This window comes from Dipodomys merriami, unplaced genomic scaffold, assembly GCF_024711535.1.
Source record: "Dipodomys merriami isolate MVZ:Mamm:240054 unplaced genomic scaffold, mDipMer1.0.p SCAF_33, whole genome shotgun sequence".
NCBI classification, from domain to species: Eukaryota; Metazoa; Chordata; class Mammalia; order Rodentia; family Heteromyidae; genus Dipodomys; species Dipodomys merriami.
This window is the reverse complement of record NW_027204826.1, coordinates 6280696-6853989: the sequence shown is the minus strand read 5'-3', so window position 1 is coordinate 6853989 and position 573294 is coordinate 6280696. Positions and strand designations below refer to the sequence as shown.

The window sequence follows — 573294 nt, the reverse complement described above, 5'->3', positions numbered from 1 at the left end:
TCCAACCCTACAGGAGACCACAGAGCAGGCACGAGAACCATGCCATGGAAAACTCAGTGGAGCTACACCGAGGGGCAGCCAGTGGATTGGGAGGAACAGAACTAGGAAGAAGACAAGAGGGCTGGAAGGCAGCCCATCTCTCTCTGAACCTAGTTCAGATCTAAAACACAGAAAGGCCATTTGCAGCCTGCATTGCAGAGACCAGGTGTTATTTTTTCTTTTTTTCTGTGCAGGTGCTGGGATTCTAAGTCAGGATCTGGGCACTGTCCTTGAATTTTTCTACTCCAATCTAGCACAATATATATGTTGAAAACTTTGTTCAGTATCAGCCGGATATATGTAGTCTTATTTCTGCATCCTCTATTTGCTTCCGTTGTGTTGTGTGTGTGTGTGTATGTGTGTCTGGGTGTGTCTGTGTGTGTGTGTATGTGTACCATACTGCTTTTCTGGCATGGTATTCCATGCTCCATTTCCAGCTTTTTGGTGGTTGATTGTAAATAAAAATCTCAGTACTGGCTTTGAACTTCAAACCACAGATCTCAGCCTCCTATGTAGACAGGATTACAGGAGTCAGCCACTGATGTCTAGCCCCAAGTGTTTTCTAAGTCATGTATATTGCTTGGCCATGTGCATGGCTTTCCTTGGTATGTATGGTTGAGTTTGTTTGTTGTTTTCCCAAGGAGTCTCTTCTTAGTCTCACTTGGGCACTGAGATGCTCTATTTCGTGTATCTATCCAAAATATTTTATTCCCAGGCATCTGCTGGTCCCTACTCTCCCTGCTCTGTGGCTCAATCTCCCAACATGGAATGAATACAGAGTGCAAAGTGATGTTGGTTTTTACCCAGTGATGAGGCTATCAAGTCTTACAGCTCTCTCTCCAGATGTCAGAGTGGCATCAGGTATGCAGAGACAGCAAATAAAGCCTCAGCAAATAAGTTGCTAGTATCAAGTTATACCCAAGTAAAATAAGTTATGGAAATTTCCAATTCTGATCCTCAGGACAAATATTCAGACAAATATGTAAATTGTATAAGGGATGTCACTTCTTTCTGGATGTTCATATCACAAGTAGGCGAATGGTACCTATTGAACATCAGCCCTGCCAATAAGGATGTGTGGGCAAGGAGAAGATGGGCTCTGCCCTATACCTGCTCCTTCCCTGAGAAAATGAATGCTATCGGCAGAGTCCATTCTATTCAAACTCTTATTTGACAGAATGCTCAACAGAGCGTGAAGAACAGGAGGGGAGTGTTCCATGCCTAGGTAGGAGGTACACAGGCACAAATGCAGAACAGACTCATGCAAAGACCTGGGTATATTTTTTAAATTGTTATTGTTATTATAAAGGTGATAGACTGAGGGATTACAGTTACATAAGTCGGGGCAAGACTACATTTCTTTTTGGATGATGTCACCCCTTCCTTGCTCTGTTTTTCCCTCCCATCCCACCCCACAAGTTGTAGAGTTCATTTTCAACACAGTGTTCAGTGCGTGCCACGGCTGCATTTGTTCACCTTTCATCCCTCCATTTCTGTGCCTCCTCTTGCCCTCCCAAAGACAGCTAAGTGAACAAACAAGACAAAAAGAAAACAAAAACAGTGACAAAGAAAAAAAAAACTTATTTCCATTTCCTGGAGTTCATTTGGATAGGATCAGAGGCACACAGGCATTGCACTTTTGTGATAAACCCTGGGTATTTTATGACAGAGTTTCAGCTTGTTTGGAAGCACTGGAATGCCAAATCTTAATCAAGCTCTAGACCTAACACCAGGCCCTAGGTCAGCCAGGTCTGACTGTGCCTCACTTAATTCTTTAACTGTGTGCACTAGTGTTCATTTGTCTTCTCACAGGGATGTAACTGGCTTGTCCACAGTCCACAGTGAGGAAATAGTGACCAAACTAGAGGCCTATGCATGTCTGCAGTCCTGCACTGCCTGCTGGGAAGGCAGACATCACATCCTATCCTGGCCATTCACACAGTCATTCATTTTACAGTGATTCTATTCATATGTTAATTGCCTCAAAGTCAGATGTGCTAAGCTAGCCACCAGTGGCTCCCTCCTGTAATCCTAGCCACTTGGGAAGCTAAGCTCTGAAGTTCGAAGCCAGCCTGGGTAGGAAAGTCCATGAGTGTTATCTCCAATTAACCACCAAAAAGCAAGGAGTAGAGTCGTGGTAGAGTACCAGCTTTGAGCAAACAAACAAAAAGCTAAAGGACAGCACCTGGGCACTGAGTTTAATCATCAATAACAGAAGAAGAATAACCACTCATAAATGTAGAGATGATAAGATGATCTTGGTGCCTTCCCATCTCCTTGTGCTTGGTACGCTGGGTAATTTTCCTGAAGATGCATGACCCTGATAATGTGTTTTCCCCTTTTTCATTGACAAAGCAAATACAAACACTTCCTCCAAACAGCCTGGGCTTGAAGTGGTACCCCTCCTTTCTAGGCTAAATTAAACTTAATTTATCTGGGTCCAATTGAACTTAATTAGGCTAGGGCCCAATTCTAACAGATGATACAGCCTCAGAGGCACTGACTGTATTTGGGTCAGGAATTTCCGTTTGCTCTCCAGTCTCCTGGAAATCGTGTGTGGACAGGCAGCAGGTTGTCTCTTCCTCAGGTCTGCTCTAAATAATACTTAGCTGTGTTCTATGTGGCCATTTGGGAGTGTAGGGGGATAAACCTAGCTTTATTTCTGCATGATAGTTTGTTTATTCCTCCTGGGAGGGTAGTTTTGGGCAATGAAGTAAAGAGGAATATGACTCATAGACAAGATTCCCTATCTGGGAGATAGAAATAAAAAGAGGGAAAACAGAGACTGAGAAAGAGAGAGAGGTGGTCAGCCTGTCTGAGGGATTTGCAGGAGGTAAGCCATGCAGGCTTGTGATAGTTGCATGTGACCACAGCTGTGTGTGAGCATGACCACATGGAACTGCTGCTCCAGACAGAGGTCCAGCAAGGCCTCCTCACAGTCCAGCTACACAGAAAGCACTCTGCATGCACACTGTTCCTCGTCAGATGCACTTCTTCCTGATGTGAGAAAAAGTCTAGAGACTAGTATCCGATACTAGGTATATGTCAGCATTTCCATCAGCAGTTGTGGGAACCTGCAGTCTGTCTTTTCTGAGTCTTGTCTGTGCCTCTCAAAATGAAGATGATTTAATCCACATTCAGGGTTATCAGAAGTGCTAAATGACATAATAAAGGTGGTAAGTTCAGCATTGAGCCTGGATATAGAAAATACTCACTTACATGGCTACAAGCTGGGCAGGTGGCTCATATGTGTATTCCTAGCTACTCAAGAGGTTAAGAGCTGGGGACCACAGTTCAGGGCCAGTCCAGGCATTACAGTCCATGAGACTCTTACTTCCAATAAACCACCAGAAAACCAGAAGTAGAACTGTGGCTCAAAGTGGCAGAGCACTAGCCTTGAGCAAAAAAGCTCAGAGACAGTGTTCAAGCCCCACAACCAAAAGAATAAATAAATTAACAAATATGCTACTCAAGAACATCTCTAGACAGAGAATATAGTATTAATTTAACTAATATTCTTATATTAGTTAAAGATGTATACTGTGGGTCCTAAAGCCACCAATAAACTAGTAAGAAAAGAAGGAAAGCTAATAAGCCAATAAGTGGATAACATGGAGTCTTAACAAAACACTTAATGAATGCAGATAAGGCAATAAAAGAGAAAAAGAGAAGGAACAGATGGACAAATACAAAAGTAACGAGACAATACATGTAAGCCCAAATATATGAGTGATCACACTATCTGTGAATAGACTGAATATTCTGATTTAGAAAGCAGATATTGTCAGGTTGACTTTAAAAAAAAAAAAAAAGAATGCATTAGTGCCTCTCACAAGACAATGAGAATTGGGAATTTTTCAGTGCTGTCCATTTCCTGTGTGAGTCCCAGTCTAGATGAACATCAGCCCACTGGCAAGTAGCTCCTATCTCCAGGGGTTTTTCAAGAAAAGCATAGTAAATACAATGTCCTTTGATATCTGTGTGGGATGGCTTTCAGGATGCCTGGAGGATGTTCAAATCCCTTACACAAAATGGTACAATATTTACAGAGAGCCACCACAGACTTTAAACCCTGTCTAGATGACTTGTAATACCTAATACAAGGCAAATGCTGTATGAATCGTTGTTATGCTGTACTGCTTAAAAAATAATGACAAGGAAAAAGTCTGTGTATGTCTAACATTGATTTAAAAAAAAAAAACTATTGGCCTAACTCATTTTGCAACCACAGTTGGTTAAGTCTGAAGATTCTGGAATTACAGGCCTGGATGATAGACCAAATATCAAAAGTGCAAGCTGGGCACCGGTGGCTGGTGCCTGTAATCCTAGATAGTTGGGAGGCTGAGATCTGAGGATGGAGGTTTGAAACCAGCCTGAGAAGGAAAGTCTGTAAGAGAGACCTTATCTCCAATTAAATCACAGAAAAAGCCACTTGCAGCTCAAGTGGTAAAGTGCTGGCCTCAAGCAGAAAGAGCTCAGGGACAGCACCCAGGCTCAGGGTTCAAGTCTCAGGAATGGGGTGGGGAAGGGAGGAATGTGTTGGTAGCAGACTTTAGAAACACAAAGTAGAAACTAAATCTGCCCTCCATTTCACGCATAATTTGTTAGCTCTTGTCATTCTTTTTCAGAGAGGTTCTGGATGGTTATTGATTTGATTTCAGCTCCTCTGAGGAGTAGCTGAGCATCTCCCAGAATGTTGTGTACTCTACAAGACAGTGCAGAAAGTTGCCAGTATGTTCCAGTGTTTTCTCTATCTTTCCAATAGGTAGTTTTAAAGTTTCAGGTCTTACCTCTAAATGTCAGGGCACAATCCTTCAGGACAGGACCCCCTGCATTTTACTAAACCCTTTCCATGAGTTCAGACAACTAAGTTCCTCATTGTGAATCAAGAGTTTGCCAAAGGTTTAAAAAATCACAGATATGGCTATATGCTGGTGGCAAGAGCCTTGAACAAAACAAACTCAAGGACATAGCCCAGGCTCTGAGTTCAAGCTCCATGACCAACAGAAAAAAAAAAAGGAAGAAATTACAGATATCAGAGATACTGTGAATTATACACCAGATGGACCTCATTAACTCCCTAAGCAATGTGATTGGGGAAAGAAATAGCTCATTAGAAACTTGACGACAACCAACCCTCACAGCTGTGTTCTAATTACAGTACAATCTCAGCTAAATGAAACCATGTCTTGACAAAAAGGCTGTTCACGACCCCTAGAAACTTTCATGCTAACTCCAGCATGAGAGGCCTCAGAGCTAGTCAAATGTGAATCTACAGTTGAAAAGGGAAAGTAGTAATGGCTGATTTGGAAACATGAAAGTAAGTCCCTAAGTCCCCAAAATAATTCCATCTTATCAGACATTCTATCACCTCTAAACAGGCTCAAAGCAAATAATGATACTAAGTTATAGTATAATACTATTTCTGCATAATTTTTTGTGACAGTAGTTAAGGTTTGAACTCGGGGCCTCACATTCTTGCTTAGCTTTTTCTGCTCAAGTCTGGCACTCTTATCATATGAACCACACCCTCCACTCTGGCTTTTTGCTGGTTAAATGGAGATAAGAGCCTTCAGAGCTGACTTCAACTGTGATCCTCAGATCTCAGCCTCATGATTAGCTAGGTACCCAGCCTATTTCTGCATTTCTGATACAACTCCATCATAAATCAAGGGATGCCTATCATGACTTGTCTTCCTTGGGATAACAGAAACATGTCTTGGAAATTGCAATACCTCCCCTAGCTTTATCTGCTACAACCAAGCAGAGCTGAGTACAAGCCTTGGGCCAATGCAGGATTAATACTGTCCTCATCAGATCCTTCACCCAAAGCCACAGGCCTCTCAACAGCAGGGTACACTGGCTGCCATCCCAGCCAGGCCTGAGCACTGCTCCTTATGATCCTAATGATGAAAGGTTAGTACAAAAGCCAGCAAGGAGCCAAGCACCAGTGGCTCATACCTGTCATCTAGCTACCAGAATGTTGAGATAGGAGGATCAAGGTTCAAAGTCAGCCTGTGCAGGAAAATCCAAGAGACTCTTACTTCAAATTAATCAACAAAAATCCAGAAATGGAACTGTGGCCCAAGTAGTAAAGTGCAAATCTTAAAAATAAAAGCTCAGGGACAGTGCCTAGACCCTGAGTTCAAGCCTCAGTACCAGCACAAAAAAATGGAAAGAAGGAAAGAGAACGCCAGCAGGGAATTATTCAACTTGCACAGATGGTAGTGTAAGCTGATAAATCAAAATCGGCCTAACAACAAAACAGGGGGAGGGAGGCAAGAATGAGAAAAGTGAAAAGAACAAAATAAATGACTCTATTACACTGTTGGTGGGGTTTTTAGGGGTTTTTTGGCTGTCATGGGGCTTGAACTCTGGGCCTGGGCACTGTCCCTCAGCTCTTCAGCTCAAGGCTAGCACTCTACCACTTGAGGCACAGAGCCACTTCTGGTTTTCTGGTTTATTGGAGATAGGGTCTCATGGACTTTCCTGCCTAGGCTGGCTTTGAACCACATCCTCAGATCTCAGCCTCCTGAGCAGCTAGGATTATAGGCCTGAGCCACCGGCACCCAGTAGAATGTAAATGTTTTAATATCATTCTGGAAAGCAGTATGGAGGTTCCTCAAAAAAAAACTAAACAGCACTACTCTATGACCCAGCAATTCCATGTCTGGACATTTATTCAATAGAACACATACAAGGATACACTAAAGCTACCAGCACAACCATATTCATTGCAGCATTATTTACCATAGACAAGATATGGCATCAGCTCAGAGGCCCTTTAATGGATGAATGGATCAAGACAATGTGGTGTATATATACAATGGAACTCTACTCATCCATTAGAAATATATTGTACCATTCATAAGGAAATTGAAAGACTTGGAAAAATATATATTAAGTGAAGTAAGCCAGACCCAGAGAAATGCAGATTGCATTCTTTCCCTCATTGTACCTATAAATCTATAAGTAAACACACAGGGTGGTGTGCAAGCAGTTATAAGTGAACTAACTGAAATATAATACATTGTATGGAGAGCACAAATAGTATAATTCTTTAAAAAGACTAACTCAAAGCCCAACAAAATAAGCACCAGGAAATGGGTACTTGCAAGGGTGAGTGGGCAAGGGGAGAGGGGTACAAGAATAAAAGGAAGGGCTGGGAAGGTGGCTCAGTGGTAGAGCGCTTGCCTTGCATGCATGAGGCCCTGGGTTCAATTCCTCAGCACCACATAAGCAAAAAGAAAAAAGTCGCAAGTGGCACTGTGGCTCAAGTTGTAGAGTGCTAGCCTTGAGCTGAAGAGCTGAGGGACAGCGCCCAGGCCCAGAGTTCAGGCCCCACGATTGGACCCAAAAAACAAAAAAAAAGAATAAAAGGGAGAAGGGAGTAGAATGCAGGCAAGAATTCACTGTATATACCACAGAATTGAAAAAAAAAATAAGGGAAGGATGCTTTGAAGGGGGAAGTAAAGATATTGAAGAGATGGCATAGATCAAGATGCATTGTATACATAAACTACTTTGTTAAATGGCAAAAATAATTCAATACATAACCTACAAATTAAGAAGAGCAAATGAACAGATGGGGTAGGAGGGGTGGGTGAGAATGTTGAAAGAGGTAACATTGATCATGATGCTCTAAATTCTTTAAAAAGACTAAATCAAAGCCCAACAAGATAAGTACCAGAAAATGGTTACTTACAAAGGTGGGGGAGACAATGAAAATGAGGTATTCATAAACTGCTCTGTTGAATGGCAACTCCTTTGTACAACTACTTAAAGATTTTTTTAAGTGTAGAATAAGGACAGGACAGTTAATCTCTGGTTTCATAATGTTACAGGAAATTAAAAGGAGATCCAACAATCAGAAAGCCATCCAATGCTCACTACTTAACCCGAGATGGCTGAGATGGGCTGAACTGCTATCTTCCCTATGGTGTATATTTATGCTCACTCTTCCCATAGTATTTCTCTTCTGCTAAATATTTCTAAGATATTTGCTTATGTTTGAACCTTGGCTGAATTCTCATGCCAGACAGAAGGATCAACATTAATTTTCTGGTAATATATTTGATGCATTGACCAGGAAGCTAGGAATTAAGTGTATCTTTTTCTGACATGGACTCATGGGATAGTTACACCAGTAACTGATAGCACCCAAAGGCAGACCTCATCCAGTGACTCCTCAATGGGAAGAGAGCAAGGCAGCCTTGTCATTTTGAGTAGGTAGGATTACAGGTGTGATCTACCAGAACCTAGGCAGAGAGAGATGTTTTTTGTTTTGTTTTGTCAGTTGAGGGGCTTGAACTCTGGGCCTGGGCACTGACCCTCAACATTTCAGCTCAAGGCAAATGCTCTACCACTTGAGCCACAGCGCCACTTCTGGTTTTCTCACGATTAATTGGAGGTAAGAGTCTCACAGACTTTCCTGCCAGGCTGGCTTTGAACCGAGATCCTCAGATCTCAGCCTCTTGAGTAGCGAGGATTACAGAGGTGAGCCACCGGCACCCGGCTGAGAAAGATTTTTTTTGGTGGGGGGGGGGGGGGTCCAGTCGTGGGGCCTGAACTCTGGGCCTGGGCACTGTCCCTCAGCTCTTCAGCTCAAGGCTAGTGTTATACCACTTGAGCCACAGTGCCACTTCCGGCTTTTTTCTTTTTGCTTATGTGGTGCTGAGGAATCGAACCCAGGGCCTCATGCATGCAAGGCAAGCGCTCTACCACTGAGCCACCTTCCCAGCCCCTGAGAAATATTTTTTAAAGGTAAGTATTTGGGCTTTCCATTTAGGGATCGTAAACAATAAGAGGGCATAGAATTGGCTCATGAACGGTGGCTAGGAACCCTGTGGAGTTGGAAGTGCACAAAGATGAAAGCTCTATTCTATGTAGGTGTGGAACCTGAGAGGTGGGGCCCATGCAGGTAGGGGCCACAGTGGTGAGAGTGATGAGCTCACAGGAATAGGCCTGAGGAAGAAATGCTACAGCTGCAGAGGAAGGAGAGAAAGCAAAGTGTGTACTGATCCCTTGATTTGCACAAAATAAAAAAGTTGAATTAGGGGTTAGGTAACTAATATAGGATTTGCCTAGCATGAGAAAGGCCCTGCGTTCAAACATCAACTCTGAATAATCACACATACACCTCACAAGGCACTGTATACAGCTCACAGTTAACTCAGTTCAGGTAGTAGCTATTATTACAGGGACAAAGTAGAATGCAATGAGCTGAATTATAGGGGAAGAAGGACAAGGCTGACATATAAACGAATGTTCTGGCAATGTACAGAGGTTCCTTCCATGAAGAGTTTGACTATAAGCCTGACTATAAAACTGTATAAATGGAAGTTTCTGGCCATTCAAGAATTTACATCAGCCGGGCGCTGGTGGCTCACGCCTGTAATCCTAGCTACTCAGGAGGCTGAGATCTGAGGATCGCGGTTCAAAGCCAGCCCGGGCAGGAGAGACCGTGAGACTCCTATCTCCAATAAACCACCAGAAAACCGGAAGTGGCGCTGTAGCTCAAGTGGTAGAGCGCTCGCCTTGAGCTGAAGAGCTGAGGGACAACGCCCAGGCCCGGAGTTCAAGCCCCATGACCGACAAAAAAAAAAAAAAAAAAAAAAAAAAAAAAAAAAAAAAAAAAAAAAAAAAAAAAGAATTTACATCATCAACTGGCTGGCTTCTCTCAAATTTAATATTTTTGGAATTTAAACAGATTCCAATGATGCTACCTTTGAGGAAATTCTCTTGGGTGCTGCAGAAGTGTGATGACCTTCAGCATTTCATTACTGAGGACATCCATCGTCTTCTCAGGGGCTGATGGGACTTGCAGAACAACCAAGTCATTGAGAGCAGTAGACAATGAAGACCACACAGTGAGAGAGATCTCAGGTGATTCCAAAACTGATCATGACATGTGTACTTGTAGATTCTAAACTGTCTGGAACAGATTAAAATTAAAATGATTTTTTCAAGCCTAATAAATGATGTTTCCGGTGTGAAAAAAAATCACACATACACAGGCACACTAGTACACACACAGAAAAGACTTCTACAAAGGAAGCTGGAGTGGCACAAGCCTATAATCCCAGCAATGACAAGCCTAAAAGTAATTATATCTCAACTCAGGAGCATGTCCACACTAGAATTCAAGCTCCAGCATGAAATCAGTAGAAGACATTAATAATAAGTCAAACAATAGCACCCTGTTTTCAATTCTGTGTGTGTGTGTACACACATGCATGTATATGTTTTTTTTTTCAATTAGGGTAGTGCTCTCTACCATTTGAGCCACATCTCCACTGAAGGCTTTTAGCTGGTTAATTTAAGATAATGTAAGAAGCAACTTAAAAGATATTTTACCTGGGTCCTGTCAATTACCTCCAAGTCCCCCCTGACTTTGAATCTGTATTCTTTGATCTGAGCTATTCTCTGCTTCTGTCATCTTTGCAATCTTGTATGGAAAGCAAACAGTATCTTTTTATTATCTTAAAACAAACAGCCAAAAACTCAGGAAACCATTTTGTTCCTATTCTGTCCCAGTAATGAAGTGACATCTTCCCCAGAACTCCTCCAAGGACAAAGGCTTAAGTGCATGGTCAACCAGGCCCCACACAGACTTGGGACTGTTTTGACTATGCAGGCCTTTCTCACTTCTACCCCTAATTCTCCCCCATTTAACCTCAAAATGGCTGATGTACTGAAGTGCTGTCTTCCCATAGCTGCCACGGAATGAATCTCGCTTCTTTACCCTTCATCTTGTCTCTTTATTTGGTATCTGTGAGTAGCCAAACCTAACTTGGAACTCCTGTTCTTGGGCTTGGGTCTAAAATTCCAGTTTCAAAAAGAGTTTCACAGACTTGTCTATTTGGGCTGGCTTCAAATCGTGATCCTTAGATCTCAGCCTCTTGAGTAGCTATATGAGTACAGATATGAGTCACCAGTACCTTGCTGAATTCTCTTTGAGTATAAACCAAAAAGAAACTGGGATATCATATAACAATTCTATGTCCTTTTCTCTCTTTGTATCTCTCTATCTCTCTGTCTCTATCTCTCTGTCTCTGTCTCTCTTTCTCTCTCTGAACACTATGCTGTTTTTCCGGTGTCTATGCCATTTCACACTTCCATCAACAGCCTGTGCTCAAGGGTTCTAATCTCTCCACGCTCTTGCCACACTTACTATTTTCTGGGTTTTGATAGAAACCATCCTAAACAGTGCAACAATATCCATGGCAATGATGACCTTGGAAGAGCCTGAGGTACCACTCTGCCCTTGGTCTCTGTTAAAAGATGCTATGCCAATGTCCTGGGGCTTCCTCTCCTCAGAAATTACATGCCTTGAGGGTAAGGAAAAGAGGCTGGTGGAGAAAAGCCAGCCAGAAGAGCCCCGGGACAGGTACACCAGTCCACCTCCTACATCACCAATACAGATGTTGAGCTTTGCAGCATTATTGTGGTAGCTGATAGCTGATACCCCACAAAAATTCAGAGAAGTTCCAGAAAAGTACATATGTATTTTCTAAAAGAAGATATATAAGTGGTGATACACTGGTATAATGAAATTCAAATGAATATACATAGGCTATAAGCACTGACAAAAATATATCTAAAAACATGTTGGGCAAGCAAAGCAACACAAAGCTTCACTTTGTGCTGAATGTGGGCATATACCATTAAGTGATCCATAGACACACAGTAAAAGTGTGAACAAATGCATAGGAACTCACTCCCTCCCCTGGAGAATGGAGGGGAAATGTGATGTCATCAAGGCCAGGGAGGTAGCGGTACAATGCACACATTTCTGTGATGGTTGGCTTTTTCAATGTATGGAGAGATAACCAGTACTATGTTGAGGTGGAGTTGTGGCTGAACAACAACTAGGAAAGACAAGCCTCACCCAGCCAGGAAACAAGCTCCTCCCAGCCAGGAGAGACAACCAGGGAAGGACTGAAAGCCTTGATGAGATCAAGATGTGGCTACTACTTTAGGCATCTCATACACACACACACACCCTCTGCAGGGTGAGGAGGCCAGAGTTCCATCCTTTCCCAGAAGCACAGCCCTTTCACAGACAGAAACCACTGTGAAATTCAGGGGTCTTTAACATGAACCTAGACTCATTATTTTTCTTTTTCATTTTTTTATGTAGTACTGAAGGAGTGGAATCCAGAGCCTCTTGAATGGTAGGCAAGCACTTGACCACGAAGTCACAATCCCAGCCCAAGACTCACTATTTACCTCAATAAAAGAGTGAGCCCAAAAGAGTCAAAGGCTGGGAGAAATGCTCCCCAAAAAGATAACAAAACAAGTACAGAAGAACCAGGCAGGTAAAACTGAAGGTTTGAAGATGCATGTGGAATTCTGTGTGTGTGTGGCTAGAAGGAAAGTAACAAACAGGAAATAAACAACTGGCTGAGCTCCTGTCAGCTCACTTTAGTTACCACAGGTACTGGGGAGGTGGAGGCTTGCAGCTCAAGGCCATCCCATGCCAAACTAATAGCAAGACCGCATCTCAAGTGTGTGCTTGTCACTCCAGCTAAACTGAATGGTAAGGATAATAATCCAAACTAGACCTGGTGAAAATTGGAGAAATTATATGAAAAATAAAGCAAAAAGGGAATGAAATAAAAGGAAAAACCAATCTGATCATGCTCTCTTAGATTCCATCTCCAGATCTTGCTTCTACTTATGAGCTCTCTGGGATTGTTCTGAAAGGATTTGTGAATAATTGAAATGAAAAGCTATTGTAGAAGTTATAAGATGAAATAATTCAGTCACACAATAACTCAGAATAGAACACAATGTAAAACACCTGCATGGGTAATTCCAGAAGTATTGCAACATCTGATTACTATGGGTGAAGGGGCGTTGCCAGGCAAGGGAAACAGGTGAAATACGTCTCATATCTGTTCACTAACTTATGCTAATGATGCCAACTCAGCAGAAACTAAATTCCTGGCAGTTCATTTTCTCCTCATAGAAGACAGATGGCTATGTGGAGTAATGTGTGTGTGTATGTGTGTGTGTGTGTGTGTGTGTGAGGGGGGGGGGGAGAGACAGAGACACAGAGAAAGAGAGAGAGAGAGAGAGGGAGAGAGAGAGAGAAGGCACAAGCCAGACTAGAGTACTCTACCACTTGAATCACAGCTTCACTTTCAGCCTTTTGGTGGAAGTGGAGATAAGCATCTCAGCCCAGGCTGATTTGGAACCGTGATCCTCAGATCTCAGCCTCCTGAATAGCAATGATTACGGTGCGTACCTGTTAGGAGCCAGCACTTAAACAGACTGCATATATTTTGACATCTATATTGTTTGTTTAAATAAAGTGTGCAAGATATACATCTTCTAGGCAAAACTATATGTGCCACATTCTTAACACAATACATAACAGGCTCAAGAGTATCAGGAGAAATATTTGAATTTTCATTCTATGAAGAAAGGAATCAAAATATTAGCTATGCTTTTCAAAAAGTTACCAGTTTGTGTAGCTAATCAGGAATGTCTTTTAAGTTCTAACTGTATTGTATAAAATATCATTTGAAAATACCAAGAAGATATCCTGTTTTTTAATAATGCATGAAAAGAATAATGCTAATTGGCAGTATTTTCTTGTAAGGAATCAATAAAGTAATTGTGTTTCCTTAGAAAAGGTCATAGTTAGACAGAAGGAATAAGTTCTGCTGGTCTACTCCACAAGAAGGTGACTGTAGTTAATGATAATGGTTGTAACTGGCTAGAAGGGAAAATTGAAAAACTTCACCCACAATAAAATGATTCATGTCCAAGATGATAGATATACTGATTATCCTTATTTGTTACTACATAATTTACACATGTATCAAAACATTTTGCCATGTCCTGTAAATTTTTACAGGATTATCTATTAAAAATAAAATGAAGTTAACTGACCACAATAAGCAGATTACAATGAACAAAATTAATCAGAATTGCCTTGCTACTGATAGTTAAGTAATCAAAATAGACACAATCTTAATTACAGGCTAAATTAACATTTTGAAAGAAACATTAAAATACATGTTTTTCTGACTTTATATTCAGCACCCAAGCCATCAAGAAGTGTTTCCAGGAATCTATCCTACAAGATACATTCCTCAGTTTACTCCTTGGTGACTTGTATACTATCCTACAGCATGTATTAATATGTTCTGACATAGATTTTAAGGTTGATTAAACAACAGCAAGGAGAATTAACTGTTGATTAGGTTAAAAGAATAAAAGTTTCAATATTTGGCAAAAATTAAATCCAAAGTATATGTTAAAATTATTTCTTTTTCCATCTCTGCCTGTCTGTCTGTGTCTGTCTGTCTGATTCTCTCTCTGTCTCTCTCTCTCTCTCTCTCTCTCTCTCTCTCTCTCTCTCACACACACACACACACACACATACACACCACACACAGAAAATAATGCACAAACAGGGAATCAATGTGATAAATACTCAAGTTCTTTGTACTCTAATTACAGATCTTTGGGTATGACTTAAGTTGTAACCAAATGAAATATTACAAGTAATGAAACAGTAAGGAAATACAATTAGGCATACGAAAAGATATCAACATGTCATAAATCCAATAGAATCTACAGATAGAAGAAAGAAAGAAACCAACTAAGAGATTCTGGGAATTAAGTTAGCTGCTTTAAAATAACTACATTTAAAATACTGTAACAATAATTATTTAGAAGTAGAACATATACCTTCTCACTATAAAATGAATGAAATTGGGCTGGGATGAAGCTCAGTGGCAAAGTGCTTGCTTAGCAAGTGCAAAATCCTGGGTTTGATCTCTAGTACAAAAAAGAAAAGACAAAAAATATTTTAAAAATTAAATGAATAAAATGTAAATTATGAAAGCCAGAATTAAAAATCCATAAAATTACCAATTATACAACAGCACAGATGAAATAATGTTATAGGCCATGGGAAACAAGCCTAGGGTCCAGGCAGGTAAGGCTATAAACCAGTAATCCAAGGCTGATCAAGGGCATGTAAATAGCACACTAGGCAAGCTGTAGCAAATGTGGTCACTCGGCTGCAGCCTTGGGCTACAAGCCTGCCTAAGTCCAGAATGCTCTAGATTAGAACAATGCTCTAGAACAGAGGCCCCTTGAAGAGAAACAGGAGAAGCGATTAAAAAGCAAAACTAGCAGGGCAGAAGATGAAAAGAGTAGTCCTTGCCTCAGCAATTGGAAGCTGATAGCTACAGCAAGGTTGTCATCTGTCAGACCAGCACAGATATTTCTTCTGCTGGACCTGTGTACCATGTCCTCTTAAGAGTAACCTCTGAGTTTCTTTTGCTGGGAGACCCTCTCTCATGGCACATCCTTCCTTCAAAGGCTTGTATGTGGCATTATCTTCTACGTGTTCTGGTTTGGATCTTATTTTTGATTGCCTTATTAGGTAGTGGGAAAAATCTCTCAACACCACAGCAGGCTGACTCTGTTGGAAATTCTTCATGCCAGGTGATAGTGGAAATGAAGGAAAGAAAGAGAAACTGTTTGATAGATGGGGATAGAAAATAGAAGCCATAACTTGTGCCCACAGTGCCTCAGACTTGTGTCCAAAATGGTGCTGCTTTTTCCCATAATGCCCTGGGTTTTCTGCTCAAAATCCTACATCAGTCACAAGGTAGTGCCTCGCACATGGTTAAGAATGACCAATCAGATCCACTTTTGCACTTCTCTACAATCAAGCATGACCAATAGGATTTACTTCTATACTTATGCCCTGAGATGGGGGAACCACTACAATAAGAATCTGTGTGAGTGCAGAGCTGGTGGCTGATGATGGTAATGTTAGCTAAATTCCAATTGATGGGATATTACAAAGTAAAATACCTATAGCTGATGACAGGCTTGACATCACTTGAGAAAGTTTTCTCTCTTAGGAACATGTAAACACATAAACAGCTACATATTTTCATTTCTGAAACCAATAATTATCTTTTAAGAAATATAAACTAAGCCAGGCACCAACAGTGCACACCTATAATCCTAACCACTCAGAATGTTGAGATCTGAGGATTGTGGTTCAAAGCCAGCCCAAGCATGCCAGTCAAAGTCCATGAGACTCTTATCTCCAATTTACCACCAAAAAAGCTGAAAGTGGACCTATGCCTGAAGTGCTACAACACTAGCTTTGAGCAAAAATACAAAGCTCAGAGATAGCACCTAGGCCAACATGTTTAAGATTTACTTCCTTAAATTATTAAAGCTAAAGAGATTTTTAAAAAGTTCCATACCTTCATATGAAAACACATTTTATTAAGGACTTAAATATTTCTCTTTTTTCTCCCAATAGGTGAATAAACTGATGCTAAGAATTTATGGAGAAAATGATATGATTTTACTATGAGACATCCATGAATAACTGAGTAAATAGAACAAATGAATATATTCATACACAGGAAGGAAGAAGTAATAAAGGAGAACCTTTCCCAATGTTGTTTGCAAACTCAATGCAATGCCATCAAAATCCCTACAAATTCTTTAGTGGAAATTGATAAACCAATTTTAAAACATGTCTAGAGAGGAGATGGGCTTGAAGAGCCAAAAGAATATTAGAAATTAAAATGAGGAAGAAATTAACTTCCTGACATGAAGATCTAGAGCCTTTGGAATTCAACAGTACGGTATCAATATAGGCTGTGGAGATCCGTGTAATAGGACAGCCCCAAACTGAATAAAGATTCATTTAGGAATTTGATAGATGGTATCATAAAGATGTCATTTGAAATTCTGAAGAAAAGAGAGATGCGGCAGAGTTGGCTAAACTGCCTATCGCTTGAAAAGGAAATGTGAAATTCCTAACTCATCCTTTAGAAGAGCAAATCCCACATTCTAGACTCAACATTAAAATTACAATGATTTAGAAGAAAATCTAAGAGACTTGTCAGTCACTGGGGAAGGCAAAACCTTTCTGTTCAAGTCAAGTAAGTTTTAGAGAAAATCAATCTGCTTCCTTCAAAATTGAAAGCTTACATATGAATAAATGTTCCATGAATACCAGCATTAAGATCAGAGTATCTAATTATAAATCTGAACAATAAAAGCATGTCAATAGGTGAGTTTGACATGCAAATGGTTAATAAGCATATACATGTTGGGTTTTTTGGTGTGTATGTGTGCCAGTCCTGGGGCTTGAACTCAGGGCCTGAGCACTATCCCTGAGCTTTTTTGTTCAAGGCTAGTGCTCTACCACTTTGAGTCACAGATGCACATCTGGCTTTCTGGTAGTTAACTGGAGATAAGACTCTCAAGGAGTTTCCTGCCTAGGCTGGCTTTCAATGTGATTCTCAGATTTCAGCTTCCTAAGAAGCTAAGATTACAGGCATGAGCCACTGGTACAGGACTATTTGATCTTACAATCCTCTAGGGCTAGAATTTCAAGCTAGCAGCTCTGGTGTGAACTCTTGGTGGGACACAATGGAAGAAAACCTGCTGTGTACAGTACAACTCCAAGGTCAAAGCCACTTGTTCACAGGGAAAGCCACAGAACCATGGGGCACCAATGGCTCTGCTGCTAGCAACACTTCACAGTCATAACTACCTCAGTGCTCTTATTGCTTTGCTTTGACAAAACATAGTTGATATAAATGGCCAACTTCCACCCAATCTCCATGCATCGGACAAAACTCCAATCTGTGTCTGTGCAGTATACCTGCTAGGGAAGCTCTAGGCATTTGTATTGCTTGCACTGGTTTCAGTCATCTTTCACACACAAAGCACGAAGAAATCTTCTGAGGGCAAGAATTCAGATAATGTCATTTATTAGCTTATTACCCAGCAAGTTTCTAAAATTAATGAAACTTATAAGGGTATAAATCTAACTCACTAATAAAAATATTCATACCAAAGGCCAACCGGAATCATAATGGATTCACAGTAGAGTAGGTATAAGAAAGGCCACTAAAAGTGATTTTTTCATGGGGATCTAGAGGTCTCAAATGATTCAAGCACCCCTCAATTGCTCTCATCAGACACATAGGTTGTGGGGCCCTTCATCTGTCTAGGGGATTTTCTAACTGCTATGTAACCCTAAGAGATGCTGGCTGGATTCCTGTTAAGAAATTAATGCTGAACTCCTGAAGTGGGTTAGGTCTTACAAGAGATAGTTAATTCAGACAACAAAAGGTTGTTATATGTTAGCTAGATGGCCATTCCCTATCTTCTTTCTCCCTTTTGGTCTCTCTTCTCTCACTGACTCTTTCCTTCTCTTTCATATGGTCCCATCATTCTACCACTGTGATTCCATCCATGGGGAGACCTTTGCTACTGTTGCTGTTGCAAACCTTTTCTGAACTAAATCTTTTTTCTTTATAATGTACCCAGCCTCAGCTATTCCTTATAATAATAGAAACTAAGACAGAGACCTTAGAGAGTCCTACATCTTTTCAATAAAATAGAAAACTTTAGCTACCTTAAACTGCCATTATTTTAGTCACTCTTCCTAATTCCTTCTTTTTGTTCCTATTCTGTGTCAAAAGCTTACATTCTTGCCTCCCCAATTCCACCCTACCCCTCTGCCAAAGCTGACATTAACTCATAAACATGAGGTTGTGTCATAAACAGGAGCTGACAGAGTGATGAATATCTAAATTAGCTATTAGGGCAATACTTGATCAAAGGAATATTTTTTTAAATTATAAAGGTTTAAAACTGGTTCTTTCTAAGGAAAATACAACAAGGGCTATATAGCAAAGCCTTTGCCAATTACACATTGCTAAATAGCGCCACAATGTAGAGACCCAATGTTAGGTCATTCCTTTTATTCATGAGGCTGTTTATTCAGAAGAATAAATACATCCCTTTTGTCAAAAATGAAAAATGTCAGCATCAATGAATCACTGGTTGCACACACCTGGCCCTCATTCGTGGCTGGCACATCTTGCTCTGAGCTATTGCAGGTTTCTTCAGTACCTTTTTTTATTTTGCAGGAAGCATCAGAAAACATAATGTCTTATGTGATTTTCCATCCCACTCTCATGCTATGAGGCATAATTACTTAGTCCCAGGAACCACATTATTTGTCATAGAAAGACATACTCAGCAGATGCCAGTGGCCTAGACCTGTAACGCTAGCTACTCAGGTGGCTGAGATCTGAGGATCAAGGTTCAAAGCCAGTCCAGGCAGGAAAGTCTTTTAGACTCTTAACTCCAATTAGCCAGCAAAAAGCTTGAAGTGGAGCTGTGGCTCAAGTTGTAGAGCCCTAGCCTTGAGCAAAAAAGCTCAAGGGTATCACTTAGGCCCTGAGTTTAAGCCCTAGTACTGTCACAAATAATAATAATGATAATAATAATGACATGCTCTATTTTAAAAATAAGGCAATTTCAAAACAGCTTCCTTTCATAGCTCCCAAAGTGTTGCTGCCTAAATACACATTAAATTCAGTATCAACTGGCATCATCAAATCATAGACTCAAACTATTATAAGGTAGCAATATTTTAAACAAAGCAAACTTTTCTTCTGTGCATGTGTGGATGAATCAGTCATTTTTCAATGACTATGACAAAATGCCTGAGATAATCAACTGAAAAAGAAGAAAGATTTGATTTGGACACATGCCCTGTTGCTTTAGGCCTATAACAACCCAGTATATCATGTACTCTAGTGGGAAACTGTGATGGAGAAGTCCTGTTCTCATGGTGGCTAGGAAGCAGAGAGAGAGAATAGGGGGAACTGGGGTCTCATAGGGCATAACCCCAGTGTCCTAACTTTCTCTGATTAGACTTAAACCCCTAAGGATTCCACCATCTTCAAGAGTATGAAGTTGAGTTCCAAGCCTTTGTAGGACATTCCAGACCTAAACTATAGCAGTGAGCATATAATTTCTTCCTATCTAAAGGTTCTCTACATTCCAGACAATAGATAGCTAATGAATTACATATTATGATTAATATTGTTATTGTTCCTACCTCTGCTTTCAAAGACTCTCAAAACCGAACAGCAGCATAGATCAGAAATTGCTTTTGCAACTTAAAAAAAAAAGTTTATATCACATTGAAACAAACTTTAAAAATAGTTTACCAAAGATATATCTAGGACCAGCAGAATGCTACCCAGTATCTATCGGAGAAATCTTACCACCTTACATAATCCTTTTACAGGAAGCAGGAAAGAAAGAAACTACTTCCAGACTATTGATTGTGGCCAGCACCTCTTTAATACAAGAACACATACACAAAGACATTAGAGAGGGAAATGATAAAATTCAAACAACATCTGGGCTTGATAATATTATGCAAATGTGAATCTCTTAGTTGGGATAAATTTGTGAAGTTATGTAAGATGGTAACAGTGAAGAAGTATGTCAAAACTCTCATTACTGTTTGCAACTCTTTTCTGAGTCTAAAATTATTTCAAAACAAGGCAGCTTTCAAAACACCTTTGGAGTAGATATATCCATCCCTGTTTTTTGATTTTAGACTAAAGTGTTAAATCTTTAAAGAGAAAGCTATTCCCCCAAAAGCAGACAGAATATTTAAATCCAACTGTGACTCCTTAATCTGTGGCATATAACTCTGAGATTTTTTTTTTTTTTGAGAGGGTCCGGTCATGGGGCCTGAACTCTGGGCCTGGGTGCTGTCCCTCAGCTCTTCAGCTCAAGGCTAGCGCTCTACCACTTGAGCCATACCTCCACTTCCGACTTTTTTCTTTTTGCTTATGTGGTGCTGAGGAATCAAACCCAGGGCCTCAGGCATGCAAGGCAAGCACTCTACCACTGAGCTACCTTCCCAGCCCCAACTCTTGAGATTTTTATTTCCCTATAGCTTCTAAAATTCAAGACCCTTACAGAGTCTACTGCAGCTGAGGATAGTCATTAGCCTTATTAGGGGTTATCATGTGGCACATTTATTGCTAAGTGCTGGTATCATCTGTGGCTTGTCCATTATTGTTCCAATTAGTATGTATTTTGTGCAGGTACTAGGGCTTGGCTTTTTTTCTGCTCAAGGTTGGCACTCTTATCACTTGAGCCACACTACTTCTGGCCCTTTGCTGGTTAACTGTCTCCTTTGTGAGTTTGTCCTGTTCCACACACAAGTTTTTCATTCAGCCTTGCTGAAGTGTAGGGGGTCATGTAGGAGACTAGTCTGAGTCCCTGATAATGACAAGGGCCCACTGGATGCATGGTGTTTCAGATGTAAAATTTATTCCTCTTTCATATGCTGAAATTAGTCTGGGTTTATCCAGAGGAGATTCTGAGAAGGCATCATCACTGGTTAAGGGGCTCAGGTCAACAGTCCTCCTGCGCATGGTATCAAGAGTCGAGGAGGTGCTACTGGCCAGGGATGCTGACTGTGGGATAGTAGAGGATGCTGGGTGCTGGGACATCCAGGAAGAGATCCTCAGCACAGCTCAAGACAGGCATGGCTTGTCCACTGCCCTATGGCTGCACTCATGGGTATAAATGAGCCACATATCCCTCGCCCTACTCTATCCCCAGCCCTGCAGGCTCAGCTCCAGTATGATGAAGGTTGAGGCTGTAGACAGCAGCGGAGCCACCTGGGAGTGCATGGGGGAAGGGTACTAGAATGAAATGGGGGAGGGGTGTGAAGACAGGAAGGCAGGATCAAGTGGGACAGGTGCTGCCTCTATTACTGCCCCATCTCTCCCCACCACCATGGCAGCCATGCTGCCTGTGATCCCCATTCTTGGTGCCCTCTCACTGTCCCTTACAATTCGCTCAACTTTATAGCTAAAATATGTGCCCCTCACTGTACTATACATTCTGTAAAAGCAAGAGTGCTGTGTACTTCCTTGTATATGGAGTCACCACAGGCTTACACAGTGCCTGGCCTGTCATATGTATAAATACACTACTCAGACTCATGAAGAATGCTTTGCAGATTGTGTGTGTGTGTGTTTGTCTATGAGTGTATTAATCTATGGATGTATATTTTTGATGTTTAAATAATTTCACATTGAAATCTTATTTACTGAATACCTATTTCATCATCACTCAAGCATTACAAGGTATAATTACACAAGCTTAAATGTTATAGCTTGTTACACTGTAGGCTATATGGTCTACTGCTAGCCTATAAACCTGGACATCATGTTACTGTATTGAAAACAGTGCCTGAACTATCTCACACACATACTATGGAAGGACCTGGGTATCTAAACAGGTCTAAACAGAGAAAAGGTCTAGAAAAAAAAATAAAGAGCTCTAGGCCAAGATGGTGGATTGTGCCTTGTAATCCTAGCTATTCAGGAGGCAGAGATCAAGAGGACTACCATTTAAGACCAGCCAGTGCAAAAAGTTGTGACATTCATATTTATGGATATACATATATATGGATATATATATGGTTTCACAACTTTTTACAGTGTATATATGTGGACACACACATACACACACACACACACACACACACACACACACACACACACACACACACACACACACACACACACTACACTCTAGAAAAGGTAAAATGAAAGTGACCATTAACCAATTAGTGCTTTCTAGAGCTTTGAGGAGAAAGACGGTCACATACCTAAGTACAGGTCATTCTTTGGGGCAGGGAATATATTATGCATGCAATGTAGATTAAAAATTTTATATTGGGGCTGGGAAGGTGGCTCAGTGGTAGAGTGCTTGCCTTGCATGCATGAGGCCCTGGGTTCAATTCCTCAGCACCACATACGCAGAAAAAGCCAGAAGTGGCGCTGTGGCTCTAGTGGTAGAGTGCTTGCCTTGAGCTAAAGAGTTCAGGGACACCACGCAGGCCCAGAGTTCAAGCCCATGACTGACAAAAAAAAAAAAAATCTATAAAATTTTAAAATAGAAAGTGTTCACATGAGTAAAATTTTTAAACATGCTTAAGTTTTGGAGTACTCACAGAAAGTTCAGACAATGGAAGCATAACAAATATTTGAAGTAAACTCAATGAAAGAAGAAAGGACTGCCTGGCCTACATAATTGAGGATCCAAGTAGGTGGCCCAAGCTCTAAAAGATAAATGAGCAAAGCACTGAAACTTCGTCTAATTCTTCCCATAAGGGAATAGATGAAGCACTCAGTATTCCATTATATACGTAGTTTACACTCACTGTAAAGTAAATGAAACCACCTTTTTCATTGTTAGGACACTTGGAAATGTGTCAGCAGATCTGGTGGCAGATTATATTATGCTATGCTGGAAAGATGTTAAAAGAAACTCTAGATTAATTTATTGTATATATATATATATATATATGTATATATATACAAACTTGAAAGTATATTTCTGCCTAGTTGTACATGTGTAGATTACAATACACACACATTATTTCTTGCTCTGTTGACTAAGAGGTGCCTCAGTAGCAAGCACCTACTTTAGTGCTCACAGCTTCATTTATAATAGCATTTTCCAATACAAGAAATTGTCGGCATCGTTGAACAAAGTGTTATTACCTTTGGATGGAAAGCAATACAATTAGCATATATCAGCACAAAAGCCTATAGTGTCACAAAGAAACTGGGAAACAGGAAAATCACAGACAAGCCACAAACAACACAAATGCAGTAACCTGTGCATTGCAAAATGCTGCAGCAGCAGAGACTTTACACAGGTAAAAACTATAAAAATGAGATAAAATAACACAAATATAGTTGCAACAAACTTAAGTGAAAGTGTGTGCGTGTGTGCGTGTGTGCGTGTGTGCGTGTGTGCGTGTGTGCGTGTGTGTGTGTGTGTGTGTGTGTGTGTGTGTGTGTGTGTGTGTGTGTGTGTGTGCTGGGGCTTGAGTTCAGGGCTTGTCCTCTCTCCTGGGTTTCTTCAGGACAGTGGTACTTTGCTACTCCTCCATTCCAGAATTTTTGGCTGGTTAATTGGAGATAGAGTTTCATGAGCTTCTTTGTCCAATTAGGCCAAGAATTGGAATCCTTTTATCTCAGCCTCTTGCAAAGCTAGGATTACAGGCTGACCCACTGAAATCCCCTTGTAGATCATATATGCTAATAAAAGATTTTAAGTATTAGTGAACTAAAATTAAGATATGTAACAAAAAATAATGGCTAAATAAATGGTAGACTGGAGAATTTTTACTAGTGCATACTTGCAAATGAACTTTTCAGATACTTAATACACAATAAGATGGGACATAGTATCTCACGTACCAGTAGCCAGCTGCCAGTGACTCCGTAATACAGGGTACTCAGGAGGCTGAGATCTGAAGATTGAGATTTGAAGCCAACCAGGCTTGGAAAGTCCATGAGACACTTATCTCTAATTAATCACCGAACACCAGAAGTGGTACAGTGCTTCAAGTAGTAGAGTGCTAGCCTTCAGCAATAAAGCTCAGGGATAACCTCTACCCTCTGAGTTCAAGTCCCAGTGCTGGCACAAAACACAGAAGGCCTGGTTTTAAAGGCTAATTTACAAAAAGCTCAGAATGTTTGGCAATTTTTTAAAAAGGAATTTTCAAGGTGCCAGTGACTCAGGGCTGTAATCCTATTTATTCAGGAATTCAAAATCTCAGAAATTCAGTTCCTAGTTGGTCCAGGCAAAAAAGACTGTGAGACTCTGGCTTCCAACTAACTATCAAGAAGGCTGGAAGTTGAGCTGTGGATAAAGTGATAGAGCACTAGTCTTGCATATATAAACTCAAAGGCAGCACCCAGGCTTCCAGTTCAAGCCTTAGGACCATCCAATTTGTTTTTGTTTGGTTGGGTTTTTTTAAGCAATTTTACCATGGTAAGCTAACAAACTCCTTTCTGAGTGGTCAAATTATCGGCAGTGGTCGTTATATACATGTGTGTCCGAGTGTTTTTTTGTGGTTGCTTTTTTTTTTTAAATTTATTTTATGGGATGGGAAGGGGAAACAAAGGAGGAGGCTACAATGCTTGATAAGAAATGTACTCATTATCTTGCACGTGTAATTGTAACCCCTCTGTACAGTATTTTCACAATAAAAATTTTTTTTATTTTAAATGTTCACCAAGAAAGCCATTTTTAATCAGGATATTTGATTTTGTTTATTCCATTCACTTTGGCAACCAACCCAGTCACCCCAATACCAACCCTCAACTTCGGCTAAGCCCTTCCCAGTAAACCAGCCTCCAAAGCCCCTGTTCACTTGATGACCTACCTTCCATGGCTCACCCGGGGGCTATCCTCAAACTGCAGCAAAGTGAACATCTTCCCCTCACGCTCCATGGTAGTGGCTCCCTTCCTTCCAGCTCAGCGTCATCCATTACACACACTAAGGCCAGAGAAGCCAGCGAGCTGGGCAGGAAAAGCCTGTGAGCCTCCTATCTCCAAAAACCAGCAAAAAATGTGGACATGGAGCTGTGGTCCACGTGGTAGAGCACCAGCCCTGACCAAACACAAAAAAAATAAAACCATCAGGGACAGCAAGGAAGTCTCAGGACCGGCACACCTATACATAAAGAAAGTTAACTCAGTTAACTCTTCCTGAGATCAGATCTACAGACACCCCGAAACGATCCCGTACCCCAGGGAAGCCATTCCCCCAAACCACCATGTCTCCCCTGCACACCCCGCCGGACACCTAACGAGCTCACCTCAGACGAACCCACCGGCCTCCCGTCCGGGCCTCCCCGGCCTTCGGGCCCCGCCGGCCTCCCGTCCGGGCCCGGCCGGCCTCCGGGCCCCGCGGGGCCCAGGAGGATCACTGCCCGGCCTGGCGGGAAACATGGCGGAGCCAGGCGCCAAGAGGCCGCCAAGGCCGCGCGGGCCGACAGCCAGGCCTGAGCCCCAGAAAGGACACCCCAGGCTCCCGCAGCACACAGGGACGTGCGGGGGTTCCCGGGAGGCCTCCCTTCCCCACGGCTGCCCCTCCGCATCGCTTCCCCGTGACGGGGCCTCAGCGCGGCCTTCGCTCCGCTCGTCTCTCTCCTCGACGTGGCAATGGCGGTCCCGGAGTAGCTGGATTTCCAGTCTGAGCATGCGCACCAGCCATCTGCCCACTGCGCATGTCTTTTTGCTCAAAAAGCTAGTGTCCTGGGTCTAAAAGTCCCTGAAACTCAGAATCCAGACACCAGAATAATTACGATGACAGTCCTGAGCCTCAAGTGGCCATTTTTCAAGTGAGTGTGGTAAATTTCATTATGATCACTTAATAGATACACACAAATATATATTGATCCAGTTATAATCAGTGCTATATCACCACTTGCCCTGATCGTGTGTTTTACAGTAATGTTTTGTGGACAAATACATTTGAGACTAAAAATGTTAAACAACTTCATAGTTTATAAAAATCTTATTCAATTGTATCTATTGTATAACATAATATCATGTTTATATATGCTTATATATAACGGACAATTGTGGAGTTGATTTACCTCCTGATTAATTACTGAACCATTGTTCAGTAATAAATCTAAATCTATTTCTCTGTTATCAGGAAATACATTAAAATGATAATGCTTGTAAAACTCACACTGATGTGTTACAAAAGCCTAAATAATTAAAATTTACATAGAGGATAATAGAACTTAAATAACAGAAAAAGGGAGAGTGGGATGGCCAGTGGGAAGAAGAAAAATTTGGTCCACACCAAGAAAACTTGCACACCCTAAACCTCCACATCCCATGTCTTTTTTTCCAGGAATCTTTTAGAAACTTAATATATGAGAATCAACTTGCAGGTACTACCCAAAACAGAAAATAAATTGCAAATTTAGGATTTAGCAATTCTAGTCACAACTCTACCCAAGCCTTCTACAGACATGCAGGCATTCACCAACAATCTCATTAGTTGTTTTGTTTTGTTTTTTTAATTTCTGAGTTTATAAGTTTTCTCTGAAAACAATCAATATACCAGAATTGGTTCAGACTAGACACATGTGGCTCAGGCCTGTAGTCCTAGCTACTCAGAAATCTGACATGGGAGGAAACCATTTGACCAGTCATTCCCTAATAACAGAAGTAGGCCTTAAGGAAAGTTCAATTCTGCTCAGTATGTGAAAGGCCCTTGGTTCAATCCCCAGCAAGCAGGAGAAAAAAAGGAAAAGAGAGGGGTCGGGAGAAGAGAAGAGAGGAGAGAAGAGAGAGGAGAGGAGAGAGGAGAGGAGAGGGGAGAGGAGAGGAGAGAAGAGGGGAGAGAAGAGGAGAGGAGAGAGGGGCGGGGAGGGGAGAGAAGGGGAGGGGTGGGGAAAGGAGAGGAGAGGAGAGGAGAAGGGAGCAGTATATATTTACATGAATAGATGTATGTATGTGTGTATATGTGTGGGTCAGCCTGTATGTATATAGACATATCCCTTTAAAAAGTGTATTATATTGAATGTTTCCATTTTAATCCCCCCTTTCTATCATTGCCTCTGATTTCACTCAATTAGTTTACTACTCCTGTCCTTCTTACATCTATCCAACTGTTCTTCTCATGGATCTCTTGACATCAATCTTTCCTCTTCCTAAATTTTACATATATGACATACGGTGTAAGTGTTTTAGAAATGCCAGAGAGAGGAAAACAACCTGAAAAAAATCAACTTAATGTTGGGTACTACTGGCTCATACCTATAATCCAAGCTTTGAAGAGGCTAAGATTCAAAGATAGCCAGAGAAGAAAAGACCAAACAATATCTTATCTCCAATTAATCAGTTTAAAACAACAAACACTCTGTTCTTTTCTAGCTCTCTGCTCTCTCTGCTCTCTTCTCTGTTCTCTCTTCTCTCTCTCTGCTCTCTCTGCTCTTTTCTAGCTCTCTCTGCTCTCTCTCTGCTTTTTTCTAGCTTTTACATCCGCTGAAGTCACATCTGAATTTGATTTGGCCACACCTTTCTCTGCCCATACCCTAGATGAGGCCTACCCCAGGCCCAGATCCCTCTCTGTTCTTTTCTAGTCTGCTCTCTCTACTCTCGGCTATCTCTCTTCTCTCTGCTTTCTCTCTCTTCCCTCTCTGCTCTTTTCTAGCTCTTTTCTAGTTCTTTCCTCTCTTTCCCAGCTCTCTCTTTCCCAGGCCTTTCCCAGCCACGTGGAGTGCCAACCTTGCCTGGTCCCAGCAGGTCTACTGAATAAACCTACCCCTTACCTGAAAAAATAAAATAAAATAAAAATAAAACAAACAAACAAACAGGAAATGTAGCTGTTACTTAATTGTAGAGTGCCAGTCTTCTGGGGGGAAAAAAACCTACTGTAATTCTTCTTAAGAAGACTTTTGCAAGGAAAAGCACTATGTGAACCTCTGCAGTTACGAGGTTGGCAGCCTAGCCCTGAGTTGAAACTCCAGTACCAGAAAACAAATTTCTGGCACAAAACAAACCTTATAAGTAATAGCCCAAGTTTGGAGGTGTGTTCAGTCCAGGCAATGCTTATGCATATCCAAGGGGAAGCAGAACAGATATTGGTACATATGGAAATAGTAAAGGGAGACAGAAATGGAACTAAGGAAATGTATAGAAATACAGATAGGATTAGTATCTGAAATTGAATTTTAAATAAAATTGTAACCAGTTGAGCAATAAAAATTATTTTTATGGATAACAAGAGTTTTATTTTGTTTTTCTTCTGGCCCAAGGACTGGACCTCAGTTCCTGGGTGCTGCCCATAAGCTTCTTTGCTCAAGGCTAGCACTCTACCACTAAACCACAGCTCCACTTCTAGTGTTTTTTTGTTTTAATCAGAGATTTGAGTCTAACAAACTTTCCTACCCAGGCTGGCCTTGAACTGTAATCTTCAGATCTCAGCCTGAGTATCTAGGATTACAGGTGTGAACTAATAGCACTTGGCTAGGATAATACTTTGAAAGGCATTATTTTGGAAGAGATAGTAGTCTAAACGGAGTATGTATGCTGAAGCCAACAAGCTAGAGGCTGGAGGCATGTAATACTATTTGTACTGACATACAAGAAAGTATCTTCAGATTGTTTTGATCCCAGAAGCAAATGCTGTGGGGAAAAAAAACCTGATGAAAGAATTTTGTATTCTAAATCTTAATCACTGAGAGAGAGAAAAATAATTTGAAATCCTGGGCATGGAGCTCAGCTTAAATTGACTATGCAGGCATTCTACTACTTGAGTCTTGCCCTGGGCCCTTTGTTTTCAATTAATTTTCAGACCAGGTGTTGAATTTTTGCCCTAGGCTGGCATTCAACTTGAAGTTCCTCATCTCTGCCTTCCCAATAGCTGTGATTGATTGTAAGTGTGCAATTCTACCACCAGATACCAAAAAAAAAAAATTATACAAATGTAACACTTGTTGAAACCCAAGTAAAAATGTAGAAGTCATGTATAATTCGTTTGTGTTCCTTGGAAAGGGAGGTAAGGATGATGGAGAGCTAACATTTTATGGAAACTTGAATCCCTGGACTCAAAGCTTATAGCACAATTGTGCAGTACTTCAATAACTCCTACTGGATTCCATTCCCAAAATTAAAACAATAAATACTTCCCCAGAATCTTAAGTCGTCCCAAACTGACAAAATTCTTTTCTTGTCACATTTAAGCCAGGCTTCAAAACTTTGCTATGAACCATTTATGTGATTTCTTAGACAAATCAGATTTTCAAAAGATCACTGACTGGACATTTGTGGATCATGCCTATAATGCTAACTAGTCAGGAGGCTGAGATCTGAGGATTGTGGTTCAAAGACAGCTTGGACAGAAAAGTCTGTAAGACTCATCTCCAAGTAACCACCAGAAAACTGGAAGTAGAGTTGTGCTTAAGGTGGTAGAGAGCTAGCCTTGAGCAAAAAGAGCTCAAAGACAGTGCCCAGGCCCTGAGTTTAAGCCCTATGACCAACCAAAAAAAAAATCCCTTATAACTAAGTTTAGAAAGTATATCTAGATACCTGATCATTTTAGTTTAGAAGGTTTATCTACCTACCTCAGATAGTTTTTCCAATTTTCCACAGTTCACTACCTGGTACCACATCATCCTGATCTACATTCAGCTAGCTAGGAATCTGTTTTGTGCTTAATTCATTCCACATGCTCCTGTAGAGCCTGAATAGCCACACACCCACTCACCAATGCTTTATTCTACATTTAGGTCAATAATGTCTCCACAACATCTATGTGGTCAGTTATTTCTCTCAGAAATATCACTATATATGTTTTAAATAATGTACACATAGAGCACTCACAACAAAACCACTTGCATAAAGATGTTATAAAAACCCCATCTTTAAGAAAAATTCTATACCACTATAGCAAATATATTTCTAAATGGTCCTCATCCACAGCCTCTTTTTCTAGATATTTTTGTAGAGAAAAAGATCAAAACAAACTCAGAATATTCAATGACTAAGGGGAATCTCATTTAAGTATTAAAAAAACCCTACCTTTAAACATATTGAAATTTTTATTAAGCCACTGGAAAATATGTGTACACTGCATAACTTCTTTTCCATAGTGGTACTAGGGCTTCAACTCGGCGCTTTAGAACTATCCCTGAGCTCTTGTGCTCAAGGCTAGCATTCTACCAGTTGAGAGAAAAAAAAGAAAAAAACACTTCTCCTTCAGGTACATGTGATTAACATTTCAAGGTGTTTCACAAAGGAAAGTCTCACAGTGTTAAACTTTCAGCAATGGCTTTCTTATCCCAGTTGAAGTAGGTAGAAATAGAAAACAAGATACAGTTCCTAATCCCCATAGAGAAAAGACTCAGCATAGCAGCTGTTGTCTGTAAGCTTGTTCCTTGTTTTGTTATGGAAGTACTGGGGCATAAACTTAACCCTCTCGCTTCAATTGTTTCTGCACTTGACTGGTACTTTGCCACTGGAGCCAGGTCCCCAGTTCCTTCTTTTCTGTTGGTTAATTAGAGATATTATTGTTAAGGTATACTTTCTAGTATTAGAGCAAATGAATCACTAACACCAGCATTTTACCTACTTGAGTAAATTAATGGCGAGAAGCTAGTGTGTGAGGGGAAATTCAATTTCCTTTTCCAATTTGTTATCTGGTTCTAATGTATGTCTGGCTTTTTGGCTTAGTTTAAAACTGCCATTACCAAAATTCATATTTTATCTTCCTTTTATGCCAGTAGCAGAATCTGAACTCAAGGCATTGAGCTGTTGCATATTTTTTTGTTTAATGATTTTGCATACAACTTGAGCTGCACCTCTAGCTCCTGACCATTGCTGGTTCATTAGATGAGAGTCTCTCAGTCTCTCTTTTTCTGTAGAAAGAGTGTGCAGGATCTGCTTTGAACCTTCATCCTTAGACCACTTTAGATTTTAGAATTTCTAAGATAGGTCATGACATCTTTTCCCATTTATGTAAATCTTCTTTCTCCTATTGATTATGTCTTTTACTTTTCAGTGTGCATATTTCCTATGTATTTTGTTAAATATTTTCTCTCAGAGTAGATTCTTGATGTTCCTTGAGGTGAAATTTTCTCACATATTTGCACCAAGCATATTTGATGTGTATACAGACTTTAAGAGAGTCACTACATTTACTACCACTACATACTACTACATTTACTCTGGCATTTGTCAGAAGACCTAAGACATCTGGTCCGCTATGTCCTAGAGCTTTTGTAGCAGCTCTATCACCCCATGGAGGCATGGCCTGGATTCCTTGCCACTTCCTGCGCATTGAACAGGCCCCTGTATAGCCAGTAGGTTTTCTTGGACAGCTCCAGGTTACACTGTGTTTTGCCCCCACTCAGGACCTATGGGACTGGGATATCAGATTGTAGGTAGAAAAAAAAACAGTATTTAGGACTCATGAATTGCACAATAAAAAATGGACAATTTAATAAAATTAGAATAATAAATAGAATGACCATTTTACAACCATCACAACAAAAAGAAATATAGAGATTTTCCCAAAAAGCGGGGAGGGAAGCTCTAAGTCCTGATCAGCCTCTAAGTTGCCTTCAGGAAGAAATTCTAGGTGAGGGTCCTCAAAGGGATCTACCTCTTCAGGAAAGACAAGATTTTCTTCCTGAGTTGAGGGAAGAGCAGATTCTAATTTCTCAATTGGAGATTGGTTCTCCTGCAGCAGGACAGATTTGTCTGGATATTCTGTAAGGACGAATTCACTTTCCTTGACTGAATCTAACTTTTGGACCTCATTTAGTGGTTCTCCTGAACTTAGACTAGGGACATTTTTCATTAACCCCATCGGTGTTAGTTGATCCTGCACAATAAGCGGTATGTTGGTTTGACTTGTTTGGAGCCGATCTAGGCGGACTGTGAAAGTCAGAGGAAGAAATTCTGGATCTTCATCCTCCTCAGGGATACCTGCAGGTTCACCTGTGTCACATGTGGGGTTCACAACAAGGGGGGTGTCCACGGGATTCAAAATATCTTTGGGCCTCACTGCGAAAGGCACAAAGCGCTGGATATTCACACGGTTTCTGCAGTCTGGTGATGGCTCCAGAACTCCATCGGTCACCATCACTGACATCACTGATTGGTTCTGTATCTCCAGTTCAGGAGAAGCTGCTCTACAGCGGCCAAAACCTGAGAATGGAAATAGGTACAGGATCCTTAGAGTAGACTCTAGACATTCTGCTATGACTCAACTTCCATGCTGATCTAATGGAGGAAGCTGCAGACTGAGTTTGGACTGAACTTTGATGACAAGGTAGGGTCTTTCTCATGCGTGTCTATGTCTGAGTGCTTCCAAGAAAAGAACAGACATTGCCTGGCAGAGAATATCCATAAAAGGACATTTTGCCAACCTGGGTAGGACTAAGGGCTCCCAGCCAATCAGGACCAATCCCAGGGCCCAGTATCCATCCCTACTCACAAGCTGTCAGGCATCTACACGTGGCCTTCTTCCTCTTTTTCTTGGTCTTATTGGTCACAGGTTCCTCCAGCTGGTCAAGAAGAACCTGTAAGCGGAGGAGCAGGTCCGAGGAGGGCATGTTGAGCATGATGTAATACATGAGGTCATTCAGGCTGTCTTGGTTCTTGTGTTCATGGAAATCATCAGGGTAGCAGTCCATCCACATAGTGAAGAAGGAACAAAGGGCACTGTGGGCAGATTGGTGACAAGGAAGTGAGAACTCGCCCTCCCCATCCTGGGCCCCCCATAGCTTCTTTCTGCCAGGACTCCCATGGTGCAGCTGTCCATCCTATATGCAGACTTGCATGTTGGGAAGTGGGAGGAGACTCCTGCAAGCAGTATGATCCTCACAACCCACTTCTAGAAGTTTCTGAAAGAATTCTCCAAAACGCTCACTGTGATAGGATCTGGCTTTGTGCACACAGCCCTCCCTGTCATCCTTGAGAGTCCACAACCACACTACATCTGTGTCTCCTGCCGCACCCACAGTTGTCCCAAGCCTCCACCCCCTGGTAAAATTCACAAGTGGTGTGTAAGTGAGAAATTTGCACTTTGAATCAGAAGCCTCAAGGAGAAGCCTTCTTTTGGGGCCAAAATTCACTTACTTCTTCATTTGTTCGTCTTCCTCACAGTGAGGGCGGAGGGATCTGTACCTATGGGAGGAGAAGAGGAAGTCAGCTGTATCATTTTCTTTTTTTGGAACTAGCAGAACATTCCAAGGAGCTGGCTCAGTCCCAGATGGGAATGTAAAACTGAGAGACAAACAGTGAGATGTGTAATATAGTTCTGTGAAAATTCAACAAAGAGGCTTATAGGCATCTGTCCAAAGTAAATGTGCCAGTGGCTCATGCCACTAGCTAATCAGGAGGCTGAGGTGTGAGAATCACAGTTTGAGGCTAGCATAGTCAGGAAAAGTCTGAAGACAGTCATCTTCAATGAACCAGCCAAAAACCAGAAATGGATCTGTAGCTCAAATGGTAGAGGGCTAGCTGTGAGCACTTAGGCCCTGAGTTCAAGGTGCAGCACACACACACACACACACACACACACACACACACACACAAATGCTTCAAAGGTCTATAAATAAATACAATATAATCCCTCCCTGATGGCTCAAAAGTGATTCAGCCCCCAATTCCCCCATCCCCCAGCCTTTCCTCTGTCTATATTACTTCATAGGTCTCCAAGATTACTACTGAAACCTTATGTACTAATGGGAAATGTGGTTTCCTAGGGCCTCACTTAGATGAGGACTGAAGTTGGGTGCCACTGGCCCATGCCTGTAATCCTAGCCTTTCAGTAAGCAAACTGCTGAGGCCCAGTAGCTTCTGAAGGAAATGAAATGTCCACACTGGAGACACCAGAGTCCTGGAGGACCCAACCCTAACTAGCCAGGGTATGCCCTCTTTCATCTCATCCCCCATTCCCATGAGAAGACCCCAGTGAAAGGAATAGGCTCAGAGAGGTGCCAAGTATTCCCAAGACTCAGCTAAGAGGGGCTGAGCCACTCTGGGCTTGAAGGGGGAACACTCACTTTGTGAACAGAATAGCCAGCACTTGCTCCATTGTCCCACACTTTCTGTAGCTGTGTAGGAAGCTTTGAATAAAAAAGAGATCGCCTTTCTGGTGAGCAGGGACCAGGTTCATCACCAGCTTTTCCAGCAGGCCTGCCTCCGGGCTCCATGGCACATTCAGGGTCGGGGCTGAATAATTGCCACCCTAAGGTGGTAAAGAGAAACGATCTTACAAACATGGAAATGGGAGCACACTTCAAATTGAGTGATTGTGATAGAGGGAAGTGAAAAGTACACAGAAAGCATTATCTCTGTATAGACACTTAAAAGCACACAAGAAGAACGTTCTAAAGTGGGCCAGGTTGGGATCAAATAGGTTTTCTAGCATGAGTATACCTTGCCTGAGTTGCCTTGTGTTTTTCTTGATTTCTTTATGGACAAATCCCTGAGATACTGGATTCGTGGCTTGCCACTGATCCAGTGTCTGCAGCTTTGACCGAGATACCCATAGCTCTCTTGCCGGAGACCGGAGTCTCGTGACCTGCGAATACAGGTCTTTCTCATTCGTGAGTCGCAGACCAAGTGAGCCGCTTGAGCTAGCTCAATACAATAGCCTGCTATCAGGGTTCCATGTTCTATTCCATTGTGAAGGAGGCAGGGTGACCTCTCAGGGCCCAATGACCTATGCAGCTTCCTCACACAGGACAAACGAGGCTGAAATCCCCCCTCCCACATCACAATGTGCACATGTAGACACAGTTGACAGCACACTTTGTCTGATGAATCCCAACCTCCTCTGCTAGGCCTAGTTATTAGCATGGTCTCAGCTTCCAGGATCCGGTCCTAGGTCAGATCCATGCCTTATTTGTCACTGTTCCTCTCATCCTGCACAAATCACTCTGCCTCTCAGGGTCTTCTCAGCCTGCCATGTATTTCCTGCACATATTTTTGACATCTCTGTCCTAGGCTAGTATTAGCCTTCTGTATCCTAATCATCTGCCCTTGAAGCCTCTCTGGGCTGTCATCTGGAGAAAATGCAAATACTTAGAGATTAGAAAATCAAGGAAGTATCAGAAAGCAACATTACCCACACATTCAGACATTTGTACAGGTCTTCATTTTTGTAAGAGAAGACTATTTTGGTACTTTTCACAAATATTTTATGAAGGGGATAAAGAATTAAGGGAACAGATGCTCCACTGTCATTACTATGATGATGACAACTATTCTTAAAAAAAATACTACACCTTTAAAGGAATGTGATATTTAAAGATAGAAAACTGTGATCCTGTGCTTCTTACAAGATATTCCTTTATACACTATTTGCCTCTGAAGTCTTGGCTTCTGTGTCCCATGACCCACTGTTCGTGATCCTCTTCCCTCTTTCCTTGTTGAGGAAAAAGGAATTTCACAAATTATTTAGCAATTATCCAATCTCCAGATGTAAATTTAAGATACAATATTGCCTGTGATGTTGTGTGTGTGTGTGTGTGTGTGTGTGTGTGTGTGTGTGTGTGTGTGTATGAGTTGTGGAACTTGAACTCAGCCTGTGTGATATCCCTAAGCTTTATTCCCTCAAGTCTAGCACTCTACTACTTGAACCTAGCTCCATTTCAGCTTTTTGTAGTTAATTGGAGATAAGAGAACCACAGACTTTCCAGGCTGGCTTTGAACTGAATTCTCATGTCTCAGCCTCCTAGGTAGCTAGGGTTACAGGCACAAACCACTAGCACCTTCTGGTAAAGCATTATTACTTGTGGCAAGTTTCAGTCCAGCTTCAAAAAACACTATATTAAAAAAAAAACCCACAATCAAACCCTATTCAAAAATACAATATCCAGGCCCAGAGTTCAAGCCCCACGACCGACCAAAAAAAAAAAAATACAATATCAAGGTGGGATGAGGATAAAATTTAGTGGCATAGTATACTAGTCTAACTTTCAGGAAACCCTGGCCTCCATATCTACTATCACAAAACCAAGCAAAATGAGGTAGTTTCAAAAAATCCTACCTATTATGCAATTCCATCATTTAATAATTTCAAACTGTGAAAAGAATTAACATTCATATCTGTAAGAAGAAATAGAAAAAAAGATGGCAGACCAAGAAAAGGAAAATTCTACATTGTGGCTCAAAGTGGTTGAGTGCTAGCTTTGAGCACAAAAACTCAGTATCCAGGGCCTGAGTTCAAGCCCCATGACAAAAAAAAAAATAGAAAAAAGAAAAAAAAAAGAACTTTTCTCTAAGTCATAATTTAGAAAGAATATTTTATTTTTATTCAGTTGTTTGAACAGATGCAGTTCTTATGCTAAAGAAAAGTGTTATATTTCTCTTGGTTGCTCACACTGTTGTCCCATTTGAAAAGTGCTTTTGTGATATTGGGGGGGACAGTCTGATGTCCACATACTGCACCCCTGCAATGCTATTGGTCGGGAGAGTGGCTGTCTGTGCCTAAGCTGTTTAAGAGATGATCATAACTTTCCAGGGCTCCAACCATAACATCTCATGGTCAACATTCGATATGAATTCTTCCCATAAAGCTTCATTTAATACTGACATAAATAACATATTTGGTGTTGATGGTGGGGCTTGAACTTAGGGCCTTACCGTCTCATTTGTGTTTTTCATTCAAGGCTGGTACTCTGCCTCTTGAGCCACACCACCACTGGCAGAATTTTGCTGCTTAATTGGAGATGAGTCTCAGAGAGTTTCTGTCTGGACTGGCTTGAAACCTTCATTCTCAGATCTCACACTTCTGAGTGGTTAGGATGACAAATGTTGAAATGATGATGAGAACCCTCAGGCTGGGGAGAAAAGCAACCAGTGATGAAGAGCACTCATTGGTCAAAGCAGTTTGATAGCAATATGATAGGCAAAAAAAAATGATCAATAAGATTATAAGCCTAGCCAGCTGTTGGTGGCTTACGCCTGTAATCCTAGCTACTCAGGAGGCTGAGACCTGAGGATCACAGTTTGAAGCCAGCCTGAGCGAGAGAGTCCATGAGACTCTTATCTCTAATTCATCACAGAAAAAAAAAACTGGAAGCAGTGCTGTGGCTCCAGTGGGAAAGTGTCAGCCTTGAGCAAAAAGAGCCCAGGGCCAGTGCCCAGGCCCAGAGTTCAAGCCTCATAACTGGAAATATTACATACACCGAATATTGTAAATATCTGTAATCTCAATACTTGAAAGGTTGAAGCCACAGGATTCATGAGACCGAGACGTTGGCTATATAGTGAGAACCTGTCTCAAGAAACAAGCCAAGGGAACAAAACAAAACAAAAGAGATTGTGACAAATCCTAATTGTTTCTTTTTGTAAAGAAAACATCAATCGACACACTTTTCCAAGTTCTCTAGAACATAAAAATTCACTTGAGAAGGTAAGAGTAAAGAAGAAGGAAGTCAGCAGACAAGGTAAAGAAGATCATGGCCCTTAGAGCCCCTGTATTCCTCTTCTCTCTAAGTACCCATCACTTTTGGGGTGCTGTATGTTACTCTTGCTGTTTTTCCTCGTTGTGCCATTTTCCTCCTCACATCTTCTTCCCTAGTGCCAATAGTATGGAAGGTATTTCAATGAACTAAACATACTGAAATTACTACAAAAGTTGACAGCCTTGATTCTAGACAATGGTAGAACTTTTGGGGCCCATCTTCTTCCATTCACTGTCAAGTTGCAGGAGCCAGCAGCACCCATTATACGGGCAGCAAGCCCACAGTGCCATCTAGTGTTTGGAAATAGAAAAACATATATGTAGAAAGAAAGCAATCTGCTCACATCTCATTTATTTATTCATTCATTTATTCCACAATCTTATATTAATTATTCTTCATCATACACTGTTTATTGTCCTCTTCCAACTCAAATTGGGGATTTTTTAATCCCCAAATATTCCTCTCTCAATTATTCTTTCCTTGTAGATGAGTTAACCAAAACAATCATTTCCTGAGGAGGTACACATTAGATCTTATTTACACAATACATTGCAATATGTACAAAATTAATACTAACCATAAAATATGCCAAAACCTTTTCTTGCCACTTTATAAATATTAATACACTTGATCTTTGTAACCTGCTGTGGGCTAACTACTACTGTTATCTGCATGAAAAATATGAGAAAACGGGCCAGGTGCTGGGGGCTCATCCCTGTAATCCTAGCTACTCAGAGGGCTGAGATCTGAGGATCGCAGTTCAAAGCCAGCCCAGGCATGAAAGCCTGTGGACTCTTCTCTCCAATAAACTACTCAAAAAAGCCAGAAGTGACACTGTGGCTCAAGTGGTAGAGTGCTAACCTTGAGCACAAAGAGGCTAGGGACAGCACCTAGGCCTTGAGTTCAACCCCAAGGATTGGGGGAAAAAATCAATTGGGGCATGGCTGAAGTGATAGAATACTTGGAAACAACTGTGAAGCCCTGAGTTCAAACTGTAGCACTCCCACCACTTCCACTAACAAAGTAAACAAGGGAGAGGACACTTTTCCTATGAGGAAGTACAAATTGCCCATTAAAAAAAAAAAGCTCAGAGAGACAAACAGCACGTGTTTTCTCTCATCTGCAGAAGCTAGATATAAAATACACTGGGACCTAATAAATTATACAGGTCTCCAGCATTCACACACAGTGAGGCCAAAGGATAGTCTCAGGACAGGAACAGAAAGACACAATGCCTATATGCATCTGATCATACAAAATAATATTTATCAAGATGAACTCCAGGAAATGGAGAGGATTGTTTTTGTCTTTTTTGCTTTCTTTTCTTTTCATCTTGTTTATCTATAAGTCTTTCAGAGTGTAAAGGAAGGCACAGAAATGGAGGACAAAGGGTGAACAAATGCAGCAGCGGCACTCACTGGACACCATGTCGAAAATGAACCGTGTATGTTGTGGATGAGATGGGAGGCAAAAACTGAGAGAGCACGTGGGAAGGGATGACAATGCTCAAAAGGAAATGTACTTTTGCCTTACTTATGTAACTGAAACCCCTTCTGTTTCTAACATTTTCAAACTAAAAAGACACACACACCGTAGAACATTCAACATCTATAATGATTGAAGCCACATTGAAATCCTCCCTTAACCTTGTTATAATCGCTATCATTAAAAACAAAAAACAGCCAGGCATTGATGGCTCATGCATGTAATTCTAGATACTCAGGAGGCTGAGATCTGAGAATCATGGTTCAAAGCCATTCCCAGCAGGAAAGGGTGAGAGACTCATGTTCAATTAACCACTGAAAATCTGGAAGTGGAGCTGTGTCTCAAGTGGTAGAATGTGCTAGCCTTGAGCAAAAAAGCTCTGGAACAGCATTCAGACTCTGGATTTTTTTTAAAAAAGGAAGAAAACATAAAACAATAAATGTTATCTAGGACTTGGAAAAGAAATTTTGGGGGGGGTCCGGTCGTGGGCCTGAACTCTGAGCCTGGGCACTGTCCTTTAGCTCTTCAGCTCAAGGCTAGTACTCTACCACTTGAGCCACAGCATCACTTCTGGCTTTTCTTTTTCTGCTTATGTGGTGCTAAGGAATCGAACTCAGGGCCTCAGGCATGCAAGGCAAGCGCTCTACCACTGAGCCACCTTCCCAGCCCCTGGAAAAGAATTTTTAAATGCTGCTAATGAGAATGTAAAGTAGCACAAACAGTGTAAAAATAAATATGACATCTTCCCAAATTAAAAATAGAATTTCCATCTGATCAGGCTATAACACTTCTCAACATATATACAGAAGGATTAAAGTTAGCCTACTTCAAAGACACACACCAAAGTATATTTATTACAGTATTTATTACAGGCCGAGATGCCTGTCTGTGTGTCAGTATTTTTCTCTGATTGGATTTGCTTTCAAAGTTGTATCATATTTTATAGGTTTTCTAATTATTTTTCTGACTTCTTATTGTAGAGATTCTATAGTATGTTGAATTTCTGGAATAAGTGGGCAACTATTTAGTATGTCAGAATGTAATATGGAATATTTATGTCAGAATGTAATATGGAAATATTTAGCTTAATGAACTATCTACTTATTTCAGTGCTTCATGAGACTATATTCATGAAGAGGCAGTGTTTGCTTTTGCAAGAGCTTGCTAGTAAGAAATATTTTGGTTGAACAGGGCTTATATATTTGCTATTTTGGGGTGGGGGAGAGAGGGTATTGGTTGTGGGGCTTGAACTCTGAGTCTGGGCACTGTCCCTGAGCTCTGCAGCTCCAGGCAAGCACTCTACCACTTGAGCTTCAGTGCCACTTCTGGTTTTCTGGTGGTTAATTGGAGATAAGAACCTCACAGACATTCCTGTCTGGGCTAGCTTTGAACTATGATCCTCAGATCTTGGCCTCCAGAGTAGCTAGGATTACAGGCGTGAGCCACCAGCACCTAGCTTTGTTCCTTATTATTTCTATGAGACGAATAATATGCCTTCATGAAATTCACCTCTCTACCTCTCTCATGTCCCATCCCCATTCTCATTTTTTTGCCTTATTTTCATAACATAAATAATAATACTTCAACCATATTCTTTCTTTCTTTCTTTCTTCCTTTCTTTCTTTTTTTTTTTTTTTTTTTTGGTCAATCATGGGGCTTGAACTCTGGCCCGAGCACTGTCCCTCAGCTCTTCAGCTCAAGGTGATCACTCTACCACTTGAGTTACAGCGCCACTTCTGATTTTCTGGTGGTTTATTGGAGATGAGAGTTTCATGGACTTTCCTGACCAGGCTGGCTTTGAACCGCAATCCTCAGATCTCAACCTCCGAGTAGCTAGGGTTACTGGCATGAGCCACTGGCACCCAGCTCCATATTCTTTCTTATTCATGTTCTCCATTTTATCCTATTCATGCTCTCTTTGTCCTCCACTGTAGCCTAATTAGTTCTGTAAGTTAGGGGAAATGTAAACTTCTTTAATTTGGAAGCATACTGTAGAAGTTTAGTATATCTCCTGGTAAATATGAAACCATTAATAGGGTAAAGCTAGGGTGTGTGTGTGTGTGTGTGTGTGTGTGTGTGTGTGTGTGTGTGTGTGTGTGTGTGTGTGTGTGTGTGTGTGTGTGTGTGTGTGTGTGTGTGTGTGTGTGTGTGTGTGTGTGTGTGTGTGTATTCTTGAGGCTTAACTACCAGGTATCCTGAATATCTAAAGTCCCCATGTTGGAAACTTGCAAGTATTGAGTCAAGTTCTGTATACATGAAAAGCCACAGATAATAGTTAAGAAGGATTAAGGCTTGAGGAACTGCACCTGGGGAATGAATTGGGATTATAACCCTGAGATATGGAATCTCCTTGAAGATGGTTTTTATCAGAAACCCAAGATTAAAATATGTAGATAGAAGAAGTGAAAACCTTTGTATGGTAGAGTAATTGTCTTCATGGCTCACATTTCCTATGTAGCTATCTATGCAAGGTTTCTTGTTTTTTGGGGGGGAGGGGGGGTTCTGTAGTTGCTGTTGTTTTCCTTTTGTTGTTTTTTAGATAGAGTCTTGCTATGTACTCCAGAGAGGCCTAGGACTTTGCCGACTCCCCCTGCCTCACGCTCTGAAGAGTTGTGATTACAGGCATTCATCACCTCAACCAGCTATTAAGACTCTTTGCAGGTCACTTGTTAGTTCTTCCATTCTGAATCTGCAAACTGTTTTCATTGACTGGTCTTGCTCTCCTTTTAAGGAATGTGCCCAGATCAATCAACTGCATGATCAATTGTTCTCTGCAGGAGAACATAAAATAGTCCTCAAGCCTCACTCTGGGGGTATTTTAGAGGTACTTATGCTCAGGCCTACAGAGGCATCCAGATCTGCCCTGTCAATGAATATGCTCAGCCAGATCCCTTGAATTCCACAGAGTCCTGAATTAACTACATCTACTGCTGTCCACCTCGAAGGCCTGACTGGTGATGCCCCAGTGTTATGTGATAGATAAGTGATAGCGCTAGTTCCATTTATGTAACCTATAGAAGGTTGCTCTTTATTCACAGATTGAGAAACGAAGAACCTTTTTTTTTTTTTTTTTTGCCAGTCATGGGGCCTGAACTCTGGGCCTGGGTGCTGTCCCTCAGCTCTTCAGCTCAAGACTAGTGCTCTACCACTTGAGCCACTAACCATACTTCTGGCTTTTTCTGATTATGTGGTGCTGAGGAATTGAACCCCGAGCCTCATGAATGCAAGGCAAGCACTCTACCACTGAGCCACCTTCCCAGTCCCAAGAGCAGAACCTTTGATCTGTGGAGTCTGACCATTAAAAAAAAAAAAAAAAAAAAACAAAACTTGAGATAGCTTGGCAATTTAGATGTCATTATTATCACATGCCTCAGTAATTGATTAAGAGTGGATTTTGAGGATCTGGCTGGAAGGCCCAAGAGGAAGCATGCAGATCACAATGCACAGATACTTGGTAATCAGTTCCCCTGTCTGTTGATTGTTCTGTGTTGAATAGATGCCTTCCATGTTGTTCTGCAGCATTTCCTTCCCAGTTATTTCTCTTCATTATTTGAAGCCATGTTTCCATTTTCTAAAACTGTATTTCAGTTTTACCATGGCATCCTTTGGAATAGTCAATTATCACTCCTTTTCTGGTACATGCAACTCCCAGAAACCAGAATTTTGTAGTTGGAAGGGGCTGAATAAATAATCATCCCCAGAGGAAACTGAGATTTGTATGTGTTTATCTTATTGTGCTCCCAGAAAATTAACTGCCTTAGCAGGATTGACATTTGATACCAGCTTTTAAATATGCTCTAATTGCTTCAGGATTGTTTCCTTAGGAAGTGAAAGTCCTCTTTCCCCAGAGGATTGTGGCCTGATATTCTGTCCCCTCAGCAGAAAGGTTTAATCTAGCTAACCTGAGTAGAGATAAACCACCTTTTTTTTTTTTTTTTTTTTGGCAGTTGTGGGGCTTGAACTCAGAGCCTGGGAGTTGTCCCTGAACCTCTTTGTGCTCAAGGCTATTGTTCTATCACTCGAGTCACAGAACCACTTCTGGTTTTTGAGTGGTTAAATGGAGATAAGTCTCATGGGGACTTTTCTTTCCAGGCTAACTTCTAACAGTGATCCTCAGATCTTAGCCTCCTGAATAGCTAGGATTACAGGCATGATCCACCAGTGCCAGGCACCAATTGCCTTTTGTAAGTATAAATACAGAATTTTTTTAAAAGAAAAAATCATTTTTCCTAGTACAAAGGAAAAGTTTCCCCTTTATTCTTTTCTTTCACAAGATTTACTTTAGAAAACTGGTCATGGAAAAATCTATTTGTGTCCCTTTATGTTGTACATAAACTTTTAAAACTAAAGCCTCTTCTTCTCAACAGTTCATGATTTTTAATTTAATTTATTTATTGATACCAATACTGGGCCTTGAACTCAAGGTCTGGGTACTGACACTGAGTACTTTTGCTCACAACTAGTACTCTACTACTTAAGCCACAGCTCCACTTCCAGCTTTCTTGGTGCTTAATTGGAGATAAGAGTCTCACAGACTTTTCTGCCCTGGCTTGCTTTGAGATCCTCAGCTCTCTGCTTTTAGCAGATGTGAGCCACCAGTGCCCAGCAATGATTGTTCTTTTAAGCAAAAAGATCTATCTACTTGAAATGAAACTGGCACTGACTTTGTGCTCCTATCCTGAGGGCTGACCAGGGCTTGGGTTCATGGAGATTCACTGAGACACTCTTTCCTATCTCAAAGAGAGGACCAATACATTTTTCCTTTGCATGAAGCCAGGCAGCAAAACTAAATGGCCAGCCAATTATCAGGTAAATCTCAGACTGTAAACAAAGTGCTATCAAATGCTCTTACTTGAGGACTTGTTAATGTTTATCTTGAAAACCCGTGTGTGATGACCATGTCTACTTTGCCATATTGCAGGGGAGACACTTCCTTCAATGTTCCCAATCTCTGGGTGGAATGCCTATAATTCATGTCACAATCTCATTTAGTGCTTATTCACATAATGAAATCTGTTGTCTGTTCCACACTGTAGAGAGCTCCTCTGGGTAGGGAACTATTTTTTAATAATAATAATGTTATTTTTATTATTATTATTTGGCTGCACTAAAGATTAAACTCAGGGCCTAGTGCTTGGTAGGCAGGCAGTCTACCAATTGATCCAGGCCTCCAGCTCCTTTTATGCATTGGGATTTTTGAAATATGCTTGGGTATAAAATGAGACTATTTCAATTAATAATGAGTTATTAATCAACTCAATTAATACATTATTAATCATTAACAATTGGCTCAATTAATATTCTATTAATATTTTCTCCAGTTTTCCATTGCAGCTGGGGATGTCAAGTGAAGGGCCCTGTACCAACCATTTTGCTTGTGTAATAGCTTTCCATAGTTGGCAAAGCAGGTGTCCATTCCTGTGTCTAGTCATTGGCTGAAATGGAGACTTGAAAACATTTTTTTGCCTGGGCTGACATTTTGCCATGATCTCAGCCTCTCAAGTAACTAGAATTATAGGACTGAGCCACTATCACCAGTGATGTTTTGTTTTCTGTTACATGTATTCCAGCATATGGTGCCGTAGGAAGATAGTAGAGATGGATAAAATAGCTTCCTAAATTAAAAAAAATATATATTTTAGGTGACTTTGTAAGGAGAAATACACTCAAGAGGCACTAAATAAAAAGCATGAGAAAAAAATGTCCCACAAGTATCATTTAACAGAATATTCATTCTCATGTATGCTTTTCAGAAAAGTAAGTCAAGGTGCTAGATTAAAAATTGAAACTTTGGCTTTCATGTTTTGTTCTTATTGACTCAATTGAGTTAGACTGACGTTCCTTTGGTAATATTGTTCTGATCATAACTTCATTGCAAGCCTAAACAGAAATAAGCCTCAGCTTCATTGCTCTGCAAACAGCAGGAATATTTATGTTCTAAAAGCTAAAGTTTCCTCAGTTAAAGCCAGGAGCTGGTGACTCATGCTTGTTACCCTAGCAACTCAGGAGTCTGAGATTGGAGGACCAAGGTCAGAAGTCATCCCAAGCAGGAAAATCCATGTGACTCTTATCTCCAATTAACCAGCAGAAAACTAGAAGTGGCTCAAGTGAAAGAGTGCCAACCTTGAGACTGAAAAGCTAAGAGAGAATATGAGGCCCTGAGTTCAGGCAAGTACTCAAGCCTGTGCATTCCTCCCCCACAATTTATCTAGAACTTTTTTCTTCTTAAATCTTCACATAGTTGTACAAAGCTGTTACAATTTAACAACTTAATGTACAAAAAGATTACAATTTAATATACATGTAGAGAGCATCTTGATCGGTCACCTCTCTATAGTTTTCCTCTTCCTAAGCACTCTCTCATGTTTCTCACTTCCTTTTTTGCTTCCTTTCTTCCTCTACACCTAATATTGTAAATTGTATTCTTTCTAGAAATTTGATATTGTTTTTTTGATAGCTTGTGGGGCTTGAACTGTGGGCCTGGGTACTGTCCCTAACCTCTTCAGCTCAAGGCTAGCGCTCTATCACTTGAGCCACAGCGCCATTTCCAGTTTTTCAGTGGTTTATTGGACATGAGTCTCACAGACTTTCCTGCTGGGTCTGGCTTTGAACCATGATCCTCAAATCTCAGCCTCCTGAGTACCTAGGATTACAGGCATGAGCCACTGGCACCCAGCTTGTATTTTAACTTTTTAAGTAGTGCTGAAGACTGGACCTAAGTTCTTTTTAAAATCAGCCCCGATTAGTTATATAAACCGGTTCCATTTCCATACGTTCATCTATGCAATGTGTTTTGATGAGACTGGCCCCTGTCATACTTCCCTATCCCCATATCAGTAAGCTTGTGTCATTGTCTCAGGCCTACATCAACGACTTTGACTTCATTAACCCTCCCTTGCCCTCTCCTCTCACCCCATTTCCAACCTCACAGACTAGACCCATTTTACATTTCCAGTCATTCCCACACGATCAAAGGGGTTTCACCCGTGTTTTACATATGCATGCAAAACATTTTAATTTGATAGATCCCCTGGGTTACTGCCATTCCTCTTTCTCCACTCTCTCCCTATTAACTAACAGCCATTAATGAATTCACAGATGTATTTCAAAATTGCCCGCCTTCTTTTCCTCCCCACACTTAATCCCCTACGGTTGCAATTACAAAACACTGAACTCTAGGCTTCTACCCTGAGTTACACCTCAGTTAACCTAATTCAAACTATTTCGTCCACCCTTTATTTTTCCTTAACCAATGGATTATTCAGATGTGTAGCGTTTCTCTCGCGGGTGTCTGGAGGTTATCTTCTGGTGGATTTATAGTTTTAATTCCATCAGGATCCGTAAAAACAGACTTGGCCGGTAATCGTAGCTATTCAGGAGGCTGAGAACTGAGGATGATCGTTCGAAACCAGCCAGAGCGGAGGAAGTCCCGGAAGTCTGAATTCCTATGAAACACCGCGAAGCCGGAAGCGGAGCTGTGGCTCAAGTGGTAGCGCGCCGGGCTGGAAGGGAAAAGCTAAGGGACACCACCCAGGCCCAGAGTTCCAGCGGACACACACACAAATGGCCACTCGCTTAGTGGTCCGGCGGGGTGTCATCCCCGGAGATGTCAGTCTTGCCGCCAACCAGCCCGGCCACACACCCCGGAGAGCTTGGAAGGGCGCTCTGCCACCCCGCCAGTTCGGCTAGTTTACGTGCGTGCGTGCGTGGGCGGAAATCCCGCCTTCCCGCGCCTCCGATTGGTGCCTGGACACAGCGGGTGAGCCCCAGAAAGGAAGATGAGAGGTTTTGAAGGAAGCAGAAGAATGGGGAGGAGCGACGAAGGGATTCTGTTTCCTATTGGCTGGGCTTGCGGAGCAGCCTCGCTGTGATTGGCAGGACATCAGTTTCCCCCCCCTCCACTCCCCACCCTCCCAGTCAGCCAGCCTCTACGGCCCGCGAGAGGCACCGGGATCGCTGGCGGCGGCTGGAGCCGGCAGCGGCTGGAGTCTGTTCCCGCACGCTGGCGGCGCGAGGCTGCAGGGCCGCTGCGCGTCAGGTGCTGGAGCCTCGGGGACCGGGGCTGCGGGCGGGGAGGAGGTGGGGGTGCGGGCCCGGAGCTGGGGGGCTGCGGAGCGGGGGGCGGTGGGCGTTGGCGCGGCGGCCGGCCCGGGGCCTGCGCGGCCCGCCCGAGGCGGCGTCTCGCTTCTCTTTCCCATTGCTAAGTGCTGGGGGGGCATCTCTGCAGATGTGACTGTTTTTTGGGGGAGGGGAGTGGGGATAGGTGAGGGGTTTGTTTCCCGCCCCGCGCAGCGATCTGTGTGCCCGATCGGCAGGTGCATGCTGGTGTCATTTGTGGTTGAAGCGGTGGGCGGCTGGCTTCCTGTCGTGTGTGTGGATTTACCTTGGAGGATGTCAGAGAAGGGGGGGTGACATTCTGCTTTGGTCTCTGGGGACCGTCCAGTCGCTAGGGCGCATCGTTGTGTTTGCAAAAACCGGGCGAATGTTCATCTCTTGAGGTGGCTTTTCCCTTTTCTCCTCTTCCTTTTGCTCGCTCTCATCTTTTCCTCTATTCTGCTCTTTTCTCATCCCCCTCCCCCAGTCCCCCCCCCCTTCTGTCTCTCTCTGCTGCATTAAACCGTGCAGGAGGGGCTGTGAAAAAACAATTTTTTTAAGCTTTAGATTTTTAACATTTTTGTTTTATTTGCAGGCCCTTCACTAAAAGGAAGCTGAACGAAGATGCCCTCTGAGTCGTTTTGTCTGGCTGCCCAGGCTCGACTTGACTCCAAATGGTTGAAAACAGATATACAGGTGGGCTTTGCTTTTTTTTTTTTTTTTTCCTTTGTGTATTCCGACCTCCATTTTCACCCCGAGATATATAAGGACATGCCAATTTGATTTTGCCATATGAGAGAAACAGTTTTCTTTTGCTTTTCTTTGGGGAAGGGTGTCCTGGTCTTGGGATTTGAACTCAGGACCTGGGAGCTGTCCTTGAGCTTTATGGCTCAAGGCTAGTGTTCTACTACTTGAGCCTATGTATCACTTCTAGCTTGTTTGTTTCTTTGCTTGTATTTTTTTTTTTTTTTTGTAGTTTATTGGATATAAGAGTCTCAAGGACTCCTTCCTGGGCTGGCTTTGAACTGCAATTCTCAGATCTCAGCCTCCTAAATAACTAGAATTACACTCAAGAGCCCAGCAGGTTTATTGCTTGGAAAGTCAAATGTACTAGTAATGATAGCTCTCTTTTTGTAGATTGCCTTGCATTCTAGGTTACTTTTAAATATAAGAAACTTGCAATCTAGTTATGCAAAATGTTTCCTCTTTTCTATGATAAATGTGAATCCCTCATAAAGGTGACTTAGTAACTGTTGTCTGTTTCTTGTTTACTTTTCTGTTCTTTTTCAGTACTGTGGTTTGAACTCTGGGTCTTGAGGTTGCTGAGATTGCTAGGTAGATATTATACCATTTGAGCCACACCTCCAGCCTTGTCTTACTGATAGTTTTTTTTTTTTTTTTTTTTGGTAGGTCGTGGGGCCTGAACTCTGGGCTTGGGCGCTGTCCCTGTGCTTTTCAGCTCAAGGCGAGTGCTCTACCGCTTGAGCCACAGCACCACTTTCTGGTTTATTGGAGATAAGAATCTCACAGACTTTCCTGCCTGGGCTGGCTTTGAACTGTGATCCTCACATCTCAGCCTCCTGAGTAGCTAGGATTACAGGCGTGAACCACCAGCGCCCGGCCTTACTGATAGTTTTTGAGATGATCTGCTAACCATGAAAGTGCCATGTAGTAGCTTATTTATGGGATCTTGTGTTTATGCTTCTGGAGAGATGAGTTAGCTCAGTTGAACTGTTGTAGATGATCTCTATCTGTCTCTAATCTATCAATATTTTGTGCCTGTGCTAGGGCTTGAATTTCGGGCCTGAACATTGTCACCTAGCTTTTTCACTTAAGGCTGGTGCTCTACCACTGGAGCCACACCTTTACTCTTTCAGCTTTTTGCTGATTAATTGAATATAACATTTGCAGAAACTGCTTTCCTGCCCTGGCTGGCTTCAAACTTTGATCCTCAGTCTCAGCCTCCTGAGTAGGATTACAGACATGGGCCTGGCTTATATTTATGACAGATGTAGTAAGAGAATTGCTCAGATTTTCACATTGGGAACATGAAGAAACATAATGTTGGCTTTAGACTCAAATGTTTTGTAAGATAATTGCAAGCTCATCAGGAAATGATCTAATAAAAAGGAGTTGTTTTTCTGTATGACTCCTTTGTCCCTAAGCTAGTTTCCTATTTGAAGGGCCTTGAAAAACTTCTTTTGGAACTCCATATTACTAGGGAAAAGAAGCATCTGAAATATTTTGTAGGCTATATGTTTTTAAATATTTGTCAGGTAATCTACTTTTTATAATGGTCTTACATAGTTCATCAAGAATTTGTAGAATAGTTGATCATAGCTAGTTATGGTGAGATGCTATTACCATCTCCCAATTATATTTTGCTTTTTAAAACAGGTGTTAAGTGCCAGTAGTTATAACAGCCAAGTGTTTATAACTGTGTTGTTTATCTGTCACTGTCTGTTTTTGTCTTTTTTAAGCAAGTAAGAAATGAGTAATTCTTTATTTCTGAAATTATGAGATGCAAGCAAATTCTTTCTTGGAATTTTTTGTTGTTATGTTGGTCCTGGGACTTGAATTAAAGGCCTGGACACTTTGAGCTTTTTTTTGCTAAAGGCTAGCATTCCACCACTTGAGCCACAGTTCCACTTTTGGCTTTTTGAGGGCTAATTGGAGATAAGTCCTGTCTGGGATGGCTTGAACCCTGATCCTATGTGTTTGTGTGTGTGTGTGGGGGGGGGTATAGTTTCGCTAGGATAATAGTTGAGCTACCTGGTTCTGGCTTGATTAATTTTTATATTGATGTTTATATATGTTGATAAACTTGTTTGTTGAAGGTTTTTTCCTTAGTATTCAATTATGAATAACTGTTAATAGCACTTCTAATATCTTGATCTAAAAACAGTTCAATCATTAACTTACTATCTCTGATGAAACATCATAGAGTCCTTGCTTTTTTAATTTTTTGATTTATTTGTGATACCAATATTTGGTCCTTAGACATTTTAGTTATTATTCAGAAGTCTTCCAAATGCTGAAGAAACAGATTGTGAATAGTTAGTACACCAGAGGAAAATGTGTTATAGGTAATTACAGTTATTTAGCATGAGAAAAAAAATTATTTTATATAGTTTCTCCAACATTGCTTTTTGAATATGTGAAATGAGTGTTGTTTCATCCTACAGAGTTAAACTTAGTTTTAGTCTTTGGGTCTTCGCAGACGTCATGACAGCAGCTAGCCTTGTGTTGACAGATTTTCCTCTTATCTTATTAGGTTAGGTTTCCTGGAGTTTTGTATTGGAAACAGAATTGATACCTGATATATGAATAATGTGTGACAAATGTATATATGTGTAGAATGATACCTATATGTGTCTGTGCATATGTGTATATGCATATATGTATGTGTATATATTTATATGTTTTTTATGTTCTATATGTGTATATATACACCTATACATATATACATGTAGAACATATATAAAGGTATTCTACATGTATATTTAGATGTTTCATAGGATTTAGCAGACCTATTCTCTACAAAGCTATTTTTATTTAAAATGCCCTTGGAATTTTCAGTAACATTTAGGAAGGACCAATTTTTTGGTGTAAAAGTTCTGGTGAGTGTGTTTTATAAACATAGATCTTGACTTCCTAATAATAGATGTTAAAATAGATTATTAAGTCTAGGGTCCTGCAACTAAGTTCTAATGAGGTGCCTTTTGTATTCTAAGCATCTCTGCTTCATAGTACACACAATCTCTTAATTCTCAACACTTTTTTTCCCAATTTTTATGTGGATTAGAATATTTTCCTTCACTATTTTAAACGTAATAATACAGAACTAAGAGTTGTTAGCCACCTCCCTATTTTTATTCATACAGCAAAACCCCCATCTGATGTGGTTGATAGTTGTTGTTGCTGTTTTCTTAATTTACAGTGGATCCAAAAGTTCAATTAAAGAAGAAGAACTATTTTTTAAAAAGGTGTATGATGCCTTAAAATCGTTTTATTCTTAAAACTCATTTATTCACCGCTCTTTTGAGGCAAGCAGAAGGGTGTGTCTTTAAGCATGGGTCCAAAATGGAAGTTACCCTGATCTTTCTTGCATAAGCTAAGCTCAGATGAATTTCTTACAGTTTCTATTTTCAGGTTCTTTGATGTGGCCTATGAAATCAGATAGGCACAAAGCAATATTTTTAACATTTTATTTTGAAATAATAGACACACAGGAAGTTGGCAAAGAAAGTAGAAAGTTCTTGGTGTACTCTTTGACCAGACCCCAGAATGGTGACATTGTGTTTAACTTCAACAGAATAGAAAAACAAGTCTGTTGATCTCAGTACAAACTTGTGTACACAATGCTGTGCCATTCTGCCACACGTGTCTATTCTTATCACACCCCCACCAAGAGTTACAAAACTTTCATCACCAAAATGATCTCCCTGGTGTTTCCCCTCTTCAGCCACACACACATTCATATTCTCTCTCTCTCTCTCTCTCTCTCCCTCCCCCCCCCCCCCCCCCCCCCCGTACAGCAGTCTATAACCCTGACAATACTGATGTGGTCTCCATCTCTCCGTGTTTGCTACTGTGAGAAGGTTGATCCTGTGGTTGATGACCTTGTGAGATTAGCTTTGTCTGCTCAGCATAATACCTTCAAGGTCCCTATAAAGTCCTTAAGTACATCGGTAGTTAAACTTTGAGATCCATTTATTTGTCTTTTCTTAATTATCAATTTAAAATGATTAAGCATGAAAAGTAAGCTTTTAAAATTAAACTCGAGTAAAAATATTGCTCCTTAGGCTTACAAATACAAGTAGATTCAAAAGGTATAAGCATGAGCATTTGGTAAATTCTCTTGAGTTTTGACTAATCAGTGGACTGGATAATGTTGAAATAAAAGAATGTGATAAATTTGAATTTAAGACTAGATTCTAAAATGTGCTATTCTTATATGCAAGTGTAGTTCCCTCAGTAGAATTTTTTTTTTGTTTGTAAAATTCCATGATTAAACGTTCAGAATTACTATGTATAACACTTTGTCAGGTTAGTTCAGGGCATTATTAATTTGGATGTCCCTGTACTGATATTAAAAATATCTTCAGATGAAACTTGACTCTCCTGTTTCAGTTTAAGAAGCAAACCCAAAGACAGAAACCTTTACTGTGCTTGCTCAGTAATTATATCTCTTCAGCTACAGCCATTTTTCAGCACCAGACTTTGCAGCAAGAGGCAGCAAGGGAAGTAAGAGGAATTGATAGCTTTGTGTAACTTTCATCATGAGGTTCATTAGAATACCATAATTGAAGTGATGGTAAAATATTGATGCTTCCCAGCTAGACATGTTGGTTCAAACCTGTAATCCTAGGTACTTGAGAGTTGAGAGGCAGAGATGGGGGAATCAAGGTTCTAGGCCAGCCTAGACAAAATGTTCATGAGATTTCATTTCAGCCAATGGCTGAGCACAGTGGCACATTCTTTGTCACTCCAAACTGCATGAGAAGTGTGCTGTCAGGGTCCAGTGGTTCACGCCTGTCATCCTAGCATCAAAAGGATGCACAAATAGGAGGCTGGTAGTCCAGGCTGGCCTGGGTGTAAAGCCAGATCCTATCTTAAAAAATAACCAACACTAGCCAGGCACTGGTGGCTCATGCCTGTAATCCTAGCTTCTCAGGAGGCTGAGATCTGAGGATCACAGTTCAAAGCCAGGCAGGAAGGTCTGTGAGACTCTTATGTCCAATCAACCACCAGAAAACTGGAAGTGGTGGTACAGTTCAAGTGGTAGAGCCCTCACATTGAGCTAAGAGCTGAGGGACAGTGCCCAGGCCCAGAGTTCAAGCCCTATCACTGACCAAAACAAGAACAACAACAATGAAGAAAAACCCAACACTAAAAGGAAGTGGCATAGAGGTTCAAGAGGTAGAGTACCTGTTTAGCAAGCTTGAGGCTCTGAGTTCAAAGACCAGTATTCTGCTCCCTAAAAGATGAAGTTTTCCAATTGAGAATTAGTACTTTTCAGCTGTTCGTTTACAATATTATAATTTAATAGTCCTCTCTGATGTGCAGATAATCTTTCTATATACCCTGTTTCCTCTTTATAATTTCTATCTTTGTACTTCAATTAGTTTTAAGTTAGTTTTTTTCTGAGCCATACCTTGAGTCCTTTTTTGCTTTAAATATTTTAGGTAGGATCTTGTATTTTTGCCTACAGCTGGCCTTGGACCTCCATTTTCTTACTGATGTCCTCCTATGTATTGGAATCCAACATAGGCATATACCACCACACTTGCTTGTTGATTAAAGAAGGAGTCTTGCTAACTTTGCCTGGGTTAGACTTTAACTCCTACTCCCCTGCTCCCCCTACCAGGGAATTTCAGTGTTCTTGAGTATGTATTCATATACCTAATTTTCATTTCTTAAACTGAGAGCCAGTAGTTTTCCCTTCTTAAAAACATGTTTTGGTATAATTTTAATTTTAATGGTCATAGCTATCATTTCATGTTAGCATGGCCAGGCATGTTTGACCATCATAATTTTATCAGAAATTTAACACACACACACACACACACACACACACACACACACACACACACACACACACACACACACACACACACACACACACACACACACACACACACACACACACACACACACACACACACACGCGCGCGCACAGATTATAAAATAATTTCAGACAAGTACTGGTGGATCATACCTGTAATCTGTATCTACTTAGCAGACTGAGAAGATTGTTATTCAAGGCCTGTCTGGGTGTATACTGGAGACCCTCTTTTCAACCAGTAGCTGGGCACAGTGGCATGTGCCTGTCATCTTAGCTACACAGGAGGCTGTAATTGGGAGGATTATGGTTCCAGGCAAGTCCAGGCAAGACTCCCCATCTCATCAGATGAAACTGAGTGCCACCCCAGTTAAGGTAGAAAACATAAAACTAGGAGGATTATGGTCCATAATGCTAGATCCCATCCAAAAGCTGAGTAAGCAAAAAGGGCTGGAGGCAAGATTCAGTGGTAGAGCACATGCCTAGTAAGTGTGAGCTTTTGAGTTCAGTCCCCAGTCCCTCTGGGCACTGGGTCATAACCTGTCTTCCTAACTACTCCGGAAGCTGAGACCTAGAGGACAGTGGTTTGAAGTCAGCCCCGGAGAAAAAGTTTTTGAGATTTCATCTCCAATTAACCAGCAAAAAAATGCTGTACTAGAGGTTTTCAAATGATAGAGTGCCTGTTTTGAGCAAGTAAACTAAGTGATATCATGAGACTCCGAGTTTAAGTCCTGGTACTGTCACACATTGGTACTGCCACAATAAAAAGGAACAGTGTTGGCTAGATAGGTGTTCTACCATTTGAGCTGTGCCCTCAGCCCTTTTTGCTTTGTTTGTGTTTTGAAAAGGGTCCATATTTTTATTTGGGCTGCCCTCCAACCATAGTCCTTCTGCCTCTACCTCCTGACTTGCTGAGACCACAGCATGTACCTCCTCGCCAAGCTTACTGGTTAAGATATGGTCTTACTAACTTTTTGGCCTACTTTGGCCTTAGACTGTGATCCTCTTGATTTTTGCCTTTTGAGTGGCTGGGATTACAGACCTGAGCCACTGTGCCCAGGGGGAAAAAAAAAAATGTCTGATTTAGTGGAGGACAAGAATGATAGATAACGCATCCACATAGTGGCTAAGGATGAGTTACTTGTGTAAGCCTGTATAACATACTTGGAGTTCTCAGAGGAGAAGGCCAGCTGCTTTCTGCTAGAGTTTAGTACCTTCCATGTTTTGCCATTTGTGCTATAATTTTTTTCGAAGCTCAGTTCAAACATCCCGATTTGACAAAATACCTTCACATTTTCAAATTAATTAGGATAAGATAGTATGAAATGATTTCTTGAGATGACTTTTATTCCTGCAAGATGGATGGACAGCATCATTCACTTTTTTTTTTTTTTTTAGTGATTTTTGGCTGTTCTTTTCTTCTCTTTGGTTTGTACCAGCCTTGTCAGAGTTTAATCAATCTTGTTGATCTTTTCCAGAGAAGTAACTTGTAGCTTTTGGTGTTCGGAAAACCCTCTAATAATAGTTACAAGGGGAAGGAAATGAGTTTTGCATCAGATATTGACAACAATACTTTATTTATGCGGAAGAAAACTGAATAACATACTTCATGCATCCAAGAAAAGAAAAATCATAGTTAAGGAATTTGTGTTCCAACCAAAGTGACTTTTCAGGGGGAAAAAAACTCATCATGAGTAATAACTCAGGAGATATTGTTTGTTACCTGTCTGACAAATCGAGTAGAGAAAGATGTTTGAGCAACTGAACTGCTGTCAATAGGACTGAGAATGCATTAAACATGGGTAAAAGTTAGACTCCACAGCCAGGTGCCGGTGGCTCATGCCTGTAATCCTAGCTGCTCAGGAGGCTGAGATCTGAAGATTGATGTTTGAAGGTAGTCAGGGCAGGATACTTATCTCCAACTAACTACCAAAAACTGGAAATGGAGCTATGTATAGCTTTAGTGGTAGACTACTAGTCCTGAGCAAAAAGGAACTCAGAGACAGCACCCAAGCCCAGAGTTTAAGTCCCAGAAATGGAAGAAAAAAAAAATTTAGACTTCACAAGTGCTTAAAGGGTCAGGTCATAGAATGTCATTGAGTTATGCTCAGACCTCAGTTTTAGGATTAGCATCAACAAGACCAATGAATACATATTAAGATTTCCCCCCCCCTTATAATTTCTTTTCCTAATGTGTAGTTTAAGAGTTGTTTCTTTTTTATAAACAGAGGTTAATGTGCTTGTTGACTTCTTGTAGCTTTGCTTTTTTTGAGTGTGTGTTGGTACTCGGACTTGAACTGGGGGCTGGGCACTCTCCCTAAACTTTCTTTGCTCAAGACTAGCACCCTATCACTTGAGCCACAGCTTCTCTTTGGCCTTTGGTGTTTAATTGGAGACAGGAGTCTGACTGACTTTCCTGACTGGGTTGATTTCAAACCTCAATCCTTATATCTCAGCCTCCTAAGTAACTAGGATTACAAACATGAGCCATGGTGCCCAGCTAGGTTTGCTTTTTTTATGATATAATTGTCATTTTCTGATGACAGAAAGTGTTAATATGTTTTACAACTGAGATTCACAATCTTGCTTTCTTCTATATCCCCTCAGTGTCATTCTACAGATAGTCACTGGTATTCACTTTTCTTTTTTTCTTACATAAAAATTGGCATAGTGAATAGCAAATAGCCAAAGCAATCTTGCACACACCAAAGGCAATACCAGGGGTCTGGGAGTATAGCAGTTACCCTACTTCAAATTATATCCCAGAACCATAGTAATAAAAACAGGATGGTACTTGTAAAAGCAACAGACATGTAGACCAATGGAGTGGAATAGAACATCCAGAGGTAAATGCATGCATCCATAGCTGTCTATTTTTCCATAAAGGTGAGAAAGTCCTATTTTGAAGGCATAAATTAAAGAAAAGATCATCTCAGTTTATAAGTAATGCTAGGAAAACTAGATACCCACATTCAGATAACTGGAACTAAATCATTATCTCTGATCCTGTATAAGAATAACTTGAAAATGGATCGCATACTTTGTGTTAAACTCCTGAGACTTTGAAACTACTCTAAGACAACATGGAAAAACCCTTCAAGATGAAGGCAGAGACAAGTAGTTTTTCTACTTGAATCTTAATAGAAATAGTCCCTGCACCACAGAGGAGACAATGGTGTACTACTTAGTAGGAGAAACGCTTTGCCAGTAATGATCTGACACAGTATTAATATTCAGAATTTGTAAACACTGAAAACGTTTAACACCAAGAAAATCAATAATCTAATAAACAAATGGACAAATAAATGGAACAGATACTTTTCAAATGAAGAAATAAAAATGGCCAATAACTATGCTAAAAAGTGTCATCTGTAGCTATCAGGGAAATGCAGATCAAATATGAATTGAGTTGGACACATGCTTGTAATCCTAGGTACTCAGAAGGCTCAGATCTGAGCATCACAGTTTGAAGCCAACCTAGGTAGGAACGTCTGTGAGACTCTTATGTCCAGTTAACCTCCAAAAAGCTAGAAGTAGAGCTTAGGCTCAAGTGATAGAGTGCCAGCCTAGAGAAGAAAAGCTCTGGGACAGCACCCACACTCTGAGTTCAGGATGGACACAAAGCAAAACAAAAACAAAAAAACCCAAACTAGATTTGAGTTGAGCATGATATCGCCTCTCAGTTTCTTGGGAGGTAGAAAGCATGAGGATTATAGTTGGAGGCTAGCCTTTGCAAAAAGTTAAAAAGATTTTTTTTTTTTTAACTTTACAAATAAGCTGGACATGGTGGTTCATGCCTGTAATCTCAACTACTTGGAAGGTGATGGTAGAAGACTCATAGACCAAGACTGATTCCTGGCACTATCCTTTCAGATAGTGAGCCCAGTCTGAAAGATAAAGTAAATCAAAGAGATTGGGGGTGCTGCTGAAGTTGCCTTTCAAAACAAAAAGAATGCATTGAGATTTACCCACTTTGGTCAGAATGACTACTGGGAAAGAAAAAAGAATGTGAGGGGAAAGGGAGCCCTATACACTTGGGTGAGAATACAGATTAGTCCACCACTATGGGAAGCTGTGTGGAGGTTCTACAAAACTCTAAAGATACAAAAATAAAAACTACCATATGATGCAGATATACTAATGCTAGGCATGTGTCTGCAGGAGCCAAAGGCAGCATTCAATAGTTACTGCACACTCATGTTTCTCATTGTACTATTCACAAAAGCCTAGTCATCGGCTCTGATTCATGCCCATCACTAGATGAATGGAAAAAAGTGTGTGAATGTGGTCTTGATTATATATAACTATATTATATATACACACATATAGTATTAGCCTTGAAGAACTCAGTCACGTCAGTGACATGAAAATGAGTATAAGTAGAACTCGTTATAATGGAAAGTAAGCCAGAAAAACAAGTATTGTGGAAGTATTATGTCACGTGGAATCTTAGAAGACAGAAGGGAGAGCTCATATCTGGTGCTATTCAGGAAGCTGAAATCTGGAAGATGACAAATACTAGGCTGGCTGGGCAGAAAATTTTGCTATACTCACATCTCCAAATAACCAGCAAAAAAAGGCCTGGAGGAATGGTTCAAGTGGTAGAGTTTAGCTTAGTAAACTGTGTCCTTCCATCCCTCCTCCCTCTCCGTTCCCTTCCCACCCCAGTTGTAGTATATACATTGTTACTCACTTTACCCTTTTCACCTCACTGTGTTAGATGACCTTCATTGAATGTTATTTATTTTTGAATGAATTGTTGGATGAATTAATTACTGAATAATTGAATAAAACAAAGGGAAGCGGGAATTTCCCCCATGTCTTCCTTTGAGAGTTCAGATGTGTTTATCTGTTTGTCGTTACCAGCTTGCATTCACAAGAGATGGGCTCTGTGGCCTGTGGAATGAAATGGTTAAAGATGGAGAAATTGTGTATACTGGGACAGAGTTAGCCCAAAACGGAGAGCTCCCTCCTAGAAAAGGTAAGCATTTTTAACTATTTTTTTTTTTTTGTAAAGATCCATCATAGAAATTCCGTGATGTGCTATAGAAAAAGGACATTTGAGTAGCACACTTCTCTGAAGTTTCATATTTTGTTTAGTGATGATTATCTAAGATGTTAATTAATATTCCAAGCTGCCCAGATTTCATTGTTTATGTGCACTGATGGCATTTTCATTGCAAAATCAGCCCCTTGCATTTGTGTGGTCTTATTTCCTATCTGTTGTACAGTTTGGAAGTTGCTAAAACTTTCCTCCTTTAAGTTGTTTTGCCTAATTTTTTTTTTGACACATAGTCTTTTTATATAGCTCAGGCTGGCTTGGAATTCACTATATAGCCCATCCTGACCTTGAACTGATGATCTTTGTCTCTCTACCTCTCAAGTGTTGGAATTACAGACATATGCTCAATATTGATTATTGTAATATTATTCCTAAAATTTTTCTTGTATAACTCTCCTTTTGCAGTAAAATGCCAGTAAACAATCCTGTTTAGTTTGTGGTTAGGAAAGGAAAGAGACTCGTGTACATTTGTTCTTAACCTTGACTGTGGACAGAGTCATCATTAAGACTTTCAAAAGTAATGGATGCTTGTACTCAACTCCAAACTTGTTGAATCCAGAAAGCCTCAGTTGAATTCCACTACTGTTTGTTGGTCTTACTACCTCAAAGCCTTCAAGAGAAAACTATTACTTTTTCCCCTTTGTAGAATAATTGGAATCCTAGATATTTGAAAATACATGAAAGGCTGGGGGGTGCTGGGTGCTAGGCACCAGTGGCTCATGCCTGTAATCTTTGATTGAAGCCAGCCTGGGCTGGAAAGTCTGTGAGACTTTTATCTCCATTTAACTACCAAGAGAGCCAGAAGTGGAGCTGTGGCTCAGGTGCTAGCCTTGAGCAGAAGAGCTCAAGTACAGAGCCCAGGCCCTGAGTTCAAACCCCAGGACTGGCACAAAAAAAGAAAACAATACACAAGAGACAGTATTAATGTATCTCTTTGGTGACAATGTCTAGCAAAGTGAACTCCTGTTTCTTTTGGTACAATTTCCATATAAATACAGAAAAACAGAGATGAATATAGTTAGTGATTGTGAAACCCTCCCCAAATACTGTGGGGCTCCATTTGTTTATTACAGGGCTCCACAGCTTTCTGCATCCATTCCCTGTATTCAGAAGTATGCATATTCATTTATTTATATATTTATTTATTTAATGCTGGCACTCAGACTTGAACTCAAGGCCTGGGCCCTATCCAGCTTTTTTGCTCAAGTTTTTGCTTTACAACTTGAGGCACAGCTCCACATCCAGTGTTTGGTAGATAATTGGAGATAAAAGTCTCTCCTCTGGGCACGGTGTCATGCCTATAATTCTGGCTACTCAGGCTGAGATCTGAGGATTTTGATTCGAAGCTAGCTCAGGCAGGAAAGTCTATGAGACTCTTCTATCCAATTAATTACAGAAAAATCTGGAAGTGGTGCTATGGCTTAAGTGGTAAAGCACTAGCCTTGAGCAAAAGGAGTTCAGGGATAGCACCCAGGCCCAGAATTGTAGCCAAAACCCAAAAATCTCTCAGACTTTGCTGCCGATGCTGACTTCAATCCACAGATCTCAGCCTCCTGAATAACTTAGGATTATAGGTGTGAGCCACTTATACTCAGCTGTTTTTTATGAAGTACCTTTGATACTTTTTGTTCTTTATTCTTTTAAAAATCACGTGGCTAGAAAACAAAAGATAATTGTTCTTTGTGCACATCAGTAATCAACAGGGAATGTTTTTTGACATTTCAACTTAAAAGTTTCTATTTTGTGTGTGTGTATGTATGTGTTTGTGTGTGTGTGCATGCACACGCATGTGCATGGGCATGTATATGTGCACACCAGGGCTTGACCTCAAGTCTTGCTCAGGGCTTTCAGTTAGCTTTGTAGCTCACAGCGGACATTCTACCACTTGACCCATGCCTGCAATCCAACTAATTTGCCTGTTAATTGGAAGTAATGCCTGGGCTGTCTGTGAACCATGATGCTCAGATCTTACCCTCCTGAGTAGTTAGGATTACAGATGTGAGCCCCTGGTGCCCGAAAAAGTTTCTATTTTAAATGTGACATAATAAGTACTTTTTATGATTAGAAAATATACTTTTTAATAAATAGGTTCATACATATCATGTTTTCTTATGTGGGTTTAAACCCAGGGCTTCAGTTCTGGAACTCAGTTGAACCACAGCCCTGGACCCATTTTGTTTTAGGAATATTTTGATAGAGTCTGCAGTTTTTGCCCTGGGCTGACCTCAGACTTTGATCTTCTTATCTCCATCTCTTGGTCCTCTTACCTCAGCTTCCCAAGTAGCTGAGATGATAGGCTTGTTCCTTTCCACCTGCCTCACTTCTTGGTTGAGATAGGGCCTCAGCAACTTTTTGTCTGGGTCAGCCTCCAACTAATAGTCCCGATCACCTCCCAGGTAGCTGGGGTTACAAGTGTGAGCCATTTTGTCTGGTCTCGAGTTCTGATTCAGTAAGTTTGTGGTGAGCCTTGCATTTGCCTTTTAAACATGTTTCCAAGTTGTGTTGATGCTGTATACTTGAGGAATACCTTATTTCCCTTGCACAGGCCTGGTCTGTTGCATTGGGAGAAACCAAAAGAAAGGCAAAGTGTTTTCTTGTGCACTCATTAGAAAACAGAATAATGAAAATGTATCTACTGTATTCCAAAACAAGCACAGTTGTTTTTTTCTTCATCCACTTTTTGTCCTTCATAATGATTCTTCACTGTTTTGCGTCTTGAGAGCTTTCTGGAAAGCTTTAGTAGCCTACCTTTAGTAGTCCACCTTCCGTCCTTCTTGTGTCAGCTGTAAATAATGACGTCAGCCTCCGTTGGATCCCTTGCTTGTCTCTGGAGTCTGTTCCCTACAGGATCAACAGTTCCTCTGTGGCTCTGAAATTGGCCTTGTTTATGTGGCCGTTAGCTTATACCCCGAGGTTTCTAGGGTATTGTGTTGGAAGGGAGTAGGTAAGAGTGAAGTCTTTGGCAAAGTGATGACATGTCCCAATATTATCCAAACAGACACAATGAAATCTTCAGCAAGGTTGCGTTCTTAGCTGTTCTGAGAACTTGTTCAGAGCCCACCATGGGGGTTAGGACCCATGGTGGGGGTTAAGGCCCACTTTGAGAGTAAGAGCATGGCAAGACATTGAGGTCTGGACCCGTCTCCAAGCTGCCACTGCCATCTGGAGAACTTCATTTGTTTGATTTTATGGTTCTTTCCCTATTGTGGTCTTGAGTCAGAGGACAATTCAAAGGACAGCCACAACAACAAGCTGATGAGGAAATCATGCACATCCACCCTACCTGATTTAATTTCTAGGCCTTTTTGCTTGTGATCATGCAGGCACGAATTCTCTGATGTGGGAACCAGTCTTATCCTAAAGATCATTCCAGTCTAAAGATGTCCTGACAGAATTATCACTCTGATCTTGGGAAAATAGAGTCCAGAAGCTACTAGGAGACGCTGAGCAGCCAAGGCTGGGCTGACACTTCTCTAGAGATGGCTCATTGCCTTCCTTCATAGAAAGGAAGCCCTGTAGCAAAAGGCTTACTATACTTTTAAAAAATGGTCAGCTTTGTCATTTTTAATATAGTTTTCCAGGTGTTGTAAGTGAAGGCAAAGGTTTTCCCTCATTTTTTTTACACTGTTTCTCCTTATTTGTATTTCTTACTATCTTATTTCATGATGATTGGTCAGACATTTTTGTCTAAAGCTAACAGTATTGCCTTGCATTCATATTTGTATTTCTCTGCTATCATACTTTTTTTTTTACTTAACCTCAGCCATCCATTCATTTTGACTTAATTTCAGCCATTGGTACTAATTATAATATTTTATCTAAATCAAAACTAATGGCCCCACCCACCACATCTGTTATTTTTCTAGACCAGTTTTCTAGGTGTGTACAATTCAGTCTGCTTCAGACATTCACTCTCTCAGTAAGCACAGACCCCAGAGAGCATGCGTCCTACAGAGCATGTCAAGTGTTCATCCTTCCCAAACCACTCACACTTCTACCCGACCTATAGACTTGCAGGTTTTCAGGACATGACCTTCAGGTTTGACAGTTAGCTAAAATGACTCAGAGAAAAGACTCACTTGTTTATTCTACCTTTAGAATATACAAGCAGGAGCAGGCAGATGGGAAGAGATGTACAGCACAGAGTGTGGGAGTGGGGAAGCTTGCCCAGTCTGTGTCCTCTCTGGGCATGCCCCTCCCTCCACGCCCACATCTTCCATCTTCACCATACGTTTTGTAACTAAATCGTTACCCTTGCTCCCCTGCTTGAGGTCAGGAGCAAATTCCCCTCCTCTAATGACCTATTTGATTGTTCTGATGACCAGCCCCAGTACTAAACTATTTTACGCTTATAATCTCATGCCTGTAATCCCAGCTATGAAGGAGAAACAGGAGGAGTCTTAGTTCAAGACCAGTCAAAGCCAAAAAAACAAACAAAAAACACTACCCTATTTGAAAAATAACTAAAAAATACAACCAACAAAGCGGGGCGGGGGGGTGAGGGTCGAGGTATGGCTCAAGTGATGAATGCCTATGTACCTTAGCAGGCCTGAAGCTTGAGTTCTAACTCCACTACTACAAAAAGCTAAAATTAAGGGGGAAAAATTAAAGATCTGAGGGGATAGCTGAAGTGGGAGTATAGGTGTGAGCCTTCATATCTAGCCTATTTGCTGTAGAAGACAAGATTTGGGGCAAAGATGAGATAGATATAGATATGATATGTAAGTGTTAAATATGTAACTATTATATATATTTATTTAACCAGTATATGAATATTTAATCTGTAAACAAGAGATTTAAAAGATGGGAAGTATTGTAGTTGAGCTCTTATGTCTATATTCTTTTAACCTGGGCAGATGTGTCTCCTGCTATCATAGTTGCAGTGAGACAAAGGCGTGTGTGTGTGTGTGTGTGTGTGTGTGTGTGTGTGTTGTGTGTGTGTTGTGTGCGTGTGTGTTGTGTTGTGTGTGTGTTGTATGTGTGTTGTGTGTGTGTTGTGTGTGTGTGTGTTGTGTGTGTGTATTTATCAGTGTGCCTGGTGGCAGGTGTGTTTGTATTCTTGCTCAAGAATCCACAGCTTAGCTAATGACTCCATTAATAGTGCATCAATGTCTTGAGGCTAACAAAGTTCTGGAACATGGCTTTTAAGTGGATAGACTACAGAATAACAGCATGATCTTTGGTGATATAAAAAAAGATTGGTAGAATTTTATAATTCATTCAAGGGGAATCTGTAATCTTACATTTTTCACAATCTTAACCATGATGTGGAAGTTCTATCAATTTGCCTGATGAGTAAAACTAGGGAATTAAGAAAATTCAGCTGTCCTCAAAGCAACACACAAGACATGCAAATGCATATGTTGTTATATTCCACGCTGTTAGCACCAAAGGGATGGATGCTTATCACTTGAGCCATAACTCCACCCTTTTTACCTGGGTTGGTCTTGAACTATGATTCTCCTACCTGTATTTCCTTTATATATAGGGTTATAGGTGTGAGTCATCATATCTAGATTATTTGCTGGCTCTGAACTAGGATCATCTTGTTCTCTTATCTCCCAAGTAGCTCGACTTACAAGGGTTACCTACTGCACTTGACTCCTTGCAAACTTTGCCCAGTCTATCCTCTTCCTCTATCTGCCTCTAGAGTATTACAGTCATGAACTTCCACTCCCAGCTCTTGCCTAGCTTTTTTGCTTAAGGCTAGCACTCTACCACTTGAGTCACACTTTTTACTTCCAGCTCTTTGCTGGTTAATTGGAGATAAGAGTCTCATGGACTTATCCAGCAGGTTGACTTGAACTCCTAAGTTTAATTGTTCCTCCTGCTTCTGCTTCCTGTGTAGCTGAGACTGTAGGTATGTACCACCATGCCAGGCTCATGCAGCTATTTTTAATTCAGTGTTAGGTCTCTTAAAATTTTTAACTCATTAAGTAACTTGTATTGTATTCAAGGTAATAAAATTTCCAAGTTTTATAGTTTTCAATAAAGGGTTAGTTCCTTCCCAGATCTGTTCTCTAGAAATCTGTTCTACACCACCCATCAGGTGTTATTAGTTTTGGTTTTTTTTTTAAATACAAATTCTGGATATAGGAATGTATACATAGAAGTTCAAAGTTTCTTTGGTTGATTGTATCCAGGACTTCCCACATGATTAGCAAGCAGTCTATACTGTGTAATACTTCCAGCCTACAAGATTTATTTTAAATAGAAATTAAAAATTCTTGTTGGATATGGGTAAAAGGAGAGATATTCCAAAAGTGAAACACCTAGACCTTATAGGTTCTGACTGGATTTTGTCTTCTTTGAAGATAGTAAGTATATCTTGCCTGTGTCCCAAGCCATTGAATTCTATGCACTCCTGTTCTTCAGTCTGAGACACAGTGGTGTGAGCAGGTGGATATCATAATTTAAGTCAGAAACAGGGTTGTAAATGCAGTACAGTAAATGCAGTGACTTCATCCTGGCTCTAATGTACCTGGTTTATGATCAGGTAGTCATATTTGATAATAACCCTGAAGCCACAGTCTGATTATAAAGTTTTCCATGCAGCTTTAATGTGTTTGTCTCTTATAGTTGGCTGAAAATGAGAAAGTATGCAGGAAAACCTCAACAAGGGTTATTCTGTGGCAGTTTTGTTCATTATGACTCAAGAAAGTTGTAGTATTGTCAAGGTGAATTTATACAGCATTGTTGGATCCAAAATTAGTTAGGCTATTGCCTGGTTTCTGTGATAGCTAACCTGTGGTGCAGGTGTCTCCTTGGCCTCTGGGAAAGATCTGTGGTGTGTGCAGGTGCAATAAAGGTGAGGGGCTGGGGGGTGGGAAGGAAGGAGGGACTCAGGGAACTTCCCTGTACCTCAGTTCTGCTTTGCCTCATTGTCTAGCTTCAAGGATCTGTCTTCTGTAACATTGCCTGAATGGATGTGCCTCTAGCCCACATCGTTTCTATAATTTCTTACTTGATTATTAAAAGATCTGGAATGGTATTGCCTGTTTTGTGTTAGGCATTTGGGATATATCAGTGAACAAAACCAGACAAGAAAAATGAAATGAATAACTCCCGTCCTCCCAAGAAACAATAACAACAAAAACATTTAGAGCTTACATTCTAACTTTCTAATATTTGTCCATTTAATATGGCATTGTTTTAATTCTTATTTTCCTAAACATGAACTTGAGTGTCTTCTTAGCATTAGACATTTGGCCTTTCCTTTCCTTTTCCCTTCCCTTCCTTTCCCTTCTCCCTTCCTTCCCCCTTCCTTTCCCTCTTCCTTCCCCTTTCCCTTCTCCCTTCCTTTTTTTTTTTTTTTTTTTTTGGTCGGTCATGGGGCCTGAACTCTGGGCCTGGGCACTGTCCCTCCGCTCTTCAGCTTAAGGCTAGTGATCTACCACTTGAGCTCACAGCACCACTTCCAGCTTCTTTTTCTTATATGGTACTGAGGAAACCAACCCAGGGCCTCATGCATGCAAGGCAAGCACTCTACCATTGAGCTGCCTTCCCAGCCCTCCTTTCCTTTTTTTTTTTTTTTTTGGTGGTACTAGAGTATAAACCCCATCTTTTTTGCTTTAGTTGGTTTTTTTTAGCCAAGTTCTCTTGTTTATCCCTAAATGGGCCTGAACTGAGAGAGCCTCCCATTTATGCTTCCCAAGTAGTTGGGATAACAGGTGCATGCCACACACATACAGCTGTATTGGTTGAGATAAGAGTTCTGAAAACTTTCTGTCTGGTCTGGCGTGCAGCTGAGGCCCTCTCCATCTCTGAGATTACAGCCTTGAGCCATCACACTCAGCAGGAATTCCTTGCATATATATTTGTCTCATTGGCTTCAGTATTGTGATGTCTGTCATATTTGGTCTCTGTCTCCAGTTCCTGACACAGGTCTCCTGGAACAGTCCTCAGTTCCTGATGATGGATGATAGGAACTTCTTGTTTTAGTATTTGGTTTCAGTCCCTTTCCCAACTGAAGAGATTCTGAAACACTTGGAATCTCTGTAGCGATGGGTTTTTCATACCCTAATGAAAGTGGGGGAGGTGGGGAGGGACTGCAGCTCCATGTATCTGTGGCTCTTATGATCCAGACCCTTCCACCCTTGTCTTATCTGCCTTTTCTCTTCATTTGTGCTAATATGATACCTTTTATAGTAAACTGACCACAGTGAGCAAAGTGTTTCCCTAGGTTTTGTGAGTCATTGTGGTAGTCCCTATGCTTTCCCTTTCTGAGGTTTTAGTTGTATATTGTCAACCTCCATCTGAAAATATGAACTGGAAAATTCCAGAAATAAGCCATTTGCAAATTTTAAATTGTGTGTGCTGCTCTGAGTAGTGGAATGAAATCGCGCATAGTCCTACCTTGAATGTGTAGTGCAATCTACCAGGAGGTAGTTAGTAGCTGTCATGTTAGCTGGTTGTCAGGTCAGCTGTTGCTATTTGGCACTGAGTTCAAGTAACCCAGATGTAGTAACCCAACAATACCACACAGTTCCTGTGTCATTCTCCCAACTTCCTCCTTGTCATATAGCATCACAAGGAGGAGAGAATAAGTGTAAGATAGTGTGAGAGACAGGGAGGAGAGACTACTTGCATATAACTTACCAAAGTATAGTAATTAGTCTATCCTATTTTTAGCTGTTGTTAATCTCTCAGTGTGCTTAATTTAGAATTAAACTTTCCCATGTATGTATGGGGGGAAAAAGCAGTATGTGTAGGGTTTAGAAGTGTAGCTTCAAGTATGGGTCTTGGAACTCAACAGGAGGTCTTGGAACCTGTCTTCCATGGGGACTACTGTATAGCAAACTGTTCAGTACCTTTTCACTGATGTATGTGAAGTATATAGATAGAATTGCATAATATAAAATATATAGGTTTCCTTTAGGCTGCTAGGGATTGAACCCAAGGGCCGTTCGTGCTAAGTATTTATTATCTCCCCTCCAGCCTAGATTTATATTTGTATTTATGCTATTCATATGAATATTTTAGTAAGAACATTTTATGCCAGGACTTGTTTGTACTTCAGAGTTGAGGTGGTTCTTTCTCCTCTGTCCTGGTTATAAGGGAATTTCATGGCGATTGTTATTAACTGAGCATCGCTCATGGTCTGAGGTCATGTTCTCACCTCTTTTTGAATTAAGTTCAGTGCATGGCTGTGAATCCTCAGTTATCATTGGAGGAGGGATTGTACAGTTACAAGTGATTTTTGAATCAGTTCCTTCCTTGTATAGAGCAATTGGGAACAACTGGAGTAAAGCAACTAGTGTGAAATTCAAGTAAGCACATTACTAAATGCCAACTTTCTTAGTTGGGAAGTCTAGTAAACAATGGATGAAATATTGTGTACGATATTTTTTGGATTTGAGTGATGTTAGTTTCTTTGTCTCCCTTTCCTCTGGCAGTATTGAACTCAGAGTAGGTGCTCTAATACTTAAGCCAGCAATATCCCCACCTACCCACCGTCTTTCCTCTTTAGTTTTTGCCTTGAGTCAGCTTCTATCTTCTTTTTTGTTGTTGTTTGTTTATTTTGTTTTGTTTTGGGCTTGAACTCTGGGCCTGGGTGCTGTCCCTCAGCTCTTCAGCTCAAGGCAAGCACTCTACCACTAGAGCCACAGCGCTACTTCCAGTTTTCTGGCAGTTAATTGTAGATAAGACTTTCCTGCCTGGGCTGGCTTTGAACTGAGATCCTCAGATCTCAGCCTCCTGAGTAGCTAGCATTACAGGCGTGAGCCACTGGCATCCAGCTCCAGCTTCCTATCTTGATCCTTCTACTTACATTTCCCACTTAGCTGGGATTACAGGCATGCACCACCCTGGCCATCTTTTATTGTCCCTTTTAATAAAATTGTATAGTCATTTATTACTAAAGAGGTCATCCTAAACCTGTTAAAGTTATCATTCCTGTTTTTCAAATTATTTAGTTAATGATGTGTGTTTAACTTTGGGAGAAACATTTGCAAAGAGACTACGAAATGACTTTTTGTTTTGAGAAAAGCAATTACATTTTTAATTTTCCAGATGATGGTGTTGAAACCCAAAGTGGAACCAAGAAAGAAGATCTAAATGACAAAGAGAAAAAAGATGACGAAGAAACCCCTGCACCTACATTTAGGGCCAAATCAATCCTGGAGAGCTGGGTCTGGGGCAAGCAACCAGGTATGGCAGCCCTCTCAGGTTTTCTAACCTTGCGTCTTGATCTGCTACTCGTTTTGACCAACATAGATGAACTTCTTGGTTTGTTAATGGAATTTTCTGAAATTAACCTTTTTTGTATTGTGGTGAAATATATATACATATATATGTGTGTGTGTATATATGACAAGACTTGCATTGCAAGTTTTAAGTGTACAGTTCATTTGCATGAATACATTTACACTGTGATTGGACAACATCACCACATTTGTTTCTAGAACTCTTCATCATAACCAAACTGCCACCAATGCTACCACTGTTACACTTTTGTGATAGTGCATTTAACTGTTCTAGGAATCATGCAATATTTATCCCCTTGTATCTAGCTTCTACATATGAGAGAAAACATGTGCCATTTATCTCTCTGAGGTAGGCTTACTTAACATGATTTGTTCTAAGTCCATTTCTCTGCAAACCCAATTTTTTTTTAACCAACAAGGAATGAATGAAGTTTTCTTGTACAAATTTGTAGATTATAAAATGGACAATTTCCCTGACCATACCAACTGCAATTTTCTCCTGAGGGTTTACCTGCTAATATCAGTTTTCTTTGTTTGCATGAACATACATATAAATATGTGTATGTGTAATTTTAGTAATGTTACTTACCTTGTAATACTGTCTTGTGTCTTGAGATGAGCTGTGTGGGTCAGGCCAAGTGTTTATGCTGTTATCTAGCATGTATTAGTGTAATCTAAAAATTAGTTGAAATGTGACTTGATTTTTTTTTAAATTTTTATTTTCATCTGTCTTGCTAGAAGTTGCCAGACTATTTTCAGAGACAGTTGATTTCATCTCTTCTATTCTTCTGGGGTTTTTTTCTCATTGATTTTGCTTTAATCTTTATTCTTTGTTTCTGTTTGCATTGGATTCTGTTTCTTCTAACTCTTCTTCTTAAGTTAGAAGTTTAGATGAATGATTTTAAATCTTTTCTCTTTTTTAATACAAATATACATAGCCAAAAATCTCATCCCTAGAAGTGTTCACATCCCATAAACTAGGAAATATTTTTTTATTTCCAAAGTTTTTGAGCCAGGTACCAGTGGTTCACACCTATAATCCCAGCTACTTAGGAGGTTGAGGTCTCTGAGGATCATAGTTGAAAGCCATCTCAGGCAGAAGACTCATTTCCAATTAACTGGCAAAAAGCTGGAAGTGGACCTGTGCTAGTGGTAGCATGCTAGCCTTGAGCAACAAAAACTCAGGGACAGTGCCCAGGCCCTGAGTTCAGACCCAGGACCAGTACACACACACACACATACACACACACACACACACACACCAAAAACCAACAGTGTCCAGACCCCGAGTTCAGACCCAGGACCAGTACACACACACATACACACGACACACAATCAGACCAGTACACACACACACACACACACACGATGCACAATCAATCCAAAGACCAAGATTTCTTATTTTTATTCTCATACATTAGTTTTTCTTGGGGAGGTTCTCTATGACATTTCCATTCATGCACACATTGTGTCCTGATCAAGCTTGCTCTTTTTGTCATTCTCCCTTATCCCCACCTCCCTTCTAAAACAATTGCAGCAGGTTGTTCTGTTTTTTATATGTACAAATCAATGATTTCAATCATATTCATTTTTATCTACCCTCACTATTTACCCTCCCATCTCCATCTAATACTCAGGCCTGTTAGCAGAGCCTGCTTTATTTTCTTATCATTTTTTCCCTAAAGTGTAAACTAATTGTATCAAGGCATTTCATCATGGCATTTGACATGATATTTGAATTTTAGCCACATAACCCTCTCTCTTGCTTTTTCTTTCCTCTTGCCCCATTCGTTATGTCTTCTTCATATAATTACAATATATTTTTATATGATTTACATGCCCATTATTCTCTAAACAGTCTTAGAATCATTTTCTATGTGTCTCATAATTTTTTTCAACTTATTTATTATTTGAAAGTGTGTTAAACTTCCAAATATTAGAGGATTTCTAAATACCTCTTGTCAAAATGATTTTTAGTTTAGTTGGAGTCAGAAGGCATATTTTGTGTGTAAAAAATTTTGAGATTTGCAATCTGTCTGATTGTATTTTACTATTCTGTGAATCTTCAAGAGGTTTTTTTTTTTTTCCTTGTTTGAATCAGGGTCTTGATGAGCCTGCTATAGTTAAGTGTTCTTCAATCTTAGCCCTTTTCTATGAATCTTAAATGAGGTCAAATTAGATGATAGTATTGTTTAAGTGTACTGGCTTGAAATAATTTTCTCCTCACTTGCTATTTACCTTATTGGGAGAGAAGTTCAACTGACAGACAAGATTGGACTAACAGGAATGAGAACTCTCCACAACCCTTAGTTACTTACTTATTTGCTACTTTTAGTAAGTAATAAAGTAAATAATGTTGGCTAGGTGCCAGTAGCTCATGCCTGTAATCCCAGTGCGATTCAGGAGCCTGAAATCTGAAGATCATGATTCGAAGTTAGCCCAGGCAAGCAAGTCTGTGAGACTTTTATCTCCAGTGAAGCACCAGAAAATCTGGAAGTGGAGCTGTGGCACAAAGTGTGAAACAGTGCTAGCCTTAAGTAAAAAAAGCTCTGAGTTCAAGCCCTAGTACCAGGAAAAAAAAAAAAGTAATACTGGTAGTAAGATACAAAAAATTAGATGGGACAGGTAAAAGCAAGGGAAGTTCTGCAGTCTTTGCTTCATGAATTCTAAAGCCTTGTTATCAATTGCATGCACTTATATGTGTGTGTGTTTGCGTGCACATGTGCACAGACGCACACACATGTGCCAGTACTGGGGCTTGAATTCAGGGTCTTGTACTCTTGCTTAGCTTTTTCACTCAAGGTTGACACTCTGCCACTTGAACTACACTTCCTTGTCTGTTTTTGCCGGTTAATTAGAGATAAGAGTTTTTGAATCAGATCTGAGATCCTCAAATCTCAGCCTCTCCTGAGCAGCTAGGATTATAGGCTCAAGCCATCAATGTCCAACTTGTTTACATTTTTAATTTAGATCATAATAGTGTTGGCTAGAGATTTTCTCTCTGTCTTGAAAATACCCTGCTAAGAATGTAGACTTTATCATTTTTGTGTGTGTTTGTTTACTTATTTTTTTAAAGGTGGGATTGAACCCAGGGCTTCATGCCTGTTAACAAGCTCTATACTTCTTAGCTATACCCATAGTCCTATAGGTTTATGTAGACAACTGGTATATGTTTACAGAGTGGCATCATGCCAGGGAGGTGAATGGTCTTTGTCATATGCTGTACTCCTCTGTGTGCTTACATAACCCCTCTCTGCCTCAATTTCCTCACTCACAAATTGTATATACAGTCTAATTTCTGATCCTGGCTTAGCAAGATGTTTAAAACTGGGAGCAGATATTATGCACCTGGGTCTTTCCTGCTATCATTGTCTGAGCATTACAACAGAGCATGCACAAGGTATTGACAGGTTCTTATTTTGTTTCCTAGATGTGAATGAACTGAAGGAATGTCTTTCTGTGCTGGTTAAAGAGCAGCAAGCCCTGGCTATCCAGTCAGCCACTACTACCCTGTCAGCCCTGAGACTCAAGCAGAGGCTGGTGATCCTGGAACGCTACTTCATTGCCTTGAATAGAACTGTTTTTCAAGAGAATGTTAAAGTTAAGTGGAAAAGCAGCAACATTTCTCTGCCTCCTGTGGACAAAAAGAGGTAATAATAAAATGAGGGAAGAATACTGTTGGTGGTTCCTTATAAGATTCAGGCTCTTGGGCTCAAGGAGTGGCTTATGTGATTTGAACACCAGCTGAGCAAGATGAGGCCTGAGTATAAATCACACACACACACACACACACACACACACACACACACACACACACACACACACACACACACACACACACACACACACACACACACACACACACACACACACACACACACACACACACACACACACACAAAAAAAATCAGGCTCTTTCCAGGTGTAATGGTACATGCCTGTAGTCCTAGCTGTTTGAGAGATAGAGATAATATTGTAGTTTGAGTCTAGCTTGGGCAAAAAGTTACTGAGTCCTGATCTTGAAAAATTGAATACAGGATTTTATCCTGTATTTAGATTTTATTTTATCCTGTTTAGATTTTATCACTTATTTTTTAAAGTGTTTTTGTTTTGTTTTGTTTTGAATGGAGGCATGAGAATAGTCTGTTCTGTTGAAGTTACTAGTGAAGAAACACAGTTGGGATTTTTATCCCCAGTGATAAAATCTATATAATGTATTTCCATAGTCTAGATAAAACTTGATAGAAATCCACCCCTTTTGAGTTAATGAATATCATGTATTAAGTATGAGATCTTTATGCTCTATGTTGCATGTGTTAAGAATAAATTGATATTAAATTTTAAAAAGACCATTGGTCACATTGTGGTCCAAATCCTTCAAGTATTATTTATCTTAGTTTAGTGCTTTCCTGTTCCTCTCATTGACTGCTTCTCCCATCTGTATGTGTTATCTGCAGTTCTCGGCCCACTGGCAGAGGGGTGGAAGGGCTTGCCAGAGTTGGATCCCGAGCAGCGCTCTCCTTTGCCTTTGCCTTCTTACGCAGGGCCTGGCGGTCAGGTATGTGTGTATAGCTTGTCCGTCTGTTTGCCTGATCTGTGGGGAGGTTTGGGCTCCATAGTTTCTGCCACCATGGGTCGGTGGCCTGATCCCATATGCCATATCCGAGCACCTCACTGCCTTCATTTGTAAAAGAAGAGGTTGCAGAGTCATTAGGCTTTTTTTGGTCTGTGTGTAAAAAAACCCAAATTGTGGGACTGAGGGCTCAAGTGACAGAGCTCTTGCCTAGCAGTATTGATGCTATGAATTCAGTTCCCATTGTAGGGAGAAGGGATGCGTTTACCATCCTTTTTGGAATGCCTCAGTACCTGTTTATTCCTACAACAAAACAGTATAGTTTGAGCATTCCCTAATGTGAAAATACGAAATCCACATGGTCCAAAGTTCGAAACTTTGACCACTAACATGCAGGTAGAAATTCATACCCAATGTCAGGTGATAGTTTGTGGTCAGAATGAAGGCACACTAAAAATATTGCATACAATATCTCCAGACTCTGTAAGGAATATGTGAAACAACTAAAATTTGTGTTCAGAGTCACATTCAGAGTCAGATTATAGGCTCATGCCTATAATCCTAGCTACTCAGGAGGCTGAGATCTTAAGATTGCAGTTTGAAGCCAGTCTGGGCAGAAAAGTCCCCGTGAAACTCTTTATCTCCAGTTAACCACTAAAAAACTGGAAGTGGCACTGTGGCTCAAAGTTGGTAGAGTGCTCTAGCCTTTAACAAAGGAGCGAGGACAGTGCCCAGTTCAAGTCTCACGAATGACCAAAAAAAAAAAAAAGTCCCAGGGGTATCTCATTATATATATGCAGATACTCCCAAATCCAAAACATTTCTACTCTCGAGCATTTCAGATGAAGGATTCTCAATCTGCATTGCTCATGTAAAAGCCATCAAATAAAGAATTGACTTTTTTTTTTGGAGTTTTTCCAAGATAGATAGATAATTTTATATAACTATGAAGAGGCACATAAGCATTGTGTCTTTGCGTTTCTCCCCTAAGTGTATCTTCTTTTGGTGAATGGACTTTTGAGGCAGTATTGTTAGATTTCAGTCTATTGAGGAAGAAATGGAAGAGGTGTTACACATTCTTACTTGAAGGGTAGAACTCTTAACTAGGAAAATGAGGAGAGCGGTGCTTGTCAGCGTTGCCCGATAGCAGCCAGCCTGTGGAGTTCTTAGGAGGGGTCATGCATGTGTCCTCAGGTGAGGATGCAGACCTCTGCAGCGAGCTGTTGCAAGAGTCCCTGGACGCCCTGCGAGCTCTCCCAGAAGCTTCACTTTTTGATGAGAGCACAGTGTCTTCAGTGTGGCTGGAGGTGGTGGAGAGAGCAACCAGGTTCCTCAGGTCCGTCGTGACGGGGTGAGTGCTCTTCTCCTATCTGTCTTCCTGCACAACCATTCCACTGTGCTTAAGTCTCATTCTCATTGCCTTCTGGTTTTTCCTTGTGTTTCCTGCATAGTCCTGACTATGGTAGGCCTCAGTTCTCAGCTTTCCAGATGACTTGGGTTTAGAATATTCAGATTTGGCCCAGGAAGCTGTCACTTGGAATTGGGATGGACAGTGTCAACTGTTTTGTAGTTTAGTGGGTCGTTCTGATAGTTAGCAATTTGGTGATCCATCATTTGCAAGTGAGCACTTCTTGGGTAACTCTTGGTACCATTCTGGGGGGTGAAGGGAATGTTTGGCACTGAGTTTGAAATTTTGATAAATTATAACATAGGAGAAAACAACTACTGAAGCAAAACATTGAAACCAGGGCCTTGCCTAGCATGTCCCAGGCCCTAGGTCTGGTCCCCAAAACCCACCTCCAAAAAAAGTGTATTCCTTTTTTATTATGTTAGCTTTCTGTTGCTGTGACAGAATACCCGTGATAATGGACTTCAAAGGAGAAAGGCTCAAGCTGATGGTTTTGTAGGTCATTGTCACTTGGCCTTTTTGCTTCGGGCTTCTGGCAGCCCAGCATATCAGAGAGAGCAGGTGACAAGACAGATACTTGTTCACCTCCCTGTGGCAGCTGGGAAGCACGAAATCTAAGAAGAGGGGGCCAGGACCCAATATCCCTTTCAAGGGCTCACTCTACAATGACCTAACTTATTCCCATTAGGCCCTATCTCTTAAAGTTTCCACAATCTCCCAATACAGCTATATGCTTGGGATGAACCTTTCAATACATAGGCTTTTTGGGGACATTTAAGATTCAAACCAGGGATAGCAAATAGCTACTGTTTTGGATGCTGTGTATTTTGGTACTGTGTGTGTGTGTGTGTGTGTGTGTGTGTGTGTGTTTGTGTGTGTGTGTGTATACACCAGTACTAGAGCTTGAACTCAGGGCCTTGTGTATTTTGGTACTGTGTGTGTGTGTGTGTGTGTGTGTTTGTGTGTGTGTATATACCAGTACTAGAGCTTGAACTCAGGGCCTTGTGTATTTTGGTTGTGTGTGTGTGTGTGTGTGTGTGTGTGTGTGTGTGTGTGTGTGTGTGTGTGTGTGTGTGTGTGTGTGTGTGTGTGTGTGTGTGTGTGTGTGTATGTGTACACCAGTACTAGAGCTTGAACTCAGGGCCTCGTGCTCTTGATTAGCCTTTTTGCCGAAGGCTAGTAGTACCATTTGAGCCACACCTCCATTTCTGGCATTTTGTTACTAATTAGGGATAAGAGACTTGAGGATTTGTCTGCTTGAGATGGCTGCAAAGTTGGATCCTTGGATCTCAATCTCCTGAGTAACTAAGTTTATAGGTGTGAGCCACTTGTGCCCAGTTTGGTACTGCTTTTAAATTTAAAGAAACTATAGTATTCAATATAAAATTTTACTGGCAAAGGCATGTATATACACACATGATATACATATAAATATTATACATGCATATACCTAGTACTAAATGACAATGGACTGAACCATCACCCTATACATCTCTTCCTTTTAGTTTTGTGTGTGTGTGTGTGTATGTGTGTGTGTGTGTGTGTATGTGTATGTGTGTGTATGTGTGTGCACGCACAGGTGCATGCCCAGTGATCCTAGGTAGTTAATAGGAAGTAAGAGTCATGGATTTTCTTGACTGGGCTGGCATCAAACTGCAATCCTCATATCTCAGCTTCCTGAGTAGCTAGAATTGCTGGTGCCTGGCCCTTTTTAGGTTTTTTTTTTTTTTTATCACAGATATTTTATTACCGTAACACTTTTTTGGGGGCAAGGGTAAGGGGCAGTGCTAGGAATTGAACCCAGGACCTTCTGCGTGCTGGTTCTCTACCATTGTGATACATTTCCAGACCCAGTTTAAACATGCACACATTCACATAAAATACACACACACATACAGAGCTTCATAATTAAATTGTAATATCTTAAATTTATGTAGCAAGTCTCAGAAAGTTGATTCGGGATATTAGAAATACACCTTTCCATGGGAGAGAGAAGGCAGTCAGCAGGCTGGTATGATTTTGCATATTTCACTTCCTCTGTTGTTCCATGGCCTGTGTTGCTGTCATTTCAGGGATGTTCATGGAACACCAGGGACCAAAGGGCCTGGAGGAGTTCCCTTGCAGGACCAGCACTTGGCCTTGGCCATCCTGTTGGAGCTGGCTGTTCAGAGAGGCACACTGAGGTGAGCAGTACCAGGCCAGATGTCCTGGGCAACATCTGTGTTTCCACACAGACCAGGATCCTCCACTTGAAGCTTTTTTGGTAGTTACTTAGAGATAAGAGTCTCATGGACTTTTCTACTTGGGCTGGCTTCAGACTGGGATCCTCACGTCTCAGCCTCCTGACCAGCTAGGATTACAAGCATGAGCCACCAGCTTCTGGCTTATGATAAGCTTTTTTTTTTTAAAGTAGAGAATAAATATCTTTCTCCTTCCAGCCAAATGTTGTCCGCCATCCTGTTGTTGCTTCAACTGTGGGACAGTGGAGCACAGGAAACTGACAATGAGCGGTCTGCTCAGGGCACCAGCGCCCCCCTCCTGCCTCTCCTGCAGAGGTTCCAGAGCATCATTTGCAATAAAGATACGCCTCATGCAGAGGGGGATACTCATGTAAGTATCAGGGTATTCCTGGCAAGACTAAAGAGTTAAGACTTACAAACAAGACAAATGTGTATGCCCATGGCAGTGGTTGTCATTGGGACAGGGTGTATTTGATGGTGACTTCTGCAAGACATAAGGGTCATGTGTCTGTTGCATGGATGGAACAGAGTGTTATCACATGAGCTGTTAGGATTCCGTGAGTGGCCAGAGCCAGCCCTGAGCTTCAGGTCCTGGACTCTGTGTTCCTATCTCTGGATTGTGTGTACTTAGTGAGAGGACACTATCTTGACATGGATCCAGTGTACTTTTAGAGGATTCTCTCTGTTGCCATGGTGAGTGTGGAGCTGCTGAACTGGATCCTCTGAGCCCTGCATGTCCATGAATTAGTACCTGTGTTTTCCTAAGCAACTACAGAACTGGCTGTCCTTGAAAGAGTGAATTTTATATGCTGTGTTAATCTGTTTTGCATTTCTCTAACAAAATGCTAGGGAGGCAGGCTAATTTATAAAGAACAGAGTTTTAGTTTGGCCTATATTTCTGGAGGCACAAAAAAATTGAGGGCTCTATGGGGGGAGGGGGGAGGCTGGGAAGGGATGTGAAGGGTAAACAAAGGAGGAGGCTGCAATGCTTGGTAAGAAATGTACGCATTATCCTGCCCATGTAATTGTAACTCCTCTGTACAGTATGTTCACAAATAAAATTAAATTAAATTAAAAAAAAAATTGAGGTCTCTACTGGCGATAGAGTCCCAAGATGATACAGGGCACCCTATCACAAGAGAGAGGTTGTATATGTTGGGGTCTGTGTGGTCTCTCTCATTATTACACCATAAGGGTTCTAACCTGATGACCGAGGGCTCTATCCTAATCTCTGTAATTTAACATCATAGTCTGATTACATTCCCACCTCCTTAATACTTCACAGCAGGGATTAAACTTAACACATGAACCTTTAGGAGATGTTCATACCATAGCCACTCCGACCATAGCAGATGGAGTGGAAGATGTAAAGAAGACTCATTCCATGAAACAGTTACTTAGGGAACTGAAGCGTGGTAAAATGCTGACACTATGTCAAGAGCAAAGCATGAGAAGTAGGTCATGGTGATGGAGGTAGGCAAGCATAGTAAGGGCTGAAGCTGAGGCCCCTATGCAAAAGAGCAGTGCAGCCTATTCAAAGGAGATGGTCTGACAGGAAATCTTCCTTTGTCTACTTTATGAAAGCATCTGTGTCTGCAGTGATCTCATTGTCCACGTTAGTTCTCACTCTGTGGGTCTCCATTCTTAGTGTCTTCCTTTTTGCTGCTGATAGAAAACACTTGGATCAGCAAGTCCTTACTTTATCATCAGCCCCAAACAAAGTCTGGCAAAATGTAATTAGTAGCTCATTCTGTTTGTCCATCCTGTGGGCTAGGCACTTTGTGAGGCATGTCTCCTGAGTCACAGACTTTACCTGTGAAGGATCTGAGGTGAGGGAAGTTACAGGTTGGCTCTTTCCTGGAAAGAGCTACTTAACATGCTTTGTTCTTACTCATCTGTTAGTTAGCACTCTTAAATAATAATAATAAGTTGCTTCTGCCCTTTGGAAGAAGTAGAACTATGGATTAATTTGCAAATGAAAATTAGATTTTCTCCAGAGTGGGAAGTATTCAGTTTAAAGACTCAGATTAAAATTAGGGCTGTCTGTTTTTTAGTTTTGGAAGCCAGGTTGAGGTGCTGTGCTGTGTTCCTGCATGGATCCTTGTCACAGTATATCCCTGGGATGGTTTGGACATATTAGCATCCATGTTGCTTCTATAACATAGGGTTCAACTTACATGTGGTGCAACAAATATTTAGATTTACTCTTAGTATTGTGCACATTTATACAGAAAGCATATAAAGGTATAGCTATATTAGCATTGTTTGATTGCTGGCTAAAATGAGATTTAATGCATAATTGAAGTACACACAGACACACATACATACACGGCCAATATGTATATAGGCTAATTGTGTTAATTTTCTTTTTTACTACCATTTCTGAATATGCTTCTTTACCTCTTTTCTGTAGCTTTTATCTGGCCCTCTGAGCCCCAATGAAAGTTTCCTGAGGTATCTTACTCTTCCACAAGACAGTGAGCTCGCCATTGATTTACGACAAACAGCTGTTGTTGTCATGGCCCATTTAGACCGCCTGGCTACACCCTGTATGCCTCCTCTCTGTAGTTCTCCAACATCTCATAAGGTATGTGTTAGAGCAGTATTTGTCTTCCTTTCTTTTCCTTCCCTCCATTCCTCCTCTCCCTCTTGCCTTCCTTTCCCTGGAGATCAAGCTTAGGGCAATGAGCATTTTGGACACAAACTAAGCTGTATTTTCAGCACCCCCAGAGCAGTATTCTTTTTACGTTCTATAGTCAGTAATACTCCCACATTGTAATTCTATGCATGTTTCAAACTTACTTTTTTTGCTATCAGTCATAGAAGCTGGCTTATAGGTTTTTTTGGTTGCTGTGGTACTAAGGTTTGAACTTAAGGCTTTTTGCTTGGCAGGCAGGTGCTCTACCACTGTGCCATACCTCTAGTTTGTTGGCTTATAGTTATATATATGTTTACTGATTAAGGTATTATGATTGATCAGAATGAATGATTAACAAGCTTCTGAGGTGTTTAGAGTTTAGGAATCCAGACTGGGGTCCCCAAAAAGCCATCTTTCTCCATATGACCACAGACCTTTCCACTTTCTGCAGGAAGGTTCTATAGCTTCTTCCTCCCTACCCAATTTTGATTCTGGGAATAAACCCAGGGCCTTTGTATGCTTAACACACGATACCACTAAACTACATCCTCTGCCCAGAGCCTTTTTTTTATTTGTTTGTTTTTTGTTTTTTTGGGTCTGGTTGTGGGGCCTGAACTCTGGGCCTGGGCGCTGTCCCTCAGCTCTTAAGCTCAAGGCTAGCGCTCTACCACTTGAGCCACAGCGCCACTTCTGGCTTTTTTTTTCTTTTTGCTTATGTGGTGCTGGGGAATTGAACCCAGGGCCTCATGTATGCAATGCAAGCGCTCTTCTCAGCCCCAAGAGCCTTTTTTGTAGACTCTAAACATGGGTTTATATAATGCTGGCTGTAGTAGTAATGACAGTATAGTTATAGTTTCTCTGCTAATAGTTTCTCTGCTAATGATAATGGTGCTGTAACCTGCCTGTACAGAGAGACCCTGGAGAGTGCCTGTCCACCAAAGACAGACATGGTCATGTCTGCTGTCACATTTCTCCCATTGCATCTGTGAGAAAACTAACATTTGGAATGCTAGTGAAGTTTGTCAGGGTCATACAGAAGAATCTTGGTTTTAGATCCAAGTTTCTCTACATTTTTATTTTTGATGTGAACATTATTTTTATTAAGTAGCTATATTTAAAAGAATATAGCCACACAGTTCAAACAATCAACTAGCCCTTTTTGCTTTTGTTACTTTTAGAGTAAGATACTGATTGTTTTGCCAGACCAGGCTGGCCTTTGAGATTCCTGTTTATATTTCCTGCATAACTGGTATGATAGATGTATACTGGCACACTCAACTTTTTATTGGTTGCAGTGGAGTCTTGTCAACTTTATGCCTGGACTGGCCTCAAACCACAGTCCTCTCAATTTTAGCCTCCCGATTATAGGATTGAGCCATTGTATCCAGTTTCAATTTTGAATCACTTCTGTTCTTTCCTTTCCTTTCTTTGTTTTAACCTCAGTGTTACTCCTAGACATTCTCCTGCTGTAAAAACAATGCTGCTTTTTTATCTTACAGGGATCATTGCAGGAGGTAATAGGTTGGGGATTAATAGGATGGAAATACTATGCCAATGTGATCGGACCAATCCAGTGTGAAGGCCTTGCCAACCTTGGAGTCATGCAGATTGCTTGTGCAGAGAAGCGCTTCCTGATCCTGTCTCGCAATGGCCGTGTGTACACACAGGCCTACAATAGTGACACACTGGTGGGTGGCATAAGAGATGTGCTGGCATGCCTCTCTCGGTGGATGAGGGGTCCTGCTTGCAGATGCCAATTGGTCTAAGTCTTATCAGTCATAGATAAGCATCTATTCATAGTATACCAATCATGTGAACATTTTACTGCAACTGTATGTCAAGCTTTAAGAACAGGATGTTCTTATAGTGAGAATTATTATTAACTGATTTCTTTTTTGCAAACCAGCATTCCCAAAATCATTTGATTTAGGGGTCAGACAAGTAACAGAAGGAGTTGAGCCTGTTGGGGATGATAACACCTTAGGTCACGCGTGTTTCTATGAGAAGACATTACTTCCTTCTAGTGTGTCTGTAATATACAGGGCATCCTGCTTTGTCCACCATCAGCACTGGTCGTACCATGGATCCCATGGTGGTTATTACTATTGTTCTGGGCTGGGTGAGCTGGGTAATTGGCCTGGGAGTTCCAGACACCCCTAGTCTTTCAGTTAAATAGGTTTTCCCAGGTAGACATATGGCATTGGTGAGGGGGGGGTGGGGAGTGAAGATAGTTGTGCTGTTTTCATTATCCTTAGACTTATGACTGATTTTCTTCCTATTTTACTCTTTTAGGCCCCCCAACTGGTCCAGGGTCTTGCCTCCAGGAACATTATAAAAATTGCTGCCCATTCTGATGGTCACCACTACCTGGCCTTGGCTGCCACTGGAGAGGTGTACTCCTGGGGCTGTGGGGACGGAGGACGGCTGGGCCATGGGGACACTGTGTATGTACAGCTTATTCCTTGCTTTCCTCTGTGTGACAGTACTTGTAACAGGATGTGTCTGGGTGTTTGCATGGCTTGGTTGTAGAGGGGTACCGTGTGTGTGTGTGTGTGTGTGTGTGTGTGTGTGTGTGATGGGTGTTTGCATGGCTTGGTTGTAGAGGGGTACCGTGTGTGTGTGTGTGTGTGTGTGTGTGTGTGTGTGTGTGTGTGTGTGTGTGTGTGTGATCTATCCACCCCTGATGACTTTTTAGGAACTTAAGTAATAGCCAGCAGTTATATTCTCCATTAGGTTTCCTAAAGCATATCCCACATACCATCCCTTCCTTCACAGATAATTCATTCACAGATACTAGGTTTCCCACCAACTTACTGGTTGACCTCTTGAACTATCATATTGTCACAGATATGAAAACCAAAGTTTTTTTTTTATATTGTGCTAGAGATCAAATGCATCAAAGGTGCATTGTAATTACCATCTGACTTGTTGAATCAAACCCCCTTTGCATATCATCTCTCTGTCAATTTTATTTTGTCTTTTCTAGAATTTAATACATGTACTATAAGATTTGGTTTACAGGTTCTTTTACTTAACATCATATTTGAGATCCAGCTAGGTCATTGGGCATAGCAATAGTTTCTTTGTTGCTGGTGGACCATTGTTTGGAGTTGTTGTGAATAACGGTGCACATCATTATACAGGTCTTTCATAGACCCTGTTTTGATATTCTTGCTTGGTGTTGTGTTTCAGTTTAACAAAGTATCAATAATACTAGGTGTTTGAGATACCTAATAGGCAAAGCTCTTTTGATGTTGTGATTTATCCTTAACAGTGACCTTTAAAAAAAAATTCCTAGGGGGATATTCATATGTGTTCCTCCATCCCACAGGCCTCTGGAGGAACCTAAGGTAATCTCTGCTTTCTCAGGGAAGCAAGCTGGGAAGCACGTGGTACACATAGCATGCGGGAGCACATACAGTGCGGCCATCACTGCAGAAGGAGAACTGTACACCTGGGGCCGGGGCAATTACGGCCGTTTGGGCCATGGTATGTCTGCAGCATATAGCAAAAAGCATTCAGTAGGAGTTGCTTCTACCCAAAGGACTAGAATAACAATGGTTCTGTCTGTTTGAAGGCTCCAGTGAAGATGAAGCCATTCCAATGCTGGTAGCTGGGCTTAAAGGACTGAAGGTTATCGACGTTGCATGCGGGAGTGGCGACGCTCAGACTCTGGCTGTGACTGAAAACGGTATGTTAGCGCCCGAGCTGGCAGTCTCTTGAGGGTGCTGATGGCTGCTTTCCTGCAGGGGGGAGATTTGGATAGAACGGCCCTTCTGTGATTGCCCTCTGCTCTCATCCTCCTTTTTGTGGGTTTGGGTTTCTGGCTTCCGTGAAGAAGTCCAGGGAACATGATAAATTAAACAGGACTCTAAACTCATACAGTAAGATCAAAGGAGGGTAATTTTAGGAGATCACAAGGGCTCAATAGCTATATGTATATATTATACAAAGTGATGCTTATCTAAATAACTCTTAAGAAGTGGAATCAAGGCATTCTATTTTACTTTTTGTGGTTCTTTTTATTTTCTGTTTTTTTCCCCCCCTTTTGTCGCTGTTTTTGATTTCTGTACCTTTTGTCTTGTAAGTTTATCTGATTTGAGGAAGGGAAACGGAAGCACAGAAACACTGGGACAAAAGTTGAACCACTTCAGCAGTGATATTCACTAGACACTATGTTGGAAATGAACTATACAAAGTGGAGGGAAGGGAGGTCAAGAGGGAAAAGACTGGGAGAAAATGAGGGAGGGGGTGACAGTGTTCAAAAAGAAATGTGCTCATTACCTGATTTATGTAACTGTAACCCCTCTGTACATCACCTTTACAATTAAAAAGGAAAAAGAAAAGAAAATGGTCAGGGACAGCACCTAGGCCACAAGTTAGCCTTTCCTACTCAGGCTGGCTTCAAACTGAGACTCCTGAGTAGCTAGGATTATATATGTGAACCACAGATGCCTAGCTTGCAACTTTGCATTTCTAAATTGCTTTTATATCTGAAGTCTAAACTAGCAGGTCCATAACCACCTGCTTGGTATTGTTAACTGTATAGATTGGTAGTCTACATTTGTGTGCCTTACTGGTATATATTATTCGTAGCCATTTAAGGACTTCTATTAGAATACACAATTCTTCCTCCTCTTCCTCCTCTTCTTCCTTGTCCTTTTCCTCTTCTTCTTCTTTCCTTTCCATGTCTGTCCTAGAGCTGAGGCTCTATCCGTAGGCTTGTTTTTGCTCAAGGTTAGTAGTACTCTACCAATTTGAGCCATAGTTCCATTTCCATCTTTTTTGGCGGCTAATTGGAGATAAGAATCTGAAGGACTTGGGCTGGAAAGGTGACTCAGTGGTAGAGCGCTTGCCTTGCATGCATGAGGCCCTGGGTTCGATTTCTCAGCACCACATATGCAGAAAAAGCTGCAAGTTGCACTGTGGCTCAAGTGGTAGAGCGCTAGCCCTTGAGCTGAAGAGCTGAGGGACAGCACCCAGGTCCAGAGTTCAGGCCCCACAACCGGCAAAAAAAAAAAAAAGAATCTGAAGGACTTTCCTGCTTGGGCTGATTTTGAACTATTTTCCTCAGATCTCCGTCTGCCTCCTAGATAGCTAGGATTACTATTTATTTTTTGTGGTTTTTGAGGCTGAGTCTCACTGTGAAGGCCAAGCTGTATGCGGATTGCTAATGTGTATGAGGTCAGAATGTAAGGTTGTTTTAACCTAAATACATTTGCATTTTCTAGGGCAAGTGTGGTCTTGGGGAGATGGTGACTATGGGAAATTGGGTAGAGGTGGTAGTGATGGCTGCAAGACGCCGAAGCTGATTGAAAAACTTCAAGACTTGGATGTTGTCAAAGTCCGCTGTGGAAGCCAGTTTTCTATTGCTTTGACAAAAGATGGCCAAGTTTATTCATGGGGAAAAGGTGACAACCAGAGACTTGGACATGGGACAGAAGAACATGTCCGTTATCCCAAACTCTTGGAAGGCTTACAAGGTAAGTACAAATGTCAACTTTTAAAACTCTTAGGGGACAGTTAAAAGCTGGGGATTTTCTTTTCTTTCTTGTTTTTTTGGGTTTTTTTGTTCAGTTGTAGGGCTTGAACTCAGGGTTTGGGTGCTGTCTCTGAGCGTCTTGTGCTCAAGACTAGAGCTCTACCACTTAGAGCCACAGCTCCACTTCTGGATTTTGGGTGGTTATTTGAAAATGAGAGTCTCATGGGGACTTTTCTGCCCAGGCTGTCTTTGATTTTCAGATCTCAGCCTTCTGGGTAGCTAAGATTGTAGGTGTGAGCCAACAGTACCCAGAGAAGATTTTATTTTCTTAACCTGATACTCCCATGAATGGACTATGTAGGAACTACATGTTGATAGGTATAGGTAATTATTGGAAAGAGGTCTGTTTACATTACTAAGTGGCCTGGAATTACTGTTAAGTAAATTCAATTTGAAACCCACTCAGTTTTACTAACATTGGAAGTTCCTTCTGTGGTATAGACCGACTCAGTGAGCTGAAGGTAGCTTCTACCAGTAAATTCTCTTATACTTCTGAGACCATTCTTTGCATGCTGTGGGGCCACTGTGAGAGGTGAGATCCACGTTAGACATTAGATTTGAAGTTGTTCTTGTGGTAGATTCTACATGTCCCATTGCAGAGGAGTACCTCAGGTCATTGGAAAAGATGGAGGCCTAGGCGTGTAGGTGTTCAGGTGCCCCCGCAATGTGGGCTCCCAGTGCAGGATGAGACCACCAGCAGAAAGACCATGAGTGCTGTTAATGAGGAATGCATGTTGCAAAAACCATGGCAACCGGATTGTGGAGAGGACTTGGTTTTTTTAGGACTTTTATTTTTCCCACATTGCTAGCAGGTGATTTGACAGGGAAGAAAGGGAAGAAGGGTAACGTCAATGCGTGGTGCCCTAGGTGAGACCATTAGTGTTTTCTCTAGCTCAGGGGTGAACAGCCTCTTCTTTCACAAAGGACCAGGCTGTTCCCATATAAGGTTAATCTTCACAACTGGCCTTCACAGCATTTTATATGAGAAAATCGCTTCAGTAATTCATTCTTCTTTATGTGTTGGCTTTTTTTTTAATTGAGGAGGAGGTTTGGAAGTACAACTTAAAAAAAAAAAATTTGTCAGTCATGGGGCTTGCACTCAGGACTTGGGCACTGTCTTAGAGCTCTTTCACTCATGGCTAGCACTGTACCACTTTGAGCCACAGTGCCACTTCCAGTTTTTGAGTGGTCAATTGGAGATAAGATTCTCAGGGGAACTTTTCTGGCTTTAAACCTTGATCCTCAGATCTTAGCCTCCTGAGAAGCTAGGATTACAGGCATGAGCCACCAGTGCCTGGTAGAAGTAGAACTTTTAAGTGAGGGCTGGGAAGGTGGCTCAGTGGTAGAGTGCTTGCCTTGCATGCCTGAGGCCCTGGGTTCGATTCCTCAGCACCACATAAGCAAAAAGAAAAAAGCCGGAAGTGGCGCTGTGGCTCAAGTGGTAGAGCACTAGCCTTGAGCTGAAGAGCAGAGGGACAGCGCCCAGGCCCAGAGTTCAGGCCCCACGACCGGACCCAAAAAAAAAAAAAAAAAAAGAAAAAGAACTTTTAAGTGAGTCTTATTCCTTTTCCCATCAATTTTGTTGTACAACTTTTTAATACCTTGACCAATATAAATCTTGCACACTCAGATGGTGTTTTTTATTTTCTAAGCTTCTGAGACAAGTTGTAGAGAAAGACATACTGCATTATGTAACTGTGTTGGAATTTCATTTATCTCTTATTTCTATTCCCCTCCATCATTAATGGAAATAAATGTCTACAGTATATTTGTTAGATTTAGAAATATCTTACTATGAGAATATTTAAGCTGCTTATAAAGTATTTTTGTTGTTGCTCACTTATGGTAGGTTCTTTGAATAAAGTTGTTCTGATGGTAGTTTTTTTGAATTGCATGTTGATATTACACAGAAGCATTCCTTGACTTACTGATAAGGAAAGACATGATGCTTTGCTAACACTATTTAAATAGAAATAAAAAATAATTATGTTACTTGGCTTTGTGAGAAAAGTAGATTTCCTTTTAAAGAGAGTAGCAGTAACTGCTCTTATGAATGGCAACTCCTTTGTACAACTACTTAAAGATAATAAATGTATTAAGGTAAAAAACATGAAGAGTGGTAGAGCACCAGCTGTGAGCAAGCCAGGTAAATGAGAATGCAAGGCTCTGAGTTTAGTCCATGGTACCTGTGTGTGTGCACATGCATGCATGTGCACACACACAGCTGTGCTTTTATATTGTGATACCTGAGACTGGAGAATGTGTGTGATCTTATATCTAATTAAAAATATACTTTCCTTACAAACATAATTACATGTCAGAATTTGTGCGATTGTTTTGGTCACCAAGAAGGTAAATAACCAGTTCTTCCTACCAGAAAACCTCTCTCATAGAAAAGTTGGTTGAAAAAGGGCTATGTGCTGGGCACTGTTGGCTCATGCCTGTAGTACTAGCTGCTCAAGAGTCAGATCTGAAGATCAAGGTTCAAAGCCAGCCCAGGCAAAAAAGTCTCTGAGACTCTTATCTCTAGTTAACTACAAAAAAGTGGCTCAAACTAGTAGCATGTTGACCTTGAGCACAGAAGCTCAAGGACAGGATCCAGGCCCTGAATTCAAGCCTTAGGAATGGTACCCAAAACACCCCACAAATACCCCTCCCCTCCAAAACACATACACACACACACACACACACACACACACACACACACACACACACACACACACACACACACACACACACACACACACACACACACACACACACACACACACACACACACACACACACACACACACACACACACACACACACACACACACACACACACACACACACCTCTTTCTGACTGAAAATGTGAATAAGGAGGAGAAAAAAACCCAGCTGATCCTTTTCAAACACTAGTGATAATTTGTAGGCTCTGAATCTTAACAAATTACAGGTGACAAAATGTAAGTCTCAATAAATACTCAAAGAAAATGAATCGTGCTTAATCTTCATGGACCAAGCTGTCCTTAAGCCAATACATAATGCCTTCCGATCCCCAGTAGCTGTGGTGCAGATGTCTTTCTCAGGAAAAAGGCCTGGTGTTGAAGCTGCATTTGCACATCTTGGTTCTTTGCAGGCAAGAAGGTGATTGACGTAGCTGCAGGCTCCACCCACTGCCTGGCTCTGACCGAGGACAGTGAGGTGCACAGCTGGGGGAGCAATGACCAGTGCCAGCACTTTGACACTTTGCGTGTGACCAAGCCAGAACCTGCTGCACTGCCGGGACTGGACACCAAACACATAGTTGGAATTGCCTGTGGGCCTGCCCAGGTACTGAGTATGTAGTTTGGTTTGGTATTTCATATAGTTCTTTGCAAAGATATAAAAATACTACTGACTTTGTTGGTCTTATGTCCTGCAGTTGTATGAAACACTACTTTGTGAGCTTCACTGTGTTCTTTTTTGGGGTTTTCTTCTTAGGTGCCTTTCTCTCTTCCTGTCAAGCTATATGTCTTTTATCTGCCTTTGTTGCTCTGTTCAGGGCTGGCAAATGGTATGGAATAGAAGTGAGAATGGGGATCCTTGCCTTGCTCTTGATCTGAGGAGGACAGCATTGTGTCTTTATTACTAGCGATGATGGTTGTTATGAGCTTTTTTGTTTGTTTAACAACAGCTTTTTAGATGCCTTATCAGATTAAGGAAGTTCCCTTTAAATCCTACTGAAAAAAGCATTCTAGAAAAGAAAATTGGTGGGGTTTGTTGGTACCATTTTAAGTGGATTAACAGCCCCATATCCACCTAGTGCTGTGGATTGGTGATTTGAGAGTAAAAGTCTTTTTTAAAGAATACTTTTCATTTTTTAAGTGTGACAAAATAAGATGGTGTTAGTGAAATAGGAGAAGAAATTGGAAGCTAGATATCCATCAAAGTCCACATCTATGTGGGCAGTTAGTGAGAGGAATGTGTAAGTCATCATTTAAGCGTTTTTATCACTGAGTTGTATTATCTTTTCTGTGGGACAGACAGTCCAGGAGCTGAATTTGCAGATTTTGTTTCAGGTTCTCATATTTCTCCTGTAGAGCTTTGCCTGGTCATCTTGTTCCGAGTGGTCCATTGGCCTCCGTGTTCCTTTCGTGGTAGACATCTGCTCAATGACTTTTGAGCAGCTGGATCTCCTGCTGCGGCAAGTGAGTGAGGGCATGGATGGCACTGCTGACTGGCCTCCCCCCCAGGAGAAGGAGTGCATGGCTGTGGCCACGCTTAATCTTCTGCGACTTCAGGTGACAGCACTTTCCCACGCCCCTGCTCCTTTTATAAGTAACTCAGGACTGTTTATGCATAGTGCAGGTATTCAACTGACCCTGTTAGTGAACTGTCAGTGAAACTTCTGAGGTGTTTTAAAATAAGATTATTATGTTGTGATGTGGTTGAGGCTTATAAAACTTACTTTTGTGCTGACAGTTTTTTATTCAGGGGAAGAATAAGAATGTTTTATTCTGGCCATAATCAACTTTGGGGAATATAGTCTTGGAACTATCATGTTGTCTATAGAAAAAGTTCTGGTTAAACTGTCAAGTAAAAGAGAAGAAGGGTGGAGATGGGAGGTGGGAGAAACCACTTCCATTTTTCTTCCCTAGCTTCTCCAATCCCAACTTGTTTTTGAGATAGGGTTTTGATAGCTTTTGCCTGATGGACTCAAACCACCAATCCTCCTATCTCTACCTCCTGAGTAGCTGGAATTCCAGGCATGCATCACCATACCCAGCTCAAAAAATGTATTCTTATAATGAGAATACTCAACTAATGTGGGTAAATTTTTTTGTGTGTGTAAGTTTTTAAAAAAAATGCATATAAAGGTTGAAAATTAAAATCATAGATCTGAACTGCTCCAAAAAATTCTAAACTCTTTTTTGAATGCCAACATGATTCTATTGGTGGAAAATTCAGTATATTCAAACTTTTTTGTGTGCACAGAGTGATTTAAAATATTCTACAAAATTACTTCCAGGCTATGTGTGTAAGGTACATGAATCAATCTTGTGTTTAGACTTTGGTCCATTCCCAAGATATCTCAAGTATATGCATATATTCCGAAATTTAAAAGATCTAAAATTCCAAACATTGCTTGTTGTAAGCATTTTGGATAAGGGATTTCAGTCTGAACTGAAAACTTAATTTTATTTATATAGTTCTTCAAATTAAGTTTTATTTAGTGTTTATCAGTCATCTGAAATCGGTTTACTTTTGTGAGATCCTAGTGAACATTATTTTGTTTTTTTTCCCTTTCAGTTGCATGCTGCCATTAGTCACCAGGTTGACCCAGAATTCCTTGGTTTAGGTCTGGGCAGTGTCCTCCTGAACAGCCTGAAGCAAACTGTGGTGACCCTGGCCAGCAGTGCAGGCGTGCTGAGCACCGTGCAGTCGGCCGCTCAGGCCGTGCTGCAGAGCGGCTGGTCGGTGCTGCTGCCCACGGCTGAGGAGCGGGCCCGGGCCCTCTCTGCACTCTTGCCCTGCACAGGTGTGTGTGAGGAAGAGGGGGAGAGGGGTGGCACTTCTTCAAATTGTCAAAAAAAAAAAAAAAAGCCCAAACAAACAAAAACCCACCAATTTCTTTTGTAGTTTCAGGTAATGAAGTGAACATAAGCCCAGGCCGTCGATTCATGATTGATCTGCTGGTGGGCAGCTTGATGGCTGATGGAGGATTAGAGTCAGCCTTAAATGCAGCAATTACAGCAGAAATCCAGGTGTGGGCCTAGGCTGCAAGGGAGGGGGCAGACGGGCAACTCTGCCTGGTGGTGAGCTACACTAACCCATATGTAGAACTTACGATACTGCCAGACTCATTGATGAAACTAAAATGCAAAACATTTATTTATCTATTTCTTTGCCTGTTCCAGGGCTTGAACTCTGGGCCTGCGTGCTGTCCCTGAGCTGTTGTGCTCAAGGCTAGCACTCTTACCACTTGAGCTACAGCTCCACTTCTGGCTTTTTAGGTAGTTGAGTGGAGATGAGAGGCTCACAGGCTTTCTTGCCCTAGCTGAGTTTGAACTGCAGTCCTCAGATCTCAGCCTTCTAGGGAGCTAGGATGATAGGTATGAACCACCAGTGCCAGGTGCAAAACTTTTAGTTGCATACAAGGGTTTGTTTTTCCTTAAAACTCTTTTATCTTACTAAATTATTGAATTATGCTTCCACCTTACACATCGGATTTAATGAATTTGACAGATGCCCTTTTCAGCGTGTAGAGTTCTTTCTGTTTCTACAAAGACCCTGTGCTCCTTTGTATTCAGTCAGGATACTGTCCCACCCTTCAGATTAGCTGTCATCTGTCTGCTACATAATCCTCTTTCTTTTGCTTCTTATACTGTTTTTCAGGTTCAACCACATAATTTTATACAATTGAGGGTTTTTTTCCGAGTACAGTTCTAGGGCTTGCACTTGGGGTCTGGGCACTGTCTGTGTACTCTTATTTTGCTCAATGCTAGCACTCTGCCACTGAACCGTAGCTCCGCTTCTAGATTGTTGGTGTTCAATTGGAGATTAATGTCTCTCCACTTTTCTGCCTGAGCTGATATTGAACTGTGATCTTCATTGCTCAGTCCTCTGAGTCGCTAGGATATCACATGTGAGCCACTGGCACCTGGCAACAAATATTGTGTTTTCTTTCCTATGTTGAGGTTTTTTTTTTTTTCTTCTTCTTCTTTGTCAGTACCGGGGTTTGAACTCAGGGTCACACCATCTTCTCTTTCTTTCTTGGCTGTTGCTTTATCACTTGAGCCACATCTCCAGCCTGATACATTATTTTTTATTCTTGAGAAGTACTCCATTGTTATTAACTGCTTTTAACCAGTAGAGCTAAGGTTATTAGGCCTATTTGTTTATCTATTACATTTGATTGGAACAATCAAAAGTTTTGACTATGTAAAAATGGTAAGACCATGCTGTGTACAAGTCTGGTGGTGAATACGATTTTTCCCTTGGATAAATACTTTACCATGGAATTTGCTGGGCCCCAGGGTACATATGAATTTACAGTTTCCCAGAACGGCTTTACTGTTTACATTTAAGCCAGTGTTCATGAGAATTCTGACTCTCCTTATAAAGCTGATAGGCTATTCTAGTCTGTATGGAGCAGAGCATACATCCTAGGTGTTTTTGATTAAACTTGCCAGTAGCAGGGACAAAGATTTTAGGGACTTGGCAGAAGGAAAAAGAGATCATTATATTAATGGTAGCCCAGCCACTGGATCCATTGGAAATACAGTTTAGTTAGAACTTGAGCAGCTGAGTATCGGGGTTGCTGAAGATATGTGGGACAGTGTTACCAAGTTGTGTGCTACTGCTTGCAGAGGCTAGGACAGCTGGACACAGTGCGCTTATACCTGTTAATGAGATCAGTGGTCACCATTTTTGTTTCTATGCATTACAGGATATTGAAGCCAAAAAAGAAGCACAGAAAGAGAAAGAAATTGATGAACAGGAAGCAAATGCCTCAACCTTTCATAGAAGTAGGACTCCTCTGGATAAAGACCTTATTAATACAGGGATCTATGAATCTTCTGGCAAGCAGTGTTTGCCTTTGGTTCAGCTCATACAGCAGCTTCTTAGGTAAATAGTATCCGCTGTTTTATATCTTAGCTGGGAGTTACTGTTTTTTCTTATTAATTTGCTGAAATTTAGCAGCAAGGTCTCAAGACTGTGTTTAACAATTGAGTAAGAATTGCCTCTTACTGTAGGTCATGGTTATATATGCAGTGCAACTTTGGGGGAAAATACTTTTTATATAAAATACTTTCGTATGGAAACTTTTTATATCGAATACTTTTATATAGTTATAAGAATGCTTTTATATAGAAATACTTTTTATATAGATCTTGGAGCAAGATCTGCGCTCATTTGAGGCCAGTCCATGAGACCCCAAAGGAGCACATTTATAAAGCAAAGGGACATCATTATCTTGTGCCTTTTCTGTTCCTTGGTTCAGCTTGGCCTCTGGTTATGCTTACACTGCAGATATACCTGCATGTATTGTGAGATGATATCTGCATGTATTATATGTGCTTCTGACACTAATTTATAACCTACAACTCTTACCTTTTTAATATAAAGAACTCATTTCACCTGTAATTCTCTTTTCCACTCCATAGGAACATTGCTTCTCAGACTGTAGCCAGATTAAAAGATGTTGCTCGTCGCATTTCATCATGTTTGGACTTTGAGCAGCATAGTCGTGAACGATCGGCTTCATTGGATCTGTTGCTACGTTTTCAGCGCTTACTTATCAGTAAACTTTATCCAGGAGAAAGTCTTAGTCAGACCTCAGATATTTCTAGTAAGTTGTCTAAAATATAAAAGTATTCTATGTGCTTTGGCTTTTTTATTTAGGTTTTTTAATATGTCTATTTTATATATGCAGTTCTCATTCTGTTTAAACTGCATCGATATTGAAGGCTTTACTTGCATCTTTGTTGTTGTTGTTGTTCTTGTTGGTTGTGGGGCTTGAACTTTGGGCCTGGGCACTGTCCCTCAGCTTTTCGCTAAGGCAAGTGCTCTACCACTTTCAGCCACAGTACCACTTTCAGTTTTCTGGTGGCTTATTGGACATAAGAGGTTCATGGACTTTCCTGTCCCGGCTGGCTTAACTGTGATCCTCAGATCTCAGCCTACTAAGTAGCTAGTGTTACAGGCATGAGCCACCAGCTCCTGGTGCATCCAGTTTTTTGATCAAATATATGTATATTAGACTTATCAGTATTCTTGATTCTGGTGTCTCATCATTTCATTCTTGTTTTTTGATGGGACTGAGATTTGAACTCAGGGCCTGAATTTTGCTAAGCTGGTTCAGCTCTGCTTTTTTTTCTGGTTAATTTGGAAATGGTGTCTGGTGAACTTTTCTTCCCATGGTTGGCCTTTGAGATCCTGTAGATCTCAGCCTCTCAAATAGCTGGGATTATGGGTGAGAACCTGACAACATTTAAATTCTTTAGATGTCAGAAATACATTGCTTTTTATTCAGTTTACTCTTACAGAAGATTTGTCACATTTGTTCCACGTTATTAGTTATACATCATTATTGACTGAGGTGATAGGGGAATTGCATAGTGATTATTCCTGTTGCGTAGGGAATCCACATGGGTATAATGGCAGGAAGACTTGAGTTTTATTTATAGCTTTGGTTAATAGCTGTTAGACATTGAGTTGAGTTTTCCAGAGCCAAAAATTTCTCACAGCATTGAGATAATCCCTGAGGTACCTGTGAGGGTTCAAACAAGAAGATGTATAAAATGCTCTCCCCTGGGCTGGGAAGGTGGCTCAGTGGTAAAGTACTTACTTTGCATGCATGAGGCCCTGAGTTTGACTCCTCAGCACCACATAAGCAGAAAAGGCCAAAAGTGGCTCTATGGCTTAAGTGGTAGAGCGCTAGCCTTGAGCTGAAGAGCAGAGGATCAGTGCCCAGGTCCAGAGTTCAGGCCCCATAACCGACAAAAAAAAAAAAAAATGCTCTGCCCTATGCCTGAATGGTTTTTCATACCCATACTCAAGGGAGGGCTGATCCTTTCTAATGTAGTCTTCTCTGCGGAAAGTGGGAAACTCTGCTGCTTTGTTGTAAAAGTTTTTCTCTAAAATAACTTAGTTACTTCCTAAAAAGAATTATGTACTTCATGATAGAAGTTCAGATCAAATAGGCAAACTTAAAGAGTCTGAATGAAGGGACTGTTTTGAAGATACAAAGTCACCAGCAATAAAAAGCTCATTTGTGAGACTGAAAAATGCTTAGCTTCATTTACTGGGGAAAAACTTGCAGACTTTAAGAAAAACTACACATTGATATGTTGGATATAATGTTATAAAAAAAATCTTTTAAGTTGTGACTTTAGAATTTGTAGACCCAAAAGTCAGATACTATGTGGCACAAATTTCACTGTCCCTGAAATTTTGTGATATAAAAAAGAGCCAAGGAATCAGGCACTGGTAATCCTAGCTACTCGGGAGGCTGAGGTCTGAGGATCGTAGTTCAAAACCAGCCTGGACAGGAAAGCCCATGAGACTCTTAACCTCCAATTAACCTCCAGAAAACCAGAAGTGGTGCTGTGGCTCAAAGTAGTAGAGCACTCACCTTGAGCTGAAGAGCTCAGGGACAGGCACCCAGGCCTGACCAAAAAAAAAAAAAAAAAAGCCAAGGAGTAAGGGTTAGCAGATTTTATAAGTAAAAGTTGTATACCTGGGGATTGCAAAAGTAGACCTAGTCAGTTTGTAGAGTAAACTTTAATAGTGAAAATGAAACTTTCTAAATTTCCTTCCAGGTCCTGATCTGATGGGTGTTGGTTCTTTGCTAAAAAAGTACACAGCCCTTTTGTGCACACACATTGGAGACATACTACCTGTGGCAGCTAGCATTGCTTCTACCAGCTGGAGGCACTTTGCAGAGGTGGCCTGCATCCTGGAAGGGGACTTCACAGGTACCATTCTTGATATCCGACTGTGGGCATGTATTTATTTAAGATGAATGAAAACTGAAATGTGTCCTTTCCTGGCAAAACGTCCTGGATCTTTCTGATCCTCCGATCTTCCTTTCTTTTCTTTTCCTTCTACCTTCCCCACCCTTCTCATTTGGCAGTTCTGTTGTTAAGCCATCTGGCATGAGACTAAATGTCTTTAGTTGGCTGTTTCAATTTGTGCCATCAGTATTAGCCTCCAACAATGAGGTCGAAGGTGATGATTTAATTTTGTTTCGCTAGCATGAAAATTAGTTGTCCTCTCAGAACCTTAATATATTTCAGTGTTAATATCTTTTGCTACTAATTTTGTGAGATTAGGTTTGTTCTCTGGTAATAGAGTGGTAATGTTAGTTTTCTGAATAAAAGACTGGTTCAGAGCTGGGAATGTGACTTGAGGTTGAGTGCTTGATTAGCATGCATGAAGCCCTGGGTTTGGTTCCTCAGGACCACATAAGCACAAAAAGCCAGAAACGGTGCTGTGGCTTAAGCTCAAGTGGTAGAGTGCTATCCTTGAGCAAAAGATGGTCAGGGACAGTCCCCAGGCCCTGAGTTCAAGCACCAGGATGGCCAAAAAAAAAAAAAAAAAAAAGACTAGTTCATAGTCCTGTGTTTAAAACACAGTTTTGGAAGTCGATTTGTAATTCAGAGCATTCTGTTTAGTAGCTACACCTCGTAAAATTTGTGTAGAAATATGAAAAGCTAAATAGTCCTTATTTTGTGACTTTTAATTTAAATACACAGCAATGTTATCAAGTACTTTATAGGATAAACACTTTTTAAAAGTCTTACGGCTTTTCTTTGCTTTCCTTTTTTTTTTGTAATGTAGGTGTTCTTCTTCCTGAGCTAGTGGTTTCTATAGTGCTTCTTCTCAGTAAAAATGCTGGTCTCATGCAAGAGGCTGGAGCTGTTCCTCTGCTGGGTGGTCTGTTGGAACACCTCGATCGCTTCAATCACCTGGCCCCAGAAAAGGAGAGGGATGACCATGAAGAGCTGGCCTGGCCTGGAATAATGGGTATGACATCGTAATCTGAAGGGCTTTGCGGAGTGTTTCTTTTCATCTCACCATTTCTTGCTTTTCTGTCTGAAAGTGCACGTTTAAAAGAAGGGCCAATTATTGGCCATGTCCATGGCTGGTACAATGTGAGTGGAACATGATGGTAATCACTTTGAGGAAGATTTTTTTCTATTAGTCATTGTTGTTGAATCCTGAAATGGCAGTCCCGGTGCTTGAGGTGGTTCTGGGACTCTTCCTGGGGGATAGTTCCAGAAAGTGCTGTTGAAGTGGGTAGATGTGGTACACAGTTCAGGAGGCAGGAATTGATCGTGGCTGACTTCCCGAAGCCATTGATGTTATTTGAGCATGTGCCTGTAGACAACAGTGTGTATGTACCCCAAACTGAAATTAAACTTTTGTTTTTTCAAAAAGTTGTGAGTTTGGCATTTTTGCCTATTAAGTCTACGTTGGCATGATCTATATAATCTGATTTCCTGGATTCAGAATTATGCAGTCATGGTTTAGCTTTCTCATCATATCAAAGCTCCAGCTGGGTCAGTTTTCCTTCTCTCATCTTGGATCGTCTTTACCAAACAGGAGCCTAAGCAAGGGGTGGCAAAGAAAATAGCCTTGGGATGTTGAACAGTTTTTATTTTTTAATATAGTTACTACTTACTTTTGTTTAGGAGTGAATGCTTGTGTTAGGAGTGGATTTAGGAGTGAGTACTACCTACAGCTCAGGCATTTGCCACCATACCCAGCTTATTTTGTTGAGATAGTCTCACTAGTTTTTTTTTGGTCTGGACTGGTCTTGAACACAGTCCTCCCAGTCTCTGCCTCCTGAGTAGCTGGTGGTACATGACAGGCATGTCCCACCACACCTGTTCTGTAACTGACCATATAGGCTTAAGCAGCAGGACCCTCCTAAAAATGGCTTTATCTCTTTAAAAGGTGCTCCTCTCCAGGCTGTAAGGCTGCTGACTGGTCCCCCACTTTAAGTGTTAACGTGATAGATTTGAACTTAAACTACCTTTGGTGTAATGCATTGATGATTATATACATATTGCTAATCTTGGTTTGCTTTTTTAAAAATTTCGCATCTATGTCTGTCATTTTCCTTGTAGTTTTTCCTTGTAATTTTCTTTTCTTGAAAGGCTCTCCAAAGTACTTAGAACCATTGCCTCTTTGTAATCAAGAAAGCTGTAATTCAGGAGAAAGGCTGCTTGAGTGTTAGCTACCATGCAATGGAAAATGTTTTATAGTCAGGGGAAAAACTACCTCATGGATTTCATTATAGAAAACTACACATTCTGATCTTGGTAACCAAGTCTGGGCTAGTGTTGAACTGAAATGGAGAATGAGTTTTTTGTTTTTTGTTTTTTGTTTTTTTTTTCTTGTGGGGTATGTATAAGGTCAGTAGAATTGCTATAGAATCATCATGGCCTGTGGATGTCTTTGGGAATAGTCTTTTGGTGAGTTTGTGTAGAATGGAGTGGGAAGCACACTTTTTTCCTTTCTTATTTATTTTTTTAACAGTAAGAAGATACTCCTAACAAGCTGGAGATGGTATTGCATGCCTATAGTCCCAGCTACTTGAGAGGCTTGAGGTGGAAGGACCACTTGAGCCCAGGCTTTTGAGACTAGTCTAGGCAACAAAGTAAGACTCTTAAGAGTCACTATTTTAACTCTTTTTAAGTGCACAGTGAGTGGCATTTGAAGTACATTCATATTTACAGTTATCATGCATCACTATGGATTTTTCTGATTGTCTGAAACTTTTCCCATTGAATACTAATTCCCTGTTCCCCTCTCCCTCAGCAGCTAGCAGCCAGCAATTCACTTGGTCCTAGCCATTGAAAGTAGAACCTTGGAATCCAGTGACAGCCTCTAGATAAATTGGGACTGTAAGTGAGTCTTGGTCTGGGATGTAGCTCAGTGGCAAAGTACTTGCCTAGCAAATGCAGCATCCTGGGTTCGATTCCCCAGTACCAAAAAAGAAAAGACAAAAAAAAATCCAAAACAAACAAACACCCCACAAACTATAAGTAAGTCTTCTAGAAGGTCTCAGCCTTCTGAATAGCTAGGATGACAGACATGAGCCACCAGAGCCTGGTTTCTTACTGCCCCCTACCTCACCCCCCCATTTTTGTGGTATCCTAGGTTTTTCAAGGTTTTTCAAAGGTGGCCAATCAAGTTCCTCCTCTTCCTCTTCTCTCTTCAGTATCATTATGTGTATTATGAATGAATGAATCTTATTGATTTGATGTAATTACCAGCTTAAAAGTAAAATTATATATATATATATATATATATATATGTTAAGGCATTAATGTCCTTAGTATACATTAGCTATAGACCTCGTTTCAATCTATAGTGTTTTCATTATCTGTATATTTTCATTATCTTTCCAATTAGTCATTTCTATCCTCAGAATTTGGGGTTACTTCAAAGTATATTTTGTAATTCCTAAAAAATTGGGGAGGTTTTTTTTTTTTTTATTGTTATCCCCTTCTGGGTTAACTACGTTACTGGCAGCACACGTTATCTAACTTCAGGCTTCTAAGAGAATTGTTCTGTGCCCTGGCATGTGCTCACACTTGATATTCGTGCTCTTGTGTGTGTGCGTGTGTGTGTGTTTTAAACTATTCTTTCAATGGAATGTTTGTAGTGTTACTTAATTGAAAGAGATTAATCTCTTATTGATTATAAATTTGTTTCTGCTTGCTTGCTCTTTTATACATTTTTTTTTCACTTGATCTATTGAAGAATTGACTGACTGGGTTTTGGCTTGTGTGTGTGCAGAGTCGTTTTTTACAGGTCAGAATTGCAGAAACAACGAGGAAGTAACGCTTATTCGCAAAGCTGATCTGGAGAATCACAATAAGGATGGCGGCTTCTGGACGGTGATTGATGGGAAGGTGTATGACATAAAGGACTTCCAGACCCAGTCCGTAACGGGAAATAGTATTCTGGGTAAGGACATAGTTCTACTTTATGGTTAAAAGTTTTGTTTTGTTTTTATGCCGGTCCTGGGGCTTGAACTCGGGGCCTGTACACTTTCCCTGAGCTTCTTTGCTCAATGCTAGTGCTCTACCACTTGAGCCACAGCTCTACTTATGCTTTTTTGTTTTGCTTTGGTAGTTAAGTGAACATAAAGATCTTAGGGACTATCCTGCTCTGGATGGCTTTGTATCACGATCATCAGATCTCAGCCTTCTGAGTATCTGGGATTATAAGCATGAGCCAACAGTACCTGATGACAGCTGACAGTTTTAAAGTTTGCAGCCTGTGTTCTTTTAAACATCATGATCTCCTTTATTTCTGCCCCAATATTACACATTTTCATGTATCTGTGGTATCTGTGTTACCCACAGATTCAAGCACAAATTGAAGAATTTCTCATCATCGTGCATTTCTTTTTTTTGAGTGTGGGGAAGTTTTTGGGAGTTGAACTCTTGGGTTTTTCACGCAGGGTTGGTGCTCTGCCATATTAGCCACTGGTTATTTGGAGATAAGAATCACTGCCCAGGTTGGCTTCAAACCACAACTCTCAAATTTCAGCCTCTTGAATAGCTAGGATTGCAGGTGTGAGCCACTGGCATCCATCTGTCATCATACAATTTTTGTCTCAGTGTTTTTAGATCTTGTTTCAAGTTCTCAGTGGCCCAGGCAAACCTGGGAGAGAGGCGAGAACAGTGTATTCTGATAACTCACTTTTGAGTTAATTCAGGCTGACTTCTTTCATGCCTGCTATTGTTATCTAAGCAAATTATTGTGAAATCTTGTTGCTTTTATGCTTTTTGTTTCAGCTCAGTTTGCAGGAGAAGACCCGGTGGTTGCTTTAGAAGCAGCTTTGCAGTTTGAAGACACACGCGAGTCCATGCATGCGTTCTGTGTTGGCCAGTATTTGGAGGTGAGGCTCTGGGTCTGCTTTGAGCGACCCCGTGGGCAGCACTGGAGTCGGCTCTTCTGTGTGTTTGTAATAGGAGGAGTTTTATTGACCCTGAAGTACTGATAGGGACTTTGGAGGTGGCAGTGGGTAATAGTGATAAACATGAAGTTTTTGTTCTGTTACTGGGACTTGAATTCAGGGGCCTCACACTTGCTTGGCTTGCTCACTCACAGCAGGTGCTCTGCCACTTCAGTCATACCTCCAGTTTGGTTTTTTGCTACTTAAATTGGAGATCCTAGTCTCAAAAACTTTTCTACCCAGGCTGGCCTTGAACTGCGATCCTCCAAATTTCAGCTTCCTGAGTAGCTAGAATTAGCTACCCAGCTATCAAGATATTTTGACAAATGGATTCGTATTTATTCATGTGAACATTTCTGATGTGAACATTCTGATGGTCTTGAAAAATTATTCTAAAACCTATCGATATGTAGGAAATACAGCACTCTACCACTTGAACCACACTTCCACTTTCGGCTTTATTTGTGTGGTTAATTGGACTTTCCTGCTTGGGCTAGCTTTGAACTGTAATCCTCAGATTACATCCTGAGTAGCAGGATGAGCCACTGGTGCCCAGCTTACCCTTATTTTTTTAAGAGAGGCTCTCATCTACATGGATGATGGACTATGAGCCTTCTAGTCACACTTTTCAGAAAGTCCCTAGAATGACAGGTATGTGCCATCACACCCAGCTTTTTTATTGATGGAGTTGGAGTTCTGAGCATATTTTGCCATGACTGTGATCTTCACACTATATGCCTCCTAAGGAGCTAGGATTACAAACACGTGCCACTGCATCTGGCTCTAAGTCTTTTATGTATGTTCTGGAATCCTTTACTCTCCTTCCCCCACCCCACAGCTGTTCATCTGCTGTGTGCTTATTAGAGTGTGTTACTTGGGCATGCTAGTATAAACTTTTTAGGATTAGGAACAAGGATGACTTGTGCATTCACTTGCTTCTAATGTTGTTTGGGGAAGAATTGTGTAGAAGCAAACTTCTTTCGATTACAAAGAAGAGGGCTATTGCTCTTAAGCACATAAGCTGTTGCTTTTCTGGTGTTATGTTTTTAATTAACCTTGTTTTCTCAGACTGATGATGAAACTAATTTTTCCAGCCTGACCAAGAAGTGGTTACCATACCAGATCTGGGAAGTCTTTCTTCACCTCTAATAGACACAGAGAGGAACCTGGGCCTGCTTCTTGGATTACATGCTTCTTATTTAGCAGTGAGCACACCGCTGTCTCCTGTCGAGGTTGAATGTGCCAGTAAGAAAAACTTTGTATTCTGCTAACCAATCAGCAAGTAAATAATTGAGCCATAAGTACCATTAAGAGCAAGAGAGGAAAGAAGAATCAACTCATGACGGCAGTGAGAATCTCCACTACCAAGTAGCTGTGGGTGGCTTCCATTTGTTCATCTCATCCTCAGCCACTGAGGAAGAGGACAAGTGCATAGGAATGTCTGCCTGGTGACTTGTCTCATACTGCTCTTTCCTACAGATGGGCCTGGTATGGCTGTCATCTCCCTGTGTGCCCAGAAATCACACACAGAGTTCTGCAGCATGGACTGGCTGTTCATATTGGGAATAGCCTTCTGTCTAAGGATTGTATTTTCACCAGACTCAAGTCCAGTGCACTCTGAGTTGACAGCTTCTATGACTACCTGAAACAAAGATATTTCTCCATAGACATAAAATAGGTTTAGTTTTTCTTCACTGAGTTGTACATTTTTTTAAATCTTTCCACCTGTCCATCCAGTAAACATTCTATTGAGAAATTTGTTGCTGTGCAGTATCCTAGGGTGGGCAGGCATTCAGAGTACAGAGATGGGTAAGATAAACCTCCAGTCTCAGCTGGTGATGAGCTGGCATTCTAGGGAGGTCAGGACACAATGATGAGACATTTAGAAGTTCTGGGGGGAGAAAGTCTGCAGTGATGTTATTCTGATTGTTTTGGGAGTACTATTCCCTCCAATTGTCACAATCAGTTACAGTTGAATATTCCTATTTATCTTAATAAAGGCATATTTTTGTCAGACCTGCCTGGTTATTTATCTTGTGCTACACAAAGGTCTTTTTAGTCCCTTGGATCTCACAGCTCTAAGGGGTTTTTGTTTGTTTTCCCTTTTGCCGATGTTGGTTTTTTTGTTTTGTTTTGTTTTTTTGTCGGTCACAGGGCTTGAACTCTGGGCCTGGGTGCTGTCCCTCAGCTCTACCACTTGAGCCACAGCACCACTTCTGGTTTTCTGAGTGGTTTATTAGAGATAAGAGTCTCACTGACTTTTCCTGCCTGGGCTGGCTTTGAACACCATCCTCAGATCTCAGCCTCCTAAGTAGCTAGGATTACAGGCATGAGCCACCAGCACCAGGCCCAATGCTGGATTTTGAACTCAGAATTCAGGACCTAGCTCTTGTTCGGTTTACTTGTTTGGCTGGCACTCTACCACTTGAGCCACACCACCAGAATGGCTTTTTGCTGGTTATTTTATAGGTAGAGTCTCATGGACTTTTCAAACCATGGTTCTCTAGATCTCAGCCTCGTGAGTAGTTAGATTCCAGGCATGAGCTACGTTAAGATCTCTATATATCATTTATCAGACTTTTTTTTCTCATTGTTATTTGTAAATATTCTAGGAATATGTAGCCCACCTGAGGATGTTCTTTGTAGAAACCCTTCAGGTGTGCTAGTCTCCTGTCTGCTCACTCAGCATCTTTGTCTCAGCTCAGTTGAAACTTCCATAAAAGACAACATATTGGCCTTATTACTGCTGTAAGCCTTATGTCCCCTGAAATCCTTTATCTGATCTTTAACAGTCAGAATTGAGTGATCATTTCCCTTTGATATAGTGAGCCCAGTCTTGGGCAGTGCTATGTTTTGTTACCAAAGCAGAAGACAAAGAGGTTCATTTTACTTTGTGTACGTGTGAGTGAGTGTGTGTGTATGTGTGTGTGCGCGCGCGCTCCAGTCCTGGGACTTGAACTCAGGGCCTAGTTTCTATCCCTGAGTTTGTTTTGTTTTGTTTTGCTCAAGGCTGTTACACTACCACTTGAGCCACAGCTCCACTTTTTTTTTTTTTTAAATAGTTCATTGAAGATAAGAGTCTCAGGAACTTTGCTGCCTGAGTTGGCTTTGAACTGTGATCTTCAAATCTTAGCTTACTAAATAGGATTACAGGCCTGAGCCACCCAGTGCTCAGCTGCTCACGGTTTTGGCAGCTGACAATTTAAATGGTATGATGTGTTTGTTGACCGCCACTTTCCCATGTCACTTCATGGCAGGTGGCATCATGGTAGACAAGTAAGAGAGTGATTATGTGGTAAGACTAAAGGTCAGAGTGGGTTAGGGGTGAACTTAAGGCTTTTACAACAACTTGCTCTCTCACAAATCCACCAGGGTCTTGAATCAACTATTATCAATTCCCTCAGATGATGTAAAGTCTCCCATGGAACTTACAGGTCCCAGTACCTCTTCATATTACCTTTTAGGGGACACACTCAAACCATATCTAAACCCATTGTATGGATCCAGACAGCCTGATACAGAGGGCAGATAGCCAGTAAATGTTGGATTGGGTCTTTGAGTTCTGATGTTGTGCTTCAGGTATATTGACTATATACCTTAAGGTATATTGGAATTGTAAGTCAGTCTAAGTATGTTAGATGTAACTCTTTCATAGGAATGATGGCTGAATTTCACCTTCTAAATTGAATATTCATGTTAAGCACCTTTAAAACACTGTATTTATGAAGAGTGCACTTCAGTCCCTCTTTTGTTTGCTTGTGCATTGTCTAGAGTGGCTTCAGTCATCCATCTTCTCTGGAGGCCTGCAGACCAGCCAGATCCATTACAGTTACAATGAAGAGAAAGATGAGGACCACTGCAGCTCCCCTGGGGGCACACCTGCCAGCAAATCTCGGCTCTGTTCTCACAGACGGGCCCTGGGGGACCATTCACAAGCATTCCTGCAAGCGATTGCGGATAATAACATTCAAGACCACAATGTGAAGGTGAGCCAGATCTTCCCAGACTTCTGACCGGAACTATTTTATCATCTGAGGACTTTGACCTACAGCTGCACTCTTACTTTTGCAAACAGACTTTTGTTTCTGGGTTGTTTGGAGGGTTGTTGTAGAGGTGAGATGCTGATTCTGTTCCGTAACACCCCAGCTTTTATTATCTATTTGTAAGTGTGGCAGAAACTATGGAATGTCTGCAGTTATAAAGACCTGCTAGGTGATGCTGAAGTTACCTCTGGTCCTTCTGTTCCAGGACTTCCTGTGTCAGATTGAAAGGTACTGCAGACAGTGTCACTTGACCACACCTATCATGTTTCCTCCTGAGCATCCTGTGGAAGAAGTTGGCCGCTTGCTGCTATGCTGCCTCTTAAAACATGAAGATTTAGGTAGGATGCTCAATATCTGTCTGCTTTAACTATACCGTAGATCTTTGAGTGTGCAGTGTACATTCATTCCTCCCTTGTCCTTTCAAATGTCTTTTACAGGTCACGTGGCATTATCTTTAGTTCACTCAGGTACACTTGGTATTGAGCAAGTAAAGCACAGAACATTGCCTAAATCAGTGGTGGATGTCTGTAGAGTTGTCTACCAAGCAAAATGCTCGCTCATTAAGGTGAATGGACTATATTTCCTTTTCTTCTGTGTCCTGTAGTCACATGCTAGAATATTTAAGTTATCTCTCTCTGTGTTTCACTTTGCAGACTCACCAAGAGCAGGGCCGTTCTTATAAGGAGGTCTGCGCACCTGTCATCGAACGCCTGCGATTCCTCTTCAATGAATTGAGACCTGCTGTTTGCAATGACCTCTCTGTAGTGTCCAAGTTTAAACTGTTAAGTTCTTTGCCTCGTTGGCGGAGGATAGCTCAGAAGATAATTCGAGAACGAAGGAAAAAGAGAGGTAAGAAACACAGAAGTTGGAAGATGTCATTTAAGTATATACTTTTCTCCATACTACTGAGTCCGATTTTTAAGAGAACTCATTTGCATTGTATATGACATTTTCACCTACTGTCGTAGTGTTTACAATGTTTTTGTGATTAAACCTAGAAGTCTTCCTTTATTTCTCTAAGAGATAGAGAATGAAGCAATTTGGAATTGAATGTTATTGCTTGATATAGTAAATTGATGCTGAAAAAGAGAAATCCTAATGTCACTAAATTGATTTAAACATTTTTTTATTCCAATATTTTCAAGGTAGTATTGAGATGTGTTGGAACATTTAATCTTATATTGTAATCTTGCTATTCTTTTTTTTTTGTTTGTTTGTTTTTTTTGTCTGTTGTGAGGCTTGAACTCTGGGCCTGGACGCTGTCCCTTGGCTCCCTTGGCTCTTCAACTCAAGGCTAGTGCTCTACCACTTGAGCCATAGCATCACTTCCAGTTTTTTGGTGGTTTATTGGAGATAAGAGTCTCACGGATTTCCCTGCTCGGGCTGGCTTTGAACCGTGATCCTTAGATCTCAGCTTCCTGAGTAACTAGGATTACAGGCGTGAGCCACCAGCGCCCGGCCTTGCTATGCTTATATAGACTTTTTTTTAACATTGAGTCTCCCCTTAATCCATGTGTGATACATTTCAAGATTTCCAGTAGATATTCAAAACTTCAGAAAGCACCAAGCCCTGTGTCTACTTGGCTTTTCCCTGTATTTGCACATATCTGTGAGAAAGTTAAACTTGTAAATTAGGCTGGGTATGAGATTAACAATAACTAATCATACAATAGAACAATTACAATAATTTAAGTATAGTTAAATGAGTGTGGTCTTTCTTTCTTCAAAGACATAAGACAAATGAAAGCATCTTTGGACAATAGTTAACCACAGAAAACTTATACCATGAGGGTGAAACTGTGCATTGGGGTGGGGGGGTAGGGGTTACTATTATATTCTATAAAAAGGAGCTAAAAGAGTTACTGATACTTTCAAGTTGGCAACTGTGTAAGGGTATAAAAAAGATTTTGGCACTAAATCTAAATTTAAAGTATGACTATAATAAAGTACTCAAATACCTCCTCTCAATGGGTTTCTGAGCCAGATTTCTTAATATGGGTTTATAGATCTACTGTGTGGTATCTCAAGCTGGTTGCCCCCCGCCCCAACTTATTTTCTCTCCTATTTAAGACATTAAGGAACTTACAAAGTGTAAGTCCTTAGGGTATTTGCTGCTGTGTGAGAAGGCCCCTAAGCATACCCTCAGACGTCAAGACTTGCGAGAAGGACACTGTAGGACGAAGAAGATGTATTAGGATCTAGAATAAAGGTAGCAGAGGGAAGAATACGTGGAAGGAAGTTCAGAGGAAACCACACCCCCGCTTCCATTGTCTCCTCCCAGTTGAATCACGTGCCCTTGTGCTTAGTTCCCTCAGTAGTGATATGTAACAGCACCAAGGAAGGGTGATGTAGCGGGAAAGCTCACTGGAGTGTAGGAGTCCGAGGTTTTCATTGGAAGCTGATCCCCTGGGCAGTCCGTGCTCATGTGACTGCTAACAGTCACTCACAACTCCCTAGAGCAAAAGCAGGTAGTCACCATAAGACACATGGTTAGCATCGCCTATTTTGCCAAGCTCTTGCCACCTGGTCCTGGGACTCGGGTCTGTGGAAACACTTTTATGTAGCTCAGACTGACCTTGAACTCAAAACCTTCCTACCTCAGACTCCACGTATAGGGATTACAGGTATGAACTCTCATGCTTGGCTGAAAAGTCTTTATCAGGCAGGAATTAAGGCTAGGTCTTGGAGACTAGTCAAGGATAGACCAGTTTTGGAAGTGTGCAGGATTTGAGCAACCCAGGCCAAGATCATCTCAGCTCTTTATTTATGTATTAGACATAAAAACCTTAAAAGGGAAAAAAATAGGGGGAAAGTATTTCACATCACTTTGGAAAATCATACAACAGTTTCCATAAGGAAGCTGAAAAAGTAAAGACATTCATTGGGTTCAGTCACACTCTGATGGCAAGAATCACTGCTCTAGGCCAGCAAGGACAAGCCAGGGACTGTGGGCCAATGTAACTTGTTGCTTGCTTTGTGTTGTTTATAGTCTAAGTCTTCTTGTATTTTAAGTTAGTAAAACAATATATAAAAAGAAGCATCATTTGATGTGAAAATTTTATGAGGTTTAAATTTCAGCATTGATCAATAAAGTGTATATGTATAAATTTATACACATATACAAACGCAGTTTGTATGATACAAAAGTTGTCAAGTTAAGTATTTACAATAGCAGGAATGGCCTAAAGGACTGAGCTGTTCACTGTGGCTTTTTAAGCAAAGTTGCTGGTCCCAGGCTCCTGGTCCCGCAGGTTCCCTCTGCATTATAGTGCCCTTTCTCTGTCTGCCATTGACGTAGTGTAGAAAAGTCTCACTACTAGATGTCACGGATACTTGCTGTGATAATGCTTTTGTCATTTGAGCATTAGCGCTTACAATGTTTGCATGTTTCCTTGAAGAATAGGTTTATTCTTCATGCAAATTTGTCTTTCTTAATTTAAGGTTGTGTTTAAGTAAATGATTTTTTTCACTGAATGATATCTTAAAATGTAGTTCCTAAGAAGCCAGAATCTACTGATGATGAAGAAAAAATCGGAAACGAAGAGAGTGATTTAGAAGAAGCTTGTCTTTTGCCTCATAGTCCGATAAATGTGGACAAAAGACCTATTGCAATTAAATCTCCCAAGGTGAAGTATTTTCTGTGGTTTTGAGGTTGGCTGAGTAGAAGCATAGCCGATAGCAAAGGAATCTATAAGTGTTGGGCTTTTGTACCAAGCATATACTTAGTACATTGCTTATGCCTATAATTCTAGCTACTTGGGTAGTGGGGAACAGGATGATGGTAGTTTGGAGCTAGCCTAGGCAAAAACTGTGAGATCTCATCTTAACAAATGGGCATAGTAGTATTCCTCTAGTCTCAGCCATGAAGGAGGCTCAGGTTGGAGGATCATGGTCTAAGACCTGCCAAGGCAAAAACTTGAGACCTTATTTGAAAAATAATGAAAGCAAAATGGGTTAGTAGCATGGGTCCAGGTGGTAGAGCATATGCCTAATAAGTGTGAGGCCCTGAGTTCAAATCCTAGTAACTCCTCTCCACCTGGAAATAAAAAAGTTAATAGTATAGATCAGTAATGGTTTGTGAGCTTGACTGGTTGTTGCTCTGGTCAGAACTGGAGCTACTGGAATGGCATCATTCACTCATTAATTGCATGCTTTTTTTTTTTTTGTTAGAAAAACTGTATTGGTCCCTGAGAATATTAATATGAAGGATAATTTTTAGCTACTTAAAATATGTGAGCTTAATTCAACATAGTTTAGTGACTTAATGTAACATATCTAGATAGCATGAGTCTAAGACCTAGTAGTTCATTCTTAGCACATACAACAAACCACCAAATATAAAAGCTGTTGTGTTATTTATTTCTATTTCAGAAACTGTTTTAGAATGCATGTGAATAGGGATCACTAATGGTGCAAATTGTTCTCCTTTGTTAGGATAAATGGCAGCCATTGCTGAGCACGGTCACAGGTGTTCACAAATACAAGTGGCTGAAGCAGAACGTTCAGGGGCTGTACCCACAGTCTGCACTACTCAGCACGATTGCTGAGTTTGCCCTTAAGGAAGAGCCAGTAGATGTGGAAAAAATGAGGAAGTGCTTACTGAAACAGGTAAGGAAGCTTCTGTGAGAACAGGCTTTGTGCTTTGAGCGGTGTGCTCAGCCACTAACCTCTCTGCATCAATGTTTTGTAGTTGGAGAGAGCCGAGGTTCGCCTGGAAGGGATAGATACAATTTTGAAGCTGGCAGCCAAAAACTTCCTACTTCCATCTGTACAGTATGCCATGTTCTGTGGGTGGCAAAGACTCATTCCTGAGGGAATCGATATTGGGTAAAACTGTATACAATTTTTTTTTTCTTAATTGCAGGAATTTCTGGCAATAGTTCTAATGAAGTTAAAAAAAATCTGCTTGTGACAGGCACTGGTGGCTCATGCCTATATAATCCTAGCTACTCAGGAGGCTGAGATCTGGGGATCAAAGACAGCTTGGACAGGAAAGTCCATGGAACTCTTATCTCCAGTTAACCAACAGAAAGCTAGATGTAGTGATATGGCTTAAAGTACTAGAATGGACCTTGAGCACAACAAGCTCAGGGAGAGCACCCAGGCCCTGACTTCAAGTCCCATGAATGACAAAAAAAAAAAAAAAAATCTGGTTGTATTTGAACTAAAATTCTTTTCCTCTGTTTGAAAGGGAACCCCTTACAGATTGCTTAAAGGATGTTGATTTGATCCCACCTTTTAATCGGATGCTACTGGAAGTTACTTTTGGCAAGCTGTATGCTTGGGCTGTTCAGAATATTCGAAATGTTTTAATGGATGCTAGTGCCAAATTTAAAGAGCTTGGTGAGTTCCAACCAAACCAAATCCTCATTACCAAAAGGCTGCATTAGGATTCAAGTTAGGATTGTGCCAGCATAATTTCATTGATCTTAGACTACAGGTTGTGACAATGTGCAAATGAGCATTTTTGATTTTGGAAATGTGAACATTACATTGATGTCCTAAGATGGTATTAGCTTTCTCATATTCTAAGTAGCTTTCAAATTTGGCAGAAAGCACAATTTTGAAATTTTTATATTTTTGTAAAATACCATACATACTAAGAGTCTATGTGTCAAATGTTAATACTTGTCTCCTGGAGAGTTTTGAGCATCTACAGAGAAACATAACTATTCTGTTGAAAATAAAAGTGTGCCCCAAGGGTTTTAGAGAGTAGCTTACTGAGTCTTGAAGACAGATATAGATGTCTGTGTGTGGAGTGCAGGTTGTAGGACAATTACATCTATTCTCTATATGGGAACTGACTGGAAAATAAAAGTTACAGGAATGATATATAAGAAACCCAGACTCTGTAGTGTTTTCTATAACATCTATATTGCTGTATGGATGACCCAGAAGTTTAAGTAGATGTCAATACTTACTAGGTATCCAGCCTGTTCCCCTGCAAACCATTACTAATGAGAACCCTTCAGGACCAAGCCTGGGGACCATCCCACAAGCTCGCTTTCTCCTGGTGATGCTCAGCATGATCACTCTGCAACATGGTGCCAACAACCTGGACCTCCTGCTCAACTCGGGTACCCTGGCACTCACACAGACAGCGCTGCGGCTGATTGGTACGTTGGCAGTGGTTTGGAGTCATATATGAAACGTCATGATTTTTTCTTTATGGAAATATATTAAATTATACATAGTAATGGATTTCCTCATTGCATCTCCATACATGCATTCAGTATACCTTGATCCTATTTATTCCCACGCTTGGTCTTTCCCTTTCTACTTCCCTGTTAATCCCTGTTTCACTGATTTCCTCATTGCATCTCCATACATGCATTCAGTATACCTTGATCCTATTTATTCCCACGCTTGGTCTTTCCCTTTCTACTTCCCTGTTAATCCCTGTTTCACTTTTGTAATGTTGGTTGTTGTATTTTATTTTCGGTAAATTTCTACAACTAAGAAAACATGGAGTATTTCTCTTTTGAGACTGGCTTATTTCACTTAACAAGGTGATCTAGTTCCATCTATTTTACAGGAAATGATATAGTTTCATTTCTCTTAATGGCTGAGTAAAACTCCAGTAAGAATATGTACCATATTTATCCATTCATCTGTTGATGGTACCTGTGCTGGCTGCATAATTTAGGTAATGTGACTATTTCCATAATAATAATCAGCTCAATTTCTTTAGGGTATATACCCAAAAGTAGTATGGCTGGATTATATGAGAGTTTTAATTTTTTGAGAGACTTCATATTGATTTCCGTACTGCTGGACTAATTTTCATTACCACTAGCAGTGAGTGAGAGTTATGTTTTTCCCCCCTTGGATTCTTATCAGTGAGCTGTGTGTGTGTGTGTGTGTGCGTGTGTGTGTGCGCGTGCGCGTGCGCGCATGTGCGCGCTTCAACTCTGGACCTTAAGGCTTTTTTGAGCCATACCTCCTCCATTTCTGGCTTTTTGCTGATTTGTTGGAGTCTCTTGGATTTGTCTGCCAAAGCTGGCTTTGGATGAAAGATCACAGATCTCAAGTCTCCTGACTAGCTAGGACTGTAGATGTAAGCCGATGCCTGATTTGCAATGTAGTTTTGATTTTTGGTTCTCTGATGTCTAAGCATGTTGAACACTTTTCATGTATTGATTGACTTTTGTTACTTGTTTTGAGAACTTCCTGTTTAATTGTTTTGTCTATTTCTTGATTAGATTATTTGTTCCTTTGGTGTTTAATCTCAAATGAGTATCTGGTCAACACTTTTCTCCCATTTTTGTAACCTGTTTCTTTACTGTGTTTTTCTATTGTACATCAACTCTTTTTATCTTGATATAATTGAATTTGTCACTTCTTGCCCTTATTTACTGAGCTGTTGGGTACTGTTCAAGGAGTCCTTGCCTATGCCAGTACTTAAAATGTTTCCCCATAGTAGTTTCAAAGATTATCTTTGAAAAGGGGCCTTTGACCCTGTTTTAAAATTGATTTTTATACAAAGTGAAAGCTAGGGATTTGGATTCAATCTTTCCAATGTGGATACCTAGTTTTCACAGTATCACTATTGAGAGATTTCTCTCCAATGTATGTTTTTGGTGCCTTTGTTAAGAATTGATTGACTATTCCTGCTTGGGCTTATTTCTGGACTATTTATTCTGTTCTATTATTTCTGTCAGCTTTCATTCCAATAGCATGTTGCTTTTGATACTGTGGCTCTGAGGTATATTTTGAAGGTATAGTGGTTTTGAAATAGAGTTGTGACAACTCCAGCACTGGCCACTTTGCTCAGGATTGCTTTGGCTTCTTGGAGTTTTTTTTGTGTCCTATCGTCTCCTCCTTGTTTTCCTCTTTCCTCCCTCCCTCCCTCCCTCCCAAGCTTCCCTCCCTACTCTTTTATTTTCTTCTTTCTTTTTCACTTTATAGTTTTCATTGTGGAGGTCATTAACATCTTTGGTTAATCTTATGTCCATGGCTGGTTTTTCTTTTCTTTTTCTTTTTTTGACACTGTAGTTTGACTGCTATCATTTCTATTTATATCTGTTTTATTTGTCTCTTGCCTTATTGCTCTGGCTAAGAATTCAAGCCTTATATTGAAGAAAAGGCATCCTGGTCTCATTCCTGATTTTACAAGAAATACTTTCATTTTTTTTTTCCCATTCTGTATAATGTTGGCTCTGAGTCTGTCATATGTAGCCTTTAAAGTTCTATGAATCCTCTGTTCTGATTTTTTTCAGGACTTTTATAATGGAGGCATCTTAGATTTTGTTAGTTTTTTTTCTATACTTATTAAGGTAATTATCTGATTTTTGTCTTTGCTTCTATTTATATGCTGTATTACATTTTTTGATTTATGTGTTGAACTATCCTGGATGAAGACAACTTGATGAGATATAGGATCTTTTCTAATCCTTTTAATTACTTAAAGAATAGAATTACAGGATTATATAATAATAATACTATATTTAATAATAATACTATGGTTTATTTGTTGAGAAACTGCAAAAGTTTTTCTACCCATATATATGTAACATGTATATATATGTGTATATTTATATATGTATATACATACATATGTGTATATATGTGCATACTTTTACACACACATATATCTACACACGCCTATATGTATCATACTTAATTCAGTTTGACCACACGTGTGTGTGTGTGTGTGCGTGTGTGTGCGCGCGCGCATATGTCCCTGTCTGTGTTTTCTAATATATTTTAGATCTAACTTCCACAAATGAAAGAAAACATGTACCATTTTCTCTCTGACCCTGACTGTAGTCAATTATTTTATTCCTGATCGATCCATAATATTTTTCTCCCTAATGGATAAATAAAATTTCATTATATATTTCACATATATATAATGTAAGGCATCTGACCTTTATTACATCCTATTTGTAATCTTTTAGATAAATACCCAAGAGTAATATTGTTGGATCATAGAGTAGTTCTATTTTTAATATTTTGAAGCATCTCCATACTGACTTGAGTAGTGATTACAATATTTTACATTCCCACCAACAATGTATTCAGGGTTCCTTTGTCCCCCGAATCCTCTCCAACATTTGTTGTTTATATTCCTGATGATGGCCATTCTGACTCAAGTGAGATGAAATCTCAATGTTGTTTGACTTGTATTTCCTTTATGGCCAGGGATATTGAACATTTTTTCATATATTTATTGTACCTCTTCTGAGAAGTTAGCATTTTGCCCAGATACTAATTAGGTTATTAATTTTTTTAGGGGTTTAGTTTTCTTTTTTGTGTCAGCATGGGGCTTGAACTTAGGGCCTAAGTTCTGTCTCTGAGCTCTTTTGCTTAAGGCTAGTGCTCTATCACTTTCAGCCATAGCACCACTTCCAAGTTTTCTGGTGATTTGTTGGACGGTCTCACAAGATTTCCCTGTCTGGTCTGGCTTTGAACTGTGATCCTCAGTTTTCAGCTTCTGAGTACCTAGGATTTCAAGCATTAGCCACCAGTGACAAAGTTTAGTTTTTTTAAGCTCTTTGTAAATTCTAGTAATTAGACTTTTGTCAAATTTATAGCTGGCAAAGATCTTCTCTCATTTTGTAAGCTGTCTTTTTACCTTAGAGACTATATCCTTTGCCACATAGAATTATTCTCACTTGATGCAATCCTGTTTGTCAATTCTGTCTCCCTATTTATTGAGTCTATGGAACATTCATAAAGTTTCTGTCTGTGCCAGTTAGTTCCAGTGTTTTCCCTACTCTTTCCTGTAGTATTTTCAAGGTTTCCTGTCTTATATTCAGGTCTTTGATCCACTTTGAATTGATGTTACTGTAAGGTGAGAGAAAGAAATTAAGTCTGCCAAAAATCAGATGATTGTAGTTGTATAAATTCATTTTTAGGTATTCTAGTTTGTTCTGCTAGTCTTCAGGTCTGTTTTCTACTAGTACCAAGCTGTATTTGTTTTTGTGGCTCTGAAGTCTAGTTCAAAACTTGCAATTGTGATAACTCTAGCACTACTTCCTTTCTTCAGTATTGCTTTCGCTATTCAGTGCCTTAGTGATCCTATACCAATTTTTGGATTACTTTCCTTCTCTGTCAAGGGTCTATTGTGATTTTAAAGAATCACATAATGATCCTAATGCAGAAAATGCCTTTACAAAACCTACTGTCCTTCTATGATAAGACAAAACAAAACTGGGGAATCTAGGTGAATAGAGGGGTCATATTTTAACCTAATGAAGGCTCTGACAACCCTGTAGCCATTGTCATGCTAAATAGTAAAAAACTGAAGCAATTTCCTATAAAAACAATATCAAGACAAGGATGTACAGTCTCCACACTTACTTAATTTAGTACTGGAGTTCCTAGCCAGAGCAATAAGGCAAGAGAAAGATATAAAAATTAACCCCCAAAAATCAATGGCTTTTCTATATGCCAACAATGAGAAAAGTGTGGCTGAAATTAGGAAAGCAACTCCATTTGTAATAGCCCCTCAAAAAATAAAATACCTAGGAATTAACTTAACCAAAGAAGTGAAGGACCTCTATGATGAAAACTTTAAAATCTTGAAAAAGGAAATCAACACAGAACTTAAAAAATGGCAAAACCTCCCATGCTCCTGGATTGGCAAGATTAACATCGTGAAAATGGCAATACTTCCCAAGGCTATCTACAAATTCAACGCGATACCTATCAAAATTCCACCCTCATTCTTCAAGGAAATAGAGGAGGCAATCCAAAAATTCATATGGAACAATAAAAGACCCCGAATAGCAAAAACGCTCCTCAACGGAAAGAACACTGCTGGAGGAATATCAATACCAAATTTCAAACTCTACTATAAAGCCATAGTAATCAAAACAGCTTGGTATTGGCATAAGAACAGACCTCAGGACCAATGGAATAGAATTGAAAACCCAGAAATGAACCTACAGACCTACAGCCATCTAATCTTCGATAAGGAAGCTAAAACAATAGAATGGAAGAAAGACAGCCTCTTCAGTAAATGGTGCTGGCAAAATTGGTTAACTACATGTAGAAAACTAAAGCTAGATCCTTATATATCACCCTGCACCAGAATCAACTCCAAATGGATCAAAGACCTTGAACTCAAAGCAGACACTCTGAAAACATTACAGGATGGAATAGGAGAAACCCTAGGTCTCCTTGGCTCAGGTCGAAATTTTCTGAATAGAGACCCGGAAGCACAACAAATCAAAGAAAGGTTGGACAAATGGGATTGCATAAGATTGCAGAGCTTCTGCAGGGCAAATGACATAGCTGGCAAGATCAGTAGAAAGCCCACCGATTGGGAGAAGATCTTTACTAGCCATACAACGGACAAGGGTCTCATATCTAAAATATACTTGGAACTCAAAAAATTAAACCACCCAACAACAAATCCTCAAAGAAACAACTGCCCAATAAATAAGTGGGCGAAAGACTTAAAGAGAAGCTTCTCTGAAGAAGAAAGAAGGATGGCCAATAGACACATGAAGAAATGTTCAACATCCCTAGCCATAAAAGAAATGCAAATCAAAACAACATTGAGATATCACCTCACTCCAGTTAGAACAGCAAAAATCAAGAACTCTAATAACAACAGATGCTGGAGGGGATGTGGACAGAAAGGAACCTTACTTCATTGTTGGTGGGAATGTAAACTTGTTCAACCACTTTGGAAAGCAGTATGGAGGTTCCTCAAAAGACTTCACATAGATCTCCCCTATGATCCAGCAATCCCACTTTTGGGCATTTACCCAAATGTTTACAAACAAGACCACACTAAAGCTACCAGCACAACTATGTTTATTGCAGCATTATTTACCATAGCTAAGATATGGAACCAACCCAGATGCCCCTCAGTAGATGAATGGATCAAGAAAATGTGGTATATATACACAATGGAATTCTATGCCTCCATCAGAAAGAATGACATTTCCCCATTTGTTAGGAAATGGAAAGGTTTGGAAAAAATTATATTAAGTGAAGTAAGCCAGGCCCAAAGAAGCATAGGTCCCATGGTTTCCCTTATTTGCAATATCTAGTATAGGTATGAGTCAAGCGGAAAAGGCCAGATAATGTGATGTTAGGAAAATGAACCCTTAAATATGTATTTTAATGTTTTCGTTTCTTTCATGCATGTATTTTAATGCATTTATAAGATTATTTCTTTGTTACTTTGTATGTCCCTCCCCCACAGTGTAACCCCCGCTCTCACTATATTTGATGTCAGTATATCATGTGGAGGAGATGGGGACAAACAAATCGTTTAAGGATTCAGGTGGACCTGTTGCAACAATGAGAAGTACAAAATGTCATGTCAAAACCAGCTTTACAATTACGGTGTGGGGGGGGAGGGGGGTATAATTGGTTGGGGGGAGGGGGGTAAAATTGGGTGGGGGGAGGGGGGAGGCAGGGAAGGGAAGTGAAGGGTAAACAAAGGAGGAGGCTGCAATGCTTGGTAAGAAATGTATGCATTATTCTGCCCATGTAATTGTAGCCCCTCTGTACAGTATGTTCTCAAATAAAATAAAATACAATTTAAAAAAAAAAAAAAAAAAAAAAAAAAAAAAAATTACATACTCTGAATAAAAGCTTATAGATACTACAAAAAAAAAAAAAAAAAAAAAAAAAAAAAAAAAAAAAAAAAAAAAAGAGAAAGATATAAACAGGATCCATGCATAGAAGGAAGTCATGCTATCTCTGTTTGCAGCTGATACAATCCTGTATCTAAAGATCTCTAAAGCCTCTACCCTAAAACTCCTGGAGCTGATAAGTACCTTGAGCGAAGTAGCAGGATATGAAATCAACATACAGAAATCAGTAGCTTTTCTGTATACCAGCAAGATGCAGGTGGAGTGAGAAATCAGAACAACTTCTTCTGTTCAAAATAGCCTCCAACAAAACAGTACCAAACAAAATAAAGCCCTAGGAATAAACCTAACCAAGGAGTTGAAGGACCTGTATGAAAAAAACTATAATTCTTTACTGAAGAAGACACCTGGAGGTGGACAGACTTCCATGTTCATGAATTGGCAGAATCAATATCCTGCCAAAGGCAATCTACAAATTCATTGTGGTTTTGATTTGCATTTCACTGGGGCCAGATGCTTTGTCCTTGTTTGATCCTCTGCATATCTTCTTTGGTGAAACGTCCTTTGTCTATTTTGGAAAGGGATATTTGTTGTCTTTCTCTTGCTGAGTTATAGGAGTACTAGTAAATTTACCATTTTTTAAATGTACCAAACATTTAAAGAATTAATGACAGTCCTCAAATTCTTCTAAAAATATCCTTTGCAGATCTGTAGACCTTTAGCAGATGTATGATTTGAGGATACTTTCTCCTGTTCTATGGACTGTATTTTCCTTGGAAATTGAGAAGTGAGTCTTCCAACTTTGTTTTTTCTTTCTCAAGGTTATTTTGGGTATTTCTGGTCCCTTGTGGTTCTATATGAATTTCAGAGCTGGCTTTTCCATATAAGGAAACAAGACCTTTGGGATTTTGCTAAAAATTATATTGCCATTTTATTGCCATTTTAACAGTATTGATTAATTCTCATTTCATATTTATGAAATTTCATATTCATGAAATGAGAATTTCATGTTTTGTGGGATGTACTTTCAGCAGCATTTTATGGTTTTACAGTTATCAGAGTAATAATGACCTCATAGTGTCAATTAAGAATTATTCCCTAATGTTCTGTTTTTAAAAGAGTTTAAAGATTGTTCTTAATTCTTTTTTAAATGTTTGGGAGAATTTACCTGTTAAGACATGTTGTCCCTAACTTTTCTTTGTGAGTGCATTTTGATTACTGATTCACTTTATGTATTTGTTATAAGCCCTATTCAGATTTCCTGTTCTGTCCGGATAATTCGTGTGTTTTTCTATCTTGGTAATCTTCTAGTCGGCATATAATTGTTCACAATATTCTTTTATAATCATCTGAATTTTTGTACAGAGTAATTTCCATGTTTACATTTCTGATTTTCATTATCTGTTTCTTCTCTAATTTTTTTTCATAAGGAACCTATTTCTTTGTAAACTTTGGTGCTAGTTTTTAAAAACCAATTTGGTTTTGTAGAATCTGTTTTTTTATTTTGCTTATTCTCTGGTTTTAATTTTTTCCTTGTGCTAACTTTGGTTTACTGTGTTTTTTATCTAGTTTCTCTAGGAATTATATTTGAGATCTATTTTGGTATATGCTTTTATAAATATATACTCCTCTTTTTAGTCTTCTTATTGTTGTACTCTTTAATTTTTCATGCACCTTCAGTATTTCTAATATCCTAGTGATTACCTTTTTAGTCCACTGGTTGTTTTAAGTATTGTTTAATTACCATATATCGTGAGTTCCCAGTTTTCCTGCTAGTTTGAGTTTCTAACCACTCCATTTTGGTTGCAGATGGTATTGTTAGCAATTTTAGTATATTAAATTAAATAAACAGTTTAGTTCATTTAAGAAAATGTACTTGAGAAAAATGTATATGTATGCTGTTCTTTTGGGGTAGAGTAGTCTTTGCATGTCTATTAGTGGTAATTAGTTTATAGTATTTGATCTTGGGCTGAAAGTCAGAAATGCTGCAAGTCCAGTGGTCTAAATCTAAGTGAAAAAGAAAAGTTTTCTCAAGCTTTTTTTTTTTTTTTTCAATCCTAGCGTTTACCCTGACCCACTTACAATTATGTACCTGACTAGATGACAGCCAGCTGATAGTGGTGATGTATCTGGTTACTTAATGCATTGTTAGCAACTAAGAATGACTCAAAAATAACAAAAATGAGCAAAGGCTTTTGGCACACTCCTGTCATTCCAGCCTTCTGAATGAAGGCTGAGGCAGAAGGATTAAAGGCCAGTCTGGGGCTACGTGGTTGAAACCATGTCTCAGGAAAAAAAAAAAAAAAAAAAAAAAAAATATATATATATATATATATATATATATATATATATATATATACAATTGCTTTTTTGCATATATTGTCTGTCCTCTCAATAGAGAAAAGTCATAGTGCAAATCATTAATCTGTTAGGATTTAATAACAAATTGATTATTTGAGGGTTGTGCTGTGAGCAGTACTTATGAGTTTAAATGCCAGTTACACTGGCATTTTTTTTAAGGCAGATTTTGTCTAAGGAACATGTATCTCTATTTGCAACTTTCCCATATCAGGATGACTTATTACTTAAGAAATTGTAAGTATTTATTTTGTAATCACTTTATGTGTATATCCAGATATAATAAAACACTGAGTGTAAGCTATCTAAAATAACTCCCCTTTTATGGTTGCATGTTCAGTCAGGAGTAAAATCAGCATTCATAGGGTTAACAGCAAGCTGGACTGCAACCCCCATTCCTGCAGCTTCTGTTCATCCTGGGGCCTTGGCCAAGGCAGCAATTGCACTTAAGAAAAGGCTTTTTTCCCAGAGATTGCTGTAATCCTAGAAGTTGACTTGTCTCTTTTTTTTTACTTTTAAAAGAACACACTTTTTTTTCTTTTTCAGTTTGGGCTCCAGTTCCACTTATTTGAAACTTATTTTGCTCTAAAATAAGTTTTCCCTATCTTTAGGGAAAAGTAAGCAAAAAAAAAAAAAAAACAACAACCCAAAGGATTTGCCAAGACACATTTGGTTTGTATGGTCAAAGTATCCTGCAAGCAGTGTTCTCCCCAAGTTAGATTTACTATTTTCAAACCCGTTGGTAAATTAGACTTCTTGCAACTGACAAGAAACAGTTCATCCTATGTCTTGTAGTATGGAGGGTTCCATAGCCATCGGGTACAAATGTTTATCTTGCTCTGCCCATCCCTTCATTAGATCAGTCTTTTATATAATGTTCTGTTTAGAAGTGTTTGAGAGAATTTTCTCATTACCTACTGTGTCTGGTCTTCCTAAGATCACCCCCAACTTTAGTGATTTGCCAGGAAATCTCATAGGACTCCGCCTATAGTCATACTTGGGTTACGATCTGTTACACTGAATGGGATATAATGCAAAATCAGAGGGTAAAGGTTCTTGGGCATCATTTAGAGATGGGCATAAGCATCCAGCATTCTCTCTGAGGGGGCCTGCACAGGACACTTAAATCCCTCAGAATGAGTTGTGACAAGAACTATAAAGGGCTGTCTATCAGAGAAGCTTGATTTTCCTAATCAACACATGGAGTTTTCACTAGGGATGCTGTTAGATCTGTTCTCTTCCTGGTGTGAACCAGGCTCCAGACTCCAAGGAAAGCAGACTTCAACATTGTACAGTCCATTCAGGCACAGTGAGCCATGCTTTCTCCTAGGGAATGGGGTGAGCCCTCCGAAATCCAGATGGACCCTGCCTCCTGCTCCAGCTTCTCCTTATCTTCTTCTTCTCTTTCCTTAGTCTTCCTTCTTCTTCTCTTCCTTCACAAGTGTATATACCAGCATACCCGGCTTAATGATGGAGATAGTACCTTGCTAACTTTTTTTGCTCAGTCTGGCCTTGAACCTCAAGCCCTCCCGAGTCCCTGCCTCACACAGAGCCAGGACTATAGACATAAGCCACTTTCCTTTTGTCCTAGATCTAATTAATAATTTTCCACAGTATGTCTTTTATTAATTGATTTTAAAAATTCAACATGGATTCTTTAAACTTACAATCTTCACTAGTGTTTTCTGAATTTTGTACGTACTTTGTTTGTTTGTTTATTGTGCCAGTACTAGGGCTTGATTTTAGGGCCGGGTATTATCCCTGAGCTTTTGTGCTCAAGGCTTGCATACTAACTCTTGAGCCACAGCTCCATTTCTGGCTCCTTTTGGTAGTTAATTGGAGACAAAAGTTTCACAGGCTTTCCTGCCCAGGCTGGCTTCAAACCACAGTCCTCAGATCTCAGCCACCTGAGTAGCTGGGATTATAGGCATGAGCCACCAGCACGTAGCTTTTTATTTTTAATCCATTATCTTGATAGTCTTGTTATGTAGCCCAGGCCAGCCTTGAACTTTTGATGCCTAGGATTTCAAGTATTCACCACCAGGTCCATGCACTCCTGCACGCATGCACACATGTGAATGTATGTATTAAAAATAGAGTATCATAACTCCTTACTAGCTCAGCTATTGTGTTTGATACTCTGGCAGGTCCTAGTTGTGACAATATTGAAGAAGATATGAGTGCTTCGGCCCGAGGAGCCTCTGCTACAGTTTTAGAAGAAACAAGGAAGGAAACAGCTCCTGTGCAACTTCCTGTTTCAGGACCAGAACTGGCTGCCATGATGAAGATTGGAACCAGGGTCATGAGAGGTGTGGACTGGAAATGGGGCGATCAGGTATGCAGAGATTTGATGGAGCTCAGTAGCTACACATGGTCACCTTCTGTACATCTGCACTTTCATGGTCCTAGGAGAAATTAGAATAGTTAACCATCTTAACTCTGGATTATACATAGATGTGTGTATAGCTACAAATTCCTGAACAGCTAAAATAAAATGCCACATGTAAAGGGGCACCAAAAATTGAATTGAGTTGAGCAAGAGCTACTTTTTTTTTTTTAAGGAAATTCATTGTCATGTGGCTCACTTTGATAGATCACATTCTGATTCTGATTGTGGAAAGTTGGGAGGAAGGGAGCCCAGATGCTGCCCCCAGGAGCTGATGGCTATGTATGTGCTGTGAAGTGCGCTACACTATCAGTTTGGGGTGGGCTGGTTGGGTGGGTGATCATCTTCCCATCTCTCCTCATAGCAGCTCATTCCCTAATACTGTCACGTGACTCCAGACATAGGTCACCTATCCTGACATCATATGTTGGCAGAATATTCCTCTCTCACTGGTTGTTTCAGGGCTTTCTGAGCCACAGTGTTAAGCATGGGCTCTGTCACAGTCATCTTAGAAAAGGCAATGTGTGTGGACAGGTACGGCATTCTATAAATGGCTTTCTGTCTTAGAGATGGGAAATGAAGCATTACCTGGGTTGCCAGGAGGGAGGGGTTATGAGGGACAGAAGAAGAGAGGAAATGTCGATGTTCTAGCATATATTTTCGGTTTCTGCTCTTACAAAGCTCCACAAAGAATTGAGCAGAGTGGTTCAAGTATAGCCAGGACTATGCTAGAAAGACTGTTTCTCTATTTACTTACAGTGTTGAAGATACTCACCCCTACCCCTTAGTCTTTGGTAATGAGCATGTTATTTCATGATATTTATTTATATTTATAATACTAGGAGTTGTACATTTTGCAGGTGGGTTTGAAACCAGTCTTTATAAGTATAAGTGACACAGCCTTCTTTACAGAAATGGTTGCCAAGAGCAACATCTGTGTACAAGTCTCAGTGGAGGGAACCATAGAGGGCTCAGGGCAGGGCATGCATCCTTTTAATTAATCTTTGGGGTTTTTTTTGGCTTTTGCAGGATGGGCCTCCCCCAGGCTTAGGCCATGTGATTGGTGAGCTGGGAGAGGACGGGTGGATCAGAGTCCAGTGGGACACAGGCAGCACCAACTCGTACAGGATGGGGAAAGAAGGGAAGTACGACCTCAAGCTGGCAGAGCTGCCGGCCTCTGCACAGCCCTCTGCAGAGGACTCCGACACAGAGGATGATTCCGGTGGGTGACCTGCTTGCTCAGGTGCTGGCTAGCTGTCATTTCCCTTTACAAAGTTAAAACAGTGGTTTGGGATTCATTTAGCACTATTGCTCAGAATTTGATTTGATCTGGGCCCCAAGGGCTTCTGACGCAGGTACCCAAAGTGGCTCTGGGAACCAGCTGCCCTGCCATTACTGACTTGGTGCATTTACTCCTCAACCATTCCTGCTCCCCCTTTGAGAATGGGAAGGAAATACAAATACAAGATGCAGTCTCCATTCTAGTGGGTCCGTGTGGCGGGCACTGAGCCCGAGTAAGAGAATGAGTCCTGGTGTGGTTGGTTCTGCATTGCCCTGCGGTGCACGAGGCTCCTTCCCCCTTCTCCACCAGCCTCAGGCTCTGCACAGCATGCACTGACATGTGTCCTTCCTTTACCTCTCTTCCCTAGTCCTAGACTCCAAATGTGTCAACTAATGTAGAGTTAGTACTTTTATTACCTCCAGGAAAGCAGAGTTTGGAAGTAGACCCAGAAAGTTTGATCCTATCCATGGAAATCTTAAGATTGCAGGAAGGTATTTTTTAGATTTATACCAAAAACCCTGGGACATTTGAATCAAGCATCACATGATTGACTCACTTTGGTGAGGTCCCTCCCGCTCAGTGGCAGCTCTTAGGTGCAGTACTATCAGGCATGCGAAAGTGCTGCATTAGGGGAGGAAGTCAAAGGCACAATGCCTGTGTGCATAATGTTTCTATTTATCTTAATGAACTCCAGTAAATGGAAATGAGGTTTTTGTCATTGTTTTGGGTTTTTTTTTTTCTTGTTTGTTCATTTATCTGTCTTTGGGAAGAGTAAAAGGGAGCACAGAAATGGAGGGACCAAAGGTGAACACATACAGCAGTGGTACTCAGTAGACACCAAGTTGGAAAATGAACTATACAACTTGGAAGTGGGGATGGGAGGGGAAAACTAGGAGAGAAAGAAGGGATGACATTGTCCAAAAAGAAGCGTGCTCATCATCTGACTTCTGTGACTATAACCCCTCTGTCCATATCCTTTATAGTAACAATTTAAAATTTAAAAAAAGGAGGGAGTGCCGTTATAGTGACCACATGACCTGTAAGAGTTTGCTCAGGAGAGAGCAGCTGGTAGAGAGGGAGCGGGAGGCTGTCCCACACAGCCCAGAGTAGGTTTGGAACATACGTGCTCACTCCAGTGGTGGTTGTAAGGGACTGTTAGCAATGATGCACATGGTTTTCAGTGTGGGTGCTGGCTGTCCTGTCAGCGAAGATGCCCCATTCGACTTCAGATCAGATGTGGCCCCTTCCTCTGCCCACTCACCATGAACCAGGGACAGCAAGTCTGGCTCTCTGGTTGGGAGCTTTCCTCATTGAGCAGCAGGAGCCAGGAAAGGGGTGATCAGGTGACAGCAGGGTGGCCTCTTTAGTCCGTAGCTCATAGGCTGGACATTCTAAGTGCCTAGGCTTCCTGCTTCGTGGATGTAGGAGCTTTGTCCTTATCCCAAGAGCTAGGTTAATATTTGATAAATTGTCTTTCTAAAATAGCAGAAGTTTAAAATCATTTCATTGTAAGAGTTATCTACTAGGGTTTTTTTTTTTTTAATGGTATGCAAAAGTCTCATGTCTGTTGAGGAAGGTGGGAATAGAACTGATCAGGAGACAGGTGCAGTAGTGTGTGCATGTACTACCAGCTCCTCAGCAAGCTGAGGCAGAGGGGTCACCCTAGCTCAGGAGTTGGGCTAGCCCGAGCAACATAACAAGAGCCCGTCTTTAAAAAACAACAAAAGAAGTATGAAAGAAATAATTAGGGTAAATATTTAGTGTATCCTCAGTTACATTTTTTTCATATTAATACGGTTTCCCTTTCTAAAATGAAGAAGAGTATGAAATCACTGTACTTTTCCTAAATTTTTCTGTGAAGCCGAAACTGCTTCAAAAGAAAACTTTGAACAGGAGCTGGACACTAGTGGCTTATGGCCGTAATCCTAGCTACTCGGGAGACTGAGATCTGAGAATCATGGTTCAAAGCCAGCTTGGGCAGGAAAGTCCCATGACTCTTACCTCCAATTAAAAAAAAAAAAGCAAAGTATAGCTGTCGCTCAAGTGGTAGAGTGCTAGCCTTGAGTACAAAAGCTCAGGGACAGTACCCAGGCCCAGCACACACACACAAAAAGAATAGATACTAAATTTCTTAAATTATATACAGGATCATTTTTTAGTTTTATTTCCAAGTATGGTCTCTTATTGTGCTTATTGTGATCATCTTTTACCAGAAGCTGAACAAACTGAAAGGAACATCCACCCCACAGCCATGATGATGACCAGCACTATTAACTTACTGCAAACCTTGTGCCTCTCCGTTGGAGTTCACGCAGAAGTCATGCAGAGTGAGGCCACCAGGACACTGTGTGGACTGCTGAGGATGTTAGTGGAAAGCGGAACAACAGACAAGACATGTATGACATGAGTAATTGTGGTCCTAGAATATCTATCTAATCTGTGTGTGTGTGTGCGCGCGTGTGTGTTTGTGGGCAAGTGTGATACATGTTTCAGTAGGTGTGACTATACGTATACTAAGTTTTTGTGGCTCCCATAATAGCACCTCAACTGAGTGGAAAATAAACAACAGAAATGATCAGCCAGACTGGTTTTTCCTGAACCCCATGAGGGACAGTCTGTTCCTGGCTTCTTCCTTAGCATTTGGTGGTTTGCAGGTGATCTCCCAGCATTCCTTAGCTGTGGATGAGCATGTCTTGTTTGTAACTTTGGTTTTTGTAAGGATACGGGTAAACCGTACCGGAGCTAAGTACATCTGCTTTTATCCTATTCAGAACAAGGTCACTTTCTGAGGTTCTAGGGGTTAGGGCTTCAACACAGAAAGCACTAAGGGACACTATTCTACCTTATTACATTGCCTGAAAACAATGGGTGTATTTTCTCATAGTTCTGGAGAGCAAAAATCTCAAATCAAAAGCCAGAACTGTGTTCCTCTCAGCGGATCTGGAGGAGGATCCTTTGTCTCTTTGTCCAGCTTCTGGTGGCTCAAAGTTTTCTTGGCTTGTGGCTATGTCACTCCAGAGTCTTTGCCTCTGATCCCACATGATCTCCTCCTCTGTGTCTCATGTTGGGTTTTGGGCTCACCTTAATCCAGCATTAACTTGTCTCTATCCTTAATAGCATCTACAGAGATCTTATTTCCAAATAAAATCATACTCAGGTTCTGAGTGAATGTCTACTATCTTATATATGGATGTAAGTATGGGAAATAGGAGTTGAAGCAGTGGGGTATGTATATGATAGGTCTTGAAGGTGTATGTGAGTGTGTGAGTACTTGACTTGTGTGTGCCTTATGTGGGGTGGGGGGGAATATGTTGAAGTATTTCAGAGCATATGATGGTGTGATAGTGTGTTTGGATTAATTCGTGTAATATGTGCTGGAATGTCAGTATGTGTTAATGTGAGCGTGGGAAAATGTGTTAGATTGGTGGGTACGTGTGTGAGTTTGTACTGGAAGCATGAAGGTGTGTCTCTGGGTATGTCAGTGTGATTGTGTAGGTATGAGTCTGTGAATCTGAGTGTAAGCAGATGATCATGAGTAACAAGTGTAAAAGAGTGTGGGTTAGTGTGCCTGAGAAATCAGGGAGGTGTGTGGGTTTGGATTTGTGTGCGTGGAGGTGGATCCTGCAATCCTGGAGGGCTGGAAGGCAGATTGGGCAGTAGGACAGGTAAGCTGCCGCTACAGGAGAAGGAGGGCCAAAGTAAGGCACACTCCAGGCTGCACACCTCAGCTTGGGAGAGAGTGGGAAAGGGGAGACAGCTCATGTCTGAGGAAACCAAGAGCAACAGATGTCCTCCCACTCATGCCAGCACTGAGTTGTGTAAATCTCACGAGAACCTGATTCTCAACCAGGCATGGTGACATATGCCTATAGTCCCCGCACTCAGGAGGTAGAGGAAGGAGGATCAGGAGTTCAAGGTCGACTTGGGCTACATAGTGAGTTCCAGGCCAGCCTTGACTAGATGGTAAGACTCTTAAGAAAAACGTTAAGAAAGACACATTATCATTGTGTTGGGGTAGATTTTTAAAATTTAGATTGGAACTTTATAATGCAGATTAAACAAATGAGATCATGGAGACATTAAAACACATGAGATTTTGCTCAAACACATTACGTATTGAAACATACCGCTATTAGAATAACAGGTTATTTTCCTATCACTCATTTGTAAAATTTACTAGCTAATCTGATTTCCTGCATGGTACTTTAAAGATTTAAATAATGCTGTGAAATGTTCCTTGGGCTCACTTAAAAGCCTTTTTCCATTCCTCTCATTGAATGTCCTGTTGTAGTCCATGTGCACAGTAGCTTATTACTGAAAATGAAATAGGAGAGTTAATTTTGGTGCACTGACTTCCATCTGTACTCGCAGCTGCTGAGGAGGCAGAAATGATGAATATTAAGATTCAAGGCCAAGCCAGGTGCTGATGGCTCATGCCTGTAATCCTAGCTACTCAGGAGGCTGAGATCTGAGGATCTCTCCTGCCAACCTGGGCAGGAATGTCCATGAGACTCTTAGCTCCAATAAACCACTAGAAAACCAGAAGTGGTGCTGTCGCTCAGGCAGTAGTGCACTTGCCTTGAGCTGAAGAGCACAGGGACAGCACCCAAGCCCAGAGTTCAAGCCCCAAGACCGACAAAAAAATAAAAGAGATTCAAGACCAGCCTGGGCAAAAGTTAGCAAGACTTCATCCCAGCTGTTAAGCTGGGTATAGTAGAATGTGCCTGGTCTTTATGTGGGTCCAAGGCTGGTCCCTTCTGCAGGAGGTATGGCTTGAGCAGAAGAATGCCTGCTTAGTAAGTATCAGACGCTGAGTTCCAACTCCAGTAACACACACACACACACACACACACACACACACACACACACTCACTCACTCTCTCTCTCTCTCTCTCTCTCTCTCTCTCTCTCTCTCTCTCTCTCTCTCTCTCTCTCTCTCTCTCTCTCTCAAAATAGCTAAAGCATCAGTGGGCCGGGGGTTTGGCTCAAATGATAGAAGTAGGAGGCCTTGAGTTCAAATCCTGCTACCATGAAAACACAAAACAACCGAATTCCATGTAAGGGTGGGACTCCCAATTTCCTCCCTAGAGATTTGATCCCAGCTTGCTTTCTCCTCTCCCACAGCTTCTCCAGACAGGCTGGTTCGCCGAGAGCAGCACCGGAGCTGGTGCACACTGGGCTTTGTGCGGAGCATTGCCCTCACGCCGCAAGCCTGCGGTGCCCTCAGCTCCCCCCGGTGGATCGCGCTGCTCATGAAGGTTGTGGAAGGGCATGCCCCCTTCACAGCCGCCTCACTGCAGAGGCAGGTAATGTGCTGCCGGGCACCCACATACCACTGCTCCCAAACCTTGAAATAAGGTGCCTTTATTCAACAGTGATTGTAGAAAACAGCCAGAAGTAATTTCCCAAGTACATCTTTATTTTTCTGGAAACATGTGGTGGAGGGTCTTTTAATTATTCGCAGTTGTATGAGTTGCTCAGTCTGTTATACTTGCCTTTCTGTTAAGTGATTAAGTTCTGCAGCTGTTCTCATCTGCCTCATCAATGTGGTCCTGTAAGTCAGGTGCCAGTTACTCATATCTGTAATTCTAGCTGCTAGGAGGCTGAAAGTGGGAGGATCACAGTTCAAGGCCAGCCCAGGCAGAAAAGTCCATCTCAACAGAGGGAAAACTCCATCTCAACAGAGGGAAGCTGGACACGGTGGGTCATGCTTATCATCCCAGCAATGATGAGAAGCCAAAGCAAGATTTTATTTTATTTATTTTAAAGAAAAAACAGTGCAAAACGGGACTAGAGGTGTGGCTTAGTGGTAGAGCAAGAATTCTTTGCTTACATTCTTTGCTTAAATCAATTTAAAAAATTATTTATTGACTTTTGTGCTCATCCTGGGGCTTGAACTCAGGGCCTGATCACTGTTGCTGAGCTTTAAAGCTAATGCTTTACCACTTGAGCCACAGCTCCACTTCCGGAATTTTTTTTATGTTTTTATTTATTTTTGTGCTTAGTTGGAGTAAGAGTCTCATGGACTTTCCTGCCCGGGCTGTCTTTGAACCATGATCCGCAGATCTCAACCTCCTGAGTAGCTAGTACAGCTGTGAGCCCCTGGTACCCGGCATTGTAGCTCATTTTTAACTCTTGACAATTATTCAACATGATAGCCAACATCAGAGTTTCAAACGACTTGATTGCATTATAGGGACCAAAAGAAAGACAGAATGAAAAAATCTAAGACGTTTCATCTCTCAGCGAATGACTTTCTGTAAAAGCTTGCAATTTTCAATTATTCGACCAGATCTTAGCCGTGCATTTACTGCAAGCAGTTCTGCCTTCGTGGGACAAGACAGAAAGGGCGAGGGACATGAAGTGCCTCGTGGAAAAGCTGTTTGGCTTCTTGGGAAGTTTACTCACTACCTGTTCTTCTGATGTCCCGTTACTCAGAGGTGGGTGGCTCTCCCCGGACATCACTGTGATGTCTGTCCGAGGAGTGGATCAAAATGCAGCTCTCGTCTCTGCTTCCTCCTCAGAGTCCACACTGCGCCGGCGCAGGGCCCGCCCACAGGCCTCTCTGACGGCCACTCACAGCAGCACGCTGGCTGAAGAGGTAGTGGCCCTCCTCCGCACCCTGCACTCCCTGCCCCAGTGGAATGGGCTCATCAACAAATACATCAACTCCCAGCTCCACTCCGTCACCCACACTTGCGCTGAAAAGCCACTGGAAAGGGTGGGTCCCCACATGCTCATGGAAGTTGGCCATTCCTCTGTGGAACATTAGCTTGTCAGTTAACCTTCCTAAACAAGATGCATGTTTAGTTTGGTAAATATTTGAGGATATTTCAATGGAATTATTGAAGAACTGAATATAAAAATTCAGCTGAGCCCTGATGATTCACAGCTATGATCCTAGCTACTCGGGAGACAGAGACCTGGAGGATTGTGGTATGAAGCCAGCCTGGGTAGAAAAGTTTGTGGAACTCCATTTCCAATTAGCTGGCAAAGTGCCTGACTGGAGATGGAACTTAAGTGGTAGAACACCAGCCATGAGCAAGAAAACCAAGTGAGCTCAAATCCCTGAGTTTAAGCCCCAGTACCTGTCCCTCCAAAAAATAGAATTGCGAAGCCAGGCAGGGTGTTCCATACCTGCAGACCCAGCTTCTTGGGAGGCTGTGATGAAAGTTTAAGCTTGGGAGTCTGTTCTAGACTGGACAGTACATAGTGAAACCCTGCCCCTACATGAAAAGAGGAAAAAATTAATACATACACCCATGAATAAAATTCAGGTTAACTCTTAAGCTTGTGATCTCTCCTTGTCACACTTGCTGTCTGCTCTCTGCACCAGGCCCTGCTGGAGGACTATTTCCCTGACTGCGAGAACCCGGAAGTGGGGGGCCTCATGGCCGTCCTGGCTGTGATCGGAGGAATCGACGGTCGCCTGCGCCTAGGGGGCCAAGTCACGCATGATGAGTTTGGAGCGGGCACTGTGACTCGCATCACCCCGAAGGGCAGAATCACCGTGCAGTTCTCTGACATGCGCACTTGCCGCATTTGCCCGTTGAATCAGCTGAAACCAGTAGGTGAACTTATACTGTGTTACAGAGTTCCTCTAGAACTGGCTTCTAACAGAACTTGGAAAGAGATGTAATTTACGTTTGCCTTCCAGGAAGCCATGTGCAGGGGCCAACCACTTCCTTTTTTTTCCCCCCATTAGCTTGTGCTCTTGATATGAGCAGGGCTACCTCTCGGATATATAGGGAATATAGTTCATAGATTGTTTTATCCTCAAAGACATGAAAGAGCATTGGCAACCTACAAGATAGGTTAATTATTTTAAGATAAGAATTTAAAGGCTGAAGGTATGGCTAACCTGGTAGAGCATTTGCCTATTAAGCACAAAGCCCTAAGTTTAAACCCTAGTAATGCCACAGGATAAATTTATAAAACTTTTTAAAAAAATTAAATAAGTTCTAAGAAGCTTAAGAATGAATATTTGAGAAATAATCTTTCTTCATGCAGAAAATACTCCCTAATTAGGGCTGGGATGTAGCTCAGTGGCAAAGCGCTTGCCTAGCAAGTGCAACATCGTGGGTTCGATCCCCAGTATCAAAAAAGAAAAGACAAAAAAATACATTTAAAGAAAATACTTGCCAATTTTGTTGAATGACAAGTGTTAGCTGCTACTGTCATTATAAATGTATGAATTACGGGTGATAGGAAAGATGAGTGATTTATTTTTCTTTTTTGTCAGCTGTGGGCCTTGAACTTGTGTCCTGACTGCTGTCCCTGATCTCTTTTGCTCAAAGCTAACATTCTACCACTTGAGTTACCACACCACTTGGGCTTTTTGGGTGGTTAATTGAAGACAAGAGTCTCACAGACTTTCCTGCCTGGGCTGGTTTTGAACTATGATCCTCAGATCTCAGTTTCTTGAGTAGCTAGGTATTACAAGTGTGAGCCACCAGTGCCCAGCTATATTATTTCTGTAAATTAAGTACTACATTGCCTATATTTTTTTGTAAACCGCTTTTTTATTATTATTAGAGGAATATACACAGAATATTTGAGATACGTAGAAAATGACTAAGAAGATAATAATTAGCCACCCTCATTATGTTTTGCTGTACATATAAGTTCTTTCCCCCGCCCCCTCCCCTTCCTTTTTTTATGATGCTAGCACTTGAACTTGTTTGTTGTCGGTCATGGGGCTTGAACTCTGGGCATGGGTGCTTTCCCTCAGCTCTTCAGCTCAAGGCTAGTGCTCTACCACTTGAGTCACAACTCCAGTTCCAGTTTTCTAAGTGGTTTATTGGAGATAAGAGTTCATGGACTGGTTTATTGGAGATAAGAGTTCAGGACTTTCCTGCCAGGGCTGGCTTTGAACCTCGATCTTCAGATCTCAGCCTCCTGAGTAGCTAGGATTAAAGGCGTGAGCCACCAGCACCCGGCTTTTAATGCCATTTTTCAAAATTATTGTGAGGGGTGAATTGACTTGGGTACATGGGAGGTGTCTTACCATTAACACTGATGATTTTAATAACTTTCAGACTATTTCACGTGTTAATCTCACCGGCTACTATTGAAAGCTTCTATGCCTTTTCTTTAGCTCCCAGCTGTGCCCTTTAGTATGACCAACCTGCCTTTCACAGAGCCCATGCTCTCTGTCTGGGCTCATTTGGTGAACCTTGCTGGTAGCAAATTGGAAAAGCACAAAATAAAGAAATCACCTAAACAGGCCTTTGCAGGTCAGTATGTTATGCATCTTGGTGAACTAGCATTTTGGGGGGATGTGTTTGTCCTTCTGTGAGAGTGAGTGTATATGACTGTGGACATTTAGGGATTCACATGGACTTACCATTTTGTTTAACTACCATTAGAGTGTACTTTTGTGTGTGCTGATGAAGCATTTTTGAGTTAGCCTTTGACCACGGTTTGCAAGCATATCCAGAGTCCTATTGCTCATCTTCTTCTCAATGGCAGTGTCTATTCTGAGCTAGCTTTTAGAGAAGAGTTTATGTTCTTCTCCTTTCTATTAGCCCTCCAGCATCTGGCCCTGTGGCCTATTTGCCTTTGGGGATTCTACTCCTAGCCTCTTTGTGTTATCTTTATATTTGGATTTATTTTGCTTTGTCTTTGTTCATTCCAGGCTAAGATTGCAACTAGTATTGTATAAAACCCTTTCTTTGAGTCCCGAAAAGAAAATCGGTTTGCTTTCTTGATTATTTTTTATACCCTTGAAATCCTTTTGGTCTCACTCATAACTTCTGATTCATTTTACTTGCTCCTGGAGCTTTTTTCCCCTCTATTCCTTTGCCACAACATGTATTTGGGCACTGCCTTCAACTCTTGAGTCTCCAGTTCACATTTGTGAGTGGAGGGTCCATGCATATGGATCACAGAATATCAAAAATTCAGCCCACCTTCTCTTTGTATTGACCGTTTCTCCTCATGGTGAACAGACAGACCTGTCTGCCAGCTGGTCAAGCTTAGTGTTCATGAACCTCTGTTCTCATTCTCTTGCTCCATGGTCCCTGTGCTGCCTCTCAGGCCTACACCACACTCTGCTTGGGAATATGGCTGCCATGCCTGAACCCACCCATATTATCATGGTGGCTTAGCCTGGGATTGGCTTTCCTGTGGCATGACTATGCCCCACTGGATTACAGAAGACCTAGGGAAATGGCCATGATCTTCACCCGTTAAAGTACCAGCTGCATCTGAAAAAAATTTCCTCAAAGGATTTTGTAAGAAAACAAAATCTTCTATTTGTGACTCAGTCATCCTGTTGAGATGTCAACAGGTTGGAAAACTTGTTGTTGTTGCCATTAATAGCTAATGTGGTGCTAATCTCTACTCCAGCCCATTGAGGGTAGGTGCTTAGAAAGCAGGGAAAGAGGTAGACCCAGGGGATTTGAGAATTTTACCCAAGACCTTCATTATTGACAGTATTTGTGTAGAGTCCATCTGTTCCCAAAGGGCAGGGCATTGTCTGTCTTCCTGTTGCAGAGGTGGCATGGCTGGTGAGGAGAAACTGAACAGGGTGTTTGTTTCTTACTGTGTTGTTTTTTAATGCTGTTGTTCCATAGGACAAGTAGACTTGGATCTGCTGCGGAGCCAGCAGTTAAAGCTGTACATACTAAAAGCAGGGCGGGCCTTGCTTTCCCACCAAGATAAACTGAGGCAGATCTTGTCTCAGCCAGCTGTTCAAGAGACTGGAACAGTTCATGCAGGTATCTTGTTTTTTTTTTTTTTAATGAAATGTCTTCTAGATGTATAAGGAAGGTAGGTAATTTAGGGGAAAAACAAGTGAAAGGTGTGAACAAGCAGTTCATGAAAGGGAAATAGTCCTTGTTTATGATATATTACCATCTAGGATTGGGATGGAGAAAGAAAACAAAAGGAGATGGCTCCATCCATTGGGTGGGGCCAGTGTGCACTGCTAGGTATGAATGGGGTTCCACAGGCGTTCTGTTGCTTGACAGTAGGTCAGGAGGTTTTCTAAGCATGTCCATGCAGGTGCCCAAAGATAGGACTCTTTTTTGCTGGTGGTGGGCAGGGGGGAGGATTGAGGAACTCTGTTTGCTTGAAGTTCATGATTTATGGATGAGTGGTGAAGTCAGCTGAAGTCCTATTCAAGTGCTGGTAATACCGGGGTAAAGCTTGAGGCTGTGGCAGGAGATGACAGTCAGAACCAGGGTGGGTAGTCCAGGTAGCTAATCTACGAGCCAGGTACAGGTGTATTTGAACTGGTACCTAGGGAAAAGGAGACTTGCTTTTGTGTCAAGTGATTAGCGAACATCAAGGAAAACAGAAAATACCAGTAGACACTGATGGTACCGTCTTCTAGATGATAACTTAATTTGGGAAGCCAATGAAGGCCAAAGATACTGCTTTTGTAAGCTCAAGTTATGAGAACAAAAAAAAAAATTTGGAGTTTGACAGAAACAAAATTAGGAAATCCAGCAGAAAGCAGTGTTTGCAGAAAGCAGAGGGTATTGTGAAATTACTTTCAAATCTGCTAAGTATGAGAGAGATGGATCAAAAGTGTCAAATCATTGAGTAGCAGGGATGTTAGCACGGTGAAGGTAATTCTTCAGTATGCAAATTTGGAAACTGGGTTCTTGGGACAGCCAACCTAGCTGTTCTGTGGGTGCCCAGGAACGATGGTGAAAGCATTGAATCAGGGTTATGGTCCATGCTTTGTCTTGAATGTTGGTTGTAGTTGGAACACTTTTGTAGAGCAGGAATTAGCAAATGACTGCAGCACCTGTTCATTTGGTAAACAATCTTTAACATTATTATCACTGTGATCCTGGGTTTTGCACTCAGCTCATGCTTGCCAGGTACATACTCCATCTTTGAGTCACACCTCTAGCTGTTTTCAGTTTTTCATTTTTTGCTTTCTTCATGAGATGAGATCTCTGTGTAAGCTTGGGCTAGTCTTGAACTTGGATTTCTCCTACTTCTGCCTCCAGCGTGCTGTGTAAGTAAGGTTTTAGGAGAACACAGGCCCAGTCATTTGTTCTCACTTTGCCATTGGCTGTACCGTGAGAGTTGAACAGTTGTGATCCAAACCACATGGCCCATAACCCTGAACCAATTACTTTCTGGCCCTTTAAAAGAAAGGTTCCCAACCTCTGGTTCAAGTTGTAGCCAATCAAAACCAGCGCTTGTTTTATATATATATATAGTGAGTTATGTGAAGTGAGCCTCTGGTCATTGGATATCAGTGGGATCTTAAAGACTTTACTTAGCCACAAAAAGGCATTGGTTTGACCATGTGGCACATTTAGAATTGGTGCCACCTAGTGATGTGAATGAGGATTATCAGAAGTCAGGGTTACAAATATTAATGTTAGTTAGCAGGAGTTTCTGTGACAATCAGAACAAACTTAAAAAGGTTGGAAAACTGGACCAAGGGCAGACGTTGGAAAAATATCTTTTTTTGTCTCTAAGAGACAGAGAATAATTAAAGAACAGAGACCAAAAAGAAGGGGGAAGATCATTTTGTAGAGTCTAATTACTGCTTGATTATCAGAGCTTTGAAGATTTGATTGTCTATCCCATAAAAATACCATTGCCATTGAAAGTGGAACATGCATGTTGTTTTCTTAAACTCAGATGACGGAGCAGCCGCATCCCCTGACCTTGGAGACATGTCTCCTGAAGGGCCACAGCCCCCAATGATTCTACTCCAGCAGTTGCTGGCTTCTGCTACCCAGCCATCTCCAGTGAAGGCCATATTTGACAAACAGGAACTTGAGGTACCGTTGTATAATCTTGGTGATTTTTTTTTTCTTTTGAGATAGGGTCTTGCTATCTTTGTACCCCAGAGTCACCTTGAACTTGGTATCATACTCAGTCTCCTGAGTGCTGGAATTATAGACATGTGCCAGCACATTTGGTTATCTGTAAAATAAATTTTATGTGCCAGTCCTAAGGCTTGAACTCAGGATCTGGGTGCTGGCCCTGATCTCTTTTGCTCAAGACTAGCACTCTCCCACTTAAAGCAAAGCTCCACTTTTGGCTTTTTGGTGGTTAATTGGAGGTAAGAGTCTCACAGACTTTATTGACCCAGCTAGATCCAAACATGATCCTGAGATTTCAATCTCCTAAGTAACTAGGATTACAGGTATAAACCACTGGCTTGGGGGTTTTGCCTTTTTTTTCTTTAACATGCTTTATTGATTCATGTTAAGATATACATGGGAACCTGGGCATTGTATCATGTAGGTGGTTGTTTTCATTTCCTTAGATGGTAAAAGTTCACAAACTTTTCCCCAAACTCTCCTATGTATGCAGGCTGCTGCTCTGGCTGTGTGTCAGTGCTTGGCTGTAGAGTCCACTCACCCTTCAAGTCCAGGCTTTGAAGACTGTAGTTCCAGCGAGGCCACAACACCAGTGTCCGTGCAGCACATTCGCCCGGCCCGGGTGAAGAAGCGCAAACAGTCTCCAGTTCCTGCTCTGCCTATTGTGGTGCAGCTCATGGAGATGGGATTTCCTAGAAGGAACATAGAGTTTGCTCTGAAGTCCCTCACTGGTGCTTCTGGGAATGCATCTGGTGTGCCTGGTATGTCATTTTTCCTTGCTGGTGCCTGTTTACTTAGGGTTCACATGTCCATGCTATTGGTGTTAGCAATGGCCCATATGTGTTTGCTCCTAGGTGTGGAGGCCTTGGTTGGCTGGCTGTTGGACCACTCTGATGTCCAGGTTACAGAGCTCTCAGATGCTGAAACAGTGTCTGATGAATATTCAGATGAGGAGGTGGTAGAAGACATGGACGATGCAGCTTACCCTGTGGTTAGTGGCTTACCATGTGTGTGTCCTGCTTGTCTTCTAGTTGCTTTCTTTCTTTTTCTTTCTTCTTTTTTTGGCTGGCTCTGGTGCTTGAACTCTACTTAAGGGCTGTCCTGAGCTTCTTTTTGCTCAAGGTTAGCACTGTATCACTTGAGCATAGCTCCACTTCTGACTTTTTCAGGTAGTTTATTGGAGATAAGAGTCTCCTGGACTTTCCTGCCTGGGCTGGCTTCAAACCATAATTCTCAGATCTCAAACTCTTGCGTAGTTAGGATTATAGGTGTGAGCCACCAGTGCCTTGCTTACTTCTAGTTCCTTAATTGTCTGATTTCTCTGTGCCTTGGAAGAATCAGTCATACCTCCTATGGACCTCAGATTTATCTGTGGTTCTGCTAGGCACAGAATAAAGCTTCCTGCTTTGCTACTGGAGTAATGCTGGGGTTTCTCCATCATAATTACTTTTAGTTTTAAGATAGATCCTTGTACAAACATCCTATGTACAAACATAATGTTGACTAGCCATATGGAGAAATTTTATCCAAAATCATGTTTAAAGCTAGGGACAGTTGCTGTACTTACAGTCTTAGCAGATGTGGAGGCTCAAACAGGAGGATTGCTTAAACCTGGGATTTCCAGGTCAGTCTGAGCAACATAGTAAGGTCCTGTTTCCTTAGGTGTAGGAAAAAGTAAGAAACTGATAGGCTGGGTATGATGGTGAATGTCTGTAATCCCAGCTACGTGGGAGGTAAAGGTTGGAAAATTGACATTTGAGTCCAGTCTGGGCCAAAGTACAAGACCAAAGCCCAAAAGACCAGAAGGGCAGATTAAGTGGAAGCCCTCATTAGATCTCATTATCACCAAAAACTACTGGGCACCAGTGGCTCACACCTGTACTCCTAACTACTGTCAGGAGACTGAGAACTGGAGAATCAAGGTTTGAATTCAGCCTGGGCAGAAAAGTCCTTGAGACTCTTATCTCGAAGTGAGTAATAAAAATGCCAGACTGATGGCATGGCTCAAGTGCTAGAGTGCCAGCCATGATTGGAAAAAGCTATTGAGAGCATGAGGTCCTGCGTTCAAGCCCTGGCACTAGCATGCATGTGCACGCACACTCACGCGTGCACACACACACACCAGATTGAAAACAACAACAGAAAACCAAGACATGAGAAAAGCTCAAGTGTGCTGGGCATGCTCATAATTTCATCATTCAGGAGGCCAAGACCAGAGGATAGTGAGTTTGAGGCCAGTCCAGGCAGCACAAGGAAACTCCATCTCAAAAAAAGGCAAAATAAACAGAAAAATCATGTTTTGTCTACATATTGATTTCTTAAGGACTGGGAAATTTTCTGTACTGACAGCTTTCAAAGTACATTTCTACATTACTGTATTTTAAAAGTCTGTTTGTTTTGTTTTGTTTTGTTTTTGTCAGTTGTGGGGCTTGAACTCTGGGCCTGGGCTCTGTCCCTCAGCTCTTCAGCTCAAGGGGAGCGCTCTACCATTTGAGCTGCAGTGCCACTTCCAGTTTTCTGATGGTTTATTGGAGATAGTAGTCTCATGGTCTTTCCTGCCCAGGCTGGCTTTGAACTGCAATCCTTAGGTCTCAGCCTTTTGAGTAGCTAGGATTACAGGCGTTGAGCCACTGGTGCCTGGCTAAAGACTTTTGTACATGAGAATTTATTATAAGGAAAATGTCTTTCATACTTTAATTCTTTATGTTGTAGATTTCATACTTCTTTTTTTTATAGAAAGCTTATTTTTTTAATGTATTTATCTCTTCTAGGCTACTGGTGTTGTTGTGACAGAGAGTCAGACTTATAAAAAGCGAGCTGATTTCTTGAGTAACGATGATTATGCTGTGTATGTGAGAGAGAACATTCAGGTGAGTCATTGTCTTAAGTACTGCATCCCCCTTACTTATCTTAATTTTAGGTTATATATTGATTTTTTTTTTTTTTTTGCAGTTCATGTGCACAGTGCATCTTGATCTATGTCACCACTTTGACATGCTCACCCCACCTCCTTTGACCCACCACCCCTTCATTGTATTTCTCAAGTCTGTGGTATATATAATGAATTCTTGCCTGCAGTCTCCCCCTTTTAAAGACATTACTGTCTATTATCAACACTACTTACTAAAATTAAGTTATTCCTTAATATCAGTGCCTATGCTGTAATTGTTCAACTTTTCTTAATTTTTTTGAATTTGCATGCAAACAAGCTCACGTCAAAACTTTGCTTTGGGCGGTGAGTCTCTGAAGACTCTCTTACCTGTAATTCCTCTCTGTCCCAGTCAACTCAGACTATCATAATAATACCATGGACTGAGTGGCTTAAACTGTAGATACTTGTTTCTTATATTACTGGAGGTTAGAAAGTCAAGATCAAGATCCTGGCTTGGCCGGGTTCTCCTGAGGGCCCTATGCAGCTGTCTTTGCACTGGGTCCCACATACAGTGGACGAGGGAAGCAGCCACAAGCAAGGAACTTTCTAAAGACACTAATCCTGTTGGGTTTAGGGCCTTAACCTTCTGACATCAGTTAACCCTACTTTAGCAGCCCTATCTCCTAATGTAGCTTCATTGAGGATTAGGGCTTTAACAAATGAATTTGAGAGGACTACAAATACTCTGTACATAACACCTCTTTCTCTTTCCCCTAATCCTTCCAAGTCACTAATTTGTGCCCAAACTATGACCTCTAAATGTCTTGCATTCTTAATTTGGTTACTTCCTTGTGGTGTTGACTAATGCCTTTCTTTGTACCTGTTTGCACAGTAAAGTGCCAATTAGGGATGGAGAGTAACTGGACTTGGGCAGAGTTTTGCCTCCTCTGGCATCATATTGACAGGCATGTAATGTTGGGTGGATTAGCTCTATCAGCCTGCTTCCTTAATGACAAAATCCTCCATTAATCATTCACTTCCTATTTCCAGCAGCCATTAGTGTCACTACCAAACTCATCATTACAGGCTGCGTGATAGTGATTTTCTAACTTTCTCATCTCTTGAATTTATAATGTTAAGAGTTTCCTCTGTGGGATTTTATTTTCGCATCGGCTCGGATTACTATTCATGATGCAGCTTTTAACCAGAAAGGCAGAATATGTGTTTGGTTTATTTTTAATGGTGGTGGTAAGGATTTATCAGTTTTCAGGATCATGCATTGGTGTTCTGATGCTTATAAAGTTGATTGAGAAACTTTGGTTTGCTTACTATGATTGATATATTCATTTGCCGTAGCAGTTGATGTGCTCGAGTCATTCTTTTTGGTGATCAGAGTACGAATGTTTTTGATCTGAGTGTCCTTTTGAATAAACTCAGTGATCGTTAATAGCTCTTCCTTGATTTCATGGCACAAATATACCTGGGCTCTTCTTGAATCATTCTTATCCTAGGTTTAGGACCAGATGGGTTTCTAAGGACCCCTAGTTCCATTTAGTGCAAATGATACTTACAGTACACTCTGAGTGTTAAGCAAAGACAGTGCTCATTGCCTGTAATCACAGCTATTCAGAAGGCAAAGATCATGACACTTGTGTTTTGAGACTCGCTCGAGACCATTTCAACAAGCAACTAGGTATAGTAGTATGCACCTATCATCCTATCTATGTGGAAGATCATAGTTCCTGACCAACTAGAGCAGAAAAGTCCATGAACTCCCATTGCAGTGTAAGGACCATGGAGTTCCAATTAAGACAGATGCCTAATGTAGGCAGATTGAGGTCCTGATGGGGAACTGGGCAGAAATCCAAGACCCTATCTCAGAAATAACAAGTGCTAAAAAGAACTGGAGGTGTGGTTCAGAGTTCAAACCCTTCGGTACCACCAAAAGGAAAGAAAAATATAGTCCCAGCACAGTGGCTTATGGCCTGTAATACTACTTGGAAGGTATACATAAAGACAAATCACTGTTTGAGACCAGCCTGAGCAAAATATTAGGGAGACCCCATCTCAACAAATTAGTTGGGTGTGGTGGTTCATATCTGTCATTCTAGTCATATGGGAAGTTAAAAGGAGAGTGATCCAGGATAGCTGTGGCAAAAATATAAGACCCTATCTGAAAAATAACTAAAGCAAAAAGGACTGAAGGTGTGGATCAAATGGTAGAAGGTCTGCCTTAGCAAGCATGAGGTACTGAGTTCAAATCCTAGTACTTACCATGGTACATTTCATCTTGACAGGCCTTTAACTTGTGTTTACTTTTAGGTGGGAATGATGGTTAGATGCTGTCGAACCTATGAAGAAGTATGTGAAGGCGATGTAGGCAAAGTCATCAAACTAGATCGAGATGGATTGCATGACCTCAATGTGCAGTGTGACTGGCAGCAGAAAGGGGGCACCTATTGGGTGAGGTACATTCATGTGGAACTTGTAGGTGAGCACATTCTTTATGAAACTGTTTCGCTTTTTCTTTGAGACAAGAGTCCTAGAAATGAATACTCACCATAGGTCATTGCTATTGAAACCTACAGGCTATCCTCCACCAAGTTCTTCCTCTCACATCAAGATTGGTGATAAAGTACGGGTCAAAGCCTCGGTGACCACCCCAAAATACAAGTGGGGGTCCGTGACTCATCAGAGTGTAGGAATTGTGAAAGGTAATTATATTCAGGCAACAGAATCCTAAATTGTTAGCTGTTTATGAAGGCTGTTTTTTTCTTTTTCTCTTTTCTTCTTCCTTTTCTTCCTTTTTTCCTCCTCCCTTCCTTTCCTCCTCCTTCTGTCTTTTTCTTTCATTCTCTCTCTCTTACTTCCTTTGTTTCTTTCTTTCTTTCCATCTAAGGGCAAGAAGAAGCAAGGAAGAGATCTCTGGCTTGTCAGTGTTTGCCATTGCCCTCTGGCTAAAGGTCATGCAGTATTGCAGCTGCAGCTGTACAAAGTCAAAGCTTGTAGCAGTCTCCATTAGTGGGGGGCATGAGCAAGGATTAGTGGACTCATACCAAGTTGTTGTGGGGGAGGGCTTGAGGAAGCTTGGGCTAACTCTTAAGTCTATGTGTCCTAGTAAATCTTACCTAGATGGAAGAAAGAATGGAGCCAAGCCAGTTAGAACTGGTCCAGGAGTCATTCAGAATAGCCAGGAGAGGGGTGTACATGTGCCTGTCTTTGTGGCTTATTAAATTTGACCTTGATCACATATGATAAAGGAGAGATTTTGTTTTTGCTGTGATCCACCAATCACAGAGTAGCATCATTTGATGTTGGGTGTTTTCTTGACTTATTCTGTCAGCTACCAGCTGGCAAGGTCTGCTTTTTTGTTTTGAATACTGGATAAAAAAAACTTTAGGACTGGATTTAAGATATGGAAATGTGACTGGATAGGTATGGTGATACATGTCTGTAGTCCCAAGACTGGGGTGGGAAGAGGGAAGAAGCTATGGTAGGAATGTTTTTTGTGTTGAAGGCAAGCCTGTGCCTACATGGCATGGAAAAAGAAAATAATAAACTCAATCATCCTTCCTTCATCTCCCTAATGCTGGGATCACAGGCGTGCAATACCATGCCTTGCTGTTTCACTTCATCTTTAAGTGATTCTAATGCTTCATTGGTGGTGGTGTTTCTCCAGTGGATGGAGATGTTGTTAGAGCTTCTCTGCTTAAGAGATTCCTCAAAGATTTAAAAATCAAAACAGAGTGAAATTTTAAAGATAGTTTTGAGGAGCAGATTGCTCTTCTCAAAGGAGAAGAGAATTATTAGTATGGCTTTTATTCCTTAACATACCGAAGGGTACTAAGTAAAACTTCTGACTTGGTGTAAAACAATACAAAAAATTATGAAGTTATATGAGTAGAGAATATAGTACAGTAAGCCTCCACGTTCCTATTACTCAGCTCCAATAGTAATCACTTCATTGGTATGATAGTTCCATCCTGTGATCGTCTTCATTATTTTGAAGTTACTTCCTGATGTCATGTGTTGTTTCATCTAAAGTATCTTAGCGTGTACCTCTAAAGCAGAAATTCTCTTTGTAATAATGACACTATAATATGACAGTGGTTGAAACTGGAGGTTTCTGTTGGCAATAATGATGTCTCAGGTTGATCTCTGCTCCGTCCTAGCTTTCAGCGCCAATGGGAAAGACATCATTGTTGACTTCCCTCAGCAATCTCACTGGACAGGCCTCTTGTCAGAAATGGAGTTGGTACCTAGTATTCATCCTGGTGTTACGTGAGTTTTCAGTTCTGTGATTGTGACATTTGTTTGGGGAGGAAAGATTTTTTTTTTTTCAGATCAAGCTTAATAAATGCTTTCTCTTCTTTTGCCCTACCATCCCTATGACGATTTTCAAAATAGGTGTGATGGCTGTCAGATGTTTCCTATCAATGGATCCCGATTCAAATGCAGAAACTGTGATGACTTTGATTTTTGCGAAACATGTTTCAAGACCAAAAAACATAACACCAGGCATACATTTGGCAGAATCAACGAACCAGGTAGGACAGAAGGACTGTATTCTCTTCTGTAGTATTATCACTAGAGAGTTGATTACTATGGCCACCAGTGTATTTGGAGTTGGTGCTTGTCAAGTTCACAGGTGATCAGCCCCATGGAGCAAACACAGTTAGACAGAAGGAACAATGCTATCCAATGGCTGTAGAGATTTTTGGTTGTTTTTGTACTGGCACATACTGTTTATGAAGTATTGGTTATTACTCAGGGTGTATATATTTTATTAGAAGTTCACCATTGTATTTTCTTTATTTTGATCATGACCATTCTCCCTAGTCCAACAGCTCACAACTCTCTGTGATCACATAAAATAGGACAGTCTGCGGTGTTCTGTGGTCGTTCTGGAAAACAGCTGAAGCGTTGTCACAGCAGCCAGCCAGGAATGCTGCTGGACAGCTGGTCCCGCATGGTCAAGAGCCTGAATGTGTCCTCCTCAGTGAACCAGGCTTCCCGTCTGATCGATGGCACCGAGCCCTGTTGGCAATCTTCTGGATCTCAAGGCAAGGTAGTATGCTGTGGAACACAGAAGGAAATGCTTTCATGTAGGGTTTTTGGTTTGTTTTTGTTTTTGTTTTGACTTACAACTTGATGCACCTGTCAGGAACCCATTTTATATTTAAGTTCATAAATTATCTTAAAATTACAGAGTAATGAGCCAAGAACCAGTGACTCACGCCTGTCATCCTAGCTTCTCAGGAGGCTGAGATCTGAGGATCATGGTTCAGAGCTAGCCCAGGCATGAAAGCCCTAAGAGTCTGATCTCCAATTAACCACCAAAAAAAGCTAGAAGTGGTAGAGTACTAGCCTCGAGCAAAAAAAACCTCAGGGACAGCACTCAGGCCCTGAGTTCAAACCCCAGGACTGCACCAAAAAAAAAAAAAAGATTGCAAAGTGATAGGTCATCTTGTTTTTATCATCAGAGATTTTTCAAACAATGTAAATAACCTCAGATTTTATCTCATTTATCAATTGATACAAAGTATAGTAGAATTTTTGTTTCCCTGATCTGCATAAAATATATGAATTCTGGGCTAGGAAGGTGGCTCAGTGGTAGAGCGCTTGCCTTGCATGCATGAGGCCCTGGGTTCGATTCCTCAGCACCACATAAGCAGAAAAAAAAAGGCCGAAAGTGGCGCTGTGGCTCAAGTGGTAGAGCACTCGCCTTGAGCTGAAGAGCTGAGGGACAGCGCCAGGCCCAGAGTTCAGGCCCCACGACCGGACCAAAAAATATATATATATATATGAGTTCTAATTCTACATCTGCTTAGAGATTGTCTTCACAGACTAACACAGCTCTGTGGAGATAGTACTTGCACTGTCTGAGCACACAAGGTGAATTTGAAGAGAGCACCATTTTCTCATCTTAGCACCAGTGTTTTCTGTCTCCCACTCTTGGTGGTTTAAAAGGGCCACCCTCAGTGAGGAAGGAATCTATGCCATTTCTGGGGCTCAGAATGAGCCTTTTCTCTAATGAACAAGCTGATGAGGAAGAATGCTCTTGTTTCTGCCCAGGGTAAGGGCAAATTCCCTTCTGCCACATTTTGCAGTCTCATGTAGATTCACACTTCCATAGTAACTACTTTTGTAGGTGAAGTACAGCTAAATTTTGGTAACCCAGAATGTGTTTTTTTCCCCCCCTGTTTGTTGTTTTGTTTTTAAAGCATTGGATTCGTTTGGAGATTTTCCCAGATGTTCTTGTTCATAGATTAAAAATGATAGTAGATCCTGCTGACAGTAGCTACATGCCTTCCCTGGTTGTAGTGTCAGGTAAGTGAAGAATTCATTTATTCAAAAACAAGTTGTGTCTCCTGTCTTTTAATGACTCCTTTGATTGGTTTGTGCCTCTCTTTTTTTTGGTGCTAGGTGGGAATTCCCTAAATAACTTAATTGAACTGAAGACAATCAACATCAACCCTACTGACACTACTGTGTCCCTTCTGAATGACTGCACAGAGGTGAGCAGCAGCAGGTAGGGTGGGAGGGAAGTGATTTGGGGGGAATTTGCAAGTGACATGAGAGGTCACTTGGCTGAGTCCGGGGTTTTTTCCCCTCTTAATTAATCAATTCATTATACTTGTTTTGATATTTGGTATTATTTTAACATCATGGGGTTTTGTTTGTTTTTTGCTGCTCCTGGGGCGGCTTGAACTCTGGGCCTAGGCGCTGTCCCTGAGCTCTTTAGCTCAAGGCTAGCGCTCCACCATTTGAGCCACAGCACTGCTTCTGGTTTTCTGGTGGTTTATTGGAGATAAGAGTCTCACAGACTTTCCTGCCCGGACTGGCTTTGAACCACAATCCTCAGTTCTCAGCCTCCTGAGTAGCGAGGATTACAGGTGTGAGTTACCGGTACCCGGCTACATCATCATTTTTTATAACTTGTAATTTGATATTTATCCATTGGCTCAAGAAGAAAACCAAATCCCCTTTTGCTTTTAGTTTGCTTTTAAAGTAAAATCTTGTGCTAACTATGCCTCCCACCACCATTTTGCTTGAACCACTATCTCTGTCCTTCTACCTTCCTAGTAGCTGAGTTTGCAGGTGTGACAACCGTGCCTGGTTTGTTTCTGAAATATTGTCTTGCTGACCAGCTTGTTTTTGAGATAGAATCTTCCTAATTTATTCCCACACTGGCCTGGAATCTCCATCCTCTCATCCCTGACTCCTGAGAGCTGAAATTACAGGCAGGCACCACCACTTCCAGGCTCAGTAACTTCTTTCGAAGGCAAACATGACTTGGATGTGACTGCGTTCACTTTTGATTACTCAAAGCTTAAATAAAGGAGTTCCAAGTTTTCATATGTCCCATTCCTCCAATGCCCTCCTCTCTAGTGAAAAGAAATCTGATGTCTTCTTAAAAGTCTATAGCTCTTTGCTTTCTTCTCTAGTATCACAGGTATATTGAAATTGCAATAAAGCAGTGCAGGAGTTCAGGAATCGACTGTAAGATCCATGGCCTTGTCCTGCTAGGCAGGATCAGAGCAGAGGAGGAAGATCTCGCTGCTGTTCCTTTTCTGGCTTCAGATAATGAGGAGGAGGAAGATGACAAGAGTAGCAGTGGAAGGTAAGGGTCATTTGTCCTATGTGTTTACTTCTCCCTCATTCCAAAACTTGCTCTGGGATGTTCATGTTTAGAATATTGTAAATTAAAATGTCTTTAAGCTTACAAGAACGTTTTATAAAGTGTTACTGATTTTTCACAAATAATTTAACTTTTTAAGAAAATGAAATGTGGGAAATGCTATTAAAATAGTAAAATTAAAACATTTAATGTGCAGGGTGCCAGTGGCTCATGCCTGTCATCCTCACTACTCAAGCAGCTGAGATATGAGGGTCAAAGTCCAAAGCCAGTCTATGCAGGAAAGTCCTTGAGACTCTTACCTCCAATTAACCACCAGAAAACTAGAAGTGGTGCTATGGCTCAAAGTGGTAGAGCCCTAGCCTTTAACAAAAGAGCTCAGGTACAGTGCCCTGGCCCTGAGTTCAAACCTCATGACAAAAAAGGTTAATTTTTCTACCTGAAGTATCATTGTTACTGTTTTGGTATACTGTTCCTTATTCTTTAGTTCTTTGTTCTATAGTTCTTTGTTCATCTATCTTATGCATTTTCCTTTGAAAATGGTATAGTACATTTTATGGCTTTTTATTTTCTAAGATTTTATCATTTAAATTTTTACTTATAGTTTGTATGGTAAAATATGCATAATTTTCCATTTCAACAATTTTTGAGTGTCCAAGTTCACCGATGACATTCATATTGTACTGCTGTTTGTAGAATATCCACATCCTTAGTCTCCTGTAGGTAATTTTGGGTGTAATATTTTGTGTTATGAAATGTTACTCTTTCTGACTTTGTAGAGCACAGTGGTGATGACCATGAGTATATGTTTCTATTCAACATGCACCCCTGAAGGACCCACCTTGGTACAGTCCTGTGTTGAATGTATAGACGAATAGAATAAAATGAAAGAGAGTAAGCTGGCATGATAGGCATATATTGCCATGTCCAGCTCTTTTTTTTTTTTTGTGACCAGATCTTTTGTGACCAAACTTGAGCTCTTCCTACCTCAGCCTCTTGAATGCTAGTGTTAACACTTGAGCCACCATGGCAGACTCTTCCTTGAAATATTTCAGAGCAAGAATTCCAGACTCTTTTCTGATTTAGTAACCACTGAGATGCATTGGGCAAATACAATTAATGCAGATATTATATGTGAAATGATGGTAGATTTTTGAGAGTTTACTTAATTGATCATGTTTTTCTTTAGTATATTCCCAGAACAACATCTAGATGTTTGAATGTAATTTTTTTTTTTTTGCTCTTGTAAGGTGTCATTAATTAGCTAATAACTTCAGAGTGACTTGGCTATCCAAAAAGTCTCTTAAGAGAGGTACCATTCAAATTACATGATTTGGGCTGGGATGAGGCTCAATGGGTTCAATCCCCAGTAACAAAAAAAAATTAAAAGAAAAGTCAAATTACATGTGACTACATTCTACCTGATTTACATTGTACTAATTACTAAATATTTTTGAATATCACTCCTGACTTCTCAGCCACATTTTTTTTTTTTGTCGGTCGTGGGGCTTGAACTCTGGGCCCTGGCGCTGTCCCTCAGCTCTTCAGCTCAAGGCGAGCGCTCTACCACTTGAGCTACAGCGCCACTTCCAGTTTTCTGGTGGTTTATTGGAGATAGGAGTCTCACGGTCTTTCCTGCCTGGGCTGGCTTTGAACCGCGATCCTCAGATCTCAGCCTCCTGAGTAGCTAGGATTACAGGCATGAGCCACCAGCGCCTGGCACACATTTTTAAATTTACGTTGGTTACAAGATATTTCAGCTATGATTCTATCCTTGAACTTTGTGGCTTCAAGTTCAAGAATTGAAGTGCTGCTTTCTTAGGCTGCTGATTAAACTTCTGATCCAGTGAGAACAGGTTAAGAGGTGAGACTGTGCTAACCAGCCAGAAAGAGGAGGAGCAGAGGACCTCTGGCCTCGCTAGCCAGCACTCAGGGTCTGGCTAGTGTGGTGGGCAGAGAATATAAAAGAAGATTTTGCTTTTAACTCACATCTATATCAGAATACCTCCAACATCATGCTGCAACATGTTTTATGCTTTTTTTGTAGAACAAAATAACTACACACATGTCCTGGTTTAGATTTTTAAAAACACCAACAACAAAAAAAAGCTGTTGCTACAAGGCCAGTCCTAGCAGTGGCTCCTTGGAACGTTTCCTTTGTGTGGCAGTCCTGGAGGCAGGGAAGAATTGTTTCAAATCATCAGAACAGCCATTATATTCGACTTGGTAATTAAGAAGAAAGAGAGTGCATAGTGTGTTATAGAAAAATCTCCACCAAGAATAAAAAGCCACAGTTAAATTCTGGCATTCCAAGACAGCTTGCTGGTTTCTAGAAATTTTGACCGTTTAGAACACTTTATTGCATTGAAAATTCTTTTGTAAAGGTTTCTAACAATAGCCAGCAAGCTTCAACTGCTTGAGGTTGTTCTCTTTAAATGTTTGATCATGAATAACCTTTGTTTCTGTTTTCTCTTTTCACTAGCCTTATTCGAAAGAAGACTGCAGGGCTAGAATCGGCAGCTACAATAAGAACGAAAGTGTTCGTGTGGGGTTTGAATGACAAGGACCAGCTGGGCGGGCTCAAAGGCTCTAAGGTATCTCCAGCTGCAGGCTGAGCCACCCACATCTGCTGTCCTGCCTTTGAGGAGGATGCTTGCTGCCCGCTGTGGTCCACAAAAGGCATGGCAGCAGCCAGACACTTGAAAGTTTTCAATAATAGTTTTACTTCCTATTTGTGGTCTTTTCCAAAGTAATTCTCCAAAGGATGAATAGACATTATCAAGTTAAGTCCTGAGAATTCTCTATCCTTGTACATTTTAGATTTACTTGTAATACTGTGTTCTAATAAACTAGACAAACTAGAAAATAAACTGTGGATAGGGTTGTGACAGTTGCATAGGTGAAAATGATACACTATCATTAGATTTATCCCTCACCTTGAATACTGTAAGCATTTTTGCTCACCATGAGCATAATGTGTTAAAGATGTTCTTAAGTGTTTTGAAGCTGAGCAGGGACGTCAGACATGTGCCCTTGATCCCAACCATTGTGTTTCCCCAGTAACCAGGATAACAGGCACAAACTTTGCCCAGCCGTCGGCTGAGCTGATGTTTCAAAAACTTTTTCTTGCCTAGATTGCCCCTGATCTGTACCTCCTGAGTAGCTAGGATTACTGTTCCCACAGCTAATGTTTATTTTATCTATATTTATTTTATTCTTCACCTTTTATGATTAAAATGTTTGTATGTTACTAGGTAGAGCGTGTTTAGGGTTATTAATCCCTGATTTCAACAGTTACCAATAACTGGTTGCATTTTGGTCTTTATCTTCTATCCACACCCCAAATATAGTTATTTTAAAATAAGCCTAAGTAAATTCTTTTCCTCAAAATACTTCAGTATGTGTATCAAAGAGATAAGAATTCCCATGGCTCATGTAGCCACACAGATTAACAGTAATTTTACATACCACTTACAAGATTACTTACTATTTGAACAGTATAAGTAAGATGATCTTTTTTTCTTTCCTTTGCTTTAAAAAAAAAAAAAAAAATTCAACTCTAGATAAAGGTCCCTTCATTCTCTGAGACCCTGTCTGCTCTGAATGTGATACAGGTGGCTGGTGGTTCCAAAAGTTTGTTTGCAGGTATGGTTAATGCTTTTGTTAAAACAAATTATCCTTAGCACACATAACCAGATGGCTTTTAGATCATGGAAAGCAATTCTTCTTCTGGCTTTCGTTTCTTGCAGTGACAGTAGAAGGGAAGGTGTATGCATGTGGAGAAGCCACAAATGGCCGGCTGGGGCTGGGGATGTCCAGTGGGACGGTCCCCATCCCACGACAGATCACAGCCCTCAGCAGCTACGTGGTCAAGAAGGTGGCAGTTCACTCAGGTACATATCCAAGGTCTACACTCACATGCATCATAAGCCATTATTCCTACTCTGCAAACAACTAAGTTCTGAAAATACTCTCTTGCAAAGTGTTCTTACCTTCCATTTTTTAAGCTCTTAATTAACAGGAAGAAAGATAGGATAATGTAAATATTTGAGGCTAGGGTTCATTATTGCTTCCAAATGAAGATGTTTGGAGACCAGCATGATTGGCCTCTGACATGTGGGTACACTCCTCAAAAGATGGAGTGCTTGGTCTTGGAGCCATTATCTCAGGCCACTGTATCCTGAAATCATAAAGTTCTGTGCTGATTTTCAATGGGAAAAGTCTGACTTCATCAGATTCCCAAAAGCAACTATGAAACCTCAGTGACGAGAAAGATCATTTAAAATGTGTTTTTTCTTCAATAAAGGCTGATTTTTTTTAATGCTCTTTTGAGCCCTGTGGTAAGCCTTTGAGGAATAAAACTGAATTATATACAAAGTTCATACCTGTCCTGGGTAGAATTAGACATAACCCCATTTCATAGTAATGCCCATGATAGTAACTTAGGTAAGATGGAATTTTCCTCTCCTCCCCTATAAATGTCTGAGAGCATCTGTGTGTCTTCTCTGTTCAAGAGATATGCTGGGTCTCAAGTTCAGGGGCCAGGTCCCATGTCTTGCATGCTAGGTCTCCAGCCCTCCTGTGGTTAGTGAGGCTGGGAAGTGTGATTGTTCACATATTGTTGCTCTGGATAACATGGGGGAAAAGAGAAATTAATGTTGGATACAAGGACCCCTATTTCCCACACTAGCCTTGCATCCCAGGAGCTGGCAAGAATTAAGTATAATCAGGGGTTGTACTGATCCTGAAGTAGGGTAGATGGAGTACAGAGTCTTCTCTGTGGGAAAGAGAGTGAGTTGAGGTACTTTCAAAATAGTATAATGCCTTCATTGCCATGATGATACTTTTGTTTATTTCCATTTCTGAGGTGCATTACCCAAAGCCATTTAAGCCACAAAAGTTAATTACAAGTGTTTTGTTTCTGTTTTCATCTGAATTTTGATTTTTTTTTTGGTTGGTCATAGGACTTGAACTCAGGGCCTGGCGCTGTCCCTGAACTCTTTATTGCTCATGCTGGCTCTCTACCACTTTGAGCCGCAGATCCACTTCCAGGTTTGGGGTGGTTAATTGTAGTTAAGAGTCTCACAGACTTGCCTACCTGGGCTGGCTGTAACCACAATCTTCAGATCTCAGCCTTTTGAATAGCTAGGATTATAGGCATGAGCCACCAGCATCTGGCAAGAACTTTGATCTTGTATAGATTTAAGACAAAGGGAATCCCCCTTAGTAATCAGTATTCTTTCTCCTGTTCTCAGCTAACTAAGATGATTCTAGTATTTTGTAACTTATTATATTAGTTCACCCATTTTGTATAGATGCCACCAGAAATCCTTCACAGTAAGTGAGATATTGGTTCTTTGCACTCATTTGTTCAACACATGTCCATTGAGCCTATGTTACCTGCCAAGAAGAATGGATAGTTGTGCTTGTAAGCCTGTTCTGTGCACTGCCCTTTGGCAGCCTGTGCTCTATCTGTGTGAATGCTGCAGGTGGCCGCCATGCTACAGCCCTGACTGTCGATGGGAAAGTGTTCTCCTGGGGAGAAGGTGATGATGGAAAACTCGGACACTTCAGCAGAATGTAAGAACATGTTGTACAGGGGCTGGGAATGTAGCTTAGTGGTAGAGTGCTTGCCTAGCATGCATGAAGCCCTGGGTTCAATTCCTCAGCACCACATAAACAGAAAAAGCCAGAAATGGCACTGTGGATCAAGTGGTAGGGTGCTAGCCTTGAGCAAAAGAAGCTCAGGAGCAGTGCCCAGGCCTTGAGGTCAAGCCCCAGGACTGGCAAAGAAACAAAAAAGAACATGTTGGTCAGTCTTACTGAGAAGAACTTGTTATTACTCATAATAGCGAATATCTTTTCCTAGTTGTCTAGTCAAAATTAAAATAACAAGTATTTATGAAAACATCATTACATATATTTTTTACAGGGCTGGGTATGTGGCTTAGTGGTAGAGTGCTTGCCTAGCATGCATGGAGCCCTGGGTTTGATTCTTCATTACCACATAAACAGAAAAAGCCAGAAGTAGCACTTTGGATCAAGCGTTGGAGTACTAGCCTTGAACAAAAGAAGCTCAGGGACATTGTCCAGGTCCTGAATTCAAGCCCCAGGACTGGTAAAAAAGAAAAGAAATTGATATGAGGAGATATGATTTGGCTTCTCACATTCTCTAAAGGTTTGATAGTTAAATTGATATGTAAATGTTGCATTGACTAAAGAGAAATCAGAGTAGCTGTCCTGTCCCCATACCCTTTTCCCGAAGAATGATTGTAGCGAGTGTAATTTAATCTTGTTTTAGGAACTGTGACAAGCCAAGGCTGATCGAGGCCCTGAAAACCAAACGCATCCGGGACATTGCCTGTGGGAGCTCACACAGCGCAGCGCTCACCTCCAGTGGGGAGCTCTACACCTGGGGCCTCGGAGAGTACGGCCGCTTGGGACACGGGGACAATACAACGCAGCTGAAGCCCAAAATGGTGATTAGACACATTTTGTATTGGTTACAGAAATGTTACCCTGTGATGATTTCCAATGAAGAAAGAGAAGCCTCAAGTCTAGGGAAGTTCCTAATGACCATGTGCATTATTTCTTTGAGTCTGTGGCAAGATTTCCCTGGCTTTCTCAGCGCCCATACCTGATTTCTGTCTTCCCATTTGTCATCACGTAGGTAAAAGTCCTTCTTGGTCACAGAGTAATCCAGGTCGCCTGTGGGAGTAGAGATGCACAGACGCTGGCTCTGACAGATGAAGGTGAGTGCTTGGAATGGCCCCCACGTTCCTGGGTGGGGAGGAATGTTCTGAAACACTGGCCTAACGTATGAATATATTTTGAACCCAGGTTTGGTGTTTTCGTGGGGTGATGGTGACTTTGGAAAACTGGGCCGGGGAGGAAGTGAAGGCTGTAACATTCCCCAGAACATTGAGAGACTGAATGGCCAGGGCGTGTGCCAGATCGAATGCGGAGCTCAGTTCTCCTTGGCACTCACCAAGTCAGGAGTGGTATGGACGTGGTACGTAAACTTCCTTACTGTCACCTGTGTATTTATGCTCCACAAAGCATGTGCGGGAGCCTCCTCTCCCCTCCCCTCTGCTCATTCAGGGCTGCTTATGAACCCAGGCATCTTTGATTAACTTGGGCTAAGTTAACTTTTTGTTAAGTTGTGAATAGTGACAGCATTCCAAGAAGAAACTTCCCATTATAAATGGATCTTTTTTTTTTTTTTTTGCAAGTCCTAGTGCTTGAACTCAGGGCCTGGACGCTGTCCCTTAGCTCCTTTTTGCTCAAGGCTAGCATTCTCCCACTTGAGCCACTTCACCACTTCCAGCTTTTTCTGTGATTAATTGGAGCTAAGAGTCTCAGGGACTTTCCTGTCTGAAGTTGGATTTGAACCACGATCCTCCTGAGTAGCTATGATTACAGGCATGAGCCACCAACACCCGGCATAAATGGATCATTTTAAAAAGCATCTGGAAAAATTGAATTTCTTCTGCTTGTTCACTACACCAGAAGCCTGAGGATAAAAATAGATGTTTGCATCCTTTGGTTCTGGAAATAATGAGGCATGTTTCTTGGGACAGCTAATTTTATTAAAGTGCACAAGTGTGGATGCCAAGACCTTGGACAGTGTGCCTGGCCTGAAAGCAATGTCTTGACAATATCAAAAACATAGTACTAGATGTATGACTCAAGTGGTAGAGCACCAGCCATGAGCAAGAAAGCCAAGTGAGAACATAAGACCCTGAGTTCAAAAAAACAAAAAAACCTAAACACACACACGTAGCATGTTAAAAAAAAAGACCAATAGCATACTGTGGGAGAGTTTTCTCTTTTACCTAGTTTTAATCTCTTTACATGAATATCTAAAATAGTAACTTAAATATTGTATTAAGTACCAGTAATAAGGATCTTGTTAACTGGATTAATGAGGTAATTGGAGTGTGTGATTTGTAATTTTGGAAGGTTGAGTGCTTTGTATGATGCTATTACTTCAAATGGCTCTAAAAAATATGTGAGTGAATGTTTCTTTGCAGAGCATCGCCATACTATAACCCTACAGTAACATTCGCACTGTTGCCTTCCTCTAGGGGGAAGGGAGACTATTTCAGACTCGGCCATGGATCGGACGTACATGTGCGAAAGCCACAAGTGGTGGAAGGGCTGAGAGGGAAGAAGATAGTGCACGTGGCTGTTGGAGCACTACATTGCCTGGCGGTCACAGACTCAGGGCAGGTAAGGCCACAGATGACCCGGGGGCAATGTGTCCTCCTGAAGTGGAAGTGACAGCACTGCCCTTGTCTTCAAGGCTATAACCTTCAGGCTACACTTGATGGCATATACCTGTTATCCTACTACTCAGGAGGCTGAGACAAGAGGATTTTACGTTCCAGGCCAGCCTGTGCTATGTAGCAGGACTCTGTCTCTAAAGCAGAAAAAGAAAAAAAGTGGGAGGGTGAGATCAGGAAGATCACACAGGAGTGTCACAATTCTAAGGCCGGCTTAGACAGAAAAGTCTACAAGTCTCCCATCTCAAGAGAGGCATGGTGACATGTGTCTGTCATCCACCTGTGGTAGGAATCCTACAATAGGCAGGTCACACCTGGGCAAGAAGTGAGAGCCTGTCTCAAAAATAACCAGCATAAGCCGGGCGCCAGTGACTCACGCCTGTCATCCTAGCTACTCAGGAGGCTGAGCTCTGAGGATCGCAGTTCAAAGCCAGCCCGGGCAGGAAAGTCTGAGAGACTCCATCTCCAGAGAATCAGGAAGCTGGGCACTGATGGTTTACACCTGGAATCTTTGCTACTTAGAAGATGGAGATCTGAGGATTGAGGTTCAAAGCCAGTCCAGATAGGAAAGTCTGTGAGACTCTTTATCTGTGGCTCAAATTCCAGCTTTGAGCAGAAAAGCTAAGGGATTAGACTCAGGCCTTGAATTCAAGTCCCAGTATTTTCACATACATACACACACACAGAAAAGAAAAAAAATCAAAAAGCTGAGCTGGAGGTATGGGCTTAAATAGAGCACTAGCAAGCAAGCAAGCTATCAGCATTGAGTTCATATTATAATACAGCAAAATAAACCCTCCATGAAGTAAAATAGATCTTAACATTTGCCAGGCCATAGGCCGTGTCCATTAGGCTCACTAGTGTATCAGCACGATCACCAGCACAGATTAGGCTGGGACTTTTAAGCATTTTTCAAATAAGTTTTAAGAAAATAATCTGAAACGTTGAAAATAAGTTTGTCTTTTTCCCTCCAGGTTTACGCTTGGGGTGACAATGACCATGGCCAGCAGGGCAATGGCACAACCACAGTTAACAGAAAGCCCACACTGGTCCAAGGATTAGAAGGCCAGAAGATCACTCGAGTGGCTTGCGGGTCCTCTCACAGCGTGGCGTGGACAACAGTGGATGTAGCCACACCCTCTGTCCATGAGCCTGTCCTCTTCCAGACTGCAAGAGACCCATTAGGGGCTTCCTATTTAGGTACTATAGATTTGGTCTTTGAGTAATCCTTCTGTAGATTACAACAATGCTATAGATTTAATAGTGATTACTTCAGTTCCTCCACATTTTGCCCAATATTTTACATAGTCAGTCTCAGAGTGTAGTAGTGCTTTTCATATATATATATATATATATATATATATATATATGATTGGGCTATTATAGCCTTTTGCATTTCTGTATAACTTACAGAATCAGCTTTTTTTTTTTTTTTTTGTAAATTAGCCTGCTTAGCATTTGATCAGTAGTGGATTGAAATGGATTGGGAAAAATGAATATGTTTTTATAATCCTAGATTTTTCCATTTCATGAATCATGTTTCTCCTACTCAGGAGCATCGTTGGGCTGTCCTTGGGTTTCCTGTCCTGGAAATTGTCAGGGCTGGAAGCTGGGATGTATCAGACATAGTCTGATGAGACTGTTGAATGTTGAATGGTGAACATTTCTTTTTGTTGTAAATTCATTTTTTAAAAAGATTTACAATTTTTTTGTAGTTTTACTTAACCTTTACTGAAAAATTCTTTCTTTCCAAAGAAGTATTGTGATTGTTTAATGTTCTTAACCCCAAAAAACGTATTCATGAGCTATATTGTATTTATGAAATGGTAAAACACATACCGCACTGTATTTTAGTAAAGGATCTGATCCTACAGAAATGCAGCCAACTTTGGTCTTAAAAACAACCTAGGTTTTCATTTTCCTGTTTCAGGGGTGCCTTCCGACACTGATTCTTCTGCTTCCAGTAACAAAATAAGTGGCGCAAATAATTCTAAGCCAAATCGTCCTTCTCTTGCAAAGATCCTGCTCTCCTTGGATGGAAACCTGGCCAAACAGCAGGCCTTATCACATATTCTTACAGCTTTACAAATCATGTATGCCAGGTAGGCCTGCGTGCTAATTTTGGAAATCTCCCATTTTGTAAGCTTGTAGTTGCATTGTATTGACTAAATGGGGTCCAGGATGTTGTATTACTATAGTATTGGGATATGTAGTCTCATATCCTTTAATGTTATCTTTCTGTTGATTGTAAACTGAGTGTTAAAATACCAATGAGGCTACATTCTGAGAAATGCACTGTGTTAATGTCAGAAGGAATGTACTGGCTACAGTGTTAGATGATACAGTCCTAGTAGATCACTGTTGAATGTACAGTCCATTGTTGGCTGAAATGTTTTATGGATTATGATCATATATGAAATTTGGAACAGACATCTTAAGTTATATCTAATGAATACGTGGCAATGATGTCCAGATATGTTACTAAAATTCTTTTACACATATCCTATAAAAACAAAGACATGCTCCAGTGAGTGTTTGTCCCATCTTGTAACTTGCTGTCATACTATGGACAAAGTGCAGCTCACCACGGCCTTGGCTTTGTGTTCCACAGAGATGCGGTGGTCAGGGCTCTGATGCCAGCCAGCATGCTCGCCCCCGTGGAATGCCCCTCATTCTCCTCCTCAGCACCCGCTTCCGATGCATCTGCTATGGGCAGCCCCATGAATGGCGAGGAGAGCATGCTGGCTCCTGATATGGAGGATAGACTGAGTCCAAATCCGTGGCAAGATAAGAGAGAGGTAAAAATGAATCCTAAAGCAATTAGACAGGAAAAGTTACTTTTTCCTTCTTGGTGTCTAAGAAGATCTTAGTTTGCTGTCCTTTAAGTTAGGCTTTTTTTGCCTGCTCCTTTTTTTTTTTTGCCAGTCCGGCGGCTTGAACTCAGGGCCTGGGTATTGTTCCTGAGCTGCTTCTGCTCAAGACTAGTGCTCTACTACTTGAGCCACACTTCTTGCTTTTTCTGCGTGCTTATTGGAGATGAGAGTCTCACGGACTTTCCTGCCCAGGCTGGCTTCAAACCATGATCCTCAGATCTCAGCCTCCTGAGTAGCTAAGATTACAGGCGTGAGCCACTAGTGCCCAGCTTATCTGCTACTTTTGACTTGGAACCGATATTAGAAAATATTCTATTCAAATGTAATGTAATAGTGTCGCAATAAGAATAGCTTTATGCTTTTAAACAGTCATTTGATGCAGTTGTTAAACCTTAAAGATCTAGACGTCAGAGATTTTGTAACTTGTTTAGGGAATAACCCAACTTGAAGATACATGATTCATGTGACCGGCTGTGAATATTTATAGGTTTTCCTAGAAATGCGAATGTGCTTATCTACACAGGACAATTGTATGTGTCTGTAAAATGGCTGCTATGGCCACTGGAAAATTCCAAATGGTTGCAAGAAGCTTTAAAGAAGGCATTTAGACTTGTATAGGAAGTGTGTTACATTGTAGAGCTTTTCCACTTAAACTTTTTCTCTGGTACACCCTCCGATTAGATTGTCTCCTCCGAGGATGCTGTGACCCCTTGTGCAGTGACCCCGTCCGCACCCTCAGCCTCCTCTCGGCCTTTCATCCCCGTGACAGATGACCCAGGAGCTGCCAGCATCATTGCAGAAACCATGACAAAAACCAAAGAGGTCAGGAGGCATGCTTCTTTAGCTTTCCTTATGACATAATCTTCCGTGTACACACAGAAGTTGCAGAAATAGTATGCAGAATTAGAATAGGGTCCATGCCATATGCCTTTCACCTCAAGTCTGTGCTTGTTAGCATTTCTGGAACATTGGTGGGAATGTGAGGCTAGAAGTTCTGTCACCTTCCCATGCCTCTGTGTGTATTTGAATGTCAGGAAACCAGTGATCAGAAACTGAGACATATTCAGATGGTACTCATTGTCCCAGCAATATCCCTTTAGATTCCTAGCACCCAACTTCCAGGATTGCACAATCACATTAATCTTCAATGCAGAGTGCAGAATGGAAGAACATTCTTCATTTTGACAGACCCAGCACCAGAGTGATTCAGAGTGTGCAGCACTCTGCATTTCCGGTGCTGTAATTCCTCTCCCTTAGTTAAGGAGTCTGTCAGGTTTTTCAGTGGAAGTTAATAAGGGAAAGTACTTTGAGACCACGGAAATATCTTGTTCTTACTCTTCTTTTACTTGCCAAAATTTAGAATCTATTAATGATTCTAGTTGAGTCCAGCATCACTTTGATAGTTGTCACATAGTTCTTCAAATATGATTCTTTCTTAGGGAATGTCACTATTGCCATTCTTTTGGGGGGAAAAAGAATTTGCTTTTGATTCGTTTTGTCTGTCTTCTATCTACTTTCTTTTCTATTTGTAACAGATTCATGGATTCTTATTTTATTCAATAGTGGTATTTGTTGCTACTATCATGTAACAACCAAATTATCCGAGACTACCCTTTGGACTGTTTCCTTTGTTTCCTTTTTTTTCAGGTGATCCCGTAGTTGGATATGTTTGAATATTTCCCTACCTTCTGGCACAATAGTGTGTTCCAGGCTTATCTTGCACCTTTTTCCTGAATTAGTTATTTCTCCAAGGAACACTGGAGGCTTTTAGTGGATCAGTTATAAGATTTGGAAACACAGGTCTAGGTGTTTGGTAATCTGATTATATTACTGGGCTTCTTTGGTTAGATTTTTTTCAGCAGCTAGACGTATACATACATGAACATTTTTTCCCTTTCTACATCTTATCTATATTAAAAAAAGAAAACAACCATGGACAGTTCAAACCAGTCCTGTACCATGGAGTTAATTCTTCTATATCTATATCTCTATCTACAGATACATGTATGTATACATATATGTATCTGTAGATAGAGATATAGATAAAATATTTGTGTGTGTGTGTGTGTGTGTGTGTGCGCGCGCGCGTGCGCGCACTGGGCCTGGGGATTGAACTCAGGGCCTAGGCACTGGCCCTGAGTTTTTGTCTTCAAAGCTAGCACACTAGCACTTGAGCCACAACTCTATTTCTGGCTTTTTGTTAATTAATTGGAGGTAAGAGTCTCAAGGACTTTCCTGACTAAGCTAGCTTTGAACCATGATCCTCATACCTCAGCCTTCTGTGTTGCTAGGATTCTGGGTGTGAGCCACTGGGGCCCAGCTTGAGAAATTTTTTTCAATGATTTTATTTTATATAATATTGTTTCCAAACAACCCAAAGAGCCTGAGATTCTAGGTGATATATTATATGCAAGGGAATCACTTTAAGTAAAAGCTAGGAAATAATTATGGACAGGATCTATGTAAAATATGTGAAATTCTAGTATAAAAATCTGATTTAAAATTCCCAAGCATATCTGATAAGAGAAAGGTTTTACACAGTGCAATTTCATTTCAGGCCTCCTATAATGTGTATGATACAAACCACTGGTTACAGTGGTGAACTATCTTTTTTTTTTTTTTTTTAATTAGTTTACAGCATTCCCCATTGACAGATACTATTAGTACTTTGTAACCAGTATATTGGTCTTGAAAACTTGGCACATTGCCTGGTGGAGTTATTAGAGGGCCTGCCATTTCTTAATTAATCTGATTTTTTTCACGTCCCTTCCTCATTGGTGGTAATTAGTCCTCTGAGTTCCTAGGTAAACTGGGAAATCTCTTATTTCCTAGTATGTTGTTGTTCATTTTAATTACGGATTATCATTTACTTTAGGATGTTGAAAGCCAAAATAAAACATCAGGCCCAGAGCCTCAGTCCTTGGATGAGTTTACCAGTCTGTTGATCACGGACGATACCCGCGTGGTGGTGGACCTGCTCAAGCTGTCGGTGTGCAGCCGGGCTGGCGACAGGGGCAGGGATGTGCTCTCAGCTGTGCTGTCTGGCATGGGCACAGCCTACCCACAGGTGAGTGATGGGAGGGTGGGGCCTTCCCTGCAAGAGACACACCACCTTTCGTGTGTGTGTGTGTGTGTGTGTGTGTGTGTGTGTGTGTGTGTGTGTGTGTGTGTGTGTGTGCGCGCGCGCGCGCGCGCGCGCGCATGCGCTACTATTTGGGCTTGAACTCAAGGACTTGAGCATTTTCACTCAAGGCTGGAGCTATCACTTGGGCCACACCTCCACTGCTGGCTTTTTAGTGCTCAGTTAGAGATAATTTCAGATTTGTCTGGCCAGATCAGCCTCCTGCGTAACTAGGATTACATGCGTGAACCCCCAGCACCTGGGTACTGCTGTTCTTAATGCACGATGTCTTGCTGGATTCGTCCAGTGGGCAGCAGCTTAGACGCCCTTCTTTACAACAAAACTTGTCACAATCCTCCCAGTGACATCCTTGGCCCTTTTAGAACCAGCTTTGTATCTTATTTTTATGGACTTGTAGAGTTCCTTTATCTAAATTTCTTTCTAGTATATGTTGAATTTTACCTTGTTTAATATTTGAGGTAAATTTTGATGGTTTTTTTAAAATAATGATTCAGATTTAATTTTTCCTAGATGGCAAACCAGTTGCCTAACATTGTATATGGAATAACTCCTATTTCCCCCCAATGATATGAAAACTACTTTTATCATACTCTAAATTCCTATTGCATTTGGGCCTAAACTTGCGTGTGTATCTGTGTGCTGGGACTGGGGTTTGAACACTAAACTGGCATTCTAGTACTTGAAACACTGCTCCACTTCTGGCTTTTTGCCAGTTATTGAATCTCATGGATTTTCCTACCCAGGCTAGCTTTGAACCACTATCCTCAGAGTAGCTAAAATTACAGGTCTGAGCAACTGGGACCTGGCTATTTTCAGACCTTTTTTTTATTGTTGTTGTTCCATTGAAGTAACTCCTTATGCTCTAATAGCACAATATTTATATATGAATATCTGGTAGTACAGGTTTATACATTAAAGACAGGCTTGGTCAATCCTGATCTCTGGGCTTGCTTGAGTACTCGTACTTATAGTCAGTCATGCTTTTCTTTTTATTTTTTTATTTTTTGGGGGGGTCTGGTCGTGGGGCCTGAATAGCACTCTACCACTTGAGCCACAGCGCCACTTCTGGCTTTTTTCATTTTTTGCTTATGTGGTGCTGAGGAATCGAACCCAAGGGCCTCAGGCATGCAAGGCAAGTACTCTACCACTGAGCCACCTTCCCAGCCCCATGCTTTTCTTTTTAAGCACTGACTGTGCCAGGGGCTTGGGGCAGTATCTGTAGTGTTGAAGTACTTCCTATGGGTGTCTGTGGGTCTCAAAATGGTCTACCCATGCAAAATGGTAATAAAGTCCTTTTAAGTAGAGTTGTGCAGTCTCAAAAACACAGTAGGTGTTTTCACGGCTGTTGGTCATTCTTACCACCTTTCTTACCAAAATTCGTATCAACTTCCTGTTCCTTCTCTTGATACTTTTGTTCCTGTGGTAGACTTCCCTCACTAGAAAGTAACCTTGTCTTGGTATAACACCACCATCATTGGGGATGGGAAGGTGGCTCAGTAGTAGAGCGCTTGCCTTGCATGCATGAGGCCCTGGGTTCGATTCCTCAGCATCACATAAACAAAAAGAGAAAGCTGGAAGTGGCGCTGTGGCTCAAGTAGAGTGCTAGCCTTGAGCTGAAGAGCTGAGGGACAGCACCCAGGCCCACAGTTCAGGCCCCACGACCGGACCCAAAAAAAAAACAAAAACAAAAAAAACAATACACCATCATTGTCACCACAAATGTTTCATTTTATCATTTGGCATCTTATTAAATGTGTCATGTATGGCTTTTATATGTATTATCTCTAGTCTTAGAGTTCTTCTCCAAGTCTGGTTCTGTCTTGGTTGTTATGGGTAAAGAAACCAAGCCCTAATTTCAACTCAGTTTCTCCAAACTCCATCCTGCCCCTGATCCAGAGCAAAATGAGCAGGAACAGGGCTGGCACCCATCAGCCTTGTCACTTCCTGTTTCCTCCCCAGGTGGCAGACATGTTGTTGGAGCTCTGCGTCACTGAATTGGAAGATGTAGCCACAGACTCACAGAGTGGCCGGCTTTCCTCACAGCCCGTTGTGGTGGAGAGCAGCCACCCCTACACCGATGACACCTCCACCAGTGGCACCGTGAAGATACCAGGTACATGGTCCAATCCTTATACTGCTTGTAGAAGGATTTAGTTCGGTATGGAACAACAATCTCTGTTTTATAGGGAAAAAAAAAAGTGGCAGAATTGTTTCAGACTTCTTTCCCACCTTGTTTTGTTTTGATTGTACCAGTTTTGAACCTCAGGACCTTACTACGCTTGCTAAGCAGTTACACCATTAGATCTACTCTGCAAGTTCCTTTTTATGGTGGTTATTTTCAGGAGAAGGTTTTGCTCTATGCACTGGCCTTCTTGGACTGTGATCTTCCTATTTGTAGTCCCTTTTGTTGCTGGAATGACAGTGATGTGCACCACTGTTCCCAGCCATTGTGCACTTGGGATGACCGGTGTGAGCCACCATATCCAGCCCTTGATTGAGAAGGAGTCTCACAAACTTTTCTGCCCAGGCTGGCCTCAAACCATTATCCCCTGATCGCTGCCTTATAAGTAATTAGGATTACAGAATTGATCGTCAGGTAGATAGCCTTGTAACCAAGATCAGAGTTAAAGGATGTTGTGCCAGCTCCCAGAAGTATACCAGTGTTCTCCTGAAAAGATGCTATTCCAGTGTTAAGCCATTTGAACAGGATCGTTGCCTAAATGTAATGTTCGTCGTCTTTCTTCTTACTGTGTGTGTGTGTGTGTGTGTGTGTGTGTCAGTGTGTGTCAGTGTGTCAGTGTGTGTCAGTGTGTGTCGGTGTGTGTCAGTGTGTCACAGAGAGAGAGAGAGATGGCCTCCCACTCTCACTTGGCTTTTTCCCTCAAGGCTGGTGGTGCTGTACGACTTGAGACATAACCTGCATTTCTAGCTTTTTTTGTTGCCTTGATTGGAGATAAGAGTCTCAGGAACTTCTCTGTCTTCGCTGGTTTCCAGTCTCAATCTTCAAATCTCCGACTCCTGAGTAGCTAGGATTATAGGTGGGCGCCTGCAGTGCCAGCTTTCTTTTCTATTTTCGACAATTCACCTGTAAAGGCACTTGGACCATCAGCTACTGAGCTTCCCTTCAGCCTGGATCTGCTGCCAGCATACTCCTCCTGCTACAGTTCAGCATGCTTCACAGCCCTGCATTTCTGTGGATTGGCCCCCAATTCAAAGATCTTAATTCAACCCTTTGGCAAGTTGGTGGTGATGAGCCTCAGAAAGCACCTAATGCCTGCATGTCTTTCTCTGTGAAGTCAGCAGTTTCTGTTGCTCAGCACTAAGACCATTAACCTCTTTAATTATTAGTGAGAGTATTTTATAAAGATAGATTTCCTCTCTTCTTTTAGTTGACTATGAAGATTCTGCATAAGAAAGGCAAGATAAAAGTTTATCTTTCCTGTCTTTACCAGTTTTCAGAATTACGAGTCCATTCCCCGTCAACACTTTGAAAGTTTTCAGTTCAATTTTTATGGGTTTTTTGTTATTGTAAAGGTAAAGAGGGGTTACAGTTACATAAGTTTGATAGAGTATGTTTCTTTTTCAACAGTGTCATCCCTTCCCTCAATCTCTCTCAGTTTTTCCCTCCATCCCACCCATAGGTTGTATAGTTCATTTTCCAGTGTCTAGTGAGTATCACTGCTGCATTTGTTCACCCTTTGTCCCACCATTTCTGTGCCTCCCCTTATGCTCCCAAAGACAGACAAATGAACAAATAAGACAAAAGGAAAAGAAAACAGAAACAGCAACAAAGAAGAAAAAAAAACCTTCTCTATTCCTAGAGATCATTTTGATCATTTTTATCATTATGAATGCTTGAGTGGAGACGTATATATGGATTTAATCCCAGACTACTTCATCTGCTCTGTTAAATCTAATCTTTTCTTCCATATCAGATCTTAGGTCCAAGACAAGAGATGATAAAGTATCTCATAGATGTTCATTTGCTTTAGGCAATATTGTGCAAGCAGCAGACTTGGGGAACAATTTAATTACTGCCAACTCAATGCTACCACCGAAAATATTTTTTAAAAAATGTTACGTGATATCTTCAATAAATTTCAAACTTGTTTCCCTGATTAAACCATATTTACCAGAGCAGAATGCTGTTCCACTCTATGCTTTCTTTTGCTTCTCATGCCGTTTATGTTTTGCTATGTTTATTTCTCCCCCCTCACCCTTTAGTCTGCCTCTTCAGTCACTGTGGTATCTGAACACACCTACTGGATTCCTCTGTAGTCCTCGAGGTCAGGCTTTTCCATGAGGATCTGTGTCTTTTCAATCTGAAAGGTTGCTTTTCTGGGTACTAAATCTTTGAATCATGCATTCTTCCTCTGTGAAAATATGATCATGGTAATTAATTTCTTTCCCCTTACAAGTAGTGTGCTTTTTTTTTTCTCCCAGTAATATCAGAATGTATTTTCGTGTTGGTTATTTGAAGTGCTCAGATCAGGCTTTAATTTGACTCCATACCTTTTCTTCAGGACATTTTTGTGAATTACAGTTTATATTGTTTGGTTACCTTGCTTAGTTCTCATTCTTAGTGAAACTTGGTGATTATTTGTGGTAGATCCCTTTTAGGTTTAAGGTTGGCTACTTCCTTTCTCAGATGTTATTTTTCTTCTTAAAAAATCTTTCCTTTTGTCTGTTGTGCATATTGGATTCTCCAATTTTTGTGGTTAAGTCTTCATTTTGGAATTGTAATTATTTCCTGAGTTTTCATGTTTCCTCTCCTGTTATTAAGTTGGGTTTTTCTATCTCATATCATTTTTCTACTTTCTTTCCACTTGTTTTGAGATGATAGACGGCAGTTTGATTGTGTTTTGATATACTTGGCCTGCTTTTATTACTTAGTACGCTGGTCCTGTTTTCATTTTGTTTTGCTTGGTACTATTTGCTACTTAAATAATTTGGCATCTCATTTAACTTTAAGACCTTTATCTTCTTTATTTTCCCCTGTGATTAATTTTCTAAAAGTTCACAACTTTTAAAATGAGGTAGAGTTCAGAAAACATTATTTTTTAAAAAATTTAAGTTGTTATTCTTTCATGATAGAAATTTTTTTAAAGGCATTTTTACCCATTAGTCACCTAAGACAAAAATTGATATCCCTCCTCCCCTTTTCTATTTCTCTCACTTCCAATCTACTCAGCCAGCAAGCTCTGTCCCTTCCCCCACCTTTCAAAATATACTCGAAATTCAGTGATTTCTTACCAACACAGGTCATCTGGGCCAGCCTGTCGTGGTATTATGTGGTTTATTATACCAGCACTGTGTTCTGTCTTGTTTCCACTCCCCTCCCTTCACAGAAAAAAAAAAAAAACAGACAAAGCCCCCTACACAGACACAGCCTGACCTCTGCATCCACCCCATTAGTGATTTCTTTCAACCTTAAAATGGGATCTGAACTCTTGCATCAAGTCAGCCCTCCTTCTTCCTTCCCTCCCATGCCTCCTGCCTGGCATTACCCTATGGCCCTCTGCTAGTCCTTAAAGATATTTGAGCCTGAAGGAAAACACTTACTCGTCTATTCAGAATATTTCTGACCCCAAATATGTGGCTTTTCCTGACAAGCAACAATTCTCTATGTGTCTGTGGATACCAAGTATCCCACAATTCAGTTCAGTTCCGACCACCTAGAGAAGCTCAAAGTTAAGTGCTCCATCGCACATGATACCTCCTATTCCATACATCAATCCAACACCCTGGGTCTCTAGATGACCCTTGACTTCCATTTAACATGACTACAAATCAGAGGTTCCCATAAACCATTTGTCTTAGTCAGCTTTCTGTCATTAAAACAAAAGACTTGAGATTACCAATTTGTAAAGAGAGCTTCCTTTTGCCTACAGCTTTAGAGATTCCAGTGCAAGACTGATTGGCCCCTTGGCTTTAGCACATAGGGTGGTGGTGTATGGCAAGCAAAATTATGTAGCTCAGAAAACAAAGACATGGGGGAAGGAGCTGGAGTCACACAATCACTTTCAGGAACAGCCCCAGACCCCCTTTAGCTAACATCTACCACAAGGACCCATCTGCCTCTTAAAAGTTTAGACCATCTCTCGCTGGGAAAGTGGCTCAGTGGTAGAGCGCTTGCCTTGCATGCCTGAGGTCCTGGGTTCGATTCCTCAGCACCACATAAGCAAAAAGAAAAAAGCTGGAAGTGGCGCTGTGGCTCAAGTGGAGCGCTAGCCTTGAGCTGAAGAGCTGAGGGACAGCGCCCAGGCCCAGAGTTTAGGTCCCACAACTAGACCCAAAAAAAAAAAAAAAAGTTTAGACCATCTCTCAATGGTGTCATCCTAGAGACCATAACACAGGATTTTGAGGAAGGCTCAAGATTTGAGCTACAGCACCTATCATCCTTACTTTTTTTTGGGGGGGGGGGAAGATAGGGGGGTAGGAAGAGGTTGTGCCTGTCTTGGGGCTTAAATTCCAGCTTTAGCTTAAGGCTAGTACGCTACCACCTGAGCCACAGCTCTACTTCCAGCTTTTTGGTGGTTAATTAGAGATAAGAGTCTCACAGACTTTCCTGCCTTGGCTGGCTTAGAACCTTGATCCTCAGATCTCAGCCTCCTGAGTAGCTAGGATGACAGCATGAGCCACAGCCACCCAACTTTGGTCCTCGTGTTTCACAAATGGCATACATTAGCTATCTGATGAGTGGAGTTGCAGAATGCACACTGAAGCGCATCGTGAAATAAATTGGCCATGTGAAGTGTTTCCTGACCCTTCAGCCCATAGGCATACTCTTCTGATGGGGGTCAGGCTTAGTTTCATGATTTAGAAGCCAGTTCTGTATTACTTCCTAAACATAGCTTTCATCTCACTGTTTCTACCCAGCACACTGTGACTTTCGCTTGCTTCCGGGGAATGGTCACTCTGTTTTCTGCTTGCTTGTCCTCCAGGTGCAGAAGGCCTCAGGGTGGAGTTTGACAGGCAGTGCTCCACAGAGAGGCGCCACGATCCTCTCACGGTCATGGACGGTGTCAATAGGATCGTGTCTGTGCGGTCAGGTGAGGAAGGGAGGTTGAGCGCTGCCTCTCAGATGGAACCATTAATATTGGTAGCACAGAATGCTGCTGCTTCATTCTGCACATGCTCTAAGGAAGGAGCCGTGACCTATTTAGCAGTGAAATGCAGTGGGTTTTATTTTCCTCTTCCCAGTACTTTATGACATTATCTGTGTGTGTGTGTGTGTGTGTGTGTGTGTGTGTGTGGCCTGAGAGCTGGTCCTTGTTGGGAGACGCCCAGCCTCCAAAGGTTTTTTTGTTTGTTTTCTTGCCTGTTTGTTTGGTTGTAGGGTTTCAGCTAGAAACTTGGCTCATGGAGTAGTCAGCTGGCTGGCTGGCAGGCAGAGAATGGGGTAGACAAGAGGTACCATGTGCAGTCCTGCTTATGCCCTGCTGATGCGCTCCATGTGGTCAAGTGGGGGCGCTAATGACCCCATCTTAGAGATGCTAAATGCTCTGGACGTGTCAGAAGTGTTGGTGTAGGAGTGTGCATGGGTATAGACTTTTAGGCTTTTTTTTTTTTTAATGAATTTTTCATCTCAAGCAGGGGGTGGCAAATTTTCCCTATAAAAGACCAGGTGGTAAACATCTGGGATGTTGAGGGGTGCATGTGGTCTCTACTCTAACCTCTTATACACACTGTATGGCGGAGAGTGTATGTGGCTGTGTCCCAGTAGAACTCTACTCACCAGGCATACCTGAAGTTGTTGGTGTAAAGCTTTGGCTTATATGGTACATTCACTGTGAAGATGGGTTTTTCAGGCACGGTGACCAGCATCTGTCAGCCTGTGTTGTTGTTAGATGTGCTAGGTCTCTTTGCTTCCAATGCAAGGCCCAACCAGCCATTGCTATGCTGCTGCCACAGCTCCTGTAGGACAAAGGGTCTCTGGCTATTCTGAGATGCTGTTATATACAGTGCTCCACTGTGGCAGCACAGTCCCGCCGCTCTATCTAGGCTGCTCTGCTTCTCCCTGCACAACAGCCTCTTCCTGGACATGCTGAACTACACATGTAGACCTTGTGAGAATGTTGGCTTTTTCTCCCATCACTTGATCACCTACAGTCCCCAAAAAGCCCCCGGAGCCCTTCCTGGGAGCTTGCTGCTGGCCCTTCCGGCCTCTCATGCTGCGTTCTTCCTTATATGTGTAATCATTCCACTTTGGGACTGGCCTCTGTCAAGGCAATGTCCACCAACCCTCAGTTTCCCCAGTACTTGGTTTGGTTGTTGAAGGAGCACCTGTAGAAGGATAGATGGATTCACACTCACTAAGCATAGTGTCCTTGTGGGCTTGAACTTGACAGAACTTGAGTTGGAAGAACCTGCTTATTTTCTCTGAGCTGTGGTCTGGGTGACTTTGCCTGCTTTTCTCTAAGGAGTCTTTTGGGGTTGGTTGGAGGATGGAATGAACTAAAGCCCAGGCTATGCTTTTTCTCCTCCAGGTCGAGAATGGTCAGACTGGTCCAGTGAGCTGCGTATCCCTGGAGATGAGCTAAAGTGGAAGTTCATCAGCGATGGGTCTGTGAACGGCTGGGGCTGGCGCTTCACAGTCTATCCCATCATGCCAGCCGCAGGTAAGGAAGAAGCTGCAGCCATTGAGCTGCAAAGACTGGTTACACTAGGCAGCGGAACCATGCACACTTTTCACTAGATAACTTAAGGACTGCCTAACCTGTGCCCGGAGCAAGCATTGCCACAGGCCCTTCTAGGGCAAGGCTCAGGCTACAGCAGCCCCTTGTCCCATCTAGCTGCTGGAAACCAACACTTACTTCACCCAGAGTGGAATCCCGTTTGTTGTGTTTGTAGTTTCTAGAGCTTCTGATTCGCAGTTAAAATGTCAGTGTAAGCCAGTGCCCATGGCTCACGCCTGTAATCCTAGCTACTCAGGAGACTCAGATCTGAGGATCACAGTTCAAAGCTAGCTTGGGTAAGAAAGTCTGTGAGACTCTTCTCTCCAATTAACCACCAGAAAACAAGAAGTAGCGCTGTAGGCTCAAGTGGTAGAACGCTAGCTTTGAGCTGAAGAGCTGAGGGACAATGCCCAAGCCCAGGGTTCAAGCCCCACGACCAACAACAACAACAACAAAATGTCAGAGTAGCCAGGTGCTGTAATCCTAACTACTCAGTAGGCTGAGAGCTGAGGATCTCGATTCGAAGCCAGCTAGGGCAAGAAAGGCCATGAGACCCTTTTTTCAAACTACTCAGAAAAGGCCAAAAGTGACACTGCTGCACAAGTGGTAGAATTGTAGCCTTGAGCAAAAGAATCACAGGAATAGTGCTCAGGCCCTGAGTTCAAGCCCCAGGACTGGCACACACACACAAATCAGTGTAAAGGTAGTGGCTCGTGTGGCAGACCGTGAGACGGTGGCACCCCTCACATTGCTGCACTCCAAGCAGATTTATTAAATATGTAGGTGTTTCTCCAGGGAGTGGTTTTTTCCCTTCAGATAGGAACACTGACTGACCATGCCCTTTCCCAGGCCCTAAGGACCTCCTCTCTGATCGCTGTGTCCTCTCCTGCCCATCCATGGACTTGGTGACGTGTCTCCTGGACTTCCGACTCAACCTCACTTCCAACCGAAGCATTGTCCCTCGCCTCGCAGCCTCCCTGGCCGCATGCGCGCAGCTGAGTGCCTTGGGTAAGGAGTGCCTTCGCGGTCACGTCTGTCGGATGGGCTGGAAGAATGTGGTCAGACTGCTGACAGTGCCTTTCTGCTTGTTTCAGCCGCCAGCCACAGGATGTGGGCTCTTCAGAGACTGAGGAGGCTGCTCACCACAGAATTTGGACAGTCAATTAACATAAACAGGCTGCTGGGAGAAAATGATGGGGAAACAAGAGCCTTGGTATGCAGGGTTGTAGTATAGTTGGTTTCTAGAAGTGCGACACTGTAGGAATAAAATGTTGCTTTAATTACTGTTAAGAAGAGTTAGAAAATTGTACCTGAGCATAAGGGGGCCTTGGTCCCTTCCGGACTTTTCCTTGTGTTGCTACATATATGAAGTTCAGGCTAGACTGGGCAGTCTGTGTATGGACCCTTATGAATATAGAAATGTATTGGTCTTGAAAGCAAGTCTGACTGGGCACATGCCCTGTATTGTGTTACACGCACAACAATTCCTGTTGATGCTGCCTATTTGCAGAGATGGTCAGGATCTGTACGCCAGAGAGGAACAGTTTGTAGGAATGGGTATACAGAAAGCAAGATGTTTCTAAGGTTTACCCACTCCCCTTATCCCACCTTTTCCTGTAGTGTACACATTCTTTTAGCCTTTCTCCGACTTGATAATGTCAGTGAGCAGTTTTTAGGGGGTGCAGCATAATGAAACTTTTGATGCACAGGAATGAAACCAACTTGGCTCCACTGTATCTCATACTCCTGCAATCTTGTTTACTGTTTTTAAGAGTTTTACAGGCAGTGCTCTTGCTGCTTTGGTGAAAGGCCTTCCCGAAGCTTTGCAGAGGCAGTTTGAATACGAAGATCCTATTGTGAGAGGTGGCAAACAACTGCTCCACAGCCCATTCTTCAAGGTAACGTTTGACTTATTTTAAAGTGACAGTAAGAGCAGGTTGACTGGAAGAGCCACTGAATGCTGTCATTGACCAGGTGCTGGGTTCTAGGACTCTTTGTTTGCCAGTCCTGGGGCTTGTACTCAGGCCCTGAGCTTTTTGTACTCAAGGTTAGCACTCTACCACTGGAACCACAGCATCCCTTCTAGCTTTTTCTGTTTATGTGGTACTGAGGAATAGAACCCATGGTTTCATGAATGCTAGGCAAGCACTCTACCACTAAGCCACACTCCCAGCCTCTTTGAGAGCAGTCATTAGGTATTGCTGAAGGTGAATGTGAAGGAAGAAAAAAAAAATCTCAAGAAATGGCTGGATGCATGAAACTATTCTACCTGGAGCCATTATATAAATCTTAGCATGCTTTAAGGTACATGGGTCTTTCTGTTTGTTGAGGCAGGGCATGGGTATTGGAGAGCTTGTTTGATCTGAGTCTGAGGTCCTGTGTATTAGGTACATCACTAGAAACTTTTAGGGCAGTAATGAGCTCCCAAGCAAGGATCTTCAGAAACCCTGTGGTGGTGGCCAGTAGTAGCACCTTCACCATCACTCAGCACACAGTGGGGGACAGTGGAATGGCAGCTGCATTCCTAAGCATCCTTGTGTTTCACTTCGTTTTGTGTTTAATTTTGGTGGCTGAAGGTACTGGTAGCCCTTGCGTGTGACCTGGAGCTAGACACTCTTCCTTGCTGCGCCGAGACACACAAGTGGGCATGGTTCCGACGATACTGCATGGCATCCCGTGTTGCTGTGGCTCTGGACAAAAGATCACCATTGCCCCGTCTGTTTCTTGATGAGGTATTCCATGTTCTTTTTTGCATTTGATTTTGGTATTGCAAAGATCTTACAGACTTTAGCTGTCGTGTGAAAGATATACCAATATAATGAAACAGAAATTTTTCTCTTGCTAAGAAATACCAGCAAGGAAGAGAAGCACAGAGGTGAATGTGAGTAATCTCACACTGAATTTGCATGAGTTCTGTTTTAGTAAAGATAAAGTGATGCCTTCCAGACAATTTCTTAGCATCTAGACTTGATGTCATTTACTAAATATAAAAATCATGTTGCTAATATTGATACTTTCCATGCAGGGATTCCTCTGGCCTTCTTACTGTAGAATTTAATGTTTTTAATTTTTAACAAGTGTTCAATTCATAATCTCATTGTCTAGGTGGCTAAGAAAATTCGTGAATTAATGGCAGACAGTGAAAACATGGATGTTCTTCATGAGAGCCATGACATTTTTAAGAGAGAGCAAGATGAACAACTTGTGCAGTGGATGAACAGGTTGGTAACATCAGAAAATAAGCAATAATTGCCAGGCGCTGGTGGCACACACCTGTAATCATACCTACTCAGGAGGCAAGATCTGAGGGTTGCTGTTCAAAGCCAGCTGGGCAGGAAGGTCCATGAGACTTTTATCTCCAATTAACAGTCAAAAAGCCAGAAGTGGAGCTGTGGCTCAAGTGGTAGAGCACTGTCTTGAGCACAAAACCTTAGAACAGCACTCAGGCCCTGAGTTCAAGGACTGCCACAAAAATAAAAAAAGCAAAGGAAAGAAAGGAATTTGAATTCACAGCTTCATGTTTGCTGGGCAGTTACTGTCTGGCTTAAGTCACATGCCCAGATCTTTTTCTTTTAGGTAACTTTTCAAATAAGGATCTTGGATTGTTGTGTCAGCCTAAACTATGACCTCTTAATTTACCCTTTCCAAGGTAGCTTGCATGACAGGGTGCATGCCACTATAACCATCTTTTATGGTGGAAGCAGAGTCTCAAACTTTTTGTCTGGGCTATCCTAGAACCTTCATCTTCCCAATCTCCACCTCCCAACTGGCTAGGATTACAGGTGTAAGTTCCTTCAGCTGTCTCCACATGAAATTCTTTCCAATGTCACATATTCTTCTGCTGTGTGTTGTAGGAGACCAGATGATTGGACTCTTTCTGCTGGTGGCAGTGGAACCATTTATGGATGGGGGCATAATCACAGGGGCCAGCTTGGGGGCATCGAGGGTGCAAAAGTTAAAGTTCCCACTCCATGCGAAGCCCTGGCCACCCTCAGACCCGTGCAGTTAATCGGAGGAGAGCAGACACTTTTTGCTGTGACAGCCGATGGCAAGGTAAGGTGCACTGTGTGTGTGTCATGCTGTCACTAAGACTGATAGGGTTATGACTAGGTGTGTTGTGTTGTTAGATTCTTGTACATGTAAGGATGTGTGCTTAAGCACTGTCTCAAGATTAATCATACTTACAGTATCGCTGGAAACAATTACAGTTCTAAGATTTCTCTATAAACTTTAGATACATACTATAACTCTTAAGTTTTATTTGAAATTACCCTTATTTGCAAATGCCTTAAAATTTTTATTTGACTGTCATCTATTAGATATATTCCTTTCTTTTTCTTTTTTGTCCGTGACTGCGATTTGAACTCGGTACCTGACACTTTAGCTCATTGGTTGGCACTCTACCAGCTGAGCCCTGCCTCTAATCCCCATTAGGTGTATTTTTTTCTCAGTTGCTGTTTAAATGCCATCTTCCAAAAATTAAATGCTGCTGCTGATGTATAAAAATAATTACTTTCATATTGACGTTGTGTGTAGTGATCTTCTTACAATATAGTTCAAGGTTTTTAAAAACATTTCATCTTTGTAGAGAGCCATAAGCTGTACATGGGGTGGTGGAAAGGGAGCTGGGCCTGCTCAGTGGAATTGGAGCAGAATTAGCAGGCAGGAATCGTGGTCCTGGAAATGACCTTGTCAGACCATGGAGGAAGCACTTACTAAGACTTAACCACACACCCTCTGTCTGATTAAGAAAGTTCTCTTTTATTTCTGCTCAGGAATTGATGTCTGACATTTGTTTTTTGAAATATTTCTGAACAGATGCTTTCTCCCTTAGTGAGTTAATGTAGCGCATTCCACTCATGGGTTTTCTTATATTAAGCAAGCTTGTTTTCTCTGGTAAACACTTCTTGATCAGGATGATTTATCTATCGTGGTTTGCAGTTGGCCCAGGGATTTGGGGAGTTCCATGCTCATGAGGACATACTTTTCATGCAGTGCTCTGTCTTACATGAGCCTTGTCTGTTTTGGTACTGCAGTAGCTATCTCTTTAACTTAAAACAATCCACATTTGTCATCCAGTTTCTGAGGTGTTATTCTTTTCCTGGATAGTTCTGTGATTTGTCTTGTGTGTGGGGATGTATTTAAAATTATTTTTACCTTTTGCTAAGGTCAGAGATGGCAGACATTTTCTATAAAAGACACAAAAGTGGTTTGGGCTTTGTGCAACTATGAAAGAGGTCCTAACATTGTAAAGAGCAGGTGTGGATGTGTTCATTTACAAAACCTGGTAATAAGCAGTTGCCTTGGAGGCCTGGCACCACAAAAACATAAAAAGGACCTGTGATAAGCCCAATTTAGCATAAGGCCGTAATTGTCAGGGCTAGGCAGGATGATGCATGCCTATAATCTCAGCTACTGGCAAAGTAGAAACAGAGAGATTATGGTTCCAGGTCAGTCCAGACAAATAATTAGTGGCACCCTATCAAAATCAATCTAAATTGGTGACTTTACACTATAATCTCAGCTACTCAGGAGGCAGAGGTAAGAGGATGAAAGTGGCACAAGTTCCTGAGATCAAAACCCAGTACAGGGGGAGGGAGGGCAATCCAGTTAATAATTATATTTCTGCTTGTATTTTATTGTTCTGCCTTTTGATTTTCATTGTCACTAATGCGTCAGTAAATATCAACAGTCAGATTAAGGTGGCTTTATGGCTGCTTATGAGATCTTCCTTTGGTGGTTTAGTTTTATTATGATTTATTTAGATATCTCTTCATTAGAGTCTCTTCATTTGAGCCACCCCTTTTTATTATTTCTTTACTTGTTTATTTATTTTTTGCCAGGAATTAAAGCCTTCAAAGAAGTGAGAGCTATTGGTCTTTTAAAGAATTCTGAAAATTTTTCAGCCTAATTTTTTTCTACATATTGTTTCTCCCATATTCTCTGGAAAAATAGCATCTGAAATGGTGTCTTTCTGTTTCTGAACCCTGCTTTCATGTTTTGTCTTCTTGTGTTTCTCTGCCATAGCTAGATCATTTCTTCAGCTTCCAACTCTCCAATTTCCCTTTCACTGATATAATCCGCTGTTTGATACATCAGTTTAGAATTTCAGTAATTTTTAAGTATCTGAACATCCTATTCTCACAATATCATCTTTCCCTCTATATAATATAAAATTGTAGGGTTGGGAAGGTGGCTCAGTGGTAGAGTGCTTGCCTTGCATGCATGAGGCCCTGGGTTCCATTCCTCAGCACCACATAAATAGAAGAAGCCAAATGGTAGAGCGTTAGCCTTGAGCTAAAGAGCTGAGGGACAGCGCCCAGGCCCAGAGTTCAAGCCCCATGAAATACAAATTATATATATAATTGTAAAGAAATGAGCTAATCATTTTCCATAGCACTTATGTAGAAATCTATATAGAAACTATTCGAGGCCTAATTTGAAGTCTCGTCCATTGAGAATTTATAAACTTGAACATTGCTAACCTCAGCCATCATAAAATTACTTTGCACCTGAGGATTTCAATCTATTGCTAACATAAATATAGAATAAAATCCAACTTAAAAGGTTGATTTCGCCAGTGGCTCACACCTATAATCCTAGCTACTGAGGAGGATGAGATCTGAGAATCACCGTTCAAAGCCAGTCCAGGCAGGAATGTCCATGACACTCTTAACTCCAATAAACCACCAGAAAAGTGGAAGTGGCATTGTGGCTTAAGTGGTGGAGCGCTTGCCTTGAGCTGAAGAGCTGAAGGACCACATCCAGGACCAGAGTTCAAGCCCCACACACCCCCCCCCCAAAAAAAAAGGTTGATTTTTATGGTTAAGAAATCCCAGGTGATATTCTTCCCCTCCTTCAGTACTAAGAAAGACACTTTCTTTTTGTTCTCTTTTTAGGCAGATCGAGGGAGGAGCCCTATGTAGCCTTTCCTTCCTAACCTCTGAGCCTCTAGTCTCCAGTCTCCACAGCATGTGCAAAACCTTCCCAGGAGAATCCTCCTTAGGGCCTATACATCTACCTGAGTTGTTGTTTCATTTCCTGGTTTAACCCTTGCCTCTTCCATACTGTGGTGTCACTGCACAAACACATTGCAAAAGTGTTTAAAATAGCATTTCAATTCTACAAGAGGGATATTTGCTGTGTGTTTGGAAATGATGTCTGATCTTTGTTTTCTTCAAATTAATGACAACCATGTTTTGTGTCCTCAAACAATTATACACTTAGAATGAAAAGATTAGTACTTTGTACTACTTCTTGCTCCCTAGCTAAAATATTTAAATATGTGTATAGTTTTCCTGTGGCGTGTTTAAGTCATATTGTCAGCTTTTATGTAAAATTGGTAACTGAATCGTTTTTGCTTGTCTGTTCATCTCAGTATTAATTGTTTTGGTATTCTAGACAAAAAGAAATACTTGTAGGGATAAAACTTTAGTTTCAATATAGAGTTGGTGAATATGGGATTTATAATAATTTCATGCTCTTATTTTTTAGAGCTTTGATTGTGTGTGTGTGTGTTGCCTTCTGATCAATATAAAGAAATACCTGAGATAATTAACTCATACGGAGAAAGTCTTATTTAAATCCTAGTCCTATGGTTCCTCATCCACAATTACATACATAGATTACTTGGGGCCTCTTGTGGAGATGCCTCATGGCCATAATGTGGTAAAACAAACTTCACACCACATAAGCCAAGAAGTGAGAGACATGCCACTAATAACCCAGAGGTCACTGCCCAATTACCCCTCCCTTCCCAAAGTTCCATCACCTCCCAACATGCCATCTAGGGACCAAGCCTTTTACATGGGCATTTGGAAGCCACTCATGCAAACAATAGTATGTGAAATCTTAAACTTTCCTGTGGTTTTTTTTAATTCTTTCATTTCTCTATGGTAAAAAATAAAATTAAATTAAAAAGTCTAGAGTACTCAGTTGTTTTATTAAGTGCAGGAATATTTGGGTGAGAATCTGACGTCACTATTCCTTTTTCTCATCGCAGTTGTATGCCACGGGCTATGGTGCTGGTGGCAGACTAGGGATTGGAGGGACCGAGTCGGTATCCACCCCAACGCTGCTGGAATCCATTCAGCACGTGTTCATTAAGAAAGTGGCTGTGAACTCGGGAGGAAAGCACTGCCTTGCCCTCTCTTCCGAGGGAGAGGTTTATTCGTGGGGCGAAGCAGAAGATGGGAAGCTGGGACATGGCAACAGAAGGTAGTGTGTGAAAGCAGTACTCCAGCATTGTTTTCCTTTGTTTTAGTGTTAAGACATTGTATTGCCACTTTGGTTTGCAGCCATGTTAACAATAGTCTGCTTACATTAAATAATACTCATTACTCGTTTGCCAGAAATGAGTTCAGTGTCACGGTGTAGGTTTATATATATGATTTCTATATTTGGAGCTAAAATCCAAGTCTGCGGTTTTGATTTTTAAGTACATCACCTCTTCTGTCATTCTGGCCCATATCATCTACTAAGTCACATTTGGGTAGCACTCATGATACTAAAAGAGGAAAGAACAGGAGTGAGGAGGAAGCACACATAAGTGAAAACGCTTTTTAAACCAAGGAACCAGTTTGTTTTAGGCAAGTACCAGCCTGACTGGAGTAATAGGGGCCTTCCTTATGCTAGAAATAACTTCAAAATCACCAGGAAAAAATACATAGGAGTCAAGAGCCCTGAAGACATTACCATAGGATAGCAAAGTAGTGTTCCATGAATTTGCCAATCAACTATCTGCAGACGATTGTCAGGCAGTTGCACAATAAGGAGAAATCCAGGCATGTCCTGGAAAACTTGGGTAGTGTAAAGAACTCAAAGTCCGGGAGGTGAAGGTATGAGAGTTTGCAGAATGCAAGAGAGGCATGAGCTGCACAAGGAGAGCAGCTTAGTCCTGCAGTACCAATGTGACAGTCACTTGTGTATTAGGCCAAGTGACAAACCACCCAAATGATTATAAGGAACAGTCACTACAACTTACTAGGGAGGAGATGGAGCTCCCAGAGAGCTCATAAATCACAGGACATGGAGGAGACTACCAAAATAGTGCCCAATGGTAAAGAAAAAAATTCATCATACTGTAGTTGTTGTTTTGATCCTACTAATCACCTGAAAATGGGAAATGATTAGGCAGTTTATAAATAACATAGTTCAGAAGCCAAAGCTAAAGAATATTTTTGTGAACACAAATCAAGCCCCTGTAAAAGGTAAACTTCACAATGACCTGTATCCACTTGAAAATTTAAGGTATACAAAAGAGCAGGAAAATATAACCCAGATGAGGATAAAAACCAATTCGTGCAGGGTTGGGGATTTAGCTCAGTGAAAGAGCATTTGCCTCACAAGTGCAAGGCCCTGAGTTTAGTCCTCTGCTCTTAAATAAAAATGAAACTAACCCAGAAATGGCACAGGTATAGGATTGCCAGCTGAAACTTTACTGAAAGAATTATTTTAACCACTTGTTATATCCTCAAGAAGATGGAAAGAAATGTGATGAACATTTCAAGCTTGGAAGATACTTAAGTGCTCAAATCAAAGTGCTAAAGATGAATACTATGGTATCAGAGATGAAGAATGAACTGGATAGAATATGGGGCAGACATTGTTGAAGAGAAGATCAGTGAAGTAGAAGATGCAACAGTAGAAACTGTCCAACGTGGAACACAGAAAGAACACGCAAGTGAACAGAACGCTAGTGAGCCCTGGAATGACCTCACATGGCCTAACATATGTACAATAGGAATCAACAAAAGAAGGCTGTGAGAAGTTTTGAAGAAATAATAGTTGGAATTCCAAGTTGGTTAAAAACTAAGCCAGCTGGGCACCAGTGACACCAACCTGAAATCCTAAATATGTGAAAGCCAAAATCAGAGGGATTATGGTTTGAGGCTAGCCCAGTCAGAATAATTCATGAGACCCCCTTCTCAGTCCATCAGTGGGCTCAGTGGCATACAGCTATCATCCCACGCTACATGAGAGACAGATGTGGGGGATTGGGACCAGCCCAGGCAGAAAAGTCCACAAGACTCCTCCACTGATGGAAGCTGGATGTGGGCACAGCTATGAAAAGCCTAAAGTAGATGGATCATAGTCTAGGCACACATCAGAGAGGGAAGTTGAGACCCTATCCTAAAAATAAGTGGTCAAAAACAGGATTGGGGGCATGGCTCATCAGTAGAGCAACCTAGCAACCACAAATGCTGGAAATAGAAAAAAGAGTGGAGAGAGGGAGGGAGGGAAGAGGAAAGGAAAGGAAAGGAGAAAACAACAAAAGCAAAAATACTCTAAATTTAAAACTCTACAGATTTAAGAATCTTAAACCTGAATAAAAGAAACATAAGGGAAAAAAATTATGCCAGGGTAGATTAGGTTAGAGGGTAGAGGGAAATAGAGGAAATAGAAAACACAGCTAATTTGTAGCAAAGTGGGTACATGATTTCTCTTTTAACCTGTAAAACCATTAAACTTATTCTCAGCCCATTCACCCCTTCCGCCTCCGATTTGGAAGTATGAAATGTGTACTCTGGCAGTCAGGGCTCCTGTGTAAAGAGAGAGAAGTAGGAGATTGTGAAACGTTGACCTCGGTTCCTTACTGACTCAATAGCGTTTGATCACGCGTTTGTTGATAGGTACCTCCTGAATAAGTGGCGAGCAAACACAAAACACAGTATTCAGTAGGTGTTAAAATATTCAGAAATAAAAGTGTGTTTCAGTTACATTTGGTGTCTTTTCTTATAGTCCGTGTGACCGCCCTCGTGTCATTGAGTCTCTGAGAGGAATTGAAGTGGTTGACGTTGCTGCTGGTGGAGCCCATAGCGCATGCGTCACAGCAGCTGGAGACCTCTACACATGGGGCAAAGGCCGGTACGGCCGCCTGGGCCACAGTGACAGTGAGGACCAGTTAAAGCCAAAGCTGGTGAGAAGGTGCCACATTCAAAGACCCAGGCACAAGCCGAAGACCACACTGCTCACTCCTTAACCCTGGAGTGTGGGCATGGTCGTTATCGTTTTGAAATACCAAATACCTTCCCCATCCTCTATATTCTCTTTCATCTTAAGACTGATGACCATTGGCTTTTTTTCAAGTCCATTTTCTTTGTGATAGAAATTTCAAAAAAAAAATCGGTGTATACATTTCCTTTCAAAAGATGGCATGAACAGCATGGAGGTGTAGAATTGGCTCATCAGAATGCTTCCTGTAGTTGAGATTTATACAGTAGACCCTTGGTACCTATGGATATATGGTTCCAAGAAGATGGCTGTGGAAGAAGTCAACCATGGCTGCTCAGGATGCGTAGTGTGCAGTACTGTACGGCTTCACATGACACCATTCAGCTTCCACCAAGCATGTGCTACCGCTCAGCAGATCTGAACTTCTCACTTTGTCGCTTAAATGATGCACAGTAACTTTCACCTTGTTTTGGGGGGGAATATTTTTCCCAAAAAGGAAAACACTCCACAGAGCACACAAAACTAAGCAAAACTAACAGTAACTTGAGTCTAAGAGCTGCTTCAAGTATGTGGAGTTCTGTCAAGTATGTGTAAGAATGAAAAATTTTGCTTTGGGGTTTATTTAGACCATACATGGTCAAAACCACAGGTAATAAACCCATGAATAAAGTGAGGATATGATATAGTTTGGTAGAGGCCAACTGTTTGCTGTTTAGTTGTATTAAAATTGCTCATTCCTGGTAAAAGTTTCAAACACTCATATAAAAACATATTGGAGCCGGGTGCTGGTGGCTTACGCCTGTAATCCTAGCTACTCAGGAGGCTGAGATCTGAAGATCATGGTTCAAAGCCAGCCCAGGCAGGAAAGTCTATAAGACTGATATCTACAATGAACCACCAGAAAACCAGAAGTGATGCTGTGGCTCAAAGTGGTAGAGCACTAGCCTTGAGCTTTTGCTCTTTTGAGCTCAGGGACAGCGCCCAGGCCTTAAGTTCAAACCTCTCAACCAACCCCCCCCCCAAAAAAAAAAATGGTAGCATTGTAAATTCTTCTCTTTGTGTGTGGTTGGCTAACCTCTGTGTCCCCTTTTTCTGAAGGTGGAAGTACTTCAGGGCCACCGTGTGGTAGACATTGCCTGTGGCAGTGGTGACGCCCAGACGCTCTGCCTCACCGATGACGACACCGTCTGGTCCTGGGGAGATGGGGACTATGGCAAGCTGGGTAGAGGAGGCAGTGATGGCTGCAAAGTGCCCATGAAGGTATCTCCTGCCCTACCACTGCTGTCCCCTCGGTGCTTCTCAGGATCATCGTAGGCTCCCATTTACCTTCTTACAGAAAATACACTGGAGCCAGGCGCTGGTGGCTCACCCTGTAAATCCTAGCTACTCAGGAGGCTGAGATCTGAGGATGGCGGTTCAAAGCTAGCCCAAGCAGGAAAGTCCATGAGGCTTATCTCCCATGAACCACCAGAAAACCAGAAGTGGCACTGTGGCTCAAGTGGTAGAGTGCTCACCTAGAGCTGAAGAGCTCAGGGACAGCACCCAGGCCCCGAGTTCAAGCCCCATAACTGATGAAAAAAAAAGGAAAAAAGAAAAATACATGAGGGAATTGAGCACAAAGTGAATATGGGTCCAAGGCATTAAGATATTTGAAGTGCTCTTTGTAAGCCTATCAGGGCTGGATATAATCCAAACAAGGCTCCCAAGAGCTTGTGGTTTTATTTCGTATATAGACACATTGGAGGAGCAAGATAAGTCATAATTCCCCTCACTTCAGCTTAGATGGCACATATACTAGAGCTTGCTGAAAGGACTGATTCTGTGAGAAGTCGAACGCAGAGGCCACGCGGTACTGAGTTGGCAAGGTTGATCAGGGTCCCTTGCATTGCTCTGCAGGAAAGGAGTCACTAGGCAATTTCTGAATATTGCCAGACTGACTTTTGCCTTTGTCAGTGGATGGTTAGTAGATACCCAGGGAATAGGTTATTTAGGTCTTGGGCCTACTAAGCTGTAGGTGTTGGTTGCCCAAAGTGTGGAGTAGTTCAGGCTCTATGTGTGGACTTGGGACATAGATACTGTAAATGAAAGCTAGATCCTGTCTGTTCTCAGCTTCCTCCCTTCTTGAGCTTGGAGAATTCAAGTACAGAACAGAGTGACACAGCATACAGATACACCTGCAGCTGAGTCACCAGGTGGCGTGTGCCCAGGTCTGTCAGACAGAGAAAGGGCCTTGGCCCAACCACATAGCCTTCTTCCCTCCAGGGTGCTACCCAGAAAGTAGCAGCTTGAATCAGCTAAAATTAGATAAATTATTCCCAACTGGGTGCCAGTGGCTCACACCTTGATCCTAGCTACTCAGGAGGCTGAGATTGGAGGATCATGGTTCAAAGCCAGCCCAGGAAAAAAATGTCTGTGAGATTCTTATCTCCAATTAACCACCAGAAAACTGGAAGTGGCACTCTGGCTCAGAGTGGTAGCCTTGAGTGAAAAAACTCAGAAATAGTGCACAGGCCCTGAGTTTCAAGCCTCATGATCACTGCCACCACCAACAGCAGCAGCAGCAGCAATAATAATTTATTCCCTTAGTCACATTGATCTGCTGACTTAGGGCTGTCTCCCTTTCCATTATTTCTAGCTGTTTGTCCCATACGAGTATACATATTTTAACCACATCATATATTGCAGGAGAGTTTTCACCTTTATGAAAAATGTTCTATTGTGGACTTTAAGGCAGCTTTAGTCAAAGGCTTTGAACTTTATTAGGATGCTAAAGCGTGGAAAGGTTAGAGAATAATGCCTATGCCGTTGTGACAGGGCCAGAAATGACCCCAGCTAAGCAAATGAAAGGTTAGCTTAAATTTATACTGAAATATGGGGACTTTAAGTGTGAGAACATTCACAGAGGTAGTGAGCAGTCTGCTGGGTAAGGAGAAACGAGGACCAGGTAAGTGAAATCCAAGGGGACCCTGGGGTGCTGAATGAGGAGGGTCCTAAGCCCTAGATATGCAGGTACAGGGAGGGATACGTCACAGGACTACCAATTAGATGACCTGAGTAGAGAGACAGGACTTAGTTACTCCTAGCTATCCCTCCTCTGTTGTCCAATGCTGCCTCTCTATGGGCCTGGAAAGGGGGTTGTTAGGGGGTGAGGTCTAGCCCAGGTAAGTGTCCCCTGACTGGTGATGTGTGCTGGGTCCTACGGTTACCCATGTCAGCATGTTTGCTACCCATCAGATGCTCCTTCTGCTTGCTTCCTGGGAGCTCTTTGGTTAAGTAGAGGTGGGTTTAAGTTGTCCTAAATATTCTACACAGGTACAGATTTCCAGAATTCTTAGTAGATTTAGTTCAGTCAAAATGGTTGCAACAGTCAGCAGTGACTTTGATGGAGTCTAATTGAACCTTCCCTCTCCGCCCTCCACCCCCCCTTCCAGATTGATTCTCTCACTGGCCTTGGAGTAGTTAAAGTGGAATGTGGATCTCAGTTTTCTGTCGCCCTTACCAAATCTGGAGCTGTTTATACATGGTATGCAGGATCCTGTTTAATCTCACCCACACCAGACCTTTAATTTGGAACTATGCCTGCTCATCGACTGGAATATGACAGTTACGGCGGGCTGTGATTTGCATCCTGCAGTATAAAGCTGGCACCAGGAGGGTGGAAGGGCAGACAGGAGATGACCTTGGCCTGGTATATTCCATCCTTCTTCTTTGCAGGGGCAAAGGTGACTATCACAGGCTCGGCCATGGATCTGACGATCACGTGCGGAGACCACGGCAGGTCCAGGGGCTGCAGGGGAAGAAAGTTATTGCCATTGCCACTGGCTCCCTGCACTGTGTGTGCTGCACAGAGGATGGTAGGTGGAATGCCTGACATGGCAGACCAGACCGTGCAAGGCCATACATGTAATAAGGCTTCTCAATTTAGCACTGCTGCACTGGGGGCTTGTGCAAGGTCCTGCAGGTCCATCTGTTGGGCTTCTGAGCAAGGTTTCCTCATAGGAACAAAAAAGGCTGTACAGTTTTGAACTAAATACATAGTATTTTAATCATTAGCCTACCTGTTAGACTTATATAAGTATAAATCAAACTTTTTTCCCTTTTCTTTTTATTTTGTCGGTCGTGGGGCTTAAACTCTGGGCCTGGGCACTGTCCCTGTGCTCTTCAGCTCAAGGTAAGCGTTCTAGCATTTGAGCTTCAATGCCACTTCCGGTTTTCTAGTGGTCTATAGAAGATAAGAGTCTCACAGACTTTCCTGCCCAGGCCAGCTTCGAACCGTGATCCTCACATCTCAACCTCCTGAGTAGCTAGGATTACAGGCGTGAGCCACCGGCGCCTGGCTTAAATCAAACATTTATAAATGAGCTTATAGAAGTGTAAATCTTTCGATCCTCAGATTGTTTTCTGTTTGGCGTTATGTCATGATGTGCACCTGTCATGATTACATTCTTCCTCTAGCACAAGACAGTCCAGCTTCATCTCGTCCTTTCTACGACCCAAGCCTAGAATTGAACATGTTCCCCAGGAGCCCAGGTGTCTCTAGAGGGGAAATGGTATTTAGAAGATCTAGGTGATACATGTGCTCGTGACAGTTAGAGGGTCTCTGTTCCCCAGGCATTGGTCAACAGAGAATATGCATCTAAACAATACTCAGATTTACACTTTATGCTTATTTCTTTGTCTGTTTATATATGTTGAAAACCGTGATTTCACACCACGACCCTTAGTTCTGGTTTATTACTATGGAGCTCATTCAGATTTTTCTCTTTTTTCCACACTTAGAAGTCATTCCTCTAGTGGAGAAACCTGGGTCTCACTATCTCTCATATCATGGTTGGACTGCACTTTCTTATGTACCTAGCATCCCATCATTCCCTGTGTAATCTCCCCTGTGTGAGTCTTCACCCCACCTATACACGTACTGAGCCACCCTCTGTGTGAAGGCTCGGTCACTCCCAACTGAGACCCTTCCCCACACCTCTTTGCAGCAATACCTTTGCGTCTCATCCACCTAATGCTTTAGGACTGGCGTGTTGAGAGCAGGAAGGAGTACACAGCACAGCATTGTGTGTCCTGCAGGCAGTGTGCTTTACAGAACAGTGTTCACTGGTGGTGCGATACCTTACGGAGGTTCTGTAGACACAACAGAACGAATGATACCTCTAGAGAGCGTAAAGCTTATTTCTATGCTAGGCACCGGTGAGTGACCTTAGAATATTTTTATAGTAATATTTCATAGTTGGAATCCCAACACGGTAAACTGAGAAGTATGATTTGTATAAATAATGTTATGTGTAGGATATGAATATCTATACTCCATAAACACTGAGATTTTGTTCATTTTAAAAAAAAAGGTTTTTCCCTCTATGTACCATGCCATTGCCGATGGGATTGTTAGGGGTATTTCCATCTGATTCATCGATACTTGTTCTGATTGAGAGCTGCTGCAGTTGTACATCTAGTCCTATAAACTAAGGCTGGATACTTAAGATCAGGGCCGAGTGCCTTCCACTAGAAAAGGTATGACCCCACACGGGCTGTGGAGGGCGAGTCAGCTTTTTGGATGTATATTCACTTCTGGGTCACACAAGAAGTTGATTTTCAGAGAGGAGAACATGAACACAAAGAAGGGTAGTGCATATTGCTGTTGTGATGGGAAAACATTCACCTGTCCTGGTATTCATGTTTTTACTCCAAATTCCCTTCCTTTAGGTGAAGTTTATACATGGGGTGACAATGACGAGGGACAGCTAGGAGATGGGACCACCAACGCCATCCAGAGACCTCGATTGGTAGCTGCCCTTCAGGGTAAGAAGGTCAACCGTGTGGCCTGCGGCTCGGCACATACTCTTGCCTGGTCGACCAGCAAACCGGCCAGCGCTGGCAAGCTCCCTGCACAGGTCAGTACTGGTCGGGACAGCAAGTAATATGGGGAGAGGTATGCCTGTGACAGTGACTGTCTGTGTATTTAATCACGAGTGTGCAGCCACACACAGCCTCATTCTTCTGCTATGTAGTAACAGAGATGTTTCATTCAAAGTAATTCAGTTTACAATCTTAAAACTGCTTGTAGAGCCTTAATAGCGAGCTGAAGGCATAGCTCAGTAGAAGAATGCTTGCCTAGCACGTATAAATCCCTGGGTTCCAGCCTTAGCACCAGAGAAAAACAAAATCTTAATATTCATGCCAGCTAACCAAACCTGAGTATATCGATGGCTTGCCTTCTTTGTCATATAAACAACACCAAACGATTCTCATAATAATATGCCCTGTATTTTTCACAGTAAATATGTAGACTTGATATTTTTAGCACTCTCTTTAGTTTACATTATTGGTCTCAAACTATTCAGAACCTTATTCTAGAAACGACACAGTGAGATTTTTCAACTCAGAAATGCTAATGCGTCTGTTTAAAAAGAATCAAGTTCATAAGCTTTATAGACCATGATAATGACAATTCACCTTGTGAAGGTTAAAATATGTTTGTGACTTTAGCCAAATATAACTATCCCACAATATTATGAAGTTTATGTAATTACTTAATAAAGAAATTTTTAAAAATGGATGGAAGAAAAAAAATCCATTTGGAGCCAGGCACTGGTGGCTCATGCTTGTAATCCTAGCTATTCAGAAGGCTGAGATCTGAGGATCACTGTTCAAAGCCACACTGGGCAGGAAAGTCTATGAGACTCCAATTCACCACCAGTTAACTGGAAGTGGAACTGTGGCTCAAAGTGGTAGAACATTAGCCTTGAGCAAAAAGATCTCAGGGATAGGCCCCAAGTTCAAGCCCCACGATGGGCAAAACAGACAAAAATCCATTTAGAAACTGGCTTGCGTGTGCCTTTGACACTGAAATTGACTCCCCAGTTTCGATGTTGCAGGTCCCCATGGAGTATAACCACCTGCAGGAGATCCCCATCATCTCCTTGAGGAACCGGCTGCTGCTGCTGCACCACATCTCCGAGCTCTTCTGCCCCTGCATCCCCATGTTTGACCTGGAGGGCTCTCTTGACGAAACTGGACTTGGGCCTTCTGTTGGTTTTGACACACTCCGAGGGATCCTGATATCTCAGGGAAAGGTACTTTTTAGAGATCTGGGGCACAGTGGTCACTTTTAGCTCCACAAAAATCCCTATACCAGGAATGTAGACTGTAGAACTCAAGTCACACAGCTGTGTGCCAGCCTGTGTTACTGTGTATTAAGATCTATCAATGAAAAACTAGACAAAAATCTCTTCCCATTTGGAGTTTGTCTGAAAACATAATAGTATTGTGATGCATTTTCCCTTTGCAATCTCTTTCTTCCATCTCCCTAAAAGAATAGACGGGGGGCACATGCAATCCATAAAGCTGAGCCTTTGTTCACGCAGCGGTTCTCAGCCTGCTTGGCTATGAGTTTTTAGCGCAAATTTCCCATCAATACAAGAAGGAAAAATTGTGATGTCTTCTCCCAGAGATGTCCAGCAGAGGGAGCTAAGAGTTATTTGAGGTAGTTTAGAAGCTCAGTGGCTGGTATTGTGAAATGATTCCCCCCTCCCCGCCCCCCCTCCCCCCCACTGGCAGTGAGTATGGATTCAGCCTCACATTACCACGAAGGCATTCTTCTACTTGAACTTCTTTGCTTTAGTTATTTTTTAGGTGTGGTCTTACGTTTCTTCCTGGGGCTGTTTTGAGACTGTGATCTATCTACCTACAGCCTTTCTTGTGGCTAGAATCACAATCCGCATGCCCAGCTACCCAGCTTATCTAGTGAGATGGGGTCTTGCTACCTTTTTGCATGGCCTGGTCTCAAAACAGCTATCCTCTCTGATCTCTGCCTCCCAAGGAACTGGAATTAGAGGCATGAGCCACCAAACCTAGCTCTGCAGATAATTTCACAAGGGTAGGAGTTGAATTAGGAATGAGGACATCTGAAATTAGCCAGACTAGTTTTAACCCACAGACATTTTTAGTAATTTAGAGTTCCCTTAGAAATAAAACATCTGAGTAAGAAATTAAACATTTCCTGCCAATATGGACGTAATCTTAACTACTCAAGGGGCAAGGATTAGAAAAATAATAGTTCAAGGCCTACTAGGCAAAAAGTTCATATCAGCCTATAAAAGCTAAATGTGGGTCTGGGAAGGTGGCTCAGTGGTAGAGTGCTTGCCTTGCATGCCTGAGGCCCTGGGTTCGATTCCTCAGCACCACATAAGCAAAAAGAAAAAAGCTGGAAGTGGCACTGTGGCTCAAGTGGTAGAGCGCTAGCCTTGAGCTGAAGAGCTGAGGGACAGCGCCCAGGCCCAGAGTTCAGGCCCCACGACCGGACCCCCAAAAAAATAAATAAATAAAAATAAAAATAAAAGCTAAATGTGGTGATGCACATTTGTCATCCCAGCTGGGCCATAAGTGAAGACAGGAAGATTAGAGGCAACCCAGGAATAGGCACAAAACCCTGTTTGAAAAAATAACTAATGCAAAAAGGGCTAAGGGCATGACTCAAGTAGTAGAGTTCCTCTGTAGGAAGCATGAGATCCTGAATTCAAATCCTAGTACTGCCAGAGAAAAAGAGGAACAGGAAGCCCTGCGACTAGAAGCGGTTAAGCTTCTGGTGCGTGAGCAGCTTGATGAGATGATTTAGAAAGAGGTTCAAGTGTCACAGTAGTCCAACCATCTGGCTGGGGTCTTCCTGTTCTACCCAGATAGAACTAGATAGAAATCATGAGTCAGTATGAAGCTCCTTCAGTTAGTCCAGGTCCTCAGTGGGGTATTTGTGTATTCACAAGCAGTGATAGTGGACATCAGTGGGCATGAGGAGTTGACTCTGGGCCTTTGACAACTAGAGCAACAACAAAGGGTAACCTGGATCAGAATCCAGCCCTAACCCCTTGGCTGCCAGAGCAGGGCCTCTGGTTGGTCCGCAGTGTTAAAACTCTTTTGCACTGTAACTAGCTCTTTTTGGCCAGGACCCAGGGCAGGAAGTATCTGAGCCGGCTGCCACAGGCCTCTGTTCGTTTCACTTCCGCTCTAGCTTCCTGGGCCCCTGAGGGATGCAGAGGAGAGCCCTGCTCCCGCTGCTCTGGGTGGCCACTGATTCCTACAACCATGGAAAGTCCCTGCCCTGATGGTATTCTTGCTGGTATGTCCCTGGCGGTCCCACTGCTGTCCTCACCTGTGCTGCTGTGACCTGATGCCGTTTCTCACAAGGTTTTTAACAGAGACCAGAATGGGAGCAGGTGTTGGCCACGCCCCCTCCCTCCCCTCCTCGCTGCTCTGTCTGTGCCTTGGTCTTCTAAAAGGCCTGGCCTCTCCAGCCAAACTGCTCCCCTGGTACCTTGCAACTGAAACAAGGAGAATTAACAGTTTTCTGTTTCAAGAAGTCTGACTTTGAGGAACAGAGAATATTAAGCAATAATGACATCATTTCTCCACATACGACGCTTTCTACTTTAGATTCTAAATTTTGTCTGACGTGTTTTAGGAGGCAGCATTCCGGAAAGTAGTGCAAGCCACCATGGTGCGAGATCGTCAACATGGTCCTGTGGTGGAGCTGAACCGTATCCAGGTAACACACAGCACGTACCTGTGACATGGTCTTAAAGATGCTTTTATTTTTCAGGGTATAAAACATGTCGCTGCAGTCTGAGGGGAGGTATCCTTGCAGCGGGCCTTTGTGAGTCCATGCTTAAAGAGCACACCATCCTGTGTGTGATGCTTCCTGGGTGTGAAGTTCTTTGATGCTAAGGCATTCAGGCATCAACATTTAAGTGTTTTTCTTTTTCTTTTTTTTGCAAGTCCTGAGCCTTGAACTCACGGTGGCCTAGGCACTGTCCCAATGCTTCTTTTTGCTCAAGACCAGTGTTACACCATTTTAGCCATAGCATCACTTCAGCTTCCTCTGAGTCATTTATTGGAGGACAGAGTCTCACAAACTTTCCTGCCCAGGCTGGCTTTGAACCTTGATCCTTGGATCTCAGCCTTCTCAGTAGTTAGGATTATAAGTGTGAACCACAGATGCCCAGTTAAGTGTTTCTCTTTCAAATGAAAGTAAGAAAAATTTATTCCAGATAACCCCCCCCCCCAAAAAAAAAAAAGAAAAGAAAAGAAAAAGACGCAAAAAAGGAAAAAAATGAAATCAAGCCACATTTTTCTGGCTGCCCAGTGAGCAGAGTCAACGTTGAGGGAAAAGGCAGTTGGAAGGAGGGTTAGGGGCTAGTGAACCACCTGCCCAGACTCAGATCCGGAAGACTGAACCTTCCTGGCTTTCAAGTACAGCACATAGCGATAAGTACTATGTCCTCTCTGGTGTGAGTGTGGATGTGTTACAAGGAAATCTGGAGGCTTGTATTCTGTTACTCGCTGCTTTCCCCTCTGAATGAAGTATATGTACCTCCCACATCGTTACTCGGGAGATCCCTTTGGTGAGGATTTTTTCAGGGCTGTCTATAGTGCATCTGAAGTTGCCACCTTAGCTTAAATGCAGACAGTAGGCTGTGAAAGTGTGCATTCCTGCAGGCCTTGTGCCCTCTCTGGTTCTGGAAGTTTTCTAGCTTAATACCTCAGAATATCTAATATGCTCACAGAAGGAAAGAATTGATACCGCTGCCAACTCTTCCAAAACCTTACCATCTTAAGAATTTAATTAAAGAAAAGTCCTGGCCAGTGATTATGATAATGTGTGACACTTGACCTTTAAAATACATGAGTGAAATTGGCCGCGCCTCTCAGATGTCTCTTGGATCGGAAACAGCCATGAAGAACAAATCGTTTGTTCCCCAACCTTTGTATTAACACATGATTTTTGCCCTGATGTGGATTACATGACTAGAGGTTTTTTTAGAAATTGTACTTGGGGGCATTTTGAATCAAGACATCAAACTCTTGTGCTTTGTTGGACATTCCATGTGACCACATGGGTGGGACTGCTTTCTCCACCAATGAACGTCAGAGCATCTGAATTCCAGGCTGCAAGTTGGTCAGCCAGTTCCACAAATAAATGGGCTGCTTAGTAGGTTCATTCAAAAAAAAAAAAGCTTTTATTTCCCCCACCTTACACGGTCATCTCGGTTTGCTCTGCGTCATTTGGGGAGACAGAGCGAAGTTCCTAAGTTAAGGAATGCACAGTGACTGACTGTTTCTGGACCAGATACCTGCCCCACAAAGACACGCAGGCTCCGTGCAGTCGGGGCTCTCACTGGAGTATCCAGGCCTGGAGGGCACCAGTGAAGCCTGTCTGCTGAGAGCCTGGAGTTCCCGGATAACCACACTGCTTTCCACACTGCTCCTGTCTCTCTCTCTCATCCTAGATTTTCAAAAAGAACCTCTTTCCTACTTGCCTTTATACCCCTAGCTATGCATTACAAAAAATGCTCAACACCCTTTTGGGAAAGAAAGAATTAGGTAGATAGCAAACAGAGTAGGTTCTTTAAAAGAAAGAAAAAGAAAAGAAAAGAGGCAGGGAATCTCTGCTCAGCCAGTGTCCAGTGAGGATTAACAAATGGGCTGCTGTGGTACAGCTGTGCCCTCAGCCTCCACAGCCCAGTGTCTCACAGCACAATGCTCAGGACATTGTGTCCTCTCCTGAGGCTAGAAAATGCTCCACACAAGTCTTTTTTGACCCAAATTAACACGGAGTAGGGGAACATTTGGTGAATCCAAGGTGAATACAGGATACCAGTTCTGAACCAGAGTAACTGTATAGCTTTTCTGTCCTGGACGTGCACATCTGTGACAAGGCTGGCAGGTATGCAAACTGTCACGGCCTGAACTTTTTTTTTTTTTTTTTTTTGCAGATCCTGGGGCTTGAACTCTGAGCCTGGGTACTCTCCTTGAGCCTCTTTGTGTTCAAGGCTAGGACTCTACCACTTGAGCCACATCACCACTTCAGGCTCTTTCTGAGTAGTTGATTGGTGATAAGAGTCTCACAGACTTTCCTGGCTTCGAACCATGATCCTCGGATCTCAGCCTCTTGAATAGCTAGGCTTATAGGCATAAGCCACCAGCATCCAGCCCTTCCACCTTTTTTGCCTTCATTATTTTTCAAAAAGGACTTCAGCATATATCTAGGCCATGATCCACCTGTTCACATGTCCCACATGTCCCAGCTAGAACGAGAGGTGGTGTGTCTCAGTGTCCTGCTACCAATTGAGATCATGTCCTATGTATATGTCCACTCTGGCTTTGAATTGAAATCCTCCTCATCTCTACCTCCCAAGTCAGTAGGATTACAGGCTTAAGCTACTGGTGCCTAGCTTCTTTTTCTTGTTAGTCTTAATTCCAAGGAGAATTTGCTGTTTTAAGTTCAACCTAGAACTCAGCTAAAGTGAGTTACAGATAAGTGAGGACTTTTCCTGGAAGACTCAGCATAAAAATACTGGGGGTTTAGCTCAGTGGAAGAGCGCCTGCCTGGTGAACGTAAGGCCCTGAGTTCGGTCCTCAGCTCTGAAAGAAAAAAAAAAGCTATAAAAATACTGGGGATTTGAACCCATGGCCTTAAGCATATCGTACTACTACGTCCCTGCCCTAAAATACAGTCTTAGAAGCATTTTTTTTTCCAACTTTTCAAGTTGTCATTCATCATCTTGAGGCTAAGCTTCCGAAGTGCCTCCAAAGCACAGTCTGGGCCAGAAACTGCAGGAGGTACCACAGGGACGAGTCCTCAAGGAGGATGGATTTTGGAGGTCCCAGGGTCTTGTTCCTTTGAGGTTATGATGATGTAGTGAAGAAGTGAGTGGCGGTGAAGATGGTGACGTCACTCGGGTTATAAGATAAGAAGGTCCGTATCAAGGCAGAGTTGTCACAATTGCAACAACGCTGCCCGCACCCCACGTGATCAGGGGTCACGATGCACGTGACTGCTTGGAAGAGTGCTTATTCAGCCTTGACCAGCCCTGGGCCTGCTGTGTGTGTTGCAGGTGATGGGTGGAATATGCCTTGTACCACCACAGCTGTCTCATGCTCTTTGTTCTTTCTCCTGTCTAGGTCAAGCGCTCCAGGAGCAAAGGCGGCTTAGCAGGCCCCGATGGTACCAAGTCTGTCTTCGGGCAGATGTGTGCAAAGATGAGCTCCTTCAGCCCCGACAGCCTCCTCCTCCCTCACCGCGTGTGGAAAGTCAAGTTTGTGGGTGAGACCTGGCCACACACTGGTGAATCTGTGGCTCCTGGGAGGGGGTGGGCAGAGAGACCCAGGAGCCACAAGTCCCAGGGAGCCAGCACAGCTTAGCTGCCAGAGCGCTATCCCCACAGCCGGGCGAGGACAGCTTGGGAGTTTGCTCGCTCTGTTCCCGCAGGTGAATCTGTGGATGACTGTGGGGGTGGCTACAGTGAGTCCATAGCGGAGATCTGTGAGGAGCTGCAGAATGGACTCACTCCACTTCTGATCGTGACTCCAAATGGAAGGGACGAATCTGGAGCCAACCGAGACTGCTACCTGCTAAACCCGGCCGCCAGGGCCCCCGTGCACTGCAGCATGTTCCGCTTCCTGGGTGGGTCTTCTCAGTTGTCTGACACTGCACTAGCAGTTCGAAAGTTAGCTTAGTATCTGCTCTCAGTGTATTGTCTGGAAATGGTAGTAGATGTTAGAAATACCTACTTTTGGCACCTTTACGAATGAAAATAATTTTTGTTTTGGTTTAGTCAGTCCTGGGGCTTGAACTCAGGGCCTGAGCACTGTCCCTGAGCTCCTTCCCTCAAGGCTAACACTCTACTACTTTGAGCCACAACCCTACTTGTGGTTCTGGGGGTTCATCGGAGATAAGAGTCTCCCAGACTTTCCTGCCTGGGCTGGCTTTGAACCATGATCCTCAGATCTCAACCTTCTAAGTAGTTCAGATTACAGGTGTGAGCCACCAGCGCCTGGCTTGGGCACACTGTTTAATGGTAGATTCAGACCTGAGAGTTTAGGTAATGCTAACCTCATGGCTTGTTTGAATGAACCTGAGAAGTTTGCCATCTGTCCTAAGCCCCTCTGTCCCTGTGATTGGAATGATCAGGAGTGTTGCTGGGCATTGCCATCCGAACCGGAAGTCCCCTGAGCCTTAACCTCGCCGAGCCTGTGTGGAAGCAGCTGGCTGGAATGAGCCTCACCATCGCAGACCTCAGTGAGGTGACTCGTCTGGACTGTCGGGCAGGGGTGGCAAGGGTTGAGAGGCACAGCCCGCTCCGGCTCTACTGGGCTGTTAACCTCTGAGCCCCTGCCAGGCATGAAGAGAGGTCTCCAGTTGGCCTCTAGAACTTGACCTCCATCCAGTTGGTGATTCTTGCAGGAAAAGGAGGCTCGCTGTCCTCTCTGTGCAGGAGCTTGTGGGGGAAGCCAGGCAGTGCCGTGGGCTGGCAGAAAGGGGCCTGATGGGGCAACCCCAGCCAAGCCCTCTCTGCCTTTCATCCCCTTCCCTGGCTTAGAGAAGCAGCCATCCCTCATCAGTTACAGCTATTTCTCAGCAGTTAAGGCTAAGATCTTTTGTTCACCTAAGTCCTTTCTCCAGCTTCTTGGGTGATGAAAAAATGCTTTATTGTGTAGCCATCTTTTATGCGTTGGTGCACGTGTACACTTGCATCCTGTGGCAGAGGGTGCTGGCGGTGGACTGGGGTCTGTGATTCAGAAACAATCCTGATCCATCACACAGACTCCTTTCCTTCTTGACAGGTCGATAAAGACTTTATTCCTGGGCTCATGTATATCCGTGACAACGAAGCCACCTCTGAGGAGTTCGAGGCCATGAGCCTGCCTTTCACTGTCCCAAGTGCCAGCGGCCAGGACATCCAGCTCAGCTCTAAGCACACACATATCACCCTGGACAACCGTGCAGAGTATGTCCGCCTGGCAATCAATTACAGGTCTGTGCTCATCTGCCTCAAATGCTTTGCCTTTATAAATAGCAAAAGTAGTTGTTTAGATAATTTATTTGGGTTTTTTTCCCCCAAGAGGGAAAAATGCTAACGGTTCTAGCTCCCATTATGGTCTTTCTGTGGTCATGAAGCGTATTTTGTGACCAGATGTCTGAGTGTTTCTTGTACATGGAATTTCTGAGTCTCACTAGAATAGGGGATGTTTAGGGGATGGGTCTCTTAAGGGCTGTGGCTGGGACAGGTGCGTGCTGCAAAGCAGCTGCCAGCAGGGCCAAATGAGCATGCGTCTAAGGCACCACAGCTGGCTCAGCCGGAGTGTGGCAAAGTGTTCAGGCCGGGCCCTGCATGTTGGATGGGCTTTGCTTGCTGGACTCTGGTTGCAGGTGGTTCTCATGGGTGTTGGGTCTGCTCTAGAGCCTCAACTACAGTTTCAAGAACTGTAAGCACAGCATCTGCCCCAGATTTGTGTAGTGCGTTAGGCCTGAGCTAGACTGTTCATTTTTTTTTTTTTTTTTTTTTTTTGTCGGTCGTGGGGCTTGAACTCTGGGCCTGGGCGTTGTCCCTCAGCTCTTCAGCTCAAGGCGAGCGCTCTACCACTTGAGCTACAGCGCCACTTCCGGTTTTTCTGGTGGTTTATTGGAGATAGGAGTCTCACGGTCTTTCTTGCCCGGGCTGGCTTTGAACCGCGATCCTCAGATCTCAGCCTCCTGAGTAGCTAGGATTACAGGCGTGAGCCACCAGCGCCCGGCCTAGACTGTTCATTTTTGATGCTGCAATGTCAGATTTCTGGCTCCTTCCTGGGTTTGCTACGATTGCTGAGATTTGAGTCTTGGTATGTGCAGAGTAGCTAGGTTGAGTCATTTTTGGTATGCCAGTTTAGGTGAGCTCAGTATTATGTAAAGCTTTGGAGTCGTTTCTCTCCGTGAAGAACATGAATTTGTTGCCTCTCTCTCTGTCTTTCCGGGCTGGGCACCCTGTGGTGGCCATACTGTGTGGTAAAGTCTTAGGAGAACAAAAGTCAACACCACCAAAGAAAGAAGTCTAAAGTAAATTGTTTTCTTCCAGACTCCATGAATTTGATGAGCAGGTGGCTGCCGTCCGGGAAGGGATGGCCCGCGTGGTGCCCGTGCCCCTGCTTTCTCTGTTCACTGGATACGAACTAGAGACAATGGTATGCAGGTCCCGCCCTGTGCCAGCCTTCTGTATAGTGCCCTCCCCATCAGTATCCCTGGTTGATTTCTTCCTTAAAATCTTGTATTTAGAAATCTCAGACCCATGCGCGTGGAATGGAGTGAAAACACCCTTAAGGTGTGTGTGCCCTCTTCACCCCCACATGAGGCTGAGCTTGAGGGTTGCACTAGGGTCCACCTGGGACCCAAAGCAGGATGTAGTACGGAAGCTGTGATGGGAAATGCTCAGCCAGCCCTCCTACTTCTCTTCCCACAGGTATGTGGCAGCCCAGACATCCCACTGCATCTTCTAAAGTCAGTGGCAACCTACAAAGGAATCGAGCCCTCCGCGTCCCTAATCCAGTGGTTCTGGGAGGTAATGGAGTCTTTCTCCAACACAGAGCGCTCCCTCTTCCTTCGCTTTGTGTGGGGCCGGACAAGGTTGCCCAGGACCATTGCTGACTTCCGGGGCAGAGACTTTGTTATTCAGGTAAGGCTCAGCAGGGGCTGGGATGTAGCTCAGTGGCAAAAGCACTTGCCTAGTAAGTGCAACGTCCTGGGTTCGATCCCCAGTACCAAAAAAAAACAAAAGACAAAAAAAAAAAAAAAATGAAGTTAGATAAGGCTCAGCAGGCTGACGTCTTGCTAGCATCAGCTGAGGTGATGTGCCCCTGGCACACAATCCTGCAGCAGATTGATCTTTATGGAAATGAAAAGAGAGAACACCCAGCCTCTCAGATTTGAAGGCTCAGTTTTATGATCCTGGATCTAAGTATCTGCCCATCATCAGTACATACTGCTCCTATGTCAGCCTGTTCTAGGTTTGAAACACACACCATGGAAAACATCTGTCTGATTCTTTGGTTGAATCAGGTCAATCACTTAAATAACAGTCTGCTGAGAAAAACGAAACCATTCATGAATCCTAGGAGATTTTGATTGGTTTTGTAACTTCCTGGTCCAGTGGTGAGAAACAGTTGCCTTCTGGTCAACCTGGGTGCCCAGGGAGGCCTCGCTGAACCTGACCCACACCTCTGGCCAGGGAGAAAAGGATTGATCTTTCAAGGACATCCTTGAGAATGCATATAGGTTTTCTTAAAAAGTAGTAATTCCTAGATTTCGTCCATAGTTCGTACTTAATCTGAAGTGGCTGAAGGAGGACTGTTGGAGTTCCAGAGAGCTTCCCCACGGTGGGGGAGTGCTGCGTCCAAAGCCCCTCCCGCCCCACTGTAGGGCCTGCCACAACCAAGTGGGGCTGCCATCTGTGTCAGCAAGGGATGCTGGGACCATTCTATTGGAATGCATGAATAGCATTTTGTTATCCCCATAACTAATTACTAGTTTTTACTGAAAATCCTAGGAACTAGGTGCTCTTTGTTAATTTTCAAATTGGCTAGATTCTGTGCTCTCCGCTACCTTGTTATTCGATTACATGATTTTTTTCTTGTTAGTATCAACTGAACATAATAAAATAGAACTGAAGTTATGCCTATTGCGCGACACAGTCTCTCATTATTTAATATTCTCCCTCAACAGGTGCTGGATAAATACAACCCACCCGATCACTTCCTTCCGGAATCATACACTTGCTTCTTTTTGCTGAAGTTGCCCCGGTATTCCTGTAAACAGGTGCTTGAGGAGAAGTTGAAATACGCCATCCATTTCTGCAAATCCATAGACACAGACGATTACGCTCGCATAGCCCTCACGGGCGAGCCGGCTGCTGACGACAGCAGCGATGACTCGGACAACGAGGATGCGGATTCGTTTGCTTCAGATTCGACACAAGATTATCTGACAGGACACTAAGAGGGTGACGTACCATCATGGAAGCAAGAAGAGGTTGAGCAAGCAGGCAGAGTGCTGCTTTTAGATTGCAGAATGTCTAATGTGTCTGAGAAATCGCAGTCTTTTAAGTGTGTGGGAAGTGGGTGGAGAGACTGACTGCCCACCCAGGATCAGAGTGAGCGGGGTGATGACAGGAAAATCAGCCCAAGCGCATGTAACACGATGTAGCCACATAGACACTTGACGTCCACTTCTGAGATCTGAGAGAATCTCTACCCCTAATGCTGCACTACATATAGGACTCTGTGTTTACTACAGTGTGTAAATGTTATATAAATACTGAACCGCAGCTTCCCCAAAACAAAAGCCTTTTAACGTGTGGGTGCAATCAACTTTTTTTTCCTTTACTTTCTTTTTCTTTCATGTGTTGTGCATCATCTTGATTGTATATTGAAAATACTGTGTACCAATTAAATCATATTATTAATATTTCAACTAATTTTACTCTGAATTTGTTTATTAAAAAGCTTTTTGAACATTAAATGATCAGTATTACTTGAATGCATCCAGAGATTATTTAAACAAAAATAAACAAAAGGCCACTGGGTTACCCCTTCTCCCCAGCTGTACCATTCTAGCATATGCATTATGTAATTTCCTTCATTTCCTTCAAGGCCTTTCTGTGAACAGTATCGTAACTTCTATCATGGAAAGTACACTACATATGTTTGTGTCATGTATATGCTGAAATTTTAATTCCCTATAAATAAAACATCTGTCACAAAACTGTAGGTTGAGCTTTCTTAACCAGTTACACTAGCACACATGAATCTGCTACAACCAAAAAGTAAATCCGTCTTTGATGCATCGATGGTTAAGCAATTCTAGTCTGAGGCTTTTGGTTATAAAAACTAAAGTGCGGGGCACTGGTGGCTCACACATATAAATCTAGCTACAAAGGAGGCTGAGATCTGAGGATCATGGTTCAAAGCCAGCCCGGCAGGAAAGTCTGTGAGACTCCCATCTCAAATAAACCACTCAGAAAAAGCCGGCAGTAGAGCTGTGGCTCAAGTGGTAGAGTGCTAGCCTTGAGCAAAAGAAGCTCAGGAACAGCACTCAAGTCCCAGGACTTGCAAATAAAAACAACAAAACACTAAATTGACAATGGCATGATCATGAGGAGGATGGAGCAGCTATGGTCAAGACTCAAGTTGCCTGTAGGACTTAAGGTTCCCTCCTCTGGCTTTGAGCCCCATCCACTTCCATAGTTAGAGTTCCTGTCCCCATGGCCGGATCAGGGTATCTTGTCCAGATGGCCTTGTCTGCTTATGTACAGCAAGCTCTTGGCCAAAGGAAGGAAACTGCAGAGAATAACAGCATAAGAAAGCTGGCTACAGGCTTACTGTACTTGAACATCAGATCAGCAGTGACTGATACAGACAAAACAATGTTTCATTTTGGGAAATTGTATATGTGTGTGTCCATCTTTTTTTTGTCAGTCATGGGGTTGGGTGCTGTCCCTGAGCTTCTTCACTCAAGGCTAGCACTCTACCACTTTGAGCTACAGCTCTACTTCCAGGTTTTAACTGGGAATAAAGGTCTTACAGACTTTCCTGCCCCTGCTGGCTTTGAGCCAAAGTCCTCAGATCTCAGCCTCCTGAGTAGCTAGGATTATAGGCATGAGCTACCTGAACCCAGAGAAAGGTTTTTTTGGTTGTTTTTTTAAAATTGTTATTATAAAGGTGATGTACAGAGGGGTTAGAATTACATATATCAGATAATGTGTACTTTTTTTTTTTTTGGTCTGTCATGGGGCTTGAACTCTGGGCCTGGGCACTGTCTCTGAGCTCTTCCGCTCAAGGTGAGCACTATACCACTTGAACCACAGCACCACTTCCATTTTCTGGTGTTTAATTGGAAATGAGTCTCACAGCCTTTCCTGCCTGGGCTGGCTTTGAACTAGGATCCTCAGATCTCAGCCTCCTGCATAGCTAGGATTACAGGCGTGAGCCACCTGGTGGCCCAGCTACATTTCTTTTTGAACAGTGTCAACTCTTCCCTCCCTTTCTGCCAGTTTTTCCCTCCCAACTCCCCCAGGCAAGATGTGCAGTTCATTTTCAACAAAGTGTCTAGTATCACTGCTATATTTGTTCATACTTTGTCCTACCATTTCTGTGTTCCCCCTTGACCTCCTTAAAGCAGATAAATTTACATACGAAAGGTACAGAAAACAAAAACTGACAACAGAAGAAAACTAACAAAAGGCAAAATAACAACCTCTTGTTTCCATTTCTTGGAGTTAATTTTGATAACATCACTTTATACGATCATATGCACATAGTTATTGAGCCTTTGTGATCTAAGAATATCTTCCTTTGTTCTCACTATGTGAATGTCTAGAGTCCTGTATAATTTATCATGTCCAAGTGTATTTTTTTGGTCTTTTGCCATCCAGTGTGTTTACATGTAGATTTATAGGCACATTCTAGTTACAACCAATGAGGGAAACCATGCAACCTAAGTTTCTTTGGGTCTGGTTTACTTACCTTAATTTTTTCCAAGTCTTTCCATTTCCTTATGAATGGTATATTATTCTGATGAAAGCAAAGAATTTCTTTGTGTATAGGTATCACTTTTTTTTGATCCATTTGTCGAATGAGGGGAATCTAGGTTGATTCCATATGTTGGCTATGGTAATGCTGTGATGAACTTTGGTTGTGCTGGTGGCTTTAGTGCGGCTTTGTTTGTGGTCTACTGGGTAAATGCCCAGGAGTGGGTCATATGGAAGCTTTGTATTTAGTCTTTTGAGGAACCTCCATACTGCTTTCCATGCCCACCAACAATAAAAATGGCCCTTTTGGCCACCAGCATCTGTTATTGTTAATTTTCTTGATAATGGCCATTCTAACTGGGGTGAGGTAGAGTCTCAATGTTGTTTTAATTTGCATTTCTTTTATGGCCAGAGGTGTTGAACATTGCAATATGAGACCCTTGTCTGATGCATCCTTCAGAGCTCTGAGCCCAAGTGCAACCTCCTCAAACTGAGACTAGCTTTCCACACCTCACTCCAGACTTGAGATCAGGCTGGGGTGCACAGCTGCTCAGTAGATCACAGTGACAGAGTGGGTAGAAGGGGTGGGCCCTGATCAGAAGTATCATTTGATTCTTTGGTTGTGAAAACACTTGGCCTAGCTTTGGCAGACACATGTCTGGAAGCCACTTTAACAGCTGCAAGGGGCTGTAACCTACCAGAAGGGGTTGTTGGAGCCAGAACACTTCTGCCTAGTCTAGAAATACCACAAAGTGTTCATTCCCTATATCCATTGATTCACAAACCCTTTCATTTTGAGGAGAGAAGACTGAGGTATGCTATTCCTGTTGGACGTGTCAACATGAATTACAATAATCCCTTTTGAATGGCTCTGAATTCAGCTAGTAGAACAGATGGGCTCCTTGAGGCCCCAGGGCACCCAAGCTTAGCAATTCCTTGAAATCTCACTTCATTTACCAAACAGTTCTCACCTCCAGCTCTAACACAACTGGGACCAGAGCACTTGGTCCACAAAGCTTAACCCACCCCAGCTCCCAGGCGGCGCACGAGTATGAGATTCCTTGGAGCTTAACTCTGCCCTGTGGCCTGGGGTCTTGTGATCCTTTCCAGTTTTCCTTCTTGCTAAAGCTCCTTTGTTTTGGTATTAACATAAGCTTAGTCTTTCTTTTTCCTTTTTTCTTTTTCTTTTACTTTGTGTGTGTGTGTGTATGTGTGTGTGGTAGTGGTGTTAAAGGGGTAGACTTCATAGCAATGATCTTGCTAAGGTGATTTTCTGGTCACTACAGTGCAAACACAGACTGAGAACAAAAAAGGATAAATCTTTTGTATATGCTGGGGTTTGAACTCATGGTCTGGGTGCTATTCTTGAGCTGCTTTTGTTCAAAGTGAGTTCTCTACCATTTGAACCAGCTTTTTCTGAGTAGTTTATTGGACATAGGAGTCTCTCAGACTTTCCTGCCAGAGCTGACTTTGGACTGAGATCCTCAGATCCCAGCTTTCTGAGTAGCTAGGATTACAGGCATGAGCCACGAGTGCCCAGCTCCTTTTTCCCTTTCCCTTCCTCTGTACCCCTTTTCTTTCTTTCTTTACATTCTTTTTTCTTTTCTGTGGTCTAGGGGTTTGAATTCAGGGCCTCATACTTCACTAGGTAGGTACTCTACAACTAGAGCCACATCCCTACTATTTCATGCTTTCATTTTTGAAAGGAATCTGGTGTTTTAGCCAGGTCTCGACTTATATAGCCTTCCTATTTATGCCTCCTACGTAGCTGAAAGTATGGACTACCACACTCGGCTTACTTAATGAGATGAAGTCTCACTAACTTTTTGACTGGTCTAGCCCAGAACCAAAATCCTCCCCCTCTCCAACTCCTGCAGTGGAGATTACAGCAGCTCAGCCAGCTGCAAGCACTTCAGACTGAAAAGAAAAAAAAAAAAAAAAAAGCAACAACAAAAAGAAGGTCCTGCTCTAATATACTTTTGACATCCCTGGCACCGTTGGCCTCCAGTTCTTACTGTCAGCTATCAGGAGGGAAAATCCCACCTGGACTTGGTTTTAGCCACCAAGATTGATTGACACAATGCTGACAGAAAGCCAAAGACTTTCAGTGGAGTGATTTGCCCAAGAGGTGTGGGTAGCTGGTCTAGACTTGTGGTGCTCAATAGGGAATTCATCACACACACATAGCTGCTCCCAGAAGTGCTAGCCCTTCAGTTTAGGGTATGAACATCTGGCTGACTGAGTCAGTTCTGCATAGCAAAGGCCACTCCTTAACTATTTCTAGAGCTGGTAGAGGGACTGTCCCTACTTCAAATGTGTGTTTGCAGCAGGGCGCTGGTGGCTCATGCCTGTAATCCTAGCTACTTGAAATCTGAGGGTCATGGTTGGAGCCAGCCAAAGCAGGAAAGTCTGTGAGACTCATCCCTCATAGAGGTGTGGCTCCAAGTGGTAGAGCACTATCTTTGAGCAGAAAAGCTCAGGGACAGCACCCAAGCCCTGAGTTCAACTGACCTCAAAAAAAAAAAAAAAGTGTGTTTGCTCATTACACAAGCAACACCTACCTGTTAGGTGTAGGGAGCCCCGTGTTCATCACTGATGATGTTTTCAACCCTCCATTTGACAGATCAGCCTGCACAGGAAGGCTGCCCTCTGCTCTGTGCCATCCCTGAGGGCAGTACAACTAGAACCTTCTGTGTACTCAGGTCTCCACATTCCTGCTGCTTTCTGTCCTGTTACAGTGATCTTCAAGGTGTGGTGTGTGTGTATGAGTATATATATATGTATGAGATAACACTCCACAATATAACCTTGACCAATTGCCTTGGGCTGGAAACAAGAAAATAAACCGAACAGTGTATGTGGCTATAGTGGAGAGCTCTTAGTCTACATTTTCCCAGTTCTTGTTAACAGAGAAAAATCTGTCCATCTTTGGCCACTTCCCATGATGTAGAACTTGAACTTGGTATTACCTGCCTGGGAAGAGTCTGGCCTGTTAATAAAGCTGATTTTTTTTTCTGCCTCAAGGATTCTTAGTTCTCCAGCAGCCAGCCCTTGGTACAGGGATTCCAGCCTCCCTCTCTCATTTGAATATATTCTTGGACTGGGGGAGAGGGGCTCTCAAGTGGGGGCGGGGCTGTCTGCGGTGAGGCATGTGGGCGTGGCCAGCAGAGTGGGTGGGGACTGAGAATAACAGCCTGCCCCACCCTTCAGGGCTGCAAGTACTGGCTGAGCTCTTATCTCCAAGACTCACCATTCACCATTCATTGGACATTAGACTTCACTCTGAGAGCAAGATCAGCAAGTGTTCAGGTAAAAGGCAAGTGCTTTGCTAGTTGGGAGAGGAGAGGAGCCAGCTTTCTGGGGTGCAGGCAGGGGTTTAAACAAGCCTGTATTGATTGAGTCATTGCTTTTCTTGGGAAGGGGGGCAATTTTTTGAGACAGGGTCTCACTGTGGAGTCCAGCTGGAGGTGCACTTTTTGCCTCACACTTGGCCTGGGATTACAGGTCAGCATCACCATGTCCAGTTAAATGGTTGTTTTGTTTTGTTTTTGTGCCTGTACTGGGTCTTGAATTCAAGGCTCAGGCTCTGTCCTTCAGCTATTTCGCTCAAGGCTGGTACTCTACCTATTGAGCCATACCTCCACTTGTGGCTTTTTGGTGGTACATTGGAGATAAGAGTTTCATGAACTTTCCTAACCTGGCTGGTTTTGAACCTTGATATTCAGATATCAGCCTTCTGAGCAGCTAGGACTAAAAGCATGAGCAGGCTCAAATGCTTTTTTGTTTTGTTTTGCTTTGCTTTTGTGTGTGTTGTTTTTGTTGTTGTTGAAACAAGTTCTCCTAGGGAAAAAAAGTGCAAATCCTGTAAAGTGGAGTAATTAGTGTGTGCCCACAGTTCTAGCTACCATACTTGGTGTTTCTGATTTCTTTTTTCTTCTCTATTCCCTTCCTTCCTTCCTTCCTTCCTTTTACTTTCTTTCTTCTTTTTTGTGAGTCATGGGGCTTGAACTCAGTGCCTGGGTGCTGTCCCTGAGCTCTTTTGCTCAAGGCTAGTGCTCCATCACTTTGAGCCAGAGCACTACTTCTGGTTTTCTGGTGATTCATTGGAGACTTCCCTGTCCAGATTGGCTTTGAACCACAATCCTCAAATCCCAGCCTCCTGAGTAGCTAGGATTACAGGTGTGAGCCACCAGCTCCCACCAGTGTTTCTGATTTCAATGGGGAGTCTGCAGCATGTGACTAGCTCTGTTCCAGGGCCCAGGCTTACCAGCAGGCTGCATCTCAGGACTAAGAATAATAAGGCCAGGAGTGGGGTGTGGTATGGTGATTGAAAGTGTGGAGGCAGTAAAAGTTTCACTTGAACTCCAGCATGACATGAGCCTGGTAGCCAGGCATTTCTTTGGAATGTACTAGAATAGAAAACATTAATTCCCTCAAACTGTTTATTCTTGTCGTTTCCTTTTCCCTTCTGGTTACATACAGCAAAATAAATGGGCTTTCATGTAGCCTTCTCTCCTCAAGGACATCATGTTAAAGCACAAGGGGCTGAGTGTGTGAATATGTTGTGTTTATATAGGCTTGGGGTAGGGCCAGGGGCTCAGGCCCTTGGCATCTACCATTTGAGCCGCAGCTCCACTTCTGGCTTCTTGGTAGTTAATTGGAGATAGTGTTGTTGTTGTTTCTGATAGTGGGGCTTGAACTCAGAGCCTGGGTGCTGTCCTTGCACTATTTTGCTCAAGGCTAGTGCTCTACCAGTTTTAGCCACAGTGCCACTTCTGGTTTTCTGGTGGTTCATTGGAGATACAGTCTCATGGGACTTTGCTGGTTGGCTTTGAACTGCAATCCTCAGATCTCAGCCTCCTAAGTGGCTAGGATTACAGGAGTAAGCCATCAGTGCTTGGCTGGAGATATTAATTAATTGTAGAAATTAATCAATTGGACAAGCACCCTTGCTCCCCAGGGACTCGGAGTCCCATGACCTTGCCAACCTCCCTCTGGCTTTTCCACTTTCCCAGGAGGTGCTTAACACACAGTAATCAAGGTGACAGTACTGTGGGGCGTTGAGGCTGTTGGTGATTGTGAATGTTTGCTGATTACCTAAAACATCTAAGAATCACTTATTTATTCTCTGAGGTTTATTTGCTGGGGTGCCTGACCTGGGCTGGGAGCAGGACCTACCAGCAGTATCTAGGGGTGCGTAGTCATATTAACGCTCACTAAAGAAGATTCAATCTAAAATCAGATGGGGAGATCTGCATAGTCTTTTGAAACAATTGTGCAACAACTGCTTGAATTTGCAAACTGAGTTTATGATTGGTGTTCATATTGGGTATAAATTGTGGGTGGGGGTTAAATTTGGAGCACAAGTTCCTAAGGTTTTCTTACCCTGGTCAAAAGCAAATTCCTAGCTGGGTGCCGGTGGCTCACACCTGCAATCATAGCTACTCAAGAGGCTGAGATCTGAGGATCACAGTTCAGAGTTAGCCTGGGCAGGAAAGTCCATGAGACTCTTCTCTCCAATTAACCACCAGAAAACTGGAGGTGGGGCCTGTGGCTCAAGTAGTAGAGCACTGACCTTGCATGAAAAAGCCCAGGGACAGTATAGGCCCTGAGTTCAAGCTCCAGGGATAGCATGCATGAACACACACACACACACACACACACACACACACACACACACAGAGTCCAATGCTGGGCTTGCTTTTTGAGGAAGCTATGATTATTAGGACAGGGGGATAATTGGGAAGTGGAAGGTGTTCACTGCTACTGAAGATGAACAGCCATGCCACCCAGGACACGTGGGCTTTTGCTTCTATGCTGGTGTGGCAGGTGGCAGGAAAAGGTTTAAAGCTGGAAGCTTAATCTAGTCATGTATGCATTCTGGAAAGAACCCTGTGAGCTGGATCACCTCCAGGAAGCCCCCACAAAGTCCCTTCTGCTGAGGGGTGGTTGCGAGGGGGGAGGGGGGGCAAAGCACCCAGCAGGTGAGGAGCAGTCCGGGGTGATTCAGTTGGTTATAGATGCAGCTTGGATGGGTGTTGGGATTAGTCTTGAGCATCAGGACTCTGGGGACATTGGAGCATCTAGGACAAAAATGTGGGTGGAGAGAAAAAATTGGGATTCCTTAACTGCGATGCGTGGATCTCAATCCGGATTGATTGACAGGGGAGGGGAGCTCTGGAACACACCTGGAGCTAGGACACGGCGCATGCGCAAAGGCAGGCCTGGAGCTGGGCGGCTGGAAGCCTGGGAGGGAGTGCACCCTCCTCCAGCGCGTGGGCTAGGGTCCTAGCCAGTCCGAGGGAGGAGGCCCAGGTCCACACCCCACACCCCCCGGGAGGCCGCGGGCTCCCCAGCAAAGTCCGCTCAGCACTGCGACCTCCCGGGGCAGCAGGGCAGGGTCAACGCCCGCCGGCTGCGCAGTTCCCAGGCTCCGAGCAGGCTCTTTAATCAAGATTACGTTTGGTTGAATGATCTAGAAGCCTTTAATCAAGTCTACGCATGCTGCAAAAACCATCTGAAGGAATGCACGGTCAGACCCACGACCTGATCCTGGCCTGAGTGGGGCAGTGGGAAGCCGGGTGTCCCCGGGCGCAAAGCACCAAGTCCAGCCGGACACGTCCATCTCTGCCCAGAGGGAGCTGCGGGAGGCAGAGACCAACCCGCCTGGAGCAACCTGCCGGCCTCCTGGGGTGTCTCCTGGCAACAGTGACAGGCCACGCCCCTTGGACAGACCATGCCGTTACCAGGCCACGCCCCCGCATACCACCGCAAGGCAGGCCACGCCCCGCGATCTGGCCACTCCCCTACACGCAAGCCCTTGATCAACAGGCCCCGCCCTTGAGAACAAGCTCCACCCCCAGCCACAGGCCACGCCCTGTGATCTGGCCACACCCCCTCAGGCTGGCCAAGGCTTCATCAGGCTAAGTCCCTGCATACCACCCGCAAGGCAGGCCACGCCCCACGATCTGGCCACGCCTCTCAGGCTGGCCAAGGCTCCACCATCAGGCCAAGTCCCTGCAGACAGGCTCCACCCTCTAGGGCAGGCCACGCCCACGAGGACAAGCCACTCCCCTGCCTACAGGTCCTGCACCCCAACAGGTTCCCCTGATGTGTAGTAAGACACAGGCACAGCCCTGCAGGTGTTGCCATTTCATATTATAATTGTAAGCAAAGAACAATTACCATGGTAAATGATCAGCATAAACTTCACAGGTTTTTTTCATTATCCAATTTAATGCAATTTAACGCAGTTTAAATGCAGATAGCAGCATTTAGCTCACATTGGAACCAGGTCTAGACATTATTTCCTTCTTTTCAGACAATGGGAGCACTTGCGTATTTCTAACTTGGTCTTTTTTTTTCACTTTTTGATACAAGTACCTTTTACAAACACTGTCTGCCTTTGGCTTGCTAATTATAACCCATTGTTTTCAGGGTAAGCAGCCAAATCTGGGAAATATCAGTAATAAGGGGGATGTATATGCTTTCTTGGTCACGAGCTTTTGTTTACACCATCATCTTCTTGTTTTTGAGATAAGTTCTGGCTCCATTCAGCAGATTGGCCTCTTAGCTATCAGGGTCCTGCCTGTTGTAGCTTAACATCATGTTAGCAAATAGACAAACTAACATAGAAAGAGAAAAGGCTTATTTTCTTTCATTCACTCGTTCATTCATTCACTTATTGTGCCTGTACTAGGGCTCTGACTTAAAGGCCTTGGACTTTTGCCCGTTTTTCTTTTCACTCAAGCCTAGTGCTTCATCACTTGATGCATAGCTCCGCTTGTGACTGTTCACTGGATGATTGGACTTTCCTGCCTAATCTGGTTTTGAACAACAATCCTCAGATCTCTACCTCCTGAGTAGCTAGGATGACAGGCATGCGCCTTTTACAACTAGCAAAAGGCTTATTTTAGCATCAATTTTAGAGATCCATATTCTGTTGACTTTGAGTCTGTGGTGGTACATCATGGCAAGATTGCATCATGAAGCAAAACCACTTTCCACATTGCCAGGAAAGGAAAGACAGAGAAAGTACAGCTTTAGGACTCCGCTCTGCCCTTTAAGGGCACCCCTCCCACCAATGACCTAAAGACCTCCCACTAGGCCTCACTTCCTAAAGCTACCACTTCCCAATGGGAATGTTTGGGGACGTTGGAGATCCAAACTATTGCACCAATGACCCTTGACACAGGGTACACCTCCTGCCAAACATCCATCCATGTTGCATCTGCAGGAATCAAGTTTCATGGGCTTTGTGAGTGCTGCATGTGAATGAAGCTGTCAGGAGTGTGGACATGTGTAGTACTAATTCCAGCCAGAGCACACCCATGCTCAACACTCTCAGACACACTCAACCCAAGTGCACAGTGATCCTTGTGGTTCTTGCAAGCTATAGCAAAGCCAAAGGTCAATGCTAGGCCTGTGGCTGACAGGGAAATGAAAAAAATAATGAAATAGTAAACTTTGCTATATAATCAGAAATGTAGAGCATACTCATCTTAAAAGCACAGTAAAATTTACACATCTTTTAATTGGTAATTTTTTCACTATAACTTGTTTACTTGATACAAAAATGTTCAAAATGGCTAGGTGTTGGTGGCTCACACCTGTAATCCTAGCTAGTCGTGGGACTGAGATTTGAGAATGACAGTTTGAACCAGCCCAGGCAGGAAAGACTGTGACACTCTTAGCTCCAATTAACTACTAAAAAAGGCAGAAGTGGAGCTGAGGCTCAAGTGATAGAGCTCTAGCCTTGAGCAAAAAAGCCTAAAAGGCCAGGTGCTAGCCAAGTGCTAGTACCAGCACACAAACAAACAAAAAAAGATATAAACATGCCCAGGACAAAGACAATGGGAAAAGCTCATAGTTATTTTTATTTCCTTAGTTTTACGTTTTTTTTTGGTAGGTATGGGGCTTGAACTCTGGGCCTGGGCGCTGTCCCTCAGCTCTTCAGCTCAAGTCGAGTGCTCTACCACTCAAACCACAGCACCACTTCTGGCTTTTTCTGTTTATGTGGCATTGAGGAATCGAACGCAGGGCTTCATGCATGCAAGGCAAGCGCTCTACCACTGAGCCACCTTCTTTACTTTTTTATTTTCTTTATGTTTTTGTGTGTTGGTTGGTTGGTATCTATATTAGGGCTTGTTCTCAAGGCCTGGGCACTATCCCTTAGCTTTTCTGCTCAAGGCTGGTGCTCTATCACTTGAGCCACAGCTCCCCTTCTGGCTTTTTGATAGTTTATTGGAGATAAGCATCTCATGGACTTTTCTGCCTATACTGGCTTTGAATCACAATCCTACATCTCAGCCTTCTAGGATTACAAGTGTGAACCACTGGTGCCCAGCCCACAGTTTACTTTTCATTAACAGTGAGTGGCTTCTTTCTGGTTGATCCTAGAGAGGAACTCAGGACCAGGACATGCATCTGGAGAGCAAAGATGGCGGACTGGCCTCAGCTACACTGGAGGTGGAGCTCCATCGGACATCTGCTCCAGCTTCTGCAGGCCCTGGAGGATTGTGGCCTGCCAGACCCACCACTAGAAACCACAACCACTGCCAGGCGAACCTCACAAATGACTTGAGGACAAGCTCTTCCTACCCAAGCCAGGATCCTGAGCAGAGACGCTGGATTCCTGAACACAAGGCACTTGGTTCATTTCTCACGGAGGGGAGGTGAGTTCGACATCTGTTTATCTTGGAAATGAATGTTCACACCTATTGAGTTTCCATGAGTCCTCCTCTTCATTTTCTTGTGGGAAAATTTTCCAGAGTTTGCAGAAATTGAGCATGAATCATGTTTCTGGCCTGTTATGGACAAACTATATCTGTAAAATATGATAACTTTAGCTCTGAAGGATAATAAAAATATATGAAAATGCTTGTGGCATGAAGCCTAGTATTTCATGTTCCTTATAGTATTAAAATGATTGTGGCACCCGTGTGTGTGTGTGTGTGTGTGTGTGTGTGTGTGTATGAATGTATATGTAGCTGTACTTTATAAATATGTCAAGCAATTAAGCAAAGATCATTTCTCATCTCAGAAAAACCCGGATTGAGATTAAGAAAACATTTCAATGAATCTTTAAATATTTGCTTTTGTAAAGACAGTGTTAGGAAAATGGAGAACGGAAAAGGAATAGGCCGGACTCAATCATCAACAGGTGAGGACTGTTTATTGAGGAAGAGTGAGGGGCACAGAACTTCCCACCGGTTTGGAGGTTGTGCCTGGGAGCTGGGACAGGAGCTGGGTTTTTATAGGAGGTCCGAGCAAGGTGGCAGAGGTTCATGAAAAAGCCAGTAGGTCAAGGAAGGTGGGGGCCTTTTAGTTGGATGGGATGTTTACAGCTGGGCTTGGGTGGATAGTCCAGCCTTCATTTCAAAGGAGTTCACACATCCCTGGGATTTTGCCTGGCGTCTGTACGGGCCTGGGACAATAGGATGAGGGTCAATCCTTCATATCCCATCTTTAGATACATAAAATGATCAGGCCAAAGGGGAGAGGCAATTCCTTCATATAGGATCTTTGGATACATAAAATGAATGGGGCTGTGGGGGAGGCCAGGAAAGGGGTTGGTGGTTGTCTGTCTGGCTACTTCCTGCTGACATGGGGGCATCGTTTTTTGGGGGTGTTGGTCTCCTGTCAAGCCATATGCAGGTTAAGCCTCTTCTCCGTGGAGGGGCAGGAGTTCCATGGGCATCTCATTTCCATTGAGGGGTTGGTATCCCGTGGCTGTGAAGAACTCCGTCACCCTCTGGGATGTGAGAATTTGGACCTGTTTCTGGAGAAAATCAGAAAGACATTTGACAAGACAGGGTCCTACAGACCTTACCATAGGATCATAATAAGCGGGCCCAGGAGGGGGGCCAGCCAGGGGGTCTAGGACATGCAGGAGTCCTTCCAAGAGTAGGAGGAGGAGGAATGGGATACCTCGTAGTAGGCTTAGATTTTATATGTGAATACTCACACTCCAAATTCATCATTTTCTTTCTTTCTTTCTTCTCTCTCTTTTTTCTTTCTTTCTTTAATTTTCTTTTTCTTGTGTCAGTTGTGGGGCTTGAACTCAGCACCTAGACGCTGTCTTTGAGCTTTTTTGATGAAGGCTAGTACTCTACCACTTTGAACCATAGCTCCACTTCTGGTTTTCTTGTGGATAATTGGAGATCAGAGTCTCACTGACTTTCTTGCCCAGGCTGGCTTTGAACCACGATCCTTTAGATCTCAGCCTCCTGAGCAGGTAAGATTACAGATGTGAGCCACCAGGCAAATTAATCATTTTCATTTCACACAACATCCTGATAATGATTTTTTAAAAAATCAACATCCTAATCAGGCACTGGTTAGCAAGATCCTATCCTAAAACTAACCAGTGAAAATCGGGGCTGGAGGCATGACCCACTGACATTGCATCAGCCTAGCAAGTGTGAAACTCTGAATTCAAAGCCCAGTATTGCTTTTAAAAAAATCATTTACATGTAAGGAAAGACTTAACTGAGGCAGGTAGATTACATGTTCAATACTAGCCTAGGCTATACAGTGAGACCATGTTTCAAAAGAACCCAGAGTCTGAAAATAAGTTCTCTAAATGTTAACATTAATATGGAATTATGTACAATTGGTTTAGTTATTCTCCATTATAACGTCCCAATTATTCATAATAGGGACCATTAGCTTATCAATTTATAAGCACATAGGAATTTTACAAATATTTGTGAGTTTGTTGAGACATGAGTTAAATCAGAATAATCTTGATATTTGTGTCAGAAAAATGACAACAAGATTTCTGGAATTTTTTGTTCAAAAGAGAAAAGAGCAGGAACAATATCTCGCTAATGATAATATATGATATATATTTTTTACCTTAATTAAGAGCTAAGGGACAGCACAGATGCCCTAAGTTCAAGCCCTAGTATTGGTACAAACAACAACAAACCCAATTTCCTTATCTATTTATGTATTTATGTTATTTCTCCAGGTGTTTCATGGTTCATCTACAGGAAGAAAGGCAGTAAACCCCTGTATAAAGTGCTATATTCCCAACAGTTGAGCATGAAAATGGTTTCTATAATTTCTCATAAAAAAAAATAAGCTGTTAGCAACTAACCGATGGGTATTCCACCACTTGAGTCTCACCTCTAGTCTTGAAAAATGAGTTGTTTTTATATTTTATGTGTCCTTGTTGATGCACTTTGTTATGTCCTTGCAGTTACTTCTCCTTCCCCCAAAATTGATCTGGATGATGCATTTATGGTAACCCTTCCTTCAGTGGACAGGCCCCGGGGGGTGGGGGGCAGCGTCCCCAAAGACAGCCTTTGCTTTGCTTCGGTTGTGGCAGTTGTGGCAGTTTGCTTCAGAGCCCTCTCTCTGTCCTTCTCATGACCATTTCATCCCAACATGTTGGCCCTGACTTCTACTATTTGGTCTTTCAAATAGGAGCTATTAGGTTATTCTAAATAATGGTTATATTCTGATCTCAGATGATATATATATATATATATATATATGTATATATGTATCTATTTGTATATGTAGATGTAGATATATGAACCCATCAGCTTGAATGCTCTTATGGGTCAAAAGCTCCCTGTTAAAGTGAATCCCAGAATACAGATTGAGTCTTCCCTGAAAAAAAAACTACTTTGTGTTTTGATTTGGTATAAGTTGGGAAGTAGAGCTCTTCCTAATGATCTCTCCTAAACTCCAGCTTGATATACTCCAGCAAGAACTTTGGTCAAATTCCCTTGTGGAATTTATTACAGAGCGTTGTTGAAAATACCTACATTATTTTTGTGTTGGTGATGCTAGTATTTTTCTCACCTCTCCCAGGTCTCACTCATCTCTGCCTCAGTTTAGCTCCAGCTCTAAAGACCCTGGCGTTACAGAAAACACTCCTTTACTGTGGAACTCCTCACTAAAGAAGGGGTGAGCGTTTTTCCTTTACAGACTTTCCTTTTGGGGCAAGCTCTGAACTGCGGTGCTCGGATCTCAGCCTCTTGACTAGCTAGGATTACAGGCATGGGTCAGCGGTGCCCTGCTGGGGAAGGTCTTTTTGCTGCATGACATTTACCAACTTTATTTTGTTGCAGTTGTTATGTAGTCGATAGTTTCCATTTCCTGGAGTTCACTTTGATAAACATTATTTTATATGATCAGAGGCACATACGCATGGCACCTTTGTGTTCTTCTCCTAAGAGTAACCTCCTTTGGCCTCACTGTGTGTGAATCCCTAGAGTCCTTCACACTTGATCATGTCCCTGTGTATCTTAGGTCTAGCGTCCACATAGGAGAGAAAACGTGCATCTGCCTCTCTGAGCTTGGCTTTCCCTGACTGATACATCTTCAAGACCCAATCATTCCTCAAGACTTGAAAGCTTAAGTGACACCCAGGAAATTTTTCTTTGACTCAAGTGCCCTATGACATCAAGAAAGAGCCATTCCCATCAGCGTGACAATGTCACACTGTCTGTGGTCCTTTGTGTGTGTGTGTGTGTGTGTGTGTGTGTGTGTGTGTGTGTGTGTGTGTGTGTGTGTGTGCGTGTGTGTGTATGATGATCCTGGGCCTTGGGTGCTGTCTCTGAGCTTTGTTGCTTAACGCTAGCTCTCTATCATTTAAACTACAGCTCCACTTCCAGCTTGTTTTGCAGCTTAATTGGAGACAAGAGTTTCACACACTTTCTTGTCTAGGCTGGCTTTGAACCATAATCCTTAGATCTCAGCCTTCTGAGTAACTATGATTACAAGTGTGACCCACTGATACCTGGCTGTCTGTGGTCCTTTTAAAGAGGAGCATTGATTCTATGACATTTTATACGTCATCACTGAAGTGAACTGGCTCGAGGGATGGGGGAAATCTTGTTTTGGAAATGTGCTTTCAGGAATTTTAAACACAAAACTCTTGCTTTTGAGGTCACGGTGCATGCCTGCTTACCCAGAGTTCATTGCTCCTGAAGAATCTTGGGAAAATGGCTCAGCTGACTGGGGGCCAACATGTCTGCTGAACAGAGGCATGGCTGGTTTGTCTACATCTGCCTCCTTGGAGAAAGGAGAGCTGCTGGACAGCGCTCAGCTCAGAGTCCCTCTCTCGAAGCTGAGGTAGGTGGGCCTGAGTGCCAGCGCTGGCAGTGGGTGATGCCTGCCTGTTGCTTACTGTTCGCTTTGGGTGAGGCTCTAAGTCTTTCCTCTATTTCATTTCCCAAACCACCAAGAGTTAGAGAATAATGAACAATTTCACACTTTGCTAAGCTGCACTTTTCCGTCAAGGTTATCTATCTTTCCCCTAGGCCTAAAAAGACATTTTGAGTGACCCTACAAAATTGGTATGGAGTGAGTGAAGCTGAGAGGACAATGGTGACAGCTCAAAATGACCCACATCTTGTACTCCCTTTCTTCCTGTGTGTGAGCCCGGGGTCCTTGTGGCCATTAGGTTTGCAGATAGAACCACTCACTCCTGGCGTCCATGTGATGTGGTTAAAAACTTGCTGCCATCTTGGTAGCTATGGAGGAAGGAAGGGTTGAGTCTGTGCCTGGTGCAGCCTGGAGGATGTAGTAGCTTCCTGTGCTGCAAGAGCTGAGCGTATAAGACTGAAAACATGTGGGGAGACTAAGGATGTGCGTGCAAGGGAGGGATGAATGGGTTTTGCTGGGCGTGAGTGATGTCTGCACTGTCTTATCTCTGTCTCTCTGCCGCTCTCTCTCTCTTCTTCTGTCTCCTCTCTTCTCTTTCTCTGTCTCTGTATATACACACATATATATGGATATAGATGCATACATATATATGTATGTGTGCTGGTATAGCTATAGAAGCATAGACAGAACCCTCAGGATTAGCGTTTTCCTCTCCATGCCTCCACTAAACCCCTTTACCTGAGGTAGTAGCTTTCCTGGCTAGCGAGGGTGCTTTGAGAGAGATTACTCAAGGCCTCAGAAGGGCACCAGAGGTCGGGCAGGACAGCTGGCTTGCGTAGCTCAGTACTCATCTCTTCCCTGGCAGGTGCTGTGTGCAGCTGCTGAAGACCCCGGGCCTGTTTGTCTTTGTGGCAGTGTGCTCCGTGAGTGCTGGGGACGCCGAGGGATGCCCCTGCTCAGGGAAGGCATCTGGGCCTCTCTGGGTGCATTGATGCATCCCCTCTTGGAGTGCCCTGGGGACCTGTGATGTGGGGCCCACTATCTACCTGATCCAAGGATGGATCTTTAAAGGAGATACTGAGGATGATGGTGGTGGCTGGCTGGGGGTGGGCAGGGAAACCCCGGGTGGCTCTGGATCTGGGGTTGTCACATGTAAACCGCCATAATGATGTGTGGCACTGGTAGTGAGTAAACTGAGTGCAGACAGGCTTAACTCAGCAGGGAGTGGCCTAGGGGTGGGAAGCCTGTGCCGGAAACAAAGCCCAGCTACCCTGAACTCTGAACAGCACACTCGGTTTTCTCTGTTTTTGCTGCTCTATACCCCTGTACGTTCTCACACACTAGTGTGACTCTAAAAGCAGGCTCTTGCGTGTGTCTGGGATGGTCGGTGCTGGCCAGGTCTCCTTGGCTCCATGAGCTGACTTGAGTCACATGTGTAATCTAGTCCTTAGCCTTCTTTTGGATGAGAAACATTTTGTGGACACATTCAAAACAGAATTTTGGGAATTTGTTTGATGTTCTACACTATGTCATATCTCTCTCTCTTCCTGCTTTCCTTCCTGCCTTCCTTCCTACCTTCCTGCCTTCCTTCCTGCCTTCCTTCCTACCTGCCTGCCTGCCTGCCTGCCTGCCTTCCTTCCTTCCTTCCTTCCTTCCTTCCTTCCTTCCTTCCTTCCTTCCTTCTTTCTTTCTTTCTTTCTTTCTTTCTTTCTTTCTTTCTTTCTTTCTTTCTTTCTTTCTTTCTTTCTTTCTTTCTTTCTTTCTTTCTTTCTTCTTCATCAGTTGTGGGGCTTGAACTCAGGACCTGGGTGCTGTTCCTGACCTATTTTGCTCATGACTACTGCTCTATCACTTTGAGCCACAGTTCCATTTCTGGTTTTCTGGTGGTTCATTGGAGATGAGTCTTACGGACTTTCCTGCCTGGGCTGGCTTTGAACTGTGATCCTTAGATCTCAGCTTCCCAAGTAGCTGGAATTATAGGCGTGAACCGCCAGCGCTTGGCTCTTTACTTTCTTATAGTATATATGAATCTTTGCAAATTCCTCAAACACACATTACAACTGTCGCAGAGGCAATATTCATCTGCTCTCTTATATGGGAAAAATCCCATTTATCTACCTTTGACAATTTAATTTTGTGGCTGGGTATTTAATTCTTAAAGCTAGCAAATACCAATAATCAAGGCCCAGGATCGCCGAAATACAGCAGAATGAATCAGAATATTTTTGTATCTATGAAAAAGCTATTTATGGTTGCACAAACCACCCCCAGAATCACATCTCTATTTTCATAGTCATTAAAATGATTTCTATTCCTCTCACAAAGCTCTCATCAGATGTTTCTGATTGTTCACAGGTTTTATTCAGCTTATATCCAGACCAAGGAGAGTTCTGGCAGCTCTTGGCTGTGTCACCACTGGAAAGCTACTGTATCCAAAATGTACATGGAGATGGTCAGTCACCCTGGGATAATCAAGTCTTAGGGACTCTTACAGCTCTGACGAGAAGGTTCCTAGCACCCATCCACACCCCCCACCCCCACACAATGTTGTTTCTGCAGGCTGTAACTGAAGCTCATCATGGAGGGAGGAGGACAGCAGAGTACACAATCCAGGTCAGGTCTGGCAATCCAGAGACTCTTGGTTCCATGCTTTACCACTTCCTCTGGCCTAGATCCTTTTCACATTCGTACACGGAATATTATGCTTGCACTCACTCACCCTTTCTCGATCCATTGGTACCAGAATATTATTTTTTTCTTAACAGTACATCTCGTAGAGGAACACTACAAGACAAAGAATGAATCATTCAGTGACCCTCCCCTATACCCAATGCAAATCCTGCAGAGGTACTCAGGCAACAGTGTTATTCCATTATTCTGCCCCCCAGAACCACCATCTACTATGTTTAGGAATTTAAAGGAGAGCAAAGGAATTGCCAGTGAACCATCCTAAAGCAAATGAACTGCTGCTTACAGACCTTGGAAACATGTTTATCCATCATAAATGATTGGGAGATTTATTTGTCTGCCTATAATGGTTTTTCTCTTCTGGATCAGAATGACTGGGCCAGCTACCGTGTGGAGTTCTTGTCCCCCGCAGCATCTCCCAGGATGGGTGAGGCTCTGAGAGTCACCCTGGGTTTTACAGAGTCTGAAGAACATGGCTGCTTATGTTTGTACAGTACATGTGCACGTACACGCACACACACACACACACACACACACACACACACACACACAGATGTAGAGACAAAGGGAAGGGTTATAGTAGGAGTGTCTGTTGAGGGTCACTGTGATATAGGACAAGTGGTTATTCCCTGATCAAGAGCCTTTGAAAAAAAGCTACTTTGGACATCATTGATTTTTTACTTTCAAGATTTTTACTTCTTTTCTGTGTGTATATATGTACCAGTACTGGGGCTTGAACTCAAGACCTTATACTCTTGCTTGGCTTTTTTTGTTTGTTTGTTTGCTCAAGGCTGATGCTTTACTGCTTAAGCCACAGTTTCACTTCCAGCTTTTTGTTGGCTAATTGGATATGAGTCTCCTAGACCTGCCCAGCCTGGCTTTGAACCATGATCCTCAGCTCTCAGCCTACTGAGTATTTAGGATTACAGGTGTGAGCCACCTGCACCTGGCCTAAATATTTTACTTGTTGTTGTTTATTTTTAAATGACTTCTCATCTTATAAATAAGGACTAGGTATACCTTAAGATCTGGGTGTGGACATGGTTTGGTTCACCTGTTTATTCGTACAGGCATCCTGCTTACTGTGTGGGCCTTGAACTTGAGCCCAGGAATGTAACTGCAAAAGAAAAAGAAAAAAAGAAGGGAAAGTATAGAAGACAGCAGGACAGCGGAGGGAGCAGCATTTAGACCCCAACCAGAGGTTGCTAAATATGATAACATCATTCAGGGCCAATGGTTTACGTAGAAGGGGCTGATGGGATTCAGAAGTGGTCCAGTGCCTTCGAGAGTTGGAAGAAATGCCTACATATGTCATTTCTTTGTACACCATCCGAGGAGGGTGGGGCGGTAGGGGGACAGGACACTTCCCTCCTTCCTTTGGGGTTCCCCTTGACGTGCCCCCAGCGCTGAATGTCAGCGGTCACAAGGACTCGGCCCTGCTCCAGGTGGACCTCGCAGGGGCGCTGGTGGCCGCGGGACCCAGTCGTTCTGGGAGAGATGAGCATGTGGTGGTGGCAGTGACCCAGATGGACACCCTGGGCTCCAGGCGGCACAGACCAGCGCAGGTTCCGTTAACCACTTAATTGAAAGGAGCTGTGACGTCTCACGGCATCTCAGTATGAATGGAGTTTCTTGTTGAGTGGAGTTGATAGGAAGGCAGAGGGCAATAATGACATCATCACTAGTCAAACCACTGGTGCTTGTCTGTCATTTGCCATTGAAATTCTCTACTGTCCCCTTCTTCTAAATCATTTATAAATTGCCTGCCATTTCAGTACTACTGGAGTTGTGAGATTTGCATTCCAAACTGTTTTGCTGGATTACTATTCAAGGAAACTTTATACTTGAAAGTAGTTGTTGTTTTGGGGTTTTGTTGGTGGTGGTGGTTGGTGGTCATGGGCCTTGAACTCAGGGTCTAGGTGCTGTTTTTGAGCTTTTTTTTTTTTTTGCTCAAGGCTAGTGCTCTACCACTTTGATCCACAGACCTACTTCTAATTTTCTTTTTTTTTTTCTTTTTTTTTTGGAGGGGGTGTCCGGTCATGGGGCCTGAACTCTGGGCCTGGGCACTGTCCCTCAGCTCTTCAGCTCAAGGCTAGCGCTCTACCACTTGAGCTACAGCGCCACTTCCGGCTTTTTTCTTTTTGCTTATGTAGTGCTGAGGAATCGAATCCAGGGCCTCGGGCATGCAAGGCAAGCACTGAGCCACTTTCCCAGCCCCCCTACTTCCAATTTTCTGATGGTTACTTGGAGATAAAGGTGTCACATACTTTCCTGACCAGTCTGGCTTCAAACCATGATCCTCAGATCTCAGCCTCCTGAGCAGTTAGGATTACAGGCGTGAGCCATTGGCACCCAGCTTGTTTTAGCTACTCTAAATAATCTTTAGATGATTTAAAGTGTACAGGAGGATGTATGTAGGTTATATGCAAATATTGCATCATTTTTATTAAGGGAACCATACACCCTGGGCTTTGATATCCTAGAAGATCCTGGAAATAGTCCAATAGTCCAATATATATGTGTATGCATATGTATATAGACACACTATATATATAACATATATGTACTGCAAATAGTGTATATACATATATATACACAAACACTGTATATATAGGATGTGTATGTGTGTATGCATGAATTCAGGGCCTGGGTGCTGTCCCTGAGCTTTTTGGGGGGAGGGGTCCGGTCATGGGGCCTGAACTCTCAGCCTGGGTGCTGTCCCTCAGCTCTTCAGCTCAAGGCTAGTGCTCTACATTTGAGCCACAGCACCACTTTCAGCTTTTTTCTTTTTGCTTATGTGGTGCTGAGGAATTGAACCCAGGGCCTCATGAATGCAAGGCAAGCGCTCTACCACTGAGCCACCTTCCCAGCTGCCCCTGAGCTTTTTTTGCTCAAGGCTAGTGCTCTACCACTTGAGCCACAGTTCCACTTCTAGCTTTTTAGTGGTTAATTAGAGGCTCTGACAGGCTCTGAGTAGCTAGGATCAGATCATGCATATGAGCCAGTCTATAGCTGTGCTTTTCTTTTTAAAAAAAATTTTTAGAGCATTTTAATCATTCCAAAAGAACTTCATGTTCTGAGCATTGTATTGTTCTTTTATGTATTATTATTTTATAATGCTCTCTGAATTGTAGAATTTCCCAACACCACCTGGACAACCTCCTGAATTCAGGGATTTAGGATCTTATGTGAAAATTCCTCGTTGTTCTTTTCTTCCTATTTTTCTTATTCTCAACAAATATCTAAACCTCGTAGCTCCAGATCCCAGATGGCATTTCAAGTGAAAAGTCTTACTATGATTTTTTTTTTAACATTTTGGCTTTTACAGGTCACTCACAATTGGACAGTATTTTTAAATCCAAGAAGAAGTGAACACTTGGTGGTGAGCAGGACCTTTGAGATACTGAGCCGGTGGGTTCTTGGATGAAGACAGTCCTGGGCCAGCGTGTCTAAGACATATTCACTGTTGTGCTCTGTTTTCTGTTAGTGGAACAGAACAACTGAGATGAGGGTGATTCAAAAGTTGGCTTAATCCGGGCACCAGTGGTTCACGCCTGTAAATCCTAGCCACTCAGGAGGCTGAGATCTGAGGATCACAGTTTGAAGCCAGCCCAGGCAGGAATGTCCAGGAGACTCCCATCTCCAATCAACCACAAAAACACCGGAAGTGGTGCTGTGGCTCAAGTGTTAGAGTGGTAGCCTTGAGCACACAAGCTCCGGGACAGAGTGGTATTTATTTTCCTTACAGTTCTAGAGATTAAAACTCCAAGATCAGCCACTCAATCAGGCCAGTTTCCCCTAGGCCTCTCCTGGTTTACAGATGGCCGTTTTCTTACTGTATCATCCCCTGAGACAGGATCCTAATCTCTCATAAGGACACCAGCTCTAATGGATTAGGGCTTGCTCTAAGAACTTTTCTTTTTTAGCCTTTACAAGCTCTATAATATAAAGCCAGTAAGAAGGCCTGCCTCTTACCACAGGCACCTTCTGAGATGATGAGGGTTAGGACATTAGCATATGAATTTGAGGGGGCAAGTAGAGAGACACAAAGCAATGAGAGTTATTGACAACTTTGTAAAGTATAACTTGCTTATTCTTGTTTGTGGTGTGTAGATAACTGGTATTGATATTTGTTCTTGGTGAGCAGTCAGGTATGTTGGGGAAGGGGGTGTGAGGGGAGCGAATGGCTAAGTCCCAGGTGCAGTCTGTGGCTCTTCCCACAGTGAGGTGGGTGGAGCCTGTGGAGCTGAATAGCCCTCGTTCATTGGCCTAGAAAAACTGTGTCCTGCAGCCTAGCCACTCACCAGTGATCAGATCAAGTGTCAGGCCAAATCACTCTACAATCCATGTGGACTGTGGCTCCAGCCAAGGTTGACTTGAGCTAGAAAGGTCGCTGAGGGAAGGGTTATGGATTGCTGACTAGGGATTTGTTTCTCTGGCCTGGACCCAAGGTCTTTGTTCATTCTGCAGGGAGGCTGTCTCCATCAGCATCCGGGCCTCCCTCCAGCAGCCTCGGCTTGTTCCTCTCTTGCTGGCTCATCAGTTCCACTGGGCAAGTGCAGAAATACAAGTGACCATTGCAGCCATCATTCTCATGGGAGTCTACGTGCTGATCATATTTGAGGTAATGACCATGTCCGCTCTCCGTGATCTATCGGCTCTCACACATGGTATTTTATTTATTTTAAAAATTATATGATCAAGATTGGGCACTAGTGGCACACATGCCTGTAATCCTAACTACCCAGGAGGCCAAGATCTGAGAATCGTGGTTCAAAACCCACCCAGGCAGGAAAATCCATGAGACTCTTATCTCCCAATAACCAGCAAAAAAGCCACAAATGAATCTGTGGCTCAAGTGGTAGGGTGATATGATAGTAACATTGATCCCAAAAGCTCAGGGACAGCACCCAGGTTCTGAGTTCAACCCCCAGAAGCAGCAAATACCCACAAAAATCATTAGTAAGTAGTTGTACCAAGAGGTTATGATTCCATAAGTCAGGTTCTGAGTACAATGCATCTTGATCAGTTCACCCCTTCCATTGTGCCATGCAGGTGATAGATATTTTCTTAGGGTAGTCGTGGCTTAATCCTAATTTAATTGAATCAGAATACTGTCACTCTTGGAATTGGCACATCTTTCATTCTAGGTAGAAAACAGGACTGTATCCGAATAGTTGTTGAATCTTGGACATGGCATAGGGCAAGATGTGGTCTGAAAGGACCAGCAAAGGCACAGTGAGAGGCAGGCAACCGTGGGGTCATGCTTATAATCCTAGCTGAAATTAAGACTGGGCTGAGATCTGAGGATCCAGGTTCAAAAGACAGCCCAGGCAGACAAATCCAAGAGACCCTTATCTCCAATTAACCAGGAAGTGGAGCTGTGGTTCAAGTGGTAGAGCACCAGCCTAGATCAAAAAAGCTAATAAACAGCATACAGGCCCTAGTATTCAAGGCTTAGTATTAAAGCTTTAGTATTCAAATCTAGTGTTCAAGCCCTAGTATAATTCAAGCCCTAGTATTCGCATGCATGTGCCCGCGTGTGCACACGTGTGCACGCACGCACACACACACACACATGACATATGCACACCAAAGCACAGTAAGAAAATGGAATATGTACAGGGTTTCTATTCTCCATAGCTCAAGCCAAGTATGATCTTGAGCAGACAAGGTATGAACTTGTCTGAGATTCAGAGTCTTCATGTATGGGAGGGCATGTTAGCATCCCTCCTTCCTGCATCACAGGATACGCACGTGAAGGTCAGGTGTGTGGAGGAATCTCTCCTCATTATCCATTTGCGAATGGCCATCTCGCCAAAAGGTCTGAAGTGCTATCATCTCGATGTTCCTAGAAAATCCTAGGTGTGGCTCTGCAAATTAAATGAAAGGGCAAACCCTTCCTGGCTTGGGTGGTTCTATTGCTGATTTAGCTTGTTAAACCAGACCTTACAGGTCAGCAAGAACATTGGTTCCCTGTGTGGAGCTGGCAAGGAGAGAGAAAAATGGGGATCTGAGGAGGTACTTCCAGGTGAGCTTAGTAGATACAAGAAACACCTTGGAAGTGTCAAGTCGATGAGCGGCAAGAGGCAAGGTCAGGAAGGTTCTAGAACTGAGCCCATGGATGTCTGGTAGTAGGGAATCTTGGTGAGGAATGTAAGTTGAGTCCTCCATGGCTGAACAAGATCTACTTGTGGGGTCTTGTTATTCTATCTGTATGTCTCTTTTATTCTAGAACAGCCTTTTTCCCTTTGCTTTTTATAAATCGTGTGTGTGTGTGTGTGTGTGTGTGTGTGTGTGTGTGTGTGTGTGTGTGTGTGTGTTGGTCCTGAGGCTTGAACACAGGACCTGGGCACTGTCCATAAGGTTTTATGCTCAAGGTGAATGCTCTACCACTTGAGCCATGGCTCCACTTCTGATTTTTTGGTGGTTAATCAGAAATAAGAGTCTCATAGACTTTCTTTCCAGGCCTGCCTTTGAATTTTGGTCCTCAGATCTCAGCCTCCTGAGTAGTTAGGATTATAGGTATAAGCTACTGATACCCAGTTATCATTTATCTTTTTTTTTTCTTTGCTGATCCTGGGGCTTGAACCCAGGGCCTGAGCTCTGTCCCTGAACTTTTTTGTTCAAGGTTAGTGCTTTACCACATGACTGTACTTCTAGCCTTTTTGGTAGTTAACTTGGAAATAAGAATCTTATGGACATTCTTGACTAGGCTGGTTTGGGGCAGGACCTTCAGATCTCAGCCTTTTCAGTAGCTAGGATTACAGGTGTGAGCCGCCAGCACCTGGATTTTATTTATCACTTGAATGATGTGATATACAGTGAGAGATGGAAACCTTGTGTCAACCCAAGCTTTTGTAGACTGGAATAAAATAATTTCTGTTTCTTTCCAGATTGTTCACAGAACCCTGGCAGCCATGTTGGGGGCTCTCGCAGCATTAGCAGCTCTGGCTGTGGTTGGTGACGTAAGTCATAATGTTCCGAATTGCTGCTTACCACGTGTCAGCCTGTCCCACGGAGGAGCACTCTGGGGTATAGGCCTTATTTGCTCTGTTTAATTCTTTGGTATGCTACATCCACATTTTTGCCCAGGAACCATGCTAAAGGTATGAACTCACCAACTGTGGCATTGATGATTATCGTTTGAATTTTAGCCAACATAGTCTTCATGTTGGTTGAAGATTTCTTGTAGTCTTGCATTTGTCCCAAAGCTAAGCAGTGTAAGAGCAGGATCTGGTGTGGCGAACCTTTGGGAACCAGAGTGGCAGATTCGAGGCAGACACAGAGAGTCGCGAGACCCTGGGGCTGGGCCAGTGTCCTATAGATAGCAACCCTGCAGGGGTTGATGGTGTCCTATCAGGGCCAGAGAAATAAAGAGGCTGAGTGTCACTGGAGATGGAGGGTGATAGTTTGAGGGGCAATGCTGGAACTGTGCTAAGAGCACCCCCAAAGGCAGCCACCCACAGACTGGACTTGAAAACAACTGTACGGAACTCAATGGATTGTTTTAGAGTCCACAAATCAACCCAAGAACAAAGACTAGTTTAAAAAATTAAGGAAGAGAGTAATAGGAGGTAGATATAACACACCCACACACAAACGAAAATAGCATAATGAAAACCAGTAATAACTATTTTAAAAGAGGTTTGGAGGGAGGGAGTTAAGAAAGAGCAATACAGGGATGAGTTTGATTGAAGTACATTAATTGTATGCACGTATATAAGTATTACAAGCAAACCCATTGTACAATTATTACACTACTATAAATATATATATATAAATATATAATATAAAAATACATGCTATAATAAAGAGTTCTTTTATTAAGAATAAAATATGATCAAGATTCTTTGTACTCATAAACTGACATATTCAATTGAAACCCCATTGTGCAACTACTTAAGGATAACAAAATAAATAACTAATAGAAATAAATAAGTAATAAAAAGGATGTAGGAGGTGTGTTCATTCTTTATTATATATTAGTATATATAATTATATACCATAGTTAATATATTAGTATATATATATATATACATATATATATATTACATTAAAACTTAGGACTATCCTGAAAGTAATAGAAAGAACTTGAATTTAGTAGGGCATGAGTGTGGTTTGGTTTATGGTGGTCTGGTCAATAGCCTTAGAACTTGAATTTAGCTAAGTGCTAACAGTTTGTGCCTGTAATCCCAGCTACTCAGGAGCCTGAGATCTGAGGATTGTAGTTCAAAGCCAACCTGAGCAGAAAAGTCTGTGGGGGGGTCTTACCTCCAATTAACCACCCAAAAAGCTGCACTAGGGATAGCTCACGTACTAGAGCACCAGCCTTAAAAGAAAAGCCGAGTGAAAGTGTAAGACCCTGAGTTCAAGCCCCAGTACCATCTCTTCCCCCTTTTTTTATTTAAAAAAAAGGATTTAAATTTTTTGACTAGATTTTTTTTGAATTGTTGTTGACTAGATTTGGTATAAACAAATGCCCCTCCTATAGGTAAAATGTCCCACAATTTAAAAACTTGGACCTAGGGCTAGGAATGTGGCTCAGTGGTAGAGTGCTTGCCTTGCATGCATGAGGCCCTGGGTGCTGTGGCTCAAATGGTAGAGCGCTAGCCTTGAGCTGAAAGAGCTGAGGGACAGCGCCCAGGCCCAGAGTTCAAGCCCCACGACTGACAAAAAACAAAACAAAACAAAACACCAAAACTAAAACTACTGTTATTTTTTATAAGTGGTTAAGGTATAGGATGGCAACCATCTATTTCATTTGAAAAAATCACTCTGTGCCCTTTGGCTGGAACACACACTGGCAAGGCCCTGGGCTCCTTACCCGTTCCCAGCAGTCAGGCTCTACTAGTAGACCCTTCAGTTCCTCTCTACGCTGCCTTGAGAGTAGAGGGCAGGACACATGGCCGTCTGAGCTGGTGTCCTCTGACCTGGTCTCCCTCACTGCGGAGGACATAGGTAGCCTGTGCTGTGACGGTATCCTCATGGGCCAGTCCCGCAGTTCAAACAGCAGACATTCTTCCTACAGTTGCCCTGAACAGGATTCCAATTTTTTAAATGCTTATTTGAATGAGTCGATTTGACATGACAGATGCACTGGTTAGCAGGGATATAATCCCACTTCAAAGGCAAGTGGTTGGTATGAATCTGACTTGGGCCCAATGAGTGGGGGGTGAGGTCAAAGGCCACCCATTTTTAGAGCTTTATCCTTGAGAGGGTGATGCTCAGGATTAATTGGCAAATTTGTGCTTGGATTACAGAGACCCAGCCTGACCCACGTGGTGGAGTGGATTGATTTTGAGACTCTGGCCCTGCTGTTTGGCATGGTAATTACAGTCTTGCCTAGCAGGAGATGTCTTCAGGCCTTTTAAAACCTGCTCCTTCAGTTTGCTGCTAGGGCTGATCCTATCATTATATTAAAAAATGCTACATCTCTTGACAATTCGGACTTGATTGAGAAGTGTTAACGCAGGTTCAGCTAATTTCTCCTGAGAAGGGACAGAACAACTAACTGGTGGCTTTGGGTTGTTAGCTAGAGAACTCCATCTTAAGGCTTGTCAAACAAGGAAATAAAATGGCCATTCTAAAAAGTGAGTCTTTAAAAAATTAGTAACCTTATAATAAAATGGCATATCCCAAATAGATGAACCACACGAAGATTTCAGTGATCATATTAGAAAAGTGCTTTTATGTCTGTAGGTTGAAAAATGATATCTACACAGGAGGCTGAGATCTGAGGATTGAAGTTCGCAGCCAGACTAGGCACGAAAGCCCACGAGACTCTGATCCCCAATTAACTACCAAAAAAGTCAGAAGTAGAGCTGTGGCTCAAATGAAAGAGCACTAGCCTTGAGCAAAAAAGCTCAGGGGCAGTGTCTAGGCTCCTAGTTCAAGCCCCCCCCCTCACGTGCTGGTATGCACACACACACACACACACACACACACAGAGCAAAAAATAACTAAAAAAGATGCCTAAGTGACATTTTGAGTGTTTGATAATTTATCACATTGTCATGTGACATTCCATACTATGAAGAATGTCATTAAGCCAACTTGTAGAAAAGAAACTTAAAAATCACAAGTGGATTAGAGTAGGGAATAAGTCATGAATGGCTTCAAACAGAATAAGTGGAATTTGGACCACAGTGGGAATAGCTTACGCATTCTTGAGCAGACACCAAAACAGCCAAGTGGTCTGACCAAGGACTTGTGCCTCACTCTGTGTAAAGCAGTTTATCATCTCATCTCCCTTCAAATATCCCTCCTGAGCCAGATAGGAGAGAACCCTGCTATTCTAGGCTTCAGAGTTGCTCTGCTGCCCTCTGTGGGCAGGAAGGTGAAATGGTACTCTGACCTAGCCTTCCCAGAAGGAAGAACATTCATTGTGTTAGGGGCTGGGAAATATACAGGGCTTGGGGACTTGAATGGCAGAAGGGAGGCAGCTCAGACGTCTATAAGCTTTATGATGATGTTTCATTGCTGGACCTGCCACAGCAAAACACCACATGGTTTGAACAACACAAAGTTATTTCTCACAGGTCAGGAGGCTGGAGGTTAAAGATGAAGGTGTCAGCAGCGTTGTTTCTCCTTGGCTTGTGGATGATCTGTTCTCCATAGTGACCTCACAAGCTCTTCCTTCTGTGGCATTGGTGTTTTAATCCCCTCATCCTAGGAGGACACTGATCATATATTTTGCATTAAGTTCCACACTAATGACCTGATTGTAACTTCCCTTAATTAGCCCATCTGTAAGTATAGCCTATTTTGAGGTATTGAGGGTTAGGACTTGAACATGTGAATTTTGGAAAGGAGAGACACAATAAATATGGCCCAGTGTTTGTTTTCTTTCTCCATTGAACTTAGTTTAGTAAACACCTGTAGTTTCTATGAGTTTGGAACTACAAGAATGGCAGGGAATCTATACAATGAGGACTCTGTTTTATCTGCCCTATTTCCTGGCAGTGAACTATCTGCAGGGGCCACTTACTGTGATCTCTGAGTTCCAGTTCTCTTCCTAGGACAGTGGAAGGCCACATGGGCTTCCACATAACTGTCTATTCACTCATGGTCAGGTGAGTGAAACTTCACTGGTGCCACTTTCTATACCCAGCCCCATACTTGGGTAAGGGGGAGTATCAATGAGTATCAGTAGACTCTTATACTAAGTTGGAACTAATTAATACAAAGTCAAAACTGGTTTTGGAATGTTTCTGTTTTCTTCAGTTTCTTCGAAAGACAATATTGGGTTCATAATTTAGCAAGTTCATTGATTTATGTAATTTCATTGAATTCTCTCAAGCACCTTGTAAGATATAGACTATACAGAGGTGAGGTAAGGAAATTAAAGGGTGGAGGGCTTAATCAATTTTTTACTCAAGGCTGAACTATTCCTAAGGGGCAGAACTAGTACTTGAGTCCAAGCTTAACACATGGTAGTGGGGTGATTGAAGTTAAAGCTCTATACTCTGGCTTGACAGGATAGCTCATCTTTATGTTGAGCCTGGGAAGTTCATTGGGTTTGGCCACCTGGGTGGAAGGAAGAAGGGAGGAATGCTAGACATAGAAAAGACAAATGTTTTTAAATAAGCCAGGTGCTGATGGCTCACGCCTATAATCCTAGCTACTCAGGAGGCTGAGATCTGAGAATGGCAGTTTCAGCCAGCCCAGGCAAGAAAGTCTGTGAGATTTTATCTCCAACTATCCACCCAAAAAAGACAGAAGTGGAGCTATGGCTCAAGCAGTAGAATGCATTCAAGCCCTAGGACTGACTCTCCCCTCCCCACTCCCCCCCTCTTTCTCACACATACACACACACACACACACACACAAATAAATGATGTGGTTCACCTGCTGTGAAACAGAAAGCCTTCCAGAAAGTTCAGACTGGTTGAAATTTCTGACTAAATTCAGAATAAATCTGATATGACCTTTCATTAATACCTAGGATGTTTTTTTCTCACCAATTCATTTTCCTGAATTCCAGAAGTGAATATGTATCTCAGTTCCTACAAAACTCAGAGAGTAACCATCTGTGCATTATTCCCACTTGCATGTGATTGTTACATTGGCAACAAAAATATAGAACCAAAATCTGCTCTAATTATAGGATCTGAAAATGTCTGGCTATGTAGACCATTGGCTTATCCATTGGCTTGCTTCCTTCCCTGCTTTGAGCTTTGGGACTGAATAAATCATATAGGGCTGGGAAGATAGCTCAGTGGTAGAGTGCTTGCCTTGCATGCATGAGGCCCTAGGGTTGATTCCTCAGCACCACATAAGCAGAAAAATTCAGAAGTGGCGCTATAGCTCAAGTGGTACAGTCTAGCCTTGAGCTGAAGAGCTGAGGGACAGTGCCCAGGCCCAGAGTTTAGGCCCCTTGATCAACAACAACAAAAAAGTCATCTATTTCTCTGTTCCCCAACTTCCTATGAAACCTACTAATGGTAACACATCATCACAGTGTTGTCAAGATTAGATGGGTTGATAGTGACAGATCTTCAGATAAAAATGTACATGCCAAACCTCTCGAAGGGAGCTCCACTCAAGAAGTTGAGGAGGGGCTGGGAAGGTGGCTCAGTGGTAGAGCGCTTGCTTTGCATGCCTGAGGCCCTGGGTTGGATTCCTCAGCACCACATAAGCAAAAAGAAAAAAAGCCGGAAGTGGCACTGTGGCTCAAGTGGTAGAGCGCTAGCCTTGAGCTGAAGAGCTGAGGAACAGCACCCAGGCCCAGAGTTCAGGCCCCACGACCAGACCCCCAAAAAAAAGAAGTTGAGGAAGTGGACAAATGAAGACAAAAATAATCTGTCTGTAGAGCTGGTTAAGAGCTCAAATTCTTAGCTCACCAATGCTGACATTGTTTCATTACAGTATTCTGCTAAAAGAAGCTCCTGTTTCTTTTTTCTCCTTACAGATGATCTTAGTAGCCATATTTTCAGAAACTGGGTTTTTTGATTGTTGTGCTATTAAGGTAGGTGTGATATTGCAATTAATAGTTGTCAATCAATTCATCCATATGCGTAGTATTCTAATAGTGGTTTCTTTTCAGTAAATTAGCTATTATTTAAATCAGATGTTTTAAGAAGCCACACTTCATTTCAAAATTACTTCTGCCAGGCTTCTGTGAGATGTAGCTGTGTTGAACATTATTTTGAGCAAAACTTTCAGCTCCTTTATAAATAAAAGGAAGAGACCAAGGAAAAGAATACTCAAGCTGGGTATGTGTATGTATTATTTAAATTGACTGGTGAGAGCTACATATCAAAAATTATTTTAAGTCTGGTGCTGGTGGCTTATGCCTATAATCCTAGCTACTCAGGAGGCTGAAATCTGGGGATCATAGTTCAATGCCAGCCCAGCTAGGAAAGCTCAAGAGACTCTTATCTCCATTTAACCAGTAAAAAGCTGGAAGTGGAGCTGTGACTTAAGGGCTTAATTTTTTTTTTTTCTGGCCAGTCCTGGGGCTTGAACTCTGTGAGCTTCTTTTGCTCAAGGCTAGCGTTCTACTACTTGAGCTACAGGGCCATGTCTGGCTTTTTCTGAGTAGTGTATTAGAGATGAGAGTCCCATGGACTTTCCTGCCTGGGCTAACTTTGAACTGTGATCCTCTGATCTCAGCCTCCTGAGTAGCTAGGATGACAGGTGTGAGCCACAGGTGCCTGGCATAATTGGCATTTTTAACTGGAACTTGGGGCTCCACTGGCAGCTTCTGGCCTACAGGATTTAACCTGAACCTATCAGGCCTCAGTGGCAAGGGGAGAGCTTACTGTGCCCTGCTAATACAAGGGCCGGTGCTGAGCTTGATATTATTCATGGAACCGGAAACTTCTTTTGAAAAATAACAGAGCTCTTCACCCAGCTCTCCAGGTAGCTATTGCTTCCTTGATACCATGACACTAAAAGAATTCTTTAGGTTCTGAAAGATCAGCAGACACAAGGGACATAGAGACCTCACATGGTACAACCCAGACTATCAAATCGAAATTCTAGATGACTTAAAGGAACTGAGGGTTGGCACTTGGTAGCCAATTTACCATCACCAGGGCACTGTGGACACAGAGAGCATCTGAAATGAAAGAAGGCAGACCAAAGGCAGATTTAGGTTGTCCAGGCATTTTAGTGCCCAATATGAGCACTATCATCTCATCTTAGCAGATTTTTCAACTCTGCAGGGAACAGGCTTAGGTTTTAACCCACTGAAATGTTGATGCAGTCCCTCTTCGTTGGAGTCACTAATGAAGCGTAGCATCCATTCTCTGAACGTGCTAACCCTGACTTAATTCCTTCCCACGCATGTGCACCCCCAGGCATACCAGCTATCCCGAGGGAGAGTGTGGCCCATGATCATGATGCTGTGTCTCATGGCTGCCGTCCTTTCTGCCTTCCTAGACAATGTTACCACGATGCTCCTCTTCACTCCTGTGACCATAAGGTAGACGGGGCTTTCTACCAAGGGTGTGTGGCTGGGCTCAGGACTCGAGTGGGAGGGTCTTGCTGTCCTGAGTCTCCAGTAGCACCCTTACAAGAAGGTAGGAGACAGCCTCCTCCTGATGGTAGCATAGCTAAGGACAGCTGCAGCATCTGCAGTGTCGCAATAGCAACTCCTCATGGAGGATTGGATGGCAGGGGCCTTGCTTTTTCCAGGAAATAGCTGTTGTGGGGGGGAGGGGCGCAGGGATATAGGCAAGACCATCATCCAGATCCTCAGGTCTCAGGAGTTCTTGGCCATGTACTTTCCCACCTGAGTTATCAGCAGGCTATGCACATGCTGGGTAAGAGCTCCCGCACGGGGTTGAATGGGGCATGTACTGGGGGGGGGGTGGCGGTGAGGGAGGGTAATGGAGTATGGCAGTCTGACTTCTTGTCAGAAGGTCACAGAACTAACTGACTGGTCCACTCAGCCTGGTAAGGCTCCGTAGGATCACATTGAGAAATCTGGCTTGATTCAATTGCATCTCTTTTCATTCCATCCACTACAATCAGTTGACATTTATTTCTTTATCTATTTATCTCTCTATAAATAGTTATGCAGGTCATGGATATCTAATTATTTCTTTAAAACTTCTATCAGAATGAGAATGAAGTCAATTCAGGCTTTGGCTTCCTTAAGAGCCAGGTACTGGTGACTCATACCTGTAATCCTAGCTACTCAGGAAGTTGAGATCTAAGGATCTCGGCTCAAAGCCAGCCTGGGCAGGAAGCTCTTCTCTCTGGAGACTCTTCTCTCCAATTAACTACCAGAAAACCAGAAGTGGCACTGTGGCTCAAGTGGTAGAGTGCTAGCCTTGAGCTGAAGAGCTGAGGGACAGTGCCCAGGCCCAGAGTTCAAACCCCACAACCCACCAAATAAAAAAAGAGTAAAATAAATAAATAAATAAAGCTAGGTGCTGGTGGCTCACACCTATAATTAAAAAGAAAAAAAAAGAGCCAGGTGCTGGTGGTTCACGCCTGTAATCTGAGGATCGCTGTTCAAAGCCAGCCGGGCAGGAAAATCTGTGAGACTCTGATCTCCAATAAAGCACCAGAAAACCGGAAGTGGCACTGTGGCTCAAGTGGTAGAATGCTAGCCTTGAGCTGAAGAGCTGAGGGACAGTGCCCAGGCCCAGAGTTTAAGCCCCATGGCCGACAAAGATAGGAAGAAAGAAAGAAAGAAAGAAAAGGAAAAGAGAAAAAGAACTAAGGTGGGCAGGCTTAGGGTTAGTACTGGTTTTCTGTACTGTCACTATCCCTGACTCAGTCTGGTGGCTGCGCCAGTCCCTGCCCTCCACTGGAGGCCTGCATTACAGACTGCGGGGGATGGGAGGGGAATACCTTATCACATGGATGACTCAGAAGGTGAAGAAATTTGGAAGAAATGTAACTCTCAGAATGCTCTGTAGCTTGAGGGTGTTGCTGAAATTGATAATAAGCACCTCCACTTTCACAAATGTGTGTGTATATGTGTGTGTGTGTGTGTGTGTGTGTGTGTGTACACGTGCAGGCATGTGCCTTCCTAGTATAAGCAGATGCCTTGAACCTATTTGGGTTTTACCTGGGCTTTTTATTATGTACATCGTGATCTTCCATTCATGGCCCTCCATCCACGGTCCTCCATTCTCGGTAGGTTATGTGAGGTGCTGAACCTCGATCCCAGACAAGTCCTGATTGCAGAAGTGATCTTCACAAACATTGGAGGAGCTGCCACGGCCATTGGAGACCCGCCCAATGTCATCATAGTTTCTAACCAGGAGCTGAGGAAAATGGTAAGTACCAGCATACAAGGATTGCTCGATAAGTGCCCAACTGAGCACATTCCCCAACTTTCCCACTGGGCACTTACCTTCCCCCACGAGGATCTTTTCTTGCTTAACTTCATTGGAAATCAGTGTCCTCTTTGTCACCTCTTTCACTGTTAGTGCTATTGGTCATCTCAAGTGGGAAGTAAAGTGATGGGTCTGAACTAACTTTAGTCATAGTCAAAAAAAAAAAACTTTAAAGAAATGATTAGAGCCAGGAGCCAGTGGCTCAGGCCTGTAATCCCAGCTACTCAGGAGGCTGAGATCTGAGGATCCTGGGTTGAAGCAGCCTGTGAGCCTCCCAATTTCAGCCTTCTGAGTGAGTAGCTAGGATTACAATAGCCTGAGCTATTGTTAACACGCAAGAACTGTTTTCAGGAAAAAAGAAAGTAGAACTCACACACACACACACACACACACACACACACACACACACACACACACACACACACACACACACTGAAACCAAACAACAAAACAAATCATCACACTCAAATAATCCCCAACCAGCAATACAGTCTCTTATTGTCTTAGCACAGCTAGTCAGCCAGAATCTTCGTATATAGATATATTTGCTTTAAAAAAGATAATATAAAACTGGAGGTACAGCTCACATGGTAAAGCACCAGCTGTGAGCAAAAAAAAAATGCTGAGCCAAAGCATGAGACCCTGAGTTCAAGCACCAGTACCAACACACAATGCGCACACACACAACAACAACAACAACAATATCAATAAGAAAATAAACAACAAACTATACCTCCCATTAGAATTCAATCACCATGTCGACTCGAACCACTCCTTTTGCAACCCAATGAATTCTTTGGACTTATTGAAGAGCTGTCCTTGAAATGAAGTACCTAGAAAATGATTTTATGGACTAAGAATCCCTCAGCCATATCCCTATATGTGCACATAGATTATGAAGCCAGGAATGTTCCAACACTATTTCCAAGAAGGCTTTCTGTGGGTTGTTTCACATGCTTTAACACTCCATAATCCATCAATTGAGACAATGTAGAGTGAAGCCTACAACAAAACAATACAAAATGAGGCAAAGAGAAAAGAGAAGCAGGACTTTCTAAGAAGTGAAGTGCCCATGTTTTTCTTTGGGCTTTGTCCTGAGCTCCAGGACAATTCACCGAAAGAACCCTGAGTCCCTGGTGTACCAGCTTAATCCCTTCCCCACTCCTCTCTCTCTCTCTCTCTCTCTCTCTCTCTCTCTCTCTCTCTCTCTCTCTCTCTCTCTCTCTCTCTCTCTTGGTCTGGCCTCATCCCTCCCCTGATACTGATGTTAAGAGCAGGCATCAGTGTAGAGCAAAGGCCTGACTGTCACCTTGCTCCTTTTCTCTTTCCAGGGCCTGGACTTCGCCGAATTCACAGCACACATGTTTGTTGGGATTTGCCTCGTTCTCCTTGTTTCCTTTCCACTCCTCAGACTCCTTTACTGGAACAAGAAGCTTTATAACAAGGAGCCCAGTGAAATCGTTGGTGGGTAGAAGCATCCCTTTGTGTAGCCCCGATTTCACTATCCTTTTCCCGCAGGTTCTTACAAACATGCTGGCAGTACCATGGCACGCAGAACGTGAGGGAAGTGACTTCCTTGGGATGCTGCGTGCTCAGGGTTAGTGACCAGACACATCTACCTCTCTGAATACGGTGTCATCATTGCTCCTGAGCAAAATCGTTCCCAACTAAATTCCTTCACAATTCATGTTTTCTTCTGCAGCTAGGAAAGCAGAAATGCTCTGCCTGAGCATTAACAGATGAGCTAAACAGAAGAAGGCAGCTTCCCATTTGTGACTTGATGGGTCAGAAAGTAGGTAGCTAAAAAGACCCCATAGCAAAAAATAATAATAATAATAATCCTAGCAGGAAGAACAGTGTATGAGGAATTTCAATACCAAACTTCAAACTCTATTAATAATAAAAACAGGTTGGTACTGGCACAGGAATAGGGTTGAGGACCAATGGGATCGAATTGAAAACCCAGAAATGAACCCAAAGACGTTAGGTATAGCCAGCTAATATTTGATGGGGGAGTCAAAGGCACAGGATGGAAAGAAGACAACTCCTTCAACAAATGGTGCTGGCAGAATTGGCTATCTACATGCTGAAAACTGAAATTAGGTCCCTATATATCAACCTGCTCCAGAATCAATTCCAAATGGATGAAAGACTTCAAAATAAGGCCAAATACCATGAAAATATTACACTAGTGCTTCCAAATATGGGTCAGAACTTCCTATGTACAAATCCAGAATCACAACAAATCAAAGAATGACTAGATAAATGGTAGTGAATCAAACCGAAGAGATTTTGCATGGCAAAGGACATAGCTCGGCTGGCTGTCAGTGGCTCACACCTGTAATCCTAGCTACTCAGGAGGCTGAGATCTGAGGACCCAAGTTTAAAGCCAGCCTGGGCAGGAAAGGCCGTAAGACTCTTCAATAAAACACTCAGAAAACTGGAAGTGGCACTGTGGCTCAAGTGGTAGGGTTCCAAGTCAAAATAGCAGGTAAGATGGGTACTAGTGGCTCACGCCTGTAATCCTAGCTACTCAAGAGGCTGAGATTTGAGGATCACAGTTCAAAGTCATCCCAGGCAGGAAAGTCCGTGAGAGTCTTATCTCCAATTAGCCACCAGAAACCGGAAATGGTGCTGTGGCTCAAGTGGTAGAGAGCTTGCCTTAAGCTGAAGAGCTGAGGGACTGCACCCAGGCCCAGAATTCAAGCCCCTTGACCACCACCACCACCAACAACAACAAAAGGACATAGATCACAAAATATATAGGAAGCTCACTGAATGGAAGATTTTTTTTTACTAGCTATGTATCAGACAAGGACCTCATATCTAAAATGTACTTAGAGTTGAAAAAAATTAAACCTCCAAAAATAAACCCTCAAAGAAACAACAACCAAATTAATAAATGAGCTAAAGACTCAAAGAGAGACTTCTCAATAGAAGGAGCCAGTGGACACATGAAGAAATGTTCAATATCTCTGGCCATAAAAGAAATGCAAATCAAAACAACACTGAGATTCTTCTTCATTCCAGTTAGAATGACCACTATCAAGAAATAGCAATAACAGAAGCTGGAAGGTTAGCCAAAGGGGAATGCTACTGCACTGTTGGTGGGTATGTAAACTTGTTCACTCTGGTATACAGTATGGAGCTTCCTCAAATGACTAAACAGAGCTTTCAACCCAGAAATTCCACTTCTGTTCATTTATCCAATAGACCACAAACAAGAACACACTAAAGCTACCAGCACAATAATGTTCACTGCGGCATTGTTTATCACAGCCAAGATATGGAATCAATCCAGATGCTCCTTAGCGAATGAATGGATCAAGAAAATATGGTATATATACACACAATGGAAGTCTACACTTCCATCAGAAAGAATGGTATTGTACCATTTGTAAGGAAATGGAAAGACTTGGGAAAAAAAACTATATTAAACAAAGTAAGCCAGACCCAGAGAAACAAGTTGTGTTTTCCTCTCATTAGTTGTAACTAAAATGTGCCTATAAACCTATAAGTAAATACACTAGATGGTAAAAGACAAAAAAAAATACAGTTGGGGGTTGGGAAGGTGGCTCAGCAGTAGAGCGCTTGCCTTGCATGCATGAGGCCCTGGGTTTGATCCCTTAGCACCACATAAACAGAAAAGGCTAGAAGTGCTGCTGTGGCTCAAGTGGTAGAGTGCTAACCTTGAGCAAAAGAAGCTCAGGGACAGCACCTAGGCCCTTAGTTCAAGCTCCTGGACTGGCAAAAGCAAGCAAGCAAACAAAAAAACAAACCACCCCTCCAAATGCACTTGGACATTCACACAGTGAGACCAACAGAGGATTTTCTCAAGAAAGAATCACAAAGACTCAATAGCTACGTGTGTATGATCATATAAAAGGATGTTTATCGGCATGAACTCCAAGAAATGGAAGCTCCCAGATCAGCTAAGCGCCAACTGTCTATGTGTTCTGCATCTAGTTCTGAGTCCCCTCTCCCCACCCAGCCCGCCCCCCATTATGTCTCCATCTCTCCTTTCTGTTCCTGCCTCCCTCGGCCGTGATGACTCTGGGCCAACCATGGGCTCAACCCAGATGTGCGATCCACCCCCCGCCCCACCCTAGCTCCAATAACCAGCGTCCTGAGCGCTCCTAGTGTAAAACTCTGTCATCCTCTCCCACTCCCTCAGCCTACTTGCTGTCTCCAGCAGCTGTATGCCAAGCTGCTTTCTGGCTATTTCCATTCACTGAGAAGTTGGAAAGGCTGCTTGCTTTTATTTCCCCCATCTTGGCTTCTCTCCTCCTACAGTATTTTTAACTGTAAAACAGAGGTGAGGAATAAGCATCCATAAAGCACTGGACATCTTAGGAGGCAGTTCGGACAAATCAATTTTCTCCACTCTTCTCTGTCAGTGATGGGCGGAAATTCTGCTCATTTATTGATGTCTCAAATCCATCAGGCTGTCTGGTCTCTCTCTTGTGCAACAAACTTGAGCTCAGGGGAGGCCTGGTTGGGAGGAAAGGCTTCCTGCGCCTTCTATCTTTTATCAAATGGCTTTCAGGAAAGTTCTGAGATCTGCTACTTCAGATTGTAATCATTAATTTCTGATCATTACTATACCTGTGTCTGAAATTGCTCAAAGATTCGGCAACTAGCCCCGTCCATTTTCTGCTGCTATAACAGAACACCACAAACTGTGTAAGCTATAAAGAGGAGAGGTTGGAAGCAGAGCGAGCCTTGAGCACAAAAGCTCAGGGACAGCGCCCAGGCCCTGAGTTCAAGCCCCATGACCACCAACAACAACAACAAAAAAAGAAAAGTTTATTTAAATTACTGTTCATTAGGCTGGAACGTTGCTGCTCATGGTACCAGCGTCCAGTAAGGGCCTTCTGGCTGCATTATAACATGGCATAGAATGTATGCGTTTGGTGCAGATAGATTATACTTAGAGCACATCTGACTTGGTGTGAAAGTGAAGCCTATAGAAAGAAGACAGGGTTTCTGGTTGTTAGCTTTGACATGGCTATTCGGAAAAGAAAATTATTCTTCACCTAGAGTTGAAATGGCTAGGCCAGTATTCTACCACTTGAGTCATGCCTCCAAGCTTTTATTTATTTTTTTGCTTTAGCTTGTTTTTCTAAATAGGGTTCTCTTGATGTTGACTGGGCTAGCCTCAGACCTCCATTTTTGCACCTCCCTGTTCTGAGTGGCTGCATGCCATGACACCATAGTGAAATAAACACACCATAATCCAGTGCTGATTATGATTATTTTTTTGGTGGTACTAGGTCTTGTTTTTGCCAGACAGAAGATCTGCCACTTGCACCAGGCTCCTTGATTTTTTTGCTGTGACTTTTTTTGGACAGTTTTGAGGTTTGAACTCTGAGCCTTATACTTGCTAGGCATGCACTCTACTGCCAGACATACTTTCAGCCATTCCTTACACTGGTTATGCTTTTCAGGATAGGGTCTCACTGCCTGGCTGAGTGTGTGCAGGGACCTCAATCCACCTATTTTAAGCTTCCCCATTGTGGCTTGGATGACAGACATATAGCACTGCCTCTAGCTATTGGTTGAGAAAGAGTCTTATGTGTATGCTTAGCTTGGTCTTAAACTGTGATCCTCCTGATCTCCCAAGTAGCTAGTGTAGTATACTAGTGTACACCCAGCTTGTGTAGTTAATTTTTTTGTCAGTTGTGGGGCTTGAACTCAGGGCTTGAGCATTGTCCCTGAGCTCTTTTTGCTCAAAGCTAGCACTCTAACACTTTGAGCCACAGCTCCACTTCTGACTTTTGAGTACTTAAAGAGTCTCACAGGGACTTCTCTGCCTTGGCTGGCTTCAAACCACAATCCTTAGATCTCAGCCTCCCCTTAGTAGCTAGGATTTCAGGCAGGAACCACCAATGCCTGGCAAGTGTGTAGTTAATTTTCTTAAAATATGTTGGCTAAAAGCTTATCTCAACTGGTAGAGTGCTGCCTAGAATGGTGGGGGCCCTGAGCTTGAACCCCAGTGTCACAAATAAGAAAGAGGAAAACGTTAGCTTTGTCATCTTTTCCTGTCACAGTAACTCCTGCGCTGAGAGAGGTCTCTGCTTTGGGCTGACCCTGGCTTCTTGCACGTGTTTGAAGCACGTGGTGAGCTGGTGCTGAAATCCAAGGAACAGGGAGACCCAAGCCTCAAACCTGCCTTTTTCTTTCTCTGCAGAGCTGAAGCATGAAATTCACGTCTGGCGCCTGACTGCCCAGCGCATCAGCCCAGCCAGCCGTGAGGAGACAGCGGTGCGGGGCCTGCTGCTGGCCAAGGTGCTGGCACTGGAGCACCTGTTGGCCCAAAGGCTGCGCAGCTTCCACAGGTACCAGGCAGCAGGCGGCCGGGATGCTCAGCTGCCCTTCTCGCCTTCCGTGGCTGTGCAATGGTGTGGACACTGTTCTGCTCTCCATCGAAATAGTGCAGAAGTCCGACAGCACGCAAATCAAGAGAGTTAAAAATAGATCGTCTTGGCCAGGGGACGGCGGCTCACGCCTGTCATCCTAGCTGCTCAGGAGGCTATCTCAGCCTCCTGGGGATCGTGGTTCAAAGCCAGCCTGGGCAGGAGAGTCCGTGAAGCTTTTAGCTCCAATGAACCACTGGAAAACCAGAAGTGGTGCTGTGGTTCAAAATGGTAGAATAATGGCCTTGAACAAATAAAGCACAGGGCCAGTGCCCAGGCCCTGAGTTCAAGCCCCATCACCAATTTTTTTTTTAAAGTAATAAAATGATCATCTTCCTAAGCATCTGTGACATCATCAAAGAGAGGCCTACCTGTGTCCAAATGAATACTTTTGGTGGGCAATGCTGTAGATTGAACTCATTCCTCTTGCTAGGCAGGTGCTTTACCACTTGAGCCATGCTTCTAGCCCCTTTTCTACTGTTGTTTATTTTTTTAGGCAGGATCTGGCTTTATATTGGGACTAGCCATGGGCTATGATTCTTCTACAAGTTGCTGGGAATGAGAGGGGTGTGCCACTGTGCCCAGCCAGTAGTTGTGATAGATTCTCACAAACTTCTTTTTACCTGGCTGATTTTTTTTTTTTTTTGCCAGTCCTGGGGCTTGAACTCAAGACACTATCCCTGCACTTCTTTTGTTCAAGGCTAGCACTCTACCACTTGAGCCACAGCACCACTTCTGGCTTTTTCTGTGTATGTGGAACTGAAGAATTGAACCCAGGGCGTCATGCATGCTAGGCAAGCACTCTACCACTAAGCCACATTCTCAGCCCTGAGTTCTTTTATTACTTTTTGGTTGGTTGTGGGGCTTGAACTCAGGGCCTGGGCACAGTCCCTGAGTTTTTTCACTGAAGGCTAGTTACTACAGCTCCACTTCCATCTCCTTGGGTTCATTGGAAATAAGAATCTCACAGACTTTCTTGCCTGGACTGGCTTTAAACCTCAGCCTCCTAAGTAGCTAGCATTACAGGCGTGAGCCACCCATGCCTGGCATGCTTGGCTGAATTGGAATTGAACTTTCCTAGTCTCGGTTTCCCAAGTAATTAGGATTACAGGCTTGAGCCATCATGCCTGGCCAAGTGAATTGTTTTTAGGTACCACTTATAGTGCTATACGCTAAATGTGAACTCTACAGTGTAACAACTTTACCCTCTAATCCACAAGGAAGAAAATAAGCCAGAAAAATAGGGGCTGAACCAGAAAGGTTTAACCTCTTAATTAATTTATTTATTTATTTATTAATTCAATTTTTAATAGTAGGACTTGGACTCGGGGCCTCACACTTTTACTTGGCTTTTCACTTAAGACTAGGGCTCTACCACTTGAGCCATATTTCTAGCTGGTTTTTTTGTTGCTGGTGGTGGTGGTAGTAGGATTTTTTTTTGTTTTGGGTTTTTTGGTTTTGGAGGGTTTTTTTTTGCTGATTAGTCATAGAGAAGAGTCTTACTAACTTATCTGCCCAAGCTGGCTTCAAACTGTGATGTCAGATCTCAGCCTCCTGAGTAGCTAGGATGACAGGTATGAGCCACTGCTGCTCCAGCACTATTCTCTTTTTTAAAGGAAAGGAGGAATATATTAGGGAGCCTGAAACAGACATGAAAACTTCTCAAAAATCCTTAGTGGATAAAATTACCACCAAAACAAGTGATATTTCTTTGCTTTTTTTAAACCAATTTTTTTTTCTGTATTTAGTTGTAAAATTCAGTTGAAAAGGTTCCAAGTCCTCTTTTAAGAAACAAAGCAATTCAGACACATGGGTGGCATGGGTGGGGGAGGCAATACCTATTGGGTTTTCCTCTGTGAGTCAATCACTACCAAAACAATAATTTTAAACAATATGGCAGTGTTGACCTTGCCTGGCATTTATTCTTGCCATTTTATAATCCCTAAAAATCCAGGACAGCAATGTTCTGTTTATGGAACTTGTTTGTTGTTGTTCTTGGTTGAACTCTGGGGCTGGGCGCTGTCCCTGAGCTCTTCAGCTCACGGCTAGCACTCTAACACTTGAGCCACAGTGTCACTTCCAGTTTTCTGGTGATTAATTGGAGAGAAGAGTCTCAAGGTCTTTCCTGCCTTGGCTGGCTTTGAACTGCAATCCTCAGATCTCAGCCTCCTGAGTAGCTAGGATGACAGGCGTGAGCCACCAGCGCCTGGCTGTTTATGGCTCATTTGCACGGTAGTATTGTAAATAACCTCAAAATAGTTTAAAGCAGATGAGAGGCCATGTGTAGATTATGAACAAATGCACTGATTTAGTACTTGAACACTTGTGTATGTTCTTGGGGGGGGGGGTGTCTCAGAATCAATGTCCTAGGGTTGCTGAGGGATGAGACATACAAAGAACAGGGTAAAGGGTTTTCTCATTCCCATGTTGGCATGTGTTCTTCATGGCATCTCTAGCGCTTGTTCTCATATTAGTACACATACACACTTCCTATTTAGAAATGTCTCTTTGGAAATAGAGGGATGGTAGTCTTTCTTTATGGGCAAACCACATGCCCCTGGTCACTTTCCAGGACAGTTGGTACCCTCCTCTGGTGTGCCAGGATCAACATTGTGGATGGCATCCAGGCTCCAGCCACAGCAGATGGTGCCCTTGCCAACCTCACTCTTCACAGAACCAGAGATCATACGTGACCTTCTCTTCTTTCTTTTAGACAAATATCACAGGAAGATAAAAATTGGGAGACCAATATCCAGGAGCTACAAAAAAAGGTACGCTTGTTTCTTTTCTCAGGGGCTTCCCATTTACCTTGATTGGTTTTTCTGTTCTTTTGCAGGTACTGGGGTTAGAGTTCAGAGCCTTGAGCTTGCTAGGCAGGCGCTCTGCCACTCCTGACCTTTTATCTTTAGTTATCTCATGAATAGAGTTTGGTGTTTATGACTAGATTGTTCTGGACAGTGATTTTACATTTGCCATGTAGATAGGATGCCCAGTGCATGCAACCATGCCCAGCATTTCTTGGTTGAGATGGGGTCTCATGAACTTTGTCTCTGGCTGGCCTCAGACTGTGATGCTCTTCTTAAGTCTTTGTCTCTCAGGTAGATAGGATTATTCATTTCTTTTCTTTTTTTAAATTTTAAAATGGCATATCAGATTTTGTACAAAGTTATTAGGTACAGTATCATTTTTAAATACACACACACATTGGGTAAAGATCATTACATCATTACATCAACTGATCATTACCTCATTCATTTTCTTGTGAGCAAAACCTTCAAAATCCTCTCTTTGTTTTATTCCCTCAAAGGAACTTATGGTGGAAAGCCCATTGTTCTCTCTTTTTTCTTTGTCAGTTGTAGGCTTGTACTCTGGGCCTGGGCACTGTCCCTCAGCTTTTCAGCTCAAGGCGAGTACTCTACTACTTGAGCCACAGTGCCACTTCTGATTTTCTGGTGGTCTCTTGGAGATAAGAGTCTCACAGACTTTTCTGCCTGGGCTGGCTTTTAACTGTGATCCTCAGATTTCAGCCTCCTGAGTAGCTAGGATCAAAGGCATGAGCCACCTACACCTGGCTTGTTCTTTTTATTCTGTTATTGTACCTAAAACCTAATTTACTGCTATGTGTTAATAAACCACAACATTCTCCAGAAATGGCTGGTTCCTTTTATCAGGAAATTAGAGCACTATAATTCTCACATGCCCTAGTAAATCCCTTTGAGGCATTTTGTGAAAAGGATTATACCGCATTTTATGTATGTTGTACTTTCTTTGTTGTTATTGCTGGTTGTGGAGTTTGAACTCAGTGTCTGGGCACCGTCCCTGTACACTTTTGCTCAAGGCTAGTGCTTTACCACTCTGAGCCATAGTTTTCTGGTGGTTCATTGGAGAGAAGAGTCTCATAAGACTTTCCTGCTCGAACTTGCTTCCAATCAAGATCCTCAGATCTGAGCCTTCTGGGTAGCTAGGATTACAGGCATGAGCCACCAGTACCCAGCTGCAGTGCTTATTTTTCACAAAGACTTTGAATGGTATAATCTGAAATTTATGCATAGCTCCCTGTAACAAGTTTAAGATGTTATACTTTTCATCATACAGAGAAATTTGTAGTAATTCAAGTCATGTAGGAATGTAGACACATTTCAGAACGAAGGGATTGCTCCAGGTGCATGATTCATATTTTTCTTTCTCTTGCAGCATAGAATATCAGACAGAATTCTGCTGATTAAATGCCTGATGGTTCTGGGATTTGTTATCCTCATGTTCTTTCTCAACTCCTTTGTCCCTGGCATTCATCTTGATCTTGGTAGGTCTAATTTTTTTCTCAGCTTTAAACATTATTTTTTGGTGCCAGTCCTGGGGCTTGAACTTGGTACCTGCACACTGTTTCTGAGCGCTCTAGTACTTGAGCCACAGATCCACTTCCAGCATTTTTTTCCCCCTGCTCAGACTGACTTTGAACTGTCACCTCAGATCTCAGCCTCCTGAGTGGCTAGGATTACAGGTGCGAGCCTCCAGAAACGTGGCTCTTTCTTAGCTTTGTTCTAAGCTTGGCTAAGAAGGACAGGAGTGATCTGAAGATGGGAGGGACTTCACTCACTACTGCTTTGAAGCTGGGGGGAGGGTTCATGAGGTTGGAGGAAGGTGGTGATTGTAAGCTAAGATTGGCTCTGGGGTAATAATGGGCAAACAAATGGGAATCTCAATCTTATACCGCAAGAGGCAATCAGAAGATTAAAAACTAGCTGATAACATTGCTAGTTGAACTATAGTCATATGTTCTTTCTTCTTTTCAGGCTGGATTGCTATTCTGGGTGCCATCTGGTTGCTGATTTTAGCTGATATCCATGATTTTGAGATTGTTCTACACAGAGTTGAATGGGCAACACTTCTGTTCTTTGCAGCCCTCTTTGTTCTAATGGAGGTAAGACCTTAGAAGCTTTGCAATGTGATCTCTTACCTGTTTTGGTTTTTTTTTTGTTTTTTTTACATTTTCTATCTCATTTGGTAAACAAAGAAAGCCCAAGTCTATAAATCTTTCTGTATATTCACTAAGTTGAAAATGATGGACAGGTAAATGGATTGTTTTTAAGTCAACCAGTTTTCATCTCTGCCATTTAAATATTTTTCACATTGTAAATATTCCTCCTGCTTTCAGATTACAGATGGCCTTCTTGTCTGGCCCAACATGTCTGGCTTCCATTTTGTAATTCTTTAAGCATGATTTTATTTGTTCCCACTCTCCTTCCTCCCTTTTCTTCTTCAGACGTTGAAAATTTCCTCAAAGGCTGGAATTGTTTTTCAGTATATTTTAATGTTGATTCATTTTGCCTGAGGGCTGGTGCTGATTCCATTTGTGTCAGTCCACTATGAAACATTATTTTGGTCTTGAGAAACAATTTTTTTTGTCTCAAAGTCAATTACATTTGACATTAACAGAGCTACTCAGGTAGATTTTTTACTTTTATTTTTTGGTTACTAATTGCATGGTATATCTTTTTCCATTCCTTTTCTTTGTGTCATTTGTTTTTGTTTTTGGGGGGTTGCAACAATAATAGAATCATATATTTAAAAATCTATCTAGCCCCTATCTATCTTTCAGTTAGTATATTCATTCAAGTAATATTTGATGCAGATACTGAGTATATAGTATTTAGGTATGACTTTTTAAATTAAAATTATTTTTTACTCTTTTTTTCTCTGATCTCCTGAAGTGTTTGCCTCTGTTGGTACCGTAGATAGTTTTTTTTCTGTTTGTTTTGGGGGGTTGTTTTTTGTTTTGTTTTGTTTTGTTTTGGTCATGGGGCTTGAACTCTGGGCCTGGGTGCTGTCCATCAACTCTTCAGCTCAAGGCAAGCACTCTACCTCTTAAGCCACTGTGCCACTTCCAGTTTTCTGGAAGATAAGAGTCTCATGGAACTTTCCTGCCCAGGTTAGCTTTGAACCATGATCCTCAGATCCTGAATAGCTAGGATTACAGGCATGAGCCACCAGCGCCCGGCTCCATAGATAGCTTTAAAAATTATCTCCACAAATATTAGATGATTGATCTTTAAAATAAAACATACAACTTTTTCTCCCTTAGAGAAATTGTAGAAATTGTAAGGTTGCATGGAAATTATAGAAATTTCCCTTGCTATGTGTAAATCTTCTTTGGGAAAGTATGTTTAGGTCTTTGGCAAATGTTAAAATCTAACTGTTGGAGTCAGTATTTCTTGGCACATTTTGGATAGCTATCCAAAACCAAAGAGTAGTGCCTTTCTTCCTGCACAAATATCTCTGGGTTACACTACAGTGCCAGAGCGGCTTGCTTCTCCCAGTGCAACACCTCTGCTTTCCGACCAGGGGAAGGACAGTCATGTCTGGTGGTCTTGGCTTGCCTTTGCTGGCATGGAAACCCCACTGTACAAGTGAGTCAGGGGGAGTGGCATCAACGTCTCAGCAGCCTCCATCCAAGGTTCCTCGGGTAGAGCTTCTGCTCTATGAGTGGTAGTTGCGTAGAGTAGAGATCTGTTATTTTGCTTTCAAACTGTGATCCTCAGATCTCAGCCTCCAGAGAAGCTAGGATTACAGAGGTGAGCCGCCAGCACTAGGCCATTGGATGGATGTTTAAAACAATCTATATATAATCTCATTTTTAAACTGATTCTCACCATGCTGTCTTTCTTCTAGGCGCTAGCACATCTCCACTTGATAGAATACATTGGAGAACAGACTGCTTTGCTCATAAAGGTATATGAAATGCTCTCAGGGAATGTGCTCCAGCCAACGTGTTTTGCTTTTAAATGAAAAATAAATAATCTGGCGAGAATAGGTCACATTAATTATGTAAAAAGCACAGCAGGATGGTTACTTTATCCTGGGTAGCCTAGAGATGATGAGAAACTTTTTTCCAAAGAATGCATCATTTCAGATGCCTGCTCTTTCGCTTGTAGCCCTTAGATGAGACCTAAGAAAGTGGTCTGGACAGTGAAGAGAATGCTCAGGTTGGTGGGGCCAGCGTGTGCGTGTGTAGCCACCCGATGTGGGTGAGGAGGGGGCGTTCCCCTCCGTTATTTCAGAAGCCCAGCCGAGATTCCTGGTATAGACATGGCCCAGGTTTGCCCATTTATGTCTGTTTCAGTTGTGTCACATGTGAGAGCAGCAAGGACTAACACCTTTAGGTTCCTGCCAAGTCTTGCTGATGTAAGGTTGGACCCTGTTTGTGATTTCACAGTGCAAAGCACTCTATCTGCTCTTTTCAGATGGTCCCTGAGGAGGAGCGCCTCACAGCCGCCATTGTCCTGGTAGTGTGGGTCTCAGCCTTGGCATCTTCCTTGATTGACAACATCCCATTCACTGCAACCATGGTGAGCAACGTGTTCCTGGGTGTTTGCGGGCCCCACCTTAATCTGCACACCATCCTAGCTCGCTTTTCTTTCCTAAGGAAGCAGAGCGTGAAATCTCCTTTACCACCCTCAGAGGCTGAGGGGACAAAACATGGGCAGAGCCCAAGGCAGCTGGGCAGGAAGCACTGAGTGCCCCAATGGTGGCCAGGAGCCCAGGGTCTGCTGCCAGGGTACCTGTATGTCTGGCTGATTGTCTGTTTTGGGGTAAAACTGATAGAGCTGTTGTCTCTCCCAGTAAACACAGTATCTTTTTTTTGCTAGTCAGGGCTTGAATTTAGGGCCTGGGCGCTGTCCCTAAGCTAGCACTCTATGACTTGAGCCACAGTGCCAATTCTGACTTTTTCTGTTTATGTGGTACTGAGCAATCGAACCCAGGGCTTCATGCATGCTAGGCAAGCACTCTACCACTGAGCCACATTCCCAGCCCAACACAGTATCTTTTAAGAAAAAAAAAATGCAACAAAAGACAAACACTTTCATCTTTATTCCCTGCTAATGAAGAAACAACCCGGCCAGCCTGGACAGGTGTTTTTTCTTTGTTTTTGTTTTTTTGCTCATCCTGGGACTTGAACTCAGGCCTGGGCACTGTCCCTGAGCCTCTTTGTGCTCAAGGCTAGTGCTTTAGCACCTGAGCAACAGTGCTACTTCTGGCTTCTTCTGAGTAGTTCATTGGAGATAAGAGTCTCATGGATTTTTCTGCCTGGGCTGGCTTTGAACTTAACCCTCAGATCTCAGCCTCCTGAGTAGCTGGGATTATAGGCATAAGCCTCCAGGTTTTAAAATCTCTGTATATTATATGTTGACCTCTAGTCAATGCCAGAAGTACATATCATAAGCTTTTTCTAGAACTGATGAGACTCATTCCTCAGGATCATGGAGATAAAAGTAACTTCTAAACCAGGCACAGGTAGCTGAATACCAGTGTTAATGCCACAGGGCCAGCACCCCTCCCCCCAAAAAAAATAATAAGTGAATTGACTGTACCAGTTTACTTTTCCTAAAGGAATCCCTCACCCTCCCAGCCAGTCTGTGGCTGAGGCAGTTGGACATCCCAGGGTTTCCCTGTTCCCTCGGAGTCATAGGCACCATTCCTGCCAGGCCTCCGGCCATCTGAAACACGCCCTCACCTGCCATCTCTAGCATGGTGTTGGGGTCTCCTGTGCCTTTACTCATATTGTCTTTGTGACTAGTGACGGCTCTTCCTCTTGACCTTCTTTCCTGTGCTGCTGTTGCAGAACATACTCTGGGAAGAAGCAAGGGGGCACTTGGAGAGTTGGAGAACTCAGGGTTATTAGGCTGGTGGACCCAGGGGAGGTCCTACTCCAAAGCTTGAGTCCCAACCGACAGGAGTACAATCCCCCCCCCTTTTTTTTCATGGTCCTGGGGCTTGAACTCAGGGTCTGGGCGCTGTCCCTGAGCCTGTTTGTGCTCAAGGCTAGCACTCTACCACTTGAGCTATCACTCCACTTCTGGCTTTCTCTTAGTAGGTTATTGGAGATAAACTCCTTTGGTATTCATGACTGTGTCCACGTGGTCTACTAGGATGGGTACTTTCAATGTACTTTCTCTGTGACAGTCATTTTTCAAGGCTGTCTTGTTTTTATTTAACTTCTTTCCCTAGGTTTCCTTCTAAGCCCCTCGAGGAGTTACTAGGGAGGGTACAGTTGTTGGCTGCAATGCCTGATAGGGGAGAAGAACCCAATACCCTTTCAGAGGTGGTAAAAGTCAGAAGCACTTCTCCACAGCTTTTACTTTTTACTTCTCCAGTTTATTCTTTTATAAACATTCAGTAGAGAGCTGAGGCAGGCCCACTGGACTGCAATTACGTTAAATAGCAGGCATGGCTGTAGGAGTTTATAGCTCAATTTCTACAGAGGGCAGATTTGATATTGAATCTGAAGCATGCCATTATGGGAACTAAGGAAGCATTAGAGCTGACAAACAGATTGTGAGTAGTATGCATTAGCTACTTCCTCCATTAGAATTAACTGAGATGTCCTGTACACAAAGCTAGATGGGACAGGGGAGGGGGTGTGGGGAGGGAGTTCGTAAACGCTGATTGGATCATTTTATCCCAGGTATGGGTCAGATTCTCTGTGATTCTTCTCATTTAAAATTTCCAAAGGAGAATCAGTTGTTCATGTGGCTAGAATCGTGTGTGTGTGTGTGTGTGTGTGTGTGTGTGTGTACAGATAAATCTAACCAGATTCAAGTTATTTTTCCTTCCTTCCTTCCTTCCTTCCTTCCTTCCTTCCTTCCTTCCTTCCTTCCTTCCTTCCTTCCTTCCTTCCTTCCTTCCTTCCTTCCTTTCCATCCTGGAGCTTGAATTCAGGGCCTGGGCACTGTCCCTAGCTTTTTGGCTAACATTCTACTTCAGGCTTCTTTGGTAATTTATTGGAGATAAGCATCTCTCAGATTCTTGTGCTTGGAACTGCAATCCTCAGATCTCAGCCACCTGAATAGCTAGGATTACATGCATGTGCCATCGGCACCCAGCCAGATTCAAGCCTTCCTTCTGCATATCTTGTGTTCCTTCCAGTCTGGCCACTGAAAACGCACTTTGTGTTTTGTGAGCTGAGCACCGTGTGCAGCTCAGTGAGTCAGGGTGTCAGTGTCCGTTTCATCCACAGATTCCTGTGCTTCTGAACCTGAGTGAGGACCCTGAGGTCAGCCTGCCCACGCCACCACTCATGTACGCTCTGGCCCTTGGCGCCTGCCTGGGAGGTAAGTAGAAGTCCACTGCATCCCATGCCATGGTCCAGCTCAACGCAGCAGTTAAGTGTATAAAAGGAAAACTCAAAAGCAAGTTAAGGCATTCTCTCCAGCTCCCTCACTACCACACCACTGCCTTGCATCTTGACTGACGGATGTCCACCACGGAGGGAGTTCCTGGTCAGCTGGTGATGTTTCTGTGTGCTGGTCAGCCTCACCATCACTGTTCTGGTTTCCTTTCGCTGCTCTTGGCTCTGCCTGCACTGGCCCTTCTCCTGTTTTCTTCCTGCTCAGCTGCTCTACTAGTTATGGAAAAGAAAAGCAGGCAAAGAACACCATGTGAGAAGTCATTCAATTTGTATTGACTAGGGATTCTTTGTAGGCAGTGTTCATCAAAGATAGGTTAGAGGATGATCTTTGACACGAACTGTTCTCATTCAGTCTGTAGATCCACGGGTCATATTATTGTATAGGAAAACCCAGATGGTCTGTGACAGACAGACAGCACCTACTTATACGTACCCCCTATTATGGAAATAGAAACAGAGGAGGAGGTTTAAGCTGGGGTAACACCACTGAGACCTCTTTCTCCCCACCACATGAAATCCATGCCACTCTGGGTGCTACCAAAACCCTGCTAGTATTATGCAAGTTACAAGTGATCTCTGATTTTCCAGTGGTTTGGCTTAACAATTTTGATGACTTCACATTGGAGCGAAAGCAATGCATTCGGTGGAAACCACACTTCACGTTGTGTTTTGCTTTTCTTCTGTGCTGGTAACATGTGACCACATCCTTACTCTTCCCTCTCCCCAGTCTTCTTTCCAGTTAGCCGTGCAATTAGAAGGGCAACAATGGTTCACTTAATAGTGTACTATGTTGCTAAGCTAAGCTGTTTGGAAGTTACATGGATTCAGTGCCCATCTGACTTAATTCAACTTTTAATAGGTTTATTGGGTGTAGCTAGCAGAGGCTTTATTCTGAAGTTGCTAGTGGAGATAGGTGTCTAGATCTTTTTTTCGTCAGTCCTGGGGCTTGAACTCAGGGCCTGGATGCTGTCTCTGAGCTCCTTTCTCTCAAGTGTACTGCTCTATCACTTAGAGCCACACGCCACATCCAGTTTTCTGGTGGTTATTTGGAGATAAGAGTCTCATGGAGCTTCCTTTCTCTCCACCCGGCCATCTTGTTAGATGCTTTTGGTTGGGAGCCCTCCCACACCTAAGGCAGGAAGATGGTGGCCACCAAGAAGATGGAAAAAGTTCCTGGAGTCGATCAACTCTAGACTCCAACTTGTTCTGAAACGTGGAAAGTACATGCTGGGGTACAAGCAGATTCTGAAGATGATCAGACAGGGCAAAGGGACATTGGTCATCCTTGCCAACAGCTGCCTAGCCTTGAAGAAATCTGAAATAAAATACTAGGCCATGTTGGCAAAAACTGGTGTCCATCACTACAGTGGCAATAAAATTGAACTGGGTACAGCATGTGGAAAATACTACAGAGTATGCACACTGGCTATCATTGATCAGGTGATTCTGATATCATTAGAAGCATGCCAGAACAAACTGGAGAAAAGTAAAGAGTGCACAAGTTTTCTTTAATAGAATTGCCAGAGCTGTTTAAAAAAAAAAGAGTCTCTTGGACTTTTCTGCCCAGGCTGGCTTAAAACCACAATCTTTAGATCTCAGTCTCCTGAGTAGCTAGGATTGCAGGTGTGAGCTTGCAGTGCCCAGTGGTGTCTAGATTTTTAACAAAGCAATCGCATTGGTCGGGCCTGTGATCATCTGATTACAACCTAGGAGGTTATCCAAGCATTGCAGAATAGAAGAGAACACAAGCCTACCAATTTAGCTAACCTAGGACTTCACTGTATTTTTATAACTGATTCCAGGTAACGGGACGCTGATTGGAGCATCTGCAAACGTTGTTTGTGCAGGGATTGCAGAGCAGCACGGGTATGGATTCTCTTTCATGGAATTTTTCAGGTACTTTCAAAACTCACTCTGCATTAAAAAATATCCTGCTAACAAATTCCTAAGGTTACCTCATTAAAAAATTACCCATGCCACTGGGCATCATGGCTCACACCTGTAATCCTAGCTGCTCGGGAGTTTGAGATCTGAGGCTTGCGGTTCAAAGCCAGCCCAGGCAGACAAATCCAGAAGACTCGTATCTCCAATTATCCACAGGTGGTAGAGCTATGGCTCAAGTAGTAGAGTGCTAGCCTTGAATAATTAAAAAAAAAAAAAGCTCAGAGACAGCGCCCAGGCACTGAGTTCAAGCCACCATAGGATGCACACACACACACACACACACACACACACACACACACACACACACACACACACACACACACACACACACACACACACACACAGAGTACTGATGCTAAAATCTAGGATTTGCAGGTTGGTGTGGTTAGTAGAGAAACAAAACACATTAGACATCTGTCGCTGGGATTTTCTCCATCACTCAGAGGATGACTTGGATATCCTGGGTAATTCAGGGTAAGCTGGAGACCTGCAATGGCTTTGGGCTTGCTGGGTATTATATGTTGCTGTCTTCTTGAAAACTTTAATGGGTTTCCTCCCATGTCTGACATTCAGATTGTTGTGTAACATGAATCTGACATCCTTTAACCAGGGTGCAGACAGAGAAGCCCCTGCTAGGAGGAATCTAAGGACAATACTGAAGAGTAAGACTGATCATGCTGAGGGCAGCCTGAAAGCAGGCAGTCTACATGTGGGCACCTCCTGACTAGCTAAGCCTACAGACAAGAGCAACCAGCACTTGGCCACTAACAGAGTTTGGGAGGTTAATTAGAGATGAGAGCCTCATGGGTTTGTCTGCCTGAGCTGTCTTTGAACCCTAGTCCTTAAAATCTCAGTCTTCTGAATAGCCAGGATTATAGATGTGAGCCACTGGTGCCTGAATCTATTCTATTCTTCAGCAAACCTTGGTGTATTTGTATAAAGTCTTCACCATTACAGCGTGTTTGCAGGAAGGTCTCTCCATGCTCACACTGTGGTGTTAAGTACTCTGTAACACTGGCCAGCACAAATTGTCAGATTGCTGGCTTGTGAGCATTTGCTGATGGCCCATTGCATGCCCAGATCCTGTTCTAAAGGATTTGCAGGGGTGAAGGCATAACAGTCTCAGTACATGGATACTATTATTTCCCCGGTTTACAAATAAAGAAATGGAGCCATGAAGATTATTAATAGTTTCTCTACATCAAGCTGCTGACAAGAACAGGACTGAAAGTCCTCTTGCTTCTTCCCTCCCTGCCCCTACCAAAGACAGATAAGCAAATGAGACAAAAAGAAAAAAGAAATTCTTGTTTCAATTTCCTGGAGTTCATGTCGATAAATATCATCTTATGTCATCAGAGACACAGGGGCATTGCACTTTTGTGTTCCTCCCCGAAGAGTGTCCTCCTTTGGTCTCACTGTGTGTGAATGCCCAGAGTCCTGTATCGTTCATCATGTCCCGGTGTATTTTAGATCTAGCTTCACACATGAGAGAAAACGTGCCCAGTTTGTCTCTGAGCTTGGCTTCCCTCACTTACCATTCTTCTTACAACTGTGTTCATATTGGCACACCGCCTGTACGGGCTTCACAAACCTCACCTAGACCTAAGCTTCCAGTTCCACCTCACCACTTCTCCCTAAGGTTAAGTGAGAGGGGTTCTGGGAATCAATGGCCTGTCTGTGAGATCTCCATTGACTACGAACTGGAACTTGACCTAGCTGGAGGAATGAGCCAAAGATGTTAATAGTGTCTCAGTATACAAATTGGCAGTGTAGATGGAGAAACGTAAGATTTCAATCATCTAGTGAAGGTCTGAAAAAAAAAATTAGGTGGCTTTCAAAATCACACACAATGGGGGATTTCTAATAGAAGCATGTATCTATATTATGGAAACTGAAACTAACCTTTTGATTTCTCATTGACATTCGTGAAGCCATAAAGATCCTAAAGCCCATGTTCTTCTTCACCAGATAAAGGTGTCATAACTCATCTCTCTTTGTCTTTCAGGTTGGGTTTTCCAATGATGGTTGTGTCCTGCATCATCGGAATGTGTTATCTTCTTGTTGCTCACGTTGTATTGGGATGGAATTAGTAGCTACCCATCATTTGGAGACAAAGGACAAACTTGATCTATCATTAACCTCAATCAAAATTCTATCTAAAAGCACACTGGAAAAGCAAAGGTGCTTAACCTAGGGTGACTTTAGCCATTGATACCAGTCCTGGGGCTTAAACTGAGACCTGTGGCACTGTCCCTGGGCTTTTTTTGCTCAAGGCTAGCACCTGAGCCATAGCTCCAGTGCTGGCTTTTATGGATAGTTTATTGGAGATAAGAGTGTCATGTACTTTCCTTCCTTTCTGGGGCTGGCTTTGAACCAAGCCCCTGAGATCTCAGCCTGCTGAGTCGCTAGGATTACAGGCCTGAGCCACTGGTGCCGGCTTTTTTTTTTTTTCTTTCTTTCACAGTCTTATTCAGGTGCAGCTGAAATCACAGCCTTCTCATTCTATCTTTCTCCCTAAAGAACTAATTAAAGGATTCCGAATAACATACCCATCCCCTCCAGGAAGCTATGCATATTTTACAAACACTTCCTTGTTTTTCTATGTAGGATGATAGGAGCTCAAGCCAAATAGTTTGTGTTGCATAATTGTCAGAGCTCCTGAGGTTATGGACAGTTTTTCTTTATGTCCTCATTTATTGTGTTAAATAAAAATCATTAAAACATTATGCTGTCTGAATATAGACCCTTTTTATGGAAAAAGATGTGCCCTTTAAAAGGAAATATTTTGTGTATTTTTTTTAAAATAAAGTTCGTTAACAAGAGATTTTCAAGTGTATTTGTTTCTTAGATTTCCTGTAGGTTGCATTATGTTAAATTGCAGTTTGTCCATTTATATTTTTCTTTGGCATTTTAAAGTTACAATTAAAATGTCCAGAAATTTAGTCAGGCACCAGTGGCTCACTTCACACCTATAATCCTAGCTACTCAGGAGGCTGGGATCTGAGGATCACAGTTCAAAGCCAGCTCTGGCAGGAAAGTTTGGAGACTCTTATCTCCAATTAACCACAAAGAAGCCAGAAATACAACTGTGGCTTAAATGGTAGAGCACTAGTTTTGAGCAACAAAGTTCATGGACAGTATCCAGGCCTTGAGTTCAAGTCCCAGAACCAGCACACACACAAAATAAAGTGGTGTGTGTGTGTGTGTGTGTGTGTGTGTGTGTGTGTGTGTGTGTGTGTGTGTGTGTGTGTGTGTGTGTGTGTGTGTGCTGGTCTTGGGGCTTACATTCAAGGCACAGGCACTGTCTTCTAGCATTTTTGCTCATGCTGGTACTCTGCCACTTAAACCACAGCACTACTTCTAACTTTGTTTCTTTGTTGTGGCTCTTTTGTGTGTGTGTGTGTGGTGGGGGGAGTTAATTAGAGATAAGAGTCTCAAGAACTTTTCTTCCCAATCTGGTTCTGATCTGTGACCCTCAGACCTCAGCCTCCTGAGAAGTAAGGGTGACAGGCATGAGCCACCAACACCAGCAGCTTGTAGCTTTTGATTATGTTTCCATTCTGCAAGGGCTGTGTTGCATGCTACTCCCATGAGTTCCTCTGTAGTCTGCTCGGCTCTGCTCTTCCCATGGGGGCTCTGGAGGTTCCATCCGTGTTTATTAGAATTGGTTCTTTTGTGGATCAGCCCATGTGATGCAGAGATGACAAGAGCAAAGAGCCTGAGGGTACCCAGGCTTCTGCCATGGTCACTTCTGCTCCAATGCATCAGTGCCATGGCTATACCAGGTTTTGAGGGTCTTTGTGAAATGCCTTGAGATGAAGATGTTTAACAGGGTCTCTGATGTGACTATTGTGTCATAATCTAACTTCAAAAGGGTTTAAGATGCTCAGGGCAGTAAGAACAGGAGATCTTTCCAGTTCCATTTCTGAAAGTGGTACCCTCGGGGTAGGTCTGCCCTGCCTGCCAGTGAGAATCTGTACGTAATGGAACAACAACCTGCCAGGTGCTGGTGGCTCATGCCTGTAATCCTAGATATTCAGGAGGCTGAGATATAAGGATTGCGGTTCAAAGCCAGCCCGGGCAGGAAAGTCCACAAGACACTTTATCTCCAATAAGCCACCAGAAAACTGGAAGTGGTGCTGTGGCTCAGGTGGTAGAGCGCCTAGCCTTGAGCTGAAGAGCTCAGAGACAGCGCCCAGGCCCAGAGTTCAAGCCCCACAACCGACAAAAAAAAAAAAAAAAAAAGAATGAATGAATGAATGAAAGAAAAAGAAAAACCACAACGTGCTGCTTCCTTCCTGAAAGTTTGGGGGGAAATGATGAGCATATGCTATCTGGATTTATGAGCCCGTCCATCTTGGAATGCCTTGGCAGCAAAGTTGACATACAACCCCGTGTTTATTGAAATCCGCAGATTCATCTGTGAGCTTGACCTGGGGTTCTGGAGGAGAGTCTCCTCTGGGCCGAAGCCTGACAGGGAAGGAAGCTCCAGCTGTTCCAGATGTGTTTCCTCCTTACTTGGTCTCCTGGAAACCTGGACTTGCTTAGCTCCTTCGTGGAAGGCATTGTCCTCTTTCCCCCTTGCCTCTAGGTAGCTCATTTCTGCGTTTCCTTCATTCTTCTCCTTTCCAATTAAACTACATTCTCCACCTCATCATGCTTTAGCTCCTCAGTCATCTCTTCTCATCCTTCAAAACCAATCTCTTCCTCACCTTTTTTTTTTTGGTCATCATGGGGTTTGAACTCTGGGCCTGGGCGCTGTCCCTCAGCTCTTCAGCTCAAGGGGAGCACTCTACCACTTAAGCCACAGCACCACTTCCAGTTTCTGGTGGTTCATTGGAGAGAAGAGTCTAACCGACTTTCCTGCCTAGGCTGGCTTTGAACCTCGATCCTCAGATCTCAGCCTCCTGAGTAGCTAGGATTACAGGCATGGGCCACCAGCGCCTGGCTTCCTCTCCTTTTCCTGGTACCCATGATTCAGCCTTCCCCAATATCCAAATGTTTGATTTCTTTGGCTTCCATCAGCTTCCCTCTATTTCTTCCATAGTCCACCTCAAACTGGATCTTCAGGACTCCACTTCTGCATCTCAACTATTTCCCGCACTTCTCATCACTTACTCCAAGGCTACTATCTGCTAAGGTTTTTGTTTGTTTGCTGGTACCAGCATTTGAACACAGGTCCTTGTGCTTGCTTGGATTGCTTGCTTAGCTGGCACTCTACCGCTTGAGCCATGTCTCCAGCCTGAGTGTTTTGCTGGTTATTCTGGAGATGGGGACTTGTCTATTGTTCTGTGTGGGGCTGGCTTCATACCATGATCCTCCATGTCTCACCCTCCTGGATAGCTAGAGTTACAGGCAGGAGCCACTGGTGCCCAGCTTGCTGTGGATTTGATATGCGTCCTCCCTTTAGAGTGTCCCTCAAGGATGTATTCCATGAGTGTTGGGAGGTGGGAGGATCTCTGAGGAGGCCTAGTGGGAGGTGGCTCAGCCATGGAGGGCATGGCCTGAAGAAGAGATTAGCATAGTTCCCATGAGACCGCAGGTGGCCTCTCCCCTCTTCTCAGGCCTGCTGTCTGTCACTCCAGGTCATTTCCCCCTTTTGTACACCATCCCATCCCTACCTATCCTTCGGGGCTAGTCAGTCTTTACTGATGCTGTCAGTGGGGGTCAGCTTATGTGGTCTCAAAACAGGACGAGGAAAGTAGGAATGCATTAGGAGGGTCAATGGAAGATCATCATTCAACTGTGTCCACCATTTTCGCCTCTCGGCCATTGAGACAGTCACACATCAATAAAACAGACAGTGAAATTGTCTCAGCTTTCCTGTCATCAAGAGGTGATTCAACCTCATCCGTACTCCCTCCTGACACTGTCTTCCCCAATTCACACGGGGACAATCCAGTGCCTGGGAAATCTTGCTTCGTAACGAATGGAGAAGACAACATTGAAGGAACAGCTAGCTCATTGCTTTGTGATGAATGCTGGGCTGCCGGGAGCCAGTTGTCATTGCTGGAGCTTTCTCCAGTTCCTCACACATAGACCCCTACAGGTATCCCCTTGGCAAGGTAATTCAAGTCATTGATTGGTGTTAACCTTTAAAATTTCCATGGAGATACTGAGTTTTTTTTTTTTTAATTAACGTCTTGCCATGAGATGAAATCATGTTCTGACTTAATAGGGCCTAGACTTGAGAATTCTGATAATTCTCTCTGCCCTTCAACTTAGAAGGAAGCCAAATAAATCTTTTTTTTGGGGGGGGGGGTCTGGTCATGGGGCCTGAACTCTGGGCCTGGGCACTGTCCCTCAGCTCTTCAGCTCAAGGCTAGCACTCTGTCACTTGAGCCACAGCGCCACTTCTGGCTTTTTTTTTTTTTACTTATGTGGTGCTGAGGAATCGAACCCAGGGCCTCATGCATGCAAGGCAAGCACTCTACCACAGAGCCACCTTCCCAGCCCCCAAATAAATCTTGACAGGCTAAGAAGAAATATTAAGTAAATGCATCCCTCTTCTTCTCTACCCCTCTCTCTGTCCCCAGCTGATTGGGCCACTGGCTCCTCTTTTCTGGTCCCCAAGTTCCAAATGCCTCAGGTCTTAACCATTCCAGCTCCACCTCCTCCCACGTTCCTCTTCCACACTCTTGCCATTTTTCATTTTCAAGGTAAAATTCTCAGGTTCACCTTTAATTCACCTGCTGTTGCCTGGAGATTCTAACACTGATTCCACCAAATGTGGCTTGAAAATACCAAGGAAATCAATCATATGCTATTTTCTTGTCATATTCTTGTACTGTACTGTACAGTCAAACCACCAGCATAGCATTTACATGGTATTAGGCATGATGTCATGTAGAGATGCTTGAATGTGTATGGCAGGTTGTACATAGGTTCTATGCAATTACCATTTTCTAAAAGGGACTTGAGTGAGTGCAGATTTTGTTATTGGCCGAGGTCCTGGAACCCATTCCCTGAGGATAGTGAAGGATGGTTGAATTTTAAGTTACGGTGCTCTATCCATTCATTCATCTTAACATTAAATGCAAAAGAACCTCAGAGGGTCCTTCAGAGAGAAGTAGATCAGGATTCCAAGCAGAAAAGTCCGTGAGATCCTTGACTCCAATTGGCCTCCAAAAAGTGAAAAGTGGAGATGTGACTGAAGGGGTAGAGTAGTAACCCTGAGTAAAAAACTTAGGGAAAGTGTGCAACACAACATATATAAATAAGCATGGTTACAAAAGTAAAATACAGTCTGGCTGCCCCTGAAGGATTGGTAGGGATGGGATGGTGTGCAAAAGGGAAAAATGACCTGGAGTGACAGCAGGCCTGAGAAGAAGTGAGGGCCACCTGTGGCCTCCTGGGAACTATGCTAATCTCTTGCAATAGTACCTTCAGAAGAAGGTATTATTATGGGAGGTGATAGCTCTATGCGTGTCACTTCTCCAAACCTAGCAAGGGGTAAGATGTGGTGTGGAAGACAAAGAACTAACAGTCCTTACTGTAGGCTAGTGTGTGTGCCTGTCTTCAACAGAAAAACAGGTATAAAAAGGTAAAAGAAGCCGGGCATTGGTGGCTCACGCCTGTAATCCTAGCTACTCAGGAGGCTGAGATCTGAGGATCATGATTCAAAGCCAGCCTGGACAGGAAAGGCTGTGAGAATCTTATCTCCAATAAACCACAAGAAAACCAGAAGTGGTGCTGTGGCTCAAGTGGTAGAGCACTCACCTTGAGCTGAAGAGCTCAGGGACAGCGCCCAGGCCCAGAGTTCAGGCCCATGACTGCCCCCCCCCCCAAAAAAAGGAAAAAGAATAGAAAATTTCTTTAGTACAGATATAAAGGAAATGCATTTACAGAGCTACACAATAGCTTTGTATCTCAACCTAAGTGTTATCAGAACAGAGCTCAAAACAAAAATCAAAAGTTTATAAAGTGATGTTTACAGTGTATTTTTATTGTAACTATTACTTTTAGTTTTTTCTTTTGAGATGTCTTGCTAGCAAACTAATGATTCTCCTGTCTCTGCCTCTACTTGAATTATATAAGCCTGAAAATATTTTGTAATAAATTGAGCATCCTAGGTAACAATGTTTATTAAGTCCATAGTAGCATAGAAGTGGAGAGTGAAGGCCAAAGCCAGTATTCGACTGACTTTCACTGACTCACCTAGAGCAACTGCCAGACCTGTGAGCTCCAACTGTTCTGCTTTACACACACTGTATTTTACTTTTGTAACCATACTTATTTATATATGTTGTGTTGCACACTTTCCCTAAGATTTTTGCTCAAGGTTACTGCTCTACCCCTTCAGTCACATCTCCACTTTTCACTTTTTGGAGGGCAATTGGAGTCAAGAATCCCAAGGACTTTTCTACCTAGGCTGGCTTGGAATCCTGATCTTCAAATCTTAGCCTTCTGAGTAACCAGTGTCACAGACACTAGCCACAGGTACCTGGCTGTGTGAGTATGTATGAGTGTGTGTGTGTGTGCTCGGGTGTGCCATACTCATGCTTAAATTTAGGGCTTCCCATTCGCTAGGCAAGTCCTCTACCACTTGATCTACTTCTCTCTTTTTGCTCTGGTTATTTTGAGATAAGGTCTCACTCTTTGTCCAGGTTAGCCTAGACCTTGGACTATGATCCTCCTATTTATATTTCTGGCATAGCTGACAGGCACAGACCACTATGCCCAGCATTTTCTGTTGAAAACAGGGTCTTACAACCTATTTTTGCCTGTGCAGGCCCAGAAGCATCATGTTTCTAATCTTATGTATTCTTGTGTACCTATAATATGAACATGCACAGGACACTGTTGCAAATACTTCTTGATTCTCCCATCTCTAAGTGTGTGCATTAGCTCCTAATGACACCACAGAGGGGCTTCCAGGGCAAAGTGATCTTTAGGTCATAAACACCTAACAGTGCCCTAGGATAAAGATGTCAGCAAAGCGTGTAGGATGCACATGGCAAAGTTAGAAAGGCAAAATGATTTGTGCAGGATGAGAGGAACGGTATCAAGGAAGGCATGGACCTGACTTAAGAATGGCTCCTGGAAGCTGAGACCATACCAGCATCTAGGCCCAGCAGTGGACATGGGGATTCAACAGACAAGGTTTGCTGCTAACTGTGTATACATGTGCACATTGTGCTATGGGAAGGGAGATTTCAGGCTCCAGTTTGTCTTTGGCAAGGTTTTATGGGAGGAAGCTGCATAGGTCATTGGGCCCTCAGAGGGTGACCCCACTTCCTTGACAATGGAATAGAATGTGGAACCCTGATAGGCAGGTAACCATAACTGAAAGTCTGGCCAAGCGAGCTCACTTGGCCTGCATCTCAGGAGCGAGAAACATGTTCTCATGTTGTCTTGGAAGCTCAGGAGACTCAGGTTTCAGGAAAGCAAGGGGTGAGTGCCTCGTTCGAGCCTGGAGAGCCCGGACCCGTGTCCAGCCAGGAGTTCAACCCTTCAACCCATTTTTCAACAAGGAATCAATGGAAACACAAGGCGACTTAGGCAAGGTATAGTCAGGATACCTTCTTCTTGTGTGTTTTTAAGTGTCGCTAGTGATATATCACTTTCGCTGTGGTTTTCATACTACTCTATCACAATTACTCAACTTGAACTGTGCTCCACGTTTGAAAGATGCTTTCTCTTTACCATCTTAGGGGGACAGTGATTCAGCCCCCACGCTGAATGTGCCCTATAATGTGTGGAGCCCGGAGGCAGGCCTGTTGGAGATGCTGGTGATGAACCTGGTCCCTGCCCACCAGAAAGGCGATCTCTTCTTTATTCGAAACTTCCTACATAATTACAGATTGTGTGGGACAATGGAGCAAGTCCTGGCCATTCTGTTCAAAAAGTGAGTGTTCCCCCCCTAAGCCCATGGGGCCGAGCCCCTCCTGGCTGTGTCTTGAGAACACTTGGCATCTGCCTGAGTCTGTTTGTTTCACTGGGGTCTTCTCATGGGAACGGGGTACCCAGGATTCTATGCCTCCAGTGTGGACATTTAATTTTCCTATCCATCTACTCTCTGTGGCACATTTCTTTTCTTTTTTTGGCGAAGGCTGACACTCTACCATTTAAACCGAACACCATTTCCAGAATTATCCTCCTTTAGCAAGGATGAGCATGTCTAGGATTTGTCTGTCAAGGTTGAGTGCAACCCTGGAGTCTCAGCAGTCTGATTACTGAGTGACTAGGATTATAGGCATGAGCCAGAGGCACCGCGCTTTAGCTTCACGTAGGTAAGGCCCTAGGAAACCAGTTATTATTGGTAAATATGGCTTCAGAAGCTGTATTGGAGGCCTGTGAAGTAACTTATCCAGAGGAGGGCTCGGAGGGGTGGCCTGAGCACCCTGTGTCTAGTGAGCCATGAGCAAAGGATTATATTGGGCTTGCTCATTTACAAACCTCTGATGCACTGACTTATTTTTAGTTTTAGTTTTTGGGTGCTGAGCCTACAACTTGAACTCAGAACCTGGAATTTGTCCCTGAGTTTTGTGCTCCCAAGCTAGCACTCTATCCCTTGAGCCACAGCTCCAGTTCTGGTGTTTTGCTGGTTGATGGATATATAACAATTTCTTGGGTATTTCCTGCCCAGTCTGGCTTTGAACTGTGCTCCTCGGATCTCAGCCTCCCAAGTAGCTAGGGTTAGAGGCATGAGCCATGGGCACCTGGCCGAAGCATTTACTTTGCACACGCTCATTCAAACCTCTTAAAATTTTCATGGGACACGATAGACATATCTCATGTGCCTTCCACTTTTACATTTACATCTAGGACTCAACCAGCCCCACAGGACCCGCCCTCCCCCCCCTTAGTTCTGAACAAGAGAACCATACAGCTATCCTCCTCCTCCTCTCCTCAGGTATAGATCGCTCCGCCCTCACTGTGAAGAAGATGAACAAGTAAAGAAGTAAGTGGACTTTGGGACCAAGGGAAGGCCTGTCCTTGAAACTGGGAGCTTTGGAGCTTCTGACTCAAAGTGCAAAGTTCTCGTTTGCACACCACTTGTGATTTCCACCAGGGGGCTGAGGCTTGGGAGTCGAATGGATGGCAGTGGTGTGGTTGTAGACTCTCAGGGATGACAAGGAGGGCTGTGTGCACAAAGTCAGATTTGTGGGGAAACAACCTTTTCATTGCCTATCACAGTGAGAATTTTGGAGAATTGTCTTTCAGAAGCTTCTAGAAGTGGGTTGTGAGGAGCATCCTGCTTGCAGGAATCTCTCCCTGCTTCCCAACATGCAAGTCTGCATATAGGATGGACAGCGGCACCATGGGAGTCCTGGCAGAAAGAGGCTATGGGAGGCCCAGGATGGGGAGGGCGGGCTCTCACTCTCCTTGTCCCCAATCTGCCCACAGCACCCTTTGTTCCATCTTCACCATGTGGATAGACTTTTCCCCGGATGATTTTTATGAACATAAGAACAGAGACACTCTGAATGAACTCATGCATTATCTAATGCTCAACATGCCCTCCTCGGATCTGCTCTTCCGCTTACACGTTCTTCTAGACCAGCTGGAGGAGCCCCTGCCCAATCAGAACAAGAAAAAGAGGGAGAAGTCCTTGTATAGACGCCTGAGAGCTTGTGAGTAGGGATGGAAACTGGACCCCTAGGGATGGTCCTCCCAGGCTGGAGATTGGCCGGGAGTCCTTAGTACTCCCCAGCTTGGCAAAGTGTCCTTTTTATCGATGTTCTCTACCAGGTAATGTCTGCTGTCTGAAAGCACTTGGGCATAGTCACTCATGAGAAAGACCCTTCCTTGGCATCAACGTTCAATCCAAACTCAAATTCTACAGCTTCCTCCATCAGATCCTCATAGCAGTTGTTACACCAGAACTTCTAGAGTCCACTCTCACAGTTGTGTGCCTATTTCCGTTCCTAGATTTTTGTCGACATAATGCAGTCACCCCTGAACCCATGCCATAGAAGCTACCAGTGATGTCAGCGGTGATGACAGGTGGACATCTGGAGCCCTCATTGCACTGCACCAAGCGTGTGGATGGAACCTGGTTATTTTCATTTGTAGAAAGGCCACAATAGGTTTGGGGTTTTTTTGTTGTTATTGTTGTTTTTGCTTATGTGGTGCTGAGGAATAGAACCCAGGGCCTCAGGCATGCAAGACAAGCGCTCTACCACCTTCCCAGCCCGGGCCACGATAGGTTTTGATTTCTATGGACACTCTATGGAACCAATCTACAGTTGAGAACTCAGGAAGAACATCTTGTCTTAGGTGTGGTGGTAGATTCCATTGTGGACCCTGAATGAACCTTCCTGCCTGCAGGCAACTTTGAGGAAGATCTAGTGCTTGAGCCTGCCTCCCTGGGCAAATGCCTATTTTATTTTTTGTAACAATTGCTACTGTTTACTGTTTTAATGTTATTAAAATGTCCATGTTTACATGATGGTGCACAGTTCTTGAATACAAAATACTGTGGTCTTTTCCACCTCCAATCTGATGTCCTGGGACTGAGTAGGAGGAAACACGGTGAACTGGATCTGGGGCGGGGGGGGGGGGGGGGGGGGGAGGAGAGTCTGCTGGATTTACACAGAACTGGTGAATACAGAGAAGCCACAAGGAATCCAGGCAGTGGAGGATGCAGCCTGTGCTGAGATAGGACCCTTGACACTGAGAGACAAAAGCTCTGTGTTACGTCAGAACAGGTGTCTTTGAAAGCTGGTCCCACTTGAATCTCAAGCCCCCACCTCTTAATGGGGATAACTTCCCCTTTCCAGCCACCAGTGTAAATGTGTTGATGTGTGAAGCTCTCTGCCAACAGTGAGCCAGTCTGCACTGTGCAAATATAGAACATATAAAGAGCTAGAGTTAAATAAATGTTTACTGCAGTTTTATGCTCTTAAGATGCTCCTTGCCTTAGGGGTTTTCATGAAGGTTTTCTAAGTCTACGTGAGGGTTGACATGGACTGTAAATGATCAAGAGGACACAATAAGAGACCCACGGGTGTGTTTGGAGAATGGACTGGAAATGAGCTTGCTGCACATATTAGCTGACTCAGGCTAGACATTTTTCTATATAAGAAGTCATTTTGGCTGCCTTGTTCCCATTCATTGGATTGATAACTTCAATCTCTAACATATGAATAGATATACTTTTATGTAATATAAATAAGAAAATCTGAGGGAATACTTAATAGTATTTGGGAAAAGGTGTCATTTGGAGTAGCCAAACATTTCATTCTGGCCATTTTGGTATTGTTATACAGGAATAGATCAATGTGTTTCTGTATATCAATTTAGAAACAGTTCTGAGTCTCCCTCTTGAGGCACAAATTCTGTGACTCCTTGAATTTCAGCTGATCTTACTCTTGGGGCAAAGAGGCACATGTGCAGAGGGAACATGGCTGGTTGGAATGCTCCAGTGGAAAATCCAGAAACTCTGGCAATCACTAGTCTAGTGAAGAGGACAGAGGTTTTAGGAGGGGACAGAGTGTGTGTTTTGTGTATGTGTGTGGTGGGGGGAGCTATAGTGTTTGAACTCAGGGGCTGGCACTATCCCTGAGCTCTTCTACTCAAGGCTAACACTCTACCACTTTGAGCCACAGATCCACTTGTGGTTTTCTGATGGTTAATTGGAAATATAAATCTGATAAAACGTCCTGTCCTGGATGACTTTGAACCGTGATCCTCAGATCTCAGCCTCTTGAGATACTACAGATGTGAGCCACCAGTGCCTGACTAAATGTCCCTAGCATCTTTTGCTGAAGGCTAGCACCCTACAATTTGAACCACAGCTATACTCCTGCACTTATTTGGTCCTTAATTGGAGATAAGAATCTCACAGACTTTATTGCTCTGCCTGTTTTGAACTGCAATCCTCACATCTCAGCCTCCTGAGTAGCAAAGAATACAGGCCCGAACCACAGGCATGGAGTTCAAACCATTTTTATCTAGCCTATTGGTGATGGAGAAGACTCATTTATTCAGGAATGTAAAAAAATAAGGATATTGATGATGAATAAGTCTGAAAGAAAATGGTTAGAATTGTAACAGGAAAAGCTAAATTCTAAATTTGCAATTTTCTGTGTCTACTAGTGCCTCCACATGTTGATTCACATATGGTTTAAGTTTCTAAAGGATTCCTGGAAAAAAGACATTGTAGCTGTTTTATGTCATTCAGAGATTAATGATCTGTGTGATTTTTTTGTAATTTTTTTCTTCTCTCAAACTTAGTATTGCTTTCCTCAGTTACATGTTTCTATGCTACTTTCTGCCCACATTTTACCCCATGAAAATTTCCAAACTAGAAGATTCTATACACTTATTCTTATGTATCCTTGTAATAAAGAGGCAAATACATTTTAAGGATCAAGAAATATAAAAATATGTGTTGATGCATCTGCTTTCCATTTCTTTCCACACAAATTCCCATTTGCTGGTACGGGAAAACTTTAAGTCATGTCCTCATTTAACTAGGAATCCTCATCTGAGAATTGCATAGGTTTGGATCATCAGTTACGAAGATGATTTGAGTCCACTTTGCTCAACACACTGCTAGACCACCTTACTCAGATACAACTATGGCAATACTTTTCATATTGGCTGGAGATGTTTTGCATATATTTTGCTAAGTACATGGGTTGTGGAGGTTCGTGTTGTGGAACTTTTCTTGGTGTGGACCAATTTGTCTTCTTCCCACTCACTTGCCCATAGTTCCTATTTTTATCACCTTTAAATTTTAATTACTGTATTAAGGCTTTATAACTCATCAGGGTGAGAGAATTTTGCAAGTTGATTACTTTAATACATTTCCTGACAAACCAGGATATAGACTTTAATTTTGGTAAGTATAGGTCAGTAATTAAATCAGGAAGTAAACCAACTGAGTAATCAAACAAGTTATATATAAATATATAGTGTAGTATACTATATTAAAAGTATGAGTGACATAATATTTTGAGTCTCAAATGTATTGTCTCACAAAACAATATAAAACACATTATTGGGGAAACTGATATACCACGGATTATTAGATGAATATACACGTGTGTGTGTGTGTGTGTATCTATCTCTCAAGTCAACATAATAAAATTCATTAAATGCTGTTTGAAAAAGGGGTTATGAGTTGGTCAACTTGCCTCAGCTCTGTGATCCCAGTTATTCTGGAGGCTTCGTTCTGATTTCAGCAGCTTTTACCCTTGATCGTTAGATCCTGAGGAGGAAGAGGCCTGGAACCCTCCAGGGGAGCAGACACACACATGCGCAGTGGGCAGACGGCTGGTGCGCATGCTCAGACTGGAAATCCAGCTACTCAGGGACCGCCATTGCAGCGTCGAGGAGAGAGACGGGTCCGGAGGGGAGCGAAGGCCCCGTCACAGGGAAGGGATGCGGAGGGGTAGCCGTGGGGAAGGGAGGCCTCCCGGGAACCCCCGCACGGCACGTCGCTGTGTGCCGCGGGAGCCTGGGGCGTCCTTTCTGGGGCTCAGGCCTGGCTGTCGGCCTCTTGGCGCCTGGCTCCGTCGCCGTGTTTCCCGCCAGGCCGGGCGGTGATCCTCCTGGGCCCGGCGGGGCCCGGAGGCCGGCGGGGCTGGAGGCCGGGGAGATGCCACGACGCAGTTTGCAGGACGACGTGGGGTTGGCCGCAGTGAGGGGAGAGAGAGGTCAGCGGAGTTTGAGCTAAGTTCGTTATTCAGCTCAAGGCTGTTTCTTTATCCATTGGTCCGTTAATGTCCATTTGAGTTTGTGTGATCTTCCTGGTTATTGTAAATAATGCTACCAGTCACCAGGGGCTCAGAGCTGTAAGTCCTTCTACTAGCTGCTCAGCAGGCTGAGATATGAGGATCAAGGTTCAAAGCCAGCCCAGGCAGGAAAGTCCATAAGACACTAGTTTTTTGTCAGTCATGGGGCTTGAACTCAAGGCCTGGGCTCTATCGTTGAGCTCCTTTGCTCAAGGCTAGTGCTGCTCTACCACTTTGAGCCACAGCGCCACTTCCGGTTTTTGAGTTGGTTAATTGGAGGTCAGATCTCTCTGGGACTTTTCTGCCTGGGCTGGCTTTGAACCACGATCCTTAGATCTCAGCCTCCTACAGACGTGAACCACCTGGCTCCATAAGACTCATCACAATTCTGAGGTCTAGTCATTTTTCTATCTTTCACTAATTATTTTTATTGTGCCAGTGCTTGAGCTTGAATTCAGCTCCTGAGCACTCTCATTTAGCTTTTTTGCTCAAAGACTGGTGTTCTACCACTTTGAGTCATAGTTCTACATCTAGATTTTGGTGATTAATTAGGTATTAGAGTCTCCACTCTTGGAAGCCCATATCCAGGGCAGCTCACTAGCTCTAAAGTGGCCTGCTACCTGCTTGATAGAGGGCAAGGAGGATCAGTGGAGAGGACATCATTCGTGAATTTTGGTAGGACCACTTGAGAATGTCATATTATTATATACAATACAAATACTAAATATGATGTAAGGTTGTTGCTAAAAATCAGTTGATTTCTTTTGTTGTTGGCAGTAGGCTCGGATTCTTGGATATGCTAGGCAAGCACTGATATTGAGCAACTTAGATGCTTTTAACTGCCTCTAGCTAATTTCAAGAAAGGATCTAGCAGGATGTCAGGCATGGGTTAAGTGTGGTGTAAGGAAATAGAGAAACTACTGTGTATCTGCCAGGTAGATGTCTTTCTACTACTACTATCAGAATCCTAAGGGTCTTACATTTCATTGCTCTCCTGAGAACTCTGCAGAAAAAGAATGATGGAAGGAAATAGTGTAATGGATGCAAGCTCCCCGTTTCTAGATGATCAAGAGTGCAAAGTCTTTTATGGTGAACAAAGGAGAGATGGTGGACAGGGAATGCAGGGCAAGGTAGGGTCTAGGTAGGGCTAGAAGCAGACTTCTTCCTCTTCTTTTTTCTAATAGTCAGCCTTGGCTTATGCTTTGGCCACCTGTGGACAGCATCTACATATCCTTGCTGGAGAACCATGTAACATGTTCAGCCAGTCAGCACATATCAGTTGAGAAGAAGAGGGTCCAAGAAAGAGGTCTCTCTTTAGAAAATTTAGAATAATGTGAAAAAAGTAGGTCATTAAAAGATTAGGAAAAGCATATTTAAAAGTCTTGGAGTAAATTTTCACCTGCTCAGTTACAAGGCTGGAGCTTACCTCCTGCTCAGTGAAGCCTTATACTGACTCAGTCAGAGGCCAGGGATCAAGGTAAACAAGACTGAACACAAGGTCTCAGTGGTGGCATTGAGACCCTTGTGAGGAACTCTTATTCCAGTGGTATTCAATATTGGACACTTAGCAACTTTCAGACCCTGAGGAGTATAATGTATGCAGTGACCCATTGACTGACCCCTGAACTAAGGCAAATAGGCCACCAGTGCCCCAAGGAGAGCCACGGCAAGAATGATCAATAGTTCCATGAGATCTTGTGCTGAACCTCATATAGCCCTGAGTATGTAAGCATCATGAATCCTCAATGCCTTCTTATTCAATTAGTGAAACATTCCAGATATCTGTGAATCAGATTCATATGTCACACAATGTATCAAATGGTTTACAAATATTCTTTTTATTTCTAGCCATTTCATTACAACCATCCATGTAGGGACATCTCCTACATGTAACTCTACCCCCTCTAGAAATTCAGATTCATGTTATCATTCTATAGAATGTCTTCCCAAAGATCTCAACAACTGTGACCTCTATGCTTTTTTTTCTAGAAACACATTCTGAGCTTCAGTGCCCATTTGCCTGAACAAAGCTAAGCAGGCAGGACTTAGGGGCTCAGCTCACAGAAGGTACTGAGACCACAATGACAGCAGGGGTTGGGACCAAAGCCATCCATATTCGGCCTCCCTAACTCATGCAACATCCATTTCAGCGTGTTGTGCAGTTGGGCGAGTCTCCCCAGTTGAAGGGTACCTGGGACATCTTCATAACTCTCCAGTGGGGCAGGATATATCATGTGGCATAGCTTGCTCAGCCTAGGGTTCTGGTGGAGGCTCTTTAGCATGGCCATGGAGATTGGGTTCCCACAGAAGTCAAAGGTCATGAGCTGGGAGCAGTGACTCAGGACAGGTAGAATGGCAGTGAGTTGAGGATCTGTAATTCCACACTCACTTAAGCTAAGATGCTGGAGGGTGGCAGAAGCTCTTTCTAACAGAGCTTGGAGAGACTCAGCACGTATGCTGGTCATGTTAACCCTGGTTAGATTAAGTTTCTTTAGCTCACTGATTTGGGGACACTGGGAGAGATGTATCAAATCTGACTCCAAAAGCAGGCAGTTGGTGACAGAGAGGATCTTCAGGTGGCACCTCAAGTACCTGAGGAGAGACAGAACAGTTACTGCTGGGTATTGGTGGCAACCTGTAGGCAGGACCCAGGCCTCAAGCAGGGAGAGGCACAGAGCAGAAGTTTGTGTGATGGTCTGCCTCCGGGATGTCACATTGAATTCAAGAGTTGCAATTAAACAATTCAGCGGGTAGCTGAAGGTTGTTCTCCATTGTTTTTGCTGTTTGACAGTGTCAAGAACATGAAATCACAAACACATTCTTTGTTCATCTGCTGAGCATAGTAAAACCTATACTTCTTAGGAATTGTGAGCACAAACCAAAATGACAAAAAAAAAAAAAAAGCACACAAAATAGCCAGAACCTATGTCATGTCATGGCAAGGAAATTTAGTTTCTGCAATATAATAGAAAAGCTTTACAGTTAACAAAACAAAAAGAAATAATAGCTACTGGAAAACACAAAGGATAAACTTAGGCAGAGTCAGCAAAGATCAAAGGGGCTGCTAGACTACTGGGGGCAGACAAAGGTCCTTTTTTGATCAGCAAACAACCTATCACTGCTCAATTCTTCACTCTTCTTCCTTACCCCTCATCTTCAGAATCGTACCTTTACCACATACTCGTTACTATGGAGTTTAAAACACTTTATAGACAGGAATGAAGTGGTTTGAAGGGACAGGCTCAATCTCAATATGGATGAGATTTACTTTACTAACTAAAATCCAAAGTTCAATGGGCTTTCCTTTCTTTGATGGCTTCCTCACTTAGTTTTAAGCATTTCGACTTTGAGTCACTTCCTGAGGAAGAATTCTCAGAGCCAACCACCTGAAGCTAAATCCCCCTTTCCATGTGTTTTTTTTTTTAAATAGGACTTTCTGTTTTCTATTCAACATTATAATTCTTGTTGAATTCCAGCCCTCAGTGTGCTATTAAGAAGCAGTATCAGGTGGGATCTTAGGGGATGATTAGAGCTCTACTCTCAACCATGGTTAATCAAATTATATAATGAGTGCATTAATTGGCAATGGGTTATTTCAACAGTAGATCTACTATATAACTTGGTATGGGGACTTTGCTCTACCACCACTTTTTTCTGTTCATTTTTTTTTAGATAATTTCTCACTGTGTAACTCAAGCAGGCCTTAAAACTTGCCATGTTGAGCTTCGTACCAGTGGCTTATGTCTATAATCTTAGTACACAGGAAGCTGAGATCTGAAGATCAAGCTGAGATCTGAAGATCAAAGTTCAAAGTCACTCAGTGCAGGAAAATCTGTGAGACTCTAATCTCTACTTAACCACCACAAATAAAAAATGGAAGTAGAATTGATGTTCAGTGGTTATGCTTGAGCAAAAAAGCTCAGGGACAGCACCTAGGCCTTGAGTTCAAGCACACACACGCATACACGCACCCCATGTAGCCCAGGCTAACACTGATATTACTGCTTCACCCTCCCAAGTGCTCAAATTACAGACATGTATCACCATGTGCAGTTATGTCTCGAGTGTTTTGATTTTCCCATAGGTGGTGAATCGCTTTGGAACTATGCTAGACAAAAGGTCATTGCTAGATGTAGCTGCTCAACCTTGGAACAGAATTATGAGCCAAACTAAATTGCTTTTCTTTATAATTTATCCTCTGTTCTACTATCAGCAATAGAAAAGAGACTAGGATACACTTCAACTTCTAGTTAAGTAGTACCTTTACTTGCATACTTATTTGCTACCGTACTTGGGACTAACAAAATATGTTGATTCCTTGGGTTTATTCATGCTTGCATAGTCTATTCTAGGTAGAGACCACATTCCCATTATTTTACTTGAAATTAAGAAATGCTACCTCTGGTCTACAGAACAAGGTAGCCATCTCTTACCTGAGAATGTGGTTCAGGCAGCCTGCCACAAAAGACACAGAATCAAAACACAGCTCCTGGAGGTGAGGCAGATTGAGTAATTGTGAGCGGAACTGGTTGACATACATTTTCTTTTCCTCCAGGGACGTGTAGGGATAAGTGTGGTTGTGGGAGAAAAGGAGTCTGTGCAGATTACTCATCTGGCCCAGGTAAGGAGCAAACATCCCCAGGGTGGACAATTTCCAGGATCCACGCACTTCCAATTCCTGGAGTGAATCCAGCTGCACCACTTTCATGATCCTCTTAATATTTTGGAAGGGAATTGGTAAAATGCTCAGTTTCTTACAATGTAGGTATAGTAAACCTTTCTTCTGCTTGACCTTCCTAATGAGAGAGGTGAGCAATTGGTCATACATGCCGTTCTTTAGATGCAAGTCTACAAGTACCTCTATGCGACCCAAAGGCTGTTTGGCCCTCATCCTGGAACCATCCACATTTGCCTTTGTCTTCATCAGCTGAACATCCTCTCTCTCCTTCAATGAGCACAGACCAGTCCTGGTTCCAGACCATATGGTCCAGTAGTTCTGATGTGTTTTCAGGCGTAAATCCAGCATTTGTAATTTCCACCGCCTGTGAGGAAAAACAGAAATGAACGCAAAGTGACAGCAGGAGTCTCAGATCCAGGCAAAGAGCAAATGACATCAGTCGCTCCATTCTTCGTGGAGGCCCTGCTGTTTACTCTACATTGTCCCCTCAGATCCTTCCTGGTACCTGCTTCTTCTCTCCCTTACTTTTACAGTGCTAGGGTTTGAATCCAGGGGTTTGAAAGTGTAAGGCAACTGTTGAGTTATGGTGATATACCTTCAGCTTCTGCTTTTCATAACTTCAACTACCACTAGGAGAGAATGAATATATGTTCCTTCAGTCACCTGGGCATTGTCTTGTGGCCCATTCCCTGTCTGACATTAGCATTCGTTTCCTGAGTGTCACTGCCCAAATGCCTTTCTATATGCCCCTCACCCCAGCTGTGTGATGCTCAGGATCCCAGTGCTTTTAGGCTGTAGGTCTTCCTCACCTGGGGCGAACCTCCTGAGCCAGCAGCTCATCAAGTCCATTGAGCACAGCTTGAAAGTTTTCCTGGTGAGGCTGCTGTTTCCTCATCAGGGCCCCTAGAGGGAGGCAGGCAAAGGGCCAGGCCTGCACCATTGCCTTCAGGATCTCTCTGCATCTCTCAGCATAGGCGACCATGAACAGAGGTGGGAAGATGTCCACGGGCAGCTCCTCCAAAGCAGCGATGGCCAAGGTCTCATTTTCCACCAGGCTCTGTGCAGCCAGCTCCAGAAGAGTTGGTAGGCGGTAGTACATGCTCATCCTGATGAATCTGCCCCGAAAAGATTGTTGGGGAAAAAAGCATGGAAAAAAGGAAGGCTTGTCAGGCTAAACATATGAACCACTTCATTTTCTCCCATCCTTCGGAGGAACCAACCCAGGACTAACATTGTACTAGTAACAGCAGGAGAGTACTGCTGGACTCTATTCCATTCTTCACTCAGTGGCCACACCACCACTGCCATGATCTCTGCAAGCACCAGAACAAGCATCTGGACCAGAGCTCAGGATGCATCAAGAGTACCACTGGCCCATCCATAGCCACCCACTGCTCCTCTTCATTCTGCCACCTCTGGGAAGTGAATTCTGAGGAGCTTCAAAGCTGATCTAGCTCCTTTAGGGGGAAAAATTTGAGAGTATAGTTTTACCAAAGATTGGTCCTAGATATGACTGGAGTTCTAGAACCCCAGTTCTTTGAAATATCTGTTGATAAGACATCTTGAGGCCTGGAAAGGTGGCTCAGTGGTAGAGTGCTTGCCTTGCATGCACGAGGCCCTGGGTTCTATTCCTCAGCACCACATAAGCAGAAAAAGTTGGAAGTGGTGCTGTGGCTCAAGTGGTAGAATGCTAGCCTTGAGCTGAAGAGCTGAGGGACAGCACCCAGGCCTAGAGTTGAGGCCCCACTACCAAAAAGAAAAAAAAAAGACATCTTGAGGTTGAGTTCAAGTCTAAAAACAAAACTCATATATGTTTTCTACAAACTTGATATACATAGGCTGAAAGTAATTTTATGTAGCACTTTAATACTTTTCTTCGTGAAGAAAACTTTCATGGTATAGAATTTTTCTCTTGTGGTAGTTTTTCTCTTCCTGGTAATCAAAGTTTCAGATTTTTGGAATCATTTCTCAAATTCAGGTTAGGGGTGCTTACCTATATTAGCCAAGGACATTATCAGTGAGAATGGCACATGACACAACACAGCCTTCTTTATAAGCTCCTGAAAATAATTCAGGTAGGAAGGAAAAGGTTCAGAACAGAAGTCATACAAGAATCCTCATATGAAAAACCTACATATGCATACATATACACACACACAGCCATGTACAAGTATTACCTAGCATTTGAAACTCTTAAACATTTGATATGTTTATTTTAATATCTATCACTTCTATGTTTATTACAGTTATCACTTTGAAAAGAAGAAGAGGGAAACACGTAATTCACAGCAAACACAATCTTCAATTTCATTTTCTTCAAAGTAATACTTTTGAACTGGCCACATTTGTATGTGCTATGTGATCATATTCTGAAATATGTAAACAATGTAGAATGACTAAATCGAGATAATATATTGCATTACTTAACACATCATTAATTTCTGATGAGAACACTTCAATCCATTCTATCACTAATTTTCAGGTATATAGTATACTGTTACTACCTACAATCACCATGTTGTTTTGAGTTCTAATATACTAAACCTTTTTAGTTTTCCTCTAGAAGTCACTTTCACAGAAAAAGTAAAAGGAAGAGAAAATTAACAAAAAAGACTTTACTTTTTAAAATACCATAAGTAATTAAAAGATACTTTGTTAACAAAATCTAGCTTGTAAAGTCACAAAATCATAAATGTTACACAGTATAATGACTTGGTATATAATAAATATTTAATATATTATCCAGCAAAATTCCCACAAATCAGATATTTTCCTCAAAAGGTAAGATTTCATTTTAAGCGGGTTTAGTTTTAGTTCTCCTCTTGAAGTTACTTTCACAAAGACCAAAGGAAAAAAGAAGAGGAACAACAAAAACTATTTTATTTTGAAATACCATATGTAATTAAAAGACATTTTGTTGTGGTAGAATGTACCTATAAATCTTTAAGTAAACACACTTGTTGGTATGCAAGCAGTTACAAATGAATTAATTGAAGTATAATAGACCCTATGGGGAGCTAAAATAATTCTTTAGAAAGACTAAGTCAGAGCTGAACAAAAGAAGTACCAGGAAATTGGTACTTGTAAGAGGGGAGTGTAGGGTCAAGGAGGAAAGTATAGAAGAATGAAGGAAGTAGGGAGAATACAGGTATATATACAGCTATATACCATGGAATTGAGAAAAATAAGGGAAGGGATAGGTGAAAGGGGGGTAAGATGTTGAAGGGATGACACAGATCATGATGCATTGTATACATTGTATACATAAACTGCTTTGTTAAATGGTGAAAAATTAGATACATAACCTAAAGAATAAGAAAAGGGAAGGGAGCCAGGCACTGGTGACTCACACCTGTAATCCTAGCTACCCAGAAGGCTGAGATCTAAGGGTCGTGGTTCAAAGCCAGCCTGGGCAGGAAAGTTCGTGAAACTCTTATCTCCAATAAACTATTCAAAAAAGCCAAAGTGGTGCTGTGGCTCAAGTGGTATAGTGCTAGCTTTGAGTACAAAGAGGCTCAGGGACAGCACCCAGGCCAAGTTCAAGCCCCAGGACCAGCAAAAATACTACTAGTAGGAATAATAATAACACCAATAAAAGTATCTTTTGTTAAAAACTACCACCATCACCTTTTCAATGAGGTTTCAGCAGTATAATGAGTTTGGGAGGACATAAACATTTAGATGACATGGCCCTGGTCTTGTTCATCTTCTCTTGTGTTGGGCTGTATCTGGGTGCATTGTCTATGTTTGTTTCCACTTGTGTTTGCATTTTGTTGTGTGTATTTGTATGCAATTATGTTTCTCATCACTCCTTGTCATTACCCCATCTCTAATATTTTTGTATTCGTGTCAGAAGACATCAACTCTTAGGGTTCATAGACAATGCATGGACATGTATGGACATATATACCTGACACTATCCAAGGATGCAGATACTAGTGGGACAAAGATAATAATCCTTGTCCCCAGGGACAAGGCAGGTTTTTTGAGAGCTGATAAGGAGTTCAGGTTTGTCTGAATTACCTTGTCTTTTGGAAGTTGAGACACTGGCTACACTCAGTTCTTCACAGGAACAGTGGGTGCCAAAGTCATCAGAAGCTCAGGAATCCTTTGTAGAGATCCTGTCAGAGGAAAAGACTGAAAAGGGGGACCCAAGGAGATAACCTCACTGACTTGACAAAGGACCAAGCAGAACTTGGAACTCAGGTATCCAGGCAGCCAAATTCCAGACCCAGCCCCCAGCCATTTCACTAGTGCACAGACAGTGGAGAAAACAGGATATTCAATTCCTAATGTCTCAGATCTCAGGAGTTCCTGAAGCCAGCCGGGGCAGGAAAGTCTGTGAGACTTATCCTCCAATAAACCACTAGAAAACTGGAAGTGGTGCTGTGGCTCAAGTGGTAGAACACTCACCTTGAGCTGAAGAGCGCAGGGACAGCGCCCAGGCCCAGAGTTCAAGCCCCATGACTGACCAAACACACACACACACACATACACCACCACCACTACCACCACCACCACCACCACCACCATTTCCCTTTAGGGACATGAAGGTAATAGACACCCAGAGCAAGTTAACATAGGCCAGGGAGCCATTCTAACCTCTTATGGCCAAATGTGTGCTAGGGAACTACACCTTGCTCTGTCCATATGTCCTGAAGCAAACACCCTATTCTATGGCAGCAGCAGAGGAGCAAGCACATTTTTCTGGTTACCTGGACAGAGGACTATATCGGTTAAACTCCTCCTTGTGGAGAAGTTAGTACAAGGAGACATAGCTGAGCCAGACTACATCCAAGTCTTAGATCACAACTTGTGATTATGCTGGAAGTACAGCCCATTCTTGCCTCTGTTAGAATATCTCCCTAACTCCAGCACTAGAGCAATACTTCCTTGTTCCTCAAAAATATGCTTTATTTGTATGTTATTCTTTTTTTTTTTTTTTGGTCATGGGGCTTGAACTCTGGGCCTGGGCGCAGTCCCTCAGCTTTTCAGCTCTAGGCAAGTGCTCTACCACTTGAGCTACAGCACTACTTCCGGTTTTCTAGTGATTTTTTGGAGATAGGAGTCTTACAGTCTTTCCTGACCGGGCTGGCTTTGAACCGCGATCTTCAGATCTCAGTCTCCTGAGTAGGATTACAGGCATGAGCCACGGGTGCCCGGCACTTGTATGTTATTCTTGAGGCTTGAACTCTGCCTGGGCATAGTCCCTGAGCTCTATTTGCTCAAAGCTAGTGCTCCACCATTTTGAGCCACAGCTCCACTTCCAGTATTTTGGTGGTTAATTGGACTTTCCTGCCCAGACTGACTTTGCACTGTGATCCTCAGGACTCAGCCTCCTGAGTAGCTAGGATTATAGACATGAGCCATAAGAGCCTGGCCTTCATACCTCAGTCCCTCAGATCTCAGGCCCCTGAGTAGCTAGGATTAGTAGTAGTAGCACCAGGCTTGTTTTACATTTCTGGAGTTTTTTAACTACTGCTGTTACTAAATTTTCATTGTAAATCATAAAAAGTAAAAAGACACTTTTGGGCATCCTTTTAAATACAGCATTATGAAGAGCATATCATAGTGGGTAAATGAGCTAAAAAATTCTGCCTAGGCTGTACTCTCTTAAATGTTGGGGCAGAAAAGGAGGCTCTGTTGGGCCTAATTTAAATATCATAATCCAAAATGTTCTAAAATACGAAACTTCCTGAATCATGAATCCTTGATGCACAAATTTAATGTATATAAAATTTTCAACCTACATATAATGTACCTGAGTTTTGTTTTCAGAGTTGAACCTCATCTCCAAGATACTTGATTGCCTATAAACAGTCGTTCTAATGTCTCGAATCCCAAGCACCACCTTTACCAATCATTTCGGAAAACTGGAATCTCAAATGTATCCCCCACGATGCATCTCCTTGGTGTTTATTTCCTGTAGGGGCTTGAACTAAGTGGAACAGTGGGTAGCTATGGATGGGGCCAGTGGCCCTCTTGCTGCCTGCTGAGCACTGTGCCAACTTCTGCTCCTGGTGCTGGCAGAGACACAGCTGTGTTAGTGTGGTCACTGGGTGAGGAATGTATTTGGGGTAAACTGACAACTCCACTGCTGTTTCTAGAGCAATGATATTTATCCCCTGCATTGCTTCCTCTGAAGAATGGGAGAACATGAAACCGCTCATGCTTCTTTTGAGAAGGCTGCCTTGTTCCCTGAATGTTTACTGGGCATCAATTCTCAAGAGATTCATCAAGATGAGTGTATTCAGTGCACCAAGACTCCTGGAACTGGCTACACAGTGCTTGCTTTGGCCATACCCATGGCCACCCTAGAGGAGCTGCCTGGGGAGCTCCTATTGCCTCTGTTCATGTCAGCCTGTGCTAGGAAACACATTGAAACCCTGAAAGCCTGCCTTTTACTGCCCCCTTCTGGAGTCCCTGATGAAGGAATAGCAGCCTCACTAGGAGACCTTCCAAGATGCACTCAACGGGCTTGAAGCACTCTTGCTCTAGAGATTTGCCAAAGGTGAGGGAGACTCAGTAGCATGGGAGGCCTAGGAATCTGAGCAAGACATGGCTGAGGTCAAGGGCAGAGAGAACAGAGGCTTTGGTGTAGTACTACTAAGGAAGCCATTGCTGGCATAACTCTAGGAACAATCTACTGGACAATGCACTAGTGACTGAAAGCTTATGTACCTATTTCTCTTAGTAGAGCTTAAAGATATATGAAGCTGAAGTTGGAGGTGTATCTCCTTAATACAGCAGTAGCTGAGCACTTGGGAGGGTCTGGATTCAATCCTCAGTGCTGAAGGAAAAAAAGTACAATAAAGGAACAATAACTTCCCATCCAGGCACTAGTGGCTCATACCTATCATCCTAACTATACAGGAGGCTGCGATCTGAGGGTCATGGTTCAAAACCAGCCCTGGCATAAAAGTCTGTGAGACTCTTATCTATAATAAACTTCTCAGAAAAAGCCAGAAGTGGCAATGTGGCTCAAGTAGTAGAGCTTTAGCCTTGAGCACAAAGAGGAACAGGAACATTACCCAGGCCCTGAGTTCAAGCTCCAGGACTGGTAAAATTAAACAAACTTTTTAGCCCAATGAGCTCCCTTCCATAGCTTAGTCCACTGCTTCCCCTGTCCACAGCTTAGCATGCTCCCTTCCTAGACAACACTAGGGCCACTTAGTAAAGACAGTAAGTGATGCTCTGTTGATTTCTAAACTAGTTAGAATACTTTTTTTTTTGTCACTTTTAGATCATAATTTTGTCAGTTTTAAACATTTTAATGTTTAGGCTGTTTTTTTCCAGGAGGCAGTACTAAAGTTTGAACTAAGGGCCTGTGCTTGTTGGGCAGGTGTGCTACCACCTGAGTCACACCTTCAGCCCTACTACTGAAATGAAGAACAAAATTACGCTTTCTGCATCCTACATTGTTGTTCGGGTGGCAAGTTGTCACCGAGGGGTTCTGCACTGCCCTGTCTTGAGTGGACGAGTGAGCTGCTGCAGCGCCTGTCTTCTGGGGTCAGCGTGCCTGTTCATCGGATCTGATACTCAACAGCAGCTGACTCAGCCCCGAAGGCAGCCTACAACGCGCAGAGCCAGTCCCCGCCTAAAACAGCACTGGGAACGGGAAGGCAGCCCGAGCTCTCGCGAGAATACGCCCGACCTCGGAAGGTGCGGCTCCGAGCAGCCCCAGGGGACCACCAACTGTCGCGAGAATGGCTGCCGGCTCCTAATACCGCGAAAGCTCGCGAGAAGAAGAGCGGCGGCTCCGCGATGACGTAAGAGTTGCGGGAGCTCGAAGGCATGTCCTCCTGGCCGGGGCGGTCCGGGAGCCGCCTGGACAGACAGCAGGAGCGCGATGTGCGCGAGCTTATCCGGCGTGTCACTGGCCTTGAGGACGAGGCGGACCCCAACTTCCAGCTGGCCCTCAGCTTCGCCTGGTCCAATTTCAGGTGTGGGGGTGCGGCGCGCGGGCCGCCTTGTGGAGCGCGGGGCCCGGGCCGGGCTGTGTGCGGCGGGCCCGGCGGGTGGGCGGGGCGCCGGGTGGGCGGGGCCTGCCGGAACTCGGGGCCCGCCGCCGCCGCCGCCGCCGCCGCTGCTGCTGCTGCTGCTAGCCGGAGGGGGGAGGGGCGGGGCGTCTTGAGCGAAAACCGTGAATTAATGGTGGTTAGCAGGTTTGCGTCCGCCACTTTGCATACCTAAAGTCACTTTTTTTTTTAGGTCTGCGACTTTTACTTTACATAACTAATGTAAACTAATGTAACAAGTTATTTTTTAATAAGTAAGTGGATTTTAAAAGCAAAAATAAGATCACACTCCATTTAAAATTGTATACTTGACGACTCTTCAGTCTCAGGCCATTTGCACATCTCCAGTGTCTTTTTAATTTGCACAAAGTGTATATAAAACACACCAGCTAATTTTGTCTATTTACTATTTTTCTTTTCCAGCTACACTGTAAGTAACTTAGAACAGTCCCTGGCACGTTCTGTGCTATCACTTATTACAGGTTCTTTTGTAATTTTTATAGATAGATAATTTAAGTGGAATTAGATATTTTTCTTGGAAAATAGGAATTGTGGAGTATTTAAATATTCCGTATACTTAAAGCTTAAAAAAAATGTGCTGCATGTCTGTGGCCCACACCTGTAATCCTGGCTACTCAGGAGACTGAGATCTGGTGATCCCTGTTTGAAGCCAGTGCACACAGGAAAGTCATAAAACTCTATTTCCAATTAACCACCAAAAAGTTGTAAGTGGCTCAAGTTGTAGAGTGCCAGCTTTGAGTTAAAACTAAGGGAAAGTGGCTTGGCCCGGATTTCAAGCCTCAGTACTGGCACACACACCAAAAGTGGAATATGTAAAATAGAGAGTATTAAGATCATTACCCATAATGGAATTATTGTTAAAAGAATGTTACCTTTATTTAACATCAGTAAAAGAATTGTTTTTGTGTGCTGGGAATTGTGAACCTAGGGCTTCACACATGCTAAACTCAGGTTCTATTACTGAGTGACACCTACAGCCCAGGAAAAACCTTGCTGAATTGTGATACTTTCCAGAATCTGACATCTTCATGACTGTAATGGTCATAGACATGAAAATGAAGCTACCTGCTTGCTTTATACTGAGCTTTCAGATGTATTGAAAGCATACAGTTTCTAAAATTAGCAGTTTGAAATACCTCTTATAACATAGAAAGTTAAATTCTATGTTACAAGTAATTTACATATACATATATATGTGCACATATGCATGTATATATAACTGTGTATGTGTATATATACATATATATATTGTTTTCAATTATCCTGCGGCTTGAACTCAGGGCGCTAGCATTTGATCTATGTCTTCAGTCTAGAGTATTCCTGGTCTTGATGTTTTCCCTCAGAGAAATCTCTTTTGGGTGAGGAGGGTAGTACTGAGGTTTAAACTCAGGTTTAAACTCAGGACTTCATAAACTACTAAGCCGGTGCTCTTGCACTCCAGCCAAGACCCAGCATCTCTATTAAATTTTTTGTGTGTGCCAGAACTAGGGCATGAATTCAGGCCCTTGTGCTGTTGTTTGACTCTTTTGTTCAAGGTTGGAGCTCTACCACTTGAGCCACAACTCCACTGCTAATATTTTTAAATGGCAGTCGGCAGACGATCATCATTGTAGAGTTGAGAGAGACATGAGAACTTAGTATCTCCTTTTACAGATTGAAAAAGTAAATTGTGATAAAGTGGTATTATACTCAGTCATATGCTAAGAGAGGAGTACTGTCTTTTGGGGTAGTTTTTGTGCTGTTACTGTGGCTTGAACTCATGGCCTGGGCTCTGTCTCTTAGCTTTTTTACTCAACACCAGCACTCTACCACCTGAGCCATAGTTCCACTTGTGGCTAGTTAATTGGAGATGAGTCTCATGGACTTTCTGGTCAAGTCAGGCTTTGAACTGAGATCCTTGGATCTTAACCTTATGAGTAGCTAGTACAGGTTTGAGCCACTGGCACCTGGCTGCTAATGTGCTTTTTTAAAGTACAAATTTCTGGCTTTGCTGCTGAACAATGGAAAATAAGAGTTGAATAAACAATGCTAAACTTTGTGATACTATATCAGAAAAATGAATGGTTCATATTTATTTAAAAATTGTGGCCACTTTCTACGCCCTAGAAATTAGTAAGGAATAGCCTCTTATCCTTAAGAAAGAGAGTAAAGTTAATTATGTTATTTAATAGGATCACAGATCTGAAGGTCTGAGGGTTGAATTGTGGTATTTGTGAATTTAGATGAAGAAAAAAAACTAGCTCTAACCTCCCAATTGAAAAATATATTTTCATTACTTATGAAGGAGGGCAACACATCATGGGGATACTTATGACTTATCATTGTAGAAACTTTGTTATTTTTATGTTATATTAAACAGGTATCTATAAATAGTGTTTGCTCTTACTTCAGTGGGCTATTGGACTCAACACTAGATCTTGTTATTTAATATTTTAATAAATATAATCTCTTAATATACCACAGTTTTTAAGAATATTTGAGGCTGGGAATGTGGCTTAGTGGTAGCATGCTTGCCTAGCATGCATGAAGTCCTGGGTTTGATTCCTCAGTATCACATAAGCAGAAAAAGCTGGAAGTGGCACTGTAACTCAGGTGATAGAGTGCTAGCCTTGAGCAGAAGAAGCTCAGGGACAGCGCCCAGGCTCTGAGTTCAAGCCCCAGGACTGGCCAAAAAAAAGAATATTTTATAACTGTTCAAGTACACTTGTTTTTATTTTTACTTTATTTTGTTACATTTAAAGATATTAGTCAGGGCTGGGAAGGTGGCTCAGTGGTAGAGCACTTGCCTTGCATGCATGAGGCCCTGGGTTCCATTCCTCAGCACCACATAAGCAAAAAAGAAAAAATCCGGAAGTGGCGCTGTGGCTCAAGTGGTAGAGCGCTAGCCTTGAGCTGAAGAGCTGGGGGACAGCGTCCAGGCCCAGAGTTCAGGCCCCATGACCAGACCAAAAAAAACCCAACCAGACAAACAAAGACATTAGTCAGAGAGGAATAGATTTAGACTTCAGTGGGTTTCCTTGTTCATCAAAAAGACTAGGAAGCCAGGTGCCAGTGGCTCATACATGTAATCCTAGTTACTCAGGAGCCTGAGATATGAGGATTATGGTTTTCCCAGGTAGCAAAAGCCCATGATATTCTTATCTCCAAATAACTACCAAAGAGCCAGAAGTGGAGCCCTGGCTCAAAGTGGTAGAGTACTAGCCTTGAGCACAAAAGCTCAAGGACAGCACTCAGACCCTGAATTCAAGCCCCAGTACCAGCATAAAAAAATCTGAACATTCTAAGACATAATGATGCTCTGCCTGTCTGGTGATAGAAGTAATTGGGGGAGAAGTGCACTCTGGAAGTGCATGTCAAAGAATAGATAAATGTTGGGGGGGAAGGATATGGAGAACTACAAGGTAAGTATATTAAGTTGTGTGACAAAATTATCCCCAAAGGATTGGAGTGTGGCTTCAGTAGTAGCATGCAAATTGAGCAAAAGTTCAAGGCCCTGAGTTCAAACTCTATAATCTCCAAAACGAAAAAAAATACATATATATACATATATATATACATAAAATTTGCATTTTATCTCTTTAGATTTCATCGTTTCTTAGATGTCAACAGCCACAAAATAGAAAAGACCATAGAAGGGTAAGTCAGTGCTATGTGTGTGTATGTACATATTCAGAAATATGTTTCCTTAAGGATTTTTAGCTGATTTTTTTATATTTTAGAATTTATGAAAAATTCATCATTCATTCTGATCTCAGCAAAGCTGCTAGTTGGAAAAGATTAACTGAGGAATTTCTAAATGCGTCCCTTCCCAGTGTAGAGGAAATAAAGGTAGGTCTTCAGTTATGAGCTAGCTCCATTGTGTATTTGACTCTCTTCACTCTGATAATCAACTTTTTCTGTTAATATTTAAGCAATTATTCTACTTTAGTATTGTCCACTGGCCACATGAGGAATTGGAAATTGGCCTAAGTGTTATCAAACAGTATGCCTCAGATTGGTTATGAGTAAAATAACCTCCTCTTGTTAAATCATCTCTACTCATATCTACTTTGGTTTTGGAGCTGCTCAGCATTTGGCACAAATAGTAACATTGTCTGTGAGTATCCTAAAACTCTCAGATGGCTTTCTCAGAACTTGGCAGCAACTTCTCATACTTTTTTGGGGGGGGGGTCCGGTCTTGGGGCCTGAACTCTGGGCTTGGGTGCTGTCCCTCAGCTCTTCAGCTCAAAGCTAGCGCTCTACCACTTGAGCCACAGCGCCACTTCCGGCTTTTTTTCTTTTTGTTTATGTGGTGCGAAGGAACTGAACCCAGGGCCTCATGCATGCAAGGCAAGTGCTCTACCACTGAGCCACCTTCCCAGCCCCTTCTCATACTTTTTTACTGAGTGCCAGGTTTATGTGTCAAGGAGCTATGTTACCACTTGTAGGCTCAGTGATTTGCTAGAAGGATTCATAAAGTAGATATGCTTACCGATATAGTAAGAATAAAAAGTCAGCAAAGGAAAAGGTACATAGAACAGAATTTATGCATAAGATGCCCCTTCCCCGAGGAGTCAGGTAGGGATGCACCTAATTCTTTCACTAGCAGCATTTGACAACATGTGAAGTTTTGCTACCCAGTACAGTGGACCTAAGTTTTGGTGTCCAGAATTTGTATTGAGGGTCAATCATAAGCTGGCAGTGTTGCTGCCATTTGGCTGAGCTTGTCTCCTCAATATCGAGCCCCTGAAGGTCAAGCGAATGCTTCAAGCACATGAAAACAGACATTCATTCTAAGTCACACTTAATATAAACTGTCTGATCAAACTAATACAGCAGGGTTCAGGCCTCTGGCAAACAAACACATCCTTCTCAACAAGATATTCCAAGGGCCTAAGTTATCTCCCAGGAGTCTGGCAGAATATTTAAAGGTTTGGGATATTTGGAGTTTTAACAAGCCAGATCTGCCCAGTTAACTTTTTGCTGCATTACTATTTTTTTTTTTTAAAATTAGCACACATTAGTTGTACAAGTGGGGGGAGGATTATCATCTGACATTTCCTCACATATATTTCAACCAGTCATACCCTCTCATTTCTCCTTTACCTCCTACCCCTTTCTAAACAGATTTCTTTGTTCTACTTTCATATATATAAACGACTTCTGTCTTTTTGTTTGTTTGTTTTGGTTTTTTTTTGGTCGCTCGTGGGGCTTGGGTGCTGTCCCTGCACTCTTCAGCTCAAGGCAAGCGCCCTACTGCTTGAGCCACAGCTCCACTTCTGGTTTTCTAGTGGCTTATTGGAGATCAGAGTCTCACGGAATTTCCTACCTGGGCTGGCTTTGAACCGTGATCCTCAGATCTCAGCCTCCCAAGTAGCTAGGATTACAGGTGTGAGCCACCCGTGCCTAGCTGTCTTTTTTTTTTTTTTAATTGTTGTATTTAATGTATATATTCATTACTGGAATCTGAATCTTTCATTCATACATCAATAACATGCATGGATCATATCCAAACATCAGTCCTCCACCCTTAGCCCTTGACCCTTGCTGTGGTAATCACTTATGATCTGTTCTTGCTTGTCATCTACTTTTCCCATGCGTATCCTTAGTGTATTAATTATAGTTATTTTAATACCAAATCTGATCATTTTAACATCTCTGCCATGTCTGAGTCTGATTCAGGTCTGTTCCCAGCCTCTTCTTACATGTAGCATCTGGTAACTGGCATCCAGTGTTGGCTGATCTCCTAAACTTGTGCCTTCAGCTTATTTGGCTTCAATAACTGCAGCTTTTCCAAAGGAAAGCTCATGTTCTCCATGATCATATTGTTTACACACTGTCTAGGTGAAGTAGTATAGTATGTGAATCACATACAACTCTCTTAAACAACTCAGCTCAACCATTTTAAGAGCTCAAACACCAGGAGCAAGCCGTGGCCCACTTGGTAACTGAACTGTTGTTGGGAATATGCCTGGCTTCAGAATCTCAGCCTTTTCAAGTTAACTCTTCACAGCTGGTCTTGCAGTTCAGAAAACAACTTCGTAAATAAGTAGAGACTGGCAGAAATTTGAACAAAGGGATAATATACACTTGGTCATAAGAAGGCCACAGATTCAAAGATATTACTTTTCATAAATAGGAGAGATGTGTGAGAATCACTATAAATTAAAACTAAAAAGTATTCAGACTTGTTGAAAGCCTTAGGAATAGCATAAAATGGTTTTCGTTAAAGGATGACCAGCACTTTTAAGGTAAAGAAAGATTCCTACCCTTCCATGAGATAAATGCAAATAAAGCAATATTAATATTAAAATATTCACTTATCTGGTTAGTAACAAGTACAGCAAGCAGGTAACTTTATATATTCTTTGCAACTGTATAATGCAATATTTGTACTAAATCAAATACATTTAATCTCATAAAGGGAATTTTGGCATCTGTTAAAATTCCAAGTGCAGACCGTTAGCTAGGCATTTCACTTTTTAGGAATTTATCATGCAGATAAACTCATAGTTGTCAAGTGACATAAATTGGTGATAGCAAAGATTGGAAAAAGCCTAAATATTATAATAGGAGGCTGGATAAACAAAATACAGTAGTATATCTATATCAAACTTTTGGACATGTTTAATCTTCATGATAAATATTGCCACAGGAGAATAATCCATTTTTAGCATGGTGTCTTATTTCAAAGACAGACATTATATATTATATAATGTTATATATTCTTAGAATATATTAAGAATATCTTAAGAATATTATATATTCTTAGGAATAAAACTGTGATCTCCTCCTCAGGTCTTATATTTGTTAGAAATACAGAACTCAGGGCTAAAGGCATGGCTCATGTGATATAGCACCTGCTTAGGAAGTACAAAGCCATGAGCTCAAACTGCAGTATTAAAAAAAGAAATGAGGAATGTAAGCTTCATGTAGATTTGTAGTTCCTTGCATGTAAGCATTCGAGCTGAGAAGTGTTTAAAGATAGGATTTATTTTGGTATAATTTTATTTTCTTAGACCAGGAAACAAAATGAGGAATGGAAATGTTATGGGGTTGTCTTTACTGAGTGTAGTTTTGCCCTTACCTTGGTAATTATCTTGGTAATTCATGTTTTTTACTTTTTTTTTTAAGACAGAAACACATTACTCCATACTATCGCTCCTCCTGTGTCTGTCTGATTCTCCTTCAAACAGCAATTATGTGGAAACACCAAAAGAAAAAGAAGTTGGTATGTTACTAGATAGTTTAATGGATAAGAAATGACAAATTGAAACTGGTTCCTAGCAGCTCACAACTGTAATCCTAGTTCAGGAGACTGAGATCTGAAGATCACAGTTCGAAACTGGCTCTGTCAGGAAATACCTCTAATTATCAAAAGAAGCTAGAAAATGTAGCTGTGGCTCAAGTGGTAGAGTCCCAGCCTTGAGCAAAAAAAGCTTAGAGACAGCACTTATGTCTTGAACTCCAAGCTCAAAACAAACAAATTTGTCTTTATTGCCTTGTCTCATAACTACTAGACATTGAGATTTTTATTAAAACTTCTAAGAATCCATGAAACTGAATTATATCTATTGCTTTGAGTGCAGTGACAAAATTTTACCTGATATGAAAGTTTTGACTTTGTAAATTAAACTGCCTTCGATAATTAAAGACAAAATCCAATTTGAGCCAGGAGCTGGTGTCTCATACGTGTAATCGTAGGTACTCAGGAGACCACCTGATGAGGATGAGGGTCAAATCCACCCTGAGCACACAAATCAGAGACACTCTTAGGTCTAATTAACCAACAAAGAGCCAGCAGTAGAGATGTGGCACAGGCAGATTGCCTTGAACGAAAAAGCTAAGGGAGAGTGCCTAGGCTCTTAGTTCAAGCCCCTGTACTGGCACCAAAAAAAAAAAAAAAAGGTATCTCAGTTTAAGTCATTTAAAATGTAAGATGTTTAGAATTCCAATTCATTAAGTGTTTCCATACTTTTGAAATTTTACTTTAAGTGTATTTTATTTTGACTTTTTTGTTACAATTTTTTCCTATAGTTTTTGTGTGTTTTTCAGCTATTTATAATGAAGCTGATTACGTTTCTTCTTTTACATTTTAGAAAAGAAAGATGATTTTGACTGGGGAAAATACTTGATGGAAGGGGAAGAAGTTGACCTCGGTCCAAATGTGGACACACCAGTATGTAGTAGTGATTTCTCTACTGAAAATACATAATCATGCACAGATGATAATAGATCATTTTCATGGGTCCTTCTGCTTTAGGTAATTTAGCTAAAACAGGAATAATCTAGAGTAGTTGCTAATCTAGAGTAATTTATTATTATGGAAGTGTCATTAGTTCTAGGAAGTTAAGCCCGGCTGAGTAAACACAAGTAACTAACCCTTAAGAGGAGCAATGACTTGGAATTTTTGCCACCCGCAAAATATTCTCCCTTACTTTCAAGAGATTTAGGTTTTCAAGCCCCATGATGGACAAAAAAAAGATTTAGGAAAGGTTTCATGTGGCTTTAAATTTTCTGAATGTGTTGCTAGAAAGTTTTTGCTTTTTGTCTGAAATTCTCTTAATTTTTAAAACAAAATTGCTCTAATTTTAAGTCCTGTTTACTTTCTATATCAGAATTGGTCTGAAGACAGTGACGATGAAGATGCCCAACAGCCCTTGAGCAGAGAAGATTCTGGGATCCAGGTAGACAGGACCCCATTGGAAGAACAAGATCAAAGCAGAAAAGTGGGACTTCAAGTCAGCTGGAAAGGTACTGTTGGTGAGGTCAGATGCTAGTGTTTTTTGACAGGAATTACCTAAAGAAAAATCAGGTTTTGAGATTCCATTGGCCAGGAACTCTGCTAGCCTTAGAAAATGAGTTTTAAACCACTTGTAGATGATTACTTTAAAAAAGAAGAGACACAAAGGTGGATACTAGTGACTCACACATATAATCCTAGCTCCTCAGGATGCTGAGACTCTTTGTTGTTGTTGTTGTTTGTTTGTTTGTTTTTGCTGGTCATGGGGCCTGAACTCTGGGTCTGGGCACTGTCCCTCAGCTCTTCAGCTCAAGGCTATCGCTCTACCACTGAGCCACCTTCCCAGCCAGAAACTGAGAGACTCTTACCTCCAATTAGCCAGTAAAAAGTTGGAAGTTAAAAAAAAAGCCAAGGGAGGACAAGAGTTCCTGAGTTGAAGTGCCAGTTACCAATACACACATACACACAGACAAAGAAGGAAAAGTATGGTAAATTGATGTTGAAAGGGAGTTTAGTGTACTTTTTTATGTGGTACTGGGATTTGAACTCAGCGCCTTGTGCTTGCTAGGCAGGCACTCTACCATTTGAACTATCTTCTCCCACTGCCTAACCCTTGTTACTTGTGTTTATTTTTCTGGTAACATTTTTCTTTTTATGCCCAGGCCAGCCTTGACTACAGTCCTTCAAAGATTCCTACATAACTGGGATTCAGGTCTGTGTCAACATGCCTACCTTTTTGATTAAGGTGGACTTGCTAACATTTGGGAAGACTGGTCTTGAACCATGATCCTCCCAATCATCATGCCTTGCTGTAGAGTGTTAATTTTTTAAGTAGTTCTGGTAATTTAGTTCAGAGTGTTTTAATTCATTTTTTTTTTTTTGGAGAAGAATTAACTTTTCTGAAGTCAGGGGCTTTATAATCACAAAAGTTGAATGTTATCAAATGTTATTTTTCTGTGAAATTATTCCATGATTTTTCTCTTTTACTCTAATACTGCATTGATAAATTTTCTAATATTGAATTACTTTTCAGTTATCCAGCTAAATTTCTTTGTTCATTATGATATTTTTATGTTTTTGTTTTGTAAACTTAGAACCTTGCACTCTTGTACAACTTACTTGATCACTCTACAACTTGAACCACATCTCTAGTCCAGCTTTTTGCTGGGTAATTGGAAATGCAATCTCTTAGACTTTTCTGCCCAGGATGGTTTCAAACCTTGATCCTTAAATCTGAGTCATCTGAGGAGCTAAACTTACGAGTATGAGGCACCAGTTCCAGGCTACTGTTCTATTTTAATGTAGGATTTTTCATCTTTATTGTTTAATAAATTACTTTCCTAACATCCCTTCTTTGATGTTACCATCAAATCATATTAGTTTCCCATTTTTCTAGAAAATAAAGTAGAAATTATCCAATATTTGAAAGCTTTGGAAGGGTTGGGATGGTCTTTGGTTACTATTGCAATTTCTTGAAGACTTATTGTGCTATTGAAATATACCATTTGTATCCTTTCATTGGGAGAATCATTTTAAATTTATGAAATTACTTTTTACTTTCTAAGCATTGACATTTATTTAAACATTGTCTATCCATATGGTTTAAAAAATGATTAGACCTAAATGTTAGACATTTGTGTCTCCATATGATTTAAAAAATAATTAGACAAGTAGTATTTTTTAACTTTCTAATTTTTCCCTCCTCGGTCATGGGCCTTGAACTCTGGGCTTGGATGCTGTCCCTGAGTTCTTCAGCGCAAGATGAGCACTCTACCGTTTGAGCCACAGCGCTGCTTCTGGCTTTCTGGTGGTTAATTGGGGATAAGAGTTTCAGGGACTTTCCTGCCCAGGCTGGCTTTGAACCGTGATCTTAGCCTCCTGAGTAGCTAGGATTACAGGCATGAACCACCGGTGCCCAGCTTAACTTTCTAATTTTTTTTTTTAATTTTTTTATTGTAAAGATACTATACAGAGGGTTACAGTTACATGAGTGAGGTAATGAGTACACTTCCTCTTGAACATTGTTACCCCCTCCATTGTTTTCCCCCTACCATCTCCTCCCTCCCTCCCTTCCCCAAGGTTCTTTTTTTTTTTTTTGATTGTGATTAAGTGATTACTTAATTTCCGGAAATTCACAGTATTGTGGAATAATGATGCTCATTTAAAGTCACAAGTTCATTCTACCTTTCCTGGAGCAAATTGTCTATCACAGTCTGTAATATATAACGGTGCTCATATGTTATATACCATATATGTGATCAGCAGCATGGGGATATTTAGTAGTGGTTCAACCAGATGAGTGGGAGTTCTTTGTTTTGTCATATCACCTAACATTTTGGATTCATCATCCACTTATCAGGGAGACCATGTACTGTTTGTCTCTTCGTTCTTGGCTTACCTCGCTCAACATGATTCCTTCTAGCTCCATCCATTTCCCTGCAAATGCCATTATTTTGTCATTTCTAATGGCTGCATAATATTCCATTGTGTATAGATACCACAATGTTTGGATCCATTCATCTGTGGTGGGGCATCTAGGTTGTTTCCATATCCTAGCTATTGCAAACAGTGCTGCAATAAACATGGAGGTGCACGTGTCCTTGTATATTGGTTCCTGTTGTTCAGGGTAGATGCCTAGAAGTGGTATGACTGGGTCGTAAGGGAGGTCAATCTTTAGCTTTCTAAGGACCCTCCAGACTGCTTTCCAAAGTGGTTGTATGAGTGTACATTCCCACCAGCAGTGTAATAGCGTTCCTCGTTCTCCACATCCCCTCCAGCATTTGTCGTTGGCTGATTTGTGGATGTGGGACATTCTGACTGGGGTAAGGTGGTATCTCAGGGTTGTCTTTATTTGCATTTCCTTCACCACCAGGGATGATGAACATTTCCTCATGTGTTTCTTTGCCATTTTTATTTCTTTTTTTTTTTTTTTTAAATTGTATTTTATTTTATTTGAGAACATACTGTACAGAGGGGTTACAATTACATGGGCAGGATAATGCATACATTTCTTACCAAGCATTGCAGCCTCCTCCTTTGTTTACCCTTCACTTCCCTTCCCTGCCTCCCCCCTCCCCCCACCCAACCATTTTTATTTCTTCATTTGAGAAGTCCCTCTTTAGTTCCCTTGCCCATTTAGTAATTGGTTTGTTGGGTTTGGGAGGGATTAGTTTCTTGAGTTCCCTGTATATACAGGATGTTAACCCCTTGTCTGATATATTGCTGGTAAATATTTTTTCCCAATTAGTTGGTTGTCTTTCTAGCTTGGTTGCGATAGCTTTATCTGTGCAGAAGCTTTTTATTTTAAGGTAGTCCCATTTGTCGAGTCTCTCTCCAATTTGTTGTGACCCTGGGACTCTGTTCAGGAAGTTCCTTCCTGTGCCTATTAGTTCAAGTGTCTCTCCTACTCTGTCCTGCAGTAGTTTCAGAGATTCAGGTTTAATGTTAAGGTCTTTAATCCATTTTGAGTTGATGTTGGTGCATGGTGATAGGCTGGGGTCCACTTTTAGTTTTCTGCATGTGGCTGCCCAGTTTTCCCAGCACCAGCAGTTGAAGAGGCTGTGTTTCTTCCATTGTATGTCTTTGGCTCCTTTGTCGAATATCAGCTGGCTGTAGGCCTGTGGATTTATTTCTGGATCTTCTATTCTGTTCCATTGGTCTTCGGGTCTGTTTTTGTGCCAGTACCATGCTGTCTTTGTTATTACAGCTCTGTAGTAGAGTTTGAAGTTCGGCATGGATAGCCCTCCCATATTGTCTTTATCCCCTAGAATTGTTTTGGCTATTCTAGGTCTTTTGTTGTTCCATATGAATTTTTGGACTGTTTTCTGTATTTCAGTGATGTACGTCATTGGGATTTTAATAGGAATTGCGTTGAATTTGTATATTAGTTTTGGAAGTATTACCATCTTTACTATATTAAGTCGGCCTATCCAGGAACATGGGAGGTCTTTCCATTTCCTAGTGTCTTCTGCAATTTCTTTCTTTAACTTTTTATAGTTCTCATTAAATAGTTCTTTTACATCTTTGGTTAGGTTAATGCCTAAATATTTTATTTTTCGGGAGGTTATTGTGAATGGGGTTGCTCCCTTTATTTCCCTCTCTTCCTGTACATTATCAGTGTATAGGAAGGCAACTGATTTTTGTGGGTTTATTTTGTATCCTGCTATTTTGCCGAAGTGATTTATGATTTCTAAGAGTTTGGGGATGGAGTTTTTGGGATCGTGGAGGTATAGTATCATGTCGTCTGCAAAAAGGGATAGTTTAACTTCTTCTTTCCCTATGCGGATCCCTTTAATGTCTTTTTCTTGCCTTATTGCCCTGGCTAAGGGTTCTAGGACTATATTGAAGAGGAGTGGAGACAGTGGGCATCCTTGCCTTGTTCCTGATTTTAGGAGAATTGGTTGTAGCTTTTCCCCATTAAGTATAATATTGGCTATTGGTCTGTCATAAATGGCTTTTATTGTTTTTAGAAATGTCCCTTCTATTCCTATTTTCTCCAGAGCTTTTAGCATGAATGAATGTTGAATTTTGTCAAAGGCCTTTTCTGCATCTGTAGCGATAATCATGTGATTCTTGACCTTGGCTCTGTTGATATGTTGGATTACATTTATTGACTTACGTATGTTAAACCATCCCTGTGTCTCTGGGATGAAGCCTACCTGGTCATAGTGAATTATTTTTTTTATGTGTTTCTGGATTCTGTTAGCTAGAATCTTGTTAAGGATCTTTGCATCTGTGTTCATCAAGGAGATTGGCCTGTAATTCTCCTTTTTGGTTGGGTCTTTGCCTGGTTTGGGGATGAGTGTGATATTGGCTTCGTAGAATGAGTTTGGGATAGCTCCTTCCTTCTCTGTTTCTCTGAAGAGCTTGAGGAGTATGGGTATTAGTTCTTGTTTAAAGGTCTTATAGAATTCTGCTGTGAATCCATCTGGTCCTGGGCTTTTTTTTGTTGGAAGACTTTTGATAGCTTCCTGTATCTCATTATAGGATATTGGCTTATTTAATTGGTTAACTTCTTCTTTGCTCAGTTTGGGCAACTTGTATTTCTCTAAAAATGCATCCATTTCTGCCCGATTTTCTTCCTTTAGAGAGTATAGCTTTTGAAAGTAGTCTGTTAGAATTGTTTGGATATCTTGGGTACGTGTGGTGATGTTTCCCGTGGCATCCCTAATCCTATTAATATGGGTTTCCTCTCTTCTTTTTTTAATTAATCTAGCCAAAGGGCCATCAATTTTGTTTATTTTTTCAAAGAACCAGCTTTTTGTTTGGTTTATTTTGGTTATGGTTTTCTGATTTTCTAATTGGTTAATCTCTGCTTTTAATTTGGTTATCTGGCTTCGTCTAGTAGCTTTAGGTCCCATTTTTTCTTGTTTTTCTAGCTGTTTTAATTGCAACATGAGATTATTTACTTGGTCTGTCTCCATTCTCTTGATGTGGGCACTGAGGGCAATAAATTTGCCCCTCAGGACTGCTTTTGCTGTGTCCCACAAGTTTCTTTGTGAGGTATTTTCATTTTCATTGAGTTGTAGGAAATGCTTTATTTCTTCTCTGATCTCTTCTGTTATCCAGGCATTGTTAAGGAGTGTGCTGTTCAATTTCCATGTTATTAGAGTAATTTCTGCGGTATGCTTTGTTATTGAGAGCTAGCTTGATTCCACTGTGGTCAGATAGGATACAGGGGATTATGTCGATCCCTTTGTATTTGCTTAAGTTCCTTGCATGAACTATGACATGGTCTATTTTGGAGAAAGTTCCGTGAGCTGCTGAGAAGAATGTGTACTGTGTTGTTTTAGGGTGAAATACTCGGTAGATGTCAGTTAATTCCGCTTGCAGTATGGCCTCTCTTAATTCGGTAGCTTCTTTGCCAATCCTCTGGTTGGTAGACCTGTCCTTTGGTGAGAGTGGTGTGTTAAAGTCTCCTAGTATTATCGTATTGGGATCTATTTTATTCTGTAAGTTTGAGAGCATTTGTTTGACATATCTGGGTGCACCAATATTTGGGGCATATATAAGTTGATGATGGTTATATCCTCCTCTTGGATTGTTCCCTTTATTAATATGTAGTGTCCGTCCTTGTCTTTCTGTACTGATTTTAATGAAAAGTTTATTTTGTCAGATATCAGGATAGCTACACCTGCTTTCTTACTGGGGGCGTTTGACTGGTAGATCCTTTTCCACCCCTTCACTCTGAGTTTGTTTGTATGTTTGGCTGAGAGGTGGGTTTCCTGAAGGCAACAGATGGATGGGTCTTGTTTTCTTATCCAGTCCTCAGTTCGTTTTCTTTTAATTAGCGAATTCAGCCCATTTATATTAAGAGAAAGTATAGAGAGATGCATTGTTGTCCCTGCCATTCCGTTTTCCTAAGTTTTTCTTTTTTCCTTTCCTCCTGTGCTTGCTCAGTTAGACTTTGAGTAATGCCTGTTTGGGGCAGGCCCCAGTTCCTGGCTGCTTTCTTCAGGTTGTGTCCCCCCTCTTAGAATTCTTTGTAATGCTGGCTTAATGTTTATGTATTCATTTAGTTTTTCTTTGCTATTAAAAGTTTTCAGTTCTCCATCAAATGTGAATGCTAGCTTTGCCGGGTAGATCAGTCTGGGTTGGCAGTTATTGGCTCTCAGGGCTTGTATGGTGCTTTCCCAGGCTTTTCTTGCATTCATTGTTTGTGTGGAGAGATCTGCAGTAATTCTTATTTTTTTCCCATTGTAGTATAGCTCCTTCTTCATTTTTGCTGCATGCAGGATTGTTTCCTTATTATTCAGATCTATCATTTTTACTATAATGTGTCTAGAAGTGTTTCTCCTGGGGTCTTGCTTGTTGGGTGTTCGATAAGCTTTTGTGATGTAGTTAAGATGGTCGTTTTTGAGGTGGGGAAAATTTTCATTGATTATCTTGTTAAATAGGTGTTGCATTCCCTTGCTCTGGAATTCCTCACCTTCGTCCACTCCAATTATGCGAAGGTTAAATTTTTTAGCATTATCTGCTTGCTCTTGAATATCCCTTTGGTTTAATTTGAGTGATTTTTCCATATCTGTCACTTTTTGGTCCAGTTGGTGTATTCTGTCTTCTGTATCTGACACTCTACCTTCCATTTCATTCACTCTGTTGACAGTGGCTTCTATTGTGGTTTGCATGGAGGAAATGGATCCCTTTATGGATTCAATGTTGGTTCTCAGAGTACTGATCTCACCTCTCAATGAGGTATGCATTACCTCTAATTTGGCGTTTATCTCACTTCTTACTGAGGTTTGTGCAGCTTCTATTTTTGCATGCATCTCTTGTTTGATACCCTGTATCTCTTTGGATAGTTCATCCTTGTGCTCTTTCAATTTCTGATCAATTTCTCGCTTTATTTCTTGAGTCATTGCCTCCAGCAACCCTTGGAAGTAGCCTTTGTCTTCCATTCCTGCTTTGCTCCCACTGGGGCTCTCCCCTGTGTGGCTGCTGGCTTTTGAGGTGAGCTTGCTGTCTTGGGTGGTAGTAAACCTTGTGATTTTTCTCTGTGATTTTCGCATGGAGGTTCAGGAGACTGCTCTTCAATTTTGTTTTGGTGTGTCTGTCTTTGCTTGGTTGCTGATTCTGTATTGGTAGAGAGAGTCTGTGCCTGATCTGGGTTCTGTTGGGAGCCTATTTCCAGCTGCTATTCTGACTTACTTAGGATTCTCAGCTCTCTGCTGTAGATTGCTGGCAGTTCCCGCCTTTGGAAGGGTTGAGCAGCCTAGACTGCTTGTGTTTGCTCCTACGGGTGCTCTTGTGAAGAACAGATGCTCTGGATGCACTCTCCCAAATGCTGGAGTCTGCTATGGGCTCCTGATGTGTTTTTGTTTATTTGTTTTGGGCTGGTTGTGGGCTTGAACTCTAGGTTTGGGTGCTGTCCCTCAGCTTTTCAGCTCAAGGCTGGCACCCTACCGTTTGAGCCACAGCACCACTTCTGACCCTTTTTGCTTTTGTGATGCTGAGGAATCAGATGCAGGGCCTCATACATCCAAGACTATCACTCTATTGCTGAGCCGCCTTAACAGTCTGAGCTCCTGCTTACTATCAGGTGCTGGCAGCCTGTGTTGCCCAATTCCCAGTCTAGGGTATATGGGTGGAGTTTTGGTGGGGTTTGGGCTTCTCTTGTCCTGGGCCTCCAGGTCTTTTGTTGTCACAGGCGTGCGTCCCGGGGGAGTGTTGTTTCCTGGTTTTCTCCCCTCTGTTGAGGCATATGCTCAGCTTTTTACTTCAATTGGGAGGAGTTGGTTGTGTTGTTCAGGCGCCGGATCCCCGGGCCTGGTTCCGGCCCCAGCCTGGAGCGCGCTTGTTAGGCCTGTGCTGATGTGTATACCACCTAGGTTATGCAGCCTGGAGCGCACTCGTTAGGCCTGTGCTGATGTGTATACCACCTAGGTTATACAGCCTGGGGGACACAGTTCAAATTTCTTCTACTGTTGGTAGTCTTGACCCAGGGGCGCTGTTCCTGGCTTGGGCATTTAAGCTCCCTTCCAGGGGTGCTCTTGCTCCACGGGCTGGTGGAGCTCTCAAACAGTTCCCAGTTTTAGTGGGTCCTGTGGTCCGGGTGTTGGGGTAGGGAGTCTAGGTCAGGGTCTGGGGATTCCCTCCAGCTCTGGTCTCCCTTGAGGTATACACTTCCCCTGTGGGGTACTCACCCTGGAGCTGGTTGTTTCTGTGTGGTGTAGGTCGTCAGTTGTTGTTGCAATCCGGGCTGGGTTGGGCGGTGGTGGCTCTGTGTGATTCTTTTCTGTCTCTGCCTCTGTCGAAGCTGTCGGGTCAAGAGTGTCCACGCTCAGGCAGCTTCTTCGCGGTACCTCTGGGGCCCAAGTGACCCCGCCGGGTCGTTGCGATCGTAATCGGGCGGGCGGGTGGTCTGCAGACAGGTCTCTTTGTCAAGCTGCTGGTACGGAGCGGCTTTGGCGGGATGGAACCTCTCTGCTCGGGTGGAGAGTGCTGGATCATTGTGATCGCGATCAGGCGGGCTGGGTGGTCTGCCGACAGGTCCTTTTGTCACTCTGCTGATGCCGAGCGGCTTTGGCGGGATGGAGCCTCTCTGCTCGGGTGGAGAGTGAGGGGTGGGGGTGGGATCCTTGTGGAGACTCCCGGCTGGTAGGTTTCTCTGTTCCTGGCGATCTGCTGTTCTGCAAACCAGTACCTGATGTTCTGAAAGCGGCCCCCTGTGTCTCTGCTGTGTCTCTGGGGCTCCCCCAGCCCCCGCCGGGCCGGCTGGCTGGCGGCTTGGCGCACTGCCGCGCAGCCAGTAAAGGTTGGGGGAGGGGTCTTCGCTTTTCTCTGTTCTGAAATTCTTTTCCTCTCTTTCTTTTTTTGTTATTCTCCGCCTCTGGTTTTTCTCTGAGTGTTCGTCTTTTTGTTGTTGTCGGTCTCTTGGGGAGGTTAAGCGTTGGAACTCGAACTCTCTTTTTGGTTGGAGAGAGCTGTGGCGTTTCCCTACTGCCCCGTCGCCATCTTGGTCCCCCTCAACTTTCTAATTTTTTTATAAAAAACATTATAATGTAATTTGTTGTTGTTGATGTGGTACCAAGGAATCGAACCCAGGATCTTATGCATGCTAGACAAACATTCTACCACTAAGCCACAATCTCATCCCATATATATATTAAAAAAATTTTTTTAATTGGTTGTTGGGCTTGAACACGGGACCTGGGCATTGTCCCTGAGCTCTTTTTGGTCAAGGCTATTGCTATACCACTTTTAGCCATAGTGCCACTTCTGGTTTTCTTGTGGCTAATTAGAGATAAGAGTTTTTTGGCCTTTCCTGCCCTGGCTGGGTTTGACCATGATCCTCAGATCTCAGCCTCCTGAGTAATTAGGATTACAGGCATGAGGGACCAGTGCCCGGCTTATCTAATATTTTTTAAGAGACACTGTAGGTACAAAGTCCTGGTATTTTGAACAAGTATATATTTGTTCACTATTTGTGGTTATTATTCTAAGTTGTCAACTTGACTGAATTGATGAATGCTAGATTAGTAAATCATATCTCTGTCTGTGTCTGAGGGTGTTTCCAGAGACAAAAGAGCCTGTAGGCTCTGACCTAATGAATAGATTAAACTCTTTTTTTTTTTTTTTTTTTTTTTTGGGTCCGGTTGTGGGGCTTGAACTCTGGGCCTGGGCACTGTCCCTCAGCTCTTCAGCTCAAGGCTAGCACTCTACCACTTGCGCCACAGCGCCACTTCCGGCTTTTTTCTTATGTGGTGCTGAGGAATCGAACCCAGGGCCTTGAGCATGCAAGGCAAGTGCTCTACCACTGAGCCACCTTCCCAGCCCTAGATTAAACTCTTGATGAATTCTTAATAGGATGGTATTATTGAGAGGTAGCAGAAAGTTAGAGGAAAAAGGTGATTAAGCTGTGTAATTGGGGCTATATCTTGCCCTGGACCTTTCCGGTATTCTCTTTCTCTGCTTCCTGTCTTAATGATGCAAACTGCTCTGCCATACCTTCCCACCTTGATAAACTTCTTAAATGGAGCAAAAATAAATATTTCCTAAGTTGTTCTTGAGTTTTTTGTTTATGTCAATGCAAAAATAACTAATGTACTAGCCAGGTAATCATGGCTCATGCTTGAATCTTGGCTACTTAGGAGGCAGGGATCAGGAGAATCACTGCTTAAGGCCAGCATGGCAAAAAGAGTCCCCATCTCAACTAATAAAAAAAAAACGGGGATGGTGGCACACACCTTACACCTGTCATCCCAGCTACAGAGAAAACGCACGCACACACATACACGCAAGAGAACAAAAGTCTAGGCTGGTCCAGGAATAAATTCAACACCCTATTAAAGATAACCAGAAAAGAGAGAGAAAGAGGGAGGGGGAAAGGAGGGGGAAAAAAAAAAAAAAAGATAACCAAAGCACAAAGGGGTTGGGGGTCATGGCTCATACCTAGAAAGCACAAGGCCCTGAGGTTAAGCTCCAGTACCACCCCTCCAAAACAAAACAAAACAAAAAACCCAAATGCACCATTATTATTTGTACTTATTCCACTTCCTTCCAGCAGAAGAGCCAGATGACAGAAGCTGGCTGGAACAGCATGTGATCCACCAGTACTGGATAACCAGGCCCTCAAGGATTCCACATAGTTTACATTTGCATTCCAATTTAGCTGCTGTCTGGTAAGAAACTAAATAAGTCAGTGTAAAGATAAGAGAAACTTTGGTATTTCTTTGAAATGTTAACTTAACATTCAGTTTTTGAATTTTTTTTGTCTGTGTGTGCCAGTACTGAGACTTGAGCTCAAGAATCTGGACACTAGCTCTTAATATTTTCCCTCAAGGCTAACACACTACTATTAGAGCCAGAACTCCACTTCTGGCTTTTTGCTGGTTAATTGGAGATAAGAGTCTGACAGGCTTAGCCGGGCGCTGGTGGCTCACGCCTGTAATCCTAGCTACTCAGGAGGCTGAGATCTGAGGATCACAGTTCAAAGCCAGCCCGGGCAGGAAAGACTGTGAGACTCCTATCTCCAATAACCACCAGAAAACCGGAAGTGGCACTGTAGCTCAAGTGGTAGAGCGCTCGCCTTGAGCTGAAGAGCTGAGGGACAGCGCCCAGGCCCAGAGTTCAAGCCCCACGACCGACAAAAAAAAAAAAAAAAAAAGAGTCTGACAGGCTTTTTCTGCACAGGCTGATTTCAAACCACAATTTTTAGATCTTAGCTAGGATTATAGACATAAGCCACCAGCACCCAATTTGGAAATAATTTTAATTGAAAACACACACACACACACACACACACACACACACACACACACACACACACACACACACACACACACACACACACACACACACACACACACACACACACACACACACACACACACACACACACACACACACACACACACACACACACACTCACATTCTCCATATTGGAGACTCTAACCCAGTGCTGTATGCATAATAGGCAAATGCTTTATCACTAAGCTAAGGTCTAGCCATCTTGAAAAATCTTAATTACTTATTATTTAAAATACGTTATTTATGGGGCTGGGAAGGTGGCTCAGTGGTAAAGTGCTTGCCTTGCATACGTGAGGCCCTGAGTTCAATTCCTCAGCACCACATAAACAGAAAAAGCTGGGGGAAAAAAAGCTGTGGCTCAAATGGTAGAGTGCTAGCCCTGAAGAGCTCAGGGATAATAACCAGGCCCAAGTTCAGGCCCCATGACTGACAAAAAAAAAAAGTTATTTATGCTGACTTTTTCAATGTGAATAGATTTGTATATATTGCCATTATTTGTTTCATTTTAGTACATTCATTGTAGAAACACACTGCATACCAGGCACTGGTGGCTCATGCCTATAAATCCTAGCTACCCAGGCGGCGAAGATCTGAGGATCAAGGTTCAAAGCCAACCCAGGCAGAAAGCCAAGAATGTTAATCTCCAATTAACCAGCAAACAATTGGAAGTGGAGGTGTAACTCAAGTGATAGAGTGCCAGTCCTGAGTGAAAAAGCCAAGTAAAAGCATAATGTCCTGAGTTCAAGCTCCAGGACTGGTACCAGAAAAAGAAGAAAATGAAAAAGCATATATTCATTGAGACAGTTAATTTTACCTAGAGACTTCTCCATTGACATTTGATATTTGCTTCTAATAGGGAGCAACATCTGTATAGCAGTGATCCCCTGTATTTTCCAGATGACAGAATTTTTGTTACTGAGACGCAAATTATTCGGGAAACCCTATGGTAAGATCTGTTCATCTCATTACTAGTCTGAAAAGCTTTATTAGTGAGAAGTAAAACGCTTGTAAGAGAAGGTGTTCAGATGTTTTCTATATGCAACTAGAAGTAGGCCATTAGCAATAAAGTTTAGACTTTATATTTGACCATGGAAGTTAGGAGGTTTTAAGTCTACTTGCTTTTTAAATCTTACATAATTTAGTATATGATTTTGTTGAATTTAAACCATAATTTTTAGGAATGTGTACTAAGGCTTGAACTCAGGGCATTCAAGGCTGGCACCCTACCACTTGTGCTGTACCTCTACGTTCAGTTTTTACTTGTTAACTGTAGATAAGTCTCATGGGCTTTGCTATCCAGGCTGGCTTTGAACTGCCATCCTCAGATCTCAACCTCCTGAGTAGCTAGCATTACAGGTGGGAACCACTGGTACCCAGCCATTTTTTTAATATCTGAGTTCAAAACAAGATTTGCTGCTGACTGCTTTTTTTTTTTTTTTTTTTTTTTTTTTTTTTTTTTATTTTTTTTAATTTTTTTTATTGTAGAGATACTATACAGAGGGTTACAGTTACATGAGTGAGGTAATGAGTACACTTCCACTTCCTCTTGAACATTGTTACCCCCTCCATTGTTTTCCCCCTACCATCCCCTCCCTCCCTCCCTTCCCCAAGGTTCTTCTTTTTTTTTTTTTTTTTGATCGTGATTAAGTGATTACTTAATTTCCGGAAATTCACAGTATTGTGGAATAATGATGCTCATTTAAAGTCACAAGTTCATTCTAACTTTCCTGGAGCAAATTGTGCTGACTGCTTTTTACTAGAGAGAGTGTATCAGTAAGAGCCTGCTCTGTTGCCTGAGGCTGGGAGTCAATGCAGCATGTAGCATTTTAGGGATGAGGCCTTGGATCCTCAGATCTCACCAAAAATTGTGATATAGACATTCTGATCGCCTTAGAGATGCATTAGCAGGCTATGGTGGCCCACACTAACTGCTCTGGAGGAGGAGATCTGAGAATCAGTTCAAAGTCACCCTAAGAAGAAAAAGGTTCACAAAACTCATTTCCAATTAACTGGCTAAAAACCTGAACTATAAGCATGGCTCAAATGGTAGGGCCCCAGCCATGAGTGTTCTGGTAAAAATAAATAAATAAATAAATAAATAAATGTTCTCTTTGGGCCATCAAGTGTATTTCAGAGGAGGAGGAGCTTTGCTGGCAGTTTCAGACAGTTCTAAGATGAGAATGAAATATCTTGATACTTTTAATGTAATTCAGAGCACTGGCTTCAGAGCTGGCTTCCATTTTCTTGTCATACAACTTTTTTTGTTTCCCAATTCTGAATCATCAGTAAAAATCTTTTAAGCATACTATAGTAACTGACTTTCTAAACATGAAGCACATTCAGTTTTCCTATTTCATTTCAGGTTACTTTCAGGAGTGAAAAAGCTCTTTATATTTCAATTGACAGATGGGAAAGTCACTGTGAGAAATAATATTATAGTAACCCATTTGACACATGTAAGTCATTTATTGTAACTTAATTAAAATGGGGAGAATGATAGAAGGGTGACACAATTCATGATGCATTGTATCCATGACATGTTGAATCCATCCTTCATAAACTACTCATAGATGTAGAAATGATGAAAAGTAAAAGAATTAAACTAGATAATAGTTTGTATAAGCCATGGCAATGTAACTTTAGAACCTTTACAAATATGAGTTGTTGATTACAGTCAAGATATAAAAAGTAAGATTAAATTGTTTGTATAGTACTTAGATAAATGCTTTTTTGGTTGGTTGTGGGGCTTTAACTTGAGACCTCGGCACTGTCTCTGAGTTTTTTGCTGAAGGCTAGTACTTTACTGCTTTGAGCCATAGCACCACTTCTGGTTTTCTGGTGAGTAATTGGAGATAGGAGACTCACAAACTTTCCTGCCTGGGCTGATTTTGGACCATGATACACAGATCTCATCCTCCTGAGTAGCTAGGATTTTAGGCCTGAGCCACCAATGCCTGGCCCACCCTCTATTTTCTTTATTCTTTTTTCTTTTTATTCTGTCCTGGCAAAGCTGCATAATTACTTTGCCTATAGCAAAAATATTAAACGCGCTATAATTCCATATTGTGTAGAGATTAACACTCACTGAATAAAGAAGTAAATATTCAAGTGGCTCACACCTATAATCCTACACAGGAGTCTTTGATCTGAGGATCACAGTTCAAAGCCAACCTGTGCAGGAGCATCCATGGGATTCTTCCAATTAAGCAGCAAAAAGCTAGAAGGAGAGATGTGACTCAAGTGCTAGCCTTGAATGAAAAAGCTAAGTAAGAATGTGAGGTCCAGGCAGGCACTAGTAGCTTATGCCTATTATCCTAGCTACTCAGACGGTCCTGAGTTCAAGCTTCAGTACTGACACATATACAAAATGTAAATATTCATCATTGCATTCTACTAAACTTAATGTTTTAAAACAATTACTACTAAGCCGGGCACACCTATAACCTAGCTATATCCTAACTACTGAGGAAGCTAAAATCTGAGGATCATGGTTTAAAGCTGCCCTGGGCAGGAAAGTCCATGAGATTCTTTTATCTCCAGGTAACCATTAAGAAGCCCAAAGTGAAGATGTGACACAAGTGATAAGAGCACCAGCCTTGCACAGAAAAGTCAAGGGGGTTGCCTAGGCCCAGAGTTCAAGCCCCAGAGAGAGAGAGAGAGAGAGAGAGAGAGTGTGTGTGTGTGTGTGTATCTTTTATTTTTTCAGTTAATTTTAAATAACTACTGTTTGCTTCTGTTGTAGAGCTGTTTACAGTCTGTGCTGGAACAAATAGCAGAGTATGGCCAGGTTGTGTTTCGACTCCAGGAGTTTATTGATGAAGTCATGGGACACAGCTCTGAAAGCCTATTACCTGGAGGGAGTTCTGTACCAAAGAAGTCCACTGATGCTCCCTTCAGAACCTATCAGGCTTTCATGTGGGCTCTGTACAAATACTTCATTAGTTTCAAGGAGGAACTTACAGAGATTGAGAAGTGCATCATCAATAATGGTATTTAAGTTCTTTAATTTGTAACACACTCAGCTCATATTTGAATGCCACTGAGATTATCAGTCAGTATGGGATTTAAAAATTACCAGCTTAGTGTGGTACACCTGTAATCCCTGCTACAGTGGAAGGCAGAGCCAAGTAGACAAAAGAGAGTGAGCTGGAAGCATAGCTCAAGTGGTAAAGTTCTTAAAGACCCTGAGTTTAAACCAAAGCATGAACAGGAAGTGGAAAGAAAGGGAAGGAGGAAGGAGAGAGTGCATGGCAAACTAAGAGTTCTGATAAGGGCATTTCTTTTTTAAGTAACTGAAATTTATTTTAAGCCATTTACGTCTCTAAATTTCCAAAGAGAACAGAACACTTTATGTGAAAATTCTTCCTCCTGCTCTAGCTTCTGAGCTGGTCAGTTCCCTTCCCCAGTGACAATCAGGTCCACAGCACTTGTGCATACTTTGAGAAGTAGTTTAGACATACACACATAAACATAAACACACATAAATGCACACACATAAACCCATGTCTAATAGTCATTGTCATTTAAATTTAAAACATACCATAATGTATGGTATAATTCTGTTTTATAAACTGTTTCACTTTATGGCCAAGTTCTTTCTGATGGAGATTCAGACAGTTTCCACTCTTTGGCTGTTAACAACAGACCTGCAGTGATAGCCACTCAGACATTTCGTTAATTGTATACACACACCCTATGCAGATTGTTCAAAATAGAATTTCAAAGTTCACTAGATTTAGATTTGGCCACATTGCTCTCCAGAGAGATATCAATATATAGATTTGTATTCTTGTTTCCTCACACTCTACCAACAATGAAGTCCTCATGAGATAGATTAGAACTCAACACCCTCCATTTTGCTAGGCCAAATGAATGGCTTAGCATAGTTTTAGTGTTTTAATGTCACATTTATGTCACCTTTAGGACATACATTTTTCCTTGCTTTTGAGTTTGGCTTATTGATGCTTACAGATACCACGATCACTCTTGCAATAGTAGTGGACAAGTTGTCACCTCGATTGGCTCAGCTCAAGGTTCTGCACAAGGTGTTCAGTACTGGAGTAGCAGAAGTGCCGCCCGACACCCGGAATGTTGTTCGGGCATCTCACCTGCTCAATACCCTGTATAAGGCCATCCTTGAATATGACAGTGTTGGAGAAGCTTCTGAGCAAACTGTATGTGGGGCCACTGCCTGGTCTAAAGTGCATGCCAAAAAGTGGTAGTAACCTATCGTAGTTCTCTGTTAAATAATTGTAGTCTTTGTTTTGTATTTTTGTGCCCATCCAGAGGCTTGAACTCAGAGTCTGGGCACTGTTAGTTATTTTGCTCAAGGCTAGTGCTCTACCATTTGAGCCACAGCTCCACTTCCAGCTTTTTGCTGGTTAATTGGAGATAAGATCTTGTGGACTTTGCTGCCTGGGCTGGCTTCGAGCTGTGACCCTCATTATTCATTACAAGAGTGAGCCACCGGCACCCAGCTAAAGGATACTTTAATTCATGATATATCAAGCCAGTTATTCAGCTTTAAAACTAGTTTTCACATTCAAGAAACTGGCCTTTTATCACTAATTGCCAAGATCATCAAAAAGATCAGGCAAGATGTGAGAAAAACCTGGTTAATATAGATACTTGAAATAACTCTGTTCATATTGAAAAATAATCCTATAGTACGAGGCATTTAAACCAGTCGTAATTATAGAGGGTCATGGCCACCAATGGTGCCTGGGTAAGAGGAAATGGAGAGTTGTTTAGTAATTGCAAGGTTTCAGTATTACATCACAAAAACATTCTGGGGATCTTTTTTCACAACAGTGTGATTGTATTTAAGTACAAGTTTAGTAAACACACTTAAAAATGGTAAAGGTGATACCAAATGTGGTGCTGATGCCTGTAATCTCAGCACTTGGGAGACTGAAGCTGGAGAATTGCAAATTTAAATTCAGCCTATATATTTTAAAAGTACAAAACCAGTGCCTGGCACATTGACTCACAATCAGCTATGCAGGAGGCAGAGATTAGAAGGATCACAGTTGGAAGGAAACCCAGGCTAACAGTTTTAGGGAAACCCTTATCCCTATTTCAGCCAATAGCTGGGCCTGGTGATGTGCAGCAGTCATTCCAGCAATACAGGAAGTATAAATAGGGAATTATGATTTAGGCCAGTCTGGGTATAATGAATACAAGGCCCTATCCCAAAAGTAATACAGGGCTGGAGGTGTGGTTCTAATGGTAGGGTGCCTGCCTATTAAGTACAAGGCCCTAGTACTACCAGAAAAACAACAACAACAAAAACCAAACCCACAGATCTAACTAGTCTATAATGTAAGAAGGTAAATGTTTATTAAGGTGCAATTTCTAGACTTATTTCTATTTGTTGTGTAACTTCTCTTGTCATTTTAGTATTATACTTCAGAATAATAGAGTCCATTTTCTTTCAAATTTTTCCTACTGGAAAGTGTAAGAGAATAAAGTCATGTCCTTGTTCTTTGTTAGTGGCGCTGTGTAAACAGTACAGTTGTCCCTGTCTGCCTGTACTGTCCCAGGTTGTTTATTGTCTCTGTGATTTTCACTCTTAAGAGGATTCTTATATGAATGGATAGCATTATAGTCATCCCACATTTAGAGGAAGCTTTCATAAGGACTTCAGAGTTAGATATAGGGGACTTCAATTTTTTTTCTTTTTTTTTTCTTTTTTTGTTGGTCACGGGGCTTGAACTCAGGGCCTGGCGCTAAGCTTTTTCATTCAAGGCTAGTGCTCTCCCACTTAGAGCCACAGTGCCACTTCCAGTTTTCTGGTGGTTAATTGGAGATAAGAATCTCATCAACTTTCCTGTCCAGGCTGTCTTTGAACCGAGATCTTCAGATCTCAGTCTCCTGAGTAGCTAGCATTATAGGCATGAGCCACCAGCTCCTGGCTTAATTTCTTACTAGTTTCAGAAATATGTATAAGTCCAATCAGAGATTTGTGGGGGATGCAGGAGGTTTTACTCAGGGCCTAAACATTGGCCCTGATATTTTGTGTACTAGATTAACATTCTGCCACTTGAACCACAATTTTGCTTTGGCTTTTATCTTTGTAGATAAGAGTCTCATGGACTTTGCTCCCTGGGCTGGCTTTGAATGCAGTCTTTAGATTTCAGCCGCCTAAGTATCAAGAATTATGAGTGTGAGATACCAGCCCCTGCCCCAGTCAGCTTTTTCAAGGCTTTTTGTTTGGGTTTTTTTTTAACTGTATTTTTTTTGTTTTTTCTTTTTTGGTACTGGGGATCGAACCCAGGACATTGCACTTGCTTGGCAAGCGCTTTGCCACTGAGCTACATCCCAGCCCTTTCAAGGCATTTTGGAAATGTTTAAACCTCATTTGATCCTAGGCCTGGATCTCTGAGCACAAGCCATGCTCTTGTCCTTAGGTCTCCCTCCTGTTCTCCCTATGGGTGGAAACAGTGCGGCCCTACCTTCAGACTGTTGATGAATGGATTGTACACGGGCACCTATGGGACAACGCCAAGGAGTTCATCATACAGAGGTAGGCTGCTTGTGGAGTAAAGGGTGCTGGGTGCTACCATCCCTTACAGGATTATCTCATACCAAATGTAAAAACTTTCTTTAGTTGCACATGGCACTGAAGGCAAAGACCAAATGCAGGAGCTGCGTTGCCAATATAGCACAAGCATTTCCTGTTGCATCTTTTCTTTTTATTTCAGTGTCAATACTAGGACTTGAACTCATGGCCGGGGGTCCTGTTTTTCACTCAAGATTTTTCACTCAAGGCTAAAGCTTTACCACTTGAACCACGGCCCCACTTCCAGTTTTCTGGTGGTTAATTGGAGATAAGAGTCTTAGGGACTTTTCTGTCTGGGCTGGCTTTAGAGCTGCAGTCCTCAGATCTCAGACTCCTGAGTAGCTAAGATTACAGGTGTGAGCCACCAGAACCTGGCTTCATTTTTTTATTTTTTTCTGAGCTAAATCATAAACTGTAGTAGACAACCATTTAAGTCCTTAGAGCCTACATAAGGCACATGGATAGACTGGCCTGCCTTCAGCCAAAGCTTATATCTGTTATTAGATCTTGTTTTGTTACTCTCACATGAGAATTGTGGAAACGGGATTCTGACTGTTCTTCTAAGATGAAGAGTGGCCATGCTTTCATTGTGAAAAGCAGCCCAGACTGGGAATGTGGCTTTAGGGTAGAGTGATTGCCTAGCGTGCACGAAGAAGCCCTGGGTTCCATTCCTCAGTACCACAGAAAAAGCCAGACGTGGCTCTGTAGCTCAAGTGGTAGAGTAAAAGAAGCTCAGGGACAGGCCCAGACCCTTGAGTTCAAGCCTCAGGACTGGCAAAAGAAAAAAAAAAAGGCAGCCCAGTTATCTAGGAGGGACTCAGTGGTAAGACATGAGAATGGCATGCACAAAACTCTGGGTTCAACCTCCAGCACTAAAAAGAAACAAAAAAAGAATCTGTATGGGGATAAAAAGATAGAAAATAGCCTGGAAATCACTTTCATAGGAGATATTAAAATGAATTAGCTTCTATTCTGCTTCTAAAGGAGCACCAAATTTGTCATAATTTGTTTAGTTTCAATTCAGGAAATAATTTATTTTACTTACTTTGCCATTCATAGTACTTTCCTGTGTTAAGCTGAAGATAAAAACTACCCTGTTGGGGCTGGAAAGGTGGCTCAGTGGTAGAGTGCTTGCCTTGCATGCCTGAGGCCCTAGGTTCGATTCCTCAGCACCATATAAGCAAAAAGAAAAAAGCTGGAAGTGGCGCTGTGGCTCAAGTGGTAGAGCACTAGCCTTGAGCTGAGGGGCTGAGGGACAGCGCCCAGGCCTAGAGTTCAGGCCCCATGACCGGACCAAAAAAAAAAAAAACCCACCCTGTTTAATCTGAAGATGGCTACATTTTACCAGTAATTGCTAACACTGTATTTGTTTGTTTGTTTGTTGTCAGTTGTGGGACTTGAAATCTAGGTCTGGGCCTGTCCCTGAGCTCGTCAGCTCAAGGCAGCACTCTACCACTTGAGCCACAGTGCCACTTCTGGTTTTCTGAGTGGTTTATGGGAGATAAGAGTCTCACAGCCTTTCCTGCCCCAGCTGGCTTTGAACCATGATCCTCAGCTCTCAGCTTCCTGAGTAGCTAGGATTACAGGCATGAGCTATTGGTGCCCAGCTTAACACTATGTTTTATAAAATCTGGACAACATATCTAAGCTAGCACGAGGTGTACTGTTACATTTAAGGAAAGTAAGTTATAAATTACAATTCTTTTCAATCCCTGTAGAAACAAAAATGTTCCAGTAAACCACAGAGACTTCTGGTATGCAACTTACACATTGTACAGCGTATCAGAAAAGACAGAAAATGAAGAAAAAATGAGTGACAATGCCAGTGCAAGTTCTGGCAGTGACCAAGGTCCCTCCAGTAGGCAACACACCATGGTGTCTTTCCTCAAGCCTGTCCTGAAGCAGATCATCATGGCTGGCAAGTCGATGCAGCTGCTGAAGAATCTGAGGTGTGCAGAGAGTACCACATGCCAGGCAGCAGCCAGAGGTAACGTGCTGTCCTTGTGTTTCCCTCAGCCACTGCCTCTAACCCCCATCATCCTGAAGTGCCTACGTATTTTGTAGTTTAAAGCTTGATGGATGATTGTTATTTTGGTGGAAAATATCACCATTGTTAAATGAATAAACATGCTGCTATACATTGAAAAAACAATTATTGCCAGGTGCTGGTGGCTTACTTCTATAATCCTAGCTCCTCGGGAGACTGAGATCTGAGGATCAAGGTTCAAAGCCAACCTGAAAAGACAATTTCAATTAACCAGAAAAAGTCAGAGAGGTATGACTCAAGTGGTAGAGTGTGCCAGCCTTGAGCAGGAAAAGGAAAGTGAGAGCTTGAGGCCCTGAGCTCAAGCCCAAGTACTGGTGCGCTCCCACATACACACACAAACACACACACACACGCACACATGCACATGCGTGCCCCCAAAAGATTATTGTCATTGGAAACTTTTAGCAGTGTATTTGGAAAGGCAGTTCTACATGCACTTTTGTCACTCAGTTCATTTTGACTAGTCCTTTTAAAAAGTACCTCTTGAGGACCTTGGCTCCTTAATAGCTATATGACTTACTTTGTCTACTTCAATACTTTTTCTTTGTGGGTTTTTTTTTTTTGACTGGATGGTTGACTAAATTTCCTGGGTGGTGTTTTTCCAATGAAATTTGACTCTTGTATCATAGTGTAGAATGGTTATAACTTTCAAGTACTCTTCTGGGATTAACTGTCCATAATAAAATGTAGTTTTATTTTGTATTTAACCATGAACCTTGCATTTGACAGAACATCTGAACTGGTTAGTTTTGTTGCCCTGTTAAGGATAAAGAAACAGAGACAGATGTTTATAGATCAAGAGAAAAATATCAGGCAAAGTTGAGCTTGCTCATTGTTCATTAATGTGACTTCACAAGAACATAATTCACCTTACCTATGTTTCAGATGCAGAAAGAAAAAGCTTGCACACCCTCTTTCTAGAATCTGTACAGTCACGTCTTCGACGTGGAGAAGATTCCACCCCACAGGTCCTTACGGAGCCACAGACAGCCACAAAGAACCTAACGAAGATGCAGTCCATTGCTGAACGGCATTTGGAGCTGGATGATGACCAAGACCCACTGCTAGCTGTTAACTTTGCAAGGTATAAGAGTCAGTCAGACCTGTATGTTCTGGATGGCTTCTTAGGGACCTTTCCTGTCTAGGCTGGCTTCAAACCATGATCCTCAGATCTCAACCTCCTGTGTTTATCTAGTTCTCATGTGTAACATTGCCTACCCTTTTTTTTTTTAAACCAGTTTAAAGACTTGGCCCTATAGTCTGTCTCTGTGCCCCTAGGAATGCTGTTGCTTGTCTAGAATGTGCACACACATAACATTTGCCTGGGGATTGGGTTGATTTTAACCACTTAGCCTTACTCTAGAAAACTATTAGTGCTGTGTGGCGCCCTGTTGTCTGATGGCTGGCACTCACTGTTTAGCTCTAAAGAAGGACCAACTCCAGCACCATAAATGCAGTAGTAACTCAGAAAAGATGTTACAGGGGGGGAGGTTTCCTGTTTATGTAATAATGTTGATTTTAAGACTAAAGGTAAAAATGGGACTCCGCTTTTGATTGAAGATACTTCTGTTTACAGCAGCTCATAAAATCATTACTCACAAGCCAGGCACTGGTGGTACACATCTGTAATCTTATCTACGCAGGAGTCTGAGATCTGAGGATCGTGTCATAAAGCTAGCCCAGGCAGGAAAGTCCACGGGACTCTTATCTCCAATTATCCATTAAAAAGCTGGAAGTGGTGCTGTGGATCAAATGGTAGAGTGCTAGCCTTGTTCAAAAAAGCTCAGTGACAGTGACCAGGGCCTGAGTTCAAGCCCCACTACCTACATTAATAACAACAACAACAAACCATGTTTTATCTTTAAGGTTGTATTTGGAGCAGAGCGACTTTCACGAGAAATTTGCTGGTGGTGATGTATGTGTGGATAGATCTTCAGAATCTGTGACATGCCAGACTTTTGAATTGACACTGAGGTCTTGCCTCTATCCTCATATTGATAAGCAGTACCTACATTGCTGTGGAAATCTCATGCAAACTCTAAAACAAGATTACAGGTAAGAAAGAGTAATTTAGTTTGGAGAATAATCAGTGGTTTACTTTAAGAACAGTAGGATTTGTGTATATATATGTATATTGTGTTTGTGTGTGTATTATACCTAGAACATTCTGCAGACTTTCATATTTAATATTGATACTATATTATTAATTATTAGGGCATGCAGAGATAACTCACACCTGTAATCCTACCTACTCAAGAGTCTGAGATCTGAGGATGCAGTTGGAAGACAGCCTGGGCATGAAAATCCATGAGACACTATTTCCAATTAACCACCAGAAAACCAGAATTAGAGCTGTTGGGCTCAAAGTGGTAGAGCAGTAGCTTTGAGTGAAAAAGCTCAAGGACAGCACGCAAGTCCTGAGTTTAAGCCCAAGACCAATCAATAAAAAAAGGGAGAAAAAGAGTACAAATAACATATTAATAAATATTAGCAGTGAAAATTTACCATGGATGATGGGATTGGATAAGTTTCTGTTCTTTTCATTGTTATGATTTTGCTTGGTTCTCTGTGATGTTAGAAAAAGTATTGTTTCTGGTTATTAAAGAAAGAAAGCAGCTGGGCACCAGTGGCTCACGCCTATAGTCACTGCTACTCAGGAGGCTGAGATCTGAGGATCCCAGTTCAAACCAGGCCAGCCAGGAAAGTCTGTGAGACTCTTATCTCCAATTAATCAGCAGAAAACAAAATTGGCACTGTGGCTCAAGTGGTAGAGCTCTTTCCTTGAGCGGAAAAGCTGAAGGACAGTGCCTAGGCCTGGAGTTCAAGCCCCATGACTGACCAAAAAAAAGGAAGGAAGAAAGCATACACTGTGTTAGTGAAAAAAATCTTTTAAGCGCTGGTAATATATCTAGTTTTAGTAAGTGTCAAATATACTTATGCTCCTAACTGTGACAGACCTGATACTGGCTAAGAACCCTGTCTGACAAAGACTTTTTCTCACTTCTGTCCAGGTTGGTAGAATACTTGCAGGCCATGAGGAATTTTTTCTTAATGGAAGGTGGAGATACCATGTATGACTTCTACACTTCAATTTTTGATAAAATAAGAGAAAAGGAAACCTGGCAGAATGTGTCTTTTCTAAATGTCCAACTCCAAGAAGCAGTAGGTCAGCGTTATCCTGAAGATAGTGCACGGTAATATATGGGAGGTACCTTTGACTCTAAGTACTTTAAAATAGGGCCAGGCCTGGTGGCTCACACCTATAATCTCAGCTGCTTGGGAGATGGAGGTAGGGGATTGTTTCTTGAGGTTTGATAGGCAAAAAGGTGATCAACAATTGAGACCTAATCCAAAAAAATAATCTGGTCATGGTGGTTATACACCTGTAATCACAAATACAAAGGGAGAGGAGGTAAAGTATATAGTAAACCATATGCCAGGCCAAGCAAAAACCTGTAAATTTTTTGTGTATTATCTAATTTGATTATATCAGGTATAGTGATGTTACTTGTCATCCCAGTTACTTGGGAGGTGAGCCCAGGAGTTTGAGGCCAACCTGGGAAGCATTGAGAGACCTATCTCAAAACAAAAAGAAAATTGAGGCATAGGGTAGCCAAGTATTGTGTTCACAGAGTGAAAGCAGACTGGATTTGTCTGGTAGCCTCCTTCATGGGCCAATAGTAAGCCATCTTCTCTCTCAGCTCCTGGGTGCACTGCTGTTGCTGCTTCAGGAAGCTCTACCGTCACAGGACAGGTCAGCGATCCTGACTGTCCATATCTCTCAGCCTTGCTATCTCCCACCACAAAGAACTTGACCTTCACAGAATGACCTTCACTGCTTAGGCTCAGTAACACCCTGCAAGGCACCTTGCACTAGACAAATGACTTTGTCTCATCAGATAGGGAGATTTTTGCCCTCTGGCTTCATATTTGTTGGCCACATGTCACACATACACCTATTCTCTCCTACTATAGGGCTTCATATTTCAGGGATTTGTAACAGTTCTGGCGTCCCCCAATTCTGTCCTTCTTTACCCTCCAGTGGCAGACTCTCCCATTTGTGCCTTGACAGCAGTCTGCTTACTTATTACAGCCCATCTCCTCCCTGCCCTGAAGGTTGCTCTGGAAGATGAGAGCAGCTGTCTGTCACTTGCTTAACAAACAGTCTGTGTTTTTAGCAGTGACCTGATGAATAGATCACTTAGTGAATATGATATGAAAGACTATTAAGTGATAATTCTGACTAAGTGCCTGAGTTGACTAATTCATAATCACACACTAGCCCTCCCTCTCTAGTTAACTCCTCTCTGGGAAGCTGGGCATTGGTGGCTCATACCTGTAATCCTTAGCTGTTCAGGAGGCTGAGATTGAGGGTCAAAGTTTGGCACTAACTTGGGCAGAAAGGCCTGTAAGAAACTTATCTCCACTTAACCAGGAAAAATCCAGAGGTGAAGGTATGGCTCAAGTGGTAGAGCACCACCAAATGAGAGAAGACGAATGCAAGGCCCTGAGTTCAAGCCCCACTACCTGCATGCACACAAGCATACACACAAATTCCATAGTGAACATCTAGCTATCATTTTCTGGAGAGGCAAATCATGTTTCAATACCACCAGCATTACAGTTTTAGATCCAAGAAAAAAACAGGACACTTAATGTACCTGAGTAATTCCTGGTGCATGGAAATATCAACAGCAAAAAAGAAGAATCCTTGTTTGCCTTTCTTATTTCTAAAACCCACTTCCTACTCTGGAATATATGCCAGAAATATAAATTCTCATGTTTTACAAAATATGCAGTATCTGTTCTTGGTAATATTATGCAAATAAATATTATATGTTCTGTTGTTATTTTGTTATCTGAGCGAGATATTGAACCCAAGGCCTCTCTCATGCTCTACCACTGAGTTAAACCTGCCCTCAATTGTTTATTAAAAGATAATTTTTATATGAGTAAATACTGTCACAAATTAAAACTGACACTTCTTTATTTAGTCTGTCTATATCTTTTGAAAATGTTGACACAGCTAAGAAGAAATTACCAGTCCATATCTTAGATGGTCTGACCCTAAGCTACAAGGTAAGCCCTGATGTTCCTTATATGAACATTGTTTGCTATTGAAATCATGCAAGGACTAGGTCATTTCTGAGTCTGATTTCTGTTTTTGTTTTCATAGGTTCCGTGGCCTGTAGACATTGTGATAAGTTTAGAATGTCAGAAGATTTATAATCAGGTCTTTCTTCTCCTGTTGCAAATAAAATGGGCAAAATATAGTCTGGATGTTTTACTTTTTGGTGGTAAGATTTTTTTTTTTTTCAACAGATAAATCCTGATTTATTTTTAGTCCTGGCAGGGAGAAGCTAGTGGATTTGGGTTTTTGGCTTTTTGGGTTTTGGTGCTGGTATTGAGGCTGGAACCTCAGGGCTTGGGTGCTGTCCCTTAGCTTTTTTTGCTCAAGGCTAGCACTCTATTACTTAAACCCCAGCTCCACTTTGTCTTTTTTGCTTGTTAATTGGAGGTAAGAGTTTCACAGATTTTTCTATCCTGCTAGCTTCAAACCTTGATCCTCACATCTCAGCCTTCTGAGTAGCTAGGATTATAAGCAGTGAGCCGCCAGTGCCTAGCCATTTTTTAAAATATAAAAGAATATCAAATTCAACATCAGTTTTGTAGACTTTATGTATGTAAATGAAATATCAGGAGGTTGTATGTAGAATAGATCTGAATGCAAGAACTGATTAGAAACTTACCCAAAAAAATTCTTGAGCCAGGTGCTGGTGGCTCTCACCTGTAATCCTAGCTACTCAGGAGGCTGAGATCTGAAGATCACAGTTCAAATCCAGTCCAGGCCAGAAACACCGTGAGATTCTTATCTCCAGTTAGGCACCAGAAAACTGTAAGTGGCTCAAAGTAGTAGGGTGCTAGCCTTGAGCAGATCAGTTCAGGAACAGCAACCAGATGCTGAGTTCAAGTCCCACAACCGACACAAAAAAAAAAACAAAAAAACACCCAAAACCTTGTTAAAGTTATTCAGAAATGTTTTATGCAAAGGTAACAGGACTTGTACATGTTTCATTGCAGTGATGGCAAAAGTGATACAAAGACTTTCTGCACTTGATCTTCTCAAGCACTGCGTTTGGGTCCCTCCTAAGACCTGGTCAGGGTGTCCCCAGCAGAATGGATGCCAGATGGCTTAGAACTCTTTACTCATGTAATGTTGCACTGAGGTTTGAGTCAGTTCCATTTCCACCCACTTTACGCTTTTAATCTTACAGAACTAGCCAGTACTACTGCAGAGAAACACCAAGTTAAAGAAGGCCAACGTGAACAAGACACAGTTGCTCAAATTGGCCTGCAGAAGAAACCAGTAAGACAGCAGATCCATCGCATGTTCCTCTTAAGAGTGAAGCTCATGCATTTTGTGAACAGTTTACACAACTACATCATGACCAGGGTTGGTGTCCTTGCGCATACCTCAAACTTAGCTTATATTAATAAATACAAAAGGATCTCAAAATACTTGTGAAAAATGGAACACATACATAATTGGGTCATGAAATAACATGGCAGTAGGGGTTTTATTTTTTAAAAAAATGTCCCTGAGCTTTTGTTCAAGGATAATCCTTTACCCATTGAATCACAACTCCACTTCTGGCTTTTTTGGTAATTTATTGGAGATAAGTCTCATGGACTTTCCTGCCCAGGCTGGCTTCCAACCACAATCCTCAGATCTGACCCTCTTGATTAGTTAGGATTATAGGTGTGAGCCACTGATGCCTGGTTTGTTTTTTGTTCTTTTAATTTTTTAAATTATCTTTAGTTGGACAAAGGCGTTTCAATTTCTTATGTCAGTTTATAAGTATAATGCCTCTTGATCAGTGTCACCCCTTTCATCATCATCCCCCATCTGTCCCAATCCCCTCTATCCCGTTACCTCATTCCATTTTCACACTTGAATATTATGATTGATTTGTCCATTTTTTTCTCTCCTCATTCATCTGACCTCCCCCTCTGACCCCTCCTCTTAACAAAAAGTTTCATCTTCTTGTTGCTCATTTTGTTAAGCTATAAGGTAGTGTTTGAAGGACTTAGCTCATTGGAATCCTCTCCTGTGTATACCATGGTTTAGTCAGTTAGCATATATGTGCATGTGGTCCTGTGTTTTCATATATGTTTATAATTTATAACTATATGTGGATACACATATGAGAAAACATGCAGCTTTTGTCTCATGACTTCACTTGGGAAGTAAACATAGTAGCACATGTGTATCCAAAGACCATGCTTCCTCAAAGTCTACATGCCCAAAGCTGTGAATGGCCCATGAAATTCCATCAGTGCTGATAGGAACCTGGCTTTAGTGGGAACAGCTGAAATCCTCAGGTTAAGGTAGTGTGTAAGGTGAGAAGCACAGCCATATTGTTTTCTTTAAAACAAAAAGTAATTCTCTAAAAAAATAAGTGAAACTGCCATTTTACTTTTAAAATGTATTTATTATTACTAAGTAGTTGTACAGTGGGGTTCAGTTCCATAGAAAGTTTTGGGAGATCGGGCTGGGATGTAGCTCAGTGGCAAAGCGCTTGCCTAGCAAGTGCAACGTCCTGGGTTCGATTCCCAGTACCAAAAAAAAGAAAAGACAAAATTACAGTTAAAAAAAAAAGTTTTGGGAGAGGAGTTCATTTGAAGTGTAATATTTGCCTTTTTAAAGAAAGAAGAAACTGCTGGTCACTGGTAGCTCACTCCTGTAATACTAGCTACTCCGGAGGCTGAAATCGAAGGATCCCAGTTTGTAGCCAACCAGAGCTATAAAAAGTGGGAAACGTTTTAGGTCCAGTTAGCCATCAAAAGAGCCAGAAGTGGAGGTGTGGCTGAAGTGGTAGTGGGTGCTTAACTTCTTAGGCTGAATTTTGTTTTCTATTTGAAGAACGACTAAGTTCCTTTTAGAAAGGGACCAAAACAGTGCATGAAAAATAGAACTTTAAAAACATAAATTCATTGATATTATAAAAATGGATATCTTGTATTTTCAACAAATTTATCTATGTATCTTTAAAAGCAGTGCATTTTCTCTGTGATTTAATGAACCTACCACTTCTTACTAGGCAGTCTGGAAGTGTGAAGATGAGTATGCATTCGTTGTGCACATATGTGGCTGTCCCAAGGACTAGCCCTGCCATCATCTAGGTACCAGTCAGCCATTAAAGAGGAGTGTGGTTACTGAAGGAAGAATTTGAGAGGCACAGAAAAAGCTGAATGAAAGCTTTGTATGCAACACCCATCCCCCCAAAGATGTGTACTGATTAACCTTTTTGTTTTTCCTTTCTAAGATTCTCCATAGTACAGGGCTAGAGTTTCAGCACCAAGTCGAAGAAGCCAAGGATTTAGATCAGTTGATTAAAATTCACTATAGATACTTGTCAACTATCCATGATCGATGTCTCCTGAGAGAAAAGGTACGGCAGATGTCGTAAGTGTGGTAAGGAATAATAGGCAAGTGGGAACAGCTGTTTTGGAATTTTACATTACTAAGCTCTTATCCTCCTGAATCTTCTGTTAGGAAAGACCTGGTCAAATGTGTAACCTCATTGGCCCTACTCTGGACCTACTACTAGGAATTATGTCTGAGGATGTGAGAGTTGTGTTGCTGACACACTGTGTACTACACTTGCACTCAGGTGTAACTGGGATCAGTAGCTGTGAAGTAAATAGTACAACTGGTCGGTGACACATGCACCTGCACAGTGTGGAACCTCCTAACTCATGGCTGCAGGTGTGCCATGAAAGTGTACCCACTCTATGTGAGAAACTGCACAGCATGCCAGCCTTGGGAACTGCTCTTCCCAGGTTACTGGGGCAACCAAATGGCCCTTGTAGGTTGGGAACATGTCTTTTTGGTCTGCTACATGCTGGGCACAGCAAATATGGGGCTGCATCCCAAGTTCACTTTGTTTGAGGTCCAGTGCCCTTTCTTATGGATAGAATGGGATCACTACAATAATGAACTTGTTCAGCGACTAAATCAGGTATGTTTGATGTCAGCATCCAAACATAGTGGTAGAATCTTTTCTGTCCCTGACTTTGGTCTCTAGGTCAGCTTTGTGAAAGAAGCAATCATGAAGGTGTTGAACTTGGCTCTCATGTTTGCAGAAGGCTGGCAGGCAGGCCTGGGAGCTTGGCAGTAAGTATGTTTTATGATCATCTGCACCATGGCTGTTTCAGCTTCCCTCCTGACAGGCTTCACTCATGGAGTCTACTCTTTATCCTGGCAGCATATCACATGCCACTGTAAGTAAGAATTTAAAAAGTGAATTTGAGAGAGCGGAGTCTATCTAGCTCGGTAGTATCAGGCTTGAGACCCTACCTGAAAAATAACTAAAGCAATGTCTCCCATAGTCACTTGTGCTTGTAATACTTGGCACTGGGGGAGGATCAGTTTGAGGTGAGCCAAAACAAAAATTCAAGAGACCCCCATCTCAACCAATAAAAACCTGGGTTTCTTGGCACTTGGTCTGTGTCCTGGCTATGTGGGAAGCATAAAAAGAAAGATCTTAGTCTAGGCCAACCCAGTATATAGTCAAGACTCTGAACCAAACCAAACAAACCAAACAAAAAACAGTAAAAAGCTGGAGGCACAGTGAATTGAAGCAATGAAACACCTGCCTGGCAAGTTCACAGCACTGAGTTCAAATCCTAGTTCTGCCAAAAAGGAAAATTACGTTTTTAGTAATTTCAAATTTTAGTTTTGTATTCTTAGGATGTTCTTCCCAGATTTTTTTTGCCACTCCTGGAGCTTGAACTCAGGGCCTGAGCACTGACCTTGAGCTTCTTTTGCTCAAGGCTAGCACTCTTCCACTTGAGCCACAACTCGGCTTTTTCTGTTTATGTGGTACTAAGGAATCGAACCCAGGGCTTCATGTATGTTAGGCAAGCACTCTACCACTGAGCCACATTCCCAGCTCTCCATGAGAGTCTTATCTCCAAATTAACAACAAAAAGCTGGAAATGGAGCTGTGACTTTAAGAGGTAGAATGCAAAAAATGCTCAAAGACAGCACCTAGTCCAGGAGTGATACACACACACACACACACACACACACACACACACACATACACACATATATGGCAGGGGGCTGGGAATGTGACACACACACACACACACACACACACACACACGCGCGTAAGGCAGGGCTGGGAATGTGGCATACTGGTAGAGTGCTTGCCTAGCATGCGTGAATCTCTGGGTTTGATTCCTCAGTATCACATACACAGAAAAAGCCAGAAGTGGTGCTGTGGCTCAAGTGGTAGAGTGCTAGCCTTGAGCAAAAGAAGTTCAGGGACAGTGCCCAGGCCCTGAGTTCAAGCCCCAGGACTGGAAAAAAAAAAAAAAAGTAAGGCAGGCCACTACCTCAGGGTAAGGCAGGAGGATCACCAGTTCAAAGTACTTCGGGTAATGTGGCAACACCCTGACTCAAAAAACACAAAAAGAATTACAAATTAAAATAAAACAGGACATTTCACATTTTTATATAATGTTCAGACCTAAATGATTAAACTAAAAATATATTCTAAATTACTAAAGTGCTTTCTGCCTGTGGACTTTTTAAATGCTTAATGTAAATTGAAACATATTTTCTCTCCTAGAATGGAATCTATAGAAAAAATGGAGTCTGACTTTAAAAACTGCCACATGTTTCTTGTAACCATTTTAAACAAAGCCGTCTGTAGAGGATCTTTTCCCCACTGTAAGTACACTGTGTTACAAGGTGGTTGTGTTTCAGTTTTCTTGTAGCTAAGTCTATGTGTCATTGTTTGATATTGACCCCCTGGAAGAACTGGAAATTCTCATCATTGATGCACTGAAAAATCCTTAGCACTGTGCAGTACTTTGAATTGCTTTTCCAAAACAACAGTTTTATTGGTGAATTTCTAATGTAGAACATAGGCCATTGATTATGGAGCTGCATTCTTAAACCTGAAATACTGCAAGATAGATTTGTTACTGTAACCACCTTGAACAACAACAGTTAACTGTTGTTAACTGGTGGTTAATTAGAGATAAGAGTCTCATGATTGGGCACCAGTGGCTCATCCCTATAAACCTAGCTACTTAGGAGGCTGAGATCTGTGAGATTCTTTATCTCCAATTAACCACCCCCAAAAAAGGAAGTGACACTGTAGCTCAAAGTGGTAGAGTACTAGCTTTGAGCAAGAAAGCTCAGGGACAGTGCCCAGGCCATGAGTTCAAGCTCCACGACTGATCCTCCCCCCAAAAGAGTCTCATGAACGTTCTTGGGCTAGCTTTGAACCCCAATCCTCAGTTCTCAGCCTGAGCAGCTGGGATTGCAATGAGCCACCAACACCAGGCCATATAATCTCTTCAGTTTTCGTGTGTGCACAGGTTAGTACTGGGGCTTAAACCCACGGCTTCATTGCTCTCACTTGGTTTTTTTCATTCGAGGCTGGTTCTCTACCACTTAAGCCACAGGTCCACTTCTGATTTTTTGCTGGCTAATTGGAGATAGGAGATAAGAGTCTCTTGGCTTTGTCTGCCTGTGATAGCTTCCAGCCACAATCATCAGGTCTCTGGTCTCCTGAGTAGCTAGGATTACAGGGATGAGTCATCAACATCTAGCCTCTGTGTAGGCTTTGTAAACTATTCCTTTCTAAGAGATAAGGGGGTTGAGTTTTGTGATTTAAAGCAATTTTTAAACTCCCAAGGCTGCCTGTCACAAGGAAATATGGACATGACACTTCAGAACACACTGTGAAGTACATGGGGGAGGTCTGTTGATGAGTTAAGGAGAGAAAGATCTGTTAGTCTGGAGGCAGAACCAAGTAGCATCCCTCTTTTTAAAAATAAAGTATTTCTTCCTACTTGTGCATATTCTAATTGTAGTACACTTACTTTGAGTAGTAGACATTTAAAATGACTGCATAGTGCTTTTGTAAGAGGAGACTTTGGTATATTGGTCCGTGTTTGCTGTATATGGGCTAGGCATGTTTGTGTTGGGCCAGAACAAGGTTTTCTACCACCTGGGGCACAAGTTTTATTTATTAGGTAAAATGCCTTGCTTTTAAATTTTCAAAATTAAAAATAATCTGAAATAAACCTCATTTCTTTTATATATTTAACAACTGAAGATAGTCCTTTTTATTATACCTTAAAAATACCAGTTTTGGACCCACTTGCCACTGACCCACATCTGCAATGCTCGTCACTGAGATCAGAGGATCACAGTTTGAAACCAGCTGCAGCAGGAAAGTGTGAGCTCCTTATCTCCCATTAACTGATAGAGAGCTAGAAGTGGAGGTGTGGCTCAAATGGTAGGGTGCAGCCTTAAGGGAAATAGCAAAGGGATAGCTAGGCCTTGAATTCAAACCCCAATACTGGCACCACCACCCCCCCAAAAAAATCAGAATTTGAAATTCTAACTACACTTTATTGTCTTGTTCAAATATTGTAAACCATTTATAAACCTATTTTATAACCTCATGTTTTGTTCTTCCCACAGTGGAATCTCTAGCCCTGTCTCTCATGGCTGGCATGGAACAAAGTTAAATATTGTTAATGACATGCACTCTTCAGCTTCCATCTACATTTGTGTACAGTTCCACGCTGTGCAGCTGGGAAGTAAGAACCTTTTTGTTTCTGTTCATTTTAAAAACTGTCGTTCACAGTCAAGACCGGTGGATTGAAGAAGGTTTCTCTGGAGATGAAGGGATATGTAAGGTTCTGTGTATAAGTTATATAAATAATGCAAAGTGTAAAAAAAGTGTTTATTCTTAATAGTTTTTTAAGCTATAGAGTCATGATATTGATGACTTCGAAATGTAAATTATTATATTTGGAAAATGTATTGATATTAAAAATATGTTAATGCTTATTTGTCATATTTTGTTTGCTTTCTTTTCTCTTCTTCTTTTGAAAGGGCCTTGCTATGTAGCCCAGGCTAGCTGTGAACTTGCAGTCAGTCTTCCAGGCTCAGCCTCAGAGTTGTAAATACAAGTTTGCACTGTTACACCTGCAAATAAATTGATACTCTGAATTTCCTTGTCTTCTGCCATTGCTGTACTTATGTCACTGGAGTTTATTAAGTAGAGCTTTACATTTTCTCTTCACTAAAAGTAGTCTTAGACTTAACAGCCCTCGAAGTGTTTGCATTTTTTTGTGCTTACAAAATTCTAAAATGGAAAATAACCAATACCAATAATTATACAAAGCCAACTTGACATAGAACCAATTTGGGTATATTGATTATTGTTGTTTGACATTTTGTTGTTTGACATTTTGAGCAATTTTTGTAAGCTTATCATTGAGTTTTATCTCAAAACTGCTTACCATTCAGTTTTTTACATATTTTCTTTAATTATTTCTTGGCATGAGTATTCACTAGACACCAAGCAAGAACAGATGGATAAGTAGAAAAACACAAAAAGGAACTGAACATTAACCATCAAAATGACATTTATAATTTTTATTAAAACTCTCATTTAACCACAGTAGAATATACTTTTTCATGCTTATACAAAATGTTCACCCAGATACATTTTGTTCATTTGAGCATAAGATACACTTAACCTTTACTATTCCCATAGTGTTCACTTTATTTAAATCCTGAGTTTAAAAATATTTCCAAATGGCATAGAAGATGCTTAAAAAGGAAAATGTTTTGGGACCCAAAATTTTCTCACTACTGTTATGCAGGCTGGGTGTTGGCATGCGAGGTGCTAATTCTTTGGCAAATAAAGAATTGAGTTCCCAGGTGCCATCCCATAAGGCCGCACGAGGTGAGGAGTAGATAAAAGTGCATTCTAATTGTTGGATCTTGCCACTGGGCACTGGTGATGGCCACCAAAGGCAGAGGAAATCTAGGTAACATACCATAGGGTGCTTATTTTTACAAAAGGCCCTTTTCTGAGGGAGATGGTTCCTAAAAATTAGAGATACATCTTATTGTAAAGATGCAGCCAGGCACTGGTAGCTCACACCTGTAATCCTAGCTACTCAGGGAGCTGAAATCTGAGAATTGTGGTTTTAAGACAGCTAGAGCAGTAAAGCTTGTAAGATTCTTGTCTTGGGGCTGGGAAGGTGGCTCAGTGGTAGAGCGCTTGCCTTGCATGCATGAGACCCTAGGTTCGATTCCTCAGCACCACATAAGCAAAAAGAAAAAAGCCGGAAGTGGCTGTGTGGCTCAAGTGGTAGAGCGCTAGCCTTGAGCTGAAGAGCTGAGGTACAGCGCCCAGGCTCAGAGTTTGGGCCCCACGACCAGACACCCCCCCCCACCCCCCCCCACCCCCCCCCCCCCCCCGCCAAAAAAAAAAAGATTCTTGTCTCCAATTAACCACCAAAAACCTGAAAGTGGAGCTGTGGTTCTAAGTGGTAAAATGCTAGCTGTTAGCAAAAAAGCTCAGAGACAAACAGGCCCTGAGTTCAAGCCTCAGGATTGGCACACACACACACACAAATTGGTGCCATGGAGCTGGGCACCAGTGGTTCACGCCTGTAAACCTAGCTACTCAGGAGGCTGAGATCTGAGGATCATGGTTCAAAGCCAGCCCAGGCAGGAAAGTCTGTGAAACTCTTATCTCCAATAAAAGCCACCAGAAAACTAGAAGTGGCGCTGTAGCCCAAGTGGTAGAGCGCTCGCCTTGAGCTGAAGAGCTGAGGGACAGCGCTCAGGCCCAGAGTTCAAGCCCCACGACCGACAAAAAAAAAAAAAAAAAAAAAAAAAAGGTGCCTAAGAAAGGGAGGAAAATTAATTATTCTGCCTTTCTCATTTCCTTGGAAGAACAGTGCAAACAGTGAAATAAGAAACTTAAGGTGTCACTAAATAGCACTTATAGACGTGAACTCATCCAAGCCTGAGTGCATCTGCTCACACCTGTAATCCTAGTACTCAGAGCAAGTTAAAGAGCTGTACCCAACCCTTGAGTTCAAGACCTATGTATTCACACAAAGTATACGCAGGGCACAGTGCTAATGGAATGAACCAGCAGTGGCTGTGGGAGGCAGACTTAATATAACGAGGCTGGGGAGAGCCATACATCCCATGGATATCAGATTGGTTTGTACCATTTGTGGCTGGCAGGAGGGTGAAATTTGTTAGACAATCAGGTATGGAGCAGACATGTTGATGAGTTAACTTGCTAGGAGGCTGTATCTGTGCAGGTAAAGGAATGCACAGAATGACTTCAAGGTCCCTGTGAGGCTCAAAGAAACAACTAGCACATGAAATTTTAGTCTTTGCAATCCAAGTGTGGAGAAGGTCTCTGAAGTCATTTTTTTTTAAGCCTTGGTCTTTAAAAAAATTCTATTGTAAAGATGCTGTACAGAGAGATTCTGAAATCATTATTTTGCATGTGAATACCAATTTTATTTCAGCATGATTTGTTGATATTTCTTGGCTCCATTGAATTTTTCAAGTCAATGAGTTCTAGATGTGTTTATTTCTGCTAAATGATACTCCATTGTGTATATATGCCACATTTTCTTTATCCATTTGGCAGCTGATGAGTACCTAGGCTGAGTCCATTCTTGGCCGTTGTAAATTGTGTTGTAATAAACATGGTTGTGCTTGTATCACTATTGTTTATCACTTTAACATTCTTCATATATGCCCAGGAGTAGTATATTAGGAATCTGTGGTAGTTGTACTTTTAGCTTTTTGAGGAAAGTCCATACTGATTTCCATAGTGACAGCACTAAAATACATTCCTCACTGTGTTGCTAGATTGGTGTCCTGCATCTAGCTCTGTTTTTCACTGGTTATTTTTACGATAGGCTCTCACTTCCCAACTGGGCATGCACTTGAGGTTTTTGTTTTGTTTTGTTTTGTTTTTTTAGTTTTTGGTCAGTTGGGGGGCTTGAACTCAGGGCCTTGGACACTGTCCCTGAACTCTTTGACTCAGGGCTAGTGCTCTACCACTTGAGCCATGGCTCCACTTTCCGTTTTTTGGTGGTTAGTAAGATGAGAGTCTCATGGACTTTCCTGCCTGGACAGCCTTTGAACCATGATTCTCAGATCTCAGCCACCTAATTAGCTAGGATTGCAGGTGTGAGTCACTAGCAACCAGCTTGCACCTGAGCTTTGATCATTAACTTTAGGCTTCCGGTTGCTGAAATTACAGGTACGTGCTACTACATCCATCTTCCCTCTGTAAATTAGTCTCTTGGACTTTCCTGCTTAGCTGGCCTAGAACCATGGTCTTTCTAACCCGTTTTCCATGTAGCTTGGAATGACAGATGTATACTGTTGTTTCCAGTTTTGGATTGAGAAACACTCTTGCAAACTTTTCTGCCAAGATTGGCAGAAATCCACAAATCTCAGCCTCCCAAGAAGCTAGAATTAGGCATGAACCACTGTCACCCAGCTTGTTTTGAAAATTACTTGTTTGCCCATTTATTAATAGGATTCCTTATTGTTTTTATTTCATTTACTTTGTTCTTTGTGTATTCTAGTTGTAAATCTCTTGTTAGTTTGTATCTCAGTTCCTCCTGTCTCATAAATTCTTAGGTTTAGTCACTATCATATTCCAGAGTTCTTGAAAGTTGTATTTATGGTGTCTATAGTTTACTTTGTTGCTATCTGAATGTAAAATATCCTTGCCCTTATCCCTTAATGGGACCCACATATATGCTTCTTTTTCTTTGTTGTACTGGGGCATGGACTCAAAAGATTAACTTTCTTTCACTCAGCTTTTTCATTCAGTGCTGGCCCTTTCACTCAAGGCACACATCCACTTCCAGCTTTTGCTGGTTAATTGGATATAAGTGTCTTGGGGATTTGTCTGCCTCGGGTAGCTTTGAACCAAGATTGCTCAGACCTCACCCTCCTTAATTAGGATTACAGGCATCTGAGTGGAATCACACAGTATTGTGAGAGGTAATAGATGGAACTTCTGTCTCATTGAGCACAATGGTCCTCAAGGTTCATCCATGTGGTAAGTATGTATCAGAAATTTTATTCTTTTCCAGGGTGTGAGCAATTGTATGTTTATGACGTATGTGTGTGTGTGTGTACTAGAGTTTGAATTCAGGGCCCTGCAATCTTGCTTAGCTTTTCCACTCAATGCTGGCACTCTACCACCTGAGCCATATTTCCACTTCTGGGCTTTGGCTGGCTAACTGGATATGAGAGACTCAGAGATTTACCTGCCCAAACTGGTTTCAAACTGTGATCCTCAGATTTCAGCCTCCTGTGTACCTGGCACTTCTTTTTTTCTTCTTTTTGGTCAGTCATGGGGCTTGAACTCTGGGGCCTGGGCCCTATCCCTGAGCTCTTTTGCTCAAGGCTAGTGCTTTACCTCTTTGAGCCACAGTACCACTTCTGGTGGTTCATTGGAGATAAGAATCTCATAGACTTTCCTGCCTGGGCTGGCTTTGAACTACAATACTCAATCTCAACCTCCTGAGTAGCTAGGTTTACAGGCATGAGCCACCAGTGCCTGGTACTGCACATTTTCTTTATCCATTCAGCTGTCAGTGAATATTTGAGTTGCTTCTACATTTTAGCTGTCATAAATAATGCTGCCACCCATCTAGCTTTATAATTATCTCAAGATCCTGTTTTCAGTTCTTTTATATATTTACCCACAAGTAGAATAAGGTCATAAGGTTTTTCTTTTTTTTTTGGAAGCATAGTGTTTTTTCCTTAGAAATGGAACAATTTTCCCACCAGCAGTGCACAATTTCCCAATTTGACCTTATCCTCAACCATGTTTTCTGTTTGATTATAGTAATCACTTTAATGGATATAAGGTATAGCTCACTCTGGCACATTATTTTTTTAATTCACTAATATATATATATTTTTTGGGGGGGGGGTCCAGTCATGAGGGCCTGGGCGCTGTCCCTCAGCTCTTCAGCTCAAGGCTAGCACTCTACCACTTGAGCCACAGCACCACTTCCGGCTTTTTTTTCCTGCTTATGTGGTGCTGAGGAATCGAACCCAGGGCCTAGGGCATGCAAGGCAAGCTCTACCACTGAGCCACCTTCCTAGCCCCTGAGTAATATATTGTATAAACATTGCGTACCCATCTTATTTGTGCACTACAAGTTTTTTGCTATTACAATAAGATAATAAAAATTATCAATGGAGCCAGACACTGGTGGTTCATGCCTGTAATCCTAGCTACTCAAGAGGCAGAGATCTGAGAATCAGGGTTCAAAGGCAGCCCAGACTGGAAAGACTGTAAGAATTTTACCTTCAAGCCAGGCGCTGGTGGCTCACGCCTGTAATCCTAGCTACTCAGGAGGCTGAGATCTGAGGATCGCAGTTCAAAGCCAGCCTGGGCAGGAAAGACCGTGAGACTCCTATCTCCAATAAACCACCAGAAAACCGGAAGTGGTGCTGTAGCTCAAGTGGTAGAGTGCTAGCCTTGAGCTGAAGAGCTGAGGGACAGCACTCAGGCCCAGAGTTCAAGCCCCACGAACGACAAAAAAAAAAAAAAGAATTTTACCTTCAATTAACCACCAGAAAACCAGAAGTGGAGCTGTGGCTCCAGGTGGTAGAATGCTAGCCTTGAGCAAAAAGAGCTCATATGCATGTGTAAAACTGTGTAATCATCTCCATTATAAATGATCATAAAAGGGAAAGAAATGTTTGATAAGAAAGTGTAATAGGGTAAATGTGATCAGATACATTATCTGCCCCATGTCACAGTGAAAACCCTTTGTACATGTATGATAAGAAAGGAAAAATATTCATAAGTCTTGTGCATTCGTTGATTTTACATATCTAGGGAATTGGGTACCAGTGACTCACACCTGTAATCCTAGCTTCACAGGAGGTTGAGATCTGAGGATTGCAGTTTGAAGGCCAACATGAAAGTCTGTGATTCTCTTATTTCTACCCAAATTAACCACCAAAAAAGCTAGTAGTAGAGCTGTGGCTCAAGTGGTATGCTAGCCTTGAGCACAGAAGCTCAGGGACGGTGAGCAGGCCGGGCATTCAGTCTCCAAGAGTGGCACCAAAACAATCACAGCAAAGGTGTAAAAAATAACAGATTCCTAGGAAGAGAATTACTGTGTCATGCATACACATACATATTCATATAAGTGTATAAGTACTGTACTTTCTCATGTGCCGGTTAAAGTCATTTATTTATTTATCTAGTGCTAGTACTTGTACTAGGTCTTGTACTCAGGGCCTGGGTGCTGCCTCTTACCTTCCTATTTTGTAGGAGCCACCATTAGAAGCTTCCAGATAAGACAACTGGTAGATTCTCTGTTGGGTTTCCTTAGTTCTACTTGGCCTTGGGCTTTTGCTTGGGGTTTTCTCCCACTTATGGCTGGTGCTCTACCACTTGAGCTCAGTTCCTAGTTAAAACCCTTTGGCTGATCCGGAGTGCAGTCACTGGGTAAGTGCGTCCTGTCACTGTAGTGCTTGAGAATGGGGCAGGTCTGGAGAGGGGAGAGGGAAGAAAAGGGAAAGAAAGGGATGGATTGAGCCCTGGGATGGGAAGGGCTGGGGCCCGGGCTGGCTCCCCGGCCCGTTCCGCCTGCGTTTCGGTGCGGGGGGGCTGTGGTGTGAGCGGCCTCTGGAGGCCGTTTCTGGGGGGGGCGCTGGTTGAGCCGGGGATCCTTTTGTCATCCCAGCCCGCCCGCACCAGGCACGTGTGTGTCCCGGGCTCGGAGGGGCGCCGGGGGTGGGTGACGGGTGAGAGGCCGTGCCCGCGCCGGCCAGGTCGGCCTCTCCCCGCGGGCGCGGCCGGGGCTCGGGTCACCTGCGCGGCGCGGCGCAGGTGTGCGCCTGGCGGTCCGGGCACCCATCGGCCCGCCCACCGCCGGGCGCGCCCGGATCGCCCGGTGTGGGGCGCCCCTCGCCCTCGCCCGGCTGCCCGGGGTGGGGTGCACCCCCGCCGGCGGAGGTCACCTGGGCGGCGCGCGGGCCCCGCCCCGCCGGGCGGAGGGAGGAGCGCGGGGCGGCGCGCGGAGGGAGGAGCGCCGGGAGGAAGGGGCAGAGCCGCCCCGGGAGGAAGGGGAGGAGGCCGGGTGTTTCCTGGCGCATTCCCGGCCCGCCCGAGTGACTCACTCGGGTGTAGGAAAACTCCCAGGGCCCAGCCGGGACCACCGAGCCTCCGCCGCGGACCCGGGTAAGGACGGGCCCCGCGGGGGTCCCCGCCGGGTCCCCGATCGCCCGGGCCGGGGAGGGTGGGGCCGGCCTGGGGCTGGCCAGGGCGCCCCGTGGGGCTTGGCCCCGGGTGCGGTGGCCTGTGGCGGGGGAGGGTCACCGGGCGGCCGCGCGCTCTCCTCTAATCCCTGCCTCGCCTTCCAGAATCTCGGGGTCGCCGAGTCCCCGATGGCTCTGGCCGCGCGCGCGCAGCCTGGACCTCACGGCCCTGGACCCCAAGTTCCCCAACTCCCGTCCTGACTCGCACTCCCGGCTCCCCGGGGCGTCCCGCACGCACCCCAGGTCCCGCACTGCCAGCACGTGGCAGGGCTCCCGGCAGGAACAGGGGCGCCCGGGTGTGCTTTGCGGGTTATTGTTTAAAAGTGAGGCGCCCCCGTCGTGGGGCCACGGAGCCTGGGGCCGGCTGGGGCTTTGTGTCGCCCTCGGAGGGAAGGACGGAGATGGTGGGGGGCAGAGCCGAGTCGGAGGCTTTTGTTCGGGAGCGGGATTGTTTACGTGGGCTGCGTGGCTCAGCCCCGCACAGCCGCGCGGAATTGTTTGTTCTGAGCCTAAAGTGCACGCGCTTGATTTGCACAACGTGGTGGGTGTTTAAAAAATAATGATAAAAGGAGGGGGCAGGGGAGAAGAGCGATGGGCAATTGGGGTGTAAAGGAAGAGGATGTACACCCAGAGAAAGCACCCAGCGGTGGTCAGCTCCACTGTGAAGTCTGAGCGGCACAGTGCTTGCTAAGCTAACGCCGTTGCGCGGTGATCTGCTCCAAGACTGGGGGTTGGTCTTTTTCGACTAGTTGAGGGCAAGCGCCCGCAGCCTTTTTTGCCCTTGTCTCGAGGCCAGTGGTTTTCCTCGAGTCTAGCTGGACCCCGATAGTCCCCCCCCATTGGAACAGCAGTGGTACCCATGGCTGTGGCTCCGATGCTGGACAGCTTTGGGGACAGGATGCAAAGAAGTTCTCAGAAGCCGGGCATCCTTCATCCCTCCCTGCAGAGTTGCTAATGGTGACGGGCACAGAGCTGGGAAGAGCTGACCCATCCTTTTAAACCACCAACGGGAGCCACGGCAGATGAGTGTTGTAAGACTTCAGTGGGAAGATTGTGCTGTGGGCTTCACTCAAACACTGCTGAGGTTGTGCAAAAACGTTTCCTGCGTCAGTGCTTGTATCGGTGTGCTTGCTGATGCACACGGATGCCTCATAGGAAACTTATTCAGTAAGGTTTGTGATATTCCTAGCAACCACTCATCCCCTCAAAGTACTGTTTTGTTCTTTCCAGAAGATCATGTGTGTTTTGAATCAGGGCCTTTGTGCTGTTGCTTAGCATTTTCACTCAAGTCTGGCACTCTACCACTTCAGTCACACTTTCATTTCTGGCTTTATTGCTGGTTATGGAGATAAGAATCTCCCAGACTTTTGTCCTCATTCTGGCTTCAAACACAGATCCTCAGATCTCAGCATCCTGAATAGCCAGGAGTACAGGCCTGAGCCACCCGGCTCAAGACCTTTTTTGTTGTTTCTTTTTGTGTGTCTGCCAAGTCCTAAAGCTTGAACTCAGGGCCTGTGCATTGTCCCTGAACTTTTTAGCTCAATGCTAGCACTCTATCACTTGAGCCACAGCTCCACTTCTGGCTTTTTTTGAGGCTTAATTGAAGATCAGAATCTCTTCGACCTCACTGACAGGGCTGACTTTGAACCTCTATCCTCAGATCTCAGCCTCCTGAGTTGCTAGGATGACAGGTGTGAGCCACCAGAGCCTCAGCCTCCTAAGCGCTGGGCTTACAGATAGGCAACACCATTACTGATTTAGGACTGCTTTACATATTTTGGATAGCAATCCTTGATTGGATAGTTGACAGGAAAATATTTTGGCCATTTTAGGAGTTAATCTGATCACACTCATTTGGGACAGAGTCCTGTTACCAATCTCAGGCTTCCCTGGAATTCACATTCCTCCAGCATCAGCCTCGCAAGAACCTGGGTTACAGATATGCACCCCCCCCCCCCCCCCCCCCCCCCCCCCCCCCCCCCCCCCCCCCCCCGTTAACCAGCCTGGTCACATTGTTTCCTGATAGAGTTCTTGGATAGACCAAGAGTCTTTAGTTTGATGAAGTCCAATCTTTGTTCTTTTGTTATAGATAAGAGAAAATCTTGCTACTATGCCAGCAATACACAATTCAAAAGTAGAACAAACAAAAATGAATTCTAATAGGTTAAAACCAACTGGGTAAAAATGGAATGAAATACATATAGGATCTGTATGCCCTAAGCTACAGGATGATGAAAGAAACAAAGAATCGTGTAAGTAGAGAGACACTTCGTTATAATGGGTCATGACGAAATCATTGAAAATTCAGTTGTCATGGATTGGGTTGGATTGTCAATGATATGATATTTTCATGAAGATGGTGTGTGTTTCCCACTTGCATCTTCTATTTATTTCAACAGTATATTGTGATTTTTAGTTTGCAAGGTTTAATTTCCTTGGTTTATTTTTTTTCCTTTGTGATACTATCATGAATTTTTAATTTCGATTTCAAATTATTCATTGTTAAGAATAGAAATACAGCCAGGTGCCAGTGGCTCATGCCTATAATCCTAGCTATTCTGCAGTTTGAGATTTGAGGATTTCAGTTTAAAGCCATCCAAGGCAGGAAAGTCTGTGAAACTCTTATCTCCAATAAACTACGCATAAAACATAAAAAGGCGGAAATGGCGTCTGAGCTGTGGCTCAAGTGGTAAAGAGATAGCCTTGAACAAAAGAAGCTCTGGGACTGTCAAACAAACTTATTTTTAACATGTTGCTTTTAGATCCTGAACTTTCTTGGATTGTGTGTGTGTGTCTGTGTGTGTATCTTTATCTGTGTCCTGAGGCTTGAACTCAGTGCCTAGGCACTGCCCCTGAGCTTTTTTTTTTTTTTTTTTTTGCTCAAGGCTAGTGTTCTATCGCTTGAATCATAGCTCTGCTTCCAGCTTTTTTGGTGCTTTATTGGAGATAAGAGTCTCCTGGGCTTTCCTGAGTCCAGATGTGAACCATTAGGTCCTGGCTTGCTAAATTCCTTTAATAGCTGTAGCAGTAATTTTGTGGAATCTTTAGTGTTTTGTGCATATAGTCATGTTATCTTCAGTTCTATGTGTTATGAGGCTGTGTTGTTTGATGCCTTATGTTTATTATTATGTCTCTGATGGACTGTTCTTATTAGCTTATGTTAGTTATATAGAGGGGAATTTCATAATTATATCTCTGCACATGTTTACAACAATGTATTCCAATCGATTTCACCCCCTCTTTTGCTCCTGCCTCCCCTTTTCACCTCTCATTATAATTATTGTCTTCATGTCTGTTTTGTCTTAATATTTGTCTAATAATATAGTCACTTCCACTCTTCTGGCTTTTCTTTGCATAATATAACTTTTTTCCTCTCTTCAGTTTTGTTGCATTTGTGTCTTTGAATTTAAAACGTGTTTCTTTAACAGCATATGATTAGGTTGTTTTTTTAATTCATTTCATAAATCTCTGCCTTTCAATGTGAGTGTCTTGTCTATTTACATCTAATGTAAATAGTTATATAGTAGGACTCATACCTGCCATTTTGCGGTTTCTTCTCCTTATGTCATCCTGTTTGGAGAACAGATAGCCAAGTGTTTCTCGCCCGATTTAGGGGTCTATAATAGGAGTAGTACTGCTGAGCATTCTGGGGAGAGATTTGCATTGATGTGGATTGTTTGTATTAAAGGCCTCTATTTTCAGTGCCAGTACTGGGGCTTGAACTCAGGGCCTGGACATTATCCCTTCACTTTTTAGCTCAAGGCTGTCATTCTATCCTTTAAGTCACAGCTCCATTTCCAGCTTTTGGTTGGTTGATTAAAGATGAGAGTCTCACAAACTTTCCTGCCCTGGCTTCCAACTGCAACCCTCAGATCTCAGCTTCCTGAGTAGCTAGGATTACAGGCATCAGGCATGAGCCACTGGTGCGTAGCCATTAAAGGTTTCTTTGAACATGATCTCACAGAGATGAGTTTATTTATTTATTTTCCTTCTGTGAGAGTTTGAAGCCTGTTGTACCCATGTGACATAAAACAGAAGTTGTTCATCTTACTGATTGGTTGCTCCCCACACAACTTTATTATGACTGTGTTTTCATATGTGCCTCTGGAGACAGCAACTGTGGGCATTGACTTGTGACTTCCAGGATTTTTTTCAGTTGTGAATAAGACAAATGTTTTGTGGTAGCTACTGTTACCTTAAAACCAGAATATTTGTGACTTGTGTTTCTATCTCAGATACTCTATTAGCCTGGCTTGCCCTTCCCAAACACATTGAGAGATTTTGTTCCATGGGGGAGAAAAACTGATGCTCAGGAAACAATGGGTTCCAATGCAGAATGTAACTCCTGTGTCCTTGTCCTAACCAGGACAGTGGGGCTAAGTGTGAACTTCTCCTTGAAGACTCACAGGAGAAGGGGCTTGGAACGTGGCTTAGTGGTAGAGTGCTTGCCTAGCATACATGAAGCCCTGGGTTCAATTCCTTGGTACCATATAAACACAAAAAGCCAGAAATGGCACTGTGGCTCAAGTGGGAGAGTGCTAGCCTTGAGCAAAAGAAGCTCAGTGAGGGCTGGGAAGGTGGCTCAGTGGTAGAGCGCTTGTCTTGCATGCATGAGGCCCTGGGTTCTATTCCTTAGCACCACATAAGCAAAAAGAAAAAAAAAAAAAGCCAGAAGTAGCGCTGTGGCTCAAGTGGTAGAGTGCTAGCCTAGAGCTGAGGGGCAGTGCCCAGGCCCAGAGTTCAGGCCCCATGACCAGACCCCCCCCCCAAAAAAAAAAGAAGCTCAGTGACAGTGCCCAGACCCTGAGTTCAAGCCCCAGGAGTGGAGGAGATACTCTGCATCTCAGGGCCACATAGTCCCAAGTCAGAAGTGATTTGAGAATCTGTCTGATACTTGATACGCTGGCAAAGCTTGATTTACTCAACGTGTGTATGTGTATGGTTAAGAATCAAAGATAGGAAGCTGGCCACTGGTGGCTCATGCCTGTAATCTCAGCTACTCAGGAAGCTGAGGTCTGAGGATTGTGGTTAGAAGCCAGCTCGGGCAGACAAATCCCTGAGACTTATCTCCAGTTAACCAGCTAAAAGCTGGAAGTGGAGACGTGCCTCAGATAGTAGCTCAGCACAAGGCAGGCCCTGAGGTCAAACCCTAGCACACACAAAAATAACATAAAGCTCCCATCCTAGGCATGTGCTCTAGCATTAAACTACACCTTAGTCCCAAGTTTTCCCTTTTTTTTCCCCCTGCTATCCTGAGTCTTGAACTCCTGGCTTGGGCACTGTCCCTGAGCTGCTTTTTGTTCAAGGCTAGCACTCTACTTTAGCCACACTGCCACTTCCTGCTTTTTTTTTTTTTTTTTTTCTTTTGAGTAGTTTATTAGAGATCAGAGTCTCAAGGACTTAGGCTGGCTTCAAACCATGATCCTCAGATCTCAGCCTCTTGAGTAGCTAGGATTACAGGCATGAGTACTTGGTCAATTTTTCCATTTTTGAGGCATTTTCTTTTGCTTTCACCAATCCTGCCTGTTCAGCTTTCCCAAAGGTGATTGATTGTACTTGTGCATATGAATTTCATAAGCAATCTAGAGTCTCCTTTGTTTCTCTCCTGTGGATCACACTGAAAGATTTTTGTTCACAAAGGTTGTTTTTCTTGTTGGCTTTCATGGCAGGGGATTGGGGGTGGTAGCAGTGTTATTAAGATTTTCTAGAGAAACAGAACAAATAGGGGGTGGTGGGAAGAGAAATTTATTTTAAGGAATTGATTCACACTATTGTGAAGGCTGGCAAGTCCAAAATTTTCAAAATAGGCCAACAGAACACAGCCCCAGGGAAGAGTTCAATGTCACCTCTCAAGACAAAAGATTGTGGGAAGGCAAAATTCCCTGTTTTGGTGAACTTCAGTTGTTTTTCTCTTAAGACCTTTAACTCATTGGATGAAACTTGGCTGAGTTATTGAGTGATGTGTTATTACTCAAAATCTACTGACTTAAATATTTATTTTTAATCTCAAAATTACCTTCATAGCAACATGTGGACTGGAGTTTGAACAAAAACTGCTTCTAGATGCTGGTTGGTGACTCAGGCCTGTAATCCTACTCAGGAGGCTGAGATCTCAGTTCAAAGCCAGCCTGGGCTGGCTCTGCAATAAACTACTCAGAAAAAGCTGGAAGTGGCACTGTGGCTCAAGTGGTGGAGTGGTAGACTTGAGCCAAAAGAAGCTCAGGGGATAGTGCCAAGGCTCCGAGTTCAAGCCCAGGACTGGCAGGAAATTTTTTTAAAAACTACTGATGTTCCTCCGTGAGAATGTATCTGCAACATGGCCAAAGTCTTGTGAGAATCAGCTGGGTGAAGTTCTGCCCATGGGCTGGCGTCACTGCCACGCCCCCATCTGGGAGGGGCAGGGCATCAAAGGGATTAGTTGGTGGGCTGATTTGGGGATGGACCACCGGAAATAGAGAGGTAGGGGGCTAAAGGGAGGGAGAGAGAAAGAGAGAGAGACAGGGAGAGAGATAGGCCGGCCTCCTGGAGTGGAGCAAGGCCTAGGCTCTCCTCAGGCTTGAGGCTCCGGAGACCCGGGGGTGGCCTGAGGAGAACCCAGGCTGGCGGAGAGGCCCGCAGAGAGCCTAGAGGCCTGCAGAAAGCAGTTAGGAGAGCAGAGAGGCCTGCGGAGAGCAGACAGGCCTGCAGAGATCCGTGAGGCCTGCGGAGAGCCGTGAGGCCTGCGGAGAGCGGTGAGGCCTGCGGAGAGCCGTGAGGCCTGCGGAGAGCCGTGAGGCCTGCGGAGAGCCGTGAGGCCTTTGGAGAGCCGACAGGCCTGCGGAGAGCCGACAGGCCTGCGGAGAGCCGACAGGCCTGCGGAGAGCCGTGAGGCCTGCGGAGTGCGGTGAGGCCTGTAGGAAGGAGGAAAAAGGGAAAAACAAAAACAAACTTGCCCCCTTGGAGGTTGCAGCTGCTCCTAGTTCTGAGGTAACCCTTTGCAGAGCTGGGCGCCAGTGGCTCACGTCTGTAATCCTAGCCACTCAGGAGGCTGAGAGCTGAGGATCATGGTTCAAAGCCAGCCTGGGCAGAAAAGTCTGTGAGACTCTGATCTCCAATAAGCCAGTAGAAAACCAGAAGTGGCGTTGTGGCTCAAGAGGTAGAGCCCTCGAGCTGAAGAGCGCAGGAACAGCACCCAGGCCCAGAATTCAAGCCCCATGACTGACAAAAAACAAACAAACAAAAACTCCTTTGTCATTTTTTTTTTCGGGGGGGGGGGGGGGTCCGGTCATGAGGCCTGAACTCTGGGCCTGGGCACTGTCCCTCAGCTCTTAACTCAAGGCTAGCGCTCTACCACTTGATCCACAGTGCCACTTCCAGCTTTTTTCTTTTTGCTTATGCGGTACTGAGGAATCAAACCCAGGGCCTCAGGCATGCAAGGCAAGCGCTCTACCTCTGAGCCACCTTCCCAGCCCTCCTTTGTCACCTTTAACCATGCCTCCATCGATTTTCTTGCTCCTAGACCATTACAGTCTGGGATATAACTTTCTGCCTTGCACTTCTGTGCCAGCCAGGTGGACAGCTGGGCAGAGAGTGCATGTTGTGTGTACATAGATTTTAGTGATATATTTTGGGATTACTGCAGAAATGGTGTACAATTGTTTGTGATCCTAGGAGGGGCATTGGAGAAGCTTCTGGAGCTCTGGCTTGCCCTGATTGTGCTTCAGGTCCAGGCAAGAGGGGGAGATATGTTGTATTATGTCCGTAGGGCTGGGGATCAGCCCTACCCAGAATGCCAGTGGTGGCAGGCAGTCCTGAGGGCCTCGGGAAATGTGTACACAGATATATCCCATAGCCTAGAGGGTCTTTCTTGTATGCTGTATGTGATAGGCCTGTGTGTCCCTGGGCTCTTCCTTTGTATGTGTCAGGTACATTGCAAAGTTAGCAATGATTGCACATTAGAAAGTATGCTTAATAATCTCTGTTTCAGGAGCTTTGTGATTTTGTTTAGAGATGGAGAGGGTACTCCGTGGACAGTACCTGCTTCTTTGTGTGTGTGTGTGTGTGTGTGTGTGCGCGCACACATGTGCACCCTCACACGTGTACTAGTCCCTGGGCTTAAACTCAGGGCTGTATCTTAGCCTTTTTTTTTTTTGCTGGTCGTGGGGCCTGATCTCTGGGCCTGGGCGCTGTCCCTCAGCTCTTCAGCTCAAGGCTAGCACTCTACCACTTGAGCCACAGCTCCACTTCTAGCTTTTTTCTGCTTATTTGGTGCTTAGGAATCGAACCCAGGGCTTCATGCAGGCAAGGCAAGCACTCTACCACCGAGCCACCTTCCCAGCCCCTATCTTAGCATTTTTTGCTCAAGGCTGGTGCCCTACCACTTGAGCCATAGCTCAACTTTCAGCTTTTTGACAGGTAATTGGAGATAAAGAGTCTTATGGCCTTTTTCTGGCTTGCTTTGAACCACAGTCCTCAGATCTTAGCCTCCTGAAAAGCTGGAATGATAGGAAAGCCACTACAGGTGCTGCTACAGGAAGACCAAGGTGCTAAGTCTCTCCGCCAGCCAGTGGTCTCAGCTGGGTTCTCTCAGGTGGTCTGTTACTTGTGGTTAGACTTCTCCAACCTTTAGAAACTGTAGCCCCAGTGAGGGACACAGCAACCACCGTCTTCTGCCTGTGGATACTGGGAAGCAGCCCCAGGAAGCTCCATCCTAGGTCCTCATGCCAGAGGTGATCATGTAAGCACCTCAGATGACTTAAAAAGTTTAAATAAGTTATGAATTCTAACTCTCCCTTCATCTTTTTTCAGCCTTTTATTAGTTCTACCACTGAAATGAAACAAAAACAGTGGAGGTGAATTGGGGAAGTGTCACATTTCCTATTTTAGTTGTTTCCTACTGCTTTATCTTGTCTGAGCATGTGCCATAGTCTGTGTTTGTGTTTATCTACGTAAAGAATATTTCTTGTCTAGCCTGATGGGCAGATCATAACACATGCACAGTGGCTTATAGTGTTTAAAAGGATCAGGGTTCCGGTGTATGTACTTAACAGCCTGTGGGTGTGGTGGCCTTCTCCTTGTGTTTATTAGATCCTTCCAGGCTGGCACACTATAAGTGACATTCATGATTCACTGCATGGATGAGGATGTACATGTGCATGTCGTGTGTTTACGTGTGCACATCCTTTAGCTTTTACACTTAAACCTGATGCTCTACCACTTGAGCCATACCTCCACTTCCAGGTTTTTGGTGGTTAATTGGCAATAAGTAACTCGTAGACTTTGTTGCCCAGGCTGGCTTCAAACCATGATCCTCAGATCTCAGCCTCCTGAGTGGCTGTTAGTGTTACAGGTGAGAGTTGCTACTATCCATATTTGATTAGCTCCCATTCCAAGGCCTCCTCTTTTTTTGTGCTAGTATGGAGTCTTGGACTCAACACCTGGGCACTGTTCTATGCTTTTGTGAGTACTCTACTACTTGAGCCACAGCTTTACTTCCAGCTTTTTGATGGTTAATGGGAGAAAAGAGTCTCACTGACTTTTCTGTCTAGACTGGCTTCAAACCACTATTCTCATATCTCAGCCTATTGATTAGCTTGGATGACAAGCAAGAGATGATGCCCAGCTAGTGGCTGGGTTTTATTACTGGGTTGGTGCTCTATCACTTGAGCCATGTCTCCAGCCCTTTTTACTGGTTATTTTGGAGATTTCAATTTCCCTAGTTCCATTTTCACACATGCACATTGGATATTATGACTTTCTTTGCCCACCCTTCCTCTCTCCATTTTCTTCCCCCATCTCCCACCCCTGGCCTCACCTTCTGCCCTGGCAACACCTGTTTCAGCTTCCTGGTATTCATTTTATTAAACTGTGAATTGTTCAAAGAAGTAACACCACTGGAATTCTCCTCTGCATATACCATACTTCAGTTAATATGTTTATGTATATGTGCATATGACCTGAATATGTTTACATATATTATTTTAAATTTAGATCTAGTTTCCATATATGAAAACAAACATACATCCTTTGTCTTCTCTGAGCCTTTACTTAATATAACTATTTCCAGGGTTATCCATTTCCCTGAAAATGACACTACTCTTCTTCCTGATGGATTAGTAAAATTTTGTTTTGTGTGTGTGTATGTATCAGTCACATTTCTTTGATCCATTCGACCATTGGTACTGGTTTTGTAAAGGCTAAGGGGCTGGGAAGCTGGCCCAGAGGTAGAGTGTTTGCCTTGCCCTCAGCACAACATAAGCTGAAAAAGCCGGAAGTGGCACTGTGGCTCAAGTGGTAGAACGCTAGCCTTAAGCTGAAGAGCTGAGGGACAGTGCCCAGGTCCAGAGTTTAGGCCCCACAACCGACAAAAAATAAAATAAAGGCTAAGTCTTATGTATGTATAGGAGACAGACTAGGATGGCTTCATTCCTTGGTCCTAGCTTCTTGGGAGGCTAAGACAGGAAGGAGGATTGTGACTGGAGTTCTAGGTCAGAGGTTCCACTCGGGGAATTTCCAACATGTCAAATAAGTAAGTGTGTGTGTGTGTGTGTGTGTGTGTGTGTGTGTGTGTGTGTGTGTGTGTGTGTGTGTGTGTGTGTGTGTGTGTGTGTGTGTGTGTGTGTGTGTGTGTGTGTGTGTGTGTGTGTGTGTGTGTGTGTCTAGTGTTGTTTATGAATACTGGGGCTTGAACTCAAGGCCTGGGTGCTGTCCCTTAGCTTTTTCTCTTAAGGCTGGCACTCTACCCCTTGAGTCACAGCTCTACTTCTGGCATTTTTATAAGAGTCTCATAGACTTTTCCTTACAGGCTGGGTTTGAACCATAGTCCACTGATCTCAGCCTCCTGAATAGCTAGGATTATACCTATGAACCACCAGAGCCTCACAAGATTCTATTTAAAAGAAAAAAATTGACCAAAAAAATCAGTTTGTTGAACTTTATATGGGTCTCAATATTGCTTTTAAATTATTTCTCTGGGATTACGTGCTGCCTGGATACTGTTTCTCATGTGGGTGGTTCTTTGACTTGTGTTAGCAACAGTGACCTGATTAGTGATGATTTCCTTTCCTGGGCCTGGGGCCAGGACTGGTAGAATTCTTCCCACTTGGTAAATTTAGAAGTAAAAGAGGAAATTCCAGGAGGAAATATTGAAAAGTGACATGCTACAAATGTAAAACTTCGCGGTAGTCCTCAGGTTCAGCCCTCGACACCAAAAAAATAAAAAGGTAAAACTCAGATTTCAAGAAAGAAAACAAGTGAAATAAAAAAGCAAAATGTCTTTCATATCATTTATAGAGTGACTGCCTAAGGAAGAAACTGTCTATGACTGCAGAGGATTGCCAGTAAACAAGAAAAACTAGCAAGTCACAAAGGAAGAAGAAGAAACAAACTGATTATAGGAAATGTTTAAGCTCAGTGACCATAAAAGAAATTCAGTGAGTGGTGTGCTGGTGGTTCACAACTGTCTGTAATGGTAGCTCAGGAGGCTGAGATGTGAGGATCAAAGTTTGAAGCCCGACTAGGCAGGAAAGTCTGTGAGAATCTTATTTCTAAATAATCACCAGAACAACAACAAAAAGTCCCTAGTTCAAGCCCCTGGATCAGTTTCCATTAAAAAAAAAAAGATAATAGAACTGCAATTACTTGCCTGAAGGTACCCTGGGGTTCCATGAATCATGGCTGGGAAAACACAGCTATGGGTCAAATTATTGTAAATGGGAGCAAGAAAATATCATGATCAGGGTTGTACTTTGCACAGTGAAAACTTTTGCTGGTGGTGTTTTGGGGCCAGCAAATGCAGGGCCCTGAGTTCAAACCTCAGTTGCTACCAGGAGTCTATGAGAGAAATTCCTGAGTAGTAGAGTTGAGTTAGAAGATGTTATTTGATTTTGTGTGTATGTATTTATATGAGTTGGTACTGGGACTTGAACTCAGGGCCTAGGCACTGTCCATGAACTTTTGTGCTCAAGGCTAGTACTCTACCACTTGAGCTGCATACAGCTCTACTTTTGGTTTTGCTTATTAACTGGAGGTGGGTTTCTCACAGACTTTCCTGCACAGGAGCTTCAGACTGTAGTCCTCATATCTCACCCTCCTGAGTAGCTACGATTATAGGCGTTAGCCACTGGTGCCCAGCTTGTTATTTGATTTTAGCTATAAACTTTTTTTTCCCCCAGTCAATCACAGTAGCTAGCCACCTCATCCCAGCAAGCATTGCAGGGCAGCTGGTAACTCCTGTGTAAGTAAATCTGCCTTCAGTTCCCTGCTAGGATATTTTAACAAGTGGGAGAGAAAAGAACAATTCAATAAAATATGCATCTGAGATGATTTTATTTTTACATTCGAACAGGCAAAAATACTGGAAGTTCCTACTTTTCTAAGAAGGCTGCTATTTGCATGCAAAAGAGGAAGAACATCAGTTCAGTCCCCTTGTACTTTTCAGAGTTTATTATCTTTGCTTGGTCATGCTGCATAAATTATAGGCAAGCAAACTTGTTTTTTGTTTTTTTTTGGTCAGTCCTGGGGCTTGAATTCAGTGCACAGGCTCTGTCCCTGAGCTCTTTTGCTCAAGGCTAGAGCTCTACCACTTTGAGCCACAGCGCCACTTGCTGTTTTCTGGTGCTTCATTGGAGATGAGAGTCTCACCGACTTTCCTGCCCAGGCTGGCTTTGAACTACAATCCTCAGATCTCAGTCTCCTGAGTAGCTAGGATGACAGGTGTGAGCCATCAGCTTCCTGCTAAAGTTAAAAAAAAAAAAAAAAAGCCACTAGTTTGAAAATGTTAGGAAGACCTTCTTTCTAGCAAAATACGGTTTGCTGGTCGGCTAGCAGCCAGCCTAAGAGCAGCTGGTGTGCCGTAGACACAGATGCCTGAACTGGGCACAAACGCCTTCGCTTCTTGTTCTGCTTTTTCCAGAGTTATGGGTTCACTTGGCATTTTGCAACCTTGCTGTTCAGCTGCCCTGGCAGTTTCTATTTTAGCAGCTAGAAAGACGACTTCTTTCTGTTCCCTGTGAAAAGACTCACTAGCACGTTCTTAAATATCACCCCCTCTAGCCCCTGGGCAATAGCAGACAGGTGCAGTATTAGCGCTTCCTTCATTAGTACTTGCCCTGTTTATCTGGGTGAGCGCTCATGTTCCTAATCCCTTGTCCCCCAACTGCTTGTTCTGTGTTGGCATCTTTGTGCCTCTGCCTTCCTCAAGGCAGGTGCCTCTGGGCCTTTAAAGCCTCCCCCCAAAGCCAGGAGCTGGTGGCTCACACACCTGTCATCCTAGCTACGCAGGAGGCTGAGATCTGAGGATCGTACTTCAAAGCCAGCCCAGGCAGGAAAGTCCTAGAGACTCTTATCTCCAATGAACCACCAGAAAACCGGAAGTAGTGCTGTGGCTCAAGTGGTCTAGCGCTCGCCTTGAGCTGAAGAGCTGTGCCCAGGCCCAGAGATTAAGCCCCATGACTGACAAAAGGAAAGAAAAAGTCCTCCACACAGCAGCTATCCCCTGCCTGTCCTTCCAGGGCTTAGGGTTATCTAGAATTCTTTGTGAGTCACGGTAGACAGTCCTGATTTTCTTTCATCTGGTTTCTGGCCCATGGAAGCCTTACCATTTATTAATAGACATGTACCTAGTATGTTAATACAGTTATATATTGCTTAAAAAGAAGAACACAGCTTAAGCCAGTGCTGGTGGCTCACACCTGTAATCCTCACTACCTAGGTGGCTGAGAGCTGAGGATTGCAGTTCAAAGCCAGCCCTGGTAAGAAAATCTGTGAGACTTTTATTCTCAAGTAACCACTAGAAGTGGGGCTGTGGCTCAGAATGGTGGAGTGCTAGCCTTGAGTGAAAAAGCTCAGGGATAGCACCCAGGACCTGAGTTCAGACTCCATGACTGGCAAAAACAAAACAAAACACAACTTAATAACTGGGTCAGCAGGCTTAGTTGTTGTTAAGTGAACATCACAGGGTGATAGGTCAGTCACTCAGTGTGGCGTCTTGGTATAATCAAGGCACAGACACAGTAAACAGACAATATGGGTATTGCTGGCTTAATATTGCACACTGTTTTACATGAAGGTTGGGGTTTTAGGAAGGGTTTGTTTTATATTTGGGTTTTGTGAGTTTTTTTTTTAGTAGGCTCTGGCTTTCAGACCAGGCTGGCTTCAAACTTTCAGTCCTCTTATTTCAGCTTCTCAAGTGCTGGATGCTTTTGTTTCTTACTTTGTGCTGGTACTGGGGCTTAAACTCAGAACCTCACACTCTCATTTGGCTTTTTTTGCTCCAGGCTAGTACTCTTACCACTTGAGCCACACCTCCACTTTTGGCACTTTTGGTGGTTGTGGACTTTTGCTCAGGCTGCCTTCGAACTGTGATCCTCATATCTCAGCCTCCTGAATAGATAAGATTCCAAGCAGAGCACCAGTGCTCAGCTCTTTATTTCTCATAAACAGTATATTTAAAAATAATGATAAAAGGTAAGGTATACTATATTCATAAACCAGTGGCAAGTCACTTATCAAGTTGTGTTCTATACAGTTATACATGTTATCCATATACATTTATACACCTGGTCGCATAGTAAGTTTATACCAGTATCACTGCAAATGTGCATTGCTCTGCGATATCAGAGCAGGTCACTAAGCAACAGGAATTTGTGGGGACCGCTCTTACATAGGCATTGAGGCTTACCTGCAATGCCTGCTTTTTGTTTTTTGCTTTTTTGGTTGTCATGGGGCTTGAGCTTATGGGTACTATCCCTGAGCTTCTTTGCTCAAGACTAGCGCTGTACCACCTTGAGCCACAGCTCCAGTTCTGGTTTTCTGGTGATTACTTGGAGCTAAGAATCTCACAGTCTTTCCTGCCCAGACTGGCTTCAAATTGTGGTCCTCAGATCTCAGCCTCTAGGATACAGGCATGAGCTACCAGCCCCCTGGCTCCCATGCCTGTTTTTAAAGGTGCCTGTCTTGCCTGATCCTTTGCTTTGTCTTGTCTCCATGGCTGCTTTTCTGCTGAGGAAGCTTCTGTCTTCCTAGTGATGTGAACTTACTGAAGTAATGGGTTCACACTTTGACACATTTTAGTTTTTTTCCCTCCCTTTTTTTAATCTCTTACCACCCCTGTCACAAGGTTGAGTGTTATTGGTCTTGCAATTCTATTTCCATTAGTTCTTTGCAGTCCAAGTGTTCTTTTTTTCTTTTGTGAGACTGTTAAGTTATGCAAGAACAGATTGTCTGTTCTTAGCTGAACATGACAGCTTATGCCTTTAGTCATCCTTCTGCCTTGTATGGCCCAGAGACAGGGAGAATGACCAAGTCATTCATTTTGTTTAAAAAAAAAAAAAAAAAGGAAAAGAAAAGAAACAAGTTCCCTCATGCCTATAGTCCTAGCAATTTGGGAGGCTGAGATCTAAGGGTCATGCTTCAGAGCCAACCCAGGTAGGAAGTCCGTGAAACTCTTATTTCCAATTAGCTAGCAAAAAGCTAGGCGTAGAGGTGTGGCTCATATTGTAGAGAACCAGCCATAGGTCAAACAGCTAAGGGACAACATCCAGGCCTTGCGTTCAGGCTTTAGTATAGGCACAGAAAAAGTCGTTCTGGTACCTTTTTTTTTTTTTTTTTTTAACATTATATGATGACCATTAGGTTATTTTTTTAATTTACTTTATTATTATAGTGGTGATGTACAGGGAAATTAAAAGTACCCTAGTCAAGTACACTATTAGGTTTTGTAGAAATCATGTCACTTTTTTTGGTGCATGTGTTGTTACAGAGAATTAAATTCAGAGCCTCATGTTCTTGCTTAGTATTTTTTGTTTGTTTGTTTTGTTTTTTGCAAGGCTGGCATTCTACCACTTGAGCCAGAGCTCTTCTTCCACCTTTTTGCTGCTTAACTGGAGATAAAAATCACACAGACTTTTCCTGCCCAGGCTGGCTTTGAACCTTCATCTTCAGAGCTCAATCTCCCAAGTACCTATGATTACAAGCATGAGCCACCAGGGATGCGAATCTGCTGTGTTCTCAATAATTCCCATGTTGCTCCTGTGGTCCACTGCCCACCCCAGGGATCCCCACCTGAACCTCTTACCCCCACCAAAATCTTATCCATGTCCTTGAATTATTCTCAGCACAACTTCACCCCTGGCCTTATCTGAAAGTGTACCATCTGCCACCGCCACAAGGACATAAATGGTCTGCAACAGTACAAAGATTCAAAAGCATCTTTCACCCTCACATGTATTAACCCCCCCCCACACACACACACCCCGCCCCTTGTTTCTCCAACCCTGCTCAGAGCAGTAATGATTAAAGCCGACTCTGGTCTCTTGAAGTCTCTGCCTTCTCTCTCTCCTTTGGTCCACATGACTCAGTTTCTTAGCCATTAGCATCCGGCGGCTCCCCCCGTGGCTTATTTAAATTCACTTTTCTAACTTGGCCACAGGAGCGTGTTTTCTGTGTTGAGTGGATTCACTGGGAAGGCTGGCCCCTGCCAGCTTTACAACCCACGCTTGAGCAGGCCCGACTGGCACCGGCTGCCAGTTTCTGGCTCTGGCAGAATGCCTTTTCTGCATGGAGCACAGAGTGTTCATGATGGACAAAATCTCAGCCATTGTGGGTGGTCACCCGTCCATCAGCTAGTGAAAGGGCATGCAGCCCTGTCTGGTGATTCCACTCAGTCTCTTCTTGAATCCATGTTAGTGTGTGAGAGCTCCCCTAACAGAGTACCAGAGATGGGGCAGAAATCAGTTTGTTTGTTTTTTTTCAGTTTGCCGGGGCTGGAAATCTGAGATCCAGTTGTCCTTGGAGTTGCCTTCCCTATATCTTCACTCTTGGATTCCAGACAAGATCGTCCTACAGTGCACTCACCATAGATAGCCTCCTTTTCTGCTGTGTTCGATCATGTGCTAGCCTGCTCTGATGATGTTCCAGGCTGGATATGTGCATGTCTGTGGGCTTGAACTCAGGGCCTGGGCACTGTCCCTGAGCCTCTTTGTACTCAAGGCCAGCACTCTTACCACTTGAGCTGCAGTGCCACTTATTGGAAATATGAGTCTCGTGGACTTTTCTGCCCAGGCTGGCTCTGAACCATGATCCTCCTGAGTAGCTAGGAACTCAGGCTTGAGCCACCGGCGCCTGGCTAATTCTATGTCTTGTTATTTGGTTCTTGCTCTGTTTCTTCTTCTCACTTTTTGAAGGGGAGCTGTACTGAAGATTAGTTCCAGGAATATGCTAAGCATACAGTGTACCACTGAGTTATACCATCAGCTCCTTTTCTGCCTGCTTTTAGACTATTGGATCATTTCATAGTATTTCATTTTAATTTTATTACAAGTTACTTGTTAAAGGTTATTTGCTTTATACTATGTGTAGTTTTTTGTGTTTTTTTTGGGGGGGTGGGGGGTTCTCTCAGGATTACTAACTTTTCATAGTCCACTATTCCACTGAGAGAGAGAGAGAGAGAAAGAGAGAGAGAACATGTGTGTATGTGTATGTTGGAATTGGCACTTGAACCCGGGGCCTGGGTTCTTTAGGTGCTTAATTGGTGATTAGACTCTCAGGGATTTTCCTGCCTGGCCTGAGTTTGAACCTTGATCCTCGGATCTCAGCCTTCTCAGTAGCTAGGATTACAGGCTGCTGAGCTACTGTGCCCACCTATAAAAAGTCCTTTTTATGTCCTCTGGCTGTCTAGTTTCTGGGGAGAAATGCATGGTTGTTCCTAGAGATTTTTCTCCTCTATGATATATAATTTTTCCCTGTTTTCAAGACTTTTGTTTTTCCTTAAGCTTCAGTTTTCTGCAGCTGGGCTATGATAAGTTGGGTATGCATTTCTTTCATTTAAAATAAAAAAATTTTTGAGGGGTGTGTGTGTGTGTGTTAATCATAGGTTTTAAACTCGGGGCCTGGAAACTGTCCCTGAGCTTTTTTGCTCAATGTTAGTGCTCTACTATTGAGCCACAGCTCCATCTGTGCCTTTTGGGTGGTTAGTTGGAGATAAGAGTCTCAAGACTTTCATACCCAGGTTGGCTTCAAACCACAATCCTTAGATTTGAGCCTTCTGATTAGCCATGATTATAGGCTTGAGCCACCAGCACCTGGCCCTCGCTGATATTTTTTTTATTTATAAAGAGCAAACAATCTGGTTGGACTTCGGCTTCATTCTGCAGGTTATGGCTCGGCATTAGTTCCATTTGCACAGCTTCTGCAGTGCTGTGTGAGATCTTTGGTTGCAGAGATGTGAAGATCAAATCGCATCTGTGTTGTTTGAGGATGAGTTGGAAGTTCACGCGCAGTCGTGTGGGCTTACCCTTCTTCCCCACGCTGCACCTAGGGACTTCCCATGTGCCTGGGCCTTCTCTTTTCAGTTCTGCAGTTTGGGAGACAATTCTGACCCTACAGGGCCCCCAAGGACAGCATACCCAAGGTTCTTACCCCATCTAGCCTTGAACTTCCACTCTACCTTTGTGTTTTTGTTTGTGTGTGTGTGAGAGAGAGAGACAGAGACAGAGACCAGAGACAGTATTAGGGCTCAAATGCAGGACCAGAGAACTCTCCCTGATCTTTCTCACTCAAGGCTGGAGCCACACCTCCTTTTTTGCCTTTTGGCTGATTATTGGAGTTAAGAATCTCTGTCTTTTCTGCCCAGGCTAGCTTTGAACCAGCCTCCTGGGTAGCTTGGATTACAGGTATCACCAGTGGCACTTGGTTTGGTCCATACCACCTTTGTTGTCTGCAGCCTGGAATTAGGAAGAGATTCAGCCCTGGGCTTCCCATTCTGGCTCAGCACTGCCACCCAAGTCCAGTTCAGGATCAGAGCCAATTAAGTGCTTTCTCTCCCTTGATACTAGCCATCTCCTGGCTCACCCTGCACGCCACACCCCTACCTGTGACCGCCCTATGTATGGTCCACGTAGCCTGGCCTCTCAGTCCGCAGTGCAGCTGAAGAGGGGACTGTGAATTTTGTTCTAGTCCAGGATGGCTGCCCAGGTGACCCTGGAGGATGCACTTTCCAACGTGGACCTCCTGGAGGAGCTGCCTCTGCCGGACCAGCAGCCGTGCATTGAGCCCCCACCATCCTCGCTGCTCTACCAGGTGGGGCCTTGAACAGGTGTGGGGCCTACAGCCAGTGGCCCTGAGCTTTATGTGATCATCTGTTTTCTCTTCCCTTTAGCCAAATTTCAACACCAACTTTGAAGACAGAAATGCATTTGTCACCGGCATCGCAAGATACATTGAACAAGCCACTGTGCACTCGAGCATGGTAATGTAACTCCATTTTTTAAGTTTTTTTTAGTTTTGTGTGTGTGTGTGTGTGTGTGTGTGCCAGTACAAGTGTTTGAATTGAGAGCCTGAGGGCTATCCCTTAGCCTTTTCTGCCTAAAATTAGCACTCTACCTCTTGAGCCACAGCACCCCTTCTGGCTTTGTGTGGTTAATTGGAGATGAGAATTGTAAGGACTTCCCTGCCCCTGCTGGTTTCAAACTGTGATCCTCAGATTTCAACCTCCTTAAGGAGTTAAGATTACAGGCACCCGGCTTCCCATGTTCTCTATTCTGGATTGGGTAGGCTCTTTACTCTGAGTCCTGTGTCCTCAGTCTCAGGTCTTATAGTTTAAGCGTGAGTGGAGCTTAGACATAGTACCTGTAGTGCCTGCTCAGAGATTGCTAAGTGTCATTCATACCCCTCTCCACTCTGCAAAAGCTGTGGCCGGTGTCTGTGTGTGTGTGCGCGCGGGGTGGCGGGGGGAGGTGGTGGTGCTGCTGCTCAAGGTGGACCTGTTCCCACATCACCATCAGCCTCTTAGAAGCCTGTCTCTTGTCCCTTTAGGTTTCCTAAAGGGAGCATTAGTATGGCTTTTGGCACTTTGTCTAGATTTCAGCAATTTGGCATCTCCTATTTTCCTGTTCACCTACCTGCCTTTTTCCCCCCCCCCTCTGTGTGTCCTGCAGAATGAGATGCTGGAAGAAGGCCAAGAATACGCTGTCATGTTGTATACCTGGAGGAGCTGCTCCCGGGCTATCCCTCAGGTGCCCTGTACACCATTGCTGCCAATCCTGCGTCCACCCCCACTGGCCACACCCCCGTCTCTGCTAGGCCACACCCCCAACCTCACCAGGCCACACCCCTGGTCTCTTCCAGGCCACACCCCCACCCAATAGGCCACACCCTCACTTTCCCTCAGCCCAGCCAGTGGGAAGCCCAGCTTCAGTAAACCGGTTAGTTTCACCTGGAGTGAAGTCTCAGTGGTTTTTGTTGTTTTCCCCCTCTTCCCAGGTGAAATGTAATGAACAGCCTAATAGAGTGGAAATCTATGAGAAAACTGTAGAAGTTCTGGAGCCGGAGGTCACAAAACTGATGAATTTTATGTACTTCCAGGTAAGACAGCAAAGTAACTGGAGGAGTTCAGTGTCAGGGAGTGGGAACAGAGAATGTATAGTTAGAGCAGCCACAGTGGTGGTGGAGGGGAAGAGACTAAAGCCATCCGGGGTCTCAGCTTTACTCAGCCATTTAGAGGAAACACTTCTTCTGACTTGAGAGCGAATACTTATTTCCTTATTTCCTCCAAAGAAGCCTGTTTCCTGCCAGACCCAAGCATAATGTGGATCTGGTATTTTCAGTGTTTTTGTTTTTTACTTTTGTGCCAGCCCTGCAGCTTGAACTCAGGGCCTGGGTGCTGTCCCTAAGCTTTTTCACTCAAAGTTAGCTTTCTACCACTTGAGCCACAGCTCCACTTCCAACTCTTTTTTTTGGCAGTTAATTGGAGATGAGAATTGCACAGACTTTCTTTCCCCAGGCTGGCTTCGAACCACAATCCTCAGATGTCAGCCTCCAGAGTAGTTAGGATTACAGGTGTGAACCACTGGTGCCTGGCTGGTGGTGGGTTTTTTGATTCTCGGTCTTTCCTTGTGACCAGGGTCTCCTTTGAACCTTGGGGAGTAAAAGTGTCTGTAGAAGGGACTTACTAGTTCTGCAAAGAAGTCGTTTGAAAATCTCTAAAGATTTTTAATTGTTAGTTTGCCTTTAAAAGGAGAAAATAGAACTATTTTCAAAATTGGCAAGAGAAAAATCTCCCTTACTTTTCCACATCTGAAAGTTACAACCTCCATATATCTTAGCGTTTGGTTTTGTGTCGGTGTTGGGGCTTGACCTCTGAGCCTTACACTCACTTGGCTTTTGTGCTCCTGGCAGCCGCTTTGGCTCTTTGGTGGTTGAGATAAAAAGTCTCATTGGCTTTTTTTTCCAAGCTGGCTTTGAACTACATTTCTTCATACCCAGCTTCCTGAGTAGCTAGGATTACAGGTGTGAGCCACTGGCACCTAGCACAGTTTTGCTGAGTAATCAGCAAATTTGTAAAAGTCTGTCACTTTAGGGACATAGTTGATTACATACAAAATAATGGTTGTTACGGAGCAAATGCCTGGAAATTGCTTTATAGACAAGAGTCTCCCTGAGTTGTAAGACAGCCCTAGAGCCTTAGTTGGGGTGGAATTTTGTTTTTGGTCAGTACTAGGGCTTGAACTCAGGGCCTGGGTATTGTCCCTCAGCTTTTTTCAATCAAGGTTGGTGCTCTACCACTTGGGCCACACCTCTACTTCTGACTTTTTGCTGCTTAGTTGGAAACAAGAATCTCTTGGACTTTCCAGCCCAGGCTAGCTTTGAATTGTGATCCTCAGATCTTTAGTCTCCTGAGTAGTAAAGATTACAGGTGTGAGCCATGGGTGCTTGGCAGGGTTGGTATTTTATCAATGAATGATGGTGAATGCAGGGTTGTGCTGGAAGCAGGCTATGGATTTCATGTACCATTGACAGTGTGCCTTCTGCCTTCCCCTTTCTTCTGCTCAGAGAAATGCCATCGAGCGCTTCTGTGGGGAGGTTAGGCGTCTGTGCCATGCGGAGAGGAGGAAGGACTTTGTGTCGGAAGCCTACCTGATCACTCTGGGCAAATTCATCAACATGTTCGCCGTGTTGGATGAGCTGAAGAACATGAAGTGCAGCGTGAAAAATGACCACTCAGCCTACAAGAGGTGAGTTCCTAACCCACACAGGCTGCAGACCCACCCAGAGGAGGTCCGGTTCAGCCTTGGGCTAAAATCACCACCGTCCCTGGTTGACAGCAGTTATTTGTCAATCATGGGACTGTTATATGCACCCTACCCCGAGAAGATGGATGTGGACAAAATGCAGACCTGGCCGGGTGCCGGTGGCTCACGCCTGTAATCTTAGCTGCTCATGAGGCTGAGATCTGAGGCTCACAAGCCAGCCTGGGCAGGAAACTCGGTGAGATCTTGTCTCCAAGAAACTACTGAAAAAAGCCAGAAGTGGTGCTGTGGCTCAAGTAGTAGTGCTCTTACCTTGAGCAAAAGAAGTTCAGGGACAGTGCCCAGGCCCAGAGTTCAAGCCTCAGGACCAGCAAAAACAAAACCAAATGCAGAACTTGCTCGTTAGAATACAAGTTCTTGGCTTTGACAACAGCTGGGCCAGGAGGCAGGCAGATTCTTCACCAAACTGGGGCAGGAGTGCAGTGTGCTCTTCAGAGAAAAAGCCACCAACTCTTCTCATCTTTTGTGACTGGCATGTCCCATGGTGGCAGTGTTCAAGCATGACTCATGGGCCAGCAAGCAGATCTCCAGATCAGCTAAGCCTCAGGTTCTCTGGATAGAGGCTTCCTTTCAGAAGCTAAGAGAGTTCTTGGAGAAGAAGGCTTTTTGATGCTGTGGCAAAAGGCCTGAGGGAGTCTTAACTTTATGATGAATAGAGGTTATTTTAGCGCAAGCACCCTGGCCCATCCCCTTTGGGCTGTTCCCCTCATGGTAAGTTACAGTGGTGGAAACATTTGCAGGAGGAGCTCCTGCACTAGCCCAGACTCACGTTGAATCTCGATCCTCATATCTCAGCCTCCTGAGTAGCTGGGATTATAGCTGTGAGCCACGGGCGCCCAGCAACAAGTGTTTTTCTCTTGAGTCAGTGTGTTCATGCATTCTGAGATGGTTTTTGCATTCTAGGGCTGCTCAGTTTCTACGCAAAATGGCAGATCCACAGTCCATCCAGGAGTCGCAGAATTTGTCCATGTTCCTGGCCAACCACAACAAGATCACACAAGTAAGGCGTGGTTCTCGATGCACTGCCCATGGGCCAGGTCACCGCTGGGGCTGACATGCCCCTCTCTCTCTCTCTCTTTCAGTCTCTGCAGCAGCAGCTCGAGGTGATCTCTGGCTATGAAGAGCTCCTGGCAGACATTGTGAATCTGTGTGTGGACTACTATGAGAACAGGATGTACTTGACGCCTAGTGAGAAACACATGCTTCTCAAAGTACGTGTGTGTGGGGAGGGACAGGCGGCAGCATGGAGCAAACACAGCCGCACGCAAAGGCTGTACATCATCTTGTGGTTCCGTTGTTCTGCTATCACCATGTGTTGCTTCATGGTGCAATATGGCTGCTGGGGTTCCAGCTATCACTTCTGCATATTTTTAAATTCTCATGCTGTTAAGTATACAGACACAGCCACCCATTGACCCCAGGAGAAGATACTTAGGATGCAGAAGGTCCTGTATCAAGGATTTTCTCAGTATTAAGCTGCCTTTAGGAAAAGCTGTGTGACATCCCCCTTCTTAAAGATGTGACCCCCTAAGAATTGAATACAGTCGTCCCTACTTGTCTATAAGGAATTGGTGCCAGGACTCTTACTTGTATCAAAATCCATGGGTGCCCAAGGCCTTAGTCTGAGCATATGGTTTATGCACATTCTCTGCTTCAAATCATCTACCACCGAGCCACCTTCCCAGCTCCAGCTTACCTATGGGACATAGCAGTTCTAGATGACCCCAACTGCACTGTTTAAGGGAGTAGATTTGCTTCTTTGTTTTTTTAATAGCTGGCTTGGAAACCATCAGGCCCTTTGTAAAATGGTTTCAGTGGGGAAAACCTGAGCACCAGCTATAAAGTATCTTTTATGTGTATGTCTGTATACCGCCAGTACTAGGACTTGAACTCAGAACCTCTTACTCTCACGTAGCTTTTTTGCAAGGCCGGCACTCTGCCGCTCCAGTGACAGCTCCATTTCTGGCTTTTTGGTCGTTCATTAGAGATAAGATACTCACAGATTTTTCTGCCCAGGCTTGTTTGAATCTCTTATGTTCAGATCTCAGCCTCCTGAGTAGCTGAGATTACAAGCATGAGCCACGCGTGCCCCAATCTTAGGCACTTTGTTAAAAAGAAGAGTGACTTGGGAAGTGAAGGTTCTCCGCTGTATCAGGGTAAATCTATGTGGGTCAGTTCACAGATTTGAATGTTACTGCATTGTCTTGTGGTTTTGCAGGTCATGGGATTTGGTTTATATTTGATGGACGGAAGTGTCAGTAACATTTATAAACTTGATGCCAAGAAAAGAATAAATTTATCCAAAATTGACAAGTATTTCAAGGTGAGTTTTAGGTGTCTATGTATTTTGATATGTTTCTGTCTGATCTCTAGCACTGGGGAGAAAAATGTTTCTACTGACGTGTGCAGCTTGAATTCTTGCTTAGTGAACCCCAGCATGATTGTGATGCATGTTGGGACACCCCGGGGCTTAATCTCCCATTTGCAAAGGAGGCTGATCTCTGGTTTTTCTGCTCTGCCACATTGATTTCATGTATTTATTTATTTATTTTGTGTCTGGTTACTTGCACTCAATTTTTTTGTAGGAACCTGGATTTGCTTTTTTTTATTTTTTAATGAACTCAGGAACAGTGCCCAGGCCCTGAGTTCATGCCCTACAATGGACAAAAAGAAAAATCTCTGTAGACAGAATTATGAGAATTTTCCTCTGCGTTATTTCCTAGAAGCATTGTTCCCTTTCTCTTCTAGACCTACCATCCATCTGGAACTGGTTTCAGTGTATGGTGTGGGGTTGGGATTGACTTTCATGGCTTTTTTCCTAATTTGGAAAATACCCAGTTGACCCTGCGCCTTTGGTGCACACACCACCTACTGCTCTGTTGTTCAGCGGCCATGGTCAGGTTCTGACTTGTCCCGACCTGCAGGACGTCAACAAGGGCAGTGAACCTAAGCTAGAAGGAATGAAGGGACAAGAGACACGAAGAATGACAGCAAGATAAGGGTTCTGATCAAGCTGCAAATTTTTATTTTTTACACAGGGATATTTATATGCTTGGAATAAGGAAGCTTTTTCATTGGCTGTTAAGGAAGATTTTTCATTGGCTGTTAAGGAAGCTTTTTCATTGGCCATAGCAGCTGCAGGATGTTTGCTTAGGGCAGGATGAGGGTAGGATTCTGTAAACTCAGCCTCAAGATGTTCCAGTGAGATAGTCAAGCCTATTATGTTGAGAGACTCAACTTTTGGCTCCCTACACTGACTGGCTTGGGGATCTGACCTGTTCAGTCTTTCCTCACTCTGGGACCATACTGCCTTAACTAGGCTTCAGAGGCATGCTTATCTTGAAGAGAACCTCTTCCAGTTTTGTCCATCCAGATGTTTTTAGATGTCATCCTTTGGAGATACAATTTAGACCTTAGTTTGTAGATTTAGACATAAAAGCACTTCCTTCCAGAGTACTGATTGGGATTCCATTGAACATACAGATGGCCAGCTAGAAATAGAGCTCACTGGTAGACCTTTTGCTTAGCATGCAGAAGGCACTAGGTTTGATCCCCAACACCATTAAAAATGTGGAATAAAGCAAATAAAAACAAGATACCAAGCCTTCTAGTACATACAAGTGAGCACTTGCTCCATTCATTGAGAAAAATCTTTTTGAGGTGATGTAGCTTTACTTAGACATATTTTTAAAGTTTTTTTTATGCTATTGCAAATTGTGTCTGTAAATTTTCATCATCTACTTGATTGTTGCTATTCTTGAGAAATGAAGTTGATTTTGTGTCTGTGACTCTGTATGGACCAACAACGTAGATGAATGCTAATGTTTGAATACTTTTTCCATCTATTTTATTCTTTTTGTTCCATAGTTCATTCTTTTCAAGATGAACATAGAAGTTATTTACAGGTTTTGGTTTTTTTTTTTTTGGTTCAGTGTTTTGCAAGAGGCAGCATTCAATCCAAACTATTCACATTAGACCTTTTCTTATTATTTATGTATTTTGTGGCTAAATATCCATATGATCCTACTTTTTGTTTGTTCTTTGAATACAGCAACTTCAAGTTGTTCCACTGTTTGGGGACATGCAAATAGAACTGGCAAGATACATCAAGACCAGCGCCCACTATGAGGAAAATAAATCTCGGTAGGAGGAGAGTAAACCTGAATAGAGACCTATCTGTACCATCCTAGCAACTCTGTATGCTTGTGACTGTCGTACTGAATGAACTTAGAGTACTAATCCAAATGCCCTACATTGCAGAACTGACTATCCAATACTTTTCAATACTAGCCAGTACTTTCAATACCTTTCCACATGTCGCTATTTACATTTAAACTCATGGAAAAATCCAGTTAGATTTTTAGTTTGCTTAGGAAAGCAACCATACTTCTAGTGTTTAGTAGTTAGGGTAAGTGGATTAGCACAGATTTAGAACATTTTTATCATTCCACATGTTTCTCCTGGCTTGTAGAATGTAGAAGTGTAAAATACACTCCGTGCTTTCTAACAAACCCTGCAAACAAAGTTGTCCCCCGTGACCCTGCAAAACGTGTGTATCTTAACAGTTTTATAAAATTGTCCCCGGGTGTCTAGCCTCTTTTTTGTTTGTGTGACATCAAAGGATATTGTAAAAACCAAAACACATAGTGACTCTGATGGATTTGACAGGGAAGAGGTAGCCCACAAATCTTCCACCCTAGACAGAGAAAGTTGGCAACTTCTTTCCTTAGGGGTTTATAGCTCACTATTACATATGAACCTCAACACGCAATACTTTTTAAAATCTACTTGAGTAATAATATCTACTGATAATAGTGTATGGGTTTAGGTTGATTGGCAGCCCTACTCCCATCACCACCCATTAATATGTATTGGTTATTTTGAGATTTATTTTTCTTTTTTTGTGTGCCGGTAGTGGGGCTTGAACTCAGGACTGCATTTTGCTTGGCTTTTTCACTCAAGTTTGACACTCTTACCACTCACAGTAACACTTTTGGCTTTTTGCTGGCTAATTGGTGATAAGAGTCTCGCAGATTTTTCTTCCGGGGCTGACTTAAAACCTCGATTGTTAGATCTCAGCCTCCTGAGTAGCTAGATTTTAAGCATGAGCTACCAGTGCCCAACTGACAAAATACTTTGTTAGTCACAGGGCTTGAACTCAGGACCTGGGCACTGTCTCTGAGCTCTTTTTCACCCAAGACTAGTGCTCTACCACTTTGAGCCATAGCACCACTTCCAGTTTTCTGATGGTTCATTGGAGATAAGAGTCTTATGGACTTTCTTGCCCGAGCTGGCTTCAAACTGTGATCCTCGATCTTACCTTCCTGAGGAGCTTTGATTACAGGCGTGAGCCACCAGCACCTGGCAACAAAGTACTTTTTATTGTAGATTCCACATAGCCCATTGAGTCTTATAGTATATTTTTATTTGTATGTGCCCAGAGCAGCCTGGGGTTGCCTTTTAGCCATGGTTTTGATAGCTAATGTATCTCAGTCTGGAGTTGGGAAACCTTCTCTGTAAAGGAAGAGAGTAAATAGTTCAGTGTTATGTTCTTTATGGAGGGGGGAGGGGTTAGTTTCAGCAATTCTTTAAACATGTAAAACGATGGTATTGTTCCTCGTACTCTGCACAGTGCCCACAGCTGCCCGGGCCTGGGCAGTGCATTAGCTTGTGTCAGCCTTCCTGTGGTAACACAAGCCTCTGCCTCACACCCAGGTGGACCTGCACGTCTTCAAGCAGCAGCCCTCAGTACAACATCTGTGAGCAGATGATCCAGATCCGGGAAGACCACATGCGCTTCATCTCAGAGCTGGCGCGCTACAGCAACAGTGAGGTACTGCCCACCACGACACCACAGCCAGGGGGGAACTGGGGTCAAAAAGACTCACTTTTCAAATTTTATTCTGTCGCTGGTAATGGAGCTTGGACTTCAGGGCCTAAGCCGTGTCCCTGAGCTCTTTTGCTCAAGGTTGGTGCTCTGCCACTTGAGTCACAGCTCCATTTCAGCTTTTTGGTGGCTAATTAGAGATAAGAATTTCATGGATTTTTTTTTTTTTTTTTTAATGTGTGTGTTTGTGCCTATCCTAAGGCTTGAGCTCAGAGCCTGGGAGATGTTCCTGAGGTTTTTTTTTTTTTTTTGTTCCAGGCTGTGGGCTCCACTTCTAGCTTTTTTAGTAGTTTATTGTAGATAAGAGTCTCATGGACTTTTATTTGAACTGTGATCCTCAGATCTCAGCCTCCTGAGCAGTTAGGATTATAGGTATGAGCCACTGGTGCTGGCTTCACATTTATTTATTTATTTGTTTATTTAGTCGGTCATGGGGCCTGAACTCTGAGCCTGGGCGCTGTCCCTCAGCTCTTCAGCTCAAGGCTAGCACTCTACCACTTGAGCCATACCACCACTTGTGGCTTTTTCTGCTTATGTGGTGCTGAGGAATCAAACCCAGGGCCTCAGGCATGCAAGACAAGCATTCTACCACTGAGCCACCTTCCCAGCCCCTATTTATTTATTTTTTATTAAATGAAGTAATTTAGTAATTTAGCTAGTACAGGAGCTTAAACTCAAGCTCTGTAGGCTGTCCCTTACATTCATGGATGGCACTGTAACACTTGAGCCATAGCTCCACTTCCCGCTTTTTGGTGGTTAATTGAAATAAGAATTTCATGGGCTTTTCTGCCCCACATGGCTTCAAACTACAATCTTCAGATCTCAGCCTCCTGAGTAACTAGAAATGCAAGCCTGGGCTCCTGGCTCCTGGCTTATTTGATTCTGGCAGATCTGAAGTGGTAGCTGGCTGTATTCAGAGTTGCTATTTCCCTTTTCACTCATGATGACAACCATGCTTTCATGTGCTCATTGGCTCAGTTATAAGTCTTTTGTGCAGAATCTATTCAGGGGCCAGGCCAGTAGCTCGCTACTAGAGTGCTTGCCTACTGTGTGAAAAGCCCTAGGATCTATCTTAAGTGCTATGTGGATAAAAAGCACGGTAGTGCGTTCCTTCTTGGAACACCAGCACTCAGGAGGCAATCATGAATTGTTGGAAGAGAGCCTGGGCTACATAATGAGCCCTTTTATCAAACAAAACAAAATGTGTTGAGATCCTTTGCCCATTTTTGGATCTTTTGCACCTGTGACTTTGGGAGGGTTCCTGGAGTGGATTGCATGGATGTATAGTTTTCTCCTGATGCTCGTGCCTGTGTGCCTGTGTGCCTAGGTGGTCACGGGATCAGGCCGCCAGGAGGCCCAGAAGACAGATGCCGAGTACCGGAAGCTGTTTGACCTAGCTCTGCAGGGCCTGCAGCTGCTGTCTCAGTGGAGTGCTCACGTGATGGAAGTGGTAGGTGCTACACCAGGTGGTTTGGAGAATTTAAGGAACTAAGTGTGCAGCTACTGTCTGGTTCAGGTTAGAAGTGCTTGTCTTCTAGAATGCACCAAAAATGATTGGCTCAATGGTATTGGCTCAATGCTTTTCTTTAACAATACCTTTGATGTTAGTAAAAATTGTTTCTGGTAATATTGAGAATTATAGCATACCTTTTGGGGGGTTATATTCATCAGATAAAACGTTTTTAGAAAATAATTGGAAGATCATATGATCATTTCAAAAGAAAATTCTTTTTTTTTTTTTTTGCCAGTCCTGGAGCTTGAACTCAGTGCTTGGGCATTATCCCTGGGTTCCTTTTGCTCAAGGCTAGCACTCTACTACTGGAGCCATAGTGCTACTTCTGTGATTAATTGGAGATAAGAGTCTCATGGACTTTCCTGCCCAGACTAGCTTTGAACTGCAATCCTCAGATCTCGGCCTCCTGAGTAGCTAGGATTACAGGTGTGAGCCACCGACATCAAAAGCAAATTCTTTATTCCATTCTAATGAAATGCCTAGAGTCTCAGTCACTCAGCACACAACAGCCAGGCCATTTTGCCTGGTGTAGCTTTTCAACTTGACTTTTAACATGACTAGGGTAGAATATTTTACGTTTCTTTAGAGATATGTAGGGATATGGAGAGGGAAAGAGGATGGGAAGGGATACAATACATAATAAAAGGCTCACATTTTGATGGACTTGGCTAAGGTCCTGTGGGTCAGAACTATTGCACCACTTCAGGTTTCTCCTGCCCAGGCTGGCTTTGAACCATGATCCTCAGATCTCAACTTTTTGAGTAGCTAGATTATAGCCATGAGCCGTCAGCACCTGGTGCATTTTTTCCTTTTATGTGGAATGTCTCTCTCTTTCTGTCCATAACAGTATTCATGGAAACTCGTCCACCCAACAGACAAGTACTCCAACAAGGACTGCCCTGACAATGCTGAAGAGTATGAACGAGCCACACGCTACAACTACACGAGTGAGGAGAAGTTTGCCCTGGTGGAGGTGAGGATTCGCGCCCGCTTTCTGTGTGACTTTGGTCTCAGTCTTTGTTGGTTGGTTCCTGGGTCTGTGCTGACAGCCTGCTGTGGGCAGATCACCAGCTCCCTCATCAATGATAATCAAGGCAGGGCAGTTTTTTGGGTTAGAAGTATAAGGTGAATGAATTGGCAGTGGAATCTGCTGTGAGAAGGGAGAGCCTTTCCTAGGCTCTGGGTATTTCCTAGCCATGGTGGCCTCCAGCTGTTTGCTTTCATACTATGTGTCTCTGCTCTGCCTTCCTGGACCTATTAATGGACAAGAGTTCTTAAGTCTAGGAAGAACATTTTATAGTTGTACTTTTCCTGCCTCCTTTAAAATATCTTGGCATATTCTTTTTTTTTTTTTTTTGGTCATAGGGCTTGAACTCAGGGCCTGGGCACTGTCCCTTAGCTTTTTTTTTTTTGTTGTTGTTGTTTTTTGTTTTTGGGTCCGGTCGTGGGGCCTGAACTCTGGGCCTGGGTGCTGTCCCTCAGCTCTTCAGCTCAAGGCTAGCGCTCTACCACTTGAGCCACAGCACCACTTCCGGCTTTTTTCTTTTTGCTTATGTGGTGCTGAGGAATCGAACCCAGGGCCTTGAGTATGCAAGGCAAGCGCTCTATCACTGAGCCACCTTCCCAGCCCCTGTCCCTTAGCTTTTTAAAGAAGCTCCAGGCTAGTGTTCTACCAGTTGAGCCACAGTCTCACTTCCAGCTTTTAGTGATTAATTGGAGATAAGAGTGTCAAGGACTTCCTGCCTGGGCTGGGCTTCGAATGGTGATCCTCCTACTTGAGTCTCCTGAGTAGCTAGGATTACAGGAGTGAGCCACCAGCACCTGGCTATCTTTGTAGATTCTAAGGTCCTGAGAATAATCTACATTGTCTTCCTGGTGCTTTACTCTGCTGTATCTATGGCCTGAAGTCTCAGACATACAAAAACCACTCTTGTCATTCAGAATATTTGCATAGCTCAGAGCCCAGTGAGTTTGTAGAAGCAGGACAAGAGTCAGTCCTGAGGGTCGACCTTTCTTAGGAATGTGGAATGTGATCATTCCAGGCCCGGCTGAGTTAAGTCTTTCCTGTACAAGGGTCCAACTGGATTCTTTTGCTTGAGGAAGTCCAGTTGTCCCAATACCCAGAGTTGAAAAGATACTTTTCCCCATTGAAATGTTTTGGCATCCTATAAAAATCAGTGGACTAAAGTCAGGCACCAGTGGCTCATGCCGGTAATCCTTATAACTCTGGAGGCTGAGATCTGAGGATCATAGTTCAAAGCCATCAAGAAAGTCCATGAGACTCTCATCTCCAATTAACCCACAAAAAGCCAGAAGTGGAGCTAAGGCTGGTAGAGCATCAGACTTGAATGAGAAAACTCAAAGAGACAGTGCCCAGGCCCTGAAGTCGAATCCAATACCTGCAAGCACATACATGAACACAAGCAAACCACATCACTAGATTGTAAATGCGAGAGCTTATTTCTAGATCCTTAATTCTAGCCCACTGACAGACTATATGTCCTAAAATGATCCATTATCATAATCTAAAATTTTGAATTGTGGTTAAGTTTCCCTTTTTCATTGTTAATCTAATAATCCATGTCTTATTTGTGTATTTGGTTAATACTGCTGGGCATCTGTCAAACTTTTAGTTATGAAACAGTTTTTGTCTCATTAATTCAAATATTTATACATTTGTTTCTTTTAGGTATTTTAATTTTTTTGAAAAGGCATGGTGAGCATTGGATATTACTTTCAGACTTTCATATTTATCTGAAGCTGTAGTTTCAGCTTTTAGCCTTCTCCTTTCTCTACCTCTGAATTATGTAGTATTTTCATTTTCATTCAACTAGAGTTTCCCCATTTGCTTGTTTTAAATAGGTGATTCCTTTTTTTTTTTCCCCTTTCAGTTTTGATTCAAAAAGCAAAATAAAGTCACCAGGCAATTCTCCAAAGGAGACACAACAAAACTTTACCCACCCGGGATGACTCACACCTACAATCCTCTACTTAGGAGGCTGAGATCTAAGGGTGGCAGTTTGAGGCCAGCCAGGGCAGGAAAGTCTTTGAGACTCTTATCTCCATTTAACCACCAGAAAACTGGAAGTGGAGCTGTGATTTAAAGTGGTAGAGTGCTAGCAAAAAAGTTCAGCGACAGAGCCCAGGCCCTGAGTTCAAGCCCACAACCACTAACAACCACAAAAATCAAACATGAAACAAAAAAACAAACACCTAACCAGCAGGTCAGGGAAGTGAGTGGCATTGAGACAGTCAGGATCAGGGTCAGACTCAAAGCAGCTTGCTGCATTTTCTTCCAGGCATATTTATCCAGAGCTCCTTATTGCTTAACAAGTAGAATGTTAGCTACAGGGTCTTTTGTCATAGTCTTGTGTGATACTTAACTTTCCAGCCGCCTTCTTAAATCTTCTCCCTTTGAAAGTCATGATGGTGAAACTGCTCTGTTTGAGTCAGATGCATCTGATGAGATTAGATGTTGGCTCAGGCAGACAATCTCCCAGCTGCTACTCAGAGAATGGGAGTAATAGGATAGCCAGATGCATTGTGGGAAGAAGGTGACATCCCGCTGAGCTGGGAAAGCCTGTCTGTGTTTCCTTCCCCCACTGAAAGCCATGTCCTTGGCAGGTGATCGCCATGATTAAAGGCCTGCAAGTGTTGATGGGCAGAATGGAGAGCGTGTTCAACCATGCCATCCGGCACACCGTTTATGCAGCTCTCCAAGACTTCTCCCAGGTGACCCTTAGGGAGCCACTGCGACAGGCCATCAAGAAGAAGAAGAATGTCATCCAGAGGTCAGCCTCCTGCATTCATCTGGTGTACTAATAATAATCATCTTAAAAGGAAGTTGACAGCCAGGTGCTGGTGGCTCACGCCTGTAATCCCAGCTACTCAGGAGGCTGAGAGCTGAGGATCATGGTTCAAAGCCAGCCCACGCAGGAAAGTCCATGAGACTCTTACCTCCCATTAACTACCTGGATATGGTGCTGTGGCTCCAAGTGGTTGAATGCTAGCCTTGAGCAACAGAGCTCAGGGACAGCGCCCAGACTCTGAGTTCAAGTCCCATGACTGGCAAAAAAAAAAAAAAAAAAAGAAGCCTGGGTCTATGCACCATTAAGTGCCCTGTCAGGGATCAGGATTCAGAACAACTCCAGGCCCAGCTTCATTCAGCCCAGTCCTCAATCCCATAATGAATCTCTGGGTCAGAGCCAGCATGACCTCAGCCAGTCAGCCTTCCTAGGTTGGCTCCACCAGATAGGAGCCAACAGGGGAGCCGTGCCTTTGTGTTGACCAGCTTCGTCCTCACACTGGATGACAGCCCAGGGAAGCTAGACCCTGCCCCAGCATGGCCCTTGGGAGAGCCAGAACTCAATGAGGCAGAATCCAGCCCTGATCCTTAAGCATGGGGGGTTAACCTCTCAGCCTAGATACCTTCCAGGCGGTCTCAGCACCATGCCCGCAGTTTCTGAGAACCAGCCCACTTTCTCCAGCTACCAGCCTCCTCTAAGCCAGTTCTTCAGTAACGTTTTCTCCTACCCTCTTTGCCTGAGGTAGCTTGTAAGGTGAGCAAGGGGCTCCGGCGAAGGCAGTCAGCACAGAGATGGATACCTTCCAGCAGTTTCCTCATACAGATGAAGCACCATTACTCTCCTGTCCCATCGAGGCATGCTTAGGCTGGTGGGAAATCTGAGATCCTGAGATCTTAGATGCCAGGCTCAAAGACGCTACAATCTCCCATGCATCCAGGAGAAGGCACTTGAATAGAGAAAAAAAACCACTTCTTTTTTTTGTTTTTAAGATCGCCTCTTACAAGGTCACATTCCCGATGAGTCTGGACACATGCGCAGTTCCGTTGGTGACATCTCATTCCCATAGGAACTCAGGACCAATCAGCTGCAGGCAGATGGCACCCAGTTCAGGGTGGGCGTTGCCATCTTCTCCCTGCCCTCAGCATGACTCAGGGCCACCTGTGTGTGTGTTCAGGAAATAAAAACACTGGTTTCTGGCTTCATCTAAGTTGCTGCTTCTGCGAATAGTCATGTTTCCAAGAATATAGTTTTATGCTTTCCATTTCAGGTTGAAATAGATTATTTTTCACATCCCCACCACCACCCCCAGAAGAGATTATTTATGCTTTGTTCCTGGCAGTTCTGAGAGCCTGTGTGTCATGGTACAGGCCCTCCCCTGATCACTGGATGGGTCTCTTCAGTGTCTTGCAGGCCATCAGAAAGACAGTGTGCGACTGGGAGACAGGACATGAGCCCTTCAATGACCCAGCGCTGCGGGGTGAGAAGGATCCCAAGAGTGGCTTTGACATCAAAGTGCCACGCCGTGCTGTGGGACCCTCCAGCACACAGGTTCTCAGGCCTTCTACCTTCTACCTGGGCTGGAGTAGGGGGTGGGCGGGGTAGGCGGGACTAGAGTAAAATGACATCACCGCTGTCTACTCAGACCAATCCCATTCTGCTGTGGCTCGTCTATTACACCACCACCACCCGCCACACGTGCGCCCCCCCCCGCCCCCCCAAGTAAATCTGGGACTTGGGTTGAGACAGCTTTGTGATTCTCTAGTTGGTTCATCGACCTTCAGAAGTGAATTGTCTCCATTGCCTTCCAGTCTCCCAAGATAACAGATCAAAACACCCGGATTTACCTATTTACCTGGTGTTCCTTGGTGGTGGTTTAAAATGAATGTACAGTTGTCATTCTTACGTTGCATCTACAAATGAGCACTCCTGCAGACGGAGCCATGGGAGACGGTGCCACTTTGCTTTCCTGTATCATGGCCGGAAGCCACCTTTACTGTCTTCTTTCTCTTAATGTGTCCAAGCCTTCTTTAAAGTGCTTCTCCCTGACTCTTAATACTTGATTTAATACACCCCTCTACTTTTTTTTTCTGGGACCTGGTATATTTTACTCCTCTCTCTATTGGAGGCTTTACAATCTCTTCTGTCAGTCTTCGAGAAAGTTCACCGGTAAAGCACGTGGTTGGCTCGTGATGTCAGGAGGAAGCCACTTGGCCCATTCTTTGGGGATGACCCCTCCAGGGGTCGCTCCTTCCCAACTCTGTCCCGTGAATCCGTTCCCCATGTCTCCCACCCAGGCATGTGTGTCATGTGACTAACGGCTTTCTCCCACCTCTCCCTCCCTGTCTGTCTGTCTGTCTGTGTCTAGCTCTACCTGGTGCGCACCATGGCGGAGTCCTTGAGCTCTGCCGAGCTGCTCAGGCAGCTCAAGTCTCTGGGCATGGAAAGGCTCTTGCATGTGGTAAACGCGTTTCTGAGGCAGTCCTACACCTACCCACCTCTTTTAACCTTTAGTGGTAAGACACCTTTGTTCTTCTGCTCGATGGTTATGACACGGAGGTGAACTGCTCCGCTACAAGTTCTCCCTCCCAAGAAGCAGCAGCCTAGCCGCTTAGGCCCCGCCCACATCTCCCCGGAAAACTCTGCCTGGCGCTCTCGTTTGTGAGGAGCATTGGGGACGTAGCGGAGCAGTCCTTCTCTCGTGGTTTATCTGAGGTCGGCGTAACTAATGTACCATGTGTATTCTCTCCCCACCGATGTTTGCCTCGGATAACACAGCTGTACATGGTGAGAACTATGCTAGAGTCCCTCATTGCAGACAAAAGTGGTTCCAAGAAAACCTTGAGAAGTAGCCTTGAGGGGCCCACCATATTGGACATAGAAAAATTTCATCGAGAATCATTCTTCTACACTCACTTGATAAATTTCAGTGGTAAGAGACAGTGCTGAGCAGAGTCTTGGCTGGGCATGTTCTAACAACTGCTAACACCACGTAGGATGCTTCTGCCTGACCGTTCCTTGCCCCAGTCCTTCCAGGCCACCCCTACGGTGACCTGTCCTAACCTTTGTGGTGGTGGCCAGATGTCCCAAGGTTCCCTCAGATGCTCTATCCTTGACCTCCGCCATGACCTCCATGGGACTTGGCCCCACAGGACAAGGACCATGGAGCTGTGGCTGCAACCATGGGGCTGTGGCCGGCCTTGCAGCCTGAATATGAAGTCTTTCAATCCACAAGGGGTCCAGAACATAGGCAAACGAACAAAACTCATCATCCAAGTATGGATAAGTCGTAGAAACAGCGCCCCCTGCAGGCAAGGATGTGGAAAGTGGCACAGGGCCCTGAATCAAGCGAGTCCCCCGTTTGGGTGATACACAGCTACCTCCACCTGGCACTGGTGGGTATCGTCTGCCTGTGGTCCTCCTTGAGCCATCTGAGTGCTTTGCTCAGCGTGAGAGCCCCCTGTGGCTTGGCTGCAGTGCTGAAGGTATCAGCTATTAGTTCCAAGGAAGGACAGAACCTTCTGTTATGGTTTCAGGGTTGTTTTTTCTAATCTGTCTTTAGTTTTGCATTAGCCTAACTCCCTCACGTCCCACATGTACATTCAATACTGCATCCGAGACATGGGTGTTTTTCTCAGGGAAATCAAGTCCAAGTTGAGTATCCCTTGTCAGAAATGGGAAATGTTTCCTGTGATGAATATTTTAGTAACATTTACACATACAGCATGGGAGATCTTGGGGATGGGACCCGTGTACTTCATACACACAGCATGAAGGTAATTTTATAGAGTTGTGCACTGCCTAACAGCATCTCGATCTCAGCACCTTCCTAATTATGGTCCTATAGGATTTCATCACTTACTAATACAAAGTGTAATTGTCTTCACTTGTGAGTACACACATTTCTAGTATCTTCCCATTAAGCCACATGAGACTATACAGTTTTTTTTTTTTTTTGCTTTCTGCTGGCCCCAGGGCTTGAACTCCAGGCCTGGGCACTGTTCTTGAGCTTTGTGGCTCAAGTCTAGCATGTTTTACTACTTGAGCCACACCTCCACTTCCAGCTTTTTGGTAGTTAATGGGACATAAGAGTCTCACAGATTTTGCTGCCCAGGCTGGCTGCTTTGAACTGTGATCCTCAGATCTCAGCCTCTTGAGTAGCTTAGGATACAGGTGTGAGCGATTGGTGCCTGGATTATGCAGTATTCTGTGGGTGCATGTATTTTGACTTAAGCCATCACATAAGATCAGGTTTGGAATGTTCAACTTATGCATAAATTAGAGCATAAAGACTTTCAGACTTAGCTCAAGTCTGTAATACTAGCTACTTGGGAGGCAGATATGGAGGAACCTCAGTTTGAAGCCAGCTCAGACCTCTCCCCCAAAAATGTTTGAAAGACACCATCTTTTTTTTCTTTGGTTGGTCATGGGGCTTGAACTCAGTGCTTGGGCACTGTTTCCGAGCTTTGTCGCTCAAGACTAGTGCTCTACCACTTTGAGCCATAGTTCCACTTCTGGTTTTCAGTGGTTAATTGGAAATCAGACTCTTACAGACTTTCCTGACCGAGCTGGCTTTGAATAGCCATCCTCAGATCTCAGCCTCCTGAGTAGCTAGGATGACAGGTGTGAGCCATTAGCACCTAGCTAAGACCCTATCTTTTAACTGTATCTTTCAAAGGCATGGCAGAATTTTCACCTGCCATCTCAGCAATCCATGAAGTGCCAACAAGAGGATTACAGTCCAATCCAGCCTGTACATAAAGTGACCCTATCTCAAAATAAACTAACACAGAGCTGGTAGAGTGGCTCAGTGGTGGGTTAGAATACCTGCTTAGTTCAACCCTCAATACTAACCAAAAAAAAAAACAGTTTCAGATGACGGATACTCAATCTTTGTCTTGTTTTCACTTGTCCCTTTTCCCCTGATGCTGCTGAGGAAGGCTGAGTTGGTCCCTGCTGGTGGGTGGGCACTGGCTGCTCAGAATACACAGGGCCCGCCCACATGGCTGCACGTGTAGCCACACCCGTCCTGATCCTGTCTGTCCTGTGAGGCACAGGGTGACCCCTCCCCGCTCATGTCCACGCTGCATGGCTCACAGCTAATCATGAAGGAGCCAGTGCCCCGCACAGAGCTCCCCCTGTAGCCTCTTCTGTGCTGAATGATTTTGTCTGTGTGTGGAAAATGACATGATGTTATTTTGACTCTTTCAAGAAACATTGCACCAGTGCTGTGACCTTTCACAGCTGTGGTTCCGGGAATTCTTCCTGGAGCTCACCATGGGCAGAAGGATCCAGTTCCCTATCGAGATGTCCATGCCATGGATTCTGACTGACCATATCCTGGAGACCAAGGAGGCGTCCATGATGGAGTGAGTGATTGAGCGCATGTGAGACGTGAGCTTGGAGGAGAGCTGGGTCTATTTGCATTCCTTGATGATTTGAAAAATGGAAAGGAATCGTGTCTATATTTAGCTAAGAATTTTTGTATAGCTGGGTGCCAGTGGCTCATCCCTGCAATCCTAGCTACTCAGGAGGCTGAGATGTGAGGATCACAGTTTGAAGCCATCCAGGGAAGGAAAGTTCAGGAGACTCTTATCTCCAGCTAACTACCAAAAGCTGCAAGTGGAGCTGTGGCTCAAGTGGTCGAGCACTAGCCTTGAACACAAAAGTTCAGGGACCATGCCCAGGCCCTGAGCTCAAGTCCCAGGACTGTCGTGCGCATGTGCTCGCGCGCGCGCGCGCGCACGCACACACACACACACAGTAGAGCTCTAGCCTTGAACACAAAAGTTCAGGGACCATGCCCAGGACTGGCGCGCGCGCACGCGCACGCGCACGCACACACACACACACACACACTCACACACACCAAAGAGGCCATGTTCAGATACTGATTGAAAGGGCCCTCACCGAGCGTCCATTTCTTACCAAGTAATATGCAACTATTGGGTACTGATAAGCAGGAAAGTCAGTTAAAGCTTTCCAGATTGTATAACACAGGTAGCTAATTTTGGGATGTAGTAGTTCATGCCTATAATTCCAGCTACTCAGGAGGGAGATGAGGAGAATCACAGTTCAAGACCAGCAGGGTACAAAGTTAGTGAGAACCTCCACCAACAAGCCAGGCATGGTCATGCATGCTTGTACTCCCAATTTGCAGGATGTATAAATAGGAAGATCAAAGTCTGAGCCCAGCCCTCTGCAAAAGCACTATACTTTGCCCCCCAAAATACCTACAGCAAGAATAAAAATGACGAGTTGGGGGCATGGCTCAAGTGATAGAGTACATGCCTAGCAAGGACAACGCTCTGAGCTCAAAATCTTAGTACCCCCCCCTCAAAAAAAAGAAAAGAAAAGAAAAACAATTTTATAGCTTTGGGTGGAAATCAGCTCAGGCAGTAGAACTGGTTAAGTTCCTGCTTCACAAGTCTGAATTAGGGAGATGAAATGAGGCTGGGTCTTGTAATGCCAGTGCCTTCATGAATGTGGCTGTCAGAAATACCCTACTCCTTCCCCTCCCCAGCCTGGCTGCTTAGGGGGCCCACCCAGGCCCACATGGAATTGGGAAAGGAAGCTTTGTTTTAGGTTTCAGAAGTCTGTGCCAGAGCAGTAGGGTAATCTCTCAGAATAAAAACAGGAGTATCGCTGGGCTCAAGTGGTTCACACCTGTCATCCTAGCTACTTAGGAATCTGAGATTGAAGGATCATGGTTCAAAGCCAGCCTGGGCAGAAAAATCCCCATGAGATTCTTACCAACCACTCAAAAACTGGAAGTGAAGCTGTGGTAGAAAGTAGTAGAGCACTAGCCTTGAGCAAAAGAGCCAAGGGACAGTGCTCAGACCTTGAGTTCAAGCCCCACAACCCTCTACCCCCATCCCACCCCCAAAATTAGGATTCTCCTTTGAACAATTTGAGACAGGGCAGCAAGACACTTTTTTGCGAGTCAGTCCAGCAGGTTCTTTGCTGTGCCTAGACATTGGTTAGGACAGTGGCTGTTCGTGTGGTCTGGAGTGGCCATCAGTTCATTCTGTAGCAGTGGGATTCTGAGCAAGACCAGCGCTCACGTTAGAAGCCTTTGTTCACCTTAAAGCTACCTTTCTACTTGGGCCTGCTTCCTCCTACAGTGTCTCCTGAGGCCTCTGGCCCACTGCTTTTATCTCCACTCAAGTTGGGAGAGATGGGCTGGGCACCAGGAGCTCACACCTGTCATCATAGCCATTTAGGAGGCTGATATTTAGAGGATCACAGCTCAAGGCCAACCTGGACTAGAAAATCTGCTAGACTCCATCTCCAGAGTAAATAGCAAAAAGCAGAGCTGGAGATTTGGCTCATGTTATAGGTCTAGGTTAGTGAGGGCAAAGCTCTATTTTAAACCTTAGTATCTCCATATAAAAGGAAAGAGGAAGAGAAACTGTGGCTCAAGTGGTAGAGTGCCAGGCCTGAGTTCAAGCCACACACACACACACACACACACACACACACACACACACACACACACACACACACACACACACACACACACACACACACACACACACACACACACACACACACACACACACACACACACACACACACACACACACACACACACACACACACACACACACACACACACACACACTTTTAACTGGGCTTCTGTGGCAAATACTTACAATCCCAGCTATTCAAGAGGCTGGGATCTGAGAATCACAGTTCAAGACTAGCCCAGGCAGAAAAATCTGTGAGATTCTTATCTCCAAATAACCACCAAAAAGCCAAAAGTGGTGCTGTGGCTTACTTAAGTGGTACAGCACCCGTTTTGAGTAGTAAAAGCTAAGAAATATTGCTTAGGCCCTGAGGTCAAGCCCCAACACCTGCACCCCCCCCCCAAAAAAAAAAAAAAAGAGAAAGAAAATGGAAAGAGAAAAAAAACATGAATGTGAGAGAGCTGAGCTTTCAACCAGGGCTCAACACTGGCCATATTTGTGGTCATTTGTTGGGTCAAGAACATTCAGCATTCACCCATCTTACAAAAGTCAGTTCATTCATAAAATAATTGTTTTGATTTACTTTTTTTTTTTTTTTTTTTTGGTCTCTTGTGGGGCCTGAACTCTCGGCTTGGGCACTGTCCCTCAGCTCTTCAGCTCAAAGCTAGCACTCTACCACTTGAGCCACCGCGCCACTTATGGCTTTTTCTGTTTATGTGGTACTGAGGAATTGAACCCAGGGCCTCATGCATGCAAGGCAAGCACTCTACCACTGAGCCACCTTCCCAGTCCCCTTGATTTACTTTTTTAAATTGGCACATAATAATTGTATTTATGGAGCACCTATGTTACATTGACACACATAATATGTTATGGAGTGATCAAGTTGGGGTAATTAGTATGTCCATTATTACAGATAGTTATTTCTTGGTAGTGAAACACTAAAAAGATTTTTTTTTTCTCCTCGTGCTAATAGGGCAGAGCTGAACTTTGTGCTCTTACTTGGCTTTTTCACTCAAGGCTGGTGCTCTATCACTTGAACTACACCTCCATTTCCAGCTTTTTGCTGATTGGAGATAAGAGTCTCATGGACTTTCCTGCCTTGACTGGCTTCACCACAATTCACAGATCTCAACCTTCTGAGTAGCTAGGATTACAGGCGTGAGCCACTGACACCTGGCCCTCTTTAAGCTATTTTATACTATCCATTACATTGTTTTAAATTATGTACTATGTTAATAATCCACATACTATGCCATGGATTCTCAGAACTTAATTTTGTTGCCCAAAAACTATACTCAGTACTTGTGATAAAAGACATTTGCTAAAAAAAAAAAAAAAAAGACATTTGCTGGTCACTGGTGGCTCACACCTGTTATCCTAGCTACTCAGGAGGCTGAGATATAAGGATCGTGGTTCAAATCCAGCCAAGGCAGGAAAGTGTGAGATTCTTATCTCCAATTAACCAGCAAAAAGCCCGAAGTAGACCTGTGGCTCAAATGGTAGAACAGTTATCCATGAGCACAAAAGCTCAGAGGAAGGGTCCAGGCCCTGAGTTGAAGCCCGAGGACAAAACCAAACAACCTTGCAAGCGTAATAAATGAGATGGGTATGGCCTTTCTGAACTTGTTCCTCCTGTGAGATTGACACCCAGCTAACCCCAGGTTAACTGACCCCAACTTCCCAGGTGTGTGGCCGCTCCTGGAAGGCACGGCTGCCTGTAGCGCTACAGGAATAGATTTGTTAAACCGAGTGAGAAATTGCCTTGCTCAGGTGAGAGCTGCATTTCTCTGTGAGCAGGGACTGTGAGGTCTCTAACGCGGTGGTGTTGGAGGCCAGGAAGTGACGGCTGCCCCCTCCCGCAGGTACGTCCTCTACTCGCTGGACCTGTACAATGACAGCGCCCACTACGCCCTCACCAGGTTCAACAAACAGTTTCTCTACGACGAAATCGAGGCTGAGGTGAGGGTCCGTTCATGGAATCTCCTGTTCAGTGTCCTGTCTCTGACTACCAATGAACTTGAACTTGCTTTAAAATTCAAAGCAGAGGGCTACAGCCATGGCCTAAGTGGTAGGTAGAAAGTCTGCATAGCAAGCACCAGGCCTTAAAGAATCAGGTGGGCTGGGCACTGGTGGCTCACACCTATAATCCTAGCTACTCAGGAAGCTGAGAACTGAGGATCATGATTCAAAGCCAGCCCATGCTGGAAAGTCTGTGAGACTCTTATCTACAGTTAACCATTTATAAGACGGAAATGGAGCTGTATAGCCCAAGCGGTAGAAAGCTAGCCTTGAGCAAAAACTCAGGAACAGTGCCCAGGCCCTGAATTCAGTCCCCACAATCAGCACACACACACAAACAAAAGATAGAAGAACTCCTCCTCCACAAACCGATCCTTGCTTCTGGGCATCCTGTCTTCTCATAAAAACCACCTAGCAGTGTGTACACAGTTCAGGGAACATGTATTGCATTCCCAAGTCAATACAGGTAGAGCAAAGGACTCCAGCTGCTCAACCTGTGGATCTTAGCTTCCCCCGCCTCTCATTACCCAGCTCCTCAACGCCCTATTATGGTTCCAGTGGTTGTGGTAGTGTTACCCTAAGTACAAGGAAGGTTACCAATTATAGGGATTTGATTTTTTTTACTGGATACTCTCATGCACTATGTGTAAGGTCCGCTCCTGGATGGTGAGCAGACTCCACCCTCCTCCCAGCAAAGTCTCCACCCAGTACCTGTGTTACCTAGGCAACTGGCACACCTGGAAGAGGTCACATCTGCATCCGCTGAGGTCACATCTGAATTTGATGTGGCCACACCTTTCTCCGCCCATACCCTAGATAAGACCTAGCCCAGGCCCAGATGCTCTCTTTTCCAGCTCTTTCTTTCCCAGCTGTCTCCCAGCTCTCTTTCAGCTCTTTCCCAGCTCTCTTTCTTTCCCAGCTCTTTCCCAGCTCTTCCCCAGCTCTTTTCCCAGGTCTTTCTCAGGCCTTTCCCAGCTGCGTGGAGTGCCAACAGGGCCTGGTGCCAGCTGGAATGATGAATAAACCTACCCCTTACCTGAATACCACATGCGTGGGGTGGTTCTTACTCAGTCACCTCTTTTTAAAAACCTAACACTATGCATCCATCCCAGTTTCAGAGGAAACTCCTGATAGCCGGGCGCTGGTGGCTCACACCTGTTCCTAGCTACTCAGGAGGCTGAGATCTGAGGATCACAGTTCAAAGCTAGCCCAGGCAGGAAAGTGTGAGATTCCTTATCTTCAATTAACCTCTAGAAAACCGGAAGTGGTGCTGTAGCTCAAGCAGTAGAGTGCTAGCCTTGAGCAAAAGAGCTCAGGGACAAGCACCCAGGTCCTGTCAAGCCCCACCACTGACAAAAAAAGAAAGAAAATGTCTCCTGAGAAGCATAGCTAGAGGCAGGAGCTACCCGGGTGTGGGATCCCTGGCAGTGCATCCCTGCCCACCACCAGGAGCTCACAGTAAAAAAATACTTCTTCATGTTTATTTTCGTGTTTTAAGATAACACAAATGATGATTTGGTCAGTAAAAACGGTTCTAGCATGATTTTCAATGGTGGCATGTGGTGGTGACCCTTGGCCAGACCATACAATTTAATGTGCTGTTTTGGATCGTAAAAGTATTTATCATAAGAGCCTCAATTTATCACCTTAACAAAAGATTGAAGAAGAAAGAAAAAGTAGCATTCATGCCTATATTCCCCAGCTACATGAACATAGAAATGAGGACGATCGCAGATTGAGACCAGCCTGGGAAAGAAGTTAGCAAGACCAATCTCAGCCAATAAGCTGGGTGTGGTGGTACATAGGAAAGTGTAAATGAGTGGATCATGATCCAGGATGGGTTTGGGTCGGGGGAAACTAAAATACCCTGAAAAACCCAATCTCCAAAACAAGTAAAATATGAAGGTCTGGGGCATGGCTCAAATCCTAGGAGCACTCACAGAAAGAAAGAAAAATTATTACTGCATTTTTAAGTGGTGTTATTTAATCTTGGCTTCAGGATTTGAAATCTAATGACTACTTTGCTTATCATCAGGTGAATCTGTGTTTTGACCAATTTGTCTATAAACTGGCAGACCAGATATTTGCGTATTATAAAGTGATGGCAGGAAGGTGAGTATGCGATGGGTGATTCTCATGCACTGTCGTGGATAATGGGGTCTGATCTTTCCATTCAACACCACTGTGTGCAACGTGTTCTGTCTTCCTTCTGAACCAGTTTGCTTCTTGATAAACGGTTACGGTCCGAATGCAAGAATCAGGGAGCCACAATCCACCTGCCGCCGTCTAACCGCTATGAGACACTGCTCAAGCAGAGACACGTGCAGGTGAGGCGGGCTAGGTAGAGCGCCGCACAGGTGGTTTGTAGCTTGCTGGGTGGGTTTTTTTTCTTTACATATAATTTGTTGTTGTATAAGCGTATGTTGTATAAGAAGGGCATGGTAGTATAAGCGTATACACTTATACTAAGTATACACTTATACTACCATGCCCTGCTTAAAATGTTTAAACACATTGCTGAGTGTCAATAGCACATACCTGTAATCCTAGCTACTAAGGAGCCTTATAGCTGAAGATTTTGGTTTGAAGCCAACTCAGGCAGGAAAGTCCATGAAACTCTTACCTCAGTTGACCACCAAACAGCCAAAAGTTGGTTTTGACAAGTATAAATAAAATTTCATCTGAAATTTTTAAAAATCTAAATTTCTTTTCTTTTTTTCTTTTTGCTTATGTGGTGCTGAGGATTCAAACCCAGGGCCTCATGCATGCAAGGCAAGCGCTCTACCACTGAGCCACCTTCCCAGTCCTAAAAATCTAAATTCTTTTGAACTAAGTTAATTTTGCTATTGCTTGCCCTGTTCTTCATGATTCATAAGATTTTCCCATTTACTTTTTTCCCCCTACTGACCTTCCCTTTCCTCTCCCTCCCTCCAGCTCCTGGGCAGGTCAATAGACCTCAATCGTCTGATTACACAGCGAGTCTCAGCAGCCATGTATAAGTCTCTAGAGCTGGCAATTGGACGATTTGAAAGTGAAGATTTGACATCAATTGTTGTAAGTATTGATTGTCTTTGCCTCTCGATTGATAAATGGAACTAATAGGTCTAGTTCTTGGATAGATAATGAAAGATTGGTTCTAATTCAACTTTGCATATGTCAACTGTGTTTAACATGGCCAGCGCCTGGCCAGCATGCATATATTATATTTATATATATATTTTATGATAGCAATGAACTATTACATAAAACCATTTTGGGCTGGAAATGTGGCTTGGAGGTAGAGTGTTTGCTTAGCAAGCATGAAGCTCAGGGTTCAATTCCTCAGTATCACATAAACAGAAAAAGCCACGAGTGGTGCTCTGGCTCAAGTGGTAGAGTGCTGGCCTTGAACAAAAGCAGCTCAGGGACAGTGACCAGGCCCTGAGTTCAAACCTCAAGATTGGCTAAAGGTAAAAAATGACTAAGAAAATAGTCATCATGATTATTTTTTACCCATTCCCTCAAGTCACTTTTTGTCCTTTAAGAGTCATGTTGAAAGACTATAGAATAAATTTGAACAAGAACTTAGTGTTCTCAGCAAACTTAGATTAAAAACTAAAACAAGCTGGGCGTCAGTGACTCACACCTGTAATCCTAGCTACTCACATGGGAAGCTGAAATCTGAGGATCACAATTCAAAGCTAACCCCCAGGCAGGGAAGTCTATGAGACTCTTATCTCCAAGTCACTACCAAGAAAGCCAGAAATGGAGCTGTGGCTCAAGTGGTAGAGCAGTGGCTTTGAGAAAAACAAACAAAAAAACTTGTCTGTTTATTTTTGGAATTTTTGGTTTCATGTTTTTGGATTGTGACTGACTAACAAACTGTGGAGAGCGAAATCAGAGACTAAGCTAGGATTACTCCAAATGTGACAGTTGACAAGGTCATTTGTGAGCATATTTAAATGTTTCCTACCCAATCTCCCCCCCACACACTTTTTTTTTTTTCAGTGCTAGGAATTGAACCCAGGGCCTCATGAATACTAGACAAGCACTTCTACCACTGAACCAATGCTTTTGAATAACTCCAGCCAAATTCCTGAAAGCTGGCTACATCTGGCATCCAGCCTGATTGTTTATCAGAGGATGGGGGTAGGGCCCAGGGTTTCAGTGTTGCATTCGAGCCGGTCATCAATAGGATGGACTGCGCACTGTGGGTAGCTGGAAGGCAGGGACGGGTAGCACCGAGGTGGCGACATCGGAAGAAGGGCAATGACCCAGTGGGATGACTGCAGAAAGGAGAGCTTCTCAAAAAAAAAAAGCTTTCTGAGATGCCTCTTATGTGTCATACCAGCTGGTCTGGAAATTGAGATCCTCCCTCCCTAGTCTTCCGGAGTAGCTGGAATTGGTCTTGTACCCTACACCTAGCTCCAGTGAGCTGGTGTTAATGTTCTTAAGACATTAGTTTCATTTCCAGTTTTGGTTAAAATTATCTTAAAAGAAATATCACAGAGTTATAATATATCAAGAGCTTGAAATAATAAGGGTTCGGAACTCTGAACTGAAAATAGTTCTATTCCTGCCTCTGCCCACCTGTTTCATAAATTGCACCTAAATTCTTGAAAGTCTTTGATTAGTGTAGAGTAGTTCCCGATGTGTCCGCCAGAGGGCGCCAATATTTTACTCAGGATAGTATAGCGTTTCCAAGGCTTCAGCCCACTAATTGTATTGGTCTTGTGTTTTTGCTTGATTGCTTGGTAAATACAACGTGAAGCTGTTTTTTGTCTTTCTAAATAACTTATAAAAAAAAGCCTTAAATGGATTTTATAAAAGGGGGGGAAAAAAAGGGAGAGCTTCAAAGGCTATGGGAGGGTGTGTTTCGAAGCAGGTTTCCATCACTTACCAAAGCCCTACTGCCTGTATTCTTGTCCTAAACGCTGATGCAACTTCTCATCTGTCCCAGGCACCACACAGTCTGGGAGGGAATTTCTGGCTGCAGCGTTAATGCCCCCTCCCTGCTTAACCCAATTCTCATCCCCATCTCCTGGGGCCATGTAGGAGCTGGACGGCCTCTTGGAAATCAATCGCATGACCCATAAGCTGCTGAGCAGGTACCTGACCCTGGATAGCTTTGACGCCATGTTCCGAGAGGCCAACCACAACGTCTCAGCCCCCTATGGGAGAATCACCCTCCATGTCTTCTGGGAACTCAACTATGACTTCCTGCCCAACTATTGCTACAATGGCTCCACTAACCGGTAGGTGTGCTGAGAACTTTAGCGGGGGGAGAAAGTTCCTTGACACGCCACAACCCCAGGAGGGCATCTGTGGAGGTTGATAGGGAAAAGTTTCCCTACTGGCGTCCCCCTTCACTGTCCAGGACACTCGGTCCTTCATTGTTTGTTTAACTTTATTTTATTTATTTACTTTTATTGGTTGTGGAGCTTGAACTCAGAGCCTGGGCTCTGTCCCTGAGCTCTCTTGCTCAAGGCTAGCACTTTAAGCCACAGCTCCACTTCCAGTTTTTTGGTGGCTTATTGGAGATAAGAGTCCCACAGACTTTCCTGCCTGCGCTGCCTTTGAACCATGAGCCTCAGATCTCAACCTCCTAAGTAGTTAGGATTACAGGCGTGAGCCATTAATGCCCGTCCGTTTGTTTAATTCATAACTGTAGCCCTGGACCAACCCTTGGGCAAGTGATGGAAATGGAGGGACTGCTTCAGGGAAGTGGTCATTGTTTCTAGGATGCTGGTTTGTATCTCTAGATAGAGTCTTATGATATGCTGGAAACAGCTACAAGTCTACCTACTCAGACTGTTGTTGAGATGTGGTAAATGTCAGGGGTACACAAGCATGAAAGAGAACCCCAACTCTCCTCCTACCCACCCTCCCCCCATACTCCAGCCAAGTCTATTGGCCCAGCACCACAGTGGAGTGCACACCTCACCCCAGGAAAGTGGCTTCATTATCAGACAGTTAAAGCAAACCTCTGTGAGTGAGGCTAGGTACAGTAAAACTGTCCACTGGACTATTGGGTGAACCACATCCTTCCATATCCAAGATGGCAGAGACATAGCTCAATGTAGCATCATCAACAAAGGGGAGTTTGATGGTATTTCTTGTAAGTCCATTGGAGGCAGGTACAGTGCCCAGCAGGGTTCAGGGTTAGACCAGGAGCTGTATATTACAGGCTGAGATGCGGGATACCTAGGAATGACCCTCGCTTCTTCATTCCAGCCATGGCACTGCCAGCACTGGGCCCAAATGAAAGTGTCCATAGACTCATGCTTCCTTTGATCCCTTGGGCAGAGTCTAATTTTCTCTAGCTTCCGATCATCAAGTGCTGGCATTCCTTGGCTGGTAGCTCATCATTCTAATGTTATACAGCATGTCATCGCATGCTGTCCTTCCTGTGCATTCCTCAGTGTCTCCTACTCTCTGCTTATAAGAACATCAGTCATATTGAATTAAGGGCCTGCACTCTTCTGGTATGATCTGGGTTGATGGATTACAGTGCTGGGGATTGGACTCCAGCGCCTCATGCTTGCCAGGGAAATGGGCTCCCCTGAACCTGTTAACTACCTTCCTCTGTAATGACACCGTGCACTCAGTGAGACACTGGGGGAAAAGGATTTTGGGGGAGGACACACCATCAGTAGCACGCGCGCGCGTGCATGTGTGCGTTTGTGTGTGTGGTGACTGAGTGTTGTCTTGGGAGTGTTCTAGCTTGCCTGGGCTGGTGCCTCTGTCCTCTAACAGGTCCTCATCGTTCTATAAGCCCCACCCTACATTCTGCACCACACATGTTCCAGAACCATCTTGTCCATTTCCTACTTGAAATTTAAAAAGCTCCTTTCAGTAGAGAATCATAATAAAATGATGAGTCGGATAGTTACCATGCTCACCTTTTCTCCTTAGCCCCTAATGATCTGAGCAGGTGGGAAGTCACCACCACCTTGCCAGCATGTCTGGGTCTAGAAGCACAGTAAAGCCAGGTGTGAATTCATTATCAGCTAACAAAGGATGGTGTTAGGCGTAAGACAGTTCTGATACCAGTGTGTCAAAATCTAAAGTTAGAGAATGGCTGAAGGACACCAAGTGTTTTTATTTACTCTGGTTCCTATGTTTTGAATACGGTTACTGCATTTTAGAGAATTTATATATAATCTGTGTTAGTTTTTTTTAAACTAGAATTTCCCTGTTTGGCAACTATGTCAGATAATTAGGAGGAAGACTTCATAGATGGGTAGCAGAAAAGCTCTGAGGTTGGAAAAGTACTATAAATGCTTTAAAAAACCTTTTTCTTTTTCTAGGGGCTGGGAAGGTGGCTCAGTGGTAGATGCTTGCCTTGCATGCATGAGGCCCTGGGTTCAATTCCTTAGCACCACATAAGCAGAAAAAAGTGGTGTTGTGGCTCAAGTGGTAGAGCACTCACCTTGAGCTGAATAGCTGAGGGACAGCACCCAGGCTGTGTGCATTTAAGTATCTAGTGCTTCTTGTCAGGGTGACCCCTTCCATCATGGCCAATCCTGTGTGTTTCCTCTCCCCAGATTCATTTTATATTTCCCAGTTCCTTTATCACATATTGGGAAAGTACTATTGATTTTTTTTTTTCCCCTCTTAATCTTCCTTGTTTAGGTTTGTTCGGACAGTATTACCCTTTTCTCAGGAATTTCAAAGAGATAAACAACCCAATGCACAACCCCAATATTTGCATGGCTCCAAGGTAAGTTTTGTTGTTGTTGTTGTTATGTTAATGATTTTTTTTAAACTCCTAAGGAAGCATATTTTGAAATGGATATTTTTTTTCCCCATGTTGCCAAGACTAGTCTGTAACTCCAAATCTGGGACTACAGGTGTATGTTTCTATGCAGAGTTGGAGGTTTCATTTATGGTTATAATTTTAAATAGAGGCTATCCAGGCATATAGCATGAGCCTATAGCGCCAGCCACTGCAGAGTTTAAAAGAGGATTGCGTGAGCTCTGGCAACACAGTGAGATTCCATCTCAAAGAAAGAAAAGAATGCCGGGCACTTGTTGATGATGTGTGGGGTGTGTGTGTGTGTGTGTGTGTGTGTGTGTGTGTGTGTGTGTGTGTGTGTGTGTGTGTGTGTGTGTGTGTGTGTGTGTGTGTGTGTGTGTGTGTGTGTGTGTGTGTGTGTGTGTGTGTGTGTGTGTAATAAAATGTTATATGTAACTTATAAATGAATATGCATACGCATATATTAGATAATGTATATTCTATATGTATATGTCATGTATATGTATGTTTATATATGTATATATATATAAACACACACATATATACATATGTATGTGTGTGTATATATATAGTGTGTGTGTGTGTGTGTGTGTGCACGTGTGCACGTGCCAGTACCCAAGGCCTAGGTGTTGTCCCTTAGCTTTTTCTGCTCAAAACTGGTGCTTTATCACTTGAGCCACACCTCTACTTCCAGCTTTTTGCTGGTTACTTGGAGATGATTACCTATGGTCTCAATCTTTGATCCTCCAATCTCAGCCTCCTGATTAGCTTGGATTTCAGGTATGAGCTACCAGCATCCCACTAAATAGGTCTCCCTGCAGATTTTTGCCTAGGTGTGTGCTTCAGAACCATGTTGAAAACTCTGTCCTCTGTTCCTCAGGCTTTAAACCTGGCCTATTCCAGCATTTATGGCAGCTATCGGAACTTCGTTGGGCCTCCTCACTTCCAAGTTATCTGCCGGCTTCTTGGCTACCAGGGCATCGCGGTGGTCATGGAGGAACTGCTGAAGGTTGTCAAGAGCCTGGTGAGTTTCCACAGGGGAGCGCCCTTCACGTGGCATGACGCTGGGGACTAGCCAGGGGAGTCTTCTTCTCCCTTTATCTTAACCATTAAGTGTCTTAAGAAATGAATGATTCAGTGTAGACTCAAAATACTTCTGATACTATATCTCCCCCCCATTTTGGCTAATATCTGAGGATCACAGTTTTAAGCCAGCCTAGGCAGATAACACATAAGAGTCTTCTCTCTAGTTAACCAGCAAATAGCTGGGACTGGAAGCATACCTCAGGAGGTAGAACTATGAGCCAAGAAAAGCTGCAGGAGAGTTGGTTCAAGCCTCTGAGCTCAACCCTCCTAATACCAGCACACGCAAAGAGAGAGGAGAGAGAGAGAAAGACAATGGTTCCACGGAGTGTGATCTTATGCACCTGTACTCCCAGCTGCTCAGGAAGCTGAGACAGGAGCATTACTTGAACCCAGGAATTTGGGATACCTTTTCTATTTAAAAAAGAAAGGAAAAAGGAAGGAAGGCAAGGAAAAATGAAGAGAATCCACTTTATTTGAATTGATTTTATAGGAGTATTGTCTTCCTTCTAAGAGAATATTACGCTTATCCTGGTACTGGGCTCATACCTGTAATCCTGGCTACTCAGGAGACTTAGTTCTGAGGATTGAGGTTCGAAGACAGCCTAGGCAGAAAAGTCCATGAGATTCTTCAATTAATTACCAAAAAACCAGAAGTGGAGCTATAGCTCAAGTGGTAGAACGCTAGCTCAGACCCTGAATTTAATCCTGAGTACCAGCAAGCCCTCCCTAGCCTTCCTACCCCCTCTCCCCCCAAAGATGAGAGAATGTTTCTCTTTAAGTAGTCTTTCACTAGGCTTTCAAGGAGACGAGTCTTTCAGTCACAGTAGTACTTGCCAGTAATGCCAACTGTGCAGGAGGCATAAGTTAGTAGTATTGCAATCTAGGCAATTTTAGCCAAGGCAAAAGTAATCTTTCTTAAAAGCTAACCTTCTTCTTAAAAGCTTCTTAAAAGCTGGTGACTCACACTTGTAATCCAAGCTACTCAGGATGCTGAGATCTGAGCATCACCGTTCAAAGCCAGCCCAGGCAGAAAAGTCCCCATGAGATTCTTATTTCCAGTTAACCATTCAAAAACTGGAAGTGAAGCTGTGGCTCAAAGTGGTAGAGCACTAGCCTTGAGCAAAAAGAGTTCAGGGACAGCGCCCAGGCCCCAAGTTCAAGCCCCACAACTGGAAACACACATGCACACGAACACACACACACAGCCTAAAACAAACAGAATGCATGCCTAGCAAATGTCAGACCCTGAGTTCAAACTTGAGTGCAATCAAAAAGAAAAGACGGGCTGGGAAGGTGGCTCAGTGGTAGAGTGCTTGCCTTGCATGCATGAGGCCCTGGGTTCGATTCCTCAGTACCACATAAGCAGAAAAAGCTGGAAGTGGCGCTGTAGCTCAAGTGGTAGAGCGCTATCCTTGAGCTGAAGAGCTGAGGGACAGCGCCCAAGCCCAGAGTTCAGGCCTCACGACCACCACCAACCACAAAATAAAAAACAAACAAGGGCCACAAACCAAGGGCCACCACAGTTGCCCTGGACTTAAAGAAAATGGGAAACAAAGCAGAGGTAGGAGGCCAGGATAGAAAGATGCCAGAACACACACTGGCCCTAACCTTTCAGAGGAGTGGTGGAGAGGCTGGTGGCTGACGCTTGTGTCTCTTGCAGCTGCAAGGCACAATCCTGCAGTACGTGAAGACTCTGATGGAGGTGATGCCTAAGATCTGCCGCCTGCCTCGGCATGAGTACGGCTCTCCCGGTGAGCAGGGTCCTGGGGGTCCCTTTGGAGTCCTGACCTTAGACCACAGGAAAAGGAAATCAAACTGGAGAGCTTTTAGAACTAGATTTGCCTTCTCTGGCTGAGAGGCGGTAGGAGGCCCACATCAGTGCTTGCTTGTTTCAAGTAGAACAAACCAATGCCCCTTGCATCTGGGAAGCAGGGAAGTGAGCAGGAAGGTATGTTGGGTTCACTGAAGGTCAGGACGCAGAGCGATTCCACCTCAACCAGCGACATAACAGGTTTTTTTTAATCCTGCGTCCTCCACATTCCCCGTAAAGGCTCACCCCTGTAATCCTGAGATTTGAGGATTGCAGCCTGTCTGGGCAGAAAGACTCATTTCCAAATAGCTAGCAAAAAAAGCCAGATATGGAGGTGTGGCTCAAGTGGTGGAGTACCAGCCTTGTGTGATAGAGCTAAGAGACAGACCCAGGCTGTGGGTCAGAGCCCCAGTACCAGCACGCACACGCACAAATACATACTACATACATGCATACATACATACATGCAACAACATCATTGGTTCCTATAGAGCCACAACTGTCTGCCTGTAGAGCCGCTTTCCTTACCTCCTTACCTCAGTCATCAGCCTCACTAGCTCCTTCCTATGCTGCCTTCCACTTACCAACAAAGCCCTCCCTGCGTGACCATCACCTGCCCCATGCCCATTCTGATTACACATGTAATCATGTAGTGATTGCCTGGGGGCAGCCCAGATGCACTCTGGCTTACCAGTGCTGCATGTAAGGCTATCCTGGGTTTGGGTACCATGGGTAGGGAGGGAGAGGAAAGGCAGGCAGAGTACAGACCCAGGTTGGAACCACTCTGGCCCGTACTCCTCTTTGATGGTAATTTTTCATTCCCCCCACAACTCGGCCATGTGGGCCTTCCCTAAGAGATGCACCTTTTGAATACTTGGCAATAGTGGACTTTGTTCATTCTCATCTGCTGCACGTCTTCCTATTGGCTATAAGACCTGTGGTTTCCCCTTTCCTCCACCACACCCCATCTTCCCAGGATGGCCATCTCTTTCACGTTTTTATTTTTTCCTGGCTCCCTTATATTACTTGTTATGGATGGTATTTCAGGTGGTCTGGGTGGGAAAGCAACCTGCTGATGTGGTCGGTGGTACCTTTTTCTTTTAGATGTGGAGGCCAAGAGAGGGTTAATTTAACCATTCCCAAATGCCAAGTGTGTCAGCAGTCCACAGGGGCTGTGACTATCCCTGTGCCCCTCTGTAGACTGTTGAGACTGAGATTCAATTGGCACACTTGGTTTGTGTCCAAATCCCTGCTCATCACCGATGCTCTAGCTTATGGTGTGTGGGGCAGTCCCCAATTTCTCCATCTCCCCAAGTAGATGGGGTTAGAAGACCTTAATTATCTTCTCTCTTCTGTATGGACTACAAATAAAACTTGGGGTGATTTCCTGTTTGGGGGGAAATCACTAGGTAAGGCAGGGAATGTAACTACCAAGTTCTTCTTTTCTCCTGTCTTTAATGGGTACTAATCCTCAAAGGCAAAAGGGGAGGTCTTAATCTTGCTCAGTCCTCCTTCCTCCTCCTGCTTTCTAGACAGTCCTAGTCCTATCTGTCCACCTGTCCTATCTGTCAGTCTGCCTACTGGGCAGATTATGCCTGCTGTAGGCTGGTGCTGGTGTATCCAAAGAAATACCTAATTATCTCAAGAAGGATTGCTTCATGGTCAAACTGGGCTGTAGGAAAGTTTTGTTGCTTAAAATTGCCTTGTATCTCATCATAGGCTCTTAAAAGCCAATCAATTAACTGCTTTTTGTGTCACTGGGACCAAACACCTGAGGATAGCAGCTTATGGAAAGATGTTGTTGACATGTTTTCAGAGGGTGTCATCCAGTCTGTTGGCTCCCCATGTTTTGGGCCTGCTATGAAGTGGAGCATCATCTCATGAGAATGTGGAGATTGTTCACCTCATAGTGGACAGGAAGCAAAGGAACTATAGGAAGTGTCTGTGGTAAAATACAGCCTTCTGGGACACAGGGACACATACATACTGAGACTTCCAATTAGGCCCCACTTTTTGTGACCTCCCAATAATCCCAGGGTGTTATGAATCCATGGGATTGATTAGGTTCTCATAATCCAACTGTCTCTGGAAATACTCTTCTAGGCATAGCCAGAGGTGTGTTTTACTAATCTCGCAGGTGTTTTTCAACCCAATCAAGTTGACAAAATTAGACATCAGTTGGACGCTTGAACACTAACCTTGTCTTGCTAAGTGACTTGAGCCCACATGGAGGTAGACCAGTAAGAGACTGCCTTGATGAGCAGCCTGTTGGGGTAGCCAAACTCAGAGACTACTTGGCAGCCCTCGACTCATGTGCCCTCTCAAAAGAAAATAACCATTAGGTTTGGCCCTTACTTGGAAGAACTCAACTTCAATTCATTGTCAGAAGTAGATGATATTGGAATCATGAAACTAGAGATGGGAAGTTAGCATGGAAGGAACAGCCATTTAGGATGACTTCTGCACAGAGTTCACACAGATCAATTGCTCACAGTCTTGTATTTGTTGAGATGACTCAGGTAAAGGACATCCCTGCTCCTGACAGAGTCTCTGCTGGTGAATTACTAGACACAGCAGGTAAAGTAGAAGCAGCAGGGGAGACCAGTGTCTCAGACAGGCAGTAGGTGGGTCTTTGAGGAGTACATGCTCAGGGCTGACCTCTGGGTTACATGACTTTGAAATGTGTTGAGGCCTAGCTTTGTTCTCTTGAAGATAATTTGGCTTTTTCTAGGTCTTACGCATGTTCATGTATATTTTGGAATCAATTTGTCAAGTTTCACTAAGCTAGAATTAAGTTTAGGAGATAAGTCAGGCCCTATCGGGTCATACCTGTAGTCTTGGCTTTTCAGGAGCCTTGAAATCCTACTATTGCAGTATGAAGCCAGGCAAGCTGGGCAGGAAAGCCTAAGAGACTCTTACCTCTTAAAAGATGTGAGTCAAGTGGTAGAGTGCTAGCCTTTAGTTAAAAAGCTAAGGGACAGCACCTAGGGCCCTGAGTTCAAGCCCCAGAACCAGCATTAAAAAAAGAAAAATTTTAGGAAAGAGTAGCTTTCTTTCGTGTTCATGCCTGCATCTTCTCATGCGTGCACTCTTGTGAAGATACCTGTCTTGCTCTAGAATTCTGGAAGTTTCCCCATCGCATACGCTAGTAACTGCAGAGATTTATAGATACCCTTAATCAGGTGAATATGTCTGGAGGGATAGAGTTACCGAAGAGCAGGTCTTCTGCTGGTGATGACTGTCTCTAATGTTTTCCTTTGGTTCTATGATATGACATTTCCAGTCATAGCCTGCCTGAAGATACAGTTGATTGTCAGAGCCTTGGCCCAGGGTCACATGGTGGGTGCAGGACATGTCCATCTCCACTGTGGCAGTGAGATTGTCGGGGGAGGGAGGTGATGCTGGTCTCTAGAAATAAGTGAAGTGCCAGTGTCTGAATGGCAGGTGCTCTCCTTATAATGCTCTATCCCTCTCTCCTCCCCACACCCCAACTCTTGCTTTCTGCAAACCATAGGCATCCTGGAGTTCTTCCACCATCAGCTGAAGGACATCGTGGAGTACGCAGAACTGAAGACAGTGTGCTTCCAGAACCTTAGGGAGGTGGGAAATGCTGTCCTCTTCTGCCTGCTTATCGAGCAGAGCCTGGTGAGTGCTCACCCCAGCCAACTCCAGGTCCACCTGGGCTGCTCCCAGCTGGTGACAGAGACAGTTTCTGTGTTCTCTTTTTTTTTCTTGGGTGTGCCAGTCCTGGGCATTGTCCCTTAGCTTTTTCATTCAAGGCTAGCACTCTTATCACTTGAGTCACAGCTCCACTTCCAACTGTTTGGTGGTTAAGTGGACTTTACTGCCTGGGGTGGCTTCAAACTGCAGTCCTCAGATTTCAGGCCTTTGAATGTCTGGACTACAGATGTGAACTACTGGCACTCGATAGGACAGGCCCGCGATTCCCTGTACACATTTTCAGAGCATGGCAGTGACCCCACAAAACCTCTAGGATCTGAACTGCTGGGCCAGCAACCTCACATTAGCAAATGGGGGAAAAAAAAGGATAAGTTGTGGCTCATGTATCAGGGAAGCCCTGATTCAGAGGCCCTCCCAGGGACCTGTGTCTTCTGACCTAATGATATTTTTTCCTCTTTTCCTGCACTGCTGGGTAGACCTTTTATCCATGAAGCAGTTCTACACCCTCATCATCCTAGCACTCCTGGGGTCAGTGGGGACCCTTAGTGAAGAACTCCCTACAGCTACCCTATACCCCCTCCTTTCCTGCCTCTCTTTCCTTGTACCAGTACTAGGGCTTGAACTCGGGGCCTAGGAATTTTGTCTAGCTTTTTCACTCAAGACTGGCTCTCTACCACTTGAGCCACATACCTCACCTCCTTCTGGTTTTTTGCTGGTTAATCAGAAGAGTCTCATAGACCTTCCTGACTAGACTGGCTTCAAACCTCAAATCTGCCTTCTGAGTAGGTAGAATTACAGGTGTGAGCTCCTGGCATATTTTCTTATTAATTTGGGGGAGGACATTTTCATTGTCCCAGAGACTGCTACTAGCAGGGTACTTAGGAGTGGTTGCTTTTCTATTCAAAGGCAAAGATGTACCTTACCTTCAGCACCAGGTTTCTCTGTCCATCTTTGCTGACTTTCTCATGTGACTTTTCCTTTCTCTGCTCTAGTCCTTGGAAGAAGTGTGTGACCTATTGCACGCAGCCCCTTTCCAGAACATTTTGCCGCGAGTCCATGTAAAAGGTAAGCCAGTGTGTCCCCAGCCCAGAGTTCAGATTGTTCTCTACCAAGTGGCACTTGCAGTGGGCAACCAGGGAGCTAACAACCAGTGTTGGGCAGCCTTTGGTGAACCATAATCATAATCCCTGGAGAATTGTGCTAAAGAACTGAAATATCTATAATTGAAACAGTAGAATGTCTAGTATTCTCTTCAAAATAGCATGGGAGGGCTGGGAATGTGGCAAAGTGGCTCAAGTGGTAGAATGCTAGCCTTGAGCAAAAGAAGCTCAGGGTGCTGGTGGCTCACACCTGTAATCCTAGCTACTCAGGAGGTTGCAATCTGAGGATCATGGTTCAAAGCCAGCCCAGGCAGGAAAGTCTGTGAGACTTTTATCTCCAGTAAACCACCAGAAAACTGGAAGTGGCTCTGTGGCTTAAGTGGTAGAGTGCTAGTCTTGAGCTGAAGAGTTGAGGGAAGTGCCCAGGCCCAGACTTCAAGCCCCACAACCAACCAAAAAGAAAACAAAAAACTCAGGGGCAGTGCCCAAGCCCTGTGTTCAAGCCCCAGGACTGGCAAAACAAAAATGTTCTTTTTGTTTCATCTTTGGGTTGCATGAGGATACACTAATTTCAAGTTGAAAGCAGACCCCCCCCCCCAAATAAATACATTACACATGCAAATCAGTATAGATTAAAATATCAAATGATACTGTGAAGATTGAACTGTATTAATTTGAGGTTGGGGAGGGGATGGGGAGGATGAGGGAAAATGAGAAAAGGGTGACTGAGCAAAGTGCATTGTGCTTCTGACATTGAATCCCCTTTGCACAATTACTTGATAAAAGTAAATATTAAAACAATATGCATCAAATAGGCTGGTTCTATAAAGCTGTCTCCATAATGTGAACCTCTGGTTTCTGTAACAAGGTGACATTTTTGCAGTTATTTATTGTACAATGGAGTGTAATGAATTTTTTTCCTCCTGCAGAGGGGGAGAGACTGGATGCCAAGATGAAAAGATTGGAATCCAAGTACGCCCCCCTACACCTTGTTCCCCTGATTGAAAGACTGGGGACCCCACAGGTAAAAGTGCTCTGTGACTCCCCGTGGTGGACTGCAAGCTAAGCACCCCAACTAGAACAGTGGCAGAGTGAGGAGCAGCCTAGAAAGTATGAGATCAAAAAGTGTGCTCATCTGCTTGGCTGTGTCTCCAGGGTGATTGATGGCAGAAACAGTGGCATGCTTGTGGAGCTTAAATAAGCTGATACCAGGAAAAGGCTTATATGCCTCACTTGGCAACAAAGACATACACAGTAAATGTCACATATACACAGTAAATGTCACATGTCCTTGTCCATCCCTTCACCAAGGTTTTGTCATGGAATTTCTCATGACAGAAGAAACTGCCCGATGCCAGTGGCTCACTCCAATAATCCTAGCTACTCAGGAGGCTGAGATCTTGAGGATTGCGGTTTGAAGCCAGCCTAGGCAGGAGAGCCCATAAGACTCTTATCTCTAATAAACTACTGGGGAGCAGGGTTGGGGGGTGGGCAGAAGTGGCCTTGTGGCTCAAGTGGTAGAACACCAGCCTTGAGCAAAAGCAGCTCAGGGACAGTGTCCAGGACCCAAGTTGAAGCCCAGCTGACAAAAAGAAGAAACTAAGACCACAAGCAAGTGATCCAGGTAGAGTTGTATAATTCCATGTCAGCTTATACTCGATCTGGTCTTCCCAGCCTTGTCACTGGTACCATTTTGGACAAGATAATGTAGTAGGGGCTGACTTCTGAACTTTTCAGATATTTTGTGACATCCTTAGCCTTTACAAGGCCCATTAGGTGCTACTAGACTCACCCTATTTTATGACAGTCTGAAATGACTTGAAGTTTTAGAAGTAAAGCCACTTAATTTAAGAGCCTATTTTCTTGATGCTCCATGATTATGAAATGTGTTGTTTAATCATGTTAACTATACAAACAATGATTGGCATCTTTTTGTTTCTGTCATTTGTAGGGTTTGAACTTAGGGCTGGGTGCGGTCCCTGAGCTTTTTTCACTCAAGGCTAGTGCTCTAAAATTTTGAATCATAGCACTACTACTGCTTTCCTGGTGGTTAACTGGAGATAAAAGTCTCATGGGCTTTCCTGCCCAGGCTGTCTTCAAACTGTAATCCATAGATCTCAGCCTCTTTAGTAGCGAGGATTAAAGGTACAAGCCACCCTGCTGCATCTTTACTTTTTTGCTACTTCCAAAAACCCTCTTGTGCCGACTTAGCATTTTCTGTTAAGAAATGAGAGCGGAGCAAGGCACCTATGGCTCACATCTATAATTCTAGCTATTCAAGAGGCTGAGATCTGAGTTTCGATGTTCGAAGCCAGCTCAGGCAGTAAAGTCCATGAGCTCCTCTCCACTTAACCAACTAAAAAGCTGGAAGGAGAGCTGTGGCTCAAATGGTAGAATACCTTGAGCAAAAACATTAAGGACTAGTGCCTAGGCTCTGAGTTCAAGCTTTACTACTGGCACTGGGGGAAAAAGAAAAGTAACATAATAGGGGATGGGCCGTGAGTTTGGTGTAAGCCCCCAGTACCTTGCCTCCGCCTGGAACATGTGCCACTTATGCTTTGTGTAGCAAATTGCAATCGCAAGAGAGGGGGACCTGCTGACCAAGGAGCGGCTCTGCTGTGGCCTATCTATGTTTGAAGTCATCCTGACACGGATCCGGACCTTTCTGGATGACCCCATCTGGCGTGGACCTCTGCCCAGCAATGGCGTCATGCATGTGGATGAGTGTGTGGAGTTTCACAGGCTGTGGAGTGCCATGCAGTTTGTCTATTGCATTCCCGTGGGGACGCACGAGTTTACGGTGGAGTAAGTATGTGCTCAGTAAGATGCTTTGGAACAGCACTGAGTAGCAGTGGAGGTAGCAGAGCTAGTGGTGGAGGAGGTGGAAACAGAGCTCGGAGTCCAGACTGATATTCAAGTTTTTCTGAAAAGGGACCAAAGTGAGGCTTTTTCCCAAATGGATCCCACCATTATCATCTGGGCAGTTTCTGAACCCATAGCACTTGAATGCAAATTGGGTGTGGTTTTCTGGATGGTAGGTCCACTCAGGTCTTTTTCTTTTGTGCCAGTCCTGGGGCTTGAACTCAGGGCCTGGGCCCTGTCCCCTGTCCCCGAGCATCTTTGTGCTCAAGGCTAGCACTCTACCACTTGAACCACAGAGCCACTTCTGGCATTGTCTGAATAGTTTATTGGAGGTAAATCTCACAGGCTTTTCTGCCTGGACTGGCTTTGATCTCAGCCTCCTAGGTAGTGAGGATTACAGGTGTGAGCCACTGGTGCCTGACTTCCACTTCTGGCTTTTTGCTGGTTTAACTAGAGACAAGGGAGACACTAAGACATTCCTGCCGGGGGTTGGCTTTGAACCACAATCCTCAGATCTCAGCTTCCCAAGTAGCCAGCAGTGCCCAGCAGTAAAATCATTCTTCACCAAGGCCTATGACCTAGAAAAGGTCAGGAAACGAGTGCTAGAAGAAACCAAAACAGGATTTCCTTCCCACTCCAGGAAAACTGCCAGCTATTCAGCATTCTGGTTGAGGAAGGGGGCCAGATGAGCAAGAGCAGTGCAGATGAGTGATCAGTGGCCTTCCCCCAGAGATAGGATCACAGGAGGTTTCCTGATGGCTTGTTTTTTCACTGTTTCTTGCTCACAGGCAGTGTTTTGGTGACGGGCTGCACTGGGCTGGCTGTATGATTATTGTACTTCTTGGGCAGCAACGGCGCTTCGCTGTGCTGGATTTCTGTTACCATCTACTCAAGGTCCAGAAACACGATGGCAAAGATGAGATTATCAAGAATGTGGTATGTGGACAGAGATCTTTAGCTATTTATGGATGTTTTGCAAAAGTGCCAAACATTATTTGTTTACTCATTTACTTTTGGAGAGTCATGGTTCCTGATCCTAAGGCATATATGGTTCTACCAACTGAAATTTTCATTCCACAAGCAAATCTACATATAATTGGCAAGTAAAACAATCTGGAAGATGTTTAAAAAAATTTTTTTTCATTCCACAAGCAAATCTACATATAATTGGCAAGTAAAACAATCTGGAAGATGTTTTAAAAAAAAAGTCATTTTCTCTTCCTTCTCTTTTCAAGGTACCTAGATCTACTTCCTATCTTCCCCTGTAGAATCGGCATTTTGAGGTTGCTGGCATATTCTTCCAGTCTTCTGACTCCCAATGTGCTCTTTTGGTGGGCTTTTAAGATCTTTTTTGTCTTCGTGGAGTCAAGGAAGTATTCAGCCATTACCATTTCAATTACTTGTTATCCTTTCTTCCATTCTCAGCTGTGAGGACGTCAATTAGACTTACTTTAGATCTTGTTCCCAAACCAGTCAGCACTCTATCAAGGACAGAAACACTTTTGCCGGTTACCTCAGTTTTCTAGGTCTGCAGAGCTCTTGATCATCTCACAAAGCCAAAATCAGTGTCGGTATCACTGTGTTTCTCTGGAGACCCCAAGGGATCCAATGCTATCAACTTCATTCAGACAATTGGCTCACTCATTCCCATATGTAAGACTGAGCTCCCATCACCTGCTTCCCTCCTTACTCCCCATGCTTTCCACATGGTTGAGTCTACTATTGCTGGAAGATACTGTCTCAGCTTCTAATCTGCCATCATCACCACTGCTTTCCTGTCTTCTGCTAGATGAAGGTCTCTGCTTATACTGATCCGACCGGGTTCACCTGGACAATCTAGAATATTCTCCATCTTAACAGTCCATCACCATAGCTGCATCTGCAAAGTCCCTCTTGTAAGGTAACATTCACAAGTGCCAGGGGCTGAGTGTGGACAGCTCAGGGGGATGGGGAGCAATCTAGTTCCCACATCTCCATTTCCTTGGCCTGTAATCTTTTTATAGTCACAAAGCAAGTTCAGTTGGGTTCTTGAAATTTCTCCATCTCACTTCTAGTATGTTGGGGATTATTTAAAACTGTTTTCTTGTGTTGGATTTTTATTTGCAAGCTTTTATTGAACTTGGTTTTCCTTCCAAGATTTGCATTTGGCTTCTCCTCTTGGCTATTTCCAACCTGGGACCACTTTATCTGAAAGAACAATCTCAGCTTCTGACGGAGTCTCCAACATGTAGTCCAATTTGCTTATAGCCTAGGGTGCCGCCTCATCCTAGTGCTGCTGCCATGTGTCCGGGAAGCAGCTGTGGTATCTGCCTCTGTGGGCACAAGCATTCATGCTTTCTAAGTGAGAGACAGAGATTGCCAAAACTTAATGGTATGCTGTAGCTCCTATGTGGGCAGTGAGTGTCTGGGAGAGAGACAGACACAGGGCTTGCCAAAACATACTGTCTGCTTTATCTCCTGTGTGTGTGAGAAAGATCATAGGAAGGTCTGCCTAAACATACTGTCTGCTGTATCTATATGTGTGTGACAGCAGGAAGCTGCCAAGACACAGTTTGTAATATTGACAATCTGGAATTCTAGGGCTTATCTTTTTCCAGTGTGCTGCCTCTTCCTACTGCTTCCTATTGTTTTCATGTTTATAGTCCCAGCTTTTTTTTTTTTGGGGGGGGGGGGAGGGGGGTCCAGTCGTGGGCCTGAACTCTGGGCCTGGGCGCTGTCCCTCAGCTCTTCAGCTCAAGGCTAGCGCTCTATCACTTGAACCACAGCGCCACTTCCGGCTTTTTTCTTTTTGCTTATGTGGTGCTGAGGAATCGAACCCAGGGCCTCAGGCATGCAAGGCAAGTGCTCTACCACTGAGCCACCTTCCCAGCCCCAGTCCCAGCATTTGGCACATAATTTTTGTGTATGTGTGCTGGTCTTAGGGCTTGAACTTGGGGTTTGGGAGCTGTCTTGAGCTCTTTTGTTCAAGGCAAGTGCTCTGCCTTGAACTACAGTTCAATTTTCGACTTTTTGCTGGTTAATTGGAGATGAGAATCTCATGTGCTTTCCTACCTGGGCTGGCTTTGAACCACAATCCTCATATCTCAGCCTCTTGAGTAGCTAGGATTATAGGCAGGAGCCACTGGTGCCCAGCTACATAATTTTCGAATAGCTGATTGTTGAATGAATATGCTAAGTTTTACAAATCCACTGACCACTGTAAAATGAACAGAGAAATATTTTAACTGGAAAATACGTTCATTGTTCCAATGTCATTTAAAAGTTGGTACTGCATATGAGTAGTTTGCTATCATGACCCAAGAAAATAAGAAAATCCTGACCTTTTTTATATGTGAAGATTTGTATAAGTGTGAATAGTAAAATGCCATGATCTATATTCTGTAGCCTTTGAAAAAGATGGTGGAGAGGATCCGCAAGTTCCAGATTCTTAATGATGAGATTATCACCATCCTGGACAAATACTTGAAGTCGGGGGATGGTGAGAGCACTCCAGTAGAGCACGTGCGCTGCTTCCAGCCGCCCATCCATCAGTCTCTGGCCAGCAGCTGAGGACACAGACGGGACCAAGCCCACAGCATTCAGTGATTCTGATGGCATGTTTATCTTTCCATAAACCATTGGGTGGAAATTTTTAGGGACTATTTTTCAGTATCTCTGTACCTGTTCAAGGAGGTGCTTTTTGACCTAAAAGCTTTTATAAAATTGACTTATTTTTCTAGACTATAATTGTATATGCTTTTGGTAATTAGGAAGTCTGAAAACACTGGCTGCTGATCAATGCCATCATGTTCTTATAAAATTAATTTTTCCTATTTTCTAAGCAGCTAGCCATGTTATATATGCTGCTGAGTTCATTCACCCCTTAAAGAAACTTAATACCAACTAATTGTATTAACTTAATACCAACTAATTGTATTAAACTCCTGTATCAATTACTGTTAAACTACTTAGTTTTTGTTTAGATTATTCGATGGTCTTTCGGTCTTTTTTCTAAGTCACTGTCCTTGTCCCTCTTTTGTGTCAGTGTTTCAAAACATCATAATGAACTTATTTCCCCTGCTTTCACTAAACTCGGTTATAATAAAATGTTCATTTGTAAGGTATGACTTATTGATTAGAGAAATAAAACTAATGAAACCTCTCTGCTCATTCATTCACCACAACCTGTCCTGATAGGCCTGAGCAGTGGGTGGTATCTTTTCCATCCAGGCTCACAGACCAAGTTCAGGTCAAAATCTTGACATCTTTAAAATATGACTACTGGCACGTATGTTTAACTACTACTACTGGCACATATGTTTAACTTTATACTTAGGTTTCAACAGGGATGAAAGGAAAGCCAGGCCAATCAGACACACAGCTGTTGACCGCTCTGTTCTGGACATGAAGGAGGCATATTAAGTACCTCTACACCATGGCCTCTGGGACCTAGAGGCCAGTATGGGAAAATATTAGTCTAGATAAGGGGGTGCTGCACAATAGGACTAAGGGAAAGTTGGGTGCTATTTCTAATACCCTCAGATTTCCTTCCATGCTGCTGGGTTGCTCAGTCTTCTGTGGCTCGAGTTAGTTCATAAGCTCTGTCAGAAGACACGTACCAGATTTTTATTTTTTGGTGGTAATAACTCAGGGCCTTTGCACTGTCCTTCAGCTTTAGGTTTTGTGCTAAAGTGAGCCACAGCCTCACTTTTTTTTTTTTTAAGTGACTAAGTGGAGAATGAAGGAAATGGTGAACCTTTGTCCAGAGGAAGGATTCTGCTTTTGTGTGTCTGTGATGGTAGTAGGGCTTGAACTCGGGACAGCAGCGCCCTAAGCTTTCTTGCTCAAGGATTTACCACTTGAGCCACCCCATCTCCATTTCTAGCTTTTTGCTGGAAGAGTCTCACAGACTTTGAATTGAGATCCTCAGATCTCAGCACTTGGTTAAGATACTAGGTTTTTTTTTATCTACTACTAAGACATGAAAAATAGATTAAAAATGGTTAAGAATGGAAAGCTTGGTGTGTGGCACACACCTGTGTTCACAGCTACATGAGAAGCTAATAGAAGCTTGTACACAGGGATTCAAGGCCAACCTAGGCAACATATAATGAGCCCACATCTCAAAAACGTAAAATCCACGATGGAGAATACCAAAGTCCCTTCAAGCATGGTAGAGAAGTACAAGAACTATTCTGTTGTACAATTATTGTTACATGATCTTTGTAACAAGTATTTATGAAAACTTACCTCAAAATCTTGGGTTCGGTGCTCAATTCTCCTACAGATTTGAGAGTGGTATTTGTGTCCACTCTATGAAGGATAGAATAAAAAAGTTACTATTTTTACAAGCTTCCTAAGACTTAATGATAGGCCAATTAAAGTAATTATATACATTATTTCAAGTGCTACAAAATGTTAATATCAACCTATGCATTCTCAATGAAGATACTCAGGTGAGAATTCCATTTTTACGAGCAAGGCAAGACATACAGTATGACAGATATACAATGTATCTATGGAAATGTAAAGATACACCCATGGTATTAAAAGTTGCATGGGGGAACGTGGGGGAGCCTAGTGGTAGAGGACGGACCTTGCATACCTAAGACCCTGTTTTATCCTCAATATAGTGGGGGGAAATAGAGCAGATAGCGGCTTTAAAAAGATGTAATAGATTCTTGGAGTACCACCAGAAACCAAAGCTGTAGAAAAGGGATTTGTTTCATTTATAGAAGTTGGTCTGCCCCAATGGAGGCTCCTGGAGAGCTGTATGGGGTATGAGCATTGCTGCCACAGGAGACTGGGCGGGCTCAGTCCTGATAGGCCACCATGCAGCCTTAGACATGACAGGTCTGAGCTTCTGATCTAGAAGGGTGATGGTGACTGGAAGATATATTACCAATACTTTTTATAATAACCAACTATTAACTAAGTGGATGTGAAACAGCTTATTATGCTGTTTATTGTCCTGTCTTTATGCGTTTGGATTTGAAATTTTCCACAAATTTTTCATAAACACTTCCTAAAGGACAAAAACATAACAGTAAAAAAAAATACACCTCAAATATTTGGTACAAAGATAATATATCATCAACACTGAAGTCTGTTCTAAGTACCCGGACTTCGTTTCATTGTCTTTTTATGAGCTAACAAGTACACTGGTCTTCTGATTTCATTTCCCAGTGTTGTTAAAAGGTCTGCAATATAATATTACCTCATTATGAAAGTATAAAAGTTGATGAAAAATGGTAATTCCAGGCATCAACCAATGAATAAAGGCCACAGTGGGATTCGGCCCTGAACATGGAGGGTATACTCAATGAACAAGGGGAGAGCTTCCTGAAGAAGCCCATCAGATGCAACACACAGGAAACCAGACATTGCCGGCACACCACAAATTTGACCTTGATTGGGTTCCTATCCCTTTGCTAACAAGTTTTCTTCAATGGTAAAGTGAAGATTCCCTTGGCCTTATATTTCAAAATTAAAGTAATTCACCAAACAGGAGTCAATCTGATAGGTAAGGTAAACCAGAGGATAATGTATTGGGATAATTTTCTTTCGCACAACAAAAAGTCATGTATGGTCAGGGACTGATAGGCTGGGTGACAAATACACATTTCAGACTTTCATCACCAATGAAAAAATAAAGCATTTTTATAGACTTAAAACTGTATTAGTGCATTTAGATTTTGGAGAAAGAATCAAAATGTAAAATACCTCTACATAATACAATATTAATAGAAATCAGCCATGAACTGGGGTCATCTTAAGTGACCTCATTTAAACTACCATTTTTAAATATAAGAAAAGTAATTTCTTGGTCCAAATTAATGAAACTTTTAAAAAGATTGTCTTTAGAGAAGCACTGAAGACAATGCTTTTTCAGACACATTCTGATACTCAAATTCACTTTATAACAGAATTCTAGATTAACCTTTTAATCGTATCTTTCTTAAAAAGCTGATAGATTTCCATTTCTCCGGGAGATATTTTCAGCTGTGTGTTGTTCAACTCCACAGGGTAAGCTTTCTTCATTATTATTAAGAACTTCATACATACTAGAGAGATTGCCATTCACTGCTTTTTCATCTTTTCGAAAAGACACAGGCAGACTTGCAAGACTAAAGCTGACGTCCTTAAAGGCATGCAACAAGAATATCCCCACAATGATAGTGAGGAAGCCACTCAAAGTCCCAATGATATCATCAACAGGCATGTGTTGCCACTCTTTAAAAAGAATAGCTGAACAAGTTAAAACTGAAGTTGTAAAGAATACATAATAGATGGGAGTCACGATAGACGTGTTGAATATGTCCAGAGCTCGGTTTAAATAATTAATCTGTGTGCTCACACAGACCACAAGGCTCAGCAGCAGGATCCAGGCCAGGGGATGCCGCAACACTGGCTTCGAAGCCAACAGCTCTTTGATAGCGATGCCCAGGCCCTTCACACAGGAGACGGAAAATGCTCCAATCACAGAGCAGATTGTGATGTACACGAGGATGTTTGTTTGTCCATGGCGAGGTCCCACCACAAAGATTAGTATCAAGGACACAATGACCACAAGAGTTGCAAAGACCACAAAACCTAGAAAGGGCAAAGAAAAGATGTAGTTAATCAAATGTTCTGAAACAGAAGAGAACTGAAAACAAATTTGGTAGGAAAGAAAAAAAAGGTATGGTCTGTCAGTTGTGGGGCTTGAACTCAGGACCTGGATGCTGTCCCAGAGCTCTTTTGCTCAAGATGAGTGCTCTACCACTTTGAGCTACAGCGCCACTTCTGGTTTTCTAGTGGTTAATTGCAGATGAGTCTCATGGGGACTTTTCAGCCCAGACTGGCTTCAAACCATGATTCTCAGATCTGAGCCTCCTGAGTACCGAGGATTACAGGAGTGAGCCACTAGCACTCAGCTAACCATTGGTATTTTTTAAGTAGCCTCATCTGCCTACCTAAATGTGCCTACCTGGAAGGAAAGGGGACAGGCAATCAGAACAGGTTCTGAGCTAGCTGAAGAGAAATCACCATGTGTTTTTAGTGTTCAATGATTTATATGTGCAGAGGAGTTATGATCAAATTTAATATTTAAGGACAAGCAACAGAATGACAGTTAATGCTGGAGTTTTAGATGATTGGAGAACTGAAGCCAACTTAATAGCTAATGTGCATCACATAGGCATGCGCTCTTCTCAGCATTTGTAATCAACTGCCCACAGCACATATAAACACTTGTATTTTAAGATGAGAAAAATCATGAAAATGAGACTGTCCCTTCCTCAAACTTCACTATAAAGAAGCAAATATAGAGAAACAAGAAAGGAGATGATAGCAACAATATTTTGTAGGAGGACAATGTTTCTGATGCCTGTCAGAAAGCAGACGCTAACTCATAAATGATATACAAGATCCAAGAAAGCTGACCCCTGTATCAGCAGCAATCAAATTCAACAGCATGGAATATTTTTACTGATAAAATGCTATGAAGCAGGGAAGAAACAAAACTGAACACAGAGCCTTGATACAAGTCCATTCAAGATGCAAGGAGATCCCTGACTCTTTCCCAATTGTGCAGATATGGGCCACTTTCCCTCCTGAGACAGTGCTGTCTATAAGCAGACTGAGGACCAGGTGATCATGTAAGTATTACACTAAAATAAGGGCTAGCAAGCTCAAAGAGAGAAATATGAGAAATGTCTAACTAAAAGAAAACATGGAGTTGGGGATTTAGCTCAGTGGAAGAGCACTTGCCTGGCAAGTGCAAGGCCCTGAGTTCGTTCCTCAGCTCTGGAAAATAAAAAGTAAAAGGATAGGAAACATGACCTGAGTGTTAAGGGGGCACTGTTTGGTATGGAAGCCAACAGGAAAAAGGTGAAAGGAGACGGTGGTGGGTAGGTAGTTAATATAATCAGAGAGGAAAAAGTAAGAAAGGCTAATAGTAAGCTCAATTTGATTAAAGTACACAATATGTATGTACATTATACATCTGCATTGAAATACAATGTAACCCCACTGTACAATCAATGTTCTAATAAAAACTATGAGGCGCAACAGAGCAAGGTATGTATGTGCAGATGTTAAGCCCCTCCTCCCCAATTCATTCACAGGATTTCTGTGCCCCTGTAAGAAAGTGGAAGATTTTTGATGGAAATCTGACCACCCTGATTGTATCAGTCCTAGGGTTTGAACTCAGGTCCTGTGTTGTGTCCCTGAGCTACTGCTCAAGGCTAGCACTCTACCACTTGAGCCACACCTCCCCAACTCCAGTCTTTTTTTGGTTAACTGGAGCTAAGAGTCTCATGGACTTTCTGGTCTGGGCTAGGTTTTGAACACTGACTTGAGATCTCAGCCTCCTGAGTAGATAGGATTATAGGTACAAGCCACCCGTGCCTGGCTACTTAGACTTTTTAAAAATCAGAAAGTCAAAGAACACCTAGAAAAGCCCAAACAAAAAGAAAAAGAGCCTGAACTCCCTCCAGTAAACAGAGGGTAAGTTCAAAATGTATCAACTACCATCCTCAAAAAAAAACAAAAAACAAAAAACTACCATTAACAGCCTGAGACAATAAATACCAGGCTAACCACGAACCCTAAAACAACTTTAAAGAATGTATAAATTATAAAAACAAAACAGAAAGCTCCCATAACAAACTAATATTAAATCTTTATTTAAGGGTAGTAAAGAACAATCAAAGCATCCAACTCTTAAGGGGGCCAAAATTTGAAGAAAAGAGAATAACAGCTCAACACTCATCTCAGGACAACTGCCCCTGCAAGAGAAGGCACGGGCATAAAGACTAATGGACATTTCAAAGGACTAGGTGGGGTGGCTCAGCAGGTGAGCCTTAGTAGACCAAGATCCCCAAAAGAAAACTAGAGTAGTGACTCCAAATCTCTCCGTACAGCATTTGTGAACACAGAAGCTGCAGAGCCAAGATCACAGGTGGCCACAGGGCTGAGCAGATTTCAGCATCTTCTGATACGGAGTGGACGAGAGCTCACAGATCCCAAGTGAGAGGCCCAAGTTGATACTGAAAGTTATCAGCTGAGAGCCAGAGGCAATGAACAGGAATAAAGGTAAACTGGAACCAAACCAGATCCAAAGAAGCTTAATATCGTCAAGGTGAAGATGACCTGCTGTTCTCTTATGTGCCTGTCAGAAGAAATTTCAGTTCTCTCTGAAGAAAAAAACCACTCAGGGTTAGGCAAGGATTACAGTTCAAAGCCAACCTGGGCAAAGAGTTAGCAAGACTCTAATAGAAAAATAACTAAAGTGAAAATGGTTGAAGGCATGGCTCAAGTGGTAGAATACCTGCCTTGCAAATATGGAGCTCTTAGTTTAACACCAGTACTATGAAAAAAACCAAAATACCACTTAGAATCAGTATCTTATGTTTTCATTCCAACAAAACTGCCAAATGACAAAGTTTAAATGCCTAAAAAACAAAATTAAAAAACAACGGATCATGGAAACAGGCCTACAAAGAATCTTGATACTGTCAGTGGTAGTTGACCACACCTATACTCTCAGCTACTCAAGAGGCAGAGATCTTTCAAGTCCAGCCTTAACAAAAACACAGCCAAGACCCTCTTCTAAACCAACATGCTAAGTGTGGTGGTATGGGCCTAGAAGGCCTTTTATATAGAAGGATGGGTAGAAGGATCACAGTATGAGGCTAACCCCATGCAAAAACACAAGGCCCTATCCAAAAAACAATGTCTGCTTATAAACGGTCTGAGGCTGTGGCTCAAGTGGTGGAACACTTGCCTAGCAAACACTAGGTCAGGAGTTGAAGCACTAGTACCATTAAAAATAATAATAAAGACTTTAAGAATCTGCTGTGTGCCAGTGGCTCACATCTGTAATCCCCTAGCTACTCACGAGGCTGAGATCTAAGGATCACAGTTCAAAGCCAGCCAGGGCAGAAAGTCTGTGAGACTCTAAACTAATTAATCACCAAAAAAACAGAACAGGAGGTATGACTCAAGTGGTAGAGTGCTAGTCATGAACTAAAAAACTGAGGCCTAGAGTTCAAGTCTCAACATTGGGGGGAAAAAAAAAAAAAAAGCAAGCAAAGACTACATAAGCTATGTAGGAAACTTGGGTCTCTTTATGTGTACATATACAACAAATGAAGCTTTTCTTTCTTCTTACCAGGATCACCCAACTTATGTGACATTTCATTCAAGGTCTCAATCTCTTCTTCTTTTGGAGCATGGATGACCATTACTGTAGATCCCAAAATGCTTAGCAAACACCCAATTTTCCCATGAAGATTAAGTCTTTCATTTAGAAAATACGAAGAAAGAATGGCACTAAAATGAGAAGGGAGAAAAGGGTTGAGAATTTAAAAATAATCAGCTACTGCTTTCATTTTATTTTTTTTACTGTTCTCATTTTAAAAATTAACAAACTCACAACTTATATTACTGAACTCACTAAAACACTGAGCTCTTAAAGATTCTGGCTTTCAGCCAAAGAAAATATACACTGAATCATAAAACTATATGTATCAAGGACTCAGAGACTGGTTTTGCTCAACTCCTCACTTGCGCTGGCACGTGTCATCTCTACCGCCATTCTGCATCTGTCGTCTCTGCTCCGACCCATCTATCCTGTAGTCACCTAAGAGTTCAGGAACAATTCTCAAAATGACCTCCCAAGCAACAAGAAATCTATGAGAAATTTACAAAGTAAAAATCTAGTTTGTGCAACTCAGGTCCTCATTAAAAAAATCTATATCCAGGAAGTGGCGCTGTAGCTCAAGTGGTAGAGCGCTCGCCTTGAGCTGAAGAGCTGAAGGACAGCACCCAGGCCCAGAGTTCAAGCCCCACGGCCGACCAAAAAAAATAAATAAATAAAATAAATAAATAAATAAAAAATCTATATCCAAAGCAGGGTCTCAAATTTGCTCAATCTTATTCCTAGTGGTGGTACTTTCTATTTATATGGACATTCAAGTGTATATCATCTGCTCATAATTATTTTATGTTATTTACAGAGATAAGAATGAAGGGCAATGGGACATTTAATTATTAATTTGTCTATTTTACACAGTTTCTTGTGGGTGAGAATAAAAATATCTACCTATAACCAACAATCGGAATAGTAATCAAAATCCAAACTTCAATGGTTAGCTTAACCTTAGGTCAGTCTTCAGAGGCACATAAGCTCCTATCAGTCAACAACTTTCTGTAGCAGGTATAGAAATCTATTTATCACCAACCATGAGCTATCAAAGTCCAAATGCACTGCATGATAAATGTTGGACAAGGGCAACTTTTGAGTTTTACAAACTTGAATCACTAATGCTGGCTCTGAATACAGGTCAAAGTATAAACTCATTTTGCCCATTTGTCAGCAGCTTTCCCTATACACAGAGGGTGACTGAAAAAACAAATTACCACATAGTATTAAAAACAAAAGTCCTCAAGGGTGCTCAAATATACACCAAAGAAATGTGGCAAGCAATATTTCACTTACTAAAATACTATTTACAGATGAAGCCACATTCTTACCTTACAAGGACGCTGAGAGCTCCTAGCGGAGTCACTAGTGTGGCTGGTGCAAATGCATATGCAGCAAAGTTGGCCACCTCACCCGCTCCCACTTAAGAGATGGACAACAAAAACACTTTCAGATTAAAATGTACATGCAATGACTTACATATTATTTCAACCATATTCTTTCCTATAGTTCTAAGAGTTCTGGTTTTGAAATTACCAACATTCAGAATCCAAGTCATCTGGAAACAACACATATCTTTAACTTAATTGCAAAGCTCTAGTTTTATGTTTACATTAAAAAAAAGATTTAAGTTGGCATTTATTTTTAAGGACAACAAACACAAATCAACTAAGAGAAGCCAACACTAACACAAAGGCACTTCTCTCTAGTGATTTTTCAAATGGCTGCTCCTTTTTAAAGTCCAACTTATACAATATGCCAGATTCTAGGAACAGAAAATACAGGAAGGACAAAAACAGTGACAATACTCTCATGCAACTACATTTCAGTGAGGGCAAACAAAAGAAAACACATGGTCCCATTGTCAACAAAATGCTAACAAGGAAGGGACTACATCCAACACTGAGAAGGATCTCTGGGATTAGGAAACCTGGACAGTCTGAAATGAAGTGTGGCAAGCTATGGAAACAGCAATACTAAGACCCTGGGTGCAAATATTTGGCAATGTCTGAACACCAAAGGTAGCAGAGCGGTTCCATTAGGCCCAGTAAAGAGATATGGCCAGGAAAACAGAGGCAGACAAGGCCATAGCACACAGGACCTTCCTGAGTCCTGCTGGAGATCTCGGCTGTTACAAAAGCCTCACTAAAGCAAAAAGGACTGGAAGCATGGTTCAAGTGGTAAGAGTATTAGGCAAACACAAGGCCACAAGATTAAATCCCAGGGGCTGGGAAGGTGGCTCAGTGGTAGAGCGCTTGCCTTGCATCCTCGAGGCCCTGGGTTCGTATTCCTCAGCACCACATAAGCAAAAAGAAAAAAGCCAGGGGCTGGGAAGTTGGCTCAGCGGTAGAGCACTTGCCTTGCATGCTCGAGGCCCTGGGTTCGATTCCTCAGCACCACATAAGAAAAAAAGCCGGAAGTGGCACTGTGGCTCAAGTGGTAGAGCGCTAGCCTTGAGCTGAAGAGCTGAGGGACAGCACCCAGGCCCAGAGTTCAGGCCCCACAACCGGACCCCCCAAAAAAAACAAAACAAGAAAAAAAAAAAAAGAAAGAAAGAAAAAAGCCAGAAGTGGCACTGTGGCTCAAGTGGTAGAGTGCCAGCCTTGAGCTGAAGAGCTGAGGGACAGTACCAAGGCCCAGAGTTCAGGCCCCACGACTGGACCCAAAAAATAAATAAATAAATAAGCAAAAATCCCTATAAAATTCTTAAAAAAAAAAAAAGATTAAATCCCAGAAGCATCCTCTTTCCCCAAAATAAAATCCTTAGTCAGATCACACCACTCTTTTGTAATGTCTCCAATGACTTCCTATCTAACATAAAAGTTTTATGTGACCTACAAAGCCCCCTCCCCCACCCCCACCCCTCCGCCCAATCCATTCCCACACATCCTTTTTAACTTATTTATCTTGCTTACTGTTTGTCACCTAGAATGTAAGCTTCATATGGCAGGGGTTTTGAGGGGAGGATTTTTTAAATGTGGTTTTAAATATTTTTATTATCTTTAGCTGTACAAAAGAGTTGCTTTTATGTCTCTAATCTATCTTCAGCATCCAAAACACTACCTGACAATAAACAGCTGTTGATTAGTAACATTTCAGGGTTCTAAGGACAAGTTTTTTCACATATCCTTTTTTGTTGGCAATTTAGGAGGCTGAACTTAGGAACTGCTTATCAGGTAACTCTACCACTTGAACCACACCTTCAGCACCTTTTTATGTTATTTTCAAGGTAAATTTATGCCTAGTATGCCCTTCTATTTCCTCCATATTACTGGGGTTGACACACACATGCTACTGCATCCAGCCACTGTACTACCCTCACATTGGAGGTAACAGACACATGCCATGGTTCCCAGGCACTGGTTGAAATGGTGTCTTTTTGGTGTTTTCTTTTTGCCCTGTCTAGTTTCAATGAGGAACTCCAGATCTCCAATGCCTAGGTAACTAGGATTACAGATTCTAGCCACCATGCCTGGCTTTCACATACCTTTATAAAGGTAGTTATCAAAACAAGCATGGCCATCTAATCAATCAAATACCTTCCTTCCAATTTGGAATGAGAACTAATAGAGAAAGGATTTGAAAAATAAAGAAAAAACAACAGTCTTGTCAAGCTACTAAAAACTGCTGACATATTTTTATAGGTAAATATTTACTTATTAAAGATTGAAGTTTTAAAATTTGCTAGTATTATAAGGCTGTAATGGCATATGCAAATATTTACACATACAGCTATAACATTTTCTTGAAATGTTCTCTATACGTACTTGACAGTAGTCCAGCCCACCATAACCACTCTTTAAGATATGCATGTCCACCTTGACCTGTGAATAAAGAAATATTTCACTTCTCTGGAAAATTATCAGTCTTCGTTTTAAGTTATGACAAATATTACAGATTTTTTTCAGTGTCTCATCTGTTGCTTGTAAATACTTTAAAGGTTTCTGCATGATTATATATAAAGGATTCCATAGATAACGTTTTTTATGATTACCTTAGAAAATTGAGAATCATAATAATCTTAAAAAATGTTTTGGAGGGGCTGGGAAGGTGGCTCAGTGGTAGAGTGCTTGCCTTGCATACATGAGGCCCTGGGTTAGATTCCTCAGTACCACATAAGCAGAAAAAGCTGGAAGTGGTGCTGTGACTCAAGTGGTAGAGCACTAGGAGCTGAAGAGCTGAGGGACAGCGCCCAGGCCCAGAGTTCAGGCCCCACGACTAACAAAAAAGAGATTGATTGTTTTGGTTTGTACCATATTCTTGGATGAAAGAACTAAATCCTTATGTTTAACTCATCCTCTATTTTGTTCTATGAATTCAGCTTTGATAAAGAAAATAAGCCAGTAACTTCAAATAAATTACTCTGCAAAGGGATAAGCTATGCATGTGCAGCCCCACTTAGGAGACAATGGTCCTAAAAACAAGTAAGAATTACTTTTAGACTAGGGCTGCCACAAATCCTGCTTTCTCCTTGGCTTTCCTCTTAACCAAACTACAGCAAGAAGCAATCTGAACTGAAGTCACTATCTTGAGAGCCAAGATGAATGAGTCCTTCACAAGCACCTCCTCTGTGGATGAGACATGCTGTAGTACCATGGATGAGGGACTGGGGGAAAAGAAGACATGTTAAGATTTCTTCCTCTATCCACTAAACCCACTAAACTCTTATCCACTAAACACCAGACAAGAGTCCACTGTCTCACATTTTAACACTACTAAATTAGGAATAGCCATAGAGCTGGCACCAGAAAGTGAGACAAAGTCCTAATTTTTACTGCTAAAACAGGTCTACTCATGAGGTCCAATCAGATCTAGAATGCAGAACCATAAAGATTTACATTTGACCTGAGAACTGTTAAGGATGCCCCACATGGGGGCAGCGCAGCGTTTAGAACAATGAGTGGGTCTTGTGACATGGCAGCAATTTCTGGGGTAGATATTAGACTCAATGACTGCGTACTCTTCAAGCCAGAGAAGCTCTTTTACTCCTGTCAGTTTGAGATCATAAAGGAAAATATCTTCAGTAAAATCCAGAAGTTCTACTGTCATGGACAAAATATCCCAGCCTTCAGTATGACTCTAATTCTGTTTATCGTCACTATTTCCTTCTCTGTAGATATACTAAAATTGAGTCTGGATGTTAATTTAGCATTTGTTCCCCAACTCTACTTTAATAATAAACATAGGAATGGACAATCAATTGATTTTGATAACTTTATTTTTCTTATTATAAAGTTGATATTTGACCATCACTTAGAACTCTTGAACAGAAGGGTTCAAATACACTTATGAGGAGCGAAGACATGTCCTTCTACAGTATGTAAGCACACAATGATGTCATTTCGAATCATATAGGGCAAAACCTACCTGCTCTCATGGAACCTTTTCTGGCAAGTCGCAAAAGGCCTTTCTTTTTCAAAATGAAACTTCCTCCAATGAAAATGCTGGAGGTCATAGCCAATCCCAGACCAATATAAAAGTCATATTTTCCACGACCCGGGCTCATTTCGTTTGTTACTTAAGAACTTCCTGTGAATCACATTGATCAGAGAATACAGAAACTGCTGGTACTAGAGGCAGGATGATGCAGTCTTCAAATCTAAACACAAAATACAATGGGATTTTCATATAACAATCATGACATGACACAAATTCAAATTTTTACTTCACATTTCCTTTCTCATAAAGAAGAATAGCTGGGCACTGGTGGCTCATGCCTATAACCTTAGCTACTCAGGAGGTATAGATCAGAAGGCACAAACGTAGAGGTCTTCCTGGGCAAAAAGTATGAAAGACCCCTATCTTGACCAACAGCTGGGCATGACTGTACATGTCTAACATCCCAACCATGCAGAAGGCTAAGAGCAGAAGGCTCTGTTCTAGGCCAGCTTCCAGTATTTAAAACTTCAAGAGCTCCTATCTAAATAAACAGCTGAGCATAGTGGTACACCTGTCATCCCAAATACATAAGAAGCATAAATAGGAGGCTGGCCTAAGCATAAGAGCAAAATTTTTCTTAAAAAAATAATTAAAGCAAAAGTAGTTAGGAACATGGGTCATCACCTGACTAACAAATGTGAGGCTCTGAGCTGAAACCCAACACTGTCACAATTAAAACTAAGTAAGAACTTAAAATAATTAATGAAAACAATCATTTTGTGAGCAAAAGATGATTTCAGTAAATATGTCTGCTAGTGTATGGGATATGGTACTGTTGAATTTAGGTAAATAGGAAGACTGAGGTAGGCTTAATACAGAAAGCATAGGTTTACCACATTGTATACTTTTCCCCCAAACAGGCCAACTCATGAACTCTGTTGATAAATATGGAGTGCAAAGAATAGAAATCATACTAAGAAACCAGGGCTATGATTGCTTACACCTGTCAAGCCAAACTTTTTAGCACACCTTGGGATTTTTAATCCTATAATTTAACTACCAAATCTTATAACTAACCTGAAGTTCAGTCAGGATCCTCATTATCTAGCCAGATTTTCCTTAGTTTAAGTTATAAGACTCTAGCCTTTAAACAACCCAATTCAACTTCCTGTCCTCACAATTACTACCTATCGATCAATCAATTTTTATCAGCTGATTAATTTTGGAGATAAGGTGTTGCTAGGGAGCCCGGGCTGGCTTTGAACTTAATAGTATTCTTACCTCAGCTTCCTAAGTGGTGGGATTACAGATATATAACACCAAGCTCAGCTCTGAAATTCCTTTTTCTATTTCAACAGTATTTATTAGGTATATGTTGTTTGTGGCAAGTATTATACGGAGCATTTGAGCCAAAACAAGAATATGCTTATTTTTGGCCAGCAATGTAGTGATAAGAGTGCTTGCCTAACATGCAGAAAACCCTGAATTTGATCTCTAGCACCACACAACATATACACTAAAAGTAATGACTTTTAGTCTTCAGCAGGGAGACAGACAAAAAGACCAAAGAGAAGTACTAATTAACATTCAGTAATAAATACAGCTTTATAACAATAAGTTACTATAACTCCAGAAAAAGCATAAGGTGTTAGGTGGGAGCCAGTAGGCTCATGCCTATACTCTTAGCTACTTAGGATGCTATGATCTGAAGATCCCAGTTAGAAGCTAGCCTGGACATAAAGTGTGTGAAATTCTTATCTCTAATAAACCACCAAAAAGCTGAAAGTGAAGGTGTGAATTAGTGATAGAGTGCTATCCTTGAGCAAAAAAACTCAGGGGCAATGTCCAGGCCCTGAGTTCAAGCCCCAGGACTGGCATATGCATGCATGCATACACACACGCATACACACAACTAGGTTTGCTCAGGTCACTGGGAAACAACTTTAGCAAAGTGCCCGTTGTTAAGTATGGATCTATAGAAACCTCTCACACTTTTGCTCGCATGTGAGCAACACAGATTACAAAAGAAAGAAATGCATAAAACAAAATTATTTTAGCTGATCTACAAAAAAGATCATTCCTATATGTCACCTAGATGGCTAACAAAGTTTCTAAAGTTAATGGGGTTGAGCATGTATCTCAGTGAACACTTGCCTACTATGTATAAGATGGAGCAACTATCAAAAAATTAAATTAAAAAAACCCACTCCGGACAGAGGCATGGCTCAAGCACCTGTCTATCAAGTATGAAGCCCTACCAAAAAAATCCATATGGTATGTTTTAAAACAATAACTTGCATGTAGAAAACAGGAACCACAATGAAAAGCTGTGACTACATAGGCTACATAGGGAACTTCTAATGTCTACAGTAAAGGTTTAAAACATATTCTTCCATGCTGAGGAGTAGTAGGGATATGAGGAAAGAACACAAGCAAGTGCCCAAAAGCAAGAATCTAGGACCACACCGCAACATGGGAAGAAGACAAGAAACCTAGGTCAGAAATGGGCTGTATTTTCCAAGAATCAGTTTAACATGCATGAGAAGCAGTCTTGAAATCTTTCCAGAACTACTTTTTCTCTCAAGGGATTTGGTCAAGTGTCTCTAGTCCTACATGTAGGACTGCACATGTGCAGCTCCTAAGGCAAGATGACGACATAAGGTGGGGAATTCAGCGACTCTGTCCTGCCTTTAGCTGGTATTTGACCCTGGATGAGTCACAACCACAACAGACACTATAAGAAAAGAAAAACAAAATAATCTAAAGTGCCAGCCTTTTTATGGGCCAAACACTGGTCATCTCAAGCCACAGCTGAACTTCAGCATGCCCTTCCTAACTGTATCAATTAATTGCAGATATGAAAACACATGCAGGCAGAGTGAGGACAATTAAAAAAAGAAAAAAGAGAAAAGAAAAGGGCTAGGAGGTAGCTCAGTGGCAAACTGTTTGCCTAGCAAGTGCAATTTCCTGAGTTTAATCCCCAGTACCAAAAAAGGCAAGACAAAAAATAAAAATTAAAAAATTAAAAAATTAGGTAACCAGGGCTGGAAAGGTGGCTTAGTGGTAGAGCAATTGCCTCTTGCATGCATGAAGCCCTGGGTTCGATTCCTCAGCACTACATAAGCAAAAAAAGAAAAAAGCCGGAAGTGGTGCTGTGGCTCAAGTGGTAGAGTGCTAGCCTTGAGCTGAAGAGCTGAGGGACAGCGCCCAGGCCCAGAGTTCAGGCCCCACGACCGGACCCAAAAAATATTAAAAAAAAAAAAAAAAAAAAAAGGTAGCCATAGCTATATATAATGAGAATTATAACCAAAAAAACAAGAAGTGTGCTTAAACTGCAACTGCCACACCCTACATGATTAGATTACCTGTGTTTATGAGCCAGCTTTCCTCATAAAAGTGTAAGTTCCTAGACATCCTGCATATTACTCATTTTTTCAGCCTACACCTAGTTATCTGACAGTCTCAAAAAAAATTCTTACTGGGCACTAGTGGCTCATGCCTGTAATCTTAGCTACTAAGGAGGCTGAGATTAGAGAGGACCAAGGTTCAAAGCCAGCCTAGGGAAGGAAAATCTGAGACCCTTATCTCCAAATAATCACCCCAAAACCCAGAAGTGGCATTGTAGCTCATGTGGCAGAGCACTAGCCTTGAGCAACAAGGAGCTCAGAGACAGTGACCCAGCCCAGAGTCCAAGCATCAGGGCTGGCAAAAAAAAAAAAAAAAAAAAAAAGTCTTAATAATTTGTTTTCTAGCACAATTTGGATGATTGATAACTATCCCTGAAAAATAGTTGCCTATGCTTTAGTGTCCATTAATACACAGAAAACCACTTCATTATTTACATTAGCATCCTAAAATGTGGCCAGCATTTTACAGCCTATAAACTAGAGAATTATAACAAGTTATAAAAATAAACTAGGAAAAGCCAGGCACTGGTGACTCACACCTGTAATCCTAGCTACTCAGGAGGCTGAGATCTGAAGATCGTGGTTCAAACCCAGCCCAGGCAAGAAGTCTGTGAGACTCTTATCTCCAATAACCACCAGAAAATCTGAAGTGGTGCTGTGGCTCAAGTGGTAGAGTGTTCACCTTGAGCTGAAGAGCTCAGGGACAGCACCCAGGCCTTGAGTTCAAGCCCCACAATCGACACAAACAAACAAAACAACAACTAGGAAATAATACAAGATCCAAGCAAAAAATGTAAGAACCTTGGTTGTAGAGCCTGGGAAAATTATAGTTAAAAAACTCTACTCAGACCCTTCAACCCTCTTGACAGGTATATTCTAATTATCAAGAGTCATTTCACTTTACTGAAAGCATCCTTGCAGATCATCTGATGTAAAGGCTTGAGCCTCAAGCATACAAAAAAGTTCCAAGCATACAAAAATAAAAAAGATCAAAAGATGTTAAAAATATCATCATACTTTCATCATTACCTTCCTGAGGCAATGTTCTTAATTACTATGTAAGTTCTACTGAGGAAATGACTACTTGACAGTTCTATCTCTCATTTTAAGTTATGGAGTTCGTTTGTTTTGGTCTTTGTGCTAATACCAGAGCTTGAACTCACGAGCATGAGGCTCTCGCTCAGCTTTCTTGCTCAGGGTTGGTATTCTACCACTTGAGCCATGTCTGCAGTCTAGCACTTTACTAGTTAAAAGGAGTTGAAGCCTCACAGACTCTTCTTCCTGGACTTGGTTCAAACCATAATCCTCTAAGTCTCAGCCTCTTGAGCAGCCATGATTATAAGTGTAAGTCACCATCACCCAGCTTCACTGTAAGTTTTTTAAAGTTCAGTGGCTAAAAAATCATGCTACTGGGGCTGGGAATGTGGTTAAGTGTTTGCCTAGCATGCATGAAGCCCTGGGTTTGATTCCTTAGCACTACATACACAGAAAAAGCTGGAAGTGGCACTGGCACAAGTGGTAGAGTGCTAACCTTGAGCACAGACAGGCTCAAGGACAGTGCCTAGGCCCTGAGTTCAAGATCTAGGACCGGCAAAAAAAAAAAAAAAAAATCATGCTACTGAAGGCATGAATAAATCAGTTCTATAGACTAAATATTCCAAAATCAGTAAAATGGAACTTAATCTTCTACAAAGTTGATGCCCCAGAAATAAGTGAGTTTTTTATGAGTGAGTTTTATCTATAATTCTAATCCTAGTACAACACTTTACAAATTCAGACTTAACTTATAAAATCTTGAATTTCAAATACCAAATGTACAGATAACAGTAATATTTGCCAACTACTGTTCATTTACACTAAAAGCAAGTTATATATAGCATAAAATCTGTAATATGTGAAACATGCATGGTAGCACTCTGGAAGACTAACACGAGACTGTCCCAGAACTCTGGAGACTGAGGCAGGAGTATTGAGATCAAGAGTAGCTACAAAATGAAATCCTATCTTAAAAACAAAAAACAAAAACCTGAGTGACCCAGAGGGTAAGACTGGAATAGTGTAAACATAAGTGGTAGAATAGCAATGATAACACTGTTCTATTATAAGCTAATTAAAGGACCGACATTATACCTTGCCCTGACATTGGTTAAAGCCTTGATAGTTTGCAACTGCCTCACAATAAATTCCCTCCCCATTCTACTTCCGAACCGAAAGCCAAACAAGCCTCTTGATGAGAAGCTGCCTTGATAATCTTAACTCAATGTTGCTCCTGGGCCACAGACCATTCTCACCTGGGGGCCCTTCCTAGAAATCTCCTATCCTTAAATTATTCTCAGCAAAACTTCAGTTCACCATCTGCTACAGCTGCCAAGACACCATAAATCCAAAACAGGACCTTCTGCTACAACTACAAAGACATTTCAAACCCAAAATTCTCATGCCCGACTGTATTTAAACCCTAAAGCCACTGTACTCCTCAGTCCTCTATCTCCAACTCTGTTCCCTACTACTTAGTGCCCCTCTGTAGTGATGATTAAATCCTGCTCTGACCTACTGAGGTCTGTCTTCTTTCCTTTCTTCCCCTTGATCTTTCGTAACATCTCCTTATCAAGGCAACCAGACAATGTCAGAGTTCCATTTATCTTTATATAGTAGGCTTCACTTCCCCAGCCAGCCCAAAGAATATCAAAGCAATCAACCACATTTTCCTCAGAAACTGAAAGGTACTCCCACTACCACAGAGCCACTAGAGCATCCATTCAGAGCAAAGTCCCCAAGAAGCTCAGCATAGTTCACAACAACTTCCCTCTCCTGGGCTAGGAACAAGAAACTGCTGTCCATCTCACCTGCCCAGTGCAGTGTCCTCAGGCAAGAATCCCTCCCCAACCAACACGAAAACAATGCACATAATAGAATTTTCTTCATTTCATCCTAAGATCAATAAAGATTCAGTGTTCCTTCTTTTACCATTGATTATATATTAATGTCTCCACAATTAACATTTCATACAGTATTTAAATATCTACTTTTCCCTTTCCTTTTATCTTTTTTTTTTTTTTTTTTTGGGGGGGGGTCTGGTCGTGGGCCTGAACTCTGGGCCTGGACTCAGCTCTTCAGCTCAAGGCTAGTGCTCTATCACCTAAGCCATAGTGCCACTTCCGGCTTTTTTTTTCCTGCTTATGTAGTGCTGAGCAATCGAACCCAGGGCCTCATGCATGCAAGGCAAGCGCTCTTCCACTGAGCCACCTCCCAGCCCTTTCCTTTTATCTTTACTTATGCAACATAAAAAATTTCAAACGAAGAGACTGGTTTTGGACCAGTTTTATCAGTCATGGATGTATTGACTCTGGAAAATCTTCACAGCCAGGCCACTTTTCTCCAGCCCACATCATTTTCCAACCCAGTAGCCTGACATCCATTACACCACAACCCTCTCCTCTCTTTTTATAACAGATTGTGGCTCATTCCCTCATCCTCAACTCCCTGAGGTTTGCCGTTGGCTCAAAGTCAGGCCACACGTCAGGCAGTGCTACAGACATCTCTAATAAGCCTAGCTCACTGTAATTTGTCTTCTTTCCTTTTTTTTTCTTTCCGCCAGTCGTGGAGCCTGAACTCTAGGCCTGGGCACTGTCCCTCAGCTCTTCAGCTTAGGCTAGCATTCTACTACTTGAGCCACAGCACGACTTCCAGCTTCTTCTGCTTATGTGGTGTTGAGGAATCAAACCCAGGGCCTCATGCATGCAAGGCAAGCACTTTACCACTGAGCCACCTTCCCAGCCCTCTTCTCTGTTTTTATTCAGTCATATAAAGTTAACTTTCAATTACTGTTCCATCTTCAAAGATAAACTCCATAAGTTCCTTAAAGACAATTACTTGATGAGTTTTTGTGGTTGTTTCCCCCCCCCCCCCAAAGGCACTTATTTAAGGTCTCAAATTTGATTTATAAGGCTTTCTGGAACTACGATTATTTTTTGTTTGTTCATTCATAAAAAATACACTAACATATGTAAGTGGCACTTGAGGGGAGTAACATACTACATAAATTTTGTCTTTCAAATTCTAAGGCAGAATTCAGTCACTAAACTAAAAAAAAAAAAAAAAAAAAAAAACAACTTATTTGGATATGCAGTTTGAAAATAAAACATCAATGTGAATGCACTGAATGGGTTGCTTCATTACCCCATACCTGGTAATGTTCTGCTCCCATTCTCAACTACAGCTGGGAGAACCTATGATACAGACATTTTTTATTCTTAAGGATTAGCCACAGCCAGGTGCATGTCACACCTGTAATGTTAGTTATTTAGGAGGCTGAGATCTGAGGATCGCCATTTCCAGCCCGGGCAGGGCTGGAAAATAAATTACTCAGAAAAAGCTGGAAGTGGCTCTGTAGTTCAAGTGGTAGAGCATTATTAGCCTTACACAGAGAGGCTCAGGGACGGGGCACAGGTCCTGAGTTCAAGCCCCAGGACCAGCAAAAAAAAAAAAAAAAAAAAAAAAGGATTAGATATGAGACAGAGGCAGACAGAGAGATGTTAACAACGAAAACTTCCTAATTTCAGGGCTGAGAATGTGGTTCAGTGGTAAAACACTTTGCTCACCAGATGTGAAAATCTGTGTTCAATCCTAGTCACTGAAAAAAAAAAAAGCCAAGCAAGGTGACTCACACCTGAAATTCCAGCATGAACAGAATGTAAGAGATTGGGATGATCACAGTTTGGTCAAAGTAAAGAAGTTAGGCACGATCTCCATCTCAACAAAATAAGGTAGGTATGATGGCATATGCCTGTGATCCCAGCAAGATGGGAGGCGTAGGTAGAAAAATTGAAGTCTAAGACTGGCCCCACACAGCAAACCTATCCAAACAAGTAAAGTAAAAACAGGTATGGGACATGGCTCAAGTGGCAGAAAGCCTGTCTAGCAAGCAGTCCCTGAGTTCAAACCCCAGTACCACCACAAAAAGAAAAAGAAAAACAAGCAATGAAAGACTATACTATACTTCATTCCAACCAGGTTTCCAAACCAAACATGACAATCTCTAGTTGATAACCTACCCAATCTGCCTCTCAAGAGCCTAAGCACACAGCTTCCAGGTGATACTCATGAACAGTCAGGATTTGGGAATTCTAAAGATGATCAAATTTCCCTATCCTCAAAGATTCTACAACTAAGAACTTAAAATTAAAAAACAAAAACAACTAAAAACAAAAACAAAAAAAACCTTAAAGACTCTTACAAGGGCTGGGATTGCAGAAGTGTGCTACCACATTCACTTCTAAAACTTAGTTCTCAGTCTTCTAAATTGTTTTCAGTTATCTATGCCAATCTTGTTTTCTCAAACTTTTGGCTATTATTAAATCTATACTTATAAGTACTAAAAACATAATCAACAACCCTGATTAATTAACAACAGTTATAAAGCAAATGTTAGCTTACATGTACATTCAACACGGTCTCTCTTTTGAAAAGAAGAGATGATTTGTTCACTTTCATTTCCTTAGAAATGCTACTCTTTATTCCCATTTAAGATGTACAGGGTTGGCTGAGTAGGTCCACCCTGGAAAGAAAAACAACAACAACAAAATATAAGCAAAATAAATGAATAAAGTTCTTGAAAACATAGTTAACAACCTCTATACCCATTTGATTTTCTCAAGTAACACCAAACCCATTCATAATCGAGCCTCACACACGACTTACGCAAGGGAAAAAAAAAATCTATTCTCTCATTTCCTCTTAATACTCAGAAAAGGTGGGGAGTCCTAAGAAAGCTCACTGAAAGGACATGTGATTTATCGAGAGTTTCTAGAAAAAGAACTTAAGATGTAGTCCTGTATAAAATGAACTGGCATTGTGGAAAAGGATTCAAGAGGCATAAACAAACAAATCCCTTAAAAGTACATTGAGTCTCCGTATTAGAAAAGCTCACGGACATGTTGAACACGTTACGGCAGGCTACCGTGTAAAACTCACCAAGCCACAGACAACAACTGCGGAGAACTTGGGAGAACACGCGGCCCGGACGGAGCCCACGAGGGGTGAATGGCGCGGCAACGTGACCCACCCCACGGAAGGTTACTAAGGAACAGGTGGGGAAGCAGGTCGCCCTCCGCTGGGCCGCGGGCCTACAGGTCGGCCGGAGGCGCTGCAGGGACGGAAGTAGCACCTCACCCCGTCCGCAGGACAGGCCGACCCCGGGCGCCTCAGCTCACACCCCCGAACAGGCCGCTTCCTCCAGCGTCCGCGCCGCCACCGCCTTCGTCGCCGTCCGAGGGGAAGTGCGGGCATCCGGAGCCGCTGCCGTCCTCGCCGCCTGCTCCATGGGAGCGCCCGGAGAAATCTACGAAGACCTCCGGCTCCCGCGCCGCCACCGCGGGCAACTGGCGGCAGCTGCTGAGGAGTACCTGGGCGCGGCCGAGTGACGCAAGAGGCCGTCCTGACGCAAGAGGCCGGCCTGGGGCGCACGCGCAGTACGGAGCGCCGCAGGCCACGCCCCCCTCCCGGCACTCCCCACTACTGAGTTCCGGGTTGTTTTTTGTTTTGTTTTTCTTTAACTAGACCCCTGCTGGGAGGGCTGGCCACGGAAAGGAGAAATTTTCTCATTTCTCGACGTGGCATTTATCCACCAAACGATCAGGATCTAAGTCCAGGGCAGCACTTAACTTACAATGCGGATTCCTCAGGGAGCTCAGCGTGTGTAGGCGCTTCCGAAACGGGATTGGCGAAACGGCTTAGGAGAAGCGGTGATTGGGTGAGGGCGGGAAGGAGGCGGGCCCAGGGGCGGGGCCAGGACGGCGTGACGCGAACGGAATGGCCCACCAAGGCCCGGCTGCCGGGACGGACAGGGAAAGCAGGCGTTCTGCTTGGCACCCGTGGCTTGGAGAGATGAATGTAGGTCCTACCACCCAGACAGACAACGATGCAGGGCTTGAATTTGGGGTCTCTAGGCACCCCCAGCTTTTTTCTTTTTTGCTAATTGGAGATGGAGTCCCACCGACTTTTCTGCCCAGCCTTCTGAGTAGCTAGGATTACAGGCGTGAGCCGCTGCTTCTGGGGCTGTGCGTGTGTGTGTGTGTGTGTGTGTGTGTGTGTGTGTGTGTGAGAGAGCTTGGACCTGGGGCTGTGTGTGTGTGTGTGTGTGTGAGAGAGAGAGAGAGAGAGAGAGAGAGAGAGCTTTGTGTGTGTGTGTGTGTGCTTGGGCCTGTGGCTGGGTGTGAGAGAGAGAGCTTGTGTGTGTGTGTGTGTGTGTGTGTGTGTGCGAGCTTGGGGCTGTGTATGTGTGTGAGAGCCCGGGGCTGGGTGTGTGTGTGTGTGTGTGTGTGTGAGAGCGCGAGAGCGCGAGAAGTGCGAGCCTGGGTGCCGTCCCTTGTCTTTTAAGCTCTTGTCTGAAACTCTACCCCTTGAGCCACACCTCCACTTCTGGCCTTGTGGTAGTCACTTGGAGGTAAGAGTTTATGACTTTCCTGCCAAGCTGGTTTCGAACCGCGATCAGCTGGTCTCAGCCTCCTGTGTAGCTAGAATTACAGGTGTGAGCCATCGGCGCCCGGCTAGAACAGCATTTAAACTTATTAATTAATTTACTTGTAGCTTGCTTTCTCTCCCTCTCTCCCTTTCTCCCTCCCTCCTCGCTCTCTCTCCGTCCCTCTCTCTTTTTCTCTCTCCCCCCCCACACCTCTGCCTATGCCCTAGTCATCCCAGGCAAAGATCTACCTTATCTAATCTGCTGACTCTCATCATTGTAGCCCATAGACTCCTCTCACATTATTTGAACCTCCTAATTGGTACTGTAACGTTCGTTGCATAGTGGTGGGGCAGGGGGGTGTAAATTCCTTCCTAGATGAAGGGATGCCTTCCTCCTCCTTGAATGCCTAAGTCACTTCTCCAGCACAGATGGTGTGCATCTTATATACTGTGACTTCTCAAGCACTGTCATAGGAGACTTTTAAAGTTTTAAAACTATGATTTGCGGCCAGGCACAGGTGGCTCACTCCTATAAATCCTAGCTACTTAGAAAGCTGAGATCTGAGGATGGCTGTTGAAAACCAGTCAAGAGGGCTGGGAAAGTGGCTCAGTGGCAGAGTGCTTGCCTTGCATGCATGAGGTCCTGGGTTCGATTCCTCAGCACCACATAAGCAGAAAAAGCCGGAAGTGGCGCTGTGGCTCAAGTGGTAGAGCGCTAGCCTTGAGCTGAAGAGCTAAGGGACAGCGCCCAGGCCCAGAGTTCAGGTCCCACGTCCAGAAAAAAAAAAAATGAAAACCAGTCAGGACAGGCAGGTGCATGAGACTCTTCTCTCCAACTAACTACCAAAAGGCTAAAAGTGGAGCTATGGCTCAAGTGGTAGAGTGCAAACTTGAGCCAAAAAAAAAAAAAAAAAAAGGACTCAGGGATGACACCCAGGCCCTGAATTCAAGCCCTGGGATGACCACCACCACCATACACACACACACATACAACATTAAAGAACCTATGATTTTTTCATATACTGCTGATGGGATAGAAATATGGCACAACTTCCTTGCAAAACAAGTTGTTTCTTACACACTACAGTGCTTCTGCCACACTCAGTAAGAAGACACTTAGCTTCCCAGACATCTTCATGAAATATGAAAAAATGCAATTTCATAGACAGGAAACCTAGTTTGATCTCTTCCTATCCTTTGTTCTATCAAGTTATGCTTTCTCTGATTGTCATCTCTCCTATCCTGCTCATGTTCCACTCCTATATTCTCCTATACTAGGCTGAAAAATCCCTCTCTTCTCTGAAATCTAGTAGAGATGGTGGCACCTAGTTATAGAACTATTTTCTTGACCATATCCCCACCTTTTTAAAAAATAAATAACTACTATGTGAGGTTCAATATAATGAGCTAGGAGTAGAGGTTGATGGTAGTATTCACTACTTACTTTGTACTAGAGTCCTGAGTTCAATCCTGACTACCATAAAAAATTAATGATAATGGCGCACAAGCATGACTAACATTACAACAAATGTCAATATCACATCTAAGAGTCATCAGGGAACATGGTTAAGCAACAGAAAAAAATCTAGCATAAGTTTTTTGGTGGTGGTGGTGGTGGTGGTGGTGGTGGTGGTGGTGGTGGTGGTGGTGTGTGTGTGTGTGTGTGCGTGCGTGCCAATATTGGCGCTTTAACTCAGGACCTCAAACTTTTCACTTAGCTTTTTCACCCATCATAGGATCAATTCTGGCTTTTTGCAAGCTGATTGGAGAGAAGAGTCTTGATGATTTGTCTACCCGTGCTGGCTCTGGATCTTAATCCTCAGATCTCAGCTTCCTGAATAGCTAAGATTTTATAGGTGTGAGCCACCAGTGCTCTACACTGAGCCTGGTTTCTGTGATCTTCAGAAGTAGGTGTAAAGTTCACAATGAATAACCACTGTGCTTAGCAAGCAGCTAGAACCATCAGTTCCCTGGCAGGAACCAGATAGGAATGCAGAATTTACCAATTACACGTTCACAGCTCTCAAAACCAGTCTGGGAACAGGAAAATAAAGCAAAAGAATTGGGAGTGTCATTCAACTGGAAAAGCACTTGCTTGGCAAGTATGAAGCCCTGAGTTTAATGTCCATGACCTCTTTAAAAAAAAAAAAAAAAACAGCAGTCCAAACACTGAAATGATTCGCTTTATAAACATTTTGTGTTTTTTTTTTGTGGCGGGGGGGTCCAGTTGTGGGGCCTGAACTCTGGGCCTGGGCGCTGTCCCTCAGCTCTTAAGCTCAAGGCTAGCGCTCTACCACTTGAGCCACAGCGCCACTTCCGGCTTTTTTCTTTTTGCTTATGTGGTGCTGAGGAATCGATCCCAGGGCCTCAGGCATGCAAGGCAAGCGCTCTACCTCTGAGCCACCTTCCCAGCCAATTTTGTGGTTTTTTAAAAAAATGTTTGTTCCTCATTCCTGGAGAAGTCTACTTTGATTAGATGCACATAAAGTCTTTAGGGAAGAGCCTAAAAAAATTGTCACTGAAAACATTTTTCTCATTAAGTAAAATTTAACTGTAGTTGTCGATACATTAGTAGAGTGTGTGCTTAACATCTGAAAAAATGTAAGTTCAAGCTCCAGCACCAAAAAACAAAAATTAAAAGCAATCTATAAGACATTAGGAAGAAAAAAAAAACATTAACAAGATTTCTAGCCAGCCATGGTGCCTCATGCCTGTAATCCTAGCTTCTAAGGAGGCTAAAATTTGGAGGATCTTCATTTGAGGCCAGCCTAGGCTAAGAGTTCTCAAGATCTTATCTTGAACAACAGAAGCTGTGTAGTGTGCCTATTATCCTGGCTATGTAGAAAGTATGAGTAGAGAATTACAGTAGAGACTGACCTGGCACAAATGTAAGACCCTATCTCAAAAATAGCCAAAGCAACTGGCACTCTACCACTTGAGCCACACCTCTACTTCCAGGTTTTATGCTGATTAATTTGAGATAATAGTTTCACAATTTGTCTGCCTTGGCTAGCTTCAAACTGGGATCCTCAGATCTCAGCTTCCTGAGTAGCTAGGATTACAGGTGTGCGCCACCTGGAATCTGGCAAAAATAGTTTTGGATGATGCTTGGAGTATTAAGATAAGTTATAATTCTTTAACTTTCTCTGGGCTTAAAATACACAACTCAAAATTGGTTAGAAGAAGAAGAAGAAAAAGGTACTAGCGTATTAAAACAGAGTGGGTTTTCTGTAATATCGTCACATTGGATCAGAATTATGAATGCCTTTACATTTCATGGATTTAACATGCACAGGCAGGAAATATGTGAGGAACTGGGTTGATTTGGAACACAAGACTATAACAAGAATTCCAAAAAATGAGAACAACCAAGTGTTCAGCTAGAAATAAGTTATTTTATTTTAAAACACATACAGATTAATAAATATTGGAAAACTTAATAAATAGCCTTTTATTTACATAAGGCAATTACAACATGCTATGATTACTTCTGGAAAGCAAAATTTAAGCAAGTCTTAGCCATTGGTATATGTGGGTATGTATGCAAATTAGAAGCGCCCTGAAAAGAGTACTCTGTGCAAACAATCAATTTAACATTACTTTTAAATCTACGCTTCTTCTCTTCATGATTATATTCCAATTCATTAGGGAAAAAAAAGTTATCATTTAAAAAGGCAAAAATATTCAGGAATACCACTGAAAAGCAACACCCTTAAGTTTTTATAAAGTGCACACTGACGGGGTAGGAAAGGCAAATGAATACATTCTGACAAGTAAAGGAAATACTTTGAATTTTTCAAGGTGACCCTTTGGCACTAGTGGTTGGGGTGGGGCACCTGACATTTGCCTGGTGTGAGGTCATCATACAGATGCCATTGCTTGGACAAATGAAGTTAGCATTATTCAGGACAAATGCAATACAACAAAATGGATGTATCTCACAGGTCATTAAATCTGTACAACACAGACCTAGTGGTCCTTTACTCTCACAATGTGATCTTTCAATGCAGTTGTTGAAAGTCCCTGTTCAATCTCTTTATAAAAGAATATATAGACCTTTCCATTATATTATTATTATTCTTTTTATTTTTATTATCATTTCTCTGTGGGTGCCAATACTGGGACTTGAACTCAGGGTCTGGACACTGTCCCTTAGCTTTTTTGCTCAAGACTGGCACTCTGACACTTGAGCCAAGGCTCCAGTTTTGGCTTTTCAGTGTTTGAGTGAAGATAGTCTCACAGACGTTTCTGCTTAAGCTGACTTTAACCCACAATCCTCAGATTTCACTCTCCTGAGTAGCTAGGGATTACAGGCATAAGCCAGCATCTAGCTTATCATTATTGTTAAGTAGTTGTACAAAGGGGTTTCAAATTCACAATGTCAATTTATGAGTGAAAGGCATCTCGATGAACCCTTCATTGTAAAACAGAAATTGGAAAATTAAAGCCTCGTGGAATCACACAAATTTACATCTAGCACTTCCTTTCCTTCCTCGGAGCTCAAAGCTGCATGCTCCACAGCGTTGGCCTGAGCACCATGGTCAGTGCAGCCGGAATTCTGCCATTCACTTCCAGAGCGGTACTGAGCACAGTGCTGTCACTCAAGGCTCCCAAACATGGCTAAAAGGGCTAGCTTCTCAGAAACAATTCACAGAATCATTGCACCCCTTTAGAGGTAGAAAAACTGAGGCACAGAAAGGTTAAGTGAACTCACATATATTTGCACAATTCAGGGAAAAACAACAGAAATCCTCCTTAGCTTTGCTATTTAATCATTTGTGGTATACTTACAATAGATCTTTATTTCTATCATCATTGGTCTACTAAACATAAATTTTTAGTAGATAACTTTGTTTCGTGTGTGCCAGTCCTGGGACTTGAACTCATGGCCTGGGTATTGTCCCTTGGCTTTTTTGCTCAAGGTTGGGACTCTACCACTTAAGCCTGAGCTCCACTTTTGACTTTTTGCTGGCTAATTGGAAATAAGAGTTTCACAGTCTCTTTTTCTGCTGGGCTGGCTTCAAATGGTGATGGTTAAATCTCAGCCTCTTGAGTAGCTAGGATTATAGGCATAAGTTTCCAGCACCCAGCTAGGTAACATTTTTTAAAAAGGAGAACTCACATTTATTAAACTGGTGGGTCAGAGGAGTTCCTACTCTAAACTCTGAGCCCTGTACCAGGATACAACTTTTTGATATAACAAAAATTATATTTTCTAGTAGCTGGGCCTGATGGCAAAGAACTATAATGACAGCACTTGAAGGGCAGAGATGGAATGATCACCAGATGAAGACCTGCCTGGGAAAGACTCTGTCTCAATAAAAGGAAAAAGAAAAGTCTTAAAATATAATTCTTTTGTTCTATTTAATAGATAAGAGAAATGTGTATAAAAATTTGAATAGTGGGACTGGGCCAAATTCCCATTCTTGTTTCTTCTTAATCTTTTTAAGCATTTAATGAATGTAGAAGAATCTGGACAGAAGTGAAAAATTACCCATGCGCTAAAGGACAGACTCTCAAAAATCATCGCCAGTAATAATCATGAGGTGGAAATAAGGAACACACAAAAAAAATTGAGGTATGTTATAGGATCTGCTGGCTTGTCGTGTGACTGGTGGTCTAGCTGGTCTTTTCTCTTGCCAACTCGAATGAACAGACTAGCTCTGACTACAAGGAGGAACATAAGAAAACAGAACACAGTCATGCCATTGGAAGGAAGGTGCACATAAAGCAACTAATGATACGTTTTTGGTCCCTGAGAAGGCAGAACATGAAGATTCCATACAATCCTGGATGTCAGACACCTTGAGAACAACTCCATGGGTCACAGAAACGCATGCCTATGGTCTTGAAGTTTTCTGTTTCTAGTATCACTAGGTCACAGGAAGAAGTCTCAACAAGATCTAATAGGCATCAGAAAAGAGGGATGGGCGTGGTTTCTGTGAGACAATGAAGCATCTCTCTGCCATTCTAGATTAGTGGTACATCTTAGAAAACAGGTATCACCCATCAAGACTTATTAAGCATGGAATTATTAAGTATGGAACTCGGCGGTACAGCACTTGCCTATCAAGCTAGAGGCCTTGCCAAAAGAAGAAAGAGAGAATTGAAATCTCAGTTTAGTATTTAGGGTAGAGCTCAGTATAAAATACTTTCCTAGTTTATGCCAGGTCTTGGATTCAATCCTTACCACTGTACCAAAAAAATAAACAAAAATGACTATACATGTGCACACACAAAGAACAGGACATGGGCTCTATCACCAGCACCTGTCCTGTAGTCCAAGAATTCGGACACATCTGATTGGCCCTGCAGTAGTCTAGAAACTGACCTTGGAAAGCTCAGGAAAGTGTTTACCAGGGATGGAGTCATCTCAGAAGAAGAGGAATTGGAACTATATCCTTAAATAGTGTTCCTTTCTTTTCAGAAAATAGATACATAAGGCTATGGAGAAGAACAAAGACCTGACATATTACTCCTGGAATGAGCTTCTAGAAATCAAATTGTGTGTGACAACTTGACTGGAGAATCTGAGCAGAAATAGTTCTTATTGCTAAACAAAGAGCAGCAGCAAAGTATATGTCATTAGCATTGTAAGTTGAGAAGACCATAATGACTATGAGTGGTGAGCAAGGCCCCCTGAAAAGCAGGACTTGGGCAGAAACAATCTTCCCCGCACCTACCCCGCAGGTCCTGGGGCTTGAACTCAGGCCCTGGGTGCTGTCCCTGGGCCTCTTTGTGCTCAAAGCTAGCGTTCTACCACTTGAGCCCAGTGTCACTTGTGGCTTTTTTTTGAGTAGTTTATTGGAGATAAGAGTCTCAGGGGGATTTTTCTGCCCCAGGCTGACTTTGAACCATCATACTCAGATCTCAGCCGCTTGAGTAGCTAGGATTACTGGCTTGAGCCAACAGTGCCCGGCTTCTTTTCTTTTTTTTAAGTCTGAGACCAGAACTTGAACTCGGTACCTGCTGCTTTCACTCATTGGCTTATGTTCTACCAACTGGGCCATGCCTCCAACCCCAGGAAACAATCTTTTCAAATGCAAAGATTCAGATGAGAAAATAAGGCATTGTCCAAGTAGAAGAAGAAAAAAACAGTTTAAATGTATACCAATAGTAACTCTGCAAATCATGATTTTTCACAAGAGAAAGCACTTTTGATTTTAGAAAAGACTTGAAAACAAGAATGCATTAGGCATCTTTCTTGTATTATTATTTAGGTTTTTATCTCTGACAAATCTAAGAACCTAACACTGAATAAAAACATTTCATGAGCATTTGCTTTTGGAAAGACCAGTAAACTCAGGGTCTTTTTAGGTTCATTGCTGAAGCTCCCACTTTTAGCCTTTGCATTTTTAAATGCATTTGTAAAAATAAATAGTATTCACTATACAAAAGGAAGAGTATTCATTACCTGACCCATGTAACTGTAAGCCTTCTGTACATCACCTTTATAATAACAATAATTAAATTAAAAATAAATAGTATTAAATCTAAATATACAGATCTTCTATATTAAACTTGGAAATCAGACCATTATACCTCAGTCTAGGAGGCTAGTCTCACACACCCTAACCATAAATAATAACTTTGTCCCTTTGGAATAAAAGCCATTTGTCTTATCTAGTGTTTCCACAATCTGCTCAACAGATATATACTTGGAAGATGTTAACTAATCCAGGACCCATCATTTTAGGAAAAAAATGAACTATTAATACCATGAGATTTTTGTCTTTCCCTAAAACAACAAAAAAATCAGAGAAGATGAAACAAATTATCTTCTTTAAATATCCATGGTATAGTTGTATACTAAAATATAAAGTATACCATAGAGGCATTTAAATTAATGCATAACATTATCGTATGTATGCAAAACATATGTGAGATAATTTTTATATGATGAATTTCCTCATACTTCTATAGCTACCTGTTTTCTTTCTCCAACTCTGTATCCAGGAGACAATTTATAGGCTATACATATTTTGATTCTGCTACCTAATACTTTCCAGTTGTGTTGAGGTCAATACATTAAGGCTTCTATTCTTAAAACTACTGAAAAAGCCTTCAAGAGCTGTTTTTTAAAAAATGAACTTTTACCTATCAGTTAATGTAAGCCTCTTTTTTAACTTTAAAATTTTTATTTTATTTTATTAATTTTTTGCCAATCATGGGACCTGAACTCTGGGCCTGGGCGCTGTCCCTGAGCTCTTCAGCTCCAGGCGGGCACTCTACCACTTGAGCCACAGCGCCACTTCCAGCCTTTTCTGCTTATGTGAGGAATAGAACCCAGGGCCTCATGCATGCAAGGCAAGCACTCTACCACTGAGCCACCTTCCCAGCCCATAACTTTAAAAATTTTAATTGGTGCTCTTCCCAAATTATTGATAAACCAGGAACATTGCCTACATTTTCTGTTCATAAAGACTGATAAACAAAGCCACCAGACAACCAGATGCCTTTGTGCTGTTAACTAGACTAATCTTATTTAGTCTCTTTGTTCAACTATTTAACAAATTATTCCTTTGGTCTTTAGAAATGTCCTTTTTGCCTGGAATAATACATTTTTATCTTGGTAGCTTTAGTTGAGTATTATTAACTTTCATTTTCTACCTCACCTGATCTACTTCACTTAATTTATGATAGTTTCAATTTAGGATAGTTTCCTGTTTGGAGAAAATATTGCACAAGAGGTCCACGGTATTGGGATGCAATAGTTTTATCACATCGTGTTTTGCTTCGATTTAATTTCATGGAAAGTGGCTATGGGCGGGAGAATGACTTCTTTAACCCAAATACTGGCATAACTAATGTCTATTTGTAGGATTTTTTTGTTCAGTTTGGTTTGGTGCTAGGGATGGAACATGGGTCCCTGAACACACTCAAGAAATTTAAGGATGTTGGGCAAGGAACTCTATAATGTTCTACCATTTCAAACAACAGCCAGAGACCTACATTGTTTTTAATCTGTGTCAGAAATTCTGTGTCTGTGTATGTGCACACGTGTACACATGCACGCAAGCATGTGCACGCAGATACTGGGGCTTCAACTCAGGGCCCCATGCCCTCACTTGGTGTTTTCACTCAAAGCTGGTATTCTACACTCAAGCCACACCTTCACTTCTGGTTTTTTGCTGGTTAAGTGTCTCATGGACTTTTCTGCCAGAGCTGGCTTTGAACCAGGATCCTCAGATCTCAGCCTTCTTAGTAGCTAAGACTACAGAAATGGGCCACCAGCACCTCACCCTGTACCAGAAATTCTTTTAGAAATTGTGTACTTCAATTTGTAGAAACTATCTTACAGTTATTTGTCCTTTAGTTTGTTCTTGTATTAAAGGGCCTTCAATGTCAAATTAAATAGTTTTGATCTTTTGAATGGCCACAAAAGCTTGCTGAAAAAGAATGTGGGTCATGTTGATACCCAGTTACATAGGTTGAATGCAAATAAAATATCTCATGCTACTTAATCAGTTGTCTTTAATTGGACAATAACTACATGCTAAATGGATCAATTTGCTCTAATGTGTCTATAGTTTTTGATTATCTTCCAATGAGTCTTATTTCTAACTGCTTTACATATTTGTCATTTAAATGCTAAAATATTAAGGTCTAACCAAGGAAGTGGCATTATTCTAAACTAAGAAAACGCACACACAGTAATAGTCAAATTAAATGAATAATTCAAGTGATAAAGGCACTGAAATTGATTTGAGCTATTGAAAAGTCATTCTGCCAATGGAACACTGCGTCACATTCGTTACCTCTTCTCTCTCTACTTGCGAATAAAATGTGTTAGGGTGCAAGAGAGAGTCAGTTTGTTAAGAGAATTAAAAGCAATTCAATGCATATACCTCTTATTTGAATGAGGTATGTGAAGGTTATTACATGCTTAGTGCAAACTAACACAAGTTCAGTCATATTTACTGTACATAGCCAGATATCAAGACATTTTCCTCCCCATTCCCGAAGTCATCTTGTATGTCAGAACATCTGTCCTCCTGCAAAGACTAATTAAAAAGAGCTCATCTTAATATTCAGATTAAATCATGTTTAAAAAAATGTTTCCAAAGGAAAGAATAGTCATGAAAGCTTCCAGGTTAATGAAAATGAAATGTCTTATCAAAGAGAGATGATACCCAAGACAACCACTGGGAGCTTGGGGCTGCAAGGGGATGGATGGGGTTTGTGTCCTGGTGTTGAGCCTGACTCCCCATTGTCTATTAGACCACCATCAGAACACAGAGATTGAGAGTTTCTTCTACTTTACATCCAACGAAGACCAAAGACCAGCTCCAAGTCTGCTCCTCAAGAACCCCCTCCCCCCACCCCCTGGCTTGCCTCCTAGTCCGTTTTCATATTAGATTTGTTCATCTCTCCAAGGTTGAAATTGAACTCTTTAAACACCTGGATCAAGACAATCCCCACAGAGACAGTTGTGAATCCACAGGCCATGCCCAAAAAGTCGACCAGCCCCACGTTGCTCCATTCCCGGAAGAGGATAGCTGAGGCCAGCAGGACCAGTGTGGTGAATACTACATAGTAGATGGCTCCAAACACAGAGGAATCGAAGCACTCCAGTGCCTTGTTGATGTACCTGAACTGGACGATGATACTGCAGCCCAGCACAGCCAAGAGCACCAGGCACAGGCACAGGGCTCTCTGACTGGATGGGTTGTTGTGCAAGATGTCCTGCGCTGCCAGTCCAATGCCCTTGGTAGATGGCACTGTGAAACTCCCCAGCAAGGAACAGATGCTGATATAGACCATGATGTTGGTAGGCCCGTGGGCCGGAGCAATCCAGAAGATGAGCAGCAGCAGCATGAGCAACACGATGCATAGGTAGCCCACAAACACTGCAAGACAGACCGCAAACAGTAACCTAGTTACTGGCTGCCACATGAAAGGGCAGAACTGAATCCCAATCAACAAGGCCATGCTCTGAAGCTTCCCATCTTATTCCCATTGGGGAATAAGCCCCAATGAGCTAGCCATCACAAGGACCACCAGGGCCCAAGTTTGGAGTAGCTGAAGAAACTATGAACATCTCCATTGACAGGAAGCCACCTGTCTTGTGGCTCCCAATAAAAGTGTGAACCCCCAAAATGTCCTAAGTCCTAAATGTGTTACAGAGTGCTCTCTATTGGTACCATTTTATTTATTTATTTATTTTGCCAGTCCTGGGGCTTGAACTCAGGGCTTAGGCACTGTCCCTGAGCTACTTTTTGCTCAAGGCTAGCACTCTACCCCTTAAGCCACAGCACCACTTTCAGCTTTTTCTGAGTGGTTAATTGGAGAAAAGTGTCTCACAGACTTGCCTGCCTGGCCTGTCTTCAAACCACAATCCCCAAATCTCAGCCTCCCAAGTAGCTAGGATTATAGGCATGAACTAAAGTGGTGCCTGAGTAGGTACCATTTTAACAACAATAAAAATCAATGTTGCCAGGCATTGGTGATGGCTCACGCCCATCACCCTAGCTATTCAGGAGGCTGAAATCTGAAGATCCTGGTTCAAAGCCAGACTGGGCAGGCAAATTTGTGAGACTCTGATCTCCAATTAGCCATCAAAAACCTGAAAGAGGAGGTGTGGCTCAAGTGGTAGAGTACCATTCTTGAGCAAAGAAGCCAGGCAAGAGTACAAAGCCTGAGTTCAAACCCCAATACCCACACCAAAATAAAAAAAAAAAAACAATATAAGGTGATTTTAAGGTTAAACACAAATGGATTTTCTTTTTCTCTTTTCTATTTTGTTTTGTACTGTTTTGAGGCAGGGACTATATGCTGCTCAGGATGGTCTTGAACTTCTAGGTTCAGGGAATTCTTTTTGCTCAGTCTCTGGAGTAGCTGGGACTATAAGTGAATGCCACTGTACCCACTTAGTTTCCTCTGGAAATTACACAAAATAAATCTTTCGGGTCACTCACATCTAACTTGACTACTAATTCTCATCTTTCTTCCTTCTCTATCCTTTTACTCTTTTTTTTTTTTTTTTGGTAGGTGATGGGGCAGAGCTTAGGTGCTGTCCTTGAGCTCTTTTGCTCAAGGCTAAATACTCTACCACTTTGAGCCACAGCATCACTTCCAGTTTTTGAGTGGTTAATTGGAGATAAGAGTCACATTGGGACTTTTCTGCCCAGGCTAGCTGCGAACCTCAATCCTCAGATCTCAGCCTCCTGAGTAGCTAGGATGACAGGTGTGAGCCACTAGTGCCCAGCTGGATCTGTTTTTAAAATAGATGTTTTTGTTTCTACGATCATCACTGCCAGTTAGAACTACAAAAGAGTCCCCTGGTCCTCACAGTTTGTGTTCTGGGGACATCTGTATTTTGTACCAGCTCTGTGTAAAATTGTCAATTAGCAGCACAGGATGATCTGCTGGAAATAATTTAGAGGAAAGCTGTACTTTAGGAAATTATAAGCGTGTTGTATTGTTTTGATTGCATTTTTCAAAAAAGCATTACGTGTCATACAGACACACATACCCTAGGTTTCTGCTCCCAGACCTACACATTTGTAGAAAGACAGAGAGAGAGAAAGAGAGACACTGCAGAGCTGACAGACACTTCACCACCAAGTGAAGCACCAGGAGCAGCAGGAAGATTATTCAACGAGAAACAAGATGGGGTGACCCAGAGAATGAGTGCTGTGAGGAGGGAGTGCCATGGGAGGGTGGGCAGAGGAATGAGGAAGGAAAGAGTTGATACACAGTAGACTGAATGCCAGGTCCCAAGTGTGTGCAAAGAGACAGCCATGGAAGGAAGCAGGCAGGAGAAGGCACTTAGGGCTCAGGACAGAACCAGGCCTTGGCTTAACTCTGAATGGGGCATCCTTGGGTAGTGAGGACACACACAAACTCACATGCCAGCCAGCCAGCCAGATTTAAGGCATTTCTGAACAGTTTCCTACAGCCAACAGATGCACACATACAAGATCAAAGAATGGAGATATAATCAGGATGGACGTTGTTTTTCTACCCTACCAGGAAATATCAGAATGGACTTCCTGGGCTCATTATGTTGGCAGCCTGGTCAGACAAGTGTTACCTGAGCCGGCTGCTGGTGGCTCACACCTGTAATCCTAGCTACTCGGGAGGCTGAGATCTGAGGATCGCAATTTGAAACCAGCCCGGGCAGAAAAGTCCCTGTGAGACTCTTATCTCCAATTAATCAAAAAACCAGAAGTGGAGCTGTGGCTCAAAGTGGTAGAGTACCAGCCTTGAGCGTAAGAGCTCAGGGACAGCACCCAGGCCCTGAGTTCAAGCCCCACAACCAACAACAACAACGAAAAACAAGAGAAAAAGAAAAGAGTTACCTGGATTGGTCAGCTTCTCCTCCAGCTCAGCCTGTGTTGTGACACTCTCGGACTTTGGGGAGTGTATGATCAGTACAACAGAACCTGCACAGCTCAGCAGACATCCCAACTTGCCTAAGATGTTGAGCTTTTCCTTCAGAAGATAAGAAGCTAAAATGGACCTTCAATTAAAGAAGAGAAACCATTACAGTTGAAATCAAACTATCTCACCTGTTTCTACCAACTACAGATACAATCTAGATGATCTACATTTTCTTCAAAGCTGTATTCCATTTTCCAATTCGTTTTTGTTGTTGTTCTGATGTTCAGGATGGAAGCCAGGGCCTTGTTTGTATTAAACGCATGCTCTACCAACTGCTGAGTAATATCTGTCTCTAGTCCATCATTCAGGGTTTTGGAGGGCTGTATGGGGTTTAAATTCAGGACCTTGTTCTTACTAGGCATGCCTTCTGCTGCTTAGAGCCAGGCCTCTAAGTCCTTTTTGCTCTGGCTTTTTTTGACATACGGTCTTTCTGTATGCTTGGGCTTGCCTGGACTGCAATCCTCCTATTTAAAGTTTCCACGGTGGCTGGGATGACAGGTGCATGTCACCACACCTAGCTTTTTCCCCCCAGGCTGCCTGAAACTTCAGCTCTCCCAAGCTCAGTTTTGTAGTGGAGAAGACAGGCATGTATTGCACTATTGGTTGCAATGGGATCTCACAAACTTTTGCCCACGCTGGCCTTGAACCATAGTTCACTTGCTTTCCAACCCCAGCAGCTAGGACTATGGAGCATGAATTATCAGCACCCAGAAGTTTTTGTTTTTCTTTTTGTGGTGCTAGGAATAGAACCCAGAGCCTTACCCTAGTAGCCTCTATCTTTAGTTTTTAAAAACAGAAAAAAAAAATCCTACGCTAGTAATCTATTGAAGTTGTTATTCCAACAAAAGCTGGATTTTCAAACCATTTCCATGCATGGCTATTATAGAGTTAATGCCTAACACTGTATTGTCATCTAAGTAGATATGAAATATAGCACATTAGAAAAAACATTAAGACTGATCAAAGTTATTGCTTCGTAGCTGGAAACTAGAGGCTCACACCTGGAATCCTAGCTACTCAGGAGACTGAGATTTGAGGACTGTTTCAAAACCAGCCCAAGCAGGAAAGTGAGACTTGGCTCCAATTAAGGCTAGTTCAAGCCTTAAACTAGTACACACACACACACACACACACACACACACACACACACACACACACACACACACACACACACACACACGCACGCACGCACGCACACACACACACATAAAAACAAAACACACTAGTAGCTCACACCTGAAGCTCACACATTCCAGCTACTCAAGAAGCTGAGGAATCTGAAATCTGAGGATTGTGACTCAAAGCTAGCCCAAGGGAGGAGTCTGTTGAGACTCTTTACCTTATTAAACTCCAGATAACCAGGGGTAGAGCTATGGCTCAAGTGGTAGGATGACAGGCTACAGCACAAAACCTCAGGGACAGTGCCCAGGCCCTGAGTTCAAGCCCCAGGACCAGCATCAAATAAATACATTAAAAATAAATCAAAATAATCTCACAACATTTGAGAAAGTATGAAAATTGTCAAAATAATTATAATACATGACTTAAATATATTTATAATTAAAATAAGTGGAAAATGCACAAACAGGAAGTATGAAAATACTGATAGTAATTAGTATGGCTGAAGGAATCACTGATCATTGTTCTCAAATACTAAAAACGTTGGCAGGGGCACATACTTGCAGGGGCACATATGTGCATGCGCCAATACTGGGGCTTGAACTTAGATCCTGGGCAATATACAGCTTTTTTTTTTTTTTTGCTTGAGGTTATTGCTTCTATCACTTGAGCTTCACCTCAACTTTGGCTTTTTGGTGGTTAATTGGAGATAAGGGTGTCACAGACTTTCTAGCCTGAACTGGCTTTGAACCAAGATAATCAGCTTTCACCTTCCTAAGTAGCTAGGACAACAGATACGCATGAGCACTGAACTTAGCTTCTTTTAGTTTTATGAGACAGGGTTTTACTATGCAGTATAGGTGGCCTCAAACTCATTATGTTGCTCAGGCTAGCCTCAAATTTGTGATTCCCTTGTCTCACTCTTCCCAATGATGGAGTTTTTTTTTCTTTTAATTCTAAATTTCTCCTGTATTCCTGGGATGTCAGTCAGCCATGATATATAATCCTTCTTTGGGAAATAGCTCCATTTATCTTCCAAAAAGAAAGTTTGTAGTGGCTGGGCGCTGGTGGCTCACAACTATCATCCTAGCTACTCAGGAGGCTGAGATCTGAGGACCACGGTTCAAAGCCAGCCCAGGCAGGAAAGTCCGTGAGATTCCTATCTCACCAGAAAACCGGAAGTGGTGCAGTGGCTCAAGTGGTAGAGCGCTAGCCTTGAGCTGTAGAGCTGAGGGATCAGCACTAGGGCCCAGAGTTTTAAGCCCCACGATCAACCAAAAAAAGAAAAAAAAAAGAAAAAAGTAAATTTGCAGTTTATTTATAATTATTGGTCTTGTTGCCAGAGTAATAGTAGACTCAGAGTGAGTGGGGAAAGTTCTTCCTCTCCTATTTTGGGGAGTTTATGAAGAATTGGTATTCTTCAAATGTATGACAGAATTTAACCATGAAACCATCTGTGCCTTGGTTTCTTTGTGGCAAGCTTTTTTAAATGAATAGTTTGACCTTTTTTCAATGTTATCATTCTGTTAGATGTTCTGTTTTTTTCTTGAAACAGTTTCAGTCAGTTTCTGTCTTTCTAGGAATGTTTCCATTTCATCTAAATGATCTAAATTGCTGGCTTGTCATTTTTCATAAGTGTGCAGAGTTCTTTAGTTCTTTGCAGGGTCGGTAGTAATATTCCCTATTTTATTGCTGATTTTAATGATGACAGTCTTGTCTTAGTCAAATTTTTGTTGTTGGAAGTGAACATCCCAAACTGGGTAATTGTTTTACAAAGAATAGGGCTGGGAATATGGCTTAGTGGTAGAGTGCTTGCCTAGCATGCATGAAGCTCTGGGTTCGATTCCTCAGTACCACATAAGCAGAAAAAGCCAGAAGTGGCATTATGGCTCAAGTCCTTGAGCACAGAAACTCAGGGACAGTGCCCAGGCCCTGAATTCAGTCTCCAGGATTGGCAAAACAACAACAACTACTGCAAAGAATTGAGGTTTATTTAGCTAGTATTTCTGGAAGTTGAGACGTCTTTAAGTGCATAACACTAGCATCTGCCCACATCTGATGGGGCCTCCTTGCCATACATTACACAGCAAGATAGAACAACCGTCCTTTCTCTTCTTGTTTGTGTTTCATTTTTGTGGGGCTTGGCTTTTGGGCCTAACATTCTTGATTAGTGTTTTTGCTCAAGGCTGGTGCTCTACCACTTGAGCCATACCTATACTTCCAGCGTTTTGGTGGTTAACTGTGGAGTCTTGCAGACTTTCTGCTTTGACTGGCTTCAAACTGTGATCGTCAGATACCAACCTCCTGAGTAGCTAGGATAATTAATATGAGCCAATCGTGCTATAATTTAAATAATAAATATATATTTATATATACTATATGTTTATATAAACATAAAAATGTTCTTAATAGAAAACATAAACATAAATATGTTCATCATAGATAGACTTGTATGCAAGGGCTTAGTGATCTGTCCAGAATACAGCTGAAAACTAACAAGAAGTACAAAGTTAGATCTCATTTTTCATCGCACCTATCTCTGTTTAACGATGATTTCTTCAAAGGGAAAGTGGAATGTAAAGATATAACTCACAAGAGAAAGTGTGTCAATCTACTTAATGAATGTCTCACAAAGTCATTGTTGCACTTAGCCAAGTTCAGATGTGGTTTGTCCCTGCCAACACTTGCGCTGAAACTTGATTCACAATGTAACACTATGGAGATGTGGTAAGACTTTTAAGAGGTGATTTGGTCATTAAGAGAGATTAATGCAGCTGTCACAGGACTGGATTGGTTACCACAAGAGTGGGTTATTAAAATGTGAGTCCCCCCGCCACCTTGGTTTTCTGCCAAGAATTAAAGCAGCTTGGGGCCCGCACAAAACTCAGCTATACAGTCTTGGACTCTACAGCAACCAGAACCATAAGCTAAAATAAGCCCTCTTCTTGAAAAAAAAAAATCACAGTCTCCAGCATTTTGTGACAGCAACAGAAATGAAATAAGTTAATAAAGAGGGGCCCTTGTGATTTTTTGAAAGCTAACGGTCTTCAAGTCTCCATTCTTCCCCTTCCCCTCACCTCCTGACAACCGGATATTGAGTCAGGTTGCATGATTTCCCTGGAGTTCTTGGACCCTTGACGAAAGGCAGATGTAGCCTTTCAAGGAATCTCAGCTTGAGTGTGGAAATCACCTGGCTCACACTGAACTTATGTGGGGGACTGCTCAGCATCCAACAACAGATGCTAAGCATCTAAATAAACATACCAACTGTATGGGTGGGAATGGGAGGTAAAGACTGGGAGAGAGCAAAGGAAGGGAGGACACTGTCCAAAAAAAAAAAATGTACTCTTAGCTGGGCGCTGGTGGCTCACGCCTGTAATCCTAGCTACTCAGGTGGCTGAGATGGGAAAACTGACATTCAAAGCCAGACCAGGCAGAATAGTACCCATGAGACTCTTATCTCCAATTAACCACTCAAAAACCAGAAGTGGTGCTGTGGCTCAAGTGGTAGAGAACTAGCCTTGAGCACAAAGAGGCTCAGGAACAGAGTCCAGGCTCTGAGTTCAAGCCCCACAACTAACCAAAAAAGGAAAAAAGAAAAAAGAAAAAAATGTGCTCTTTACCTAACATATAACTATAACCCCTCTGTATATCTCCTTTATAATAACAATTTAGAAAATAAAAGGAAAAAAACAGAAACCTGACTCATTGTGCTTAATGATTTCTCAGAATAACTTACCCAAGTATCAAGAAGACTTGAAGAAGTTTTCCAGGACAAAATCCAGGAAAGTGAATACAATCAGATTCAGTGATAACCATGAATAAATTAGAATGTAAAAGACACTAAAGTAAATGCTAAGAAAAGAGTTAAATGATACAGACTGGAATACCAAAGACCTATCTTAACATAAAATTATACTACTTGAGAAAAAAAAAAAACTTGTACCAATATTGGTGCTTGAACTCAGTGCGCTGTACCTTAATTTTTCACTCAAGAATGGCATTCTACCATTTTAGCCACAGTTCCACTTCCAGCTTTTTGGTGGTTAACTGAATGTAAACACCTCATGGATTTTTCTGCCTGAGCTGGCTTTTAACAGGGATCCTCAGACCTCAGTCTCCCAAGTATATCTAGGATTACAAGTGTGAACCACTGGCACCCAGCTATACAATTTTTTTTTTGGGGGGGTGGTCCATTGTGGGGCATGAACTCAGGGCCTGGGTGCTGTCCCTGAGCTCTTTCTGCTCAAGGCTAGCACTCTACCACTTGAGCCACAGTGCCACTTCCAGCTTTTTTTTCTGTGATTAATTGGAGATAAGAGTCTCATGGGCTTTTCTTCCCAGGCTGGCTTTGAACTGAGATCCTCAAATCTCAGCCTCCTGAATAGCTAGGATGACAGTTATATTACTTAAGACAAAACAAAACAGAAACATTTAAAATAATAAGAGAAAGGTTTTATATCTAAGCTGTGAATCAAATATAAAAATAGATAATCTTAATTCTCACCCAAAAGGCACTCCAAGGGCACCCAGAGGAGTCACCAGGACTGTGGGAACTGCAGTATATGCCAGGAAGTTCCCAATCTGGCCAACAGCCACTGTGAAGAGAATAACAAGGACATCACTTATAATTACATGGTTCTTTTTCAGCACTGACCATAGGATTGAATCACTGGGTTTTTTTCTGTCTTTTCTTTTTTGGTACTGGGGATCGAACCCAGGATGGTACACTTGCTAGGCAAGTGCTTTGCTGCTGAGCTACATCCCAGCCCTGGATTTTTTTTTTGGTATGTTCTAATACTGAGATATGAACTCAAATTCATCTTTTTCCCCTCAAGACTAGCACGTTACCACTTGAGCCACAGCTCCACTTCTGAGATGCTTTTTGTTGTTGTTGCTGTTTGCTTTTGTGTTTGGGGGGGGGGGGTATAGATTATTAGGGATAAAATCTCATGGAATTTCCTGTCCTGGCTGGCTTCAAAACACAGTCCTCAGATCTCGGCCTCCTGAATAGCTAGGATTACAAGTGTGAGCCACAAGTAGCTGGCTTAATTTATTTTTTAACTGAAATATAAAATTGTATATATTTGTGGGTTACTATGTGATGTTTTGACATATGTATACATTGTATAATGTTTCAGTTGGGTTAAATATACCTAGCTACTCAAACCTTATGCATGCTTGCTTGTTTTCTTTCTTTTCTTTTTTCTTTCCTTCTTTTCTTTTTTTCCTGCCTGTCTACCTACCTTCCTTCCTTCCTTCCTTCCTTCCTTCCTTCCTTCCTTCCTTCCTTCCTTCCTTCCTTCCTTCCTTCCTTCCTTTTGTTGTTGTTGGTGGTGGTTGTGGAGCTTGGGGCTTGAACTTGAGGCCTGGGCACTCTCCCTGAGTTATTTTTTGCTCAAGGATAGCACTCTACCACTTTGAGCCACAGTGCCACTTCCAGTTTTCTGGTGGTTAATTGGAGATAAGAGTCACACAGACTTTCCTACCCAGGCTGGCTTTGAACCATGATCTTCAGTTCTCAGCCTCCTAACTAGCTAGGGTTATAGGCATGAGCCACTGGCGCCCAGCTGTATTATTTCTTTGTAGTACAAACATTCAAAGTCCTTCCTTCTAGCTTTTTTGAAATAATGGTGTGAGTTTTCTTTATGGGTAGTTAGACTCCTGTCTAACTATACCTGAGTATCCAGGACCAACCTCTCATCATCGAATTGGGTGGAAAATGGCTTGGACCTACTTCTACCATGGGCAGCCACCCACAGTGTAAGGGCAGCACAGGACTTCCCTAAAGCCTCCCCCTAAACAGAAAAAAGGAGTTCTTCAATTAACAGAATCAGCCTTCACGTGGTAATAGCTTGCTGTAAGATAATATATGACAACGCATATATTTCTGAATTTTGTATACAGCTGCCCCTTTACAAGTAGAATTCAAAACTCCAATTTTACGATTTACATTTAAATTACAAGAAGACTTCTGATCTGGTCTTTGAATCAAGTCTCTCATTCATTAAATCAATTGTATTGGCTAAATCAAGAAGCTTACGTGGCTCTTGCCGGCAATCCTAGCTACTCAGGAGGCTGAGATCTGAGGATCACTGTTCAGAGTCAGGGAGGGCAGGAAAGTCTTTCACTCTCCTATCTCCACTCAACCACCAATAAAGCCAGAAGTGGAGCTGTGACTCAGGTGGTAAAGAGCTAGCCTTGATTAGAAAAGCTAAAAAAAACAGCACCTAGGTTCTAAATTCAATCCCCAGTACCAGCAAAATAAATAAATAAAGTTGCCTAACAAAATGGAATTTTACTTAAAAAAAAAAAAGCCATCAGCCCTTCATTATGCTGAATATGCCAGAGATGTTTTAATTTCTTCAGATTCAGGACAAAATTAACCTGGCCAAAATTCAGGACCAATTGTGGCAGCCAATGTCTCTGCCCTTTCTTCGGTGGCCTTCATTCCAAAAGCTCCCAACCATCCAACAAAGGGGAAAACAACAAAGGAAGGAAGGTGGATCTCAGGTGCAGAGAGGATGGGAGGATGGTTTGAGTCTGGGAAGGGGCAGGTTCACACCTCCTCCCAAATACTGCCACATTCATCCCACCAGAAAATAACTGATCTTACAAAAGAAAGGAAGCTAGAAGCCTTTAATCCTAGCTACTCAAGAGGCTGGGATCAGAGGAGGATAAAGGTTCAAAGCCAGCCTGGGCAGGAAAATCCAGGGAACTGTTATCTCCAATTAATCGCCTCAAAAGCCAGAAGTAAAGTTGTGGCTCAAGTGGTTGAGCACCAGCCCTGAGTAAAAAATCTCAGGGATAATTCCCAGGCCCTGAGGTCAAGCTCCAGGACCAACACACACACAAAGAATGAATGAATGAGTGAGTAAAATGAAAACTACACCAGTCACTTACTTGCAATAGTGCCAGCCCACCAGACAATGTCTGTTAAATAGGAGGTACCTGTGAAAGAATAAGAAGAACATCAGTGAAGTAGATTACAGGCTACACATGTAACTTACATAAAAGGTTGCCAAGACATACTTAGAAACTTCACGTGAAAACTAATACTGAAAAGAATAATGAATGCCATACCATTTTTATTAGCCTATTAGGGGTAGGGTACCATTTATCTGCCAAGGGCCATTTGGCATATGATGTTAACTGGTATGGGCATTTATGTTGCTATTTTTAAAAAGTCCCAACCCAGGTGCCAGTGGCTCATGCCTGTGATCCTAGCTACTCAGGAGGCTGAAATCCAGAGAATGGCAGTTTGAAGCTAGCCCTGACAGAAAGTCTGTCTCCAAAATAACTAGCAAAGCTGAGCACAGGTGGCTCCGTCCTGTTAATCCTAATAGCCAGCCAGGGCAGAAAAGTCCATGTGACTCTTATCTCCAATGAACCACCAAAGGTGAGCCAAAGGTGAAGTTGTGGCTCCAGTGGTAGAAGGCTAGCCTTGAGTGAAAAGCTCAGGGACAGTATCCAGGCCCTGAGTTCAAGTCCACATACCAGCATAAATAAAATAAAAATATATCAAATAATTATTTAAAAAAGTCATCTTAGGAGATGTGGCTCAAGTGGCAGAGTGCCAAGAAAGCAAGCTGAGCAAGTTTCAGTCCCTGAAATCAAACCTCAACATTACATACATACATACATACTCCACTTCCAATTTTGTGGTGGTTAATTGGATGTAAAGAATCTCACAGATTTTCCTGCCTTGGCTGGCTTTGAACCACAAGCCTCCGATCTCAACTGTATGAGTAGCTAGGATTATAGGCATGAGCCAATAGTGTCCAGCTTACAATCAACTTTTTTTTTTTCCAGTCCTGGGGTTTGAACTCAGAGCCTGGGCACTGTCCCTGAGCTTCTTTTTGTTCAAGGATAGCACTCTACCACCTGAGCCACAATGCCACTTCCAGCTTTTTCTATTTATATGGTACTAAGGAAGGAACCCAGGGCTTCATGCATGCTAGGCAAGCCTTCTACCACTAAGCCTCATTCCCAGCCCTACAATCAACTTTTGATGTTGATTTTCTTTCTTTTCTAATTCTTAATTATTCCCACTCTCTTGTTTGTTATTTCCTTTGAGTTTCATTTGTTCTTTACATTCTAGTGCTTAAGGTAGACAATTAAGAGTTACGAATTTGTCATGCAGTATTACTCTCTTCCTCCCTCTTGCCATTTTTATAGTTTTAATGGATTTTATTATGCTACTGTTACCTGCACATAAAATAGTGCAGCCATATTCCTATTCCCATTAATTTCCCCTTGCCTCATCCCCACTTGTCCCTCCAAACAATCCCCCTTTTACATTGATATCATACCTATATATACATCTATATACACACACATACATAGCCATATACGTGTATGTGTATACATGTATGTGTGTGCGTGTGTGTGCACGCGTGTACGTGCGCACGCACGCATGTGTAGGAAAGGAGGGAGAGATAATGAGAGGGGAAGTTAGATTCTGATTTCAGAAAAGCATGAAGCCACGTAAGTTCTGGCTTATCTTCCTTAAGTTCCACCCATTTTCCTCCAAATGACATTTAATTTTACTCTTTATGGCTGAATAACACTCTGTTGTATATAGAAACCATTTTTTCTTAATCCATTCATCAGCTGATTGCTAATCACACAGTTGCTATTTAAAGGAATGTTTCCTATATTACCCCCAAACACACTGATCTCATGACCGGAAGACTGGTATGAAAAACCCTGAGGACTGGTCTCCCAGCAAAACCATCATCACTAACGAAAAAGATATTCTCAAATATATGAAAAGTCTAGAATTTATCAGCGTCTGTCTCTTTTTTAATTTTTCATTTCAGTAATTTCAGTCTATTTTTGGGGGGGGGACGAATTGGGAGGCTTGGTTGGTCTAGCAAAAGGATTGTCAATTCTGTTCCTTTGTTCAAAGAACCTTCTTTTTATTTACTTATTTTTGTCTGTTGGCAGTGCTAGAGATTGAACTCAGGGCCTCCTGCTTGCTAAGGCAGGCTCTCTATCGCTTGAGCCACATCTCTAGCCTATTTTTTTTTTATCGGTCATGGGGCTTAAACTCTGGGCCTGGGCACTGTCCCTGAGCTCTTTAGCTCAAGGCAAGCACTCTACCACTTGAGACACAGGGCCACTTCCGGTTTTCTAGTGGTTTATTGGAGATCAGAGTCTCATGGACTTTTCTGCCTGGGCTGGCTTTGAACCATGATCCTCTGATCTCAGCCTCTTGAGTAGCTAGGATTACAGGTGTGAGCCACCAGCGCCCAGCTTCTAGCTTATTTTTACACTGAAGGAAGAGGATTCCTTCCTCTCTTTCAGCCAGGTGCTATTGGGCATTGGCTTTTCCTATTTATGCCCTAAAAACACTGGGTTCTTCAGTTTCACCCAGGGAACATACCACTGTCTGTATAGCTTCTAGAATCACCCAGTACCTTCAGGAAATGCCTGTTAAAGCTCAGCCCAATCCCTCTACTTTCCAGCTGAGGCCTGGCTTCTATCATTCTTCAGATCCACATTGCTCAGAAAGAACAGAGATCTACAGAACTGAAGAACACTGGGGACTCTTGTTTGTTTGTTTGTACATACTTGTGCTTCATCCCTCCACTCCCAGGTGCCAGAGGAAACAAAAATCAAATCCAAGGACCTTTCCCTCACCAAAAACCTGAGTTGCTGAGAGTTGTTGTTTATAAGGGCTGAATGATAAGACAAAGAAGTATTTGTGCAAATATGAAAGAGACAAGATGGTTTAAAAAAAAGCTGGCAGTTACACTGTATAATCACTGGCATCTAAGACCTTCTGTTTAATTATAAACACATAGAAGAAACTCTTTGAAACTATGGATTTCTAAGCGTAAAATATAGATGATCTTCTAATTTTTTTTTGGGGGGGGGTGGTTCCGGTCGTGGGGCCTGAACTCTGGGCCTGGGCGCTGTCCCTCAGCTCTTCAGCTCAAGGCTAGCGTTCTACCACTTGAGCCACAACGCCACTTCTGGCTTTTTCTTTTTGCGTATGTGGTGCTGAGGAATTGAACCCAGGGCCTCATGCATGCAAGGCAGGCACTCTACCACTGAGCCACCTTCCCAGCCCCTGATCTTCTAATTTATTTAATGTCTGATTCTTTCATGGGAAAAATCATTCCTATTTGTGTGCTCATAACAGCAATATTAGAAGCCGAGCTAACAGCAAAGGGAAAATGGATGATTATGTCCCTTGTAAATGAGTATCTTGAGTTAAAAAATGTGATCAATTTTGCAGCCTTCTTTAAAAAAGGTTTAGGGAGGGGCTGGGAAGGTGGCTCAGTGGTAGAGTGCTTGCCTTGCATGCATGAGGCCCTGGGTTCAATTCCTCAGCACCACATAAGCAAAAAGAAAAAAGCTGGAAGTGGCGCTGTGGCTCAAGTAGTAGAGCACTAGCCTTGAGCTGAAGAGCTGAGGGACAGCGCCCAGGCCCAGAGTTCAGGCCCCACGACCGGACCCAAAAGAAAAAAAAAAGGTTTAGGGATTGAGAAATATTGTTTCCTGAGAATCACACAGGGATATAAAGGTGTTATCTTCAGAGAAACTGTGCAAACACACATATACACACACACACAAAAAAAACATATCAACTGACAGTGATCCTATTGGGGTTGTAGATGGGTTCAGTACTTGAGGTCTCCACCCTTTTTTTCTAATCTGCCCATACTGTGACTTAAACTTAAGATCTTGCATTCTCCTTAAGCTTGTTCACTCAAGGTGGTACTAGAGTCACAGCTCTACAGCTGGCTTTTGGGTGATTAATTAGAGATAAAAGTCTCACAGACTTTTCTTCCCAGGCAGGCTTTAAACTGTGATCCTCAGATCTTAGCCTCCTAAGTAGCTAGGCTTACAGGCCTGAGCCACCAGTGCTCAGCTTTTGACATTCTTTTACATGCTAGGATTAGACTGGCATAATTCATTTTCCTAAAGAAACAGTCTGGAAATCGTGAAGAACAAATTTGTAGGACTTTCATAATTTATACAAGGTTTACTATGAAATTACATAATCAAGATAGGCTGGTACTAACATGGACAGATACACACAACAGAATAAATGTCAGACACACATCCTCTTGTGTAAAAGTCAGAGCACAGACGAATGACCTAGCACAATTCAATAAAGAGAGTCTCTTCAACAAAGGGAAGAGCGAATCTTGAATTACACCTAAGGCATACACAAAAAGTAACTGAAGATGGCCTAAAAGTAGTCGTGACTTTTACCAATAGACCTAAAATCAAAGCTAAAGATATAAAATTTCTAGAAGAAAATACAAGAGATACTGTTATAAGCTGAGAAGAGACCAAGGTTCCTAAGACAGAAATGATAAATCACATAGAAAATAAATTAGACTTCATCAAAACCAGTAATTTCTGCTTTCAAAAGGTGCCATTAAGAAAACAAATAGCAACTATCTTGCCCATGTAATTGTAACCCCTCTGTACAGTATTTTCACAATAAAAAAAATAAAAATTAAAAAAAAAAGAAAACAAATAGCAGATGAGAGGGCTCACTCCTATGAGCTAACACAGGAAGCAGGAGGCCAGCCTGCTAAACAGGGAGGAGAAAGGAAGATGGAAGAGAAAGGAGGAAAAAGGAGAGAAGAGGAAGGGGGAGAGAAGAAGGAAGAGAAGGAAGGGAAGTATAAGGGGAAGGGAAAGGAAGAGAAAGAGGGGAAAGGGGAGGGAGAAGGGAAGGGAGGAGATGAAAGAGAAGGGAAGAGGAAAGCAAGAGAAGGGAGGGAAGGGAAGGGAGTAGAAGGAAGAGAAGGGAAGGAAGAGGAGAGGAGAGGAAGGGAGGGGAAGAGAAATAAAGGGAAAGTTCAGCTATGGAGGAAAATGTTTATAACTTCTCTATCTGACAAAAGACTTGTGTCCAGGCTATATATAAAACATACAAATATATTTATATATAAATATATATTCTAATAGCCAATAATAAAAAGATACCACCCAAGTACCCAATATAAGTCTTGAAAAAATACTTCACATAAGAGCATATACAAAAAGCCAATAAACTTTTAAGATGCCAAATATCCCTAAGTAGTAGGAAAATGCAAATTAAAGTCACAGTTATAGAGCACCATGAATTCAACAGAATAGCTAAAATTAAACAGATGAAAACACTAAGCTGTCACTGGTGGCCCATGCCTTTAATCATTCCTACTCAAGAGGCTATGATCTGAGGATCTCAGCTCAAAGCCAGAGTGGGTAGTAAAGTCCAAGAGCCTCATCTCCACTTAGCCAGCAAAAAGCCAGAAGTGAGAGTGTCGCTCAAGTGGTAGAGCACTGGCCATGAGCAAAAAAGCTATGTGAGAGCACAAGGCCCCAAGTTTAAACCCCAGTACTGAGAGGAGGGGCATAAAGAACTATTGGAGAAAATGTGGAAATTTGTTATATTGATGATGATATTTAGCAGTGCCTTAAAACTCTTGAGTAGCTAGAATTAGCTACTAGCACCCAGCCCATATCCAATTTTTTGAGGAACTGTTTGCCTAGCAGATATATTGTCTAACATTCCCAGTACCAACACACGAGTTCCAATTTCTCCACATCCTCCCCAAAACTGATTTGGTTTTGTTTTGACAAGATCCATCCTTATGAGATAGACTTAATTGTCGTTTTGAAAGGAGGATATTCTTAGGAGAGGATTGCAAAGGCTCAATAGCTATATGAATACAATCACATGAAATGAGATTTATGGAAATGAACTCCAAGAAATGGAAACAAGAGGTTTCTTTTATTTTCTTTTGTTTTTCTCTGTTGTGGCTGCTTTTGTTTTCTGTACCTTTTGTATGCAAGTTTATCTATTTTAGGGAGGGGAAGGGGAGCACAGAAATAATGGGAGAGGGCTGAGAATGTGGCTTAGTGGTGGAGTGCTTGCCTAGCATTCATGAAGTCCTCGGTTCAGTTCCTTAGTACCACATGCACAGAAAAATCTGGAAGTGGTGTTGTGGCCCAAGTGGTAGAGCGCTAGCCTTGAGCAAAAGAGGCTTAAGGACAGTGCCTAGGCCCTGAGTTCAAGCCCCAGGCTTGGGAAAAAAAAAAAAGAAGAAGAAGAAATGGTGAGACAAAGGGTGAACAAATGTAGCAGTGACACTCACTAGACACTACCTATACAACTTGTGGGGGACGGGGGGCCATGAGGGAAAAACAGGGAGAAAACGAGGGAAGAGGTGACACTGTTCAAAACGAAATGTACTTGACTTATGTAACTGTAACCCCTCTGTACATCACCTTTACAATAACGATTTTTTAAAAAGAGAATCTTGGTTTTGAAAAAAATTTATTTTTTAAAGACTAGTAGACTCATCTTGGCCTGTAGCATTAAGTATCTAATTTCTAAGTCTCCAGCAAGTTTTTGAGCACTCAACTTTTCTGATGTTGGACTCAAGGAAGCGTGTTCTTAGGGCAGCCATCTTATCCCAGACACACACACACACACACACACACACACACACACACACACACACACACACACACACACCGCCCTGCATGCACGCGCACACACACACACATACACACACACACACCCCGCCCTGCATAGCCTGACCACGAGCCCATCCACCCATCATCCCCACAGCCACAGCCTCAGCCTCGCATCCTCTAAACGGCTGTCACAGTGAAAGCTATGGATACCAGGAAACATTTGGTCTTACCAGACCAAGACAGAAGTAGAGCCAGGAAGGGAAGGCTCAGGCCGACTTGCATGAGATAAGTACTTTCTCAGGGACTTTCTTGAAAGTCCCACTAGAGATCCCTTCTTGTCCTACATGCATCGCACACAGCTCATGCACTCCCCGATGAGTTCTTTCATAAAACTACTTGTTTGAAATAGTCTTTAACACAATGAAGGAAAGATGCTCTTAACAGAACGCTTGCTAGCAAGGGCATGTCCACCAATGAGCTGACATCAATGTCCACCTCAGGCTTCCAAGACAAAGGAACTCTGTATCCAGATAATACGTATATGTACATTTCTCTTTTTGCCTTTAAAATATCCATCCCCTGACCCCTGACCTCAATTTCCTTGAATACATCCATGGTGTCCTTGGGTATGTCTATTCCCATTGCAGTTCTAATATTCCTAAATAACATGATGACTCCTTGGGAGAATCTCTGGTTATTTATGTCATATAATGGTTTTTATTTTAAATGTCCCAAGAGCACAAGAGGCTAAAAGCCAGTCATGGGCCTGGATCTATCGGGGAAATGATAGAATCTTTAGGAGATAGGGCCAGTGGTTCTCTCTCTCTCCTCTCTCTCTCTTTCTCTCTGTCTTACTCTGTCTCTCTCTGTCTCTGTGTCTGTCTGTCTCTCTTTCTCTCTCTTCTCCCTCTCCCTTTCCTCCTGCTCCCCCATCTCTCTCTTTTGCCAGTCCTGGGGCTATAACACAGAGCCTGAACACTGTCCCTAAGATTCTTTATGTTCAACCCTAGTGTTCTCCCACTTGAGTCACAGCTCTAGCTTTTTCTGAGTGGTTTATTGGAAATAAGAGTCTCACACTTTTCTGCCCTGGCTGACTTTGAACTGCGATCCTCAGATCACAGCCTCCCTGAGTAGCTAGGATGACAGGCATGAACCACCATTGCCCGGCTTTTCTTCTTGCTTTCTCTCTGTCTCATTCTTCCCCTTTTCCCTGCTTCCCAGCTACCATGAGGAGAACAAGCTTCATTAGTCATGATACACTGCACTGCCACAGGCGGCCAAAGCAACGAGGCCATGTAACCATGGAGTACAACTTCCAAAACTGTAGTATCTGGGGGAAGTAGGAAGTTCATAAATACCACATTTTTTTACTTTATGAACTTAAAAGCATAGTACAGAGTTGGGGGGGGGTGCTCATGCCTCTCATCCCAGCTACTTGAGAGTCTGAGGTAGGAGGATTGTATGTTTGATTGTATGTTGAGGGTAATATACAAGCAAAACACAACAAGTAAAATAAGGGCATAGTAGATATAAATAAGAGCTTCCATCATGTGTTACTACTAATGTGGTATTTTATCATTGAATCTAGGGCCTCAGGAATGCGAAGTACATGCTCTAATCACTGGACTTTCCTTCCTCATCATGTTTTCTTAAGAGGTAGACTTGTTATTTTCCTATGTCTCAGTTCTCTTGAACACATAATGGGAACTGAAATCATACACTTAGTTTTCTTCTATAATTTACTCAGTAATTGGTGGGAATATAAACTAGTTGAAACATATGGAAAGCAGTTTGGAAATTCCTCAAAAACAAAACTAAACATAGAACTAGCCTATAATCCAGTGATACTCCTCTTGGTCCTTTATCCAAAAGATTTCAAGTCAGGATACAGTAAAGATACTTGTACACCCATAATCGTTGCTGCACTATCCACCACACCCAATGCCCTACAATAGATGAGTGGATCAAGAAAATGTCTTTTGAAGGGAAATGCATGGGCCTGGAAAAATATATGTTAAATGAAGTTAAGTCGGGCTCCAAGAGATAAAGGGTGCAGAAGTGGCGCTGTAGCTCAAGTGGTAGAGCGCTCGCCTTGAGCTGAAGAGCTGAGAGACAGCGCCCAGGCCCAGAGTTCAAGCCCCACGACCGACCAAAAAAAAAAAAAAAAAAACAGTACAAGAGATAAAGGGTGCATGTTTTCTCACATAATGTGGAAGTTAGAGTTAAATTATAAGTATATATGCAAACCTATACAGGGCCATATGCAGATATATACAAACAGACTAGAGCTGGATATATTCAGGGGAGGATTCCAGTGGTGTAACTCTTCTAAACAACTAACAGACAGCTTAACAAGCTCAAATATATTGTGTGGGAAAGGTCAAGGGGAAGGGAGGTAAATGAATGGAGAGAGGAAGGTTGGGCAAATACAGTTAGAATATTCAGTGTACTGGCCAAACAGTAGTGGCTCATGCCTATAATCCTAACTACTCAGGAGGCTGAGATCTGAGGATTGCAGTTTGACATCAGCTGGGGCAGGTAAGTCTTGAGACTCTTACCAATTAACCACAGAAAACTGGAAGTGGAGTTGTGACGCCTTGAGCACAAAAGCTCAGGGACAACATGCAAGCCCTGAATTCAAGCCCCAGAACCAACAAAAAATAATAAGTCAATGTATATATGTGAAAACAGAACTAGGTAACTTGCAAGATGGAAAAGAACTATTGAAGGGGTGACACTGATCAAGATGTGTCCATAGATATTGTTGAACTGAAACTTCTTTGTATGACTGAGAGCTAATAAAATAATTGGTTTATTTATATTTCCTACCAAAAGCCCGTGTTTAGATTGCCTTCCTTGTTCCTTCATGTCTTTCCTTTAGTGACATGTATCTTAAAGTCCCACCTAGCTACAACAGTTTCAGCTAGTATGACCCATTAGCGAACTAGTAGGAAATTATGTTAAGTTCTTCAGTTCAGGCTTGTTTGGCTTGTTATGTTTTTCTCAGGATTACACTAGGTTTATAGGATTTGGGAAGGTACTGCAAGGGGAGGTGTCCTCCTCATATCAAGGGTACATATGTTGGGGGGGGGGTTGTTGCATTTATTTGCTATTTATTTCTTTATTTCCAGTACTGGGGAGTCAAAACCCAGGGCCTTGTACTTGCTAGCCAAGTGCTCTACTACCACTTTATTGTATTTTGTCACTGAGATCAGCTCTCAATAAGCTTTCCCCAGCTGGCTTCAAATTCCTGATCTCCTGCTTTGCCTCCTAAGTAGCTATGATTACAGGCATAAAGGACCATGCCTACCTTGTGTGCATGCATGCACACATACCTGTGCTACACTAGAGCTTGATCTCAGGGCCTGGAATTTGAACTATACCTCCACTTTTGACTATTCTGCTTAATTGCAGTCACAGTTTTTCTGCTCAAGCTAGCTTCGAACCTCAATCTGCAGATCTCAGCCTTCTGAGTAGTAACAGGTATGAGCTACTAGTTTCCAGGTCTACCTCTGTGTGTGTGTGTGTGTGTGTGTGTGTGTGTGTGTGTGTGCATGCGTGCATGTGCACGTGCACACATATGCATATGCCAATTCTATGAGCTACTACTTTCCAGGTCTACGTGACTACTTTCCAGGTCTACGTGTGTGCGCGCGCATAGGCGTATGCCAGTTCTGGGGCTTGAACTCAGGCATTGTCTCTTAGATTTTTTGCTCAAGGCTGGTGCTCTCCCATTTGAGCCACAGACATCTCTATGTCTGGCTTTATGGTGGTTAATTGGAGTTAAGAATCTCATGGACTTTCCTGTCCTGACTGGCTTAGAACCTTGATCAGCTCAGATCTCAGCTTCCTGAGTAGCTAGGATTACAGGTGCCCAGCCCCACCTTATTTTTGAGTCACAGGAAACACATTACCCAACCTAAGGTCCATCAAATAGACAAACTGAGGAACATCGGCATGAATAGCCATGTGCCAGATGAGTTTGTTCCTTATAGATGGAAATGTCTGGATCCTTGGAAAGTTCTATGTGGTGTTATTTAGGCTTCATATAAAGATGGAGTTGCTTTCACTCTCAAGATTACTTCTTTAAAAATATACTCACAACTTATATTTCCACTCAATTGTCAGGTTCCTTATCTCTAAAAGCATTCCTGAGTCACTATTCAGAAAATTCCACCTGCATACTAGAATCAGAAAGAAGTGTGTTTGCTTCTCAAAACCCACGGTCCAGCAGCCAGGTCCTTTCCCACAGAGCTTTTAATACTGGTCTTGTGAGATTATGGCTAACGACTAGTCCCTATGGAAGCAAATCTCATTTTCCTTTTCAAAGCATGCTACTTAGCAGGGTACTGGTGGCTCAGGCTTGTAATCCTAGCTACTCAGGAGGCTGAGATCTGAAGACTGAAGTTCAAAGCCAGCCTGAGAAAGGAAAGTCCATGAGACTTATATCTCCAATGAACCACCAAAAAGGCCAGAAGTGGAGCTGTGGCTCAAGGAGTAGAGTGCTAGCCTTGAATACAAAAAGCTCAGGGACACTGTCCAGGCCCTAAGCTCAAGCCCCAGACAGGCACCAAAAAATAAAAATAAATAAAAATAAAAATAATAGCATGCTGCCTGCTGCCTTCAATAAAGTCTCCTCTTCTTCTTCTCCTTCTTCTCCTTCTCCTTCTTTTGTGCCAGTCCTGGGGCTGAGCTCTGTCCCTGAGTTTTTTGTTTGTTTGTTTGGGTCCAGTCGTGGGGCCTGAACTCTGGGCCTGGGCGCTGTCCCTCAGCTCTTCAGCTCAAGGCTAGCACTCTACCACTTGAACCACAGCCCCACTTCTGGCTTTCTTTTTGCTTAGGTGGTGCTGAGGAATCAAACCCAGGGCCTCAGGCATGCAAGGCAAGCACTCTACCACTGAGCCACCTTCCCAGTCCCTGTCCCTGAGTTTTTTTTTTTTTGTTGTTGTTGTTGTTCAAAGCTAACACTGAACTCCACTTCCAGCTCTTGGGTGGTTAACTGGAGATAGGAGTCTCATAGACTTTCTTCTCCAGGATGGCTTCAAACTATGATTCTCAGATTTCAGGCTCCTCAGTAGCCAGGATGATAGGTGTGACTCACCAGCACCCAGCTTCTCAGGCCTTTCTTCACAGCAAGCAACACTGGCAAAGGAGGATTCTACCTCACCTCTCAATTCTCATGTCACTAAGAAGGGGGTTCTAGTGGCTTAAGCAGCCAGGAAGTACTCAGTGGGTCCATGGGGGGGGGGCGTATTTTTTTAGTGTATGTTAAGGCTATCTTGCTTTGTTTCTTTTAAATACATCACGCTGAAGATCACACATATTCAAGATGATTGACTGAGATGACTCAACCAACAATCCCAGAGCAAAAGGCACTGGAATGAACACACCTAATGCCGGCCCCTGGGAAGGAGTATCCCCTTGTCCCCAGCCTGTACCGCCTTCTGGGGGCTCCGCAGTCTCCTAGTTGTGCATGACCACTGCAAGGAGCTCAAAACCAGCAAGTCCTGCTCTCCCAAGCGCACCCCCCCCCCCCCTGCAAAAGGCACGTCCCGGGCTCCCACCAGCCCCGGCACCGGCATCCCGTGGTTACGATCTCCCTGGCAGAGATGGAAGTGGGGGCCAGTGGGGAGCTTTGGGCTTCACCAGGATACAAGTCAGCGGGCTTGGAGCGGCCCGAGGCGGCTGGAAGGGCTGGAGGACCCGGGAAGACAGCACAGGGCCTGGTCCGCGCGCTGGGAAAGGGCAGACACACGGCGACAGCGACCCGGGAGCCACGGCTGCACATGCACCTGCGATGGGGGGGGGTGCAGCTGCCCGAGGGCCGGGTGAGGCCCACCCAGGTGGGGGCCCGGCCGGCGGGGGGAGGGGGAGGGGGTGGGGGGGATGGGGGGGCCTCCACGGCAGGTGCGCGAGCCCAGCACAAAGTCGAGTCCTGCACGTCCTGCTCCCCACTGTCCAGCCGGGGGTGGGGGGGTTGGGGACGACCCCGCGCCCCCCCCACATTCCCGCCCCGCGGCTTTCCCACGGCCCTCCCCCCGCGCCCGAGCGCGGCCCAGCCCCCGCCGTACCTCGCCGCTTGGCGCGCACGATGCCCTTCTTCTGCAGCACGAACGTGGAGCCGTTCACCAGGCTCGACACCACAGCCACGCCCAGGCCCAGCGACACGGCGGCGGGGCTCGGGCTGCGCGCCCCCTCCCCGGCCGCCGCCGCCGCCGCCGCCGCCGCCGCCGCTGCGGCCGCTGCGGTCCCCATTCCGCCCCGGCCCGCCCGCCCGCCCTCCGCGACTGCGCCTGCGCGCCGCGCCCCGCGCCCCGCGCGCGCGGGCGGGGAGGGGGAGGGAGGGGGAGGGACGGAGGGCGGGAGGGGGCCGGGATCTGCTCCCGGGGAGCCGGCCGAGGGAGAGTCTGCGACCGGCGTCCGGGAGGAGGACCATGCCCAGGACCTGCGGGACCCCAGCGGGGAAAGTGGAACTTCACCCGGAAGGATGCGGAGGAAGAGACCTGGGGGGGTTAAGAGGGCGGGGTCAAGGGCAGGAGGGGAGACTGAGCTGATCGGGAGTGGGCGGGGGGGGGGGGGACTTTGGGTGCGATTAGAGTAACGCCAGAGACCCAGGACCCCTGGATGCACGGGGAAATGGGGAGGGGAGAGGGCTGGGGTGGGCAGGGCTGGGGTGGGCAGGGCTGGGGTGGGCAGGGCTGAGGTGGGCAGAGCTGGGGTGAGCTGGGCAGGGCTGGGGTGGGCAGGGCTGGGGTGGGCTGGGCAGGGCTGGGCTGGGGTGGGCTGGGCTGGGGTGGGCTGGGCTGGGCTGGGGTGGGCAGGGTTGGGCAGGGCTGGGGTGGGCTGGGGTGGGGTGAGCTGGGCAGGGCTGGAGTGGGCTGGGCAGGGCTGGGGTGGGCTGGGGTGGGCAGGGCTGGGGTGGGGTGAGCTGGGCTGGGGTGGGCTGGGCTGGGCAGGGCTGGGGTGGGGTGGGCTGGACTGGGGTGGGCTGGGCAGGGCTGGGGTGGGCAGGGCTGGGGTGGGCTGGGCTGGGGTGAGCTGGGCTGGGCTGGGGTGGGCTGGGCAGGGCTGGGGTGGGCTGGGCTGGACTGGGGTGGGCTGGGCAGGGCTGGGGTGGGCAGGGCTGGGGTGAGCTGGGCTGGACAGGGCTGGGGTGGGCAGGGCTGGGGTGGGGTGGGCTGGACTGGGGTGGGCTGGGCAGGGCTGGGGTGGGCAGGGCTGGAGTGGGCTGGGCTGGGGTGAGCTGGGCTGGGCTGGGGTGGGCTGGGCAGGGCTGGGGTGGGCTGGGCTGGACTGGGCTGGGCTGGACTGGGCTGGGGTGGGCAGGGCTGGGGTGAGCTGGGCTGGGGTGAGCTGGGCTGGGCTGGGGTGGGCTGGGCTGGGCTGGGCTGGGGTGAGCTGGGGTGGGCTGGGCTGGGGTGAGATGGGCTGGGGTGGGCAGGGCTGGGGTGGGTGCCCCTAGGTGAAGGACCTTAAAAGACCTGAAGGAAATTGGGGGGGGGGGTTCGACAGGTGACGACCAGGAGGTGAACTCGGCTGGGTGGGCAGGTAGAGTTTTCCAGATCCAGTCAATAAACGCACGGAACGCCCAGTGAAGTTTGCATCCTTGATCAAGGAGGATAAATGATTGGTCCGGGTGTGTGTGTGCGTGCGTGCGAGCGGGGCATCGGGGAGAGGAGGAGCGCTGCGGGACGCGGCTGGGCTGGGGGCCTCCGAAGCAGCCAAGGCCCAAGCCCACCGAGCTGTAGGCGATGCCCCGACTCGTGAGCTGGGGGCACATTTAAAGGGAACATCCCACCCCATCCCCAAAGTCGTAAATTCTTTCCTCCCAGCTTCTTCCCCCCCCCCCCCCCCAACTCCTCCCCGTGAAGTCAACTCTCTCCATTCTAGAGTTTGCTATCCTACTGGGTGTATTCTTCATTTTGATAATTTAATAAAACAGGTAAAAGTTATGGAGAGCCTAGGAAAGGTTGCTTTAAAACGAATCCCTGGCGGGAAGCTGGTGGCTCACACCTGTCATCCTCGTTACTCATGAGGCTGAGATCAGAGGATCGTGGTTCAAAGCCGGCCCAGACAAGAAAGTCCGTGAGATTCTTATCTCCAATTAGTCACTAGAAAACCAGAAGTGGACCTGTGGCTCTAAGTGATGGAGTGCTAACTCTGAGCAAAAAGAACTCAGGGACAGAACTCAGGTCTCAAGTTTAAACCCCACGACCAACCCAAAACTAAAACTAATCCCTGCTGGGCACTTGGTAGTTCACATTTGTAAATCCTAGCTACTCTGGAAGTAGAGATCTGAGAATCACAGGAAAGTCTGTAAGACTCTTATCTCCAATGAATGATCAAAAAGCCAGAAATGGAGTTGTAGCTCAAGTGATAGAACACCAGCTTGGAGTAAAAAAGCTAAGGGACAGCACCCAGCCCTGAGTTCAAGCCTCAGTACTAGAGAAGAAAAAAAACAAAACAAAACAAAAACGAACACTACTATAGTTCTTACCTAGTTATTGTGGGTGGTATATGCTTTTACATGTTTCCACTGACAATAAATAAAACTTCCCTTTTGCTCTGTATTTTTTCACAATCCAGTTCCCTGTTGCCACATAATTATGAGTATTTTAGTTGTTTTTTGTTTGTTTATTTTTTTGGGGGTCCAGTTGTGGGGCTTGAACTCTGGGCCTGGGTGCTGTCCCTCAGCTCTTCAGCTCAAGGCTAGCACTCTACCACTTGAGCCACAGCGCCACTTCCAGCTTTTTTTCCCCTGCTTATGTGGTGCTGAGGAATCGAACCCAGGGCCTCATGCATGCAAGGCAAGCGCTCTACCACTGAGCCACCTTCCCAGCCCCAATTATGAGTATTTTAATGACAATAGAATCTCCATAAAAATCAATGACTAATTTGTCTAACTATTCAGTGATTTCTGATCCCTAAGTTGCTACCTAAGAGTTTTGGGATTTTTTTTACCCTTCTAAACAGCACCATTATGCTCAACTATACTGAAGTGCTTTAGGCCAAAAGAGACTTGTCCATCATTTTTTTTTTTTTGGGTCCGGTCGTGGGGCTTGAACTCTGGGCCTGGGCGCTGTCCCTCAGCTCTTCAGCTCAAGGCTAGCGCTCTACCACTTGAGCCACAGCGCCACTTCCGGCTTTTTACTTTTTGCTTATGTGGTGCTGAGGAATCGAACCCAGGGCCTCAGGCTTGCAAGGCAAGTGCACTACCACTGAGCCACCTTCCCAGCCCTTGTCCATCATTTTTAACTCAGTAAATATAGTGAATACCAAAAATATGAAATAATCTTAAATTCCATCATCCCCAAATAACTATTACCGTTAAAGAATTTACTCCAGACATTTCCCCCCATGTAACCAGGTAAAAGGGCTATTCATAGTAAATCAAATGGAAAGGCTCAGACAGCATTTTTTTCCAGATAATATCTGTGTTGACTTTTGTTCCTGGAATTTCAGCTCAGAGCCTCATGCTTGCTAAGCAAGCACTCATCACTTGAGGGATGCCTCTAGCCCCTAGACGATATTTTTGTTTATTTATTTATTTATGCTAGGCCCTGAACTCAGGGCCTGGGTACTGTCCCTGAGCTTCTTTTGCTCAAGGCTAGCACTCTGCCACTGGAGCCACAGGGCCACTTCGAGCTTTTTCTGTTTATGTTGTACTGAGGAATCGAACCCAGGCCTTCATGAATCCTAGGCAAGCACTCTACCACTAAGCCACATTCCCAGCCCTAGACAGTATTTTTAATTAAAAAGATAAAGCTCTGTTTTACTGAAGAAGTGGAACTAACTCCTGATGCTGAGACAATAACCACTCTCTAATTACTTTTTTTTTGGGGGGGGGGTTCAGTCGTGGGGCCTGAACTCTGGACCTGGGCGCTGTCCCTCAGCTCTTCAGCTCGAGGCTAGCGCTCTAACACTTGAGCCACAGCGCCACTTCCAGCTTTTTCTTTTTGCTTATGTGGTGCTGAGGAATCGAACCCAGGGCCTCATGCATGCAAGGCAAGCGCTCTACCACTGAGCCACCTTCCCAGCCCTCTAATTACTTCTGAAGACAAATAAAAGAGCTTCTGTGAAGGTCTCTCAACCATATAGGCTGGTAGCAGTTATGCCCTCTTAGATTTCAAAGTTTCCTGATATGATCACGTTAATATTTAATAACTCCAGCTCAGTTTCTCAATGTCCTGTTCCCTCTAATTGTTAACATGAAATACATAATAAGCCATAGTCAACATTTTGTCAACTGATATAATTGTAACAATTAACTTGCTGTAACTTCCTTGTTTTTTTTTTTTTGTTTGTTTCTTTTCTTTCTAATCTACAAAACTGGACTCCACAAGGCCATTTTGGGAGAAGTTTTTCTAGGTAGGTAGAATTCTTACCTCCCCCCCACACCCCCAATAGCCATGTTCATTTTGACTAAATAAACTCTATCTAGCCAGGCATTAGTGGCTAGCTCATGCCTGTAATCTTAGTTACACAGAAGGAAGAGGTCTGGAGGATCAAAGTTCAAAGCAAGCCTTGGCTGAAAAGACTAGCAAAAAAAAAATCCTAAGTGTGCTGAAGCTGTAGCTCACTGGTAGAGTACATGGTTAGCATGCACAAAGCCCTAATTCAATCCTCAGCATCACAAATACAAAAAAAAAAAAAAATTGAAAAGTCACAGTGAAAAAGAGTAAGCAAGGATGGATAGAGATAGATATAATGATGGGTATAGAAGATATCCATCTATATCTAAAGATGAATATCAATTTTTAGATAGATGGATATAAATAGAATTATAGATATCTATTTATCATCCATCTATCTATAGATATCTATCTATATCTAAAGATGGATATAGATATTTAGTTAGATGGATGATAAATAGATATATATTCATCCATCTATTTATAGATATAGATATATGGATAAGCCAGTATGGATATATATAGCTATATAGATATGTATCTATAGATGGGTATAGATGTCCCAAGAAGATGACACCTGTTACCAGCCTCCAGGGGGAGACGACCTATTGACCTGTGGTCAGCAAGCTGCATAACAGCACCTTCTCCTGGGAGCAGCAGTCTGAGGATGTCAACTCATTCATTTCAGAGTTTGCAGATGTCATGGTCACCAAGAAAGATTCAGTTCAGAGAGCACTTTACTCGATACAACCAGATCCACTTTTGGTGGCATGGATCCTCCAATACCATCGATCTTTCATATTCCTAAGTCCCCCAAGACTACCATTGGGGAGTATGGGTTGCCTATGGCAGTCTGAGTCTAATGACAACCAATGCAGGACAATGATCTGCATGTGCTCAACCCATTACTCTCCACCAGGAAGTAGTGGGATTGCCCAAGTGCCATATGATACGCATACTTAAGTAGAACCAAGGGAACATTAAGTAGAACATTGAGTCTGAAACACAGAAAGATATATCAATACAAGACAGTGAACACAGTCCTAGATGCAAGTGCTCATTACATCTTCCTAAGGAAATATTCCAGCCCCAAGGCCCATTCTAACTCAGTTAAGCAGTTCCAAATGACCACACAATCTCTTTCCTAACAAGATTAAGAAGTAAAAACAACAAAAACCATGTATGGTCATTTGCACCTGTAATCCTAGCTACTTGGGAGGCAGAGATTGAGAAGATCATAATTCCAGGGCAACCTGGCCTAAAAGTTAGCAAGACTCCATCTTAATCATTAAGTTGGGTGTGATAGCATGCATCTATCATCCCAGATTTGTTCAACAATAGGAGGATCATGGTCGGAGGCTAGTTCAGGGAGAATCTCTGAAAAGTAAAGCAAAAAAAAAAAAAAAAAAAAAAAGGTTAGGAGTGTGGCTTGAGTGTTATAGTGCTTGATTAACAATCATGAGGCCCCAAGTTCAAACCACAGTACTGCCAGGAAGGAAGGAATGAAAGAAGAATGGAAGGAAGGAAGGAAGGAAGGAAGGAAGGAAGGAAGGAAGGAAGGAAGGAAGGAAGGAAAGAAGGAAGGAAGGAAGGGAGGGAGGGAGGGAGGGAAGGAGGGAGGGAGGGAGAGAGGGCTAATTCATTAGTAAATAGTATATGTGAATTCATATATGCTATTTTCAATTCTGAAGCCAGCCAGATTTTCAAAACAAAGTCTTCATTTGAACTTGAGAAGAGTAAAAATGAAAATGAAAAGCTAGGAAAATTAGAATCTGTTTATATTTCAATGTATATAAAAGTACAAAAAAAAAGCCAGGTACGGTAGCATGTTGTAATCCCAGCCAATGAAAAGCAGAGATCTGAAGGACTGAGGTTCAAAATTATCTCAGTTAAAAATTTTGGGAGCCGGGTGCTGGTGGCTCACACCTGTAATCCTAGCTAGAAAACCGGAAGTGGTGCTGTGGCTCAAGCGATAGAGTGCTCACCTTGAGCTGAAGAGCTGAGGGACAGCGCCCAAGCCCAGAGTTCAAGCCCCACGACCGACAAAAAAAAAAAAAAAAAAAGAAAAAAAAGAAAAGAAAAAAAAATTGGGATACCTCCAAAACATGAGAATCTACCTGAAAAAAAAAACAAACTAAAATAGAGGGAAAAACTGGGAGAGAGTAAGGGAAGGGGTGACATTGTCCAAAAAGAAGTATACTCATTACCTGACATATGTAACTATAACTCCACTATACATCACCTTTATAATAACAATAAAAGAAATTTAGGGCTGGGAATGTGGTGTAGTGTTTAGAATGCTTGCCCAGCATGCATGAAGCCTGGATTTTAGTCCTCAGTACCACATACACAGAAAAAGCCAGAAGTGGTGCTATGGCTCAAGTGGTAGAGCGCTAGCCTTGAACTGAAGAGCTGAGAGACAGCGCCCAGGCCCCACAACCGAACACACACACACACACACACACACACACACACACACACACACACACACACACACACACACACACACACACACACACACACACACACACACACACACACACACACACACACACACACACAATACCCAGAGCAAAACGGGTGTAGTGCAGTAGTAGAGCACCTACCTACCAATTATAAGGTCTTGCATTCAAATCCAAATCCCCCAAAATACAGTACCACCTAAATATAACTAAAAGTACAAAGAACATTTCAAAACAGGCATACATTCACCTTCTATCTGTCCAATCTCAATGTTTACTTTATTTGCTTCAATTGTCTAAGAAAATGGATAATAATGGAGACTCTTCCTTTTTTGTTGTTTTTGGGGTTTTTTTGGGGGGAGGGGTCTTGGGGATTGACTCCAATGTCTCTTCAACGCTATGCGCATACACTGAGAATGAGCTTTACCCTTAGCCTGTAAGTAATGTTGGGGCGGGGGGCAGAGATACTGGGGCTTGAACTTAGGGCTTTGTGCTCTCACTTGGCTTTTCCTGCTTAAGGCTATTGCTCTGTCACTTGAGCCACACTTTTACCTTTGGAGGCTCTTTCTTATTCTCCCTGAATTTCTCCTGCTTTGTGCCTGCAGTATTAGTTTACTATTCATAAAGCTCAGGGACTCAATCAGAATGTCTCAGTAACGATCTCTCTATATAACTATTTTCTACTGCACAGTATATTACTTTATTGCTATCTTATTTTTGCTTTCTCTCAGGCATTTTTCTACAAAGAGTATCTTTGACTATCCTCAAACCACCTCCCTTTTATTGTATCATGGGATTTATGTATTTATTCCTTCAGGTGCATCAGGGGACTTTTCTATTTCAAGGACAAATCTTGTGTTGGACTCTCTATCTCTATTACCCCATTAGTTATATCTGCCTGCCTGTCAGTCTGTTTGTCTGTCTGTCTATCAATGTCTACAAGCAGTCATAGAATAATGGCAATGTTGTGTGTGTTTCCCTAATGCTTTAACTTTCTTTGTGTGCATGCTAAGAGGACGGTGGTCCTGGGACTTGAACTCAGAGCCTAGGCACTGTCCTTGAGCTTTTTTGCTTAAGACTAGCACCCTACCACTTGAGTCACAGCTCTGCTTTCAGCATTTTTGGTGCTTAACTGAAAATAAGACTTTCACAGACTTTCTTGAGCTAGGGATAAAAAGGGAGCCAGCTTGCTGCATGCTTGACAGATGCTTGACAGAAGGGGCTGATGGCCTACCCTCTGCAGAAGTCAACTTTGCCTTGCTGAATTCCTTTTGAGTTGGTCTTATTCCTATAAGACACCCCAACATCTTGAGCCATGTAAAACAGATGTTTAAGGGTACAGACACCTAATAATACCATAGGACACAGATATTGGAATGAAGCCCAGGAAACAGCTGGGTTGACAAAGGGACCATGACATGTAAAATGACTTGTCGAGGTTCACCCAAATGGTAAGAAATCAGGGCTCTGTCTCCTTTTAACTGAAACCCTGCCTATAGCCAGTTCTGACAGAGGACGGTGAGATTGGACAAGGTGGGTGTGATGTGACCATATGTGCGCATGGTGATGAGGGAGGGGGGACTTCAGCATCCACTGAGTCCTCTGGGGAGGCCTTGTGTGAGGAAGGGGCTCAGGAAAGGGAACTGGGGAGGGGATCCTACGTCTTTAAGGATGGGCCAACTGAACATGGAATCCTGGTAGCCAGGCAACAACATTCCAGATCAACAGCAGCCAGCTCACTTGGCTAGCAATCTTGAAGAAGGAGGATGTTCTCCTGCTGTGTGCCAAGATCCCGGGACTCAGGTCTCAGGAGATCCCGCAGTGGTCGCTGGGTCCGGGCTCACCCCCGACTCTGGCGCCTCAGGGAATTCTTCCAAAGGCACACAAATGGCACAAATGCTGCGCCACAGCCAATGAACTCTGCCCAGGTAATTTATCTCACTGTCATCCCAGCCAACCCTAGAGCCCTCCTCAATTCCCAGGTGTCCTGTTCACAGTAATTCTGTGCACTTTTCACTTCACTTGATCACACTAAGTCCATTTTTCAAGGGTCCTACCATCTCACCTCTCAATTACCTCCTCTGATCCCACCTCAGGAGGAAAAGGAGTCAGTCCCAGCCCAGGGCGTGCCCCATACTGTGAGCACCCTGGAGCCAGGCATGCTGGAGAAGATGGTAAACCTCCTGGTTCCTCAACACCAGAAGGATCCCTTCTTCGTGCCAGCCTTCCTGTTTACTTACAGGAGGTTCACCACCACAGGGCAAGTGTTGGACCTTCTATTTAACAGGTGAGTGCCCCATCCAAGCCAAAGTGATGAGGCCACCCTCCTGGCTAGAGCTAGAAAACACTGTACCCTGGGATGAGACCAGTCAATGCCTTCCCAAGCTTGTTCCTTTAAAGTGGGATGCCCAGGACCATGGGTTCCTTGGAGGGAACATATTACTTCCTTAAACACAGAACTCTGAGTAAGGAATCATGTATTTGAAGCCCTCTGATACATTTTCTATAAGTTAGCAAGGTTCTCAAAGCAATCTGCAAGGCCCCTAGAAAACTGGAGACTGAGAAAGGGCTACAGCATAGGGGTAGACTGAGGGCTCTATGTCTACTGAGTCATCAGCGAAGGATCACTGTGCCAACATATGAAGCATGCACTTTATTTTTTTTTTTTTTAAATTTTTTTTTATTGTAGAGATACTATACAGAGGGTTACAGTTACATGAGTGAGGTAATGAGTACACTTCCACTTCCTCTTGAACATTGTTACCCCCTCCATTGTTTTCCCCCTACCATCCCCTCCCTCCCTCCCTTCCCGAAGGTTCTTTTTTTTTTTTTTTTTTTTTTGATCGTGATTAAGTGATTACTTAATTTCCGGAAATTCACAGTATTGTGGAATAATGATGCTCATTTAAAGTCACAAGTTCATTCTAACTTTCCTGGAGCAAATTGTCTATCACAGTCTGTAATATATAACGGTGCTCATATGTTATATACCATATATGTGATCAGCAGCATGGGGATATTTAGTAGTGGTTCAACCAGATGAGTGGGAGTTCTTTGTTTCTTAAGTCCTGTTAGTTTTGTCATATCACCTAACATTTTGGATTCATCATCCACTTATCAGGGAGACCATGTACTGTTTGTCTCTTCGTTCTTGGCTTACCTCGCTCAACATGATTCCTTCTAGCTCCATCCATTTCCCTGCAAATGCCATTATTTTGTCATTTCTAATGGCTGCATAATATTCCATTGTGTATAGATACCACAATTTTTGGATCCATTCATCTGTGGTGGGGCATCTAGGTTGTTTCCATATCCTAGCTATTGCGAACAGTGCTGCAATAAACATGGAGGTGCACGTGTCCTTGTATATTGGTTCCTGTTGTTCAGGGTAGATGCCTAGAAGTGGTATGACTGGGTCGTAAGGGAGGTCAATCTTTAGCTTTCTAAGGACCCTCCAGACTGCTTTCCAAAGTGGTTGTATGAGTGTACATTCCCACCAGCAGTGTAATAGCGTTCCTCGTTCTCCACATCCCCTCCAGCATTTGTCGTTGGCTGATTTGTGGATGTGGGACATTCTGACTGGGGTAAGGTGGTATCTCAGGGTTGTCTTTATTTGCATTTCCTTCACCACCAGGGATGATGAACATTTCCTCATGTGTTTCTTTGCCATTTTTATTTCTTCATTTGAGAAGTCCCTCTTTAGTTCCCTTGCCCATTTAGTAATTGGTGTGTTGGGTTTGGGAGGGATTAGTTTCTTGAGTTCCCTGTATATACAGGATGTTAACCCCTTGTCTGATATATTGCTGGTAAATATTTTTTCCCAATTAGTTGGTTGTCTTTCTAGCTTGGTTGCGATAGCTTTATCTGTGCAGAAGCTTTTTATTTTAAGGTAGTCCCATTTGTCGAGTCTCTCTCCAATTTGTTGTGACCCTGGGACTCTGTTCAGGAAGTTCCTTCCTGTGCCTATTAGTTCAAGTGTCTCTCCTACTCTGTCCTGCAGTAGTTTCAGAGATTCAGGTTTAATGTTAAGGTCTTTAATCCATTTTGAGTTGATGTTGGTGCATGGTGATAGGCTGGGGTCCACTTTTAGTTTTCTGCATGTGGCTGCCCAGTTTTCCCAGCACCAGCGGTTGAAGAGGCTGTGTTTCTTCCATTGTATGTCTTTGGCTCCTTTGTCGAATATCAGCTGGCTGTAGGCCTGTGGATTTATTTCTGGATCTTCTATTCTGTTCCATTGGTCTTCGGGTCTGTTTTTGTGCCAGTACCATGCTGTCTTTGTTATTATAGCTCTGTAGTAGAGTTTGAAGTTCGGCATGGATAGTGAAGCATGCACTTTAAAGGGCTGGGAAGGTGGCTCAGTGGTAGAGTGTTTGCCTTACATGCATGAGGCCCTGGGTTCGATTCCTCAGCACCACATAAGCAGAAAAAGCCGGAAGTGGCACCGTGGCTCGTGGTAGAGCTCTAGCCTTGAGCTGAAGAGTTAAGGGACAGTGCCCAGGCTCAGAATTTAGGCCCCATGACTGACCAAAAACAACAACAACAACAACAAAAAAGATGAAGCATGCACTTTGGAGAGGCACATGCCAAGTCCTTAGTGTAAAATTCAGGGAACTGTGCAGATAAATCTCCCCATTCTCATCCTGGATTTAGCCAGCCCATCTTTACTACCTGGGAGGTCAGAAAAAGAGGGTGGTGGAGCCAGATGCCTGTAATCCTAGCTACTCAGGAGGCTGAGGTCTGAGGATCATGGTTCAAAGCCAGCCCTAGCAGGAAAGGCCATGAGACTCTTATCTCCAATAAACCACTCAGAAAACCGGAAGTGGTGCTGTGGCTCAAAGTGGTAGAACAGTAGCCTTGAGCTGGAGAGCTGAGGGACAGCGCCTAGGCCCAGAGTTCAAGCCTCATGACCAACCAAAAAAACAAAAAAAAGAAAAAGAGAAAAGAAAGAGAGAGAGAGAGAGAGAGAGAGAGAGAGAGAGAGAGAGAGAGAGAGAGAGAGAGAGAGAGAGAGAGAGAGAGAGGAGAGAGAGAGAGAGAGAGAGAGAGAGAAGAGAAAAAGTGGATGATGGAAACATGACTTCCTCCTCTCTTCCTGTAGATATTCACATTTCCATCCTAACTCTGAGGAGGATGAACAAGTAAAGAAGTGAGTGGAATTGGGGACAGAGGGAAGGGCTCTTACTGAAGTGTGGGATAACTATTAGGGCTTGGGATGCAAGGTAGGAAACTCTGGTTTAGTGATCACATCACTTGTGATGGCACCTGAGGCATCTTGTAAAGGAATGTGGAGTGTCCTGGTCTACCAGGGAGGAGAGGGGAGATGTGGACTGAAAACCCCATGGAGAAGCAATCCTATACTATCCAATCCTAGCAGGGCCTCCAATGGGTGCCACAGGGCAACTGTAGACAGCCTTCTCCTCACATGACTCTCCTCCCTCTTCCCAACCTGCAAGTCTGTCTGTGAGGTGGACAGTGTCTGCATGGGAGCTCTCCCAACAAGGGGCTGTGAAGGAGCTCAGGCAGGAGACAGCAACTCTCACTTTGCTTTCTATCCAACTGCACTAGAACTCTGTGTTCCATGCTGGCCATGAGGCTAGACAAGTACCCCGAGGATTTCTGCCAGTCCAAGGACCTGGCCAACCTGAATAAGCTGATGGCCTATGTGCTGCTCCACATGCCCTCCTCAGACTTGGCAGGCCGTGGACACCTCCTCCTCACCCAGATAAAGGAGCAAGAGAACAAGGAGGCAGACAAAAAGACAGAGGAGTTCTCAGGTAAGTGCTTGAGAACATGTGAGTAGGGATGAAAACCGGTCCCCCATGGGATGAGAATCCCAGGCTGGTGATTGGCCAGTAACTCCTAGGTAAAACTCAATCATGGAAGATGTCCTGTGGTGGGTGTTCTATGTCAGACACCCTCTATTCTCTGTATGGAGACTCTCAGGCATAGGCACTCATTATCAACTAAACTCTCCTTGAAGATTCAGTCCCCCCTCAACTTCTAGAGCTCCCTCCATTAACAATGCATCTATTCCAGCCTTAGTTTTGGTATTGCACACAGCACCTGCTCCTGAGATCAAGGCGGAGGATCCATCCATGATGACAGCAGATGAGGTAGTGGAATCCGCGGCTTCACCAGTCGCAGAAGATGATCCGGGGCCTCCACAGGACTCCGTGCCCCACATCGAGGTAGTGCAGTATGCGTCCTCTGTGTAAGGAGCACAACACCTTCTGCCTCCTGTGGGCCTCCAGCTGGTTCTGGTCACCCACCTGAAATACAAAACATCCAGTTATAAAGGCAGGAGGTAACATTCCTGTCATTGGCAGTGAATATTCACCTGGAGCTGCCTAAACTTTGTCTAATCACTGCATCTGTACTCATGAAGGATAGGAAAGTGTACACAATGCATCTCTTGCATGTATCTGTTGTCTATGGAGATTGAGCCACTGGTGGACCTCCAACTGTCCACCTGACAGCAGCTCCCTTCCCTTCTGCCTTTCCCTGGGGGAAAGTAATCTGTTTTACCTTTTCTGTTTCTTTTCAGTGTTGTTACATTAATTGTTGATTTAATAAAATGTCACTCTTTTTTTCATTCTAAGATGTGCAATTTTAGAGTACTAAATCTAAAATCCATTTCATACAACAACTTCGATTGTCTAAATGCTATCTGAATCTCCTTGTAGAACAACTGGGGCCTGAATAGAACAAAACACACTGACCTGGTGGGTATGAGAAAGAAGCTGCTGGACTAATAGGTGTCAGCAAATGCTGAAGAGATTGGCAAAGAACCGGACAATAGAAGGACGCTGTCATATGCTGAGATGGAGCCCCTGATGTTTAGGAACACAAGGAGTATCATAGCACAAGCCAGATGGCCCAGAATAGTGGGCCACTTGATCCTGGTTCTCTTCATCTCTCAGGGAAGCAAACAAAATGCGGAAATGCTGCCACAATCAACTCTATGTAGACACACCATTCTGCATAGTGCAAACACATAATTTGACATTTCAAAGGAAGATGGTTGGATGTTTAGTGGGATTTTATCCTAAGATGTTCATAGTCAAGGAGATATTCATGAAGATATTATTTTGTATGTGCTAGCTCTGGGCACTGAACTCTGGGCCTAGGCACCATTCCTGAACTTTTGCCCTCAAGGTTAGCACTCTAGCAGTTGAGCTATAGTTCCATTTCTGGTGTGTGTGTGTGTGTGTAGTTTATTGAAGATAAAAATCTCTCAGACTTTTCTGCCTGGCCTGGCTTTGAACTGTAATCCTCAGATCTCAGCCTCCTGAGTAGCTAGGATTACAGGTGTGAGCCACCAATGCATGGTTTCCGTTGGTTTTGAGTAAACGTTGAAAATACACTTTAAATTTAGAAAACTGGAGAGATAAAAGCAAGAAAGCAAAGACATTAAGCTGTAACTTTTTAATTTTTTTCTGGTCCTGGGATTTGAACTGGGTTCTGGCACTTTCTCTGAGCCTTTCTGCTCAAGGTTATTTATTGCCTTACCACGTTAGCCACAGCGCCACTTCCGGCTTTTTGTGTTCACTGGAGACAAGAGTCTCGCGGATTTTTCTGCCCAGGCTGACTTCGAACCCGGATCCTCAGAGCTCAGACTCCTGAGTTGCCAGGATTACAGGGCGAGCCAGCGGCGCCCGCTGAGCGGAAGCTTTCAAGTCCGTGTTGTGGAGGGCACACGTCGTTGATTGGAGATGTGAACTTGTGTGGGACACTAGAGCGTTAATCTTAAACGCAAGCAAAATGTGCAGAACGTCACTAGGCCGCCATCGTTGAAACCAAAAGCGAAACCGGCACAGCCGTTAGGCCCGTTCCAGCGAGCGGCGCGGACTTCCGCAGTTTAGGCTCCTACAGGCCTCCGTACAAAGGGTGACATCTTAGTTTCGGTTAACTTGGGGCCGGACGGCGGGTGCGCGGAGTGATGACGCAATGGCAGGTGCGCGGCTCCGAGCCGCACAACTCCCTCGGACCGGCTGCTGAGCTTTGGGGGAGTCGCGCGGGATAGGGTGAAGGAATTCTTGGGTGGTAGTAAGTGATTTCCCCGACTGTGAAGCGCCGGTGTGTGATCACACCCGGTGAGGCCAGTTCCGTGGCTGCACTGAATGCCCCAGGAGAACGGGAGACGCTGGCTGCGGCCGGGCAGGGCAGCCACCGGCCCGCCACTTCGCGCGCACGCGCACGCACGCACGCACGCACGCACGCACGCACGCACGAGTCAGGCCAGCGCAGCTTTGCCTGTTCGCGTAGTCAGCACCAGCCCCGAGAGCGCGGGAAGTGCCAGCATGCTCCTGCGGGGCACGGATGCGGGTCCCACGCGCCTGCGTCCTGTTCTTTTGACGTCTCCCCACTTGCCAGGTTGTGGTACCATGCCAGCATTTTTGTCCTCTATCCTGCAGGCCGCCTAGGTCCTGGGCTGTCCTGTGCTCGAATTCATGATGATACCCTCCCCCCCCCCCAAAAAAAAATTCCTTGGAAAAGCTGAACAGAATGAGTGAAAACTCATTCCTGCCTCTCTCATTGGTGACTGAGGTCCAGCACCTGGGGTAGGAGTGAGGCCCGACTCATTTGTGCCCACTCCAGCCAACAACTTGCTCATGGCCAAGGCAAGAGCCTTGGAAGGGGGCCCATTGACAGGGGTTCTAGGACTTGGGCTTTGCTTGGGGGGGCTAAAAGGGTGGTACCAGAGATGTAGAACAGAAGCGGATGTGAGACAGCACTGGCGTGAAAGGTGTAGCGTGTGGTTCACGCTCCTCAAGTTGGCATTCGCTTTGTCTCCCTACCCAGGCCTTGAGGCCCTGGAAGGCCAGCTGACAATGGGTCAGGAAATGGTCTGCCTTTGTCCTACTCCACATGGAGGTGGCGGGTACCCAGGCCACAGGAATGAGCTGGCTGGTGCTGTTCTCACCCCTTGGTCACTGAGAAAACTAAGTAAGTATGCCCATGCCCAGTGGAATAGAGATCGATCTGTTCCATTTAGGATGCCCATCCTTCCTTATTCAGTGTACTACCTTTTTTTTGCCAGTCGTGGGGCTTGAACTTAGGGCCAGGGCACTGTCCCTGAGCTAGCTTCTTTTGCTCAAGGATAGCACACCAGTTGAGCCACAGTGCCACTTCTTTCTGGCTTTTTCTGTGTATGTGGTACTGAGGAATCAAACCGAGGGCTTCATGCATGCTAGGCAAGCACTCTACCACCAAGCCACATTCCCAGCTCCTGAACTGCTTTTCAGTGTAGCAGTCCTGGCAGTTGGCCATGGGGCTGAGTTCCTCTATTGTACCAGTCATGGCTTCCCTAGATGGTGTCAGGTCCACCTGCTGCCCCACAAATTTCATGGGGAAGGCATGTGTGCCTGCAAAATATGTATTTTCATCCATGATGCCTCAAATCATGTCACAAAAAAAAACTGAACAAAATAAGTTAAAAGCCAATTCTTATTCTCATCGGTGAGTGATGTCTAGCACCTTTGCCTGACCCAGCTAGCGTAGGAGTGAGGCAGGGCTTACTTTTCCCACTCACATCCTTGCATCTGTGAGGAGCAGCTGTGAGGAGGTGCCTTGCCAGTAAGGGATGACCATCCGTCCTTCTGTTTAGCCATGTGTACAAGCCCCCTGGAATGCTTGGTGGAATGACCTTGGTGTTGGCGGCCTTTGAATTGGGGCCAGATGCAGAGTTGCTCTGTCTCAGAGTGGGCAGTCAGCCAAACAGGAAATTGACCTGGTGTTGCTGGGCAAGGCCCACAAGCAAGACCCAGGGAAGAGCCATTCTTCGAATAGGAACCGTTTCCTCCTGGACTGGGTTAGCAGAATATGGGATCCTTTTGCACCTAGAAATGGGATAGCAAGACCTTTGGGGAGATGTGCCTCTTGGGCTAGCATTGGGTTAGGATAAAACGGGGCCAAGAGGGACTGACTGGTAGGCACAGGGATGTGTGATCACATCAGGGCCACAACATTGCCTTCTGAGATAACCTGTCCAATCGGATGACTATTTGTTAATTCCCACTGGCTTTTGGTGGTCCCTGGTGTGATAAATGCATCCCTGCTTGCTATCCGACCCATGAGGAACCATGGAGAGGTTGGGCTCACCTCCACTCACATGGGCTCCCCATCTATCATCTGGGTTGCATTTGCAAAGAGGATGGGCAGGGGCTGCCTTCTATGATAGTTTGCCTGTCAAACTCTAGGCTTGGTTGGAATGACCAGAGGCTCAGTTCAGGAAGACAGTGTCCTTGTTCTGGTGCCATACACATACCTACTTTCTTGGAGGATTTCAAGCCTTCCTCCCTAAGGGGAATTGTTGCTGGGTGGCACTTCTCCATGGGTTTTATGAGGGAAACTTGGACATAGGAGTTTAATGTAGTCTCTGTTTGTGCCGGGTGCCCTTGCTTCCAATTCTCTAGAACTTTCCCTGCCCAGCTCTAGAGCCTGAGAGCCAGTCAGTTGCAGAGCCCAATGTTAGTGTGGCCATATGAGTGGGGTATGCGTCTGACATTATGGACTTGGGATGACCTTTGTCCTATGGGTTCTGTTTGCAGCTTGCCTTCTTTCCAACCCAACAAGGAAGTGTGCTCTCACAGAAGAAGGGTGCAGTGGGGCAGTAGGCAGATCAGGGGCGTCCAAGTCTTGGGGAAAGTAGAGCAGAAGCACTGGTGTGCAGGGGATTGGGGTGGTGTGGCGTGTGGTTCACCCCTCCCCAGGTTCTGAGGGCCCTGGAAGGCCAACTGACAATGGATTAGGATGTAGTCCACCTTTGTCCTGCTCCACCTGGAGATGCCTGGCATCCAGGCCACATGAATGAGCTATCTGGTGCCATTCTTGCCCCTTGATCACCAAGGAAATAAGTAAGCGTGCCCATTCCTGGTGGAGTGTTGGGTCTTCGTCCGTCTTTGGACAGACGGGGTCCGAGGAGGGGTAAGTGCGGCCGCTCACCCGTTCCCCAGCCTCCCTTAGCCCAGGAGACAATCAGAGGCAGCGGGGAGTCAAATCAAGCAGGAACTCATTTATTAACAGGGAGCATCCCTTTTTAAAGCAAAAGACTGCATGGGAGGAGAGGAAATGGGATCAACCAATCACTGAAAGGCCATACCTTATCATGCACCCAACCTTCCATGAGATGTTTACACACTGAACCTAAACAAATCTAGCTCTGCCCACTCAACTTCCTCTCAGGGCCATCTTTGCTACCTGTGTTCCCCACAGATTTCCCCACAGTGGAGTAAGTGGTGACCTGGTTTTGATTGAGTTGCCAATCTCTCCTAACAATGGTCCTTCAGTGCGCTGCTATTCCATATGGCAGTCCTGGTGGTTGGCAATGGGGCTCGTTGTCCTGTGCATGGCTTCCTAGGATGGTATCAGGCCCGCCTGCTGCTCAGCAGCTTTCATGGGGGAGGGAAGTATGCCCATACAGAATGTATGTTTGGATCGATGATGCCTCAAAAATCATGTCACAAAAAAGCTGAACAAAATGAATGAAAACCCAATTCCTATTGTCATAGGTGAGTGAGGTACAATACCTTTGCCTGACCCAGTTAGTGCAAGAGGCAGGACTTACTTTACCCACTCACATCTTTACGCCCTCTTCACCAGCACCAGGGCTGTATAAACTAATATGCTTGTAAAAAAGGCACATCAACTGAGTTTTCTATCTTTAAATTTTACCCTGCTTCAAAGTTGTATTTTTTTAAGTGACAATAGTGATAATAACCATAAAAGAGAACAACAGAGCAGATGTCCTCCTCTCTCCTTGCCGGCTTCCATGTAATAATTGATAACTATTGCATCTAATAATTTGATAAGTATCATTAATAGACTTTTAGAAAAATGCAAATCTGTGAAAATGTCCATGTGTGCAATGTTTATTTCCAAACATTTTTATTTTCTAATCTCTTAGTATTTGCATGAGCTCTAGATGACACCACAGAGAAGTTTCAAAGACAAGTAGATGTTTAGAACACAGACACCTCTAACAATGACCTAGGGCCTAGATGTCAACAGAAAATGGGCAGGAAGCACATGTCGAGTTGAGAGGCCCCTGAGAGGTAAAGTGATTGATCTCAGGGACTGGGTGCTGCCAGTTAGCATTTTCCCTCAAGGCTGGTACAATAGGAATTGAGTCACAGTTCCACTTCTGCCTTTTTAATGGTTAATGGAAGATAAAAATCTCAAGAACTTTCTTTTTCTTTCTTTCTTTCTTTTTTTTTTTTGTCAGTCCTGGGGGCTTGAACTCTGGGCCTAGGAGCTGTCCCTCAGCTCTTCAGCTCAAGGCTAGCACTCTATCACTTGAGCCACAGCACCACTTCCAGTCTTCTGGTGCTTAATCAGAGATAAGAGTATCACAGACTTTCTTGCTGGCTTTGAACCTCGATCCTCAGATCTCAGCCTCCTGAGTAACTAGGATTACAGGCATGAGCCACCAGCACCTGGCTAAGAACTTTCTTTCCAAGGCTGGCTTCAAACCAGTATCCTCAAATCTCAGTCTCCTCTATAGGTAGAATTGAAGTGTGAGAAACCAGCACTGGATATCTATTGTTTATGATGGTTTACATTGGTATGTTTTAATCTTGTTTGTTTGTTTTTTTTTGTTTTTTTTTTTTTGGGTCCGGTCGTGGGGCCTGAACTCTGGGCCTGGGCGCTGTCCCTCAGCTCTTCAGCTCAAGGCTAGCGCTCTACCACTTGAGCCACAGTGCCACTTCCGGCTTTTTTTTTCTTTTTGCTTATGTGGTACTGAGGAATCGAACCCAGGGCCTGGAGCATGCAAGGCAAGCGCTCTACCACTGAGCCACCTTCCCAGCCCTGTTTGTTTGTTTTTTATTGATACTACAATGCTTCTATTTTTACTTTTCCTCCAGATGGGGTGATTGGTGCTCACCAGTACCAAACCTTCTGTTGTTAAAATGAAGCCACATGGAACTTTTTGCATGGGCTGGCCTGGAATTGAAATCCTCCTGCTCTCAGCCTCCCATGTACCTGAGATGACAGATGTGTGCCATCACAGTCCTCCGGTGACACACAAAGCTGGTGGTTGAGATGAAGCATTGCAGGTATAACTAGACTGCTCTTGAACTGATGTCAACCTCCCAAACAGCTAGCATTACAGCATGTGCCTTCAAAACCTTGTTGTATTCTGATTCACTTTAAAGTAGTATTTGTACATACCTAGGGTATACAGTGAGAACACACTCCTTGTTTAGTATATATAATAATCAGACCAATATAATCAGCACATTTATCTCCTAACACACTGATTGCTAATGTACTTTGGTAACCATGACTCTACCAGTTATTTTGGAATATATGATAAACATCCATAAATTGATAATGTGCCCTGGAGATTTCGAAGTGGGCAGGGATAGGGACAAGTAGGATTACAGGTAGTAAATGTATTTTTATCCATTGTTGCTCTGAAGAACACTATCTTATATCCACCATGACAGTGCCAGACAATTTTCTTGCTGTGTATAATTTTCCTTTTCTGGTTCTGCCATCTTTCCTTCTATTCCCCTTATAAATACGAATGCTTTTCCTTTTTAACTCTTTTCACTTTTCTGAACCATTATATGATGGAAATACAAAATAGGTAGAATCTTTTGAAATTACCTCATTTTACTTAGTTTTGTGATACTAGATATTGAGACTAGGGTCTCCTGCAAGTTAGGATAGCATACTATAACATTAAATTTTATCCACATCCCGTCTTTTTTTTTTTTTTGTCGGTCATGGGGCTTGTCTGGGCTTGGGCGCTGTTCTTGTACTCCTCAGCTCAAGGCGAGTGCTTTACCACTTGAGCCACAGTGCCACTTGCAGTTTTATGGGAGCTTATTGGAGATAAGAGTCTCACAGACTTTCCTGCCCAGGCTGGCTTTGAACCTCAATCCTCAGATCTCAGCCTCCTGAGTAGCTAGGATTACAGGCATGAGCCACTGGCACCCGGCTTCCACATCCCATCTTATTATTGTATTTTGCTATGAGATTTTACTGTTTTGTGAAGCTGCACTCTAACTTGCAACACCTAAACCTCAATTAATAACATTTTACCAGCAGGTGCTGGTGGCTCATGTCTGTTACCCTAGATATTCAAGAGGCTGAGGTCTGAGGATTCAATTCCAAGCCAGCCAGACAGGAGAGTTCATGAGTCTCATCTGCAATTAACTATTAGATTAACAAGTTAGATTACTAGATTACTGTATTAGATTACTATATTACTATAGAAAGCTGAAGTGGAGCTAGACTCAATAGTAGAGCAACTAGGATGCTCAGGGATATCTTACAAGCCCTGAGTTCAAACCCCTGGATTGGCACAAAAAAATGACACACACACACACACACAAAATTACAGCCAATATTTGATCTTAAATTCACATCCATAGATTGGATAGCAGCTAAATGATTTATGAAATTTCTTTTTCCTCATTGTGTTCAAGGAGGAGGATCAGTAACAGTGGGTGATGGGACACAGAAGCCAAGACTTGAGGCAACTAGTGTATAAATGAAGGGCTTGTAAAAAGCACCAGTACAGTTTTTTTTAAGTAAATTAAATCCCTTCATTAATCATTCTCCATTCTTATTCCATTTACATCTTATTTATACAACAAAAGATTCAAAGGAATAATACATAAACTCACATATGCAAAGATCTCTCTCTCTCTCTCTCTCTCTCTCTCTCTCTCTCTCTCTCTCTCTCTCTCTCTCTCTCTCTCTCTCTCTCTCTCTCATTCTCTCTTTTTCTGTCTCTCTTAAGGGGCAAAGGAGCAGTTTAGGGATGTTTGTGCTATAGCAACCAGAATAAGCTATATAACTGTTGGGGTTGAAATATCAGTTCCTGCTCAAGAATTGCTAAGAGGGCTGGGGGTAGAGTTCAGTGGCAGAGTGCTCATTTATCATGTGCAAGGATCTGGGTTCTAGTTCCGGCACTGTAGAACAACAACAACAAAACCTGACCAGCAATCACAATTACCAAGAAACCACAAAGAGACAGCCAAGTGTTGAGTCAAGCTCAGAGGCGCACCTAAGTGTGTCACCCTTTGTGACCCACATCCAACTGTGATTGCCCCTCTCTCCCTCCTCCCAAGCCAGGCTACCCGAGCTTGCATCTGGCTTTGAAAATGTGTTAAGTGGGGGCTGGGAAGGTGGCTCAGTGGTAGAGTGCTTGCCTCGCATGCATGAGGCCCTGGGTTCGATTCCTCAGCACCACATAAGCAGAAAAAGCTGAAAGTGGCACTGTGGCTCTAGTGGTAGAGTGCTAGCCTTGAGCTGAAGAGCTCAGGGACAGCGCCCAGGCCCACAGTTCAGGCCCCACGACTGACAAAAAAAAAAAAAGTTTTAAGTCATGTGATTCAGACAAGGCATGTACCTCATCAAGTTCTCTGGTTTGAAAAGTGTCGAGAATATCTGGCATAAAGCACACCTTAGGTAAATGTATAGTAAATATTATATACTCGAGGCCTAATCATCTTAACATGACAGAGGTGACTATGGCCAAGGCATTGTGAATACATGAACATTTGTTTTTGATGTTTTACAAAACCTGGGTTCCTGATTAACATGGTTTTATTACAATGAGAGTGGTCACCTTTTAATTAATTTTTGCTGGTCTTGGGACTTGAACTCCGGGCCTGGGCGCTGTCCATGACTTTCTTTTCCTCAAGGGGGGGAAGGGGCTCTACCACTTGAGCCACAGTGCCATGTCTGGCTTTTATAAGTAGTTTCCTGGAGATAAAAGTCTCATGGAGTATCCTGCCTAGGCTGGCAATCCTCAGATCTCAGCCTCCTTAGTAGCTAGGATTACAGGTGTGAGCCATTAGTACCAGGTCTTTTATTTTTAACAATTATATTGGGTATTTTGAGAGATAGTCTGGCTTGAGGTTTAAGCCTGTGGAGTGCAAGCTGTCATGAAGCCAGCTTCACACAACTGCTTCCTTCACGCAGAAGAGCTCAGTAGAGACATCACTGATTCCACACAGCAAATAAAGCTTTTTGTATCAGAAAAAAAATGAAGAAGTAAACTTTCTTTTAATGATGCAGAATACTTTTTAAAGAAAGAAATGCTGCTTTCTATTTCATATACATATATTTTTTCTATTTCATATCAACTTTCTAATAGGTTGAGAAAAAAGTACTAAATTTGTAAGACAACTTTTAGGTAGTGTTTCATATTTTAACCTAAGAAGAAATTGGATGTATGGAGGCATAAATATTTGATATGAACTGTTTATTAACATTTTAATAATTCTATGAGAGGACTCCCTCCCTCTATCCTTACCTCCCTCTTTCCCTCCTTCTTCTCTTTCTTCTTCTTAAACAGGGATTTTCTATGTAGTACAGATTGTTCTAGAGCCTGCACTCTTCTTGCTTTAGTTGCTCTAGTGTTGGGATTACAGGTGTGTGCTATCACTCAAGCATCTCAGTTTCTCGATGAGATATTTGTACATTATTTAAGCATGGCCATCCATAATTCTTAAGACTTTGAGAAGTCTTTATCAGTGTGCTGTCAATATTGTTGACTGCAAAATTCTAAAGAAATAAGTTGCCATTGGTCAAATAATTTCCCCAAGGTACACAGATTTGGGATACTTCCCCTTAAGAGCTGGCCACTGAACAATGAAGTAAACCCAGAGGTGGAACAGAATCTTTCCAGACAGGGATAATGTTTCCACTCCGCAGTTGCTCTCAACGAAGACAATGATCACCTTCTTTATTCCAAGGATGCCAAGGAGGAGGGCAGATACACAGATAGGAACATATGTTCCTGGTTCGTTACCCAACACCAAATCTGGCTTTATCTGGAAAACCATAGGAAAGGAGAGCCACAGAGGCCCAGATGGTGGTGAGCACTGTGGACAGCCAGGACTGCTGGTTTCTCGGAACTCGGGGGTGTGGTATTTGGTGTCCCTGGTACTAGGTTCTCTTCCAGCAAGATCAAGTTGAAAAGAATTAATTTTACTGGCACTTATTTTACCAGTATCAGCAATGATATAATGTCTAGGCAAATAAACATTGCACAAGCTTCCAACTACCCTCAGGATCTCCATGGTATCCCCACCAGACCAAGCCACTACCAAGAGACTGAGACACTCCCGAGGAATAACCTCCTGGGTCCAAAGTACTATCCATAGTCTCAGGCGGAGGATGACCACCACAGTTCTTATCCCGGCTTTGAAAATAAGCGTGCCATGTGAAGGAAGGGCGCATGTGCACTGCTCCTGGTGCCGGCAAAGCACAAGACTTACCAGGACAGTTTTCTATCTTTGAATATTATATTCCTTCAAAGCTGTATTTTTAAATGATAGTCATCATCATATTACGAAGATGGGGATGGAGCACCTGATTTCTTCGTCCCTTACCTCCTTCATAAAATGTTTTCCAAAGGGCAGGGACAGTAGCTCCGTGGCAAAGTACTTGCCTTGCATGCATGAGGCCCTGGGTTCGATTCCTCAGCACAACATATGCAGAAAAACGCCAGAAGCGGCACTGTGGCTCAGGTGGTAGCGGGCAAGCCTTAAGCTGAAGAGCTGAGGGACAGCACCCAGGCTGAGAGTTCAAGCCCCATGACTGACAAAAAAAAAAAATTCCAAAACTATCAAAAAGTCTTTTACAAAAATGAAGACCTGTAGCCCGGCGCTGTTGCTCACACCTGTAATCCTAGCTACAAGACAAGTAAAAATATGTATGTGTGTTTTGTTTCCAAATACTTCTTTGATTTTCCCATCTCTTGAGTTTTTGCATTTTCCACAGAGGACAGCACAGAGTTGCCTCAAGGGCAAACAGGTAAGGATACAGAAGGCTAACAATATGCTAGGACAGAGATGTCAAAATATGTGCAAGAAGCACATGGCAGGCTGAGAGGGACCCGAGAGGCAGAATGATTCGTGCAGCATGAGAGGAACAGTGACCGAGAGGGCATGGATCTGACCTAGGAATGGCTCCTGGACGCTGAGACCAGGCCAGTACCTAGGCCTAGCAGAGCATGTTGAGATTCAACAGACAAGGTGTGCTGTTAACTGTGACTACATGTGCACATTGTGACACAGGAGGGATTTCAGCCTGCAGTTTGTCCTGTGTGAGGAAGCAGCATAGGTCACTGGGCCCTGAGAGGTGACCCTGCCTCCTCACAATGGAATAAAGCATGGAAGCCTGATAGCCAGGCTATTTAAGTCATAGTCTGCACAAGCCAGCTCACTTGACCTGCGACTCAGGAACGGGAAAGATGTTCTCGTGTTGTATTCGCAGGTCACGAGACTCTGGTCTCAGGCAAGAGAGCTACAGACGCTGGATCAGTGCCAAGCCACGGATCCAACATCTTAGGCAGTTTTTCAAGAAACCGCGAGAAATACAAGGCAACTCAGGCCAGGTATGCTCACGATAGGAAACCTATTTGACCCCAACCTTGGCCCACTTTAGAACCTTTTTCTTCTGTGCTTTTAAGTGTCTATACTGAGATAATGCTTTCTGTGTACTTTTCACTTCCCTCTATCAAAATTTCTCAATTTGAAGTGTGCTCCCATTTCCATGTCTGTAAGATCGTTTCTCTTTAACACCTTAGGGTGGCAATTATTCAGCCCTGACCCTGAATGTGCCAAATAAGGTATGGAGCCCAGAGGCAGGCCTGCTGGAAAAGCTGGTGATGAACCTGGTCCCTGCCCACCAGAAAGGCGATCTCTTTTTTATTCAAAGCTTCCTACACAGCTACAGACAGTGTGGGACGATGGACCAAGTGCTGGCTATTCTGTTCAAAAAGTGAGTTCCCCTTTCCATCCCAGGGCTGCTCAGCCCCTCCTGGCTGCATCTTGGGTTTCTTGGCACCTGTCTGAGCCTGTTCCTTTTACTGGGGTCTTCTTATGGGAACATGGGATGAAAAAGTGTACACCCTGACTAATTTCTTAGGTCTAGACCACTCAAGACTCTTGTGTCTCCAGTGTGGACATTTCATTTCCCTCAGAAGCTAAACTGGAGGCTCAAAAGTCTTGTGTACTGAGAGGTTAGGATTAAAGGCATGAGCTAGCGGCACCCAACTTCAGCCTTCACCTGAATGAGGCCCTAGGAAAGAAACCACATTTCCCATTAGTAAATAACGTTTCAGTAGCAATCTTGGAGGCCTAAGAAATAATGTAGACAGAGGAAAGGCTGAGACAGGGTGAATTGGGGGCTGAATCACTTCTGAGCCATCAAGGACGGATTATGTTGCCTTTATTTTCAAGCCTCTGAAGTGTTAGCGTTGTGTGTGTGCCAGTCCTGCATCTTGAACTCAGGGCCTAAGTGTTTTTTGTTGGTTCATTGAAAAGTGTCTTTAGACTTACCCTGAACAGGCTGGCTTCAAACTGTGATCCTCAAGACCTCAGCATCCTGATTAGCTAGGATTAGAAGCATGAGCCACCTTTACTTAGACAGACAACATATAAGCCTCTTTATAGAATATTTACAGAGCTGTACAAATAACTCATTTGTGTCTCTCTCAATCTTACATTCCCATCTGGGACTTAGCTAGCCTCTTCATATGCTGTTAGTTCCAAAAAAGAAAACAATACAGCTGAACTCCTCCTGTCCTCCCATAGGTACAGATCCCTCCGCCCTCGCTGTGAGGAAGACGAACAAGTTAAGAAGTAAGTTGACTTTGGCACAAAAAGGCTTCTCCTTGCAAAATGGGTATCTTTGAGGCTGCTGATTCAAAGTGCAAATATCTTGCTTGCAAACCACTTGTGAATTATACCAGGGAGGGGGTGGAGGCTTGGGACATCAGTGAGTGGCAGGGGACACGCCTGTGGTGTGGTTGTGGACTCTCAAGGATGACACTTCCCAACATGTAAATGCATATTAGATGGACAGCCACAGCATGGGCATCCAGCCAGAAAGAAGCTATGGGGGGCCCAGGATGGGGAGGGCGAGTTCTCACGTCCTTGTCACCAATCTGCCCACAGTGCCCTTTGTTCCTTCTTCACTATGTGGATGGACTGCTACCCTGATGATTTCCGTGAATGCAAGAACCGAGACAGCCTGAATGACCTCATGTATTACATCATGCTCAACATGCCCTCCTCGGACCTGCTCCTCCGCTTACAGGTTCTTCTTGACCAGCTGGAGGAACCTGTGACCAATAAGACCAAGAAAAAGAGGAAGAAGGCCACGTGTAGATGCCTGACAGCTTGTGAGTAGGGATGGATCCTGGACCCCTGGGATTTGTCCTGATTGGCTGGGAGCACTTAGTCCTACCCAGGTTGGCAAAATGTCCTTTTATGGATATTCTCTGCCAGGCAATGTCTGTTCTTTTCTTGGAAGCACTCAGACATAGCCATGCATGAGAAAGACCCTACCTTGTCATCAAAGTTCAGTCCAAACTCAGTCTGCAGCTTCCTCCATTAGATCAGCATGGAAGTTGAGTCATAGCAGAACTTCTAGAGTCCCCTCTAAGAATCCTGTACCATTTTCCATTCTCAGGTTTTGGCCGCCGTAGAGCAGCTTCTCCTGAACGGGAGCTACAGAACCAACCAGTGATGTCAGCGATGATGACGGATGGAGTTCTGGAGCCATCACCAGACTGCAGCAACCGTGTGAATATCCAGCGCTTTGTGCCTTTCGCAGTGAGGCCCAAAGAGATTTTGAATCCCGTGGACACGCCCCTTGTTGTGAACCCCACATGTGACACAGGTGAACCTGCAGGAATCCCTGAGGAGGATGAAGATCCAGAATTTCTTCCTCTGACCTTCACAGTCCGCCTAGATCGGCTCCAAACAAGTCAAACCGACACACCGCTTATTGTGCAGGATCAACTAACATGTGTCCCTAATCTAAGTTCAGGAGAACCACTAAATGAGGTCCAAAATCTAGATTCAGTCAAGGAAAGTGAATTCGTCCTTACAGAATATGCAGACAAATCTTTCCTGCTGAAGAAGAACCAATCTCCAATTGAGAAATTAGAATCTGCTCTTCCCTCAACTCAGAAAGAAAATCCTGCCTTTCTTGAAGTAGATCCCTTTGAAGACTCCGACTTAGAATTTCTTCCTGAAGTCAACTTAGAGACTTATCAGGACTTAGAGTTTCCCTCTCCCATCCCTGGGAAAATATCTATTTTGCTTTTTGTAATGACTGCTGTCATATATTCCTTCTATTTATTCTTATAACTTCATTAAAATGTCAAACTTTTGGGATTATCCTAAGTCCTGTCGTTTTTTTTTTCTACCTACAATCTGATGCCTTGAGCATATGGATCCTAAGAGGATGAAAACAGAGCTGTACAAGAGAACCTACTGGATATACGGGGGAAATGTTCAATGCACAGGGAGTGGCAAGGAATCCAGGCCATGCCAGCATAGGGTGACCAAGTTCTAGGACATAACAGACCTTGAACCTCAAGTTCATCCTATGTCAATTGGGATAAATGCCAGAGTAAATGTAGTACATGTTGGACTCAGGATATGTATATAGACCTGAATTCACTGGTGGAAGAGTCCAACATATACATCTCCATTGTGCATTGTGCATTGGGAAATTATGTGAGAAGATTTCACATAATATGGGAGAAAATTAGGAAATAAGACATCAATATGAGACATCAATATTGAAAAGTAATACATCAATAGGAAAAAATGGAAAAAGACATGTGAGGTATCATGGCCCATCCACCTTCTAAAGTAGCCTAGCAGCAAAAATCAAAATAAATAAAAAATAAGCAGGAGCTCAAGGCCCTGAGTTCAAATTCTCCTACCATTCAAATTCCACTACCTTCACAAAGGGAAGATAATATTGCCAAAATCCAAAATCCTATGTACCTGTATTCATTATAACACCCTGTACAGTATTTTCACACAAAAAATCCTATGTACCTATAATATACCTATGTACCTATATTACCTACATTTCCTATATATTTCATCAGGAAACAGGAAAACAGGAAATACAGAAACAGCAAAACTACATACTGAAACACTAGCTTCTGGCCATCAATTTACTTCAATAGGTAAAATGTTGGGTTCAAAAAGCAGGAACTGGGACCTGGCTCAAGTGACAGAGCACCAGCCAAGAACAGAATGCGAGAAGCCTGCTGAATCTTTTTTCTGTTGATCAAGAAATGTGTCTTTCTATTATACCTACTTCAACCCTGATCGGAAAGCAATTGCTGAAACTATACCTGTGTCTGAAACTATACCTGTATTAAATTGTGTAAACTATAATTGTGTTAGTATCTTCAAATATTATGGACATGAATCTCAAGGACGTGACTTTTGGCTCAACGGGTAGAATGCTAGCCTTCAGTACAAAAGCTCAGGGATAGCACTAAAGCGCTGAGTTGAAACCCATTTGCCAACCAGTTTTATATACACATACACAAACACTGAAATAATATTTTTTCAAATTGATTTATTTCTTTATACTTTAAAAATCCTCTGGGTTTGTTTTCATTGTTTAATTCTTTTTTCCTTACAAAAATTTTGGGACATAGAAGCCAAGACTTTAGAGGCAAATAGTAGCCAAGACTTTAGAGGCAAATAGTGCATAAATGAATAGCTTGTAAAAATTACTTAAAAAAACACAAAAAGTGCACAAAAGTACAGTTTTCTATCTAAGATTACATTCCTGCTGGGGCACCAGTGACTCATGCCTGTAATCCTAGCTACTCAGGAGGCTGAGATCTGAGCATCGCACACTTCAAAGCCAGCCCGGGCAGCAAAGTCCCTGAGACTCTTATCTCTAATAAACCACTAGAACACAAGAAGTGGCGTTGTGTCTCACGTGATAGAGTGCTTGCCTCGAGTTGAAGAGTGCAAGGACAGCGTCCAAGCCCAGTTCAAGCCCCATAACCAACAAAACAACAAAAAGTTACATTCCTTCAAAGCTATAGTATTTTTAAAATACTAGTCATAAGAAGATAATGCAACACCTCTTCTCTTCTCCCTTTTCTCTTAGAAGTATGCACACCTATAAAAAATGTCTATGTGTGTAATGTTTGTTTTTCAATACTAATTTAGCTCCAGATGACAGCACAGAGGGGCTCCAAGGACAGATGATTATGCTACAGAAAGTTAGCAATGTCCTAGGACATAGATGTCAAAATGAAAGCACCCATCCCAGAAAACCAGACATACTGGCAAAACAAAAGCACCCATGCCAGAAAACCACACAGACACACAGTCACATACAGAGAAAGGGGGTTATTGTCAGCAGAGGCACTGACAAGGCTAATTCTCTCACCAGAAGGAGAGAAAAAGCACTCAACGTCTAGGGTGGTTCTTATGAGGTCTAACGGTGGGATTTCATGTAGGATGTGAGAGCAGAGGATTCCATTATGGTGGCCTTAGATTTATGGCAGCTGCCCAAATGGGCCTGCTATTACCATTTATGGCCATAGCGGAGAGGGAGGGAGCTGGTTATCAGCTCCTTTGTCAGTTAATCTGGGAAAGGAGCATGTCAGGTAACAGTCCCCCCTTTTGTGTTTAGTAAGTATGGGTACCAGGTCAGAGCATAGGTCAGGAATATGGGCGGTGATCGTTTCTTCTGGAGCTACTTCCTGCTGAGAAGGGGTGAAGTAGTCAATGGGGATTGCTGCTTGACCAGGTACCATCCAAGAAGTATTTGCTTGACAGTTTGAAGTATTTGCTTGACAGTTTGATTGGTAAACGTCCTCATGTTTTCTGTGAGAATATTTTGTAGCTATCTAAAATTGTAAGGCACAATTAGTAAAAGGCAAAAACTTGTTGCCAGCAGACGAAGAGAAGCATGAGCCAGTGAGTGATTGATTCCCAGAAGGCACTGACAAAAGACCTGAGATTCTGGATTGTTTCTTAGGCTAGCAGCTATCTTCTTATAGCTTTTATGCTTTCTTCTACTCTGCCAGTCATATTGAAACAGTAGTGACACTTTTCCCAAGGCAGGTTTCCCCTTTCTCAGCCATTAACAAATCTAAGGCCCTTTGATTTGGAGGGACATATCTGCCAAAGAGTTTAGTTGAATCTGTGGCATTTTAAGGGCCACTGTGGTCTCCTTGGCATCAGCCTGTAGCACTTCACCGTAATGGGTTACTACATGCAAGGGGAGGGTCCCATTTACACCAAAACAGATCTCTATTGGGGTCCATGATAACTGATTTAACCAAAACCTTGGTTGAGCACAGGAAAGAAATGGAGGATGCCTTCTCTGTCTTGTAGAGATAGCATGGTACCTGACTCCTCTTATCCTGGAGGGGGAAGTTACTTTTCCAACTTTATCTTAGGATCACAGGGGTCTCAGGAGGAGGTAGCACAAATACTTAAATGTGCCAGAGCCAATGGACATCATGGTCTTTTCTGACACTTCCTACTGGCATGGGAGTGTCAAGGAGTCACTGGGGCTGGGGTCTTTAGGGTCCAGGCCTGCATTAGGCAAGGCAGTGTAACTGAAGCCTCCAGCTACCTGTCATAATAGGATGGTGTTGACTTGTTCCCAGGTGGTGTCCTGAGTAAGCGCTATTATCCTGTTAAAGAGATCAGGCAAAAGCTGACAAGGTCGCCTTAACAGTTAACATGAATGACAACGGAGAACACACTGGTCACAAGCCAGAAAAGTTCCATTTGGAGCATAAGCCTAGTTGTGGCCCATTACAGAGAAGGACGAATTTCCATTTTAACTGGACTGGGGTCAGGAGGGAGTGCCTAGGGTGTCTGGCAACTGAGTAGGTGATATTATAGTAGACTGGTTGAGAATAACCAGAGACTAGTTCTAGCCAGAGACTTGGGCTGGATTGGAGCAGTTAATGGTGTTAACTCCTTTAACACAAGGTTCCCACTGTAGTTAAAAAGCAAGTAATTTTTTACACCATGATGGCAATTTTTACATATTACAGTGAGATGACTTTGAACGTGTTCACAATTGTGCACAAAAGTTTTAAGGCATGCTTAGGTCTTTTGAAAAAAAAAGAAAGAAAATTGGCCCTGAGTTTAGAACCATGAGGTCAAAGCTAGAAAAACAGTAGGAAGCCTTGGATGATGTCTGGATTATAGAGTATGTATGGGAGACCTAGGAGGCTTCCAAGGCTGTCTTGAATCTAAGACTTACTGTAAATAGAAATAGCAGGTAACAAAGGCAAGGATGTAATTTCCTGGCCAGTTAGAACACAGACAATATGGACATTAGATGGCAAGCTTATTAACTATTTTTCTTGATCTCCTGGCTCTGGTTAATTTTGAAAGGGTGGATGTAGAGTGGCTCAGGGACCAGAGTTCAAGACCCACAACTGACAAAAAAAATATTTAGCCAACAAAAAGCAGAATTTTACAGAATCTTCATGCTTAAACAAACATTGATCACAAGAATGGCAAACCTTTAAAACCATTTTGGTTAAGGGGCACATTAGCCTATAAATGAACCTTTGAACACATAGAGAGGTGAAGGCAGTAAGCTTGGCAGAGAGTATGAAAAACCCAGCACCTGCTCTTTGTCTCTTCCTAGGCAGGTGTTAATCTCCAGGACCTGTAGACAGAATAGGGGGCATGGGTTTCCTCAGGGGCTTACAGCAGCCTCCTAGAGGAGTTTTGCCTTAAGGGAGAGATTAATATTCAAGATTCTGAAGAGAGCCGACTCAGAAAAGAAAAGGACCTATTCAGGTATGTTATCTGTCTAACTGCTCCAATTATGGGATGCTTTGAACAGACTGACAGTTTTTAAAGAATCCAAGCTGGCAGCAGAGAGACAGTAGTTAATCTTAGCTTAGAAAATTTTAAACCAGGCCTGGTGCTGGTGGCTCACGCCTGTAATCCTAGCTACTCAGGAGGCTGAGATCTGAAGATGATGGTTCAAAGCCAGCCCAGGCAGGAAAGTCTGTGAGACTCTTATCTCCAATAAAGCACTAGAAAACCAGAAGTGATGCTGTGGATCAAGCGGTAGAGCGCTCGCCTTGAGCTGAAGATACAGTGCCCAGGCCCAGAGTTCAAGCCCCATGACCAACCAAAAAGAAAAAGAAAGAAAGAAAGAAAAATTTAATCCAGGACAGCTATCCTTGAGAGGGAACCTAGAAATTGGAGGTGTTCCAGGATCCCCTTTTAAGGAAACAAGCAGAGAGGCAGCAGGGGGAAGGGTTGTACATAGGTAGCCTACTTCACTTGCCTAAGTGCTTGCAGAAATATGTGTGTGTGTGTGTGTGTGTGTGTGTATACATGTATATATAAATATATATATATATATATATACATATATATTGGGCTTAATATCAAACAGGAGCTTTAATTGTTCCAGGTTATGCAAAAGACAGCCAAGAGGAGAATCCTCAGGAATTTTAGACAAGGCCCCTCCCATGGTGAGTGCCAGCGCATTGATGCTAGAGCTTCCACGGGTATCCCAGATGATGCAGACTGAGGCATCAAGGAGCAAGAGGGGTCATATTCCACAATTGCTGGGTCCCAAACACGAAGCAACAAGAGGTGTTGTTACCATGCAATTGTTGGATCCTGACCTACATTGGCCAGTGAGTGGCTTTGGCCTCCTGGGCTGAACAAAGAACTTGGTGTCAAGTTTTTGCCCTTGTGCTCCAAACCCTGAACTGTCGCTCACCACTGAAGAAGGGTGAACCAGCCAGTGCTGAATACAGGAAAGGCGCTCGGTCAGGAGGAATTTACCTGGGCAGTTGTCTGGGTGGGCCTCAGCTTGATACCAGGTCCCTGGAATAGCTCAGATTTCCCAAAGGGGAAGAGCACTCATCCCAGAAAACCATTCAGACACATAGTCACATATAGAGAAAGGAGTTTATTGTCAGCAGAGGAGCTGACAAAGCTAGTTCTCACTGGAGGGAGAGAAAAAGAACTTGTCTTTGTCTAGGGTGGTCCTTATGATCTAGAAGGGCTAAAGGTAGGATTTAATGTGGGTTGTCAGAGCAGAGGATTCCATTATGGGGGAGGGGGCGCTAAGATTTATGGCAGCTGACCAAATAGTAGATAAGAGGGCCTGCTGTTACCATTATGGCTGTAACTGACCAAATGGAATGTCATTTCAAGACAAGAGGGAAGGAGCTTGTTACCAGCTGCCTGTACCAAAGGGGCCCTTTGTCAGCCAATCTGGGGAAAGGAGCATGTCAGGCTAACAAATAACATGTATAAGAAGCACATGGCAGGCTGAAGAGGGCCCTGAGAGGCAAATGATTTGTGCATAAAGAAATATGACAAATAAGGCATGGATCTGACCTAGGAATGGCACCTGGAAGCTGAGGCCATGCTAGTACCTAGGCCTACCCCAGGATTCAACAAACAAGGTGTGCTGTAACCTTGTCTACATGTGAACATTGTAATGTGGAAGGGAAGATTTCAGGGCCTCATGCATGCAAGGCAAGCACTCTACCACTGAGCCACCTTCCCAGCCCTCAACTACCTTTTCTATCTTTAAATTTACGCTGCTTCAAAATTATAGTATTTTTGTAAGTAACAATAGTGATAATAAGCATAATAGAGAACAACAGAACAGATGTCCCGCTTTCTCCTTGCCTGTTTCCATGTAATAATTGATATCTATTGCATCTAATAATTTGTTAAATATCATTAAAAGACTTTCAGAAAAATGCAAATCTGTGAAAATGTCCATGTGTGCAATGTTTATTTCCAAACATTTTTATTTTCTAATCTCTTAGTATTTGCATTGGTTTTAGATGACACCACAGAGAAGCTTCAACGACAAGCAGATGTTTAGAACACAGACACCTAAACAATGACCTAGGGCCTAGATATCAACAGAAAATGGGCAGGAAGCACATGTCGAGTTGAGACGCCCCTGAGAGGTAAAATGATTGATCTAAGGGACTTGGTGCTGCCAGTTAGCATTTTCCTTCAAGGATGGTACAACAGGAATTGAGTCACAGTTCCACTTCTGCATTTGTAATGGTTAATGCAAGGTAAAAATCTCAAGAACTTTCTTTTTCTTTTTTCGTTATTTCTTTTTGTCAGTCCTGGAGCTTGAACTCTGGGCCTAGGAGCTGTCCCTCAGCTCTTCAGCTCAAGGCTAGCACTATCACTTGAGCCACAGCACCACTTCCAGTCTTCTGGTGCTTAATCAGAGATAAGAGTCTCACAGAAGCCGGGCGCTGGTGGCTCACGCCTGTAATCCTAGCTACTCAGGAGCCTGAGATCTGAGGATCGCGGTTCAAAGCCAACCCGGGCAGGAGAGACCGTGAGACTCTGATCTCCAATAAACCACCAGAAAACCGGAAGTGGCGCTGTAGCTCAAGTGGTAGAGCGCTCGCCTTGAGCTGAAGAGCTGAGGGACAGCGCCCAGGCCCAGAGTTCAAGCCCCACGGCCTACAAAAAAAAAAAAAAAAAAAAAAAAAGAGTCTCACAGACTTTCTTGCTGGCTTTGAACCTCGATCCTCAGATCTCAGCCTCCTGAATAACTAGGATAACAGGTATGAGCCATGAGCGACTGGCTAAGGGACTTTCTTTCCAAGGCTGGCTATAAAACTGTATCCTCAGATCTCAGTCTCCTCTATAGGTAGGATTAAAGTGTAAGAAACCAGCACTGGATATCTATTGTTTATGAAGGTTTACATTGGTATGTTTTAATCTTGTTTGTTTGTTTTTTATTGATACTACAATGCTTCTATTTTTACTTTTTTTCCAGATGGGGTGATTGGTGCTCATCCGTACCAAACCTTCTGTTGTTAAAATGAAGCCACATGGAACTTTTGCATGGGCTGGCCTGGAATTGAAATCCTCCTGCTTTCAGCCTCCCATGTACCTGAGATGACAGATGTGTGCCATCACAGTCCTCCGGTGACACACAAAGCTGGTGGTTGAGATGAAGCATTGCAGGTATAACTAGACTGCTCTTGAACTGATGTCAACCTCCCAAACAGCTAGCATTACAGCATGTGCCTTCAAAACCTTGTTGTATTCTGATTCACATTAAAGTAGCATTTGTACATACGTAGGGTGTACAGTTATAACACACTCCTTGTTTACTATATATAATAATCAGACCAATATAATCAGCACATTTATCTCCTAAAACACTGATAACAAATGTACTTTGGTAACTATGACTCTACCAGTTATTTTGGAATATATGATAAACATCCATAAATTGATAATGTGCCCTGGAGATTTAGAAGTGGGCAGGGATAGCGACAAGTAGGATTACAGGTAGTAAATGTATTTTTATCCATTGTTGCTCTGAAGAACACTATCTTATATCCACCATGACAGAGCCAGACCATTTCCTTGGTGTGTATAATTTTCCTTTTCTGCTTCTGCCATCTTTCCTTCTATTCCACTTATAAATACAAATGTTTTTCCTTTTTAACTCTTTTCACTTTTCTGAACCATTATATGATAGAAATACAAAATAGGTAGAATCTTTTGAAATTACCTCATTTTACTTAGTTTTGTGATACTAGATATTGAGACCAGGGTCTCCTGCAAGTTAGGATAGCATACTATCACATTAAATTTTATCCACATCCTGTCTTCTTTTTTTTTTTGTCGGTCATGGGGCTTGTCTGGGCTTGGGCGCTGTCCCTGTACTCTTCAGCTCAAGGTGAGTGCTCTACCGATTGAGCCACAGTGCCACTTCCAGTTTTATGGGAGCTTATTGGAGATAAGAGTCTCATGGACTTTCCTGCCCAGGCTGGCTTTGACCCTCAATCCTCAGATCTCATCCTCCTGAGTAGCTAGGATTACAGGTGTGAGCCACTGACACCCGGCTCCCACATCCCATCTTATTATTGTATTTTGCTATGAGATTTTACTGTTTTGTGAAGCTGGACTCTGCTTGCAACACCTATGCCTCAATTGATAACGCTTTACCAGCAGGTGTTGGTGGCTCATGTCTGTTACCCTAGGTATTCAAGAGGCTGAGATCTGAGGATTCAATTCCAAGCCAGCCAGACAGGAGAGTTCATGAGTCTCATCTACAATTAACTATTAGATTAACAAGTTAGATTACTAGATTACTGTATTAGATTACTATATTACTATAGAAAGCTGAAGTGGAGCTAGACTCAATAGTAGAGCAACTAGGATGCTCATGGATATCTCAAAAGCCCTGAATTCAAACGCCTGGACTGGCACAAAAATGACACACACACACACACACACACACACACACACAAATCACAGCCAATATTTGATCTTAAATTCACATCATAGATTGGATAGCAGCTAAATAATGTATGAAATTTCTTTTTCCTCATTGTGTTCAAGGAGGAGGATCAGGAACAGTGGGTGATGGGACACAGAAGCCAAGACTTGAGGCAACTAGTGTATAAATGAAGGGCTTATGAAAAGCACGAGGACAGATTTCTTTTTTTAAAGTAAATTAAATCTTTTCATTAATCATTCTCCATTCTCATTCCATGTACATCATATTTATAAAACAAAAGATTCAAAGAAATAATACATAAACTCACATAAGCAAAGATCTCTCTTTCTCTCTTTCTCTCTTCTTAAGGGGCAAAGGAGCAGTTTAGGGAGTTTGTGCTATACTAACCAGAACAAGCTACATAACTGTTGGGGTGAAATATGAGTTCCTGCTCAAGAATTACTAAAAGGGCTGGCGGTAGAGTTCAGTGGCAGAGTGCTCATTTATCATGTGCAAAGATGTGGGTTCTAGTTCCAGCACTGCAGAACAACAACAAAAACGGACCAGAAACTCCAAAGGGACAGCCAAGTGTTGAGTCAAGCTCAGAGTTGCACCTAAGTGTGTCACCCTTTGTGACCCACATCCAACTGTGATTGTCCCTCTCTCCCTCCTCCCAAGCCAGGCTACCTTAGCTTGAATCTGGCTTTGAAAATGTGTTAAGTGGGGGCTGGGAAGGTGGCTCAGTGGTAGAGTGTTTGCCTCCCATGCATGAGGCCCTGGGTTCGATTCCTCAGCACCACATAAGCAGAAAAAGCTGAAAGTGGTGCTGTGGCTCAAGTGGTAGAGCACTAGCCTTGAGCTGAAGAGCTCAGGGACAGTCCCCAGGACTAGAGTACAGGCCCCATGACTGACAAAAAAAAAAAAAAATGTTTTAAGTCATGTGATTCTGGACAAGGCATCTCCCTCATCAAGTTCTCTGGTTTGAAAAGTGCCTAGAATATCTAGCATAAAGCACACATTGCATAAATGTATAGCAAATATTATATACTCCCGCAAGCCTAATCATCTTAACATGCCAGAGGTGACTATAGCCAAGGCATTGTGAATTCATGAACATTTGTTTTTGATGTTTTACAAAACCTGGGTTCCTGATTAACATGTTTTTATTACAATGATAGTGGTCACCTTTTAATTAATTTTTGCTGGTCTTGGGACTTGAACTCCGGGCCTGGGCACTGTCCATGACTTTCTTTTCCTCAAGGGGGGGAAGGGGCTCTACCACTTGAGCCAGTGCCATGTCTGGCTTTTATAAGTAGTTTCCTGGAGATAAAAGTCTCATGGAGTATCCTGCCTGGGCTGGCAATCCTCAGATCTCAGCCTCCTTAGTAGCTAGGATTACAGGTGTGAGCCATTAATACCAGGTCTTTTATTTTTAACAATTATATTGGGTATTTTGAGAGATAGTCTGGCTTGAGGTTTAAGCCTGTGGAGTGCAAGCTGTCATGAAGCCAGCTTCACACAACTGCTTCCTTCACGCAGAAGAGCTCAGTAGAGACATCACTGATTCCACACAGCAAATAAAGCTTTTTGTATCAGAAAAAAAATGAAGAAGTAAACTTTCTTTTAATGATGCAGAATACTTTTTAAAGAAAGAAATGCTGCTTTCTATTTCATATACATATATATTTTCTATTTCATATCAACTTTCTAATAGGTTGAAGAAAAGTATTAAATTTGTAAGACAACTTTTAGGTAGTGTTTCATATTTTAACCTAAGAAGAAATTGGATGTATGGAGGCATAAATATTTGATATGAACTGTTTATTAACATTTTAATAATTCTATGAGAGGACTCCCTCCCTCTATCCTTACCTCCCTCTTTCCCTCCTTCTTCTCTTTCTTCTTCTTAAACAGGGATTTTCTATGTAGTACAGATTGTTCTAGAGCCTGCACTCTTCTTGCTTTAGTTGCTCTAGTGTTGGGATTACAGGTGTGTGCTATCACTCAAGCATCTCAGTTTCTCGATGAGATATTTGTACATTATTTAAGCATGGCCATCCATAATTCTTAAGACTTTGAGAAGTCTTTATCAGTGTGCTGTCAATATTGTTGACTGCAAAATTCTAAAGAAATAAGATGCCATTGGTCAAATAATTTCCCCAAGGTACACAGATTTGGGATACTTCCCCTTAAGAGCTGGCCACTGAACAATGAAGTAAACCCAGAGGTGGAACAGAATCTTTCCAGACAGGGATAACGTTTCCACTCCGCAGTTGCTCTCAAGGAAGACAATGATCACCTTCTTTATTCCAAGGATGCCAAGGAGGAGGGCAGATACACAGATAGGAACATATGTTCCTGGTTCGTTACACAACACCAAATCTGGCTTTATCTGGAAAACCATAGGAAAGGAGAGCCACAGAGGCCCAGATGGTGGTGAGCACTGTGGACAGCCAGGACTGCTGGTTTCTCGGAACTCGGGGGTGTGGTATTTGGTGTCCCTGGTTCTAGGTTCTCTTCCAGCAAGATCAAGTTGAAAAGAATTAATTTTACTGGCACTTATTTTACCAGTATCAGCAATGATATAATGTCTAGGCAAATAAACATTGCACAAGCTTCCAACTAGCCTCAGGATCTCCATGGTATCCCCACCAGACCAAGCCACTACCAAGAGACTGAGACACTCCCGAGGAATAACCTCCTGGGTCCAAAGTACTATCCATAGTCTCAGGCGGAGGATGACCACCACAGTTCCTATCCCCGCTTTGAAAATAAGCGTGCCATGTGAAGGAAGGGCGCATGTGCACTGCTCCAGGTCCCGGCAAAGCACAAGACTTACCAGGACAGTTTTCTATCTTTGGATATTATATTCCTTCAAAGCTGTATTTTTAAATGATAGTCATCATCATATTACGAAGATGGGGATGGAGCACCTGATTTCTTCGTCCCTTACCTCCTTCATAAAATGTTTTCCAAAGGGCAGGGACAGTAGCTCTGTGGCAAAGTACTTGCCTTGCATGCATGAGGCCCTGGGTTTTATTCCTCAGCACCACATATGCAGAAAAAAGCCAGAAGCGGCGCTGTGGCTCAGGTGGTAGCGGGCAAGCCTTAAGCTGAAGAGCTGAGGGACAGCACCCAGGCTGAGAGTTCAAGCCCCCTGACTGACAAAAAAAAAAAATTCCAAAACTATCAAAAAGTCTTTTACAAAAATGAAGACCTGTAGCCCGGCGCTGTTGCTCACACCTGTAATCCTAGCTACAAGACAAGTAAAAATATGTATGTGTGTTTTGTTTCCAAATACTTCTTTGATTTTCCCATCTCTTGAGTTTTTGCATTTTCCACAGAGGACAGCACAGAGTTGCCTCAAGGGCAAACAGGTAAGGATACAGAAGGCTAACAATATGCTAGGACAGAGATGTCAAAATATGTGCAAGAAGCACATGGCAGGCTGAGAGGGACCCGAGAGGCAGAATGATTCGTGCAGCATGAGAGGAACAGTGACCGAGAGGGCATGGATCTGACCTAGGAATGGCTCCTGGACGCTGAGACCAGGCCAGTACCTAGGCCTAGCAGAGCATGTTGAGATTCAACAGACAAGGTGTGCTGTTAACTGTGACTACATGTGCACATTGTGACACAGGAGGGATTTCAGCCTGCAGTTTGTCCTGTGTGAGGAAGCAGCATAGGTCACTGGGCCCTGAGAGGTGACCCTGCCTCCTCACAATGGAATAAAGCATGGAAGCCTGATAGCCAGGCTATTTAAGTCATAGTCTGCACAAGCCAGCTCACTTGACCTGCGACTCAGGAACGGGAAAGATGTTCTCGTGTTGTATTCGCAGGTCACGAGACTCTGGTCTCAGGCAAGAGAGCTACAGACGCTGGATCAGTGCCAAGCCACGGATCCAACATCTTAGGCAGTTTTTCAAGAAACCGCGAGAAATACAAGGCAACTCAGGCCAGGTATGCTCACGATAGGAAACCTATTTGACCCCAACCTTGGCCCACTTTAGAACCTTTTTCTTCTGTGCTTTTAAGTGTCTATACTGAGATAATGCTTTCTGTGTACTTTTCACTTCCCTCTATCAAAATTTCTCAATTTGAAGTGTGCTCCCATTTCCATGTCTGTAAGATCGTTTCTCTTTAACACCTTAGGGTGGCAATTATTCAGCCCTGACCCTGAATGTGCCAAATAAGGTATGGAGCCCAGAGGCAGGCCTGCTGGAAAAGCTGGTGATGAACCTGGTCCCTGCCCACCAGAAAGGCGATCTCTTTTTTATTCAAAGCTTCCTACACAGCTACAGACAGTGTGGGACGATGGACCAAGTGCTGGCTATTCTGTTCAAAAAGTGAGTTCCCCTTTCCATCCCAGGGCTGCTCAGCCCCTCCTGGCTGCATCTTGGGTTTCTTGGCACCTGTCTGAGCCTGTTCCTTTTACTGGGGTCTTCTTATGGGAACATGGGATGAAAAAGTGTACACCCTGACTAATTTCTTAGGTCTAGACCACTCAAGACTCTTGTGTCTCCAGTGTGGACATTTCATTTCCCTCAGAAGCTAAACTGGAGGCTCAAAAGTCTTGTGTACTGAGAGGTTAGGATTAAAGGCATGAGCTAGCGGCACCCAACTTCAGCCTTCACCTGAATGAGGCCCTAGGAAAGAAACCACATTTCCCATTAGTAAATAACGTTTCAGTAGCAATCTTGGAGGCCTATGAAATAATGTAGACAGAGGAAAGGCTGGGACAGGGTGAATTGGGGGCTGAATCACTTCTGAGCCATCAAGGACGGATTATGTTGCCTTTAGACTTACCCTGAACAGGCTGGCTTCATACTGTGATCCTCAAGACCTCAGCATCCTGATTAGCTAGGATCAGAAGCATGAGCCACCTTCACTTAGACAGACAACATATAAGCCTCTTTATAGAATTTTCACAGAGCTGTATAAATAACTCACTTGTCTCTCTCTCAATCTTACATTCCCGTCTGGGACTTAGCTAGCCTCTTCATATGCTGTTAGTTCCAAAAAAGAAAACAATACAGCTGAACTCCTCCTGTCCTCCCATAGGTACAGATCCCTCCGCCCTCGCTGTGAGGAAGACGAACAAGTTAAGAAGTAAGTTGACTTTGGCACAAAAAGGCTTCTCCTTGCAAAATGGGTATCTTTGAGGCTACTGATTCAAAGTGCAAATTTCTTGCTTGCAAACCACTTGTGAATTATACCGGGGGGGGGGGGGGGGAGGCTTGGGACATCAGTGAGTGGCAGAGGACATGCCTGTGGTGTGGTTGTGGACTCTCAAGGATGACACTTCCCAACATGTAAATGCATATTAGATGGACAGCCACAGCATGGGCATCCAGCCAGAAAGAAGCTATGGGGGGCCCAGGATGGGGAGGGCGAGTTCTCACGTCCTTGTCACCAATCTGCCCACAGTGCCCTTTGTTCCTTCTTCACTATGTGGATGGACTGCTACCCTGATGATTTCCGTGAATGCAAGAACCGAGAAAGCCTGAATGACCTCATGTATTACATCATGCTCAACATGCCCTCCTCGGACCTGCTCCTCCGCTTACAGGTTCTTCTTGACCAGCTGGAGGAACCTGTGACCAATAAGACCAAGAAAAAGAGGAAGAAGGCCACGTGTAGATGCCTGACAGCTTGTGAGTAGGGATGGATACTGGGCCCTGGGATTGGTCCTGATTGGCTGGGAGCCCTTAGTCCTACCCAGGTTGGCAAAATGTCCTTTTATGGATATTCTCTGCCAGGCAATGTGTGTTCTTTTCTTGGAAGCACTCAGACATAGCCATGCATGAGAAAGACCCTACCTTGTCATCAAAGTTCAGTCCAAACTCAGTCTGCAGCTTCCTCCATTAGATCAGCATGGAAGTTGAGTCATAGCAGAACTTCTAGAGTCCCCTCTAAGGATCCTGTACCTATTTCCATTCTCAGGTTTTGGCCGCCGTAGAGCAGCTTCTCCTGAACAGGAGCTACAGAACCAACCAGTGATGTCAGCGATGATGACGGATGGAGTTCTGGAGCCATCACCAGACTGCAGCAACCGTGTGAATATCCAGCGCTTTGTGCCTTTCGCAGTGAGGCCCAAAGAGATTTTGAATCCCGTGGACACGCCCCTTGTTGTGAACCCCACATGTGACACAGGTGAACCTGCAGGAATCCCTGAGGAGGATGAAGATCCAGAATTTCTTCCTCTGACCTTCACAGTCCGCCTAGATCGGCTCCAAACAAGTCAAACCGACACACCGCTTATTGTGCAGGATCAACTAACATGTGTCCCTAATCTAAGTTCAGGAGAACCACTAAATGAGGTCCAAAATCTAGATTCAGTCAAGGAAAGTGAATTCGTCCTTACAGAATATGCAGACAAATCTTTCCTGCTGCAGAAGAACCAATCTCCAATTGAGAAATTAGAATCTGCTCTTCCCTCAACTCAGAAAGAAAATCCTGCCTTTCTTGAAGTAGATCCCTTTGAAGACTCCGACTTAGAATTTCTTCCTGAAGTCAACTTAGAGACTTATCAGGACTTAGAGTTTCCCTCTCCCATCCCTGGGAAAATATCTATTTTGCTTTTTGTAATGACTGCTGTCATATATTCCTTCTATTTATTCTTATAACTTCATTAAAATGTCAAACTTTTGGATTATCCTAAGTCCTGTCGTTTTTTTTTTTCTACCTACAATCTGATGCCTTGAGCATATGGATCCTAAGAGGATGAAAACAGAGCTGTACAAGAGAACCTACTGGATATACGGGGGAAATGTTCAATGCACAGGGAGTGGCAAGGAATCCAGGCCATGCCAGCATAGGGTGACCAAGTTCTAGGACATAACAGACCTTGAACCTCAAGTTCATCCTATGTCAATTGGGATAAATGCCAGAGTAAATGTAGTATATGTTGGACTCAGGATATGTATATAGACCTGAAGTCTATATACATATCTCCATTGTGCATTGTGCATTGGGAAATTATGTGAGAAGATTTCACATAATATGGGAGAAAATTAGGAAATATGTACACAGGAAAGTAAGACATCAATATGAGACATCATTATTGAAAAGTAATACATCAATAGGAAAAAATGGAAAAAGACATGTTAGGTATCATGGCCCATCCACCTTCTAAAGTAGCCTAGCAGCAAAAATAAAAAATTAGGAACCAAAGGTGTGGCTCATGTGGTATAAATAAAAAATAAGCAGGAGCTCAAGGCCCTGAGTTCAAATTCTCCTACCATTCAAATTCCACTACCTTCACAAAGGGAAGATAATATTGCCAAAATCCAAAATCCTATGTACCTGTATTCATTGTAACACCTCTGTACAGTATTTTCTCACAAAAAATCCTATGTACCTATAATATACCTATGTACCTATATTACCTACATTTCCTATATATTTCATCAGGAAACAGGAAAACAGGAAATACAGAAACAGCAAAACTACATACTGAAACACTAGCTTCTGGCCATCAATTTACTTCAATAGGTAAAATGTTGGGTTCAAAAGCAGGAACTGGGGCCTGGCTCAAGGGACAGAGAACCAGCCAAGAACAGAATGCGAGAAGCCTGCTGAATCTTTTTTCTGTTGATCAAGAAATGTGTCTTTCTATTATACCTACTTCAACCCTGATCGGAAAGCAATTGCTGAAACTATACCTGTGTCTGAAACTATACCTGTATTAAATTGTGTAAACTATAATTGTGTTAGTATCTTCAAATATTATGGACATGAATCTCAAGGACGTGACTTTTGGCTCAACGGGTAGAATGCTAGCCTTCAGTACAAAAGCTCAGGGATAGCACTAAAGCGCTGAGTTGAAACCCATTTGCCAACCAGTTTTATATACACATACACAAACACATACTGCATAATATTTTTTCAAATTGATTTATTTCTTTATACTTTAAAAATCCTCTGGGTTTGTTTTCATTGTTTAATTCTTTCTTCCTTACAAAAATTTTGGGATATAGAAGCCAAGACTTTAGAGGCAAATAGTAGCCAAGACTTTAGAGGCAAATAGTGCATAAATGAATAGCTTGTAAAAATTACTTAAAAAAACACAAAAAGTGCACAAAAGTACAGTTTTCTATCTAAGATTACATTCCTGCTGGGGCACCAGTGACTCATGCCTGTAATCCTAGCTACTCAGGAGGCTGAGATCTGAGCATCGCACACTTCAAAGCCAGCCCTGGCAGCAAAGTCCCTGAGACTCTTATCCCTAATAAACCACTAGAAAACAAGAAGTGGCATTGTGTCTCACGTGATAGAGTGCTTGCCTCGAGTTGAAGAGTGCAAGGACAGCGTCCAAGCTGAGTTCAAGCCCCATAACCAACAAAACAACAAAAAGTTACATTCCTTCAAAGCTATAGTATTTTTAAAATACTAGTCATAAGAAGATAATGCAACACCTCTTCTCTTCTCCCTTTTCTCTTAGAAGTATGCACACCTATAAAAAATGTCTATGTGTGTAATGTTTGTTTTTCAATACTAATTTAGCTCCAGATGACAGCACAGAGGGGCTCCAAGGACAGATGATTATGCTACAGAAAGTTAGCAATGTCCTAGGACATAGATGTCAAAATGAAAGCACCCATCCCAGAAAACCAGACATACTGGCAAAACGAAAGCACCCATGCCAGAAAACCACACAGACACACAGTCACATACAGAGAAAGGGGGTTATTGTCAGCAGAGGCACTGACAAGGCTAATTCTCTCACCAGAAGGAGAGAAAAAGCACTCAACGTCTAGGGTGGTTCTTATGAGGTCTAACGGTGGGATTTCATGTAGGATGTGAGAGCAGAGGATTCCATTATGGTGGCCTTAGATTTATGGCAGCTGCCCAAATGGGCCTGCTATTACCATTTATGGCCATAGCGGAGAGGGAGGGAGCTGGTTATCAGCTCCTTTGTCAGTTAATCTGGGAAAGGAGCATGTCAGGTAACAGTCCCCCCTTTTTTGTTTAGTAAGTATGGGTACCAGGTCAGAGCATAGGTCAGGAATATGGGCGGTGATCGTTTCTTCTGGAGCTACTTCCTGCTGAGAAGGGGTGAAGTAGTCAATGGGGATTGCTGCTTGACCAGGTACCATCCAAGAAGTATTTGCTTGACAGTTTGAAGTATTTGCTTGACAGTTTGATTGGTAAACGTCCTCATGTTTTCTGTGAGAATATTTTGTAGCTATCTAAAATTGTAAGGCACAATTAGTAAAAGGCAAAAACTTGTTGCCAGCAGACGAAGAGAAGCATGAGCCAGTGAGTGATTGATTCCCAGAAGGCACTGACAAAAGACCTGAGATTCTGGATTGTTTCTTAGGCCAGCAGCTATCTTCTTATAGCTTTTATGCTTTCTTCTACTCTGCCAGTCATATTGAAACAGTAGTGACACTTTTCCCAAGGCAGGTTTCCCCTTTCTCAGCCATTAACAAATCTAAGGCCCTTTGATTTGGAGGGACATATCTGCCAAAGAGTTTAGTTGAATCTGTGGCATTTTAAGGGCCACTGTGGTCTCCTTGGCATCAGCCTGTAGCACTTCACCGTAATGAGTTACTACATGCAAGGGGAGGGTCCCATTTACACCAAAACAGATCTCTATTGGGGTCCATGATAACTGATTTAACCAAAACCTTGGTTGAGCACAGGAAAGAAATGGAGGATGCCTTCTCTGTCTTGTAGAGATAGCATGGTACCTGACTCCTCTTATCCTGGAGGGGGAAGTTACTTTTCCAACTTTATCTTAGGATCACAGGGGTCTCAGGAGGAGGTAGCACAAATACTTAAATGTGCCAGAGCCAATGGACATCATGGTCTTTTCTGACACTTCCTACTGGCATGGGAGTGTCAAGGAGTCACTGGGGCTGGGGTCTTTAGGGTCCAGGCCTGCATTAGGCAAGGCAGTGTAACTGAAGCCTCCAGCTACCTGTCATAATAGGATGGTGTTGACTTGTTCCCAGGTGGTGTCCTGAGTAAGCGCTATTATCCTGTTAAAGAGATCAGGCAAAAGCTGACAAGGTCGCCTTAACAGTTAACATGAATGACAACGGAGAACACACTGGTCACAAGCCAGAAAAGTTCCATTTGGAGCATAAGCCTAGTTGTGGCCCATTACAGAGAAGGACGAATTTCCATTTTAACTGGACTGGGGTCAGGAGGGAGTGCCTAGGGTGTCTGGCAACTGAGTAGGTGATATTATAGTAGACTGGTTGAGAATAACCAGAGACTAGTTCTAGCCAGAGACTTGGGCTGGATTGGAGCAGTTAATGGTGTTAACTCCTTTAACACAAGGTTCCCACTGTAGTTAAAAAGCAAGTAATTTTTTACACCATGATGGCAATTTTTACATATTACAGTGAGATGACTTTGAACGTGTTCACAATTGTGCACAAAAGTTTTAAGGCATGCTTAGGTCTTTTGAAAAAAAAAGAAAGAAAATTGGCCCTGAGTTTAGAACCATGAGGTCAAAGCTAGAAAAACAGTAGGAAGCCTTGGATGATGTCTGGATTATAGAGTATGTATGGGAGACCTAGGAGGCTTCCAAGGCTGTCTTGAATCTAAGACTTACTGTAAATAGAAATAGCAGGTAACAAAGGCAAGGATGTAATTTCCTGGCCAGTTAGAACACAGACAATATGGACATTAGATGGCAAGCTTATTAACTATTTTTCTTGATCTCCTGGCTCTGGTTAATTTTGAAAGGGTGGATGTAGAGTGGCTCAGGGACCAGAGTTCAAGACCCACAACTGACAAAAAAAATATTTAGCCAACAAAAAGCAGAATTTTACAGAATCTTCATGCTTAAACAAACATTGATCACAAGAATGGCAAACCTTTAAAACCATTTTGGTTAAGGGGCACATTAGCCTATAAATGAACCTTTGAACACATAGAGAGGTGAAGGCAGTAAGCTTGGCAGAGAGTATGAAAAACCCAGCACCTGCTCTTTGTCTCTTCCTAGGCAGGTGTTAATCTCCAGGACCTGTAGACAGAATAGGGGGCATGGGTTTCCTCAGGGGCTTACAGCAGCCTCCTAGAGGAGTTTTGCCTTAAGGGAGAGATTAATATTCAAGATTCTGAAGAGAGCCGACTCAGAAAAGAAAAGGACCTATTCAGGTATGTTATCTGTCTAACTGCTCCAATTATGGGATGCTTTGAACAGACTGACAGTTTTTAAAGAATCCAAGCTGGCAGCAGAGAGACAGTAGTTAATCTTAGCTTAGAAAATTTTAAACCAGGCCTGGTGCTGGTGGCTCACGCCTGTAATCCTAGCTACTCAGGAGGCTGAGATCTGAGGATGATGGTTCAAAGCCAGCCCAGGCAGGAAAGTCTGTGAGACTCTTATCTCCAATAAAGCACTAGAAAACCAGAAGTGGTGCTGTGGATCAAGCGGTAGAGCGCTCGCCTTGAGCTGAAGATACAGTGCCCAGGCCCAGAGTTCAAGCCCCATGACCAACCAAAAAGAAAAAGAAAGAAAGAAAGAAAAATTTAATCCAGGACAGCTATCCTTGAGAGGGAACCTAGAAATTGGAGGTGTTCCAGGATCCCCTTTTAAGGAAACAAGCAGAGAGGCAGCAGGGGGAAGGGTTGTACATAGGTAGCCTACTTCACTTGCCTAAGTGCTTGCAGAAATATGTGTGTGTGTGTGTGTGTGTGTGTGTGTGTGTATACATGTATATATAAATATATATATATATATATATATATATATATATATACATATATATTGGGCTTAATATCAAACAGGAGCTTTAATTGTTCCAGGTTATGCAAAAGACAGCCAAGAGGAGAATCCTCAGGAATTTTAGACAAGGCCCCTCCCATGGTGAGTGCCAGCGCATTGATGCTAGAGCTTCCACGGATATCCCAGATGATGCAGACTGAGGCATCAAGGAGCAAGAGGGGTCATATTCCACAATTGCTGGGTCCCAAACACGAAGCAACAAGAGGTGTTGTTACCATGCAATTGTTGGATCCTGACCTACATTGGCCAGTGAGTGGCTTTGGCCTCCTGGGCTGAACAAAGAACTTGGTGTCAAGTTTTTGCCCTTGTGCTCCAAACCCTGAACTGTCGCTCACCACTGAAGAAGGGTGAACCAGCCAGTGCTGAATACAGGAAAGGCGCTCGGTCAGGAGGAATTTACCTGGGCAGTTGTCTGGGTGGGCCTCAGCTTGATACCAGGTCCCTGGAATAGCTCAGATTTCCCAAAGGGGAAGAGCACTCATCCCAGAAAACCATTCAGACACATAGTCACATATAGAGAAAGGAGTTTATTGTCAGCAGAGGAGCTGACAAAGCTAGTTCTCACTGGAGGGAGAGAAAAAGAACTTGTCTTTGTCTAGGGTGGTCCTTATGATCTAGAAGGGCTAAAGGTAGGATTTAATGTGGGTTGTCAGAGCAGAGGATTCCATTATGGGGGAGGGGGCGCTAAGATTTATGGCAGCTGACCAAATAGTAGATAAGAGGGCCTGCTGTTACCATTATGGCTGTAACTGACCAAATGGAATGTCACTTCAAGACAAGAGGGAAGGAGCTTGTTACCAGCTGCCTGCACCAAAGGGGCCCTTTGTCAGCCAATCTGGGGAAAGGAGCATGTCAGGCTAACAAATAACATGTATAAGAAGCACATGGCAGGCTGAAGAGGGCCCTGAGAGGCAAATGATTTGTGCATAAAGAAATATGACAAATAAGGCATGGATCTGACCTAGGAATGGCACCTGGAAGCTGAGGCCATGCTAGTACCTAGGCCTACCCCAGGATTCAACAAACAAGGTGTGCTGTAACCTTGTCTACATGTGAACATTGTAATGTGGAAGGGAAGATTTCAGGGCCTCATGCATGCAAGGCAAGCACTCTACCACTGAGCCACCTTCCCAGCCCTCAACTACCTTTTCTATCTTTAAATTTACGCTGCTTCAAAATTATAGTATTTTTGTAAGTAACAATAGTGATAATAAGCATAATAGAGAACAACAGAACAGATGTCCCGCTTTCTCCTTGCCTGTTTCCATGTAATAATTGATATCTATTGCATCTAATAATTTGTTAAATATCATTAAAAGACTTTCAGAAAAATGCAAATCTGTGAAAATGTCCATGTGTGCAATGTTTATTTCCAAACATTTTTATTTTCTAATCTCTTAGTATTTGCATTGGTTTTAGATGACACCACAGAGAAGCTTCAACGACAAGCAGATGTTTAGAACACAGACACCTAAACAATGACCTAGGGCCTAGATATCAACAGAAAATGGGCAGGAAGCACATGTCGAGTTGAGACGCCCCTGAGAGGTAAAATGATTGATCTAAGGGACTTGGTGCTGCCAGTTAGCATTTTCCTTCAAGGATGGTACAACAGGAATTGAGTCACAGTTCCACTTCTGCATTTGTAATGGTTAATGCAAGGTAAAAATCTCAAGAACTTTCTTTTTCTTTTTTCGTTATTTCTTTTTGTCAGTCCTGGAGCTTGAACTCTGGGCCTAGGAGCTGTCCCTCAGCTCTTCAGCTCAAGGCTAGCACTATCACTTGAGCCACAGCACCACTTCCAGTCTTCTGGTGCTTAATCAGAGATAAGAGTCTCACAGAAGCCGGGCGCTGGTGGCTCACGCCTGTAATCCTAGCTACTCAGGAGCCTGAGATCTGAGGATCGCGGTTCAAAGCCAACCCGGGCAGGAGAGACCGTGAGACTCTGATCTCCAATAAACCACCAGAAAACCGGAAGTGGCGCTGTAGCTCAAGTGGTAGAGCGCTCGCCTTGAGCTGAAGAGCTGAGGGACAGCGCCCAGGCCCAGAGTTCAAGCCTCACGGCCTACAAAAAAAAAAAAAAAAAAAAAAAAAAAAGAGTCTCACAGACTTTCTTGCTGGCTTTGAACCTCGATCCTCAGATCTCAGCCTCCTGAATAACTAGGATAACAGGTATGAGCCATGAGCGACTGGCTAAGGGACTTTCTTTCCAAGGCTGGCTATAAAACTGTATCCTCAGATCTCAGTCTCCTCTATAGGTAGGATTAAAGTGTAAGAAACCAGCACTGGATATCTATTGTTTATGAAGGTTTACATTGGTATGTTTTAATCTTGTTTGTTTGTTTTTTATTGATACTACAATGCTTCTATTTTTACTTTTTTTCCAGATGGGGTGATTGGTGCTCATCCGTACCAAACCTTCTGTTGTTAAAATGAAGCCACATGGAACTTTTGCATGGGCTGGCCTGGAATTGAAATCCTCCTGCTTTCAGCCTCCCATGTACCTGAGATGACAGATGTGTGCCATCACAGTCCTCCGGTGACACACAAAGCTGGTGGTTGAGATGAAGCATTGCAGGTATAACTAGACTGCTCTTGAACTGATGTCAACCTCCCAAACAGCTAGCATTACAGCATGTGCCTTCAAAACCTTGTTGTATTCTGATTCACATTAAAGTAGCATTTGTACATACGTAGGGTGTACAGTTATAACACACTCCTTGTTTACTATATATAATAATCAGACCAATATAATCAGCACATTTATCTCCTAAAACACAGATAACAAATGTACTTTGGTAACTATGACTCTACCAGTTATTTTGGAATATATGATAAACATCTATAAATTGATAATGTGCCCTGGAGATTTAGAAGTGGGCAGGGATAGCGACAAGTAGGATTACAGGTAGTAAATGTATTTTTATCCATTGTTGCTCTGAAGAACACTATCTTATATCCACCATGACAGAGCCAGACCATTTCCTTGGTGTGTATAATTTTCCTTTTCTGCTTCTGCCATCTTTCCTTCTATTCCACTTATAAATACAAATGTTTTTCCTTTTTAACTCTTTTCACTTTTCTGAACCATTATATGATAGAAATACAAAATAGGTAGAATCTTTTGAAATTACCTCATTTTACTTAGTTTTGTGATACTAGATATTGAGACCAGGGTCTCCTGCAAGTTAGGATAGCATACTATCACATTAAATTTTATCCACATCCTGTCTTCTTTTTTTTTTTGTCGGTCATGGGGCTTGTCTGGGCTTGGGCGCTGTCCCTGTACTCTTCAGCTCAAGGTGAGTGCTCTACCGATTGAGCCACAGTGCCACTTCCAGTTTTATGGGAGCTTATTGGAGATAAGAGTCTCATGGACTTTCCTGCCCAGGCTGGCTTTGACCCTCAATCCTCAGATCTCATCCTCCTGAGTAGCTAGGATTACAGGTGTGAGCCACTGACACCCGGCTCCCACATCCCATCTTATTATTGTATTTTGCTATGAGATTTTACTGTTTTGTGAAGCTGGACTCTGCTTGCAACACCTGTGCCTCAATTGATAACGCTTTACCAGCAGGTGTTGGTGGCTCATGTCTGTTACCCTAGGTATTCAAGAGGCTGAGATCTGAGGATTCAATTCCAAGCCAGCCAGACAGGAGAGTTCATGAGTCTCATCTACAATTAACTATTAGATTAACAAGTTAGATTACTAGATTACTGTATTAGATTACTATATTACTATAGAAAGCTGAAGTGGAGCTAGACTCAATAGTAGAGCAACTAGGATGCTCATGGATATCTCAAAAGCCCTGAATTCAAACGCCTGGACTGGCACAAAAATGACACACACACACACACACACACACACACACACACACACACACACACACACACAAATCACAGCCAATATTTGATCTTAAATTCACATCATAGATTGGATAGCAGCTAAATAATGTATGAAATTTCTTTTTCCTCATTGTGTTCAAGGAGGAGGATCAGGAACAGTGGGTGATGGGACACAGAAGCCAAGACTTGAGGCAACTAGTGTATAAATGAAGGGCTTATGAAAAGCACGAGGACAGATTTCTTTTTTTAAAGTAAATTAAATCTTTTCATTAATCATTCTCCATTCTCATTCCATGTACATCATATTTATAAAACAAAAGATTCAAAGAAATAATACATAAACTCACATAAGCAAAGATCTCTCTTTCTCTCTTTCTCTCTTCTTAAGGGGCAAAGGAGCAGTTTAGGGAGTTTGTGCTATACTAACCAGAACAAGCTACATAACTGTTGGGGTGAAATATGAGTTCCTGCTCAAGAATTACTAAAAGGGCTGGCGGTAGAGTTCAGTGGCAGAGTGCTCATTTATCATGTGCAAAGATGTGGGTTCTAGTTCCAGCACTGCAGAACAACAACAAAAACGGACCAGAAACTCCAAAGGGACAGCCAAGTGTTGAGTCAAGCTCAGAGTTGCACCTAAGTGTGTCACCCTTTGTGACCCACATCCAACTGTGATTGTCCCTCTCTCCCTCCTCCCAAGCCAGGCTACCTTAGCTTGAATCTGGCTTTGAAAATGTGTTAAGTGGGGGCTGGGAAGGTGGCTCAGTGGTAGAGTGTTTGCCTCCCATGCATGAGGCCCTGGGTTCGATTCCTCAGCACCACATAAGCAGAAAAAGCTGAAAGTGGTGCTGTGGCTCAAGTGGTAGAGCACTAGCCTTGAGCTGAAGAGCTCAGGGACAGTGCCCAGGCCTAGAGTACAGGCCCTATGACTGACAAAAAAAAAAAATGTTTTAAGTCATGTGATTCTGGACAAGGCATCTCCCTCATCAAGTTCTCTGGTTTGAAAAGTGCCTAGAATATCTAGCATAAAGCACACATTGCATAAATGTATAGCAAATATTATATACTCCAGCAAGCCTAATCATCTTAACATGCCAGAGGTGACTATAGCCAAGGCATTGTGAATTCATGAACATTTGCTTTTGATGTTTTACAAAACCTGGGTTCCTGATTAACATGTTTTTATTACAATGAGAGTGGTCACCTTTTAATTAATTTTTGCTGGTCTTGGGACTTGAACTCCGGGCCTGGGCACTGTCCATGACTTTCTTTTCCTCAAGGGGGGGAAGGGGCTCTACCACTTGAGCCACAGTGCCATGTCTGGCTTTTATAAGTAGTTTCCTGGAGATAAAAGTCTCATGGAGTATCCTGCCTGGGCTGGCAATCCTCAGATCTCAGCCTCCTTAGTAGCTAGGATTACAGGTGTGAGCCATTAGTACCAGGTCTTTTATTTTTAACAATTATATTGGGTATTTTGAGAGATAGTCTGGCTTGAGGTTTAAGCCTGTGGAGTGCAAGCTGTCATGAAGCCAGCTTCACACAACTGCTTCCTTCACGCAGAAGAGCTCAGTAGAGACATCACTGATTCCACACAGCAAATAAAGCTTTTTGTATCAGAAAAAAAATGAAGAAGTAAACTTTCTTTTAATGATGCAGAATACTTTTTAAAGAAAGAAATGCTGCTTTCTATTTCATATACATATATTTTTTCTATTTCATATCAACTTTCTAATAGGTTGAGAAAAAAGTACTAAATTTGTAAGACAACTTTTAGGTAGTGTTTCATATTTTAACCTAAGAAGAAATTGGATGTATGGAGGCATAAATATTTGATATGAACTGTTTATTAACATTTTAATAATTCTATGAGAGGACTCCCTCCCTCTATCCTTACCTCCCTCTTTCCCTCCTTCTTCTCTTTCTTCTTCTTAAACAGGGATTTTCTATGTAGTACAGATTGTTCTAGAGCCTGCACTCTTCTTGCTTTAGTTGCTCTAGTGTTGGGATTACAGGTGTGTGCTATCACTCAAGCAACTCAGTTTTTCTATGAGATATTTGTACATTATTTAAGCATGGCCATCCATAATTCTTAAGACTTTGAGAAGTCTTTATCAGTGTGCTGTCAATATTGTTGACTGCAAAATTCTAAAGAAATAAGTTGCCATTGGTCAAATAATTTGCCCAAGGTACACAGATTTGGGATACTTCCCCTTAAGAGCTGGCCACTGAACAATGAAGTAAACCCAGAGGTGGAACAGAATCTTTCCAGACAGGGATAACGTTTCCACTCCGCAGTTGCTCTCAAGGAAGACAATGATCACCTTCTTTATTCCAAGGATGCCAAGGAGGAGGGCAGATACACAGATAGGAACATATGTTCCTGGTTCGTTACACAACACCAAATCTGGCTTTATCTGGAAAACCATAGGAAAGGAGAGCCACAGAGGCCCAGATGGTGGTGAGCACTGTGGACAGCCAGGACTGCTGGTTTCTCGGAACTCAGGGGTGTGGTATTTGGTGTCCCTGGTACTAGGTTCTCTTCCAGCAAGATCAAGTTGAAAAGAATTAATTTTACTGGCACTTATTTTACCAGTATCAGCAATGATATAATGTCTAGGCAAATAAACATGGCACAAGCTTCCAACTAGCCTCCGGATCTCCATGGTATCCCCACCAGACCAAGCCACTACCAAGAGACTGAGACACTCCCGAGGAATAACCTCCTGGGTCCAAAGTACTATCCATAGTCTCAGGCGGAGGATGACCACCACAGTTCTTATCCCGGCTTTGAAAATAAGCGTGCCATGTGAAGGAAGGGCGCATGTGCACTGCTCCTGGTGCCGGCAAAGCACAAGACTTACCAGGACAGTTTTCTATCTTTGAATATTATATTCCTTCAAAGCTGTATTTTTAAATGATAGTCATCATCATATTACGAAGATGGGGATGGAGCACCTGATTTCTTCGTCCCTTACCTCCTTCATAAAATGTTTTCCAAAGGGCAGGGACAGTAGCTCCGTGGCAAAGTACTTGCCTTGCATGCATGAGGCCCTGGGTTTTATTCCTCAGCACCACATATGCAGAAAAAAGCCAGAAGCGGCGCTGTGGCTCAGGTGGTAGCGGGCAAGCCTTAAGCTGAAGAGCTGAGGGACAGCACCCAGGCTGAGAGTTCAAGCCCCATGACTGAAAAAAAAAAAAAATTCCAAAACTATCAAAAAGTCTTTTACAAAAATGAAGACCTGTAGCCCGGCGCTGGTGCTCACACCTGTAATCCTAGCTACAAGACATGTAAAAATATGTATGTGTGTTTTGTTTCCAAATACTTCTTTGATTTTCCCATCTCTTGAGTTTTTGCATTTTCCACAGAGGACAGCACAGAGTTGCCTCAAGGGCAAACAGGTAAGGATACAGAAGGCTAACAATATGCTAGGACAGAGATGTCAAAATATGTGCAAGAAGCACATGGCAGGCTGAGAGGGACCCGAGAGGCAGAATGATTCGTGCAGCATGAGAGGAACAGTGACCGAGAGGGCATGGATCTGACCTAGGAATGGCTCCTGGACGCTGAGACCAGGCCAGTACCTAGGCCTAGCAGAGCATGTTGAGATTCAACAGACAAGGTGTGCTGTTAACTGTGACTACATGTGCACATTGTGACACAGGAGGGATTTCAGCCTGCAGTTTGTCCTGTGTGAGGAAGCAGCATAGGTCACTGGGCCCTGAGAGGTGACCCTGCCTCCTCACAATGGAATAAAGCATGGAAGCCTGATAGCCAGGCTATTTAAGTCATAGTCTGCACAAGCCAGCTCACTTGACCTGCGACTCAGGAACGGGAAAGATGTTCTCGTGTTGTATTCGCAGGTCACGAGACTCTGGTCTCAGGCAAGAGAGCTACAGACGCTGGATCAGTGCCAAGCCACGGATCCAACGTCTTAGGCAGTTTTTCAAGAAACCGCGAGAAATACAAGGCAACTCAGGCCAGGTATGCTCACGATAGGAAACCTATTTGACCCCAACCTTGGCCCACTTTAGAACCTTTTTCTTCTGTGCTTTTAAGTGTCTATACTGAGATAATGCTCTCTGTGTACTTTTCAATTCCCTCTATCACAATTTCGTAATTTGAAGTGTGCTCCCATTTCCATGTCTGTAAGATCGTTTCTCTTTAACACCTTAGGGTGGCAATTATTCAGCCCTGACCCTGAATGTGCCAAATAAGGTATGGAGCCCAGAGGCAGGCCTGCTGGAAAAGCTGGTGATGAACCTGGTCCCTGCCCACCAGAAAGGCGATCTCTTTTTTATTCAAAGCTTCCTACACAGCTACAGACAGTGTGGGACGATGGACCAAGTGCTGGCTATTCTGTTCAAAAAGTGAGTTCCCCTTTCCATCCCAGGGCTGCTCAGCCCCTCCTGGCTGCATCTTGGGTTTCTTGGCACCTGTCTGAGCCTGTTCCTTTTACTGGGGTCTTCTTATGGGAACATGGGATGAAAAAGTGTACACCCTGACTAATTTCTTAGGTCTAGACCACTCAAGACTCTTGTGTCTCCAGTGTGGACATTTCATTTCCCTCAGAAGCTAAACTGGAGGCTCAAAAGTCTTGTGTACTGAGAGGTTAGGATTACAGGCATGAGCTAGCGGCACCCAACTTCAGCCTTCACCTGAATGAGGCCCTAGGAAAGAAACCACATTTCCCATTAGTAAATAACGTTTCAGTAGCAATCTTGGAGGCCTAAGAAATAATGTAGACAGAGGAAAGGCTGAGACAGGGTGAATTGGGGGCTGAATCACTTCTGAGCCATCAAGGACGGATCATGTTGCCTTTATTTTCAAGCCTCTGAAGTGTTAGCTTTGTGTGTGTGCCAGTCCTGCATCTTGAACTCAGGGCCTAAGTGTGTTTTGTTGGTTCACTGAAAAGTGTCTTTAGACTTACCCTGAACAGGCTAGCTTCAAACTGTGATCCTCAAGACCTCAGCATCCTGATTAGCTAGGATTAGAAGCATGAGCCACCTTTACTTAGACAGACAAGATATAAGCCTCTTTATAGAATATTTACAGAGCTGTATAAATAACTCATTTGTGTCTCTCTCAATCTTACATTCCCGTCTGGGACTTAGCTAGCCTCTTCATATGCTGCTAGTTCCAAAAAAGAAAACAATACAGCTGAACTCCTCCTGTCCTCCCATAGGTATAGATCCCTCCGCCCTCGCTGTGAGGAAGACGAACAAGTTAAGAAGTAAGTTGACTTTGGCACAAAAAGGCTTCTCCTTGCAAAATGGGTATCTTTGAGGCTGCTGATTCAAAGTGCAAATTTCTTGCTTGCAAACCACTTGTGAATTATACCAGGGAGGGGGTGGAGGCTTGGGACATCAGTGAGTGGCAGGGGAAACGCCTGTGGTATGGTTGTGTTCTCTCAAGGATGACACTTGCCAACATGTAAATGCATACATGATGGACAGCCACAGTATGGGCATCCAGCCAGAAAGAAGCTATGGGGGGCCCAGGATGGGGAGGGCGAGTTCTCACTTCCTTGTCACCAATCTGCCCACAGTGCCCTTTGTTCCTTCTTCACTATGTGGATGGACTGCTACCCTGATGATTTCCGTGAACGCAAGAACCGAGATAGCATGAATGACCTCATGTATTACATCATGCTCAACATGCCCTCCTCGGACCTGCTCCTCCGCTTACAGGTTCTTCTTGACCAGCTGGAGGAACCTGTGACCAATAAGACCAAGAAAAAGAGGAAGAAGGCCACGTGTAGATGCCTGACAGCTTGTGAGTAGGGATGGATACTGGGCCCTGGGATTGGTCCTGATTGGCTGGGAGCCCTTAGTCCTACCCAGGTTGGCAAAATGTCCTTTTATGGATATTCTCTGCCAGGCAATGTGTGTTCTTTTCTTGAAGCACTCAGACATAGACACGCATGAGAAAGACCCTACTTTGTCATCAAAGTTCAGTCCAAACTCACTCTGCAGCTTCCTCCATTAGATCAGCATGGAAGTTGAGTCATAGCAGAACTTCTAGAGTCCCCTCTAAGGATCCTGTACCTATTTCCATTCTCAGGTTTTGGCCGCCGTAGAGCAGCTTCTCCTGAACGGGAGCTACAGAACCAACCAGTGATGTCAGCGATGATGACGGATGGAGTTCTGGAGCCATCACCAGACTGCAGCAACCGTGTGAATATCCAGCGCTTTGTGCCTTTCGCAGTGAGGCCCAAAGAGATTTTGAATCCCGTGGACACGCCCCTTGTTGTGAACCCCACATGTGACACAGGTGAACCTGCAGGAATCCCTGAGGAGGATGAAGATCCAGAATTTCTTCCTCTGACTTTCACAGTCCGCCTAGATCGGCTCCAAACAAGTCAAACCGACACACCGCTTATTGTGCAGGATCAACTAACATGTGTCCCTAATCTAAGTTCAGGAGAACCACTAAATGAGGTCCAAAATCTAGATTCAGTCAAGGAAAGTGAATTCGTCCTTACAGAATATGCAGACAAATCTTTCCTGCTGCAGAAGAACCAATCTCCAATTGAGAAATTAGAATCTGCTCTTCCCTCAACTCAGAAAGAAAATCCTGCCTTTCTTGAAGTAGATCCCTTTGAAGACTCCGACTTAGAATTTCTTCCTGAAGTCAACTTAGAGACTTATCAGGACTTAGAGTTTCCCTCTCCCATCCCTGGGAAAATATCTATTTTGCTTTTTGTAATGACTGCTGTCATATATTCCTTCTATTTATTCTTATAACTTCATTAAAATGTCAAACTTTTGGATTATCCTAAGTCCTGTCGTTTTTTTTTTCTACCTACAATCTGATGCCTTGAGCATATGGATCCTAAGAGGATGAAAACAGAGCTGTACAAGAGAACCTACTGGATATACGGGGGAAATGTTCAATGCACAGGGAGTGGCAAGGAATCCAGGCCATGCCTGCATAGGGTGACCAAGTTCTAGGACATAACAGACCTTGAACCTCAAGTTCATCCTATGTCAATTGGGATAAATGCCAGAGTAAATGTAGTATAGGTTGGACTCAGGATATGTATATAGACCTGAATTCACTGGTGGAAGAGTCCAACATATACATCTCCATTGTGCATTGTGCATTGGGAAATTATGTGAGAAGATTTCACATATGGGAGAAAATTAGGAAATATGTACACAGGAAAGTAAGACATCAATATGAGACATCAATATTGAAAAGTAATACATCAATAGGAAAAAATGGAAAAAGACATGTGAGGTATCATGGCCCATCCACCTTCTAAAGTAGCCTAGCAGCAAAAATCAAAAATCAGGAACCAAAGGTGTGGCTCATGTGGTATAAATAAAAAATAAGCAGGAGCTCAAGGCCCTGAGTTCAAATTCTCCTACCATTCAAATTCCACTACCTTCACAAAGGGAAGATAATATTGCCAAAATCCAAAATCCTATGTACCTGTATTCATTGTAACACCTCTGTACAGTATTTTCTCACAAAAAATCCTATGTACCTATAATATACCTATGTACCTATATTACCTACATTTCCTATATATTTCATCAGGAAACAGGAAAACAGGAAATACAGAAACAGCAAAACTACATACTAAAACACTAGCTTCTGGCCATCAATTTACTTCAATAGGTAAAATGTTGGGTTCAAAAAGCAGGAACTGGGGCCTGGCTCAAGGGACAGAGCACCAGTCAAGAACAGAATGAGAGAAGCCTGCTGAATCTTTTTTCTGTTGATCAAGAAATGTGTCTTTCTATTATACCTACTTCAACCCTGATCGGAAAGCAATTGCTGAAACTATACCTGTGTCTGAAACTATACCTGTATTAAATTGTGTAAACTATAATTGTGTTAGTATCTTCAAATGTTACGGACATGAATCTCAAGGATGTGACTTTTGGCTCAACGGGTAGAATGCTAGCCTTCAGTACAAAAGCTCAGGGATAGCACTAAAGCGCTGAGTTGAAACCCATTTGCCAACAAGTTTTATACACACATACACAAACACATACTGCATAATATTTTTTCAAATTGATTTATTTCTTTATACTTTAAAATTCCTCTTTTGTTTTCATTGTTTAATTCTTTTTTCCTTACAAAAATTTTGGGACATAGAAGCCAAGACTTTAGAGGCAAATACTGCATAAATGAATAGCTTGTAAAAATTACTTTAAAAAACACAAAAAGTGCACAAAAGTACAGTTTTCTATCTAAGATTACATTCCTGCTGGGGCACCAGTGACTCATGCCTGTAATCCTAGCTACTCAGGAGGCTGAGATCTGAGCATCGCACACTTCAAAGCCAGCCCTGGCAGCAAAGTCCCTGAGACACTTATCGCTAATAAACCACTAGAACACAAGAAGTGGCATTGTGTCTCACGTGATAGAGTGCTTGCCTCGAGTTGAAGAGTGCAAGGACAGCGTCCAAGCCCAGTTCAAGCCCCATAACCAACAAAACAACAAAAAGTTACATTCCTTCAAAGCTATAGTATTTTTAAAATACTAGTCATAAAAAGATAATGCAACACCTCTTCTCTTCTCCCTTTTCTCTTAGAAGTATGCACACCTATAAAAAATGTCTATGTGTGTAATGTTTGTTTTTCAATACTAATTTAGCTCCAGATGACAGCACAGAGGGGCTCCAAGGACAGATGATTATGCTACAGAAAGTTAGCAATGTCCTAGGACATAGATGTCAAAATGAAAGCACCCATCCCAGAAAACCAGACATACTGGCAAAACGAAAGCACCCATGCCAGAAAACCACACAGACACACAGTCACATACAGAGAAAGGGGGTTATTGTCAGCAGAGGCACTGACAAGGCTAATTCTCTCACCAGAAGGAGAGAAAAAGCACTCAACGTCTAGGGTGGTTCTTATGAGGTCTAACGGTGGGATTTCATGTAGGATGTGAGAGCAGAGGATTCCATTATGGTGGCCTTAGATTTATGGCAGCTGCCCAAATGGGCCTGCTATTACCATTTATGGCCATAGCGGAGAGGGAGGGAGCTGGTTATCAGCTCCTTTGTCAGTTAATCTGGGAAAGGAGCATGTCAGGTAACAGTCCCCCCTTTTGTGTTTAGTAAGTATGGGTACCAGGTCAGAGCATAGGTCAGGAATATGGGCGGTGATCGTTTCTTCTGGAGCTACTTCCTGCTGAGAAGGGGTGAAGTAGTCAATGGGGATTGCTGCTTGACCAGGTACCATCCAAGAAGTATTTGCTTGACAGTTTGAAGTATTTGCTTGACAGTTTGATTGGTAAACGTCCTCATGTTTTCTGTGAGAATATTTTGTAGCTATCTAAAATTGTAAGGCACAATTAGTAAAAGGCAAAAACTTGTTGCCAGCAGACGAAGAGAAGCATGAGCCAGTGAGTGATTGATTCCCAGAAGGCACTGACAAAAGACCTGAGATTCTGGATTGTTTCTTAGGCCAGCAGCTATCTTCTTATAGCTTTTATGCTTTCTTCTACTCTGCCAGTCATATTGAAACAGTAGTGACACTTTTCCCAAGGCAGGTTTCCCCTTTCTCAGCCATTAACAAATCTAAGGCCCTTTGATTTGGAGGGACATATCTGCCAAAGAGTTTAGTTGAATCTGTGGCATTTTAAGGGCCACTGTGGTCTCCTTGGCATCAGCCTGTAGCACTTCACCGTAATGGGTTACTACATGCAAGGGGAGGGTCCCATTTACACCAAAACAGATCTCTATTGGGGTCCATGATAACTGATTTAACCAAAACCTTGGTTGAGCACAGGAAAGAAATGGAGGATGCCTTCTCTGTCTTGTAGAGATAGCATGGTACCTGACTCCTCTTATCCTGGATGGGGAAGTTACTTTTCCAACTTTATCTTAGGATCACAGGGGTCTCAGGAGGAGGTAGCACAAATACTTAAATGTGTCAGAGCCAATGGACATCATGGTCTTTTCTGACACTTCCTACTGGCATGGGAGTGTCAAGGAGTCACTGGGGCTGGGGTCTTTAGGGTCCAGGCCTGCATTAGGCAAGGCAGTGTAACTGAAGCCTCCAGCTACCTGTCATAATAGGATGGTGTTGACTTGTTCCCAGGTGGTGTCCTGAGTAAGCGCTATTATTCTGTTAAAGAGATCAGGCAAAAGCTGACAAGGTCGCCTTAACAGTTAACATGAATGACAACGGAGAACACACTGGTCACAAGCCAGAAAAGTTCCATTTGGAGCATAAGCCCAGTTGTGGCCCATTACAGAGAAGGACGAATTTCCATTTTAACTGGACTGGGGTCAGGAGGGAGTGCCTAGGGTGTCTGGCAACTGAGTAGGTGATATTATAGTAGACTGGTTGAGAATAACCAGAGACTAGTTCTAGCCAGAGACTTGGGCTGGATTGGAGCAGTTAAGGGTGTTAACTCCTTTAACACAAGGTTCCCACTGTAGTTAAAAAGCAAGTAATTTTTACACCATGATGACAATTTTTACATATTACAGTGAGATGACTTTGAACGTGTTCACAATTGTGCACAAAAGTTTTAAGGCATGCTTAGGTCTTTTGAAAAAAAAAGAAAGAAAATTGGCCCTGAGTTTAGAACCATGAGGTCAAAGCTAGAAAAACAGTAGGAAGCCTTGGATGATGTCTGGATTATAGAGTATGTATGGGAGACCTAGGAGGCTTCCAAGGCTGTCCTGAATCTAAGACTTACTGTAAATAGAAATAGCAGGTAACAAAGGCAAGGATGTAATTTCCTGGCCAGTTAGAACACAGACAATATGGACATTAGATGGCAAGCTTATTAACTATTTTTCTTGATCTCCTGGCTCTGGTTAATTTTGAAAGGGTGGATGTAGAGTGGCTCAGGGACCAGAGTTCAAGACCCACAACTGACAAAAAAAATATTTAGCCAACAAAAAGCAGAATTTTACAGAATCTTCATGCTTAAACAAACATTGATCACAAGAATGGCAAACCTTTAAAACCATTTTGGTTAAGGGGCACATTAGCCTATAAATGAACCTTTGAACACATAGAGAGGTGAAGGCAGTAAGCTTGGCAGAGAGTATGAAAAACCCAGCACCTGCTCTTTGTCTCTTCCTAGGCAGGTGTTAATCTCCAGGACCTGTAGACAGAATAGGGGGCATGGGTTTCCTCAGGGGCTTACAGCAGCCTCCTAGAGGAGTTTTGCCTTAAGGGAGAGATTAATATTCCAGATTCTGAAGAGAGCAGACTCAGAAAAGAAAAGGACTGATTCAGGTATGTTATCTGTCTAACTGCTCCCATTATGGGATGCTTGGAACAGACTGACAGTTTTTAAAGAATCCAAGCTGGCAGCAGAAAGACAGTAGTTAATCTTAGCTTAGAAAATTTTAAACCAGGCTGGGCGCTGGTGGCGCACACCTGTAATCCTAGCTACTCAGGAGGCTGAGATCTGAGGATGATGGTTCAAAGCCAGCCCAGGCAGGAAAGTCTGTGAGACTATCTCCAATAAACTACTAGAAAACTGGAAGTGGTGCTATGGCTCAAGCGGTAGAGCATTCGCCTTGAGCTGAAGGGACAGTGCCCAGGCCCAGAGTTCAAGCCCCATGACCAACCAAAAAAAAAAAAAAAAAAGAAAAAGAAAAATTTAAACCAGGACAACTGTCCTTGAGAGGGAACCTAGAAAGGGGAGGTATTCCAGGACCTCCTTCTTAAGGAAACATCAGAGAGGCAGCGGGGTGAATGGTTGTACATAGGTGGCCTACTTCACTTGCCTAAGGGCTTACAGAAATATTTATATATGTATATGTATATATACACATAATATATACATTTGTCATGTTTGTATGTATTTGTATGACATATATACGTATATATACGTATATATATACATATATATGTATATGTATATATATACATATACATATATATACATATATATGTATGTGTATATATATGTATATATATACATATACATATATATGAGGCTTAATATCAGGCAGGAGCTTTAGAAGTTCCAAGTTATGCAAAAGACAGCCTAGAGGAGAGTCCTCAGGAATTTTGGACAAGGCCCCTCCCATGGTGATTGCAGCATATTGATGCTAGAGCTTCCACAGGTATCCCCAGAGGATACACACTGAGGCAGCAAGGAGCAAGAGGGGTCATATTCCACAATTGCTGGGTTCCAAACACACAAGGGAAGCAACAAGAGGTGTTGTTACCATGCAATTGTTGGATCCTGACCTACATTGGCCAGTGAGTGGCTTTGGCCTCCTGGGCTGAACAAAGAACTTGGTGTCAAGTGTTTTGCCTTTGTGCTCCGAGCCCTGAACTGTGGCTCACCCCTGAAGAGGAGTGAACCAGCAAGTGCTAAATGCAGGAAAGGCGTTCAGTCAGGAGGAATTTACCTGGGCTGTTGTGTAGGTGGGCCTCAGCTTGATATCAGGTCCCTGGAATAGCTCAGATTTCCCAAAGGGGAAGAGCACCTATCCCAGAAAACCATTCAGACACATAGTCACATATAGAGAAAGGGGTTTATTGTCAGCAGAGGAGCTGACAAAGCTAGTTCTCTCACTGGAGGGAGAGAAAAAGAACTTGTCTTTGTCTAGGGTGGTCCTTATAATCTAGAAGGGCTAAGGGTAGGATTTAATGTGCGTTGTCAGAGCAGAGGATTCCATTATGGGGGAGGGGGTGCTAAGATTTATGGCAGCTGACCAAATAGTAGATAAGAGGGCCTGCTGTTACCATTATGGCTGTAACTGACCAAATGGAATGTCACTTCAAGACAAGAGGGAAGGAGCTTGTTACCAGCTGCCTGCACCAAAGGGGCCCTTTGTCAGCCAATCTGGGGAAAGGAGCATGTCAGGCTAACAAATAACATGTATAAGAAGCACATGGCAGGCTGAAGAGGGCCCTGAAAGGCAAATGATTTGTGCATAAAGAAATATGACCAATAAGGCATGGATCTGACCTAGGAATGGCACCTGGAAGCTGAGGCCATGCTAGTACCTAGGCCTAGCCCAGGGTTCAACAAACAAGGTGTGCTGTAACCTTGTCTACATGTGAACATTATAATGTGGGAGGGGAGATTTCAGCCTCCCGTTTGTCCTGTGTGAGGAAGCAGCAGAAATCATTGGGCCCTGAGAGGTGACCCTCCATCACAACTAAATAGAACATCAAACCCTGATAGCTAGGTGACTGTAGCTGACAGTCAGCTCAAGCCAGCCCACTTGGCCTGCGACTCAGGAACAAGAAAGATGTTCTCATGCTGTATTCAGTGAAGAGACTCAGGTCTTAGACAAGAGAGGTACGGATGCCTCACTCAAAGTGCAGTCATTGGATCAGTGTCAAGCCTTGAGTCTGATTCAGGCGTTTTTCCAAGAAGAAACCAAGGAAAATACAAGGAAATTCAGGCAAGGTATACTCATGATAAGAAACCAATCGGACCCTAACCTGGCCCACACTAGAACCTTCTTCTCATGTGCTTTTAAGTGTCGTGTCCATTCTGAGATAATACTTTCTGTGTAGACTTCACTCTATTACAATTACTCAATTTGAAGTGTGCTCCCATTTCCATGGGGTTTTTTTCCCTTTTTTTTTTTTTACCACCTTAGGGTGACAAATATTCAGCCCTAAATGTGCCATATAATATATGGAGCCTGAAGGCAGGCCTGCTGGAGATGTTGGTGAAAGAAAGGTATTATCTTCTTTATAAGAAACTTCCTTCACAACTATTGAGAGTGGGTGACAATGGAGCAAGTGCTGCATATTCTGTTTAAAAAGTGAGTGCTCCCCTTCAAACCCAGGAATGTTCAGTTCCTCCTGGTTGAGTCTTGGAATACTTGGCACCTGAGCCTGTTTGTTTCACTGAGGTCTTCTTATGGGAGCATGGCATGAGACAAAGAAGTGCACACCCTGGTTAGTTTCTTCGTACTGGCCTGCCCAGGACATTTCCCCCATAAGCTACTGGAGCCTCCAAAGTCTGCATACTGAGAGGCTAGGATTACAGGCATGAGCCAGTGGCACGCAACTTCTACCCTCTCCTAGGTGAGGCCCTAGGAAATCACATTTTCCATTAGTAAATAAGGTTTAAGTAGCAATCTTGGAGGCCTGTGAAGTAATGCAGACAGAGGAAAGGCTGTGTGTGGGGGTGGGGGAAGGGTGAACTGGGGCTCAATCACTTCTGAGCCATCATGGAGGGATTACGTTGGCTTTATTTATAATCCCTGAAGCATTTACATTTTTGTGTGTGTTCCAGGTCTGCAACTTGAACTCAGGGCCTGAGTGCTGTCCCTTTGGTGATCAGAGCTAGCACTTTACCATTTGAGCCATATGTTCAATTCTGGACTTTTGCTGGTTAATTGCAGGTGCCTTTAGACTTTTGCTAACTAGACTGTCCTCACACTGTGATCCTGAGATCTCACGCTCTTGATTAGCTAGAATTAGAGCCATGAGCTATTGACACTTTGGACAGATGCATATAAGCCGCTTAGCAGAATTTTCACAGAACTGTATAGACATATCTTAACTGTTTGTCAGTTTTACATTCCCAGACCACAAGTGTCCTGTTAGTATGGAAAAGGAGAACCATAGGTGTGACTTCCTCCTCTCCTCCCATAGGTACAGATCCCTACTCCGTAACTATGATGAAGATGAACAAGTGAAGAAGTAAGTGGACTTTGGCACAGAGTTCTCTCCTTGAAAACTGGATCTTTGAGGCTTCTGAATCAAAGTGCAAATTTCCTGTTTGCACATCACTTGTAATTTCCACGAGTGGACTGAGGCTTCAGACTTCAGTGGATGGCAGAGGACACAATGGGTGTGGCTGCGGTTTTTCGGGGATATCAGGGAGTGCTCTGTGCAGAAAGTCAGATCCTGTGGAATACAACCTTGTCACTGCTTATCACAGTGAGAATTCTGGAGAAATGTCTTTCAGAAGCTTCTAGAAGTGGGCTGTAAAGATCATCCCGTTTTCAGGGTCTTTGCTCTTCACACCTACAAGTCTGTGTATAGGATGGACAGCCACAGCATGGCTGTGGTCCAGCCAGAAAGCGGCTATGGAAGGCTCAGGATGGGGAGGGCGGGCTCTCACTCTCCTTGTCACCAATCTGCCCACAGCACTCTTTGTTCCTTCTTCACTATGTGGATGGACTTCTATCCTGATGATTTCTATGAGCACAAGAACCAGAGACACTGTAAAAGAACTTATGCACTATGTCATGCTCCATATGCCCTCCTTGGACCATTCTTCTGCTTACACATTTGTCTTGATGAGCTGGAAGAGCCTGTGAAGAATGAGACCAAGAAAAAGAGGGAGGAATCCTTGTGTAGATGCCTCAGAGCTTGTACGTAAGGATGGAACCTGGGCCTCTAGTGATGGTCCTGATTGTCCAGGAGCCTCTAGTACCACCCAGGTTGGCAAAACATCCTTCTATGGATATTCTCTGCCAGACAATGTCTGTTCTCCTTTCAAAAGTACTTGGGCATAGACACTCATTAGAAAGATCCTACCTTCTCATTAGTGTTCAGTCCAAACTCAAATTCTGCAGCTTCCTCCATTAGATCCTCATGGAGATTTAGTCACACCTGTACTTCTAGAGTCCATTCTAAGAGTTCTCTATCTATTTCCATTCTCAGGTTTTGGCTTCAGTAGAGCAGCTTCTCCTGACCTCTGGATAAAGAACCCATCAGTGATATCGGGGATGGTGATGGATGGAGACCTGAAGCCATCACTGGACTCCACAAAAGCATGTGAATATACAGCAGTTTGTTCCATTTGCAAAAAGGCCCAAACAGGTTTCAAGTCCTGTAGATATCCCACATGTTCTGAACCCCATATGTGACACAGATGAACCTGCTGGTACCCTGGAGGTAGATGATGATACAGAATGTCTTCCCCTGACTTTCACAATTGGCTTAGATCAGCTCCAAATGAGTCAAATCAGCACTTCTCTTGTGCAGGATAAAGTAGCGCCTGTGGGGCTAATATGTCCCCAGTCTATGTTCAGGAGAAACAGTAAGTGAAGTCCAAAAGCTAGATTTAGTCGAGGAGAATGAGTCTGTTCTCACAGAATATCCAGACAAATATGACTTGCTGCAGGAGAGCCAATCTCCAATTGAGAAATTAGAATCTGGGGCTGGGATGGTGGCTCAGTGGTAGAATGCTTGCCTTGCATGCATGAGGCCCTGGGTTCGATTTCTCAGCACCACATGAGCAGAAAAGGCCTGAAGTGGCACTGTGGTTTGAGTGATAGAGTGCGAGCCTTGAGCTTAAGAACTGAGGGACAGGGCCCAGGCCCAGAGTTCAGAAATTAGAATCTGCTCCTCCCTTAACTCAGGAAGAAAATCCTGTCTTTCATGAGGAGGTAGATCCCTTTAAGGTTTCTAAGGTAGAATTTCTTCCTGAAGGCAACTTAGAGGCTGATCTAGACTTAGAGCTTCCCTCCCACCTCCCTGGGAAAAATCTCTATTTTTCTTTTTGTCCTGCTGTAAAATGTTCGTTCTATCTACTATTCTAACTTTATTAAAATATCAATGTTTATATTATGTTGTACAATTCACAAATCCTAAATACTGAATCTATAATCTGATGCCTCAGACACACTGTCTGGAGCAGTGGAAAAACATAGAGTGACATAGAGCTGTACAAGAGAACCAAATGGATATACAGGGAACTGTTCAATGCACAGAGAGGGCATTGGCTCTATGGTGGGTGAAGGGCCACTATAAAAGCTCTAGGACATAGCAGATCAGATGTCCTAGAAAGGTGTTCTGTCAATTAGGAAAAATGCAAGACTAAATGTAGTGGTATGTGAGACTCTCTTCTAACAATAAGTTCAAGTCTGTATACACACCCATTGTTTTGTGCAAATAGCTAAGAAATTTTTACCTCAACATAAAAAATCTACTTCGGGGAGAAAATATTAACAAAATACATAGAAAATATGTACACTGAAAAGCAAAAGCCATCATCAATAGCAGAAAGAAGAGTTACATAGATGAACAAAGACATGCCACGTGTCATGGCCTATCTCAGTAATTTTAGCTTCAAGAGTGGCCTAAGGATGGAGCTTCAAAGCAGCTCCTGTAGACAAATCTGAAAGACTTACCCGGTGAGCCAGTAAAAGTAAGAACTCAAAGTGTGGCTCAAGTTGTATGTCTAAGCATTGAACAAAAAATAAGCAAGAGCTTGAGGGCATGAGTTCAAATTCCACTACTGGCACAAAAGATAAAAATATCTAAGACATGAAATTTTTGCAATGGTAGTTTTAAACCAAGGAAAAAATATAGAGGAAACAGTAAAACTACCCATTGGCTTAAGCAAAAAGGCCAGACTTACACATTAGAACAGGAGACCAAATTGAAAAAAAAAAGAAATTAAATTTCCCCTCACACACTAGCTCCTGGTTATTAATTTACTCAAATAGGAAAAAATGCTGAGTTTTAGTGATTCACTGCTCTAATACTAGAAAGTCAGAATATCTCTAACCATCAAAGAGCAGGAACAGGGGCCTAGCTCAAGTGGCAGAGCATCAGCCAAGAGCAGAAATAACTGAAGTGAGAACATGAAGTAGATGACCCAGTACAGCCAGCCCTAGCCTGTGGAGATCCCCGAACACAATACCACTAGAATTCAACCAAACAAACTGGAATACCTTGGAATGCACAATAAAATGTATATAAGATGTATATAATTAAAACACAAATATCTGTCACACATCCCCTCATCCCTAATGCCCATACCTATGCAGGACAAGACAAAGTACAGATGAATGCACAGTGAAGACTCAGAGCTAAGGAGACAGGATGAACCTGTATGGGTAGCCAAGCAGAAAGGCATAGATTGCCCTTCTTCTCACATGCCTCATTCCCTTCTCCAGGATCTGGGATGAAAGCATCAATTAAAAACTTGGTACAGATTTACAGATGAAGCTGGAGACCTAAATTGGCCTTAAGTCTGGAAAAGCAAGTTCAGGGGAGGGGTGTCAGTCAAGACACCTCTACATTAGACCATACATACAGGTTCTACACTCACAATTGCAAGTGGACTCTACATGTTTTCTTCTGATACTCTGCACATTTTGCCCTCAAAGTACTTACAGTCAGAGGAAATCAACACACAACAAAGGCTGAGAATTCTGGAACTGCTCCACAAAAAAGTGGGGTCCTGTGTAGCTAACGGGAAGGACAGGCATACCAGGTTCCACTTTCTGAATCACACTGAAGCTCCTTACTAGAAAACTGACATAATGCCAGTCTAAAGGAACTGATTGGGTTATGAGACCAGTGTTGAGGTGCTTGCCTAGGTTGTGGGAAGTGGCCCTGAGAAACACAATAAAATTTAAATTCACTGTGAAGAAATTTAAATACCTTGGTATGCTGAACAAAATGTGCATAAGACCACAAACCCTTCAGCCCCCCCAACTCACAGGCACAGAGCAGGGCATGACTGAAAGTAGAGCTGAAAGGGCAGTGAAGATTCAGAGGCCTGGGCAGGGGCCTAGATGTTCTGGTCAAAGTTGTTCTGATAGGTACCAAGCAGGAAGGAATAGACTGCCCTCCTGACACATGCCTTCACCTGCTTCTCCAGGCCCCAAGGCCCCCAGGATGGACATGAAAGTATAGATAAAAACTTGATGCAACTTGGAGAGAGGCCAGAGGCCTGAATAAGGCATGAGTTCACCAAAGCAAGTTCTGATTGGGTCCATCCAGACCATCCTACATTGGGCCCTACACTCTGAACCTATATTCACAATTCCAAGCTTCTAGGCTCTCCACATTTTACCTGATACCCTCAAAGTACCTTCACTCCAGAAGAATACAATGTGCATCAAAGGCTGGAAATCATGGAAATCAAAGGCTGGATAAAAAGGGCCAAGACCAAGAGCTGAGGCACTTTCCTAGCTTGTGGGAAGCCCTGGAACACAATACCACTGGAATTCACTACAAAGGAATTGAAATACCTCCTGCCTAATAAAATGTGTATAATACCGTATGATGAAAACAAAAACTTCTTTTTGTGCTGGTCCAGGAACTTGAACTCAGGACCTGGGCACTCTCCCTGAGCTTTTATTTATTGTTCAAGGCTAGTGCTCTACCACTTGAGCCACAGCTCTACTTATAGCTTTTTTTGGTGATTATTGGAGATAAAGTCTCAAGTACTTTCCTACTTGGGCTGGGTTCCAATGGTGATCCTCAGAACTTGGCCTTCTGAGCAGCTAGGATTATAGGCATGAGCCACTGGCACTTGCAAAAACAATCCCCTCACACCGTAATCCCCATGTCTTATGCAAGACCTGGGCTGGGGTCTAGGTTCTCCAAAGCAAATCCTGTTGGGGTCCACCTAGCCCATCTTACATTGGGCTGTATACCCAGATCCTACACTCACGATTCCAAGCTTCTGGACTCTCTTCATTTTCTCATCAGAGCACCTGAAGTCAAAAGAAGTCTCTGTAGAACAAAGGTTCAGCATCCTGGAGCCTCTCTATTGAACAGGATCTGGAGTATGGCTGACAGAAGATAGAAAAAGAAAAGGCCTTATAGATCTCTAGATCCTACTTTTTGGTCCCACCTTCTGCTACCTCCACCCAGCTCCTAATGGGACAGATCTTGGGCCAGGCCTGAGGCAGTGATGGCTTATTGCAACCAACAGGGGACACAGTTCAGCATAAAAGTGCTTGCCTAGCTGGGGAGACTGTAGATACCATTTGCATGGCCAAAATCTAGACAAAATATCAGTAAAATGTGGATAAGGCCTCAATACTGGAAAATGAATGTCTTACACAATTTTCCCACCCCACCCCCCACCCCAGGCCCTGCTACAGACATGACACACCACAGCTGAAGGTTCTGAACAGACTGGGAGTGGACCCAGACTCCCAGCTGACCCAGACTCAGAACTGGCCAGAATTTAGAGCAGACCCAGACTTGGAGCTGGCCCCAGTTCTCCACACAGTAGGTCCAGACTCATGACTGGTCCATACTCAGAGAAGGCATGGATTTGGAACAGACCAAGACTCGGAGCTGGAGCAGATGGGGTAGGCCCAGACATGGAGCTGGCCCAGACTCAAGGAAGGCTTGTACTCACACTGAACTTGGAGCTGAAATGGACCTGTGGCTGGCCCAGACTCCAAGCAGGAACAGACTAGGAGCTGGCATAAAGGCTTAGACGTAGGGCTGGCATGGATGCAAAGAAGGCGTCAGAAGCCTGTTTGGGGGCATAACTCACCAAAACCACCTGAGGCCAAGACTGAATGTGCAGGTGAAAGATCAGCACAGGCTCAGAGCATGTGAACAATTTGGAGCACAGGCCCCACTTAGAGTATGCTCAGAGCTGGTGCTGGTGGCCTGTTTCAAGGCCTAACTCAACAAAATTAGTTCAGACAGAGCAAAAGTTACCACACAGTTCCTCAGTCATCCCACCACAATGTTCTATGCCTGCCAAGACTGAAAGTGCAGCTGAAGGTTGGTGAAGACCCAGGGCTGGTATAAACTCAGAGCTTGTGCCAGAGTCCAGGTGTGGGTCCTAACTCACCAAAACTGCTTCAGACAGAGCAAATGTTACCAAGCAGGGGTTCTCCTCACAGTTCCTCACCTTCCCCATCCCCATGATCTGGGATGGACAAATCTGAAAGCTCAGCATAGGCTTCAGGTTTTTGCCCACTTGGAGTAGGCCCAGACTTGAACCTGGTGCTGGAGGCCTGGTTTGGGGCCTAACTCACTAACACTACAAGCCCAGCTAAAGTTACAAGAAAGGGAAAAGTCGGCCCCTGTTCAGCCACACACACACTGGGCCAGCCAAGACTGAAAGTACCGCAGACTGGGAGTCAGCTCTGGAGGCCTGGTTTGGGGCCTAACCTCACCAAAGCCACTTCAGGAAGGACACAAATATCAAACAGGGGAGAGGTAGGCTGTGCTTCTCCACCTAGTTCACTTATGACCTCAGAAAACCAAGACAATCCATCAAGGCACCCTTAAAAGTGCACAAAAGAAGTTTATTTACACTATTTACACCAGAGAGGGGTCCTGCGACTACTTTGTCCTGGACTATATACCGAGAACTAGGAGCAGCCTCAACCACCAAGCCTCCAATGGGCAGCCCAACCCCCCCCCCACCTTCATTAGTTGGCCTGCAAAATTAGTTGGTTGCAAACCTCCAAAGGGGAAGGCTTTTCTTTTTTCTTTTTGGGTCCGGTCGTGGGCCCTGAACTCTGGGCCTGGGCACTGTCCCTCAGCTCTTCAGCTCAAGGCTAGCTCTCTACCACTTGAGCCACAGCACCACTTCCGGCTTTTTTCTTTTTGCTTATGTGGTGGTGAGGAATCAAACTCAGAACCTCATGCATGCAAGGCAAGCGCTCTACCACTGAGCCACCTTCCCAGCCCCGAGGGGAAGGCTTTTCCTTTTCTTCTCTTCCTCCTTCTCTGCGGGCCTATCCACCCTCCACAGGCCTGCCCTGCTCTGCTCCGGGAGGAGCCTCTCCACAGGCCTCTCTAGAGTGAGGTCCCAAATGGCCTCCAGAGGAGGCCCCTAATGACCTCCAGAGGAGGTCCCAAATGGCTTTCTCAAGAAGCCCCAAATGGCCTCTAGAGGCTTGCCCTGCCCTCCTCAGGCCTGCCCTGTTCTACTCTGGCAGGCTTTCCCCTCCTGCTGTCTCTCTCTCCCCCCACCCTTTTGTCCTTCTACTTCTTAGTTGCTCTCTCCCGCTATCCTCCACAGGACGCCCCCAGGGACTCCCCATCTTTCTCTACTCTCCTCAGGACTCAGAACACTCAGCCTATATATAGGCTGTGCCCCTCCTCCTTCCAGCGGCAGGCCCCGCCCCTTCAGCAGCATGGCAGGCCCCACAGGTGGCAGGCCCGCGGGCGGTGACGGCAGCCTCAGGATGCCCCGCGCCTTCTGGCGGCCGGTCTGTGGAGTTGTGAGGCTCGCCTCTTAATGTCCTGCCCCCTCCAGCAGGCCGGGCCACGGGGCTTATCCAGGCCCCACGGGTTATTACAGTTCCTCACCCCCATCATCCTCCCATGCCCTGGCCCAGACCTGGCAGGAAGTACCTCTTAGCTCTGTCTTGAAAAGTTGCTTCAAGGTCAGCGGGGAGTCCAGTCTTCTCCACAAACAAGGAAGGCATCTGCGTAGAGCGGGCATTCCTTCAGGCACTTCCCCACAAAGAGAAGCTGGGTGGTGGTAGTGCCTGACAGGCCCAGTGTACACAGCCCCCCAAGAGGAGACTGAAAGGCGCTTGCTGGGCTTTGTAGGCCCTAACCCCAACCACGCACCATCCCAGAGGAAGAGGAAGGGCCCCGCCCCGGGGAGCCTCTCACTAGGCTGGCTGGTCCCAGGCAGAATCCACCCAAACCAGTTCCTGGCCCCGCCCCTTGACCTCTCACTTCCTAGCTCTTGCCCCACCCCTTTCATGCTCTGCTTCCCCCTACAAGGTCCTCCCCTTGACCCCTCACTTCCTTGTTCCTGCCCCACCTCGCTCATGCTCTGCCCCTCCCACAAGCTCCACCCTTCTCGAGGGTCAGCCCAGAGGCTTGGCCCCGCCCCCTGACCACTCACGACCTGCTTTGCCCCGCCCACATGCCCCGCCCCCTGTCCATCTTGAACATCAGCCCAGAGGCTTGGCCCCGCCCCCTGACTGCTCACTACCGTTCTCTCACCCCACCTCTCGCGTGGTCTGCCCACAAGCCCCTCCCCTTGGCCCCTCACTGCCTCGGTTCCTGTGTGCGCATGCGCGTGCGCAGTACTGGGCCTTGACCTCCAGGCCTGGGCGCACTGTCCTTAAGCTCCTTTTGCTCAAGGCTAGCACTCTTACCACTTGAACTACAGCAGCACTTCCGGCTTTTTGTGTGACTCATTAGAGCTCAACAGTCTCCTGGAGGTAGGAACCTCCAGCCCGGGCTGGCTTCAAACGGCCATCCTCAAATCTCAGCGCCCCGAGTAGCCAGGATCACCGCGAGAGCCATGGCGCCGGCTTCTCAAGCTTCAGCCGAGGGCCACCACGCCAGTCTTTTTTGGATGCTGGCCCTGGCGAGTGTCCTTTCAGCCCGGTTCCCCTTTCCACCCGGAGAGTCAGCGCAGCCAACCGACAAGAGAGGAGCAGAGAGAGCCGGTGCGACCGGAAGTCTGGGTAGAGCAGCCGGAAAAACCGGAAGTCTAGGTAGAGCAGCCGGAAGTGTAGGCCAGGGCCGCTTCCGGTGGTGTGTTCTTGCGGCCTTAGACTGGCCCTGGAAGTTATGCATGTAAGGGGACAGGGGGTAGAGCTGTTGAATACTCCAGATCCTTAGGCTGCGTATCCCAGTCTTTTAATCATTTAGTGAATCTGATTATTTCCCTTCCCTTTTGAGATTTTTTTTTTAAACACAGTTTTCCTTTAAACTATAACTCACATACCATATAATTCACCCATACTAATTGCAAAATTCAATCGTTTGGGTATATTCCATTCATTTTCTTAAAAATACAGTAAAATGCATTCAATAAAATTTATAGTAGTTCATGGTGGAAAGGGGTGGGGGGGGGCAATAGCTCCTGAATAGGCCTCAAGAGGGCAGGTCAAGCAAGAATGGTATCACTCATGTTAGTAGTCTCAGAATTAAGAAGCAGCCCAGTTCTGCAAATAACAGGAGGCTGGATAATCCATGGAGGGGGCCAATCATCCATGTCAATGCTTCAGTCATCAAAGAGAGTCATGTGAAGTGGCTGGTGTCAGCCACTCAGTTTTAGTGCTGTCACTGAGGTCTGGCCAGTGTTACTACACCAAAGCTGACCATTGTGCCAACCCATTTCTCAGATGAAGATGCTTCCAGGTCCACCAACAAAAGTCAAGTTGATCTCTAAACTCAATTTGTTGAAATACTGTCCCTTGACATATAGAACAAAATTTTCCATCTTTATCTCTTTTTTTTTTTTTTTTTTTTTTTTGGCAGTCATGGGGCTTGAACTCTGGGCCTGGTGCTGTTCTTCAGCTCAAGGCTAGCACTCTACCACTTGAACCACAGTGCCACTTCCGGTTTTCTACTGGTTTATTGGAGATAAGAGTCTCTCAGATTTTCCTGCCCTGGCTGGTTTTGAACTTTGATCCTCAGATCTCAGGCTCCTGAGTAGCTAGGATCACAGGCATGAGCCACCAGCACCCAGCTCTTTATCATTTTTAAGTGTGCAGTTGGCTTAACCATGTGCATCCTGGAGAGCATCTCTTATACTGGACCCATGGGCATTGGGCCCCAGGTTATATACCCTGTGATGGGGGAACAAATATAGATGTAGGCCCAGTTACAGAAAACTGAAATGAAGCTGGCTACCAGTGGCTCACACCTCTAAATCTAGCTACTCAGGAGGCTGAGACCTGAAGATTGCAGTTCAAAGCCAGCTGGAGCAGAAAAGTCCCTGAAACTCTCATTTCCAATTAACCAACAAAAAGCCAAAAGCGGAGCTGTGGCTCAAGTTATAGAGCACCAGCTTTGAGCAAAAAGCTTAGGATTAGCACCCAGGTCCTGATAAAGCCCAGGATGAGGAAGGGGAGAGGGAAGGAAAGGAGGGAGAAAGAACTGAAATGAAACACCTCCCTCTACTTCATTTTCTGGAAAGGCAGTGTCAGAGTGGTAGATTCCAGGATCTTAGGAAAGGCAGTGGATCAGGCAGGCCCACTAAGCCTCTGGAGCTTTAGGTAGTTATGTAGAGCTCTAGATCATTCATCTGTTACTTAAGAGGACTTGTATTTACCCTGGTAAATGAGTCAATGGCCACCTTCCCTCCCCCTATTCATGTAGTTATGTCTGAATACTCCCCACCAGGCTGATCAAAGAGGAGGAAATAGGATCTCTGCCTTGGGTGCTACAGCTCCATAGCTGGATTGTCATCCTTTTGACCATCACAATGACCAAGTCAGTTTCCTGTGGTCCTGGTACCTTCCAGAAGTGGCCTCAACCGCCCAGATTCTGGAGGATCTGACAGGAGCTTGTTCAGAAAGGTACTGGAGCTTGTGATCCACAACCTGTAGGGAAAGCACTTGTGAGAATCAATGCAGTACCATGGTCCCAGAGCCCATGTGCCCAGAGAACATCTCGCCATCCTCCTCTTGGGCATACACACTGCTCCAGCTTGCCCGGCCAGCCTGAAGCTAGATACCTCCAGGAACCAGCTCTAGGACTCAGCATCCCTGAAGACCTAGTCAGGGACTTGTCCAGCATGGCACATGTAGTCCAGTGGCTCCTCTTCCTCTCCATGGCTTAGCAGCGGGGGGCCTAGCTCTCCACATTTCTAACTTCCAGAGGCAGGTAGACTTGGCCATCTCCACCAGCACCCTGGTCCACTTCCATTTCCTGTGCAGCTGAGCATCCAAACACAGTTGAATATCTCAAATGGCCACTGCTTTGAGTTCCCCATAGCCAAGTTTCAAGAACTGTGGGCCATATAGCAAGGCCCTAATCCGGGAGTGGATGTTTAAGTAAAAAGCACAGTTGTAGCTGGGTACCTGTGTCTCACACCTGTTATCCTAGCTTTTCAGGACACTAATCTGAGAATCTGAGTTCAAAGCCACCACGGGTAGGAAAGTCTGTGAGACTCTTATTTTCAATGAACCACCAGAAAACCAGAATTGGAGCTGTGGCTCAAAGTGGTAGAGTGCTAGCCCTGCCTGAGCAGAAGAACTCAGGAACAGTTCCCAGGCCCTGAGTTCAAGCCCCACGGCTGGAGGGAGTGGGGAAGCACAGTTGAGCTTTCTTTTAGAAGTGAAACAATAGCTGGGCATGATGGTACATACCTATAGTTCTTGCACATGGGAGGCTAAGGTAGGAGTATAGGAAGTTCAAGGCCAACCTAGGAATGAATCTTCATTAAACAACAACAACAACAAGATGTAGCTAAGTACTCATAGTTCATACTTGTAATCCTAGCTATCCTTGAGCAAACAAAAAAAGTACAAGGATGGTGCCCAGGCTCTGAATTCAAGACCCAGGACCAGCACAAAAGAAGAAGAGGAAGGAGGAGGAGGTGGGGGGGGGAGGAGGAGGAGGAGGAAGAGGAGGAGGAGGAGGAGGAGGAAGAAGAAGAAGAAGGAGGAGGAGGAGGAGGAGGAGGAGGAGGAGGAAGAAGAGGAGGAGGGGGAGGGGGAGGAGGGGGGTAAGGGAAAGAGGGAGGGGAGGAAGGAGTGAGAGGGAGGAAGGAGGGGGAGGAAGAAGGAAGGGGAGGAAGGAGGGAAGAAGAAGGAGGAAGAAGGAGGGGGAGGAGGAACAACCACTGAAAACATCAGCTAACTGGATGTTAAGCCAGCTGTTGAGGCTTTGCTGTTGGATGTGGCTACGCGTACCCAGGCTGTGTATACCCAGTGGAGGTCTAGGGTCCAGGTAAGAACAGTCTGCAGACATCCTAAGCTTGCTCAGCCTGACCCCATGAAGTGTCGAAGCCAGCTGCTCATTTGTTTTCATACATTCTGTCCTTTGGCCTGGATGTGTTCCTTCCATCTTCAGCCCCTGCTCTCATGGACCTGGTATGCTAGTAGATGAGGGGAAACCATCACACAGTGCAAAGTAAACTTGAGCACAGCCTTTTAGAGAGTGCTGGTACCATAACCAGCAGGGTCATGTGAGAGGATTCAGGTGGTGGGGAAGGTGGGCACCACAGTAAGATGGGCCATGGGTGGGTCTCCTTGAGGGCATGGTATCTGAGCAAAGACTTGAAGGAGGCAAGGGAGCACAGTGGGCTGTGTGTGGGGGGGGCAGCTGGTGCACAGGCTGCAGATGGACAACACAACAGAGCTGGCCTGTGGCAGCAATGGGGTAGGAGGAAGCAGTTGGAGGGAAGTAAAGTTGGGGTGAGTACAAAGGTTGAGGCCTAAGCACCTTCTGAGGACTCTGACTTGGTTCAGAGCTCTCAGTGGGACCCATTTGATAGCTCTGCTCTGGTGATTTTTGTTGTTGCTGGTGGTAGTCATAGGGCTTGAACTCAGGGCCTGTGCACTGTCTCTGAGCTCTCTTGTTCAAGGCTAGCACTCTACCACTTTGAGCTATAGTGCTACCTCCAGTTTTCTCGTGGTTTATTGGAGATAAGAGTCTCACTGACTTTCCTGCCCGGGCTGGCTTTGAGCCATGATCCTCAGATCTCAGCCTCCTGAGTAGCTAGGATTATAAACGTGAGCCACCAGCACCTGGCCTGGTGATTATGTTTAAAGTGTAACATTGGCTGTAGTGTTGAGAAGAGTGCACGGGGAGGAGTTTGTGAGCCACGTGAAGGGGCTGTGCCATTGGTGGGTGGAGTGGGGAATAGCCTTTTGTGGGTCTGTTGGATTAATCTCCTCTATTGCGTGCGCTCTCTCTCTCTCTCCCTCTCTCTCTCTCTCTCTCTCTCTCTCTCTCTCTCTCAACTCCTGTTGTTCAACAGCTTTCAGTGAGTTTCCTTATACCATTTTCATGCATAGGCAAATCTTATTTTGATATTATTCATCCTCCATGATTCTTTCCTTTTCCTCCTCATATTCCCCTCTTACCTCTAAACAGACCCACAGTTAAGAGTTACAAATATGTCACATTTTACACCTTCATGGTAAGCTGCTTTTAGAACAGTAGTAACATACTTCTCTGAATTAGAGCATACAGGTGCACATTGAGCAATAAGGAATAAGTGTTCCAGGAGGCCCTGCTTTAGGACAGTAGGAGCTTGCCACAGGGCTTCAGGTCTGTGGGCTTCCTGCAGTGAATTTAAACCAGGCATTGTGACCATAGTCATGGAAACCATTGGCTTGGGCTCTGGGAAAACACTCTGGGTCTGACAGGCTGTCTTGAAGTTGTACACCTCTGTCTTAGGATGCATAGGCCCAGAAAATGTATCTCCTATTTGTGTACACTCATCAGTTTACCTACCTGTCTAGTATTCTTCCCCTTTCCTTTTCCTGAATACACTCCAGAGTCTAATCACTGTTGGAATCACCTGAGTAAATCTCAGTGGTCCAGGACATATTGCTTTCACAGTTCACAGGAATCATTGTAAACCATATTTGGGTGGCACCCGGTCCTAGTCTCAGCTTCCAGCTCTGAGTTGCCTGTATCTGGCCTACCCTTCAGGCAGGTTTTGGGGGCTCCATGAGAACCTCTCTGTCTTAAAGGATGTGAGTGGCAGCGAACACCAGGGGGCGCTGGTTCCACAGAGGAAGTTCCTCACCTCCACACTAATTTGCTCCTATAGAGCAGCAGTGGAGGGCCATGCAGCCAATTTTCAACCCCCTCAAGACCTCCAAAGTCCCACACCAAGAATAAAGAAGTCCTTGGAGCACTACTGTCTCCAAGTGCACAAGCCAGAAGCGGTTACTCCTGCTGAAAGATGGGTAAAGAGTGCAGAAAGTAAAGGCGATTTAGCCTTTAATGACTGGGTGAGTAGATGGCACAGTCAGATTGTGTCTTGAGCTTTTTGTAGGCCTCCCCGAACGGAGCCCTTTGGCAGGCCCAGCAGTCAGAGCTGGTTCCTCACTTGATAAACAAACAAACAAACAAAATCCCATTGCTGCAAACTAGGACCTGGACAGCATCTCCTTTCTAGACAAGGAACCTTGAATGCCAAGATGCAGCCACTTATGAAAGACTCAATGTAGGGTTTTATGTAATGACAGAGAAAGGATTGCTGTCTCTTCTCCCTCTACTGAGTTTGAACTAGCCCTCTACCACCTGAACCATGCATGCCCTGACCCTTTTTGCTTTAGTTCTTTTTCTAAATAAAGTCTTGGCTCTTTACCCCAGCTAGCCTTGAACTTTGATCTTCCTGTTGTCTACCTCTGGAGTAGCTGGGATGACAGCTTTGTACCACATGCTGTAAGTATTAGCTGTTTTTATACCTGATGAAAACAGGGCCGTACTATGCATATTGCTTATATCCTGTTGTTTTCACTTACAAGGGTTTTCAATGAAAAATACTCTTCCCAAATTACATATTTAGTGGTTACACAATATTTTGCTCCATTAAGTACTGTTGACTCTTTCGATTGCCTGTAAGTTTTGCCATTAAAATCATAGTGAGAGTAACATCTTTAAACATCTTTCTTTGTCAGCATTTCTGATTATTTCCTTAGATGGTTTTTTTATTTTTATTTTTTGCCAGTCCTGGGGCTTGAACTCAGGGCCTGAGCACTGTCCCTGAGCCTCTGTGCTCACGGCTAGCACTCTACCACTTGAGCCACAGTGCCACTTCTGGCTTTTTCTGTTTATGTGGCATTGAGGAATCCAACCCAGGGCTTCATTCATGTATGCTAGACAAGCACTCTACCACTAAACCACCTTCCCAGCCCCTTAGATGAATTTTTAGAGGAAGGATTACTGGGACAAAGGGTGAAACTATTTTTAAGGCTTTTGATTTAGATTACCAAATTACCTCCCAGAAGGATCTTACCCAATTCACACTCTCGTCTGCAAGTACCTGAAATGTCTGTCGCCCAGCTATAAAGGAGGGATCTTTTGGGAATCAGTGAGATTGAAGTGTGTGACTCGACTTGGGAGCCCCATGGAAAAGGAAAGTTTTTGATTGGGCAAAAAAGGGTGTAAAGGGGCAAAATCCACAGAAGAAAAGGAGAGCGTGGGTTTACAGAATTGCCTTGGACTTAGGAAACACCTCATTTTCTGAGACTGGTGGAAAGAGATTTCATTGGGCATGGATTAAAGTCATCGTGATTAAGTAGATGAGACTCAAAAGATTGATTCTTAGGAGCCCCCGTGGAGATGTGAAACAAGAGGACAGTAGACAGATGCAGCAATGCAGCATCGTCGGGCTAAAGTCAGACATATTCTTCCCGCCTCCTCTGAAGCACAAAATGCCAGTAAGTACGATTTCATCTTCCAGCGAGAGAGACGGAGACTCGGATAGCTTTGGGGCAGATTCCTTTGGGAAGGCCCTGCACAGAGCTGGCAAGTGGGATTGAGGGTGGTAGCATGGGAGGCTAAAAACAGGTCCTGAAAGGAATAGACACTGACTCAGAATGGGGTTTTGCATAGGTGCAGATGCTGAGTACTATAAAAGAATTGGAACAGAAGGTACTGTACTAATTTGGACTACCAAGTTATATTTATTCAGACCAGGGACTATACTTCCAGCACAGAATGTCCAGCCGTGGTCTGAGAGATACCCTCCTCAGAGCAATGGTTTAATAAGGAATGAAAATGAGCGATCCAGTGCTGTTTAAGACAGTGAGAAAGGGAGAAAGATAGAGGAGGTGAGGTGAATTGGAACACACTGTAAACATGTGTGAAAATGCAGCAGTGAAATCCCCTCTGAATAATTAATATAAACTACAAAAAACAAAAGACAAATAGGACAATGATAGCTCACACTGTCATCCTAACTACTCAGGAGGCTGAGATCTAAGGATTGTGGTTCAAAGACAAGCCTAGGAAGGAAAGTCTGTGAGACTCTTACCTTCCATTAAGCACTAGAAAAATGGAAGTGGCGCTGTGGCTCAAAGTGATAGAGCACTGGCCTTAAGCAGAATAACTCATAGACAGAGCCAAGGCCCTGAGTTTAAGCAATAGAGGCATGAAGGGCTGGCTTGCATGCCTTGATTATATGTGATTACATTTCACATAAGGTGCCCAGGTATCATCCTGGATAGATCTCTGCTTTCTAGCAAAGCTGGGCAGAATAGTGTCAGAGAGGATACCAGGTTTGCCTAGAGAATTCTTCTACAAAAGGGGGTGGGGAGGGGAAAAATGCCAAGATGACTATACTTTTGCCTTTCTTCCCCACATCCCTCCAGCTTCTTTTTCCTACCTGATGGCTGGAGTTCCAGGCACAAGGCTTTCAAGTGCTAGAAGCAGAGATCTTTCTTAAACAAGAAACTGTAAGGGGCTGGGAAGGTGGCTCAGTGGTAGAGCACTTGCCTTGCATGCATGAGGCCCTGGGTTTGATTCCTCAGCACCATATAAGCAGAAAAAGCCGGAAGGGGGCTGGGGCTCAAGTGGTAGAGCGTTAGCCTTGAGCTGAAGAGCTGAGGGACAGTGCTCAGGCCCAGAGTTCAGACCCCACAACCGAGCAAAAAAAAACAACTTCTAACCTTTAATTTAAGGTGTGACTTTCACATCTTTCTGCCAGAATTCCTAAGGTCCTGGTGAAATAGGTTGTGCCTTCACGACATCAGGCAAAGGAAGTCAACAAGGAATGTAGCTCCATTGGCTTACTTGGTAGAAATAGCATTCAGGCTTAATCCCTGCTCTCCTCTCTCCTAGATGAACACACAGAAGCATTTGCAACATTAGCAAGCCACTGCCTGCAGTGGCTGAACCTACCCAACATCCTTTCCATAGATGGAAAAGTTGAGGAGTGTGATAGCTAGCCTGCACACACCCTGTCATCCATTTTGCCAGGACTTTCGGAATTTTGGCATAAATAGAGAGAAGCAAGAAGCGTATCAGTAAGTAAAAGTATGGATAAATGGGTTTATACAGTGGCAGACATCAATAGTACACAAACACCTTGAAGAAGGCTCAGAGAAAGAGATGATATTGTCTCTTAACTTAATAATCCCAGGTTCCTTGGTACTGCCTGCTCTTGGAGCCATACCAGATCCAATGGAAACTTGCAAACCAAAGAGGCCTTGCTTGGGACCAGTAATGCACCCACACCCCTAACTTATGTCAGTTCTTACTTTGCTTTGTTTGGCAGTTCCCATTTGTGTTTGAAGACATAATGGAAATGGATGATTTACTGAAAAATAAGTTGTCCGAACGAAGCTGGGCACTTGGTGGTAGCTCACACCTGGAATCCTAGCTACTCAGGAGGCTGAGATCTGAGGATCATGGATCAAAGCCAACCCAGGCAGGAAAGTCTGTGAGTCTCTTATCTCCAATGAACCACCAGAAAACTAGAAGTGGCTCTGTGCTTCAAAGTGGTAGAGCACTAGCCTTGTGTTAAAAAAGCTCAGGGACAGGGCTTAGGCCCTGAGTCCAAGCCCCACAACTAACAAAACAAAAACACCCCAAGAAGTCTGGCGTGCTATCTCTAGAGGAGCCTCCCCAGGCTAGGCAGGGTATGGGCTTCTCAGCTGCTGCAGAAGCTCTACTCTTTCTGGTTCCCTCCCATTTGGTGTATACCTTGTCAATATAGTACCTTTATTAAACTCTCCCCAGATTCTCCTGCTTGAGAATGGCTTCTGTTTCTAGCTGGGACTATTTCAGCTGGAATCCAGCCCCTGCCTCCTCCTCCCTCTCTCCAACCCCCACTCCTATCCCTCCCTATTTGCTTTCTTCCTCCTTTCTCCTTCTCCTTTTGGAGGGAGAGGACAGGGAGTATGCAGGCTAGCAGTATATCAAGCTCCTCATCTACTCTGTGGCTGCCCTTGTCCCTGGGTGGTCAAGAACAGAGTATTCCTTTTTTTTTTCTTCTTCTTCTTCTGAACTGCTGGGAGTTCTGGCTGCTTTTCAGTGCTCTGCCCATCCCCCCAGCCTCTCCACAGCCCCACCCAGCTGCAACCCAGCTCACTATTGGCCCTTCTAGACTTTTATTTCCTAGGCAGCGGACATCTTGGGGGGGGGGGGAAGGAGGGAATAGCTGGGGAGGAACTGATCAAATTTGTGACATCAGTGTCTACAAACAGCATTTGCGAATGGGGGGGTGGGGGTGGGGGGAGAAAGGCAATACATTAGGAGTCGCACTTTCATTGCTTTTCCAAATCCAGGTTTTATGGTGTTGGTAGTTAAACATGGAATAAACAAGGGAGAAGAAGAAGAAGAAAGAAAAAAAAATTCCAAGTCACACTAGCTAAAGACTCCAGCCTAACAAAAATCTTTAGCAGACCCTTGTAAGTCCTGTTGCTAGGGAAGAGTTGTCTAGCAGAACCTGGAAAAGTTTAAAAAAAAAAGGAGAGAGAGAGAGAGAGTAGAGTGTTGTGTGTGTGTGTGGGGGGGGGGATTGGTTAACTTTAAAGAAACAAAGATTTTTCAGCTGGCTCTTGGGGGGAGGGGAGGGGGGGGGAAAGACCTGAGCCCACAGGAGGGAACAAGCCAAAGAAAGAGGGGATTGAGCATTTTCGCAAACAAATGATAAAACTGCCTTTTAAAGAAGTGGGGAGGAGACCCCCTTGTCCAAACAAGACTTGCGCCAGGGTAGGAAATCATTTCTGCAATTGTTTACAATGCTCCGGCAGCCAGTCCAAAGTCAACACGGCCCCGGGAGCGTTGCCCTGGAGCCTTCCAGCTCTGCCAGCCGCCTGCCATCTCCAGCTCAGCTATTTCTGGGAGTCAGTCCCCTCCCTTGGAAAACAAACTGTGGCCCTCACTGTCATCCCCAATTTCAAACCCGCCTTCTGCAATCTTAATCATATTTTCCAGAACGATTGTCCAACTGAGGCCGGGATGCAGGCTGGAAGCCAGTCCAAGAAGGGGCTCCTATTACCCGGTGCCAAAGGCAGAAATTCTCCTTGCATTCCACATATAGCTTCACCTGCAGCCTAGCAAACCTATAGCATTTCAAACACAAGATCTTGACTAATAACCAGCCTGAAAGTTACCGCCCCCCCCCCACTTCCTAAAGTGTCTTCTTCAAACCCACCCCACCCTCTCCCCAGCAAAGTTTGTTTTTACTAAAAAGTCCCATGATGCACGTGGCTGTCACTTAGTGCTGAGAATGTTCGCTTCTCTTTCCTGTCTTGAAAAAGAGTTGATTGATCCCATCTCTTTAATTAACCCATCCCATTTGCCTCCTTATTTTATGTTAGTAATGTAGCCGTGTGGCTTGGAATGTTTAAAAGCTCGGTGCGAATAAAGCGTGCTTTCTTCTCAATCCCCATATCCTAAGTTCCGATCTGTCCACTGTTGTTCTTGTTCTGGATTATCTGTCCAAACAGGCTTTATGCATTGCTAAGCACTTGGGGTGGGCACAAAGGAGAGACTATTCACAGAGACAGAAGAGTCCCTAAGTACAAGTTCTAGCCCTTTTCTCCTCTGCTGTGTGACACTGTGCATGCCACTTTCCCTATCTGGACCTCACTGATGGAATCTGTGAAAAATGAGAATAACAATAGCTAACATTCATTAGGCTTCTATGGCTGTACCACTGTGCTAAGTGTTTTCACATGGTATTCGTAGAAAGCAGCTCCCGGCAGCGCTGCAGGGAGGTATTATTAACCCCATTTTATCCACAGCAAAACCAAGGCCCAGAGAAATTAAGTAACTTGACCAGGACTTTGTGAAGCTAGCAAGTTCAACAGGGGAGCTCACAACCACTGTGTCCACTGTGTTCTGGAACTCTCTGTCACGGATGCTATGGCAATCCCATGATGGGATGCTGACTGATAAGAAGCAGGGGCCAGCAGGTCAAGGCTCAGGTTTGAGCTCTGACGTCAGACCAGCGCCTCCCTCCCTCTCCCTCCGGGGAGCCAGGACACCTCCTTAAAAAAAAAGAAAAAGAACAATTTGTTCCTTTTATCAAAACGTAGTAATGCACAAAAGAGCCAAATCACATTTTCTTTCTTTCTTTTTTGCCAGTCCTGGGGCTTGAACTCAGGGCCTGGACACTGTCCCTGAGCTTCTTTTTGCCCAAGGCTAATGCTCTATCACTTGAGCCACAAAGCCACTTCTGGCCTTTTCTGTGTATGTAGTACTGAGGAATCGAACCCAGGACTTCATGCATGTTAGGCAAGCACTCTACCACTGAGCCACATTCCCAGACCATTATTTTTGGCTTTTGGGACAAGGTCTCTCTGTATAGCCCAGGCTAGGTTCACATTCACCATTTTCAAGCCTGGTTACAGGTGTGTACCACTACACCTGGATTAAAAGCAAAATGTCATCTGGCATTTAAAGAGGCCTGAACAAAAGACAGTAGCCTTGAAAAACTACTTTTTTTTTTTTTTTTTTTTGCCAGTCATGGGGCCTGAACTCTGGGCCTGGGCGCTGTCTCTCAGCTCTTCAGCTCAAGGCTAGCCCTCTACCACTTGAGCCACATTGCCACTTCTGGATTTTTCTGCTTATGTGGTGCTGAGGAATTGAACCTCGGGCCTCATGCATGCAAGGCAAGCATTCTACCACTGAGCCACCTTCCCAGCCCTTGAAAAATTACTTTTAACCCTTTTTTTTCCCCTCAGTTGTGGGGCTTGAACTCAGGGCCTAGGTGCTGTCCTTAAACCTTTGTGCTCAAGGCTAGCCACTCTACCACTTTGAGCCATAGCCCCTCTTCTGGTTTTCTGGTAGTTCATTGGAGATAAGAGCCTCATAAACTTTCTTGCCCCAATTGGCTTTGAACAGTAATCCTTAGATCTCAGCCTCTTGAGTAGCTAGGATTACAGGCATAAGCCACCAGTACCCAGCTTATCTTTGTTCTTTTAAAACATGCTATCTTTGTATTCCCAAATCAGAAGTTGGTAAACTTATTTCTGTAAAGGAGCAGATAGTAAATATGTTCAGCTTCACAAGCCATAGAGCTTTTTGTTTCAACTTCTCAACTCTGTCTTGAAGCTAAAAATCAGCCATATGTCAAAGTATAAGCATAGCCACATCCAAATAAAACTTTAGTTATAAAACAGAATTATTGTTGGACACTGGTGGCTCATGCCTGTAATCCTAGCTGTTCAAGACGCTGAGATATGGGGATCACTAGTCAAAGTCAGCCAGGGCAGGTAAGTCCATGAGATTCTTACCTCCAGTAAACCACTAGAAAACTGGAAATGGTTCTATGGCTCAAAGTGGTAGAGCGCTAGCCTTGAGCACAAGAGCTCAGGGGTGGTGCCCAGGCCCTGAATTCAAGCCCCACTAACAACAAAAACAAAAATAAAAACAAAAAAATAGAATTATTCACAAAACTGGATTTGGTCTTTGGGTGGCTTTTCTGATACCTGTCCTAAATAACTGCTTGAATTTCTTTTCAAATGTTCTTAATTAGTTTTCTACTACGGTAGATAGGAGTTCTTTTTCCCCCCTAGTGGTGGTACTGAGGATCGAACTCAGGCCTCAGTGTGCCAAACAAACCCTTTATCTCTGAGCTACGTCCACCAATCTGGAATGTACGTTTTTAAAATATTAGATTCCTTTCTCTACAGGTGCTTATTCTACAGGTGCTTATTTCTCTACAGGGTATTAGGGAATGGAGGTCTTTTATTGACATTTTGTTTGGTTTTATTGTTTGGTTTGTGGAGACAGAGTCTCTCTCTGCATCCCAGGCAGGTCTAGAAGAAGCAGTGTTCCTGCGTGAGACTCCAGAATGCTGGAATGAGCATGTGCCACCATGTCCAGATCTCCCAGCTCATCTAATGGAGCTACATTATAATTGTCCATTGAATTAGCAGTCAATGTTTATATGACAATGACTAGGTAAGTACTGCTCTCTGCACAGGAATGTACCAAGTAACATTTCCTTTCTTTTACCTGGAGTGAATAACTGTCTTAATCTATTTTCTGCTACTCTCACAAAATACCCCAGAGTGAGTAAGTTATACACAATCGAGATTTATTTAGCTCTCAGTTCTGGGGACTGGGAAGTCCAAGGACATAGCCCCAGTATCTATGGAGGATCTTCTTTCTGACTTATACCATGGTAGAAAGACTAAGAATGCCTGAAAACCTCGTCTATATATTTTTTTTTTGTCTGTTGTGGGACTTGAACTCTGGGACCAGGTGCTGTCCCCCAGTTCTTCAGCTCAAGGCAAGTGCTTTACCAGTTGAGCCACAGTGCCATTTCCCATTTTCTGGTGATTTATTAGAGATAAGTGTCTCATGGACTTTCTTGCCAGGGCTGGCTTTGAACCACAATCCTCAGATCTCAGCCTCCTGAGTAGCTAGGATTACAGGCCTGAGCCACTGGTGTCCAGCTAGACTGGAAATCTTTTGTAAAGTATCTGGATTGTTAAAATCCGATATCTTAGCCAGGTGCCAGTGGCTCATGCCTATAATCCTAGCTACTAAGAGGACTGAGATCTGAGGATCGCAATTTGAAGGGAGCCTGGGGAAGGAAAGTACATGAGACTCTCCAATTAACCAGTAATAGAATAGAAAAAAATAAATAATAAAGAAAAGGAGTAGAGCTGTGGCTCAAGTGGTAGAGCACTAGCCTTGAACAAAAATGCTCAGGGACAGACAGTGCCCAGACCCTGAGTTCAAGCCCCAGGATCACCACCAGCACCACCCCCCAAAAAAAAGAAAAAGAAAAGAAAATTCTGATCCCATTTTGATTCTTACTTCTTTTTATGTAATCTGTTTTTGATTCTCTAAACGTCTGGAATTTTATTTTTTGTTTTGTTTTTGTTTTTTTGCCAGTCATGGGACTTGAACTCAGGGCCTGGGCACTATCCCTGAGCTTCTGTTGCTTAAGGCTAGCATTCTACCACTTGAGCCACAGTGCCAATTTTGGCTTTTTCTGTTTATGTGGTACTGAGGAATCAAACCCAGGGCTTCATGCATGCTAGACAAGCATTCTATCACTAAGCCACATTCCCAGCCTTATTTTATTTTATTTTTGTTGAGCTTTGGGCTTGAACTCAGGGCCTGGGTGCTATTTTTCTTTTTTTTCTTTTTTTGTTCAAGGCTAGCGCTCTGCCACTTTCAGCTACAGCATCATTTCTCGTTTTTCTGGTGATTAATTTGAGATAAAAGTCTCATGGATTTTCCTGCCAAAGCTAGGTTTGAACCATGATCCTCAGATCTCAGCCTCCTGAGTAGCTAGGATGACAGACCTGAGCCACCAGCAATCTTCTGGAATTTTAAACAGGTGGTGTACTGTACCCAATTTCTGGTACAGGTACACAGTATACTGAATGAATGCTTTCAGTTTGGGCAGTTATGTTCTTTAATTCTGAGCCGTTTATTTGTAATATTTCCTTCATAATTTCTTTCCCTCCTTTCTGTCTGTTGTTTCTTTCTTTTTTTTTTTTTTTTTTTTTTGGGTCCGGTCGTGGGGCCTGAACTCTGGGCCTGGGTGCTGTCCCTCAGCTCTTCAGCTCAAGGCTAGTGCTCTACCACTTGAGCCACAGCTCAACTTCTGGTTTTTTTTTTCTGCTTATGTGGTGCTGAAGAATTGAACCCAGGGCCTCAAGCATGCAAGGCAAGCGCTCTACCACTGAGCCACCTTCCCAGCCCTGTCTGTTGTTTCTTTTTGAAACTGCAGTTCAAAGACCTGCGGATTTGTCTTTTCTTTAAAAATAATTCTAATTTCTGCCTTCATCTTTTTGATCAACTTTTGAAGGAATTTCCTTAGACTGAATTTTCTGACTCATCTCTTTCGCTTACTTCACTTTGGCTGTGGTACTTCTCAGCTTGTGAGTCTCCATCTTGTTTCCTGTTGTCTATTCCTGGCACAGAGCTGGATGACATCTCCCGACCCCCAGTTCCAGGGCTGCAATCTGACCACATTCTCTCCACTGTGTGACTGGTGGAGATCTGTGGCAGCTGGGGGCTCAGGCCTTACGATGGGGAACATGTTTCCTCCTTCCTCTTTCCACCAGCTGTAACCCAGGAGTGCCTGCAACTCAGCCTCCATCATGCAGATGATAAGCAGGCCCTAGTGAGAAAAGAGACTTTGACAGAACCTAGGTCTTGGCTGGCTGTGCACAGCATTGATGCCAGCCTTTGTGGACTGCGATTTGAGAGAAAGTCTCTTGTGCTCCTTAGGTCATAGTTTGGTTGGATCTCTTCATTATGGAAGCTGAGCTTTGCCCTAACCAATACACCCGGAACAGACCATCTTGGGTATGGTAGCTATTTCTCAAAGTTGAGTTATTTTTAATTAAAAAAAAAACAAAACGTTGGTAATGGTGGTACAGTGAAAAACATCCTACAACCAGGTGTGGTTATTCATTCCTGTAATCTCAGCTACTCAGGTGGCTGAGATGAGTAGAATTTCAGTTCAAGTCTCACCCAGGCAAAAGAGTTAATGAGACTCTATCTCAAAAACAAGCTGGGTATCGGGGTGGGTGTCTATAATTCCATGTCTATGGGAGGCTGGGGTAAAAGGATCACAGCCCAAGGCCAGCCAGGAGAAAAAGTGAAGTAGCTGGGCGCTGGTGGCTCACGCCTGTAATCCTAGCTACTCTGAAATCTGAGGATCATGGTTCAAAGCCAACCTGGACAGGAAAATGTGTGAGACTCTTACCTCCAATAAACCACCAGAAAACCAGAAGTGGAGCTGTGGCTTAAGTGGGAGAGTGCCAGCCTTGAGGTGAAAAGCTCAGGGACAGCACTCAGGCCCAGAGTTTAAGCCCCACAACCAACTAACTAAATAAATAAATAAAATAACTGAAGCAAAAAGGAGATGTCAGCATAGTTCAGGTGGTAGAGAGCTTGCCCAGCAAACTCAAGACCCTGAGGAAAGGAAGAAAAAAAATAAACAAAAACACATAGTATTGTAGACTCTGAGGTAAGAAATGTGGCTGCCCAGTGAAAAGAACAACCTTATCTCCTCATGAGAGCTGATTTCTCTCTGTGTAAAGTGCCAACCACAGCAGTAGGGGAACTGAGAGTCAGTCGTTTGAGAGACAGGCCAGCCCTGTCTCAGAAGAGAGGCAGGTGGAGTCATGTAAACACCAAGACAAGAGTGCTTGGAGTGTAGCTCCACGATACATCAAGGACTTAGCATGCACACGGTCCTAGGTTTGAAAGAAAGAGAGAGAGAGAAAGAGAGAAAAGATGAAAGAAAAGAAAGAAAGAAAGAGAGAGAGAGAGAAAGAGAGAGAGGGGAGGGAAAGAAAGACAAGAGAAAGAAAGAAGGACAGAGAGAAGGGCTGGAATGTGGCTTAGTGGTAGAGTGCTTGCCTCTGCAGTATTCCTCGGTACCCACATAAACAGAAAAAGCTGGAAAAAGCACTGTAGCTCAAGTGGTAGAGTGCTAGCCTTGAGCACAAAGAAGCTCAGAGACAGTACCAAGGTGCTGAATTCAAGCCCCAGGACTGGTGAAGAAGCGGAAGCAGAAGCAGAAGCAGAAGTAGAAGAGGAGGAGAAGGAGGAGGAGGGGGAGGAGGAGGAGGGGAAGGAGGGGGAGGAGGAGGGGGGAGATTACAGGCTCATGCCTGTAATCCTAGCTACTCAGGAAGCAGAGACCTGAGGATCGTGGCTCAAAGCCAGCCAGGGCAGGAAAGTCTGTGAAGTCTGTGAGACTCTAACCTCCAATGAATTGCCAGAAAGCCAGAAGTGAAGCTATGGCTCAGAGTGGTAGAGTGCTAGCCTTGAACACAAAGAGGCTCAGGGGCAGTGCCCAGGCCCCAAGTTCAAGCCACATGACTGAAAGAAAACGAAGACGAAGACGAAGACGAAGACGAAGACGAAGACGAAGACGAAGACGAAGAAGAAGAAGAAGAGGAGGGGGAGGAGGAGGAGGACGAGGAGGAGAATGAGCATGAGGAGGATGAAGAGGAGGAAGAGGAAGAAGAAGAGGAGGAATCAGAAGAAGAAAAGGAAGAATTAGTGAAGGAGGCAGAGAACAAAGTGGTTGGAGCCTCTTGCTTGGCTTACTGGCCCACTGTGAGGCCCACTATGCAATGAACGGGACTCCCAGACAAGTTAACCATAAAAACATGCAGAAGTACAGATAGAGCAAGATGCTATATAATACCCAATGTTACAAAGAACAATCCTTGCAGAGGAGCCGTTCATTAAAATAACAACCAAGACGGCCATTGGGCCGCCTTCTGAGATAAATGCTGGAGTATGGCTGTAAATGCCAACATCCTTAGCTAATCTCAGTAATGCATGAGCAGGAAGAATTCAGTGGCAAGGAGCCCAAGTGGAATTGCATAAAGAACTCTTAAAAGCAGCCAACAACCTCTGAGCAGTAGGCCCACGTGCACGACGGGGAATGTAACATTTAATTGAATCTGAGGGGACAGGAACTTCTCTAGGGGGGCAGGGTCTTGGGTCTTGGCAAGAGGCAGGCTAAGTTAAGGCTCTCCTGGCAGAGCCTCAGTTTTTGTCTCTGTGATTCATCCGTTTGGGGGAAGACCAAGTCCTTCCAGGTGAGAAAACTCACTACCCTCTCACTAAAGTTCAGAAAGAACACTCATCCTTTTCCCACCTCGATCTCATTTTAGAGTTGAGGAGGAAGTAAGACTCTTGTGGGTTGGTCATCTCTTCCACCTATCATGTTATTAGACAAAAGCAGGTGTTATGGTGCAGAGCAACATGGTAGCAAGGCCACAGTTCAACATCTCAATTTCAGGGCAAGATGGAGAGCCGTGGCCTGGTTCAATGTCAGAATTTTTAAAAATTATTTTAAAATTGTTATTTATTATAAAGGTAATGTACAGTGGGGTTACAGTTATAAAAGTCAGGTCAAGAGGAGATGGGGGGCTGGGAAGGTGACTCAGTGGTAGAGTGCTTGCCTTGCATGCCTGAAGCCCTGGGTTCGATTCCTCAGCACCACATAAGCAAAAAGAAAAAAGCCGAAAGTGGCGCTGTGGCTCAAGTGGTAGAGTGCTAGCCTTGAGCTGAAGAGCTGAGGGACAGCGCCCAGGCCCAGAGTTCAGGCCCCATGGCTGGACCCCCCCCCAAAAAAAAAAGTCAGATAAAGAGGAGATGGGAAGGTGGCTTAGTGGTAGAATGCTTGCCTAGCGTGTATGAAGCCCTGGGTTCGATTCCTCAGTACCACATAAACAGAAAAAGCTGGAAGTGTCACTGTGGCTCAAATGGTAGAGCGCTAGTCTTAAACAAAAGAAGCTCAAGGACAGTGCCCAGGCCCTGAGTTCAAGCCCCAGGACTGTAAATAGTACATTTCCTTTTTGGACAATGTCACTCCTTCTCTTGATCTCTTTCAGTTTTTAGAGTTGATTTTTTTTTAAAAAATCATATGGTAGCAGATGATAGATAGCAGCTTCTACAATAACTAAGTGGCAAAACCAGGAGGAGTTCATTCCTCAACTGTCTTGGGCAGATTCTCCTCAAGGCATGTACTGAGCCTCCGGGGCCTCAGGTCTCACCTGTAACATGGAGAGAGTAACTGTGAACATTCCTAGCACAGTCAATCTTGCATCTATAAGCACCACACAGTATGGAGCAGTACGCTTCTCCCCTTGGTTTTTTTTTAGAGGTATTTCTAAAATTAGAAGCTATTTCCAATAGCAAATGTGGTAACATGAGAAAGTGAAAACTTGCTCAGAAATCTTGTTTGAGGAAGGAACGTGGTTTATGATCAATCTAGTGGACGTGTGGCCATGAATGAAAGGTGGATGGAGGGTAGATAGAGAGATGCTGCAGTAGACCAGGGAAAGATCCCTGTGGCTTGATCCAGGGTAGAATGTTGAAAGATGGGGAGAGAAATGGAAAGATTTGAGATTTCTCTGAAAGTAAAGTTGACAACATTTGGATGTGGGAAATAAGAGGAAGTCACAAATCAATAACAGCTCTTCCGCCAGGAATATCGCTGGATTTTTTAAAATTATTGTTTTTCTTTTGTAGTACTGGGGTTTGAACTCAGGGCATTTTGATAGGCTGGTACTCTACCATTTGAGCCATATCTCCAGCTATGCCTTTTTTTTTGCCAGTCCTGGGGCTTGAACTCAGGGCCTGGGTACTATCTCTGAGCTTCTTTTGCTCAAGCCTAGCACTGTATCATTTGAGCCACAACACCACTTCCAGCCTTTTCTGTTTATGTGGTACTGAGGAATCGAACCCAGGGCTTCATGCTTGCTAGGCAAGCACTCTACCACTAAACCACATTCCAAGTCAAGCTTTTTTTTTTTCTTGTTTTATTCATGGATTCTTTCTCCTCTCTAGGGTAAGAGAACAGGCCCTAGACCTCTTTCTCAGCTAGAGCTGCACCTTTTACTACTGAGCTATATCCATGGCCTCTTGACTGATTCTTTGTTGTTGTTGTTGTTATTATTATTTAAAAGATGTTGATGGGCTGGGAGTCCAAGCTCCAGGACTGGCAAAAAAAGATGTTGACAATAGAGTAAATCAGTTAGGACCAGGCCCCTGGAACAGCATCTTGGCTTAGCAGGCCAAAACCAGATGCAAAGGAGACAGTGTTTCAGAAGCCTTGCCTCTGCCTTTCCTAGTTTAGATAACCTTCCTGTGACCCAGGAAAGAGGATTTGTAGAACAGACCTGATTAGGAACTAACAACCAGCAGTGTGTTGCAGGGCCTGATCACTAAACTGTTACCTTCCCCAAACACCTAATTGTAATAGGAGCAACCAATTAGAGCCCCGCTTATAATGTAAGAACCCCTACACTCAGAGACATCAGGGAGAGAGCACAACAGAGACACAGACGCAGAGAGACACAATCACCTGAAGAAGAGGACACACAACTGACAACAGTCACACACTGTTAATGATGACCTAAAAGTGAGCTAGTTTGCTTCTGAACAAAGTTGTTCACATTGCTCCTCTGTTGTCCTGGACTTCACTCAATGTCTACCCCAAACAGCAAACTCATAACACTAAGCAAAATGCTAAGCCAAACGGGTTATGTTGGACTCTGACCACCAGGAGTAACAGCGGAAGATTCTGTGCCAAGATCATGGCTGATTTCTGGCAGTTAATATGTTTACATGATACCAAAAACATACATAAGAGCCAGGTACTGGTGACTCATGCCTGTAATCCTAGCTACTAGGGAGGCTGAGGTCTGAGGATTGAGGTTCAAAGCCAGCCCCAGCAAGAAAAATCTGTGAGACTCTTATCTCCAATAAACTACTCAGAAAAAGCCAGAGTGGCACTGTGGCTCAAGTGGTAGAATACTAGCCTTGAGCACAAAGAGGCTCCAAGACAGACCCCAGGCCCTGAGTTCAAGCCCCAGGATTGGCAAGCAAGCATAACAAATACCAAAAAAAAAAAATTGAAAATGCAAAAACAAAATGTGTAGAAGATATACAATGAAATTTCCCCTCCCAAGGTTCCCCATCCTAAAAGCACATTTGTGAACTTGATGTATATCATCTCAGATATGCATTCTCTGAAGCAGATATAGACAGAGGATATATCCTTTGGTTGATATAGGCAAGTGTTCTACCACTTGAGCCATACCCTGGGCCCACTGTTACATTAATAGTGAGTGAATTGTATTGTTTAGGGAATAATAACATTGGGGGAAAGACTGTGTGTGGCCAGTCATTATGGATAGAATTTATCACAAAAATATTTTCCATCTGTAGTTGGTTGGGTCCATAGGTCAGTTGTAAACCAGTACAAAAGAGCTCCAAAATAGCTAGGAACATTCTGGAGAGGCTGAGATCTCTGACACTAACTGTATTTGGACATTTAAGGAAGGTATGATATTTTTGGTTATTGGACAGAGAAGAGAGGCCTGAACACAGCCACTCTATTAGATGTTATAGTGGTAAAAACACACAAGCAAACAGATAATGCCAACCATCTACCCTATCAACATTTTAATAGGGCTTTTCACTTCACAAGCATTATTCTGTATATCCAATCTCTAGCAGAGCCTCAAAATAATCCTTCAAGATACAAAGAATAGGTACTTGATTGCTAATTGCTCTTTATTAATGATCATATCAAACCTATGAAATTGAAATGCTTATAGGGAAAATGTGGACAAATGTTAACAATTTCGTAGTCGCACTTAATATTGTTACATATTCCATAACTACTGTTATTGTCACAGCCATTTATTTACTTGTTTGTTTTTGTTGGTTGTAAGGCTTGAACCTTGGGCCTGGGGGCTGTCCCTGAGCTCTTCAGTTAAGTCTAGCACTCTATCACCTTGAGCCACAGCACCACTACTGGCTTCCTGGTGGTTAATTGGAGATAAGAGTTTCATGGACTTTCCTGCCCAGTGAGCCATTGGTGCCTGGCAGATCGTAAGCCATTTATGACAGGGTTACATTTTGAGAAATTGTGTGTACTCACATCAGAGGCTGCAGGTACTATGCAGAGCCTACAGTTCCTAGGCTACAAACCTGTACAGCAGGTGTCTGTACTATACATTGTAGGCAATGAGAGGGAACACAGTGATGGGTATTTGGGTACCTAAACATATCTCCACACAGGAAATGTACAGTAATAGTGTTAGGGAACCCCCATCACATATGTGGTCCATAGTTTGGGGATTGAACCCAATGCCTCATAAATACCCCATGTTATTGCTAAACTCTCAAAAACTTGGTCTCATTCAGCTCTCACAAGGCCTTAGTGAGATTGGTATTATACTGGGCTTTGGTGAGATTGGTATTAGACTGGACAAGGCAATAATGTTCCTTTAGGTCTCTTCTGTGTTCCTATCGTTGGGAATATTCGCCACCAACCTCACAACTTCTTCCTTCAATGGTGATTGTCCTCACCCTCAAACTGTTGTCTCTACCAATAGGATGTCCAGTCTCTGAAGGGCATCTGCAGCCAGAGGTTGGCTGATGTGGGATATGATGGCCCAGGCCCCTGTTCCAACATGGAACCCTCAGAAGGGGCTCTGTAGTTCAGAGTACCCACAGGGTCCACTGAGGCCTCCCTAGCCTGCTGAGACTCATCCTTTCCCCTTTCCTCATTCTGTCCTCTCAGAATGTAGCTCCCAAGAGCAGTGCTTGGTAAATTGCCTGAAGGAGTTCAGACAATTCACCATCTCAGTGTGGCCACCAGGAAACACAAACATAAGACAGTTAGTGCCAGAAGTCACTTGAGGTTCGGGAAGCAAATTTGAAAGTGGGAATTTGGAGAGAGATCACTTGCCGGCCAGCCAGCCACCAATGGGCATAGATGTAAGGAGGTCTGGGGCAGGCTGTTGAGATGCAGGAGATGCTATTCCCAAGGATGGCGCATTGAAAACGAGTCAAAGCAAGAAAGCCACCCTCACCTCACCCTTTTCTCTCAAGGTGACCATGGAAACAAGGAAGGTCAATCTCTGACTTCTCCCGGCCCCTTTCCTCTGGAGACTCTCATGTGACAGGTGTCTTACGCCACGCCCTGAGGTGAAGAATGTCACACAGAACTCCACAGAGAATCTGAACAAACAGGCCTGGCTTGGTTTTCCCCATTTTCTTACCATGGGATCATCCTTCTTCATTCAGCTACACTTCTGTCAGCCTGTCCATTCGTCATGCCATCAAGCATGAAACATACAGACGTCCCAGACTTCAACTGGGAAGAACTGGGGGAGCAAGTAGTTGGGTGGCCAATAATTAACTCAGACAACCCAAAGAAATCAAGGTTTGATGGTCAAGGGGCTGAAATCAAGCATCTCCGATAAATGGTTCTGATTCCTTCTGCTCACTTGCTTTCTTCCTTCCTTCCTTCCTTCCTTCCTTCCTTCCTTCCTTCCTTCCTTCCTTCCTTCCTTCTTTCCTTCCTCCCTCCCTCCCTTCTTCCCTCCCTCTCCCTCCCTCTCTCTCTCTCTCTCTCTCTCTCTCTCTCTCTCTCTCTCTCTCTCTCTCTCTCTCTCTCTCTCTCTCTCTCTCTCTCTTTCTTTCTTTCCTTTTCTTTCTTTCTTTCTGTCCTAGGGCTTGAATTCTGGGCCTGGGCACTGTCACTCAGCTCTTCAGCTCAAGGCTACTGCTCTACCATTTGAGCCACAGAGCCATTTCTGGTTTTCTGGTGGTTAATTGGAGATAAGAGTGTCACGGACTTTCCTGCCTGGACTAGCCTTCGATCCTCAGATCTCAGCCTCCTGAGTAGCTAGGATGACAGGCGTGAGCCACCAGCACCCAGCTTCCTTATGCTGTTTCTGAACCTAGGCGTCGACGAAAGGAAAGGGTAGGTCTGTGTGAGGAGAGTTTTCAAAATCACAGCGAATGGCTTCAGTAGTCATTCATTCCTCTAGTCCTTACCCCCAAATCCATGGCCATTCACATCTGTCCCTGGAACCAGAGAAAGTTTTCTATGAACCTAAAAGTACATACCATACGCTCACCTACGTAGCTACATCCCCTGCCCCCTGCTTCTTTGTTCTGACATTTCAGATGGCAGACTCTTGCTAACCATGACTTGGGACATCCCAGAGTGAACACCCCTAGGTCAGTGCTTGTCTCTGTCCAAATAGCGCAAGGAGCCCACAGGAACCCTTTGTGGCCATGTTCCCTCCTGTTCCCCTGAATGGTTCTCACTCTGATGTGAGTCATCCCACTAGGGACAAAGGTTTCTCCAGGTGGGTTCTCTTCCCCTGGGCCTTTGAACTTCACCCTGGACCTTCCTGTTTGGGGGAAAGACTTTGTGTCCTGGGGAAGTAATACACAGCAGTGGTGGAGATGACCTGGTGATCTGGCAGAGAAAGATTCTTCTCTAGATATGAGTCCCTTGGAAACAGCACAGCTGGCTCTGGACATGAGTCACAGAATCATAGTATATAGCTATGCATCACTCCTGCCCCGTGGTCAATGGTTACTTCTCTGCCAACAGCACCAGTCTTATCTGAACGAAAGATTGTTATGATCTAAAGCTGACCCCTCTTTCATTTACTAATGTTGCTAAGACTTCCTGTCAAAGGACCCTACCATTTCTGGCCAATAAGCAGACCATGAATGTAAGTGAGGTCAGCCAGATATCCTTTCCTAGGAATTCAAACCTTGAGCAAAGAATACAGAAAGTGGATGAGATCCATTCATCCTAGCACCTTGAGGCTTTTGTCCACAGACTCCTACTTTCAATGTTTCACCTGCCTAGCATTCTGGGGCTGCCAGCTTTTTCTTGCCTTCTGTTTCCTTGTGTCTTCTAAAAGTGACTCAAAGTTGATGTTGCTTGCTACATCAACCCGTGCCTGGTGTGGTATCCATGTCACATAGGTCCCCAAACAGTGGATCAAGCTATTCCTCTGTGTGTGTGTGTGTGTGTGTGTGTGTGTGTGTGTGTGTGTGTGTGTGTGTGTGAGAGAGAGAGAGAGAGAGAGAGAGAGAGAGAGAGAGAGAGAGAGACAGAAATAGAGACAGAGAGACAGAGAGAAAGAGAGACAGAGACAGAGATAGAGAGACAGAGTGTGTGTGTGTGTGTTGGGGAAAGACAAATCTTGGCATTTTATACTATAGCTGAATAGTAGAGAGCAGATGAATAGTCCAGGCAGGACATTAGAGGGTAAGAGGTCTGGAATCAGCCAAATTCATGGCTGAAGTAGCCTATCAAATGCACATTGCATAGTCTAATCATGAAAGGCGACCCGGACAGAGTATAAGCCATGTGAAGCCATACACTGAATACCCTCCATCTTCAGGAAGAGCTGGTTTAAATATGGTAGGTGGGAAGATAGGGTTGGTTGGATATTTTTTTATTTAAAATTAAATATGTATATGTTTTGGCATAGAAGATAAGAATCTGCAGGATTTTTATGAGTACACAGTATGCTCTAAGAAATTTCCAACTAGCAGAGAGCCAATTCTGTACCCATATCTAGATTTCTTGGCAGCACACATTTTTCTTTGCAACTATAAAGGATTCATTGGTGAGAATGTAGAGAAACATGGACCCTGATGTTGGGAGATTTGTTGAAAAGATTGTGGTGGCTTAATTTGTTTATATTTCCCCACAATTCAGATGTTGATCTGCTAACCCTCAATAAGATAGCGTTGGAAGGAGACCTTTGGAGATTATTACGTCAGGTTCGTGGAATCCTCATGAGTGAATTACTGCCTTTCTATAAAGGACCCCCATAGGACTGGGAATGTGGCTTAGGGGTAAAGTGTTTGAAGCCCTGGGTTCAGTTCCTCAGTACCACATAAACAAAAAAAAGCCAGAAGTAGCACTGTGGCTCAAGTGGTAGAGTGCTTGTCTTGAGTAAAAGAAACTTAGGGACAGTGCCCAGGCCCTGAGTTCAAGCCCCAGGACTGGCAATCAATAAACAAACAAGTAAACAAATAAATAAATGGACCCCACAGAGGAACTCTAGCTCTCTTTCAGCCATGTGAGGATACAAGCCTATGAGAAACACATCCCTGTTGTTAATAATTCACCAGTTTACTGCACTGGGTTCTAGAACCCAGAACTAAGAGATGCTGGAGCTCAGTGAATATGGCAAAGTACACAAGGCCCCACAACTCATGAGACCACTAATCTTAAATATTTTTCCATCTCCCTTTTGAGATTGCACTTGTGACCCAAATAGGGAACATATGAAATCCATATGCCAAATGGGTCTCTTCTCCTCTCTGTCTGTCTAATAGGGCCCTGACCACCTGGTCCTGGGGTATGGGTGAGAGGAGGAAGGGTCTGAAGATATTTTCATTGATGTTGATCTGAAGTGGTTAAAAACCTGGGATTGGAAACTCCACGTTCCTCCTACTCGCGTGCCGAGAAGAGAGACAGGGGTGTGGCAGGAAGGAATCCACCCCTACCAGGAGGCCAGACACTCTGGGGAACTACAACTGAGTCATACCCTAACTGTGCTTCCAGTGTCTTTTTTTTTTAACTGCTCCTGGGGCTTGAACTCAGGGCCTGGGTGATGTCCCTGAGCCTCTTTGCGCTCAAGGTTAGCACTCTTGCCACTTGATCCAGAGTGCCACTTCTGGCTTTTTCTGAATAGTTTATTGGTGATAAGAGTCTCACAGGCCTTTCCTGCTCTGGCTGGCTTTGAACCATGATCCTCAGATCTCAGTCTCCTGAGTAGCTAGGCTTACAGGTGTGAACCATCAGCACCCAGCTTCTGGTGTCTTTCAGGCATAAGAAGTGGGGCTGGGAATGTGGCTTAGTGGTAGAGTGCTTGCCTAGCATGCATGAAGCCCTCAGTACCATATAGACAGAAAAAGCCAGAAGTCATGCTATGGCTCAAGGAGTAGAGTGCTAGCCTTGAGCACAAAAAGGCTTAGGGACATGCCCAGGCTCTGAGCTCAAGTCCTGGAACTGGCCAAAAAAAAAAAAAAAAGATACAAGAATTGTTGCTTCTGGGCTGGGAAGGTAGCTCAGTGGTAGAGTGCTTGCCTTGCATGCCTGAGGCCCTGGGTTCAATTCCTCAGCACCACATAAGCAGAAAAAGCCGGAAGTCATGCTGTGACTCAAGTGGTAGAGCGCTAGCCTTGAGCTGAAGAGTTGAGGGACAGTGCTCAGGCCCAGAGTTTAGGCACCACAATTCACACACACACACACACACACACACACACACACACACACACACACACACACACACACACACACACACACACACACACACACACACACACACACACACACACACACACACACACACACACACACACCCCACTTGTTGGTTCTATGCTTCCCAAACATTTGACTAAATGTTTCTGGGGGCAGAGGAGCTGTGGATGGGCCAGACAGTCTGAACCTGGCTAAAGTCCTGTCTGACCATTTTATTTAAGGGGAGAAATTCCATTATTGACTATACCATCCAGCCTTGTAGACAATTTGAACCTGGGCAGATCATGTGTTTCTGTTTCTAGAGGACCTTGGAAATACGTGAAATGGCTGCTCAGGCTGGAAGGGAGGGTCTACGTCATCCTAGAGTGACAGCGTGTAGATGTGTGCCTGCAAGGCAGCAGCTATGTCTCTGATTCTCACCTCTGTACACTCAGCCCCAGAGCAAGGCCTGGTTCCTGGTTGGTGCTCAGAACGCATGCGATGAGGGAGGAGTGGGTGAGGGGATGAGGTTCCATCCTGCCTCAGCACTCGGCCTTGCCCTAATCTTCTTTGCTTCTCACATTGTTGCCTGATGGCCACACTGGCTCCCAGGCCGCATCTATCTAACCAAGCTCTCCTGCTGCAGCCTCACCGACTGCGGTGACATCTTGGCATTCCTATGGCCTGACATGGATGCCTGGGCGGTACTGAAGTTTGAACTCAGAGTTGCATGCTTGCTAGGTAGGCGCTTTACTACTTGAGTCACGCCTCCAGTCCCTTTTCTGCTTTATTTTGTTGAGGGGGGCGATAAGAGTATTTCCTATTTTCCCCCAGGGCTGACCTCTGACTTCCATCCTCCTATCTACTCCTGCTCCACAGCTGGGATTGCAGCCACGTCCCACCGCACCTGGCTTGTTGGTTGAGATGTTTTGGCCAGGTGGTCTTAAAATTCAGTCTTCTCAATCTCTGCCTCCTGAGTAGCTGAGATTACAGGCATGAGCCATCATGCCTGGATCCTTGCTTGGCCCCAAGAGAAGGATTTGGGGCCTACTACTTTATTCAAGAGATGACCCCAGGAAAGCCAAGTGGGAGGAAGGAAAGTGATATAGGAAAGGGGAAAAGTCAGACTAAAAAGGTATTAATGGCTGGGTGCTGGTGGCTCATACCTGTAATCTTAGCTACTCAGGAGGCTGAGATCTGAAGATCATGGTTCAAAGGGTAGGAAAGGCTAGAGATGCTTATCTTCAATTAATCACAGAAAAAGCCAGAAGTAGAGCTGTGGCTCCGGTGGTAGAGTACTAGCTTGAGTAAAAGGAACTCAAGGACAGCTTCCAGGCCCAGAGTTCAAGCCCCAGGATGGAAAGAAAGGAAGAAAGGAAGGAAGGAAGGAAGGAAGGAAGGAAGGAAGGAAGGAAGGAAGGAAGGAAGGAAGTAAGGGAGGGAGGGAGGGAGGGAGGGAGGAAGGGAAAGAGGAAGGAAGGAAGGAAGGAAGGAAGGAAGGAAGGAAGGAAGGAAGGAAGGAAGGAAGGGAGGGAGGGAGGGAGGAAGGAAGGGAGGGAGGGAGGAAGGGAGGGAGGGAGGGAGAGAGAGAGAGAAAGAAAGAAAGAAAGAGAGGGAGGGAGAGAATGAAGGGAAGGAGGGAGGGAGGGAGAAAAATAAGTATTAATGAGCAGGATGTTCTCCCTGGGAAACTAGGCCTCCACACCCCTCCAAGGGACAACATGGAGCATGCCAAGTGGACCATCTGAGGGGCCAGGAAGGTTTGTTCAGCCAACAACAGCTGCACTTCCCTGGCTGAGCTGTGCATCTGAGATTATGAATTTTCTTACACTTTCGTTCTTCTGAGGCTAGAGAAAGCCCCGGAGCGGAAAGGAAAAGGTGATTGGGAAAGGTGAAAAGCCACCAAAGCCCAGTCTGCCAGGGCTATGGGTGACCTCTAGAGTGGCAGGGCAGGGCACGGCTTAGGGCTGTCCACAGAGTTACCCTGGCTCTCAGCTTACCTCCTGGGGTCCACTACCTGCCCAGGATGTCTGTGGTATAGACCCAGAAGACAGCAAAACGTCTCAGTAGGCACAGCCCGAATCTGTAACCCTGACCTCATCCCAGGTAGCTGGCGACTCTCCATGAATAGCGTCAGGACTTCCCACTGGGTCTAGGACCTACCTGCTAGTCTGCAGAGTTGTGGGTGGGAAAACAAGTGGATGCTGAGAGTTTTTGAAGAGCAAGATCAAGTGGGGAACTGGAAGTTTCTATGTCTAATCAGATTGGTCATTCTCATGGGATCTTCAACAGCTCATCTAAAATCATAACAAGTCCTACTGCTCACAGTGCCCTTGTTGTTGGTGGTGGTGGTGGTGGTCATGGGCCTTGAGCTCCAGGCCTGGGTGCTGTCCCTGAGCATTTTTTGCTCAAGGCTAGTGCGCTACTACTTTGAGTCATAGCAACACTTGGGGTTTTCTGGTGATTAATTGGAGATGAGTTTCACATTCTTGCACGGGCTGGCTTTGAACCATGATTTCTTCAGATCTCAGCCTCCGGAGTAGCTAGAATGACAGGCGTGAATCACTGACACCAGGCTCACAATGCACTTTACAAGGCCAATTTGCACACCTAGAGTCCCAGAGCTTCCCACAAGCTACTAAAAGCAGGAAATGTTTACCCACCCTATTTTTGAGAGTGACTTTTTCTGGTCACTAGAAGTGCCAACACAAAAGCTTTAACCTGCTTTTCTTTATTTTATACCAACCTTTCTCCAGGCCAGTTTTCTAGGAGTTAAGTGACATGGTGACACTTAATGGGAAAAACCCATTGCCTTCTAAAATACTTTTTGAAGCTCAGTGGGAAAGTTAATTTCATCTGTATTCTGGCATCTAATCCGTGTTGGGGGGTGGGGTGGGGAGGTCAACCATGACCTTTGTTTGCCCTTGACATGGTCATAGTAGGTTGAAACCAAACACTGCACCAAGTTGCATATTTATTCCTTTAATTTGGCGATTTTTTTTTCAGTCTTCCCACAGTGCCTATGGGCAGAGGTAGGGACACAGAAGTAGGAGTTGGGAATCTCAGGTCAACCCTTAGCTTGTCCCTTTGTGGTAAGGGTCAGGTGCACACGTGGGAAGGATATCTTAGTGCTGTCCTCAGGGTCAGCCTGTCTCCCAACTCCTTCTCCAGGGTATCTCCCCTCGTAAGCCAGCCTGACTTTAACAAAACACAGCATGTCACCACCCCAGGCAACCTCCTTGTTTGATCTTCCCCCTACAGACGCAGGCCTGGACGAAGAGCAGGGGAAGGAGCAAACTGCAGGGAGTGTGTAGCCTTTGAACACACTCTTTCAATGAGGAACTGAAAACAAGATGTCAAGATGTCCGTTCCCAAGGCCTCCTCCTGAGTCACACTTCCTTGTGTGGAATCAGCTCGGTTTCAGAATCCTTATCCTTGGAGCCAAGAGGCCACCTGGAAGCTGGGTGCCATGCCAGGGTCTCATGCCTGTCATCCTAGCTACTCAGGAGGCTGAGATCTGCAATTCAAAGCCAGCCTGAAGCAGGAAAGTCTGTGAGACTATCTCCAAGTAACCACCCAAAAGGCCAGAAGGTATGACTCAAATGGTAGAGCACCATGCGCCTTGAACAAAAAAATAAATAGGGGGAGGGAAAGTGGGAGAGAGAGGGGGAGGGGTTGACAATGTTTGACAAGAAATATACTTATCACCTTACTTATGTAAAGGTAACCCCTCGGTATCTCACCCTTACAATAAAATTTTTTTAGAAAGATACAGGCTGGGAATATGGCTTAGTGATAGAGTGCTTGTGTAGCAAGCATGAAGTCCTGGGTGAGATTCCTCAGTGCCACATACACAGAAAAAGCCAGAAGTGGCGCCGTGGCTCAAGTGGTAGAGTGCTAGCCTTGAGCAAAAAGAAGCTCAGAGACAGTGCCCAGGCCCTGAGTTCAGGCCCCCAGGACTGGTAAAAATAAAATAAAATAAAAAGATACAATATAGTGGCTGGGAAGGTGGCTCAGTGGTAGAGCGCTTGCCTTGCATGCATGAGGCCCTGGGTTCGATTCCTCAGCACCATATAAGCAAAAAGAAAAAAGCCAGAGGTGGCGCTGTGGCTCAAGTGGTAGAGCGCTAGCCTTGAGCTGAAGAGCTGAGGGACAGCGCCCAGGCCCAGAGTTCAGGCCCACGACTGGACAAAAAAAAAAAAAGATACAATATAAAAATAAATAAAAATAAATAAAACTAGGGACAGTGTCCAAGCACTGAGCTTCATACACACACACACACACACACACACACACACACACACGCACATACGCACACACACACACTCAGGCCATCTTTAAGTTAATAGTCCAGCCTCCTTGGTTTTACAGCCTCCTTGGTTTTATGCAATGCTTATACTGGGTAACTTTACACAGCAGAGAAAGATTTGCTTCAGGGAGCAGTGATTTTCTTTTCTTTCTTTCTTTCTTTCTTTCTTTCTTTCTTTCTTTCTTTCTTTCTTTCTTTCTTTCTTTCTCTCTTTCTTTCTTTCTTTCTTTCTTTCTTTCTCTCTTTCTTTCTTTCTCTCTCTCTCTCTCTCTCTTTCTTTCTTTCTTTCTTTCTTTCTTTCTTTCTTTCTTTTTTCCCTTCTTTTTTGCCAGTCCTGGGGCTTGAACTCAGGGCCTGGGTACTGTCCCTAAGCCTCTTTGTGCTCAAGGTTAGCACTCTACCACTTGAGCCACAGTACCACTTCTGGCTTTTTCTGAATAGTTTATTGAAGATAAGAGTCTCATGGACTTGCCTGCCTGGGCTGGCTTCAAACTGGGATCCTCAGATCTCAGTCTCTTGAGTAGCTAGGATTACAGTCCTGAGCTACCGGTGCCCAGCTTGACGCAGTGATTTTTGAAACCTGAAGGCCTCCCATTTCAGAGTTCTCCTCAGTGTCATCTTCGCTGCCTTGTTTAGGATCTGGCCTTCTATTGCACATCAGAGGTGTGCTTGAATGAAGACTCGCTTAATCTGGGGTGTAGATGACGGGTAGTAGGGTCTTTGATACCAAGAGGTTTAGGTAGCAGGGCAGAGTAGAGTAAATCAAAAGGACACTGGAATCTGCCAGGGCAAGGGGTGACTGGGGGTTTGGTTTAGAGAGTGGAAAGGGCGCGTCTAATCTTGTTGTCTCCCAGAGAAAATGTGTTTTGGATTTATTTTCAAGCCGCCTCTGAAGAGATCAGCAGGTCATTCATTTCAGCTGCCTGGGTCTGGTGAGTGGCTCAGAGTTCTGCACGGTTCCACCTCCTTCCTCTAGCCCTGCGAAATACAAGCTATGTTCTCAGGAGACATTTTTGTTTTGTTTTGTTTTAATAATTTAAGCTCCCAATTTTATGTATCGAATCTCTTCCTATTTTCAGTAGGAAACTGATTTCATGAGTTATTGTACATTCTCTGAGTATATTGTAATTGTTATTTATAATTTAAATTTATTTTTTCTTTTTCTTTCTTTCTTTTTTTGAAAGGATTTCTTTTTTTTCTTTTTTTGGCCAGTCCTGGAGCTTGAACTCAGGGCCTAGGCACTGTCCCTGAGGCTAGCACGCTACTACTAGAACTACAGCACTACTTTCAGCTTTTTCTGTTTATGTGGTACTGAGGAATCGCACCCAGGGCTTTATGCATGCTAGGCAAGCACTCTAGCTCTAAGCTGCATTCCCAGCCCTTTTTTCTTTCTTTAGTGTTTTCAAATACTTAAGAAATAAACACTTCTTGCAAAGAATTCATAAAATTGCAAAGTATATAAAACAAAAAGTAAGCATCACTTTACTGGGTAGTTGTGGCTAGAATTTTGGTATGTGTCTTTTTGTATTTTTTTAAAATACCAGTCCTGGAGCTTGAACTCAGGACTGGAGCATTGTGCCTGTGCCTTTTTTTTATCCAAGATAAAATTCCACCACTTGAGTCAAAGTTCCATTTTGGCTTCTTTGTTTAATCAGAGATAAGAGTCTCACAGACTTTCCTGATCGGACTGAATTCAAACCACAATCCTCAGCTCTCAGCCTCCTGAGTAACGAGGATTTCAGGCATGAATCAACAGCTGCTGGCTTATCCGTGTGTGTGTGTGTGTGTGTGTGTGTGTGTGTGTGTGTGTGTGTGTCTGTCTGTCTGTCTGTCTGTCTGTGTGTCTGTCTGTCTGTCTGTCTGTGTGTCTGTCTGTGTGTCTGTGTGTGTGTCTGTGTGTGCATGAATGCCAGGCCTTTGCCTCCTTCAGATCCTCTGCCCTAAGCACCTGTTTGCACTACAAGCCAAATTCACTGTTGGTTTTTCTTTTTTTTTCCTTTTTTTTCCCCCCTAGGGCACCATTTTTACTTGAAAAACAAAAAACAAACAAACAAACAAAAAAACTACTGATGGACAAACTATGGCTGTCTAGATTTGAGCAGTTTTCAGATGCTTTCTCAAAAGTCAATAAAATGAACCTTTGAGAATAACAAAAATGAATAAATGTCTATTACTAATAACCCAGCCCAAGCTTGCAAGCAAAAAATAAAATAGAATTTCAAAGCTTTAATTAACTGGACAGCTTTCCAACACTTGGAGACTTCAGTAATGGCATTGGTGGTGAGATTAGCAAATGTGCTTTTTTAAAACACTGCTCATAAAACATGTTAATATTAGATCTGTACACTCAGGGAACTGGAGTTGTTTTTTTAAGACCAATGCATAATGTTACAAAAGCAAGTGTGTGTGAAAGATTCACTCAAAGCAGAAAATAAACCATTGGATTTTAATGTAACAGCGTATGAACCCCTCACCAATTAAGTTAGAATCGACATTGCAATGGACTTTCAGAGACTACCACTTGTCAAATTGTGGTAAATAATCAAAGAAGAGTGTCCACAGTCATCTGAGCAGACTACAAATAATGGTCCCTTTTCCAACTATGTATCTATGGGAGCCAGATTTTCCTCATATACTTCAACCAAAACAACATATTGAAACAGATTGAAGGCAGAAGCAGATAGTAAAATCCAGCTGTCTTCTGTGGAGCCAGATATTGAAATACATTTGCAGAAATGTGAAACAATGCCAGTCTTACCACTAAATTATGTTAATGTTCATAAAAATGGCTGTGACTTATACTAACATGTAAAGAATTTGCTGCCGTTACAGAAATTTATAAATCTGTTTTTTTGTTGTTGTTGTTGGTTATGGGGCTTGAACTCTGGGCCTGAATGCTATCCCTCAGCTCTTCAGTTCAAGGCTAGTGCTCTACCACTTGAGCCACAGCACCACTTCCAGTTTTCTGAGTGGTTTATGGGATATTAGAGTCTCATGGACTTTCTTGCCTAGACTGGCTTTGAACTGTGCTCCTCAGATCTCAGCCTCCTGTGTAGCTAGGATGACAGGTGTGAGCCACCAATGCCTGGCTTATAAATCTGCTTTTAAATGTCTTTAAGTTTTTATTTGGATTTGGGGATCTCTTTCAGGGTGCAGGGGACAGGGGACAAACTGCTGCCATGTAGCTTAGGCTAGCATCAGATTTGCCACCCTCCTGCCTCAGACTCCCAACAGATAAGCCTGCCATATTAGCTTTAGTTTTAATTTCTAAAGTAGCAAATGCTGATAGACAAAACCTTTCTAACAAAAGCTCTTTAGGATCTGGAGTGATTTATGAGTGTAAAGGATCCTGAGACCAACAAAATACTTGAAAGCACTTGATGATTATTACATGCTAATAAGTCTAGCTTGCTGTGGATTTAAATGTATCCCCTCAAATATTTATGTGTCGGAAACTTAACACCTAAATTTGTCTGTTTGGGATTAGGCACGGTCATTGGTTGGGGCCATGATGGTAACAGGGGCTTCATATCTAGGGGAACAGAGGCCTGAGCTAGCTTGCTCTGTCTGCCCATATGAGACATCTAAGTAATAAGAGGACCAGGAGCGGATGCTGGAAGACACTGGGAAATTCCAGTTGAGAACCCTGCTCCTAATTTACCTAATATAACCATGCTTCTATTAATGGACCTTGAGGTTGAACATATTTTTCCATTACTGGTCATTACATACATTGACCTTCTTTTGTACTTATACCTTACATACTTTGACAAGTATTTCTGTACAGCAGATTTTTTGTTGTTGTTTTTGTTGTTCTTGAGGCTTGAACTCAGGGTCTGGGCACTGTCCCTGAGCTTTTTTCCTCAAGGCTAGTACTCTACCACTTTGAACGACAGCGCCACTTCCAGTTTTCTGGTGGTTAATTGGAGATAAGAGTCTTATGGCCTTTCCTGTCCAGTCTGGCTTCAAACTGCGATGCTTAGATCTCAGCTTCCTGAGTAGATAGGATTACAAGCATGAGCCACTGGCACCTGGCAGGACAAATTCTTCTTTTTTTTTTTCGGGGGCGGGGGGGGGGGGGTGTCCAGTTGTGGGGCCTGAACTCTGGGCCTGGGCGCTGTCCCTCAGATCTTCAGCTCAAGGCTAGTACTCTACCACTTGAGCCACAGTGCCACTGCTGGCTTTTTTTTCTCTGCTTATGTGGTGCTGAGGTATCGAACCCAGGGCCTCATATATGCAAGGCAAGCGCTCTACCACTGAGCCACCTTCCCAGCCCATTAGCTACTCAATCTTGAGGATCAAAAGAATTGTAGTTTGAGGCCCTCCCAAAATTAGCAAGACTTCATCTCAATCAAGCGAGGGTTAGTGGTACATGTCTATGATCTCATTTATATGGAAGGCCATTAGAGGATAGATCTGAGTCCAACCTGGGGAGGAGAAACCACAGGACCCTACCTAGAAAATAGCTCACACCTGTAATCCTGCTACTCAAGAGGCTTAGATCTGAGGATCGCCGTTTGAAACCAGACCGGGCAGAAAAGTCCCTGTAAGACTCTTATCTCCAATTAACCACTCAAAAACCAGAAGTGATGCTGTGGTTCAAGAGGTATAGCACCAGTCTTGAGTATAAAGTGGCTCAGGGATAAGTGCCAAGGCCCTAAGTTCAAACCCCACAATCAGCAAAATAAATAAATAAATAAATAAAGCATTATATTACTATTCTCTAGTTGATTTTTGCCTCAGAAAGCATTAGAATGGGTTGACCATTAGAGTCAGGAATGAGAATAAATGAAGAAAAGCCAAGTCATCAGTAAGACAATAAGGAGGATTTACAAGAAGTCTCGATACATGGACTATCTGGTAGCTAAGCACAATTAGCTCCATGCTTCTAAGCAACCAAGGCCAGAAAGAAACAGTGATTTACATATTTTTGCTTAGCTAATAACAGGAAGTCAATGAGCACCCAAAGAGAAAGAAAGATCTATTCTTAACATTCCATATGTTCAGTATTTCCTCACATGGAATTTTTTTCCTTGGAAATTTTATTCTACTTTATTATATTTTAGGGAGTAGGTAATATCAATGGCTCAAAAATTTAAATAATATGAAAATGACATTGTTGCCAGGGATATGGACAAATGGGAATGCTTATACAGTGCTGGGGCTGTTGGTGTAACCACTGTGGAGAACAATGGCTAGCTTTCCCCAAAGCATAAACATAGAGCTATGTGATCCAGTAATCTTATTTCCTGGGATATATAGCAAAAAGACTTGAAATGGGATCTCAAAGTCATATTTACCTAACTAACAACAGTAACAAAAATCAACTTTTTTTGTCTATTGTAGGACTTGAACTCAGAGCCTGGATGCTGTACCTGAGCATTTTCACTCAAGGCTAGAGTGCTATCACTTGGGCCACAGTGACACTTCTGCTTTTCTGGTGGTCAATTGGAGATAAGGGTCTCATGAACTTTCCTGCCCAGGCTGGCTTGGAATCATGATCCTCAGATCTCAGCCTCCTAAGTAGCTAGGATGACAGGCCTGAGCCACAGGTGCCCTTTTTAATATTCAAGAACAACAAGGAGATAGCCTAAGCCAGAAGCCACCAACTAAGCTGCTCTAAGACTAGCCTGAGTTAGGACATGAAGCTAGGGTTCCCAGTAACCTTTCTCAAGGCTCCAGACAACTGGTCCACCTTGGGGTCAACATCGCTTCACTGAACCTTGCTTGAGTTCCTCTTCCTCCAGGTGGGCATAATACCACACTGAAGGCTGTTGAAAGGGTTCATCTACAGAAAGCCCTAGGGTCCACATGGTAGCAACAGTTAAGTGTAGTTTCTGAATCAGTGTTCATTTCTGTGACAAAATACTTGGCACAAACAATTTAAAGGAAAAGAGATCAATTTTGGCTTGTGGTTTCAAGGGCTCTGCTCATGCTCTGCCTGGCCCACTGCTTTTGGGACCAAAGTAGAGCAAAACAGTATATCTTATGGTGGCCAGGAAGGAGAGAGAAAGAAGCAGGTGAGGTGTATCTCTGAAGGTATACCTTTAAAAACTCACTCCCAGTGACTTACTTCCCAAACCAGGCCTCCCAGTACCCATTCAGTATGAACTCATCAATGGACTAATGCACTGATGAAGTTAGCATCATCTTCCAGTCACTACTCCATAGCATCCCCAATTGGAAATCAAGTCTTCAATATATGAGCCTTTAAGCCGGGCGCTGGTGGCTCACGCCTGTCATCCTAGCTACTCAGGAGGCTGAGATCTGAGGATGACAATTCAAAGCCAGCCTAGGCAGAAAAGTCCCTGTGAGACTCTTATCTCCAATTAACCCTTCAAAAACCGGAGTGGCACTGTGGCTCAAATGGTAGAGTACTAGCCTGAGTACAAAGAGGCTCAGGGACAGCACCCAGGCCCTAAGTTCAAGCCCCTCAACTGACAAAAAAAATGGTGATAAGAGTTCAGTAATTTAAAAAAACACCGAAGCTGTTCTTAACCACTAAGGAGCACATTTAGAGCTCAACCTAGCATTTGCAAGACTCAGATCCATTCTGCATGTCAAGTATTATTCAGGGCTCTATAATAGGACAGCTTAGATAGCAAAGGGTACAAGGCTTGTATGACATTAAATGGCCCAATGGGTAAGCTTCTCAAGTTCTGACAGCTCAATGATAATTATTAATGTTTAGGAAGTGATGAACAAATACCAGTTCATTTATATGTAGCTAATGATTGTAAGTACCATCTCATAACCCACGGCACCTCTTTATTATCCATTGTTTCAGTGTACTAGAAACTGAGAAGACAGAAGTCAAATCTTGAGGAAAGTAGAAGCTAGCAGTGATAATCAGTTCATTTCATTCTCTGGACCTTTACTACTTCTGTGGGGTACACTTGAGGAAAACTGACCATCTGGCCCTGCCACCATGGTGAATCCTGTTCTCAACAACAGTCAAATAGACGACCCCAAAGGGATACCAGTGATAACTGAACTAGTCAGGTCCTGTCTCTGGAAACTGGTGTGAATCTAAGAGATCATTTGGCTGGATGATAACTGTGAAAGGAGAGCCTCGCATGTACACACAGATGGTAAAGAGCAGAGCATGAAGTGGAGTAGGGTGTGGCATTGAGCTGTCAAAGCTTAGAGCAAGTCTGTGACCTCACAGAGGGGCAATGTGGAGTCAGGGACAACTTCTTCCAGGAGGCACTGGGCAGAGATCCAGACCTGTGGACTGCCATGATTCCAAGTCATTCTTGACCATTGACCTCAGGGATAATTTATTTATTTTTTTGCCAGTCCTGGGGCTTGAACTCGGGGCCTGAGCTCTGTCCCTGAGCCTCTCTGTGCTCAAGGCTAGAGCTCTAGCCCTTGAGCCACAGTACCACTTGCAGCTTTTTCTGTGTATGTGGTACTGAGGAATTGAATCCAGGGCTTCATGCATGCTAGGCAAGCACTCTACCACTAAGCCACATTCCCAGCCCAATATCCTTAGGGATACTTTAATGAGAGAAAGTTGGCCGGGCTCTTGTGGTTCATGCCTATAATTCTAGCTACTAAGGAGGCTGAGTTCTGAGGATCACAGTTCAAAACCAGTACAGGAAGAAAAGTTAATTGGAGACTCTTATCTTCAATTAACCACTAGAAAAGCAGAAGTGGTGCTGTGGCTCAAAGAGGTAGAATGCTAGCCTTGAATGATTTTTTTAAAAAAGCTCAAGGACAGTGCCCAGGCCCTGAGTTCAAGCCCCATAACTGAAAAAAAAAAGATAGAGAGAGAAAGCTGGTGATCAGCCGGTGTTACCATGTATATGGCTACAGAGACTTTTTTGTTGTGGTTGGGAGTTTTTTAAGTTTTTTATTGTTGAGTTTTGGGAGCACTGGGTTTGAACTCAGGGCCTCGCACTTGCTCAGCTCTCTTGCTCAACTGGAGCTCTACCACTTGAGCCAATGCTTCTACCTTTGCTTCTTACTGGTTATTATTATTATCACTAATTCTGGGGCTTGTGAACAACTCTGGGCCTGGGCACTGTCCTTGAGCTTCTTTTGCTCAAAGCTAGAACTCTACCACTTGAGCAACAGCACCACTTCTGGCTTTTTCTTTTTATGTGGTACTGAGGAATTGAATCCAGAGCTTGATGCATGCTAGGTAAGCACTGTACTACTAAGCCACATTCCTAGCCCACTGGTTATGTTTTTGTAGACAGAATTGTACAGCCTTTTCTGCCTAGAGTGGCTTCAAGCTACAGTCCTTTAAATTTTAGCCCCCTGAGTAGCTAGGATGACAAGCATGAGCCACAGGCACCCATATGTGGTCTCTGTTTGTTTAGGAGGTGAATTAAGATGGACTTGGTGAGGTATACCTGGAATCCCAGCATGATGGAGGCTGAGTCAAGGGTACCTCAAGTATGAGGACAGCCTGGATTGTAAAGCGACTATGTCTCAAAGCAGAAAGACAAATTAATTAATAATTTTAAAGGTTAAATTAACAACTAGAGCAGTGAATTAAGGACAAGTAGAGAATACAGATTCACTTGACTAGTTACCTTATTTCTTCAAAAAATGTTTTTAAACTAAGCATTTGATATATGGAGTCTGGAATACATATTAAAGTTCATACTAGAGGAGATATGGTTTTAAATTGAAGTCCTACTTTCCAATTTCTTTTTCTTCAAGTCTTGCCAGGAGGTTTTTGTATTGCCTCTCAGATATAGGGACCAGACACTGTATAGCACTTAAGAATGAAATGGGCCAGGCACCAGTGGCTCATGCCTGTAATCCTGGTTCCTCAAGAAGCTGAGATAGTGTTGTGATTCAAAGCCAATCTGGGCAGGAAAGTCTGTGAGACTCTAAATTCCAATTAACTACCGTAAAGCTGGAAATGGGGCCTTGAGCATAGAGCTCTGGGACAGAGCTCAGGCCCTGAGTTTAAGCCTGAGGACTGGCATGAGAGAGAGAGAGAGAGAGAGAGAGAGAGAGAGAGAGAGAGAGAGAGAGAGAGAGAGAGAGAGAGAGGAGTGGGAGAGAGGAGAGAGAGACAGGTACAGATATAGACACAGAGAGAGACAGAGACAGAGAAAGAGAAAGACAGAGAGAGAGACAGAGAGAGACAGACGGAGAGAGACAGAGAGAGAGAAAGGAAGAAGGATAGCGGGAGGAAGGGAGGGAAGAAGGGAGGGAGAGAGAAAGAGGGAGAGAAAGAAGGGGAAAAAAGAATGAAATGGGTTTTAGAAGAAGAAAAAACCTGGAATTTGTTTCCAAGATGCTGTTGGTGCTAAAAATGCTACTCAGCTATCAGTGGGCATGACTTTCAGATGTCCAGTTCAAGGTCATGGAATTCCTCTCCGTCTTTGTTTCCTCAGCCTTCAATTCCACCAACTCCCACTCGCTTCTTTCACTGCCTTCTGGGTCCATCTTGCCTCCTCCACGCTCCTTTCTCTGGGCTGTTCCCACACACTGTTTTACTTCTTAGCACTCGACATTATTACATTGTGTTGACAGATAAGGAACCCAAGCTGCTGGCAGGACAGAGCTGGACACCGTGACTGTCCAATGCCAGCTGTTGCTGAGGAGTGGGTGCCCAACATAACAGTGGGAGTTAGGAAAATGGAGGAGAATGGAAAAGGAATAGGCCGGACTCGATTATCAACAGGCGAGGACTGTTTATTGAGGAAGAGCGAGGGCCACAGACCTTCCCACGGGTTTGGAGGTTGTGCCAGAGAGTTGGGACAGGAGCTGGGTTTTTATAGGAGGTCCAAGCAAGGTGGTAGAGGTGCATGAAAAAGCCACTAGGTCAAGGAAGGTGGGGGCCTTTCACCTGGGCCCACAATGGGATGTTTACAGCTGGGCTTAGGTAGATTGCCCTGGGATTTTGCCTGGCGTCTGTATGGGCCTGGGATAATAGGGTGGGGGGGGGTCAATTCTTCATATTCCATCTTTAGATACATAAAATGATCAGGCCAAGAGGAGAGAGGCAAGTCCTTCATAGAGGATCTTTGGATGCATAAAAAGAATTGGTCTGACAGGGGAGTAACATGGAGTTGTGAGAACAGAGTAGATTCCCATCATTTGGAACCCTGCAGGAGTATAAAAGGTGGAGGGAGGTTGTGGTCTTTTCTGGCTACTTCCTGCTGGCATGGGGGTGTCAGGAGTCACTGGGGCTGGGGTCTTCAGGGTCCAGATCTGTGCTGGGTAGGGCAGTGTAAGGTAAGCCGCTGGTTGCCTGCAGTGTGTCCCTCACTGTTTCTCAATAAACAGTCCTCGCCTGTTGATGATCGAGTCCGGCCTATTCCTTTTCCATTCTCCTCCATTTTCCTAACAATGGGCCCTGGAGAGGAAGAACAGAAAGGCTTTCTGAAACAGAGTAGTAATCTAGATGCCATAGGGGAAAATGAACATGACTGACTACATAAAATATTTAACATTCTGAATAGCCAAGATCATACAGAGTGCAAATGGCAAAGTGGACAAAAATGTCTGCAATGTGTGAGACAGGTGAAAAGTGAGTGTTCCTCCTGGGTGAAGAATTGTCTACAGTTTAACAACAAAAACATAGCAAGTCCAGTAGAAAAACAAACAGGCAATTTGCAAAAGAGAAGATGCAAACTTTCAAATGATGATTTACCTTACTTTGGTCAAAGAAATGTAACACAAAACAATGAGTTACTGTGATAGGGATATCATCTGGGGGAAAAAGAAAAGGTTCTAATGACATTAATACTCAAAAAGAAAGTGGCCTGTGACATGTTGTTGGAGGAAGGTACATCACCACTACCGGTGGGAATATTGTTTGCTAATATCTCTCAAGATGAATGTGGGTACTCTATTCTCTAACCCAGGGGCTGCACTTTTAGCAATTTGGCCTAGAAAAACTCCAACAAGTGCAATGAAATTATCTGGAGGGATACTTTGCTATGTGAGAATTAGGGGAAGGTTTAAATAAACCATGTGTGGGCAATCTATTTGCCTATACTGTAAATAAAAAGAATGCAATCCAACTTACAAAGACACTCATGACATAGTAAGTGTGAAAAAAAAAAACCCACCAGTTGGGCCTGGGGATGTGGCTTAGTGGTAGATTGCTCGCCTAGCATACATGAAGTCCTGGATTCAATTCCTCAGTACCATATAAATAGAAAAGGCTGGAAGTGGGGCTGTGGCTCAAGTGGTAGAGTGCTAGCCTAGAGCAAAAGAAGCTCAGGGACGGTGCCCAGGCCCTGAGTTCAAGCCCCAGGACTTGGGGGAAAAAAAAAAGCCTGAGTTGAAATTTCGATAGAAGCCAGATGGAGAGATGCACACCTATAATCACAGAACTTGGTTGACAAAGGTAGAGAATCCTGGGAAGTATCCTTAGTTCCAGGCCAGGCAGAGGACCCTTGGTTCCAACCAGCCTGGATTATAATAGATAGAACACATCTCACCAAAAAATGAAATTAGAGAATGTCATGGTTTGAATGTGTCCCTGTGGATTTACATGTTAGAAACATCATCCCCAAAGCTATGGTGTTGAGAGGTAGACCTTAAAGCAATTACTAGCGGGGGGGGGGGGGGGGGGGGGGGCGGGTTCTGCCCTTGTGTTGGACTGTTGTTTCTATTTCTTATGCAAACCCAGGATAGGAGGTTGCATAGGAGTTGAGTGTCCTGAGCCCGGAGCCAGTGGCTCAGCGAGGCTGAGGGACAGAGCCCAGGCCGAGTTCAAGCCCCAGGACCAGCAAAAAAGAAAAATCATGCTTTCTCATGACCTTTCTTTGCCCTTCTTCCACATTAGCTGAAGGCCCTTATGAGATGCAGCTCTGTGATCTTGGATCTCCCAGCCTCCAGAAACAAGAGCTAAATAAACTTCCATTGTTTATGAAATAGTCACTCTACAATAAAATGGTCTATGGCAGAGAAATAAACAATACGATTCAATTTCTGTATTTCTTGTTAAGCATAAAGAAAGGCCTGGGGGTGTAGCTCAGTGGTTGAGTGTTTGTCTTGAATACCAAGGCCCTGGGTCCATCCCTGGAGAGAGGGGGGGAGGGAGGGAAGGAGAAAGAGAGAGAGAAAAATAAAAGAAAGGGAGGGAGAGGGAGGGAGGGACAGAGAGAGAAAGAGGGAGGGAGGGAGAGAGGGAGAGGAAAAGAGAAAGAGGAAAGGGAGAGGAGATTAAGAAACAGTGGCTGGGATCCAATGGCTCATACCTGTAATCCTAGCTACTCAGGAGGCTGAGAGCTGAGGACAGTGGCTCAAAGCCAGCTCAGGCAGGAAAGTGCATGAAACTCTTATCTACAGTTAACCACCAAAAAGCCAGGAGGAGAACTGTGGCTCAAGTGGTTAGAGTGCTAGCCTTGAGCAAAAAAGTCCAGGGATGGTGCTCAGGCTCTGAATTCAAGACCTAGGACAAGGGTCTGGGAAGGTGGCTTGGTGGTAGAGTGCTTGCCTAGCATTCATGAAGCCCTGTGTTCAATTCCTCAGTACCACATACACAGAAAAAGCTGGAAGTGGCACTGTGGCTCCAGTGGTAGAGTGCTAGCCTTGCGCAAAAGGAGCTCAGGGACAGTGCCTGGGCCCTGAGTTCACAAGCCCCAGGACTGGGGGGAAAATGTATCCTTTGCTGACTGAGGTGAAATCCCTCTTTTGGATTTCTATGCCCTGGCTTCATGAAGTTAGTTGCCCTATTCCAGCTAGGAACTGACCTGAGTGTGGACTCGGTGGAGAGTCTGAAGTCCAAAGAAGTAGAAGGGGCTTCATCTCACACCCATGTTTTCCTGGCCAAGCAAAACCAAAGGGTCCTCTGGGTACCAACCTCTTAGGACTCGTCCTCCTCACTCAGAAGTCT

The 573294-nt window shown here is 43.3% G+C and overlaps 13 protein-coding genes, 1 long non-coding RNA gene, 1 other non-coding gene and 5 pseudogenes across 30 annotated transcripts; 12 read left to right on the top strand and 8 right to left on the bottom strand.

Annotated features, from left to right (window-relative positions):
• Window positions 1-31711: 31711 nt before the first annotated feature.
• On the bottom strand, window positions 31712-34849 carry LOC138841830 (uncharacterized). Its single transcript, XM_070042733.1, has 5 exons — window positions 34654-34849; window positions 34278-34462; window positions 33349-33396; window positions 32705-32931; window positions 31712-32415 (listed from the first exon to the last, which is right to left on the bottom strand). The coding sequence occupies exons 1-5, from the start codon at window positions 34819-34821 to the stop codon at window positions 31712-31714; spliced, it is 1332 nt and encodes a 443-aa protein (XP_069898834.1). The 5' UTR covers window positions 34822-34849.
• A 12275-nt stretch (window positions 34850-47124) lies between these two features.
• Herc2 (HECT and RLD domain containing E3 ubiquitin protein ligase 2) lies at window positions 47125-199374 on the top strand. 4 transcript variants are annotated; one of them, XM_070043051.1, is made up of 93 exons: window positions 47125-47211; window positions 47863-47963; window positions 58699-58813; window positions 68906-69043; window positions 72530-72749; window positions 73557-73657; window positions 74867-75023; window positions 77153-77263; window positions 77519-77690; window positions 79734-79907; window positions 81458-81646; window positions 82251-82402; window positions 83290-83447; window positions 83536-83649; window positions 85190-85441; window positions 88622-88815; window positions 89565-89765; window positions 90775-91003; window positions 91111-91229; window positions 92915-93093; window positions 93633-93817; window positions 95790-95945; window positions 96811-96996; window positions 99781-99951; window positions 100788-100891; window positions 102043-102193; window positions 104720-104934; window positions 105197-105329; window positions 105429-105556; window positions 105645-105840; window positions 108484-108617; window positions 109426-109599; window positions 109682-109818; window positions 110183-110334; window positions 110916-111107; window positions 122054-122241; window positions 123322-123514; window positions 125788-125970; window positions 128699-128880; window positions 129867-130014; window positions 130099-130295; window positions 130911-131141; window positions 132672-132810; window positions 134152-134295; window positions 136187-136329; window positions 136868-137135; window positions 137229-137365; window positions 139146-139244; window positions 141569-141737; window positions 141835-141960; window positions 143419-143527; window positions 143654-143793; window positions 144124-144314; window positions 145471-145576; window positions 145673-145764; window positions 146695-146870; window positions 149368-149479; window positions 150449-150530; window positions 150635-150778; window positions 152375-152465; window positions 153187-153364; window positions 153556-153637; window positions 153726-153897; window positions 154973-155117; window positions 156145-156370; window positions 157101-157272; window positions 157782-157968; window positions 158725-158865; window positions 160919-161110; window positions 163145-163298; window positions 168130-168237; window positions 169675-169806; window positions 170713-170871; window positions 170958-171076; window positions 171636-171761; window positions 172440-172595; window positions 172969-173084; window positions 173718-173916; window positions 177866-178080; window positions 180604-180781; window positions 181915-182076; window positions 184248-184339; window positions 184531-184670; window positions 186526-186713; window positions 187698-187895; window positions 190277-190360; window positions 193777-193918; window positions 194084-194278; window positions 194786-194898; window positions 195439-195629; window positions 196707-196812; window positions 197088-197300; window positions 198347-199374. In XM_070043051.1, the coding sequence occupies exons 2-93, from the start codon at window positions 47892-47894 to the stop codon at window positions 198617-198619; spliced, it is 14505 nt and encodes a 4834-aa protein (XP_069899152.1). In that variant the 5' UTR covers window positions 47125-47211; window positions 47863-47891; the 3' UTR covers window positions 198620-199374. The 4 variants fall into 4 exon arrangements, with proteins under 4 accessions (XP_069899152.1, XP_069899151.1, XP_069899150.1 ...); XM_070043050.1 differs by having other exon boundaries at window positions 91105-91229; window positions 125791-125970; XM_070043049.1 differs by having other exon boundaries at window positions 91105-91229.
• Window positions 199375-204387: 5013 nt separating this feature from the next.
• On the top strand, window positions 204388-255578 carry LOC138841971 (P protein-like). 4 transcript variants are annotated; one of them, XM_070043045.1, is made up of 24 exons: window positions 204388-204458; window positions 210549-210823; window positions 213975-214070; window positions 215055-215240; window positions 216139-216196; window positions 217629-217701; window positions 219366-219526; window positions 221290-221372; window positions 222432-222585; window positions 224858-224929; window positions 227225-227290; window positions 230875-230931; window positions 232268-232392; window positions 234064-234202; window positions 235594-235726; window positions 240453-240600; window positions 243392-243449; window positions 244873-244981; window positions 245472-245599; window positions 247348-247407; window positions 247920-248024; window positions 250694-250787; window positions 252667-252730; window positions 254814-255578. In XM_070043045.1, the coding sequence occupies exons 2-24, from the start codon at window positions 210570-210572 to the stop codon at window positions 254896-254898; spliced, it is 2508 nt and encodes an 835-aa protein (XP_069899146.1). In that variant the 5' UTR covers window positions 204388-204458; window positions 210549-210569; the 3' UTR covers window positions 254899-255578. The 4 variants fall into 4 exon arrangements, with proteins under 4 accessions (XP_069899146.1, XP_069899145.1, XP_069899148.1 ...); XM_070043044.1 differs by having other exon boundaries at window positions 252667-252760; XM_070043047.1 differs by lacking the exons at window positions 204388-204458; window positions 210549-210823 and adding an exon at window positions 213474-213591 and having other exon boundaries at window positions 252667-252760.
• LOC138841972 (uncharacterized) lies at window positions 211347-213519 on the bottom strand. The gene is made up of 3 exons (XR_011376535.1): window positions 213282-213519; window positions 212116-212377; window positions 211347-211929 (listed from the first exon to the last, which is right to left on the bottom strand). It is a non-coding gene; the product is annotated as an uncharacterized lncRNA (long non-coding RNA).
• LOC138842131 (large ribosomal subunit protein eL30 pseudogene) lies at window positions 251966-252375 on the top strand (annotated as a pseudogene).
• A 6309-nt stretch (window positions 255579-261887) lies between the features above and the next one.
• Window positions 261888-265093, top strand: LOC138841829 (ral guanine nucleotide dissociation stimulator-like). The gene is made up of 6 exons (XM_070042732.1): window positions 261888-261910; window positions 262175-262314; window positions 262462-262655; window positions 263664-263711; window positions 264158-264384; window positions 264683-265093. Exons 2-6 carry the CDS (start codon window positions 262288-262290, stop codon window positions 264724-264726), a joined length of 540 nt encoding a protein of 179 aa, XP_069898833.1. The 5' UTR covers window positions 261888-261910; window positions 262175-262287; the 3' UTR covers window positions 264727-265093.
• A 5238-nt stretch (window positions 265094-270331) lies between these two features.
• Window positions 270332-277330, bottom strand: LOC138841827 (melanoma antigen preferentially expressed in tumors-like). Its single transcript, XM_070042731.1, has 5 exons — window positions 277196-277330; window positions 275166-275232; window positions 273982-274287; window positions 272928-273536; window positions 270332-271086 (listed from the first exon to the last, which is right to left on the bottom strand). The coding sequence occupies exons 3-5, from the start codon at window positions 274275-274277 to the stop codon at window positions 270540-270542; spliced, it is 1452 nt and encodes a 483-aa protein (XP_069898832.1). The 5' UTR covers window positions 274278-274287; window positions 275166-275232; window positions 277196-277330; the 3' UTR covers window positions 270332-270539.
• A 3616-nt stretch (window positions 277331-280946) lies between these two features.
• Window positions 280947-324334, top strand: Tubgcp5 (tubulin gamma complex component 5). Of its 3 annotated transcripts, none has more exons than XM_070043042.1 (23): window positions 280947-281115; window positions 284794-284847; window positions 284931-285039; window positions 288325-288421; window positions 289290-289369; window positions 289809-289944; window positions 300939-301053; window positions 302538-302627; window positions 304044-304137; window positions 305424-305670; window positions 306653-306855; window positions 309091-309206; window positions 310961-311229; window positions 312175-312373; window positions 313156-313344; window positions 314301-314483; window positions 316284-316368; window positions 316466-316586; window positions 317565-317743; window positions 319617-319742; window positions 320379-320467; window positions 321930-322030; window positions 323801-324334. In XM_070043042.1, exons 1-23 carry the CDS (start codon window positions 280967-280969, stop codon window positions 323845-323847), a joined length of 3078 nt encoding a protein of 1025 aa, XP_069899143.1. In that variant the 5' UTR covers window positions 280947-280966; the 3' UTR covers window positions 323848-324334. The 3 variants fall into 3 exon arrangements, with proteins under 3 accessions (XP_069899143.1, XP_069899142.1, XP_069899144.1); XM_070043041.1 differs by having other exon boundaries at window positions 300936-301053; XM_070043043.1 differs by lacking the exon at window positions 314301-314483 and having other exon boundaries at window positions 300936-301053.
• A 9359-nt stretch (window positions 324335-333693) lies between these two features.
• On the top strand, window positions 333694-396635 carry Cyfip1 (cytoplasmic FMR1 interacting protein 1). Of its 2 annotated transcripts, none has more exons than XM_070043034.1 (31): window positions 333694-333711; window positions 350393-350515; window positions 350595-350684; window positions 351373-351450; window positions 351698-351799; window positions 353267-353448; window positions 354427-354523; window positions 354606-354734; window positions 355742-355846; window positions 357575-357666; window positions 359239-359356; window positions 360738-360860; window positions 361771-361896; window positions 364548-364714; window positions 366130-366277; window positions 367505-367658; window positions 369939-370095; window positions 374061-374157; window positions 376253-376329; window positions 376436-376544; window positions 377152-377271; window positions 379252-379451; window positions 381832-381919; window positions 382836-382979; window positions 384702-384792; window positions 388366-388496; window positions 389525-389597; window positions 390562-390656; window positions 392199-392437; window positions 393283-393430; window positions 395879-396635. In XM_070043034.1, the coding sequence occupies exons 2-31, from the start codon at window positions 350399-350401 to the stop codon at window positions 396041-396043; spliced, it is 3762 nt and encodes a 1253-aa protein (XP_069899135.1). In that variant the 5' UTR covers window positions 333694-333711; window positions 350393-350398; the 3' UTR covers window positions 396044-396635. The 2 variants fall into 2 exon arrangements, with proteins under 2 accessions (XP_069899135.1, XP_069899136.1); XM_070043035.1 differs by lacking the exon at window positions 367505-367658 and adding an exon at window positions 367095-367242.
• Nipa2 (NIPA magnesium transporter 2) lies at window positions 395959-418878 on the bottom strand. Of its 3 annotated transcripts, XR_011376534.1 has the most exons (9): window positions 418619-418878; window positions 417884-418004; window positions 409029-409260; window positions 407429-407485; window positions 404993-405083; window positions 403629-403789; window positions 399414-400066; window positions 397724-397786; window positions 395959-396039 (listed from the first exon to the last, which is right to left on the bottom strand). XR_011376534.1 is itself a non-coding variant. In XM_070043036.1 (7 exons), exons 3-7 carry the CDS (start codon window positions 409165-409167, stop codon window positions 399432-399434), a joined length of 1083 nt encoding a protein of 360 aa, XP_069899137.1. In that variant the 5' UTR covers window positions 409168-409260; window positions 417884-418004; window positions 418619-418878; the 3' UTR covers window positions 398998-399431. The 3 variants fall into 3 exon arrangements, 2 of the variants coding, with proteins under 2 accessions (XP_069899137.1, XP_069899139.1); XM_070043036.1 differs by lacking the exons at window positions 395959-396039; window positions 397724-397786 and having other exon boundaries at window positions 398998-400066; XM_070043038.1 differs by lacking the exons at window positions 395959-396039; window positions 397724-397786; window positions 418619-418878 and adding an exon at window positions 418421-418562 and having other exon boundaries at window positions 398998-400066.
• Window positions 418879-423283: 4405 nt separating this feature from the next.
• Window positions 423284-454102, bottom strand: Nipa1 (NIPA magnesium transporter 1). Its single transcript, XM_070043039.1, has 5 exons — window positions 453919-454102; window positions 441317-441364; window positions 438921-439011; window positions 433213-433373; window positions 423284-430758 (listed from the first exon to the last, which is right to left on the bottom strand). Exons 1-5 carry the CDS (start codon window positions 454100-454102, stop codon window positions 430247-430249), a joined length of 996 nt encoding a protein of 331 aa, XP_069899140.1. The 3' UTR covers window positions 423284-430246.
• An 8373-nt stretch (window positions 454103-462475) lies between these two features.
• Window positions 462476-467255, top strand: LOC138841969 (ral guanine nucleotide dissociation stimulator-like). Its single transcript, XM_070043040.1, has 5 exons — window positions 462476-462649; window positions 462818-463008; window positions 465820-465867; window positions 466287-466495; window positions 466782-467255. Exons 1-5 carry the CDS (start codon window positions 462488-462490, stop codon window positions 466934-466936), a joined length of 765 nt encoding a protein of 254 aa, XP_069899141.1. The 5' UTR covers window positions 462476-462487; the 3' UTR covers window positions 466937-467255.
• A 1395-nt stretch (window positions 467256-468650) lies between these two features.
• Window positions 468651-481864, top strand: LOC138841826 (ral guanine nucleotide dissociation stimulator-like). 3 transcript variants are annotated; one of them, XM_070042730.1, is made up of 8 exons: window positions 468651-468675; window positions 469524-469667; window positions 473585-473776; window positions 478962-479082; window positions 479275-479468; window positions 480284-480331; window positions 480647-480873; window positions 481164-481864. In XM_070042730.1, exons 3-8 carry the CDS (start codon window positions 473763-473765, stop codon window positions 481844-481846), a joined length of 1287 nt encoding a protein of 428 aa, XP_069898831.1. In that variant the 5' UTR covers window positions 468651-468675; window positions 469524-469667; window positions 473585-473762; the 3' UTR covers window positions 481847-481864. The 3 variants fall into 3 exon arrangements, with proteins under 3 accessions (XP_069898831.1, XP_069898830.1, XP_069898829.1); XM_070042729.1 differs by lacking the exon at window positions 468651-468675 and adding an exon at window positions 469015-469094; XM_070042728.1 differs by lacking the exons at window positions 468651-468675; window positions 469524-469667; window positions 473585-473776 and having other exon boundaries at window positions 478925-479082.
• LOC138842149 (small nucleolar RNA SNORD116) lies at window positions 469166-469272 on the top strand (annotated as a pseudogene).
• On the top strand, window positions 472155-472244 carry LOC138842151 (small nucleolar RNA SNORD116). The gene has a single exon (XR_011376603.1). It is a non-coding gene; the product is annotated as a small nucleolar RNA SNORD116 (small nucleolar RNA).
• On the bottom strand, window positions 477127-478141 carry LOC138842130 (UDP-N-acetylglucosamine transferase subunit ALG14 pseudogene; annotated as a pseudogene).
• A 7541-nt stretch (window positions 481865-489405) lies between the features above and the next one.
• Window positions 489406-497406, top strand: LOC138841825 (uncharacterized). 2 transcript variants are annotated; one of them, XM_070042727.1, is made up of 6 exons: window positions 489406-489484; window positions 494591-494711; window positions 494904-495097; window positions 495813-495860; window positions 496179-496405; window positions 496695-497406. In XM_070042727.1, the coding sequence occupies exons 1-6, from the start codon at window positions 489471-489473 to the stop codon at window positions 497375-497377; spliced, it is 1287 nt and encodes a 428-aa protein (XP_069898828.1). In that variant the 5' UTR covers window positions 489406-489470; the 3' UTR covers window positions 497378-497406. The 2 variants fall into 2 exon arrangements, with proteins under 2 accessions (XP_069898828.1, XP_069898827.1); XM_070042726.1 differs by lacking the exon at window positions 489406-489484 and having other exon boundaries at window positions 494554-494711.
• On the bottom strand, window positions 492898-493770 carry LOC138842129 (UDP-N-acetylglucosamine transferase subunit ALG14 pseudogene; annotated as a pseudogene).
• Window positions 497407-504993: 7587 nt separating the features above from the next.
• On the top strand, window positions 504994-513110 carry LOC138841824 (ral guanine nucleotide dissociation stimulator-like). 2 transcript variants are annotated; one of them, XM_070042725.1, is made up of 6 exons: window positions 504994-505072; window positions 510199-510319; window positions 510512-510705; window positions 511521-511568; window positions 511884-512110; window positions 512399-513110. In XM_070042725.1, exons 1-6 carry the CDS (start codon window positions 505059-505061, stop codon window positions 513079-513081), a joined length of 1287 nt encoding a protein of 428 aa, XP_069898826.1. In that variant the 5' UTR covers window positions 504994-505058; the 3' UTR covers window positions 513082-513110. The 2 variants fall into 2 exon arrangements, with proteins under 2 accessions (XP_069898826.1, XP_069898825.1); XM_070042724.1 differs by lacking the exon at window positions 504994-505072 and having other exon boundaries at window positions 510162-510319.
• Window positions 508506-509378, bottom strand: LOC138842128 (UDP-N-acetylglucosamine transferase subunit ALG14 pseudogene; annotated as a pseudogene).
• Window positions 513111-573294: the final 60184 nt, after the last annotated feature.

Excerpts from the sequence above, each read along its gene's own strand:
- Cyfip1 (XM_070043034.1), top strand. The coding sequence starts at position 350,399 with ATGGCTGCCCAGGTGACCCTGGAGGATGCACTTTCCAACGTGGACCTC. Across the intron at positions 374,158-376,252 it reads ACGACGAAATCGAGGCTGAG|GTGAATCTGTGTTTTGACCA; the intron begins GTGAGGGTCCGT and ends GCTTATCATCAG. Across the intron at positions 377,272-379,251 it reads AAGATTTGACATCAATTGTT|GAGCTGGACGGCCTCTTGGA; the intron begins GTAAGTATTGAT and ends GGGGCCATGTAG.
- LOC138841829 (XM_070042732.1), top strand. The coding sequence starts at position 262,288 with ATGGAAACACAAGGCGACTTAGGCAAG. Across the intron at positions 262,315-262,461 it reads CACAAGGCGACTTAGGCAAG|GGGGACAGTGATTCAGCCCC; the intron begins GTATAGTCAGGA and ends TTACCATCTTAG. Across the intron at positions 263,712-264,157 it reads GAAGATGAACAAGTAAAGAA|CACCCTTTGTTCCATCTTCA; the intron begins GTAAGTGGACTT and ends ATCTGCCCACAG.
- LOC138841825 (XM_070042726.1), top strand. The coding sequence starts at position 494,568 with ATGTTCTCGTGTTGTATTCGCAGGTCACGAGACTCTGGTCTCAGGCAA. Across the intron at positions 494,712-494,903 it reads TACAAGGCAACTCAGGCCAG|GGTGGCAATTATTCAGCCCT; the intron begins GTATGCTCACGA and ends TTAACACCTTAG. Across the intron at positions 495,861-496,178 it reads GAAGACGAACAAGTTAAGAA|TGCCCTTTGTTCCTTCTTCA; the intron begins GTAAGTTGACTT and ends ATCTGCCCACAG.
- LOC138841827 (XM_070042731.1), bottom strand. The coding sequence starts at position 274,277 with ATGAGCATGTACTACCGCCTACCAACTCTTCTGGAGCTGGCTGCACAG. Across the intron at positions 273,537-273,981 it reads GCTCAGGAGGTTCGCCCCAG|GCGGTGGAAATTACAAATGC; the intron begins GTGAGGAAGACC and ends TTTTCCTCACAG. Across the intron at positions 271,087-272,927 it reads TGCCTGAACCACATTCTCAG|GTACTTGAGGTGCCACCTGA; the intron begins GTAAGAGATGGC and ends GTCTCTCCTCAG.
- Herc2 (XM_070043049.1), top strand. The coding sequence starts at position 47,892 with ATGCCCTCTGAGTCGTTTTGTCTGGCTGCCCAGGCTCGACTTGACTCC. Across the intron at positions 47,964-58,698 it reads GGTTGAAAACAGATATACAG|CTTGCATTCACAAGAGATGG; the intron begins GTGGGCTTTGCT and ends TGTCGTTACCAG. Across the intron at positions 156,371-157,100 it reads ATTAGGGGCTTCCTATTTAG|GGGTGCCTTCCGACACTGAT; the intron begins GTACTATAGATT and ends TTCCTGTTTCAG.
- Nipa1 (XM_070043039.1), bottom strand. The coding sequence starts at position 454,102 with ATGGGGACCGCAGCGGCCGCAGCGGCGGCGGCGGCGGCGGCGGCGGCG. Across the intron at positions 439,012-441,316 it reads GTGGGCTGGCACTATTGCAA|TGGCTGTTGGCCAGATTGGG; the intron begins GTAAGTGACTGG and ends TTCTCTTCACAG. Across the intron at positions 433,374-438,920 it reads GCCCTTGGAGTGCCTTTTGG|GTCCATTTTAGCTTCTTATC; the intron begins GTGAGAATTAAG and ends CTTTAATTGAAG.
- LOC138841826 (XM_070042728.1), top strand. The coding sequence starts at position 478,939 with ATGTTCTCGTGTTGTATTCGCAGGTCACGAGACTCTGGTCTCAGGCAA. Across the intron at positions 480,332-480,646 it reads GAAGACGAACAAGTTAAGAA|TGCCCTTTGTTCCTTCTTCA; the intron begins GTAAGTTGACTT and ends ATCTGCCCACAG. Across the intron at positions 480,874-481,163 it reads GTGTAGATGCCTGACAGCTT|GTTTTGGCCGCCGTAGAGCA; the intron begins GTGAGTAGGGAT and ends TTCCATTCTCAG.
- LOC138841971 (XM_070043044.1), top strand. The coding sequence starts at position 210,570 with ATGCATCTGGAGAGCAAAGATGGCGGACTGGCCTCAGCTACACTGGAG. Across the intron at positions 221,373-222,431 it reads ACCTTTGAGATACTGAGCCG|GGAGGCTGTCTCCATCAGCA; the intron begins GTGGGTTCTTGG and ends TTCATTCTGCAG. Across the intron at positions 247,408-247,919 it reads AGACTGCTTTGCTCATAAAG|ATGGTCCCTGAGGAGGAGCG; the intron begins GTATATGAAATG and ends TGCTCTTTTCAG.
- LOC138841824 (XM_070042724.1), top strand. The coding sequence starts at position 510,176 with ATGTTCTCGTGTTGTATTCGCAGGTCACGAGACTCTGGTCTCAGGCAA. Across the intron at positions 510,320-510,511 it reads TACAAGGCAACTCAGGCCAG|GGTGGCAATTATTCAGCCCT; the intron begins GTATGCTCACGA and ends TTAACACCTTAG. Across the intron at positions 512,111-512,398 it reads GTGTAGATGCCTGACAGCTT|GTTTTGGCCGCCGTAGAGCA; the intron begins GTGAGTAGGGAT and ends TTCCATTCTCAG.
- LOC138841830 (XM_070042733.1), bottom strand. The coding sequence starts at position 34,821 with ATGAGAAAGACCTGTATTCGCAGGTCACGAGACTCCGGTCTCCGGCAA. Across the intron at positions 33,397-34,277 it reads CTGGCTATTCTGTTCACAAA|GTACAGATCCCTCCGCCCTC; the intron begins GTGAGTGTTCCC and ends CTCCTCCCATAG. Across the intron at positions 32,932-33,348 it reads GAAGACGAACAAATGAAGAA|TGCCCTTTGTTCCTTCTTCA; the intron begins GTAAGTGAATTT and ends ATCTGCCCACAG.
- Nipa2 (XM_070043036.1), bottom strand. The coding sequence starts at position 409,167 with ATGAGCCCGGGTCGTGGAAAATATGACTTTTATATTGGTCTGGGATTG. Across the intron at positions 407,486-409,028 it reads AAAAGGTTCCATGAGAGCAG|GTCAAGGTGGACATGCATAT; the intron begins GTAGGTTTTGCC and ends CTTTATTCACAG. Across the intron at positions 403,790-404,992 it reads GCTCTCAGCGTCCTTGTAAG|TGCCATTCTTTCTTCGTATT; the intron begins GTAAGAATGTGG and ends TTCTCATTTTAG.
- Tubgcp5 (XM_070043041.1), top strand. The coding sequence starts at position 280,967 with ATGTCCTCCTGGCCGGGGCGGTCCGGGAGCCGCCTGGACAGACAGCAG. Across the intron at positions 301,054-302,537 it reads TCCAATTTAGCTGCTGTCTG|GGAGCAACATCTGTATAGCA; the intron begins GTAAGAAACTAA and ends TGCTTCTAATAG. Across the intron at positions 316,587-317,564 it reads GGATGTTTTACTTTTTGGTG|AACTAGCCAGTACTACTGCA; the intron begins GTAAGATTTTTT and ends TTAATCTTACAG.
- LOC138841969 (XM_070043040.1), top strand. The coding sequence starts at position 462,488 with ATGTTCTCCTGCTGTGTGCCAAGATCCCGGGACTCAGGTCTCAGGAGA. Across the intron at positions 463,009-465,819 it reads TTGGACCTTCTATTTAACAG|ATATTCACATTTCCATCCTA; the intron begins GTGAGTGCCCCA and ends CTCTTCCTGTAG. Across the intron at positions 465,868-466,286 it reads GAGGATGAACAAGTAAAGAA|AACTCTGTGTTCCATGCTGG; the intron begins GTGAGTGGAATT and ends CAACTGCACTAG.